The 502,956-nt window shown below is 41.6% G+C and overlaps 20 protein-coding genes and 1 non-coding gene across 38 annotated transcripts; 12 read left to right on the top strand and 9 right to left on the bottom strand.

The window, feature by feature from the left end:
- The first annotated feature begins 3,754 nt into the window (after positions 1-3,754).
- Positions 3,755-19,766, top strand: slc51a (solute carrier family 51 member A). Its single transcript, XM_085468564.1, has 8 exons — positions 3,755-4,095; positions 7,528-7,679; positions 7,761-7,834; positions 8,140-8,298; positions 9,972-10,083; positions 15,528-15,674; positions 15,807-15,912; positions 17,686-19,766. Exons 1-8 carry the CDS (start codon positions 3,975-3,977, stop codon positions 17,829-17,831), a joined length of 1,017 nt encoding a protein of 338 aa, XP_085324690.1. The 5' UTR covers positions 3,755-3,974; the 3' UTR covers positions 17,832-19,766.
- A 2,071-nt stretch (positions 19,767-21,837) lies between these two features.
- On the top strand, positions 21,838-32,434 carry pdk3a (pyruvate dehydrogenase kinase, isozyme 3a). 2 transcript variants are annotated; one of them, XM_085468558.1, is made up of 12 exons: positions 21,838-22,178; positions 24,405-24,546; positions 24,690-24,761; positions 25,201-25,385; positions 25,483-25,572; positions 26,266-26,343; positions 26,566-26,642; positions 26,776-26,877; positions 26,988-27,095; positions 27,225-27,338; positions 30,429-30,549; positions 32,349-32,434. In XM_085468558.1, the coding sequence occupies exons 1-12, from the start codon at positions 22,076-22,078 to the stop codon at positions 32,432-32,434; spliced, it is 1,278 nt and encodes a 425-aa protein (XP_085324684.1). In that variant the 5' UTR covers positions 21,838-22,075. The 2 variants fall into 2 exon arrangements, with proteins under 2 accessions (XP_085324684.1, XP_085324683.1); XM_085468557.1 differs by lacking the exon at positions 32,349-32,434 and having other exon boundaries at positions 30,429-31,937.
- Positions 32,435-32,590: 156 nt separating this feature from the next.
- pcyt1ba (phosphate cytidylyltransferase 1B, choline a) lies at positions 32,591-45,971 on the bottom strand. 3 transcript variants are annotated; one of them, XM_085468562.1, is made up of 9 exons: positions 45,180-45,381; positions 44,760-45,103; positions 39,545-39,644; positions 38,096-38,212; positions 37,840-37,991; positions 36,892-36,970; positions 36,666-36,808; positions 36,200-36,388; positions 32,591-35,880 (listed from the first exon to the last, which is right to left on the bottom strand). In XM_085468562.1, the coding sequence occupies exons 2-9, from the start codon at positions 44,838-44,840 to the stop codon at positions 35,656-35,658; spliced, it is 1,086 nt and encodes a 361-aa protein (XP_085324688.1). In that variant the 5' UTR covers positions 44,841-45,103; positions 45,180-45,381; the 3' UTR covers positions 32,591-35,655. The 3 variants fall into 3 exon arrangements, with proteins under 3 accessions (XP_085324688.1, XP_085324687.1, XP_085324689.1); XM_085468561.1 differs by lacking the exons at positions 44,760-45,103; positions 45,180-45,381 and adding an exon at positions 45,805-45,971; XM_085468563.1 differs by lacking the exons at positions 44,760-45,103; positions 45,180-45,381 and adding an exon at positions 43,551-44,733.
- pola1 (polymerase (DNA directed), alpha 1) lies at positions 44,250-112,306 on the top strand. Of its 3 annotated transcripts, none has more exons than XM_085468556.1 (37): positions 44,250-44,284; positions 46,537-46,664; positions 46,920-47,016; positions 47,121-47,198; positions 47,280-47,395; positions 47,609-47,671; positions 47,936-48,037; positions 48,142-48,313; positions 48,413-48,581; positions 49,336-49,508; positions 49,627-49,739; positions 49,971-50,084; positions 50,159-50,233; positions 50,335-50,473; positions 50,587-50,741; positions 50,854-50,938; positions 51,110-51,171; positions 51,910-51,999; positions 52,101-52,217; positions 52,327-52,502; positions 52,673-52,802; positions 56,403-56,522; positions 56,622-56,712; positions 56,805-56,929; positions 57,055-57,204; positions 60,013-60,135; positions 74,601-74,633; positions 74,949-75,041; positions 75,145-75,350; positions 75,466-75,598; positions 75,736-75,867; positions 75,968-76,142; positions 76,921-77,102; positions 81,128-81,259; positions 91,305-91,421; positions 98,673-98,769; positions 111,292-112,306. In XM_085468556.1, the coding sequence occupies exons 2-37, from the start codon at positions 46,641-46,643 to the stop codon at positions 111,426-111,428; spliced, it is 4,296 nt and encodes a 1,431-aa protein (XP_085324682.1). In that variant the 5' UTR covers positions 44,250-44,284; positions 46,537-46,640; the 3' UTR covers positions 111,429-112,306. The 3 variants fall into 3 exon arrangements, with proteins under 3 accessions (XP_085324682.1, XP_085324680.1, XP_085324681.1); XM_085468554.1 differs by lacking the exon at positions 44,250-44,284 and adding an exon at positions 45,926-46,095; XM_085468555.1 differs by lacking the exon at positions 44,250-44,284 and adding an exon at positions 45,926-46,095 and having other exon boundaries at positions 48,145-48,313.
- Positions 112,307-115,782: 3,476 nt separating this feature from the next.
- arxa (aristaless related homeobox a) lies at positions 115,783-123,285 on the bottom strand. The gene is made up of 5 exons (XM_085468565.1): positions 122,783-123,285; positions 121,900-122,464; positions 120,439-120,484; positions 118,456-118,787; positions 115,783-117,768 (listed from the first exon to the last, which is right to left on the bottom strand). The coding sequence occupies exons 1-5, from the start codon at positions 122,970-122,972 to the stop codon at positions 117,501-117,503; spliced, it is 1,401 nt and encodes a 466-aa protein (XP_085324691.1). The 5' UTR covers positions 122,973-123,285; the 3' UTR covers positions 115,783-117,500.
- Positions 123,286-134,201: 10,916 nt separating this feature from the next.
- On the top strand, positions 134,202-141,769 carry hgd (homogentisate 1,2-dioxygenase). 2 transcript variants are annotated; one of them, XM_085468566.1, is made up of 15 exons: positions 134,202-134,378; positions 135,182-135,270; positions 135,556-135,627; positions 135,766-135,854; positions 135,958-136,063; positions 136,988-137,047; positions 137,133-137,224; positions 137,319-137,353; positions 137,484-137,563; positions 137,854-137,953; positions 138,902-139,026; positions 140,734-140,838; positions 140,929-141,055; positions 141,294-141,475; positions 141,557-141,769. In XM_085468566.1, exons 3-15 carry the CDS (start codon positions 135,559-135,561, stop codon positions 141,698-141,700), a joined length of 1,314 nt encoding a protein of 437 aa, XP_085324692.1. In that variant the 5' UTR covers positions 134,202-134,378; positions 135,182-135,270; positions 135,556-135,558; the 3' UTR covers positions 141,701-141,769. The 2 variants fall into 2 exon arrangements, with proteins under 2 accessions (XP_085324692.1, XP_085324693.1); XM_085468567.1 differs by lacking the exon at positions 135,182-135,270 and having other exon boundaries at positions 134,208-134,378.
- Positions 141,770-142,278: 509 nt separating this feature from the next.
- ndufb4 (NADH:ubiquinone oxidoreductase subunit B4) lies at positions 142,279-144,853 on the bottom strand. Its single transcript, XM_085468570.1, has 3 exons — positions 144,642-144,853; positions 143,246-143,389; positions 142,279-142,438 (listed from the first exon to the last, which is right to left on the bottom strand). Exons 1-3 carry the CDS (start codon positions 144,816-144,818, stop codon positions 142,376-142,378), a joined length of 384 nt encoding a protein of 127 aa, XP_085324696.1. The 5' UTR covers positions 144,819-144,853; the 3' UTR covers positions 142,279-142,375.
- Positions 144,854-144,872: 19 nt separating this feature from the next.
- Positions 144,873-145,721, top strand: LOC146702069 (sperm-associated antigen 16 protein-like). Its single transcript, XM_085468568.1, has one exon. It carries the CDS (start codon positions 144,925-144,927, stop codon positions 145,702-145,704), a length of 780 nt encoding a protein of 259 aa, XP_085324694.1. The 5' UTR covers positions 144,873-144,924; the 3' UTR covers positions 145,705-145,721.
- An 18,994-nt stretch (positions 145,722-164,715) lies between these two features.
- LOC146702070 (uncharacterized) lies at positions 164,716-170,146 on the bottom strand. The gene is made up of 6 exons (XM_085468571.1): positions 169,819-170,146; positions 168,078-168,125; positions 166,083-166,193; positions 165,651-165,767; positions 165,296-165,376; positions 164,716-165,201 (listed from the first exon to the last, which is right to left on the bottom strand). Exons 1-6 carry the CDS (start codon positions 169,939-169,941, stop codon positions 165,151-165,153), a joined length of 531 nt encoding a protein of 176 aa, XP_085324697.1. The 5' UTR covers positions 169,942-170,146; the 3' UTR covers positions 164,716-165,150.
- A 13,490-nt stretch (positions 170,147-183,636) lies between these two features.
- On the top strand, positions 183,637-312,702 carry myripb (myosin VIIA and Rab interacting protein b). 3 transcript variants are annotated; one of them, XM_085468572.1, is made up of 18 exons: positions 183,639-183,868; positions 191,737-191,943; positions 254,344-254,565; positions 285,522-285,658; positions 296,288-296,368; positions 298,239-298,336; positions 298,674-298,754; positions 299,453-299,614; positions 301,103-301,283; positions 301,614-302,140; positions 302,916-303,065; positions 303,316-304,089; positions 304,991-305,053; positions 307,412-307,600; positions 307,690-307,851; positions 308,004-308,099; positions 308,317-308,377; positions 310,018-312,702. In XM_085468572.1, the coding sequence occupies exons 2-18, from the start codon at positions 191,834-191,836 to the stop codon at positions 310,059-310,061; spliced, it is 3,138 nt and encodes a 1,045-aa protein (XP_085324698.1). In that variant the 5' UTR covers positions 183,639-183,868; positions 191,737-191,833; the 3' UTR covers positions 310,062-312,702. The 3 variants fall into 3 exon arrangements, with proteins under 3 accessions (XP_085324700.1, XP_085324698.1, XP_085324699.1); XM_085468573.1 differs by lacking the exon at positions 304,991-305,053 and having other exon boundaries at positions 183,640-183,868; XM_085468574.1 differs by lacking the exons at positions 303,316-304,089; positions 304,991-305,053 and having other exon boundaries at positions 183,637-183,868.
- Positions 312,703-312,829: 127 nt separating this feature from the next.
- prlh2 (prolactin releasing hormone 2) lies at positions 312,830-314,859 on the bottom strand. Its single transcript, XM_085468575.1, has 3 exons — positions 314,735-314,859; positions 314,149-314,332; positions 312,830-313,244 (listed from the first exon to the last, which is right to left on the bottom strand). Exons 1-3 carry the CDS (start codon positions 314,831-314,833, stop codon positions 313,042-313,044), a joined length of 486 nt encoding a protein of 161 aa, XP_085324701.1. The 5' UTR covers positions 314,834-314,859; the 3' UTR covers positions 312,830-313,041.
- A 1,372-nt stretch (positions 314,860-316,231) lies between these two features.
- trnar-ccg (transfer RNA arginine (anticodon CCG)) lies at positions 316,232-316,304 on the top strand. The gene has a single exon. It is a non-coding gene; the product is annotated as a tRNA-Arg (tRNA).
- Positions 316,305-317,753: 1,449 nt separating this feature from the next.
- shrprbck1r (sharpin and rbck1 related) lies at positions 317,754-330,753 on the top strand. The gene is made up of 14 exons (XM_085468576.1): positions 317,754-318,441; positions 319,095-319,269; positions 321,335-321,412; positions 321,525-321,666; positions 321,790-321,880; positions 322,000-322,321; positions 325,006-325,106; positions 325,216-325,386; positions 326,476-326,636; positions 326,729-326,840; positions 326,966-327,145; positions 327,637-327,735; positions 329,156-329,299; positions 329,463-330,753. Exons 1-14 carry the CDS (start codon positions 318,163-318,165, stop codon positions 329,541-329,543), a joined length of 2,136 nt encoding a protein of 711 aa, XP_085324702.1. The 5' UTR covers positions 317,754-318,162; the 3' UTR covers positions 329,544-330,753.
- A 2,198-nt stretch (positions 330,754-332,951) lies between these two features.
- On the top strand, positions 332,952-351,590 carry oplah (5-oxoprolinase, ATP-hydrolysing). 2 transcript variants are annotated; one of them, XM_085468578.1, is made up of 28 exons: positions 332,952-333,112; positions 334,285-334,485; positions 334,714-334,905; positions 335,322-335,436; positions 336,305-336,428; positions 336,767-336,962; positions 337,194-337,359; positions 337,590-337,728; positions 337,922-337,989; positions 340,075-340,250; positions 340,341-340,466; positions 340,565-340,677; positions 340,764-340,934; positions 341,701-341,838; positions 342,065-342,203; positions 342,528-342,640; positions 342,901-343,052; positions 343,138-343,298; positions 343,400-343,501; positions 343,589-343,763; positions 344,020-344,204; positions 344,447-344,593; positions 344,704-344,838; positions 344,977-345,126; positions 345,342-345,499; positions 345,587-345,747; positions 345,872-345,969; positions 347,405-351,590. In XM_085468578.1, the coding sequence occupies exons 2-28, from the start codon at positions 334,315-334,317 to the stop codon at positions 347,555-347,557; spliced, it is 3,924 nt and encodes a 1,307-aa protein (XP_085324704.1). In that variant the 5' UTR covers positions 332,952-333,112; positions 334,285-334,314; the 3' UTR covers positions 347,558-351,590. The 2 variants fall into 2 exon arrangements, with proteins under 2 accessions (XP_085324704.1, XP_085324703.1); XM_085468577.1 differs by lacking the exon at positions 332,952-333,112 and adding an exon at positions 334,026-334,156.
- A 159-nt stretch (positions 351,591-351,749) lies between these two features.
- On the bottom strand, positions 351,750-361,183 carry foxh1 (forkhead box H1). Its single transcript, XM_085468583.1, has 4 exons — positions 361,121-361,183; positions 353,849-354,530; positions 353,121-353,225; positions 351,750-352,901 (listed from the first exon to the last, which is right to left on the bottom strand). The coding sequence occupies exons 2-4, from the start codon at positions 354,320-354,322 to the stop codon at positions 351,936-351,938; spliced, it is 1,545 nt and encodes a 514-aa protein (XP_085324709.1). The 5' UTR covers positions 354,323-354,530; positions 361,121-361,183; the 3' UTR covers positions 351,750-351,935.
- Positions 360,641-379,269, top strand: ppp1r16a (protein phosphatase 1, regulatory subunit 16A). 4 transcript variants are annotated; one of them, XM_085468580.1, is made up of 13 exons: positions 360,641-360,795; positions 362,615-362,669; positions 362,779-362,879; positions 369,590-370,627; positions 371,187-371,257; positions 374,745-374,890; positions 375,157-375,260; positions 375,461-375,585; positions 375,905-376,030; positions 376,124-376,199; positions 376,280-376,409; positions 376,515-376,677; positions 376,796-379,269. In XM_085468580.1, exons 4-13 carry the CDS (start codon positions 370,381-370,383, stop codon positions 377,321-377,323), a joined length of 1,716 nt encoding a protein of 571 aa, XP_085324706.1. In that variant the 5' UTR covers positions 360,641-360,795; positions 362,615-362,669; positions 362,779-362,879; positions 369,590-370,380; the 3' UTR covers positions 377,324-379,269. The 4 variants fall into 4 exon arrangements, with proteins under 4 accessions (XP_085324706.1, XP_085324707.1, XP_085324705.1 ...); XM_085468581.1 differs by lacking the exon at positions 362,779-362,879; XM_085468579.1 differs by lacking the exons at positions 362,615-362,669; positions 362,779-362,879.
- Positions 379,270-381,464: 2,195 nt separating this feature from the next.
- LOC146702078 (alanine aminotransferase 2-like) lies at positions 381,465-397,451 on the top strand. 2 transcript variants are annotated; one of them, XM_085468585.1, is made up of 12 exons: positions 381,465-381,633; positions 383,664-383,852; positions 389,293-389,382; positions 389,950-390,058; positions 390,242-390,375; positions 390,764-391,007; positions 391,210-391,289; positions 391,502-391,638; positions 392,133-392,307; positions 394,028-394,183; positions 394,258-394,370; positions 396,961-397,451. In XM_085468585.1, exons 1-12 carry the CDS (start codon positions 381,616-381,618, stop codon positions 397,049-397,051), a joined length of 1,536 nt encoding a protein of 511 aa, XP_085324711.1. In that variant the 5' UTR covers positions 381,465-381,615; the 3' UTR covers positions 397,052-397,451. The 2 variants fall into 2 exon arrangements, with proteins under 2 accessions (XP_085324711.1, XP_085324712.1); XM_085468586.1 differs by lacking the exon at positions 381,465-381,633 and adding an exon at positions 383,430-383,577.
- An 80-nt stretch (positions 397,452-397,531) lies between these two features.
- On the bottom strand, positions 397,532-401,305 carry pdia4 (protein disulfide isomerase family A, member 4). The gene is made up of 10 exons (XM_085468584.1): positions 400,989-401,305; positions 400,553-400,727; positions 400,169-400,374; positions 399,947-400,085; positions 399,653-399,858; positions 399,385-399,543; positions 399,089-399,240; positions 398,686-398,842; positions 398,335-398,568; positions 397,532-398,222 (listed from the first exon to the last, which is right to left on the bottom strand). Exons 1-10 carry the CDS (start codon positions 401,062-401,064, stop codon positions 397,807-397,809), a joined length of 1,920 nt encoding a protein of 639 aa, XP_085324710.1. The 5' UTR covers positions 401,065-401,305; the 3' UTR covers positions 397,532-397,806.
- A 1,103-nt stretch (positions 401,306-402,408) lies between these two features.
- On the bottom strand, positions 402,409-422,615 carry pkd1l1 (polycystin 1 like 1, transient receptor potential channel interacting). The gene is made up of 52 exons (XM_085468903.1): positions 422,480-422,615; positions 421,459-421,602; positions 421,122-421,327; positions 419,478-419,541; positions 418,565-418,730; positions 417,853-418,092; positions 417,503-417,635; positions 417,217-417,420; positions 416,916-417,094; positions 416,023-416,226; positions 415,731-415,894; positions 415,405-415,635; positions 415,147-415,314; positions 414,812-414,883; positions 414,553-414,732; positions 414,391-414,468; positions 414,034-414,176; positions 413,603-413,723; positions 413,362-413,497; positions 412,921-413,113; positions 412,384-412,440; positions 411,949-412,299; positions 411,640-411,867; positions 411,329-411,442; positions 411,039-411,190; positions 410,820-410,920; positions 410,355-410,553; positions 410,157-410,240; positions 409,612-409,819; positions 409,129-409,235; positions 408,887-408,986; positions 408,668-408,796; positions 408,366-408,539; positions 408,087-408,273; positions 407,904-407,995; positions 407,482-407,798; positions 407,286-407,370; positions 407,006-407,191; positions 406,804-406,922; positions 406,618-406,728; positions 406,421-406,529; positions 406,198-406,266; positions 405,903-405,988; positions 405,584-405,818; positions 405,373-405,477; positions 404,974-405,114; positions 404,708-404,842; positions 404,309-404,533; positions 403,961-404,125; positions 403,618-403,770; positions 403,405-403,502; positions 402,409-403,302 (listed from the first exon to the last, which is right to left on the bottom strand). The coding sequence occupies exons 1-52, from the start codon at positions 422,613-422,615 to the stop codon at positions 403,086-403,088; spliced, it is 8,001 nt and encodes a 2,666-aa protein (XP_085325029.1). The 3' UTR covers positions 402,409-403,085.
- A 10,652-nt stretch (positions 422,616-433,267) lies between these two features.
- On the bottom strand, positions 433,268-439,200 carry skida1 (SKI/DACH domain containing 1). The gene has a single exon (XM_085468587.1). It carries the CDS (start codon positions 438,896-438,898, stop codon positions 436,379-436,381), a length of 2,520 nt encoding a protein of 839 aa, XP_085324713.1. The 5' UTR covers positions 438,899-439,200; the 3' UTR covers positions 433,268-436,378.
- Positions 439,201-447,388: 8,188 nt separating this feature from the next.
- mllt10 (MLLT10 histone lysine methyltransferase DOT1L cofactor) lies at positions 447,389-501,090 on the top strand. Of its 5 annotated transcripts, none has more exons than XM_085468588.1 (21): positions 447,389-447,910; positions 450,690-450,769; positions 462,955-463,009; positions 465,269-465,378; positions 465,814-465,917; positions 467,120-467,213; positions 470,093-470,182; positions 476,524-476,622; positions 476,925-477,261; positions 477,957-478,175; positions 479,215-479,706; positions 484,869-485,029; positions 488,959-489,076; positions 492,398-492,488; positions 493,549-493,739; positions 495,050-495,199; positions 495,868-495,923; positions 497,168-497,469; positions 497,816-497,839; positions 498,162-498,252; positions 498,578-501,090. In XM_085468588.1, exons 1-21 carry the CDS (start codon positions 447,748-447,750, stop codon positions 498,857-498,859), a joined length of 3,309 nt encoding a protein of 1,102 aa, XP_085324714.1. In that variant the 5' UTR covers positions 447,389-447,747; the 3' UTR covers positions 498,860-501,090. The 5 variants fall into 5 exon arrangements, with proteins under 5 accessions (XP_085324714.1, XP_085324716.1, XP_085324717.1 ...); XM_085468590.1 differs by having other exon boundaries at positions 497,819-497,839; XM_085468591.1 differs by lacking the exon at positions 497,816-497,839.
- Positions 501,091-502,956: the final 1,866 nt, after the last annotated feature.

Below are 502,956 nucleotides of genomic sequence, written 5' to 3' on the forward strand. Positions count from 1 at the left end.
GGTGATCAGTGCCAAACATGGAATGATGCAGTGACACAGCGTAGGGTCATGTGTTAGTGGCGGGTACAGTCATATGGTTATTGTTCATGTGTCCGACAGCAGAGGGGAAGAAACTGTTCTTATGGCGAGAGGTTCTGGTGCGAATGGACCGGAGCCTCCTGCCTGAGGGGAGCAGGTCAAACAGACTGTGTCCAGGGTGAGAAGGGTCAGCTGAGATCCGAGCTGCATGCCGCAATGTCCTGGAGGTGTACAGGTCCTGCAGAGATGGGAGTCTGCAGCCAATCATCTTCTCAGCAGAGCGCACAACACGCTGCAGTCTCTGTTTGTCCCTGATAGTGGCTCCAGCGTACCACACGGTGATGGAGGAGGTGAGGATGGACTCGATGATTGCAGTGTAGAATTGCATCATCGTCCGTGTTGGCAGGTTGAATTTCTTCAGCTGCCTCAGGAAGTACATCCTCTGCTGGGCTTTCTTGATGACGGAGGTGATGGTGGGCTCCCACTTCAGGTCCTGGGTGATGGTGGTACCCAGGAAGCGGAATGAGTCCACAGAGGTGATGGGGGTGTCAGTCAGGATGATGGGGGGGGAGTGGGGCTGTGTGCTTCCTGAAGTCCACAATAATCTCCACTGTCTTCTGGGCATTCAGCACCAGGTTGTTGTGGCTGCACCAGGACACCAGACGTTCAACCTCCCTCCTGTAGGCAGACTCGTCCCCGTCCGAGATGAGTCCAATAACGGTGGTGTCATCTGCGAACTTGATTAGCTTGACAGACTGGTGGGTGGAGGTGCAGCAGTTGGTGTACAGGGAGAAGAGCAGAGGAGAAAGAACACAGCCCTGAGGGGAGCCGGTGCTGATGGTCCGGGAGTCCGAGACATTCTTTCCCAGCCTCACATGCTGCTTCCTGTCCGTCAGGAAGTCAGTGATCCACCGGCAGATGGGATCAGGCACATTCATCTGGGAAAGCTTGCCTCGGAGAGCAAGTCATCAGTGGAGTGGGGGGTTTTAGGCTTGTAGTTTGTGATATTCCTAAAACCTTTCCACACAGAGGCCGAGTCATTCTCTGAGATCTGCTGCTGCATCTTCTCAGAGTGCTGATGTTTAGCAATGTCCACTTCTTTAGTGAACCTGTACTTGGCCTCTCTGTAGCAGTCCCTGTCTCCGCTTCTGAACGCCTTTCTCTTTTCCAGCCACAGCTTTTTGAGTTTAGGAGTAAACCAGGGTTTGTCATTGTTATAACTCACCCTGGTGCGTGATGGCACAATGCTGTCCTCACAGAAGTGGATATAGGAGGTGACAGTGTCCGTAAACTCGTCCAAGCTGTTAGAAGCAGCCGTCAATGTGTCCCAGTCTGTGGTCTCCAAACACGTGCGAAGCTCCTCCACAGCCTCGTTGCTCCACAGTTTTTTAGTCCTCACGACAGGTTTGGAGAGCTTCAGCCTCTGTCTGTACGCGGGGATTAGGTGGATCATGACGTGGTCAGAAAGTCCGAGTGAAGCGCGGGGCACCGCACGATAGGCCCCGCTGATCGTGCTGTAACAGTGGTCTAATGTCCTCTCCTCTCTGGTCGGGCATTTAATATACTGCTTATATATTAAACATGCACTATGCATGTATATAGTGTTGTACTTATGTTGCTTTTCCTCTGTGTATATTGATTTCTGTACTTTTGCACTTTTGTGGTCTTGCTAATATCGCTGTGCAAGCAACTGTACAATGACAAAAAAAGTTCTAAGTTTTTCTATCAAAGCTACAGTGTGCACATTGAATGGGTATCTGTGTTTAGCCATGTGCTGTCAGAAGTGATTAGAAAGAGTAAACACTCGTTGTGGACTTAGATTCAGGAACCCTGTTGAGCATTGACCTTTGCTATCTCTGTGACACCCAGGCCCTTCACCTCTGGTGATGAGGTTGTTGTTTGCTCATTCTCATGTCTTTCACGGACACTTTCTCTGTAAAATTGCTTGCTGCGCTTGTCCGCAAATCAAAGCGTTGGCACACGAAGACAGAAGAGCGTGTGTTTATTTCACGGGTCAGTTTAAGCAGCTACTGGAGCAAAATGTAGTAAAAAAGAAAAAAACGTAAACAAAATCCAAACAGTTCAAAAAAGAGGAAAAGAAAGAATTTCAACACAATAAAAACAGAAGAACTTTTGGTTTTCGCCCGTTTTCTACTCTCATCTGTAATGTGAGTGTTTGAGCTAATGTTGAGCCACCTAAGATAATAAAGTCTGAGTCACTTTTCCAGGGAAAGAAAACAGTATTTGCTTGTAAAAGAGGGGGGGAAAAGTATGAAAAGCAAAGGCAGCCACAGTTTCACTAAAGACCACTGTGTGGCTTATCCATTCAAGGGAAAGGCATTAAATAGTGATGGTGTTGACTGGATGGTGACATCAGGCTCTACAAACAAAGCCAGCCAGCAGGAAATTAGATGCAACCAATTGACAGTTTTATTTGAAATTTATCAGCTAAATTTAAGGTTGAACCCAAATGAACTTTAACCTAAATTTCTGGCTTCTAGATGCGAAATTGCTCAAATCAGTGATTTTTCGCCTATTTTGTGAATCACTGGCTGTAACAAGTTTGCAGGTGTGAAGAGAAATCTGTTCAAACCTGTAAAACTGTGTCAGGGTTGAAGGCTGTAGAGTGTTGACGTTTTCGATCAATTACCCAAATGCAGGCTAGTCAGGGCAAATCAGTTCTAAAGAGTCAGTCTGTAGCAAACAAGGTGAGCCTTGAGAGCCAAGAGAGTTGCACAGGCTTGGTTAAAATAACTCAGTGTAAACTCATTCACTGCCAGCCATTGGCAGTGAATGAGTTAAACCCATTAACTCATTCACTGCCATTGACGGCTATAGACGTCAATGGCAGTGAATGAGTTAATATGAGGTCAGAAAATGATGTGTTATATCATCCTTTTTTTGTACAGTGAAAGATGTGTACTTGTGTAAATCATCTGATGTGAGATGTGTCCCTGTTTTTGTGCCCCTCAGCCATCTCTGTTAATCATTCCTGTGACGGGTCTGTACATGAAACTCAAGGATAAAGGGGTTTAGTCTTGGTGTAAACAAAAAGAAAGGATCCAACCTCGCGAAAAGACAAGGTTTACCTGAACCAAAAAACAAACAAACCAGATATCCAGTGAGGCGTCCTATCATTGTAGTTGTATTTGGTGCTGTTCAGATGCTGTAAACCCACCTGGGTGGTCTCAAATATTTAACAGCCTTTTGAGTGCTGCTCAAAAGTATTGCAAAAAAAGTGAAAGCAGAAAGATGTGTGTGCTTTGTAGGCGCCTCAGTCCAAAGAAATCCCAAAGAAATCCACCACCGACACCACATACACATGCAGCCCTGATGTTGTCAAACTGCCCCTCCTCCTCCGTCCTAAACTCCACTGCCTTGGTACTGTTTTGTAGTAAATTATAAAAGATGTTCCCACTTAGCTCAAATCCTCATCTGTGAAGAGTTGACAGTAACAGTGAAGTGAGTATAGCTAACCCTCTATCAGATTCCACCTTATATATGTGAGTGTGTCATAATGAACAGGAGAGGAGAACGGCTGCTTTTGCGTTCAACGACGCAGGACAAGTTTAAAGTGAGCAGCATTTACAAAAGGGGTCACAAACTACCACTATCCAAATCAGAATATGTTAACCAGATTGCCACCTGATTCTAACGAGTGGCACAAACAGGAATCACATATCAGCTCAGTGTTATCTAAACGGTGAGCAAATCAATATTGCACCAATTCAAAGGAAGCAAGAGTCTCTTAATGAGGGACTACTTTAAAGTCATCCTTTGTGCGTAAGTTCCCCGTCAGATGCAGACAGCTCACCCTTGTCGGTAATTCAAAGGAGGCGGGGTCCAGTTGCACTGACTGAGTGTTGCAGGGTATCTGAGAAGCAGATATGCCCTTTTAAAAAGTTTGAGGAGACTCTCAGGAGAAGCCACTTCGGACTTTTACGCATCGAGCGTCCATGGATGGAAAGGGGACCGAGAAGGCACCGACAGGAGCCAACATGAGCAATAGATCCTTCCCTATCTCTGACCCGATATGTCAAACGGAGGACGCTCCTTTCGCCATGGATGTCATCCGCAGTGAGTAAAGCGGGTTCCGCACGGCAGATTTGCCCGTTTTCACGGTTCCCCCCCAAGAGCTCCCTACGAGCAGCAAGAGTAGATCCACGGGAATTTTAATTGGTGGGAGGGTTTTTGTGCACCACTGGGTCGCAGTGCCCTGGCAACGGTGGCGGAGCAGAGAAACTAAACTGCTGGTTGTACTTCATTAGGACTTAATGGGATTCCTGGAAGTCTTTGAACCACACTGGGGAACGAAAGACTGAAGTTGTGCTATGTTGCTGCCCCTTTGCAGCACGATGGTCACTACTTTGAAGTGAGGATTTTTCAGACATATGAAATAAAACAAAATATAATATAATATAATATAATATAATATAATATAATATAATATAATATAATATAATATAATATAATATATAGATTTGGCGAGAATTACATATTAATACTGTGTTGGAATATACAGACGATAACATATACGTGTTTTATGGTATCTTGCTCGTGCCCCCCTCCCAGCAAACTATTTAAGCTCAGTTTGACGCTGTCTCAGAGCCAGGCGTGTGCCAACATCTGCTCGGTTTTTTCCCTACCACTGAAGTGTACAGCAAGTGATCTTTTAGTACAGTTACAGACTCCCCCTCATTCGCTTTACATTACTGTAACCCATCTGCGAACAATTAGACAAACCGCACAGCAAAGGTAAACTGTATTCCCCCTAAAACTTTCTACAGATGTGGAGTTAATATTGTTATTGTAATAACAATATCCCAATAATAAGAGCGTGAAAGTGTGAGCCATGTTTACACTTTCAGTTTTATTCTGTGGATGGCTTCCATTTGGCCCGAGGGCGTTTTTTTTTCTTTTCTTTTCTTTTTCTTGATTTTTTAAAAAAAATAATTCTTTTTTGAAAAACGTGTTTATTATTTTAATGTGTTTAATGTCTGTTTTGGATCATGCGCACTGCTACACATGATCAGCAACGAGACACACTAAAATAAACAATATTTTGCCCAAATAGTGTTAACTATTACATTTAATGGGATCTAGTTACATTTAAATTTACCTGATATATATTCAGTTTATACTAAGCGCATTTTCCTTAATTATTTTTATGAATTAACCTTCGATTCTACGCTAAATTATTGCTGCATCCTTTTTGTTGAAACTTCAAATTTTTATTTTTTGTAGCGCTGAGATAAATGTCCTTCAGACTGCATGTCTCAGTCAGCAAATGTGCTACAAAGATGTGTAATATTACGTTAGAAAATGAAACCAGATGATTGGCCAGTGGGTAATGTTGTTGTTGTTGTTGTTGTTGTTGTTGTTGCTGTTGCTGTTGTTGTTGTTGTTTAAATTAATTCTCAAAAATCAGCCCCAAAAATCAAGGATTGATTATCCACTGCAGGAGAGCGTAAAACCGTGTGGCCTCGTCACCACTTTGCTGAATTACCCAGACGGTGCCACATGCATATCTGGCTCATCGTATGGTAGCTTGAGTGGTCAAAGAGAACACTTAAAATACCGCTAGAATTTGTGATTTATAGGCTCCAGATTTCAGTCACTGTCTGCCTCATCGCAAACAAATAAACGAACGAATGTCTCTTGTCTATCCTGTGCGCTCAAAACCATGAACAGAGAAGAAATGACACATATTACGAGAATCGTCTTAATTATATCAGCATGCCGGAACTTTTACTCAGCCCTTCCTCCCATTCTTGTTCAGACACAAACCGGATTGCAGATTTCTTATCACACACTGTTCTTTCTGTGAAAAAACAGTTTGAACAATTCAGCCGTAATTACACTTTCTAGCTGCTGGTTTCCAGCTGCTGTGGATGTTTCTGCAACTTACACTTTGCCCCGCATTGCTACTTTCCACTGTGCATAATCCTGCCCACATGCATGGCACCTTGTTTCAGAATCATTAACCAACTTACAAGAAGCTTACCTACTGCTGTTTCATTTTACGTCTGTGATGGCACTTATGTTTATTGACTACAAAGTAAGTTCTGCTAGCACAAAGATGAATATCAACAGCCTAACAGTGGGCAAAGCCACAGGAGCTTGGTTGGCAGTATTTGGCTTTAGTTTATTTGAATGGTTGTTGAATCATTTTAACAGAAGCCCACAAATATATTAACCTAGTAATACACTCCCCCATTAAACCCCCCATTGCCAGGATTTAACTAAGCAAACAGATAAGAGCCTTCCACTGGACAGTTACTGCAGCAATGATTCACCTCACAACAGCTGAATTCAGCACTGAGTTCTCATTTCTTCAACATCTGTGTCAGTAGGCATATCCTGTGGTCGCGGTAAAAGATGTTTATCATTTTCAGAAGAGTCAAAATGTTGGCCTGTGTCAAGCAAAGAAAACGCCTAAGATTGCTGAAACTACTAAAACTGGGTTAACTCTCTGACACACTATTAAAACTAGGAAAGATAGCGGTGACCAAACATCTAGAAATCAACTGTAGAGCTCACATTTATGAAAATGAGAGCATTTCAATATACAATATGAAGAAAACTCAACAAACTGGGATTAAACAGCTGTGAGCCTTAAGAAAAGTACTTATCAGTGAGGCTTGAAAAAAAAAGCCTTACTGAGCATAAAGGTTGGCATCTGGAGTGATGTGAGAAGATCATGTAGTCTGATAAAGATTAAAGTGATGGGAGCATCAGTGTCAGAGGAGAGCTGATGAAGCAATACTCAGCTGTCATGCCTGGTGTCTACCGAACAAGCCTGAGCAGTGCAGTGGGTGATGCTGTGATCTGGGGCTGCGTCAGCTGGTCGGGTCTTGGTTCATCGGTGTAATAAGGCCAAAAAACTGAGCTCAGTTGACAATATGAATATACTGAATCAAACAGGCACAGGCATATTTAGATTCAGACAAAGCCAGAGTTCACTGGGCTCAAATTGTGCAAGAGTGATTCAGGGAACATGAAATATCACGTTTCTCTTCGGCCCACTGAGAACCTTTGGGACATCCTGGAGGAGACTTTGGGCAGCAGTCACACTTGACTGATCTCTTTGACATCAGAGGGCTCTTGTGGTTTACAGGATCAAACCTAATTGGACTTTTTCCTCTAAACAGCATGCGAGCACTTAGCTTCTCATGTTGCCATATCAGGGTAACACTTTGCTGGCTCTGCACTTTGACATAACATTTTCAGCTGCAGGTAGTATTTTGAGCAAATGGTAAAAATATATCAGCAACAATACCCATGAGGAGAACCAAGTTTACATTTTATTCGCCACATGCAGTGACAGGTTGCCCTGCAGTGGAACGAACCCGTCCCCCGACCTTACGCACACAACACAGACATCACACGGGGATATAAGTGAGTGCTTATCAGTGTGTGCGTGTCCATAGTTCAGCTGACGAAGATCACATCGACCATCTCAGATTTAATGAAAGCAAATTTATTTTCCTTTTCCTTTGTTAATTTCAGGGTTTGGTGTCTTTGACTACATCCTGTATGGCATCTTGACCTTCATGGCAACAGTTTCTTTGCTGGTCTTCTTAGAGGAATGTATCTACATCTATAGGAAAGTACCTGCCAATAAGAAGAGTCTCATCATCTGGGTGAATGGAGCAGCACCGGTGAGAACAGTTTGCAGAAAAGAAACAGATGACACAAACGTATACCTGGATCTTTAATTGACGCTTGTCTCATTTTTTCAGGCGATTGGCACCATGTCATGTCTGGGGATGTGGTTCCCCAGAGCTACCCTGTTTACTGATATGTTCTCTGGCTGGTGGGTTTTTATTTCTTTTCCCCACTCGTCCCTTCTCTTTTACTCACCCTCCGTTTCCCACTGTGCTGTGTGTCTCTCTGACCAGCAGAGTCCTGCTGTGAAAGATAATAGTGAAACCTGAACCTCAGAACCTACAGAAAAACTGAAAACAGGAGTGCTGTTAAGTACTGTGTGACGTGTCATTTACTTTTCTACTACTCTTCCTGAGCCCTCCTCCAAAAACCTCTTTCTCTTATTCTTCCTACATTCCTAGATTTCATTCCCATGTTCCTTGTTTCCATTTACCTGCCTCTCTTTCACCGTAGTTACTTTGCCATCGTGGTGTTCAAGTTCCTGATCCTGATGGTGGAAGAGTTGGGTGGCGACGAGGCGTTTCTGAAGCGTGCAGGAAAATATAAACTGAAGATCAGCACGGGGCCTTGTTGCTGTTGCTGCTGTTGCCTGCCAGAGGTGGCCATCACACGGTAAATCCACAAGTGACACCGTCACTTTTCTGCTTTCGTTTTCTGTCGTGTAAGCTGAAAGCAAATCTACTTGTTTTTTAAAACGCAAATGACTAACTTCTGGAGAGCACTCAGCAGATGCATATCTTCAGAATAGTCACTAAAGCTGATGATGATGATGATGGACGTCTTCCGATCTTGGTTTTTTGTTATTCTTGGCAAAAGAGCCTTTTTCTTTGGTCGATTTTTTTCCTCCTTGGTAGGTAGGGGCGGAGGGGGCTTTAAGGCTATAAACACCAGATTAAATAAACTAGATTAAACCTCATGGCTAAGTTTGGCTTTTAAAGGAGCATGTCAACATCCGCAAAAGTTCTCTGAAAGCAGTCAGAGAGATCTGAAAGCAATTTTGCCAGTGCAATCAAGCATGAGCTCTCGTGTTTGCTTGTAGTCCAGGCTTATTTTATTGAAGTTTTACGTATAAGGAAGAATAGCCTTGAAATGGCGCGTTCACCTGCGCCGTAGTTTCTATTTATTTACTGTCCACATTTAATAGTTCCAGCGAAGGGTGGTCAGTTTCCAAATATGTTTCCACCGATGCTTTGATATTGGGCAATTGCTCGAGAACAGGCAGATGGCAACAACCTGGAATGCTAATGAAGCACAGACCATGGCGGGTGGCTTTGAAGTAGTTTGCACCCCCGTTCAAACATTACACAAACACAGAGCCTCTTTGCATAGAGCATTGAATTCACACTAGAGCTTCAGTCTGGTTCTCAGAATCCAGGTTGCACTACTGGTCATTCAACTTGTTCGGGGTGGGGCAGCATTTACAGAACAGACATATCACCCCCCTGTTTTGCAGAAAAAAGCCAAGTGGCACCATGTGTTGCAATGGACTTTCTGATTTGGCCATTTTAATCAGATACAGGAGTCGCACACTGGTTTGTCTGTCTGTCTGCAGAATGCATTATCTGAACAGAGCTGACCTGGCGTCCCAGTTCATTTTCATCCCTTAGAGAAGTGCCGATCTATGAACGCATTACTATTGAAGCCTAAAGATGATGACCAGACAGAACAGCCGCTGCAATTAAAGTTCACAGTTAATGGCGATAGAAATGTTCGCTCCCAGTTCTGCTAATATGAACTTGATTGTAGTTTCAGTGTATAGAAAGGATAGATTCCAGGCCAAAGATCAAAAAGACCAAGGGGTCTAAACAAATAAGAAAAAGGGTGAACATGCCACATATTTGGCCACACAAGCATTATCTTCTTCCCACGTAGTTTCTTGGAATGAGGCCACACTGTTGCCAGGCAGTGACAGGCAAATGTGCAAAGTTAACAAAAAATCCTTTTAAAGCCTTCATTCTGCATTGCAAGATGATGACAATCAAGCCAGGGCATGCTCAGCTACTTATACTGTGCCCCGTTTTTATGTTTAAAAACCCCACTAATGCACCTCAGAAGCACAATGTTGTTTTGGTTGCGTAACCGCAGTCAAATCTTGACATGCCAGCAGCACACAGAGATGTGTCCAGATCCACTCTTTATTGCTCCAGACATCCTGAAGTAATGTTCGAGGGCAGGTACAGTGGAACTGCACAATGAACTTTTTGTGTTTTTTACTGTAAATCAGAGGTTAGATTATTCCGGGTCATCAGCATATAATGAAATGGTTTCCTCTGTTTCGTCTCCAGACGCTCTCTCTTCCTGCTCAAACTTGGCTCCATCCAGTTTGCCGTCCTGAAGACTGCCTTCACCATCTTTTCCATTGTTCTCTACACCAACGACAACTACCATGTGAAGGATGTGAGTTGAAAGCACAGAAATGTAAACAACTATCTCTCCAAATACAAACCCAATTCTGAAACAGTTGGGGTGCTGTGTAAAGATTTTAAAATCTCACAAACAAATTTAATATTCACAATAGAATATTTTTAAAAGACATCAAATTTCTTAACCGTACCATTTTAGAAAAAAAAAATCATCTCATTTTGAATGTGGTGGCAGCAACACGTCTCCAACAATTTGGGACAGAGGCAACAAAAGGCTGGAAAATTCAAGTGGTTTTTTTTTTGGGGGGGGGGGGGGGGGGGGGGGGAAATATAGACGCCACATTCTCTGGACTAAAGAGGAGAGGAACCATCCAGCTTGTTATCAGTGTTCAGTTCAAATTCCTTCATCCCTGATAGGATGGGGTTACATTAGTTCCTGTAGAATTGGCAACTTGCACATCTGGTAAGGCGCCAGCAGTGCTGAAAAACATATAAAGGTTTTAAAGACACATATACTCTCATCCAGATGTATTTTTCAGGGAAGGCTTTGAATATTTCAGCAAGATACTGCATACTGCAGCTATTACAACAGATGGCTTTATAATAAAAAAGTCCAGGTGTTGAACTGGCCTGTCTGCAGGCCCAAACCTTTCACTAACGGAAAACATCTGGCACATCATGAAATAGAAAATACAGGAAAGAAGGACTGTTGGGCAACTAGAATCCTATATGGTGTAGAGCAGGGCTGCGTTAACGGTTCATTAAAATTTGGCTTCTGAAACAGAAATAGAAGCAATCAAATTATTACCCCATCAGGGACATAATTCAAAGACACCATTAAAAAAATTATGCATCAGATTTCCCACAAATTTTAAAGCAACAACTTAATATGGTACTCAGTTGTCTGAATGGCCCCCACGAGTTTGTATACATGCCTGAACATCTAGTTTAGATTTTTGGATTTTTGTTTTAATTGGGGCATGCTCCTAATGAGATGAAAGATGGTGCTCTGGAGAATCTACTTCCTAAATCTGGACCAGAGTATCACTGAGCTCCTGCACAGCTTCAGCTGGGACCTGGAGGCGTCGTTTAGACCGAAACATAATGTACTATTGCTACATAAGGCCAGGCATTGTCGTACACCAGGAGGAATCCAGGACCCACTGCACCAGCTTAGGGTCTGACAGTGGGTCCAAGGATTTCACTCCGATAATGGACGTTAGGGGGCCGTTGTCTAACCTGTAGAGATCTGTGCGTCCCTCCATGGATATGCTTTTGCAGACCATCACTGACCCACTGCCAAACCGATCATGCTGAACGATGTTACAGGCACCATAACGTTCTCCATAACTTCTCCAAACTCTTTCACATCTGTCACATGTGCTCAGGGTAACCCTGCTCTCATCTGTGAAAAGCACAGGGCAACAGAGATGGACCTGCCAATTCTCTTATTCTATTGCAAACTCAATCAGGCTCAATGGCGCTGGGCAGTGAGCACAGGGCCCAAAGGACATCCTGTCCACGGGCCACCCTCATGAAGTCTGCTACTGATTTTTTGGTCATAGACAATTACGACAATGGCCTGACGGAGGTCATCTTGTAGGGCTCTGGCAGTGCTCATCTTGCTCCTCTTTGCAGAAAGGAGCACATACCAGTCCTGCTGATGGGTTAAGGACTTTCTTTGACCCTGCAAAATTACTTTAGGAGAGATGTACATGTAAATTCCAGGAGCACGCTGTTGAAACATAGCAAACCTTCTGCTACATGCTGATGTGCTCTCCTGGAGGACTTGGACTACCTGTGCAACCTATGCAGTGTCCAGGTATACCCTCATACTGACCCTAGCCAAATGCAAAATCTAGTGAAAATCTTTCAGTGGTCGCCATCTGTAAAAGCAGTCCTGTCTTGGTGGTTGTCTCATTGTTTCATCTCTTGTGCACCTGCTGTTACTGTCATTTCATGAACACCAAAGCAGCCAAAACTGCTACATAAACGATCAGATCAGTGTCCCAGTATTTTAACTGACTTAATGCTATCCTCTGATTAAAAATAGTTCATTTAATTCTTTTAAGCCGTGTGTAAACTCAAGTTACTCATGTCCATTTATACTCATGCACAGCCCTCAACACGCTCCTGGAAACATTCCTGTGAGACTTTTGCCCATATCCACATGATTCTATCACAGTTAGCATCTGCAGATTTGTTGGCTGCACGTCCATGATATCAATCTACCGTTCCACTGCATCTCAAAGATGCTCTGTTGCATTAAGATCTGGTGATTGTGGAGGGTGTTTGAGGACAGCAAACTCATTGTTGTGTCCAAAAAAGCAGTTTCAGATGATTTGAGCTTTGTGGCATGGTGTGTTATCTTGCTGAAAGCAGCCGTTACAGGATGGGTACACTGGTCATAAAGGGATGGACACAGTCAGCAACAATACTCAGATAGGCTGTGGTGTTTAAACATCTCCCACACCATTACACCAGCAGCCTGAACTGGGTGAATCCAGTCTTTCATACCAAATTCTGACCCTACTGTCCAAATCTCAGAGCAGAATTGAGACTTATCAGACCAAAGAGCATATTTCCAATCTTCTATTGTCCAATTTTGGTGAGCCTGTGTGAATTACAAAAGTATCACTTTTGAATTACTGATGCCTTTCTTTCCATTCAAAGCAATTCACTACCAAACCTAGGCATCAACCAGGCATTTTAACCCAGGGAACAGACAAGATATTATTCTTTATAAACCCTAGTGTGAGAAAATCCCAGAAGATCAGCAGTTTCAGATCAGGGCGTCTGGCACCAACAACCATGCCACATTCAAAGTTATGCAAATCGTCTTTTTTCCTCACTCTGATGCTCGAACTTCAGTAGGTCATCTGGTCCATGTCTACATGCCTAGGTGCAATAGCAGTTGAGTTGCTGCGATGTAATTGGCCAATTAAACATTTGTGTTTAGGAACATCCCCATAATTATTATTAGTCCTTATACACCTCATCCCCCATCACACTGAACACTGGTGCTCCACAGGGGTGTGTACTGAGCCCTCTCCTGTACTCACTCTACACCTACGACTGCACAGCCACTAACAGCTCCAACATCATTGTGAAGTTTGCGGACGACACTACAGTGGTGGGTCTTATCACCAACGGTGATGAGACGGCTTACAGGGAGGAGGTCAGCGCCCTGACCCACTGGTGTCAAGACAACCATCTCACCCTCAACGTCGCAAAGACAAAGGAGTTGATAGTGGACTTCCGGAGGTGCAGAGAAGTACACACCCCCATCACCATCAACGGCGCTGCTGTGGAGAGAGTGAGCAGCTTCCGGTTCCTTGGCGTACACCTGGCTGAGGATCTTACGTGGTCAGTACACACAAACAAAACAGTGAAGAAGGCGCAGCAGCGCCTCTTCTTTCTCAGGAGACTGAAAAGATTCGGCATGAGCCCCCGCATCCTCAGGACCTTCTATCACTGTGCCATTGAGAGCATCCTCACTGGATGCATCACCACCTGGTATGGCAACAGCACCGCCTACAACTGCAAAGCTCTCCAGCGAGTAGTGCGGTGCTCTGAACAGATAATTGGAGGTGAGCTTCCCTCCCTCCAAGACATCTACAGGAAGCGGTGCCTGAGGAAAGCGGGGAGGATCATCAAGGACTCCAGTCACCCCAGCCATAAACTGTTCAGACTACTTCCATCAGGAAGGAGGTTCTGCAGCATCCGGTCCCGTACCAGCAGACTGAGAGACAGCTTCTTCCATCAGGCCATCAGACTGCTGAACACGTCATAGACACCTCAGCTTCACTACTGGAACTTCAACATTATGCACTCCACACTGTATATAAATGCCACTTGTTTTGCACATATTCAACTCTGTATATTTTATATATTTTATTATTATTATTATTATTATTATTATTATTATTATTATTTTATTTTATTTTTTTACTATTTAATTTGTAAAAATGTGTATACACACACACACACACGTAGGAAAATATTTAGTATACACATCCAGAAATGCATACACTATTATATATTGTACATATATTTATTAGTTTCAGGTTGGCCATTCTTGTATTTTGCTCGTTTGTGTTGTTGTGTTTGCACATCTCTGTTGCTTGTGGGGCTCGCACACAAGAATTTCACTCGCATGTGCTGTACCAGTGTGCCTGCACATGTGATGTGACAATAAAAAGTGATTTGATTTGATTTGATTTACAATATAATATGTATATTATAGCTCATTATGGCTGTAGCTCAGGTGGCAGAGCAGGTCAGCCACTAATCAGAAGATCGGTGGTTCGATCCCAGGCTGCCTCCTCGCTGCATGCCAAATATCCTTGGGCAAGATACTAACCCCATGTTTGCCTACTGGTGGTGGTCAGAGGGCCCGGTGGCCTCGCCTCTGTCAGTGCGCCCCAGGGCAGCTGTGGCTACAACGTAGCTTGCCATCACCAGTGTGTGAATGTTTGTGTGAATGGGTGAATGACTGAATGTAGTGTAAAGCGCTTTGGGGTCCTTAGGGACTGAGTAAAGTGCTATACAAATGCAGACCATTTACCATAATATCCTGTACAGACATGTGAAAAATATACAATAACAAATGAAGTAAGAGCGACATTAAAAACAATCACACTAACTAAAAGAATTATTCTCTCGTTCCATTAAGATGGATTTAAACTCTCCCAACGTAACCAGTTGAACTGGTATTCCTAATAAAGTGCCCAGTGACAGTAAAATGTAATTGAAACTACCCTGAAATCCTGATAAAGCCGTTTTCATTTCTGTATTTTTGTTGTTAGTTTCTATTAAACCCTGATTCTTTTGTCCCCATGATAGAACAGAGAAAACCGATTCATAGTGTGTTAAAACATTTATATTTCTTTTTATTCAATCATCTTCCGGAAGAGAGAGACCCCTGCGCAGCCCAAACGCCAGTTGCAGGATCTCTCACATTAGAATCATAAACTGTGTCTCATATAGGTATTATTATGGTACTTTACACTTCACAGTTTCAATACAACCATTGCTTATATGGCAAAGTTCCTCTTTTCTGTCTGGTTTCCTGTATTTATTAATATACTGTACAGCTCTACACTTCCTGTTTTCAGTCTGGCTGAGCACTTAGTTTATGAGTCAAAAGTGGTCTTGCTCTACAAACTTTCATTATTAAAGTACATAAAACAATATAATAAGAAAATAAGGATACTAAGGATATATTAATTACATGACATTTCTCATGTCAGCTGACAAAGCTCTGCTTATAGTACTGTTAAACCAATATTATAACTCCAATTTTGTATGAAAAAGATAAATCACCATATTCATATGTTAAAGACAATGGCCAAGCTCTGTTTTGACCATTTTTATATAAAATGTGTGTGTGTGTGTGTGTGTGTGTGTGTGTGTGTGTGTGTGTGTGTGTGTGTGTGTGTGTGTGTGTGTGTGTGTGTGTGTGTGTTGTTGTTGCAGGTAAGTGCTACAGGAGATGCAATATGGATCAACTGTTTTGTAGGCGTCTTGACAATCACAGGTTTGTGGCCTGTTGGCATCACGTTTATACACCTGAAGAACACCCTGCGAACAATAAAGATCGTCCCGAAATACGCCATGTATCAGGTAAGACACTGATCAAGCACATGTGCACACTTTTTGGATAAAGACTAATAACAGATTTGAAAGACTGTTTTACCAGGATAACACAAGCTGCAACTACAATTAGTCCTTATATGTTTTCATTTGTGTCGTTAGCTGCTCCTGATTCTTACCCAGCTGCAGACAGCTATTATCAACATCTTGGGCATGAATGGCAGCATCGCCTGCTCTCCACCTTTCCCCTCATCTATCAGAGGATACAGTGAGTTTACATCCATCTATCCAGTCAGACCAATCATCCACATATTTACAGTTCCATATATATTTGGACACTGACACAAGTTTTATTTTTGTATGTGTTTACTGAAACACATTTCGATCATAGTTAAATAATATACTTGGACATAATGTGTAAACTCCTTTCATTTGCGGGTATCCACATTCAAACTGGAGGTAGGGTTTAGGTATTCCAGCTCCTTAGCATATGCCATCTTCTTTTTAAAGCGACCAAATGTAATTGGACTATTAATTCAAAGGCTATTTATTGGGGCAGGTGTGGGCAATTCTTGAATATGTCATTATCAGTTAAGCAGATAAAAGAACTTGAGTTGATTTAAGGTGTGGTTCTTGCATTTGAAAGATTTTGCTGTGAACAGACAAAATGTGGTCAAAGGAGCTCTCCATGCAGGTGAAATAAGCCATCCTTAAGCTGCAAAAACAGAAGAAAAAAAAACATCTGAGAAATTGCTGCAATATTTGGAGTTGCAAAATGTACATACAGTTTGGTGCATCCTGAGAAAGAACGCACTGGTGAACTCAACAATGCAAAATGGACCTGGATGTCCAAAGAAGACAACAGTGGTGGATGATCAGAGTCATTTCCATGGTGAAGAGAAATCTCTTCACAACAGCCAACCAAGTGAACAACACTCTCCAGGATGTAGGCGCATCGATATCCAAGTGTACTATAAAGAGAAGACTGCATGAAAGTAAATACAGAGGGTTCACTGCGAGCTGCAAGCCACTCATAAGCCTCAAGAATAGAAAGGCTAGATTTGGGTTTTGCTAAAAAATAAAATAAAATTAAAAAAACATCTCAAAAAGCCAGCACAGTTCTGGAAAAACATTCTTTAGACAGATGAAACCACAATCAACCTCTACCAGAATGATGGCAAGAAAAAAGCAAGGAGAAGCGTAAAAAGCCTCATGTCTCTGAATCCAAAGCAAACAATATCTATAACACACGGCGGAGGCAAGTGTGATGGCTTGGTCGTGCATGGCTGCCAGTGGCACTGAGACACTAGTGTTTATTGATGACGTGACACAGGACAGAAGCAGCATAAGTTCTGAAGTGTTCAGAGGCATACTGTCTGCTCAAATCCAGCTCAATGCAGTAAAATTGATTGGGCGGCATTTCAAAATACAGATGGAGAATAACCCAAAACTCGCCAAAGGAACTCAGGAGTTTTATTAAAGCAAATAAGTAGAGTATTCTTGAATGGCCAAGTCAGTCAGCTGATCTTAACTCGGTTGAGCATCCATTTCACTTGTCGAAGACTAAACTTTGGACAGAAAGGCTCACAAACACACAGCAACTGAAAGCCACTGCAGTAAAGGCCTAGTAGAGCATAAAAAGGAGGAAACCAAGCATCTGGTGATGTCCATGAGCTCAAGACTTCAGGCTGTCATTGTCAGCAAAACCATTAAAAATAAACATTTTATTTTCACTTATTTAATTTGTACAATTACTTTAGAGCCCCTGGTATGAAGGTATTGTGTTAAAAAATACTCTAGTTCCTCACATTTTTAGGCAATCTTTTTGTTCCCCCACTGAATTAAAGCTGAAATTCTGCACCTCAACTGCATCTGAGTTGTTTCATCTAAAGTCACTGTGGGTAATTTACAGAACCAAAATAAGAGAAAAAAAGCAGTCCCAATCTAACTGTATCATATTTAGCATGCATCAGTATCCTTATTTTTTACCAGTAACCCTGTGACAGCTGAGCTTCGTTGTGCCCTTATTCTGCTTTCGCAGTGATGAGCCAGCAGCTGCTGATCATGGAGATGTTCATCATGACGATGGTGACACGGCTGCTCTATAGACGACAGTACGATCCTTTACCTGAAGAGCAGGATGCCAATGAAAACACCAGGATGACTGACTTAACACAGTCTCCATGAGAACTAAATTGTGTTAATGTGTGTGTGTGTGTGTGTGTGTGTGTGTGTGTGTGTGTGTGTGTGTGTGTGTGTGTGTGTGTGTGTGTGTGTGTGTGTGTGTGTGTTTGTATGTTTGATTCATATTTTCTTTCTAGTATTTGATTAAGACATTGCATATATTCAAAATAACAAATATGAATTATATGTAAATGGGTCGTGTAGCTACTCACTAAGGTTACCGGGCTGCGAGTCCGCTACAAAGTGTTGATTGACAGGATACTCAGGTCATGTACAGGCATGTGAAATTAATAAGAACATCCCGTGGAAATGGACTGACTCTCTTTGAAAACCTGCATTTTTTTTTCATACACAGTAAGTGGGACTAAAAAACAAAACAGTTGAAAGAACATTTTGCAGAGTATCTGGTTATCTGGCAACAGAGCAGCAAAATTACTGCAAATAAAAAGAGCATCTTAGAGAGGCAGAGTTTCTCAGAAGTAAAAAATTGGCAGAGGTTCACCAATCTGCAAAAAAATCAAAAATCAGAATGATGTTCCTCAATGTAAAATTGCAAAGACTTTGACTATCTCAGCATCTACGGTGCCTGATGTCATCCAACGATTCAGAGAACCTGGAGAAATCTCCGTGCACAAGTGACAAGACCAAAAATCGATATGGATGCATGCGATATTCAGGTTGTAAAACGACACTGCATTAAAAACAGGTGTCATTCTATCATGGAAATATCTGCACAGGCTCAGGAACACTTCCAGAAATCACTGTCTGTGAATACAGTTCACTGTACTGTACACAAAAACAGGTACAGGCAATAGCTTGAAGAGTTCAAATACAGCTTTACTAAAGACTCCAACATTGGACTTGTTTTGTCCTAGAGCTCTTAGTGCTACATTTGACACCACATTCTCACATTTTCGAGGTCATTTTTTGTGTAATAACACTTGTATACACCCTTTCCCCCCCCCAGAAGAACCCTTTAGTTTTCCTCCAAAACATAATCTGCATTGAGACACAGAACCACATCTGACTGCCAGAAAACATGTTCTTAATTAAGTGGTATCGGGGGGGTTGTTTTAGGAGATGTTTTATTTCCCCATAATTTACCAGAGATGTTGCTGAAAGAAATATGTAGGCTAATTTGATACCATTTGAGTAATGGCTTGTAAAGTACACAAGTGAAAGAAAGCCTTTGTCTGTGGAGATTTCAATGCATGATTTCCTTACGCTTGCGAAACAGATAAAGGAAAAAAGCTGGAACAGCATCATAAATCCTCACTGATGGATGCTGGTTCTCATCTACTTGAGGTCATTGCAATGGTGCTCAGTTACAAGAAGACAACACTACAGAAAAATAAAGCAAAGCAAATGTTTTAAAAAATCACCAAAGTTCAGATGAGTGAAGTATCAAGTACTGTGCAAAAGTCTTGAGTTAGCCTCACTAACTCAAGACATGAAGCAATATTCGATCTACACATAACAAACTTAAAAAGAGGCTTTTGTTACTAGCAGACAGTTCCCAAAACATATCATTTGTTTGCATTTCTTTAGGTGATTCGATAAAAAATGTTAAACTTAAAGTGTGACAGGCATAAAACGGTATTTTCTTCCTCCACTTGTCTAGTTTTCTCTATTTTTAGGACACACTGCCCATAGATACGCCAAGTCTTCGACTATGTACAGCAAATGAACAGTATTTAAAAGTCGTGTTCTTAAGAAACAGGAAGAAAAAAATCAAAGACCTGACACGTGCATCTTCTGAGCCATCTGCTGTTGACAGAAATGGTCTCAGTGGATGTTTGGCTCTGAAAAAGCTGTACTTAAATATTTCAGATTATCAAAAATGGACTTAAAATTAGTGATGGCAGGTTTTATGACAGTAAATAAATGTAATATTTTTTTCTTGAATCGTCGTCAATAAATGTGGAAGAAGTCTGGCGAGATGGTCAACATTGAATGTCTTCAGCTATCTCTGTCATGATTTGGAGATGCGGTGTTGCGGATCTTCTCAAAACGGACGGATTACACGTGCATAAAAGGTCATATTTTGATTCATTATACCACAACCGTGAGTACCATGATTGGCAATAACTTTCTTTTTCAGCATGACAATGATCCCAAACACTCTGCCACTGGCACCAAGTTTACAATGAGCTTTAAATGCTATTTGAGAGAACTGAAGACTGCTTCAAAAGTAATGACAAGAAAGCTTGGCTAACGGAATTTAAGCTGTATTGAAGAATATAGGTGGTCATACCAAGCACTAACAGTAAAGCTTGTTACAGCTGTACTTCCAGTACATTTGCTTATATTTCAGTGTACACGTTGAACCTATTAATCACTTTAGTAACAAAATACAAAGAAATGAGGAGTGGCTTTAGACGTTTGTGCAGTACTGTATTTTAATATTCATTTATTATTAAAAAAAATTTGTCCATTACATGCTGACATTTTACAGTTTAACATCAGCGTACCTGCAATCCTCCGACTCCCTGGGTTACAAAGAGAATTGGAAATAACTAGCAGGCCAATTTTAAAGTCTTTCTAAAAAGTTGAATTAGCATTAAATTTAAAAAAGGTGATTGTTTTTTGTTTTGTTTTGGGGTTTTTTGGAAAACTATAGGTGCCCAAATAGAGTATTATTAAATGCATATAATGCACATATGTATGCATGAATGTATGATATGTTGGCCTACTTTAACTATTCACATGTGGTTATTTTAAAAAGGTAATGTTCTAACAGTTCTCCGCTGTGGTGTTTGCTCTCTGGTCCAATACAGTCATTGCTCTGGCCACTGTAGATTTTTAAGATATTGCCTCGCTAGGGGGCAGTAAAAACAACAAAAACAGTAAGGGCCTTGTTTTTCGTTTCAAAAGAACCACAATCTGTTTACATCGTGTTAAAAATGGTGCCCAAGCCTGTTCTTCACCCACAATCTAACGTTCTGTACCCCCCAATTCTAACATCCACTGCCCGCTGACTGCGCATGAACAGATAAACAGGTATGTAGACGTTAATGACGTTGACTGACAAGCCTCTGACCAATAACATTGTCGAATTTGTCGCTCCTCTCTTGGAGCCAATCGCGGCTGTGAATCCACAAGCCTGCACCAAGTGCGGTTGAGTCGACGTTTTCGAAGGTACGTGCTGTCCACAAACGTCAATGGAAATCAATTGCACCGGATGTTTATAGATCAGCTCTTCAAATTAAAAGCTTTTGCCTCTACGCAGGGATACATTTAACTACACCTAAAAGTATTTCATTTATGAATTGGTTTACGGTGTTATTATTTATTTTTAATGCGAAAACACAAAAAGGAAACCTGTTGCAAGACAAAAATAATAATAATTTTACCTAAAAAAAAAAAATAATTTTTTAATACGAACTTCATACAACCTTCAACAAGGATATGTCCAAAGACATTTGCTTTGGGTTTACATTGATAATGTCATTGTAATTTTAAACGAGTGATAAGTGACCCTTATAGACCACGTATACACCAGTAATTAAGTAAATTCCTTTTTTAAAAAGCATGGTGTTTCTGTTAAGCGACAGAATTTGTGTATAAATGCAAGTCATGGGTCGGGAGGGAGACTTTAAATAATAATCCCAAGTATAAGAACATAATGTTTTATCCGTTAAAATGAATAAACCATTTAAGTTTAACTCTTTATTGTCCTTGCACGGTCATACTTTGCACAACAGTACACCAAAATTGTTGTATTGACCCACATCAGTGCTAAAGAAATACATGCAAAACACAATAGATAAGTACCATATATACAGAATTAAATATATACAGTATGTGCAGAAAATGAAATATGCAATATGCTAATTGATTTAATAAATATTAATCATTTTATTTGATTATATAAAACTAATAAATGTTGTTGCCAGGTTTTCCAATTTACACCTCCTTGCAGCTTGCAGTGTTGCCCTATAGATGGTATAAAATATTACGAAATATACTGCGCATTCTTTCTTTACTTTGAAAAGTATGGCATGAAGTCGTCACGTCACTGCGAGGGGATTTGCAGAGCTGAGCGTGCAGCAATGTAGATCCAGGAAGCCGTTCCTGTCGCTTGTATCCTATCCTGTAACCTTATGGAGCTGGCTCTGTCGCGTCGCATCGTCTCCTCCGCCGTGGCCGGTGGAAATGTGGCCGCCCCTGGGAGAAACGCACCGTCCGAGCATCTGTCCGCCTTCTCCTAATTTCTTCTCTCGCACATCATCGCTAAAACTTTCAATATGAGGATCTTCTGGTCTTTGCTGAAAAACAGCAACCCCAAAATCGAGTATTACTCCAGATTTTCACCGTCCCCGCTCTCCATCAAGCAGTTTTTGGATTTCGGTGAGTAAAGGCATCGCCTGGCACCTTTAGAGGACTTTAATGACTTGTAGAGGGTGGAGGATTTGGTGGAAGGCCCTTTTGTGTGTTTTTGTCATCTCATCAGTCGCAGCTGTGGACCTGAAGAGTCACACGCAAGCCCCGGCTCGTTATTAATAGAAGGGAACATTAGACTTTCTTACGGTCAGGTGTGTTAAACGTAGAGATCGCCTGCAGTGAAGCAGCCACATATAAACAGAGGACGGTCCTCTGTCCTGTGCGGATTTGTTTACGTTGTAAACAAGTATTGACAGGCACCCTAACGCATGCAGGTATTCTCAGTCAGACTGGCACAGCAGCACGTATGCAGTGGAGGGGCCAGCAGCCCTGCTCCTGTTGCCAAGATGCTCAGGAAGCCTTTAGTCATTTTATTTATTTTCACTTGTGTCTTAGTGAGGTCGCTCTAGAGCATGAGTCATTGCAGATTGATGTTTTTTTAAACGTATTTCTGGTTAATACCCCCCGATTTCAGTTCCCCTCTATTGCACCAAGACATGTAGAAATCACACCAGTCGCAATGTGTGCCACAAGACGACGGTTATTAATGGTGCAGAAGCACTCAAGGCTTTCCTTAATCCGCCTCTTGATTAAACGCTGGCATGTCTGTTGCGTAATTTGTTCTCGCAGCTGTGGATGTAGAATGCGTGACGGCAAGTGTGCCGCACTTGTTTGCTTTAAGGAGAACCCCTGCTTGGCACCAAGAGAGCCAAAACATATCGGTGTCTGTTTCACTCTGGAGCACGTTAGACGTCATCCAGGGATAGTCGCCACGGGCTTCCGTGTTCTCACGCACAAGCTTCCTCATTCTGCATTTCACAAGATTTCCCCCTTTAAACTGCTGAGTCAGGCCCAGCTTTTCCCTCGTTTCCTCTTGCGTGATCATCCCAAGTTCTAACACTGGACGTCATGATCGTCTCTTCTGTGTTGAGAGTTTTGAGGTCGTCCCCAGGGCAGCACTGTCCACACTCTAGAAGGCTCTACTTTATGTTAAGTTCCCCCACAACAGATCTAAAACGCCAGTCCCTCTAATGTCTCCCTGACCACCCGTCCCTCTTTCCAGGCCAATTTTCCTGCGTGAACTTTTCGAGCTAATGTTGGCACGCACGTGGATACAGCTGCAGTCAGATGGCAAAGTTTAAGATATCAGGTTAAAGGTTGGATATTGAAACCGAGTGCTCTTCTTAGATGAGTTCAGCACACTTGCTTTTTAAGCAGCTTCTTATATGAAGCTTTGTCTTTCATTTGACCTTGATCCCAGTGAGCCGGGAGCCTCTCTGATTGCCAAAGCAAGCAAAGAACTCTAATCACGGTATTTTATTGATGGCAATAAACAGGATTGTGAAAGTGTAAGAAAGCTGATATTTATTAGCAAGAGAAAACTAAACTGGAAGATGCACATATGCGGTTAAGTTTATAAGTATTTGGACAAAGACACAATTTTTTATTATCTTTGCCTTTTTTACACCACCACAATGGATCAAGCAGTTAATATGGTTCAAGTCTAGGCTGTCAGCTACAATTCAAAGGGTTCTAACTGAAGTTCTGCATTAACCACGAGGTGCAAACCACATGTTAAGAACAGAAGGGTCAGATTAAACTTTACTGGAGTATAATCTAGTTACTGGAGACCAAGCTGAGGGCAGAAAGACTCAAGAAGAAGCAGCAACTGAAGCATCTTGAGGGAGGAAACGCAGCCTTAGGTGATCTCCAGGGGTTCTAGACTTCAGGCAGTCACTGACTGCAAAGGATTTTAATCTTAGTATTTAAAACAGTCCTTATATTTCGTTTTGATATTGACTTGCTTAGATGTGGTAAAGTAGTTTTCCATAACCGTGGAAATAATTTTGCGATCGTCCACTTTAGTTGACTTCTGTGGTCTTTCAGGTTTTTCAGTGTTGCTGAATGCTTGCAGTGCATTTGTTCTTTTTAAGGTGGCCCAAATTATTAATTTGGTCATTGATTGATTGCTAAAGTTATTCCTATCTAAAAGGTTTATTTTGGTTTGGTAGTTTATTCATAAGAAAACCCGCAAAACCTGTTATTCATAAATGGCTAATGCAAAACTTTGACTAAATTAAAGCTGAAACTCTGTATTTCAGTCTCATATGGATTGTTCGATTTAAAAAAATCTGCTGTCAGCGTTCAAATATTCCTGGCTTTATCTGTGCCTCTCACTTCTGCTTCCCTCAGGCCGGGACAATGCATGTGAGAAAACGTCCTTCATGTTCCTGCGTAAGGAGCTGCCCGTACGGCTGGCCAACACCATGAGAGAGGTCAACCTTCTCCCCGATAAACTGCTTAGCCAGCCCTCTGTCAAACTCGTGCAAAAATGGTAAGACACTCCCTCCAGAAATGTTCTTTGTGCGCCTGCCAAAGGGCAGCCTTTATGGCAGCAGGACTTGTTTTAAGGTTTATTGCCATATTGTTAATAAGCATGTGTAAAAGTTGCCTTTTGACCTCTGTCTGTTTGATCAGGTACATGCAGAGCTTTGTGGAGCTGCTCGATTACGAGAACAGAAAGCCAGAGGACCCTCATACTCTGAACGAGTGAGTGGATGTTAGCTGTATGAAAAATTAATAAGCACGCTGTATGTACAGTAAATAAAGCTTTACAACACCCAGCTGTTCTATACTTATGTCATTAAGATTAGAGTCCCTCTAACACTGCTAATCCTCTTAGTGCACATAGATCTCTGCTGACTGCTCAGGTAACACTGTATTTATACAAAAACAATGCCCGTCTGTTAAACAGCCATGTGTCACTGATAAACGCAGACAGGAATGTGCTTGGGTCTTTCTGTTTAGAGAACATGTTTCCAACAATTGTTCAGGGAGAATGAAATAACAATGCAGATCCTCATTCTTGTGCTGCGTTGTGCAGAGAAATCATGGTCACATTTAAAGTTCTGGCTTGTTCTTTGTGCACATATAAAATATGTTTCTTCTTTCATGTGATTTTTATTTTGGTTTGTTTTTTGTTTTTTAGTTTCCTGGAGCTTTTGATTGAGATCCGCAACCGCCACAACGATGTAGTTCCCACCATGGCTCAGGGGGTCATCGAGTACAAGGAGAAGTTCGGCTTTGACCCGTTCATCAGCAGCAACGTCCAGTATTTCCTGGACCGCTTTTACACCAACCGCATCTCGTTCCGCATGCTCATCAACCAGCACAGTGAGTCGCCGAAAATCCCCCAAAACATTTATGTCGTTTAGCCGTTGGGATCCGTCTGTGCAGCTGAAGTTTATATATCCACACGTCTGTGTTTCAGCACTCCTTTTTGGTAACGATACCAACCCAGCACATCCCAAACACATAGGCAGCATTGATCCGAACTGCAACGTAGCAGAAGTCGTCAATGGTAAGTTTGGGAGTTATTTAACATGACCGATTTAACCTGGTTTACTAAAAAGACAAATATTCTTCACCCTCAATAAACATGAAGCAATAATTTTGAGTAAAATGCAGCTGAAATATATAAAATTCAAGGTTTATTTGGTGAGATCCTGAGTCGTTATTAAGGAAAACTTGGTATGAACTGATTGTATACCAGTCCAGTAAAGTTTGTTAGGCCAGATTTCATAAAATGTTATATTTTGCACTGTAATTATGTAACAAAATGACACGGAAGCTTTACATGTAATCAAATTAGAGGCAGCATTTTGGGCATACAATTTGTTTTGTGTCTTCATCCTCCTAATGCTGTAATTCCTCATGATCATGCTCACTCAAGTCAGAGGGAATATTTTTCTATCTATGTTTGACTTATTTTGTTATACTGAGCAAATGTATTCATTCTTCTCACAGGAAGCGGGGATTAGCTGTTTTATATCACATCGGCCGCTCTCTGCAGTGACACAAATCAAACAAAAGAGTATCAATCTTTGCTGAGCGGGGTGTTTACATAATGATAGTTTTAAAGGAATTCAGCAGCGTGGGTCTGGCGCTGCACTTTCAGTGACTCAGGAAGGGACAGAAGATGCATTAGTGACCTGTGAGCAGAAATGTGTGCCGTTCTGTGGTCTGACTTATGTTGTTTTGCCTCTTCCATCAGATGCTTACGACACCGCCAAGATGCTGTGCGAGAAGTACTACTCGGCCGCTCCCGAGCTCAAGATTGAGGAGTTTAACAGTAAGAATGCTTTGTGCTTTTGTGCATTTATGCAGTTTAAGCAATCTCCTCTGCAATTAGTCACAGCACTGCAAAAACTACAACCATGTTACCCGGTCTTTTTAGAGCTTGTGGGCACAGATTGGGGCCAGATTTAGTCCTGTAATGATCCACCACCTCATTTACTTCAAAAGAAGCTGCTTTTTAGTGTGTGTTTAGTTTTCATGCTCCTTTTCTTTGCAGTGAAGGCTCCCAAAAGGCCCATCCAAGTGGTGTATGTGCCCTCTCATCTATTCCACATGTTATTTGAGCTCTTTAAGGTAGGCAGGCCAGTGTCAGTGCTCCTAACCTAACTGGCCCGGGTCTAATTAAATGCAATTAATCCGTAACAGGACTATAATTCTGTAAGGGCTGCTGCTGAGCTGAGTTAATAAACTCTTGGGGTGTTTGCAGAACTCCATGAGAGCCACAGTGGAGCTTCATGAGAACAGTAAAGAGGGATTACCACCAGTAAAGACAAAAGTCACTCTGGGTAAAGAGGATCTCTCGATAAAGGTAAATTTGACACACATTTGCATCATTAAAGTATTATTTAGAGGTGTTTTAGCTTTTATTGTCTTTAAGCTGTTCCATTTGTCCATTGTCCTTATCCTTTTGGTGTCTAGATCAGCGACAGAGGAGGAGGAGTCCCTCTCAGGAAGATAGACCGTCTTTTCAACTATATGTACTCCACTGCCCCGACACCGAGCCTGGAGCCAGGAGCTGTCCCACTGGTACCTGCAACCATATAATCGCATCAATATCGACCCTTGTGATCAAAAGCATCTTTTGGCTCCTGCGGGGTTTTTTTGGGTTTTTTTTATATGGTATGACTTTACATTAATTTTCTTTTTACTTTACAGGCTGGTTTTGGCTACGGTTTACCAATTTCCAGGCTGTATGCCCGATATTTCCAAGGGGATTTGAAGCTGTACTCTATGGAAGGAGTTGGCACGGATGCAGTCATCTATCTGAAGGTGAGCTATTCAAATTTGAGTGTTGCAAAGATCTGTAAGGCATGACACAGATTGGTGATGAATTAAAGGAAAAAAATGAACCCTTGACCTCTACAATGCCTCAGTTGTGCTGGTTGGGATTGAGTTGGCACAGTTTGGGATTATTTCCGCCCCTCCTGCTGTTCAAACTTTCCTATTCCAGGATTTTTCCCTACTATTATTTCATGCATCACTTGTGTGATCATCTTATGGTTATTTGAACGGCACCTGAGATAGATTACTGGGGAAAAATGATACTCGGTGTTGTGTGCCGCATTTTGGTGTCTTGGGTTGTAACCTGCCATCAGTAAGAGCTGACAGCAAAGAGATGGAACTGGTTATGGTAAAAATAGGCGAAGCAAAAGTGAAATTAGAGTTGATGTCAGTCAGTGCCAGTAAGAGTTCTTTCTCTTATTTTTTTGGGACTGGGTTCATTAATCAGGCATGAAGCTGTCAAAAGAGTATGCAGAGACTTATAGGCTGGGATTTTAGCTTGAAGTTCAAGTCACGGGCTTTGCATCCAGGCAGCCATATACACAACCAATCAGGTCATCACGAGTTCTACTAAATCTGTCAGGAGAATTGTAATTTCGATTGTGGATTCTGCCACAAAAGGTGATGTTCTGGGCAGATGGCCGAACTGTACTGTGGGGTTTTTGTGTGAGATGATTTCTTTGATGACTTTTAAATCGATACCATAGAAAAAGTCTTGAATGAGTTTACTGCAGCCAACTGCAGTCTCTGGCTTCAGTTTAGTCTTTAATAACTGACCGTTATGCTGTGCTGGGTTGAGGTCAGGTGTCTGACTTGGCTATTAAAGAATAGCTCACTTTTTTTGCCTTGAGAAACTCTTGGGATGCTTTTGCAGTTTGCTTTGATTCATTTACTCCATGAAACGAAGCTCCGTCAGCATTGAGCTGAATCTGAGCAGAGTATAGCCCCGTACACTTCACAGGTCATCCCAACACTCGTACCAGCAGTCACATTGTCAATAAACACCAGTGGCTGGCCCTGAACTACGGTGAGCCTCATGAACTTTTTCTTTTCTTCTTCCTTTTCTCTTCCCATCATTCTGGTACAAGCTTTTCTTGATTTCATCTGTCCAAAGATTTGTTGTTTCCAGATCTGTGCAGGTTGTTTAACCCAGCCCTCCTGTTCTTGAGTGCAGAGGTTTACATTTAGTTGCAACAACCTCTGTATTCAAGGCGCCTGTTGATTGTAGACTGTGATAATGATACGTCTACCTCCTCGAGTGCTCTTGACTTGGTTAGATGTTGCAAAGTTGTTTTTCTTACTCATGGAAATAATTCTGTTGTCATCCATGTCAGCTGTCTTCTGTGGTCTTTCAGGCCTTTTGATGATGACCAATGAATTTCTTCTGTTTAAGAATGTATCAGATTGTTGTACAACTGATTGTGGATGTTTGTCATGGAGTAACAAGAGAACAGGCTTCACCTGAAAACTACCTGCCTGTCAAATGTCCAGTTATTTTTAAGACTGAAAATTTGGTGCTGTGGTTCCTCATCAGTAAATGCAATACTTTGGTTAAATCCATTGAACTAAAGCTGAAAGTCTTCATTTCAATCAGTCAAATACTGTAAAAATATCTGGTGTATAGCTTGATACCTATGAACTAGGGGTGCAACGATTCATTCACGGTTCGGTTCGATACTTTGGTGTCACGGTTCGATATTTTTTCGATGCAAAAAAAGTTCATGCCTTTTTAATTTGTCATTTATTAAAATTATAAATGTATATTTTAACTCAAAAGTACGGTTTTTAAATGTAATGTTGCTGAAACAACAAAATAAAAAATCTATCTGATCGAGAAATCACTCATCTTTGGAAAAGAGAGTTTATTACAGAGAAATGGTTCTTTCCAAAATAAATGCTTGTTGTTTTTGTCTGCTTCCACTTGTCTTTGCACTAGGATGATGTCGGTGTAAATGTGCAGTGATATTCGTTGTGTTCCCACTAGTGCTGTCAGCGTTAATTTCGTTAAAATGACGTTAACGCCATAACGCAGCAAATCGCCGTTAATGAGTGTTGGACGGCCTCAACACGTTAACAAGCTAACTGCGCTAATGCACTAGTTCCCACCAATTGAGCGTTGCGTGGCACATCCGACATACTGTTTTACTTTTGTCCATGACGAGCTTACCATCAGGGTCATGCTTCACATGAAGATCAAAATAGTTCCAAAGGCCAGATCTGAATGAGGGTGGGGGAGGTTCAATTTGCCATGTTGCAACGAGCTTAGCTTCTGTCTTGCTAGCTTGCGCTGCGCTCAGTGGATTTGCACTCGAAAGTGCAGCCTAGGCGGAGTAGTCGAACGCAGATTCACTGAGCGCTCAACACAGACAGCATCGTCAGAAGAAAAGTTGATAAAATAAATAAAAAATGTTGTATTGGTCGATACATATGCGTACCAAACCGAAAGCACTGTATCGAACGGTTCAATATCGATACGAGCATTGTTGCACCCCTACTATGAACATCAAGGTGCTAATGAAAAAATCAACCTAGTAGTTCACGTTTCAGTATACTCGCTGGCCTATGCTGGTACTGCAAGCTGGTATTTGACTGTGATGGAGTAAATGTGGTGTTAATTGCGAGCGGTGTGTTAACTGTGGACAGATTGAGGCTGACTTGACCGATTTTAACTACATGCTGTATGTATGTATGTATGTAGGCTGATGTTCTGCAAAATATGTGTATCTGTAACCTAGGCACCCCCCCCAAATAAAAAGTGTGATGATTAAGCCAGAAGATGAGTAGCTTAGTTAAGCATAAAACTTTAAGCAGTGTAAACACCTTGCATATCACTTTTCAAATATTAAGATTTCTTAGACTCATCACTTTATTACCTACAAAACTGTATAGAAGCTGGAAGCCACCAGAAACAGTGTTCAAAGTCTTCATGCTGAGCTAAGCTAATCATCTCCAGCTTCACGGTTATTTAGACCCATCCAACTCTTGGCAAGTAATAAAAACAATGATAATAACTCCTCTAATAAAGATAAGTCAAAGTTGCTTTTCCTTGACTTGGATGTCTTGTTTCTTTATTTAAAGGCTCTGTCCAGTGAGTCCTTTGAGCGTCTGCCTGTCTTCAACAAGTCGGCGTGGAGGCATTATAAGACGAGCCCCGAGGCGGACGATTGGAGCAACCCCAGCAAAGAGCCACGTGATGCCAGCAAGTCCAAATACAAAGCCAACAGATAACTCTGCCCAGCTCGCTAGCAAAGCCTTCCCCAGGGAGCCAAAATGCCGGCACTCTGCATAGAGCATGCACGATGAAATGTTGCCCTTGGGTAAAACGCCTGGGTTAGGATTAGACCTGCTTTCACATTCCAGTCGCTAAAGGTTCTGAAAGGATGGATGTCCTCCACTCATATCGGTACCCAATGGCAATGGCCTTCATCAGCGTAGCTTTCACTGTCGTGGCTTCACCACTGGCTGTAAGACGAGGTTTAAAAGACCCCCAGTGTCCGACCCCTTTAAAAATATCTGGTTACTCTCGTGAACCTTTACAAAGATGAACTTCATTTCTTCAAGTTTACTTTCTAGCAGTACTGCCATCTCTTCCTCTGTCTCACTCACATTGGCCTGCTGCTGACTAGGCTACTGCTCTGTGCAGCTGAATAAGCTCCCCTCCCCCTGCTGATTGAGTGTCTTTCTCAGTAAACGCTCGTGTTCTGTTTCTTTCTCGCCACACACAGGCAGAGTCAGGAGAAAGGGGTTAGTTTGAGTGCAAGTTAGAATAGGAGGAGGTTTTACTTCCTTCCTTTCGGATACACTCTTCACTGAACGCACAATTAGGTCGGTGTGCCCTTGGCATAGAGACTTGTTTTGGCTGCCCTGCGTTTTTAGCTTGGGAAATAGGAACCAATGGATGAAGCATACACTTTATTCTTAAAGCTTCTAAAAGTCATGTTTTTATTTAATGAAAAAGACAGCGAGCCTTACTTCTGGTAACGTATGGCATATTTATTGTTTTTAAAAAGCCCGCCTTTGAAGGCTGGAACTTGAAGAGCATTTAAAAGGGACGATGTTAGAAGTGAAAAGTTGAGTGTTTTTTTACTCAACTTTGTTTAGCTTTACGCTTAGAGGATAACCAGCCACCTGCAGACCATTAACAAATGGTACTAACCCTCATCAAATATATTTGCTCTTTGTCCTGATTTAACAACTACTAACAGACAAATGGAGCATCTCTCGGATGCTTAGGAAATGAGTTGTGTATTCACTGTGATTCAAATGATAGTAGCATCATCATTATTACTTTTTTATCTTTTCCAATGATCATAAGAGACTTTGCTTGAGTAGCCACGATGCACTCGCATAATCTGAATTGCTCATCAATAAATCGTAATTAAGTTTTTTGGGGGTTTTTTTTAGTCAGTTTGTCCTCTCAGCAAAACACCGGATGGAGGAAAACGCAGGGTTGCAGTAGGAGTACTGCAGTCGTGTCATTTTTCAGCCACACCAGCACCATGTATTGCTTAGGAAAAAAAAACCCTTGCTAAATGCGATGGATCTGCTGGGATCACACTTGGACTATTTAAAAAAAAAAAAAAAAAAAAAAAAGTGGGATTACAGCTTTTATTTCGACACTTCCTATTTCGTCCTGCCAGCACGCCAAGGTGGATAAGCAACTTGCTCGCATCTTTGCCCTTTTTTATTCCTAACAATGCTTCATCGGGTCAGCGTGTATCTATTTTGTGGTACTACTAATCCTCATAGTCTTCTGAGTTTGAACAAAGTTTTGCTTTTTTTATGTGCTTTTGCTTTTTTTAACTTTAGTGAAAATAACTGAATTAGAAGCTAAATGTAAGAGAAGATACTTGACAGGCTTTTAGTTTATTTGTACAATTGTGCACAATTTCCCTTGGCTTTTTTTGTCTTTTGGCACTGACACGTGATTGCTTTTAATTCATCTTTTAGTGATTTGTAAGTTTTTAACTTGATTTTCTTTCCTTATTTATACAATAGGAAGTCATGTGGCACACACAGTTGAGGGTTTGGATAAGTCGGCAGAGGAAAATGTGGTCAAAGAAGCAGAGTCTCCAGGGCACTGAAAGTTGTGCATCAATCCATCCACTTTTTTTTTCTTTTTTTTTTTTTTTTTTTTTTTTTTTTTTTTTGAGGCTGCTGAAAAAGACCAAAACTTAAATGAGTCATGGCTCAAACCTGGATTTATTTAAAGCAAATGTTGGGAGATTTTCGCAAATACGAAGAGACTTATTTTTCTCATGTCATTTAGCTTCACCTGACGTGTAAAGAGAGAAACTCGGTGTGGAAACCGACATATTAACCATCAGATTTCATCACTGCCAATTCCTTTGTGACCTGCAAGTGTGGCTGATACCCTGTGAATAACCTACCTTAGAGGATGAGCTGCATTATAGGTTAGTGGTTGATGTGTAGGCCAGTGTGGTCCTGTTGTTGACCAGTCACCTAAAAACCACATCTTGATCAAAGTTATACTTCCAGTTTCCATCATTTATTGAAATGAAGATCTTCTACTTGTAGTAGTTTACTGTTTAAAGACCTTCTATGTAGTAAGAGTATTTTAGAAAATCATAAGCATGTATGTATGCATGCATGTATATACTGTACATGCAGCCAGTGTGGAGTGATGAGTGTATTTTCCAGCCTACTGTACATCCAGCTTAAATACTGCATTTGGAGTCTCCTGGATAAGAGGTGGCCGTGCAACATCAACTTGAGTACACCAAAAAAAAAGTTTTACAATGGTCTTATAATGTGATTCAGCATGAGATGAACTTCCAATACCAACTGTCAAACATTACAATAAAAGAGATTTGCTGTTGTGTGTAATCGCTGTGTTCAGTTTTTATCCACGCTGTGACCAGATCGGGGGTTTTTTTCCACAGTGTTGAAACATTCTGGTCCACACCACATACGGCGCAATTATGCATGATTACATTAAACAGTTCATATCCTGCAACAGTATTTCAATCAGTTTGTGATCTGGACTTTGACTTATTCTTTTCGTTTTCAGCCATTCTGTTGTAGAATTGCTGCTGTGCTTGAGATTGTTATCCTGTAGCATGACCCAGTTAGAGTCCAGCTTTAACTGACTGAAAGGTGACCTCACATTTGACTCTATAATAGTTTGGTTTACAGATGAATTCATGGTCTGCTTAGTGACTGGAAGGTGTCCTGGTCCTGTGGCTGTAAAATAAGCCCTAATCATTACCGCACCACCACCGTGCTGACAGCTGTGTTTGGGTTTCTCTGCTTATTATGGGAAAAATCCAGAGGTCTTGTGGTTTGTTCAAATGCAGCTTTGCAAGCCTGAGCTGTGCGGTGTTCTTTATATAGAGAAAACCCCTCCAGACCAAAAAAACTGCTGAAACCTCTGCTTTCACACTTACTTATCCTTCTAATTGTTGTGGAAGGTGGAAATAATGATACAGTCTAATAGGTTGTATCTTGTTTCACATACGTAATTTTTTAAAACAGCTAAGGATTGGATTATTTTTATGTCCTGATATTTGAAAAAGTAGAAGTGAAAGACTCCATACCTTCTTTTTCACATGACCACTACCTACACCAGTTTCCATATATGTGTGCTATTGGGGTTTTATATTGTTTTTAATATCAAACTAAAGTGTAACAGTGTAGGAAATGCCACACAGACCGTCACTGGAGTTTAACAGTGTTCTTTGCACATTTCCCACTAATTCAACTCTTTATTTGCACAAAGTTGAGTCAGCTATTGAACTAAAGTCATTCCCCCCCCAGTCTCTATTGACCTTTAACTTTTTAGCGTCAATTAAAAAGTCTAAAAGTCTGCTTCATATTCTGTTATACATTTTTTTTTCTTTTATTCACATTTTGATTCATTTGAACATTAAAATAAATAATAAAAAAAAGACACACATTCCCAAATTTTGTTCATATAGTGCAGATTAACATGTAGTGCGTACAGGACATTAAGATCTCTACGTTGCATTATAGGGTACTTACTGTGTTGTTGGGGTGGAAGAGAGGTCTGCTCAGATGTGAGCAACGTACATTTCTAATCATCGCAGCAAGAACAGCGCTATGTTCAAGCCTGACGATTCACCCGCTGAGCTTTAATATTTTTGAGATATTTCAAGTATCGTCAGAGTTTGTCAGGTTTTTGTGGACGGCTGACATCAGATCCCAAAGAGCCAAAGAAATCTCTGCTAAACATGAAAAAAGACTTAAAAAATGACATGGCTTTTTTTTTTAATGGTGAAAATCCACAAGTGCTTCCTTTAACAGGTGAGACGCAACCTTTTATATGGCTAGATGTGAGAGTGATAACATTACCTCTTTGTGGAGTCTAAAAAAATGCAATTTACATTCAAGAGGTTAATAAACAAAGGCTCTATTTTTTCTATTTCATCAAACTATTTCTTGCATGAAGCCTCAAGGATTGGATTTTGTGTCTCTTTTACAATCGGCAAAAAAACCCCCAAAAATGTGATCTTTAAAAGTTGTGTTTATGTCTTTTTTTCTGTATCTTGATGGGTTTTGCTTAGGATTTTTTGCACATATCATCTGCATTTCAGAAACTTGACAATATACGTTCTTCTTCTGGGCTCCTGCAGAGAATTTCATATGAATATCTTAGAAGTAACTTGTGATTAGTGAATTTCAATGTGATCGTTTTTGTGAACACGGTCTAAAACAGCAAAGGCCGTGCGTTATCCAAGCATCGCCTCAGCTACTCTTAGGGTTCGCAGGGGTCTGTCGTTTAAATTCTGTTTAACTAGCACAAAATTACACAAAATGAATGAAACCAGTTTCAGTGTAGACGATATGTAGAACTGAATGTAAGACGAGGTGTTTCTGTAAGTCTGTGCCTACTCACGCATAGCTATCACACCGGTTACAAGAAAACTAGGCATCGTGAAGAGAAAATGATAATCTCACATAATAAGACAAAAAAACAAAACTGATGATATTATAAGCAAGCTGTTTGACAGTCTCTATCAGTGCTGGACAGTCAAAGATGCTGCACGGGATTTCTGTCCTTACAAAATCTGACACTGTGTCCTCATCTTCTTCCTTCCTCTTCCTCCTGTCTGCTTGGTTGCCCAGAAACAACAGAGACAGTGATGGCTTCTTAGCTCTGCAGCTCAGATTCCCCATGATCACCGTCTGCATTGCATATTTGCAACATCCTTGAGGGTAACTGTTTTTCAGTTTGTCAGCCAGTGTTTGGAGGAGTGTGTGCATGTGTTTGTGAGTGAGGTGTGCTTGCGTGTGAGTGTGCGCGTGCGCGGGTTGGTGTGACCGTCTACTTCTCGTCTTCATCCCCTTCGCTCATGCTGCTTATAGAGGCAGACGCTCCTTTTGGGGAGGTGGGGGGCGAGGGCCGCGCGTTGTGCCAGCGGGCGGGGGGAGACGGGGGAGAGGGTGAGCGCAGGGGGGAAAGTTCGCGGGGAGGGCTATTGCTGGGCGACTCTCTGGGAGACAGAGCGTAGGAGAGCATTCGACCACTGCGCTCCTGAAACACTTGTTTCTGCACAGAGAGGGGAAAGAAGATTGAAATGTTAGGAAATCAGATCACCTGAGAAAACTGAATGTGACGGGGCGCGCTCTGTGGCGCCGCTGCAGGGAGGCTGACACACCAGAGCTGCATCGGCTCATCACGCCTCCCCTGCAGCGGCGCCACAGACTGGGCCCAACCACACTGGACTTGTTATCACATCAAAGTACAAGCGACAGGGAATAAAACTTGAAAATGTGTCAAAGACATTCCAGTGACCAAACGATATTAAGTATTTTAAAGTTTTTTCTATATTTAGTAAGCGTTGACATTGCATTGCATAGTTACTTACCCATGTCCCATCAGGTCCAAATAATTCTAGGAAGTTTCCGATGAATTCTCTGGATTTTTCTTCCCATTTCTGAATCAGGTCGTGACTCTTCTCCTCCACGCGGTAAACAAAATGCTTGCTCTTTTCCTCAACTGTGCGAACTTTCTCCTTCATCCGATCCACTTGGTTCTGTAGCCGGTACTTCTTCTCCTGAAGGCACAAAATATTGCGGATAATTGCCACGTTTTTGGAGAACCAGAACCTAAATCAAAAATTGTGAATGTTGTAAATAGGAAGCATATGTCTGAGGTCAGTTTTCAACACCGCAGCTTTGTAGTCACATCGCAAATTAAGCTCCATACAACTGTGATGCACAATATCCAAAGACCTGTTACTTTCTCAAAAGAAGAAAATCAGCTTTTTTTCACATTAATCTGTGCTAAGCTGATGTTTAGAAATACAACACAGTGCAGTAAAATGTTCTCACATTGATGTAGCTGACATTAAGCTCCTTGGCCGTGTAGCCACGTTGAAGGTTGCGTCGGGCGTAGACGTCATAGTCTCTGACAATTCTCGTAATCAGGTCAGAGGTGGAGATTCCTTCTGTGCGTTGCGTGGGTACAAACATCCCTAATATACACACACACACAGCAGGTATGTTTTATGGTGGAAAACACAGTTATTTTATGTCCTTTTAATCATCAGACACTGACCTGCCTCCTTGATGTGTTTGTAAACGTCCTCACTTCCTGCTGAGGAGTATGGAATATCATCATGAGCCACAAAATCGATCTGAGGAACAATCAAAGGACACGCACTGTTGGCACACACAAAAGTGAACGTGCAGCAGAGGTCTTTCAAGGGCAAAATATGCATGCTTAAAGTTAGACATGGCATGGTTATGAACACATCATTGCACACAGAATTTCAGGGTGATAGTCACAAGCGTCTCATCATTAGAGGTCTCCTAAATAGTAAAGAAAATTTCCTTACTCACAGCATAGCATCCTCCTCAAATACTTTACTCACTAGCTACAGGTATTAGGTCACAGGTGACAGGTTTGTATAAGTGGATGTGTGCAATACATATAGTAAATTTACTAATACTTCTACTCGAAGCACTCGAGCTTCATTCACCCGTTTACACACATTCACATAGCGCGTTTGTTCTCTTCCTCTAAGCATTTCATTCGTACACTCTAACAGATGCACTGATGGGGAGTTGGGGTTCAGTATTTGCTCCCTGGGGATCAAACTACTGATCTTCTGATAAGTGAATGACCAGCTCTACCTGTATATCAAAGCACAGCAGCATTAAAGGAGCTAAACTAGATTAGACTAGATCTGAGTGAAATATAATTGAATTTAATAGCAAAACTAAACTAAAATAAACTTAATTGCTAACACTGCCTGCACCATTGACTGAATGTGAGCAGGTAAGTTTCTTTCAGGTAACTTCACCCTGAAACCACAAACTTTAAAGCCCAAGGAACTGTCAAGATCCTAATTTTGAGCAACAAGTGTCTCAAAACTTAGCCGATTAGTGAACAAAATATTTCATCCAGTTTAAAGCTTATATAGTTCAAACCCCCGCCTCCCACACACACACACACACACACACACACACACACACACACACACACACACACACACACACACACCTTGTGTTTCTCAAGGAACTCAGGCGTGAGAGTCCAGGGTGCATCTCTCAAGACCTCATCGACATAGCGGCAGTGTCTCAGCGCCTCGTAACGTTCGTGCTCCGTCATGACCGTGAAGCCCTTGTACTTGTGGGTTAGTTCATCACTGCACACTGTTTTAAGAGCACAGCAGCGACATACATAAAACTCGTGTGAGGTGTGGTGATTAAATAACAAATCTGGACAGGTGAAACCGTACCAGTGTGGTCTGTCTTACCTCCTACTATGAGGTAGGTGTTTGGAAAGAGATTCTTGGCCTGCATGAGAGCACGAGCGTGTCCAGAGTGGAATAGGTCAAAGATGCCATCTGCGTAGACTCTGACTGGCCGGTCCACTGAAAATACAGAAACACAAAAACAGTACAACATCACGGGAACAGGTAAGCATAAGTGAAGTGGTGTGCTGTTAGAGTAACAGTGGATATAGCCTCGAGTCAAACACAGAAACAGAGAATACTTACAGTACTTTTGCACAGCTTCATCTGGAGCCACAGAGACTCATTTAAACATTTTTAAATGTTTCCGAGCATGATCAAATTGGCAGTGCTTTTGGAGTCAAAGGATTTTTTTCCTCTTTATCGTTTTCTGACTGTTTTTCACCAGCTTTGGATTCGACTAGGGTCACTGCTGGTAGCATGAGCCAACACCTGGACCCAACAGCGGTTGCACAGGTTGTCCAACTCCTCCAGGATTGCACATCAGTGGGTGCCATTGTCAGAAGGTTTGGTGTCTCCCAGCACGGCCTCAATAGCACGCAGGAGATACCAGGAGACAGACAGTTATTCTAGAAGAGCTGGACAGGGCTCGGTATCTGCTCCTTAGTGCAGAAGGAACAGGATGAGCACTGACCCAAAGAAATGACCTCCAGCAGGCCACTGGTGTGAGTACAAGCTACTGAGTACCATAGTGAGTTGGTGCAATTAAACTTCAGCAAAATTGACTAGCCTCCTGCTTTCATTCCTAAACCATTACACAGTCCACATCAATGTAGATATCCAGCATGATTTTTTCTAATGTGTTTTCAAAGCGTTACAATAATTTGTTTGAGCAGTTTATAGCCATACCTTTTTAAATAACATGCTAACAGACAGAAAGACAAAGACAAAAGAAAGAAAGAGACTCTTTTGTGGAAGTAATGAGTGTAGTTGAACTGCCAGCAAGTTACTGCAATATGTAGTTAAACCCCTACATTAATTACAAGTTCAGTCGTCCCCAGCAGTGGTGGTGACATGAAAAGGACCAGTAATGACTTGCCCATTTCAGTCCAATTATCTTGTAAAAACACATGCTATTATCTCACATACTATAATTAATGTAGCAGTGCAAGTACAAGAATACATGGGAAGTGGCAGCTGTAAAAATGGCAACAGCAGACAACAACACATTTAGTGGAAGGAGTTAGCACAGAACTAGTGGTGGTAATGACATCAGGGGTAAGAGTGTAGTAGCTGCTCTGAGAGTTCATAGTACAAACACTTGGAACAGAACCATTAGTTGCAAGAGCAATAGGAGCTGTAGCAGTGGTGGTAGTAGTAGTAGAAAAAGAAGTGATTGTGATAGAGTAGTGCAGTAGGAGATGTTGCAGATGAATGCTGTAAATGGAAAACATCAAAGCTGGGAGAAGACTGTGCGCAAGACAGGAGGATACCAAACAGCAGGAGGTCTACCTGGGGTGCCTTTGCAGGCCTGAGCAATGGTGAGCTTCTCATGAGGCGCGCGACAGTCACAGCTGGTCTCATTGGCAAAGATGGCAGGCTCCGTGAGAGTCTGGGACAGAGAGTGACCAGGTTAAACAGAGAATGAACGAGGGAGACTGATGATAGTTACTTCAGCATCCAAAAGCATTGCAGAGAAACACACTCATCTATCACTTCAGCTATGCACAGCATGCCTCCTTTTTCACGCCCTTCCCCACTTACTGTAACCTCCATTAAGTTATTGATCATAGCTGATGTCTGCGCTCTATTGGGACAGCAGCGCATGAAACAGACAGCGCTGCACTCAGTGTTATCGATCAGTCAGTGTGTGCGGGCAGACATTTACCTTTTCGCAAACCTGTGTGTGCATTGACATGACGGCACAGATAGATAAAGAGTAGAGCTACTGATTCAAAAACCTCCCAGGAAAAATGCAAAACAAGAAGAGCACTTGTGCAGCAAACTCAACAAGGTGAGGAGAGTTATCACTAGGAAAGGAAGCACAGGTGAGATATGGGTGCCTGTTAGCGTGTGTCAAAGCTACATCAAGGTTAAAGTGTTGCAGCACGCCTGAAAATGTGTCTTTTCGTGCCATCTGTTAACTGCAGGAGAAACGCTGAATCTCATTCACACAGATAAAAGGGACCTGGAGTCAGCACAGAACAGAAAGCCGTGGGAGTGTGAGAGGAGGAAGAAAGGATGGAGACAGATTCAGCCTCTTTGGAATAAACAGGCACCTGACGTCAACATGTATCCTCCAGGAGCAGCAACCGGCCTGGCATGGAGACAAACCAGTAAACGTGACACAGAGAAGGTGAGTCGGAGGGGGTTTTAAAAAGGTAAATAGATTTTTAAAAAAAAGAAAACACAGAGCTAGAGGGCAGATTCTATTTGCATATATGTATGCATCAGTAGTCCATTATAATGAAGGGAAAAATGATGCCAAATATTTTATATTGACCTTAAAACAGTACCTCACTGCCATAAATCAAAAAAGAAACATGCCGCTATTGTTTACTGAATTTTTATTACCAACCTCGAATTTGAGTAACAAATCAAGACCCACCTCGGTATCCTTATGAACCTTTCTCACTATACCCTTTAACAGACAGCTTATAAACTCTTGTGCCACTTAATGCATTGGTCAAAATTTCCAGTTAGGTATCTCAAAACTTTGATTGCTTAGAAGTCAGTAAGTTGACATTTTGAGACACCTGACTCAAAATGTCAACATTTATCCCTGCTGACTGATAGTGACCAGAAAGGTGGAACCAAAGACAGAATGCAGGAGAGAGTTCATGAACTGCAAAAGCAAGCTTTAGTGGCAGCTATCCAAGTTCAAAACACAAGAAACTAAAATAAGCAAACAGATGATGTGATAAAAGATGAAAGAAAGACAGAAAACTGACAAATAATGAGAAACAGGGGGAGAGGCACACAGGGGAACACAGTCAGCAACAGGTAAAAATCATTAGGGAAGGCAGACAGGAAGCAAAACAAAAGAAAACAATTTTCAAAGTAAAAGCCGGTAATGATTTAAAGAGGCTGAGAGATACCAACAGTAACACTTAGCAAGATGACAGAGAGAAGGGAGCGGAGAGGGACCAAGGCATAAACACAGAAATGCAACAGAGAGAAGCACAAAAAGAAACACCAGAAATGTGCTAATAAACCAATAATAGAACCAAAACAACTTCTATTAAAAACTCTAAGACAGGGGTAAGCAACTCCAGGCCTCGAGTGCCGGTGTCCTGCAGGTTTTAGATGTATCCTTGATTCAACACAACTGATTTAATGGCTAAATTACCTCCTCAACATGTCTTGAAGTTCTCCAAAGGCCTGGTAATGAACTAAGCATTTGATTCAGGTGAGTTGCCTACCCCTGCTCTAAGATAATAAAATAAAATAAAACAGCTACACACTTAACACCACCACAACTAAGACTTGTAATATCCTAGAATTATAAAAGAAACAAACAGAACCTCGAACTTAAACACATTAAGTAAAGAACTCAAAACAAGTATCGAAGGCAAACAGTAGACAGTTAGATCCTGACTGGTCCTGTCTCAGTATTAGAGATAAGTAAGTAATTTTGCCACCTTTGTGCCACATGAATGCATGCTTGTACTTCTCTAACTTTGGAAATGCACATGGCTGGATCATAGATGAATATTTGTTTTCCCAAAAAGGAGTTCAAATTGCACATGTATAAGCTGCACAGTATAGCCTGCCTATGTGCAACAGCTGTGCTTTGTGGTCATTTCTTTTGTCCTGTCTTCCTCCCCTCACCACCAACCGGCCCCTCCCTGTGCGTGGTTCTGCCAGAGGTTTCTTCCTGTTAAATATACGTTTTTCCTTCCCACTGCCACCAAGTGCTTCCTCATAGAGGGTCATCTGATTGTTGGGTTTTCTCTGTATTATTGTAGGCTCTTTACATTACAATATAAAGCATCTTGAGGCGACTGTTGTTGTGATTTGGTGCTATACAAATAAAACTGAGCTGAATTGAATTTCTGTATTATGTGAGCTTCATCAAATGATTACATTGAGTTTAAGGAAAGAAGGAAAGGTTTCCAATACATACTGTGTCAACAAAAACTAAAGTTTTCCTTGGACATTTTGGCACAATATGAATGAATTTACGCAGGTAATACATTAAATCACAGTGTGGACTAGCCCCTCAAAGTACTTTTTCCATCCTTTATCATCCCTTCACTCATAAGTACCTTTCCATCTCTATCCTTGAGCTTCCTAACCTGCTGCACATCCTTTCCAGCTTGATCTCTCTGCTTAGCCAATCAATACAAGTCCTTTTCCTTCCTTAGTGTCCAGCCTCACATAGAACTCACTACAAGCCTTTTCCTTTGCCTCTTCTATTATCTACACATAGCCTCCCAGTAGTCCTGCCTACTGTCTTCATCAATCTGACAATCTAACTTTTGCTTTGCTAACCTCTTCCTTTAAATGCTTTCCTATACTTCCTCATTCCACTGCACTTACAGACAACACTACAGCCAGGAGGTGTTGGTTAAAAGTGTTTATTAGAGCTTAAAAGTGAATACATGCATAACTCCTAATATGCACTATGATCCAGAAAGCATTAAGTTTAAAAGGTTTATCACAATGTGCTCTTTCTGTACTAGATTGCAATTTTTTTTAAGATAAAGCAAAAGAGGACCAACCTGCATGCACAATCTTACCCTAATGAACATTTTGCTGTTCGTCATGTTAAACAATCCTACCTGTCATAAACTGACCCACCAATTTCCAATTCAAGGACATTAGAGTTAAATCAGGGCTGCAACAGAACTGGAGGAGCAACCTCATCACCTGTGATTCACCTATGGCCCAGGAAGAACAGAGCTCCACCATCTGAACACAGCAGATGGTAAAGACTGAAAACCAAGTGACCAGAGGTACAGGCACCTGACCTATCAGAGCAGGCGCTCAGTAATGCCCACTCTGGCACAAGCAAAGAACATCTGGCATAAGAAGGATTAAGGCTTGGGGGAAAGAGAGAGCCACAGGGACATGGGACATGAGACTAACAATGAGATTGGCTCTCAAGAAGAAAAAATGGCTTGATGGAGTGGAGACAGAGGTGAGGAAAAGGCAAAATGGAGAGTTTTTAGGAGCATTAAAGCCTGAAATCACACCAGGGTGAGCAATCATCAAAAAGATAGAAGAGATAAGAAAGAGTATCCTAAAATAGGAGGCTCTGTAATCCTCGCTGCAGCATTTTCGCCCTCAGCAGGACGTTCATGCTATGTTGGCTACCGTACGGACCCCTTCCCTCCTTTGGCAACACACTCAGAAACACCCACACACACACTGTCCACTCAGCACTCTAAGCATATCCCACAGCCACATGCTGAGGGGATCTGTTTCATAACAGGACCCTTTGTCTCCCTCTCTGTCACACACACTCTGTGCGCAATGGAAGACGAGAAAACGCACACAGGCGCGGATGCCCTACCGTTCGGGGATGAGGGCAGGTGTGTTCAAGCTCCTCCATTATTCCCAAAGACTCATGGGATGCAGCTGTGGTCCCTCTGATATGTGACTCAGCATCAGTGAAACGATGCCTCTCCTCACCACTCTGTCTCCTTCCTCTGTTCCCCCGCCCACTCTCCGCTCTGCCTCTCTGTCTGTCCTCTCCTCCTCATCTGATCCTCTCTGCTGCAGAGACGCAGACTCATGGCAGAGGCCTCACTCTGACTATTTTTTGGAATAAAAAAATCTGCCTTCCGCGTTTTAATAGCAATTTAAAAAGCGCCAAGCGCCGTCTGTTAAAACACAGTTATATTCCCGTTAGTCTTGCGCCATATTAAAGCTTTAACATAGAACAATTCTCCGAGTTAAAAGGCTTTTAACCCTGTCTGCTCAGGGGTGCCCCTTTAGGGTATACGGGGAAACACCAGAGCACTCTTCTTTTGATTGCTTGACTCTATGTTGAAATCCTCACATGGGAAAACATATTTGGCACGACCTGTCTGTTTATTACTGTGTACTAACAAATGAGCACAGATTCAACCCAAAACAGTGAGGAGATGAATTAAGAGATCACACTGGCATCTTTTCACGAGCCGCGAGTGAATCTGTGTCTGCGTAAACGATCTCTGCGCGCTGAGGAGCTTTCTCCATGGCGACGGAAAAGAGGAGAGAGAGCTCCATGAGGTAGCCAATGAGAGAGGACCGCCAGTATACCCGGTGAGGATTGGTTGAGCAGGCCATAGCACCATCAGTGAAAAATGGCACTGAGTGGCACCGTTATCCGCCAAACACTGATTTAAATAGATGTATGTGGGTTTTCACGTGTCTAGTGTATGTGCTTATCTTTGTGTGAGATTTGTAAACAAACACGATTGTGGGAAAGAAGAAGCTAAAAAAAACTGTGCTGACTAGTTTAGTATCCCTCATTGCATAACTTAAGGTAGACCAAGCACCTATAAAGTACAGCAGTGCATTTGACTGTAATATGACCGTCGTATTTTAATATTTGGAGCATTTTCTTTAGGGTTAGATTCCGACCACTCACAAAAGTTTACCCTCCAAGCTAACGGGCAAAACTTACCCCCGCAAATCCTCACCAAAAAGAAGAAGAAAAAAAGTCAACAAATGGAATAGGCATATAAATTGCGCATAAAGGAACAATTATTTTAATGTCTATATAGGGATGTCTTACCTTTAGAGATCCTCTTCTGCGACAAAAAGGCGCGACAGGTGCGCAAGAGGAATGCGCTCTGACGCGTCGTTGTTTCACCATGGCGGAACAAACAAAATATCACAATCAGACTCACTTTTTCTCTGCTTTGCTCTTTATAAAGTGAGTGAGCTGCGCAGCGGCAAAAGTGCAGCAGAGCAACAGCAAGCTGTTTGTCTACTCTGACCAAAGGACGCATCAGCTGCTCAGCGCTGATGAGCAGCGACAACTGTGGGCCATAGTCGATATAGCAGAGCTTACGGTAGACTTCCTCAGATTTGTACCTCAGCAAACGGCCTAATTCATGCAATCTGCAACTTCTTACCCTAATGAGAACAAGTGGAAAAAGCGTAATGTTGTAAAGACAAAAATAAGATGAATACTACAAAGAGCGTTTCTAACCTGGAGTGTACTGTGCAGTCCTCCGGAACCTGGCGGAGTAATCACTGTCTTTTAATGTATAGAAAGCCAAAATAAGCTGTGTGAATGAAGGACAAAACACGCTTTGTGTTCTCATTATTGGACGCACTGTGTCTCTGTGGCCCCAATCTGGGACAGGAATCTATTGTCCTCTCCATGGACCGGTTTGGTTGCTGTGGAAACCAGCTTCACTGGGGTAGCCAGGCTTTGAAAAACAGGGCAAAATAATGGCCCCAGTTCTAAAAATCCCCGGATTTATAGAATGGTTTAAAAGTTTTTTGTTTTATAAATTTATATTGTTCTTGTTTTGTTTCTTTTAGTCAAATTGCGATGCAATTTTATTAAATAAAAATAAATAAAAAGTCACTATAAACTCGTTTGAACCTCATACAATATTTAGGCTAATATCATATAAATTGACTTTTTGAGACCACTTTTGACAAATTTTTTGCTCAGAAACTTTCTCTGATTTGCATTTTAAACTTCTTTAAGTTACATAAACGTGGTTTCTGTGTAAATTCTGAAAACGGTCGAAATTGTGAATATATTTTCAGCGCATGCTCTGTTTGCCACATCGCGCCAGACCTCAGTAATCACACACACTTACCTGCCAGATAAATGTAATCAGGTAAAAAGGGGAGAAGATAGGGCGCAGCCCGTAGGGATTGTACAACACTGCCACCTTGCGGACAGAGGTGAGATAGCGTGCCAGTTTATTGGTTGGGCGCTCTGTCGTCACTTCCGACATATGACTTTCCCCGGGAAGACGATTTGGCGCGAGCTGTTCTGTTGTTGTGTTGACCTGCCATAACCGTACGAATAAATAAGACAAAACCCCCACTTCTCCCCATGGCTCCAGTGTCAAACCCTGAGAAAGACATGGACGCTCCGGACGGCGGTGAGTTTTGGACCTCGCACTTCTGTTTTTGTTGACTTTTGGCGACATTGCGGTGGCAAAGCGAAGAAGCTAGCTGACACGTTAGCTAGTTCAGATTATGTTAATACGCCTGCTATCAGGCTTCGCTCATTAACACCCAAAGTGCCCACCGTTGTCTGCTTGCCAGCGTTTTCCACTGTAAAAGGAGTATTATTAAGGTTCAAGCAGGAGGACATGAAGGTAGCTACCAGAAGAGCGTTGATGCAAAGGTCTGTTAACTTCTGTGGCGCTTCGAGAACGACAAAAATCTATATAATGACCACCAGTAAGTCTGCAGACGTTTAAATTGAATGATAAAAGAAACACAGGGGTCAGGTCGATCTGGCATGTGTGTATTATATGTTTGAAGAAACGAGTCAAATGGCCCTTCCTCATACTGCGTTGTCTTGACCCTCTCCTCAGACGATGGAAGTGAAGCCTGTGGTTTGGCGAAGACTCGCTCCAGACGGGAGAAACGGGAGAAGGTGGGGAGGAAGTCCGCACTGGAACAGCTCAAAAAGGCTAAGATGGGAGAGAAGATCAAGTATGAGGTATGAAAGGCAGCCATATCACTGGTTCCTGGTTTAAGGTGTGTGAAGAATGTGTTAAATTGCATCAAACACCTGTTTTAACTGCGTCACTGTGGCTTAATAAACAAAGCTGGTTAAGTCTCTCCATACTTCCTTTTACAGCATCTGTTTTTCACTCATTAAAATGATTCATGCTTTTCTCTATCCTAGGATGCTGTATGCAGGTGTCATTTCACAGTAGTACACCTGTGTTTTAACCAGTGTTGTGTTTTTCAGGTGAAGGAGTTCAGCAGTGTGTATGAGGAGGTGGACGAGGATGAGTACTCAAAGATGGTACGAGAGAGGCAAGAGGATGACTGGATTATTGATGATGGTTAGTGTCAGTTACCTCAGCCTGCTGTAGGAATATTTATACTGTGCCAACGTCACAATTGTTTTATTACCTCTCCTTTTTTTTTCTTTTTCTTTTTTTGCCAGATGGAACAGGATACGTGGAGGATGGACGAGAAATCTTTGACGATGATTTGGATGATGATGTAGTGGAAGACAAAAGGGGTAAACACAAGGAGTTGATCACATTTTCTGGAGTAAGTTGTCCAGATCAGGTGCATGAATAGGTTTTGTTTGTTTTATCAGGAAAAGGAGGCGCCAAAGGAGCTGACTCAAGGAAGAATGTGAAGAAATCTGTCGTAGCCAAACCCAACAGCATTAAGAGCCTATTCATGAACAGCAACGTCAAGAGGCCTGCTGAGGTATGTGTTTGTTAGCATCTTTGATTTGCTTCTGTGAAAAATGCCCCGTGCAGTCTACATGTAATGATTTCTGTGCCTGCATGGTGCTTTGGATATTCCAGTCAATGTAAAGCTTAACAACATCCAGCTTTTTTATTTTTATTTTTTATTTTTTATTTTTATTTTTTGTCGTTATGCATTTGTCAGATGTTTTTGTACTTTTGTCTCTTACAGAAAGATGTGGATCTGTCCAAAGATGACCTGTTAGGGGATATCTTACAGGACCTGCACTCTGAGGTTGGTAATTCTTCATTTAAACATGTGACAGTAGTCTGTAGCAAGGCGTTTTCATCTATTAACCACACTTGTGATTACACATACTATTCTAAAATCTGCAATGTTTTATTATGTTTCTTTTCTCACCATTTTTTTACTTTTCTCCTGTTTGGGCATGATGACATATTCCCTTCTACTTTTTTTTTCTTTTAAAGGCTGTAATTTCTTTCTTTTGGTGTCTTAGCCTTTGTTAATATGGCTTTAAAATATGCTCCGTCTTTCCAGAAACCAGCTCTTCTGACCCCGCCACCTGTGGTGACTCTAAAGAAAAAGAAATCTGTGGGATCACCCATGAATCCCTTCTCTATCAAACCTCAGTTGCCAAAGGTAACTCACTCCACCCTCCTAATCAAAGCATATTGATTAGCTCTTTAGACATGTTTATAAAGTGGCTTACCTGAAATTATAACGAATCATCATCCCTTTGATAGCAGGACTCACCCTCAGCTGCTGGGGTAAAGGCAAAAGTGATTCGAACGCCACCATCACACTCTGCCCCCAGGTCATCAGTCCGTCCTCCCTCGTCCACATCTGCTTCTCTTGTGGCAAAGCAGAAGGTAAAAGTGGAAGAGCTGAATGAAGAAGACAAGAACGAAGAAGAAGGTAATGAAGATAGTTTCTAATCTCTTGCCTTTTTTTTTTTTTTTTTTTTGCTTTGTGAAAAGTTTATGCACTAACTTTACATTTTAACATGTTCCTCAGTGAATGATGCCATGGCATTTGATGAGATGGACTTTGATGAACCGATGGAGGTTGGCCTTGAGGAGGAGGCCCCTGTAGTGAAAGACGATGCGGAGTCTAAACATGAAGTAGCAGCAGTGACTGCAGTCAAAGTTGAGGCCAAAGGTGAACCTCAGGATCCAGTCCTCATGTGAGTTTTTCATGCCTTTAGTTCAGCCTCATTTTATTTCCCATAGTTGTAGTTCTATGGGTTGTGCTAAAATTGCTGTCTTTCAGTCCCGAGGAAACGAAGCAAGGACAAGGAAAATATAAAATGCATATAGCAAAATTAACCCGGTGCTTATGTGAGTCAATTTAAATGCCATTTAAACAGGTGTTTACTCCTGTGGCATCTGTTCCTCCCGTGTTTTACCTGCACATGCCGGTGTTTCTAAAGGAATTCGAAAAGCTAAATGCGATGGCTGATTATTGCATTATGAAAATGACTGCAATTCAGTTCACTTCAGTGGTTCACAAATGTATCTGGGTCAAACAGGGCTCCATACATTAAAGAAGAAGACAAAACATGTCACTCTTCTGTGTCACACCTGCAGTCAATCCCCCACAAAACATTGCTGGACTCATTAAGGTCTGAAATGATTGTAGCTTTGAGTAACTCCAGATTAAAAATAAAGATCTAAGCCGTCTTGTTGTGTTGTTAACTTGCAGGAAGTCAAAAATGAATTCCCCAGCAAGTGAGCAGCATTTAAAGTTGTTCACACTTGCTTTTAAAAACGTGGGAGTCTTGTGTTGCCTGATTATATATTGACTGCGTTGTGCAGTCACTTTGATGATTGCAGGTGCAGTTAGCATGACCCACAGAACTAATTATGTTCTTAAACTGGAATAGTTCACATATGAGCAGATGGGTTTTTAGCAGTTTCTTTGCTGTGTTCCTTGTCAAGGTCCAGCAGAATTGGAAGCTCTTGGGGACAAGAGGAGGAGGGCGGAGGTAACGACGCTCCGGCCGAGGTGCAGGTCGATTCCAGCCAACTTCCTCTGGTGGAGGGCCCGGACGGGGAGCAGGTTTTCCGCTTTTATTGGTTGGATGCTTTCGAAGACCCATACAACCAACCAGGTGGGTCCCATTTTCACCCACTGTGAGGATAAAATACAATGCGGTTACGTTTACTGTTTTTAAAAAAATCATGGGCAGGTTTGTAGAGCTCACCCTGATATGTGAATTTAAATGAAAGGTGTGGTGTACCTGTTTGGAAAAGTGTGGATTGAGTCTGCAAAGTCTCATGTCAGCTGCTGTGTTAGCATCAAGAACATTGAGCGGACCATGTACCTCCTACCTCGCGAATATGTAAGTTTCATCTGTCGAAAAATGAATTACCTGTGAAAGTAGAAAGCTATGTGATTGTGTTGTTTAACTATGATTGAGTTAAGTAGTATTTATATTTGTTTTCCACTACACAATATTAGCAATTGAATATATGGAACTATATTTGTTGGAATCTAAAAAGTGAGATGTAAGTTTTATACAGAAATATCTACTGATTAAAAGTCTAATTAGTGTTTGTATTGCATTTAACAGAAGACAAACCCCAGGACCGGGGAGGTGTCCAACACTCCAGTAGGGATGATGGATGTGTACCAAGAGTTCAACGAGCTCTCTGAGAAGTTTAAGATCATGAAGTTCAAGTCCAAGGTCTGATTAGACTGTAAAGTGTGAATGTAGTCATGTTTTTAGCTTGTGTTTGATTTCTTTTTCTTGTCCTACAGAAAGTGGAGAAGAACTATGCGTTTGAAATTCCTGACGTGCCCACTCAGTGCGAGTACCTGGAAGTCAGATATTCTGTGAGCAGACTTGTATATATGCTATTCCCTCATTGTCCTCGCTTTATCCAGCTCTTTATGTTTAGATAAGCTTTAATCCTTTGGGAAATATTGTTTCGCAGGCTGAGTTCCCCTCGCTGCCTTCTGACCTCAAGGGGGCGACCTTTTCCCACATTTTTGGAACCAACACATCCAGTCTGGAGCACTTTCTCCTCAGCAGGAAGATTAAAGGCCCTTGCTGGTTGGATATCAAGTCACCACGTGAGTAGGAGATGTAGACTTTTACTAAGTTTAACTTTATCTGTTGGAATTTTGCAAAAAAATTCAGATGACATGTTAAACTTAGTCTCTAAACTTCACTGTGTCAATGTTAGAGCTAATGAACCAGCCGGTCAGCTGGTGTAAGGTGGAGGCGCTCTCTCTGAGGAGTGATTTAATCACAGTCGTCAAAGATCTCCCACCTCCACCACTCACTGTCATGTCCATCAGTCTCAAGACTGTCCAGAACCCTAAAACTCACCAAAATGAGGTCAGAACACACACGATCAAATATCCTGCCGGATACTGCGATTTTATGCTTTTTGCAAACAGACTGAAATACTAAAGAAGTGAGGACTCAATGCAGTCATTTTCCCCTGCAGATTGTGTCTCTAGCTGCGCTTATACACTATCGCTTCCACATGGATAAATCTCCTCCTCAGCCTCCGTACCAGACTCATTTCTGCGGTGAGTTTTTTCATGGCGTCGCACATGAGAATGTAGTCTTTGTATGCATAGTTATTTATTGCTGTTTATTTTAACAATCCCCAGCCTTAACGTGTAAAACAAAATGTCATTTAAGAAGTAAAACCAAAGACTAAATGAGTGGGCTTGTCATTTTATTATTTGTCTTCTCAGTTATCAGTAGACCAGCTGACTGCATCTTTCCTTATGATTTCAACGAGGCTGTGAGAAAGAAGGTGAGCGCGTATCCAGATGTAAACCTCAGCGTGTTGGCACTCATTCATAAACTGCAGCTTTAAACATGCATACTAACGTTTAGTGCACAAATCTGGGATTCATCATCTTCTGGATGTTGTCCGTACTCTGCCTGTGGGACATTCCTGTCTATTTTTCCTCTGTTAATATACAGTACAGGTCACTTCGGACGAATATTTGCACAACGGGGTGCAACATGCTTCTTTTTTGTCCAGCATGTTAACAGTTTTCCTTTTGTTAATCACCATGTTCATTGGACACTTACGGATGTCTTAGTTGATTTTGACAATTCATATTAGCAAGCATTGGAGTTCCTCTTGTTTTTGCTCCATTCATCATACTGGACTTTACTAGAACAAGCTTCACCTTCTGCTGTGCCAGTTATTTGTTTTAATTTTTTATTTTTCTATCGATGGTCTGTTATCAGTAGCGCATCGCTGCTATTGAGCGCGTTTAGGAAATTTCATTCTGCACAATGCAGGGAACAGCTGTGACTGGCAAACACAAGCGTATCCGTGGTTATTTAGGGAGCGCTTGATTTGATTTTTGTTTTATTTGTGTAGCACGCATTTCCAGTATCACTCATTGAAGTCTGGGAAGCCAAAATAGTGAATGTGATTAAAATTCAGTTAATTTTGCTGCTTTACATGGAACTTGAATAGAAGAAGCAGGGTGCTGTATTTTAGTGAAGACACTGACGGTGTGACTCTCTCTGTTAGAATGGGAAGGTGGAGATCGCTTCTACAGAGAGGACTCTGCTCGGCTTCTTCCTGGCCAAGATGCACAAGATTGACCCTGATGTGCTGGTGGTGAGTAGGAGACGTTGAGATTGTGATAATGATTTTTAATTGGGTTTAAAGTTATTGTTTTGTCTCTGGCTAAAAACACTGTACATGTTTGTTTTCTGTAGGGTCATGACATCTTTGGATTTGACTTGGAAGTTCTTCTCCAGCGCATCAATGTGTGTAAGGTTCCCCATTGGTCAAAAATTGGACGCCTCAGGAGGTCCAATATGCCCAAATTAGGGGTAAGGAAACAAATTTGCTGAGAATGTTTTCTTCAAATGTACTAGAAAGAAAGAAAAAAGAAAAAAAGAAGCTTTATGTTCTGTCGTGCTGGTGCTTTTGAATCCGCAGGGTCGTAGTGCCTTTGCAGAGAAGAACGCCACCTGTGGCCGTCTGGTTTGTGACGTGGAGATCTCAGCCAAAGAGCTGATTCGCTGTAAAAGTTATCATCTGACTGAACTCACTGCTCAGGTGCTGAAGACGGAAAGAATCACAGTCCCACAAGAAGACATTAAAAACCTCTACAGGTAAATGCATGTAAAGGGTAATTTCACCAAAAACACAGGATAAGAAGTACAAGTCATTTCTTTTGTATTATTCATCTATAAAGTTTCTACATGTTATTTCTTCGCTCACAAATCAATGTGGGAAATAATATGTGTACATTAATATATATATATATGAATATGTGTGTCAGTGACTCTCCTCACCTCCTGTACCTGTTGGAGTTGACATGGACAGACGCCAAGTTGATCCTCCTGATCATGTGTGAGCTCAACGTGCTGCCACTCGCCCTGCAGATCACCAGTATTGCTGGAAACGTCATGGTAATGCCGACAATGCTGCTCTTTCTTTAACATAATTTAACATGCACAATGATCTTATAGTTTGGCTGAGCCACAAAACTCAAATTGACAGTATGCAGCATACCAGAGTATTAACAGTCAATTAGTCACATACTTATAATTATTTATTTATTATTTTATTTATTCATATAGCACATTTAACCCTTTACAGCCGATCGGAGCGGGCACGCTCCATTTTGCATAACTATTTTTAAATCCCGGTAGCACTGCAACCACGTAAGCTAGCGCAATAATTTTTTTTGCATATGAAACCGGAGGAGTTGTACTTACATCTTATGCCATCAGCTTGTCCTCGGTCACAGTTTCCTTCCACATATAGCTTTGCAAAAACTGCATAAAAATCACTTGCAGCAACAAAAACATGATATTCCAGAAACACGCTTCGCCGATCCGATCAGCTGTTTGTAACACTTCCTACGTCCATCAGCGCGAACTATCACATGACCGCATGACCTGCCCGAAACCGGAAGTGACGTCATTTTGCGGAAATGTAGTTTTTTTACGATCGGGGCCTTATGAGCCTATACTTGTGTTTTAAAAAGTTATGTTTGAGTTTATGACTTTCTGTGTCGTTTTTGGGATGCTTAGGACTCATATTGCACTGCTGGAAATAGTTTATTTTGATGCATATGCTGTTATTTTGCAAATTTGCACTATAATATTTATTTTCGTTTTTCCTGCAGTATATAAAAATTGGTGTATTTCAAAAATAAAACTATGAAGACACTCAAAATAAATTTCCTGTGGTGGGAAACTAGTTTGTGCAACTTTTTTGTATTTACAGTTTTGAGGGATAAGCCTCTTAAATTTCTCTAACTAGAAATATATGTTAAAAAAACAAAAACGATTTTCAATTTTTTTGTAGTTTATTGCACTTTTTTGCAATTTATGTAATTACTATGCACCTAATGCAGACATATTATTAAAGTTTGGGCTATAATGGTTGTATTGATGTATAGCAACTTGAAATGCTCCCAAAAATGGCTACACAGCATGTAAAAATATAATATAAGCTCTGGCGGACTTGGTTCTATGGTAGGTCTTAAAGGGTTAATTATAACAGGAACATTGACCAAAGTGCTGTACAAGAATACAAAATACCTATTAAAATAACCTATAATATTGATATCAAACATCAAATATGAATTAACAAATAACTCTCATGCTGTATTAAAAGCCAGTAAATAAAAATGTTTTTTAAGATAAGATTGAAAAAGATTGACAGCAGGAGCCTGTCTGATGTGTAGGGGTAAATTAATCCACAGCTTGGGCGCTACGATTGCAAATGCTCGATCGCCTCTGTGAACCAGCCTCGACCTCGGTATGGCTAAAAGCAAAAGACCCCTTGATCTAAGAGACCTAAAGGGTGCATAAGGCTGCAAGAGGTCAGACAAATACCTGGGAGCCTGTCCATTCAGGGCTTTGTAAGTCAACAATAAAAAATTTTTTAAAGTAATTCTGAAGTGGTGAGGGAGCCAATGAAGAGAGGCAAGCACCGGGGAAATATGTTCACATCTTTTAGTACGTGTCAGAAGATGAGCTGCAGCATTCTGGACCAACTGCAGTCTTGTCAGGCAGGTCTGGCTAACTCCAGCGGAGTTGCATTAGTGCAGCTGGGATGTAATAAAAGCATGAATCGCCAAAAAATGATCTCACCTTAGATAACAGCCTCAGTTTGAAGAAAGACCACTGTACAACTGAGCTAATCTGTTTTTCAAAGGTGAAATTGCTGTCAAATATAACCCCAATATTTTTGGCATGCAATTTAATAAAAGGCTAAAGACTGTGCAGGTTAAAATGGGAGGTGCTGGGATTGCCACTTGGTCCAAAAATTATCACTTCGGTTTTGTTCTCATTGAAGTTAAGGAAGTTTGAGGCCAACCGGGATTTAACTTCACCGAGACACTGAAGTAAGGGTTCTAGTAATGCAGTCTCTCTCAGCTGATCAAGAAAAGCATAACAAGTCTAAGCCACAATAGCAATATCATCATCTGACATTTTGGTTTTAGGTTTCTCACACAAGTTTCCACACTTATTGTTTATTCCTTGGACTCCATATTTTTAAAAGTGATGCAATTCAGCCAATTTCCAAAAAGATGATTCTGTTCATCTTCAGTTTCAGCTGACTGCAGGTTTCTCCAACCTTATAAACAATGCATTTGCATAATGAATGAACCCAGCACCACTGATAGAAGACCTCAAGACTGATCTGTAGAAATCACTTGGATGAGTGTTGAAGCGTTTCTCCCACTGAAAACACAGTCAAGATAAACAATCAACTTTTTTGAGATTTCCTTACCTACAGTATATGATTGAGCGTGCATCAAGACAAATGCAGATAATTATTTAGTAAGCAGGCTGAAGGTGACGCTGGCTTTATGGACAAAAAACACCAAAATTAGATAAGCTACTGAAGTGGGTCATGTCAGTAGCACTGTATGGGAAGAGCCACAGTCATTTAAGCTGTATCGTTATGAGTCTGCATGGCGTTAATGTCAGGGCTGTGTGCTGTGGGCTGGGTAAGATGTTGATATTTTTATGCTGGATTGTCATGTGCTTTCTGTATCTTGGTATTTTCTGCAAAGGCAACAGGTGAGATGTTGAAAGCAGCTTTATTCAAACAGAGTGCTCATTTCAAAAAGCATAAAATTTAATTGTAGGGTCGTATTTTAAAGCAGTTGGTTTCAGGAGCTACAGTTTTACATATTTGTGTTGGAAATGATAACTGTTTCACTGAGTTTTCAATTAATTCATTTTTTACGAGTTTCTTGATATCATAAATTTAGCATTTAGTACCAATAACAGAATTACATGACCTTTGGTATCCAGCTTGATTCAGCTAAAATAGCAAACATGTATTTCAGGGCGATCACACCGTAGTCTTTCTGCCTTTCTGATTATTGAGTTGAGGCAGATTTACAGTGACTATAGACCAACTGATATCCAATATTTTAGCTTTTTTTTAAGAGCGATTAAAAATATGACATTCGAATTTATCGGCTAATATATAATTTTTTTTTCCTTTTGTCTTTTGGACACACAATACAGTAAACAGACTTCCCACTCCCAACGTTTGTTATTTTTACTTGTTTATTTACTCATTTCCGTTTTACTGAGCTCTGCTTGGATCAGCTCTTCGGTCCAAATGTGTGTGTTTCCAACAGGGAAGTTGCAGTGTGCCCTCTGGTGGGCAGATTATACAATGTCAGCACTCGTAACATGGGTTGACGGGTTTTTCTCCAATCTTTTATCTACTTTTTAAAATTTTTATAATGCTGATATCAGTAAAAACAACTAAAAATGCTGTCACAATCCACTCACACTTGTCTGACAAAGACATCAGTTTTACTTCACAAAACTATTATTCTTTCAAACTTCTGCCTTCATTCATTCGTGTTTTTAACCGACTTGTTTCAAGTCCAAACCAACATGTTTTCCCATTTTCTTTGAGGCAAAAAAAAAAAAATCCTTTTTTGACATCTTGTTCTGGAAGCTCTAATCGCCGTATGTGACAGAAAATGTCCTGGAAAATGAGTTTTTCTCCCTGCTTTGTCTCTGCAGTCTCGTACTCTGATGGGAGGCCGCTCTGAGAGGAACGAGTTCCTGCTGCTTCATGCCTTCCACGAGAAAGACTACATCGTCCCTGACAAACCTTCTTTCAAAAAAGCACAGCTCGAGACGGTGAAGATGCAGCCAAATAACACACGCAGCTGAATTTTTGTTTTTTCCAAATTAGTTAATTGAAATAAAGCTCCTTCTATTTTTTTCTTTTTTTTCCAGGCTGAAGGCGAAGATGATGTGGATGCAGGCAAAGGCAAGAGGAAGAAGAAGGCAGCCTATGCTGGAGGTTTGGTGCTGGATCCTAAAGTTGGTAAGCACTGGGCATGTCTAAAAAAATGTATTTACTCACCTTGTTTTTTCATGTTTACGCAATTATTTTAACTCTCTTCTTCTCATTTTTAGGTTTCTATGATAAGTTTGTGCTGCTGCTTGACTTCAACAGTCTGTATCCTTCAATCATCCAAGAGTTCAACATCTGCTTCACCACCGTGCAGAGGGAGGCTCAGAACTCCCAGAAGAAGAAAGAGGTAGTGTTCAAAAACAAGTTGTGTTTATAGGTTGAGCCTGTTGTCCAGCTACGTTAATGCTAAATGCTTCGGATTCGAGATTCAATTCATTTACACACTTTTGACTTGTGCTTTCATGGCAACAGGTGGATGACCCAGAGGAAATTCCCGAGATTCCAGATCCTAACCTAGAAATGGGAATCCTGCCCAAGGAAATCAGGAAGCTGGTTGAACGGCGTAAGCAGGTCAAAGGGCTCATGAAACAGCAAGACATCAACCCAGATCTCTACCTGCAGGTACACACGTGAACACACACTAGCGGTAGGGGTGGTATTTGTGAGCTGGTGTCAGAATAGAACAGAGAAGCTTTATTGTTATTGCATGTGACGTCTTTCGTGAATGAAAAGTCTTTTTTCCATTGGTACCTACTCGGATCGACTCACCACGGTTTTCCATTAGGTCATAGTACCTGGTACCCCCTGCTCTGACAAGGGCTCCAAAGCGATCCGAGCAGGTAGGGCTGCTCAATTAATCGAATTTTAATCACGATTACGATCTGGGCTTTCAACGATCATTAAAAATGACTGAGCCGATTATTAGCCCCTTCCTCATTTATCCGCGACACCTTAAAGGCCGGTCCGTGAAAATATCCGGTTGTTCAGTGATGACGCGACGAATCCTACTTCCGGGTCTAAAGTAGTCTGCGTTTAATATGGCATTTGTGTTGTTAACATGTTTAATGTTATGTATTTTCTTCTATTTGATCTCAAAAAGCTCCTAAAACAGTCAGTGATCACTGTTGACCTCCCTCGGCTTTTATTACCGCTAATCATTTATTTAAGCTCAGTTTTTAAAACCTTAGGATGTAACTACAGCCCAGCCCATGCAGCAGTATATGAATGACTAACCTCGTATTGTGGATGGATTATCTCAGTTGTTCTCCTGGCTGAAGTTTGGTCCTTTTACAGCATCCTGCCATGCGATTACATTTGTTCCTGACCACCGAGAACACTCACGTTAACTTTTATCGAGTGGAAAAAAGTTAGCTTGTTTATATTATGCTAACATAGCTGTGTCGCTAGCGGTCACGTAGCACATCATTATATACCAGCTAGCCCAACTTCAGTAACCCTACAAACGTCACTGCTGTTTAGTTTTCTGTCTTCATTTATGCTGGAAGTGATAGCAGAGCTGTACATTTTAATTTGTTTCCAAAACCCCGCAGTCAGGACATGCTATATTGTAGTTAGATAGAAGCTAGCGAGCTAACTTTCTGCTAACTTCTAACTCCGTTAAATGTCATAAATTCCGTTTTCATGGATGCCTGGATGTTAAACTCAATTGTTACACCTGGTAGAGCAGAACGCTGATCATTTTATTAAAGATGAAAGACTTTAGACAGTTTTTCAACTCTCAGTAATGCCATAGTGATCGTTTGATATATGGACCTGCAGCGGAGTTTAGACCCAGACACGGCTAGTGACATCAGACTGAACAACTGGATTGTCGGGCATAAACCGGTCCGTGGCGCAAAAAAGGTTGGAGACCGCTGATTAAGAAGACCCGAGGGAAGCTCGGAAAGCTAAGCAGAAGTTATTTGGAGAGTGACTGCCGTTGGTTGAAAAGAGAGTTTAAAAAAAAAAAAAAAAAAAACTTCAGTGGTGTTGCACACTATTTTATATTATTTTTTTAAAGTCATTGTTAACCCTTTAAAGCCGGTCAGAGCAGCACGCTCCGTTTTGCGTAACTATTTTTAAATCCCTGTAGAACCTGAACCGTGTAAGCTAGCGCAATAATTTGTTTTGCATATGAAACCGGAGGAGTTGTACTTACATCTTATGCCATCAGCTTGTCCTCGGTCACGGTTTCCTTCCACATAAAGCTTTGCAAAAATTGCATAAAAAGCGCTTGCAGGAACAAAAACATAATATTCCAGAAACACGCTTTGCCGTTCCTATCAGCTGTTCGTAACACTTCCCACAGTGAAATGAGGCACATGCTGTTTTCTTTGCAAATTTGCATCATAGGATTGTTTTTTGTTTTTCCTGCAGTATATAAAAATTGGTGTATCTCCAAAATAAAACTATGAAGACACTCAAAATAAACTTCCTGTGGTGGGAAACTATTTTTTGCAACTTTATTGTATTTAAAGTTTTGAGGGATAAACCTCTTAAATTTCTCCAAGTAGAAATATATGTAAACAAAACAAAAGCGATTTTCAATTTTTTTTGTAGTTTATTGCACTTTTTTGCAATTTATGTAATTACTATGGACTTAATGCATACATATTATTAAAATATGGGCTATAACAGTTGTATTGATGTATAGCAACTTGAAATGCTCCCACAAATGGCACTACAGCATGTAAAAAAAAAATAAAAATAATATAAGCTCTGGTGGACTTGGTTCCATAGTAGGTCTTAAAGGGTTAAATAAATATCGTCAAATAATCGTGATCTCAATTTCAGTGAAAATAATCGTGATTATCATTTTTGCCATAATCGAGCAGCCCTACGAGCAGGTACTGAAATGTGACGTCATCAGACTTGTAAACAAGACGCCACTGATCAGCCAATCAGTGGCGTCTTGTTTACGAAATTCAAAACCACCCCAGCAACGAGGGAAATGGCTACAAGAAACAACGCCGTGGTCCCCAAGTCGGACGAAAAGTCACAGACGGAGCAGCAGGTTTATCGTCGCCTCGATGTCCACCTTTGTTATAGCGTTCGTGTCGCATACTAATTACGTCACGGGATGCTCAGACGTGTTGCTATAACAACAACCAAGCACATTGGGTGGTATTCAATTGTTATGCAAAACCAGACTATCCGAGTCAAGCCCTGGCAAGTCGATCCGAGTAGGTACTAATGGAAAGACGGCTAAAGTTGCACACATACTCAATAAATGAAAAACAATATGTAATAATATATAAAAATCAGTGCAGTGTATAAAACAGTGTACCTAAGAAATGGCAGAAACTTAGATGAGACTGATGGAAAGCGCCACACCATATCATATCGGATTAATTAAATCTGTTGTTGAATATTTTGCTGCGCTGCACTCATTTTAGCCGGTTTTCCCATTGGAATATTTTTGTCCCTCAGTACGACATCCGTCAGAAGGCTCTGAAGCTGACTGCTAACAGTATGTACGGTTGCCTGGGATTCAGCTACAGCCGCTTTTACGCCAAGCCACTTGCTGCCCTGGTTACACACAAGGGTAGGGAGGTGAGTACACAAACACACTGCTGACTTTAAAGGCTATGTGGACCTCGAGCGTTTTAGCTGTAAAGCTTTGTTTTTAGAGCAGTATCTGGATCTATAAAAGGCACCAAATACACTGAGACTGATTAAATACAAGTTTATCCTACTTTCTTTTGAAAAGTGTAAAGAACAGTCCAACGTTCATCCACAAGAGGGCACTGCTACATTATATTCAGCACTGTGCAACACTCCTTACTCTGGCCTATTTTCTTTGACTTGTCATTTGTTTTCTGCTTTATCCTGACTCACATTTGTTTCTACAAATGTCTTTGTTTCTCCCACACCCTGTGCCCTTTTCTGTCTCCCAAATATGATTACATCTTCAATTTCATTTAGTCAGAATAAGAGACTTTCCTTATTTTCGGTGATATCAGTGACACTATGCAAGTATTTTCCAAGAACAGAATGCCACGGGCACTCTTGAATCTAACACTCTCCATTTAAAGTCTCATTGTGTAAGCACTTCTTTCAACACACAAATGGAATGACAGTGGCATGCACGCTCAATAAATTGGTGCAAAGATGCATGTGTACTGCATGACATAAACAGCTAAAGCTGGTATTGTAACTGAACACCCCACACACACACACGAGCACACACACACTCACACTCTCCCACTATGTCAGTGGTAGTACTCATGTTCATTTAATGAGCTCTAACAGTACAAGTCCTCAGCAGAGGCATCAGGCTTTGCCTCAGGGGAGTCCTTCATTAAGATCCCCTTACACACTCATTGTGCTCCCTAATAGAGGGCAGGGCAGTAACTCACTGTGCGTGTTTGTTATTTTGTCAGTCCGTTTGGGCCTCCAGTCATGCTTGTTGTTCAGCTGACAGAGCTACATTGTTAAAGTTGTGTATTGGATTTGCTGCTGCAGGTGGGAGTTTCTGTCCCTCAACACTTCACCGCTTATATCTTGTAGTTCGTATTTATCAACAGCCTGAGGTAGATGGGTTCATTTACATTTGTACCTCCTGCTTGCTTTACATAATCCGGGAAGCATCACCATTCTCGTGTAAGGAGTAGACTAGATTTCCATTATTCGAAGGCTTTGCTCTTGCCCGTGTTGCTAGATTTAGAAGCCCTAATTTAATCATGTGGAATAGACTTACAGCTAGCAGCTATTTTCACAACCTTTCTTGTTGATTTATTTGTTGTATAAAAACTGAAACCTCAAAGTTATTTATCACAGGAGGGCCAGAAATCCAAATTTAGTTGGAGAAAATGCTGACACAGATGTCACCATTAGTGAGTCACATTAAGATAGTTATATGCTACACCTTCAAGCTGATCACTCTGCTGGTGCCTGGAAGTAAGAAGGTTTCACTAGAACAGATTCGATTGGGTACATTGAGAATACAGATACTGATGTCCAATGTCCCTGAAGCAAAAGGGAGTTCGCATCATACATAATGGGATTATACATATCTAACCAAGGCTGTATTAAAAACCTGTGAAGCATAAGTGGTGTAACAGTAAAATGATGCAGCTGGAGCTCTTTTGTAATGGTGGGACTGGAAGGATGTGAAATTGTCCTTGCTTTTGAAAAAGTCTAACAACAACTGATGTGTATATAAAAGATGTTTTGTTTTTGTTTTTTGTGCTTCATGAACAAAACATTTTCATCATGTCCGCACAGAAATGGAGCATTTTTGTTGCCCATTATCCATAGCATGTTAACAGGATTACCATTAAGAGCTGAGCAGACATCATCCCAATCTATATCTGAATCTGGGACTCTTTTGCCCCCATATGGAGCTCACACTGACGGTGGCGAGTCCTTGTTACGGTCAGTATAAAAGATGGAGGTAGCTACAGCGATTGGTTTCTGAAGCCTTGAAGAGTGTTTTCATTTCAAATGCAGGTTTATTTTTATTTTTGTTTTTTATCCTGAAGCTATGCCCATATTTAATACTGTTTGTGGTACTTTGTGTAGATGGCTGTATCCTCAGTGTTGAGAAGAGGGCAGGGTGTAGATTAGGTTTGGTCGACTGACCCGTTTGCCACGGAATATCGAACTGTCCTCGAGGCCTGGTGCGAGTCATGCGCGTCTGCCCCAGGCTTCTTCCACCCGTCCTATCAAAATAAAGCATAAAAACATAAATTACTGTTATTGAAGAGTCGCTTGGTTACCTGATTTTTACCTGATTATCTGTTGCAGTTACTCCTCAATGAAATGATTATTCCTTAATTAGTATTATTAATAATTATTACTCTAATTAGTATGTTCAGCGGTAAATGGGCTTGTTCTTATGTAGCGCTTTTCTACTCTACTCAAAGCGTTTTATACAACACGCCTCAGTCACCCCAGCACTTTTTTCTTCCTAAGTGGTGCTTTCTAACATTCACATTTTCATGAACGCATCAGAGGAGCAACTTGAGGTTCTGTATCTTACTTAGACATGCAGATGGGAGCAGCCAGGCATTGAACGGCCCACCTTTCAGTTAGTAAAGTCCCTACATCCTGAGCTACAGCCACCCAAGTATGAAGTCAACCTCCAAGCATCACAATGTGACACAAATACATTTGCCAGGATCAAATACCTTACTACTCTACAGTTATCCTTACACAGTTGCTGAACATTATAAGCCTTTATACAGAAGGTTATACTGGTGGTATGTCTCATTAGACTGCATTGGGTTTATCAAGGTGTACTTAATAATGTGTCAGCTGAGTGTTTATACTAATAGTGATTCAGATGCTTTGCAGGTTTGTTGGAAACTAAAATTTCCTCCAAAGTTTTCTAAAACTTCTCAAGTTGTCCTGTGTGGCGAGGAGGCTGTAAGCAAATTGGATGTAGGACTTCAGTACACTACAGAGAGACGTGCGTCAAAAAGGTCATCAGTCAGTGTGCGGTGTACACACACGTACCTCGGCTTGCTGATGAAGCAGGAGATCCCACTTCACACAATCTTAGTGTTTTGTTTACTTTGTATCTATGATCCTACCACAACTCTATTTATATAGCAGCTTGTGTGTTTGGAGAGCGCGTGGCTTCAGCACCAGCCTGCTGATAATAAGGCAACATGCTGTGGAAGATATTCTTTGAAATTTACTTTTTGTCAGTTTTACTTGTATATAAGTGTGTGTGTGTGTGTATAAATCTTATAGCATCTAAAATAGGATTTTTGTAGGACAGTTTTTCCAGCACTTGAGCATCGTATGCTCGTCAAGGAAAAGCAGCAGATCAGCAGTAGTACGAACCAAATGTGTCTGTTTTACTGAATTGTACAGAGTCCTAAAGTTAACAGGAGGCAAGCCGAGTAGTTCTCGGTAGTTTCCGACTGCAGCGAGCCAGAAAAGCCAGCTGGCATTTATAACTGGATTTCTAGTGTATTTGTGGGCATTGCCATTTGCACTCCCACCCCCATTTTAATCGTCACATTTGCACTCCACTTTCATCTCATGATTTAGGAGGCTTTTTATTTTTGTAATTGTAACATGTACACTGATCACCACTCTGTCCACAGTGTAAATCCACCCTCCTCTCGCGCCCCTGCGTTCCCTTCATCTGTTTGGATGAGTGTCCAGAGTGAATGTTCATGTGTTCTCTGTATTTATTGATTGGCCCGGCTCTCATCTTTCTCTCGCTCTCGTTTTAAAATGAGGCCTAACCCCCCAGTGTGGCCGGATGGCTCAGGCTGCAGGCCACGGCAGTGTCTCAGCCCTGGGCTTAGATGGGGGTTGACAGACCCTTGGCTGTGGACCTTCTGATCAAATTTGCCAACTTAGGAGGGGAAAGCCCCCCACTTACATCTCCTCCTGATTCTTGTGCGTCTTCCTTGGGTATGTCATCTATCGTGTGTGTGTGTGTGTGTGTGTGTGTGTGTGTGTGTGTGTGTGTGTTACTACTACCCATCTGTGTGTGCGTGCACAAGTGCTACTGGCCGAACTCTGCCCTTTGTCGGGACCATTTGTTGTGGCCCTGTTCTGTCCTGGTATGTGTGGGTATTAAAGGGGGGGATGATGGGTATTAAGAGGAAGGTGAAGGTTTAGAATTACACAGTCAAGGGTCCTCCACAGATTGATGTCCCCCTCACTCCCTCAGCGTTATTTTGGGTTCTTTTGTATGTTCGCCAGAGAGCATTTGGGTGCAGAGAAATGGTTGTATGACACAGACAGACAGCTTGCACACATGTGATTATTTCGTTTTTAATTTTATTTATTTATTTTTTGTTAATGGGTTGATAAATGCATCTGTCACACCAGAAAGATTTTTTTTGGCCACAGGCTGCTGGATCTCCGAATTCATCCACTAAATGAGGAGATTTTAATTTGGGGGGGGAAAGGTTTCCGCAAACCTGCTTAGGGATGACGAATCAGCTGCAGGTTTAGAACAACTACATGATTTTTCCTTTGTTGACCTGTGTTATTGTTAATGTTTCTAGTCACTTGAAATGGCAAAGAGTCTGTACTTGAATTTAATTTGTGTTTATGAAATCAGAAGCTCGCTTTTTAAAATTCTCAATTGTTTAGTTTGGCCTGCTTCTCTTGCATGATGGTGTGTTTACGTCGTCCTAATCGAGTGATGTTCACAGCGCAGGCCGAGGGAAGCTGCTTATTGTTGCGGATCGCAGATTGGTTTGACCTTTGACCCTTTTGCCTGCAAATCTGACAACCATTAGCAGGTGTGTGTCTCTCCGGATGGAGGGTGACTCCTAAAAGCCATTCTGCTGTAATTGAGTCTCTGTCCTTGTGTTTAAAAACAGCCTGACAGGAGCTCGTAGTTGACATTATTGGCTGGCATGCAGAGTGAAGATAGAAGCTGGCTTCTGTAACGGAGCTGAGGGTGCAGAGAGGTCAGAGTTTGGTTTAGGTTAAACCCTCTCCCGTACGTACGTGTGTGCAAGGGTGCATGTGCTCGTAATGAAGTCTAAGTAAATATTGTTGCCCCTGGTGTCCCTTGTTCTGCTTCTGTATCATCTCTCTTGTCTCAAGAATCACAAATCAGTTCCCAGAATTAGACACAGAAATACCTGAACCAACCTATCACGTCTCATTTGTGGTCGCATCTGTCAGACTGCATGCTCTGATGTCATGTGAGTAAATACTGTTGCCCTCATTTCTTTCATTGAGGGTTTCAGAATCACAGTGGTCATTTTTACATTTCCCTGAATTAGACATAAGAATACATAAGCCTGCCTACTCCGCCGGTGCGTTTGGGGAAATGAGGGCTGCGATGTTTCCATGATCCTGTAGTCCTTTTAAAGAGTGGGCTTTTCTCTTGATAGGAGTGGACTTAACAAATAGTCACATGGGAGCAGCGCTGCTATTCTGGCATCAATAGCGTGTCTGTGAGGGCGGACGGTGGACCGCGCAGGGGCTCAGAGTTTAAACGGCGACTTCGTAACACCTGCTAATGAGGCCATGTGAGAATGAGCTTATGGCAGAGATTATAATTGATAATGGATTCATCTGGCGTGCATTTGAATTTATTTGTTTACTTTATAACTTTATTTTGAAAAGTTCTATATAAATACTAATAAACTAAATAAGGGTTTGTTTTCCCTCAGAATTATTTATTCTATGGATTTTGTTCCCACATAAACATGTTTTATGAGTGAGCAGCTATTTAAATTTTACATAAAGAAGAACCACATTTTGAGTCTTTTCAAACGCAGCTTTTAACATTTTAAAAAAGCTTAACTTCAGTAGCACAAGTTTTTAAAATTCATTTTAGTGACTTTGTTCTAAATCAATGGCAGCCATACTGAGTAATAATTAGTATTAATAATAGTAGTAAATAATTCATAATAACAATACTAAATCATCAATAATTATAGTGACTGACCCCCAAAAAGAGCATTACTATTTACCCTGTGGAGTGAGTTGAATTTATTTATAGTGTTAGCTTTTAGTTAGGGGTGCAATGATATTCGTATCGATATTGAACCGTTCGATACAGTGCTTTCGGTTCGGTACGCATATGTATCGAACAATACAACATTTGTAATTTATTTTATCAATTTTCCTTCTGACGATGCTGTCTGTGTTGAGCGCTCAGTGAATCTGTGTTCGACTACTCTGCCTAGGCTGCACTGTCGAGCGCAGATCCACTGAGCGCTCAACACAGACAGCATAGTCAGAAGGAAGAGCGCAGGGCAAGCTAGCGAGACAGAAGTTAAGCTCTACTTGCAACAAGCAAATTGAACCTCATTCAGATCTGGCGTTTGGAATTATTTTGGTTTTCATGTGACGTATGACCCTGAAGGTAAGCGAGTCATGGACTAAAGTAAAACAGTATGTTGGATGTGCCATGCAATGCTCAATTACATTGGTGTGAACTAGTGTGTTAGCGCAGTTAGCTCGTTAACGTGTTGGCCGTCTAGCCCCATGCACGGAGCGATCGGCGGTAGCTCGTTAACGGAGATTTGCCGTGTTGTGGCGTTAAGGTCATTTCAACGAGATTAACCTGAAAGCACTAGTGGGAACACAACGAATATGACTGCACATTTACGCCGACATCATCCTAGTGCAAAGACAAGTGAAAGCAGACAAAAAAAAGCAAGCATGCTACTAACTTTAGCCGAGTCATTTAGACAGCTGTTAGCACATGATTCTCCTTATGCTGCTGAGAATATAGCCCAGAAGAAGCGGATAGTATAGCTTTTATTTTGGAAAGAGCCATTTCTCTGTAATAAACTCTCTTTTCCAAAGATGAGTGATTCCTCAATCAGATACAGGGCTTGCAATATCGCTAGCCCGACGTCCCCGAAGCTAGCGATTTTTTCAGTCGGGCTACCAAAATCTATCTCTTCCCTGCCCGTCGGGCTATTGTAGGAAAAATATATATCAATGCTTTTGCATTCTTTCAGAAATGTAGCTGGGTAATTATGTCATTGGCATCGGTGAGCCACTGTCAATATGTGACATATTGAAATCGCGTTTGAATTTGCGCTTGTTTTTTTGCTTTCACTTTGCAATCATGCGAACTGTGTATAGAGAGCGACAGCACTGATCTGTGAGTGATGATAATTTGTGCACCAATTCCTCTGACATCGTCTTATTAATCGTTAGCTTACTATGCAAACATGACGCAGCAAGCTTAAACATGTGAGAGGTTGATCGCGCAGAGAATCGCTGAGCTTATGTGAGTGAGCGTGTAAAAGCATTTCAGTTCTGCTGAGCCAAATAAGACAGGTCAGGGTGAAGAAGTGACAGCCAAAGAAAAGCTTACCACAAAACGGAGAAGTTATGACAAATCAGACTATAAGGCAAAAAGAAAGTGCAGCTTTATGGTTTCATGGACAAAAGAATTTCTGTGGCTGTGATATGACGAGCTAAATAACCAGGGCTGCACATAAGTGGTCCGCAGGTGCGCATTCGCTGTCAAAATAAAAAACACGCACAAGGGTTAGGGTTAAATTTAAAAACTGTACTTTTGAGTTAAAATATATATTTATAATTTTAATAAATGACAAATTAAAAATGCATGAACATTTTTTTTGTATCGAAAAAATATCGAACCGTGACACCAAAGTATCGAACCGAACCGAACCGTGAATTTTGTGTATCGTTGCACCCCTACTTTTAGTGATTAGTAAAACCAGATATTTGAGATTAAATCATCATTATTCCACATTTTGTTGCATGCCAGTGCTTTTTTTTCCTTTGCTTTGCTTTTTGGGAACCATTTCTTTCTCAAATTCACTCCCCACCAACCAGTGGCATATTTAGTTGAGTACTTCGACGGTCTAGCATCTTTCAAAAGTTAGTAAGTCCCTCTGACTGTTGCTTTATTCCCCAGGCGCTCACTCTATTCGATAGAGCCATAGATTTGATTTGGTGTAGATTTCAAAAGCATGAATAATCATTTAAATTCATGATAATCATGATTTAATTATTGGCCACAATAATTTTCACTACTTTTTTTTTTTTTTTTTTTTTTTTTTTTTTTTGTCTTCATGACAGCTGTATTGCACCCCCATTTAAAAAAAAAAAAAATAAAATAAATAAAAGTAATAAAAAGTCTGGCTTCACTGCTGCTCTTGTGTATCTGCCATTATATTGCTTATTTACTTGACAATGTATTAAAAACTTGGCTGAGAAAATGCAGTGACATACCAGGATGCGCCTTTTCCTGCTATTAAAGTACAGTATTATAATTGAGCGGACAGCAGGAGGATTGTTGTCATTGTTGAGTTATTTTCAATCAGTGTCGGCGTTTGTGATCTTGGCCGGTTGTATTAAATCAGTCACAGCTTTACAACAGATTGACCTTCCCGATGGCAGACATGAGAACACAGCTATGGCATCTGCCAGGACAGGTGTGTGTGTGTGTGTGTGTGTGTGTGTGTGTGTGTGTGTGTGTGTGTGTGTGTTGTGCTCTGTGCTCGTGAATTCTTGCGTGCAAGTGAAATCATTTTAGTGAAAGAAGGACTTTCGGTCTCTGTGGGTGTGTACGGAGGTGTGTGCAGATATAACTTCACGGTAGCAGAAGAGAGCCTGTAAATCTTTTATGCATCTTTGCGTGTGCGAGGCTGTGTTCGTGAAAGAGTTTTGCAAACTTGTGTGTGTGTGCTCAAGTGCCTTGTGGACATGTTGTGTGTATGTCACCCCGCCACCCCCCAGCTCTGACAGTGGTGTGTTCCTCCACAGGTGCTATTTCAGTCGACCGACTGTCATCCCAAAATGCTTTTCAGCTGAGTGCTTTTCAAAACAATCGTCACTGGTGCCCCAGACTCTTTTTACAAGGGCCCTCTGCTACACAGAGGTTTAACATGCCGCTTCTGATCTGCTGATCAGTAGAAGGATGTATGTGGTGTGTATGTGTGTGTGCCAGAGTTCAAGATGTAATGATAATGGGGGGGGTGGGGGGGCTCGCGCATTTATCTTTTGTCTTTACTGCTGCCTTTCAGTCTGCAAACCACTTATCACTCAACCAAGCAGGTCAGTTAAGAGTAATATTCTTATTAAAATGACAGCCTGGCAAAAGACAAAAGATATTTTGATGAGAAGTGTATGAGGGTTGGGGGGGTAGTGGATTCAAATAAAGAATACACGAGATTGACGTGACAACAAGACATGTAAGGCCTTAATAGATGAGGCCAACAAAAAGCTGAGCAACAGCTGGGAAAAGGAGGATATCACAACAAGGCTGAACCACTCATCAATTAGCATGACAGGGTGCAATAACGCACAGCTAATGGGTACAGCTCGTGTGCAGGCACACAGGTGCACATGCAAAGACATGAGGCGCTGTTAAAAGCACTAAATGAAAAGCTGTGAAAAGTCAAGTCAAAGACGGTGGGAAAATGCAGCTTTTAAAGTGAGATATTAGGACGGGTATTGAAAAGTGTCGATGGGTTTGTGTTAAGCGGCTTTGTAACAATATTCAGTCTGAAATCCATTGCTCCCTTTTAAACTTTGATTTAAAGTCTGAGTTGTATTCAGCTGGACAGGAGGTGTTATTTCCCTTAGACTTTGCCTCCTGTAGTTGTTACTCCTGGTCACTTTTTTCTTTTCTGGGTTTTTTTTTTTTTTTTTTTTTTTTTTGGCATCTTTGAATGTTGCAAACTAGTGGTAGTACCACTTAACCAAAGTACATCTTCTGGAGCCCTGAAGTCTGTGTGTTCGAGGCACAAGGCAGATTTGTTGGGTACATTAGGTTTTAAAAAAGAGTAGTGCAAAGGAAAAATGCCACATGGAAGCTGCATGTCAGTGTAAAACTCGTGCAGGAATACCGCACTAATGCTTTAACTGCTGAATCTAAACTTGGAGCGTCTGAAAATGCTGCTGCTGCTGCCAACTGCAGTGTCTTGACTCTGCTGCAAGTCACAGGTTTATGTTTATTGCAGGGTTTGCATTCAAGTAGGGCACACTGGTTGGATAGCAAAGCGTTGCAGATGTGTTCTTGATGGCCAGGTGAAAAATGTTGAGTTTGTTAAATAAATCTTTTGCAGTGATCACAAAAGCTATTTGTTTACATGATTAATTAAACTGTGGGTTGTGGAGCGTTCACCTCTTTCAGATACTAAAGTAGGACATGGTAGAAAACATTTGAGAACCATTGATGTAGGTCAGTGCAGATCTCGCGATACCATATGTGACTATGTGATATTCAGTATGACCATATTAATGTGAACTAAACGTCTGCAGTAGCTATGTGATTATTTCTTTCAAATCAAATGAACCAAAGCTAGGCACTCTAGGGTCGAAGACTGTGGCACATAATCTCAGTGCTTTTGAAATGGCTGGTTTGAAGGCGGGGCTAGGACTTTGACCACTCAGAGCAGCGGCTGATGTTGCTGCATACGCACAGAATAGAATATATTCTACTTATTGCAAGGTATGTCCTTTTATTTGGTGTTTCAGTCCAAGGAATGCAACCTGACATGTGAGCCCTCACATGCAATGTGGCATCAAAAGGAAGGATGAGGTGAAACTGTGATTACAAACGTGAGAAATTCAGTCTCATGTGTTCTGTCCTGATCCTTCACTTTGCAGGAGCACTTGTCAGCGAGCTGCTCAATTACTGTCCAGTCTATTTACACTGTATTAACACCAAGGAGCCGGAAAGGATGAGAGGCAGGAATGTTAGAAAATTGGTTTTATAGTGTGAGGGAAAAAGAGCGACTCTGTAATTGGAAGATTTTGAATAGATTATCTAAATTCACTTTGTAGAAAATGGTTAAACTAAGGGAAGCAGCTTCACTGGTTGCAGGTATTAAGATGGCAAAACTCAGTCAGAAGTAATGATTGTAAAAATTGAAAGAACAACTCTTATTTCGTAGCTGGAGCGAAAATGCGATCGGCGCAAAAAGCCGAGCGAGGGTACAGACTGATCCGATCAATTTGATTGATGTTAGCAGGTTAACATTAAGCACTGTGAGCCCCTCTGCTGAGTTTTTTCAGATGTTTGGCCCAGAATGAGCGTCATTCACGGTGCTGACGAGTGCAGTCATCACGGTGAAGACATACATGCACTCTTTTTACCCCCTGGGGATGTGTGTTTGCATTGGTTCGTATAGTATGTGTATGCCGGTATGCGTTTAAAGATGAGCGCACGTGCACACACACTGTCAGTTGCACACATTCCAGCGTCATGGTCAAACGACTTGTCTTTCACACAGTTCATTCCTTAAAAGCAGTCTGTCCTGCTGGAACTGACAGCATATGGAAAACCTGTCTAAATGAGTCCACACATCAATTACATCAACGCATTCTCACCTCCTCGCTTGTCTGTCTTTCCCACATCTCCCCATTCATCACGTCTGCACTTTTTATTCAGTCCGTTCCATCATTTCAGCTTCGTCTCCTGGCTCTTTCTCCTTTCAATGCTTTTATTTTGCTGTTTTGTTATTATAAAAAAAAAAAGTATTACTTGAGATTTCAAGATGGAGTACAAAAGCAGAGTTTTAGCCGAGTTTTGTTGATGTGATGATTGACACTGTGAGGATAATGAGCATGGCTAAGTTTCTCTAAGATGGTTCTCGTTTACTGTCTGCATCAGCAGGCCTGCATTAAAACATTGTCCTGGGCTCTGTTGGTGGGCGTGTGTTGTGCCAAGTAGCAATAAGCAATGAAATACAATCCATGGTGTCTATTTGATGACTGCATTTGTGAATTTTAAGATCTATCATACCCGGACTCTGTGGGTTTTTTCAAATTATTTTCCCCTTATCTTTATTCTCCTACATGTTTTGGCTGTTAGCTGGAGAACTTGAACTTCATCTTGTGATGTTTGCACTTGCTTTCTTTCGAATGGGACATTATGATGACTTATTTAATTTTTGCATTTAAGGAGTGGGAAGGTGACGTTTAAGGCTTTATATGCTGGCTTTATAGACAGCTAAGGTGAATGATTGTGGTTGAGGGTTAGATTAATCAACAAAGGTTATATTTTTGTTATGTCTGTAGAAAATACAAATAAATAAATAATATTAATGCTTTCTGTCACATTCATCTGTAAGTTAATTTGTCCTTTTTGGCAAATGAGGTCAACTCAGACTGTAAGTGTGTAGAGAATCAAAAACATACAAAAAGAACAGTTACACAACTAATTGTGATTTTTGGCTGATGTGGTGATGTGGACATTTCATTCTTATAAATGCTCTTTATTGTGATGCCTGTGCCTGCATTTTGTCCTGCAGTGGTGTCTGAACACCATCAGGATACGTTGGGTTTTGTTTAGAAATGTTCAAGTCAACAAACGAGGGATCTAATTATCAAATTAGCATTCCCATTGGGGTAGTTTATCTTTAGTTGCATTTGAATTTCCATGAGTTTTACTATGTCATGATTTATATCCTGCTGATTTTATAGTGTATTTTTTACTTTTTTGTCATTTTCCAACTTGGCCGGGGTCTTTCTGTGTGGAGTTTGCATGTTCTCCCCGTGTTTGCGTGGGTTCTCTCCGGGTACTCCGGCTTCCTCCCACTGTCCAAAGACATGCAGCTTGTGGGGATAGGTTAATTGGATAATCCAAATTGCCACTAGATGTGAATGTGCGAGTGAATGTGAGTGCGAATGGTTGTCTGTCCCTATGTGTTAGCCCTGCGACAGACTGGCGACCTGTCCAGGGTGTACCCTGCCTTTCGCCCCATGACAGCTGGGATAGGCTCCAGCACCCCCCGCGACCCTGAAAAGGATAAGCGGAAGCGAATGGATGGATGGATGGATGGATGGATGAATTTTAGCGTCTGATGCAAATAATTTGGCTTGAAACGGCTCCTTTGTCTGATTATGTGACACTCGCATTGTTATCTTTATTTCTGATAATCCTCTGCTTCGTAAAATCATATTACCCAAGGAAAAAAAATGTGTTGCTTCAAGTTTTACTTTTAATGATTCAAATATGGGAGGAATCTTTGCTGCAATTTCACACGCCTGTTTTGGTGCTTTTTTTTTTTTTTTTTTAAATTAAACAAATGGACTGTTCAGCTCAGGCACAGCTGAGTTTTTCTTACTCAAGAGCTGCTGCTCAGTGGCAGCTGTTAACAGAGGAAAATGTGTCTCGTATACAGGGTCTGATTTTCCTTCCAAGACAGATACTTTGTTATTTGTGCGAACTTTGGTTGCACTTAGATAACATTGTAACATTGCAAGTGTACAAAACAGCTTAGTCACATGCACATGTGCACACACCAGTGCAAGGTGCTGGCCTAGTGTCTAACCAAGGACTCCTTAGCAGATGAGCCTGAACCATCACAGCTGCTTGTTGTGGTGTTTGTGTTTAGTAGCTGGCTGTATTTGAAACATCAACCTTCAGTTATAGTGTTTCGTATAGTTAAATGTCAAAATTATTTTCAAATGCATGGAATTTAAAAAAAGGAATAAATAAATGTGACCTTTAGTCTGACAGACTGAGCACATTTGGTGTCATCTTTACATTTTATTTTATACCTCTGAAAGATCATTTCCTCGGGCTCGTTTTCTGTCGTAAATAAACTACTCTACACTCGCTGCAGGCAGCTGTCATTCACATTTTAAACCACGAATTTACTTTTGCTTTTGCAGTGTTAAAAATGTCTCAAATTAGATTTGTATTCATGAATTATTGGAGTGGAGCACCTGTGCACTCAGTCTGAAGATTTATAAAGAGTTCTTTCATCTTCCTCTTTTCCAACCTTTCTTCTTCTGCTAAACAGGCAGGGGTCATTTTGTCTACAGCGAAATCCACTGCATAAGTGCAGAGGTGAAAAACTGTGTGTGTGTTTGTGGTAAGACCTTGACCTTGACTGCAGTCCCTAATGGAGAGGCTGTTCCCCTGAATGACTCAAACTCCCCCCGCCGTACAGCGGTATGTAGCAGCCCATAAAGCATGCTTATGGCCCACTCTGGTTTCAGGGAGTGGAAGCCCGACCCCGCCCCTTCCTCACACTCTGAAATAGCCGCGTCCTTGTCCCCACACGGAGCACAGTGCGAGTCGGGGTGTATATATGCGGCTGTGGTTGATTGAGGAGCAGATTGCTGGTGACAGGTCACACTGCGTTCCGTCCCTCAGACCCCCCCAGATTAGTGACCTGAGGTCCCCACACTGCCCTCCCTTCCTCTGGGCCCCCACCTGTTAGGATCCCTCTGCTGCTCAGAGCTTTCCTCACGCACACACACAGTGGTCAATCTGCATTTACAGAATTCTCTTATTTCTCCGTCAGTCAACCAGAAGGTTATAAAGGCCATTACAAGTCATTATGGTGTGTGTGTGTGTTGCCTGACTGTGAATTTGTGTGGGTTGAAAAGACGCCTGTCACAGCATGCTCTCATAATTGCCCTCTTAGCCAATTATCCCCCGTTTAAAGCAAATCACCTGCTCTGCTCCCATGTCCACACAAATGTGTATACACACACACACACACACACAATTAATAACGCGGAAACTTAATATTTAATCATTTCATCTTCCTGAGTGACGTGTTTGTTTACTGTGCTTGTGTTGTGTTGTTTTTGTTGTTGGCATTGTTCAGAGTGTTGTCTCCTCTTTTCTCCAGATTTTGATGCACACGAAAGACATGGTTCAGAAGGTCAGTCATTACCAAGTTGTTCCTGTTTAATATCTCTAATATGATATGTAATTATGTGCAGAATAACGTAAAATGTACACGACAAATAATCCTTTTAATAATGACTTCTTCACTGGATCAGGACGCCTGGATTCTTGCATCTGTATTAAGCAGCTAAATGATAAACTTTGGGTTAAATATCATTTAATGAGTCAAATCTAACATTAGATTGTTTTAGAAATTGTGCAGTTTGATGTGTGTAATATTCACTTTATTATCCCAGTTTTAACTGTATGGATTCTTTCTTTCTCTCTCCCCCCCTTTTGTGTGACTCAGATGAATCTGGAAGTCATCTATGGAGATACTGACTCTATCATGATCAACACAAACAGCAAGTGTCTGGATGAAGTTTTTAAGCTTGGCAATAAGGTGTGTGCTTTGGGTGTTTTATCACTTTTTACATGCGCACCATGCAGTGGAGATTATAACCAGATGTTGACACTGAATCCGTGTGTTTGCACTTTGATCCCAGGTGAAGGCAGAAGTAAACAAGCTGTACAAACTATTGGAGATCGACATTGATGGTGTGTTCAAGTCTCTTTTGCTGCTGAAGAAGAAGAAGTATGCCGCCCTTGTGGTGGAACAACACGGAGAAGGACGTTTTAGCGTCAAGCAAGAGCTCAAAGGGTTGGACATCGTCCGTAGGGATTGGTGTGACCTGGCTAAGGAATGCGGCAAGTACGTCATGGGACATGGGAAACAGTTAGCGCGTCAGTATATGGAGCGCTGGAAGCACCTTACAAAAGATTTTCATTTGTAAGGAAAAATTCATTGTGTTTATTTATTTTTCTAGCTACGTGATTGGGCAGATCCTGTCTGATCAGAGTCGTGATGTCATTGTGGAGAACATCCAGAAACACCTGGTGGAGTTGGGAGAGAAGGTGGCTAGTGGAGACATACCACTGAACCAGTATGAGATCCACAAGGTGAGGGAATCACTGTTTGTGTTTACTTTTCATTTGATTAAAATGAGGCTTAAGACTCTGGACATGCTGGGTTTTTCTTTTGTGTTTTGCCATTCCCATTCTCATCTATTACTGCTGTCTTGTCTTGACTTCACCAGGCACTGACAAAGGATCCTCAGGACTACCCTGATAAGAAAAGTCTCCCTCATGTCCATGTTGCTCTGTGGATTAACTCTCAGGGTGGTCGTCGGGTCAAAGCTGGAGATACCATCTCCTACCTCATCTGTAAAGTGTGTATCTATTAGAGAAACGGGAATATCTCATTTCTTTGTGTGTTTCAGTGATATTTCAGTACAAATACATTGGAAATTCATCTTCTTTGTCCACTAGGATGGCTCCAACCTGCCAGCCAGTCAGAGAGCCTATGCTCTAGAGCAGCTCCAGAAACAGGAGAATCTCACTCTGGACACACAGTACTACCTGGCCCAGCAGGTCCACCCTGTGGTGTCTCGCATCTGCGACCCTATTGAGGGTATTGATGGTGTACTCATAGCCTCGTGGTTGGGTAAGTGAATTACAAGTTATTGCCGTCCCCAGAAGTGAGTAATGTTATGCCTTATGGAAAATAATTACAAAAAAGTTTAAAGGAGCCGTGTTACTTAGAAATAAAATGACCAAATTGCTCGAGGAAGTTCCTACAGATGCAAATACTGCTTTTGAAAAACTGTTCGGAGTCTCGGTCGTTGTGTCCTTGGGCAAGACACTTCACCCGTTGCCTACCGGTGGTGGTCAGAGGGCCCGGTGGCGCCAGTGTCCGGCAGCCTCGCCTCTGTCAGTGCGCCCCAGGGTGGCTGTGGCTACGATGTAGCTTGCCATCACCAGTGTGTGAATGTGTGTGTGAATGGGTGGATGACTGGATATGTAAAGCGCTTTGGGGTCCTTAGGGACTAGTAAAGCACTATATAAATACAGGCCATTTACCATGTTCTATGGATTAAATCATTACTTGGGTTCACATTTTATGCACGTTTTCTCTCTTGTCGCAGAAGACATAATACCTACTTAATAATCTTGTCAAGTGCTGCAAATTATTTCCAGTTTCACTACAATACATTTCCCGTAAACACTCAAATGAAGTGTCTGTGGGTCACAGTTAAATTTTTTTAGAATAATAATAACATCTGTCGACAGCCGAACAGCTAAATACAGAATGCTTAATTGCAGCATGACCACCTTTCATTGGTGTTTATCAGGCATGAAATATTTTGCCTTCAGCCGTGTTTCTGAATAAACATTTGCTCTGCTGTAAACCTTAAAAAACAAGTCTTTGATTTCCATGTCAGGTCTGGACCCGAGTCAGTTCAGAGCTCAGCAGCAGTTCCAGAGGGAGGAGGAAGCCGACGGCTTGCTGGGTGTTCCCGTCCAGCTGACTGATGAGGAGCGCTATAAAGACTGTGAGAGGTTTACTTTCACCTGTCTTCAGTGTGGCACTGACAACGTCTACGACAGCGTCTTTGAAGGAGCTGTGAGTAGATGAACACACCGCTGTCCATCATAAAACTCCTCTGTATTGCTTTCTCTGTTTGTGCAGGACCAGATAATCTTTCTTAGAGTTGTATTTGAAGTTGTATTAAACCCTTGGCAGTTTAGACTTCAGCTGAAGAAATGTGCTGTCTGTTCTCGGCGCACACACACAAAGCGCCACACAGATATGGCCCAAGATTGAAAGGGAAAAAAGGAGATGGCTTTTATCAGTAATGGTGTGTTTCACTGGTCTAATGGATTAATCAGTAGAGACACAAATAAAGAGCGGGAGAATAATGTTTCAGAAGGCATTTCAGTAAAACTTCCTGTGAAGGATTCATGCGTTAGTCATCCTCCATATTGTGTCTCTGTCTGTATTTTAAGACAGCTGCCTGGCTCCAGTACGGACTCTGTTTTCATTGGCATAGTTTGGACTCCACAACTTGAAAAGCCTTTCCTTAACCCCTGTGGCTCTATGGAGACACACACACTCACACACACACACACACACACACACACACACACACTGATCTCCTACCATTTGTCAGGCCAAGGTTTTGTGTGTGCGTGTGTGTTATCAGCTTCTAATGAGGAGCAGGACACACAGCTTTTTCTTGTCTAGAAGACACTAATAAAACTGACAAGCCTTTGGCCTCGAGTGGTGGAGAGAACTTGTAATAATTAAAACAGGAGTATTAAACACACTCTCCATAAAAGGATAATATCATTACACACTTGAACAGATATGCTGGTGTGTTGTTGCACAAGAAAAAGCAGAATAATCTCGCCCGAGTGATCGTGCTTGTACTAAACGGCCTGCGTCCTGCTATTAAGAGTACAATGCATGAACTTGAAATGTCAGAATAAAATATAGCATTAGTCTAAACGAACCAGGAATCATCTGATTACTGATGTTAATTCTCCTCTCTGTTGCCGGAGGCCGGTATGCACGCACACACAGTGATACGGATAAGACGGTAAGTTAATTAAGGTGGTGAGCATGGTCTAACAGCTCAGAGAGAGAGGGGAGGACAGATGGGCCTTGACTCCTCCGCTGACACAGAGCCAGAGATGGTAGGAGGAGGCGGTGATGTATGATGGAGGACAGACAGAGGAGGAAAGTTGTTTGATGGAGGTAGCGGGAGAGGAGGATGAAAAGATTAAGTGCAGAGAAGGGAAAAAAATGTGGATAAGGCTGCAGGGGAATACCCTCAGTTCAGTTTTAATAGAGCGTTAGGTATCCCACGCAGGCAGTTAAATCAGCACGCTGTGAAAGCTGCACAAACCAAGACGTTGACAAAATGGCCCGCTTAGGCAGTTGGCATGGCAAACCTGTTTAAAATTGTTTTTCAAAAGCCTATTTAATGTGCGGACATGAGGCGGTCCAGATAACGGCCGGGGTTTGTAGCCAGACATTGAGGAGAACTGGGAGTGTTAGAAGATATCATCCCTTTCTCATAAGTCTCGCACAGTCACAAGACGGTACTTTGAGTGTTTCATATTTTCATTTAATTGCCCGGCGATAAAATGACTAACAAGAAAGTGTTGTAGTAGATACAACTTGTTTTGAAAGGAGAGTGTGCTCTTGAAAGTGAACTTTTGAAAGAAACACGTGAGAGATACAGGGAGTGCAGAATTATTAGGCAAATGAGTATTTTTTCCACATAATCCTCTTCATGCATGTTGTCTTACTCCAAGCTGTATAGGCTCGAAAGCCTCAATTAAGCATATTAGTGATGTGCATCTCTGTAATGAGAAGGGGTGTGGTCTAATGACATCAACACCCTATATCAGGTGTGCATAATTATTAGGCAACGTCCTTTCCTTTGGCAAAATGGGTCAACAGAAGGACTTGACAGGCTCAGAAAAGTCAAAAATAGTGAGATGTCTTGCAGAGGGATGCAGCAGTCTCAAAATTGCAAAGCTTCTGAAGCGTGATCATCGAACAATCAAGCCTTTCATTCAAAATAGTCAACAGGGTCGCAAGAAGCGTGTGGAAAAACCAAGGCGCAAAATAACTGCCCATGAACTGAGAAAAGTCAAGCGTGCAGCTGCCAAGATGCCACTTGCCACCAGTTTGGCCATATTTCAGAGCTGCAACATCACTGGAGTGCCCAAAAGCACAAGGTGTGCAATACTCAGAGACATGGCCAAGGTAAGAAAGGCTGAAAGACGACCACCACTGAACAAGACACACAAGCTGAAACGTCAAGACTGGGCCAAGAAATATCTCAAGACTGGTTTTTCTAAGGTTTTATGGACTGATGAAATGAGAGTGAGTCTTGATGGGCCAGATGGATGGGCCCGTGGCTGGATTGGTAAAGGGCAGAGAGCTCCAGTCCTACTCAGACGCCAGCAAGGTGGAGGTGGAGTACTGGTTTGGGCTGGTATCATCAAAGATGAGCTTGTGGGGCCTTTTCGGGTTGAGGATGGAGTCAAGCTCAACTCCCAGTCCTACTGCCAGTTTCTGGAAGACACCTTCTTCAAGCAGTGGTACAGGAAGAAGTCTGCATCCTTCAAGAAAAACATGATTTTCATGCAGGACAATGCTCCATCACACGCGTCCAAGTACTCCACAGCGTGGCTGGCAAGAAAGGGTATAAAAGAAGGAAAACTAATGACATGGCCTCCTTGTTCACCTGATCTGAACCCTATTGAGAACCTGTGGTCCATCATCAAATGTGAGATTTACAAGGAGGGAAAACAGTACACCTCTCTGAACAGTGTCTGGGAGGCTGTGGTTGCTGCTGCACGCAATGTTGATGGTGAACAGATCAAAACACTGACAGAATCCATGGATGGCAGGCTTTTGAGTGTCCTTGCAAAGAAAGGTGGCTATATTGGTCGCTGATTTGTTTTTGTTTTGTTTTTGAATGTCAGAAATGTATATTTGTGAATGTGGAGATGTTATATTGGTTTCACTGGTAAAAATAAATAATTGAAATGGGTATATATTTGTTTTTTGTTAAGTTGCCTAATAATTATGCACAGTAATAGTCACCTGCACACACAGATATCCCCCTAAAATAGCTAAAACTAAAAACAAACTAAAAACTACTTCCAAAAACATTCAGCTTTGATATTAATGAGTTTTTTGGGTTCATTGAGAACATGGTTGTTGTTCAATAATAAAATTATTCTTCAGAAATACAACTTGCCTAATAATTCTGCACTCCCTGTAAAGAAGACGAGGGGAGGAGATTAGACAGACTAAAATGAGAGTAAGGCTAAGATGTGCGTACGTGTGTGTGTTCTTGGTGTGGCTGGCTATTAGAGAAATCAAATGAGTTGATTGACTCCAACTGGTAGAAAACTGTGTGTTTCTTTTTTTCACTCCTAAAGAAGTGATGTAGGCAAACAAAAAGCCAGTGTGTGGCTGGGTGGGGGGTGTCACATGCATTCTTTTATGTCACAGACTTCCCTGCAGAAACCTTTTTTTTGCGGCTGTCAGTGCGACAGGTAAATGGAGTTGAGGTTTAAAGGAGCAAGTGTTTAAAGGCGTTATATTTAGTGTAATTGGTATGCAGTGCGTCTACTTTTTTCATTGCATTAACTATAAAGCTCGCTGTCAAGTGGACAATTCAGGGGAACCGGGGTCATGTTGACCTGTTTTCTTCTGCCTACAATAACGTTAAAATCTACTGGACCCAGGGTTTCTTTAAGCTCCTCTGTGTTTGACATGGTCTTTGTTAAGGTTTAAAGGTAATGGTTGTGTTTGTGTGTTGCAAAACTAATTACAGGGTTAAATATGGAGCTGTGATGAATTCATATAGTATGCATATAAGGCAGTTAGACTATAGTTGATGTTTGCCCTTAGAGGCTATTGTATCTGCTGAAGCATTTTAGTGTATGTGCATGCAAACTGTAGGAGGAATTTTAAATGTCTCCTGATTTGTGGTTCCCTTTTCTTTTTGTTACCATTAATAAAATAAAGCTACTTTGCTTCATTACAGGATCATGCGAGCTTAGTGTACGTGGTTACATGCGGTTTCTTTTCAGGAATGTAATACACACTCTCTTTGTCAGGGTTCAAAGGTTGAGCCTAGTTTGATGCGCTGCTGTCACATCCCTTGTGGAGGTTCTCCAGCTGACTACGTCGTCAACATCCGCAACAAACTTGTGCTTGACATCCGTCGCCACATCAAAAGATACTACGCGGTGAGTATTTCTTTGTATTCCCGTCTGCCTCTGATAGTCACATTTTGATGTGCAGCTGATTCCAGATAACTGTTTTTCTGCTGTTTTTTATTTTAGTTTTCTTTAACCCTTGTACACTAATGCCAGGTGGTTATTCATTGTTTTGCTTTGAAGCCTTAATAGGTTGATCTCTTATTTAGTACTTCAATTTGACATGTGTTTTTGTGCATTAATATATTTCATTGGCTAAAATATGCCCAATATTAAATATAGTATTACAAAACTGCGCATCAAGGTTCTAGGGTTAATTAGTTTGACTGCTTTCCTTATTTATTTATTTAAAAATTTTCTCTGTAGTAATACAAATTTGTTCATTCAATCCAAAATGTTCCTTTCTGAATGTTAAATAACAAAACAAAAAAATAAACAAGTGTGTCTTGCGTCCACAACGCTGCATTTATGCTTGTTACCTACGACAGCAGCACGTTACTAAAGTATTAAATAAAGGATTTGGCTGACAAAATACAAGCTCAAGCGGTCACAGAACATGAGCTGTGTGTAATGAAATCGTCAAAACTCGCTAAAATTGGCCTTCCACAAAGTGTCTGTGAAAGGGTTGGACTGTATTTAACACAATGGGGGATGCAACAGATGCAGTCATGTTAAGAGAAGCTATCAAAAGGATGTTGGACAAAATGAAGAAAACCTCAGCAGGGCACTGTGCTGACATTTTCAACCAAAGAGCACACTGAGCATGTAAAATGGAAAAGAGCTCCAGAAGGATATGTCGGCGCATGATCATGGAAATAGTTAAATGGCCATTTGTACTCTGAATACCAAGTTTAAAATGCACACACAGTTTTAGATGATAAGGTGAAATTTAAATGATAGATGTGGGAAACAGGGTCATTAAGGTATGAGCAAAAACTTAAATTACTTTAAATCAAACATAATGGACTTTAAAGATCAAGCAGATTTGTCTCAATACAAGACACCCACGTACTTGAAAGACTATTTACAATTTTTATTTGCTGTATGTTTTTCTAGCGTAAATCATTTTTGCAGGTTGTATTTAAGCATTTATGGAAGGCGTGAAAGTGTGAATCATCATCTCTCGCTGGTACCTATTCATATTTTCAGCTGTGCATTGAAAGATGATGACATGTGTTACACCCCGGCCTAGGCAACCGGCGTGCAACACAGGAAAAATAAAAAATAAGGAAAACAAAACAAAAACAAAAAAACTACTACGGTTCGCCACCAAAATCCCAAAACGAAAGTATCAACAACTATTTACATCAAAGCAAAATAGAACATTTATTTACACCAAAACACCAAACTATTTACAACCAGGGGGAAGATCGCGACCATGACACACTGAAACACAGGGTTTAAATACCTAGAGGTAGCAATCAGGAAATGGACAACAAGAGGGAAACACAGCTGGGGCAACTCAGAACTGACGAGACAGGGAAACGTAAACTGAAAACACTAAGATAACACAGACTTTCAAAGTAAAACAGGAAACGCATAACAGTCACGCCAAAAACAACACACTGACAACACCGAAACGTAACAGTTCCCCCCACCCAAAAATCAAACATTTAACACCCAAGTGAAATGTTTGATTCGCCAACTCAGAGGCCTGGAAAATGGCCGGCAGACGACACATGAGGCTGGACGGGCAACTCGGGCCCTCCAGCAGACGACGAAGGCTGGAGCGGTCCCTCGGACCCTCCAGCGAAGGCGGATGAAGGCTGGAGCGGTCCCTCGGACCCTCCAGCAGACGACGAAGGCTGGAGCGGTCCCTCGGACCCCCCAGCGAAGGCGGATGAAGGCTGGAGCAGTCCCTCGGACGCTCCAGCGAAGGCGGATGAAGGCTGGAGCAGTCCCTCGGACGCTCCAGCGAAGGCGGATGGCTGAAGCGAAGGCAGACGAAGCTGATGAAGGCTGGAGCGGCCCCACCGACCCTCCAGCAGACGACGAAGGCTGGAGCGGTCCCACGGACCCTCCAGCGGAGGCGGATGAAGGCTGGAGCGGTCCCATGGACCCTCCAGCAGACGACAAAGGCTGGGGCGGTCCGGGGACCGCCCCAGCCTTTGTCGTCTAAGAAAAAAACACCAGTTGACAGTTTTATCAGTGCTATGTCATCAGAAAACGACAGCCATTAGAAAATGAACGAAGAAAAGAAGGAACAAGGCGCAGAAGAAGACGGGCAGTGTGTTGGTTGGACACTATTATGACAACAAGAAGAAGATTAGTCTTCCTACAAAATGTTTATCCACCGTGTCTCTATGGTTTGGAAATGAACAGATGGCCTTGACTAACTAAATATTTTGTCAAGTTGGGAAAGCAATGTTTCCTTTTACATAGAAATGTTTCTCTATTCCTTACGGTGAGAAGTGCAGTTTATTAATTACAGTTCTCGGTATCGACAGATGCCTTAAGCTGAGGATCAGCATGCTCCTAATGACCAATCACAAGTTAAAGTGGCTCAGAGTGGTCGGGTAGATCCTGGATTAATGCCATAGTCCTGAAGATGGTGATGCTGTCAGCACTGCCTAAGTGTTAAACGATTTACCCACAACAGTCCTATGCAACAATGTTTCAAACCAGAACTACTTTGACATCTTATGACCCAAAAAAGGTTAAAGCAGTCATTACAGTGCAACTTAGTTTCATGCATGTTCTGCATGACCGTTGTGGCAGTGTGGGACATTGAAGACGTTTGCTACATCAATATAGACCCCGAGAAGATGATTTGTAGTGGCTTTGCAAAAGACTTTGATTTATTTCTGTCGTTTTCAAAAGTCTGTCATGGCGTGGCACTCTGATTTATGGCAGTAAAGTATGTGAACACTGATATGCAGATTCCTCTTGGACAGAGTAGATCGAGAGGCTGTGACACATGTCGGTGTAAAGGACGGTGTAGTCAGTTTGCAGCCTGGGAGTGAATTAAACAGGATGCCTGCGTTGTCTTCGTAGGGGACTCTATCTCCTCATGGCTTCCAACACCTTGTTCTTGAGTGAGTGGAATGGTGTGTGTGTGTGTGTGGGGGGGGGGTGGGCAAGGGGCAGGGTAACTCTCCCACAGTGCTGAACAGAAATCAATTAGTGTGGTGAATGTGTGGGTAGTGAGTCCCCCTCAGCCCCTTTGTCACGATGTGTGAAACAGCTGCTACCACTGAATACTTACACGTCACACAGTAACACACATTTATACACATGCGCACATACACACACACACACACACACACACACACACACACACACACACACACACACACCGAGGGCTGAACAGCAGTGGACACAGCACACACAGCAGGGCAATGAAGAGGGGTAATATTGTGTAATTAAGGATTCCTTTCAGGCCGAGGGAGAGTTCAAATAGAGCTGTTTGTCTGGGCAGATAGAGTGAAAGCTCTGTACGTGTGTGTGTGTGTGTGTGTGTGTGTGTGTGTGTGTGCGCGCGGATATACGTATATATGTGTTGGCGTCTTTAGCTCCAACCACAGAGACATTAATCATTAGTGAAATTACCTTCTGCTCCCCACCTCACCCCCACCATTATCAATAAACCAGCACCCTGAGAATGGGCAAACACTTGCTCACTACCTCTCTCACACACACACACACACACGCAGCCATCATTCCCTCTTCTCATCCCCGCTGTCTTTGGCAAAATGAGAGATTCGCTTGTTTCCTGAACCACCCAATTCTTCTTCTTTTTTTTTTTTCTTTTTTTTTTAAAGCCCCTCCCATCTAACAACCGTTACCATGGCATTTAACAAATTATTGCAATTACCCTCGTCATGCGGGTCGCCCCTGGAAACAGGCTGAGGGGCAAGAGAAGAAAGGGGGAGGGAGAGAGAGAAAGGGTGAATGAAGACCGGAGAAGGTGATAATCCTGTTTTGAACAAAAGGTCAAATTGTTGAATAGAGAAGCTTTGATTAAGCGGAGGAGGTACAAAGTGGAACCGTTTGAGCTCTTTTCACTGTGTGTGTGTGTCTGTGTCTGTGTGAGAGAGTGCGTGTCTGTGAAGTAGACCGATTTTTAGGTCTATTCACTTTAGAGCTGGAAGTGTTGACTGCCAAAGCACAAAAAACAGTTAGAGGTCTTTCTGCGTGCGTATGTGTGTGTGGCAGGTGGATTCCTCTGCTGCAGAAGTCACATCAGAGAGGCTTCTCCACTTATACAGTACAACAATGGAGCTCAAATTGTCTCATTAATCAATTATTTGATTTACAAAACATCAATTATCAATAGTTTTGTTTTGTTTTTTTGGTTTTTGGTTTTTAGATGTGAATGTTTGCTCTCTGAGAGTAAAATAGGAACAGCGCTGGAAAAACAACTTTAAACTGTCGTTTTTTTTTTTTTACTCGTTACATCACTGTAAGGTAAACTGCAGTTTTAAGAGAAATGATCAAACGGGAAATGTATACAGGATTCGAAAGTGTAATGGTTTAGAGAGAAGTATAGAAATGGCACCTAATTGAGTTTATTGGACCTTGTTGTTCCTGGAAGAGTGCCGTAACATCAGATTGACTGATAATCTATCAACTTCTCTGAACATATAACCAGTGCAGGTTTATCCATAATGATGGTGCTGTGTAAGCCCTGAGCAGCACACAGCCTTACATGTGGTCTGCAGTGTGGTGGATTCCTCACTAACACATTGCCATGGTGAGCCATCAGAGCAGAGGATCGAGACTAAAAAAGGGGCGTGGCTTATCAGCAGGAGTCTACAGTATAGAAGTAATGTAAGAAACAAATCTAATTTTATTGTCAGTTTTAGCCACGACTGAATTAATTGAATCAAAATCGTCAAACCTCTACTTTAATTACCATTTAAATTGGCTCAGTAGCAGCACTTTAAAGGGTTATCTGAGACTTGCAGGGCACTCGATCAGTCATTTATGGAACATTATCAGTGGATTATTCAGGCTGAACATTGTTTATAGGATTGCTTACTGAAATAAATAAACATGGAGATGACGAGGGAAGGTTTATGAACTACAGCGTCAAGAGTGATGTTGAATTCTCAGAGCCTAAATTATGAGATTGTAACAAAGCGGAGGGTTTCGGATGAGATAAATGTGTTTTAAAAATAAAAAAACAAACAAAGAAGAAGCTGTAGAGGAAGGGTACACTTCGTGGTGGGCCCTGTCGTGGCCTGGTCTTGCCTCTATTTGGTTAAATTATGTGGAACTCATTTGACATCTGCATTCAGTGTGTCAGGTATCCACTGCTGTAATTATGCAATTATGAGTCTTTATTCTCGCGTCCGACTGTACACCCCCACCCACCCCCACCCCCGCTCTTGCAATATGCCTCAATTAGACTTTTTTTTTTTTTTTTTTATCCTTCTTTGGTCCTGATGTGCTTCTTGTTTTCAGTCTTTTCTATGTGGCTCGCAGGTCTGCCGCACTTGATCCTAACTTAATTTTTTATTTCTTTCGGTATGTGGCTTGTGTGTGGACGGGTTTTTGGGGTCACAGCGGCAGAGCAGAAGGGCATTGTGGGTTCCTCCTTTGAACCTCCTCAGTCTTTGATGTGTGCCTTGTTAATTCATTTTAATTCATGTGAATGGGCGCCAATGAATATGTTTGTACGCACACTGAATGTTTGTGTGCCAGTGAATCAGGCCCATGGGAACAGCAGTGTGTGCCAAGGCTTGTGTCATAAGAAGTACACAAAAAAGACTGCGCTACAGCCTCCCACTCTCATACTCCTTATCTCCCACCTCCATGAACTATTGTCCTGCATGTGTCTTTATCAGACACGGTGAAGCAGTCTCATTTCCCATGATGCCTAGCTCTTTGCACAAGAACAGCAGAGGTGTTTGGATAATTAGTCCTGGCGCTGGGTATTGTGGGTAAAGCTGTGAACTCTGTGACTTTCTAATTGATTTGGGACATATGTGTGTGTTTGGTTTTCATTTAAAAGAGATTGGCCGAATTTCTCTCTGTTTGTGTGTTTGTGTGTGTGTGTAGCCTGTTTGTGTAGACGACATGTCTACGCCTTCATCTCCTGTTTGGGGGAGAAAAAAACTGCAATTTTTTTCTTTAATAAAATGCATATTTTTCTAGTATTCATGTTGAACGCAATAAATAAATTTGCAGATTTTTGATTGATGTGGTGAGGTGTACATGAGGTTACTGGAAATGTGTGCAGTTGCAGAAGGAATACTTGGGTTAGATGTATTTGTCTCTGGTTTGATCTAATTGGTTTGTTAAATTAAATGTATGAGAATGGATGAACCTACGCTCATCAGCCACTTTGTTAGGTGCACTTGTTCAACAGCCCATCGGTACAGATATCTAGTCAGGACAGTGCATTTAGGTTTGAAGACATGGTCAAAGTGACCCGCTGAAGTTCAAAGCAGGCATCAGAATAGAAAATAAAGGTGATTTTTAAGTGACTTTGAACATGATATGGTCTGAGTATTTCCGAAACTGCTAATCTACTGGGATTTTCCCGCATAATCATCTCTAGAGTTTAAAGAGGATGGCCTCAAAAAGAGAAATTATCCAGTGACCGCAGTTCTGTGAGTGAAAATGAATTGAAAAGGTCAGAGGAGAATGGAGCTTTAAATTGACAGAAAGGCAACAGCAACTCCAATAACCACTTGTTACAGCTAAGATATGCAGAGGAGCGTCTCTTGTCAGCTAAGAACAGGAAACCGAGGCTACAGCTCAGTGTAATTGGTGAATATTGGAAAAAGTTGACTAATCTGGTGGGTCTTAAGTTTTCCTGTGACATTCAGACGGTCGGGACAGAATTTGCCGTGAACATAAAAGTTGGATCAATCCTTCTTTGTATCAATGGTTCAGCCTATGGGGGATATTTTCTTGGCACGCCATAGTTATCTTATTAACAGCTGACTATCTTTCAAATGCCACAAGCTACCCGATTATTGTGCTGACCATCTTTTTATGATCAGTGGACCCATCTCCATGGTTCCACAGTCAGCAGATTTCAATTCTGCAGAGCACCTTTGGGATGTGGTGGTACAAGAGAGAAATCATGGATGTGCAGCCACTAAATCTGCAGCAACTCTGATGCTATCATGTCAATATGGAACAAAATCTCTGAGAGATGTTTCCAGCATCTTGTTGAATCAATGCCATGAAGAATTCGGATTGTTCTGAAGGCAGAAACCTGGTTTTAGGTACTAACAAGGTGTAACTAATAAAGTGGCCACTGAGGATGGCTCTATAGCAGTCCAACTGCTAAACTGACCTGCCACTAAAAATATTTAGTACATTATGAAAATTAAAATGGGACAAATTTTGCAATTAGTGATCCACAATGTGATGCTTTTTGGTCAGAAATTGCTGACATGAAATACTAGTCTCATATAAATCTCATAGCATCACAACGTCATTGGAACCCGGTGAAGCCCAAATTGCATAAAGAAACAGTGGCTGAACTGAAGTGCTGTTCATTTGTACTGGGTGGCTCAGTGGGGTGGAGTGGGTGGTCTGCCAGGCACATGGTTGGCAGTGTGATCCACAGCTCCTCCAGCCTGCATGCCTGGGTAACATACTAAACCCCAAAGTGCTCCACTGGTGGAAGAGTGTGTGATTGGAAGTAGGGCTGCCATGAGTAGTCGACTAGTCACGATTACGTCGACTATCAAAATCGTCAACGACTGATTTAATAGTCGACGTGTCGTTTGAAGCTTTGTAAGATCACAAAAGATGCAGGAATAAGTAGTAGGATTTAAGAGTGTAATAACGGACTGAAACAGAAGATGGCAGCACTGCATGTACAAGGATGCCAGCTGCCGTTAAACCCCGAAGAAGAAGAAGTAGCTCTGTCCCAGAATTCATAGCGCAGCCCAGCTAAGTTTCCAACGATGGCGGCAGCTAGTTAGTTTTAATATTACTCTTATTATTCTTTCTGGGTCACAAAATAAACGTTTAACATATGTTCAGGCGAGAATGTAGCTGTGTAAACCTCAAATATCTGCTCAGTTTATCAAGACACCACATATTTTTAAAAGCGCTCCGACATTTTCGGAGACATCTGTTACCCACTAGCTCGATAGCTAGCCGGGGGCAAGGCTCACTAGAGCCTGTAAGAACACCGGACTCCTGGCAAATCGTTTTCAAACCCACCGCCATCTTTCGCTACTCAGGTTAAACATATGTAAGTCATTTAGATAACTTAAAAATGTTATTGTTTGGCTTTTTTTAGTATTTTATTTGTTCCAGAGTAAATCGGTTTGGCTGAGATTAAAGTTATAGTTTTTACACATAGTTACATAGTTTTTGAATAAATGTCAAGCAGACAACTGAAGTGGGAGATGCTGGAGAAAATACTCCGGTGTCCTGTTATATTTTAGATAGCAAGGAGTTTATTAAACTCCACCGAAACAATCTGCAAATTTCATTAAAATTTAATAAACGATCATCTTGTCTTTATTTTTAGTTAGCACATACCTTAAACACTTAAAGCTGTAAGCTAATGATAGTTATATAAGAGCAGATGCATGCTGGTGCAATAAGTTGTACGTTTTACGTCCAATGGATGCATGATCTGATTAGTCGACTAATCGCAAAATTAATTGGTGACTAGTCGACTATCAAAATAATCGTTTGTGGCAGCCCTAATAGGAAGTGTGGGTGTAAATGGGTAAATGTGAAGTAATAACTGGATTAACTGCTCAGTTAGAGTAGAAAAGCTTTATGTAAGTACCAGTCCATTTACCATTACAGTATTGTTCACTGATGGTTTACTATAGAAACATCGTAAAGATTTTGCAGGAGAAATGCATCCTTAAAATCAAACATGCTTTTTACAATAACCTTAAAAAAAATCTGACAGATTATTAAAAGGACCAATACAGGGGAAAAAGTTGTTCATATAGGGTTAAATCAGCTGTAAAGAAAATAATCCTCACCATTTCTTTTGGTTGCTGCTTTTCAAAACTGATTAGAAGACAAAGGCGGACCTAAAAATCAATTAGAGCTACCGTGTGTGTGTGTGTGTGTGTGTGTGTGTGTGGTGGGTGAAGGGGGGTGGTATTGATAGGCAGACAGGTGCAGCAGTTTTGAAGGGGTTTATTTTGACTGAATGGGGAGAACGAAGGCTAGCTGGATGTAGGAAAGGAGCAAAGGCGTTGATGGCGGTGGGTCTTATGCTCTGTCATTAGTTGGGCATTAACCCCCTCCCCTTTAAACCGTCTTTTAGTAATGACAGGGCATAAGAAGCAGAAAGGGGAGGAGTGATCTGGAAGAATATGGGGAGATTGAGAGGGTTAGCCCACAGCACCTGCCCAGGGTAACTACCTCACTCCAGGAGGTCCTAACTACTGCCGTTTTGGCTGTCTGCTGCTCTGCCTGTATGACAGAGCAGGACCCTGACACACAGCAGCTGAAGATACATCAAAATGTAAAGAAAAGGAAACATGAAAAGGCAGTATGCGAAGTCAGTAAACTTCTTTTTATTTCATGCAGTTTTTTTGTTGCATTTTACAAATCCTATTTGCAGTGCGTTTCTTGTCAGATTGTTGTGCAAAATTAGAGCAGCAAAATGGAAACAACAATTTTCAGCAAAATTTCCTCATTACCAGAAACAGTTTTTAAAAGCACCACAAGACAACAAGTTTTTTTCTTCTCCCCAATTTTTTAAGAACACCTTTAGCAACAAAGTGGTAAATCAACACGTTTTATAAACGAGTAATGACATTGGATGCTTTGAATGTGTTTTCTGTGTTCATCTGTTTGATGGAAATGTACATTAATTCATGTGTTTTCATCAAGAATCCTTTAAACATGATTTCTAATCACTGTTGCAGTAGCAGAACTTCAGAGTATAATAAATGCCTTAAAAATTGAATGAAGTATTTTAAAACTTATTTAAAACTTTAAAAAAATGTTGGTTTTGTTTTGTTTTTTCCTCTGTGTTTTTCTCTGTCAAAGCAGCAAGTTGAGATTTTCATCCAAAAACCTCACAAAAAATTTAACTAACAAGCAACAAATCGCAACATTTGGAAAACTTTGTGTGTTTGCAGCTGTTTCACAGCTGGCCGAACTAAGCCAGTTTCATGTGTCATAGGGCTGGTTGGTGTGCGAGGACCAGGCCTGTCAGAACAGGACCAGACGTTTGCCCATCGCCTTCTCCCGGCATGGACCCATCTGCCCCGCCTGCAGCAGGGCGACACTTAGACCCGAGGTAACGCACCCGCAAACATCAGAGTTCACACTGGCACACACGTGGCTTTGCATTCCCATTGGCTTAAAAGAAATATACCCCAGGCTGAGTTAAATCTCCACAGCAGCATGGGTTGTTGCATTCTGTGGGTCTTTTCCAGTTGATGGTGCTATGGAGCTGCAATATCCGCTCTCATATGTGCTGTGCATTTCTGCTCATTAGCGTCACATTTCCTCAAATAAACACTCTGATAAAACCAATCTTTGTCGTGTGTGTGTGAGCGACTGTGTGTCAGCGCACATGTGTGCCACTCTGTCTGTGTTTGGAAGGCACTAAGAGCTTGGATGGTAGTTTAGCCATTAAAAGCATCTGTCTGTCCAGCTCTGGTAGCCGCCTTATGAACACTTTGTTAGTTTGACCACTGGATTTAAAAGAAACACTCTCCCTTTCAATTTGAGCGTGACAGTTCAATCTGCTTTTTGTCTTTTCTGCCTCTGTCCCATTCTTACCATTCCTGTCTCAAGCCTTTGCTTTAACTCTCTCCTGTCAATTCTTTTTCTTTCTTTCTTTTTTTTAACCATGCGTGTTCTGCCCCTTCTGTCCCCCCCCCCCCCCCCCCCCCCCCCCCCCACTCCACCCCCCCACCGGCTGCTTTGCTGTGTCTGGCTCTGTGGCGACAGGTTGTAAACCAGAAGGCCAATTTCTGCTGTCACTGTAGCCACTTAGGCAGCCATTGCTGTGCCTGAGGGCCGTGGCACTTTAAACTGTGGGCTGAATAAAACATTTAACTCTCTGTGCTCGTTCATGCACCCTTTCTCTACTTTAAAAACTGCAGCCTGTCTTCATTTTACTTCACGGTTTGACTCCACAGACTTGGCCTTTTTATCTAAATCCATGGGTTGCTGATGATGAAGACAGATGTAAGCAGTTTTGTGTAAAAGTCAGGATGAATACTCAGAGGATATTATTGATACCAGTGCAAGACCACCGGGTCTGTGAGGATTTTCTGTGTGGGGAAGAACATCAGGTTTTCAGCATCAGTGCAAGTGTTTCATCGCGCAGTAATATTTGCATGTGACTCAGATGTTCAAAAATCTTTGTTTGGCAGTGTGCAACTGTCAGGAAAAGATGCCAGCATTGCTAAAAGGAACTTATAAGCCTGGAGCCATACGCTTCCAATGAACCGGACAATTTGGAACAGGTTTTCATCTGGAGCTTGTTCTTAATTCCCCATCCCTGCTTGCAAGGTGCTTTGCATACATTTAAAAACGTTGAACGAAATTTTATTTTTGTTTCAAATTCAAACATTGGGTAAGACAACATCTGTGGAGATCAGGCTTGGCATTTTATTTTAAGAACAAGGAGTAAAAGTGGTCTTTAGGAATAGTTCTCCAGATTTCCTGATTATTTTTCCTCTGTAAATTGGCTGGTTTTTGCACATATTTTGAGTCCTGTCCTTGTGCAGTACATCCATCCATCCATCCTTTCTCTTCCCCTTATTTCCCCTTATTCAGGGTCATGGGTGGGTGCACTGTTGCAGTCACACCTATGGACAATTTAGAATCACCACTTAACCAGTTAGTTTGGACTGTGGGAGGAAGCTGGGGTATCCCAGAGAGATCATGAACGGTCCCAACGATGGTAGATGGTGGATTTTAACCCAGGAGCTTCTTGCTGCAAGGCAACAGTGCTAATCACTACATGTCTGTGCTGCCCAAGAAACTTTTTTTTTCTTTATAAAGCCTAAGGAAACATTATGAATCATTAGTAGTTGTTTTTAAGCCCTTAATTACAAGCAACGTGTTGCACAAACACCTAACTTGTTCCCATTTCTTTACTTAAACCCATGAACAAAGATATTTACACCAATAATGTGATTCTCAAAGTGCCATTAGCTGAAAATGTGGCAAATCTGATGCAGAAAATAAACAGTATTTTAAAGTTTTGTGCTGGAAATAGGAATTAATCATGGAAAGACCTGACAGATGTATTTGGCCCTTTAGTTGAACCATCTGTTGTATTCTTAAGGAAGGGAAAGGCTGAGATATTCTATTTTGCACTATTGCTGAACTGAAAATCAGTGGCAACAGGTCTTATGGAGTGATGAACCCACATTTGAAATTTGTAATCAATCCATATGAAGAAGGTCAGGAGAGGAATACAACAGTGTCTACAACCATCTGTATAAGGTGGAGGCTTTGTGGTTTGGGGGAATTATGAATATAGAAAAGTACCATCAGACTTGGATCCACCATGTGGAAAACATCTGATTGGCGCAAGCGCAACAGCTTCGTTTTCCAGCATCTAAGTGACCCCAAACGCTCTACCAATGCCATAAAAAGCATAGCTGGATAGAAAAATCACTCAAGACTTTCCAACAGTACTGCATTTCTTTCCTCTGACTGTAACGTGCAAAGACCCATCCCTGCTTTGACTCTGATTGGCCTTTCTAACCAGCCATGTAATTTGAAGGCTAACTAAGCAACAAACCGCAAATCAGAAGCAGGATATGGGCAGATTACATTGTTGTGTTAATGAAATAAAAGACAGTAGACGTTTCCACACATTGCAGGTGAATAACAAACAAATAATTTTGGACACTGACATGAAACTGATCTATTGTTTTAGTTGTCTGTTGAGGGATTTGAACCTAGATGGAGGCGCTGTGTGCAAAATGCTGGCTTTTACTCTTTCTGTGGCTCACGTCTGTGTCACTACCGACTGCCGCTACAGTGTGAGGCTGGAATAAACAGACGTGACACAGGGGGTAGACATGATGTAGCAAGTATTAGAGCAGTAATTGTTTTACAGTGTAGTTGTTTCTGTGATGTTCAGATTTTGGCACCTTTTCTGTGGTGTCCTGGTTTTCCCACTCACAAACATTTTAGACAAGTGGAGGTGTGACAGAAATATGCCACGTCTGGTCGAAATATAACACATGGGAATAAACTTGACTGTTTTCATGATGTTGAAGCACTTTTTAAAGATGGCTTTGCTGCAAAGTTCAAAGTCTGTTTTTCTCCGTGAGTGTAAGTAAACAGATTCATTAGACTAATATTAAAAATACTTTTTATTATGTTATGAATTCATCTCGGAATCCCTTCGCAAGTACATCACTGAGTCTTTATTGGCCTTTAGTGTGCTAGCTTCAACATTACAGCTCTTTAAATACCTTGTGAGCACAAAGGGCTGCCACTTAGCAATATAGCAAAGGCTGTATTTGAGCAATACATTTAATTTTGAATTATTGCTGCTGATTTCCTTTGTTTTTTCCTGCAATAGTATAAGTCATGATTCGTAGTAGGCTAATTTTGACTTTTCAGCACTGTTGTCTGAATCGAGCCAGTGCACAGAGATTAACAGTCCAGCAGCTTAAGTTTTTAATTGCTGCTAATTATGCAAAGTATTCAAGAGACCATTCATGGCAGTCTGAGCTGGCGTGGACCGCTCACGCTAGCAATGAAGAAGACGAGAAATTAGCCAATTTCCACTGAGAGGTGGTCTCCTTTTTTCTTTTTTAAATGCATTAAAGTTCTGATTCTTTTTGAAACGTCCATCAGATTCATGTGCGTCCTGCCTGCTTTATCACTCTGGACACATTCCCTTCTTGCTTTTCGTCTGCCAGCATCATCATAGTTTATCGGTCTCAAATATGCAACAGCCACATAGACGATTAGTGGTTCTGCTTTTGTGTACGCTGCACCAAAGGCAGTTTTTGTGTGTGTCAGAGCTTCTGTAAACGGAGTATCTTGTTTGTGACTCCTTGTTCCCGCGTCTCTCTCTCTGCATCATGGTACGTTTACTGTCACTGTGGGGCTGCCTCTTCTCCTTCCTCCATCTCTCTCTCACTCTGCCTCTTCCTTCTTCTCCCTCCTTCTCTCACTCCCTCTCCCCCTCTCTCTGGACACAGATTCAGAGCGTGATCTGATCTCCATGTAATGGGAGAGTAATAGGCACTCTGCCTTGATTGGTTGGTAATTTGGGGGAGTTATGCACAGGTGCAATTTGTAATATTTTCAGTAAATTAAATTTCTTTCTCTTCCTCTCTCCTCTCGCTCCCTCTGCAGTGCTTAACTCAAATAGGCTATTTTTTTTCTCACCCTGTCTCAAATCTGTCCTGACTTTTCCTTCCCCCTCCTCCCCCCACCTCTTTATTCACTGCTTTCTTTCCCCGTTCCTTTCTTTTCATTTTCTTTCCCTCCCCTCCCTCCCTCCTTAGCTCCTACACTTATTCTCTCTTCTCTTGGCTCGCTCTCTTTCTCTCCTCCTCTCGCCCTCCCTTTCTGTCTCTCTCTCCCTCTCTCTCTCTTTTTCTCCCCTCGTTTTATTGATGTACGCTCAGGCGCCCATTAGAGCTCCCTTTTTCCCTCTAGTGGAAATTGCAGCATGTTAATTTTCACACAAATTACGGCAATAGCAGGTATCTCTATTTGATACATTATAGCGGGAGCAATCAGAGATAATTGAGTGCCTTTCAGAGGGAGACGGCTGCATTCACTGCCGGCTCAAAGCTGCCCCATTATCGCCTAATCGCTCTTTAAACACTGAATTTTGCCGAACAAAAATTCTTGTCATAATTTTGCTTAAGTGTATTTGGAAATCACAGTCCTTTGAGCGAGGATAATTGAAATCAAATCCCTTTCACTGGAGCTGACATTTCTACATTTCCCCCCAATTGAAATTAATTTCAAAAATTGAGCATGAATATCTTCAAATAGCAGGCAATTATGCCTTTCAATGGGGAGAAATTACCGGTGCTGAATCGTTGGAGGCTTGCGGGCGAGAGCACCAGTTAAATGCCTTTGTTTCCCGCCGTGTTTGCCTAGTAAAGATTTACATATATTGACTCATTATGGTGTCTTGTGAAGCTGATCGGCGTGACTACCACAACTGGCAATAACGCTCATCGCATCTAAAAAGCTCAAGAGTTTTAAAGCCTTGTGGCCTCACAGCTGAGGGAAAAATGTATGTTTGTTTCTCTCCATCTCCCTCCCTTTCTCACTCCCTCTCTCTTTCTGCAGCTGCAGTAGCACGAGTGCTTGTAGACTCAGTATTTACAATGCATGTTTGCAGCAAAGCCAGAAAGAAGCATGCAAAGCCGAGGCCCTTGTCCGTGTCACCGGTGCTGGGATGTTTTCTGCCATGTCAAAGCCACTGGATGCTTGTAGTTTCACAGCAGTTCACACATGTTACAGCCTCTGTAACCCAAAAAAGCGGGGGGAAAACTGGCTGTGTTTTTGTTTTTGTTTGGCCTGCTCTCTCCCTCGCATGCTCGCAGAATATTGTCTGTCTGACTACCTTTCATTAACTGCTTCACTGGTGTACCTGAGCGACAGTGTAGTGCGCAAAAGTTCTCTGGAGGTTGGATATGTGCGCGCACCTGTGTCACGTAAAAGATAGAGGCAGGTGTTTTTAAGACTGAGGAAGTCTTGAGTGCTTGTTTTATTGCGTGAAGCCATTTTAGACTGTTGCTCTGTGATTTGGATCAGTTTGTATGATTTAGCCTCTTTTCTTATTTCTTACTTTTACCTTTTATTGTATACATCCTCTCCCTCACTTTATCGTCCTCCTGACACATCTTCCTTATGGCGTAACTGTGTTTTGTAGCTGGGTCGGGGTTGTGTGCATCTGTGGGGAGGCAAGGGAAGGGGGTGGGGGGGTAGTCAGTCAGGGATGAGGGAGGCAAAAGAGCAAGGGGTACGAGGTGGGGGCTGGGGGGTCCAACACTCCCGGGAGAGAGGCAATTTCACAGCTGGTTTGCTCCTTAGGCAGTCAGGCTGAAAATGCTGCAGATTTGTGGAGCAAATTGAAATGGTGTCAGTGCAGGAACAAAGCGCCGAGCTGAATGACGAGGTAGGTGTGTGTGTGTGAGTGTGGGAGAGTGAGGTGGGGTTGAGGGGCTCTAAATTCAATAACAATCCTGTAACATTTTAGCCACGCCTTTCTGACACCTGTCAGTCAGTCAGTGCGGCACGACTGGCCCGCCCACAATCAGCATTATATTGTTCAAATGTGTGTGTGTGCAATTTTTTTTTCTTTCCCTAAGAGGAAGAAGCGACGCGCTGTTTGTGCCGACCGAGCTTGTTCAACCTTGGCAACCGTAACCGAGGCTCCATTATGGGATGCGCATGGTTTGGTTGTTGACTAGGCAAGTGCATCAGCGGTCAACAGCTGTGCGTGCCATGTGGGCAAGCCATAGAAAGCCATTAAACACACACTCGCTTTCACACATCACACAGTTTGCGTATAGCTGCATTAGATACTCTTGCCACTTGATTATGCCACAGCAGTAAAAACTGAAATTACAATTACGCACATTCCCGATTGGCAGGTATAATGGGCGCACACATACTCGCTTCACTCACACACACACACACACACAGAGACACACGGATACTGACACACAGGGATTGTCAGGGGATTCTTCCTGGTGGTAATAATAAAGCACTCGGCGCACACCTGATGGCAGTGTGGGGTCGGGGCTTAGCGTGCCCTCTGCAGCGTAGCAGGGAAATGACGAGCCAATAACTGCAATTAAACATGCAGTATAATGGCTAATCAAATTGACAGCCTCGGCTGTTCACATGCCTCTCTCACAATGGCTTATCACAACAAACTATTATGAGGGAGGGTATTTCAGGCCTGATCCCCTCTTTTCGTTCTCTCTCACCATCTCTCACTTCTTTCCGAGTCTTGCTTTCTTTTGCTCTGTTTTTCTTCTTTTTTTTCTCTCCCCTCCCTCCCTCCCACCGCTGTCTTGCTCATCCTCTCCGTCTCTTTCCCCTCTCTCCCTCTGGCAGGCTGTCGTGTGGCTCCATTTAATTGCAGTGGAGATTAACAAAGCAAGCAAATTTGTTTTCTCGCTTTACTGTGTCACACAGAGGAAGGGAGATGTTTTCAGGGAAGTATAGTCATTTGAGCTAGGTGCACCCTCTTAGAATTATGTTTAATGTGCCTGTTTTTCAAACTGGTAAACCACTTTTATTATTCTGTTGTTGATGGGTTTTTTCCCCTCCTGTCATGATCTTGACTCCGCTCTCGGCGGAGTGAATAATGGTGATTAATCACTTATTAATGCAGAAATGGAGCAGTAGTGTTGTTGGTGAGGTGGCTGGATAAGACTAGTAGTGACAGGGATATTCCACACATGCAAGAAAAATATACACGAGGCTCCTCATCCGCTTCCAAACAACACTTTTGCCTTAATCCATATCGGGTGGGGTTTTCTTGATGAAGTAAATCTTTTTGTGTGTGTCTGTGTTCTCTCTGCAGTACTCGGAGAAGGCCCTATACAACCAGCTGTGCTTCTACAGGTTCATCTTTGACTGGGAATACGCAATCACAAAAGTACTAAATACTGACGAAAAAAGTAAGATAACACACACCCAGCATACTTGTTGCAATAAATCGAATTCATTGTTTTTCACGTGGCCTGTAGGTGGTTTTGGTTTGAGCTGCACAGTTAGAGAGCTCTTGTGTAGAAATGTCTGCCTTTACTAGAATATAACTAGTTACATGATGCAGAAACCTTGTTGTGAACAATTTCATGCAGGAACTATTGTCTTTATACTGTTTACATCCACCAGCTGAGGGGGAGTGGCATTAATGTTTACGTCCTGTCACAGTGTTAAAAGTGCTAAACCTTTTATAATGGGTGTACAGATGTTTTAATCTTCAGTGACACAGATGTTGAATGTAGACAGTAGAAAGAAAATGCTCACGGTTTTTTGTGAGTAAGGTAAGTGCCATCCACTTCCATTATATTCAAAAGAAGGCTGATCTGTCCCAAACGGGCCAGCTTTTACACCAAAACAATCTACAGTTGATGATTGAACCCCACTACGGGACAAATGAAAAATTAAGGCCAAATTAATACATCAACCAATATTGATTGATGATTGATTTCTTTGTGATAAAGAATAAGGTTTGGGGCGAGTTGTCCTCCAAAGTTTTACTTTGTGTTTGTTTTGAAACTGGCTCTGCTTTTGTAAATTTAGTCATATTTTATTCATTTTTCTTCCTTCTCTGCTATACAGCCACTGAAAGTGAAATCAAGTTAGTAGAGCCACTGCTGAACTTTGAATTTTAATGTCCTAACAAAGCTTCCTCACAAATACATGTACAACATAGCATGAGCAATCAATGTCTTAACATAAACCTTTTACCCAGGCTGCACTTAAAATATTCACCAGTGATGTGACACACACATGTACGCTCACACACACACACACACACACACACAAAAGTAGCGGAGCCTGGGCATTGGATATGGGAAGGGGGGTTAAGGACATTCAGCTCCTCGACTCGACAGCCCTAATTTAGGAGTCGGATTCAATCACACACACATACAGAATGCAAAACGCTCCAATCACTAGAAGAAAGAAGGAGAGAGCCCTCCATCGCTCTGCCTCTACCCCTACCCTCACTGTCCATCTCTACTGCTTTCTCTCCCTTGCTCTCTCTGTCTTTTTGCTCTCTCTCTCTCCCCCTCTCTTGGACAGGCACTCGTTTGGCTGTGTTGATTGAAAACAGGTTTTAGATTTGGGGAAATGATAGGGGGAGTAATGGGCGCGCTGACGAAAGGATAGCCCTTCTCATATAATGGGACATGGAGCGTATATTTCCCCCCTTGGACTCAAATAGACGCTACTCCAGTGATCTGGGCGCACTCAGTAGGCGTCAGCCGCAAGGCCTCTTTACCCATAGTTCTCCCTGATTGATGTCACTTGATTCGAAAGGGCCGCTGGGCCGAGTGATTTATTTATTTGATTAAATTTTGTATGTATGTATGTTATTTATGTATGTATGCTTGAATGCTGCGGGTGTGCACACTGGGACCTGAGTAAGGCAGGGAAAGAGTGAGACAGCAGAGTTAAATATAACGTGTAATCAACAGATGACCACTCAGAAGATGGAGGGAGCTAAAATGGAGGGATTGGACCATTGTGGAGGAGTGGGGGGAGACTAACATGATTATAGTCTACATTTTTTTGCTTTTATTTCCGTCTTCGCCCAGATGCAAGAAATCGTCGCCAATCAATCCTCGACTCTTTCTTTATGCTCCTGTGCTTTGCACTGTTTTTGATCTCTTTGAACTTTCTCGTCCACAGTTTCTCATTTTTGTGTTTCACGGCGCAATACTGTAGAGTATATCCACTATAAGGGTACAGAGTTTACTATACAGTGTTCAGTAAACAGCAAATGGTTGGATGGTTGTGGGTTTGTTTAACATCTGAACTTATGATTCTTGAAAGCTTTTTGATTTGAGATATTTATCTGTTCAGTTAAGTATCAGAGGGGCTGTTAATCTGCTTCAGCTGCTTTGGAGTTTATGACTATGAGACAACTCCTAACACAGCAATGTATTTACAGACCACTGACACATTTTCCTCCATATTTTCTGGGTGAATATTACTAATGATAATATGAGGAGATACATGGACCTGGCAGAGGTTCCAAAGGTAGTCCACCTCCTCCAGGATGGCACATCAATATGTGGCATTGCCAAAAGGTTTCCTGTGTCTCACAGCATAGTCTCAGCAGCATTTAGATTCCAGACACTTAGTCTAGCAGAGTTAGACAGGGCAGTAGAAGATCCTTAATCCAACCGCAAACCTGGTATCTGCTCCTTTGCCCAAGGAGGAACAGGAAGAGCACTGCCAGAGCTACAAAATTAACTCCAGCAGGCCACAGGTGTGAATGTCTCTGACCAAATAATCAGAAACAGACTTCATTAGGGTGGCTTAGTGGGCCCTGGGCTCACTGCACTGTACAACCTGATTGGCATTTGCCTTTGAATACCAGCACTGGCAGGTCACCCTCTGGCACCCTGTGCTTTTCACAAATGAGAGCAGGTTCACACTGAGCACATATGACAGATGTGAAAGGGTCTGGAGAAGTCGTGAAGCCTATAACATCGGTAAGCATGACCAGTTTGGTGGTGGATCAGTGATGGTCTGTGGATGTATATCCTGGTAGGGACACAGACTTCTACAGGCACCCTGACTACCATTAGCTACCAGGATCAAATCGTTGGACCTGCTGTCAAGACCCAGGTGCACTGGATCCTGGGTTCCTCCTGGTGCACAATGTCTGGCCTCATGTGGTGATCTATGCAGGCATTTCCTGGATGACAAAGGGATTGATACCACTGACTGGTCCCCAATCTCACCTGACTAAAATCCAATTTAAAAAACAAAAACTGGGACGTTATGTTTCAGCCCATCCAACACCAGCAGGTTGTATCTCAGGCTCAGTGATGCGATGTTCCAATTAAGTGCAGAGATCCACTTAGAGCAAAAACTAAAACTCTGCTTATTAATTCATCCTGATTATTTGTGTCGATATCAGCTTGTTGTCAATTCTCAGCTGGGAAACTACTGTTAGCTCCCTTTTAGAGCAACACTGAGTAAGGTGTAGTGCACACACTGTTCTCATCTCATGGCCAGAAATTTTATTCCTGCCAATATGACAAGAGCTCATTGTCAGTATAAAAAAAGAAATGTAGCAGACATTACACATCACACTAATAATTGCCGTGTTTCTTCAGGTTAAACATGAGCATGTTGCAGATGTAGAGTACAAAGAGTAGCTACAAGTGTGGAGAGAAGTGGTCCAGTTTCCTCTTGACATGGTAGAAAACGTGCCTCAGTGAAGGGTCACAGATCAGTGGATACACAGATCAGAAGGGTCCTGGAGGGATGTGATGAGCCACCAGACGGTGGTCTTAACTGCAAGTGGAAGTCATGTTAACTTGTTACTCTACTCACTCACCAGACCGCAGCACAATCCGCTGTTCTTCACCACACTTGGATGGTTTACTTTCATAAATCACATCTCCACTGTTCCATTTTCTCTTTTCATGCTTCTTCCCCTAAAACCTGTTTGAGAGACAGAATGTGTGACTGTACGCTGTCTGTCACACCCAGTGTTGTTCTGCACTGCCCAGCACTCTGCAAAGTTAACACTGACATGACAGATGCAGTGATAGCTGCGATTCTGGGGATTCGCCTATTAATTGTTGGGCAGCTCCTGCATGGTCAAACTTCTCTTGCTGCTCTAATGCCCTGATGCTAGAAACCATCAAGGTGACAGCTCTCAAACAGCTATGTTAGGAATACTGATCTAAATTAAAAAGTGAAAATAACAATGACATTGAGGCCACATTTGTCAAAGCTCTGTCAATAATTCAACATGTCATGTTTCAGTCATCACACATACATCACTGTGTTAACAGTGTTTTGCTTTGTGTGTCTGTATCCATTAATCCTGTCTAGAAATACTAACAAACCAAATGTGTCCACTGCAGTTCTGTGCAAAAGTCTTGAGCCACCCTTCATTTCTTTTCATTTACATTCAAGGATCCAGACTTTCTTTTAACCTTTTAAAGTGGTCTTGAGAAAAAGTTCTCCAGGTTTTCTGAAGATCTTTCAAAGTTTTTCTTTGTACACTGGTTGCTTTTTCACTTATTTTCAGTCCAGTCCATGCACCCGACCATTTTCAGTGACACTGGATGCTGGCCTATGAGTCATTCAAGCATAAAAAAGGCACCTATATTTAGAGCGGGGCCATATGACCAAAAATATTTTTCATGATATACATTTGAAAATTTGCAGTAACGATATAACTGACGATATAATTGACACTAGAAAAAATACTTTACAACTCCACAACTTTTAATAGTGCAAAAAAAAACATAAATGTATTTTCACTTAAACAAGCAGCTGTTTTTTATGTGCATTAAAGTTATATAAAAATTTAACAGTGCAAATGCAAATTCCTCGCTGACAGTTTAACCAAAAGGCATTTCCAGTGGAAACTGGCCGACATATCCTCAGCATAACCATGTATAATATCCACAAAACTTAAAAAGAGGTTATACACAAACAATACGGTAATATTATGTTGAAGCACAGTACGTATCACTCCGTGAGGCTCCTGCCTACAATACCCGTAATTCTCCGACAATCCATCAAGCGGTGCGGCTTCGTAGCTTAGCAAAGTCGTGTTAAAACATTTGCTGAGCACCATGTACCACATAAAATCGTTTCAAGGTCAGTAAACACAACCAGAATTCATACATAAGGCACACGGGATTATAAGGGGCACTGTCGATTTTCAGAAAAATCAAAGGACTGATTTTAAGTGTGCCGTATTTTACAAAAATACACGGTAATAACGACGGCCCGCTAGCATGCTCTACCAAAAGTAGTGCTTTGTTGTGTATCTGACGGACCAAAGCTAAACCAGTTCCACACCACTGAAGTTGCACCAGTTCTGGTTCATCTGCTTCATTCAACGATCCGCTTTCGCTCTTCTCATTCTCAGTTGGCGCCATGTGCGTATGAAAACAAAGGCACTGCACATGCGCGTTTTACCCATATTCTATCGCCATATTTCATTTTCTTATCGTTGCCCAACATTATACTGGTATTACCGTGAACGGTACGATATGGCCCAGCCCTACCTATATTAAGTGTTGTGTACACATGACAGATGACTTAGCAAACAACCAGTTTGTATCTTAAGGCACTTTATTATCAGCCTGTCACAAACATGCAAATATAAATATATAAGTGGACAAGTATACAACTATATAGTCAATAAGCTTCCTTAAGAAAAATGGGGGGTGGAGAGATCCAGTAAAGACCTGAGAGATCAGGTTGACCCAGTTGATCCTCCTGCAGTTTCCTGAAGCCTTATCAGAAATGGTCTCAGTGGAAGGGTGGCTGTCAAGATGCCATTTTTAAAGGCTGAGGCATCTCTAATTACACAACAACTCAACTGAACAACTGGACTGAAAATCAGTGGTAGCAGGCTTTATGGAGTGATGAGTCCAAGTTAGAATTTTTTTAGTTAAAATCAGGGTGTATGGAGGCAATCAGGAGAGGGATGCAACATAAGGTGTCCACAGCCATCTGTGCGAAGGTTTGGGCTTTCATTTCAGCTAATGGTTTTGGCGACCTTGTCAAAAATGATGGAAATATTAATACAAAAAAAAGTATTGTCAGATTAGCAAAATCTTCATTTTTCAGCATGACTGTGATCCCAAACACACTGCCAAAGCAGTAAAGGATACCTGGATAGAAAAATAAAACACCACTAGCCCTTTTCCACTAAAATCTGCTTGGAATTAATCGGCTGACTCTGTTTTTAGGGTTTTCATTTAGGTGGTAGTACCTGGTACTAGGTACTTTTTTTTTTTTTTTTTTTTTAGTACCTACTCAAGACTTTTGCACAGCACTGCAAATTACTAATATACAACACACGCAACTCATTTCCTCAAAGTCAGCAAAATATAGACATGCGCACGCTCACGCTGCTATAAAATATAGGTTTACGGTGTTATCCCTCAGTCCTGGGGCAGTAATAACCCATATTACTGCATTACACACCCAGGGGCCAGCACTGCTCAGATTACAGGGAGCAGACATATGATCCTATACTCTATACTGTGTCACTGTATACCAGCACTGATTTATGAGCATTGTTTTTCCACAAACACCATCTAGGCTTTATTAATATAATTTTTTCTGGGTGGTGAGCGGAGACAGAGTGCTGCTAGTAAAAAGAGCTGGTCTGGCTCTGTTTGGGCTCAAGTTTTTGTTTTCGACTCTTGAAGGAAATCAAGATTTTAGAATGAAACGTTACTCAAACTGAGTCATCTTTTGGCAGCTGGGCCCATTAAGGATCAAAGTGCTGCCGATTTGCTAGGCAGTCACCTTAAAACACCTGTGGGAGCTTGTTGTGAAGCGTCATCTAATTAAATGCATAGAATCACCAGTCGAATCTGTTTTGTTTGTTTTTTAAATATTTTTTTTATGCTGTTTTTTTCTTCCAATGTTTTTGAAGTTGCAGAAGTCGCAGGTTTAAGTTCAGGATTCCTCTTGTTATGTCTGAGAAATCAAAAACCATCTATTTTTATACTATTTAGGTATTATCGCCTTATCAATGTCTATCATCCAGCACTGTAACTCTACCAGCCTTACTGTAGCACTGCCTGACTTCTTCTTTCAGCTTCTCCTCCCATCCTCTGCTTCTACCTCTGTCTTGCCAGCCACCTGCATCTCCTCTCTCGCCACATCTCTTTGGCCTCTCTCTTTTCCTCTTGCCTGGCAGCTCCATCTCGCATGTTCTTCTCCCAGTACACACGCTCTGCACATCCAAACCAATTCAGTCTGGCATGTCTCACTTTGTCCCTGAGCTGTCCATCTGATACACACATTTCTAATCGTGTCCATCTCCGTCACAGCCGACACAAAACTCAGCATCTTTAACTCACCTGCCTCCAGCTCCGCCTCCCGTCTCCAACCGATATAACGTACATCATCTCTCTACCATCGTGTAAAATATTCCTTTCACACTTTCGGTGGTAAATCACTCCCGACATGCTTCTCCATCCACTCCACCCTGCCTGCACTCAGCTTGCAAAGCATGAAATGTTTCTTTATTGCTATAAACATATATTCATGTCATTTTGCTATTCTGCACACCTGCTGATAAAAATACTTACCAGCCTACGAAATGTGCATTCGTCTGTAGGGCTGCTCAATTAATCGAATTTTAATCACGATTACGATCTGGGCTTTCAACGATCATTAAAAATGACTGAGCCTATTATTAGCCCCTCCCTCATTTATCCGCGACACCTTAAAGGCCGTCTGTGAAAATATTGTCGGCCATAAACCGTCCGTGGCGCAAAAAAGGTTGGAGACCGCTGATTTAAGAGCAGAAGTTATTTGGAGAGGAGAGTGACTGCTGTTGGTTGAAAAGAGAGGTAAAAAAAAAAAAAGCTTCAGTGGTGTTGCACACTATTTTATATTATATTTTAAAGTCATTATTCAATACATTGTTATTGTTAACCCTTTAAAGCCGGTCAGAGCAGCACGCGCCGTTTTGTGTAACTATTTTTAAATCCCTGTAGAACCTGAACCGTGTAAGCTAGCGCAATAAACCGGAGGAGTTGTACTTACATCTTATGCCATCAGCTTGTCCTCGGTCACGGTTTCCTTCCACATATAGCTTTGCAAAAACTGCATAAAAAGCTCTTGCAGGAACAAAAACATAATATTCCAGAAACACGCTTTGCCGATCCGATCAGCTGTTCGTAACACTTCCCACAGTGAAACAGACGTCAGCCGAACTATCGCATGTCCACCATTTCCTGCCCGAAACCGGAAGTGACGTCATCTTCGCGGAAAATGTAGTTTTTTACTTGTAGGCCTTAAAAACCTCTACTGGTCATGTTTGACTTTTCTGAATAGTTTATTTTGATGCACATGCTGTTTTCTTTGCAAATTTGCATCATAGGATTGTTTTTTCGTTTTTCCTGCAGTATATAAAAATTGGTGTATCTCCAAAATAAAACTATGAAGACACTCAAAATAAATTTCCTGTTGTTGTAAACTATTTTTTGCAACTTTTTTGTATTTAAAGTTTTGAGGGATAAACCTCTTAAATTTCTCCAAGTAGAAGTATATGTAAAAAAAAAAAAAAAACGATTTTCAATTTTTTTGTAGTTTATTGCACTTTTTTGCAATTAATGTAGTTACTATGGACTTAATGCATACATATTATTAAAATATGGGCTATAGCAGTTGTATAGCAACTTGAAATGCTCCCACAAATGGCACTACAACATGTAAAAACATAATATAAGCTCTGGTGGACTTGGTTCTATGGTAGGTCTTAAAAGGTTAAATAAATATCGTCAAATAATCGAGATCTCAATTTCAGTGAAAATAATCGTGATTATCATTTTTGCCATAATCGAGCAGCCCTATTCGTCTGTAGCTGATGAAACTCTGTATACTCTGTTGTTTAGAACAAGGTTGCTTTGGGGGGTTTTATGTTTGGTTCTCAACTTCACAGAATTCCAGGTTTCGTTTAATTGCACTGTTAGTTGAACTTTAGCACGGGCGAATAGTGACTGAACAGAGGATACAGGAAAATACACCAAGAAGCCCGTGATACTGATTAACACTGGAAACCAGTAGCTGCAGTACTAGAGGTAGTATTTCTACTACTGCTACTCTCAGCAGGCTGCTCTCAGTCTTTCATGCTCCGTACTGTCAGCACTCCTGATAGCTGTGTTTATATGTTAGAGAGATTGACTAACAAGATGTTGGTTTTGGTCTTTTGAAGGGAACTTATTGAAAAAGCGCGATAAGACGCCAGCGGCTTCATCCTTTTGTGTTTGCATTTCCCGTTGTTTACTAAAAGTACACATGCATCGTGATATGCTGCCCGTTGTGTCACATACTTTTGATTGTATCTGGGTATTTATGCATTGTCCAACCATTGTAAACGCTGAATGTTTACCATTATGCTGAACATATATAATAAAGCCCATTAAAAGAAAATAGCTTTATATAAGAGCTCTGATTCAAAGCAGAATGTAATTTGATCAGCTCGCGTGTGTGCGTGTGCTTTTGTGTGTGTTGTGTGTTATGTGTTTGTCCTCTGCGGTGCTTCAGTATGTTTGTGAGTGTGCGCACATTTGCAAGCGTGCTCCTGTCTTATCTACATGTACATTGCATTTTTGTGCCTGATTGCTGCGACTGAGTAAAACATGGAGGTAATTTCATCCGCTGCAGGAGATCTCTAATAGATTGGGCACACACACGCGCCCGCTCACACTCACACACACTCACGCGCCGAGTCACACACCGCTATGATAAAAAAAAAAACCATGCTGTCCATTCCTTAGCTGGGAACATCCCGTATCAATGACTTTCAAATCATTTCATGTCACTTTTCTTCTCTGTCTCCCCCCCGCTCTCCCTTTTTATCTCCCTCCCCCCTTGTTTCCTCTGTCTGTTGCTTTTCTCTTCCTTCCATCCGCCCCCCCACCCCACCCTCCGTAGGTCTCAATCTTGAGTGTGGGCAGTATGATTGCGTGTGTGAGCAATAATGTAATTTTGCCGCATTGATAAAATATAAATTGTCCTTGAGCTGCGCTTTTCTAATGATCCATTTACCGGCAGCTTCCCTGCCACCTCTCAGTGCTCTGCATTTGGTCCTCTTCTACCCTCCCACTCGTCGTCTTTTTTTCTCTCTTTTCCCTCACTCTTGTCTTCTTTCTCCTCCTTTCCCTCTCTTTCCTCTCCATTTTCTTCCCTCACTCTCCTCATCTTCCCCGCCTCCCCTCCCTTTCTCCGGCGATACAAAGCGGGGTGGCAAAATCCGCGGGTGCGATTGTCAAATCAATTATTCATTCTGTGCAATTACACTCACACAAAGAAGTTTCCCTGTGCTCCGAGTGGTGATTAAATTAACTGCTATTCCAGCTGCCCGTCGCCACCAGCCTAATAGAATATTCATGGAGGCGGCCGACGGAATGGCCGATCTCCATTAACTTCATCATGCTCACTTAATTACAGGCTTGTTATTGTATTTACACCTAGTTAGAGCGTGCAGAGCCCCGATCTACTCGTGCCCAGCACCGCCAGCGTGTGCGCGAGTGTGTGACAACACCTAGTTAGAGCAGAGATAACCCCTGATACACTCGATGTGCTCGTGCGCGCATGAGAGACCATGTGCACGCGTGTGTGTGTGTGTGGGTGTCATGGAGACAAAGATGGTGTCCTGGTTGACAAATTTCCATTCAGGTTCATCAATTTGACAAACTTTTCAGGATGCGTGTGCGTTCTGTTCTCATATCTTTGTTCCTCTTTTCATTCTTTCTTTTGCTATTTTTGCCCCTTTTTTCCCTTCACATCTAGGCCTTCCAATATCACCATCTCCCCTCCCCTCGCTTCTCCTCACACCTCCACCTCACGCTCACTCTTTAGGGGGAATCTATTTATTTGAACCGCACTCCCCACTGTGCCCTGACTTGCAGCAAGGTGTCTCCTTCTTTCTTTTCCTCTCCGTGACTTTTAAATCATTCTTTTATCCGTTCGCCACGCAGTGATTGAGGTGGAAAGGAGTGAGGAGGGGGGGGGAATTATTTTCTCCTACCTTTCAGAAATGATGACATGATTGCTTTCGCTTGATCATGCATCATCACCCCCCCTTCTATTCCCCAGATAAATAGACTAGTCTGCCTCTGCCTGCCTCTCTTCTCCCTCCATCCCTGTCCATCCTTAGCTAACGTGAGGATTATCTGGTAATAGTGGCTGCTGGTGTTAAAGTCAACCACACCATCTTCTATATGTGTGCGTGGTGTGTGTGCACATGCATGTGTGATTGCTGTTTCTGTCACATAGATGTCTTTAGTGACTGAGTTATTGTGCTTTTTAAGTGTTTAACTACCTTCGTTGTCATGTATTTTGTGTGTGCGCGCGCCTCACTGTTGATCTCTGTGTATTTAACCTTTGTTCCCTTGGGCAGTCGGTGGGCTGGTATTTATCCAGCAGCCACTAATGCAGCAGGCAGGAAGGACGAGACAGGAGATAGGGCTGTGGAGATGGCGAGGACATGACAGTCGGCCATATGGAGGACTTTGTGTGTGATTTAGATAAACACAGACACACTTTGTTTAATTAATCACATCGATGTCCGTTTAATCATTTAGTCATTTAAAAAGATGAAGCCTTTAGTATTTAATGGAATTATACCACCTAAACCAGCAATGTGAACTCATCACTTTGGGCTGAGGGTAGCAGTGACATAAGCAGTTTTCACACATGCACTGCAGCCCTTCATTCTTAAAGACATCACCCACCAGACGTGATTGCAAGAGCGTAAATGTCCGATGTAGTCCACTTGGACGTTAGCCGGCTCCCACCCTGCTTTGGCACCAAGTCTTTGTTGTTGTCTGGTGCATTCACTGCTAGCAAGTGAATCTCATGTTTGTATTTCCAGTCCTGAGAATGAGTTTGGCTGCACATGTAGCACCCGGACCCCTGCTGGGTGCTATAATTGGGGGAAAATATCCGTGCCCGATCTTCTGAAATCGTCCAAAGTTAAACATCTGAAGACGGCCACAGTCCCAGCTGCTGCCAGCTTGTTTTTTTTTTTCTTTTTAATCAGTTAATATGCAAATTATTTACTCAATTTATCATTTGTTTTATAAAGTGTCAGGAAATAATAGTTTAAAAAAAATGCCCCATGCAATTTTCCACAGCCTCACTGCTCATTGACTTTAATTTGCTGCTGACACCCTCTGATTGTTGTTGTTTACAAATAAGTGGTGCTGGTGCCTAAATGATTTTTATTCGAAGCTCCGAGGACCAAGTTGCAAGTAAAGTGAATAAAAGTGATGACTGCGGCTTGTGAGGGGTTTTTTTTCTTTCTCCCCTATAATTGAAAATGAAAAGATTAAAAACACAGTGCCCATTTTCCTGCTTCTTCACCTGTATCAGCTCGCTGTTATACCTGATGTCGCATGCTGCACTCATTGGTTTGACGCTGTGTTATTACTTGGTAGATGATACTTCATCTACACTTGACGCTTGGTATAATACTGTAAAGATTTGGTTGTAGTGGCCGCCCTGCCCGCTCAGTCTTCTCTCTGGCCTTATTGCGGCCCACCTGGAGAGATAACGGGGGCAAAATATTCACTTGATGCTCTCGTTGGGGTTTTCTATCGATCTTGTGTGTGCGTGCGTGCGTGTGTGTGTGTGTGTGTGTGTGCGTGCGCGCCATCGACCCATCAGTCCAATTCTGTGTGGTCTCCCTCCTAGCCCTCAAACTTGATAGCATTACTTGCAGATAGCATTGGATCTGTTAGCTCTCTCCACTTAAGGTTAAAACACTCTTTAAGTTTTTATGAGTAGAAACAAAGTCATTGTGCTCTCTGTTACTCTACAGTAGGACTCTGCACAGCTTAATCCCACGGATGGAGGGCAGCTGAAGTCATCCAAGAGTGAATAGTTAGGTTGAAATGCATGCATGATCCTTCTACAGAGCTCTAACAATATCAAATCTTCTTTCTGTCCTCCTTCAGAACCTTTTAACAAGATGAATGAAGAAAAAGACGTCTATCGGAAGCTAAAGGATGTACCAGACAAAGCCTTGGCATCCAGCGGGTACTCGGAGATTAACCTGGCCAAACTCTTCCAGGCTTTCTCCTCCCTCAAGTAAAACAACATAAACCTCCATGAAGACGTCACCACCAAGAGGCTCTAGTTTCTGACTCAAAAAGCTGGACATATGCTCACACAACCACATCTGTTTTCTTTGTTTGCAGTTTCCACATATAGACCTCAGCCTCCTAACCCTTATGTCATCTACCCTGTAGCTAATGGTCTTGTAATATAGCTTAAAACCCAATCACAGCTTCCCCATCCGCACACACACACTCTCATTATTTGACCCCGTCACCCTGGCTCTGTATGGTAAAGGGGAGCAGCAATCATACCTAAATGACAGCCTATTGTGCGTGCAGAGGCTAGCTGTGCCCAGATGTGTGTGTGTGTAAGTGTGAGAGTGTAAAAATGACTTATCCTCAGAGCAGCCAGTATAGTCCAAAAGCAGCTAATTACCCAATGATAGTGACCCCAGCCTCTAAGACCACTGGATGCCTGCAGCGATCGGACACTTGTTCTGATTACTACCATTCATCCTGTGTGTGTGTCTGTGTGCGTGTGTGAGTCAGATCAGTGGATGAAAGAAAAGAGTAAAGGAGGATGCAGGGAGAGACGGGGTGAGGCAGGCCACACGCGCTGCTCCCTCGCTCTTTTGTCCCAGTATCGAACAGCTGATCTTCTCCTCCACTGCGTCTGTTTTAACTGATGTCATTTCATCTCTTTCACCTCCTCCCCCCCCTCTCTCTCTCTCTCTCTCTCCTCCTTCCTCCTCTGTGCAAATTGTTTTTAAAGCATTTAATGTTCTGTGTAACAGAGTTGTATCTCTCGGTAGGATTTTTGTCCTGTTTCTTTGTAATGATCAGAATATTTTGATATTGAACAATTTAATGTTTTTCATACTGAAACCTCAATAAAAGGCTAAATGGATAAGAAGTTAGTCCTGTGTTGTTTGGGGAGTGGGTGGGGGAGACGACAAACTGGGTGGGTGGAGATCCTGGTTTGGCACTGTGATGGCACTGTGATAAAAGTCAGATTTATTAAATTGGGGGAAAAAATGTTCACAACATTGGGACATCTGGGTAGCTAAATAGAGCGTCATTCAGCATCATTTGCTCACAGGACCACTGAAAGCAACAATGAATCAATCATACTACCCAGTAATCTGTGTCCAGAGCCTGATGTAGCTCGTCATTTTCCTCCGCATCTTCAGGATCATATAGATTAGAATCTGCTGCAGCAGGTTATATGTAGTGTGAATAATATAGCTCCTGCATCAAACTGTTGCTAATAAAGTCTATAATGAGTACTAAATGAAATAAATGTCCTAATATTATATACATTAATTTTTTAATCTTATTTTCACATAAAGACCAACACAGAAAAGTCATGTCCCAGAAATAAGTCTAATCAGGAGCTGAGAGAAGACTTAAAGCCTTCTATTAGGACATTTTATAAGCCTGTATATTGACATGTTAGTTTGTTCTAGGTAATCATTTGAGGGTAGAGTATTTTACCCAGTTAAATCCCAGTGCACGAAGCATTCCTGCTCACTGATTGCTCCCAGTGCAAGCACACCGTTAAAGGGATTAAACTATAACGTTTGCCCAAATGCATGTTAATCTATAGTAATGCCAGCCTGTGCATACTAAATGCTGGCTGTATTTACTCAGCTCTACTTAAAGTTCAACATGTAACCCGCTGCTTGAGTGTTTCTCGCGTTTTTCCTCCCAAGAATTCTCCTTTGTGTTAATACAGTCGAGGGATTTTTTTTACTCCATCCTGCCGTGTGCATTTCCATAAACACTGTACGCCTCACAAATCACTTCAAACCACTGTGACTTGTGAAGGCAACCTTAAGTGGGCCGAACACTTAAACCGTGATTCACTATGCAATGGATAGAACATGCTGAGTGTGTGTGAGAGAAAGCGTCTGCATGCATTTACAGACATAACTTTACATATTTATTAAAGCATATTAGTTCCACTACTTCTCCCTCACTAACTTATTTTTTTCCTTCTTTACTTTCCCCACCATTTAATCACCCTCAGCTCACAGTAGCTGTGCTCAGGCCTCCTGTTCCCTCTATCAGACTGCGGGGTTTTTTGAGTATGGGCCCTCGTTTTGTCCTCCCGCTTTGCAGTAAACCAGTCAAATGAAGTCCCCTGCATTAATTTGACCCTGCTAAGCTAATAAGGTCGAACAAGTCTCTTTGTATTGTCGTGTTAAGCTTTATTGCTTGTCGTTTTGACCAGCGATGGACAAGGTAGGCTTTGATGAGGGAATTAGTCCCCTATTCTGTCGCTGTTATTCATAGCGCGGTGGAACATACAAGCACCAGAGAGGGTGTCAAAAGGAGAGCTGGTCCTATTGCAAAGTGTCTCCCTTGTTGGAGCTGAAAGGGCGGTTATGAGACGATAAACCGCTTAATACACTGAGCTAATTGGATGAGAGCAAGAGAGACGGGGGAATTAAGGGGCGATCCGAGAGGGGAGCGGAGAGCCATGGCCCTGCTATTCAGGTCTTTCATCGGGCCTGGTTCTCCGCCTGGGGGGAAAGGAGGGGGAGCCGTTCATCAAAGCGCCTTTTAGAGCTCCTCTCCCGGGGACTGAGTGAGGACTGATCCGGCTGAGGCTGTGGAGTGATTGGACCTATTCTCTCTGGCAGGGACGTGGTGGGGGAGACGAGGCCCGGGAGAATCCAAAATCACGGACCAAATCAAGTCCAGCAGCTCGGGGAAGGAGAAGGAGAATGATGAAAATGGGCAGACAAGTCAGTGGGGGGAGATTTTCTGGACGTTTGGATTTACCTGCGAGAGGCGGGCAGTAGCATTAAGACCCGCTGCACTGACGCAATCCAGCAAATAATGCAGATTTGGCGTCTTTTTTTTTCCCTTTCTTTTTTTTTTCTTGCAGCCAGTTTGCAAGAAAACAGCTCGCGATTGGACAGCCGGCCCCATTTTTATATCAACATTCATTATCATGGTCATTCATGCAATAAGGAGCCTCCTGGCCTAATCCCAAGTGCAGGCGCTGTCTTGAATGGAAGGGCACACATCCAACAAGTGTGACTTTATAAATCCAGAGCCATTGGCCTTCGACAGCATTTCAATTTTCTCGCCTTTTTGCGCTGCAAAGAAAGTTTAAGCCTCGCTCCCAGCGGGTCACCCGCCTCCTGGCATTCCCCAGATATTAGGGACAAATTGGTTTGCCATTCATTAGTTATATTCACAATAAGATTAAAACTTCCCGGACAATCTCATCAAAACCCTATACAGGAAAAAAACACACACGCTCCACCGAGCTTGAGCAAAAGAATGGGGGAAATTTTAAAAAACATGGAGCTCTCACACATCGTGGATGGTGGTTTGGGCACATAGGAGAAAATTGGTTTTTATCTCTTTTTTTTTCGGCATTATGCTCCAAGGGGCGGCTGGATGACTTTGTCAGAAGCTGCATTGGGATAAATTCAGATACATCTTTCCATCAGTCTACTGCCGGATCTAATTCCTGCATGTTTGGAGTAAAATGGCTGATTAACAGGTATAAGATCATAAAGCAAAGAGCACTGAAGGGACAAGAACAGGTTTTCTTCTTCTTCCATAGATGCACACAATAAAAACATGGGCTACATTAATCCGCAGGGTAATTTCACGCGATTTGGTCGGGCACCGAGGAGAGTAACCATTGATTGCTGTAATAGTCCTGCATCAGTATAGCGAGATCCAATGGAGAGAGAGAGAGAGGAGGGGAAGAGGGGGGGATTGAGGGGAATTAACTCTACGAGGTTGTGTGTGTGAAAGCAGTTTGATGAAGTGGTTTGTTACTTCATTAATGACAAAGGGGACTCGCTTCCATCGAGACGGCATTACAGATGTTAAGACCAATTTAGCGCCTTTAAAGGGTTTTAAAGGAAGTTTTGTGACGGGCCCCCCAAGATAAAGTGGGCGATCTAATTGAAAACCCCTCTCCTTTGTCGCGCGTTTCACATGTTGGGGATTAAGCTCATGAATATATGGTCAGTATTTTGTCAACTCCACTGAAGAGGATAGACGCACGCAGCGCACCGGATTAAACACCTCGTGGATTTTGGCTTTCTGCAGGTGGAGCTGCATCTCGATAGATTCCTCTTCTTTGTTTCAGCTGGCCTGCAGGCATGAGTGAACACCAGGCAACCTGTGAGTGAAGCTGGCTGGATATTTATTTTACATTCCAGCATTGCTCTCTAATGGCACCGGTGGCATACATTTAAAATAAATAAATAAATATTCAATTTAAGACAGAAAGCGTTTTTTTTTTCCATAACACTTTTTATTAATAGTTCTATAATATTCTATTTCGCATTATTTAATTTTCCTGGTTTTAGGCCTATGTGAGTCCTAAAGGAATCTGAAATAATAAACGATAACAAATTTTACCAATGTAATTTATTCAAATTAGTTATATTAAACCAGGAAACGTACAATCACTTAATAATTATAAGAAAAACAAAAACAAAAAGCGTCCTTCACTCATTTCCTTAAGGGGGGTAGGGAGGGTGACATAAATAATTATCTAAAAACCTAATAATTGATAAACACGGGTGGAATTCTACACAGGGCGACATTCATTACACACTACACCGAGTGCAAAGGATCAAAACACGGTCTCTTGAAATATACACGACCTTGTTTTGATTTTTTTTTTTTTTACTCCCCCCCCCCCCCCCCCTTTTTTTTATTTTTTAAAACGCAGTATGTACAGTTTTCTCTCACACAGTCAGGTCATTAAAGAAACACCAGATCTCTACGCTGCTCGCGTGCCCTGCAGTCACACTCAGCGGAAATGCCACCGCTGCGATAATCAGACAGGGAGGAGAAAAATTGCAGTAAATTTACAGAAATCTCGTGCTGACGTGGACTCAAACCACCTTAAACCACACTGAACTGATACAGGGATTTAAAAATATAGGCCTATATATATTTATATATATATATATATACGTATATATGACGGCTGAGTGTGACGGTCGGGTAGGCGAGCAGTGGAGAGGAGTCAGGCTTGTAGAAGAGAAGGCTATGGAAGGTCTATGGACAGTTTTCCTTTGGTTCAGGGTGGACCTCCTCCAACACGCCTTTGTCATAGATGCAGACCTGCTCAGCCCACATCAGTGCATACAGATTAAGCAGTGTTAATGTCGAGCACTCGCCGTTGTCCACATTTGAAGTAGCACAAGATTTCTTTCTAGAAGTCTGGGTTCCCCTGCGGTTCTTCAGCTCTCACAGCGCGCGCGTGCGTGTGTGTGTGTGTGTGGAAGATGACAGACTCTTAAGTAAAAACAGCCTGAAGATGGTCGGTTAAAAAAAAAGAAAAAGGTGTTTTTAAAATAATTGAATGCAGAGAAAGAATTAGAAAAATGCACAGAAACTGTGGATTAAAAACGGCCTTTTGGTGTCACCCACATTTATTAAAAACAATTAGGTTAAAATGGATTACAATAAGTGGACACAGTTTTAATCTAGTTAAATTGTATTTAATATTTAAATAACGTAAAGGCCTTTGGAATGTCGCAAAAGTGAAGTAGAAATACTCAAAATATTTGTACTTAAGTACATTATTTTAGTAAATATACTTCCACCTTCCTCCAATGGTGATTTATTTATTTTATTTATTAATTTAATTGTATTTTTTTTTTATCTATTTGGTAGTTAGACTGTGTAAGTCACGTTCATGTATACTATAAAAGAATCAAGAAATATTTAAAAGTCTTCTGTTAGACTGTGTCTTAAAATAACCAAATGTGGAAACATTTAAAAAAGTTAAATATGTAATTTAGTGGACTGTCTGTCAGGGAAGTGTGTGTATGGAGTGTAAAGCAATGTAATAATAACTGCAATTACCACGCACACACACACACACACACACCTTTATAAAACCAGTGCTCCTTTAAATTTGGTCGTGCTATTTTTGGGGGTGGGGAAACATGAGGTAACAGGGATGGCTAAACATGGAGGGGGGGGGGGGGGGGGCCAAACAGGACTTCAGCTTCCAGAGGTACAAATGGGGTATTTGGAGAAGTTTTGGGTGGGTGGGGTGTCGTGGGATGGGACATAAGCCCAGGACGGGGAGGTCTAGAGCTGGTGTTGAGTGTTCAGCACACCTCCTTCCCTGTGGCTCCGGTGGGCAGGATGTTTAGCTGGGTGAGCTGAGCTGAGTGTTCCTTGGCCTTGAGGCGCAGCGCGGCGATACTCGAGGCTCTGCGGTCCGCTGCGGCTGAAGAAGTAGTAGTGGAGGAAGATGAGGAAGGGTCAGGGAGGACGGGCCCCGTGTGGGAGGGGTTCTCTACAGGAGGTGCGGGCTGACGGAGGAGAGCTGCAGCGGTGGAAGCACTGGTCAGAGGACCCATACTGGAGAAGAGCCTGAAAGAAGAACAAAATGCAGAAATCTATATATATTATTTGAAATTAAAACCATATTCAAGTTTAATTTATGCATTTCACTCTCTTTGCTTCCTACATCAGAGTGCAGGATGACCCAAAATCCTGTCAGTGTGATGGCGTACGAAGAGGAACAGTATTGCCTGCTCATTAGAATTCTCAAACCTCCTCCTTGGAAAGATTTATGTCATGTATTCCATGCTGACTTCTTTTATATTAAAGCTAAATAGAAAGCATAATGGTGTATAATGGAGAAGGTAACTGTGGCATATGGAGAGTATCGTGTCACCCCTCCTCACAGCTTGTCTTGCACAATCACACGTTCTGTTAATTTATTAAGGTGTTTGACAGAGTGATTACATGCCACTGAATGGTTAACAGTATAACATATTTGTAATCAGACACTGAGATAAACAGTGAGGGAGTGTGACTGAGGATTAGTGTAAACATCACTCATTAGAGTTGCTGGCAGTTTATTTTAAGCTCTAATGCTGCTCTGCATTTTCTGTCTGTGTCTGCCTCTAAAATTGTTGTCATTTACTGTAAAACACAGGAATAAACATGAAGGTCAATTTTTTATTGGAGGAACAAAGTCCAACGGGAGATGCGTTGTCCAAAGAATTATCATTCATTAGATCCAAGGGAAGTCTGTCGATCGGTGCAGCTTACCTGCCAAAAGTGGGTCCAATAAAGGCAGGGTGGCGAAACATGGCAGCCGTGCCCAGGAAGGTGCCCAGGCCGAGTGGGGCAGCCAAGGGTGGGCCAGAGCCGTTGTGAGGTGGTGGAGCCAAGCCTGGGAAGGCTGCAGCTGCAGCTGCTGCAGCCGTCCATGCAGACTCCAGAGCTGGATGTGGGTGAGGAGGGAAGGGTCCTCCCTCTAGGTAGTGGCTGAGAGGATGGCCCGCTGCAAGAGGGCCTGGAAATGGCAGGCCTGACGGGTGGCCCTGCACCCCGGCCTTCTCGCGTTTCCTCCACTTGGCCCTTCGGTTTTGAAACCACACCTGAGGGCAGAAAAAGATGAGAAACACATTAGTATTAGGAGCAAGATGGCAGATACAACACAAAAAGATATTACTTTTACACTAATAAGTGATAAAGGAGAAAAGAAAGAGCAAATTTCCTACATAGAGGCAAAAGAGGCGTCTGCTCAAAGCTAGTTGTAACCCAGGTTAAAATTAGATCTATAACTCTCTATCCTGCTTACTTCACAGCAATGTCGCACTCTAATTAACATAATCTCTATTGAATGTTGTGTCAGTGTAGTCTAATAGTTGTCTAGTTCAGGTGGTGGCCAACAGGCGGAAAGTCACCGGTAATTACATGCAAGGTAAACCCCGCCGCTCACGGTCCCTTAAATCTACTTTCTGTCTAATTAAACCCTCCTCCCTGTAGACGGGCTTCGGGTGGGGAGAGATAATTAAGAGCGGTGTTAACAAAAGATCCAGAAAATTACCGCTGAACTGGCTCCAATAACAATTAATGCGCTTTAAATTAAATTCTTAAGAGACGTCGAACGAGTGACTTCCATCCAAGAGACTATTTAACTTTCCCACGCATCCACTGTTGCCCAGTTTGCACTGCAGAAGCACGGGACTCTCACAATGAGCAAAATGTCAACATGTGGAAAGTGACTGAACAGAGCAGGGGCTTGAGCGACAGGCACTGTGCGCGTGCACACACACACACACACACAATTCCCAGAGGGCTGTTTAGCATTACACAGCCCCTCGGGAATTTATGAGTTTTTATCACCTCCTGATGGCGCCCGTTAAGTGATTTGTTCACCTACGGCCCCTAAAGAGACATCTGTTGTTTTACCTTCGGCCATAACATCTCGGAGCTTCCACCGTGTTTGAACTGTCTCTCTGGTTATGAGCCCGGGCTTTCGACATGCAAGCCACGCTTTCAGTGCAAAGCGAAGGAGAGAGGGAGGGAGAGAGGAGGGGGGGCATGGACGGATGGATGGATGGAGAGAGAGTGGGATTGGGGGGTTGTTGGTGGTGGAGGGGTGAGGGGGAGCAAACACCTTTAATGGTCTCTCATTCGCTCCCAAGTGCAGAGCATCGGATCAATGCAGGTCTATTGCAATCACATAATGGGAAATCAAATAGCATTATCCCTCCCCTCTTTCTCTCCCTCCCCTCCCTCCACCTCCTCTCTCTTTCATTCTTTTTTTTTGCACACGCACACACACACACACACACACCTCGGCCTCGCCCCCTATCTGTGCCCTCTGATGGGAATTCAAACACCATCTCATCCCGGGAATACAGACAGTGTTTGCTCCTGCACTAAGTATGCTTTTTATGAATCGCCGGCCTCGGCTTAATAGCCACTAAAACGTCCCCCGTTTGCGTGTAATAACATTCAATAACAGGAAGGACCTTCCCCGCGCAGCGACTGGGGCCATTTAACACATTTTACTGTAATAAATTATTGCCTCAAATTGGCCCGTAATCGTTGATCCTCAATCAGTGACGCATATCACCGGTTATTATCCAGCGCTGCATATCGGAGACATTTTATAGAGGACAGATAAAACATTAGAGGATGCTGCTTTTCCTTTTCTCCCCTCCACCCCCTCCCTTATATTTGATTTAGTCAAGTCAAGCTTCTCTTTTTTTCAGATAAAAGAAACACGGAGCCACTTACTTGAACGCGGGCTTCGGTGAGATCCAGGCGCATTGCGAGCTCTTCTCTAAAAAAAATGAAATAAAAAGAATAACAAAGACAGAAAGAGGAAGGGAGAAAAAGCAGAGAGACAGTAAGAAAAGATTCAAGGTTACAGGCCACCATTTGGAAGCAACGCAGAATTGCTGTTTTGTCCCCTCCTGTTGTTCACTGTCAACAATAGACGACCAAAAATAGGCTGGATTTTTCCCCCTCTCTTCCCCGACATGAACTGCAGAAAGACGCCATAGCCATATTCTATTTTCCCTGTCACGGATGGAAAGAAATAGGCCTAGTGATTGTTAGATTTTCCTTAGCCAAGGCCTGTCACCGTAACAACATAATGGTTGAAATAATGACATCTAAACTAGCCTGCCACAAAGCAATTGACGCTCCCTTCAGCTATACACAAGATGAGCTCGCGGTTCAAATTAGACCCACGAGTCGCCTTAAAGTAGATCGACTGAAAAATAAAATAAAAAATATATATGAATAATCCCCAATAGGAAAATTGGAAAAATTAATTTTGCGTGATGTTTCAGAAGAAAAGTCAGAAGTGTCAATTTAACAGAAAATGAATGAGATTGATTATTATTATTTGGTTATTTTATTTGGTTTTGGTTCAAACTACTAAAAAAAAAATAAAAATAAAAATCCTGGATAACATAATTTTAACAAAATGTATAAAATATCAGCTTGTAAAGCTCTGGATTTCTTTCAGTGTGTGTGTGTGTGTATGTGTAGGAACAACGCGTTTGTACACCTGCCCTTGGGCTTGAGGTTAGGCCCTGACTTTGAGCTCGCAGTATCATGTCCAGCAGGTAACCTGAGCTGCTCCACTTAATTATTCCTCCACGCAGGAACACCGCTGCCATATGTAGAAGCAGGCACTGGGTTTCTTTCCTTCTTTTTTTAATAAGGGGGGTCTCCCCGTTAGCACTTACAGGCCCATTGTGCTCAGTTATTTAAAGCACGGATTTAGTGTGGGGCATTTTATGAGCTGTGATCGGCGCAGTGTCCTGTTACACACGCGTGGAATTACTGGGACTGTTTCTGAAAAATTTTTATGGGCTAGGGGAAGTGTTTATTTAAAAATAAATGCAATTAATTATCGCCTTCAGTTATGGAAGTATGAAGGAACATATGGCTCGTTTAAGGTTTAAGCGAGTTCATTTAACTCTTAGCTATAATAATAATAATAATAATAATAATAATAATAATAATAATAATGTAGGGCAACGCAGTTATATATATGTTTTACATGGAAATTAAAATTCAATTTAATAGGCCTACAATCGTCCCTTTTAAATTCGTTAAGGAGTGATGCAGAATAACTGAAAATAAACTGTATTTAATCAAGTTAAAATTTTACAATAAAAAAAACAACATTTTTTCCAAACACTTCCTGTTTTGTTTTGTTTTTTCTTTTCTCTTTTCTCTCACCTGGTGAAGACATCGGGGTAGTGAGTCTTCTGGAAAGCTCTCTCCAGCTCCTCCAGCTGGTAACTGGTGAAGGTAGTCCTGTATCTTCTCTGCTTCCGTTTCAGCATCCCTTCCTCCGAGTCACTGCCCGCCGACAGACACACGCTGTCTTCCCCGTCCCTCACGTCCCCATCCCCGGCGTTCAAACTCTCCCTCTCCTCGTCCTTCGGGGATAGCGCCACCGCGTCCCCGCAGCCCTCTTCTTCCTTCCCTGCGTCCTCCTCGAACTTCAGCGGACCGAGCTCCACCAGTCCCATGCTGCCGTCCTCCGAGGCCTCTCCGGGGCTCTGGTCACCCTCTCCCCGGCTCAGCGACGCGTTCTCTCGGTAGGACTTGCTACGGCTGATGCTCACCTGTGGCGCCTGGCTGATTTTGAGGCTTTCGCTAGCTTGCTCCAGCAGGAGCCTTTCCCTCTCCAGCTTCTCTGCGTGCTCATGGAGATACTTCCCCCCAGGTCCGTACAGCCGGCGGAGCTTTGGAGGCAGGTGCATGTCAGCGCTGAGAGAGATTGGCTCTTTAGTTGGCCCTGAGAGAGAAGCGTGAGAAGGATGTCAAAAATAATGAACAGGCACTTCAATTTTCTTCAAAGCTAAAATAAAATGTAATATTTTCACCGGCCTTTAAAATGACCTGCTTAGTCGTGGAAACACTTTAATTAATCAAAGAGAGATTCTTGGGGCTATAATGGGCTCACCTACAAGCTTCATTAGAGCAACTCCTGCAGAAGCGTTACTCACATACTTTAGGGCTAAATTAGTTTGCTTTGTTACCAATTCACCCCTCCTTACAAAACTGCCAACCGATGTAAACTATCATTCCAATTTTCCCTTTAAAATAAACTCACCGTCGGCGGTCCTGTCGAGCTCCACTCTGCCGGGCAGACCCGTCAAACTTTGAGCCCCTATCAGTCTGACCTTACAGGGACTCCTGCGGCCCAGAATGCTGTCTATGCAGTAAGAGGAGAGCAGTGTCGGGGATTTACTGCTCTTCCTCTCGCCCCGGTCGTGGATATCTTCCTCAAACTGACCGCTCATGTCGACGCTTCGGTTTGTCTTTCGGTAACGCCTGTCAGTCTCCCTCTCTCTACCTCTCTGCCCTTCCTCTCTCTCGGGGTCTTCTTCTTTTTTTTCTTCGGCTCCTCTCAGGCCGGCTCGTCTGTTTACTGGGACCGCTCACTCCTCCCTCCTTCTCCTTCTCCTCTCTCCCCTCTGTCACTCCTGTGTCACACTCTCAGCTAATGACAGACAGCGGTTTGGCTGCCTCGCGTTGTGCTCCGGGTCTGCCAGGCGTTTCTCCGCTCCGCGCGCTCGCTCAGCATAGGCTACGTGTGGGCTGTTGCTGCGCTCTTGATTGGCTGGTGTGTGTATGTGGGGAGAGAGACAGCGCGCAGCTGCTTTATATATTTTACATTAAAGTTAATTTGAGGGAGAGGCGACAAAACCCGACATGGACTTCGCATTCCTCCGCGGAACGGACTCAAGCGGATGGAGCAGCAAAATCCAAAGAAACTAAAAAAAAAACAACAAAAAAATAACGACTTCTCCAGTTCGTTGGTGTAAAATGTCTCTAACACCTTTACTTTCTCTAATTTATTAGCGATATAGCCTCATAAAGCAATGGGGTGCTGACAGGCTAACAATGTCATTAGCACAATGACTTTGGAGGAAAGTACCACACATAAGGCTACAAAGCACAATTTCACAGCTTTTTTTCCTTCCCCAGGTAACACGCCATTTCATTTCAAAATAAAAGCACACGCGTAAACGATAAAAATAATAATAGCTGACTTTTAAGTTGATGTTGCTGGCTTACTGGTGCTAGCTAACCGGGTATGTGCATAAAAGAGAGTTGGGGCCTATCAGCTTTTTTGGGGTAAAGGCCCACTAACAGCTAGCCTACCTGCCAAGTACATTGTATATATAAAATATGGTATTAGCAGTATAATTTATAATACTACTCGGGACTAGTAATGCCCATAATGACGAGGATATTTAGATTTTTTTATTAGTAATTTTATAACATAACGATAACATTAAAAAATACTATACTAATATAATAATAATAATAATAATAATAATAATAATAATAATAATAATAATAAGGAATAGGCTTTTGTCTTCTTTGATCATTTCCATGGTCTTTATTATTACTTTTCTACTATAATGATAACTATAACATTTTAGGCTATGAGTTTAGTTTTAAACTCATGGCTAATCCTTGTGCCAACATGCAAAAAAAAGAAAACAAAAATCTGGCGCGGAGTTTGTGTTTAACCACTGCACCTGCGTGAGCCACGTCACAGACTGAGTCACATAGAAATATAAAAGATCAACACAGAGATCAGAATTTTGTAGCTTTTAAAAACAAAAGTTTATTTTGACAGGAGTATAAGCATTAATGCATGCATCTAATTAGTCTATCTATCTATCTATCTATCTATCTATCTATGTCTTACTTTCTGTCTCTCTTCAATTGCCTGCTCTCTGCTGGAGTTGGGGATTGACTTAAAAAGTGAGGGTGGCGCGCGGTGATGAGACGCCGCACGGGGAGTCGCAGGGACTCCGCTGTGGAGAGGGGGAGAGATGGAGAGATGGATCGAGAATGTAATTTTAAATGAAAGTCTATTTAACCCGCTGTGAATGGCATGACCCCTATCCTCGCCTCAGAGCCCATCACTGTTAAAAGGATCATTTTCAGAATTCAATCCAAAAACTTCAGCAAGCTGCAATTTACTCTCTCCCACTCTCTCTCCTCTTCCCCTCAGTATATATCTGCCCAGCTAGAGCTTCACAGCAGACGAAAAATAACAATAAAATATATGTCCAAGATTGCACAAGCTGCCCCCCCCCCCCTTCTCTTCTCTTTTATCTATTTTTAAGTCAGAGCTTTACGGCCCCTTTTGTGATTGGAATTGGAATAAGAGCGCAATTGATCTCAGCAAAGTTAAGTTAAGGTGCAGGTCGCTTAGTATTAGAAGAAGGTAAACCCACCTAACTCGGTTTCATCTCCTTTTTTTCTTTTCATTTAAGAGCCTTACAAAAAGTTAACATAGCTGCTTTTATAGAAGTATCGGCGGGAGTGTAATATGAGAGGAAAAGTAATGCTTTTTTGATAGCATTAACCTTTCGTGGCGCACATTTCCTCAGAGGCCTGTGAAATCTGCGACACGAGACGGCACAAAGACAACAGCCAATATCGTCTCGTCATCCGCGTTCACGATAAAACACGCAGTCCTGCATGCTGTCACCTCACTGATGGTGTCACATTTAATCTATCTGCAACTTTTTATTATCATTATTATTATTTTTCTTTTATTTTGTGGTGTCACAAACTTCCGAGCTTGTTTATTTTGCACGCAAATCAATGTAATGAGTGTAATAACAATATAAAATGTTATGCCTTTTCCCTGCGCGGTCACAAACAGACGTGCGTAATACAGACGGGTATTTAGAGTCGCTCTGTAATTTGGGGGCCACAATTTGATTCATTTATCCGCACACTGTTATTAACCCTGTGGAAAAAGAGATGTCAGCCGCCATTTCAGCCAGCAGGACATCCGCGCTTTGTTTAAATGCACTAATTACGCGCATACATTAGAGGGGGACGGAATAGCCTGAGCGTAATTTTCACATTTTTCAGTTTCCCGTCTGTTTGACGTGCAGGTGAAGAGATGGCGGAAAGAGGCCGCCTTCAGTTGCAGCGCCACCTCCCCACCCCCTCCCCACCCTGTATTTTCATAACATCCTAACTTGATAATATCCAAGGGGAAACACCGGCTTGTGCGCTTTTCTGTTCGCTTAACGCTCGCATACTGTGGCTGTGCAGCTGTGAACTAGACCCTAGAAGTCCAGAGGCCTCTCAACACATTCACGCCAGTAGGAAACTAATGACGCATTTAGTAGTGCATGCGTGCATTTTAATGGCGTGCCTCGGCCTTTTTTTTTTTTAATCTGTAACGCATGCCTCGTCCTCTCTGAAGGCCATGGAAGTGATACTCATGAAGTCCATCTAGGGCCAGCAGGTTGCGGTGGACCTATAGCAGGTCATTCAGCTGGCGCCATCTTCTGGACGGAATAGCAAATTGCTCGCACAGGTGAGCATATTGCACCATTCATGTGTAACCGCGCTTTCCTGCTCCATCCTCACCACTGCCTGTATTGCCAGTTCATATGGGTGGATTAAATGTAATCAAAGCGGAAACCTCCACCCACCTTTAGGAGACAGGTCTGCATGTGAGGCATTTCATATTATTATATTATTATTGTAATAATTTTTTTAAACTACTAATTTGCCGTTGCGTTTTCCGCTGCCCCCTCAAGTTTGCCTCCGCTTTGCATCGCCATGTTGCACCAACTGTCCTTGGTGACGACGGCACATCCTCCATCCATCCCCGCGCTCTGACATAATTGGACACTTGCTCTGCTTGAGAGGCCAAGCAGGAAAAAGAAGGAGAGAGAAAGCGAGTGTGTGTTGGGAGGGGAGGGAGGCTTTTAAGGCGCGCGTAAGCAAAGTTAATTAGCGGTTATTAACAGCCCGCATAATGAGAGCGAGAGGGAGTCAATTTAATGACTTTGTTAGCGCGAGTTCAGAGCGACAGGCGATGATCGAAACAACAAAGACGAGCACGCACGCAGCCATCATGCGTAATTTCCAGCGGTAATGCGGTCTGATCAGAAACAAAGGGTTCTAATTTCGTTCAACTGACTCGATAATTTGTCCTTATGTAAGGAAAATAATTAATGACTTAATGCTTCAACAGAAGTAGCTTTCCTTGTGAGAGGGTTTTTTTTGGAGGCCTAGTTTGCTGGAGAAGGTGGTAAGGAAATCAATTTCCAGACCCATAATTATTTACATCATGAATTTAAAACGTGGACGTGTGCCTCTGCTCCCAGTTAGTGCGCAGACGAGGGAGAGTCTATTAGGAGAGGAGAGAAGGAGTTTCGCAGTCTCCTTCTCTCAAGCAAATTGTGTGTGGCAACAAATGGGCCACTTGTTATAATGTAGGATAATAGATTTAGATATTAGAACAAACAGCAAACCGCGAAGGATATGGACCGGATGTAGTTTGGCAAACCGTTAAATGTAATAATAAATGCAATATTTAATGCAGTTCATCAGTGCAGATCTGAAGGGTTTGGTGGCAGATGATTCCTGGTTATACTCTGGAGTCCAGTCTCATTCACGGCTGTATCCCCCCCCCCATGTGCAGGTCACTGTGGCTACCGCCTCGCAAATCATCCAAGCGCCTGCATGCGCGTCTTTACGCATGATTTCATCATTCCACAGATGGGTTGAGTCGGAGGAAAGATGTGAGCGCCATTATCGATTGAGGGAGCATGAGACGCCTGCGGGCCACTCTTGGATTCATGGCAGGTGGATAGGTCACCCACACGAGAGCGGCAATTTCACGGCCCTCATTGTCTCCACTGATTACTGCTTTGATCACAGGAATCAAGAGCCCGAGACTCTCGTAAACCTCCAGCGTGGTCCAGGGAGCTCGCGAACTGAAGAGGTCATCATGCTTCATCATCACCATAACCATCGACATCATCATCCTCATCATCACCATCCTCATCATCACCGCTAGTTGACCATACCAACCTGGGGCGCTGTGTGTTTTCACAGGCGCGTTGCCCTTTTATTGATTGCGTGCCTTAATTTTAATTCGATTGCGCGAGTGTCAAAAATTCCGCAAGAATCATCCTAGTAATGAGATAATCAAAGTAATATATGCAAATCAGTTATGTTGCCAGCTTATCAAAACCGGAGTGCCCCCCCTTGAGTCTGAAGAAGTCCATTTATTCAGTTAGTGGCAATACCTTGCGCAAATGGCGCGATGCAAATGACAGTTGATTAGACTAAATTAAGAACCTCGTTTCTCCCTGACCTTGTCTGAGTTTTATGTAAATTCTTTTTTTCCCTTTTTTTTTTTTTTTTTTTGCTTTAATGTGATAAAAGTGCATTTTTAAAACCTCCGCCTTTGTAGATCTGAACAATATTTTCCACGAGAAAAACAATGGCCAACCTCAAAACATAACTCAGTGTGTCAGTAGCTTGGATGATCCCCTGACTGGCTCTTTTGTGTCTGTCTTGCTGTCTGTCACAAATCTCAGTATACCTTGACCCTGGTGCAACACCCACAGTGACAGAAAGTGTACCGTGATAACTTCCTTGCTGTGGGGGAGTGTGCCTGGAAGATGGACTAGGTGTGGGCGCCTCTGGGTGTGGGTCTCCTTGTGTGTGCCTGTGTGTGTTTACACAATTATGTGTACTCATGTGTGTACCATAACATATTGTCTAAGGAGACAGAGAGAGTGCAGTTCAGACTTCCTCTCTGTGGGGTGTGCGGGGCCTGTAGATGGGAAAGGAATAAATCCAATATAGATTGCAGGGCTGCGCTGCCTCCCGCTGGGGACCCTCAGACTTGCAGGCCAGGATCGAAGTGCTTTTCTCCACCTAAATTGGCCCGAGAGGCCGCAGGAGCAGCCGAGCTACACCCCCAGCACTGGGACTGCCTACGACCTAATGATGGTGCTGGGGACAGACGCAGATATACTCATGCGTACACACAGACGGAGATGCACGCGTTTTATACGTACACACCCGAAACTCACACGCAATCATGCCCAGATTGATATAACATCAGTCACACTCTTGCACCAGTCAAACACACACTTTGAGAAGAAAACCACACAGATATAAACACACCCTCCTCGTTCTCTGATGTTGAACACACTCATTCCTTGTCCAAAGACCATTCACCTCAAGCCTTCCTCTTCACATCTTAGGCCACCCCTCAAACCTACCTCAGCTAAACTACAGATTTAGAGGAGGCATCCTCACTACCTGTTCGCACACTCCAGAGAGGGAGGAGTGAATAGCATAACTGGCACCACACCAAGTGTCTGGACTGATATGCACTGCTACCATTTGGTTCCCCTGCAAGGAAAACACCACCAGCTCCCCAATGCCATTACGCTTCCTGCCAAACGTCCCGGCACTGTCATTTTGGTTCTGTCCAGGGAGCTAATTCTATTTGTGATGATGTGCCGCTGGGAAGGGTCCAGAAACAGTGTGACAAAATATCCTATAGATGGACATTTGTGGCTCAGTGAGTCTCGGTACCCGCTCGCAGGGCATTAAATGAACTACATAGCTCATCTCTAGAGTGTAGAGCTGGAAGATGTCATGAAAGACCGTGTGCCTTTTGCAGATACAGTTACATTTCTGCATTTTATAAACCATTTTAAATCACTTTTCTTTTCATGGGAAGATTTACGTCATCTTTCTAAACAGATTATTCTATAATGCAGATCGTAGCGCGATCTCACCAGCTCGCACGTCACAGTCTTGCTGGCTGTCTTCTCTGTTGCAGGGAACTCACTTATTACAAAATGAGTGTGGTTAAAAAGAGGATTCAGTGTTTTTAAACTGTTTCATGGTTACTGCAAAGTGTAAGAGTTTATAGATATGCTATACCGTTTGCTTTGTAAGGCAGGACAGAGCTTTCCCATCCTGTAATAACACTGCTATAGAGCCACTGATATCCTGCTTTTTTGTGTTTGCACTACCATCTTGTATCTTTTCTCTCCTTCGTTTTGTCTTCTCTACTATTTTCCACTTTGTATTTTCTCCCTTTCAGCTCGCTCACGCCTCTCTTGTCTCTTGATACTGACACATCTTTTACCCTGTTGTCTTCAATAGTCCACTTGTGTCTTTGCTATGGAGCAATTCATTCAGTTGTCCCTGGCTACACCCGGCTGTTTTTTTGCTTGCAATTTTCACGTATCGCCTTTTATTTATTTATTTTTAAAATTTAATAACTCATCTATGCCCTTGGGGAAAGCACATTTTGAGTTTATGCGTGTGTGTTTGTGTGCGGCGCAGACACAGAGGATGCATACTAAATATCCTGAATGCAAAGATAAGTACGTGCAGTACACAAACATAGGCCAGAAACACATACACGACAAAATCCTTTTGACATCAATAATTGGTAAATCCTCTGATTAACTTGTAAGAATTGTCCTTAGAGTGCTTAAGTAATTGTGTTTGTGTGTGTCCTTTTTTATTGCATGCACCCCCTCTCTGTAAAGCACATCTTTATAACCAAGCAATTCCAAAGCAATTTTCTCTGTGGGAGGAGAGTGTAATTTTCTATTCTGTGACACTGTGATGTGTAAGAAACTGGGAGCTGGCGCTAAAAGGTGTCTGTAGTGTGTGTCTTGGTGTGGGTGTGAGCCACTTTAATGGCCAACGCGGGGCGGGTGGCGGTGGTGGTGAGCGGGTGCATGTCAGGAAGGCCATCATTTAATGACTCCCAAATAGTGCCCTCCTCGTTAGAGCTATCGTCCTGGAAACGCGGGGCTGTGAACCACGAGAGCGCCACACGCTGCAACAGTCTTTTATCTTCATATTAAACCATTTGCATAACATTACCACGATAGATAAGATTCAGGAGATACTCAACCTACTCAGGGAGCGACAGAGAGAGAGTAGACACAGGAGACACAGAGAGGGTATACTACATGTCCTTGCAAATCTAATCAGCGTTAAATGGAGCTGTCAAATGTGTGTGTGTGTTGTGTGAGTGTGCATTTGCTACTGGAAGGCTCATGTCAGGAGTCATTTAACATTAAAGCGCAACAGTATATAACAGGGCTGTAATTACAAAATGCAAGAATCCAGATGTGACATCTAAATACAGCAGTCATTTATCGGTGATACACAAAATAACACCAAATGGCGTGTGTACTTATATGTCCTTCACAAAGTTGAGTTTTAATGTTTTCTTTTTCTTAACGTGTCGCACAAATTGTATTTGTGGCAGCAGCTCTACAGAATACAAAGAAGTAGCTAATTAGAACAAATTACATTACTAGCATTTTCAAAATTGCAGACATTATTTGCATTGACGGCAGCATTTTGTGCAGCATCAGCAGACTAACAAAAGGCTGAAATTCGTGTTTTTTATAGGCACACCGAGCTATGCTGTTTAAAGTGGTTTGCTCTGTTCTGAGGACTGTCGGATCTGCAGCTGCTCTTCCCTGCTCAAAGAAGAAAAGACTTATTCCAACAGAAAGAGCAGGAAAATGTGCAAGCACACGCTAATTAGTTGTTGCTACTTGCCACTACCCGATTAGCACAGTCAAGAGTCCTGTTGATCTGTACAGTATATTGCGATTAGTATGGATATAGTGTATGCCACTCTGCCACGTCTAAGCCACTCACAGGTGGAGTGAATAGCATCGACCATCTCATTACAAGTCTCTGTTCTTCGCAATCATGTGGATTAGTAACACTCCCCGATGGCACCAGCCTCCAGCTGGACAATGTGCCTCGCCCCCACCAGTGGCTCTGGTTATTAAAATCCTGTATTGAGCCTGAAGCTGAGCATTTCTTTGTCGCTATCTTGGCATTTTGAAACTATATGTGATAAGTGACGGATACTTCAGTTTACAGAAGGTAAGGCTAAGCCCACCCTGCTTTATCGTCCTTTTGGACACAAACAGGGAAGATAAGAAATGAAACTAGAGACCGAGAGCGTGAACTGACTATGAAGCGCCTTGAGGCGACTTTTGTTGTGATTTGGCGCTATATAAATAAAATTGAATTGAATTGAATTGAATTGAAAGTACTTTCTGCAGTCATACTTCAAGAAGCAGAGGGCTGTTTTCCTATTAATTTCTATACATCTATAATTTTTTTTGTAGCCAGATCCCTGTTCTTCATTAGGAATTAAGATTTTAGGCAATTCATCTTAAGCTTTACTATGTTGATACTTTACTTAATACTCCATAAGAGCTACTTAGGAACTGCTCACAAAGAGCCCAAAGTGCTGAACTGTTCTCAAACCTCCACAGATCCCAAACCGGTCGAGCATCTGGAAGCTGTATCGGAATCAAACCTTCACCACTGCAGCCCCCTAGTTCCTGTGTCCAAACCGAGATAGATTTGAGCTGTTTTGATGACATGAAGAGGACTTGCACAATATTTGTAACAAGGTTTTAATGTTGTGGCTATAAACACACTGGATTACAATTCCCTGCTCAGACTCTGGTGGAAGTTTAAGTGTAGTTTAAGGGTATAAATAGTATATTTTAAAAGTATTATGACAAAGCTTCAGGTGAATGCTTCAGGCCCTGACACTGACTCGATAAGAGAAAATACCATTGTGCTGTTCAGCTATGGTTTTATGTATGTGTGGGTAGATGATCACTGATCGACAGCTTCCTGACTCTGCTTGCTTGAAAATACCCAGTGGAACAGGGCAACATATAATTTTTATGTGTATTACCACGCATTGTCCCTAGCATACATCTGATCAGTTTGTGAAAAACAAACAAACAACAAATAAATAACAACTGTGAGCCATACAGGACACTTAAAGAACTAATTCAACCGAATAACATACCAGAAAATCGTTTTTTAAAAGGTTAATCTCTCTTTGATATTTTTAACAATACTTTACCTGAATAATGTTTTTGTTTCTCAAAGCAGAAAAAAGGTTTTGTCCTTAATGCCTGTCACAATAAAAGACTGTACACAGAAAGGTCTGGGCACAGATTGAAAGATACGCTGTGTCCTGGATCGGGTGGTATATCACGGAGGATTTGACACTATGTTTTCTTTCTGTGTGTATTTTGAGTGAACTGAACCTTTAATGGTAAGACTAAGGCTAAGGGGGCAAAAATGAGTGTAGGCTACTTGCATGTGATATGAAAGGCTACAGATGCCATCACAAAACAGAATACTTACTCTATGTGTGTGTGTGTGTGTGTGTGTGTGTGTGTGTGTGTGTGTGTGTGTGTGTGCGATAGAGAAAGAGAGAGATTGCTTGTTTATGCACACTGGGATAGACTGTGCCAGGTGAGTGTACCGTTTACCATCAAACCATTGAATTCAGCAGGCATCTAATAACAAAGCATTTATGGCCCACTTACGCATGCATAGATATAACTGTCAGTAGGAAACAACAGTCCCTTTTCTCCGTCTCCAGCTATTTCTTCTTCTCTTAAAACACACAGGCACCATCCGGATTGGACCCAGATACTCTAGAATTCTATCATCAGACTCGGGGATGAAATTAAAATCGCTCATTTTCTTTCTCCATACAAGGAGCAGATCAATTTCCGGAGACTGGGACGTGATATTTTCCTGCCATTGGGCTTTCTCGTCTTTGGCACAGCACCCTGACTGGCTGCCAGCGGGAGGCCCGGGCCTGACTGCACGCCTCGCCGGAGAACAGTTACTTCTGCCGCGGCAAGTTTATTTGCGCCTCGCTATGAGAATTGCCATCATTTACCCTTCCCCAGCGCCCCCCTCCAGAAAGAGAAAAGAAATAGACAAGCAGGGAGAAGCGAGGCAAGAATGAGAAAGGCGAAATTGATTCTTTTTGATACATGCTGCCTGGGGGACATTAGGCACACCTCGTTTGACCACCTATTTCAAGAAATGAACTGAATAAATTTTGCGTGAAGTAATGTATAGGCCTTTTAGAGGCCTCGCGCTGTTGTTTTCGCTTTATGAGGAACGACGGGCTCGCTGCAGCGCGCAGAGGTCATCTGAACAGACGCGAATCCTGGTTTTAGGAAAACGAAATTAATTGTAGCTGTACAAGAATGATAACCCACTTTACATGAAACAAGAAGTGAGATTGTGTTGAGCATGGCGAATGTGCTGAAAACACTGAAATCTGCAGGACTGGCGGGCCCCGGGGGTCAATGGCATATTAAACAATTCACGCAGATTGAGCAATGCCGCTAAATATTGGGCTACACTGCAAATATGGGGCCTTAAGCCATTGAACAAACTCTTGTTGCCCAGATGTTCGCTTTGCAGGACGTGGGGATGTGCATGGCGCCCGTGTTTGCACAAGTAGTGCGCATGAGGTCACCACTTCAGCAGAATGAGAACTCTGGCATAATATGTTCTGCGTATGATGCAAGCTTCTGACCGCCTACCCGTTGTTACGCCCCACTTAAAAACGAAGTGTTGTCAATACATTTTTCTCTGTATGCGCTGTCAGTGATAGGATCGCTGTGCCATTTAAAACCATGACTTGTACTTTAATCCCTCCGTGTTCCTTACCTGCATCACAAATTTCTTTTTAGTCGGTCCTTGTTTGTCCTGGCAGGGACACCGGCCCTTGTTTGTGCACACTTTGACCATCCGACCCGTCCTTTCCCTTTTACGTGTCCCCCAGCTGTTACGTCACAGAGCCAGTCAAGGCCTAATTAAACCCAGATTGGGAAAGCGTATAAATCCCAGCCCCTTTTCCCCAGTCTGTCCAAACAGCAACATGCAGACACCCCGAAGTGGATTTTAGTCGAAGGGAATACATTAAGAAGAAAACTGCAAGTCGATCCGTAACCACTGTGAAACGCTCAACAGCTGCTACAGAAAAAGTTCTGACACATAGCAAAATGGCTGGACTCAAGGTAAGACAATTCCTCGAAGCAAAACTGTTGCTAAATGTGTAAATATTCAATTATTATCGCTTATGAGCTGCGTCTGTGTCGACTATCAGACTGTGCATGCATGTGGAGTTAGGGTGCAGAACTATATCATCATTGTAATACAGAAGAAAAGTTTGTATTTTTTATTTATTTGTTTTGCACCAGAATGTGTGAAATTCATGCGCCTTAAAGCCACCACAGCTCCTGTGGCCGCAGACTGAAGGGAGGCGTTTCCTCCAACCAATCAGAGCGCTGCATTTTGCAGCTGCCCAGATGTGGTTTGAAGTGCCTAAATCTTTTTTAATTTCATTGGGAACGCTTCAATTTAATTGCAAAAACATGATTTTAAACCCCAGTTTTCCAATTTATTGCCATTGCTGCAGAATTATGGTGATGGGCTGCATTAAGTAGGCATTTGCTTAGATTACTTTTTTTTTTTATATAGAACCTTTAATATTTGACTGAAGGTTTCAAAGTCATGACACCTACTCAAATGCAAAGCTTTGTCTATAGTGGAATAGTTAACAAACTATCCAAGGACTGCTGGGATCATTGCCAAGTCTAGCTTTGCTGCTCTAGCTCTAATAAACTTTTAAGAGGACAGAAAACTGACTTTGTAAAGCATTCCTTCAACTTGGGACACTCTGGAGCTTCCAACAAGCACTTTGGCACATGATCACGCACACATGGAAACCATCTGTGTCTGTGAGTGTGCTTTCTTGCAAACTCACAATGACTCAGCAAGATGCGTGTACACTGTGACAAGTTTGATCCTCCTGTGGCAGAAGAGACGCGATCAGTAGAGGTGCAGGCGAGATGCAGAACAACACTCTTATCCTAGATGGAACATTGATCAAAACATGCTGCAGAGGATGTAAGTGTAATTAGGCTGTTTCTGTGGCACAATAACACAAAATAATGGATGACTGCAAGGGGGGAAATTTGGCATAACTGCAGTTTGTTTTATCATAGATCTAATGTGAATCAATATGACAACAATTAACAAAAAGACAAGCCTTAATGACAAGCCTTCAAGTTTAATTATAACCAGCATGAACACATTTATCCTGCATTACAATGAAGCTGCATGATGTATTTTTTTATTTTTCACTTCAACTTGTCTCCATTTGTGTGTTGGATGTGTGTTTGTCTCTTTCAGTACATGAGCGGTTTCGGGAACGAGTTCTCATCTGAAGACCCTCGCTGTCCTGGATCCTTACCCGAGGGACAGGTAAAAATCCACACTGGGCTCCTTTTGTTATTTATTCATCATTATTTTCTAATTGTTGAAAATGAGGGTAATTGAACACCATATATAGTGTACATATACACACATTACAGCATTTTTTTATGTTCCATGTGCTTGCAGAATAATCCCCAGGTCAGCCCATATGGCCTTTATGCCGAGCAGCTCTCCGGCTCTGCCTTCACCTGCCCGCGTCCAGCCAATAAGAGGAGGTGTCCTTTTCTGTTTGAAACCTAAATCAGACTTTATAGTGACTCCAAATGGATCCCAGACAATATGGATAACTAAACATTTCCCTTCCTCTTCTTTCTCTAGCTGGTTGTACCGCATCCTTCCATCTGTTAAACACAAGCCATTCACCTCGGTTCCCTGTGGAGATCTAACAGAGAACTGGAACGAAGTGGAGCCTGATCCTAACCAGGTATATCAACACAAGGAGTCCCTGCTCATTTTGGGCTTAGTTACAAATCTTTCATCGCTTTTACATCTGTGTGGTTAATGTTCAGCCGAAGCCATAACAAAGTTTAGCATAGCATAACCAAATCTATGCACTGTCTTCTCTAAACCTCACATTAATGCGGTTTAATTGTGGTAAATGACACTGTTTGGGGGCCAGCAGATTCCCTTCATTTTCAGTATTGTGCCTTTAGCTTCACATTTACCACACAGCCTCCAAAGCTATACCGATGTTTTCGACAAGGAAACAATTTCAAGCTCTTCACACTGTTAAAAGTAACAGTGTTGTTTCAATCCATTAAAAATGCTGGCGACATAAGAGCACATAAAGCCACAAATTTCAAATCTGTGATTGGTGGCGACATGCTGTACGTGACACCATCATCATCAAGTTTGTCTGTTTCAGACAAGTTTACGAAAAGCAATGATGAAGCAGTGTGTGAATGTGAGAGTGAATGAATAGTGGAATTGTAAAGCGCTTTGAGGTTCTCGAAAAGCGCTATATAAATGCAATCCATTATTATTATTATTATTATTATTATTAATAAACAGTAGATATATTTATATATAGTAACTTATTTAGAAAATATTTTCCATAGATTGATTTCTTTAAATACACTGAAGGTGCACAATAGGTACACTACAACGAACCGCTTCAAGTAAAAGTTAGTATTTTGCAAAGCAATCTACTGCTACTCATAAATAGAGGTAAATACTGTAAATACTAATAGCTGGGAAATAAATATAAACAGCAAGCTAGTAAGTAACAAAAACAAACATATTTAAAGAAGCTGTAAAGCAGGCCCACGGTGAAATAATGGTGGTTCTTATAATTTTACAGTAAAAATTTGTTACAGTGCAGATTCTGACTCTGAGGTTTCTTTCACAGCTTCGATGGCTGCCATTCACCATCCCCAAAGCTACAGAGAAGAAAGTGGACTTTGTGGCTGTAAGTCAAGCTAATTATTTCTCTTATTTTGAATTTTTATGAAAATTTCCATCTGATTTTATTTGCGTCCTTCTCCACATTTCAGGGTTTGCATACTGTCTGCGGTGCTGGAGATGCCAAATCTCGTAATGGCATTGGCGTCCACGTGTACACCTGTAACACCTCCATGGTCGACAGGTGAGAATGTATAAATTATGTGACGAAAGGATATATTTTTATTGATGAAAAACATTTCCAGCCTTCCTTTGATCTTATTTTATTCTTGTTCCAGGTGCTTCAACAACTCAGACGGAGACTTTCTGATTGGTGAGGAAAGGAGCGCTGTTGTATTTTCGCTGTCATCTATCATAAGAACAATGATAGCTCAAACATTAGCCTGCCTTCTTGTTCAAATTTTCTTTTCTCTGTGTCTCTCTTTGTCTGTTTGTGTGCGCAGTCCCTCAGCAGGGAGAGATCTTGATCACCACAGAGTTTGGGAAGATGATGGTCGAGCCGAACGAGATCTGTGTCATCCAGGTGGGTTGTATGTTTTCCATTTCCCCTGTTTTCAAAGAAATCTGCCGTTGTGTCTGCCCCAACATCCCACTTACCATATTTAGAAAGGCATTGTTTGGTGCTTTTTGAAAGTGACCTCAAAAATAAGCGACGGTGGAAAAGAGGTTTTAAGCTACCGAAAGCCTGACCACCTGGACAGCAGCACGTGTGCTTTTCAAAGTCCGTTCAGAACTGAAACAGCACACAGTTGATACTTAATAGGACAAAATTTCCTCTCACTGCCACTTTTCACATTTTTTTTTTTTTTTTAGCAAGGGATGCGCTTCAGTGTGGATGTGTTTGGGGAAACCAGAGGCTACATACTCGAGGTGTATGGTGCCCATTTTGAACTGCCTGACCTTGGCCCAATAGGTTTGTATGATATTTGTGAGTCTATATAAGTGCAGCATACGTCTTTGTCTTCACTTTTCCTTGAAACGTGCTCACCAAGCTCCTTTACATCTATGTCTTGGAACAGAATGTCCATGTCTAAAACTGTTCACACTTTTCTCTGCATAACTCACTCTGTGCTCAGAGGATAAATCTTGCTTAGAAATTTTATTAAGGAGATTAACATCTGCTGTTTTGTTTATAGAGTACATATAAAAAGCAACAACAACACAAAATCCTTCTTTGAGCAGCATATTGCTGTTAGATATTTAGGAAACTAGTGACTAGCTTGTGATTTCTGTGTCTTCCTACATATAACAAAAATATTTCTTGCACCCACCAAAGATGTTTTGGCTTTCTGACAAAGCATCATGGCTCTAAAAATAATGTTTTATCATTAAATGTATTCGCACCTACAATTGTTTTAATCTTTATTTTACCTTTATTCACTAGCTGGGCCCACGTCCTCACTTTAGGTTGGACAGCGTTTTAGTAGGTAAAGCTGAATGCTTTGACATGGCTTGAGGGAAGGCCTCGAAGGGGAGTGGTGATGGCTCCCTGCCCTGGCAGACCCCCATGCACCAAATAGAAATGAACAAGTTAAAGAATTGAAAACAAGGAGGCAGGGAGGGTGGGGGAGGTAAACGAGAATGAACAGCTTGCAGAACTGGGTGAACCTATATAGACGACAGCGTGTTTGGAGGCGTGGTCCTGCTCCTGAAATTCCAATACATAATCTCCAAATAGTTAAAATATCAAAAAAATGCACAGCTAAATTGCTAAATAAGCTAACACCTTAACTACATGAAACCACCTGTGATTACATGATCTGTCACCCCCAATTGTTTCCTATTTTTTTTTATTGTTATCATTGTCATCATGGTTATGCCTACACTGCCTTTACTTTGACACTTTGCGTGTGTTTTGCAGGAGCCAATGGTCTGGCTAACCCGAGAGACTTCCTGTGTCCGGTTGCATGGTATGAAGATCGCAAAGTGCCCACTGGTTACACCGTCATCAATAAATACCAGGGGAAGCTGTTTGCATGCCAACAGGTGGCTATTGTTGCACACAACTTTATCTGTATCACTGTACTTCCACGTGTACCTGTGGTCTGACAGGGACACACACACACACACACATACACACATGGCTTACTTGCCCTATTACCCTATTTAGTTTTGTGTCTGCTTCAGTGAACGCCATCGAACTGCCGCAGTGACTAACAGGAAACTGTCCAAGTGAAGCATATGATCCATTAGCTGCTCCTGCCGACTGAATTGCCATCCCTGATGATTTAATATCGAAGCATTAGCTGTTATCCATTCAGCAGGTTTCCGCCTCGACTCCCTTATGAGTCTTAATCACTCATAATTAGTTAAGGCATTCTGGAGCTGCAGACAGTGTACCTGTGAAGCTTTTGCTTTGTAGGAAAAAACCTTTTTCAAGTTAAGCATTAATTTCAACATATTTCAGCCGGGGAATGATCCTCCCCCTCCCGAAATGTCCTGTTGGGCGCATAATTGGATCGACACATAATGTCTGACAGGAGGTTTTTTACTGAGGCAGGGAGGAGGTGGGAGGAGAGGTTTGTCAGGGGTGGGGGTTGGGGGGGTTGTAACCGTGGAAACCATGTCAAACCACACTGTTATTATTCATCATAGGAAGTACACTAGGGCAAGATACTGTCTTTTCTTTTTTTGAAGCAAAACAGACCTCTTCCCATCTTCCTCTCTGCTTCTGCTTGAGTATCTGCCACCAGTTATATGCTCTTCCCAGAGAGTGGACCAGAGAGGTTGCAGGGGTAAGAAAATAAGATGGGGCGGTGGAGGCCTCGTATAAGGGAAGATGCTGCCGCTCCTGCCTGGTCCTGCTGTTTTGTTCCCCCGCAGAGTGCCGAAATTGCTCAAATTAACTTATTATTTGCTTGACTGGACCAATATGTTTGTGTTTTGTGTGCGTGTGCGCGCAAGTGCTCGCTCGCCTCCATTTTCCTCCCTTCATTTTAATCGAATGTAGTGGAGTTATCACAGATGAATGTCCAAGAAATTACCTGCACTGGATTTCCCGAAGGCCTCTTTGTATATCGACTACTGTCAGTTGAGTGTGTGTTAAGTTGTTTTCGGCGTTCATTAGTCACGAATGTTTGCGTGTGTGAATGCATCTGTGTATGTATATGTATTTGCCAGTATTCGTCGTTGGTGTGTATTAGCTGTTCGTGTGTGGAAAAGCTTGTGTGTAAAGGAGCAGGGAGGTCAGTATGGAGGCAGCTTGAGTTGTAATGAACTATATTGATTTTAGAGTTGCTGTTGAATGTCTTTTTTCGCAGTGACATTATCAGAACAGAGAAACTATATAAAATTGCTGTGGTTTTAACAATCAAGATAAAGAAATATCTCTGCACCCACTGCTCCCCTCTCCCCATAACTGCGCTGCTGCGAGCGTCAAAATGCTCAAAGTTTGGGAAAGTTTGATTGTGAAGCCAATTACCCCATAATACCTGGAGCCTCGTATCACAAAGAAAAGGGGGGAATGAAAGAGAAGAAAGGATGAAAGAAGCACACCCTCTTTCACAATCAACCCTTTTCATTATGACCAGTTTTTTTCTCTTTATGTGAAGAAGTACTCTCTCTGGGAATTTAAGATTACAAAGACATTATTCATTGTTCCGTTTTCCCTGTGAAAAGCTCAATTTAAAGCCTTTTGTGTTTGTTGCTTGGGTAGACTCCTCTTATTTGTTTTGTTCGGTGCTCTGCACGTAGGATTTCTCGCCATTCAATGTGGTCGCCTGGCACGGTAACTACACGCCTTACAAATACAACCTGAAGAACTTCATGGTTATCAACTGTGTGGCCTTCGACCATGCGGTGAGAGTTGAGTTTAGGGACACGCCAATAGCACTTTTGAATGCAAAAAGCCGTGCTCCTCACCCGCATGTTTATGATCTCTCTATATAGGATCCATCTATCTTTACTGTGCTTACTGCCAAATCCACTAGACCAGGGGTTGCCATTGCTGACTTTGTCATCTTCCCCCCACGGTGGGGTGTGGCTGACCACACCTTCCGTCCACCATACTATCACCGTAAGACACACGCACACACACATCCATTTACCCAGCCTGTGTCAAGGCAGTAGGTGAGAACAAACCACCTGCTGTATGACTCACTTCAATGGAGACCCCACAATAGTCTCCTTTTGTCCGATTTCATTGCAGACCTATAAGGCCATCTAGCGGAAATCAGTGTTACACCTGGCACATTCAACAGCAAACTAGACACATGACGCTGCTGTGTTACAGCTCCTCCTGCTTGTCACTGTAGGTAACTGCATGAGTGAATTCATGGGTCTGATCAAAGGCCATTATGAGGCCAAAGAGGAGGGTTTCCAGCCAGGAGGGGCCAGTCTCCACAGCATAATGACCCCGCATGGCCCGGACGTGGACTGCTTTGAGAAGAACAGCACTGCTGAACTCAAACCTGAGAGGGTGGCTGAGGGAACCATGGTAAACAAACAAAATATATATATGGTTAACACATGACCAAGTCGGTATCGTTTATCACAGCGTGCTTTTTCCTATCACCAGGCTTTTATGTTTGAGTCGTCCTTCAGCATGGCGGTGACAAAGTGGGGTCTTCATACATGCCAGAAGCTTGACAAGAACTACTACCAATGTTGGGAACCTCTACGCAGCCACTTTAACCCCAACTGGAAGCCCGGCAAACAGTAGAAACCCAGTGATTCAGAATGCATTAAGAGCAAACAAATCAAAAATAAATATATCAAAATAAAAATTTCACTTCTCGCAATCCAATGATTTATTTGTGTTCCCCGAGTAGATCTGTTGACAGAATAAACAGGAAGAATAAAGTAATTTCCTTCTCACAGAAGTATAAAACCAAATTGTCGTCACATGTGTATTTTTATTTTTAAGAAACATAACTGCAAAATTTAAGGAACAATAAGAGGCAACCTTAGACCAGCATTCTGTTTTACTGAGAGGTGTTTGGTAGGACCACTAATGACCCTGTCTTTACCCCTCATGCCACTGTTGTACCAATATTGCCATTATCCTTTAATATCTAAATGACACTGCAGTGCTTCTTTATTTGACTATATATATAGTCTTGCTTTATGTGAAACGGGGATCATTGATATCAGCATGTCTTGCATTTTCTTTTCCTGTGCCAATCTGAACTTATGTGAGAGGGGGGAATCGAGTCCTTCAGTCTGCAAGTAGATCCTCCTTGCCTCTGTGTATAACTGCAGACATGCAAATGGTACTTTCACACATGAAAGCCACGTAACTCTGGTTTGACAATATAATTTTATTCGGTTAATAATAATTACACACATGGACATCATCTCTAGAACACACAGGACGAGGGTCTTTCTACACCCGGGCTCAAGATGACAAACTGAACTTGCGCTCGAGGGTACCGGCCTTAATTTGCTCCTCCTTCCTATCCTGTAAAACAGATGACAAACAGATGATAGGTTAGTGCGGTTTCCATAGAAACAAAGTCATATCGCCCTCACCCTCATCACCTTCCAGACGTTTTCTCAAACTCCATGTTTTATGAGTGAGCTTTTTATGATTTTCAAGCAGCTTTTCCCCCCCCTTCCCAGCACCAAAAAAGGGGGGTTGGGACAAATATGATAGCCCAGCAGTGTGACAATTGGACCAAATTCTCCCTGGAATCTCAATTGGCGAGGACTTTGACGGTGAATCTCCATGACAATGGGGTAGAAAATGAAAGCAGGCAGCATTTTGGATGAAGCATTCATTTCTAACATGAGCGGGTCTGTGTCAAAAGAAAGAAAACCAGATCAACGGTGCACCTACATGGGAATAATGAGTCCCAATCTTCAACTAAATAGCTTTTCAGGTTTCTATGACAGCATTTGTCACCAAATCACATTTTATGAATACCCAGATCAAATACTCTAAATGGTCAAATTATTACAGTGGCTGAAAAATGACCACTATTGTAACAGTGTAAAGTAACCAGGTAATCAATACTGAATTGTTTTGTTTCCTGCAATAAATGCATTGATATTTTTTTAACCTCCAAAAATACTTGGCAATTTACTCCTAGTTTCTAGTCTCACACGTGCCTTTAGACAGCCTAAAGAGGGCCAGTGGGGCTTAAATTGTGGTTCAAGAGCTCGCAACAAACTTTTGTGATGAGAAAACACAGCTGAGCCGATTAAACTACCCATTAAGATCAAGCAGACAGCGAGTGAGAAGGCTACAGTGTTTCTTGTCTCATACCCTGTCTGTCTTGAAGATGTAGTAGAGGGCAAAGAGAGGTACAACTCCAAACATTGCACCCAGCAGAGAGGTCTTGTTTGTAGGCCTGAAGTGTGCGTAGGGATTGCCTCGTGCGTACACCCAGCGTGTCAAGGCAGGGTCTTCCTGTACAGACAGAAGTAAGCAATGACATTTATCACCATATGTAAATGTAGAATTCACAGCGGAAAAATTGACTCCAATATTTACAACAAATCAACCAAAATTTAAAAGTCTCATAGTGACGTTAAAATTATTAATATCTGTTATACTTAAACCTTTTATATTAGGTGGGGAAAACTCAGGAAACAGCAGAAAAGAGGGGGGGGGGGGGGGGGGGGGGCATTTTTCAAGGACAGGACATTTTTCCAGAAAAATCCTGGTGTACATATTTTACATTACACAGTTTACATTTACTTTACTGGTACATTTAATTTACTGGTATTGTGCTTGCTGGTCAATTTCATGAACTTAAGAGAACAAAGCCATTATAAAATGTAACAGTAAAAGTAACATGGCAAAATGTCTGCCTTTAAAACAATCACAGCACACAGTATAGATGGAAAAATGAGGTAATCCAACTACACCACTGAGTACCATAAAGACGTTATGGAAGAACTGAAGTATATCCAGCCAGATGACAAACTAAGTCAGCATGAAGAGCTGCTACAGCTACTTTGGTTGGACATCTGCTATGACTTTAAGTTTCAGTGCAGAACCTGCACTGTAGCGATTCAAGTCATTAGATATTATACATGATATTCGGTTATACTGTGTTTTGATGATTGTGGTTGACCTGTATAACAGGCCAGCATGCTGTATAACATGCTGGCCCACCATCTCTCATAAGTGTCGAGCTGGGTTGGGGTCCGGTGACAGCAAAGGCCATGGCATATGATTCAAACTATTTTATATAACGATGAAATCATTCAATGAACCGGGTGCCTAACGGATGGGGGCTACTCCAAGCTGTAAAGACATGTTTCATTACAGGATACAATGACCCCTCACACTAAAGACTGAAGTGGACCCAAACCATGTCAGCGAAATGCTCCCTAGGAGCATAACAGAATCACGAGACCCCCTAATTTAAAACACTGCAGGGGTCGGGTTTTTTCTGTCACCAGTCAGTTTTCAGAGCACACCAGGAAGAAAGCAATCTGTACTGCAGCGCACGGTTCCCAAGACGTAAACGATCTTCGTAATGCAGTAGTGACTAGCATGGAGTGGAAGGTCTCGTTTATAATCTTATCTAAAATTTAGACTAGATAAATACATAGTCACCGCTGTGCCCCGCTAATGCTACCCGTTAGCATTCTGGCCAATAACTTGAGCCCTTTTCAAGGGTGACATTGCTAACTAGCAAGTAGCCACTCACAATGAGCTCTTTTCTGTGCGGGTTATTGAGTTGCAGCTGATATTGGCGCTTCAGATTTGCTCGCAGTGCACCCCTGGCTTCTTCGGCACGCCTCTGCTCCGGCGAAAGGTTGAAATATTCGTTTGGATCCAATGTTTTTGGCCGAGTGGCCAAGGGCGCCTCTCGGTAGTCCGCCATGATTGTTTAATGACTGCTGGAACGGTGGAAACGCGAGCTTGTGAAATCTCGCGTTGAGTGAGCGCCGTATTACCATAGCAACGTCAAACTCTGGCTGAACGAAGCAATGGATGCAGCGCAGGAAAGTGAAGAGAAAGTGGCTGACGACACATCGCCTGACAGTAATGATGACTTTAAATGTGAAGACATTTCTGCAGAAGACGAATTGAGTTTAAAAGAAGGTGAAGAAGACTTGGAAGCGACGGTGAAAGCCATCCAAGACCGGGCAAAAGCCAGTGCAAGGCCCAGTTCAACCAACAGAACATCCAAACCACCAGCCGTAGTTGACTTTTTACGGAACTTTCTCTTCCAAATGGGCATGACAGAAACCCTCGATTGTTTTCAAACCGAGTGGAACGAGGTGGTGCAGAAAGGACTGCTGGAGGAAGAGGGTCTCATGGTGACCCCATTCGTTCACATTGAAAACCAGCGTCTGGAAAATGAGCTGAAAACCGCTCTGAAGGAGATGGAGGAGTACAGGCGTACAGTCTCTGCAGCAGCCGGGACTCTGGTGAGGGTGCAAAAAAACAGAGACTTTCACCGGATGCAACATAAGCGTGTTGTCCAGGAGAAAAACCTACTCATCGAGGAGATGAGGAAAGTCAAGATGCAGTGCAACAGCTACGAACCTGCGGTGAAGCGGATGAACGAGAAATATGAGGTCGTTTTAAAGCAGGTCATGCTGGCGGCTTTGGAGAGGGACAAAGCCTTCAGGGAGGTGAACTCTTCGTCAATTCAACACGACACCCTCTGTGGAGGGGAGGAACGGGGAGGAGAGGCGGGCGTAGAGAAATACCCTTCAGTGACACAGCCGAGACCTCCGGCCCCTGCGCACTCAAAAAAATAAATTGGGTTGTTGTTACATTTACAAGAGTCTAAATATTAATTTGAACAAAATAATTTAATGTTTCTATGGTGAACGTAATTAAATAATGTATGATCTGCATGGAATTCAACAAATTAATTTATTCTTGGTGAGATGACACAATGATACAATCTAGTAAGAGTGGCTAGTTGCCTGGACTCGCGAATTGCACGAGATCACACGAGATTCCAAACCACAGGAAAATCACTGGGGTTATAAGAGGCAGAAAAGCATACACACACTATGCTATATGCACTGTTACCTCACAACAAGAATGTCCTGAGTTTAAATCCAAAGACACGCAGCTAGTGGGGTTAGATTAATTGGTGATTCTACCCATATGTATGAATGCTTGTCTGTCTCTCTGTGTTAGCCCTGTGATGGACTGGTGACCACCTATCCAGGGATGACCCTGCCACTGACTGGCCCCTAATTTAAGTTATTTAAATTAAGTTGGACTCAGTTGCACTAAATGCGTACATTAAGTAGGAATAACAGAATCTCATAATGTTAAAATAACATTTAATAGCGTGGAAATCCTTTCCATTGTTCTTTTCATGTTCATTCAAACAGTTTTTAAAAAAAATTTTTTGTTCTTTTTTATTAAAAAAAAAATAAATCATTGTTGTCTGAAGGTGCTGACATGACCAACAAATTAAAAACACACAATACAAGCCCAACATTTAGTTTATAAATGAGGGCTGGGGATTAATGTTTGGTCAAGCACGCCAGCAGATTAGAGACCTGACGAGAGAAAACAAGAAAAAGTGTGCTCAATTAAAACAAGTGTCCGATGAAAGGGGACGAGTTTAAAGCTACTGGTATGGACATACATCATAGTCTCAGAGAAACTGAGATAAAGAATTACAAGCTTTAACTAAAACTTTAACTAAAACAGGAAAAAAATTAAGAGTTTCTTCAAGAGAAGAAGCAACTGGAGTGCAAACTCCAATACATGGACAAAAACCACCAAGTGCTTCAAATAATGCTTGATGAAGCACTGCATAAAAATGCAAAAAAAAAGTGCAACAGGAAGAAATACAGAAAGAAAGGCAACCTGTTCTCCAAGACTAAGAGAAAAAAATCTAGAACTGCAAGAATGTTATAACAAAATGAAGGACAAAAGATGCAGTGGAGCTTCAATGAAATGCAGAAGAGAATGCAGGAGTTAGAAGACATGTACAACAAAGCGTTGTACAACGAAGTACAAAGCTAATACAGGAGGTGAAATCTAAAAAACTGAAAGAAAAGCTTGAAGAAAAAAAGAAGAAGCAACATTTAAGAACTGGAGAAAAGACTCAAGAAACTTGAGAAGCAAAATGCAGAAACAATCGATGACATAAAAAATCTCATCCTTCAGATAAAAGAGCTCCAGGAACAGTGCCTGAGAAAGAAGAAAAAACGCTTCCACTTTTTCAGGAAGAGGAACCCTCCTGCTTCCTCCTCCACCTCTCCTCTCCCCCTTTCTCTCCTATCACCTCTCTTTGTCCACCCCTTCCTCTTCATCCCATTTCTTTCTTTTTCACCCTCACCCCCCAACTAGTCCAGGCAGTTGACTGTCCCTTCCTCAGCCTGGTTCTTTTGGAGTTTTTTTTCCTGTTTAAAAGGAGTTTTTCCTCCCCACTGTTGCCTAGTGCTTGCTCAGAAGGAATTGTTGGGGTTTTCTCTCCTCTGCCTCTTTCCACCTTTCTATCCCTTTGTTTTTCCACCCTCTTCTTTCACCCTCTTTTCCAACCTCTTCCTTTCATCTCTCATCTCCCTGTGTTCACTTTTGAGAACAGAGAGATAGGAGGAAACAATAAAGACAGTCAATCATATTTTTACATGCATCAAATCATTGTCTTTATTCATGAATAATCTAAGGAAACAGTGGAAAAAATAACACCTCTCCAAGTCTTAAAGATAATCCTAAACTAAACAGAAACAGCTCTGCACTGGCATGCAAGCCCTGTAGGGCACCTGACAATAAGCCACTATGGCTAGTCTCCATCTTCACCTAGCACACACTAGTCCTTGAGAGCACTAGCAACTGCTGACTAAATAGCCAGTGGCTCCCCCCAGCCTCTGAAATAACAATTCAATATCAAGTAAGGATTAAATAAGTTAAAGCAATGCTTAATCTTTCATTCAAATATAATGATAAGTTAACAGTGGGGACATTAGCACAAGTATAGAAAATGTCCCAATTCTGTGAATGTTTAAAATAGATTATTTAAGTCTCCAGTACACTTGGCACATTCCCTCCTTGCCTATAAAAGGAGGCCAAAAAGACCCAGACTGGTTTGACAGTTCCTGGGTGTTGGCGGATGGAGGCCAGGTGGAGTCTGGAGGAGAGGTTAGAAACAGATCAGAAACAAATCTTAAAACGTTGGGCAGCTCTCTTCATGAGAGTTCTCTTAAAAGTAGTGTGGCAACAATATACACAACAGTTAGATGAAAGCCGCTGCAATGTGCTTAGAAGTCTGCCCCTGTCCTTTCTGTAAGTGTGTGTGTGTTGTGTGTGTGTTGTGTTTCAGAGTAGGAGTTTTGCCCTTGTCTCCACCCTGACTACTTCACACCCACACACATGTATAAAGCCAATAAAGATGATTCATTCATTTATTAATTCATTCATAATGTCCATGGCAATTGCTGGAGTCACTCAATGGTTCAGACATTATAGAAATTAACCACAAGAGGGCACTCTTTAGCAAGCTGTGGTTACTCTACTGTGACTGTAGCACACATTAACCGCAGTCTCAGAGAACAGTCTCTAGTAACATGTAAAAACAAAACAAAGAGAATCTGCTGAACAGCATTGAGAGATAAAATATTAAAGTATCAGTAAAAACCCTGCATACCCGAGTCTTTATTTTTCCACTCAGGTAAGAGTTCCTTTTGTAAGGAAATGAGCCACTAAACCGACTATGGGAAGCTACGTTATACTGTGGATGACATTCACAGCCATAATTTTTTCCTCCAGGTGGGTCAAACAAGAATCCCCGGTATTGACTTGATTGCAGAAATGTTTGAGCGTGTAGATTTTCAACCATCAGGGACAATCTGATAGTTCCGTGTGATTTTTTTTAAATCCACAAAGATGATTAAATTCAAGTAAGGCTGAGCTGTTATACACCTTGTCATTGATATGTCTGTGGTATGACAATTGGATTATGCAACACTTATAGGAATGTAAGTCCTCACAGAGCTCTCTCTCTCATCTTGAACTTCATACTTGAGTAGCAGAGTGGTACAGAGATGCTGAGAGAGCTGTTTGATCCAGAGAGGGCCGGTGTAGCTACGGAACGTGTGACCAAATGATTTATTGTCCTCTCAGGACCTTTAAAGTGCAAGCCGCTCTGCAGCTTTGAAACATCTATTTACGACTTCAAAATTCAGAGTGAGACCACACGGTTCAAAGAGACATTTAGGCTGGAATAAAATATTAAATATGTTTCTGGCCTGGCTGCCACCAGTCCCCCTGTGCTGAACTTTGAGAAGTTTTTGAAAGTATTTTTCTCGTCTTGTCAGCTCCCAGAGAGCATTTGGCATTTTATTCCTTATCAGCGATGGTACGGGATGTTTACTTTTTGATGCACTTATTCTGCAAACGCTGACAGATACCAAAGATAATAATGTGATACAGAAGCAGCTACAGACTGAGAGATAGTGGAATGAAAAGGCGTGGATGATTTCTATCAGCAGCCTGCGCTATACCTTGCAAAGCTGTAATCATTCCCAGTAATCAGAAGTCATTTTGCGCTGGTTTGGTCTTTTAAAAAAGACGTCTACGCACGAGACTTGGCTTGAAAATTGGAAGCAGGTTTCTTTTTCCGACCACAAGCCAAAATTACTTTTCTTCTTATTCATCACCGAAGGCCCCTGAAGCGGTTTGTAGACGTAGAGACAGTGACCTAATGTGTTATGCTGCTCTCTCACGGCGCTTATTCATAATATTTCCCAGCCCAGAGACTCCATTACTCTGTTGCTCATGAGGAATGTAAGTGAGGAATGTAATGTTCTTTTCCACCCTTGTTTTCACTTACAGGAACATCATTCTGCCACTTTAAGACCTCTGTAATTTCCACGAATGGCTTCAAAGCTAATGAAGTGCTGGCTGGAAGCAAGAGTCAAGTGGTATGTTATTTCCTGCCTCCCCAGCCCTTATTATCACTCGCTTTGACCGTCCATCCCTCCGCACTGATGCTTTGAGTTTGCGTAGACACAATTGCCTTTCATAGTTTTTCCTAAGAACTTATCAGCACGTAACTCCAAAGATGGCTTGGGCTGATTGGAATTCCTCCCCTGCCTGTCCCCTCAGCTCCCGTCTCCGCTGACAGCCCTGTCCACCTCACAGCCTGCGATGACCTTTAATGTCACGAAGAGGAAAGAGAATGAGAGGAACTTAACTTCCACTGTGCTTTGCTCAGGCTGAGCTGAACCCACCCGACATGCTTTCATCTCGCTGTCTCTGTGCCCATTTCTCCCATTTTACGCCCTGTTTCTGGAGCTGAATCATAACCAAGCTTGGATTTAAGCGAAGTTTTGCTCCATATCCTCTAAAATGTATTACAAAAAAATTCTCCTCTCCCAATTTATCATCACTTCTCTCTGCTGTCCAATTTAATCTGTATCTATGAAATTGGTCCACGCTGTCTGCGAATATTCCCTTCTTAATAAATCAGCTTTCCACGGATCTATATGGTGGGCATTGGGTAAAACTTACCAATATTTTCTGCTTTAATGTGCTGTGCAGGGCAGAGATTTGGGCCATGACAGTGACTCAGCAGGCATCCATCACCTTCAAGGAGAGCCACACAGATGAATAGCCTTGGGATGGAATAGACAAAATCCTGCATTTTTTTCTTTTAGCCCTCCATCACCATCCACCACAGCGTTTAGAAAATCGTCACTGACATGAAAACAGGCTGTAAAACCTGTTTTGGTGATGTGATGCTCTCAGAGATCAACTCTGTTTTTCTCCCTGTGTTTTTCCAGTTATTATGTGCTCTACAAACCAAATTTCACTAAGGTGTGTGTAACTCTTGCTGGGAGTTAGGTGATCTCTCAATACTTTTTCAAGCTAAAAAAAAAAAGGTTAACTTGGCTGAAAAAATAGAGGACTCTGCCTGTATCTATTAAATGATCACGGCGCCTAGGTCTTGGATCCAGGATTTTTTTTAGTTTTTGTGGGTTCATGATTTGTTTTTGTTTTGAGAAAGAGTTTAGATTCCAGCTTTATAGCTTTTCCAGCTTCCTGTGTGCTTAAGAGGTCATTTGTGCCTCTACTTCCTTGCTTTGGTTTTGTTTATTGGTTTGTTAGTTTCCTTTTGTGCTCCCTTTGTTCATCCAGTCTTGTTTCTGTGTTAAGCTGGTTTGTTTGGGTCTCTGTCTAAGTGTTAGTGATAGTTCCTCTTTTATTTTGACAGTCATTTCCCCTCATGTTTTATATTTAGTTCTTTTTCCCTTGTCTGGTCCTTTGTGATTAGTGTCAGCTGTGCTCCCACCTGTTTTTCCCTCAACACTGTGCTCTCCCCTTGTTCTGTGGTTTCCCTTTGATGAGTTTAGCATTTTTGGCCCCAATCCTACCTTGTTTTTGTATTTTGGAAGATACATAAGCATTAAAGGTGCATTTTGAGTTAATTTCTTGTCTACTGAGTCCTTCATTTGGGTCCAAATCCTGCCTGTCACACAGCTGTTTCATGACATAAATCCAAAATCTTTCAGCACCTCTAAAACAAAGTCATGTTTCATTGTTTAATATCCCTAAAAAACAAACAAACAAAAAACCAAACAGCTTTCTAAGGTAGTGACTTCCTCAATTCTAGCTCTTTGTAAGACCATGTTATCGTGAACAGATGGAAATGGTCAGCAACAATACTCATGAAGGCTGTGCTGTTTAAACACTGATCAGCTGGTACTAAGGGGAATGGATCTGGTTCTGAGAGCAGGAGCCCCACTCACCTGTTGTTCAAACTTTCTGTTTCCAAGGAGCAGCCAATCAGAAGAGGGCTAGCTAAATGAGAGAAGAGCTCGTTTTAGAGATTGGATGAACTGAGAGTCTGCTCCAAGTCTTAGTATAAGATAAATAAGGGTTATTTTAAAACATGCGTCATGCAAAGATACTCTAGAGGAGTACAAGAATATGAATAAACAGCTGGAAAAAAGAGCATAATATGATGTCTTTTTTTTGATCATGGTCTTTTTATTGAACAAAGAATTGCTTCCAACAACAATTATGGCAAAATTAACAAACAGTTGTGCCCCCACCCCCCCACCCACCCAGAACAGTGTAACTAAAACCCAGCCAGAGAGGAAAGGAGAGATAAAATAACATAAAATAAAATTACAGATACAAAGTAAATAATAAAATAAATGAACAACAGCAAGAGAAGAAAAAACAAAAAAAACAAACAAAAACACTCACGCACATTAAGCAATAGTATCCGGACTTAATCTTTCAAAGTAAGTAAGAAAAGGTTGCCATGTGTCATAGAACCTCCGAACCGAACCTTTTACAGTGTAGCGGATCTTTTCCAGCTGAGTATAGTACATGACATCCTTAACCCATTGCCCATATACAGGTGGAAGTGGCTCTTTCCATTTCAATAATATCATTCTACGGGCCAAAAGAGTGCAGAAGGCCAGAAGATCAGAGTGTGATTTGGAAAGACTGGCATCACAAGGCGTCACTCCAAAAATAGCTATAAACGGGCAGGGTGCAATTGGAACACCAAATATATTGGACATGGTTTCAAATATGCTTTTCCAAAAGCTACCCAGTTTTGGACACGCCCAGAACATGTGAAATAGGGAAGCAGGCTCTCGTTTGCACCGATCACATGTGGGGTCAAACCCATCCTTGATTTTGCTCAGTCTAGTTTTAGACCAATGGAGACGGTGAACAACTTTGAACTGAATCACCACATGTTTAAGGCAAATAGATGACGAAGAAATTCTATTGATTATCTTATCCCAAGTCTCATCTGCAATCCGTTGGCCAAGATCACTTCCCCATCGTTCCCTAAGTGATTGCAATGTGGACAGCCTAAAATTACTTAACAGCTCATAAACATCACTTATAACCCGCTTAGCATTTGGTTTAAAATCAAAAATATCATCCAAAAGGGATGGAGGTGGACAGGACGGAAAGCAGTCAGTATTAGAAGCAACAAAATTCCTGAGTTGTAGATACCTGAAAAAGTGTGACTGAGGGATCTTGAACTTGTTCACCAGCTGTTCAAATGAGGAAAAGATATTGTCCGTGAAAAGAGCAGTCATTGACGTTATTCCAAGCTTTGTCCATATGTTAAATGCCTCGTCCGACAAGGATGGGGAGAACATGCAATGTCTATGTGGTGGTGCATTAAGAGAGAGTTCAGTCTGTTTAAAGTGCCGTCTGAGCTGATACCATAACTTCAGTGAGTGGACAACAAGAGGATTCGTGGTGAAGCTGGAGATCGGTCCCGCCAGAGGTAATCTGGCACACAGCAAAGACACCAGGGAGGATTGACTCACCGACAGCCGCTCCAGTGTTACCCATGATGATGATAAATTATCATGGTCTTTTATCCAGTACAATAACGCTCTTATATTAGCTGCCCAGTAATAAAACAGAAAATTTGGGAGTGCTAAGCCTCCTGCGCTCCGCGGTCTTTGTAATACACTCTGTTTCAGCCTAGGTGGTTTTTTGTTCCAAATGAAGGAGGAGATTTGACTATTTAGATTATTAAAAAAAGACTTGGTTAAAAAAATTGGAAGACACTGAAAAAGATATAGAAATTTAGGAAATATAGTCATCTTAATGATATTTAATCTACCACCCAGCGAAAGAGGCAAGGACTCCCACTTTCCAAAATCCTCCTTTAGTTTAGACAATAAAGGAAGATAATTAGTTTTATACAAGTTTTTATGGTTCTGCGTAATCCAAATGCCCAAGTATTTGAACTTGTTATAGCTGAGCTTGAAATGTGCTAAAATAGACGAAAGTTCCCCGGTTATTGTACCTAAAGGCATTGCCTCACTTTTCCCGAAATTCACCTTATATCCGGAAATTGTCCCGAATTCCTTAAGTACATCTAAAAGTTTAGGGAGGCTATTTGAAGGGTTGGAAATAAACAAGAACATGTCGTCAGCATAAAGAGAGACTTTATGCTCGATATCCCCACGACGTATTCCCTCAACACAGTGTCTTAGAGCAATAGCTAGCGGTTCAATTGCGATGGCAAAAAGGAGAGGTGACAAAGGGCACCCCTGTCGTGTGCCACGCTGAAGCTGAAAAAAGGGGGACAGACTATTGTTGGTCCGAATGGCCGCTACAGGGTCACAGTACAATACTTTTATCCAGGATACAAAATTACTCCCGAGGCCAAATTTTTCAAGCGTATGGAAAAGAAAGTCCCATCTCACCCGATCAAACGCTTTCTCAGCATCAAGTGAAATAACAGTTTCCAATACAGTACCTTTGACATGGCTATAGATTATATTTAATAAATGTCTAATATTAAAAAACGAGTACCTGTTTTTGATAAAGCCTGTCTGATCAGGTGAGATAATGGAGGGCAGATGTTTCTCTAAACGGCGGGCCAACACTTTAGCAAGGATTTTGGTGTCCGTGTTCAGCAAAGATATTGGACGGTATGAGCCACAATCTAAATGATCCTTATCCTTTTTTAGAATTAGGGAGATCACTGCTTAACGCATTGTTGGAGGCAAGGATTGTGAGAGGAAAAATTCTTCAAAAGTCGATTTTAACAATGGATTCAATTGGTTAGAAAACTTCTTAAAAAAATCGGAAGGATACCCGTCGGGGCCAGGTGATTTTCCAGACTGCATACTCCGTATGGCCATTTCAATTTCAGCATCAGAAATGGGCTCCTCCAAACTGGTGGCCGCATCTTCTCCTAAGGAAGGGATATCAAGTTTCTCAAAGAAATTTTCTAGAGCCAGGTCATCCTTAGCTGGGGGGGAGCTGTATAAAGTCTGATAGTATCTAAAAAAACTATTATTTATACCTTGGTTATCCGTGCATCTTATTCCCTGGTCATTCCGGATCTCAGGGATAGCTTGATTAGCTGTTCTTTGTCGTAGCTGATGAGCTAGCAGCTTGCCTGTTTTTTCTCCATGTTCATACGAGTAGCTACGCAACTTCGAAATTAGATACTCAGCCTGTTTTGTAGATAGAAGATTATATTCAGTTTGTAATTTCAGCCTACGTTTATATAATACCGGATCAGGGGAATGGCTATATACAGCGTCTAGTTTAGTAATTTCGTCAGCCAATAGAGAGAGTTGCTCAGTATCCCTCTTCCTTTTGTTCGCACAGAATGAGATTATCTGGCCTCTCAGATATGCTTTTAGAGATTCCCAAACAGTTGATGGTGACATCTCTGGAGTTTGATTGATAGCAAGAAAGAAATCTATTTGAGACCTAATATAATTAACAAACTCTTCGTCTGCTAACAATACTGGGTTGAACCTCCATGGCCGATAATTGGAGTAGGCATTGGGGATACGCAGTGAAAGAACAACAGGTGAATGATCTGAAATCACCATGGCCTTGTAATCACAGTCTGTTACCAAAGGGAGGAGTTTTTTGTCCAGAAAGAAATAATCTATACGAGTATATGTTCTATGGACATTAGAAAAAAAAGAATATTGACTTGAAGTTGGGTTACGAAATCTCCATACATCAGCTAACCCGTAGTTATGAAGAAAACGCTGTATAACACGTGCTGATTTTGAAACAGGCGTGCATCTGTGCGAGCTGCGGTCCATAGCAGATAATGAGCAATTTAGGTCCCCACCAAGAATAATATTATGTGTTGCCATGTTGGGAAGCCGTGCAAAGACGTTAGTGAAAAAACTATGATCGTCCCAGTTAGGGGCATAGACATTCGCTAAAATCAAGGGGAAACCATATAAATGTCCTACAACTACAACAAAACGGCCTGCAGGGTCTTCATCTACAGTTGTGGCTATAAATGGTAAAGTTTTGCTTATCAATATTGCTGTCCCCCGAGCTTTAGAATTAAATTTAGAGTGATATATCTGGCCTACCCATCCAGACTTGATTCGAAGATGATCAGAGGTACGCAGATGTGTTTCCTGGAGAAATGCTATATCCGTTCTAAGTCGTTGTAAATGAGTAATAACCTTTTTCCGCTTGACTGGATGGTTGAGTGATTTTACATTCCAGCTTACAAAATTTACCACCCGATCACTAAATGATCGCGCTGTACTCATCCCTGCTCAAATAGTAAAATATGAAAGCTCCAGATGCACAACAGGCATAGGAGAAGAGAAAAGAGAGGGGAAGAAGAGAAAAAAAAAAGAAAGGGAAAAACAAAAAACACAGTGATAAGTAAAATAAACATATCTGGCTGAAGCTCAAACCAAGAACACAATGAGCAGTTACACCAGATCGAACATGGTGACTGCCAAACCCCCTGCAAACAGATCCACACATATAGCCTAGTGCTTGTATGGGTTACTATAAGCCAGACTCCCGCTGGCCGCTTGACATAACATATCCTACAAAAAAAAAGAAAAAAGAAAAATACATACATATATATATATATATATATATATATATATATATATATATATATATATATATATATATATATATATATATATATACATACACATACATACATACATACAAACATACATGCATACACACATATATCGACATCCAAACAAAGTATAGAACTTTTCTAAACCCAATGGTATTGCCATGAAATAAAATGAACCAAAATGTGTTTATGAAATAAGTTTAAATGTCTGAACAAGAAGTGTCTCTTCAAGCTTTTCATCACCGTGCGAACGCTACAACAAACAGTCATGTACACTCAGCCGTAACTGAGACAACCAACCGTAGCACTGGCGCTCCCACATAGAGCGACAGGCGCAGCCTCCTCAAACGTTGATAATATGTTCTTTAACATATTCCATTGCCTTCGCCGCATCCAGAAATTCTTTCTCCTCCCCGTTGTGCATGATACAAAGTCGCGCTGGGAACCTGATCCCAAAACGGATACCTTCCTGCTCACGGAGAAGTTTCCGGACTTCTGTAAAAGCAGCCCGAACTCGGGCCACCGAGGTCGTAAAATCCGGGAATATTGCAATCGGTTGTCCATTGAACCTCAGCGGAGCTTGGGTCCTGGCACGGCGTAGAATTTCCACACAATCCTGGTAGTAATGAAGCTTGGCTATGATGGCCCGCGGGTTGCCACCCGGCTTTCTCGGGGCCAGACTCCTATGTGAGCGGTCGACAATAACATCTTTATCCATACCCAGCGCTTCACGTAGTAGCGCGGATATGGCCGTGGTGGAGCTCGAGTCCGGGCCCTCCGGGACCCCTATGATACGGATATTGGATCTCCGCATCCTGCCTTCCATGTCACCACATTTATCTTTCAGGTCAGATAGCTCCTTCCTCAAAGTCTTCACCGTAGATTGCAAGGTGACCACCTCATCGCTCCACATTGACAGCCCGTCCTCTACTTCTTTCACCGTGGCCTTAACTCCATCCATTTCAGCGCGCGCTGCCGCCATATTGTTAGCAATCTCATTTCTCACTTCTTGCACGTCAGCCCTAATGTTATCAAAATCTTCTTTCAGTGCATTCCTGAGTTCTTCTTTTAACACCACGCTGATATCATCTTTAATGGATTGAAGAAGCTCCAATTTCAGGGCATCAGTGTCCACAAACAGAGCGTTCTCACTCCCGAGGCGTAACATGTGGACGTTTTGTCACGTCCCGCGGCGTTCCTGAGGAACGCGAAAGGAGACCTTCGGCGTTCTTATGGTACGCGGCGGGTTATGGCTGGAATCCAGTGCAATGACGCTCCCGCGGTAATAGACGTTCCAGACCTGTATTCCAGCCCTAAACCTAACCTTATCCCTAGCCCTGACCATAACCTTATTCCTGACCTTAACCAGGACTTTAATGATGTTAAATAGCGTGTTTCTAAGCGATTTGAAGAAAAAGAGCGAACATGTGTAGGTTCAGTCCAGACGGTTCTCATATTTCCTCTTTTTCCGAGGTCGTCATTTAGGAACGTGGTGGGTAGCCGAAAACGTAATATGGTGACGATTTGTCACCTAGCGTAAAATGTTACGCTTTGGGAGTGAGAACGGGTTGCCACAAAGCGCCCATCGCTCTGCTGAGCCCGTTCCTCAGTGGTCGCTGAGCCGGGCGCCACCCTTGGGCCACCATTGGTATTCTCGCCCGAGGATGCGCCGGGCCTAGCCGCAGTTCCTCCGGTGTACTTGTATTTCCTTAGGTTAGATGCCATTTTGTCTCGAATGAAGCTTTAATATAGTATATAAAACTGTTAGCTTCCCCTGTGACATAAAATGAGACTTTGTAGGTTGAAAAAAAAACTATTTCTGAAACTCTGTTAGCGGGAGCCTTCAGAAACACGTCCTACTCCATTGCTGGCTCGCTAGCGCCCCCATAATATGATGTCTTAAACAACATTTTTCGCTGTTAAGCTAAGCTAATCTATGCTAATCATCAAGTTTGACCTTTATGTTTAGCATACAAACTTGTAATAAAAGGTTAAAATGCAGTTTTAGTCAATTTTTGTCATTGTAGGCTTATCACTAATGCACTGATCAAATGATTAGTTACAGTTATTAGTTGCAAATGATTAGCAGCATCAGCGGTTTAAGTGTTAGGATTATACTCCACTAGTAATATAGCCTTGTTGCTTCAAGGCTCTCTTCAATATTCTATCATAACATTTTGTATTATTGTAATTTGTATGAGAAATTTGAATTAAAAGTCATATTTCAGGCGGTGTTAGAGACTGTACATTACCTTTCCAGGACTACACGCAGGGATTGCAGACAGGGTACTCCCTCTGGATGTGCATATGAAGGCTTTGTTAGTTATCAGCTGACAGGGCCTTAAAAATTCAATGAATTCTGTGTTGGACCATAAATAGCCTAGCTCTTGTGCTGCAAAATATGTTTAAAGGGCAGAAGGGAGATATATTGAACTAACATTACAACAATGATACTGAGGTTTAGCAAATCTCAAACATACATCTGTTTTTCTCTGTCTCTCTCTGCCTTTTCTTCATTAGGGTCAGAGTGATGTGACAGGGCTGGGCCAATGTGACAGCAGTTAGAGGAAGTTTTGACAGATAGAGTTAGAGAAGCTGCTCAAGGGAGGTGATGTCAGTCCACAGAAGAGAGACAGAAGAGGTGCGGGAAGACAGCCAACGCCCTGAATCTGATCTGATCTGATGGGAAGTGACAGGAGATGAAGAGAAGGAGTCAAATTCAGCCCGAGTGTGGCGGCAGTCTAAGGTCAGCGGGACCAGAGGAGAGATGAGAATCACCCCAGGAATACTGAGTGGGGAGTACCTTGTCTTGACCGTCAGCCTACACTGAAATTGCACATTACAGAGGGTCTGCAGCATTTTTTTGCCACTTTTAAGAAATGTTTAATCAACATTGCCATAATTTGTATTAGCTGAATTTCCAAAGTCTGAAAATCAGTAGAGTTCAAACAGCTGGCCTATGTGATAAACACAAGCTGTCATACACTAATTTAGTCACTTTGTGAGAAGATGAGACCTAATTTCAATGTTTGTATCATGTATCATTGAATTTTCACTGCAGATGGAAACTGTTTGAATGACTTTAGCAAGTTCAGAAAGTAACTAAGTAACCTTTCTTTTTAGAGTGATTATTTGGGTAACTTGCACCATCTTATGGGTGTATGTTACTGCCACGTGCTGCCTGCAGTAATGCAAAACATTTTTCAACACTTAGGAACCTTCCAGAGATGATGAGGATTTTATAACTGAACATATGGTTTGAAGGTGTTTATTGTAAAAGACAAAGTTGTAATAACTGCCAGGCAAGCTTCGTAGGTCAGCGCAAAGCTGGCAGGGGGTGAAGTAGGACAAAGGTTGTATAGAGAGGGTAGTGGTTGTGAGTGGTGTTGACAGTTTAGTGTGTGCGTGTCTTTTTCTTCTGGTTGGCATGAGTCACATGTGTCTAGGAAGATCTGGAGTACAGAGAAAACAATCAGGTAAGCACCAAAAGCCCTGGCTAATCAAGCTAAGTTCACTTGAGTCATTTTCCACATGGACACTATGGTGACTGTGTGGTTAGCAGTGTTGCCTCACAAATAGAGGGTAGAGTTTGCATGCTTTCTCATTCCAGGCTAAAGAGAGCACTGGAAAAAAAGGGGAAAAAAAGAAAACTCAAGGAATGACCTGGCTTTGAGTGGGTGAGCAAGAAAGGGTAGATGTGCCAAAGCAAGAGCGGGAAGAAAACAACAGACAAACACAGACAAACATAAAGAGTGCGAAAAAAAAAGTGGCAAAAAAGCCCATCTGATGTCTGTGGAACCTAATTACATTAAACAGATATTGTCTTTGCAGTTGAAGTCTGTGCTGTCATCATGCCAAAAAAGAGCTCTCTGAGGAGTGCTACTGATATGTCTATTCATCATTCTGGGATGCTCCTGCTTAGATGTAATAGATTTTTTTCTCTAATTGGTGGAAATATGAGCGCAACAACAGCAGGCATATCTGAATTGCTTCTGGTGTCTTATTATCTAAATTTGTTGTTCTTTCACTCCCAGATTTGGGATTATAAGTTTGTTATTACCAAAATGTATACACTATACTGTCAGAAGTATTCACTCACCCATACCAGTCATTGAATTCAGCTGTTCCAATCATCCCCATGGCCACAGGTGTATAAAATCAAGTACCAATGCATGCAGACAGCTTCTACAAACATTTGTAAAGAAATGGATTGCTCTTAGGAGCTCAGTGAAGTCCAGCTTGGTACCGTGATAGGATGCCACCTGTGCAACAAGCCCAGTCATGAAATTTCCACTCTATTGCATGTTCCACTGTCAGCTGTTAATGGTATTATAACAAAGTGGAAGCAACTGTAAGTAAGCCAAGAAGTGATAGCCCACGTAAAATCGGGGTCAGCAAACGTTAGCCAACTTTCTCCAGAGCCAATCGCTACAGACCTTCAAATTTTATGTGGCCCTCAGATTGTCACGATCCTGGGTCTTTTGACCCAGCGTTTTCAGTATTTATGTATGTATGTATGTATGTATGTATGTATGTATGTATGTATGTATGTATGTATGTATATATGTATATATATATATATAAATTAAAAAAAACACCCAGCACGCCCCTGCGGGCGGTTTATCCTTCAAGCTCGGGTCCTCTACCAGAGGCCTGGGAGCTTGAGGGTCCTGCGCAGTATCTTAGCTGTTCCCAGGACTGCGCTCTTCTGGACAGAGATCTCCGATGTTGTTCCCGGGATCTGCTGGAGCCACTCGCCTAGCTTGGGAGTCACCGCACCTAGTGCTCCGATTACCACGGGGACCACCGTTACCTTCACCCTCCACATCCTCTCGAGCTCTTCTCTGAGCCCTTGGTATTTCTCCAGCTTCTCGTGTTCCTTCTTCCTGATATTGCTGTCATTCGGAACCGCTACATCGATCACTATGGCCGTCTTCTTCTGTTTGTCTACCACCACTATGTCCGGTTGGTTCGCCACCACCATTTTGTCCGTCTGTATCTGGAAGTCCCACAGGATCTTAGCTCGGTCATTCTCCACCACCCTTGGGGGCATCTCCCATTTTGACCTCGGGACTTCCAGGTTATACTCGGCACAGATGTTCCTGTACACTATGCCGGCCACTTGGTTATGGCGTTCCATGTATGCCTTGCCTGCTAGCATCTTGCACCCTGCTGTTATGTGCTGGATTGTCTCTGGGGCATCTTTACACAGCCTGCACCTGGGGTCTTGCCTGGTGTGATAGACCCCAGCCTCTATGGATCTTGTGCTCAGAGCTTGTTCTTGTGCTGCCATGATTAGTGCCTCTGTGCTGTCTTTCAGTCCAGCTTTGTCCAGCCACTGGTAGGATTTCTGGATATCAGCCACCCCCTCTATCTGCCGGTGGTACATACCGTGCAGGGGCCTGTCCTTCCATGATGGTTCTTCGTCTCCCTCCTCTTTCTTGGGTTTCTGCTGCCTGAGGTATTCACTGAGCACTCAGTCAGTTGGGGCCATCTTCCCAATGTATTCTTGGATGTTCGTTGTCTCATCCTGGACTGTGGTGCTGACACTCACCAGTCCCCGGCCCCCTTCCTTCCGCTTAGCGTACAGCCTCAGGGTGCTGGACTTGGGGTGAAACCCTCCATGCATGGTAAGGAGCTTTCTTGTCTTTATGTCAGTGGCTTCTATCTCCTCCTTTGGCCAGCCTATTACCCCAGCAGGGTACCTGATCACGGGCAGGGCGTACGTGTTGATGGCCCGGATCTTGTTCTTACCATTCAGCTGACTCCTCAGGACTTGCCTGACCCTCTGCAGGTACTTGGTGGTTGCAGCTTTTCTAGCGGCCTCTTCATGGTTCCCATTTGCCTGCGGGATCCCCAGGTACTTGTAACTGTCCTCTATGTCTGCAATGTTGCCTTCTGGTAGTTCAATCCCCTCAGTTCTGACTATCTTCCCTCTCTTTGTTACCATCTGACTACACTTCTCCAGTCCGAACGACATTCCAATGTCATTGCTGTATAGCCTGGTAGTGTGGATCAGTGAATCGATGTCTCGTTCACTCTTGGCATACAGCTTGATGTCATCCATGTACAGGATATATATATATATATATATATATATATATATATATATACACATACTCAAAACGCTGGGTCTGGGTCTTGATATATATATATATAATCCACATCTTGTCTTAATGCTTCAACATACCAGGACATTTTGGATCATTTCCTGCTCCCAACTTTGTGGGAACAATTCGGGGATGGCCTCTTCCTGTTCCAACATGATTGTGCTCCAGTGCACAAAGCGAGGTTGATAGAGACATGGATACACAAATTTGGTGGGGAACACCTTGACTGGCCTTCACAGGGTCCCAACCTCAACCTTATAGAACACCTTGGGATGAATTAGAGTGGAGACTGTGAGCAAGGCCTTCTCATTCATCATCAGTGTCTGACCTCACAGATGCACTTCTGGAAGAACTGTCAAAAATTCCCATGAACTCACTTCTAAATCTGTGGAAAGCTTTCCAAGAGGAGTTGAACCGTAAGGATTAAGAATGGGATGTTACTCACATTTATATTTGTGTGAAGGCAGATGAGCAAATACTTTCGTCAATATAGTGTATGATTGAAAATGAAAACTATCCTAATTCTTTAAATAAAACAAAACAGAAGTTGATACTGTTATGAAAATCAGCCTAACTTTCTTAAGGACAGACTCTCACAGAACTTGCTTTTGACTGTGTTTGCCCCATTGCATGTTGTTTGGGAAGAGATGCACTCATCAACAAGAAACTAATACTTACGTAGTGGTTTCCAGAAATTGAAGATGTTGACTGCAAGCCACAAACTACATGCATGAACATGACTGAGCTTTTATGGGAAAATCTCGCATGTGGCTCTGCTTTCTCACCACAGTTCTATAGATTCAGTGCTTCTGTGTAACTTTTTTAGCCGTGATTAACATTAGCTTTGTTCTCAAAGGGATGACTGCAGCCAAAGCAGAGTGGAAACAACACCGCACACATCAGTGTCACCACTGCAACGAATGACTAAAACACATCTACGAGGATCTCTTTGTGTTGGCCACACACGATGACGCATAGTGTGTGGACTCACCCTCAAACTAACATTTATATCATTAAGACAAAATGACTTTATAAAGCTGAAATCTATTTTCAAAGCATCCGTGTCTGGTGATAGTGAGAACACTTTTTTCCCCCTTGTTCTATCAGGTCATCAATAAGGAGTTCCCAGGATGCATTAGCTCAAGGGTACAGTCTGTCAAATGATATCCTGCTGGCAGCTGTCACAGAAATCTATGTGCTTGTGTGTTTACAGAGGAGTCGGCTCGGGCTGTGTCTGTCTTGTTGCTCTGAAATGGGATTAATCAGATATTGGTCTTAATTTGCATCAGTGTTTCGGAGAAATCAGGATGCCATGCTGCTGTGGGTTGTGACGAAAACGACACAGAGGCCCCTCACAACCAGCTAATTCAGGTTATCCAGTGACTGAACGACCGGCTCCAGGCCTTATGCGTGTCTATATTTTGCCAGAGCGAGCTGCTGAAGCATTTCTAGTGCCATTTATGTGCTTTGGGGAAAATTCCAAGTGAATAAATAGCATTTTTTTTGTTGTTTGCCTCTGTATGGGTCTATAAAACCATAAAAAAAGAGTGTAAGCACCGTGTATCTACGTCATGAGCTGTGGGCTTTGATCAGTAAACGAGAGGAGGATGAGTCACTCTATTCACTTAGATTGCATGGCTTGTTTTCTCCATCAGATTTCCTCCTAGTTGGGATTTTCTCTGTACATATTTCATTTTTATTTCTTTGATTTTCAGCCCCTCATTCATCGATTAAGTCATTCCCGTATAGCTTTCCTCACTGTAGTGACGCAGGTGTTTGTTAAATCTGATCTACCAAAATACGGAGCAGCCCACAAAAGATGTGAATTTGTGCATATTTTTACGTCAGCGTCCTGCAGAAACACTCAAACTGAATTTATGGTTTAGACCATAATGTGTTTCCATTCATGGCCAAATGAATTAAAAATGACACAAGATATTAAAATAGAAAAAAAAGTCTGACTCCTGAAACAGATGGCGTGGACTACATTTGGATTTTTTTTCTTACTCTCTCTCTCTCTCTCTCTCTCTCTCTCTCTCTCTCTCTCACATTTGCCCTTGGTTGCTGTAATGCTAATGGAGTCTCTCAGGTTCCTGTTGGTCTATCCTGCTGCTTTTCATGGCCAGCAATGTACTATACCTGTAACACTTGCCATCTGTAATTGAAGGTTTAGTGGCATTTCAGCTTACCTGATACTCCCCTTTTAATAATCCTTCATATTTGAATAGAAACATAACAAGTCATTCTGGGGGGACAAAAGGGCAATGTGTGCAATCCTCCAGTGGAGCATGAAGTGCTTAAACATTAAAAAACCTCCACTCCATACGTCTGTTCTTAACTTTTATTGAAACCTGATACAACAACACAGGAGAGGAGATTTCTGCAAAAATATAACCCCAATCTTCATAAGGATTCTGTGATTAAATAGGTTACAACAAAATGGCAAAGAAGAATATTAATATAGGATCTTTTTGTGATGAAAAAAAACAACAACATGCAGGAATATATTAGAAATTAAAAACTATATATAAAAGTATCCATGTAAATGTAGACCAGCTGATAAATGTAAGCTAGCTTACAGTTAGAACAAGAAGAACAGAACAGAGGTTTTTCTACTGGGAATGTTGTCCATGTCAGCGATCGGTTTCTCCACACGTTTTGGGGTTACATCTGGACACATTTCTACTGAGCGCAGGCCCTTGTTAGGTTTTGCAAGAATGACAAGAAACTTTTTTCTTTGTGTGTTCTCCAGTTCTTGTCCTTTATGTGCTCCATTCGGCTCTGTCGCTCTGTCCATCGGTCTGAGGATCCCCCTGGAGAGCACAGGGACACGTCGTTTAAACACAGCACGCCAGAGTTTTATTTTTAAAGCAGCGTGCAGGATAATAAACACTGTAAATGACTCACGAGGACAGAGAAAGCTCCAGAGCGACCCGATTTCCCCCTCTTGGCTGGATCGAGCTTCACTTGTCTCCTCACTCTGGTCAACTGAAAAAGCGATCCCAGACAAATCGGTGTTACAGTGCGTTTTACAATTTGTCATTTCTGCATCTTCATGCATATATTATAACTTCACACTCAAAAAACTGAAACGCCGCCGTCTGAATGATTGCCCGATATGAAAAAAAAAAAGCAATTTCGGACAGATTATACAGGTGAGCACACCAATCTGAGTCAATAAAACCATATAAGGTGGCCTTATGACTGCTTGCACATCCGGCCTCAGCTGTTTCTCTGCACAGAGGTTGCCATGGAGACTCACCTGTACGGGGGTGGTTTTCTCGTTGATGATGAGAGAGAAGGAGCCAGGGCGGAGTTTGTTACGCTTAGTCTTTTTCTTGCTTGCAGCTGTAACCAAGTGTCGCCGGGACCTATCAGCCTAAGAAACCCCGGACACAGGGATTAGTACATACATGCACACATCCATTTCTTCTGCTGTGACCATCTCACAGCTGTCACCTCTTCAGTGAAGCACTGGTCTAACACAAATGCTTTCATTTTTACTTTTACTGAGTTGGTAAGAAATGTGGTTTCTTTTCTTCTTTTTCCCCCAGCATATACATATGATCCACTATGACTAAAGCTTCTCTGGACCATGCGGCAGCTGCCACCGCCACTAAGAACCAGTCACCACCTTCCCCGCATTAGGCTTTTTCTCCCTCTGACTCCCTTGTGAGTAACAAGAATGATTTACCTGGATGAGAGTTTTAGGGAAGCCTTTGACAGAGACGGCCCCGGGCAGGCTGGAGTGACTCAGGTGGGTGTGATCTCTCCGCTCCAACTGTCTCTTACGTCTGAAGAAAACCTACAACGATGAGACAGTCACAACCACAACCACAGAGGGAAACAACTCCTGTTACTCTGTGTGATAACGTGCGTCAAGTCTTGTGTGCAGTGGATAGTTTGTGAGCCTGGCCCTTTCTCCTTATCCTGCTCCTGGTCACATCCAGCCTCTGTTCTTTGAGAAGGCTTAAAGTCAAGCAGCAACATTGAAAGGAGGAAACTGCAACATTATTATTGTTACTGGTCCAACCACTTCCTGCATCAATCTGCTGAAAATAAAGTCTGCCATTAAGCTTCTCAAATTCCAAATAAATGGATTGGCACTTTGAGAAACAACAGGTTTCTGTTTGCCATTTGGGACTTTGGGGAATAAACGGCACAGGCTCGTGGAGTCATCGCCCTGCAGCACAGTCTGCAGCACAGTTACAAATTTACCACAAAGTTACACAAGTGTGGAAATAACTAGATCATTTCCAGCATACTACTTCCTCCTCTTTTTCCATTTCGCTGAACACAAAGATGACTATGTTAGCTGCAAAATATTTGTCTCGCAATCATTCGCGATGCCATTTAAAGTACTTACAGTGATTGCTGTTGACCTACATTTTGTTGATTGCCTCTGTTTTCAGCATTGTGGGATGGAATATTTTACAATTGGCTGTGGCACAACAGCTGTACACTTCAGAGCTGAAGGTTAATTGCAATATGCATACATTATTGTTTGTTTCTATATCTGAAGCTGCAGGGATGCACATGCTGCAATGCTCTTGTGAGCTCGCAGGTTCACTGCCTGATGTCTCTGTGACAGTTACATCATATTACCATTTCTATCAGTAACCCAATCATCTAGTCGTGCAGTTTGCATTGATTAACACAGTTATGTGTTGCCTTCTAAAATAAGATCTGCAACTTGTGGACTGACAGTAATATCCATATCTGTCCAAACTCGTGTTTCAATTCAGTTCTATTTTATTTATACGGTGCCAATTCATAACTGCAGTTGCCTCAAGGTGGTTTATATTGTAAGGTAAAAACCCTACAATATTAGAAAGAAAACCCTACTATCATGAGCAAGCAGTTGGTGACAGTGGGAAGGAAAAACTCCCTTTTAACAGGAAGATAAATGTAGTAAGGCTTTTGACGTAGTTTAATAGATGGACATGAAAGATTACTGTTAAAATAAAGTTCTCAATCTTTTTAGTTATAAAATCCTATCACTTTATACATTATTCTATTAGATTTTGTGCAAGATTTTGTCTTATGATTTCTTATAATAATAATAATAATAATAATGATAATAATAATGGATACTTTATTGATCCCCATGGGGAAATTACTTGTTTTTCTCTGCATTTGACCCATTCACTCAGTGAAGCAGTGGGCAGCCCACTAAGCAGGCGCCCGGGGAGCAGTGTGTAGGGACGGTACCTTGCTCAGGGGTACCTCAGGGTAGCCGTTAAGTGGATTCGAACCGCCGACCTTCCGATCATGGGGCGACCACTTTACCTACTGAGCTATCCCTGCCCAAATGCCAAAAATGTCCTTTGTAAGGTGTTTTATTCTTGCCTGTATGTGCCAAACTTAGCATGTTCAAAAATACCACTTTTCCCTAGAATGGGTCAGTCACACAAAAACATAGTGACTAATTCTGGCGTAGAGACATGAAAAATGAGCCTGTCACAGCCACCCCTTTCCACACCATTTAATTCCCCTCTATAAGTCTTGGTCTTCTCTTTCTCAGTTTCTTATACCACTATGTGTTTTTCATTATCTTGTTTCAGCAGTGGACTTCCTGTGACCATAAAGCAGTTTCCCTGTGTTTAGACCTCCTCCGAGAAGGTTTCCTTCAAAAGCAAACTAAAGAATTCGATATAAGATGTGAAAGTAAAGAGGAAGTGGCACATACCAGTCCTTCAGGTAAGGGCAGCCCCCTCTGCTGCGTCTGATCATCTGACTGGGGACAAAAAAGAAAGTCAACACTCATGCTTTATTTTTCATTTTCCAGTACAGTTCAGTTACTGTGGCTTCTGGGAAAAGTTGTTCTCTCCACTGATGACAATGACTGCGTGATTATTTGTGAATGAGATTGGATTTTCAGTCACTTTCACAGTGTGTAAATACTCTCCTATCCCAGAAGAACCAGGCCACACTGCCCCATCTAACAATACATCATAATTTATGTTATAACTCATCAAAACAAGTCATTTTTCAGCACTCCAATCACCAAACAAGACAGCACGTCTGAGCAGAATAAAGCTGCAGCTGTTATCTGTTGGCTCTTGATGACCTCATAAAGTAAAGTGCTATGTTTTTTAAGTGTGTATGTTTAGGATATTCATCAGACCCTGCCACAATCCATCCAGTTTTCTGCTGCTGCGCACATTATGAGCTGACGAGTCCCATAAATTACACATTTAGTGTATACCACTCCATTACAAACACAAGTGCCTTTTGGTGAGAAAAGGGAAACGCAAGTAAACTAAACCAAATGCAGCAAATATATCCTGAAAAGGATGCTGTTGCTGGTATTAGTTAGCTCCCACCACATATGAAGCCTGTAATTGCGTGTGCTGTAATTACATTACAAATAATTGCTGCAGAAGAGCACATATGTGGCGCAAACTAAATCACACGGAACAGAATTCCCCACTCAGACTCTTTCATGTGTGGGTGAGAATCCCTCTCTCTCCTCCTGATGTCAAATGCATTGTCCAGATGAGGGTGATTACTTTGGACAGAACATGAGGACTGTCCCCAGCAAAACGCTAACCACGAAGTTAAAGTTTAACAGGCAGCAGCCACATGAAAAGCCAAAAAAAGGGGAGCTGAAGAATTTTGTTCCACAGAAGGGTATATTTTTGGTGGAGTGTCATTATGGCTGTAAAAACCATTACAATGAGAGTTTGTTTCTGTAAGAAGAAAAAAAAATTATATGTCTCCACAGGTCAGGGTCAGACTGTACACGTCTCCATCCATTCGAAACACATTTGGCCACTATAATCGCCACAGCAGCCTTTTTTTTTCTAAAGGAGCCAGACTGGACATACTTACATTCCAGCAAACTTACTGGTTTCCTTTGGCCAAACTATTATATAAACACTAATCATGCTGTGTCTGAGCAGAAACAAATGAAACAAGTATGGAACTTGTACTTAAAGTGCAAACTTTTAAAAACATTTATTCCATTTATGAGATCATCCAAAGCTTCTTCATATTTAATAAGAGAAAATGCTGGTGAACAGTAACAAATGTGCTACACATATTTTAAAAGCTTTCAGTGAGTGGAGATATGGGTTATTTCTACAAAAGAGACTACAAACAGCTACTTTGTATTATTAGTTTGTACTTTAACTCAAATTTATAGTAAAAATTGGAATCAAATCTACCTCAACGCAACATTAGAGACGTATCACCAACTTTTAAAGCACGCTTACTTTACACGAGCCTAATAATTTTAGTTCTTTTCAGTTTCATTTGCGTTAAAAGTTGGTTATTATGTCGCTTAACAGCAAGCAAACAGCATTTAATGGGCTCAAACAGGCTGTACTTACCCCGGTCGTGTCACGGCAGCAGAGATGATGACTGATACATAATGAATGCCCTTGTCTTCTGCTAACTATCACATCCATTAGAAGTGCGTCTCTTACCTGTCCGTCTGCGGTCTGTCCGCTGACACACAGCTCTCCCCGGCTTGCTCCTGAGCAGTCGAAGGCGTGTGACAGCAGGCTCGCCTGCAGGCACAGCACGCACAGCCAGACAGTAAACCCCATGATCCAGGCAGGAACTAGACTGTCCTCAGCTCCTGTCAGCTCCCTGCTTTATACTCTCGGCTCTGCTAATGGGGAACAGATGCAGGGGAACAGGAGGCTATGCCAGCTTCACACAGACAAACAGCCCACCACAAGCCTTTGCTGTGCGCCAACCAGTGGCCTGTGGTCCTGCAGAAACATGTCAGACATCTTGAGGGGCCTTGGTTTGAAAAAAGAAAGAAAAAGAAAAAAAGAAAGAAAGAAAACCCCCACCCTGCCCAGCTACCCCGACCCAAGTGGGAGTATGAAGGCCATTTTCCACTTAAAGCTGCAGTGTAAAAGCTTCCAAAGTGTGTGTGTTAAAAAACACCAACGCAGAGAGGAAACTTGTGTTGTCAGACTTCTGTACATAACTCATAAAAAAGTGGTAGTTTGAAGAAATCCTGCATCATGAAGCAAATTTGTCTCCCGGCTCTGTAGACATCTCTCTCTCGTTGCGCTTTCGGGACATATATGTCCTGTGACTGTTTATAAAGTTCCTTAACGGATCCAAACACTTCAGTGAGCCGTTAAGGAATTACAGTAATTACTCTTCAGCAGACTTTTCAGTGAAATATGCAGGAGCCACAGACACCGTTAATTCATCTTTCAGCCTCCAGACTAGTGTTGACTAAACACTGGCAAACCAGATTTAATCACAACTGTCTGATGTGGATAAAAAAAAAACATGATACCTTTTTTTTTCCTGGTTTTGGGAGGAGTTCTTATTTTTTTGAGTGTTTGAGACAGAGACAGGAACTTGTTTTTAATTTAAAAGTATGTTTTAAATGAACTGGCAATCATTTTTAAGGGTTTGGCAGTTCTCTGCAGGAATTTATTTGCCGGTAAAACGCTGGAAGACATAAAGACTGCATCTCATGATGGGAACAAGCTGTACACGAGTGGATACAGTCTGTCAAGGTGTGTAACAGGATGGGAAAAAGAAACGAGAGGGGGCGAGAGAATGAATCTACTTTAAATTCGTCAAGCCTTGGGCGCTCGCTCACAGAGGAAATGCCTCCCAGTAGGACATGCACTGCTGGGAAAATTATGGAAATCAAATAAATTTTATTCCCAGTCCGAGTCAAGCCCACATGCCACTCATACTACTTTGCGTATCAGGGAAAGATTTAGCTTTTCACTCAGACAACTTGAAAAAGATTGTGAGAGCATTTCTGAGTGAGCCACGGTTTAAGTGGCGAGAATGAAACATGGTTATTTATTTTCATCCCCCAGCTCTGAATTCCAGCTCCCTTTCCTATATTTCCTGAGATACGCTGCCTAAGACATGTTGTTGCGAACCTTTTCCCAGGAGGTTCAGCGAGACCACTGGCTAGACAGCTGCGAGCTAATGATGTGAATCGATGAAGGCGATGTTTAGTCAGGAAGAAAAGGGGAAGAGATGGGTAGAAAAGTAACCGGCGCTGCTTCGACAGTCAATCCTCACAAGTCTGCTGGCGGACAAACATGCCAGTCATGTTGCTCGACAAGCTGGGTAATTAATTCTGCTGTCATTCCTAATGGGAATCAGACTTTGTGCTTTAATTTAAAACAGCAGGTGATTTTGTGTATGAAAACATGTTGAGAAAATTACAAGTCTACACGATCTTTTACTCATTCTGCGCTTTCAGCTTTAAAGTAACTATTTTTAAAGCATCTCAGAAAGTTAAGTATGTAAAACTGCTATGCAGAACCACTTCTATTTCTCCCCCCTCCCTGCTCCCCTACAGGGAGTGTCATTCATCGGTATCTCTGCTTTCAGCTGCTGTCACTGTGTCTGGTGATGATGCTCTATGGGGAGCAGCCTTTGACCTTGTAGGAAAAAAAAACCACTCATTTTGTACACAAAGTGTCCCCGTGTCTTTAACCATGGATTTGACGACAGGTAATTTGTGATATAAATACTTGCAGAAATGTGTTTTCGTGCGAGTGACGGTAGGAAACCAAACTGACTGGCAGCAGCATGACAGATGAGTGAAAACAGAAAATGTGACTTAGGTAACAACATCTGGATTAAGAGAAGTGACTCATAAGGTAATGGATGCTTTGCAAGGTCGACTCTTACAGCTTTATTTGTGAAAAGTGCTATAAAACATTTTCCTTTAAATCCATCCAAGTGACTTTATTGTCCAGGTTTTGATATTCAGAAAATTGGCCTTTATAGTTTTGTTATGGTGTTCAGCACTGCATTGTAATGATGTCAACAGCAGCAGGACTTGGCTGTGAACTGTTATTAGAATGAGTGTTCCTTCTGCTGAAATGCAAAGATTATTGACATAATGGGGCTAACGGTAAACCAAGTTAAAGTTATTTTACTGTAATGAGGGATTTTGTACTATGACAGCTATAAGATTTCTTTATATAGTATTTCTGGGATGTATATTTCCTTGCTTTGTTCCCCAAAACAAAGTTAACTTTGTAAAGGAAAGGCAGAGGAGGGATAGTGGATAGAGGAAGAGGACAGAAAAGATTCATGGATGTAGTGAGGATTGGTGTGACACAGGAGGATGCTGGAGACAGGGTCAGATGGAGGAAGGTCATTCGCTGAGGTGACCCCTAAAGGGAAAGTCTGGAGGAAGAAGATGTTTCTAAGATTTACATGAATTTGCACCTATTTCAGGAGGCAGTTAGCTGAGCAGAGCATAAAGAGTGCCCACCTTGCTTATAAAGCTCAGCATTTAACATGATAAATGTGGTCTGTATAATCTGTATAAAAACAGTATTTAAAAGCAAGACGTGGTTTTAGGGGTCACGGGGTTATGTGGCAAACTTTCTTAGCCATTGGCAGGGACTGCCTGAGTTTGTTGCCTTTGAAGGAGGTATTTCCTCCTGTTTTCAGTATTTATTCTAAGCTAAGCTAACCCTTTGTGGGCTTCAGCTAAATATTTTGCATCCGTGCAAGAAAATGAATGTGTAAGTGTTTTCCCCCAGTGTTTCAGGTCTCACTGAAACAGGAAAACCAAAGCTAACTCTCCATATGGGGAGACTGGAGCATATCCCAGCTGACAGTGGGTGGGATTACACCCTGGGCAGGTCGCCAGGCCGTCACAGGGCTAACACAAAAACAAACACCCGCTCACATCCACACTTACAGTCAATTTAGAATCAACAGTTAGCCCACCATGCAGGGGCTCAGGAGACTGGAGCACCTGGTGAAAACCCACACACACGCCACACAGAAACAACCCAGACCTCCTCATGCTTTCTGCACCGCCATGAAGTGCATACAAGGTCTTCATGTTTCTGCCAGAGCTAAAGGAAAATCAGCAGGTAACAGCTTTTTAAAACCAAATATGAGTAAAATAACAGAGATTTCTGTCACATAAGGTACCACTGACTTGACTTGGTGTGTTGTCTTGTCAACTTCCAAACGCCCATTCTGAACTAGCAAATGCTTTCAGATGATATGAAGCTCTAACACAATAATAAATTAGCCTCTTTCTTCACCAGGATGAAGCTTGTTTGTTTCATGCTGCCATTTAGCCTCCATTTAGGCATGCACCAGAAAGCAGCGTGTCTCTGCTGCTTTGTGCAGATACGTCGCTCATGAAGAGATCTCCCACGTGTAGCACGCTAATGAATGGACTCCGTGTGTGTATAATTAGTGCAGGGCCGTGTAACTATAACCTCTGCTGAGAAATGAGAGACTGCAACTCATATTCCATCCATCACCTCTCTGTACAAGCGAACAACCTTAAGGTCTGTTTGCGAATCAATACTCCTCTACAGCACATTGTCGTCTTTTTTTTTTTCCCCCACTCTCTGTGTGCTGCTGCTTTGGTAACAGCTATGTGAAAGGTGTGAGGGAGAGAATAGCAGTGAGGCTTTCAGTGCTATCATGTGGAAAGTGCAGAGGAAGCCAAAGATGAGGCTCAGGAAAAACAACACAGCTGTGCTGCAATTTGTGTGTTTGTCATTGAACAAAGACTGATTACAGTCTGGATTTTCCTTTTATCCCAACTCTTTGAGTTAATCTTAAATGCACTATCATTAGTTAGCAAGAGTTTTTGCCCTTAGTCTCACACCTGTACCATCTCTGTGTGGTTCTGTTCACAGGAACAGAAAATATTAATTGTGTAGATAGTCTGTTAAATGGTATGTCATCGGGGCTGTGGAAACATGACGTCCCAAATGTTTTAACACATATACATACATGTATTGTGTGGCTTTAAAATTGTAGAAAAGTATTTGATATTAGCCCATAAAATCAGGAAAATATCCCATTTGCATTTTGAAACAGAATACAAATAAAAGGATGCTGAAAAGCACTTTCTGATTATTTTAAAGGGGATTCTTTTAAGTTTTAGTATAAGCAAGTAAATGTGTGCACTGACATTTTCAGGATAAGCACCCTCCCACTTTCTTTTTCTTCCCTGACAGGCAGGCTGAAGGAGAAATTTACTCTTTTAGCTATGGATGCCACATTATAATTAGTTGTCATTTTCAAAAAGTCAGAAAATATAAGACATGATTTTTTAAGAGTTTTAAGAGGAAGGATTTCATAACCTTTGTGAAACAGGAGGGAGATGCTTTTTAAATCCACAGAAGTCATATTTTTGATTCATGACACAGCTCATGCCAACCTCTAAGTGTGTGACACACACGAGAGGGCCTCTTTTGCTTGTTTTCAATAACTGAAAAAATAAGATCCACCTTAGGATCTGACTTTTTCATTCAAACTTTCTGGACTAATAAAAACAACTGACACAGATGATTCAAATAAATTAAAAACAAAAAACAAAACAAAAAACTCCACATTGAATAAAATAATAGGCTTGTTTTCAGCCTACATGGCTTTTAGTGAAATATTTAAGACAGCAATGCCTGAAAAATAATTTTCATGAAGGGCAAATTAACTGTCACAGTTTTCCTGAGATTTACTTTTTGATTTCTTGTATTTACAGTGATCCGAGTCTCTGGGTTTACATTCTGTTTAACAATTATTCCCTGGTTACCTTCCTTATGGTTGTAGCTTTAGGTTTGTCATTAGGTTTTCTTAGTTTTTTTTTTTCTGAACATAGATATGTTGTAGAGTTTATTCAGTTCAATTTTATTAACATAGCACCAAAATCACAGGAGCAGTCAGCTCAAGGAGCTTCACATTATGAAGTAAAGACCCTGCAATAATAGAGAATACCTCAACAATCAAATGACCCCTCTTTGAGCAAGCACTCGGCAACAGCAGGAAGGAAAAACTCCATTTTAACAGGACTAAACCTTCAGCAGAACCAGGCTCAGGGAGGGGCAGCCATATGCTGTCACTGGTTAGGGATGATGGGAGGAAGACAGGATAAAAAGCGCTAATTTCAGGATGGGATGAGGATAAGAGTTAAATTCTTGTTTTCCTGGTGTGCCCCGTAATTCTTTGTCCAGTCTTCGTCCCTGTGCGAAGTGTTTCTTGTTCTAGTTATGTTATATTAGTCTTTTGTTCCTTGTATTTTGTAGCACCTTATCTCAGATTCTTCCACCTGTGCACCAAGCTGTTACCTCCCCCGTAGTTAGGCCTTTGCTTCTTTATTAACTTCAGTTTCCTTTTATCTTTGTCACAATGTGTTTGTCTCCTATGTGTTCCCCTCCATCCCTGTATTTGAATTCTGTTACATATTCTGTTTCTCTGGATTTTGGTCTGTTGTTTTTTTCACCATTAAAGGTGAACTTTATGTTAAACCCACCTGCCTATAGAGTCTGCTTTTGGTTCCAAATTTCTGCAAACTACAACAAAAAAATCCCCACAAACCCAGTGCGAGTTTAACTCAGTCAAAAGACTCTGATTCAGTCGCTTCACACAGAAATGAGAATTCTTTGTGCTCATCTTGCATTCCTACATCATTCTTTGCTTGCACTCAAAGACTCAGCAACGCTTGCTCCAAACAAATGTGGCAAAAGACAAACATCTACAATTATATCTATCTTACTTTTGCTGTTACTTGCACTTTGCTCTTCATTCGTTTTGATTGTTTGATAATGTAATAATGCAGAGACACAGAAATGAACTAATCCTGCCCATCATGCAAAAGCATGCAAGAAAATCCGTGGAATCAGCTCAGATATGATTTATGAAAGTAAAATTCAAACAATTTGCTGCAACATAATTCTGCACAATTAGCATCGTGTAAAAGAGACCGAGGACGGATCATAAGATTCATGAAAACACGGTCATACTATAATCAGTGTTGTATCTTATTAAAACAATGAAGTAAGTAGGAAGGTGATAATTAAGTCCAAATTGTCCAGTTATTACTGTAGCAGAGTGAGCACTGCTCATTCAGCCGGAATACTAAACACAGCATCATGGGAGACTGTGTGATGTTCGGGTCATGGCCTCTCACTTTCTCTCATTTATATCCAATCCTCTCTCTGCTCTGGTTACCATGGCGGCAAGAAGTTGGATTCACACAAATGCCGCTGAGGGCTGAAGCCTTTGAGGAGAGGAGAGAGCAGACAAGGCAAGGTGTGGATGGGCTTCGGTTTCACATGCACACCACTCCACTAGCCTCTCCAGCTGCACACTCATACACAGAGCACTACAGACACTAGGCTACCTATTATAATCGGAGAGCAATTAGTGTCACAGTGCATCTTTATTACATAAATATGGATCCATAAAGAACAGGTTTTTTTCTGGATGTGATGTTAGAAGCTTAACAGTCTTTAGACATATAAGACCTGATATGGTGACAACCAGATAAAGAGTGACAACCGGACTGGCTCCCCACAGGTTCCAGCAGACCTTTAACCTACCTGGAAACTAGCTTTTTAGGTAGTAAACACAGTGATGGCATTGGAAAGGGGCCCCTCCCATTGTGTTTTCGGTCACAAGTCACACGCGTGTATGATTTCTGTTGTTGTTATTATGACACTGGATTAGCAATGCCCTTTGTTTTTGGTTAATGTGGTATCCTTAACTGTTATTCCTCGGCAGGTTCAGGCCAGTGCTGTGTAATATTCCCATAATATCGTTGCACAACACATTCAGTAAAGCTGGAGTCTGTACCTGGTCAATGCTTCAACCAAGCCTGTCACAGAAGGTAAAACAAAGTCAAGTTTAGCCACCTGTTGCTTGTAATTGGACCGCAATAGTATAATCTTTCATTTTGTTACACAGAGGATCTCAGTACTGCCATCAAGAAGAATCCTGCCACGTCCCCTCAAACTCCTGCGATTTCTACATTTTATAATGTGCCACGGTTCACTCATACCACCTATTCCTCCTCTATTCTCCTGAGAATAGAGGAGAATACCCCTGAAACTGAAAATAAAAAATGTGACACATGCACAAAGTCAGTAGTGTTACTCAGAGAGCACTTCATGATATAGCTGGTCTGTAAAAGATTCATTGATCTGAGTGGTGAGAGCAAACTGAGACGTTAAAGCTGTGGAATCCAAAACCACTAAAGTGGGCTAAAAAATGCCGAAATAAAAGCCAGAAAAAATACAAATAAAAGATATCAGTGTCTTTTCAGTTTGTTTTTGCATAACAAAGCTTGGATTTGTGGAAAACTTTGTATGTCTGGGCTAAAACACAAAATGAGATGAAGTTGCATAATTGATTCATTTACATTTCATCGTTGCTACGGGTGCACGACTGCTGAAAATAATCATGAGCCATGTCTGTGTTACATGTACTGTGTGCATTAATAAGTGCTACTAACCTATGATCCAAGGCCGACTGGCTGTAGCAACAGAAACACCTTCTTTGTAAACAGCTGTGGCTCAACTTGGCTGGAGAAAACTGCTGGCAAGTAAACTGGGAAGTGGAGTGGCTGGCAAATTTACTCTCACTCATGCACATTTGTGAAATAAACACAGGAAAGGAGGGGAGTTAGCAGGCTTCTGTGCTGTGTGACTAATAGAGTCTGTGAGCAGACTGACCAGACTGTCAATATGTTGTCGTTTCTAAACAGTAGAAGGAAAAAGAATTAGTCTGGGGTTAGTGGAGGCTAAAGGGGGCGTCTTAAAGTATGAGTTTGAATCTAAATCATTTTGCCATGTGAATCATAAAACCTCCAAAAAAATGTTACTTTCCACAACCTTCTGAGCTCAGTTCCGTTGCATTTCTGCTAACCTGTCTTCAAAATCAGCCTCATTGAGTATCTCTTCTGAAGGTATTTTACTGCTAACTTGCTAACTGGTTGAGTTGTACATAGTGTAACCAGAAGGGAAGGCTGTTGTTTTCCATTATAAAAGTGATTTACCTCAGCTCCTGCTCATAACTCACGTCCCAACCCAGAGGGCAATTAGTGCTTTATTAGCTGTAACAGGGGAAATGACTCCCTTCCGTCACTCCGGGGAATTCTAACAAAAAAGAAAAAGTATTCATCAACCACAAAAATGCCAAATCCATTTATCTGTTTATCAGCTGTAAAGATATCAAACGTTAAAAAAGCTCACATTTTGTCTGTACTTTACAAGATTAAATACATTTTCTTCCATTTAATCCACACAGTGCATAACCACAATGCACAGAGTGACTCACAGTGTTTGTTTGCTGTTTGCGATGCTTTGTTTCCAGCACTGAAATGGCCACTTATGGGCAATTAGTCATGCTGAGTAGGCAGAGGCTTCACCTCCACCTCGTCACTGACTAACGCAAGACACTATATGTTGGAAAGGAAGTAAAGTGAGCGAAAGCATCGAGAGGAGGCAAATATTTTGTTCCTTTTAGGAGCTAGACTGCAGAGGGTTTAACACACAAATATAATGGGGATTAAACAGGAGCTTTGATCCAATACTCTGAGGTTTGTAGCATTTTAGGCCTTTAACAGTTATGTAGATACATGAGGCAATTACAGCTCCTAAATGCTTTGAATAATTATATTCCTGAGATCGAGAAGCATCTTACTTGCTGGTTTGCAACATCTTGCTGATCTCCTACTCAAGAGATATTCTCCTGCAAAGTCATGCTCTCTATTTTTATGCAAACATAAAGTGCACATTCATTCAACATTGCTTTGCAAAGGTCCTGCTCTTGAGTGAGCAGCCAGATTAAAGCACACTTACTGATATTCTGATCTTCCAGAACAGTTACATTGGAGGAAAGTGGATTATTTAAGCAATCTCCCATCAAAGTAATTATGAGGCTGCCTTTCTGTTCAGCTTCTAAATGACCTCTGAAATGTCTCGTGGAAGAAGAAACCACCATGTTTGGTGGCAAGCATCGAGAGTAATTTACTGTACGAGTGGTCCCAAATGGAAAAGCTTCCCCAGGTAAAACTAATTCATAGAGTAAAGTCAACAGGAGCAGGATATTTCCTCTGTTACCCGGAGGACACAGAGACAGGCTTGGGTCAATATATGGATCACTGAGGATATCCTGACTGGTGATTGTCGCAGGTCCAAAAGCAGTTTCCTCTTATGTAAGTACATCTCACGCACCTGCTGCCTTCCTGGATGCACAGTCACGGCGTTTTTTACCGAGTACATGTGAAATTGTGCAGACTGTAAAATACTACATTGCAGATCTAAATTCGGACATTCTCCATAAAGGCTTTTCATCTATGAAATAAACTTCCAACAGAAATGAAATTGATTCCTTCTTTTACGTCTATTAAATCTTTTTAAATAGAGGTCAAAGGTTGGTTTAAATGTAAAGTAAAGCTGGAGTCATTTTGATAAATTTTATTAAATATTTCAGTTATTCATCATTTTGGAGGTAATTGTGTGCATATCTTTATTGAGCTAATGCCTGTGTGTTTATTGTAGTTTTGTATTTATATTGTATTGTGGTTTTCTGCAGTTGAATGATGTAACTCTTGTTTGTGCATCACTGGGTATAAAAGCCCAACAGCAGACAGATAAATCAAATAAAGACATGAATTTATAAATCATATTCTTTTTACTGCTGTTATTACTTACACTTATCTAAATGGATAAGCAGTAAAAATAATAATGTTTGGATGAGAATCACAGAAGATGCTAATCTTAGGGATTTGTGTAGTGCCACTAAATCACTCATGGGGTTGTTGTTTCGAAAACATCACCACCTCTGAAACTGTGAAGCTTTTGTATGTGAAAAACATGTTTTTTTTTAAATGACCTGTTTAAAAAAAACATAGTGGTTTGTGTCTTCATAAACTATGCTATTATATTATTATCGTAATAACTTGAGTGAGGTTACATTTTGAAGGCCCCCTGGTGGCTGACGTTGGTTAACACCCTGTCATTTTTTCCCTAGTGGGTAGGATTCACAATGGTAAGTGTTTTGTGCCTGTAAACTTCCACTTATAGTACAAATTGTTGTGTTTTCCACCCCCAAAACAGTTACGAGTTTCCCTGACAAAACAGTCATGGATCAACTCATTCTGTCTGCTAAAAATGGGATTGTGATTCACAGACCATTTATATGGTTTTGAAGGGTGACATTTGCCAACGGACGAGATCATATACAGTGCAGCGAAGCCCTCAGAGGACAATAACCTGAAATGCCATCGCTGAGAATGTGGAGCTATAATCTGCTTCCAAACACATAAAGACAATGACTGTCACAGCAAATAATACCCCCACACAGCTGCGTTTGTGCACACATGAACGCTGTAACTTCAGCATGTGACATGGATAGAAGGGGGGTGTGCTTTGCCGTCCCCGTTGCTCCACTTCAGCCATAACTCCTCAGCAGGCTTTACCTGTTTGACTGCACGTTCACACAACTCCTGTAGAAGATGACTGCACGAACATTCCCACAGTTCCCACTTGTGAACATGATGAGCTTATGGCAGCTCTCAATAGGACATTTTAACAACCTAAAACACCCCAGGCTCACCGACTTTGCTCACCTCAGATTTGAGGTAAATGCGGGGTCATATAGAGAGTGATTCAGCAGCAAAACATGAAGCATGCACGTTAGAATTAAGTGTAAAGCTTTTAATAAGCTTTTTACATGCGCTTACGACCAGAGGATTTTGCACGTGAAACCTTAGAATGACCCTCAGCTTCACACTGGAGCTCCATACTAAGTGACCCACAATACCAGACTGGAATAGTACTGGGAGTCTTGATGCTTCATCCTCCTTGACTGCTTTCAGTTTAGTTTAATCCCTGTGATATGCATACTAACTGACTCTTGCATCCCCATTACAAGATAATTGCAGTTTATGTTATGCAGAGAATTGGCCATCCTGCTGAACTTCTACACACGGTCAATTTAGCACCCCCTACCTCGCCTTTGTTATAATAGTCCACAGGTAGAACGTTTCGATATATTTGTTAGACATGTTTGCTTCCCATGGTCTAATTAAAGTTTGCAGACAAAGCAAGTAAAACCACAGTTTAACAAGCCAGACAAGTTATTTAAAGCAATCTCCAAGCAATAAGCACTGAACCATAACAAGCACGCTTGGTTTAAAGTGAACCGCTGAATATCAGGCATGCAGTCATATTCACTCTAGTTAAAGAAGCAAAATGAATAATCCCCAACCGTGACCATCTAGAAATAATTGCTAAGTCCATTTATTTATACGCCGGGGTCTTGCAGTGATGCACTTTATATGGTTTAATGATGTATTGTTTACTATAATTTTATCTGCGGTATTATCTATTTCAAAACAGAAGGTAAGTAATAAGTTTGAAGGTAACAAAAGAATAACTGACATTAATGATATTTCCAGTTTATGGTCAGAAGTAATTTAATGCCAACAACCCATTTCAAAAAAGCTGCGGCATGTCTCTATTTTACTCTTTTTTAAGCATCATCTGTGAGCATTTGTGAGCTGAGGTGAGGAGAACAGTAGCTGCTGTTATAAAAATAATACGTTTTCACATTCTTGCTTTAAATTGGGTCTCAGCTCCTCAACAGTTCTGGTCTCAACGTGCCAAAAGACTTTCTCTGCAAAAGACATTATCTGTACAACATCTGTATATAGTGTTTAGCGTTAATTAAGCTTTTGCAGATGCCATGTGGACTAATGCATCGCCATACTATCGCAGCCTTAGAGCTGGGACGTCTGGCTTATTTTTAGCCTGGAAATTATCTTTTAAAAATCATTGAGGTTCTAATTAGAATAATTAATTACACACATTTCCAGTTTGCGTCTTTGGGTCCAGTTTACGTCTTTAGTTGCATTTGAATATGCAAAAAACATAACACTTTGACATTCACAACCCATTTTAAAGTCTGAATAAGTATAATTAAAGAGAGACTTGCCACTGCAGCAAGTCTTGAGGAATAGTTCTCCAGGATTTCTCAAGGTCTTTCCAGTCCTTTTTTGGACATTGGCTGCTTTTTCACTCATGCTCAGTCGAGCTCTTGTACCTCACCATTCTCACCAGTTTTTGTTTTTGCTTGTTAAGCCACTTAACACTGACCTATGAATCATTCAAGCATCAACAATGCACCTAACACAAGGACTGAACCAGTGTTGTCTCTACATGTAACTAGTAGCCGGTTGCTACTAAAAACACATAATTTTCTCCCAATTCTTTGGTTACATCAAATTCCGATGTTAACACAATCTGACAGGGATAATTTTTCGTGCCAACAAGGCCATGCCCAAAAACCTTGACAAAAACTTAGCTTGTCAGAATTGCACAATTCCTAAAAAACAAACAAACAACAACTTATATTGTGTATTTCCATCAATAATTGCACATGTTTTAATAAATGACTACCTCTATTTCCCCTTTTCCTGCAAAATATGAAGAAGGGTGGCTCAAAACTTTTGAACAGTACTCTATGCCTGCAGATCAATGGTGGGGCCTCCATTTTTCCAGTACATAATCTATCTAATAAGTGAAAACAGGGTTTAGTATGTGCGATAAAATATGACTTTGAAAAATTGCCCTGGCAACATCTGCTGCAAATCCAGCATCTTTAATTACACTTAGAATAAAGTAAGCATCAGCACGGCTTGATTTATAATACAGGCGAAGTAGCCCGTAATTGCAAAGTTAGGTGAGCTCTTTATTTTGCAAAAAAGCTTGATTTATAATACAGGCGAAGTAGCCCGTAATTGCAAAGTTAGGTGAGCTCTTTATTTTGCAAAAAAGCATGTAGGGCAACAGCCCAGAAATTGTTTTTGTGAGGCACTAGTGTCAGCATTTCCTAAGACAGAGCACTAATACAGAGAACAAGCAGCCAGGTTTTAGTGCTGTGGTGCTTTGGCAGAGCACAAGGCAGGACTAATAATGGATATGCAGGAATTGGAATGATTTTCTAAAGTCCATCTGTTTATGAAAAACAATTTATATTCAAATCTTTTCTTGAAATGGGTTTTAAAAGTAATTAATTAGTGCATTACGTAACTTATGTGAAAGTTAATTAAGCCAGACCATTGCAAGAGTGAAGTCATCTAACGATTTGATCCATCTGACAGAGACTTGGGACGAGCTGCCTCACCCTCTCTTTGGTTAATTGCACAGTGAATGGCTTTGTGAATGAAGCAGTCAGCCAACACAGCGCCTCCTCCCCCAACTCTCCCCATGCATGAGCATCAGTGCCAACACTGGAGCTCGGGATGCCCAGGTGCCTGCAGAAAAATGAAATGTGATATTGCGTCAGCAAAGCGCGGAAACAGCCCCAACTAGTTTCTCTCCAACCTCGAAAATTTCATCCCTAAATATGAGTTCACGCTGTGCGCCACCAGGGAAGAATCAAGGTTTGGGTGCCAATCCCTGACCTCCCTCGCAGTGCGTCCTCTCCTCCCTCCTCCTTCTTCCTCCGTGTAATACAAACCTCGTGATCGCCCATTCAGCGGTTCCTACGTCCGCTGCTTTGGGGGTGGTGGTGGTGATGGGGGGTGGAAACACAATAAGCTGACTAACCGAGGGGCAGGAGAGGAAAAGTATCTGGGAGACGGACAGGTGTCGCGGAAGTTTACACTTGCAGAGGCGCATCCCCTCCGCGTCTTTCTCTCATTATCTGGAATAACGTGAAAGAGACTGTGACTGGCGGTCATTCGGCTCCCACTGATCCTGTGTAAGTGATTCTCCACACCGGCTCACCGAATAGGCGAAGAGGTGAACGTTAGCCCGTTATAATGAACAGGCGTAAGAGGCAGGAGCCTCGGTCAGGTGGCTGATTTTGAGATGCACGATTTAACGGCTCGGCGATTCTTGCATACCTCAGTATGAAAATGCTGCCAGCCCAGCTGCTCGTGCAAGAGCTACAGGAGATCTTTGTTGCACAGATGTCATCATGCGATCGCAGCTAACGTGGCAGCCCGAGTGAGATGAGTATAGGTGCTGGTTTTAAATGAGGGGAAAAAATGCGGTATTTTTAGCCTGCGAGGTGCAGGTGAATTTGCATCATCACAAGTGCTGGAAACTAAAAGCACGTCCAGGCAACGCACGGCGTGACTCATCTCTTTAAATTGAGAAACTAAGACTCTTCGGATTAATCAGAGTAAGCCATCAAAAAACAACTAAAGTCACATTTTTGAGTCTGAGCCACTGCAAGAAGGAAAAAAACTTTAATCCCCAGGAATGTAAGCTGGAAAAATCCTTACTTGGCTGCTACTCTGAGTTTGGTGTGCAGGTACAGGGAGCTGTTTCTCAGTGCAGCTGTTTGTGTTGCTTTGTTGTTGTTGTGGTGCCGATCGTCACCTGTTGAAAGTAACACTTGGGGACACCTGGGTCACTTGGGCGACACTCCCCCAAATATTTAATGAATGAGTGTGCTATTCTGAGGCGTTCATTCAAAGAAAAATGAAGATCACCCAGCAAAAAATCACACTTAGTGCTCATGTTACAGTAGTGCTCAACACTTAGTCACATCCACAATTACCCAGGCAGATTTAATCAGCACCTGTTTTTATTTTAACACTTCACGGTTAATGCCTTGTGTTGTGTGTCTTCACGGTCTGGTCTCCGCAGCCTCTTGTCTTGCTCTGCATAAAGTGGTAATTGGCCTGTTAGTGATAGATGTGACACAGCAGGTAGATGTCAAACAGGGACGAGTGATCGTGAGCTCAGTGGGGATTTTAATGCTCCCACGGTCTTGATGTTAGAATATTCTTTGGCAGAGTTAACATTTGGTGCCATATTGACCATGGATGGCTGCTTTGGACCAGCTGAGCCGTGGGAAAACAGGCCATGCTTTTTAAGCCTTCTCTTTCCTTTTATTTTGGTTGATTATGTTCATAGAAAGTAGAAACAAGATGTTTTTTTAAGCAGCAGTAAAATCACAGAAGTTACCAGTAAAATAAAATTCAAATATTCCCGTGACAGTGAGCCAGCATGTGTTGTACCAGGACCGGGGGCCTGAAGCAGGTTAATTGAATTTACACAGCTTTAATTTTCCTAGTTTATCTTCTTTGACATAGATAGAGTTTATAAATGGCAACAATGGAAATAGTAGAAAAATGATAGAATGGTCAAATATGATGTAGTTAATATTGCTTTTTGTCAGTGTTGCTGCATTCGCTGCTCCCAAAGTGGCATTTAGTGTTAATGTGGGGTGAGTCGTTGCTGAACCAGCTAACGTCCTTAATCTTAATTACCCTCTTGTCTGTGGTTTATATTGCATGTCTTTTGTGTCAAATTATTGCATTTATGCCATCCTATCATTATATCACAGATAATCTCTCCCCAAAGGAGGTTTGTGTTGTTTGTGAAGAGTCATGTTTTAATATAAAAAGTGATGGCATTTTATTGGCATTGAAGATTGATACTATACCCAGTTGTGTAATGCAACTTTGTTAGTTTTTACAACATTACGTTAATGATTTACTTCACGAAGAAAGCAGTTCCTGTCCCATTACTTTTGTGTTACTCTGCAACATTGTCTCACAATTACCAGTTAACAATAAAAGGCTGAGGCTATATGCCCACACACAGACACAAATCCCTATCCAAATGAGGACACGTACACTCTTTTAAATGTACGGGTTCTGACTACAGCGTTGGTGATGCTATTGTAGAAACTGAGGCTACAGTACTACAAGCCTGACTGTTTATCATGGTTGCCTCTCTGGGTTTGGCATTGCATTGCAAGTTCTTCACTAGTAGCTTTGTGTTAAAGTTCCCTTGCAGATGATTGCAAAGAGTCAATGTTCCCTTTTAGTGCAGTAAAAATGGAAGCAGTTTTTATCTTTCCACTCCTCAAAAGTTGTAGACTGCCCTACTATTTTTATCTTCCCTGCAAATTAACTGAAATCAGCTGATTGTAGCACAAGGGCTCAGGAAAAGTGCACATTTGATGATTTCTTTCTTTTCCCCCATCATTCAGATAGTTGAAGAACTCATGCAACACAAGTAACAACTTAATTGTTTGAATTTAGCACCATAATGGCTCATATGTACTGAGTTATATGCATTTTGTTTCTCCAAGCGTTTCTAATACCAATTCTGCCGTTGCCTTATACGCTTCTCTTTCCATTGTAGATTTTAGGTTGAATCGATATTCTCACAAATTCATCTCTAATGACAGATCTGGTCATGTAGAGCTGTTTAAAATGTTGTTTTGACATGCAGGATTCACTGTATCTGTCCTAAACTAAATCTGGTGCCACAGTTTTTATTGCTTCTCTTTTCTCTCTCTTGGCAACTCTTGATGTCATCTTGACGGATAGTGGTCATATCCCAGGTAGCAAAAACACCTTGAACACGTCTGTTTCTGCTCGCACGTGGCTGTAAGAAGACAAATGACCAAAGTTATACACTGAGAAAACAGTGAGCTGTCACTCTAAAGTTTCAAGCACAGTGTAAGACAATTTCCAGCTCATATTCCCATTCAAAGCTGCATCACACACACAAACTGACTGATCTGCAAAGTCAGTCCGCTGTATTTATCTTCTGTCCAAAAAGTAATTTCAATGAAGTGTAAAATTATGATATTATTTTATGCCATGTTAGACCCCGAAATAAAGATTGTGAATTATTATGTAGTTTAAGTTGGCATTATTCTCCTGAATTAGAAGAAGGTGATAATTATTGCAGTATTTAAACTGATTTGCATTGCATTAGACTGCTGATTTATTGTGAATGAATGATATTGTTTATGATGCATTATACTGTTGAGTTATAAGGAATACTGTTCGCAGAAAGTCATCGCCTTATTTGTCTGATTAGAAGAGAATAGAACATGCTGGAGTTTTCTGCCCCATCTCAGCACGAGCAGATAAACAGGGAGCCAAGGTCGTAGCTTAGGCGCCGTGTGAGAGAAAGAATGTGAATGTTTAGGCTTTTATGATAAGATGGGAGAACCAGAGGCTATAAGAGTTTGAGCAATGCTCCACCACTTTGAGATTTGAGGCTGTCTGCATCAGTGTCCATCTCCCACGTGTGTGATCATTAAATCATCGTTTGACTCAACCCGACCGGACCAGTGTTGTTATTGTGGTTTTTCTCTTGTCTCCATCCCCAATATTTTGAACCTTAACAGAAATCATCCTCAATGCACTTACCTCAAGCTGTCACAAAAAGCTGATGCAATGGAGAGTGTCTAAAACAAGCAGTTCATTTAGCGCTTGGCTGCACCTGCCCTTTTAGCGCTCCAGCAGGGCCTTGTCCTCAGCTCGCCCCTCCTCTGCTGACTCTCCGAGGTGACAGACAGCAGCAGCAGAGCCAAGTGCTTTGCAGCACGGTGCAGGATGAGTCGTTTTTCTGCATGCTCCTGTTTATTTAGGATGATCTAGCATCTGCATGTCTGCAGTTTTCTTAAAGAAATGATTGATGCAGATGGTGTGTCTTGGCGAAAATGCAGGAAAATGGAGGGGTTGTATTCTGTTCTCCTGAGAGATGCATCAGTGTGACCTATTTTCTGTCTGAAGTGATTCTCTGTGCTCTCAGAGTGTCAGCCTGAACATGTTTGCTCTAGTAATCTGACAATATTACACTGGTGCACCCCATTGTTGTGTCAGTCAAAATGTGACACTAGTAACAAATCCTGTATTTTTGTGACTTTGAACAGAAAGAGAAGCCTCAGAGTGGATGCAGTTATGGTATAACATCAATATTCAATATTTTTATAATAAAGTTTTACAATGTCTCTAATGGTTTCAAACACAGAAAGATGCTATCATTCATAAATTACCTTTACTAAACGATGTATTTTTTCTAGTCACCTGACTGTCTGTTGTGTATTAGGTAATTGTATTATTTTGGCTCAAATTATGTATTTTACAGATAAAATGTATATGTTTCTCAATCAAATAACACACCCAGGTTTCTAACAGCGGATTTTACCTGGACGGATAAGGGACCAAGGGGAAACTTAATGTTTGGATGCAGCTTGTCTGAATTCATGATAAGAGTTTCTGTTTTATCTGACTTTAATTTGATAAATCCACACATCAGTGTCATACTATCAGGCAGACAGACTGTGAGGTTGAGAAGAGGTTAGTGAATTTAACTGGGAGGTAGAGCTGTGCCTCATCGGCATAGCAGTGTAACAAAATATTATTTCTCTGTGTAATGTGTAAAGCAAGGATGTTTTCAGTGCTGCAGCGTTAGTCACCTATTTCTGACTAATTTCCGCCATCAACATCAACCAACCACATGCAACTACTCACTAATCAGCTGGGGAATATACATTTTTTCCAAGCAACTGGCAGTTAGCATGGAATAACCACCAGTCGCTCGGGACTGCCAGTAGGCCCGTGTGACTATAGCTTAAAGGATTGGCTGAAGCCTGTGTTGAGCTACCTTAAACCTGTGTTTCATGTGAAGTCAGCAGGGCTTGGCGGCTTTGGTTGCAAAAACAAATTAAACTGGAGGAAAGGAATAAAAGAAAATTGCCTTACTTTTATCCTAGTAATTGCAATTTTTTTGCAAGTTTTTAGTATTATTTGATACAATATGGTATTTGCTGGTGTAACTAATAAAGGTATCCTATCTTAAGAAGTAAAAACATGCAGATCATGTTTATTCAGTTCAGTATTCCATCTTCACTGAGAACACTGAACGGATTGTGGACCTTTGAACCACTAAGACAGTTTTGTGTTGGTGAATGCAGGTTTTTCGTTTTGTCTTTTCATCTGTGTGCACCACACCTGTGGTATTGACTTTGGTTTGTTAGTGATGCTGCAGATTAGTGACTCTACTCCGTGTGGGAAGCTTAAATTTGAGACATAATATGCACGTGTTTGTGTGCATGCATGAATTGCATGTTGTTGGAAATTATCAGTGAAAGTAATAATGAACTGAATGTGTGTTTGCAGCCATCAAGTATATGCGTCACTAAGCTTCAAATGCAGACACTCTCATGCATAAATGCTGCTTCATCCCTGTCCTTGACACCACTCACTATAAAAAGAAGGCCTAATAATTGCCTTCCTTTGTGGCTATACACTAATGGCCATATAATCATAGTGTATTCATCTTCTCTATACATCAAAAGTAACATGGATGCAAGAAAAATAACTTGTCCTAATAAGCCACTGCTGCTGTAATTTGTTCCATAGATTATAGATTGATATTCCAGCTGCTAATTTAAGCAGTAAACATGGTTTAATGCAGAATTGAGATCAGCATGATTAGTTTTCAGGTGAGAAAGTGTGTTTTTCCCGAATTTATCAACTAGATGTGAAGAAATGCAAAGTTAGTAAGACACTTGGCACAGCAGTAACCTCATTATTGGGAAATATGCTATGTTTTTTGTTGAAACAGTGTTTCAGTATTTGTTACTGCTCCGATCAAGTAGTAAAGTCAAGCAGGGTAAGAACTGTGTGTGTGTATATATCATTTTATTGTGACATCACTCAGTGGTGATTTTTCTCTTCTGTAACAATCATTATCTTGTACTGAAGACTATTTCAAAGTTATTGAGACCACAAATTCATGTGGAGAAAAATGCAGAAGCGGGAATTAAGTCAATAGAAAAGCAGTGTCATTTTTCTGATAGACTTCAGTGCAGTCTGTTTTTTTTTTTTTCTTTTTAGCAGCCAAGCAGTCACCCCCTGCTGGTGATTAGAAAGATTGCAGGTTTAAGGTGGTTCAGACTGGGTTTTACTTTTCCATCTTTCATATACAGTCTGTGGTTAAAGTTTTAAAATCAGAGAAAGAAGACAATGCAGGTAAAAAAAACAACAACCCAAAACATCCTTTCTAGAGATTTTTTTTGTTTTGTTTCACCTCCCAGAAAAACAAAAGTGAATGCCAGCCATATGATGAGTACCATTCATACTTTTAGGCACCTGCTGGCATGTGTAACTCTAAGTGTGACTATTTTAATATCTTGAGTGGAAAAAGAAGTGTGATTCTGATAGACTGGAAAGCCTTTACAGAGGTCTTTCTTCACAGTGGCTGAATGAAAAGCAGTGGTAATGTGACAGTGTGCTTACTCTGTGTGATAATAGAATTTTGAGACAGAGATTTTACTGGGGTTTATTTATTTTTTGGGCCACCGTGCTGATAATGTGAAACTTCAATTTGTCAATTGTGTATGTTCACATTTGTCTTTTGGGATCAGGTAGATTACAATTAAACATTACAAACCTATTAACAAACTTAAACTGAGACTATTACATAAACCAAGTATGACTGGCTCAGTTTTATTTTCAGAAAGTTTAACAGTGTGTTGGGGTGAGCCAGGTCCTGAAGTGACTGGAGGAATGAGTAAGAAGCAGGACTGAAAGGGAGATGCGCTGTCAATAAAGCTATTGGTCCAATAATAGAATGGACATAATTGTCTGGTCTTCTGAGTCATAGCTCTCTTCACTGGCAGTGCTCACCCATCTTGTTTAGGCTCTGTTGTTAATGTTCTCCTCCTGTCCATCTCCTCATCTGTCTTCGCTTCTCTTTCTGTGCTGTCATTACTGTTTTGGTCTTGTTTTTTTGTTGTTGTTTTTTTAAAGGCAACCCCTCTATGTCTCCGAGGTTCTATTTTTACTTCACCATATGTACTAATATGCTAGTTCATGCACCATTCGTAGAAATAAAATCGTTGCAAGACATTTTATTTTTCAGATAATGACATAAAAAAATACTTCAGATGGTCAAGAGGGCCAGTTCAGTGACTACAATCAACCGAGGCGAAACTTAACAGATGGCTGTCGACTACAGCCGCCTGTTCTGGCATCCGCCTGTCAGTCAAAGGGGCACCCGCTTCTAAAAATGATAACTTTAATCCTTAATGCTGTTTAAATGTGTGAATTCTACATTTTATTTGTAAATATAAAATATTATATATTATCATAATATAAAATATTATGGTATGAAAGGAAAAATTAGCTAGAGTGAGCAGATTTCTTTTAAGCATGGTTACTTCAGCTCTGAAAATGGGCAGTTTAACATGGGAATCTGTGAAAGCCTCAAGTGGAGAGAAGAGGAACTGCAGTTTTGCAGCTTCCAAGGAAGATGCTTGGCTTATCAATAGTCTTAGCCAACATAGACTTCTATATTTCTATTTATGTTTAACCAAAAGGGTATAATCAATTCCACAGCTACTGTATTAGACAGGATTCTTGGATGGCAGTATAGCACATCACATTGTTTCATAGTCTAGAAATATCCAGGAACTATACAAATGTTTTTAGAAGATTTTGAATACATTTGCTTGACATTAAATGTTCCCATAAGTTCAAAAATATATATTTTTTGCTTCCAGTGCTAGTTTATGTAACAGTATTCTGAATGGTCCCAGAATGTGTGAAGAGGATGCTTTCAAGGCACTCGATATTCACTTTTCAGCCGAGGTTCATCCTGCAGGCAAAGCAACCTGTGACTCAAAAGTTATCCACAAGTCATACAAGGAAAGTTACACAGTCATTTTCACTGTGAGATGAGCATCATTCGGTGTTAAATTACTAAAATCCACTCGGACATACTCACACAGCATATAAAAGTGAATTTAATTAAAAAACGCACAATCCATTTTTATTTTTCTATCCGCTTGTCTTGTTCCAGGGTTGTCCCAGCCTCGGCCCCCAGAGCAGCGGTTCCTGTGCCTCTCCACCTCTTTGACTAGCAGCAGCAGCAGCTCGGTGTGGCGAGGGCAGGAACAATGGGCCGAAAGCTGGACCTGTCAGGCCTGACGGACGGCGAGGCTGAGCACGTCTTGAAGGTGGTCCAGCGGGACATGAAACTGCGAAAAAAGGAGGAGGACAGGCTGAGGTGAGATTGGAATTGTATATTCAGTGCCTATTTTTTATTTTGAGTATTTTTAGCACATTTGACAAGTACAGGGTGATGTGACAGGAACTGATGCAAGGCAATGTCATTCGCGTCTACAGCTGGCTCTTACCAAATCTCCTTTCTGCAACCTGCTTCTTTACTAGTATATTTCTTGTGCAATAAAATTTTTACAAAGTATATAAAAATTACATTTACTGTCTGCAAAACTAAATCTCTGAATGGTGCAATAACAGCTTGGCAACAGTGACTAGGCACAGCAGGTACATACGCCTGACTCTCAAGGACATTCAGGAGACTCGACAACAAAGACGCCCACATATGTTGAATATGTATTACATAGTTCTAATGTCTACTCCTTAAAAGGGTGTCTTTGTACACATTCTTCACGTCTACAGTTTGTCAGCATCTGTACAGCTCATTTACTCTAGGAAGGGTTTATATATATGTTATCCATTTCACCAGAAAGGAAAGGAAAGAGGCTCTTTAGGCCTTGGATTAATGTGCGACTTTAGACACTTTATCAAATCGAGATGCTTATCTGATTTAGACAGAAAACCTTTTACCACATAAAGTTTACAATACTCTGCAAGCTAAAATGAGGTACATAGAAAGTTATGCCTACATGTTGCGGACTGTGACGATGTACAGCCTAAATAATGAGACCAGTGATTAAAAACTGCTGATCTGGGTGAAATTAAGATTTTTGCATTGAAATGAATGACCTGCTGTCCTTTTCTGGGTAAAGACCTAATGTTTCAAAAATGAATGCATGTACCAATTACTGAACGGGCCACTGTAGTGACTGTGAATTGAACTGGGTGCTATGCTACAATGGAAAGCCTCTTCGGCATGGCTTTTGTAAAGTAAAGCAGTCAAATAAAGCAGCAGTAAAATAGCTCTTCTTCCACACAAAACGATCCCTGTGAGCGTCACCCAACCCAATCAGAGATTTCATCAGATGATGGACCAGGTTATGTGTTCAGTATAAGTTACAACAGTGATTTTAAAAAGTACTGTTTTCATGACACAGAAAATTCCAACTGTAAATTCAACATAGTTCTCAAATGCCAATCATCTTGCTTCCTAGTACACCTGTCACATGTGACTTTAGGCCGTGCAAAGCATGGAGCAAAACTGCAACTACACTTGGTTTTTTCCCACATTAAATCTAGCTTAGTTGTGGCATCTGAAGCCTTGTTTCTATCAGGTGTTTTCCATCATGCTTATCCTCCACCATTAGATCCATATCATACAGTGTGGCTTTTTTTGCCAATGTTGTAACAGCAACAGCAGTTTCTGTGAGTTTATAAATGAAGTAAAGTAGCAAAGTAGTTTTTGTAACTGAGTTTTCAGTCCTGCTCCTCCTTTCGTGTTTTCTGCTTACAGGCTGTCAGGTCTGATAGGGTCATTATTTTGGCCCTCTGGTCTTTCTCTCATGTCACATCTTCTTAATTAACAAATGCTAGACTGCTTCCATCCCTTCAGCTCCTTTCCTTCACTCCCTCAGGGAGGAGTAAGAGCGGATTCAGTTTGGCTGTGACAGACATTAATAGGAGGCCGGCCATCAAACATATGCTCGGTTCAGTGTTGTTGTTTCATCGTGACTACAGGAGGAGGTTTGCCAGTGTGTCTAATGCCACCACAAAATCCAGAAAGTTGTTTTTAGCTGTTTTTCAGCTGGAATTTAGGTGAACCCTATAATTTTTGAAACGCAAATATTCTCCTTTGACTGCCTCAGCTATTTTGTTGTGGAAATTTGATGTCTTTCTTCAGACTTGAACAGTGAGCCTCAGTGGTTTATTGTTCTTGAGTGAATGCCACAAGTGATTAGGCTCCTTTACTCGGAGCGCTAAACATCTTAGCTGTACTCAGAGGAGCAAAACAAAGTTGCTTCACAAACCAGAATGCAGCCGTCGGTTTGCGCTGCTCGAAACTCTACTTAGTTTCCCAGAATTAGTTTTAGAGCAATGATGCTGCATTCCCAAATTACTAGGCTGTAAAATATTCCCCCATCAGTCTGTCATGAATGAGCTGAAATAAATTATGACTCTCAGGCTGTTATTACTGCTGTTTACAGCAAGGAGATGAGCAGAATATTGATGATGTAATGACAGGGGAATATTTATTAGGCAACAATTCTTTAAAAAAAGCAAAGCAGATATAAAAAAAAAAAAAAACAACAACAATTTTTTTTTTTTCAGAGGACGCAAAGTCACAGTTGATCTAAATTTGTCCCCCATGATAAACCTAGATTTAAGGGGTATTTCAGCCCAATTCAAATGAATTGTAGCCTGTAGTGCTATTTGTACATTAAGGTTGTTTTGATTTGTCATTTTTTTGAGTTGTGGAGAGACTGCTGCCGTCGGGGAGTGTTCTTTTTTTGCTTAAGTTGGTGATGTGTGACACAGCAAATCATTGGTTTCTAATGCGATGATGAATGTGATTCACTTCACCTGCCAGTAGTTTGTGTATAAAAATTGAGAGCTGTAGTTCTTAAATCTAATGGAGTGTTTTAGTAAAGTCGACATTTAATCCAGTGACACAGATCTGCAAAAAAGAAAAATTTGCATGTTTTCAGCTGTCAAAATGGTCATCCATGTAATTAAATACAGAGGTACCCCCCTACCCCATTGAGCTTATATTTATAACTGCATTTTAGGCAAAATCTTACTGGAGTAGTAAACAGCAAAGCTCCAAAACAAATGTTTTCTTTCAATAGACCTTCCCACATCTTAAAAACTTGTCTGTTCCAAGCCTGTTCACAGCGTCTCATCTCTTATGAATTTTTAGTATCCGAGTCCAAACCAAGATGAGCCTCGTGGCCTCACGGGGCAAAGTCGACCATCTCATTATAATGCAAAAATGCTACAACTGTCCTTTAATTTTTTAGGCTGAATACCACTGCTTACATTACCCCTAACATCATCAAGCTTCATCAGCCTGCACAGTCAAATGCTTTAGACTCTCTTAATACTGCCCATGGCTAAATACTGAACAAGGACGTGTTCTTGGTCCATCTCTCTCTTGGGAACTGTGTTTTGCTTTTTCTTTCTGCCTTCATCTAATAAATAAAAAATATTTGTGTGGTGGTCCTTGCATAGTTTGACTTTATACAGTTCCGAAAAAAGAGAAATCCAAACAAAAGAAAACAATCTGCATCCTGACCACTACCACGGCCAGTCAAGTTACGGAAGGAAGAAAAAGAAAGAAACCCCAAATCCTCTCATTTGCACTGGAAAATTTTCTGCAGTTTACGAATAGGAATATAAATCTCTCTCCATTTATATATCATTCACAGCAGGCTCCCTCTGCGGTTTGCATGGCTAACTCTTTTACGATTGATTTATGGTAATTATTTATTTATTTGTGAAGGAAGGCAGCCCTGCAGAGCTTCAAATTAGGCTGGTAAACTTTCGTATGACAGTTTAAGGCTCAGCTGGCTCATTTAATGCTGAATTTAATTTTCCCTCATGGTGAATAGGGCTGTGCAATATGACCAAAATCTCATATCCCGATATAAGAATTATATCGTCTGATAACGATATAAATCACAAAAATGTAACATTTTCTGTAAATTCTGTGAATCTCGGGTAGCTCGACTTGCGTGAAGTGTTTCCAGCTGGGCGTCGTGTAGCTGGAGTCGAGTGTTTTAACCGATGCATGAAACGATATATTTTTAGACATAAGTTGTAAATTAACTGTAAACTTTTTTGCTTCTCATCCGTAGATACTCTGCATACTCTTTCACGTGATTCAGTTTATTTTGAAAAGTCTCAACAGGATTTTGAGCTTTATGGTAAATGGCCTGTATTTATATAGCGCTTTTCTAGTCCCTAAGGACCCCAAAGCGCTTTACATATCCAGTCATCCACCCATTCACACACACATTCACACACTGGTGATGGCAGCTACATTGTAGCCACAGCCACCCTGGGGCGCACTGACAGAGGCGAGGCTGCCGGACACTGGCGCCACCGGGCCCTCTGCCAGTAGGCAACGGGTGAATTGTCTTGCCCAAGGACACAACGACCGAAGATTGTCCAAGCCGGGGCTCGAACCGGCAACCTTCCGATTACAAGGCGATCTCCCAACTCTTGAGCCACGATCGCCCCCCCCCCCCGATTTTCTATTTTATGTAGAAAATAAAGAAGCGGTCGCGGTGGTTTTACCGTCTTTGTTGCTAACGACAACACATAAAAGCAGGCGCTTGTCCGTCCGTAGTGTGGTTATATTAAATATAAGAGAAAGAGAGAACTTTAAGAAATTAATATAGCCACTACAGTGACCAACAAAACGATGAAAAAATGCTGTAAACGTTTATTTTGCGACATCACGAGACAAACGATAGCGTAAAATGAAAGGATAGATGTTTTTATATCGTCATCCGATATATATCGTTATATCGAACAGCCCTAATGGTGAATAATAAGAAATATTTGAAACACCTGACAGACTTTACCTGCTGTCTTATACACACTCAGATAAAATAAATTCATTAAAGAAATGGCACAGATAGCTATAAGTTAGAGACAAGTGGTGCTGTTCTTTAAATTATTTAAAGTTTTAATGTTGGAAACTGCAGGTAGTCTATGATGTCTCCCGGCTTTACTGCTTTAATATTTTTAAATGAGTGTTTAAAACTATGTTTATTATTAATGTATAACACAATTCAATTTGTTTAGATAGTTACTATTCTGTTGCTGCTGAGGTCTGTTTAAGGTATACCTACATATGCTCAATTTCAGTAGTGTGATGACATGTATTTGTCATATTCAACACCTGGATGGAATTTCATTACATCTGTAACAGCTGTTCATTTGGGCTCGGCAATCAACAATTCAAAATCTGGTGGTCAAAGGGCACTGTGAACTCATGAAAGTCATTTGACCAGAACTCAAGAATTCTTACGCTAATGATGACAAGATTTCGCATTAATGTCTCAAAGAGAAAAAGTGATTTAACTTCAGGTCTTACAATATACATATGCTCATGATGTATCTGCATTTTATATTTTGTCATTACTCTAATACAGCTTTAGATACACTTACTAAAGTTAGACACACTTAATATCTTTTATTGAATTTGCTGAAAGAATTCAGTGCACACGTTTGTTATGAATATGTGCAGACATGGACTTTAACTGTAAGTTGACTGGCTGGGTTATAACAGTGGGGTGCTAATCCTAGTTTCAAATGAAGTTTAAAGACATCTGAGGCCTTCATTAGTAACCCATAAACCAGCCATGCAGCTGTGATCTTTAATCTGAAAAATCAAACAAGAACTTAAATGTCATATTTGATTCTGTCTTGTGTGTGAGCTAGCACTGCTGGTGCTTGACTGACACTTCCTCCCAACTGCTCTTGTTAAACTTTGCTGGTTTTTATAGTGCAAAGCACTTTTTTGAATTACAGTAGGAAAAGAAAAGCTGAACTTCATGAAAATTGGGATGGCTAACTTAAATTTAAATGGCTTACTGGGAAACTTAAATAGAACAAAGCTATTGAAAATGTCATTACTAATACTTGTGCTTATCCTGCAGTGCTGTCACAGTTTAATATTGTCACAATTTTTAATATTAGATAAAGCTGCAGGGCAGCAGGGTGGTGCAGTGGTTTGCACAGCAAGAAGATCGTAAGTTCAATTCCACCATCAGCAGATAGGATCTATAATCAGGTCTGGTTGTACAGTGGGGCAAAAAAGTATTTAGTCAGCCACCGATTGTGCAAGTTCCCCCACCTAAAATGATGACAGAGGTCAGTAATTTGCACCAGAGGTACACTTCAACTGTGAGAGACAGAATGTGAAAAAAAAAAATCCATGAATCCACATGGTAGGATTTGTAAAGGATTTATTCGTAAATTAGGGTGGAAAATAAGTATTTGGTCACCTCAAACAAGGAAGATCTCTGGCTCTCACAGACCTGTAACGTCTTCTGTAAGAAGCTTTTCTGTCCCCCACTCGTTACCTGTATGAATGGCACCTGTTTGAACTCATCATCTGTATAAAAGACACCTGTCCACAGCCTCAAACAGTCAGACTCCAAACTCCGCCATGGCCAAGACCAAAGAGCTAATTTACGAATAAATCCTTTACAAATCCTACCATGTGGATTCATGGATTTTTTTTTTTCACATTCTGTCTCTCACAGTTGAAGTGTACCTCTGGTGCAAATTACTGACCTCTGTCATCATTTTAAGTGGGGGAACTTGCACAATCGGTGGCTGACTAAATACTTTTTTGCCCCACTGTAGCTGGTGAAATTGAAGTCAACTTTCCACAAAATGTAGTTTATAACAGTTAATTTATGATTTAACAAACAATCTATGATTATGAAATCATCTAAAAACTGTAAATGTGTTATCTTTGTGAAATATAAAAATGTAATATAAGTTACATGTAAGTAAAAAATAAGAAATTGGGAATGGGGCAAATACTTTGTCAGCTACCAGCTTTAACTGAGTTCCACACTACAGAGCTGAAATGATATGAAAATAAATCTGTAATAGCTCCTGTTTGCAACCTCACTGGACTGCATCTGAGGGGTGAGGGTGTGCTTCTGTGTGATTCAATTAGAGGGGGTGAGCTGCTCAACCCCTGGCCTCCACCGACTCAGTGGTCATCCAGCTGGAGAGGCTCATTATGTAGCAGCAGGCAGCTCAGGGGAGCATGGGCTTGGATCTACTTAACAAACAGCACAAGCACACCCAAGGGAGACAGACTGGGAAATTATTATAGATAGCAATCCACCACTGTTGCTTTGTCAACAGCGAGGCAATGGCTGGAGTTTCAGCCGCTGGTGACTCTTACAGGTAATTTTCTCTCGGTGTTGGGAAGGATCCACTTCATTAAAGTGTCTGGCAAGTCCTTGCATGGATAGGGCAATTACTGTACCTCCAAGACTCATTTCAAATGCAGCTGTGGCAAGTCTGTCCCACCAGTTGAAAGGCTCTCCTTTATCCCAGCTCCTTTGTGTGCGTTGACCAAAGCAAATGGTGCTCTTTGGGTAAGTCTTAATTATATGTGAAGTTGTTGTCCTTTTTAGTCTTGGTGTAATTGCTGGCTGAATAGCAGAGTGATACTTTGCATCACCAGCTTTAATTAGTCAGTAAAATTGTGAATGGTTAAGTAATGAAGTTGTGTTCAGAGAAGTGAGCAGTAACTACTGACGTCTTTTTATTAGAGATCTTGTGATTGTTTGAAGCTTTATTCAAACCATGTGCTCCTGTTTTATTGTGCAGCTGTTATTATTGCGCATTAAACACATTGAGCTTCTGTGTAAGAAGGAATTTTTATTTTGTTTCTTATTTTTTTGGCATTTCCAACCATTAGGTCAAATGCTATGTGTCATACAAGCAAAGGCTTTGGCATCTTTCTTCTCATTTCTTAGTCAGTGGTTTCTTTTTAGCTCCGGTTGATGTGGTTGACAGGTAGGGACAGGTTCACAGGAGTCACACTGGGAGGCTGTCGCTCTGTCGGGGACAGAATGACCTCTATTTCATCCTCCTGGCTGCCTGTGTGGAGAGAGGCAAGAGGATAAAGATGAGCTTTGTAGATATATAAAAGGACAGCTTCAAAATGTATTATTTTTGAGCCAAGATGAAAGACAGCCAGGTTTGTTTGGTCCAAGTGGCTCCTTATTCACGAGGATCAATAAATTGGTGTAATTGGATTTCAGAGCGCATGCAGTAAGAGAGGATATTGCCCTCTGTTGCAGGACAGTCCCTCTGGGCTGCACTGCCATCTCCTCTATTAAAGCTGCACTAGAACTGGGGGGGCAGATGAGCCTTCTGACATCGACTTTAAGGCCTGAGGTCTTTTCCTTTCACAGCTTCGACTCGGATTTAAGTTTACACCCACATCTATTACACTGTCGTCCTCTAAATGCAGCAGAGTGTTGTTTTATTAATGTTTCTCTAATGAAGCAGGTTTCCCCAGACTGAACTAATGACCCCGACTTGTGTCTGCTGAGGAAAAATCCAGAAATTGCGTAACTGGTCGAACGCAGCTTTGAGGTTTTTGGGCGGCTGAATGGTTCCATTGTGTTTAACAGACATGCCTTATTCTTTTCTTCTCAGTGTCTAAGGTGTTTTTTCTGTGCCATAATCCACTTTTAGGCCCCGCTTTAAAATTATTTTTAACACTTACAGTATATAACCTGTGCAGCAGCCAGTAAAGTAGGTCTTTGCGTAGTTTAATTTCAGCCTAGCTGTTGTTGTGGCAGTTGTGTTTTCTTGGCTGCGGTTCCTCTTTGGTGGGTATTAGCTGTGTTGTGTTACTGGTGTGGGTTATTTGTCTGACTCACATTGATGTGGATTGTTTTTGATGTGAAAGTGCTTTGTGTGTGTGTGTGTGTGTGTGTGTGTGTGTGTGTGTGTGTGTGTGTGTGTGTGTGTGTGTGTGTGTGCTGGTCTCGTCAGCAGCGTGTTGTACTTTATGTGTTTGTGTGCAGCAAGCAGGAAGGACAAATCCTTCTGACCCCATGTTTTTTTTCTGAAGCCACATTGGCCGGTGTTACATCAGCATCATTTTGTGATTATTTCACATTTCACGATCTGCCAGGGTGACATTACACTGCTCTGGTTATTGTAATTTATTTCTTTTAACTTTGTTTTAGACTTCAGAAAAGAAAAGCACCTGAATATGTTTTCTGCATAGATTTTTCACCCTGGCTACATCAGGAGCACTATAGCATTTAATGTTTCTTTAGTTGATCAGAGCTGCTAATTGCTGTGACCTCACTGTTGTGCGGTAACTGTTTTAATAATGCCACCCACTTCTGTGTGACAGGTCAGAGTGTTCTGTCTTTTAATCATATATAAATAAATAAATAAAATGCCATTGACTCATATCTCAAATAGCAAAGCAAGCTTCCCATTGTTTGAATGGCACAGTCTGCGTGCTGACTTCAGATCAGTACCTACTTAATTTGCTTACCTGTGTTCAGGGGCTGTACAGGTGCCACAGACTCTAATTTCTAATTAGATTTTAATATGGCTCTAAGTACACGACATTAATATAATTGAACTTAATTAGCAGAAGGAAATATAAGCCCCCTGACCACAGCAATTATACATGGGCGTGCTTATGCATACACTGTCTTGCTCTCTGTGTACAGACACATTTTTCTGATATATGGCTCATCTTATGCTCTTATAGAAAATAGCATCTTACCTGCAACTTCACCAATGTTTTTATTTACAACATTTAATCAGTTGGTGCTTGTTTAATTTTTTCCTTTACTGGTTGTAATTTTTGGATGGATTGCAGGTCTTTTTTAAGTGTTAGAAATGGGGCTGCACAATACTGTGTTTGTTTAATCTGCATCATTTAGTTGCACCATGGTAACCAATCATGTCTATGATCTGTTAACTTAAAAATAAAACACACTAGAAATCAGAAAATTAGAAAACTGAAATGTCTAATGAAATTTGCTGTGCATCAGCCGAGTCCCTGGAGAACAAGCATCTCTAACAGATGCCAGTTTACGGCGTCTTTTTGGAGGTAGGTTCTGATTTCCCCCGAGTGTGACAAATCAGCCGCTGTTCATCCCCTTGGAGCTGCTGAGCCAACAGGATTGGCTGATGAGATGGTGAAAAACAAATCCATCCTAGCTACTTGTGGCACATTTCCTTTCATAGCTCTTACGCCCCTTTAGCGTTTCCGGCTGACTGAGTAGATAGGTGTCACCTTGCCTGCAAGTAACCTGGCGTGTGTGTGTGTCTGAGAGAGAGAGCGCCAGCATGTGGTGTCTGAGCTTCAGCTAGCCAAGGTTCAAATGGAGGTGAACGGACCACTGCTTATCTTTGTCTTTCTCTGGATAAACCTGCTCATTTTCCCACCAAGATAAACTCGCGGGTTATCTGCAAGAAGACTAAGACTGATTCAGAGCAATAACTTGAATATTTCTCCTGCGGTCTGCTATGATTGCTTCTGCTGCTGGCAAAATGTCAAGTGCTGTTTTGAGTCAGAGCAAAATAGTTTGTTCCAACAGAATGATGGTCTTATCTCGCTTCTTGGTTCCTATCTCTCCCTTTTTGAGATTGGCTCATCTATTCAGTGTCAGTGTCTGATTCAGTCCCATTTTCCATTCAGTAGTATATCCTCTATGCAGCTATCTGTGGATGTTTTGCTACCTCAGTAGATACTTAGCAAGGTCCTTTATGTGTTTTAGATGGGCTGAATAATTCACAATCTGTTATCACCCCAGTCCAACTCTTCTTTACACCAAGGCTAAGAGACACCAGACTCATTTATCTTCTATCACAGGTCTACTCAGTGGTTTGTGCTGTTTGCAGGGTTACTAAGCAGCAAATACCCAGTTAGTTACCACATCTTCAGAGAAAATGGATCTTTTTTTGGGAGGTAAGGATTTAAGAAAGCGAGAAGTCCTTTGTGGGATTACATCTTTTTCTTGTGAGGATGGTGCAAGGACAGAGCAGCTGAAACTGCCAAATGGAAAAAATGCATGCTTAAACAGCATCAGCCTTATGCATGTGTTACGGGTCCCAGATGTGAAGACCACAATAACAAAAAGAATACAAATCTGTAAAAATAAAGGTAGAGTCTCAGAGAAAGAATCACAGGAGCACTCGTGTCTTTTCCCGAATTGCATCTCTTATTTCAGATCAACAAATATAATTTACATCCAGTGCTTTCACTTGTCAGATATGCTCAATAACTGTAAAAGGTAAATAAAAGGCATTTGGCAAATATATGCATCTATGGTCATTACATTTCTCCAGTCTACACTGTTAACCACACTATTCCTTCACTCATTTAAATCAGCAGTGCAGATAGCATATAATGCCTTAAACGTCTTATTGCTCTTTCTCACATATAGGGCAAACTCAAAATAGCTTATCCACAAATCTGATATAAGTGCATAAATCTTACTAGATTAGACAAAACACACCTGAATGTATTACTTTGCAATGTAACAACATAAATGTACATTCATTCTTAGCTTATTCTTAACATTTCCACATCACTTGAACCATAAAGTATATATAAGATATTTTAATCTCGAATAATCTGATGTCAGGGCCTTTACAGTTAAATTGGAGCACCACACACACATATTTGCTTGTTAAATGGAGTTTACCAAGTTTAAATACATCCCGCGGGCTGGCGAACTCTCGCGGTAACTCTCGCGATAACTCGCGGTAACTCTTGCGAGACCTGGGGCTGCGCGGCTCGGCTTTACCACCGCTGCGGTGCCGCGCTTCAGTACTTTTCAACTAAACCCCACTTAAGGTTACATCGGCGGTGTCAACATAACTCTCAGTAAACACCGAAGTAAAACAAGGCACAAAACCCTCATACACTGTATTTTTAAGACGATACTGACCTGTAAAAATAAAGGTAGAGTCTCAGAGAAAGAATCACAGGAGCACTCGTGTCTTTTCCCGAATTGCATCTGAGAGGACAGGAAGTTGGTCCGCTCTAGGCAACCGCGGGCGAACGACTACAGTGTCAACAGTTCCGCTTATTATTTCTCACTTTTACTCTCCTCAATTGTTATGGACTACACGTAATGAATGTAAAATAATAATTGTCTTAATTGCTGACATATGTTTTTCTTAAAAATAATAAAATTTACCAAAATGTGGTAGCACATTTGTGTTCACCACACGCTCCCCAACAGCAAAAGTGGCTCCTGACACTTAACTTGAATTATAAAAAAACCCTTTAAACTAACAAAGTCTCTTTACGGGGCGACCGTGGCTCAAGGGGTTGGGAATCGCATCTGTAACCGGAAGGTCGCCGGTTCGATCCCTGGGCTCTCTGTCCTGGTCGTTGTGTCCTTGGGCAAGACACTTTACCCTACTTGCCTACTGGTGTTGGCCAGAGGGGCCGATGGCGCGATATGGCAGCCTCGCTTCTGTCAGTCTGCCCCAGGGCAGCTGTGGCTACAACCGTAGCTTGCCTCCACCAGTGTGTGAATGTGAGAGTGAATGAATAGTGGCATTGTAAAGCGCTTTGGGTGCCTTGAAAAGCGCTATATAAATCCAATCCATTATTATTATTATTATTTACCGAAGTCCCTGGAATATTCCTCTTGCCCAGGTGTCCTTAGACTTCAGGCATTCTTCTTCCTGAGATTTCTGTTCGATTCAATAGCAAGGAACAACATATGAAACAGGTAAGTAAGGGCTAAGGGTGAGGGGAGAGGGGTAGGGGGGTTGGGAGTAGAGAAGAGGGTAGTAGAGGGAAGGATATGGCGAAGGCTGGACGTTGATGGTGTTCACCGCAGGATGAGCCTGATAGGCTGGTTGACCCAAGGATGGGTAGGTGAAGAATGTGGTGGGATGTCTCTGCCTGCTGGACTGCCTAGGTGGCTCTGGATGGATGTCATCCCCTGGCTCCACCCTGGGTTCCGGCTCTGGGTCAGGAACCTCTACTGGATCAGGACTGGACTCAGTGACGTCAACTTCTTCTTGAACCTGAGGCATCTCCTGATTGTCACTTAGTTGAGGTAGGTCTGGGTCTCTTAACACAATTAGATCCTCTTCCGGAACCATGGCACTTTTTTTTCTAGGTTGGACACGAGCCCTTAAGACTTGTCCTAGTTCACTTGGACCGGAGCTCCGTTGCGCTCCACTTGGAACTGGTGTGACTGGAGAATGGCCCCCTCGAGGGTATCTGGGTACACCAAGCCAGTACAATGGCTCACCCTCTTCCGAGTCAGTTGTGTCAGGGTTCGGCTCTGGTGTCATTGGTCTTCCGGTGGACTTCTTGTTTCTCTTGTGTGGTCTTGTAGCCTGACTTTGGATAATGTCCACTGGCAAGTCATTTACTTGTAACAACAAGTTCCTGTGCAAGGTGCGAACAGGACAGCCTCCCGCCTCTGGACTCACTTTGTAGACGGGGTTGTCGCCCACTTGCTCCCTCACAATGTAGACCGTTTGCTCCCAGTAGGGTCTCAGTTTGCCAGGGCCCCCCCTTTCACTCAGGTTTCGTACCAGTACTCTGTCTCCTGCCTGTAGCATTACTCCTTTGCATCTTTTGTCATAGTTTGCTTTGCCTTTGGAACTTGACTGTTGACTGTTTGCATTTGCAATGCGGTATGCTTCTGTCATCTTCCCTTTCCATCTTTCTGCATACCCATGTGGTGTCTCAGTGTTGTTTTCTGCCATGAGACCAAAGAGAAGGTCTACTGGAAGACGAGGGTGTCGACCATACAAGAGGTAGTACGGAGAGAAGCCAGTCGATTCATGCTTGGTACAATTGTAAGCATGGATAACATGGGGTAGATGTTCCTTCCAATTTTGTTTCTCCTTTTCTCCCAGTGTACGCAGCATCTGTAACAGGGTGCGATTCAGTCTTTCAGTAGGGTTGCATTGGGGATGGTAGGGGGATGTCCTTGAGTGACCAACGCCTGCGAGTTCTCTTAGGGACTTGAATAACTTATTCTCGAACTCGCGACCCTGGTCGTGGTGGAGCTTGGAGGGGTAGCCAAATTTGGGAATGTAGTCATTGAAGAGGCGGTCTGCCGCGGTCTTTGCGGCCTTATTCTTGGTGGGATACGCTTGTGCGAACCTGGTAAAATGGTCTACAACAACCAGTATATATTCAAACCCACCTTTACAAGACTCTAAGTGCAGGAAGTCAATGCAAACAAGCTCAAGAGGGGAGCTGGATGTTATGCTACCCATGGGTGCTCTCTCGTGTGTCGTTGGCTTCTTCTGCTTGATGCACTGACACTTCCTTGTGACGTACTCTTCAATTTCTCTCTTCATGAAAGGCCAATAGAACCGCTCTCGAGCCAGGTTCAAGGCTTTCTCCACGCCGACATGGCCCATGTTGTTGTGGAGGTGTGTGAGAGCTACCTGTCTGTAGAGAGTAGGTAGGACCAGCTGCTTGCGTCCTGTAGTCTTTCTATAGAGAAGGTCATTCTCCATGTGCAGCCGACTCCACTCTCTCAACAGTCTCTTTGTGTTAGTGTCAGCCTTGTCATCTTCTGTTGGTCTTATGTCCTTCTCTACCATGTCAATGACTTTTCTGATTGCTGGATCTGCTCTCTGCGATTGTACAAGTTGGTCATGACTGATTGACTGTAGGGGTTCTTTGATGGGTAGGTTTGGTGCAGTGAGGTTAAGGGCTGCAATCCATGCTACATCTCCTTGCTTCGCTCTTCTGCTCCCTTCCCAAACCGCACATACGGCTTCCTCCGACAGTTCCTCTGAGCACTCTCCCATGAACCTCTCAATGTCAAGTGGGCAACGTGACAGCACATCTGCATCAATGTTTACTTTTCCCGGCCGGTATTTGATGTCGAAGTGGAAATCTGCCAATTGTCCGACCCAACGGTGTCCAACTGCGTTGAGTTTTGCTGTGCTGAGGACATATGTCAAGGGATTGTTATCTGTAAAAATGGTGAAATGTGGAGCATAGTAGAGGTAATCCTTAAACTTGTCATAAACTGCCCACTTGAGGGCGAGAAACTCTAGTTTTCCGCTGTGCAAGTGGTAGTTTTGTTCAGCAGGTGTGAGCGTGCGAGACCCATACCCAATCACTCTCATCTTGCCTTGTTGGTTCTGATATAGGACGGCACCAAGGCCCCTCTGGGATGCGTCCGTGTGCAATATAAAAGGGCGGGTGAAATCAGGGTACGCTAACACTGGTGGCTGAGTGAGCATGTCGATCAACCGCTCAAGGATCTCTTGGTGTTCTTTGTTCCACTGTATCAGGGCTCGAGAAGGCTGCTGAGTGTGTTTTGCTCTGCCTCTAGTTGGCTTTGGTGGCAGTGTGTTGGACGGGACTTGGAGCAAGTCATACAACGGTTTGGCTATGCGGGAGAAGTCCTGCACATACGTCCGATAGTAGCTTAGGAATCCCAAAAGCTGCCTGACTTCTCCGACGGTCTGTGGCCTTTTGTGTTTGAGTGCCTGTACTGCCTCGGTATCTTTGGGGTCCACCTTTACTCCATCTGCAGATACCAATCGGCCGACATAGCGAACCTCTTTACGGAACAGCTCACACTTCTCGGGTTTTAGCTTTACACCATGCCGTTGTAGGGCTTGGAGGACTTTCTGTAGCACTTGGACATGTTCGTCAAACGACTTGGAAAAACAAAGCACGTCGTCAAGGTAAGGGATACAGCACTCGTCTCTGAGGGTGTCAAGCATTTCTTCCATGCTCCGTTGGAAGGCTGCTGGGGCATTAGACAGTCCAAAGGGTATCCTCACCCATTCATAGAGGCCCCACGGGGTAGTGATTGCCGTCAGGTACCTTGAGCCTTCTGCGATGAAACCTTGATGATAAGCTTTACCCTGATCCAGGATCGAGAACCAGCTGTAACCACCTAGCGAGTCTGTGAGATCCTGGATCCGGGGGAGTGGGTGTCTGTCTGGCACAGTCTTGTTGTTTAAGAGACGATAATCGATGCACAAACGTAAAGACCCATCCTTCTTCCTTATGCAAATGACTGGAGCAGCATACGGCGACTGTGACTTCACTACCCATCCCTTGACAATCAGCTCTTGAATATACTCCTTCACTTCCCTGTAAAGGGGTTTAGGGATAGAAGCATAGGCCCTCTGGACTGGTGTATCATCTTTGAGCCTGATTTCCATTTGTAGTGAAGGGATACAGCCTATGTCTGTGCTGCTACGAGAGAACGCCTCACACTCTTCCCTTACACTTACATCACCACGGACTGCCATTTGGCTTTTTCTACCTTTAAAACCCGGAGAGCAGCCAAATGGCTTTTAGCTAAGCTTTAGCTTCAGCCAAGTGGAAGCTAAATTGGCTAGTCATTCATATGTATATTAGGTTGTTAGCTGGGAATTCTGGAGGGAGGGGAGTGGGGGTGTGTGGATGAGGGGGTGGGGGAGCTGCTAAAAGCTGTGAACTTCCCACTCCCCTCCCTCCAGAATTCCCAGCTAACAACCTAATTTACATATGAATGACTAGCCAATTTAGCTTCCACTTGGCTGAAGCTAAAGCCTAGCTAAAAGCCTACCAGCCATTTGGCTGGTGGTGGGTTTTAAAGGTAGAAAGGTAGAAGCCTGGGACACCTTTTCAACTGACTTCTGTTGGTCCGGACTCAGGTGGCTAAGATCAACTGGGGGTAGCCATGACTCAGTGGACAGTTCAGAAACAGGAGTGGCTGCGCTCACCTCAGCTATGGTGATGGGGCTCTGTGTGGGTTGAGTCAGCTCTGATGTGTTTGTGGGTCGGTCTGCCTCAATAACTTTAGCGACATGTTGAATAGTACCCAGGGCTGTTCTCTTCGGTAGAATTATTTCGTGTTTGGAGTGGTTAGAGATGGGGACCTTAACAAATGGCCTTTGAGGGTTGTTGATCTCAAGGAGCCCTTCCCCAACACTCAGGTGTCTCAAGGCAGTGTTCTCGTCGGGTTCGTACAGCACCAGGGGGTCACAAATGTCAAAACTTTGGGGTACTCTGCACCACACTTGGACTGCTTTTCCAGCAGGAATGGTCACATTGCTCTTCCCAATTCTCACTGTGGCTGGGTCACATTCTGCTCTTTGTGGTACTTGTATGAAGTTTACCATAGCCATCACTTGCTCTTCGTCTGTACCAAAAGCTTTGCGTAGGAGACTATATAATAAAGCACTGGCCTCTCAGTCTGACTCTTGTGTTTGGATAATGGCGCCAAGCACGTTCGCTCCCAGGAGGGGCTGAGGGAGTGACAGCTTACTGACAAGGAAAGGGGCTTGCACAGTAAGATTGGGATCTTCGTGACCAGCAAGAGTGACTGTAAGTTCAACCCACCCATCATAAGGAACTGCTTGTCCGTTAACCGTATAAACTTCAAGTCCATCATTTAACAGCTCTTGGAGGGGTCTCACCTGATAGTTAGGAATAAACCGCTGAACCCACTGTCTATCCACTAAACTCACTTGTGAGCCAGAATCAAATAACACTGTCACTGGATAGCCACCAATCAAACACTTGAGGAGGCTTTTCTTTCCAACTAGGGGGACTTTACAGCTGTTTGGTGTTAAACTTTGGCAAGAGGTTACCTGTTGCTTTCTCTGGTCTCGCTTTGGCTGCCTTCTTTTTAGCTTACTGCGACGTCTTGCACACTCAGTAGTAAGCTGTGCAGAGGAAGACCTTACTGGCTGGGACTGTGACTCTGCGCCGGCCTCTGGCTGTCCCTCGACAGAGACCGATTCCAGTTTCCCTGAGTTTTGGTCCACTTTAAACATCCCACCGCTCGGTGTCCTGACTCGCAGCATACAAAGCAATGACTACAGTCCTGCAAGTTCTGTTCAGTACACTTTGGACAAAGGAACGCTTTCTTTTGAGGAGGTCTGTTGGGGTTGGCTGGGGTTTGGAAAAGCGGGTTGGGAGGTGGTTGTGGGGACAGCTGGAAAGGCTTTGCCTCGTGTTGTTTAATTAGGCTGGCGACCATGTTAGTTAGAGTCTCTACTTGGGCGGCAAGTTGTTTGATTGTTGGTGAGGATTGCTCTTTGGCTATCTTGTCGTTTGCTTCGACCCCAGCACTTTGGGCTTGTGCACTCTTTTGGCGGGCGACTTGGCCTAACCTTCGCTGGTGTTCATTTTCATCACTGATAATCTTTGTGACCTCACTAAGAATCTCTTCGTCAGTGACATTGTTGTTTGAGGTGAGAGGTCTTAGTCTTTGTCGCAAGTCTGCGTACTTAGCCCCCAGGCCTTGATAGATTGTGTGGAGGAAAACTTCCTGGACGGTTCTTGGGTCATAGGAGATCTCAGTGTTGGCCTGCTTCGACTGAAAAATAAGCTTCTGTTTAAGTCCAATCATGCGATACAGAAACTGCTGGGGCGTCTCTTGTTCACTTTGTCTAGCACACATTAACTCCTGGAGCATTTCAGTTGTCGCTTTTTCTCCGAGATGAGACCTCAGAAAGCCCTGAAGTTCGTGGAGAGACAGGTCATCTTTGAGCATTAACATGTCCCGGAAAGTGCCAGGCTTCACAATTCTCAACACACCTCGAACAATTTCAGCCTCCACAAATCCTTCTTTAACTCCTTCATTAATCTGCTTGGTGAGACTGTTGTAGCTGATTTCGGAACTGTTGTCTCCAATCTGTCCTCCAAACACTTTGAATTCTCTGCGTGGCAAGTACGAAAAGTCTCTTACAGTGACTGGCTGCTTAGGGCTAATCTGTATGATTGGTTGTGGTTGCAAATTGCTCTGCTGGCGTGCTAAAGCAGGTGACTGGGCCCTTACAGTTCCACATAGTCTTAGCCTCTCACCCAGTGTCTCATACGCTTTCCTCAACTCCTCTAACTGTTGTATTTCTGCATTTGCATAGGGGTTTGGTGATATATCTGGTGGATCTTCCGGCGGTTGTGGGTCTAGCACGGTATTGGATGGTTGTGGACTGGGCATGGCATGTACTTCATTCTCACCAGCTGTTTGCACGGCAGGATTACTTCCTTGGATGACTAGATTAATCAAATCATTCAGCGTCAACAAATGACTCATGCCCTCATCTTCAAGTTGCAATAGTGTATTTGACTGCATGTAGGAGGTGATATAGTCCATACAACCTTCTTTATCCTCCTGACTGAGCTGTGTAGTGTCTTTGTTTTCTGATGCGAGGCTCTTAGCGAGTTCGAAGAGGTCTTGACCTTGGAGTGAAAACAAGCGTCTCCTGATATTCCAGGCGAGTTCCTTTCTCTCGGTCGACATGTTGTATGTATTTCTGATTATCCTTCAGCTCGATAGTGACTAGGATGCGTCACACTCCCCTCACTGCAGTACGGTTCCACGTCGAGGCAAAGGTCCCCTTTTCACCTCACTACCTGGACACCTACTCGCTGGCTTGGCTGGAGTAACGGCCTTGTCACGATTGTGTCGTGGTTCTGGTATCACTGGATCTGCCCTCGACGACTGTAAAAATAAAGGTAGAGTCTCAGAGAAAGAATCACAGGAGCACTCGTGTCTTTTCCCAAATTGCATCTGAGAGGACAGGAAGTTGGTCCGCTCTAGGCAACCGCGGGCGAACGACTACAGTGTCAACAGTTCCGCTTATTATTTCTCACTTTTACTCTCCTCAATTGTTATGGACTACACGTAATGAATGTAAAATAATAATTGTCTTAATTGCTGACATATGTTTTTCTTAAAAATAATAAAATTTACCAAAATGTGGTAGCACATTTGTGTTCACCACACATGTCAAACTGTGTGCCACTTGTGGAGGTGTAACATTTCTGCATCACTGCACTCTCACTCTCTCTCTTTTTTTTTCTTCATGGTGCATTTAAAGATCCTTCATGTTGGGAAGGATTTCATGGTCTCGGAATGCAAAATGACACAAGGAAGCATAAGTTAGCATAATGAAAAGCACCCGGTCCATGAGGTGAAGAGGGAGACAGACAGTGTGTTTTATACAAGGTGCAAAACAACAGAAACTGAATCCTCTTTTCCTTTTGAAGCAGTCTTGCGTACTTGAAACTCCTCTGTATGCAGGTGATCTTCTGTCTCTGTTCTGGTTGTCTTATTTTTCTTTTGAGGTGTTTTTTTCTTTTCTTTTTTGTGCCATCATTCAGAGTAAGCATTTAAATGTCATTTAACACTGAATCTTTGATGTGGTCATCTTAGCCTCTGAGGAACTTAATGTGTTTCATAACTCAAAATTCTCAAATTAATGAGCAGATTGATAATCAAAATAGCATGCCATTGTAGCTGTAGACTTAATAAATGCTGTGTGCTTTAATGAGGCTTTCAGGAGGTGTTTTAAAAAAAAAACAAAAAAAACAAAAGCTGATGGGAAAAATTGAAGGCCGCAGGGCCACCTTGGGTACAACTCTGACAAAATCTGACAACTCCCATCCAGTATGACATCCTCTTCACCCTTTTCATCTAAAAAGTATTATAGGGAAGAAAACACACAAGACAGAGCAGGGACACGAGGAGGTCTATGCAGACATACTGACAAATAATACTTCTAACACACAGAGAACCCACTGAGGAAAAAAACCTAAGGAGAATCCTTCTCAAAGTAACGTGGACCTTCTGCTTAAACGTCTCTGATTTGTTTAAAAAATTTTTTGTTATAATATGTATATAATATGTTAATAACCTGGATGGTATCCAAATAGCTTTTTAAAAGTCTTATAGATCCCTTTACTCCCCCAAAGCACAGGCCACCAAACACACAATTGTTGACTTTTTAAACTCTTTAGACCTGCCCTCACTCAGTAGGGTATTTCATAAGTATAGGTAAGGCCATTTCTAGACTGAACGCCAATAAGTCTCATGACGTAGACGGGCTGCCACCGGAATGGTACAAATCTAAGGGGAAACATTACTGTTTATTTTAGAAAATTGTTTTAATTATATTTTGTTAGGAGGAACTGCCCCCACCCACCATCCCAGTCCTGGAAGGAAGCTTTTGTATCAGTTATACCAAAAGAAGGGAAGAATAGACTTGAATGTAAATCATATAGACCCATCAGTGTCCTGAACGTAGATTATAAATTATACACCTCCATTGTAGCAAAAAGAATGGACAGTATAATAACTTCCTGGATCATGGCTTTATATAAAAATGGACAAGCCCACTACGATAAAAAAGAACACTACATATTATTGAACAAAGTTCAGTTCCTTCACCTTATACCAGGGATGTGCTGTTGGCAAGGCTGTCCACTCAGCCCAAATCTTTTTAAGTTATTTATTAAACAACTAGCCCAACCAGTACGCCAGGAAGGTACACTAAACTGTATTTATATTGTAGTAAATGATTAAAAGGTCAGTTTATATGCAGATGATGTTTTGGTCACACTACCTGACCCAGACTCAAGTTAACCTGTTGTGATGGGATTTTTGGAAACCTATGGCAAGGTGGAGCTTGCTCCCTCTGGACTTTGGCAGCTGAATCAGATCAGTTTAAATGAACATTCTCCCCAAATTATTATATCTTTTCTCAACATCACCTACAGAAATACCCAAAGAACAATGTTGAGACTGGGATAAAAACATCTCATGATTCATTTGGAATAATAAGAAACCAAAGGTGAAATTCTCTACCTTTCAGCTGCCTGAGGGGGACGGGGGTAGGGCCCTTCCTTTATTTAATTGATTATTACTCATCTGCACAATTACAGCCACTTGTATGTTGGTGCGATCGACTTTATGAAACCAGGCGGAACAACATTGAACTTTCTACAGCAGTTAAACCATTACAAATGGTGTATGTGGCTGTATTGATAAGGAAACAAAGGCACCTGGTCAGTGGGTAGATCTCCCCCTTAAAATGTGGAGAGACTGTGAAAAATTACAGGATATGGTAAAAATGCTCTGGCCAGCATATGATCCCGACTTTGCACCAGCAGTGCAAGATGGTAGGTTCCAGCAATGGATTTCTTTAGGTATTACCTCGATATGTAAATGTGTGGTATGGCAGATTTCTTTCATTTACTGCACCAGCATTTTTTCTATCGTGTAGAAAAACAACAAAATCTTATAATTGCACTTCTTTTTCTTATATAAAGATATTTGTAGGATTAAATGTGAAGTGAAACTTTACTGTGATAGAAAGGGGAGTTTCACTTGAATGTGGGTGGGCTATACTTGGCCCGTGACGTAAGATAAGTTTGACATCCCCGCACTAGAGAATCCCACATCCAAACATAAGAGACACATGCTGCACAGCTTAAAGGAAAACAGGAAGTAATGAAGAAGAGGAACAATAAAGAATATGATCTTCCTCCTATATTTGAAATGTATTGCATGTAAGTGTGCTGCAGCTTCAATTTGCAGGCTCGAGTCTTGTTTTAAAGATTTCTTGGGTTTATTTGAGATGGCCATTGATTCTCATTTTCTCCTCCACTGGTTCCAGTGTATGTTTGTTTTTGTTTTTCAGTTGGAGCTTAGCTCTCAGTTTGAGGAAATGGACAGAACCGAATTGATATCTCCCTCGGGACTGTTTCTGTATTTCATATGAGACACTCTTTGAATCTTCTCTTATTTGTCTTTTTTAAAATTTCCTTTTCTGTTTCCATCTGTTTTTCTCTGACACTTATTGCTCGCAAAGTGGAAAAGTGTATAATTTCTTTGTTTCACTCAGTATCGTCATGGCAGCATGTGTGTGTGTGTGTGTGTGTGTGTGTGTGTGTGTATACAGTATTTACACTGTATTTAAAATCCACCACCCCGTCCCTCTGCACCCACAAGCTGAGGTGATTCCCTTTGTAGCTGATATATAATTACCTTTCCATAAAACCCAGTTTTAAAGAAGTCACATAAAACATGCTTAATTAAAGCCGGGCTACTTGATTCTGTGCTCTTTTCTCACCCTCGTAAAGATTATGAACTAAACTTAAATCGGCTCTTAAAACACTATAAACTTGGAGCTGCTTTTCTGTAAAGATACTGATTCTGATCTTTGCCACTTTAATTTCTTCTTTTATTTGTCTGAGAATGGTTATTTATGTTTTTATTATTGCTCATTTTCGATTACTTGTACTGTTTTGAATTAGAAGAATTCGATTTAATCACCTGACAGAAATAGTAGAAGTGGTCCACTCTGACACTGTTAAATTACAGTAAAATCCTGTCACATGACCTGTTGCCAGTTAGATATATTGCATTATTCTCTGTTAGAGACTGTGCTTTGCTGCCTTTCCAGTAAGTGGTGCAGAGCGTGGTCAGGATTATCCATGATGGGTAACAGTTTGTTCTCCACCACAGCTTTGAAAGTGTCCAGCTTACAGCCATCACAGAGCCAGCCTTACTAATCAGTTTATTCAGTCTGTTGGTGTCACCAGCACCGATGCTGCTTTCCCAGCAGACCACAGCAAAGTGCTCTGCACTTGCCAGAACTGAGTGATAGAAAATCTCCATCGATTTTCTTCACAGGTTACCTTAAAAGCAGAGCCCTGTGCTTTAAGTTGAGCTTCAACTTCACTATTGAGCCATTTTTTTCTGATTATGAAACAATTCTAATGTCTTTGTTGTAGTGACATTCACAGCACAAAGGTTTGTATAAGAGAGGTCTGCTGAAGTATTTTCCTCCAGATCTGCACCCTCAGCACATTTACTCTATTCTGCGACATTGAAGCAGTCCTGCAGTGCTGAGATGATTCCCTTAGCGAATACCTGAACTGTTTTCATAGATGGCTTGTGTCTGCAGATACTGGGGTAAAAGGCATGAGACTTTCAGATTGGTAAGAAAGTTGAAATGTGCATTGGGGCAGCTTTGTAGGCACCTGAAAAGTTTGTGTAGATCTGGTGTAGTATGTTCTTTTTGCCTGGTGGGGAAGTTATATTGTTTAGGGTAAACTCCTTAAAGTTAAAAGGTCTGCAGTTCAACATTAGATACTTTATATCTGGTGAACAGCGCATGTCGATGACTCTTGTGTCGGTGTACCAGCTGGTGTTGACATAAAAGTAGACTCCTCCACCTCTCCTCTTACGAGATGTCTGCCTCCTCTTTTATGAAATTCTTGCACTCGTCAAACTCTGGTTTCACAAACTGTGATGTTTGATAATTTGACAGAACTCAGAAAATGTAATTAGTCTCTTGGTATTTGTGTGTTTGTGTATGCGCGGTGTAAATGAGTCCTGTGGAACCAGACTCTGTGAAAACTAAACAAGTCTTCCTACACTCCTCATGACCTTCAGCCACAATCAGAGTAAATACAGAGACGGTCTTTACCAAATCATTGCTACCTCCAGTTTATCCAAATTAAAGATGTCTTCAGTGTTATTGTTAGAAACTTCACCAACCACCATCTCGCCCTCTAATCAAAATAAAATTCCTTAGAGTTCTCAAAATGTCATCTCAAATATGCAGAAATGTAGATTTAAAGTAAATTTCTTTCTACATAAAGGCATATGGTGCATTCGGTGACATTCTGTAAATCAGAAATCCATTGTTGACATCCAGTAAACAACATATATTTTCACTTTGATTGGCTAGACATACATGAAGACATCTCTCTGACTTGTAATCAAAACAACCCAGTAATGACAGTATAAGCTCCTCCAAAGAATCTGCATCACCGCACTTAAACTTTACTGTGGTCTGAGGTGAGAGGAGCAGACGCCGACCTCTCTGGCTTAAAAGACACCTGTCAGTCAATTTGTCTTGCTAATGAGGACAAATTTAAAATGCAAGGTTGATGTTTTTTTCCAGTCTACTTCAATCTTCACTTGTACCTGTACCTGCATGCCACTGTTTTCCATATACCTGTGCTTTTTCTGCACATGCTCACCAAATTGAAATAAATTAAATAAGACTCCCTCACCCTTTTGTTTTCATTTGGGGGTGCCACTCCACCACCCGTGGCTATTTCTTCCAAGTGGCTTGTGTTTCTCTTGAAGCCGTCATTGGTTGAGTGACTGGTTTCGGGAGATTATGAGTCACAGCTGGCGCAGCAGTTGGCTCTCCCTTCTCTGTTTAATCACTGCAGGAGTTGCATGGTCTGATAAAGCGGCTGCTTTCATTATTAGTAAGTGAAACACTCAAACGCAGGTCCTCATTTTTTAAAATGTTTACCACTGGTGGATTGCTTAGATGCATTTAAGTGCTTATTGTACCACATTTCACCCTCAACCCATGTTACCTTCTGTGATCTATGTGCAGAATAATAGCTGTTTCAGAGTTAAACTTTCATAGTTAGAAAGTTGAATCAGTTTATGGGGAACCTTGGAGGGTTTTACAGTATAATACAAACTGGTTCCAGGACAGTTTGCTTTGTTGATTTAAACATAGACTGCATATCAGAGATGGCTATAAGTCTCAATGACAACAAACAGTGGTTTGTTGACTAGCGTTTTGAAGCCTCAACTGTGGGATTTCAGGGGTTCAGGGTGTCATTTCTTTTCTTTTTGTCTCACCATGTTTGTTTTATAGGGAGAGCTGGGGTGTTATCATCTAATACTAGTGCTTGGCAGCTAGCTTATGTAGCTAGCTTGGTTAGTGAGGTGCATCTGTTATTATATGTGAGTTTTGGCAAATTAAAAACATAATCCTCTTACCAAAGAAACTGAACCGCTGAGTTACTATCCTATTTTCAAATCACGATAAAGTGCAATTTGAAGCAGTTTTTATTGTCATGAACAGAAGCTTTTGAAACCAAAAATCTCAAAATGTGTTGGAACTTTTTTCAGTGCCGTAGTCAGAAAATGTGCATAAGCTGTAATTAATCAGGAGCTGATGGAGGCAGCATACGGCAACAAGTGTTCTAATCTATCCTTACATGGTTGAGAAGAAGAAGGGTGGTTGTGAGCACAGCAAAACTGCACATTGAAGGTAGCGACTAGTGAAGCAGCAGCTGCAATAGTGCTGCCCTGATTCTTTAATTTTAGTGATATTGGTACTGACTACATTTCTTTTAGCAAACCCATTGTCTCACGAGTCCTTATCAAATTACTTGTGCCCTGACCGGAGCACAAGTATGCATTTTTTATTAGCTGCTTGCATGCTATATTATACAGTGGACTGTGTACAGTTGGTCATCCATCCATGTTTTTTTACATTTTCTTTAGTTTCGTGTAGAGATTAGAATATATATTTCTTTATAATTCATGATAACACTCAATTACAACTGACAGTGCTTCATCTAGCCAAAACTCCTCACACTTTAATACGGTTCCTTCTTGAAGCCTATCGCAATCAGCTGCCCTTTTTCACTTCCTCATGTGTTTGAGTTGTTTGAGTCCCTATTGGAAAGGACATAAGCTGCAGTTGAAACGTGAGTCTCATATGTGTTTTATTTTTTAGGTGAAGGTGGGCAGGAGGAGGAGCAGTTGGATAAGATTCAACTGTGTGAGAAATGGAGAGTAAGGCAGAAAGAGGAGGGAAGATAAACAGTTGGAGTTTTTTTTAATGTGTCCTTGATGAAACACAGGAGATGCAGATGCGTCAAGCTCTGTCCTATTAGCTGAGGCTGCTGCTGGCTGTTATAGCAGCTGCCTTGCATTTATGTGTGTTGTGAGTTCTTGATCAAAGTTGTTTGTGTGTTTGTTTGTGTGTGTATAGGCATGTGTGTATTTGCATGTACCGGGGCTCGGGAGGAGAGTCACGAATTTATGCTCACTTTAGTGTCAAAAGGAAGACTTAATCTATAGTTGGATGATTAAATGCACTGAAGGCCTGTGCTTAAAGAGCACTGCATCACATGTCTTCTGATATTTTGTAAAACATATTTTGTGTCAGCATACTGCTGCTGATGGGCTGTGACTATACATCTGCTATGTCCTTCTGAGCAATGAGACCTATCCCATGAGGTAAAAACCCACAATGAGAAGGCATGCAATGCAGAAACAAAGTCCCGTAATTTGAGCCACTTGTCCAGGTGGAAAGCTCCTTGTTGCGTTGGAGCTTTCCTCCAGTCACTCGCTAAGTCAAAGAAAGCTGATTAGAAAACCGAAGCCCATTCAGCCTGCTTTACTAATGATTCCACACAAAGGAAATCTAAAGCGTGCTGCTTGCTTTTGGTTTCATCACCTGGTTCAACTTTTTCTCCACTCTTTCTCTGTGAGCATCTCTCTCTAAATATTCTTTTCTTCCACTTTCCTTTGCTCCCTTTGATGCTTGTGGTTTTGTCAGGACTGTTAATACCTTCCTCTGACATATATTCTGTTTCCACAAGCTGAGCGCTCTCTGCTGAAGCCAGTCCAGTATTCCTGTGTTCACCTCTTTTAATGTTCGGCCATCATAAACACTTAATTTTTTGGTCAGTACAGTACATCATGGTGTAGGTGGATTAAGCCTGGCGGAGGCGAAGGCGGGGGCACTGCTCCTCTGCCAGTACATATTAGTTCAGGCTCTGGATTTTGGCCAGCTGTACATCTGCAATTAGATTTGTGGTCAGGTGAAGGAAAGCAGCGGTAGACTCGAGGACATCTGGAGACATGCGGAACACATATCCAGACTTCTCTTTGTCATTTCGGGAAACCCAACATTCATCTTTAATTGCAATTAAGTATATAGTAAGCCTGGGTTACATCCTGCCCGCTATGTTTAGCAACCAAACTGGGGAGGAGAAATTTCTAATCCGCTAAAATGTAAAAATATAATGGTTCGGCGATGTTGCAGCACCACCTGCTCTTCTCATTTTGAGATTTTTTTTCTCCCCCTGGTGCACAGGAGTCAGACTAATTCTGTCAATTCCCCGTGTTTTATAGGAGGCTGTGTTTTATGACTGTGTCGTCTGTATTGATGGTTTTGCACAGCTGCACTGCCTGGCTGCCAGGCTGTCAGATGTTAACCCAAATATGCTGATGGAGTAGTGCCACAGCTCATTGAGTTGCCAGTCGCAACCACGAGCTGGATTGTGGAAATAAAATAAAACGGGTTTGTGATCTTCCAGACAAAAAAATCAACTTTAATAACACAGAGCACAGTGTGCTGGTATTTGTTTCGTCAAGTAGGTGCGATTCCAACTTTCAGCATTATTTTCAACTTTATTTTACATACCCTGACCAATTAACTGCAAAAAAATGATAGCCCTTTTTGTATATGCTGTACAAACTGAAAGCGCGCCTTATTTTGGCCTCGATATATAGATGTGAACACCACCAGACACCCTTAAAACATAATGTCAGCACTTTAAACCCATTGTTTTGAAATCCAGCATGCTGGAGTGCAGCCAAAACAATGAAAAACATTTCACTCTGCTAATACTTTCAGACTGCAGATTGCACTGCTGGCAGTGTGCTTCTAAAGCAAAAAATAAAAAATGGCCCTATTTCTCTCCACCACAACAACCTTTCCCCCTCATTTAAAAAAAAGTTTCTATGGTTAAACTATGCTGACCAGGAAAGTAACATGCCTCTAAGCCATTAAAATGCAGTCCTGGTTTCCAAACGCTCCTGTCTGGGAGCAGCCTTGGAAAATGACCTTCTCCATTGGGCCCATAGGGAGCACTGTTGTCCGTCTTGTCAGGACCAAGCTAGACTGTACACACATGGCTGCGCTTTCCTCATCCCGGTGGCTGACCACAGGCTCCAGACCAGACTGAGTGACCCACAGGGCTCCTGTCAAAATTATATTCAGGTCTAATTCAGTGTCAGTCTGTCGAGCTTTAGTGTGGGTAAGGGTGGGCGGGGGGAGAGAATACTACCTAGATTTTCTGCCAAAGCTTTATTTATGTTGGAAGGAAAAACAGCTGATACGAGTTTTAAATCAAATCTTTTTATTCTGCATTTTTTCCTCTAGTTTTTGTTCCTTCTTTATACTGCAGTAAATCACATATACAGAGTATTTAACAGCTGTATTCATTGCTTTTAGTGCCCTCCTCTGGTTCCAGATTTAATTGCAGATTTTAATCCTAACAAGCGCTCTCTTGTATGTCTGAGATGTCACTTTGAAATATAAAATAAATCTCTCTGTAATGACTGTTTGGAGTGTGAAAACTGCACCTCTTGGTCAATATCGTCTCCCCCAATCCCTGCTTTCATTTCCTGCGAGCAAACAGATGTATAAACATGGAAGCAAGACGTTTTCTGGGGTTAATTTCTAAAATCAAATAGACTCTGGGTTTTGCGTGGTTGCTTATCTGCAGCATCCTCATGCTTTGTGAAAGGAGGCATCAAAAAGATTTGTAAATCAGTGAAGAATCTCTGATTTTTATTTATCTATTTTTTTTTTATTGTTGAAAAGATGATCTTCCAAGGCGAACGTTTCAAATCGTTTCAGTCCATTTTCTGTGCAAAGACAAATTCCAGCAGGCGTCCACTCAGACCTCACCACGTTTTCACTGGCAGCACGCACTCCCAGCAAAGACAGGCTGTGTGATTCGCACTAACGCAAATAGGCAACAAATTGTGTCTTCGGGCTGTACGGAATGATCGTAATAATTAACAGGCCAAAAGAGGACACTCGTATAACGCAGCTCTAGCTGACAGTATATAGCTTTAAATAGCCGACCATTGCCTGACTAGGCTACTTGAGCAGGCAGCACACCGTGGAAAGAGTTGACAGGGGAAGGGAGCGCAGAGGATGTGGGGTGAGGTGGAGTGGTTAAAGAGTTAGGGGGAGGGCAATAATTAGCTGAGCTTGTCATTCTAGTGATTAAACACTGATTTAGAAGAGTGCTCAGTGGGTACATGGAGTTAAATTGGCTGTTCTGCTGTTAGTGCAGACGTGACACACGAGGACTGGGTCACTGCACTGCAATGCAGCAGCACATAAGTGCAGTTCACCTCCCTGCTTGTAGGTCTGAACAGTGTTTGCTTATGGGCCAGAAGTAATGCGAACATACTGGCTGACTTTGCTCCTGAACAGTGATCCCTTTTGGTACCTGTTACTTCCTGCATTGTTCTCACAAAGCACATACTTGATAAATAGGCATCATTATTGCTGCTGAAAGAGCTTGCTGCTATCTTCAAAAATAAAGACGAATTTGCTGTACCCCTCTAATAAGTGCATGTTAGTTCGCAGGTTAAAAGCTCCAGTAAGTAATGTGTATTGGTGGTTATTAATATAAGCCTTTTCTGCCTTGTCTCATAATAAAAATGCTGGTACCCCTCACTCATAATGTTCGCATCAAATACTTCAGGCACTCCTCTTTTTCTTTTCTCTCTATACTCCCTTCTTGACTAAACAAGAACCTTCATTCTGCCAGGCACAGCTGCTTGATAAATATTACACGAGGCAATAAATCAACTTTTCTCCCCTGTTTTCCTCTTGCGGGGCTCTTTAATTCCCCGTGAATACTGAGAATATTCTACCTTTATTTTCTACATTGTTACTAGACATATTCTTCCTTGGGCAAAACGCAGCACTGGTTTCTAGTTTAGATTCACGTTCCAAGCACACATCGCCCTGTCACCCTGCTGCATGCAGGGAGCATAAACTGTTTGCTAAACAGAAGACTCAGGCTTATAGCGAGAGTGCAAATAAAATAGTTATATGACTCTGCTTACACACAGATGCTTGTTCTTGCACATGTTGGTATAATCAATGGGGTATTTAAATGTTGTATGAGAAATCGAGTGAGTTTGGTTACCTCGTTAGTTGATTTACACATTCAAAAATAAATTGTTAGAAAGTCCATAAGCATGGATTTTGAAAGGAGAAGATGGGGTTTTGGGTAATTGCTCTTGTTTTAAACGTCATGAGTCAGTAGTTCGTATTTAAAAGGACTGTAGGGGGTTTAATCATGACAAACCAGCTCACTGTTATTGCTCTAATCAGATGTGTTTTGTTATCATAGACACACAGTAAATGGACATAGCTTCCAGGTTGGAAAAATAAAGCAAATGCAGGAGAGCCTTAAACCTGCGTTCTATCTGAACGCCACCAGATGGCGATAGCTGTGGTTGCTAACAGATTACAGCTCCTATTGAAGTCTATGGGAAAAGAGATCTCTGATTCTCTGTAAACATTTTCCTTTTTGGGCTCAGTTTCTCAGTTTGGGTCATATTAAATGAAAAAAAAGATAGTGCAGGCTCATTGGTTAAGGACCTGTCAATCATAAGTCGGTAACTAATGAACGTACAGTTATGTCTTTACAACCAAGATGGCACCAGCGACAATGTTTGTCTGTAGGCTTCGAAACGGGACTCAAGAAATCAGCGGGTGGTGTCAAATTATGTACATCCATTTCTTAACCAGGCTATGTTTCTCTGGTTTCATCTTAAATTCAAATTACCACAGTGTGTTCAATAACACCATCTTTTCTATGCTTTCACGTCTAATATTCCAATGCAACGTCTATTAATATTGACTTCATCATATGGCTTAATAGCAGTAACCTTTTCAGCGGTATAAGTAGCTCGTTGGTTGGACTGGACCGCACAGGCCAGCCTTCGTGCATCAGCCAGCCTTAACCCTGTCGCTGGTTCACCAGCAACTGTTCGTTCCTTGGACCATTTTTGATAGATAATGAACATTACAGACCAGGAACAACCTACAGGAGCAGCAGTTTTTAGATGCTCTGATCCAGTCATCTAGCTTTTTGTCAAACTTGCTTAAATCCCTACGCCTGCTCATTTTCCCTGCTTCTAACCCATCAGCTTCGAGGACAAAATGTTCACTTTCTCCCTAACATATCCCACCTACTAACAGGTGCCGTGATAAAGAGACAATAAGTGTTACTCATGTCACCTTTCAGTGGTCATAATTAGGGATGGGAATTGATAAGATTTTCACGATTCCGATTCCATTTTCGATTCTGTTTAACGATTCAATTCTTCTTTTTTTTTTTTAAAAGGAGAACACTAATATCGATTAGCTTAGAACTTTGTTTTATATCTTCTCTTTGAACAAGATAGAAATTTAGGAGTAACATGGCCTTACAAACCCAACAGTGAGATCTTAAGAGATCCACAGCCTACGGCTCTTCAATGGGGTGTCACAGGATCCCCAGGAAAAAAAATTGTAAATGTAAAATAATAAAATAAATATTCTTCTGTAGCAATAACAAAGTATAACATAAATTATTCTGTAGCAATTACACAAGAATATCCAGTAATGTCCCTGCCTACAATTAAACACGTTCACTTACCGAAAATCGGGGGCATCTGCTGTGGCAAATGGGTGCAAGCCTTTTACCACAAACTTAGTCACTGCTCGGTGACATTCGTCTATCCTGGCCTGAAAGGAGACGCTACCGGTAGACTGCAGCGAGAACTGCCAGCATCTGAGCCAGACTCTGTCTGTCTCTCTCATCATGGTCACCTAAATGCACAGTAATGGCAGGTTTTGTAATAAGGCAGATCGCGCTAACATAATATGCACTGTTAGTTGATTATTTACCTGCCGCATTAACGGGAGAGGACGTGCAAACGTTACCGCTGCTGCTGGGTTGAGATTCATGAGTCCGGAGCGGAATTAAAAACACGACATTCATTTAAGGTTATCACGTGTTTTGTGAGCAAATGCTTTTGCATAGTCGTAGTGTTTCCTCCCTTAAATGAAATATCTACTTTGCAAGTATTGCAAGTTGCCCTGTTGTCATCTGTTCTCGTAAAGTATAACCAAAGCGTTTGAGCCGCTTAGGCGCCGTGTTTCCTGCCAGGTAAATGACGCTCCGCAACGTGGTGACTTCATTCGGGGCGACTGGAATCGATAAGGGAATCGTTTGCAAAAATGGCAAACAATTCCAAGGAATTGAAACAGTGGGAACCAGTTCTCAACAAGAACCGGGTTTCGATACCCATCCCTAGTCATAATGTAGTAAGACCTGATGAGTTTATGTAAAAGATGGACGTAGCCACCAAGACATTGTCCACTACTTCAGGTGACTGTTTTATAATCTCAAGTTTGGCATTTTGGCCATCATCACCTTGGATGTTTTTGAAACCAAAGAAGACCATATTTTGATGACAGGGCAGACCATGGAAGTTATATGGAAGTTGGGCTTTTTGACATGTAAGTATGTGGGGATTGACTGGATTTTGGTGCCAAGTAGCCATTCAAGGAATATTTGGCACAATTGTTTTGGCCCTGGATTTTGCAGCTTGATGGAGATACATGTTTCATTACATTTAAACAAACCCCAAACACATTTCAAACCCAACCAAAGACAGCTTAGTAGTTTCAAACGGAGCTTTTTTTGTTGTATGCATCTACCAAGATCTTCTCTACTTCAGATCAGATCATAAATGTGATTTTGCCTCTGAAGAGGTCAACAAATTGGTTGCATATAAAGGTAATTTCCGGAACACCAAATTGCATTCACCACAATAATTTCCTAATATTTCAATATGTTATTACTGAGTTGTTCTCATTTCCACCGGAGCTGTAAAAACTGTTATTGCCTCTGCGAGGTAGAAATTGGCTTCCTTTTTAACACTACTGTCCTGAAGATGCCATAGAGATGGATTAAAGTGTGTCTTCAAAGATTTGAATCAACAAGGCATAAGAGTTTCAGTGTGGGGACGCAGCAGCTTCATGGAAGAGTAATTGGTAATGTTTTGTACAAACAGCTTTCGATACACAGACAGTTTTCCCTTGAAATTCTGGTATAGAAAGACCCAGTCAGATAGAAAGGTTGTAGCGACTCTGTGTTTCTCAGACAACGATTGTGTCTTGCAGACTGCTTTGTGCAGTAAGCCATCAGATTGTGGCTGCATTACTGACACTTATTCTCCACTGCTTGCACAAGACCTTTCACCATTACTTTGCTTTTACGCCTCTAAAAAACGGATGGAGAAATAATGATGCTTCACCTTATCTGTAGAACTTCTTCTTTTGCCATTAAACTAAACAACATCATCTGACAATGCAGGTTTAAATACCAAATAGACTCAAATGTGTAAGCATGAAATTATGCAAAATCTGTTAGAAGTGTTTTTTCACCATAAGTCTGTACAGCAGATAACCACTGGCATTATTTATTAAATTGTGAATCATCATTGAATCAGGACTGAAGTTGAAATTTGATCAAGCCAGTTCCCAAGGCAACACTGAGCAAAGTGTCTCCACCTGAAGGAGATCTTGCTGTGAGGCTTGTTGGCCTGCACTGTAATTTATAGCCCCATTTTGTATTAGCCACACTTTATCATCCACTGCACACTCTGCATGGTGTTGTGTCAGCAATAATTATTCTCACTTCTCTCACAGTTCAAGCTGGATATATTTATGATGTGATTTTAATAAGGTAAGTGATTTTCGGAATGCCAAAGGTGTTTACAGCACAGTCAAGGACACAACGGGTTATTTATGTAACTCCTTGGTGTTCAGATATTAAGTAAAGATTAAAAACTGTCTTCTTTATATCACCCAAATTCTTTCTTGCATGAGTCCCCTTTCTCTTCACCTCTCTCCTTCTCTTTCCTGGAACCTGTTGGTGTTTGTGCTGCCCTCCTAAACCACCTTCCTGTCCTACTGTCATATTTTATGAATGCAGTTTAGGCTATTTGCTGATACTTTATAGATTTGTGCTCGCTGGTAGCAGTACTGGCACAATTTATATTTACATCTTTATAGATGTTATAACATTTATTACAGACTGGGGATATAGAATGGAGCCAGTGCAGTGTAATGCTACAGCTATATTGATGAACAATAGGTGCAGGTGTGATGTGATCCATGAAATATGCATATATATACTTGATGTCTGTTTGTTTTGTTTTTCTTGTCAGTGTTAAAGTAACAGTTTGGATTTTTGGAAACGTGTTTATTCTGTCTTTTGCCAAAGGTTAGAGAAGAGAATTACTGCCGCTCTTGTTTTTGCACATTAAAGAAGAAGCAACTGTTCAGCCAGCAGCTGACAGTCTCAGCTTAACAGAGAGACTGCAAATAAGGGGAACACACCTGGCTCTGTCCTAGGGCAACAACACCTCTTAACAGGACCTTTATAATTCACTAATTAACATGTGGTTTGTTTAGAGTGGCACTCACAATTTTACACTCCACAATAATTTGCTACTCACTAGAGGAATTGCAGACCACGGCCACATGCCTAATTCAACTTATGCCATCCTTGTGCTGACAAAACACTTTAGATTTGTCAGGTATGGACACAGGGCCACATGTGAACATTCAGGTGTGGGTTAACTGGTGGAACCTTAGTGATTGTGGATTGGGCTTGTTCCAGTACATCCCATGGATGCTCTGAGTGGTTTGGGAAGCTTCCTTTGCTTAGGAATGTCAGCCAGCCTTCCACTGAGACCATGTTTGCTTTGTTTTTGGCAAACAGTTAATTGATCAGTTGAAAGTACAGATGCAAAAGTCAGGTCCTGTGACAGGTTTTTGTTGGACACCACTATTTCTGAAGGAAGTTACTTTAAGATACCGTTCATCTGTTGTAGGTAGTGTTTTTTTGGGGGGGGGACTGCAATGTCCTGCCACTTTGCTCAAATTTTCTTAAGAACAAACTGTACGCATTTTAAAAACTAGTTGAGTTGTGTTAGGTGCCCTTTTAATGCTTGAATGAATCATCGGTCATTTTTAATTGGCTTAACAAACAAGTAACAACAAACCAAAACTAAGAAAACAGTTCTCTGAAAATGGTCAGGTACAAGGACTGGACTAATAATGAATGAAAAAACAATTAAACAGCTAATATCAAAAGAGAAAACTTCAGCCAGAAGAACTATAGTTTGAAATACAGTAACTGTTAAACAATATTAAAAAAGGCTGGCTCCTTGGAAGCAAAGTATAGAGAAATGAGGGATAGCTCAAGACTTTTGCACAGCACTGTACACAGATAAATGGGTTGATCCTATCGTCTCCAGCTCAACTAGACAGTGAACGCATGTGTATCCCAAAATGCCAATCTATCCATGTTAACCCACTATTTGCCCTTTAGCAGTGATGCTTGTGGCTTCTGTAAATTTGGATCTCACAGCTTGGTGTAGAGGTGTGAGGGCTGTTAGGGCTCAGAGGTGACAGCAGTGAGGGTTACGGGGGCTATTAGGCCTGTAGCTGTGTGTGAATCAAACTGTGTGGGACACAAGTGCAGCTACAGAAGCAGCAGGATGCAGCAGTGATTCACAGAGTAATACAGCCCACCACTGTGGAGTTTGAAGTGTACAGAACGCTTGTATGTAGGACTGTGTGTGTGGGGAAAAGACGTGAGACGGAATGAACGTGATATTTCGGGAGGCAAATGGGAAACGGGCAATGTGGGGAAAAACCCAAATACACTGGGTCAAGAAATGAGCTTGTATATGTAGGCTTTAAAGATCTCCAGCTCTTACTTATGCCAAGTTGTCAGTCATTTCCCGTTGCCATAACGACAGTTGCACCTCCTAATGAGATTGGCTTCTTTTTCATTTGTCAGGAGATTAAGGATTAAGATCATCAGCATGTCTGACACGTATGAATGCATCACCATGCCGACATGATGAACTGCTTTTGCCCATTACAGCATTATCTGTCCAAATAAATATTCTCTGTCGTCTGTTCCATTCACCGCATTTACAGATTTGATTACCACGTGCTATCCTTCAGTTATAGGATGTAGACATTTTGCAGATGTCTCGTACAGCAATAAAATAAAAATAAAAATTTCTTGTCAGACTAAAAAGTGTACCCGACATGCTCATACCCAGCAAGGTATCATTGCATATCAGCTAAGTCTGTCTTAACATGGGGATTAATGCCTAGATAGGGATTTGTCTGGTGTTAAGCCATAGTGCATGAATGCTCTTCTCTGCCTGTTATACCAGCTAAACAGATGTACATGGATGAAAATCTGCACTTTGGCTCATTTCAAATGCAGCTCACTGGAGTCAGGAGTTGTACATGTACAGTACATCAGTTATAGCAAAAATATTACTTCCTGTTTAAAGATGCAGTTGAGAATCCGAAGAGCCAAAAATGCTGCACAAACCCAGTTTGTATGTCTGACTAGAAATCAGCGAGATTCCAGCTATGACTCATCCATGTGTGTGTTGTACACACACTGACACACAGTCTTTCCAAATGATAATCCGTTTTCCTTCACTGCTCTCTGAAAATCCCTGTTTGTTTGCTGCAATCCACTGTTCCTCCTCCTCTGTTTTCCCTTTATATAATTCACTGTTTCTCCTCCTCTGTACTCTCTGTGTGCTGTCTTTCACTTTCCCTAACACTCATTGTCTCTCGTATATTGTCCCATGCCATCAGTGTCTGTCAGTGGGTCTCTGGCTTGGAGCAACAATGTTCTCCTCAGATCACCCGTCATCAAGCGGGTGCTCTAAGGACACAAGCACCCTGTTTTACCTCATACAGTATGTTCACATCAGTGCAGCGAAGTAGGTTATAGGTCATAAATAAAGGAGCAGTTTGACAGCTGGGAAGATAAATATTTTGTTCAGACAGGAACACTTTTGTCTGGTTAAAAACAAGGCTACAGCCAGGAAGTAATTAACTGAGAAAATATATAAGTATTTAAGTCTTATTTTTGCTTTGGACAGAACTTTCCTTACTCATTTCTCCTGCCTCCAATCTTAATGGTATGCTAGGCTAATTGCCTTTGGGTTCTAGCTTTATACCTTAGAGTAGTGTAAAAGTAACTACAATAACCACTTTTTACAGCAAAGATACAGAAGAGCATCTCTGAGTGTACAGATTTGAACCTTGAAGCAGAAGACCACACTCTGTACCACTCCTATCCGAAAAGAATAGAAAACTGAAGCTACGGTTTTCATAAGCTCACCAAAACTGGACTAAAGAAGGTTGGAAAAAGGTTGTCTGGCCTGATGAGTCTTGATTTCTACTGTGATTTGCATTTGGTAGAGTCAGAATTTGGTGTAAACAGCATGATGTTTACAATTTGGATGCTTTGGGAACCTTAGTACCGTCTGAGCACCATTTAAGCACCACAACCTATCTGAATACTATTGCTGTCTGTCAGTTCAATTTTAACCACAGTATATCCATTCTCTGATGCCAAGTCACAAACCTTAAATCAAACTGAACATCACAATTTGGACACTGTACTCTTTTGGCGTCTACAGTCACCAGGTCTCCAATAGAGCACCTTTGTGATGTGGTGGAACAAGAGAGTTGTGTCATAAATGTGCATCCAACAAATCTGCCATAACCATGTGAAGCTATCGTGTCAATATGGACTAAAATCTCTGGGAAATGTTTCCATCACTTTGTTTAGTCTGTGCAACAAATAATTAAAGCATTTCTGAAGTCAAAAGGGTATCCAAGGTTTACTTAATAAGGTGCCTTGTGTGTGTATTTTAGAAAATGTCAATATCCATTTCACAGATTTCTATTTCCTAAGCCAAGCAAATGTTAAGATTAGAAGGAAGTCCAAAGTTCAAAAATACATCCTTCAGCATAGCGCACGGATTAAAACATGTTCTAGTCATATCTATTGCTTTGAATTTGAACAGAGCTAGCTTAGCTGCTACTCTCTACCAGTATTTATGCTAAGCTAAGCACCTTCTACTCTGGTTTCTTATTTAGCAGTAGATATGCGCTGATATTTACATGCAAGTCTGGAGAATCCACAAATAATTGTATCTCCCAAAATGCCAAGCAGTTCCTGTTAAAGCAAGTAGTTAGCAAAATTTCAGATTTTATGAAGAAGTGTGTTACAGAAAAAAATAACTCGTTGATCGTCCTTGGTAAGTAGTTATCTATATTCTGAACGGCTGGTACGAGCTTGAATTATTTGTAGTTATGCTTCAAGAGGCAAGTCAATTTTTAAGGCCTTTTCAGGAGACATGCTAAATCAGCTTGTGATCTATAAACTGCATCTGAGCTCATTTTGGACTTGCCTGTGGTGAAGGCCCATAATTCTCTCAGCCTATGGATATACCAGCCAGGTTACTACTCATATAAGAGACTTAGGGGAACCATTTGTCATGTATGTGTGGTGACTGTCAGGGGGAAAATATACACACTTTTAGTCTACTGCAGTGCATTTAAGTATTTATCAGTGCAAATTGGGAGCTGCTTCACAGTGAGAAGCTCTGAGATAAAACAGCAGAGAGATTTAGTCTTTGACTGTTTTTTGAAAAAGAACAGTAGGGGATGCAAAGCTGGTGAACATAAGGAGTCATTTGTTCCTACTTTCAGAAAAGACTCATTAGTTTATGGATAGTCCACTGCCCCACCATAAGAACTCTGAATGGGATGAATTTTTTATAATACCTCTTCGAAGTGTGGGCGTGGTCGCATTGGTGTCCTGACAGGCAGCAGGAGCTGAACATTGTCTACTAATCATTAAAGTGGACCTCTTCTGTGTGTGTATGTGAGCTGTTGGAGCCTTGAGAAGTGTTTTAGTGTACTGTATAGTGCAGACCATACATATTACATATATGTTAACCAGGCTAACTTCTGGCTTTAAAAGAACACCGACATGGGATTGGGCGATATGCTAATGTTTAAGCTTCCAAATTAAAAGTCTGAAACAAATGGGTGACGTCACGTTGGCCAGACCCTTGTCTGTGGTGACAACACCACAGCATGCTCAATGCAATTATCCACCAATTTGATTATACTTTAAGTAATTTGGTTTTTAAATTGCTGTTTGAAAAAATATGTTCACTTCGCACTCCTTCTAGCTCAGAAGTGCCCGAACTTTCTGTGAATATGGAACTGACTTATTGTTCCTCTGGAGAATAATTAAGCTGTAACACACAATAGTTTTTAATGAACTCGTTGTTTTTAATGATGTCTGTAAATGCAGCTAGAAGATGAATAGACCGACTGTCTGTTTACAAGCTGTGTTGTCTTCTGCAGCTCGTCTCCTCTGGAGGCAGGATCTTAATGAATGGTGAAAGGCTCTGTTGGCACTTTGGAAGGTCATTTTCAGACACAGCTGAATTATTACAAGCTAGGATCAATACTCACTGTTTGAAGTCAACAACGGCTTTTCAAGCGTATATGGGCTTTTCCCCCCCTCTCTAATAAAAGATGTTGTCTGATATTTAGCTTTGTTTGCTATCTTTTTTGCACCAGCAGATTCTTGTCGAATCTAAGTGTTGGCTTGTTATGCGATTTATTATGTATAAAGTGAGACTTTGTGATAATGACCATGCTGAAGGTGAAATGCTCATGTTAAACTCAGATAGGAAGCCAATTATAACTGGCTTGTTTGAGCTTCTTTGTTGGAAAGCATTGATTGGGGAGAAAATATAATATTTATATGTATTTTTTAAATTCTTTTTCTAGTTACATGACATTAACCACAGCATTGCATAAAATCAGCATTTGTAATATTATAAAATGCATTTTTCTGACCGTACATATGCATCTGTATGTGACTTACAGAGATTGATGGTTTAGGTCTTTACTATAAGAAAATTTGCCTTTTATAAACATGCTGCTGTTTTTTTTTTTTTTATCACCTATAGAAGGATTTAAAAGCTGTATATGGTGCAGTTTGCAATCAGTCAGTGGTATTTTGCCCTTTTCAGAGGCCATCCCATTCCTTGGCAGTGGGAGAGAGCTGACTGCAATCAGATGGGGAGATAAATGGCTGCCATCAAGGCTGTCTGTTCAGTTGATAGTTGGGGTTGTGAAGGTTGACACTCGCTCATGGTGAAGTAAACACACAGTGTGCCCTTACATGCAGGCTAGAGTAGACTGCCTGCCAAGTCTCTGATCTGCCAATATTGGATCTCTTGAGTGTTTAAGGAATGCACCAAATGGCTGTAACTGGAGTTTGTGTGAGAGAAAAATTACATTAATTATTCTTAGAAGAGAATGGTTTAAAAAATACAACCTAATAAAGCATTATTACATTAACATTATACGTTTTTATTTATAAAATACACCTGCTATGTATGGTGTCAGCTCCCTCAATAATATGTTGCATTGGTATATGGCTGTTTCTTTCATGTTATGATGCAGGTGCAAGCATCGCGGACTGCTAACTCTCTCATCTACCATTCTGCACACTCACACACGGCCCACCTACCTGTGCACAAGGAGCTGTCTTTCTGCTCTGTGAGGCAATAAGCTACAGTGTGACCTGCATGTCAGAGTCAGGTTCCCAGTGAAGGGGAATGGATGGAGTGTCAGCTCTTGTCATTGCGGTCACTGGGGTCTGTTACTTCATTAAACGGAGTTATTGAAGAATAGCCGGGGAACCAGATGAATCTGAGAGCTCATATTTCATTCGCTCCGGCAAAATGTGCCCGTTTAGACAGATTTTCAGCCTTGTCCATTACAAACCAGTCATAACCAGTTATCTAATCTGGGACAGGTTTAATAAAGTGGCTACATGCTGTAGTCTGTTTGCATTTTTCCATCATTGTCATTAGTTGTAGATCCCTGCAATTGCGCCTGGAGGCATTTTGCTTTGTGCCGGGTTATAACTCCTTTCAGATATTTAGAGTGAAATATGAAGATTAATTTGTAAAAGTGGTTTGTTTTTGTCCACTGAAACATTTCTCATACACAAGCCGGTCTACTGCTTGTGCCATTCCTAACTTGGCATAGATGAGGAATAGTTGTGTCAGGAAGGGGAAACATCTTTTCCAAATCATCAAGAAGGAGATTTCCGTACTGGATTGGTCAGGGCCTGGGTTAACAATGACAGACTCCGGTGACTGTGGAAACTGTGCTAGTGTTGGTCGAAGGTAGATGAGGAGATGGGGAAGGTGCATTCAGAAGCAGCGAGAAATGGGGAAAGGTAGGAGTGCGGAGGTGAGAAGAGGGGCTTTAAATGCAGGGAAGGAAAGGTAGAAGCTGTCAGAGAAAAGAAAAAAAAGAGGAAGACCACAGAGAAGATTCATGGATGTAGTGAAGATGGACATGCAGAGGGTTGGTTTCACACACGAGGATGGTAGGAATAGGGTGAAGTGGAGGCAGAGGGATGAGCTGAAAATTAACAATAATAATAAAAAAAGACAAGCTTAGGGATAGCCTTGGTCCAGGGCTTTAGTAGGAAAGTACAGTCAATTCCAAGAACAAACTTGTGAAACCTAGCATTTTTGACACATGTATACACAGCTCATAGTACTAGCAATCTCCCGTGTCCTGTCACTTGTATAAGACGAATGACTACACTGTTAGTGAATAAAGAAATCTCATAATTGCATCTCAAAGTGTGTGGAGTTTGTATGTTCTCCATGTTCCTGTGTGGGTTTTCTGTTCTGGGATGGGTGAATGGATATTACCACTACTACTATTTAAAAAAAAAAAAAAAAAAAAAAAAAAAAAAAAAAAGAGATTAATATACATTTAAAATGGATAATAGCATACCAAACTACAAATTCCATTTGTGTTATATCATTAGTATTGCCTTTTCTTCCGGCACATCATTGATGACATGCGCAGTAAGCTGACATGCTTTTCAGTGGGGCAGTTTGCTTTAGGGTTGCTTTGAGAAACTGCTTCCTGCCTGGTTTTACCATCCCTTAATGGATAAGCCAGTTTAGCCTCAAGCTAAATCATTGTTATTCGATGTTGCCTGCACCTCCAGTGTGCAAACTATATAAAGTCCATGCTCAGATTCAAGAGTGCACTGAGGTGTGCCTCGGCATATTAATTTAAGTGCTCTATGTCCTTCTGATGTTGCTGACCTGTGTTGGCAAATTAGTGAGTGAAGGGTAGCAGACGTTGGAGCAAAACGCATTCAGGTTTCCTTTAATATAGTAGTAATCTCTTAGGCCCAGTCATTCACCCTCTGCCTCAGCTACACCTGTCCAGCTGTGATAAACCCTTTCCCCCTCTCTCTCTCTTCCCCCCTAAGTCAGCTGCTAAAAACAACCCCAAGGTGACCAATGCAAGGACGTCATCTGCCTGTAAAAATGTCCGTCCTTCACTTTCTCCCTCTCAATCTAAATCCCAGAAGGTGGAATTAGACATTATTATTGTCTGATTATTTTCTTGGAGGTATTTTGCATGCGCACGAGGATATACTTTGGTTTATTTGAACACAAGTGCCTTCATGTACTCTTATGTGTAACTGCAAGATTACACAGTACCTTCTATCCGCACGCTTCCATCAAAGATGAAAAATTCCCTTTTATCGCCGATAGAGCCTCAGGAAATAATAACCACTCTGGAAATGAATGTGTGCGGCTTGAAAGCGCCACAGTATGGTCTGAGCTCCCTGTGGTGTAAGCTGTCCAGATATCATAAATACAGTATATGTGTGTCTGTGTGTGCGCTTTTGTGTTGCGGCTGAGGTAAATGTATTTCTTTCGGGCTATCTGAGGACGCTTCAGAACTTTGGAGAGTTACCTGCAGTTACCTCACAGCAGCCTTTATAGGAAAACTTTACTACAAGGTTAAAGCCATCTCAGTAGAATGCAAACTGACTGTATGATGAGAAAATGCAATAGTGTGCACAAGTTCAGACACCCATAACACTCAGTGTTGTTATAATCTGATTTAGTGGGATTCCAAATAAAATCTGCCCGTCAACGAAGACCATCCCCTGTCAGCCTCCTTCATGTTATTGTTCTCTAGCATTATAGCTGGCAAGATGAGCGCGTTAAAAGATTTAACAGATTTAACAGACAGGAATAAGCGACTGCAGATTTTGTTTTCAGATTGATTTTTGCTTCTGTGCTTATTCCAGGTGTAAGTGGTCTGTTGCCTGACATATGTCGCACGAGGCACAGTACGTGTGGTTGGCTCTATTGATTTGCCGTGCTGCATTATCATAAATTCAGTATGCATGTCTGTTTGCCACGGGAAGTGCATTAAGACTGTTTGTTATCAGTGCTAATCCGCTCGCAAGCAAGGCTGCACAAACAGCCATTAGCATTTTGTTTGCTCCTTTCCCCCCCTTTTTCTTTATTTCTCTCTTAAATCTGTCCGCTGCGTCACAACGTCTCTTTCATTAGATCGTCTTTATAAATCACTCAGTTGCGAGTATATTATTTTTGGATTTGGGGTTGAATTGAGGAATACGTGCAAAATGCACTCAACACTGATAAAATGCGCTTCTTCCCCGCACTTTGTCATTAGTCAAATCAAGTGCGCTGTGCAGCCACAAATGCCCTCCTTTCTCAGGCTGCAATCAATAGCTTGTCTTCTGCATTCAATACTGTATTCTGCCTTTTCTTTCCTCAAATTACCACCGACAAAAGCTGCTCTCTCTGGACTTGGAAATGGTGGCGGGTGGTGCACAACCCTGTGTGTATGACTTTGTGTCTATACTGTATGTGTATGTGGAGTCATCATGAGTCCCCCTGCTGTTGCCAGATTGCTGAGGCCGTGCGTAACAGATTGATTTGATGTATGTGTGTGAGTCTGTGCGTGTGTGTGTCTGCATCATTGTATGTTGTGGTGTAATATGACAGGGTATCAAATTTGTCACCTAGACTACACATTGTCTTAACAACACAGACACAAGCTTGATTTGTTCCCCCTCAAGTATTGCACATCCCCCACAATGTGATTGTGTATGTCCCCACAACATGAGCAATAAGGGTACATGCATGAATGCTAAGCCTCTAAGGTGCAGCAGGCTGGCTGCGGCTGCCAGTCAGCCTATTGCAGAAATAAATAGAGATCTGGAGTTCCTTGGTCATTTCAAGAATTGGGGGGAGCGGTTATTATGTCACAGGCACAGCCAAATCCCTCTTGCCTGTAATTGAACTGGCATCTCCCAAAAATAACTCCCTCCTGTCTTCTGCCTGGCTCAGCGCTAATTATTCCTCTCTGTCTGTCTTTTTCTTGTTCGTTCCTCCTTTTTTTTCCAGTTCCTGCATGCGGCTCTTCTCTCATCACAGGGGAATTGAGTGAACGATGCTCCTCTGTAGCTCTGCATCTATGTTGCCACAGAAATAGCCACTCATTCCCTGGCGGCTAACCCAGACCTCCTCGTAATATACAGCAGAACATCCTCGCACACCCAGCATTCGTAGACCACGGCTAAAGCATCACCGCACAGCATAAAGTGCGACTGTAGCTAAAGTGATCCCCTGACTATGGCAGATTTTTAAAGCATCATAAACTGGTGATATAGAATGAAATTTTTTAGCGTTTTAGGAGATAAATTATCTGATTATTTTTCTTGAAGAAAGGCAAAATAAAGGGGATAAACAGATAAACGTGATTAAAAGTGATCTGATTTTCCTGTCCTGTTGTTGTTTTGGATCATCATGATATTGTTGGGCCAGGATCAGCAGTGCAGCTGACTATTGACAACGCCTGAGCAGTCAGTTAGCATTGGCCAAGACGTTACCTTATGTTTATACCATCAAACCGACATGAGTAACCTAAACTTGGCTAACAGCAAACTTAACTTGATAATACTTTTATTTCTATTGTATAAATGAATAGAGAAAACACTTGAAATGCTGACTATTTGTTCCACAAGAGAGTTTTATATGAACAAATGCATTTTTTCTTTTCCCCCCAACATTTCAAAGATATGACATCACACAATGTGATGAGTAAGTTGCAGTGTTGATCCTGGACCAACACTAGTATAATGATGGAGGAACACCAACACAGGGATTTCGGATGCAAAATATATGAAACGTCTAGTGTATATACACTATTATTATTACTTCTACGCTGGACTACTGTAATTCATTATTATCAGGATGTCCTAAAAACCCACTGAAAACCTTCAGTTGATCCAAAATCCTGCAGATAGAGTACTGATGGGGACTAGAAAAAAATAACATATTTTTCTTATGTTGGCTTCTCCCCTTCATTGGCTCTCTGTTAAATCAAGAACCAAATTTAAAATCCTGCTCCCCACATACAAGATCTTGAATAATCAGGCTCCATCTTACCTTAATGACCTCATAGTAACAAGGATTTCGCTCTCAGACTGCAGGCTTACTTGTTGTTCCCAGAGTATTTAAAAGTAGAATGGGAGGCAGAGCCCTCAGCTTTCAGGCCCCTCTTCTGTGGAACCAGCTTCCAGTTTGGATTTGGGATATAGACACCATCTCTACTTTTAAGATTAGGCTTAAAACTTTCCTTTTTGATAAAGCATATAGTTATGGTTGGATCAGCTGCTGGGGGATACCCATGATGCATTGAGTGTTTCTTCTTCAGTCACCTTTTTCACTCTTGATTCGTTTTTTTTATTCTTCAATTATTAGTTAATAAGAATAATAATATTGCTGCCCTCCCAGAGCCTGATTCTGCTGAAGGTCTTCCTGTTAAAAGGGAGTTTTTCCTTCAACTGATGTTGTGATTTTGACACTATATAAATAGAATAGAATGAAATTGAACTGAATATTAAAATAACACATAAGTAGGCTGCAGCATAATGCAGGCATTGACTATTCTTTGAACAACTGAATGATTCTCACATTTAACGCAAATAGTCTTTTCATGCTGATTGAGAACCTTATGTTGGATGTAAGGTGGATTTCTTACATTAAAAAATTGAAGGATTATTAAAAGTTGTAAATTAGCCTCTGAAACCTATTTGATATATCTAGCTCTTGGCATTTCTTTCTCTCAACAGACCAAATCTGCATTGGTTCGGCTTCAGTTCTTCAGTTCTCTCCGATAAAGGAGAAGGGACAGTCAAGTTAAACAGCAATAGCTTTTCTTCAGTTTAATCTCTCAGTATTGAGCTACTAAAGAGTCTAAACAACAATAACAGAAGGCAAAACTGAAATCCCTCGCTTCCAAATTATCTCTGCACCTCGCTGTGCCTGCGTCACCGTGGAAGTAGGAGTAGAAAACACTGCGCAATCGCTTGCTCTTTATCTCGGTCTCATTTTCTCGCAGAGCTGCCATGCAGGCAAACCACTGATTGGAAACCTTATCAGAGTAGCACACATTTGACTTGGATTGTTTCCCAAAGTGAGGGCTCATTATTGCCCTGTTGTATAATTGTCGACAGCCAAAGTTGTTTCAAAGAGAAGTCTCCCCATAGCCCAGAGGCTTCATTTTAGCCATGGGTTCACAGAGAGGGAGAGAAAATGAGGGATACAGAGGCTGAAGACTGCTGATGTGTGGAAGTTTGTGGAAACTAAGCCACTGTTGGAGAGTGTAAAGCAGACACTTAAAGGCTTGGGATGATGGTGTCAAACTATATAAGGTATACTACTGTAAGGTTCTCGGGGAAGGAAGACTGAAGAGAGATGCGGTAAGTTTAATCAACACTGGAAATCATAGACGGGCAAAGAAAAGAAGTATGGAACTGAAAGGAAAGAGTTAATTGTGAGTGTGACATTATCTTAAACCACTGGCAGCTTTATAATCTGCCTGGAAGCTGTGTGTAATTGATTCTCCCCCTGCATACAGTCTTTAATAATTGCTCTTACTTTGTTGTAATGGGTAAACTCCACATTAAAATGCATTTGTCATGTCAATACAAACTCCCTCTGCATACGTATATGCTTTAATAACCCTATTGTTGTATGAATGCATTAGCTCTGAGAGTCAAAAGTGAGAATGGGTGCCACCTTTTCAAATCAAAAATCAGATCATACTAATGCAGGTAATTATGGCTGTAAGCACTGCAATAATCTCCACAGATCACGAGTTTACCCTGTGTTAAGGAGTCTGCAAAGATAATGTTCCCTCACACAGGTAATTGCTTTAATAAAGGAATGGGAATGACATAGATGATTGCAGCTATGGTATACCTGCTGAACAGATTTGATTGGCACATTAAACCATCTCATGAACGTTGTGTGCTTTACAGCTTTGGTTTCTCCTGACATGCAGTGTTTAAATGAACTGTGTCTCAGTGTCTCTGTATGTTCCCATGACTTTTATATGGATTCATACCCCGTTCCATCCATTTTGCCACATATGTCTGCGTACATGTTTTTTTTTTTTTTTCCTCATAGTGTTTTGCAACATGCCTCTTACCTCAGTGAGCTGGAAAGAAAACACTATGAAATGATGTATTTGAAGAAATGAAGCTTGTCTTTATGTGTGCTTGCTGATGCTTCAAGAATAAGTCCCTGTGGAAAACTAACCAAGAGCATAGTAAAGGAGGGGGGTGGGTTTTTCCATTCTGAGGAGCATTTAGGAGGAAAAAAGTTTTTATGAAACATCAAGTTAATTCGTTTTTATGTATTTTTTTAAATTAAATTTGATTGGTGACTCTATTTAGGGTTTGTTTTTTTGCTTTTCTTTGAATTTGGTAATGCTTAAAAAACAGTGTATTTGTATGGGTAAAAATACATTATATAGACATATGTAGACATTAACCCTACAGTAATGTGCTGATGTTAATGCCTGAGTTGTCGTAGTTTCCATGCACTTTCACTTTGCAACAATATCACTAACTGCTGACTGAAGAACAACCAAGAAGAAAGAAATTTCATGAACTTGTTGAAATGGTGGCATCCTATTACAGTAACAAGCTTGAATTCAGTGAGCTCTTTAGCACGACCTGTGCTTTCTCAAAGGTTTTCTAAAAGCAGACTGCATGGGTAGGTGCTTTATTTTATACACCTGTGGCAATGGGAGTGTATTTCCCATTTGATTATAAATTCTTGTTATGCACATTCCTTGTTATCTGCTCACCACATTGCTGCTTAGAAATCTTTGTCTAGATGGTATAGGAACAAATGAATTTCCCTACAAATTTTTAAGATACCAAAATACAGAGCAAAGTAAGGAATGTTGTCTTTAATCATGTCACCCACACAATCTTGAATGAGACAACTGTCTCTCCTGGTTTGATGTTTGGGATTATAGGATACTGGATTTTTATCTATGGTGTGACAGTATGGAAGCTTTCTGTATGGGTTTGTGTGTACATGCGTGCATTTGTGGGTGTCTTTCCAGACTATCATAGTTCATTTCAAGTGGAAAAAAAAACAGTTGGGGAGAGCAACAGCAGCAGCTTCACTTCATCCCGGCTGTGGTCACCTTGAGCTTCTAATATGCTACCCTGCAGAGTGACAGGCAGGCATGAAAGGAAAAGGGGGCTTATTGTGCATTAAAAGCTACCAGTACGGCACCTATTCAGCACAAAGTGAAGATGAGAGACACGGAGAGAAAAGACAGCAAGTATGTGGCTCTTCTTTATTTCTTGGAAGTGGATGAGTAAACCACACCAAGGCAACCACAGAAAAATGAACATGATTACTAATGCATGTTGTGTGAATTATCCAAATTCAACCACAGAATGCAAAGAAGTTTGAGAATGTGTGTTTAAAAGTTTCTGTTCCAGTGAAATATATGCATAATGTTTCAAGACTGCAAAGTAGAAAGTGGTAATAATCACTTTTAGTCATGTCCATCTACCACTCCTGAACTAGTGCCACTCAAAAAAATGTGCAAAAAGGTTTTATTTGCAATTAAATTTAAAAAGTTTTCTTTCATGAACGTCTTTTTTTTTTTCTTTTTTCTTTTTTTTTCTTGTGAAATGTCCACTCCTGCAAAGTGTGGTCGTTTGTGCACTCCTTTGTTGGGACTCCTTTATCACGAATGACTACGTCACGGTTTCCAGTGGCTTGATCACCTTGAGGCACTGCTGAGATGTATTGAAGCCCACATTGCTTCGATCAGCTTTATAATCATCTCTGTACTTTTTGGGTCAAGTGTTTTTCATCTTCCTCTTGACAATACTTCACAGACTCTTTGTGGGGCTGAGGTCAGATGAGTTGGATGGCCAATCAAGCACAGTAATAACATGGTCAGCAAACCACTTGGCAGTAGTTTTGGCTCTGTGGGCAGGTGCTAACTCCTGCTCCAAAAGGAATCAGCATCTCCATAAAGCTTATCAGCAGAAAAGAGCATGACGTGCTCTAAAATCTCTTGTATAATGCTGCATTGACTTTCGACTTAGAGAGGAACAGCCACCGCCACAGACTTCACGCTGGACTTCAGAGAATTCCTCAGTTCTTCCTCCCAACTATAAGACATTTATTCTCTAAGGAAATGCAAAATTTACTTCCATTTTCCAACAGGACTTTGTACCACTGAGCAACAGGCCAGTTCTTTTTTTCTCTTTAACCCAGGTAAGACGCTTCTGATGTCGTCTTCGTCTTCAAAATTTGAATTGATTTTTCCTCACAGTCCTCTTAAGGCTCCCTGTTCCTTGCGGACCATTTCTTACCACAGTACTAATCTTTCATTAACATGCTTCAGTACAGCACTATGTGTACAGCCAGCCTTTTAAGCAATGACCTTCTGTGGCTTACCCTCCTTATGCAGGGCGTTGATGATTGCCACCTGAACAGTTGTCTAGTCGCCAGTCACGATTGTAGTTGTGTTTGCTGAACAAAACAAAGAAATAAACACTATTTATACGTTCTGAATAGTAATTTAAAACTGGAAATTAAATATTATAAAACTTGATTTTCATGAGATATAACCTATAGTCATCAAAATCAAGATGAAAAGGCCTAAAATATTTTACTTTCGATGTAATAAATGTAAAATACATGAAAGTTTACATTTTAAACAATGCTGAATACTTTCAGATGCAACAGTATGACTCTAGTTACCAGTGTTGGGGAGTAATGGAATACATGTACGGTGTTACGTATTAGGGCAGCACGGTGGCACGGTGGTTAGCACTGTTGCCGCACAGCAAGAAGGTCCTGAGTTCAATTCCAACATCAGGCCGGGGTCTTTCTGTGTGGAGTTTGCATGTTCTCCCCATGTCTGCGTGGGTTCCCTCCAGGTACTCCGGCTTCCTCCCACCGTCCAAAGACATGCGGCTTGTGGGGATAGGTTAATTGGATAACCCAAATTGTCACTAGGTGTGAATGTGCAAATGAATGTGAGTGCGAATGGTTGTTTGTCCCTGTGTGTTAGCCTTGCGACAGACTGGCGACCTGTCCAGGGTGTACCCCGCCTCTCGCCCTATGACAGCTGGGATAGGCTCCAGGGCCCCCCGCGACCCTGAAAAGGATAAGCGGAAGTGAATGGATGGATGGGTGTTACGTATTTAAAATACAGAATATGAGTAGCCCGACACGGAACCCGACGTATTAGTCAGGGCCCTTTACTACGGTTAGGAGCCGCGGACCTGTTTTATATAGGCGCGGAATAGTTTTCTATACGAGATTGCTGCAAAAAGTGCAGCCTTACCTAATGTCCACCCTACTGTTACTCATTATATTAAGATTTAAACATCTAGTTGGTATTGGTATGGCGAGTAGCCTTCAGTAATAGTAATAAATCACACAGCAATAGTACATTCATGTAGTTGTAAAAACGTTTGATTCTGTAGTGGAATATGTAGCGGGAGACTACTGTACCCATAAGGCTGTGTGTGTGTGTGTGGGGGGGGGGGGGGAAATCTTCTGGTAACAAAGTAAAGTTGGGAAACTTCACCCGAACGTGCTGAGTCCAGTGTCCTCCTTGTACATGGTGTCAGAAAGCTTGGATTCTGAACGCGAGGGATCCACACATCACGATGGCGACCACAGTACAAATAACTCCCCCAGAAACATTTGACTTTTCTCATCCTGCCGATTGGCCAAAGTGGATCAGAAGGTTCGAAAGATTTCACATTGCAACCGCTCTCGACAATAAATCAGATGAGTATCAGGTTAACGCACTCCTGTACGCTGTGGGAGATGCTGCTGATGACGTTTTGGCAGTTTTAGCACTGAGCGATGTAGATAAAAAGAAATATGCAACTGTCAAAGAGGCATTTGACAAACATTATGTAGGAAAACATAACATAATTTTTGAAAGAGCACAGTTTAACTCCAGACGGCAACAGGATGGTGAAAGTACAGAGTCGTTCATCACTGCGTGCACAAACTTGCAGAAAATTGTGCATTTGGAGCACTCAATGACGAACTCATAAGGGACAGAATTGTAGTTGGCATAAAAGACAAAAGACTGTCCGAGCAGCTGCAAATGGACTCAGAGTTGACTCTTGCTAAAGCCATTGAGAGAGTTAGGCAGAGTGAAACAGTAAAGAACAACAACAATCAATACTTCACAGTAGCGCGGCAGCGGAGAAAACACTGAACATGGACACAATACGGACAAATACAAAACGTGGGAAAACGCAGACGTGGCAGAAGAAAGAACAAAAGCCAATCAAGCAAAGTGAAAAGGAATGTGGCTGCTGTGGTCGCAAGAACAAACGCTCATGGAAAGAATGTCCAGCCAAAGAGGTACAGGGTTGAAAATGTCAGAAGAAAGGACACTTTGCTGTGGTCTGTCGCAGTAGCACAGTAATGGAATCGGTGACAGATTTCAGGGCAGCATACCCAGATGATTTTAAAGGTTTAGGCGTGCCGAAGGAGCCTTACCACATTGAGATAGAGCAAGGAGCTGTACCAATAGCCCTATCCGCCTCAAGACGTGTTCCTCTTCCCCTCAGAGATGCCGTGAGAAACGAGCTGCACAGAATGGAAGAAATGGGAGTTATCTCCAAAGTCACTGAGCCTACAGAGTGATGTTCAGGCATGGTAGTGATCCCCAGACCAGCAGAAAAGCCCCCCAGAATATGTGTGGACCTCACACCCCTGAACACATCCTCCCAGCAGTAGATCAAACACTGCAATGATGAAAGATGCTAAAGTGTTCACGAAGCTCGACGCCAGGTCTGGATTCTGGCAAATTCCGCTCACGCCAGAGTCGAGGCCACTCACCACCTTCATCACGCCTTTTGGGAGGTTTCAGTTCAACCGCCTTCCTTTTGGCATAGCATCGGCACCGGAACATTTCCAAAGGAGAATGTCACAGATGCTGGAAGATTTTGAAGGGGTGATTTGTCACGCCGATGATGTGCTTGTATATGGCAGAGACAGGCAGGAGCACCACCAGAGGTTGCACTGTGTGCTCCAAAAGTTTCAGAAGGAAGGTCTCACTCTGAATGAGAAGTATGAGTTTGCTAAAAGTCAAATAATCTTTGTGGGACACAGTGTCAGCAAACGGCATTGCGGCTGATCCCAACAAGGTAACAGCAATCCAGCAGCTGCCACAGCCTCAGAGTGTGGAAGATGTGCGCCGTCTCATGGGCATGGCCAACTATCTTGCCAAGTTCATGCCACAACTAGCCACACTCACCATACCGTTAAAGGAACTGCTAAAAGACAGAAACGAGTGGATATGGGCGGAGCCACAGGAAACAGTGTTTCAAAGACTAAAATGGATACTAAGCTTTCCAGAAGTGCTCGCTCAGTAGTCCAACCCAGCAGATACACGAGTCGCTGCAGATGCATCGCCATACGGTATTGGAGCTGTTCTCACTCAGAAACAGTCTGACAACTCCTGGCGACCAGTCACATAAATCTCAAGAGGTCTCACAGACATGGAGAGATGCTATGTGCAAATAGAAAAGGAGGCGCTCGCTGTAACGTGGGCGTGTGAAAGACTGTCATCTTACCTCATGGGATTACAGTTCACTCTAATCACGGATCACAAACCCCTGGTCCCTCTCCTGAGCACAAGAGGTCTGGACGACCTACCTCCACGCATTTTGAGATTCCGCCTCAGGCTGCTGCGCTTTTCTTTCACCATGGTCCATGTTCCAGGGAAGAACCTCGTCACCGCTGATGCCCTCTCACGAGCACCGCTGGCGGGCCTCCCTCTGCTGGGGATCTTCAGCTGGAAAAAGAGGTGGAGGTTTTCGTGGACTGTGTAATCTCCCATCTCCCAGCCACAGATAAAAGGCTGGAGGAGATTAAGTTGGCGCAGGAAATGGATGACCTGTGTAGAAGGGTGGTGAATCAATGTGTGACAGGCTGGCCAGAAAAAGGTAAACTAGATCCAGAGTTAAGGGGGTACTGGCAATACAGAATGGACTTCAATGTGGTTCATGGTCTTCTTATGAAAGGGGAGAGATTTGTCATACCACCTCAAATGAGAGCAGAGGTTTTGTCACGTTTGCATGAAGGCCACCAGGGCGTTTCAAAATGCAGGGCCAGAGCAAAAGAGTCCGTGTGGTGGCCGGGCATCTCTACCCAAATAGGTCAGATGGTAGACAGGTGCGAAACATGTCAAAAACACAGGTTACAGTGCCGTGAACCAATGCTGGCAACGCCTGTTCCCGACCGCCCATGGAAAAAAGTAGGCATGGATCTGTTCAAGTGGTCAAAGAAACATTTCCTGCTGATTGATTTTTTCTCAAGGTACATTGAGATAGCTGAACTGAGACACACATCAGCAGAGGTCACTATTAATGCTATAAAAGAGGCCTTTGCAAGACATGGAGTTGCCAAAACTGTGATATCGGACAACAGGCCGCAATTTTCATCAGAACAGTTCAAACACTTTGCTAAAGAGTAGCAGTTCACACATGAAATGAGCAGCCCCAGGTCCCCAAGCCAACGGGGAGGCAGAGCGCACTGTTCGTACCATCAATGTGGTACCTGTGGAAAAAGTATTGTGACTACAACAGAGCACTGCTAGCGTACAGGGCCACCCCACTGGAACATGGGTTCTCACCGGTACAGTTGCTCATGGGGAGACCATTGCCACAAGCAGCGGCAAAGCGGGTGCCAAAGTGGCCCGACTTACAGGCTTTTTGCATTAAAGATGAGGAGGGGAGGCGTGAGCAGGCAAAACACTACAACCGCAGACATAGAGTCAGACCGCTTCTGGATCTATCGTCAGTACAGAAAGTGTGGATTACTACTGAAGGAACCACTGGAGCAGTAGTTAGACCTGCCAATACCCCCAGATCTTATGTGGTAGAGACAGACAGGGGTTTTCTGAGGAGAAATAGGAGCCACCTTAGACCAACAGGGACTGTTACCAGATCTGGTCGAGAGGTGAGACCTCCTGAAAGATTGGATGTGTAATTATCTGTAGTTATCCATGCATGCCCTATTCAAAGCTGGGTTAGGCTGTTAGAGATGCTTACAATACTGTGTTCCGTTCAAATGTAAGTGAACAGATGAGGGATGTGTATAATCTTCACGTTTGATGATGCTCCGCATTTCTGTTCTTGTGAACTGTTTGAGTCGTTACGAAGTATGTCTTTAGCTAAAAGGAGGAGGTGTAGCGGAAGACTACTGTACCCATAAGGCTGTGTAGGGGGGATCTTCCGGTAACGAAGTAAAGTTGGGAAACTTCACCCGAATGTGCTGAGTCCAGTGTCCTCCTTATACAGAATACATTTTAAAAGTAACCTTCCCAACACTGTTAGTTACTGGATGGTTCGTGTAGTGCCACTATGAGGTTAACATTTGTACTCTGATATGGACTAATGTACTGAGTTTTGGTACATTGTGAAAGGGTTTGTAACTCTGATTTTTATTCAATAACAGTTAGACTTTGGAGCTTACTCCATCTTCTGTAGCCTGAAGTTCTAGGGCTGCATGTGTTATTTTTTTTTTTCAGTGGATTATTCATTTGACACTTTAATATTTTAACTTGCACATGATAGGGATCCCTGCCATCTGCCTGCAAGCTATATGATTTCATCTCAGCTCACCAGCCTCTTCACACCTGCACATCAATCAGCAGCTTGCCAGCAACCCAACAGCTGAATGTCACAACTCCTCTACCTTGATTTGTATTACCCATGTGCCAGTCTGCTACTGCATTGCAGAGGAGAATAAGAGTTGAGATTATGGTACTCGCTGCTGTTTCTTGGAACCGGCATTGAAGTTAGATGAACTGTGTAAATCAGCTTTATCCTGCCGGGGTCCAAAGGAAAGTTTTTTTTCTCTTCATTCGAGCCAAAATTTGCTTCAGGTGTTCATGCTCAAAGTCAGAAATGTGTGTGCATGCGCAAGAATTTAGTGTGTAGATAAGTCACTTCAGGCTGAATAACATCAGGAGGGGATGTCAAGCTGAGATCCTGACTCAAGCCTGAGTCCATACAGGCAGCCAGTCGCACTTTCATTAGTTGAAAGGACATCACATTGATTACATTCATTTCCTGAAGACTGACCTAAACCATCAATTCTTAAACCTTGCCCTCATTTTCACCTTCCGCTAAATTTAATCAATTGTTCAGTCGAACACTCTATGATTTGCAGTGAGAAGCGTTTCTTTTTGACCACAGAAGGGACACAGGTCCCACTGTGTGAGTTTTGTAAACATCCAAACACAAGTCAAAGTACATTTTGTATTTTCCACTTTGAAGTGAAGGCAGCTTAAGTGCTCAGAAAAGTCTCGAGTTCAGTTATCAAAGCGTTTAGCTGCTGTACACTTGAAAATACTCTGATCAATAAATACAGACACACACGCACACATACAGTTTCGCTACACTAATACTATCCTGTCACCCCAGTCTTTGCTCACATCCCTCTGCTCCCAGGCTGTGTGAGTCACTGGGATTCTGGTGAAGTGCAGATACTGGTTTTGCAGGTTTCTGCTGCAGCAGGCAGATCAAACATTTGATAAAAGTCTCTGTGGTATATTTTACGCTCATTTTCTCTGCGGCGCTTTGCTCAGCAATACCAACATGAACTTAACAGTATCACTACATGTGACCCCCACCTTCCTATGACATGCTACCGCCACATTTTTCCCTATTGTATTAAAGTTGTGCCATTTATCCAAAATCACACTGCGCATGCCAGTTTTTTTTTTTTTTTACCGTGTGTTATATCAAATATTTATGTACTCTTATGTGCTTGTATTTTGTTTTTAGCTGAGTGCGCATCTCTATAGTGATGAATTAACTTTAAAAACACCCTGCATGGTCTTTAAGCAGGCTTCGATTTATGCCATTTCAGATTTCACTAGTCCCTCCATATTTGCTCAGAAATGAAATCCCATTCCTTATTCAGAGATGGTGAGTCTCCCTGGCCTTCGTATAGAAATGCAGCAACCTGAAGTTTAAAATGAAGAGGGATTTTTAAGTTCTTAGTAATATGTTTTACTGTCATGATAGTTATTCTGATGCTACTTACTCATTACCTTTGGATTTAGCTAATTGTGTGCCTGTTCAGCATGCAGTCATGTGAAACAGAAGCTTTACACAGGACTCCATGCTATCTATAGAAAATCTAACTACACTGACCCATCGTTCAGCAGCAATAACTTGAATTTATACTTTTCTCTATGAATTCATTAATCTCTCACATCGTTGGAGAGGAATTTTGTTGCTTCGGTGTTGAGGTCAGGACTTTGGACTGGACCATTGCAATGCATTGATTCTTTTTCTTTTTTTTTTTCAGCCATTCTGTTGTAGATTTGCTGCTGTGCTTGAGATCCTTGTCTTGCTGCATGACCCAGTTTTGGCTAAGCTTTTAAAGAGGTGGTCACACTTGATCATAATCCAGGTCATTTGATTAGCAGGACTTTGCTGCTACTTACCCTCTTAATTCCTATAGAAGCAATAAAGGTGGACTCAGTTTTTCAGAGGGCTGCATAGAGTCCTACCAAACCTGACTTTTTCACATGACTATAGTTATAACACAGTTGCTGACGCTGACAGACGTGTTTCCATATCTGTATCTAATGAAAGTGATTCGACTCGAATAGATTGATGAGATATAGATATATGATATATATCGATGGATAGATAGATATTTGCGTAGGTTCACTCCGGGTATTCTGGCTTCCTCCCACAGCCGATCTGATATCCTCGTGTTGGTGTTGTTCCCACATCATCAGATGAACACGAGGATATCAGATTGTGCGTCCAAAGACATGCAGTTAGTGGGGATAGGTTAATTGGTAACACTAAATTGCCCATATGTCTGAATGTGAGTGCGAATTGTTGTCTGCCTCTCACCCTACAGCTGGGATAAGCTCCAGCTCCCCCCCCACTCTGCGACCCTAAAAAGGTAAGCGGAAGAGGATGGATGGACAGTAGTGATTCTTTACAGTGATTCTTCACAGCTAATCCACCTTATTAATCACAGTGACTTTCACTTGTGTGCTAGTCATTAGCCCTTGGATTCCTGGCCAGTTTGAAAACTGGTATTTTATCTGCCCTGGACAAAACCTTCCTGGATGTCCACTCAGCCTTGTGCTGGTTCTTGGTCTCTTTAATTGCATCCAGAGCTATTTTGGCTGCTACCTGCTGACGATGCCCCTTGGAAATCAAAGCTGGTTTCAGAGTAATTCACATTTGGGCATTTGTGATGCCAGGCTTAGGTCATCAGTGCAACTGTTTTGAGAGCTATAACTCTTGAGCTCTGCACTGAGCAAGAGAACAGCTGCTGAGAGGGCGATACATCATTTAGAAAGAAACCGCAATTGTTTTTGTTTTCCAGCCAGACTGCAAAATGCCATTATCTAGATTACAAATCTGATCATAACATGATTCAACATCACCCAGAAACTTAAGCCTAAGCCAGCCTGTTTGTCATCTGGGAGACTGTGTCATCTGACAGAAAGAGAGAGAGAGGAATGGACATTACGGAGAGGTGGAAACGGAGGGAAAATTACTATGTTAATGGATGGCTGACAGACACTAGGAGTGTGAGTGAGAAGGGGATGCAGGGCAGACTTGATGGAAAAGGAGAAAGAGATGAAAAAGACTCGAGTTAATAGATCTTCAGCACAAACAATATTTGCTGGGAGTGACAGATTTTCAGAAATAGCCTGAACATCATTAGGTCCACATATCATCCCAACTCTTCTGTATTGGATTACAAAACAAATTAGTATTCAGCGGGTGTGCTCTCTCCCCCCTCTTAAACCCATGGCACCGTCAACATGTGCACTGCAGCGACTTATTTGCATAATCAATCGTTTTTAATTTAACAGTTTGGCATCCTTAAACTTTCAGCACCTGTAGAACTTTGCAGAGCTGCTACAGTTAATCATGTTGACATTAAGGAAGGCTTCAGTAATTAATTATATTATACGCATTTCAAATGCAGCGAGGAAACCCAGAGATGGTGTGAATACAGTGCTAGTGGTTAACCTGCTCTACCTGGCAGTCTTAACACCGAGAAGACCAAGGAGCTCATCGTGGACTACAGGAGGACTCCAGACTAAGACCAACAGCTTCTTCCCCACAGCTGTCAGACTCCTGAACTCTGCCTCCTGACATCTGACCCACGTTAACTCATGGACTGAACATACACACACACACACACACAATGGACAACTGTACCCTCAAACACACAATAATAACATGGAGTGAACCACCACTCACAACCACTAGCACTTTATATAGCCTCTGTAGAAATTATCCACACCCTCACTTACCTTAACTGCACTACTGTATAGCTCTGTGTAAATAATCATTCTGTACATACGATAATTTTTAACCCTACAACTGTTTACAACTTGCATAGTTCCCATTTCTGTATAGCTGTATATCTCAGATTTCTGTAAAGTTATTTATTTCATATTCTGTATAGTTTTTCATATTTATATCCTGTTCATAGCCTGTACATAGCTTGTACTCACTACAGCCTGTACATACTTATAGTTATAGAATATTCACAACATACTTCATACCGTGTACATTATAACATAATAGACCCATTTCTGTAATATACTTACATATCTATATTATTGCTAATATATATTGTAATATATCTATATCACTAAGCACTTCTGGATGGATGCAAACTGCGTTTCGTTGCCCTGTACCTGTGCATGTGCAATGACAATAAAGTTGAATTCTATTCTATTCTATTCTATTCTAAAATAAACTGAGCCGAGATGAAGTAAAATTGATAAATGTGACGGTTAATCAACAGTTTGGCTCTGTAACTATATAAATATTGTTTTTAAATTCATTTAATGGTTACTGTCATTTCCCAAACATTCTCAGCCCATTCTGTTATAGTAGTGCAATACACATATTGATTGACAAAATACGATTAATTTTAATGAGTGACTGACCTTATTTAATAAATAAAAATGTAGTATTTTATCCTCCTTTAAAGATAAAAGAGTGAATTTTAAACAGTTCACCCTCATTATTGAATTATTTATGGAGTTTTTTGTAAGCACAACACTCTTATTAAACCAAAGATCTCTGTGTGAATCAATTAAAGATCAACAAGAATGTCTCAGACTGCGATATAGGAGATAAATCTCTTTGCATAGCGCAAGAGAAGATGTATAAAAGCAATGTACTCTGAGTTGGGTTAAAAGAAAATGTCTGTGTTACCACAAAGTCCAGTTATTAACTATTTCGCACATTTGTGTGTTGTTTTTTTTAAAGGGAGCAACTGGAAGAAGACAACGACATTGGACCAAAAAGATGAAGCAGAAATTTAAACAAAATATTTGTGTTGTAGCTTAGTAAACTTAGTACAGTAGGAAAAACAGTGATTCAAAACAAGCAAAATTACTGTGCAATGAACCTGCGACCTTGTTGCCTTTGAAATGGTTCCTTTGAAGACTGGGATCAGGTCTCCGTTCAGTCGTAGTCAGTAGTCAGCTTCCACGCGACGTTGGTGCATTGAAACACTGTTAAGATGAGGTCAGTTTGCTATGAGTTTGACTGAATGGGGTCCAGTTGACCATTATATGCAATCTGTTTGTGATAATATGGCAATTAATTATGATAAACCTGTGAAAATTGCAAATTTGTTATCATCGTCCTTCACATTAACTCCATACATTCAGAGTTCAGTCAGAAACCCAAAGATCTGAAACAGAAATCCTTTATATAGGATAATCTTTTATATAGGCATATATACCGAATAACAAATACTAATAAACCAGTCTGCAGCCAGAGTGTCCTATTTGAAAGAGACTCGTTTCAGACAAGTTGCTCTCAGTGCTGCAGACTGACTAAGACTGACTGCAACATGTTGTGTCATGTGTTTATATAGTAGATGGCGGTTATTTGCAAACTTTCGCCAGTCTGTCTGAGAGTGATCCTCTGAGGTGGACCATGACTGTTTGGAGACGGGTTGCCAACCACCCTGTGATCAAAAATGAGCTGGTAATTAAATGCAAGCACAAGGCAATGGCAGATGTTCCTCTTTTCTTTCACAAGGAGCTTGCAGTTCTATTTTTTTACTCTAGCATGCCTGAGCTATCAACCGTTAGCAGGAATTTTGGAGCATTCTTTAAAATGTAATGCTATAATATTTCCAGCACATTATTATTATATTATAAGCTGTATGCCAAACACCTGTTAAAAATCAGTAACTCAAAACACTGCTTTGTGAATAGAGAGCACCTTGTGTTATTTCTCACTGAGGCCAATTGTGCCTTGCTAATACCTGGATGACCCACATGTATCTACACCGATTACTCTGCACTGAGCACAGGTTTTCATGTCTCATTAACAGGGAAATGAGGTAATGTGAAGCGATAGCAGGCATGATGAGCACTCTTTGTCTTTGGATATGTGTACATTTGCCCGATCATTTAATTAAATGGCTATAGCTAGCTGCAGTCTAACTGGGCTGCTCATTAAACCCATAACACGAAAGCAGAAAGGCAAAATGGATCCTGATCATAATCAGGATTGAGGGAAATGATTTCCAGGCAATTGCCTCTTTAGCTTATTGAGATATTAATGTTCTCTGCATATATTTCCCTTGCTTTTCTTTGCGCACATAAATGTGTTTTGAATATTTTCATTTATCATTTAATTTGAGTGCAACCAATATTTGCCAGCTGCAAAACTATGAAAGCCTTCTTTTGAATACGTTTTTTGTATATAATTGTTTACGTCCGTGTCCATATGCAACGCCCACGCTCGTCACCCCAAACCTACCTCTTTCTCACATGGTGCTGTATATGAAATGGTTGGTTTGTCTTGTTATTATGCTACGTCTAATGATGCATAGGAAAAGCAATCAGCGAGGCGGCAGAGGAGATCTGCTCGAGGAGCAGCGTTAATAACTTAGGGAAGCAGGAGAGTGCAGGGTCCCCGCTGGTTCGACACAACATGTACACAAAATACACACAGGAAATTTGCAATATGCTGCATTCACCACACTTTTTGCTCCCTACTTAATTTTTCATGTATGACTTAGTGGTTTGGTTAGGATTGACTCTGTGGTGTAAAGAATACTTCTAACGCCTGTGGTATGCACATATAAGCCCCATCTGCCATGCACATGTGTGCATCTGTGAGATCAGCGTAAGCTCAGTAGGCCGTGACCTGGTTGAGGGTAGGGTAGAGGCTTTAAATAATTTACCCGCTGCCCATTCAAGCTGAACTCACTTTCACACCTCGCCAGCAGCAACATCTCGATCTCTGCATCTCAGCTGCCGCTCGTGCCTAATGACAAGTGATGGCTGATGATGTAAACATGGATAAATGTGTTCTTACTCGAGCTCTCCTTCTCACTGAGGGTCATTTTAAATATAGCTGACACAAGTGCAACATCGAATGATGATGATGATGATGATGATGAGGATGTGTTTATGATACAAATGCGAACCATTACATAATTTATTGTAGCCTCTGCTGATTTTGCATTTTGCCCAGTAAGCACAAATCCTGCAGAGGTAAACCCATGTGCATAGTTAATGTGAACACTTGAGGCTTCGGATAGGAAAGATGCTTTGCTGGTTAAAACACTGATTAACAGTCCGTATTATACTGTCTCTCTCATAAGCTTAATACCCAGCTACAGGTGAAGGATATAAATTTAGTCTCACTTAATTTTTGGAAGCTGTAGGATTGTCAGAGTCAGCTGAGACTGTGGATTATTGTTTGTTTTTTTCAGTTGGTTTTGTTCAACTTTTTAGCCTAATTCCTAATTGCTGATCAGTGGAAACAGTTCTCTGATGTGATCAGCGAGTCTTTGTTCATCACTTATGTGATTTTAAACCTTAGTTTGAGTAACTCATCAGAGGTTTTCTATTTATGCTCCTTTTTTCCCAGTCAGGCTAATTTGTGTGTATTGACCTTCAACTTAACTGCGATTTAAGCCAGTTTATTGTAATTATTCCAAACCTCATAATATCTTGATTAACAAACTACAATTCAGTTTCATCTGATGCTTTGGATGCGCATGACATGCTGTCCTCAGCGGAGTTCCGACTGAAGTGCAAAAAAAAAAGGCATGACAGGTCCTCGCAAATTGAAATGTCAGCCATCACGTTAATTCCACAAAATCGGCGTAAGGGAAAGAGAAGGCGTTTGAGGCAGAAACATGGAGCAGCAGAGTGTTTTCACCAAACCCTTGACCCCTTCTGCCCTTCCCTTGTTCACCCCCCACCGCCCAATTTTTCATTTGCCACAGTTTTTTCATTCACTCTGCATCGCGGCGTCCTCCGCCGTTTTCACGTCCTACCTCTCAACCAGGCGCTCACATCCCCCCTCTCTCTCTCTCTCTCCCTCCCTCCCCTCATCCTATCTCTCTCTCTCTCTTTCTCTCTCTTTCGCTTTCTCTCCCTCTCGCTCTCCCGGTTTCAGCGAGATGAAGCAGGAGCTGGCGGAGGAAGGCAGCAGATGCTCCATCCTCTCCAAGCAGCACCGCTTCAACGAGCACTGCTGCATCCGCTGCTGCGCGCCCTTCACCTTCCTGCTCAACCCCAAGCGCCAGTGCCCGGACTGCCAGTACAACGTCTGCAAGACCTGCTGCACCTACAGCAAGAGGGACAAAGCGTGGCTCTGCTCAGCGTGCCAGAAGGGCAGGTTAGTGTTTCCACGCAGACACGTTCACATACACACCCTGGGCAGAGGCAGAGGCAGGGGAGATTAGGTCAGTGGAATGAATGAGGGTGAGAGATATGAGAGAAGCTATGAATTGGCTGGCTGGAGGAGACTGAAGGAAGAGGAAAATTGATGGGGGGGTAAACGGGAGGGAATTTATGAAAGAAGAAAAGAAAATTAAGTGAGGAAGAGGGCTGTAGGAATACTGACTCTGAAGGAGACAGATGGGGAAAAGTGAATGAACGAGAGGGAAAGGTGGACTTTGATGGTGACAGTGCCTTAAGGATGGGTGTGTTTTGAGTCTTTTTCTGATTTTTGTTTTGCTGCTTTTTTAAACATCATACTGTCCAATCCTTTCTTACTGAAACATCCCTGTTTCCATTTGCATTTTTCTGCATGTTTAATATGGTGATGAAGGGGAAAAGTGCAGGGCAGTTAATGAAAAGGTGGAGAAAAGTTATAAAATAAATGTTACGATTGTTGATATGAACTGTTGGTAATAGAGATACAACAAGGCAGTGGTGATGAAAATTGGCACGTGTCCATTTTTCCCCAGCAGATTTCACATTTACATAAAAAGACCCAATTTCTACAGTAAAATAAATGATTTCTTTCTGCTTTTCTCCCAAACAAAAAAGTCAGGGTTTTAAAGGAATCAATGCATGTTTGTGATTTGAAGGACAAAAAAACCAAAACAATCAGGAGCGTGTGATGCAGGGGAACGTGCCGGAGCCAATTGCATTTGCAAATGCCTGCTGTGTGTGCATATGTATGTGTCTGTGTCTGTTTTGGGCTGTTTATGCATGCAGTTTTGTCCAAAGCCTTGGGAGTTATTCGTGTGTCCCGACTTGCCATTAGATGAATATTAAACTCTCTGTGTCTGAGCAGGTTGTTGAAAATACAACGCCAAAGTGTGAGTCCATTTGTGGTGGATTCAGTGGGGTTTGGGATATGATATATATGTGTGTGTTTAGGCTCTAAGTATCAGCTTGTAAAAGCTTCTTTTGTATGAGGTGATGTCTTCAAAGGTGTAATTTTTTTGTTGTAATATTAGCAACACTCCAGAAAAAACAGCAGGCATGTGTATATGTGCTGCATTTAGCATTTTCTGAGTGTGTGTGTGTGTGTGTGTGTGTGTGTGTGTGTGTGTGTGTGTGTGTGTGTGTTTAGGGTTAGGGTAGTAGGAGTGGACAGGATTTAAAAGCGCAACAAAGCCGCCGAAAAAAAAAATTACGCCGCCCCTCGCCTTATTTCATCCCCTCAGTCGCCTAGCTCTGTCTCTTTCTGTCTGTCATTGATTTTTGCTGCATGGTGTATTGAGTTAGATCCGCTGCCCTCGGTCCTGGTGTGTGAGACAGGAGGGAGAAGGAGGAGTGGGAGCAGGAGAGGCAGCGAAGAAGAGGAGGAGAAGGAGGGAAAGAGGTGATGGTAGTCAAAGGAGGTGACAAGATTTGCATCGATCACCTCTCCCCCTCATCTTCTTCTTCTTTCTGTCTGTCTTCCTTTTGAATGCGTGTGTGTGTGTGTGTGTACCTCTGCTGGGGGCTCTGTAGTGTTCTCATTACAGCTTTAGACTGAGTCACAGATGGACCTGATGTCACAGCATTGCCGTCTATCAGCTACATATAAATACAGCACTTTTCATTAGCGCATTAAACAAGCCTAAATCTGGTTTTAGCATGAATTACTCTCTCTGGGTGGAGTCATGTCGTTTGGAACAGCTTTCACTGGGAAGAGAAGGCTGGAATTTGATTTTCAGAAATAGCTATTAGTTACGATTGCAAGAAATGCACCGGTTCGATGCAACTTACCTCCTCATCAACACTATTTTCATTAGAGAAAACATCGAATGAAATACAGTGTTAGTCAAACTCACGAGTTGAAAAAACTTCATGGGTTTTGTCTCTTTTTGAACCATTTCTGGTTAAATGCAAAATCTGTTCGCAAAGGAAACAAACCGCCAAATGCTCTCACTCGCATTCACCGGCTGTCCATCAACATTCACAGTGGCGTGGCCACGCTGCCCACAAGTGTGATCCAACTACGGAAAGCAGATTTGTAATCATTGCACACATGGACGCACTCAGAGGCTAAAGTCACCCACTCACACATGGATGCCTATTAGAATGTATGCATGTATATCCAGGCAGACTTATGCTCGCATGCAAGCAGACATGAGGACGTGCATCGGTTATGTTTGTTAATCAAGTGTGAGCAGGACTGGTTGACATAGATGTTGTAATGGGTTGCATAAATGTTTCAGGGCAACCACAGAAATGGTTGCGTGTCGATGGCAGATGGTATCTGTAGAGAAGACTCAGTGATTCGGCAGCTTTGTAATAACACCTTTCTAGCCTTGTGAAACACGCATATACTCACACACATACACATATATATATATATATATATATATATATGTATACACACACGCACCAAACGCATCTGTCCCCTCCTGAACGGATGGGACAGGCATGACCATTTTGCAGCCTGGTTAAATTAACGGCATCCTCGGCCCATGGTCTTCAAACACACACAACCGCTCACACATAGTATAATCACACTTGCCACACACCAGTGGTTTTTATCGGAGAAGTCAAAACATTTTAGCGGGAACTGAAAAGTAATTTTTTTTTTCTCCTTTCGGCTCAAGTTTCTCACCCAAGCACTGGTGAGAATGTTAAAGGGGCAGAGAGGGAGTAAGTAAGGTCAAGAGAGAGGAAGAAGAAGGGAGGGCAGAAGGATGAAAAAGGAATGACAGAAGAGGAAATGACCTGTCCCAGTTATTCAAGAGTGGAAATGCAAGTAAATTCTCCTTTTGCTGTGTCTCACAAATCGCTTTGTTGCTTTCTCTTTGTCTCTGCCTTTGGAAAAAATACTTGCTACTCTGCTACCCCCAGCCTTCTCTTGCTTTTAGTTTAGTATTCTCTTTTCATCCATCTTTTCCACATTTACATTAGAGCTACTGCAACTCCCTGCATTTAAACTATAGGGGCTCCTCTGTGCATCTCTATATAGAGTTGTCAGGCAGTGTATGCACAGAGGGCTGGTCTGCACAGAAATTGCAAAAAAACAAAACAAAAAAACCGAACAGACAAAATGTTTGTACTGTTTTCGTAATCTCATCCTAAAGCATGACTTTGAGGAGATTATGGCATCTGCTACGCTGTACAGTACATGTACGCAGACACTCATGCAAACAGGCGAGGCTTACACACAAGCACATGCATGAGGAATTCACAGAGAAGCAGAAAGCCATGCTGAAACTTACATTAATTGGTTTTTTTGCCATTAATTTTAATGTTTTAATCAGATCACGCATGGATGCACATCATTTTACTGTGCAACTTATAGATTAGCAAGAACAAGCGCAAACAGATCCCTGCACATATACCTCAGAGTCCTCTTGAACAGACATTTCCATGTGCGCTGCTGCAGTTACGATGTGACGTTAGCTGTGCATCGTACATCGTAAAGAGCATGTAGTCGCTACTGGTAACATGCAACCTCACACATCCACATATATGTTACATCCACTCACTGCTACAAATAGCACTCCCTGTTCAGTCCTAGAAGCTGTTTGTGAATCCGGGAGGTCCTTCTGTTTGTTTTCATGTCTAACGAGAACCATATTGATGGTTCACACCACATCTGAATGATTCAGATTTGTGATTGACAGAGGTTGTCAGCAGAGGTGGGACCAAGTCATTGTTTTGCAAGTCTCAAGTAAGTCTCAAGTCTTTATCCTCAAGTCTCAAGTCAAGTCTCAAGTAATGTCAGGCAAGTCAGAGTCGAGTCTCAAGTCACTGGTGTAAAAGTCCAAGTAAAGTCACAAGTCTGAAATTTTGAATTTCAAGTCCTTTCGAGTCTTTAAAAAAAAAACGAAAAAAAGCATGTTGCAGTTATATGCTAAATGTAAATATTAGACCATGTAATTTTTAAATCTGTGTTTTTCTCAACACATGACAAAATAGTGAACTTAGAAAATATACACAAATTGTGAAATTGCACCTCTTTAAAATGCAGCTCAATTAAACCTAGCTCCAAGAATAATTTTCACCGACAGTTCTGAGATAAGCTGCATGTTATTCTTGGATGCGCTTGTAGGACCGGCTTTAAAATCGCATGACAAAAATATCATACATAAATAAATGATATTTTAAAAAATATATAATTTAAAAAAAAACTGCATCACCAACGTAGCCTGGAAAACATTTGCTAGTTAGATGAAGTCAGCTATCTCATCGTAGCATATTTATATGCATATTTATAATCATACGCTTCTTGGAGTGAGTGCATACACTCATGAAGTTTAGTAACTTCCGGTCACTGCAACAAGCCCAGGTACAGTTTACCGCCGGATGGGTGCACGACCTTGAAATGCACCGTGTAGAAAGTAAAGACCATCGTACGTATCATAAGTTTACCAGTCTCACAAATCGTCTTCATAAATACACATTCGTTAACCGTTTATTAATAGGACCTTTGAGCTCAACGGTAATTAATTAGCAGTGGAAATAATTTCTGGTAGCATCACAGAAATGTAGCAGTGACAATAATACTGTATGCTGTAATCGTACTGGGCAATTAGTGATACAAAACAACTGTTTTACCCTGTGAATAAAAGTATATGTTTTTGTCAATGTACCATAATAACAGAAGCGAAACACAATATTCTGTCAGGACAATTCACTATTTATGCACAATAAACACAATAAATAAAGGAGCATAGCGCGACAATTTCTGTTCAGCGCCAGACTTGCTTGTAACCTATATCACCAATTATGTTAAGAAAAATGACGCATTAACTACAACAGCAGACTGACCTTTGTGGAAATGCTTGGAGCAGACTAACCTGTGAGCTGGAGTGTTCTGGGACGTTATAATTGGTCTTTGAATGGCTGCAATCCAGTCGCATCTTTGTTACTTCGGAAACATGGCTCGAACAATTTCTCTTCAACGACGTAATCCGATAACAACCGATCTCTTTACCCGTCGGCTTCCCGTGGCTGTCATGCGACCAGCTATTGCAGTTAATAACACAACAGCTTCTTGACATTTTTGTGTTTCTTTTTATCGCTGTGTGACTGGTTTCAATTGAAAGCCTGCGTGCGCTAGTACCGCTTGCCACGAGTTCCCAGAATCCTTTGCGGTTCTACCCGTGAATGACGTCACATTTTCAATCTCTATATAATATGCATGTTAAATTTTATATTTGGGGTAAAATATCAAGTCTTTTCAAGTAAACCGGTTCAAGTCCAATTCAAGTCCCAAGTCATTGGTGTAAAAGTCCAAGTCAAGTCACAAGTCTTAGAACATTTTTTCAAGTCAAGTCTAAAGTCATAAAATTAATGACTCGAGTCTGACTCGAGTCCAAGTCATGTGACTCGAGTCCACACCTCTGGTTGTCAGTCTCATAGCAATAGGTTCATTTAAAAGGAGATGAAGGGGTGCTGATCAGATGATTCACCCAAAGGAATGTGATGCTACTGCCTCTGGTCTCGTCGTGTGAATACTTTGTTCATGGCATAAAAATGCATTTGCATAGAAATCTAACTGCATCAGTAGCATGTTTAGATCCTTTTAAAATCGTGACATTTGACAAATTCTCTAGTCTGTTTCTGCCATTTGATTCCACCTGCCCATTCTTCCATTGTGTATTGTAGACTATTTATTGATTGCCTAAATCTCCTTGTGCTGACACGCTGCCGTGCTGTTCTCACCACAAAGCCCCATATTGAAATCATTTCAGCTTTTAAGGCAAATCAATCTTGTAACTGTTTAATTGATTTTCTTAAACAGCCCCTCTACACCGTAGCTCATTAATGCTACAGACACACTAGGGGAAGCAGTAGTTGGAGAGGCAGCATGACCAAAATTACAGAAGCTGTAATCTTGTTGCCTTTGACATGGTTGTTTCAAAGACGGGGGTCTCCAACCACTTGCAGTCAGTCTTCAAAGAGACTTTTGGTCTCGATAAAACTGCAGTAAGATGGAACGGTCTCCTTTCAGTTTGTGTTGCAATCTGGTCAAGTTGGCAATGACATGCAATCGGTTTGTAATAATAGTGTAATTAACTGTTCCAGACTGGTGAAAATCGCGAATCTGTCACCTTCAGCATACACAGAAATTCACATAGATTAACTCATAACTGCATAGATTTGAAATTGAAATTCCTCCACAAATAGTGATACAGCTGCTGCAGGATGGCAATTTAATTGCAAACTGATGCTCAACCTTATAGGAAAGTAATCAGAAAACAACCAATTGGCAACCAGCTGTTTCGAGTCCCTTGCAGGAAAGAGACATCACAAAAAATTTATTCTCACTCACGTAGACTGGTTCAGATTGATTGCAACGTGTTGGGCATCTGTGGTCGCAAATTTTGAAGCCATCTTGATAACCTTCTCCCACCCACGATGTGGAGATCCAACCTCTTTAGATCCAATTAAAATCAAGACACTCAAAAAGATGCTCTGGAAAAGAGTAGAATTCTTGGAACAGAGTTTAATACACTGAATCATACGAACAGCAGGAAAAATACATACAGACATTTAGCAAGAAAATTACATAGCAGAAAGCAAGCAAAGCGAAACCCCGGGTGTACAGCCTTAAGCACAGACAGCAGAGCAACACAGAGACGGACAGAGAGTAACAGCAGAGGGGAAAAAGTGCTGGGGGTGTCCTCTGGTCCTCTAATATACTGGGACCAGTATCCCCGCCCCCTGCTGCTGAGTAACTTTCCCACGCGCCCAAACACAGCTGCAGAGGTCAGGTACAGGCCAGGGTACGGGCAGGGCTCTAGCTGAGTGCCCTGGCCAAAGGGACACCCTTAGGTTAACCCTTTGCTTTGCCCTCTGACAATAGGTCACAACATGGTCAAAGGTCACACATTAATCCTAATTATTAATATATAATCTTATAACTACATAGGTTCTTAAAACACTTCAGTGTAGTTCAAAGTGTGTGTGTGTGTGTGTGTGTGTGTGTGTGTGTGTGTGTGTGTGTGTGTATCGTATGATATTTTATCGTGATGTGTTTACTGTTTTGGTTGTGCTGCATGAAAGACGTTGAGTGTGTATTAGGGAAGGTTAGTTAGCTGGAGAGTGAGTTATGCAGCAGAACTCTCAGCAGCATTAACTGCCCTGTTACTGCACCACCTTAATAAACCTCGGTGAAGCAAAATGTCTTGTGCTTAAGACTCTACATGAAAGTTAAAATATATATGTTCAGTGCACATAGATATATAGTGTATATAGTTACATAGTTATACATATCAAACAAAAATCCACCACACATCTGTTTGCATTTATAAATTAGACAGCAATTATTTAGAAACCTTCGCCAATCTGAGAGTGACTGCAGTCGGTCTGAGCTGAAACAGTTGTTTCAAGATAGGTGCAAGCACTTTGTGATCACAAGTGGTTGCTCAAAGGTAGCTTCTGGGCAACTAGTTGGCCACCACAACCACTTGCAATGGAAAAATTCAGTCAAGTTACCAGGCAGCCACCGGTTTTTCAGGTTTACAAGAAGATTGTTGTCTTGTTTTTACTCTAGTCTGACAGAGCCAGACAAACAGGTTGTTTTGTACAGCTGTATATTTTTTTCTTTTACAGTTTTATTAGAGTGCATGAATTCAAATATGCAGCTTTTATGTTGACTGTGCAGTTTCTCTGACTTTTCACCTGCCTGTCTCCAAACCCATTAATCTTCCCCCTTATCAACACCTCCACACAAATACAAAATGTAAGCATGAGATTTAATTTTCTTTCTTTTTTTTACTGCATTCACATTTTTTGCTCATGAATATTTATGTTAGCGTCTCCAAATCATCCCAAAACAATAGCGTGTGTGTTTACTAAGACACCGGTGCAAAAATTCAGTGAACTCTCACGCTGCTGCCAGACAAGCACCTACGGCTAGCAGAGGAAGCAAGTCACAGTGTGATCTTTTTCTGTCCTCCTTGCGGGGGTATTTTTATCAGTGTGGGTGAGCAAGACTATAGTCTTAGACGGGGAGGGTGTGCCCTACAGCGCCAGGCTGCAGATGAAATGTGTCTCATTTTTAATAAGACATTTGCATGTCTGTCTTGCTTTGTTTCTTGCTGCTTGTTTACTCCATGTTTCTGCCAGGTTTCTAGCAGCTGGGTGCACCGTGCATTGCAGGACAGGTTCCTTGCTGTTTTCCAATAAAGAGCCTAAATAGAAAGTTGCAAGCCTCAGTGGGTGAACAATGAAAGTCCCGACCCCCTCTTTCATTCATCACAGTGCAGCACTATCAGTTTCTAGGTTGGAATGTTTATCACACAACACAGTTAACCGTAATGCAAATTAATGTGGGTGTAATCATATTTTGCACTGCTGGGAAATATAATTCCATGTAAACTTGCTCAGGTTTATTAAAATCAGCATCCAAAATTGACACTAAACTGGGACTCTGAACATTCCCATACTTCCGGGAAGCTTTTTTATCAGAAACAAGAGTGCAGCTGAACCAACTCACAAACCCTGCATCTCTCTGAGCTGCAGGCACAGGAGAGAGAGCCACTAATCACCCTCTCTGCTTCCTTCTCCTCCTCCTCCTCTCTCCCTCCTTCACAGCCTTGTCTCGTGTCCAGCGCAGCTGACACAGTAGCCACCAGTCGATCATAACTCCTGCCTGTAATTTGCATTTCATAGAGTCACCCGGGACAGTAGGCACGCGCACGGCCTCTCACAAGATGCACACACAAACGCACTTACGGCACCCAGTGTACATCCACACTAATATGTTTTAGTTTTAGCATGCACACTAATCTAAAACTGGGACTTTTAAGAATCTCTGCTGACCCAGTTGTGGTTTGAAAACACCGGGATTGTGCTTGAGCCTGGATGTGCCGAAACTTTTAGATGGGTGATGTCAGTCGCCCATATGAAACTGGAACAGTAGTAGCAGACTCTCATGCCTTTTCCTATTTCTTCATCCTTTTGTGGATACTTGTTTCTCATTTGTTGTGACTTTGTCTGCCAATGGGAAATGCTCCAATGTGAGTGTGTTTGCTTTGCAGCAACAATTCAGTAACTGTTTACTTAATCCTTACAGATTAAGCTAAAACCTTTGGGTCTCGCTTCTCTAGATATCGACTAATAAAGTTTAAACGTTTATTAAAACCAAATAATTTCTCCTTCTCGTTGTCTGAGTTTTCTTTTTATCTTCCCTAACTTTCAGTCTAGACGGTTTGATCGCCTCTCTTTTTCTTTTTTTCAAGCGATCCGAGTGTTCTCGCAGGAAAATTGAATGTCGAGTTTTATCGCAGACTCCGTGAAGAACAACCATTCAGCAGGCCATCTTGCCCAAAAGTAGCCGAATTGCCCCAGTAAGTCAATTTTATGCAAGCTACAGGTCCATCTCCTGAGTCTAGGATCATACCCACTCTACCTAAATGATATAGCTGTATTTACAGTTAATATCAATGGGAATTATAAATGTGCTGTAAACTGATATAGTTTTCATTAAAGCAGAGTTTTGCAAGGAAAATGGTTTAGCTTAGATGTAGCCTTAGGTTCAAAAAAACTCCTTGCCTTTTCATTTCAGTTCCACTTAAGTTTTATTCAGGTATATTTCTCACGTTAATTGAAGTGTACTTGCTTGAATTTTACTAATGCAATTTGTGTGTGTTACTCTCAAACTAATTACTATAGAGTTTGGTAAGCCTTGAAGCACTCTCTGTGTGTCTGTCCAGTAAGGATTTATGTGTGTGTGTGTGTTCATGTGAGTGTGAATGCTTGTATTGCAGTGCTTCTTATCGTGTGGCTCCTTGTGTAGCATAAAAGCCTTTTCTCTGTAGGGGATGAGGTCTTGTTGAAAGCAATAAATCACTATTATTCAGGTAAACATGCGAGCGCACACATGCACAAAAAGAACCTTGGACGTTCCCTCTTGCGGGTGTGCTAATTCCTGTCAGTTGTGCTATTACCAGTGTGTTATTTTGCAGCTATGGCTCTGAGTTATTAATGTCTCTCTGATGTCACTAGTCAGGCTCCACATCCCAGGCCTCCTCCGTGTGTGTGTGTGTGTGTGTGTGTGTGTGTGTGTAGGTGGGTGAGACTGAATCAGTTACACCTCTGAACTGAGCACCTCTCCAGGTCCAGTTGTGGAGCGAGCTACACTGAAGCAGCACAATCCACAGTGCCTGTGATCTGATGTGTACCAGCAGGTAAAATCCTGTAATTTCTCGACCGGGGAAACTGGCTGCCATGTTGTAACGCTCCATGTGAAGCCAGTGATTTACAGCTTTCAGTGCTCACACAGCAAGCCTGCAGAACCGAGGTGATTGGAAATAAATAAATAAAGCAGTTTGTGCAGTAAGTTGGCTAGTGGTTTATAACACAAGCTATAAAACTCATCTTTTCATTGTGGGTTAGTGGAAATGGAGACAGAAAAGTACCTACTAATGCTGCTTTATAGTCGAGTCTATCTTTTGTGTGTTCGATTGGAAACCTTTATTGGAAATTTTTTCCACTCAACCTCTACATTTGAGTAAATCTTTAGTCCTGACAGTGTCTGGTTGGGGTGCGGTACGATACTGCACAAAAGTCTTGATTTCTTTACATTTTGTTAGGAAAATGGCAAATGGGTCCATTAATTAAAACGTGTGCAAAAATGCGTGGAAATACCGTGTATACGGCAGAAGCAGAGTTTCTACAATTCTAATGAAATAATTGCTATGATCACCTTTAGTCTTCAGTGTAACTTGAACTCTCTTATGTCTCATTTCTTTAACACTCAAAGCTGTTCTTTAGATGTTGGCTCCCTTTTGTTCCATCATGGACCCCCAACTCCATAGCAGCTTAGCATCTAGACCCTCCTCTTACATTAGCTGCAAAATTATTATAGCTAATATTCCCTTCCACTAAAAAAAAGAAAATGAGTCATTTTTAGTTTATTATTGATTTGGTAAATCAAGCAAACTGTATCCTCCAGTATGGTTTAAACAGACTTCACATATTTGTGGCTATTAGTGCAGTGCTGCTGGAGAATCTGTGTGTTTTACTCGTGTCATTTGAGGTCAGCACTTTTAATCCATCTACTAACATTTACAAAGTAAAGACCTTGTAGCTCAGTAACTACTGCACATTGTCTTACTCAAATAGAAATTTTAATATGCACATTCTCCCTTTGAGCCCTCTCCTCCCTCACTGACTCACTCTGTTTCACAATGACTGCTTTTGCAGATGTGATCTATCAATAACATCTTCAGCAGGGGAGATACTCCACAGTACAGCCATTCATGTCTGATATCCTGATGGACTGGCAGGGGAAGATGTGAACTCAATGATTGGCAGATCAGTGGAATCAATCTCTGGTTTTTGGTTATGAATTAGGTTTAGTGGCTTTCACAACACACTGAGATCACAATTTATTCCTTTTCCTGTAAATCTTCAAGAATTTGGCATGAAATGAAAAATATTGCATGAATAGTAATAGTTTTTTTTCTCATCCTAACTTCACCTCTCACTTTTTCTCTTCCTCTTCTGCACCCTCATCCTTCCCTCAGGCAGATCATCCTGTCTGATCTCCTGTCACAGTGAACCCTCTGCAGTGTAACAGAAGTTATTATTGCTGCGGGATTTTCATACTCATTGCACATTCCTTGGTTTGAACCCAAGAGTCCCTTTAATGAAAGTTAGGTTTTTTTTAACCCAATTTTCCAGTATTTTTATACATTCTGTCAATGTTGGGTTAGATTTCACAAGGATTTAAGAAGCATATATCCTGCAAAATGACTACTGAGAAGGATCTGCAAGGAGCAAGAACTGTAACATAAATCCTTTGACTGATTAAATAAATACACTGATCCATTAATCATGGCTTAATTGAACTAACAATTACTTTAAAAGTAAAGCTTCAGTTTCCCTCTAGAAATGACTGAACAGCACAAAATCTCTGAAATACAGTTTTGGTGCACCTGTTGACTAAAAGAGAGTTTAATTGAGTGTGAACATGGACATGAGCATGGTTATTGGTGTCAGACAGGTTGGTGAAACACACTGAACAGGACTCTAGTTTCTAGAGGGTACGTCACTGATAGATAAGCAGGGATGTCAAACTCAGAGTACATCATGCGCCATATACAGCCCACTCTAATATTAAGTGGGGCATTGTTTGTTTTTTCAGTAATATAACGTAGAAGATCGGCAGAAAAGTGATCGAACTAATTGAATCATTCTGAAAAACAAAATGTGCTTGAAATGGCACTAAGCTATAAAAAACAGGCTAATACTTTGAGTGTATGTAGGTCACTACTCCCCTGCACTACATGCTGCAGTTACATTTACTGCGACCTTTTTTTTTTTTTTTGTAAATAAAGCCAAATATTTTTGGCTGATAATAAAAGACAAGCTGACTCCGCTAAATATCTATTTACAGTCTACCAGATCTGTGATTCAAATTATATTTGACATGAGCTGACCTTGTTCCAAACACCCGAGTTTGCCAGATGTGGTTCAGCTGAGTGAGTCATGAGGTGTTTAATCAAAGTATAATATGTCATGAAAATTAGAAACAAGTCTTTGAATGACTTTAATAGACTGGCAACATGTCCAGGGTGTACCCTTCCTCTCTCACTGTGACCCCTGAGATTGGCTTCAGCTCCCAATTAGCCTGAATTAGTTAAGCACAAGAGGATGGATGGACGAGTTTTGAAGTAAAGAGGAGTGTGTTCAAATAAAATTAGGAACATAGACTCTTAAAGGTTTTCAGTTACACATAAATGCAGTAAATATTTTATGTATCAACATAAAGTATAAATACATAACTGATGGAGTAGCAGTTCACCAAAACACATAAAAGTATCAGTTAAGTTTTTAATAGCTGATCAAAGCTATTGCTATATTTTCCACTTAAGGGAAAGCACAGGTGTAGTAATGATGGCTGCATTCCACTTTGATGATGTCACGCTTTTGCGTGTGTTGGCTCATTGTGATGGTGTACTGAAAAACTTGTGTGTAAGTGAGTCATTATTAATTCACCCTGTGCTTCCTCCAAAGAGAGGAAGCGTCTGTGCAACACAGCATAAATTACCATAAACATGTAGAAGGTTTTATTTAATTAACCAGGTTCATTTTAAAACAGTGTTTCTGATTATGTGACTTTATTGCTGCTCGCGTTTTCTTTGACAAGACTTCAGAGGGCTGCCTGATATCCGTCAGTTGTCCTTGCAGCATATGCTCGGGCATGCTGAGAAATATAATGCACACATCTGACATGTGGACTTAATGCACTGGGAAATGGAGCCAGTGTAAATGAATAACAATTAGACGAATATGCTAATTTCACTACCCCACTTTCCCTGTGCTGTTGCCGTTCCGAAGGACTTCAAGTGGTGTGTATGTACACATCCTTATTGCGCTCTCTGCTGCATATCAATAGCTGTACAGTGCTCCAGGCCTCCTGTCTCATTGCACCTCCTCTTCCATTTTTCAGCGCTTTAAATGAGGCTTTGTCTGTGCATCACTGCGGCGCTTAGAGCACTCCGTTCACCTTGTTTAGTCATGATTTCCCACCTGAGCGAGGAGTGCTGTTTGATCTCATTTGTTGAAAAATCACATGATGTTATCAAGTCTGTACCTCCTGCTGTTTCTGGGGCTGGTGGATTGGTGCTGGATACCTCCCTGCCTGCATTGTCAGTTTTGAAACAGCCGTGTGAAGTTTTCCACCTTCTTTATTGTTAATCATTTTATCTACTAATGTCACCAAGAAAATGGAGGGATAGGATTCCCATTTAAGCATTTACCATAATTTCAGAGTCTCTGTATTAAGAAGTGCGATTCTTATGTTCTGTACCAGAGGGCATGCGTTTCACCTCCTTGTTGTATTGTCATATATTAAAATCAAGTACAAGTTCTCTGTCAGTTTTCTAAAAAACAAACTGGTTTCAGGGATTCTTTGCTCTGGATGTTCTACTGGAAGAGTTATAGATTTATACTTTCACTTTCTTTTAGTATGTTCCCAAAACACAAGCAATGCCGTATCAAATCTAAATATGGACAGATCTATTTTTTTTTATTAATCTGTTGGCAAAAAAGCCACAGAACATCTTTCAGGAGATAGCTCCTCTGAACATGGAATGACCGCTGATCCATAGCAACTAATGCAATTGGAAAACAATAGGAATCCCCCTCCTTTTCTGTCTCTGTGTGCCTTTCAGGCTGTGTGTTTAGAGCAGCAGCAAAGGAACCCGGGTGATGTTGTCTGATTCGAATGGGATCAAAGCAGCTGTTCATATCGGAGCTGCCAATGTGAAAGATATCAAAGCAGCAAGCAGACACACTTGTGCAGCGATCTAGTTCACAAACACACACACGCACGTATGCAAACGCAAAGTGAGGTACTTTGTGCACATTTCTTGGCATAAGAGCTCGCAAATAAGAGTGCAATGCACAAATGTACTCTGCGCTGCTATTGAGACTTGTGGCAGCTTTTTATAACAAATAGGGGGCCATGTTGCAGAGATATGTCGCATATGTGTCGGTTTTCGTTGTCTTATTTGCAATGTGTCTTTATTGTGTGAGTCAACGTGACTATTAATTTATGTGTTATGTGCATTAAGTGCCCTGAGTATCGAGTGCTTTTACCTGCAGAGGTTTCTTTGTGGAAGCCTTGCAGGTTCTTTCGTGATTACCTGACTTGTAGATTCATGCATTTTGAATGAAGGCTTTCTCCACAGTTGTGGAGCCTCTCTCTCTCGCTCTCCCCCACTTTCTGCGTCACCACTCTCTTGCTTTCTGTCACTCTCTTGTTCTGTATCCCAGCCTCTCTCTCTATCTGAGGCATGAAACCATCCTCACTCGCCCTCGGCTAGGATCATTTTTCACCCCAGCAAACGGCCGCAGGATTCACACATCCACGCTGTTTCTGTTTACTTCAGCATACACATCTTGAGGGGGGAGGTATGTGAAGAATACGTAAGTGAGTTTGAAATCCCCTAAACCTGGACCCATCTCCTGTTGACTGTATGAAAAAAGATCGCCTCTCTACCTGCAGAGGACACACACGGACCTAACAGATAAACATGAATCTCTAGTGTTTACTAGAGATGGACCGATCCGATATTACGTATCGGTATCGGTCCGATACTGACCTAAATTACTGGATCGGATATCGGAGAAAAATAAAAAATGTAATCCGATCCATTAAATATCACGAAAGCACCTCACAAAACTTGCAACACGCCGTAACTCACCTCAGAACGTTAGCACGTCGGAGCAGTATGCATCACGTGATAGAGCGGCTGTGGCATGCGGGACCTGTCGGTGCTCTGGATAGCATGTGGAGCTTCGCTAGCAACCCGGCATTTCATCTCCGACAAAGTTATCCCCGAGAGAAGTAAAGCAAGTGTGTAAGTCCATCCCTGAATGTTTGTAAAGCATTCCTGCGTTAAGCTTACCAAACGATATATGGAGCGACTGCCTCTTCTGGCTGCTACTTCAATCATGAAACTGCTTAACGATCAGCTGATCGGCTTTTCTGTCGCGAGTCCGTGTCTCTGGTTTGTTTTTGGCCCACTTTGCACCAGAAAGAGGAAACCAGCGGCTGAACAACAGCAGCACGTTTAAGCTTGATCAGCTGTTGTTAGAATGTATTTAATATTACTTTCTACTCGAGGATCTTTTTCTACGTAGCTGACGCTGGTAACTGTGCAGGGGCGGATCTAGCAAAGTTTAGCCAGGGGGGCCGATAGGGCATTAACAGGGAAAAGGGGGCACAAAGACATACTTTTCTTTCTTATTCTCATTTAAAATGTCTAGCTTTTAATAAATAATTATCCGAATCTTACACCCAAAGTTTTAATTTGATGTAAAATGAATAGAAGTCAATTATTGTATATAGTAACTGTTAAGTCTAATATATATACCCTAGTAAGCTATAATACTTTTTCCTTTGGGAAGGTACCATCTGTGCAGTCTGCAATTTTGTTGAAGAAAGATGCTGAATCTATTTAATATTTCTTGAAAAATAATTGATTTCTGTGCATTTATTTTTTCACACTGCATCAAATTAAGGTTGATTACGTCGATTAAGCATCATGAGGTGGAGCGTGAGGGGTGGTTCCCTATTTTTTATTTATTTATTTTTGTTGTTGCTGGGAGTTGGAACCCTATTAGTTAGGTTGCTTAATATTTACGCTAAGTACTCTTTAAAATACCAGAATAGGGAGGATGGTGTAGGTTTAAGTTTATTAGATTGATCAGTATTGCTGAACTATGAAATTTTTTTTTTTTGCATACAGGTATAACAGAATAGCTTTAGTGTAGTTGTTGTTTTAAACTTGAGTATGAACTTATACAAAATGCAGCAAGATATTTAAAAAAAAAACAGTTTTGATTAAAAAACACTATATCGGATTCATATCGGTATCGGTATCAGACATAAAAAAGTGGTATCGTGCCATCTCTAGTGTTTACAAGCAGACAGACTAATGCACACTTCGGGGATACAGGACAAAGTATCATCTGGAAGAAATATATATATTTTACCACGAACACACTCAGAAATCTTGGTACAAACATAGACTGCGAAAAACTCAAAGATGGACAAAGATAAAAGGACAAGGAAGAAATATGGATAGAAGAAATGAGGTGAAGAAGAGATTAAACACATCTTTGGGTTAGATCATGCTTGCTAATCCCTTTCCTTACCACCTCCACACACACACACACACACACACACCAAAACACTTCCCTACATTCTGACATTGCATTGGAGAAGATTGTTTGGGTGCATAGGTCAAGTGTAATTCATTAGTTTATCTCACCACTTACCATGTTTGCAGCCTCTTAGTGGCTCTGGTTTATACAGAGAATGCTCACTCCTCCACTGTGCCTGTCACTTGAACACAGCATACCCTACAATCAACTTTCCAGCATCAGATTTTAATTCTACACGTCCAGTTGACATTTTCATCTAGTCAGATATGTAGCTTTAAATAAAAATACCTCAAGCAGAACACATTACTTTTTCAGCTTGTTCTTTATTTGGTTTTGTGACTCATAGTTCCTCATATATAAAAAAATAAATAACCAACGGAATTTTTTTACTACCCAGAGGCTTCAGATTCAGATTGGGCCCAACTGCACACAGTAGAGGAGAAGGGTGCATGTAGTGTGTGTGTAATGGTAAACACAAGCCATAGTTATTCCCTGCCCTAAACAAGGGATTTTTGTGCTTTAACCAAACCAAACAGAAACTCAAAGTAAAAAGGCAAAATCACTAAAACATATGTACTACCTACCTCAATCTCTGGGGTTAAAGTTCAGCAAATGACTCACGCCATCACCTACTTCACCTCTGTTGAATAAAGACTTGCCACGATTGTTTCAGCAAACACCCATATGTGTTATATATACCACCACCACCACTTAATGTTGTAAGCCTATTGAACCAGCTACAAGGAGGGGGAGAGCCCATACAAGCTAAATCTGTGTGAGTGATAACAGTCATTTAGCCTAATATTTAGCCTAATGGGCTGATAACATTTAAAGCAGGTGCATGAAAAAGAATGGCAAGAGAATCCTTTATCTTGTGAAGGCAACGTTATGAGTCACAGCTGAAGTCTGAGTGATCGGCCACATTAGCTCTTTACAACACTTCCAACACAGCAGTATGAAGCTGAATTAGATTCCATGAAAAATCTCAACAACAAATGTTGAGAGTGCAACTGCAGGTATCTATTAAATAAGAACAAAGATAAAAATAGGATGTGCAACATATTTTTAAAAGGTTTAAATAGGTTTCTTAACAAAATGTGGAATTTTCTGTAACAAACTTTGCATGATGTGTATAGTACAACATGAATTAGACACACTTAAATTTTACAATATTCATTCATTCAGACCTCAGATGTTTTATTAACACTTTCCCGAAAACATCTGAGTATCTCTTTCATAGTGATAAATATTGTCTTCGTTCCCTCACCCCCAGCCAGTCATTGTGGATGGCTGCCCCTCTATGGGCTTGATTCTGCTGGAGGTCTCTTCCTGTTAAAAGGGAGTTTTCCCTTCCCACCATAACCAAGTGCTTCCTCATAGAGGTTCATCCTATTGTAGGAGTTTTCTTCCATTACTGTGGGCCTTTACAATATAACGTACTTCAGGGCAACTGTTATTCTGACACTGTGTGTGTGGCGCTATCTAAATAAAATACAATTGAACAGGACTTGGATACTTTATTCCAAATGTCAAAAATGATTATTTTAAAATAAATTTGGGAGAACTGAGTATCCCATATTTATGAAGGGTTTTTCCTGTATTTGCAGCAGCATACACTGCAGCTGTATGTCTGTCCATACACTGACCGCCACAACCCCTTTCAATATTGACTTTGCCATCAGATGCAGAATATCACCTTGATGTCTGCACTGATCGCACCTAGAGGTCACTGATAATGATCAAAACAATTCCTACTTGGAGGCAGTGAGAGAAGGTATCTATGCACTCGCACTTTGCACCCTCCACCTCTTCCTGGCTTCAATTACTCAGTGTGACAGCATTAGTGTGAATAATGCAGCGCTTCCCTGCCCTGGCCTGGAGTATGGTGCACGTCTGCATGTGCACACTGACATGAAAGAGGAAGGGCAAAGGTTCTTCTGAGTGATCAAAGCCAAAAACTCGCAAAAAGATGCTTAAACAGCAGTGTGTTAATGCACCAGTCATCCAAATGAGCTTAATCTTTGAACTGGTACATTTTCCTTCATATGTTGCCATATATGATTTTGCTTTTCTGATGTAGTTTTGGAAGGTTTTATCCTCATGAAGCTTACATTGGTAATTAAAAGACGAGAAAAAATATAGGCTGAAAAGATTATGATCTGACCTAATGGTGAAATAGTTTGAAGGTGAGGTTATATCCTCTCACGCTGCGGTAAAGCCCTCTTAGCTTAGTATGTGTTTGGTTAGTCATATAGGGTAGACTGTCACAGAGGCCACTGGTTGATGGATGGCACTCTGTTTCATCTACACTGCATCCATCTTTGCAGCCTGCTATCCTCTCATCCACTTCACACTAACATCATATCTCCAATATACAGTCCCTCACAAGCCTGATCACACTGAAGCTATTGGTGCATGATGATATGTCACAGTCTGACATGTACCTTTTGAATATTGTTTCCACAATTGTAAGACACTCCAAGTTGATCTATATATGTATCTGTTGAACTCAAACTCTTTCATGGCATGCATTTTTAATTTCTCTCTGTTATTTGGGCTGATTGGGATGTGATGAATGTTTTTCTGAGAAAAATGAGATCCACATATGAGGACATTCGTTTTAAATTTTGATAGAGCAGTGGCAGTATAATGTCCCCGTAAGTGGATAACAGGCCCTTGTAGAGCAAAATTTAGTATTTTGGACTAGACAACCCAAAATGTGATGTCCACATATGTGGACGCCAGGTCCTAGGAGGTTAAGAAACTCTTTTAATATTGTTACCCTGTTTTAATTTACCCAGATTTCTTTATGAAAAATATACAGAGAAATGAATGAAGAGACCAACTTGAAAACAATAATATGTTGACAAAAAAAGCAAAAGGGGGAATGAAGGGGGAATGGTGCAAAAGGCATAAAGAATATGATGATGATGATGATAACTCCTTTTCAGCTCATAGTAAAAGACAATGAGGGATTTCTCCTCTTCAGTTGGTGAGCCATTCCCCTCTCAACCCTCCCATCTGTCTCAGTCACCACAAAATCAGCGATGGCGCAGAGAAAACACCATGCTGTAAATGGGGAAGGATGGATGAGTAAGAGAGAAGAGATAAATTAGTGTGTGTGTGTGTGTGTGTGTACTTGTTTTACTACATTTGTGGGGTCTGATAACCAGGAGCCCACTATATTTGTAGGATACAACAGCTTTTGGGGACCCCACATGTTTCAAATTTCAGGTAGACAGCCAAGGTTTGGTTTTAGAGCATTGGGCTAGGAAATGCAATGAAGGGTCACCATAAAGAGAAGTGTACAAGGATGTCTATGTGTGTGTGATTGAGCGTGTATGCACACTGCATGCATTTCTGTGCCTAACATTAATGATTCATTGTCATCCGTCTCCCACGCCCTGTCTACCAGACTGAGCCGGGTAGAGTTATTAGCTTTGTACCATGTTTGTGTGAGTGCTCAAGATAATGTTATATTTATCTTTATAGTTACCTGAAAGTGTTCGACTTAGCACAAACAGGGTAAACTGAGGTAATTAAGAAATATTAAGCACGACGATTATAAACTGTAAACAGTTCCTATTGTAGTGGGCTTGTTATAGTAATTACTTTAATGTCGTCTTCATCACAAGAATAATTAGCCTTCGTTTTTACGTCCTAAATTCCTTTTTTTGGTCCTGATGCAAATGAGGAGCTTTGACCTTCTAGCTGTAGCTCTGAAACATAAATCTGACTTTTTTTTTTTTATCTTTATTTTGAACATGCTGAAAAAGTACAACAAAATAGAATTAAAAGAGACAAATGAACAAAGCAAAACAAAAGGAAAACGAGCAACCACAACTCCAAATAACATTCATGTTCAAAAAGGAGCAGGAAGAAGCATAAGCTTATTTAATCCCACCCCTTTTCCACTATCTAGTATCAATAGACTACAGAAATACCTCCTTGCAATTAGATTGCTACATAGCAGTTGTCTTTAACCTCTCTTTGTAACCTTTGTCACTAGCACGTGTACATTACTTTCACGGTCTGGCTAAGCATGTCCAATATTCTTTAAAAAATGCTAATATTCAGATAAATGTTGCTAGTTGATATCATTATGTTTTGGGGCAATAAACCACTAAACAATCCAGTGCTGTCCCTGTTCTGCTAACAACACCTCAGCAGTGGGACCATCCTCTGCCTCATTTCCTTTCTTTTCAGATTAAACATACATGTGTAATTTTTCATGAATGAGTTAAGTTAAGGGAAGCATTTCAAGAGAAACAAAGAGAGTCAGATATGCAGTGATACTGAAAACAAAACAGGCCGAACCAAAAAAATACAAAAAAAAACCCAGGAGGCTTCTGCTGTCCCAGTGATTTTTGTGTTTTGGGTGGTGGCGTGTGACTAACTTAATGGGAACTGTTTCCAGTATGAGGGCAGCCAGAGGCTCATTTGGGAAGCAGGCCCTTTGTTGGTTTCCTAATTGGTGGGAATGCAGTGAAATGGCCAGCTTTATCGTCTGGTTGGCTGAATTTTTTGAAATACATTTAAAAAGTGAAGAATGTGGCCCTAAGGTCACAGCTACACAGGAATCATTTCAATAGAAAAAAGCATGTATATTCAGACCCACACACACGGGGAGGGAAAAAAACTCACTTGAGTGTAATAGGAGGTGGTTTATACCGTCTTCACCGGAGAAAAGAAATGGTCTCCTGTGGCAGTGCAATTCAAAATATTCAGAAATGCCCTTGTGAGATAGAGACAGGCATCCGGGTCTACTGACCAGATTTGTGGGTTTGGCTTTTAAAGCCATGTGCCGCCTTTAGTGTCCATTTGCATATAGATTTCAGACTGGAAGCACTGCAGGGTATTTAGTCTTTAATGGGCATCAGTCTGCTCTAAAAACTTCTACAAATAATCACCGTTAATCTGATTTCTCTTCAGCTGCATGTGACCTCTGTGGTGTGTAGAACAATAAAGCTGTGCTTATGCTATAAATGACACTAGTGCATTAATGGGATGTGTCTTTCAAGCCAAGGACAAGCACTTCATCTGCACCAGAAACGAAACCCGAAACCTTTTTCATCTTTCTTTCATGCAAGCGGAAAGCGAGGTGAACTTTTCCATACAGACCGTTGCTTTAGGCGACCTGATTCAAAATGTCAAACTTTAATGTCTGGAGCTGTTCTGTAACCTTCTCTGAAACACTTTCCATACAATATGTTCCTCTTATGTGGGGAAAAAAACCTCTTTGTTTCCTGGCTTATCAAGCACACACACACACACATAAATTCAAAGTCATCTTAAAAGGCCAACTGCAACTAAAGACATCTTCGCTTCCCCCAATTTTCCACTGAAGATCGATTCACATGGATTATAGGATGGTGGTGTGCTTTCAAGAAGACTTCTAAAAATAGACCACGCAGAGCAAATGCCCCGTGTGCCTGGCATCCATGACGCCCATCGACGCAATGACCTTTCTTCTTAACATGACCATCGTTGCCTTCGTTTCCTATCCTGCTCTGCCCTCTCATTCCCCTCCGTTGCTCCTCTCTCCTGCCTCTGACTGGTGGCAGTGTATCCTGATATCTGTCTGGTGTTGTCAGGCTCGGTCCTCCTGCTCTCTAACAGGCTGTTAAAAATGACACTTCGGTACATTGAGCTCTGGCAGCTTCAGCATTCAGGATTACCACTTTTTCTCCTGTTTGTCCTTGTGTCAAAGTAACTCGCAGAGAATGTCTGAGGTTTGAATCAGGTTAATGACCTCTATTCAGCTCACCCTTCCCTCATTTCCCACTGACTGATTTTTTTCTTTTATACAGCGTACGTGCATAGCTGACATTATTATTCAGCTAAGTTTGCAATTACTGAGCATATACGGGGGTCAATAGGGAAAGGGCATGTCTGCAAGATAATTGTTGACGGAAACGTTTGCAATTAGGACTGATCTTCTCATTACAGGATAATCTCAATAATAACTTCGCTACATTAAAGTATTTCTTCCACCTTTGATGCTGTAATATTGGGGATATAAAAAAAACATATTTCCTGTTTTTTTTTGTTTTTTTTTCTATTCAGTTATTGTGTAATCTCTAAAATCCTTTTTATTTGACTGCATTTTCATTTCCTTGCTGAGGTGTTTGATGACATTAAGAGGATAAAATCAGGGCTCCCACAGTGACCTAGGAAAAAAAAAATCAAAACACCAGCGATGCCATCTTATTGACGTTTAATTACAACCACAAGCTTTGTAGTTCTCTCACACGACATTTAGTTAATTCATTTTGTTTACATGCTTTCACCTCATTCAGCCTCTAATCATATTGACTGTCCATGATTTTTGGCTTCAGATAGCTGCTCAGATAAAGGCTGCAGGGAGCTGCAGTTTTCATTATCAACACAGAATAGCCAGATGGAGGAGGACTTGTGTGGTGGAAAGCGTAACTGCGGTCTATTCTGTGACAAAATTCCTCACATTGCTGGGCTGCTGCAGCGTTCTGCCTCTCCGCATGCTCCGCTTAAAATCCCATGTGGTGCTCTAGCTGTGCAGGAGGAGGACTCTGAGAGCAGATTATCTCCTTTTCCTATATGCTCTATACAGTCACATCAAATAGTATGTAAATGCACCACAGCTGGTGTTAAAAAAACCTTCTTTGTAGCTTTCTCATTTCTCCAGATGGCCATGTAGCTTGTGTATGGAGTGGCTTAAAGTAAATATGTCTGACATCACTTTTAACAGACCTACATGTGCAACTGAACAGCAACACACGACGACACATCTGGCCAGCTGTTACAGGAGCCAAATTGTGGTCAGTGCCCTTACTTAATTCTCAAATGCTCAATTACTCCACTGTGTACGCGCCTTAATTTTGGTTCACTTTTGCTAATTTCTCCAAATGTTAATCATATTCTATTTCATACTGTATGACAAGCAGTAAAAGCATTACTGTCATGTGAAGGCTGTGTGCAGGCAGGAATGGTGGACCCAAAATGCAGACCTTTGGGTCCACCAGCTTTAATGCTGAACTCAAAAGGGTAACAAAACTAGGAATACAAAATAGGCTTCCACAGACAGAACACACAGCAAGATGTAGGTAGATCATGACACCGACAAACTGAAACACAGGGCTTAAATACACAGAGGGAGCAATCAGGGAATGGGCAACAGGAGGGAAACACAGCTGGGGCAAATCAGGCCTAACGAGACAAAGGACGCAAAACCAGACATGAGGCACGGACTTTCAAAATAAAACAGGAAACATAACACAGACACAGACTCGCAGGCAGGCACTACAACAGAGGGAACAGAGACGTGGGACCAGGGCAGACACAGACACTGACTGGACACGGGGATATAGCAGACAGGGGCGACTGCAAGGATTACACAGAGACATAAACCATAAGACAGAACTCTAACAAAGAAACCAAAGACTAGAAATGATAAATAATATAATAAACTCAAAACCCTGGGTCAACGACCCAGGCATCCTAACAATTACAGGCTGTTTTTTCCCCATTATTTCAAACTGTAAACACAGGAAGAGAGAGATTAATGAAGAGCCCAAATTGCTTGAGCTTATAGCTCCAGGTAAGTTTACTCCAGGTCATGAAGCATGGGATAGTTTCTGGTTTTCCTAAATTTTATCCACATGCCATTTTTGTGTATTTGGATCAAGCTGTAACTTCAAAAAAAGAATTGTGACGTACAGACATGCCAAAACTACAGTCCATCCAGTAGAAAATTGCACTGTAGAAAAAACCTCAATGGAAAAACAAATGCTTCTGGTCAAGACTTGTCACTTTAAACCAAAGGGGGTTTCGTATGTTCTTGAGCAGCATATTTGAGCCTCTTTTTGTTCAAATAAAGTATTCTTCAAGACGTGCCTGTGCTGTGACAATGTGTGAATGACAAGGTAGGTAATCCATGCCAAAATTGCACCATGAGGGGTGAATTTCGAGCTCCAATTGAAACTCAAACCCTCATGACTGATAAACTTTCAGTCTGTCCAAAGACTTCAAATGCTGTATTACATTTATCTGTACAGTAGAGCAAATGCTGTTTGCAATACCCTGTATTCTGCTAGTTATTAGATAATATATGGTTCTAAATAAGATATCTTACAGTTTTAACATTTCACAAACTAAACTTGTAAACATTCTGCATCAACCTCAAGGAGAATATTAAATGTCTCTCATGAGTAAACACTGATTGATCTAGGCGTCACTTCATTCAGAAAGAAATTAATTAAGCTCAGTGTCTAATCCTCCATCGATTAACTGATTTTTAAGAAAGCCATTTTGGCAGTGCATAAGTAGCATAGTAATTTCCATACTGTGCCCTGGTCTCTTTCAGCTGCCAGCACTGAAAGGCGAAGGTCTAAAGAGAGAGCTGAATGATAAAAAGTAGGATGGACACACATGAGGCAGAGAGATAGGGAGAGAGAAGGATGATAGCTTTAGGCCATGAAAGAAAGCTAGCAGAAAGAAGCAATGGAAGAGTAAATTTTCTGCCCATTGCTTAAAGCTGTCTGTGCTTACGTTTGTATACTTTTTAAAGATACAGATAAGTGAAATGAATGTGCCAAAGCACCTTACTTTGAACTTGAAGCAACTATCCAAGTTAAATCCTGTGTATATTTAAATACATGCAGCATGAAAATGCTCCGGTCATAGTGCCCTGTTCATTAAGTGACCTCCTGCTCTTCCTGTGATATATAGACTGTATCCTAGAAACAGATGCTCGGTGTTCTCTACAGACCCTGATCATATGGTCAGCGCTCTCGGACTTCTAAATGAGTAGCATGCAATGTGTTGTTTGGGTTGTTATTCTACCCGTATTTGAACATCATATCTGGCATTTTATATAATATATTTCCAGCTGAGGTGTGCTTTTAAATGAGCACATTATTTATTCCAGCAGGAACAGAAAGCATGCAAGAGAAAGGATGCAGAAATAATAATAAAAAGCACACACGCACTCACTAAATTAGAAAAGGAGAAATGGTGCATGAAATACAAATACGCCTCTTACCGCCTTATTAAATAATGTATTCTTTTTATTTTCCTCTTCCTGCCTATCTAAATGTCAATCACAGAGGAACAGGCAGTTGATCAATATTCATGCTGCTTCCTGGAAAGGTTATGTACAGGACTACTGCTGTGTGAGCGCTGTTTTCCTGCCTCCTGCAAGCCACATGCTGTTTTAAATCATACCGACAGGTTAGTACGGTTCTGCCCAGGTTTGCAGAAAATCTCATGGGCATTGCAGTTGACCCACGACCTTGTCCTATTCTGCCAATGCCTATATTTTAGTAGCATGTCTTTAGTGCTGTGATATAGTGAAACAGACAGCATTGCTATTAACACCAAGCTGAAAACGGTGCCAATTATTTTACAATGCATTGCATATATACAAAGTATAATGTAAAATAATCAGCATTTTTCTCAGCTTTGTGTCATAAAACCTGTGCGCATGACCGGCTATATTCCTTAAAACACAGATAAAAAGTACAGGGACCTGAATACTAAAATAGATTTAGGTTTCAACTATTATGATTCTTTCCAGTTCCATATATTATTAATTATTAATGTTCTTAATCTTTCACTTTAGTGAGCGGTAATAAATACTGGCACTGCTGCCCCTCATTTCATTTACTTTAAAGCCACCCTCCCTCTAAGCCACCTTTCTTCTAATTGGCTGCCCCTAACAAAGAGAAGGTTTTGAAAAGGAGGTGGGCCTGAGTGTCTGAGATGATATTCAAGACATCCCATATTACTGACATTATGTAAAGAGCATGAAGTAAACTGCTAAATGAATGACTATTCTTGCCAGTATATTTTGTGTGTTTATTATTAATAAACACACAAAGAAATTAAATCATATATTAAATCATATGGTATATATTTCCCTCTTGTCCTGGTTTTATTTCCACAGTTTACAGTGTGCATGTTAAATCAATCTCTCATTCCCACTTCTTCCTCCTGGACAAATGTAATCTGCACAAGCACACCACTGTAGAAGCAGCAAAAGATGCAGATGAAACACATTCATTCTTGTTGGGACCGTTTTCTCCTGGTGCTCATATCATAAATTACAGTTAAATTCTCTCCCTAATCAAGCTTTGATTCTTCACCATAGCTTGCAATATCCAAAAATGTCACTGAGCTAAATGTTGTATCTTGACAGCCTCTAGGGTTGCTGTTGGGGCCCTTGGGTGACCTAACATTCCTTTGGAGAGGGCACAAGTAATACACTGACAAATGTCAATCGAGGTCTGGGCTTCTATGCTTAGGCTGCTGCCTATGCAACTAGGGAATGGAAAACTTAGTGTAGACTACTTCAAAATTTTATGAGGCAAAAAAATGAGTTATTGAGTTTGTGGAACGAAAACAGGATTGTACTGTATGGAATAAGTCATTGAGCTTTTGTCTCAGACCTCACAACCTGGGAGCTTTAACCTCCCCTGCATCAGACACTTTGATCTTACATTAACAAGATCAATCACGCCGCGTGCCTTCAGAAGGGAATGTGGTTTGTTTGATGTGCTGCAATAGTCAACCCCCACCTTCCCTTCTCCTTCCGTTGCCTCTACAGTGACTTCAACAGAAGCTGAACCAACTAATTAGAAGGCACAGAAAGTCAATTATGATAATAGTTTCCCTTTTCTGGGGGAGGTGGGAAGTCAGCAAATCCAGCTACTCTTATTACACTTCTTTGACGTACTGTTATATATATTTTATTTAGGATTCACTTAGATGTGCAAATTGGTTTCTGAAGTACAGAGGGCAAACGGGGTAGAGAAGAAGCCCTTTTAAGAAATGAAGCGCTGGTTCCAAAGCTTCGGCAGGGAGTTGAGCAAAGTGATGATGACGGAAGGGTAAACCTAGCGTCAGGAGACCACAGGAATCCCTCTTATTCATGCAGCAGCTGAGCTTCAGGGAATCTCTTAGCCTCATTATTAAAGTGCGTATGAGTATTTGCAGAAGCTCACACAACAGTGGAGCTCTTGCTTGAAAGCCTCTGCTTATCCACTCTACTCTGCTCCCTTCTTCATCTTCTTTTTAGATCAGATCACTCCAGGGAAGCAATGTCATGCTTCATTCATCAAGACGCCTCTCCCTCTGTCCTTAATCCATCTGTCTTTTTTTAAAGGGAGCGCTTGACTATAAAAAGTTTGTGTCACTGGTATGGAACGAAGCAGATGTCTAAGCTGGGGATTGCATTTACTGGTCATCTGTTTTTTGTGCCAGTGAGACTGGCAAACCAAGGAGTGAAAGCTCTGGGCCACTGTGAGGCAATATATATGTATATATAACATACAACCCCAATTCTAAATAAGTTAGGATGCTGTCTACAATGTAAACCAATAACTTATAAATCTCATAAAGCCACATTTAACCCCAACTCTCACAACAGACCATAGAAAACATATAAAATGTTTAAATTGAGAACATTTGAAATTTCAAGAAAAATCTAATTTTGAATTTGATGGCAGCTACACGTCAAACCGGGCAAGTTTAGCACTGCATAGCATTCAGAATCTTGCACACAGAGATTTGCTATAAATGATGAGATATTCTTTGCTATTTCACATTGTGAGACAAATGCTGTTTTTTCCAGAGTAGTGAACCCATTTTTATTTCAGACAGTCTTTGCCTCTCTAAGATGCACTTTTTTATATCCAATCATGTTCTCAAAAGGTTGATTCTGCTCATCTGGACGTAGCGTTTTCAGTGGGAGAAACGTTTCTCGCTACGTCCAGATGAACAGAATCAACCTTTGGAGATTTGCTTACCTGGATGATTGAGAATGCATCAAGACCTCCAGTTATGTTGCTGACCTGTTGCTGAATTAATTGAATTAGTTGCAAAATGTTCCTCCAGCTGTTTTCTTTTTAGTACCACTTACTTAACCTACTTCCAAACATTTTTGAGATGTGTTGCTCATATAAAATGTTAAATTAGCATATATTTTTTAATGAAATAGTAACATTTATGAGTTTAAACATTTAATATGACATCGGCACTGGATCCTTTGGGTCTCAGTCCATGGATGGGATTTTCATAGACTTATTGCAGTGCTTGGTTGGATTAAAGTCTGGGTCAAAGATTTGGACTCTTTGAATGGATCAACAATGCAACAAAGTGTTGCCAAGGAGTTCTATTGTTGTTGGTCTGCAACAAAGTTTATGTGGATTTTATGTGTCCAAGTAATATCTACAATTGACAGCATCAACGTTCTCCCAGAGAATAATTTCACTCTGAGATGATCAGTGTTAGTCTTATTGGTCTGGTGTCAATATCCTTGGTGCACTTTCGGTATGCCTTTTTGAAGATGTTTTGAAAGGGGACAGATTTTTTTTAAAGAAAGCCAGAGGCAGCATAGTCTAATTAACCACAAGTTTAACTGACTATGGTGGAAACTATTAGTGTGTTAAACAGTCATAATTTCAGAAAGAAAATCCACATTTCCAGGTAGTACTGTGGCTTTTAAGAAAGTAGGGCATAGCAGTAGTGACAAATTCCAAATGGCCATGGGGTTTAGCAGACAGGCAGTGATACTTATTTTCATTTTGCTCTATACATAGATGCTACTCAGGCATACAACTTCATTTCACCATTGCTTTGCAGCACTTTCATTTCCTTCAGTATTTCCTTCACTTTAAAGATTGCCCCCGATGCACCAGCTCATTTCAGAAATGGACCCTATTTGTAGTGCTCCCTCATATGACGCCAGCTCATAACTGCGTTGCACTCGCAGATTCATGTTTGTACCGCCTTCCCCGAGCCCATATGGAGATGAAAAAGAGCCAGGCCTTTTTACTTGAGCTCGGTAGCCACCGTTAAATTGACTGGGTTGACCCCGTGGCATGAAATTAAGGAGCTGAGGCCCATTGAGCAGCCCAGCTGATAGAGGCAGAGGATAATAAATCCAGCGGAGGGAGGTTAAAAAGGAGGGAGGAGGGGATGGATGTGGCAGACCATGTAGCCTCAGGGACACACCACATCCCTTTATTAGAATAGCTATTTTCGCCCTCCCTTTTCCCAACCAGTCCACTCATTGAGCAGAAGCACCAACATGCGCGCGCATTAAAGAACTCTGTCATGTCTGTTTGAGCTCTCTCACTTTGCTCTTTCATAATATGGGAAATAGAGCCAACGATATGTGCAGCATGGTGTCATATTTGCACAGAGAACTGTGTGCCCGCAGACCTGAAGCCTGTTCATTCATATTAAAGATAAAAAAGCAGACTATTGAACTTTTGTTGGGGGATATTTTCCACTGCTGATTTGGTGTTGTCAAAGCATAATTAATCAATTATTATGTACCACAGGCTTTTAATGTATCTGTTTTTTGTGCACAAAATGTTGTAACACACACACACACAAATGAAATTGAGTTGAGACAAATTACAAAGGAAATGTTCGTCATTTATTATGATTTGTTTTGTGAAGACTGTTCCAAAGGCAGAAACATACAAGCCCTAACTGTGTACTATGATGTATACAGTGCGTTTATGTGGCTTTCTTTGCTTGAACAGTGAATATGTCTTTGTTTGTCCTCCCATGTGAGTGACAGTGGCATGGAAAAGCACGAGGAGAGCAGGAGGGACTGCAAGATAAACCACAAAGTTGGCAGAGTTTCATGCAATCCAATGCAACGCTGGCGCAAAGGGAGCGCGTTTTCTGAGGGATTTTCATAACCCTCGCCGTTATGAATTACTGCTTATGTAATCATCTGCTCTTTGCTAAGGTCTGCCTGGCTGCCCTTCAAGCATCCACACTGGTCCGTGCATCAAGAAATAAGAAAAGGGCTGAAAAATGATGTGACGACAGATCTGAAAACCGCAAGCATCCACTGCTGTCAAACACACAAGACGCTGCTAAGATGCTGCATGACAGTGCTGCTCAAACAGTTTTGTAGCTTCTATACAGCCCACACATAACGAGAGGAAGAAGCCCTTGAAAAGCCAATTTGCTTTAAATTAAAACACATGAAAAGTCCACAAAAACAGAGATCCACAGTCCTGTGTGCGTCACTCTTTAGTGGGTAATACATCCATTCATTTCTTAATTGATCTATAAGGTCTGGTTGCCTGCCTATCTCTGTAATTATTAGAAGATACTCATCTTATGCAGATTTAATTGTTTTGGCTTAAGCTCAAAGTTATAATCCTGCTGTGATTATAGTGGAATTTAACCCTACCACTTTTATTGCCATCTGTTCATTTTGACTCAATGTCGTGTTTCCTTTCGCTCCTACAGGATTTTGAAGACGCAGTCGCTCGAATGGTATTACAATAATGTGAAGAGTCGCTTCAAGAGGTTCGGCAGCGCCAAGGTTTTGAAGACTCTGTACAGAAAGCACATCATCGAGAGAGGAACGTTCTCTGATCTCCCAGGTAAGTACATTCCTGCATATTATGATGATTTTTTTTTATTGCCATATATCTTTTTTAACCCTGTGATTATTCCCTTTGGCATCATTTTGATTTCAGATACAATCTTTCTTTGGCAGCGTCTGCATCTCGCTGTGATTAAAGCAGTTTGCTGGAAAGATGATCAAAAAAATTGAGATTCTTGGTTTTGGCCAGACATTAAGAGTAAACGCAGCCAAGCTCACTTGATTGCTCATTAGTCCGCGTTGTTAAATGGTCACTCGCTTTGTTTCACGCGTTTTTGCCGTCTCGTGTAATGAGTTGCCTAATTGTTTTGTCATCGGTAACAAAGGTTTTGTCACACACATGCACGTCTTCAGCTCAAGCGAAACTCGCCGCTGCGCATCCTTTGACTCTTCTTTCGTTGTTTTGAGAAATCTAGTCTCTCAAATGACTCTCTTGGTTTTGTTGAAAATACTTCTGCACCTATGAACTGGCCTTTCGTGCAAGTGGGTGAGTCACTGCTGCTGCTGCTGCTGCTGGTGCTCACGAGTGTTGGAGTTGGTAATGGTCATGGTTAAGATACCCTCCGGAAAAGTCCTGCCACTTAATCTCAGGCTCAGGTCACTTTGCTTCTTGTATATACCAAAACATTTTTATTTTTTTTCTCCCAGCCTTCCTCTGCTTCACGTAACATTGTTTTGACCAGGCTGCACCATGATCGGGCTGCACCCTGTGGCTGACAACAAGGCATTATTTCATATCCTGGTACATGGGATTAAATGGAGGAAAAGAACACAGAGGGGATAAATCAGGTCAGAGTTGAGGCACGATTAGATGAGCTGAGATGTTTAGGGAATACATCAAGTTTATTTTGTCTGGAATTTCTAAAGTGATTTGCGAGGCACAATGAATATCACAGCCAGAAGGAATTATAACTGCAACTATGTAACGCACAGAGTAGAGGACTTTAGCTATGGTACTACAGCCTGCAATGCAACTTACATTAATTATTACTGTGGCGTTATTGTTGTTTCCTTTTAATGGGATTGGCCAAATTCTGCATGACAAAGATCTAAAAGTATGAAGTCCAGAGCAACGATTGCATGTCTAATGTCTATATGTCTAATAACATGGTGACAATTCAGTTTAGCAACTATATGGTGTTATTAAAAGCAATAAAATGCTGGTTTTTAAAGCTTGATCGCACAGCTTTGATGGGACTGTTTTGTTTTTACATCCGCACTCTGTGCATCAATCTTATTCTTAAAAAAAACAAAACTAAGTATGCAGTTACTCAGTGGCTTCCATGCATGTTTGACATTTTGCAGTTCATTTCTATCATTTTCACAGTAGGGTGTCCTTCTGGGAGAAGTACAAAGCTTTCATGGTTTTTATTTTTTTGGTTGTTGTGACTGTAGCTTTTATTTTGGTATGTGAGTGGACAAAATGATCATCCTTGTAAAGCTCTAGTTGTTTGATTTCCTCTCCACTTCTCTCCCCTGTAATCATCGATCCTCCTCCCCATTCTGCTTGCACTGGGTCCTCTCCTCTCCTCCATCTGGGGAGGAGGAGGAGGGATTATGTGACTCTGCTCATGGTCTTCCAGCTTGCCTGAACCAACCAGTAGATTACACCGCTTCCAATTCTCAAATACCCACTCACACCCACTCCCAGTAACTGGCTAACGGACTGCCCATATGATATGGATATGCTGTGACGTGTGCAGGCCATTCAGGTTCTGTGTGTGTGTCTGGATATTAGTGGCTTGTACAGGAGAGCTGTGGATGTCCTCACTGTCAGAGGTTATATTTCATTTTTGTGTTTGTATTAAATACATTATCTTGTGTTCTGTCAAACTAACTCAAAAGATATTTTAAAAAATGATCAAAAGACAGAGCTAAAGCTGAGAAAAGTAAGGGCTTTGACTTTAAGAAAATTGCTCCTAAAACCTCCTTTTTGGCTGCTAATGTCAAGTGTTTTGACAAGTTTATAAGGGAAACAGATTAACACGATTTACATCAGAACTGCTGAGCTTCAACAGAATAATAAGATCAGCAAGTAAATCAGCAATAGATTGCGGTGGGTGGTGGTGGGGGGATCAATTATAAAGATGTTGCTCATTAACAAGCCGATGTTGCACCATCTCATTTGGTCTGTTTTGCTTCGAGAAAAATAAGTTTTTGTTATGTAGCCCAGAAACTCCACCAGAATGTTAATAATCTCTTTTCTTCATGCATACAGAAAAGCGGCTTCATAAACCATCCCCGGCTATATGTGAAATATAGTCTGCTTTCATAGAAAAGAATGTTAAATATTTCATCACCGAGGGGCCACTGAAAGTGAAATCAGTTCCACACGAGTGTGAAATGTCAGCTGCCATGACGGCCGGTGGGAGTGATGTGACTGTTCTACATCTATCGTGTTTCCAAAGAGAGAGTGCGACCTTCTCTTTGAGGACAAAGAGAAGGTCACGCAAGGAACAGAACATGCTCTTTGTGCTTTCACGTCCATGTTTTCCTGTTGAAGGCAGCGATGCTCCTTTGTGGCAATAGTCTGTGTGTGCACGGAAGGATACGAGTGCTGCTCTGCGTGATCAATCTGGCGCCTGGGGACTTTTTCGCATTAAGAATGGATGAAGTGTTGGTGACCACGTTCTCTGAAGACGAGCAAATCGCATATCAGTGACAACAGATAGAAGACTTAAAGGGAATCATCCATCCATCTATTCTCTTTGCTTTTCTCAGAACTGATCCAAGTGTCTGATTAAGTGGATCGGCAGATGCAAAGCACTAATCTGGATGTGTGTTAAATTAGTAATTAATGCCTTTGATGGGGAATATAGCATCAAATTAAAAGAAATGTGTGCAGCGGTTGTTTTTAATTGTGCATTAGTCTCTCTTAAACATTTTAGTATTAAACTCTTGCAGCGAATAAGAGCCTACATGTCAACAAACTGAGGCTATTAGATGTGACAGAAAACAGCAGAGATATGGTATAGTGTCATGGCAAGAGGCTAGAGGGGAAAGCACTTCTTTCTCTTATGCACACAGAGCACATGACAGAGTATGAATCCATTTAAATTTTAATACTGATATGAAATATCAAGAATCAGTTCCAAGCTGGCATCAACGCAGGAGTACAAAACTGCTGACGCCAAGGTTGGAAACACTAACAACAGTGTGGGAGGGGGCCCACAGATTCTGTCTTCGGTCATTTTCTTCCCACTGAAATGACCTGAACTGCAGTGCTACGTAATCATTGATTCTCAAACCTGTCGAAACAACACTGGCCACTTCCATGATGGGATAAGAGGATTCCTGTGTTCTGGATCTATCTGGCTGGGGCCTTTCTGTCTGCACAGGCACCTTCATCAATTCAGTTAAGTTCAATTCGGTTTTATTTATGTAGTACCAGCAGGAATAGCCACTTCAAGGTGCTTGATATTGTAAGGTAAAGACCCTACAGTAATACAGAGAAAACGCCAACATTTAAACAATGCCCTTTGAGCAATCACTTGGTGACAGTGGGAAGGAAAAGGAAGGAAGGAAATCTCCGATAGGCTCAGGGAGGGGCCTATCAGGGTCTGCTGTAACTGGCTGGTGGTGATGTGAGGACGTCAGGACAAAAGACACACTGCAGAAGACAGTCAAAGATGAATAATAAGTAAAGATTAAATGGAGAGTAGTGTGTGAAGAGCAAATGACCATCATCAGTCCCTGACATCATTGTCCAGCGGCACAACCCTGATGTGATGTTATTGAGCTTTACGTGCTGGTAATCAACTTTTTTGTAGCTGGAGCACGGCTAGGTGTTTGGTTATACATAATAAAGGTGTCTGTCATCTAAATTGTGGCATCTTGCTAGTACCTTGTCAAACATAGTTATTCAAACTTCGAAATTAGTTTAGTGTAAGCCACTTGTCTGCTTTGCAGCTTAGGAAATTAAAACGCTTGTATCTGATGGTGTCAGTAGGTTCTTCCTGTCGAGTTGCTGTTGAGCAGTCGAACAGGTGTGCTTAAAAAAGTGGCTGCCTACTTTAAATAAATATTGTTCCATGTTCATGTCTTTTGCAAAAGCTGTGCTTCTTTCTAAAATCTATTTCTGTTCCACTGTGGTAAACTGGTTTAAGTGCAGTAGCCAATGTTGGATATTGGCCATTGGCAATTTTTTTTATGACAGATTAGCTTTGGATTAAATATCTCCATCACAATGTAATGTTTATAGATATCTCCCTGCCTCTCCAGTCTCATTTTATGGTATAACATCATAAAATTCGCCATGAAACGCAGCACGGTGAGTTGGTTATAAAAGATCAAGAGCAGGAATGGTGAATTTTTTTTCTGACACTTAAATCTCATTCATTTCAAATGGAGGATTACTGATGTCCTACTTTTCTCCTGCCTTTTGTGTTTGCTGTCACATCCCTTCAATTGCTCGGGAGGCTTACCTATCGAGGAAGGTGACAGTGACTTGAGAAATCCTCCGGCATCGTATCACCTTCAGTTCTCAGTAGTGAGAAAGTTGAGGGAGAGAGGAGCAGGCGTGTGAGTAAACCTGATGTAACTCCAAATGTTTGATGTGTAGCTGCAAACATTTGTGCAAATCTTTCTCTTCTGAGTCTCTTTTCTTTTTCTCATTCTTTTGAATGTGATGCATATTGCAAAACTGGATTCACACAATTCACATGTGGTGATAAAAAGCTTCAGCACAGCTACAATAATACAGAATGTGTTTCCATGCAAACAGCAGATTGCTTTCAAATACAATGCTTTACATTGGCTCAGCTTTTATTTTATGTGCTCATGAGGCAACTTCTTTTAAATGCTGCTGAACGAGGTCTGGTCTGATCCTTTTCTGTCCACTGACTGATTTAAAGTCTCAACCCTCAGCACTGAACTGCTATGCAGTAGGTTACATGTAGCTTATCTAGTGAGTCACTGACAGGACAATGTGAACAGTGACCTTGAGTCTGTCTTCGTGCTGTTCTGCTAAAATAGTGCAGAAGAAGAGAAATGTAGTAACAAAACCCAAGGGTCTCCTGGATCATTTTTATGTATATTTTTTTATTTTTAGGAGATTTGTCCTCATTTGAGACCTTCTTTTGCACCTTTTACGATAAAGCTATTCCACCAGACAGTCATGGAAATCATTTATTGGCATTTGTGGGATCTTTTCTTTTGATTGGCTGGGCTCTTTGAGCTGAAAGCTTGGTGACTCTTAGTACAGTGCTCTGTATGTGTGCTAAGATGAGGGCAAAATGTTAACCGGGAGCCTAGAGCTACTGACGTTTAAAGCAAACAACTACAAGGCTTGGACTTTTAGTGGTGTCAACAAGTCAACTGTATCTGCTGGCATTCATTTAGATACAGTATGTGTGTGTGTTGATGCACTGAAAGGTCTGATCTTTAGCCCCTGGATTTAATACCACCTTGTATTATTTCTAGTAGTTTTTCTACATCCCACTCCTCTTTTCAACTACTCCTACACTAATGTCTAACCTCTTAAGATTTTCTGCCATAATGTCTGTTTTTATCTTTTTCTTTCATGCACTGCTTTGTGTGGGATTAATGTTTCCTTCTTCTCCCAAATGAGCATTTTCGCTGACTCGGGGCTGCATTCTTGAGTCATTAAACAGCATTGTTCGTGACCTGTTTCCTGCATTAGAAAGATTAGTCCAATCGGCTGCTTGCTTCAAGTCATCAAGTCAGTCCTTTTAAGTAATTGCGGTCTGCAGGTGGCTTTGGTTGCTTTTCAGAAGTGGGGAAAAAAAATTGAAAGCTGCAGTTAATTAGTGGAAACATTTTTCTCCTTCATTTTACTGCTCGCCGCCATCATTTGAACTTTAAAGGCTGTGTTTGCCCCAATACTAATTAATTTCTCATCACGCATGAACCCACACGCTTCCCGGTGCTAGAAGCCCCACCTGGATGAAGTTATTTCATCAAACACCCTACATCGTGTGTCTTACATTTCATGATAGATCTAAATGACTTTGACATAATCTCAAATAAGGAAATAAGTAAAATGCCAAATTCTCACAGATAAATAAACGTTACTTTTCTTCACTACCTAGGCTTTCATGATGTGAACAGACACTCTGTCAGTTAAGCCATTGTTCTGAGGACTTTGTTTATGAGACTGTATGTGCTGCCAGATGCTGCATAGTAATTGAAAGGAAACGGCCCAGACTCTCCTCCTCCTGCTGCCGCTGCTGCTGGCACTTCAGGAATGCTCTAAGTGGAGCTTTATTGGCTCATTTATTCATGCACCCTGACTCTCTTTTGTTTCCTCTGTCTTTCCACATAGTCTGTTTTATGACACTCTATTTATTTCAATCAACATAACCCAAATTGTTTATGAGAGCATGCAGTTCTTCTTGCTTTTGTATTCAATATTTTTATTCCAACACAGCAAAGAATTTGGATTTCTGCTGCACGCAGTGGCCTATTAAACCATATTATTCAATATCCATACACGGTTTTATTCTTGTAAGACAATGCATGAACTAGATTAAGTTCTTCATCTAATTGTAATGCCTTAAAATTTAATAAAATCTGACTCTACACTGCTTCTGTCGTATATATGGAGCATTAAAGAGGTTGAAGATTGAAGCACTCTAGAAGGACAAGGAGGTTCTTGAGCAATATGCTAGCTACATCCATCAGCTTGTTAAGGTTGTAGGCATAGACGTTCTTTGGGCGAAATCCAGAAATCAGTGTGTTCACAGTGGTGTATGCCTTAGCAAATATATTATTTACTATTTTTGCAATCTTACTTTAGTGCGTTTGCTCATAAATCAGTCATAAATCGCTATCAGCGTTGTAGCACGGTAACATTTTCAGTCAGCAGTCTCCGGGGGCAACATACTTTGCATATTTAAACGTCATCAGCATGGTTGCCAACTCACACTGTTCACATGGGACTCTTGCTCTGAGCCTCTGGCTTATTCTCACACTGCCATTGACAACACTCAGCAAATGTTGCCTCATTTGGTTGTATTAATTCAGCCTTTGGAGCTGAAGATGTATGATGCACACTGCAGCCTCTCAGACAGTGTTTCTGTGTGGACTCTGTATCCTCCTTTATGTGTCAACATCTGTTTCCACAAACACACCAAAGCTATTAATTATACAGTAAACTGCTCTCAACTGGTCAGTTAGAAAAGTCAATAACGTTGCTAGTTCTGTCTGTGCAGCTGTAATTTGAAGCGCCTGTGTAGTTAACTGGTTACACATACTGTGGAGTTATACTACTACATATGGATGCAGGACTCAGCAGAAAGAGGTGAACTTAACTTTGTTGCTGGCAAAAGACCATGAAAACAAGAAACTATCATTTTCATTTATAACTATAATAGGGCGATGTAGGAACTTATTGACAGACTGACAACAAGCTGAACTGACTGACAGACTGAACATCACAAACACAAGACAAGGGACTATCAAAATAAAACAGGAAGTAACACACATACTGAGAACCAGACTATGACACGCGCACTTGGCAAAACAGGGATATTGACAGCCAGAGAGACATGGGAACACGAATGGGGAGACAGGAAAGGTTCACAAAAGGAAAATGAACTAGAATGTAGACAGGCTACAAACAGAGGATGTAATACATGACCAAGGAATTCTACTACGACAGTAAGGAACCAAATTCAAAGAAAAAACCTTCCGGTCTAAAAGTCAGATAACATAATAACCAATACAGAAGCATAAAGACAGATATAAGATACAAAACAAATATACAGACATACTGTATGATCATTATAGTATGATGATGATGATGATGATGATAATAGTGCATCTGACTCCTAATCTGCATCCCTTTTTTTTTTTTGGTATTGTGCTCTCCAGTTCAGCTAAATTGGGTGAAAAATTTTACACTTCTTCCATATGGAAAGGTTACTTGGGGAAATACCTTACACCACATGACTCATTTTTCAGCAGTGCCCACACCTGCTTATTCATACTTATTATGCAGGTATGTAGAGATTTGTGAATGAGTGAACAAAACAGTGATTTCAGACGTAGCCCATATTTTAGTGTCTCATAGCACAAAATGAGAATAAAACACCTCCAAGGATTTAAAAAGGATTTTAAGTGACAAATGTGCATCGTTGTTTTTCGTTTTGTTCTTTATTAAAAACGGACATCCAGGTATATATTTTATTTAGAAATTGTCCAGCTAATTGTGCCTTTCATTTAAAAAATTTTTGTTTTGTTTTCACGGCTGTTTTCGACCTAATTCCAAGCCGCAGCAGGCGACTCTGTCCGTGAAATGAGCTTTGAAAAATTAATGTAGGTTAAAAATCAAGCATTCACTACCCAGCCAATCACCGTTTGCTGAAAACATTCCCAACTTTGCTGGTGAGCAGAGTAGAGCATTACAAATGGAGTAAGACAGATATATTGTTCAACGGTCGGTGAGGGGAATGTTAAATAAGCAACTGTTTGCCAACACATTTGCCGTATTCACTTTATTATGCGATAAGTCAATTTTGTGTTTGCAGCTCGTCGCGAGCGGAGGCACTTTTTGTTAAATTTGTAAAGTGCTCGTCGGTGATGAATATACGCTGAATAAACGACAGCGTGCTCCAGGCTGCTTCCATTAAGGTTAAGAAAGATTTTCATCCTCTGTGTCGACGTGCAGTTCCACCCACTTTCCTACCAGTCGGTGTGTGTCTGTGTGATTCTTGTGAGGCGTGTCACTTTCTGTGACAGCGGTCTTTTCTGTGTCTACATTGTCCTGAGCAGCTGCAGGTAATTTCCCCCACCTATTGTCCCCTTCCACACTGTCAGAAACTATAATTCAGCTCTAACCAAGCGAGAACAGTACCACTCTGTTGGACTCCGTGTGAGTCAAGGTGAGACAACTTTGGAGGAGGAAAGGAGGTGTGGAGCGTGTAATAGTTTGGGGACTTGTTATACCTTACTGCAACTGGGAGAACTGGGCTTACAAGTGGACATGCACGAGGCAGCGCAAAATCTATGACAACTCCTCAAAGTAGAGTGAGGCCAATGCGACTTTAAAGCCGTGCGTAGAGGCACGTTCAACATTGTTTTTTCTGGGGGTCAGAAAGGAGTAATATAGCAGTTTAGAGGCTTTCGGGCTCTGCACTATAATGTTGCAGAGCTTTGACAAACAGTAGTTCATCTTGCTGTAGAGTTGGACTAGTACAGCACGGCTGACAGCTGGCTCTGTTACTGCTGCTCTCATGGGGGAATGGAGAAAATGCTGTTTCTGTAATTTTGATGGATTTGTTTTTTTTGTTTACTTGGCTTCCTTTTTTCATCCGTAGGACCCATTAAACCCAGGCTGAAAGCCTTTTATAAGACTTATTGCTGCTCCTTGCAAAATGTACATATTCAGGGGAGAAATCCACCTTTCATCCAATAGAAACACTGGAGTGTGAAAGAGTGATGGCTCTGTAATGGTTTTGCCTGTTTTCTTGGCAGTGTTGCAGTTAGCTGTGGCAGAGATCAGTGGCAGACTTGCACCAAACCATCGGGCACATTCTGCTGCTTCTGTGTATTTAGTCAGTGACAGCAGCCCGTCCAACAGGAGCAGCATCGGGGCTAGATTAACGGCAGAAGCTATAGGAGACGGGCCAAGAGTGGGAATCATGGAATTTAGTCTTGCTTGTGGGTTTTGTTAGCAGCAGGGGCTGAAATGTTGGGACAAAGCCTAGGCTTTGAGTAGAAGTTTGGTTTTTGTTTTGGCTCCGAGTGCTAAGTGGAAACAAGCTGAAGTGAAAACCAAAGACGGAAAAAGAGCAAGGATTCATGTTTGAGAAGGACTTATATCAGAGGCTAAGTTGGAAATTCACCCAGAGAGCTCTCTGGTGTCATCTGACAGTTTGTCTTCTTAAAATCTGCATGTCCACGTGCTCCCTTTTCATTTTTTTAACAGCTAGATTGATGTGAAAGGCCACAATAAATGGGAACCACAGGGGAGATATCTAACAGGAGTTAATGGGCCACTAAGGGAATATTTGGTTTTGAAGGCGGGCACATAGTAACTACTACTCCTTCTCTGGGGTTTCACAGCTCTTTAAGTAGACCTGTCAAATTTCCATCTCGAGTTAAAGGAACGTCCCTTTTGTTGTAACTCTAGATTTTAGAAATTTGCTCAAAAAAAGATAACTTCACAAATATAGCACAGACTCACAAGAGATTTGGCCTGAATTAGACATAAAACACACACCGGAAAAACAACACACCACTGCACTGTGATGCTTAAGAGAAAATGTCCTTGGTGAGCAAAAACATGTCATTTGTTTGAAAGGCAAAGGGAATTATCAGATGAATTGTCATTTTCTTTCAACTGTCATCTTATTTTTGTTTATTTCTTTTTCTTTTTCTTTTAAACATCACAATTGGGAAATGGCGCCGAGTCGAAGAAGCGAAACAATACAACTTGACAAGATGACAAAAGTGCAGTTGGAAATCCAGTTGACGAGAGTAGAAAAAGAGGTCTTGGTGACATTGGCAGTGTAACCTACTTTTAACGTGGTGACAGAACAAAAAAAAAAAGCATGCGGCGATTCTATTTTCTGGAATGATACACGCAGGATATTTGAAGTTCTATGACAGGCTGTGTTTGAAAGCTTTTATCTGAAGGCTTCGTTTCACGACCTCTGTGTTTCAGAAAGCAGCGTTCACGAGGGAAGCAACGACAACGATGGCAGCGTCTGCGGCAGTGACTCCGCCTTCTACAAGCAGAGCGAAGGTGAGGGATGCGGTGATGGGAGGGCGGCGTTTTGTGGCACTGCAGATGAGTAATTCCAGCCACAGGTAGAATCAGCATGCTTGTGCTTTTCTATATCTCCTGGATGCAAATGCAAATAAACCTCCTTTCATGCAAAAGTGCACATAAATAAAATTCCCGCCCTGTGCTCACCACAGACAGCAGATTTTCTTGTGGATGCTTATTATATTTACACGTACGCTTTCATAAATGGATAAATATGCTAACAAGATATGCGGCTGACAGTAAACAAACCCAATTTTGTTTGTTTACTGGTAATTATCTGCTGTGTGCAGTGATCAAGATCTGCCATTTAGATAATGTCAACTTCTAAAAGGCCCATGCAGAAAAAAATACCATATGCTTAATGTGTGTATGTGTGTATTTGTGTTTATAGGTGTGTCAGAAATGCCAACAAAACTGCGCTCTTTTATGATGATTTACAGCAAGGGTAAAATAATCGTAGTATGAGTCAAACTGAGGGTCGTTGTACACATTAAATAAAATCGTTTGAATTTCAGCATCCTAGCAACATCAGCACTAAGCAGGCACTAAATAGGAACTAGAAGGAGAAAGAGCGTATTTCTCCCATATTACCTTGCCTTCAATGGATCCCTGTTAAATCTAGCATTTTGAATAATATTTTGAATAATCAGTCCCCATCTTATCTTTTAGACCTCATAGTATCATATCACCACAATAGAGCACTTGATTCTCAGACTGCTAGTTTACTTGTGGCTCCTGGGGTATTTAAATGTAGAATGGGAGGCAGAGTCGACAGCTTTCAGGACTCTCTTCTGTGGAACCAGCTCCCAGTTTGGATTTGGGAGACAGACTGTTTAAGATTAAGCTTAAAACTTCCTTTTTGATAAAGGAGATGGAACTAGATCAGGTGACCCTGAAAACCTACCTTAATTATGCACCAATGGTCTCAGGCTGCTCCCATTAAACACTTAGCATTTCTTCTTCACTCACTCTTTTTCACTGTGTTTCTACACCACTGTGTTTAACCATTAGCTATTATAATTACATTCAGGACAGAAGGCACCCTTCCACAGTCCCTTCCCTTGTGCCCAACAGGTCACAGCAGATGGCGCCAGTTTCTTCTTGTTAAAAGGAGTTTTTCCTTCCCACTGTTGCCAACCAATTAGTCGTAGAGGGTTGTCCGATTGCTGGGGTTTTCTCTGTATTAATGCAGGGTCTTTACCTTACAATAGAAAGCACCTGTCTAATTTCAATGGCATGACTGCTGCAATAGTTAGAAACTAAAATTTGTGCAAAAAGCTCAAATAAGGTAATTTAGGGCTCTAGGAAACTATGAATGTCTGTAGGAAATTTCAGGAAATAGTCATTTAAATGCGCCAAATGGACCAAAATATTAGGCCACTCCTCTAAATCTTTGCATTCAGGTCTTTTCAGTCCCATTGCCGCTGATTTATAAAATCAAGCACTAGCCATGCAGTGCGCCTTTACAAACGTTTGAAAAATTTGGCCGTTTAAAGACTGAATTTGAGAGTGGTTTGTGTAAAGTTAATTAAGCGGTGTCTGTGTCTCTCTGTGCAGAGTGCTGATGGACTTAATAAAAGTCTCTGACGCTTTGCTTACTCAATAACAGCATAGAACCGAATCTCCATTGGCATTAACATCAGCACAAAAGCTGTGCACCGGGAGCTTTGTGGCATGGGTTTCAAGTCGATACTGTAGGTGTATGTGGCCCATTACTTTTCTCTATGTAATCTAGTTCATTCTGGAGCGAAGCAGTGGATCACTATCACCATCCACAGGGGAGGGAAGGTTAAGGGAACTCTGTATGCATTCATTTATTTTTGTGTGCGCTGTGTTGTGTTATCAGGGCACAGTATGGCAGAGACACTCACAGTCGCCCTGCGTGTTGCTGAGGAGGCTATAGAGGAGGCCATTGCTAAGGCAGAGGAGTTCAGTGACAGCTTGGTAAGACATCCCTCTCTTCCCCTTCTTCCTCTCCCTCTCTTGTCCTCTGCCTCTCCTTTTCTTCCCCCCACTTTTCAGAGCTTTCGTATTGCCTTCCTGCTCTCCATCCCCATATTTTCAATCCCCTATATCACTGTCATGGCTTCTTACTTCTCCTCTACTCTTGCCTCCCTCTTGGTCTCAGTATCAGCGGGATACAGTCATGGTTTTTGGCAAAGACCTTTGCACAGACTCTCTCTTGGTAATTCACATTCACTTTGAACTGAATATGCTGCGTGTGTGTGTGTGTGTGTGTGTGTGTGTGTGTGTGTGTGTGTGTGTGTGTGTGTGTGTGTAGGAGAAACAGAATGAGGCTCGGTATCTGCGGGACCACAAAGAGGAGCTCATAGAAGAACTCGCCACAACCATTGTACAAAAAGTAGGTATTACTTTACTGCAGGTTTATTCGTCTCTTTTATGTGGAAGCATTAATTGCAGCTAAAATCTTTCAAAATAAAAAAAAATGTAGCACTTCAGGCTATGCCTTTCCTCTCCACCCTTTACAAATGGATTGACAAATAATTACGCTTTTACTCTATAATTTCAAACAGAAGTCATTGCACTTATATAACGTTTTAGTGAAATATGGCACAGGAAATAATTTTCAAGCAAGAAAAGAGCAGAAGGTCTTCGAAAATGATAATTTAGAGTGTCAAAATCTGCATAAATTACTTTAAAATTCAAGTGACAACTGCTTTAATTTTACACATGGCATTTAATTTGCATGCAGATAGTGAGTGGAGCCAGGATCTGCAGTTGTTTGATTGCCTTTGAGTTTAAAGTCAAACGTGTTGGAAATCAGTTCACTGGAAATGAAATACTTTGAAGATTTCAGCACATAATGTTACAATAAAATTTAAATGAAAATTAAATCATCGCTTTAAAAATTATTAATGGCTAAACATAAAATTCTGTTGTACGAGCGCATTTCTGCTTTCCATTGTGCATTTATTATTCTAGTTCATCCTTTTAAAAAGCTTGTTGTGTACGCCTCATAGCTTGTATGCACAGTCTCTGTCATGTTCTCTCTCCTCATCGCCTTCTTCACTTCCTTTTTTTCTTTTTCTTTTCCCTCAGATCATCCAGAGAAGGAAGCGTTCAGAGATGCAGACAGAGTTTGACTTTGTCTGGCCTCAGTCTCAGTCTCTGATCCAGCCCAGTGAACTGCCCTCTCCTTCTCAGCCTCACACTTCATCACAAGGACCACAAGACCCGCTCAAAACCTCCTACTCTCTCTATGTGAGTCCCTGTGTCAGTCTAAACTGTTGGGACATATGGAGCATGTCATGCTGCCGTATTCAGCCATCTCTATTTAAGTCAAAAACAAACATGCAGAATAAATACAGATAAAGCATAACCGGTATATTAAAGAAGGACATAGCCAATGAGACACTTCTAAGAGGCACTACAGTGTGTGATTTCTTAGTAGCATGGATCACATACTGCTCTGTACGTGACCCACCGATGACAGGTTCTCTTTTTTTGACTAATTGTGAATGCAGTCACTTGAAATTAGGTAGTACGATTAGATTTCCTAATATAAGCTGTATTTTTTTCCTCAGACTCTTTTTTTTTAATACTAATTTTTCTTAATGATGTGTTGGAGAATTCTGGAAGAGTTTACTTACTGTTGAGGGTTTGAGGGAAAGGTCCTTTTTTTTTAAAAAAGATAATACAATATGCCAACTACAGCAAGTCCTCACACAGGAACACATAGGCAAATCAATAGTACACAAACCTGGCACGGGTTCATACTACAAGTCACCAAGGACTCCTGGAGATTTGTCATCGTCCTGTGTGTGTGCAGAGCATCAAGGCTGCTCTCCCCGGGGCTCTGCCTTCAGTTTCCTGCTGTTTCACTCAGTGAAGATCAAAGTCTTGTGAAATACGCAGGGATCCTCCTCGACTGCTCTGCCTGCCATGGGATAAGCTGTGTTTATCAGCTCTCTACAAAACCACTCACTGACAGACAAAGCATGCAGATTTACACTCACATGCGTACTTACGCGGTGTAACACTAAACCTTAATGTTGTACCCCACCCTTTTTAAAGAGGAATTTTTGTGTGTTTAATTCTGCAATTAATTTCTCAAATTTGGGAGAAGAATAAAGTATAGCTTAGCTTAGCTTATTTTTCGAATTGACGCCAGAGTACAGATCAGACACTATTCCTAAAAGCTGTCAAATGTAAAATGCACCAAAAAGCTCTCATGAATGTAAATTATGTTGTTCCACAGATACACAAATATTACACAAAAATACACAATACACAAAAATTAAGTAATAAATGACTAGTGATTTAGTATATTAAAATCTTGAGCTAATGTAAATGTATAACTTTTATTTGTTTCGCACAGAAAGAATCACAGGAACTGCTTAGTAGATATTTGCTCAGTGTTATAGCTCCACCTGCTGGTGAGAATGGTAAATTACAGCCGGCATAGTAGTGACGTTTTAGGGTTTTTTTTTATTGCTGGACAGGAAGTGAATTGTCCAGATGGACCAAATGCTCTTATGTGTATTACTTAATTACTATATATGGATATTATATTTTCTGGCCAAGTGCCAGTTATCTCTGTTTCTCAGCTAAAAATCTGTCTGAACTTCCTGTCAACAAAAAACTAAAAAAAAAAGAAAGAACCTGTCAACAGAGTTGTGTACCATTCTTTGGATCTGTGTCATATTTCTCTGTATTTACCTGTGTGTGTGTCAATGTTTGTTCTTGCAGCGGTTGCGGTCAGCGTTCTCTCTCACCAGTGACGACTCCCCAGAGAAGGGTCCAGAGGAGGAGGTAGCTGAGGCCGGTGGCGGCAACGACGGCTTGCAGGAATACGCTTCTCTGAAAAGGGAGCCAAAGGCGGCCACATCTTTACCCACCTGGAAGAGCATGGATCGCCTGGATAACTCGAGTAAAAGTCACACTCACAGACTCTTTTTGGTTGAGCAGCTTTCCATTTCGCTTTTATCAGTTTAAATATAACTTTGTGTAGATGCATAACTGAATAGATTTAAAGATTTTTAGACAAAGGCCATAGATTTACTTTTACATGTCGTAAAGATGCACATACATACAAAGACATACAAATTATTTGTAGAAATTTACCCCATGCATTGCTCTATATTAGCCTCATATAATTTTATTGAGAGTATGGATATTGAATTTATTTAGTACTCTCTGAATCCCTGCAGTTGACTCCGTTCTTCTATACTTCCTGCTGCTGCTTGTGATTTTCATCCAGGTGCCTCTTCAGTGCTCCAGAGTCCAGACGGCAACTGGATTGCCCTGCACAGTTCCCAGCTGTCTCGGCCCAGCCTGCTCACCAAGAGGAAGAGCCTGTTGTTCAGCGTGCTGGAAAAGGAGTCTGGCGTTGTCTCCGCTTACGACGAGATGGGATCTGACTCAGAGGAGGATGATGAAGGTGGCTGGGGTGCAGCGCTGAGGCAGTTTCGCCGCAAACTGTCAGATGAGACTTACTACACGGACTCCCAGCACGACCCCGAGTGGATTTACACTCAGCATCTCCCGGTCACCTCACCATCCTCGGGGCAGTACACCAACACAGAGACTCTCAACTCAGACTCCGAGGCCTCGTCAGTGCTTTCTGCGTGTCCCCGTAAACCACCCCACAATCTGATGAGGAAGAAAGGACCACCGGATACACACCTTCACCCTCATCACCAGCCGCTGCATCACCAACACCTTCAGCAGAACTTTTCTCCATACCCAGTCCAATCAGAGTCATTGGATGTGAACTTTAACCCTAAGGTGATGTCTTTGAATTATCCTGTTCTACAAAGTCAGATGTAAATATTGTCCTTTGTAGTGAGAATTTTAGAGCCATACCAAGTAGTTGGTGGACTAATATCTGCAAATATTATAATTATAATATCTGCAAACACCTTTCAACCATATTATCAGTGTTGATGTTGTCCACCAGAGGGCACTCTGCAACTTGCCTGTTGGAAATGCATGTATAGATCATCACAAGCACAACAACCTGCTGATCAACAGCAGAGCAGGAGAGAGCATAACTGAAGAATCACACATGAGAAATTTTAGGGAGATTCTAAAAGGAAGAAAGAAAGAATATTGACTGATATATCAGAGTATTGGCTTTACCAAATATCGGTATTGCTATCAGTCTTAAAGTCCTATATCAATTAATTACTCAACAGCTCTTTATTTGCTGATTAAAAGGTCATGACTGCTTTTGTAGAACTGGGGATGCTCCCTGTTACACTTTTTTGTACTCTGAAAAGAGACTCCGTGTTCCTTAAGTGAAAAGTACCCACCCCCCAGTTAGCTCTTTTTCTTAGTAGAGACAACAATAGAGAACAAAAGATACGTGAGTTTTTACTTGCAGTCCTTGGTGCAGAGGCCTCAAATGAGCCGACAAAGATACAGAAATAATAGTTGCGTTCAATTAAAACCTGATAACAAAAGACAGTCCTAGAAAGAAAAGCATGTTATCATGTGAAAGCTTTAATCTGATATGTAACGGTGGCACATGTACCTGTTTACTTCCTGTCACTGTTCCCAGGTGATGGGAGACAGTAGCGAGGCAGAGGAGAGGCAAAGTGATCCCGTCAGAAGATCACGGCGACGCAGGAAGAGTAAGAGGGAGTCATCATCAGAGCAAAACAGGACTGGAGGCCAGAGCCATCCACAGTCCGTCTACCCCTTAGCGCAGGTAAAATTTAGTGATTCCTTATTGGTTGTTAAGAGGAACTCACTTTAAAATCCATCTGTGCATCTATTTATTGGGGCTGTTCGGCTTGGTTGTAAAGCATTGTTTCACCATTAGAAGGAACCAAATGAAGGTCTCTAGTTCAGGCTGCTTTTCTCTTTAGGGTTAGGCTTTAGTCTTTAAAATCTGCAAATATAGGTTACCTGCTCGATTTTTTACAATTATCTTTTGATTTTACATGTCGACCTTTAAGGAAAACAGTGGTATTCTACTCCACGCCCTGCTGAAGAGGGGATTAAGTGAGGAACAGCCAAAATCTGACACTATACCAGTGGCCACAGCTGCACCAGACGCCTTCAAATTAGATGCTATGACAACTGAGCCAGAGGACCTGGACACACTGGCGCCAAATTCACCGGTCCCCAGCCCTTCTCAGCCCCCTTCCTTGACCCTGGGGCGAGAGCTCTCATCCAGTAGCTCAGGGCCTGGATCCACAACCAGAGATCCTCTAGAAGGGGAGCTGCAGTCTAGACTTGGTCAGCTGGTCATCAGTGCCAACAGCAAAGTCAGCAGCTCATCTGAGGAAGAGTGCACAAACTGGCCTGCAGACAGGCAGACGGATAAAGAAAGTGACAGACAGAGAGAGAAATTGAAGCCAAAGGAAAGAGAGCGAGAGAGGCAGCGAGTGAGTGACAAATCAAGAGAGAGAGCAAGCGAAGCAGTAGAACAAGTGAACGGACAAGAGATTAAAAGAAGCGAGAAGCTAATAAAGAGTCCCTCGGTGAGAGAAGATGGCAGAAGTCGGGAGAGGAGGTTTGAGAAGGCATGCGAGAGTTTAGATATGAAAGTGGAAGACCAGGAACAAAAGAGAGGAGACAAAAGAGAACCCAACAGGCAGAGTAAGAGACAACATAAACGAGATGCGGAGAAGGAAGCGGGACCGAAAGGGGGAGCGAGGAGCGGATCCAGTGCAAGTTCGCCTGCTGTTACTCCTTCTTCCCACGAGGGGGCGCTGTCAAACAACCAGGTGGGGAGATAAGATAAGATAAGATAAGATAAGATAAGATAAGATAAGATAGAACTTTATTAATCCCTCGGGTGGGTTCCTCTGGGAAATTCGACTTCCAAAAAAAGCACAGCAACGACCAAAGTTACAGTTACAGAACTGTTATATATATATATACACACACACACACACACACACACACACACACACATATATATAAATACAGAGACAAATATAAATAAAATATACAAAGGGGATAAATAGAATAAATAGGAATAAAAAATAAAAATACAAGTGAATTGCACATTTCAAGTATTGAGTCTATTGCACTGTTGACTATTTACAAAAAGTATTGCACAAGGTATTGTACAGTGAGGTGCAGAGGCACTACAGCTTAGTTGTTCCCCCCTCCTTTGTCCTCCTGTTTCCCCTCCCTCTCCCCTCCAGAGAGGAGTTAAACAGTCTGATGGCGTGTGGGACAAAGGAGTTTTTAAGTCTGTTAGTTCTTGTCTTGGGGAGAAGCAACCTGTCACTGAACAGACTCTTCTGGTTGTTTATGGCCGTGTGCAGAGGATGCCCAGCATTGTTCATAATGTCCATCAGTTTCTTTAATGTCCTTTTCTCTGCCACTGTCACCAGATGTACACAAGATTTGATTTTCATCTGCAGAGCGTCTTCTGCATGTACTTGCATTGCAGTCTGTTTGTTGCCTGTTTGTAAGCTTTTAAATTCTTTTTTTTGTGCCTTCAAAATCTATTTCCTATCACAACCTCCTGTGTTATTTACCTGACAATCAGTGCTGTCATTATCTGTCCCTCATCCCATGTTTTCTCTGGTTTGCTGTGTTGTTTTTGAGTTTTTTGTCTGGTCTGTGTGTTCCTGGTAAACGTGTGTGTGCTTTCTGTATGTGCATATGTGTCAGGTGGGACAGAATGACTTGGAGCAACTTCAGAGGCTTCAGTTGCTCTCCTCTGTCTTACAGCAGGTGAGATATAAGGGCTAGAAAGAGGATGTAGTTGGAAGTCATGCACAAGGATACACAAACCTGCAGCCATCCCATTTCATTTATGACCTTAATATCTTATTTACATGCACTGTAGTAAATTGCATTATGATTGCATACATATGATTAAAATGGTCAAATTTTTGGACTCTTTATCAGTCCATACAGTGCTGTGCAAACCCCTCATATCCCTTCATTTTGCTTCCAAGGGGCGAGACTGTGTGTTGAGCAGTAGGTTTCCAGGCTTTCTGAAGGTTATTCGTTTCTTCACTTTTCTGTTTAAGACTGTAAATTACTTTGATTTCTTGTGCACTACAAAAGTATGCGTATTATCAGAAATCTTTATTGTTTAATGTATGACTTTTGACATATATTGGGCAGGTAAAATAAACTTTAAATAACTAGATGTCAAAACTACAATCTGTTATGTCAAAAGTATTGTTCCAGCTCATATTTAAAGTTGCTTTTTTTTTTTTTTTGCATTTATAATCAACTCAGCACTGAGAAATCAATAACTACACAAAGTCAGATAGATGGGACACACGTACACACTTGGACAATACATCTGAGGCATGAGGGTCGATGCTGATCATTAAGCAGACTCATTCTAAGGGCTTCTATGAGTAATGCTTGCCTCTTCCAGCTTGTATGACACATGTACTGGTGTGATCTATTTCTGATGGCTTTCACAGCTCCCTTTACAAATCCGCCAGGACGCCTCAGTGCGATGTGAATAGAGGAAAACGTGTGACCATAGCCGTGATATTTGCGCCTTTTTGAAGCGATATCTAGTGTTTTGCCTTTATTAAATGAATCCGAATGAAAACCGAGTAGCTCACTGCCGTCGTACTAATTCACAGCATTTTCAGCGTACGTGATCTTCAGCAGGTAAGGGTCTGGATGGTGTACAGAAATAGACATAAAGCAAAGAATATTGAATAAATAATCCCAGATTCACAAAATATCAACCACCTGTGTTCATTACTTTTCATGCCCTTATGAGCTCATCCCCACTAGAACCACTGCTGTGGACACAGGTGGTGTCATTTGAGGCTTTGAGGCTTTAGAGATTAGCCCTCAGGGTGGAGAAGGTAATTGGGCCCGGTGTATGCACAGAGGGAACGATACAGGAAAAAAAGTTGAACAACAACTTTTTATTCCTGTACGCCAATCTGACTTCCTTATTTATTTATCTTCCCTGTGTGTGACATATTCCTATATTCAAAAGGCATCAAACTAGTTTCTTTGTTTTTTATGTACTAGGATCAACTTTCCTCATTGATAGGAGTGAGATATCAGTGTCTGTGATGACTGTTTGATCAGACGGGTGATGGCCTACTTCTTTGAAGTGGATCAGCACATCTCCACTCCTCCTTTGACCAACCCAAATCGATACCTCACTGTGTCCATCTCTGCGTCTCATTCTTTTTTAAGATCGATCGATAGTGATTTAAAAAGGAAAAAAAGATAACCAGCATCTCGTCTCTTTTTCATCACTTACCTTCTCCGGCTAAAATCCGGCTTTTCGGACTGTCACACTGTGCCCGAGAGGGATCGATGTGCTTCCGATCCCACTGATCAAAGCTTCAGCAAATTATTCATTCATTATGGAATAACATCTTTCTCTCTTTACTGCTATTTCTTATTCTTGCTCAGTGTTTACATGAGCTCAAGAGGATGAAACGGCAACTTTCTTCACTCACCGTCTTTACTTTTGAATCATTATTTGTCACATTATTTGACATGAATTTGGAGGCAGGCTGCACCCTCTGACTGCTTATCCAGGTCAAGCATGTGTAGATGTGGGTCCTCACAAAACATTAATTAGGCGACCAGAGTGACAAATATATGTGCACTTGTCACCTGCAAAATGTTCTTTTTTTATTCACGTATTATTATTTTTAAGGCTTTACAGTGTGAAAACCAAAGGGGGCTAATGCAGCTGATTAAAACATGATGCCGCATTATCTTTATTGGCTCACATTCATTTTTGAAATGGGGATGTTTTTACAGCGCTAATGATTGCATAATGTTCCAAAATTGAATAGTTGCATAATTGCCTTTTGTCACATCCCCTTGCTCTCGAAATGAAATATATTTTTCATTATCATTTCACGTGTATTACACTACATTAAGCCCTTGCCCTTAAGGTGATGTTTACAGATTAGATGTACTTGCTTGACATTTTCTGCTTTTCTCACACATTAAGTCTCTTTAACAGTGTGAGTAATAAGGTTTTCTCTCTGACTCCAGTGTTTCTGGACATTTCACTTGAATTCATTTTAATCTCACTTGAATTCAAACGGTCTGTTTATTCTATTTGTTCTTTGACTGGAGCAGAAGTGCTCAGCGGCTTCGCTCTGCAGCATCACCACGGAGGTGCTAAAGGTTTTGAATGCTACTGAGGACCTGATTGGTGAGGCGGGAGGCGAGAGCTACACCCCTTCTGAGTCTATGAGTGCTTCTCCCATATCCAGCAGCTCTGAGACCCGCAGGTTGGACCAGAGGCTTACCAAAATGGAGGAGAATGTAAGCTAGAGAGCACCTCCACCCAGTAGTTTTGCCTCCTGAATCAGTGGTGCTTATGGGAACTAAATGTTTTGCTCTTTTCTGTGCAGGTTTATCTTGCTGCTGGTGCAGTGTATGGCCTCGAGGGAGCACTGGGAGACCTAGAGCACTGCGCCCGCAGTATTAGCAGTGGGACAACAGACCAAGAGCTGGCCTTCCTGGAAGATCAAGTGGCTACCGCGGCTGCTCAAGTCCAGCAGTCTGAACTGCAGGTACTTCAGAGGATCGATGACTGTTTGCACACATCTTTATACTGCTAATCATATGTTATAGTCTTACTAAACCCTGAACAAAGATAAGAAGAACTATTACCTGAGACATCCTCCTTAAATTCTCTTGAAAAAAATCATCTTTTTGCTTTAAGATATCAAACATTGAGGCAAGAATATCAGCTCTGAAAACGGCTGGGCTGAACGTGACTGTCTGCAATCGCTTCTCCAAGCTCAAGCCAAAGTCTAAGGTACTCACTGGCCTTCCTGCACGCTTAATCTTTTGCAATTTGTTTTGTACTTTCAGGCCATATGTAATGTCTTTAAAGAGTATTGGTGTAACTGATGAACTTGTCTGTGCTTATATAGTAATGAATGGTTATTGGAATAAAGAAATGGTCAGATATGGTTGGTTTGTTGATTTTAATGAACTATAATAGATGAGCGATGGTAATATTCTCATTACAGCCTCAAACCCTGGACTCATCACGCCATCAGAGGAGGAAGCTTCCAGCGCCTCCACTAAAAGGTACCAAACGTGCCAATTTTGCTCACTTAGGAGAAATCTATTATGTTGAGACAAAGAAAAATGTGTTTATGCATTTTTTTTTTTTTTTAACTGAACTAAACTGCGGACATATGCAGGGTACAGCCTTGTATATACAAAGTGTGAACGTGTATGCTTATGTACGCGTGTGAAACCGAGACACCTAGAGATGGGAACTGAGACAGAGGGGAGGGACAGTTTTATTCGGCCTTAGTTAACATCTCACATTTTATGCTTTGTCCTAAAAGAAGAGAGAGGCCATTGAATGGATGTAAAAGTGAATACATTTGCTAAAAAGAGACTAAGTAACTGAAAAGCTCCATTAGATGTAAAGCAGCCAAATGGAAACACACACACAGTCCAGGGGGATAAGGCTGTTTTATCAACCAACTGTAAGTCTGTTCCTTTTCATATTCGTGAAAAGCCTCTTTCTGCTGCAGCTTTCTTTATTTTCTTTTTTGTCTCTCTTTTTTTCTTCACCGTCATCTACACAATGACTTTGATTCAGGGTGGCTTTTTAGCAAAGCTCCAAAGAGAGACAGCAGAAAGGACAATGGGTCAAACTCAGTGACCAAGACATTGATTCAGTAATTCCACCTTAGTGTGTTCCTTCTATCAGTCCATACAACGTGCTCCACATTTGTAGTGAAAATATACTGACATTTAGCTATACACCACCAAACCTTCTTGTTGCTTTGAAATGATCGTGAGGAAAAGCACTTTTTGATCTAATACAACATTATGGAATAAATATAAATGACTTGTTTAAACCAAGGTTGTGATGAAGCCTTTGCAACTGTGTGTACTACCCCCATCACGAACTATCAAAATCTGTCTTTTACCACTACCATGTCATAAATCTGCCAGTTTAGGACACTGAATTGTCTAATTACTCTAATGTGTACTGGAGACCCCACTCCTATTCAGGTTAGAGCCAGTTTGCAGAGCTCTGTGAAAGGAGTATACACGTTGTTTTATGAAACCTTCATTTTATCTGGTAGTTTCCAGAAACATGATTTATTGCTTAAAACAACAGTAGTTGAGAGTTTCATGGGAAAACACTGTGACATTCCGAAACCAGATGCTAGATGTAATTTCTCCAGCATGTCCTGCCCAGGGCCTCCAAGACATGCCCAAAACACCTCATGTAGAAAGTGCCGAGGAGACATCCTAGTCAGATTCCTGAACCACCTCAGTTGGTTCCTTTTGATGTGGAGGTGTAGCAGCTGTACAGTGAGTACCGCCTCAATGACTGCGCTCCGCACCTAATCTTACCTAAAGGAGAACCAAGACACCCTAAGGAGGATGCCCATTTCCTCTGCTTGTACTCGCTATCTCACTTTTTCAGATCTAGGCTCAGGCTACCTCAACCTATCATGGCCGTCTGTCATGATAGGTTGGGGGTGAAGGATGGAGACAGGACAAAGGACATAAATACACATATATGTGATTTTTCCCAAAAAGTTGATTCTGTTCATCTGGATGTAGCACCATCGGGAAAACGATATATCCAGATGAACAGAATCAACTTTTTGGGGATTTCCTTACCTGGATGATTGAGCATGAATCAAGACGCACGTGCTTTTCTTAAAATAAAAATGTGGCATTTATTCTCATTTCAGAGAAGTTGGAGCCAGAGCAGCAGGTTAAAGTATTTCGGCCATAGTGACAGTCAACAGCACAATGAGTCCCTCAGGGCTATTTTCAAGCCCCAGGGACAGGGGCTCTTCACATCCAGTGCCTTGACCCAGCATCTGCCTCTAGCTCCAGGCCAAGCAGGGGCCACCACCTGCCCTGTGTAACCCAACTCAGCACTCATTCCTCACACAAGCTCAGTACCCATCAGTTAAAGAGATCAAAGAAGACATCGCTGGATCTTTCTCTTTTAACAAGATCTATTTCATGCTGTTTTTCCTCCTTACTGCACACACATAGACTCACACACACACACACACAGAAATATGTTATTTAACAGTCGGTTTCTCTGCCTTAAGATCTGCAAACACTCCTCATAAACCGACTTAAAAGAATATATATGTACAGATAAAGAAAAACTCAGTTTTCTATCTGTTTGCAAGAGTGTTGTGAATTAATGTGCAATGAAGCTGTGGAAAATCATAAGAAAATTTGTGTGATTCAGTGTCCTGAAAAGAGGCTGAGCCATGTTTTATACTGCATCGTCTTTGTCACCATGAACCAAGAAATGTTACGGGGGATTTATTCAAACTGTTTTGTTTTTTTGATGATTGTCAATATCCACCCGCATATAGCTATCAGATGGTAATCACCAAATGGGGATGATTGTAACCTTCAATATTTTACTGATTTATACAAATCACAAGCAGACCAGAAAAGAGTTGGAAAAAAGAGCTGTTTAGATGTTCAAAGTATCACGTCACCAGTGTTTTGGTTTTGTTTGGGGGAGGTTTTGTCCGTTGCACCATGTGCTTGATGACTATAAAGGAATAGCACATTGAGAAACTGTAGCTGAGAAGAAATTAAGCTAGTTAAAAGACCAGGTCAACATGTTGGAAATATAATCATTTAATTTCTTGCTGTGACCTAAGTAACTTAGTCCAGCCACTGTCAAGGCAAACTGTCAAACTTGTATCAAGAAAAAAGGAGAGGTCAAATTGAGAAATGGGCAGCTAATGATAATCCGAAACCGAAGGGAGCTGGACAGAACCAAGCTCACCGCTTCCTCCTTTTTTAGTCTCTCAGCTAAGCTAAGCATCCATTTGCCATGCTGACATTTCACTGGTGAGGAGTGTGTAAATTTATTTAGGAAAGAAAAAGCTGATTTGTAGATACATTCACATATTGGAAATTGTGGGTTACAACATTTAAATAGATCAAAATTAAAAAAATAGTTTGCATGGAGCATCCATCCAGCTTATCCGGGGGAACACCTGGATAAGCTGGTGGAGGTGGCTGGGGCGAGGGAGGTCTGGGCCTCTCTGCTTAGGCTGCTGCCCCCACGACCCGGCCTTGGATAAAGCAGATGAAGATGGCATCCATCTGACATTCAAGTTGGGTCTGAAAATCCTCCTCCGTGACATATGTAGTTTCTCCAACGCAAAGCCATTCTTCCTCCTCCCTGTCACTTTCTTTGTTTACTTTTAAACGTTGTGGCCTTTTATTTAAGGAGAAAGAAAAGAGTATTTTCATGTTTTCCCTTTACCGGGGTCACGTCTGATCTTTTGTGTTGCATTCAAAGATTCTTGTAAAGATTTTTACATAAGAAAGTCTGACGGGCTATATAACAAATGCCATGAAACCATGATTTTGTTACGAGCAATTTATTTTTGTACTGAACGTTTTTATGCAATACCACTGAAATAAGTACTATTGCAAATTAAAGGCTTTATTCTCTCCTCAAAGGAACCCACCTCAGTCAGTCCTACCAGACTCTCTTATGTGTGATGACTCAAATTGCTTTCAGTGTAAGCTTGCATTTACCATTCGATGTTCTGCCAGTAATGACGATGGTAAATGCTTTGAAAACACAGGTGATGAGAGGCACACTTGTACTCCTTAAACACGAGAATACTGCCTTTCAGTTTTGGGAGATTTTAAGTTAGCCATGCATACAGTTATCAGAGTTCTTGCTTTGGCTCCAGCTTAATAAGAGCATGTTTGGATTCTCTGATAGTGTTTGAAAGGTGTGATGATCTTCTGTATGAATGCTCTGCCCCTTCTATTAGTGACCTTTTCATCCCCAGCCTTTCGCATCTTGGGTTTGCACATTGATCTTGTATTTTTTGTCAATCTTGTTCTCCAGAGGTGTTGATGTAAAAAAGAGCATGTTTCTGGCTTTATCAAACTGATGAAAAATGTCTCTCTAAGAAGCACAGCCACAAGGGTCCAATCATCAGTGTCCTGTATTTTTCTAATGTGAAAAAAATAATAAAAAAAAGTAACAATATCTCATTGCAGAATTTGTTAATATACTATATGTGTGAAAAACATGGATATGATATGATAATGTGTTTATTGCCCAATCATAGTTGACAAATCGTTCAGTGTTGTGCAAGAGACTGTGTATAATTGTCATGACTTGTGAGGCTGGATTTGCACAGGACGTCTCGTTGGTTGTTGGAACAGTGTCGCGGATACTGAGAAGTGATGAGATTCTCCCAGAGCTAAAAACAAATGTTGCTTTTGTTCCTGTTTAAATCCAGTGTGAACGACTATGAAGAGGTTCACTGTGCACAGCTCCACAGGCGGGCCATTCACTTTTATGTGCAATTGTTTGTTGCAATCCATACGATATGTTGGGGAAATTATTAACAAGCAAAAAAAGAAAAAAATGCAGATTCTCTATGTGCCACAGTACTCTGAGAAAAAAATGTATTATGAAATAAATAAAATTCGCAAACTTAAAATTGTGTTTTGTTTGCTTGTTTTTTCAAAGAAAATGTTTGCCTTCACACTCACGAAAGTTACAAGCAAGGTTGTCAACAGATATAATCATGACATCCTGATTTATTAATCAATGTAGAGTGCATTTTTATGTACAGACATGGGTGAGGCTCATAACAGACACAAGAGAAATATAATTATGAAGACGTGTATATAGTGTCGATTTTTAAAAAATGACAAACGAAAAATAAAACGGAGTTTTTGGATGTGGGGAGGAGAGCACATCACGGTAGCCAATCACCGTCCTCCCCGTCGAGCACTTTTCCAAGGTTCTCCTTGTTTCTCAGGCTGCTGAGCAGCAGCTCCAACGTCCTGACGACGGGTATTCCATCGCTGCCCAGAGCCTCCAGACTGCTGTGCCTCTTCCCAAAGCGCCCAATGGGTCTCACCCCACGCCCCACATACCAGAATGGATCTATCTCTGGACCTGGAAACCAAGCAGAGACAAGTTTATCAGTGCCACATAAAGCAAGGGATCCATACAAGATGTTAACAGCTATGTTTGAAAACAGAATTAATATTTAGGAAAGTGGTGGTTAAATATTCTGTTAGTGGACGGACTGTGAGGACAAATACTACTATTACAGCCACAAAACGGCATGATTTTGCCTTTTCCCCCCTCCCTTTTTTAAAAAAAATTGTCTTTTAGTGGCTATCCTTCAGACCTAAAACAATGGTATTCTGATATATTACCATGTAAAGTCTGAAAGCCTTTCAAATTAACTGCCAAATATGTTTTCAGTCTTTAAACAACTCCTGAAACGCATGAATGCTCACATCTGTTCAGAACGTTTAGTGTGCAACAACACAGAAGGCCGATCAACAGTATTAATAAATTAACAAATGCGTTTCTATCAAAACATTTAATTCAGTAACAAAATATCCAGCGTGGGGAGCCAGTATTAGTACTCCAATAATGACACAACCACATACTGAATTTACATTTGATGGCTGGTGGAAGGTGAAACCCGGTTAGCATTTCCTCACTCTGAATTAAACAGTGTGTAATTAACCAAATCAGTTTAAAGTCTAATAACAGAAAGTCTCCTGGTTACACTGACAGACAGCATATCTTTAAACTTAATAACTGGAAATAAAGATTTCAATGGATATAATAGGATTATTAAGAAATAATTAGGCTACATTAGATCTATTGAATTCCATACACTCAGACACACACTTTATTAAATTGTGGTTGATTTAATAAAGTGTAATAGCCTATTTAGCTTTCTTTCATTTTTTTCTTCTTTTTTTCTTTTTGAGCGCGTAAATCCCATCTGATCCTTATCGGGAAAGTCAAATCGGAATGATTTAAAGAAAACGGGTCTTACTTCTGTTGTCTACATTATGAACAATGTGGAAGTCGTGCTCCACTGTGGTGCTGTGAGCGCGGCTGAAGCTGGAGGAGAGAAGGAGGAGAAGCGCCAGAGCTGCGGGCAGCCAGCGGCTCGTCAGGACGCAGTGCCGGACATCAGCCGCTCTCACGGGCAGCATGCTGCGGTGTCGCTCAAGGCACTAAAGACAGGACGCAGTTATAAGTAACTTATCACTTTTGAGAAGACACTGAAAACAGGAGCTATTCGCAAAACCAAGAAAAGACAGAGCTTGATAAAACTGTTGTGCCTTTTTTGCGCCCAATAGTAAAACTTAACGAAAGACCGTTTCAAGTAGGATTAAGTCTTTTAAACCTCGGGACTAATCACTGAAACTGTAATCTGAAAACTTGAATTTCATAATTCTTAATGATGATAGAAACTTTGTGATGGTTATAAATCAGAGATCCTTTGGGATTATGTGCAGGTTGAAATAGTATAATTAGCCACAATTAGCACAACTGTAGTTATTAAAAGCAAAGTAAAAATATTTGCATTTTGCGTTAGACATGCAAAATGCAAACCCCAAATGGTAAATACTTACCCTGAACTTTGGTAACAGGCTGAGGTCAGTTGGTGGACGTCTTGAGTCTTTATTGTTGGCAGGTGTGCCCCAGCTTATATATATCTCCATGCTGCCCATGAGGCTGTTGGATGATGAATCAAGAACGTCAGTCAGCCACAGTGATCCCAGACTACTGGATGCATCACCCTTCCTCTGCTCCTCCCACTCTTTAAACCCCCACTCATCCTTTTGAGAATGGAGGTTTGCTTTCAGAGTTTCCCTGACGTCTGTCACGCAGCAGAGCAGTCCATCAGCAAGTCAATGACATGCAGACACCTTTAAATTCATGAACATGGGGAGACCCACCAGCCCAAGTAGGTCTGTGAGACAATGAACCGGAGCTTTGGTGGGCGTTTTATGATTAGCCTTTCATCAATCAGCTTGATAGGGACTGGGTAGCACACCATCGGCTTCTGCAAAATGCTTCTTGGTTAAGATGTCTTCTCACAAGCTTTTGGAACTTCAGTGATTCATGACGGGCGCTGAAAAGTCACATACACTCACAGTGCTACACATGAGGAAGAAGTAAGTGGAAATATGCTATATTTGCCACTGGTAGGTACTGAAAGGTGACAGTGAATCACAAGTGAGATGCTATGCATGGTGAGGAGAGATTTTCAAATGTATTGAGGTGTAAAGCTGCCTTGGGGCCCAAACCAGCATCTGTACAAGTCAAGAAACTGTAACACAAACTGCTTTGAAGGTGTGCCTAACAAGCAGGTGTACTTTATTCAAACCAAAAAAATACATCTGTAATTTTTGTCAGTTATGTTACAGTATGCATCCATTCAAATGCACATCAAATAATTATTCAACTCCATCTAAAACTACACAGACTATCACTGATAGCACGTGTTTATGTTCATGTACACAACTCCACCCTGCGGCAGCACTTTTGTGCCCCTCCTACCGATTAGAGCAGCCATAATTGCGTCATGGCTGAGATCAGATTGTATGTTGCAGAGTGTGGCTGCAGTAATGAGAAGATAACAACCTGAGGATGTGCAATTGCAACACAACGTGGAAAAATCCATAAATAATGAAGCAAATTAGATTTATGACAGAGAACCCTTATTTGCTGGTGTCACCCTTGGATGCATTTTGCAGACGAATACATTTAAAAAGGGCACAGAAAAATGTTCTCAGTTCCTTGTGTGCAATGTTTTATCTCACTGCTGTGATGGGTGTTAGCATTGTTTTCTCCTGCCCAGATAATTCCAGCTGCACATTTTCCTGCCTGAAAGCAAAAACACACGACATTGCAGTATCTTTCATTTTAAACTTTTCTCTCGTGACTGTGGGGTCATAGGTCCCCGAATAATCGCTGATTAGCTTTCTTTGTGTTATAGAAGTATTGATCAAGTCACAGCACCAGGTAACCAGCAGGGCTTCCTTCTCCATGACATGCTATGAATAATATAGCTGAAAGATCAAGATATGTTAATTATTTATAAATGGCAGCCAAGTGGAGCCAGTGGCCTAGTGGCCTAATGGACAAGGCACCAGACTCCGGAGCTGGGGATTGTGGGTTCAAGTCCCACCTGGGTCAAGAATACATGGGGATCAATAGGGTTAGTAATTTAAAGCAGGTTGGCACAGGCTCCTAACCCTACTGATAAAGTCCTCCCTGTTGTGATTCATGCTACACTTAAGTAAGTTTTCTTTAATGTAGTTAAACATCTTTACACTGGCAAAAACGGGAGTTTGTCCCACTTGAGATCAAAGAGGGTTGAATGTGGCATACCATGTTGGGTTCGATCTCCCTGATCAAAAGCATTTCTCTTCTTTCCTACATTGCTGACACACTATCCATGATCTAAAGCGTGTGAGGATGAGACAACAGGAGGTATTTCCCTTGCACCTTGAATTCAGAACAAAGGCCATTTATATAGACAAACATTCTACATCCACAAACCTTACACACAGACAGCTCAGGGGGCGAAAAGGACATTAAAAAAAGGACACAAAATTTTTATTTTTGTGAGGACATGAATATTTTAAAAGTAAACCTTTTACGAAAGGTCACTGTTGAATAGATGGCTGGTAAATGTTTTCTGTTGAATGTCACAAAAGCCATTTTCAGGCCATCAGATGAGAGCAATGGACCAGAGAGGCCCAGAGGCCTAATGGACAAGGCACCATCCTCTGGAGCTGGTGGTTGTGGGTTTAAGTCTCACCTGGGTCGAGACTACTAAAAAGGACACTTAACAAAGTCTCAAAAAGTGAGAACTAAAACGAATGCAGACTGAAAAAAAACTCCTTTGCTTACACGGAGTCACTGTTGATCTTGAAAATCTTATATAAATACTATATATATTTCCACAGACATGAATTCAATTCAATTCAATTCAATCTTTATTGGCAGACTACATGTCCATAAAAACAAGACAAGAAACACACACACACAACTCCCCCCCCCCCCCCACACACACACACACACAACACAAGGTATACCATTAAATATATATATGTATATAAATAAGTATATAAAGCATTTGTAAAAATATAAAACCATAATATACATAAAACACAATTACTTAAAATAAATCAATAAATACACAAACACTTTAACCAGTGCTTTCTGAGACTGGATGAGTAACGGGAACCACTCACTGTCGGATCTGTAAGTGCTAAAATTATACTGTTACTCGAACCATCCAGTCGTTCTCTAAAACTGAACATTAACTTTCTTAAAAGTGCTTTAAAAGTCCAAACACCCACAGCTACAATACAAACATGAATTATTTAGAAGATACCGGGAACATGCATCCACCGTTTTTGTAAACTGAATGCTTTGCTGCCTCTCTGTGGTCAAATGCGCACATAGACTTTTTTACTGGACTACATCGCAAACAAATATATGTGTGCAATATATAAATATACAGTGTGTTAAGAGACAAGAAAGAAGTGAATCTTCGGTGCAGCTAAAAAAAGAAACAGCGTTCACATGATTCATAAATATTACAGCGGCATACGTCACCCAACGAGGAACGCATGCGCAATGTGAAATGAAAGCAAACAGCAACATATCGATACCAGTCTCAAACTACTACCATAACCTTGGAGTCAGGACGGTATTTATGGGACTACAGGCAAAGGAACTTTACTTAGAAGCCAAAATAAGACACACCGAATCTGCCTGAAACGGAGCTTTCTCTAAAAAAAGAAGAGAGAAGTGAAACATCGCTCGCGTTTGACTTTTTGGAAGTGGCTCTAAAATAGTTCTCCGACTCTGCGCACTTGCTTCCTGTTGACACTGACTCTGTCAAATAACCAGTCAAACGACTCACTGACAGAAATGTAAAAGAAAGGAAAGCCGAGACCAGGTAAGAACGCGGGACAGGAGGTAAACAGACAGGCAGACGGGACTCCGCTGGAACTATTTTCTACATGAGTCTTCGGGCAGGATGTCGCTGAGTTCAGGCGGTTGGGCTCACTCCTCCCCCGATCACACACCGGACCACTCCGCCGCGTTCCCCAGCCACTATGGGGCCTCGCAGTCTCAACTTGGCTGCCACACCGTCCTCATGTCGGTTCGGGTGTCAGTGTGCCATTCTGGGATTCGGCCGCTGTGTCTTCCGGGAGCAGGTGATGAGTCACTGAGACTGCAGCTCAGCATGGACCCGGGGAAATCCGGGGAATTCCGGCTGTCGCTCCTGGAGAACGGCGGGACTGGCCGGAGTGTGGTGAGTTCACAGCAGTGCGGGGGTTGGCTTGTTGTGGTATGTGTGTTTAAACGTTGTTAACAGGCTGTGAAAAGATAATAGGAAAGAGATGTATTCTAGATGTACCTCCACATCAATGCAAGGCTTTATGTTGTCCAGGTTTATTTTTAATGAGCACTACCTCAAGCAGTGCAGTGATTTACAGTTTTCTGGCTTTACACCAAAGCCATCCTGGTCTAGGAAATCCCCGCAGACCCTCCAGGGTCTTAAGTTTCTTATGTAAATTGCCTTATGCAAAGGCCATACCCTTGACAACTTGAGGTAGTGATTCTAAATCATTAAATATTAAAATGTTTTTTGGCAAGGCAGGTTCTTTTTTTTAAAATAGATATTACCATTTTTACCACTCTTTTGTGAAGGAAATTAATGTCTGTCCATATCCTCTTTGCACAGGTTGTTTGGGTGTTTTTAAAGGGCACCCATGACCAAGGGGGACAGATTCAGGCCACTTTGCTTGGAAGCAAATGTTATGTTTTATACACATGTCTATTTTATCTAACTACATTTTTTTTACAATATAGTGGAAAATTAAAGTTTAGACAAATCCATCACACAGTGACAAAAACGACAGCCTTTGATTTCCTCTGACTGTCGCTCGCTCTTTATTATTTCAGACCATCGCCGAGTTTGATTTGAGGAGCGTGAACTACGAGGTGAAGTCGCCAAAGTGCCACGAGCTGAGTTTGGCCGTTCCTCCCAATGATCGCATCAGCTTCAACTTTCGCTGCGAGCAGGAAGCCCAGGAGTGGGCTACTGTGGTGATGTCGTCACTAAGAGAAGCACACAGAGGTCAGTCACCCAGGAGAGCAAATACTTGTAGATGACAAACAGATATTTGGCCTTGGAGCAAAGTCCATCTAGCCTTTTTATTCTGCTTATCCAGTTGACCCAGAAAAACAACCATTAACACATGACAAATTTAAAATAACCAAATAATTTAACCCCGCTAACTGCATGTCTTTGCACTGTGGGAGAAGCCAGAGTAACCAGAGAGAGCCCACTCAGACACGCTGAGAACATGCAAACTCCACACATAAAGGCTAGTGCCGGATGGTAGAGTCAAACCCAGGAACTTCTTGATGTGAGGCAATAGCTTTAATTTGCTTTAAATTGTTAAATCCTCCCAATTCTTTCGATCTTTGGGCTGAAGGAAGGACAATACTCGGTGTATAAATGCTCAATCAACAATTACTTTATTACATACAATTCAACACTTTTGAGCATCAACCATCCGGATGGGGAGACATGCATGCAGAGGGTCACAGCAAATCTCCAACTGGTGGAGGGTTACTCAAACTCTTATAGCATTTAGTGGCCCCCACCTAGTCGTAAAAACCTAAACATTCATTCTTTCTAACTCCTAGCGAGCCTGACTTATGGCCTTGGCTCCCTATTTTGTCTGCCTTTAACAACGGCGGCAACGGTGGGGGTGAAGCTCCCGTGGAATGTGCTCTCTGTCTCCTCTACTATCAGAAAAAGCAAAGTCCTGACTCTCCGAAAACAGTATTTCTTATAACTCAGCAGTATAATGCATCATGAACAATATCATTCATTCACACTGAATCAGCAGTCTAATGTAATACAAATCAGTTTAATAACTGTAATAGTTATCACCTTCTTCTAATTCAGGAGAATACTACAAACTAAAACTACATAATACTTTCACAATCATTAATCAGGGGTATAACATGGCATAAGATATTATTATAACCCCACACCACCATGGTGCAAATGCATTCAAATTTGCAAAATATTGTAGGATGCTTTTGTTATGCTGATCCACCCTGTAGGGAACTTGTGTTTGTGCAAATTAAGGTATAAAATTGACTGTGTTCAGTGGTTGGTAGCAACACCACCATGAACCTCACCATTCCAAGCTTCATCAGAGTATAGGGTTTATACTCTGATGAACGATAAACCTCAGATTGTCTCAGTAGGCTAATAATGACATCATTGTGATGTTCGTAAAGCTATAAAGTGTCGTTTTAAGTAAAGTGAGCATCGTTTAAATCATGCCCTGAGCATTTTTCCTTATTTTTTAACATACAATACAGAGAACAAACCTGCGTCACTTCGGTGTTTGTTGTGACCTACCCTTCCCTTAACTTCTCCGGTATATGTGTTACTGCCCATGCTGACTGAAGGATGCTGAGGCCTGTGTGAGCTGAGAGCTCTTTGTTCTCATCATGGCTAAAAATAGTTGTTCGTGCCGCTGGCTGTATGTTTGAAGTTTCACAAAATCCAATCAATTAAAATTTATTTAAGCATGTTTTTAGCTAAGCAAACGCAACAACAGTGCTGTACAAATTATCGGACAGGCAACATGAGTAATATATGCAAAACGTAAGTTCGTACATGTTAAACCGTATAAGATAAACGTGACATACACATTGATTTATTAAAATAAAATCGAGAGCGATTACTTGGACCTGCATGAAGCACTGCGCGTCTTTCCTGGTCTGCACGGCTGCTCGACAGCGTTGCACTCAAACAATGGGGACCTCTCTTTTTTGAAAAAGTGCAGCGTTGTGTGCGTGACTGGGATACAAACTGTGGAAGTGATGGTCTGATATTCAAATTAGCCCTGTGGAACCAAGCACAGCACTGTCAACTGATTCCACTTTCATAGTGGAAACCGAGTGGCAGACGTTAGCTGTTACTCTTCATATTTCCATACGTTGCCTTGCTTCCCCCTCAGGGCTCAATTCACACAAACTTGCGAAATGATAAAATCACAGAATGATTGAGTTTCTTCTGGAGCTTAATGTGTTTTCTTTATCTCTTTCTTGTCTTTGAAATCTGTTTAGTTAAAATCTTTTTTCCCCCTCTGGGTTTCAAATTTATATATTGGCAGCCTTCTCTCACCATAATGAGCCACAGCAGCCCCCTGACGGTCCCCATCATCAGAACACCTTAGCTTTGCAGCAAACAGGTGAGTGTGACACCTCTGTTTCTGTTTTCATTCATTTATTTGTTGTTAGCGCCCTTCTGATCTCTGCATGTCTCTCTGTGTTTCATCATGCGTGCATTTGTTTCATCTGCAGAGGACACTTGTATAGAGCTGACCAAGGCGATAGAGGCAGGTGACATGCAGTCTGCTTCTGCCTTTGCTGCTACGCTCGCCCATCAGCGTGCTGCACTTAGGATCCAGCCCTCCACCAGAGACCACGAATACAATGAAGTCAAGTAGGAACACGATTACTCGTTATGATTTCGATACTTCGCGGCACGATCTATAATCAGTAGTTTTATGTTTTGATAATTTGATGTAATCTTAGTTGTTTGCACGGGTTTCATCTTGTCTCGCAGTTTGGCTGTCGTAGTGGAGGATTCGTCCTCATCCTGTTGTGTCACTGTGAAAGTTTTCCCACACATGACTACTGCGTCGCTGAAACAGCAGGTTAATTTGAGCTACACATATATATGTTTATCATATTCCTTTCACAGCATGGTTTCGATTCTGCCCCACTGTTAATGTTTCTCTCTCATTCATCGTCATTCTCTTTGTTTTTTTTCTAGATGTTTCTCGAATACGGCTTCCACCCACGAGTGCAGCGCTGGGTGATCGGCCAGTGCTTGTGCTTCGACAACCGATCCCTCGCGTCGTACGGTGTTCGTCAGCACGGTGACACGGCCTTCTTGTACCTCTTGTCAGCCCGCCACGCTCGCTTGACCCCGCAGGCCCTCCAGCAGGATCAGGAGAGCATCCTCCTCTTCAGCCCTTCATCTCAGTCTTCTCCAAACCCGCCACTCCCTGCTACCTCTGCAAATGGCCCCTCATCTCAGGACTGGAGGCCTTACACCACACTTCCTTCTAGACTCCTTACCAATACTAACACTGGTAAGATGTGGTCTCTTCACAGTGGTTTATGTGAAATCTGAGCTATTTAAATCACAATTACACATGTGTATTTGTTGCTTTACTAACAAAGGGCCTTTGAACACCTTATCACTAAAACCCTTGTGATCATTGCTTTGAAAAATACACCATGGTATGTCACTTTCTTATCTTCTATATGTTATTCTAATACGAGATGAGTCTTCCCACAAAAAAGCAAAAACTTGGCGTGATTTAAAATTGAAAGGTCTCCTCTTTAAGGTTGTGTTCTTGTGCACCTCCACATTGCTTCCAGGGCTCCTGCTATTCTAGATCAGTTCCTAAAAGTCCTGTTCTGCCAGTTTGCAAGTGTTCATCTGTCTATGATTCTGTGAATCATAAGACCACCCGTGATTAGTGGTGCAACGGATCACAGTTGATCTGAAATCCGAACCGATCCCACTCCACGGTTCGGTACGCACGTGATCCAAAGATTCGAAAAAGAGAAAAAAGTATGTGTATGGTGCGCGAGGTCAGTCTGTCAGCCGGTAGTTATGGCCAGCGCTAGCGGTCCAAGTGGCAGAGCAGAGGAGTTTGCGGCATTTAAGCAGCCCTTTGCCGACCAATCCGACCGGGCTAAAGTTATTACAAAAGCTACTGGGGTGTTTAGTTGCAGACAGGAGGCCGTATTCCGTTGTGCAAAACAAGGGGTTTAAACTGTGATGAACGTGCTTGAGCCACGCTATGATATCTCGTTGCGCGTCCACTTCAGTGTGACAAGATCGTTCCAAGCATGTATGAGCAGGAGAAGTTTAAAGTTATGGCTGAACTGTCCCAGGCATCTTCTGTTGCTCAAACTACAAATGGGTGGACCTCCAGGGCAAAGGAAAGCCACGTGACCATGACCGCTCGTTATATCACAGCGGAGTGGCCCTGTACTGCCCTATAGATCACATTAGATTAGATGAAACTTTATCCCTCGGGTGGGTTCCTCCGGGAAATTCAGTTTCCAGTAGCACAGCACCCACAGAAGTTGCAGAATGTGAGCAGAAATATACCATATATATAAACACAGAGAATACAAAAGGGATAAAAAGAATAAATAGGAATAAGAATACAAGGGAACGGCACATTTCAAGTATTGTGAGTCTATTACACCGTTGGTTATTAACAAAAACTATTGCACAGTGAAAAGGCACTACAGCTTACTTGTTCGCCCCTCCTTTGTCCCCGTTTCCCCTCCCTCTCCCCTCCAGCGAGGAGTTAAACAGTTTGTTGGCGTGTGGGACAAAGGACTTTTTAAGTCTGCTGGTCCTTGACTTTGGGAGAAGCAACCTGTCACTGAACTGACTCCTCTGGTTGTTTATGGCCGTGTGCAGAGGATGCCCAGCATGGTCCATAATGTCCATATTGCACCTTAATTTGTTTTTATATAAGTGTGTGGAATGAGTCTTCACTTGAATGTTTTTTAATAGGCAAAAAATACTTAAATAAGTAAATGGCGAGTCGAATTTTTGTCTTTTTTTTCTATTTTTGCTGATCCGAAAATTGATCCAATCCGTGACTTAAAACCGATCTGATCCGAACCGTGAGATTTTTGATCTGTTGCACCGCTACCCACGATACAGTATTATTGCAATTTTTAGCATTTTGCAATAAGCTCACAATAACATATACTACAATTTATCACAATGGAATCAGTCTGTGACTGAATGAGGACAAATTGGTAATTATACACTCTGTCAAGCTGAGTGTGTCCAGTGTTGGCTGTTTTTTCGGGTGAGCTGATTTATTGTAAGATTGCTCAGCTAAAATTATCTCAGGATCGCCGTGCAGGAGATGAACACTGTTGCTATTAGAGGGCTCGTCTCATGTTAGCAGAGCAGCGTTCCCATTTATTTACGTATCTTTATTTATTTCATAAAATATCGATATTTGGTGCCCCTGTATCGATACAAAATAGCCATGTAAAATATTGCAATACAGTGCAGTATCGATATATTTTTTTGAGTATGAAGACAGAGAGTAGGGCTCATGAGTGTGATGGTGTGATGAAAAAGCTTCTGCCTGCTCAGTTCAGCGCGTGTTGAACTCTCAGGCACCTTGAGACGTTACAGTAGTGGCCTGCATTGACAGCCTAATGCTGGGGGAATGAACGTTTCACACGGTGGGATGAATGTCGAAGGGAAAAGAGTGACAAGCATGCTCCTGACCTGTCTGACAAAGAACTTAATATTTTGTCACACAAAGTAGGTCACAGCACAGTTTCTGAGACATGATCTAGAAGCAGAAGTGTTTGAAGTTGTTGCACACTGCCCAAGAAGACCAAAAATAGTGACTACATTTAAATTAAGTATGGCTTTTTTTTTTCAGTGACAGATTCAAAGACTTTATTGATCTCACCTTGTATGACTGTTTAACACCTTATTTCTATTGTTAGATAAAAATAAATAAATAAATAATGTAAAGTGAGCAATCCCCTACTAAACATAGTTTGTCTGTGACTTTGTATGGTCTGTGCCCACATAGTGAAAATGTAACTCAGCAGAATACCAAGGAAAAGAAATAATTACTCAATTTAAATCTATATGCATACACCATAAAGGTGCCATAAAGTCTTTCACACACTGGCATATTGAGCAAACATGTTTGCACGCAGATTTGATGTTGGCTGCTCAGTCTCTTTTTTTTCTCCTTAAATGCCTCAGGCGGTTTAGAGAGGCAAAACATCAGAGAGATCAGAGATCTCATCAACCTAGAGATGCCCCAGCTTGATAAAGCCCTGAGCCCGAAAACATCGCCTACCCAGGTAATGTAATTTTTGTCAACCTATCGAAAACATATACTTAAAGGACACACAGTTAAGTTCAGTAAGGTAAAAAGAATGTAGAGAATAACGGCGCTAAACAAATTTTCAGGGTTGGTCATGTCCTTCGTGCACCTACATTAACAAACCAACACGGCCGGGCTGTGAGATCTGCAGTACGGACCGACCTGAGAACTACGTTGTCCCGGGGGGATATCGACCTGATACACTGGAGCTCAGAAGAATTCAGAAGGAGAAAGAAGCTATCCGACAATACCAGCAGGTATTTAAAAAAAGAATACATTCCGGGTAGTATGGACGTGGTTTTACGTGCACATACTTAATATGATTTCTGGAATATAACATGATGGTGGGCACACAAAGCTCAGTTAAAAATTCAGGGAGGGGAGCACCACTTAGTGACACACAGTTTGGCCAAATTTGACAAAATGCTCAAAGTGAAACCGATGAAAGGGAGAGGGTGATATGTATTTATTTAGAAAAAAATTAATAACCGTGGTATTTGAATTGAAACTTTCAGGCTCTCTCAGGTTGACTCTCTTCTCTTCTGTCTCTGTTTTTTGAAGGAGAAAGGGAGAAGAGAGGGGCTGAAGAGTGCTGGGCTTCAAAACACCTCACTCCTGTTTAACCTGGACCAGAACTACTGAACACACAGACACAGGCAGACATACACCTTATGTTCATTTCTATCCTTGAAGCACCATCTCCACTGCCCATGACTATATTCATGTATATCCACATTTATGCAATAAAACTGTCGAATTTTACCCCTGAAGTCATTTTAAGCTGCCTTCATGCATCGGTTGCATCCCATATTTGCAGATTCATAAGATCGTGCAGTTTACAGGCTGTGTGAGAACATGTTACTTTTTTTTTTTTTTTTTTTTTTTTTGCACATTTTCTGAAAAATGTGGAAAACGTGCTCTGAATGAGCAGTAATGCTGACAAGGACGGGCAGGTTTTTAAAAAAAACCTGTGAGATTTCTTTTTACATTTTGACCCTGGCTCCAAAAGACGTTACTCATATTGAACATCCAGTGACAGTCGTAATCACTGCAGCCTTTCAGCAAATCAAATGAAGTGGCTTTTTAATGAACTCTTTAGGAGCAATAGTTGCCACCGAGTTGAATGTATGAGTCATTTATTTTGCACTGCGATACTGTATATACTCTGAATGGATAAAAATAAAAGGTTTTGACTCTGTGTGCTTGTCTGTGTTTGTGTAAATGAGGATTTTGAGCATTTTCGAGTTTAAAATGCACATTATAAGAAAAAGCTGGAAGAGTGCAGTTTACAGAACTTGCCTTTAACCCTCACTTCCCTCCTCCAACAACACCGCTCCTTCTTCCAGGCGAGGGAGGAGGAGCGAAGGCAGAACTTTGCCCGGCTGGTGATGATGGATGGTCAGGACCTGGTGCCTAACCCTGAATCTGTGGAGTGTAGGATCTGCTATGCAGGCTTACAGCCAGGAGATGGCATCCTCCTGAGGGAGTGTCTGCACTGTTTTTGCAGGTAAAATTTAAGGGGTGGCGGTTTTTTGATTTGTTTTGTTTTTCTTGTACACCTTGGGTGACTTTTCTGTGTTTGTGTGCACGCCTGCTTAGAGAGTGCTTGCGCTCTGTCATTATGCTGAGCGAGGAGCCCGAGGTGTCCTGTCCCTACAGAGATGATACATACTCCTGTTCCTGCTTCCTGCAGGAGAGGGAGATCAGAGCTGTGAGTGAGACCAACTAACAGCTTCTGACACATTTTTTTTTTTTTTTGTTTTGTTTTTAAAGCTACAGTTTTATCTTTTAGTGTTAGCACACATTCACCATCTTCCTCCTGTTTCCTGGTGACAGTTGGTTCCTGCAGAGGAGTATGAACGCTGGCTGCAGAGGGGCCTTTCAGTTGCAGAGTCTCGGTGTGAGGGCAGCTATCACTGTGCTACTCCTGACTGTCTGGGCTGGTGTGTGTATGAGGATACTGTCAATGTCTTCCACTGCCCTGTCTGCAAGAAACACAACTGCCTAATCTGCAAGGTAGAAATCATACACAGTATATACTGGTATAAAATGAAATTTAATAATTTATTCCTGTCTTTTGTTCCTATATTGGTTGCTTGAACTCATGTGATGCATTAGATTTGCACATATACTATGTAGAGATGCAGACTGAACTTTGAACTAATTAATTAGTCCAAGCTCATTTAGAATAAGTTTATTTGAGTGGCTTCTGCCAGGAACAGTTCATTTTAATTGCACATTATGCTGTTAAAAATGAAAAATACTTTGTAAAAATGAATACCGTACATAAATGAAAAAATGTCCAAGTATTGACATGGTTTTAACTGGTTTGGTTGCCTCATGCTAACTGCAAATTGAATAAGAAATGTTTATTTCTGCAAAGAATGCCTGTTTTGCTCATTCCTAGCTACATTTTTATTGAATTTATCCAATTGTCCTAGAGTGATTTACATAAATTACAGTTTTTAAAAGATCCTTATTTGTTCCTCTTTCTATTTTCTCCTCAGTCTATCCATGAGGGTATGAATTGTAAGCAGTACCAGGACGATCTTGCAGCGCGTGCTATCAATGACTCTGCTGCTCGAAGGACAACACATCTACTAAATGTGAGCTACAACAGACATGGAGTTGTGGTCAGAAGTTTTCATACATTCCTTGTGGCATGAATATCACGGTAATTTGGGGTTTTTAGTTATTTCTTTGAACGGCAGGATACAGTTTTATTACTTTGAAAAACAAGAATTGGGTGCACGAGTTTCTAATCCATACAGGCTCAGATCTATACATACAACCCCACTAACATTTGGTTAAATATCTCATAGCAAGTTGTACTATGAGCAGATGTTTTGGTAGCCATCAACAAGCTTCTGCTATAATTCTGTCTGTGATATTTAACCACTCTTCTTGGCAGAATTGGTAGAGTTCTTTAAATTAGTTGGTCTCTTGGCACAGACCCGCTTTTAATCCACAAGTCTTCAGTAGGTTTGAAGTTTGTACATTGGGAAGACCATTGCAGAAGCTTAATGTTAGCCTGCTTTATCCAATCCAAAACCAGTTCATGTGTGTATTTGGAATCATTGTCCTGTCTCAACACCAACTGAATCAAAGTTTCAACCATCCAGCTGTTGATTTACGGTGAAGCTGAAGAATTTGGAGGTAGTCCTTCTTCATTATTCTATCCATTCTGTGTATTGTACCAGTACCACTGGCAGCAAAACAACCCTAGAACACGATGCTACCACCACCATGCTTCACAGTTTTACTTTGTTTTTAAGTTTGAAAGCCACACCCTTATCTGACCATAAAACACATTTGGCTTGTCCATGGGGGCAGCTGCAAATTTCAGTTGAACTAGATGGTGTTGATTTTGGAGCAGGGGCATCTTTCATGATCAGCACACAAATCCCTTTTATGCAGCAAATAAAAACAAAAAGTTGTAGTCAATCACAATTACTAACAAGACGTAAGCGTGCCTTGGCTTTGTCAAGTTAAAAGACATTGTAGAACCTTCATCACTAATTATTAAAACATTTAAGTGAGTGTATGTATATATTTGTGCCTGTGTGTATACCTTTAAATCTGTGTAGATTAGCGAATATCTCAAATAAATTCAAACCTGTGCAAGAAATTCTTGGTTTTAAAGTAACAAAGTAACAAAAGATGTATGCTGAACAGTGCCACCCTGGAAAAAGAACCGTCCAAAGAAATCATTAAAATCCCCAAATTACCATGACAGCCAATGATGAGTGTATGTGAACTTCTAACCACAACATCTGTACTGTATGTGGGATGTGCGACATGACAGAGAGTTCTTTTGAGTTGTACACTGTTTTAAGGCTATTTGTAATGCACAGAGATAGAAGGGACAGTGTTGCAGATCCATTTTTACCTCTACTCGTAAGCAGTGAATGGCTTTGTGGTCTAATGCTTACAGACAAACTGATATATACTGGTAATGCTTTCCATATCCTCGGGTCTCATATTCTTTCTTCTTTTTCTTGTTCTCATTTTATCTCTCACAAACAGACTCTTGTGCAGTCAGGGGAGGCCATGCGCTGTCCACAGTGTGGCATCATTGTACAGAAGAGAGATGGATGTGACTGGCTGCGCTGTACAGTCTGTCACACTGAGATCTGCTGGGTAACCAGAGGGCCACGCTGGGGGCCAAGGGTATGAAATCTGTCCTTTCTACCTTAACTTTAACGATTTATCTATTTTTGCTTTATTTAGTAACCTTGGTCAGATAGACTCAAAAACTGTTTATGTCCACCTAAAAAGACTGCAAAGCCTTGTTTTCCATCAAAGCATGTTCCTCATTCTGTTGCTTTTAAAGGGTCCAGGAGACACCAGTGGAGGATGTCGTTGCAACGTGAACAACCGAAAGTGTCACCCTAAATGCCAAAACTGCCACTGAGAGGGTCAATATGGGTCAGATTGCCCCGAATGAATGAATGACTGAACTTGGGGAAAAAAGCTGCTCTCTCAATAGCATGGAAAGAAAGACTGAGATTTCTATTTAAGCTATATTTAATACAAAACTGTGCAGAATTTATACATTAAATACATACTGAGATCTTTAATCAACAAATCTCTAACAGTCACTTATTTTCACTGGTTTTTCCACTGGAATCCGAATGAAAGAAATAATATTTTTACATGTCGCTGCATCTCACTAATAAGAATGTGGTTAGTTATGTAACGAAGATGAGCGTGGTCAGAATTATGCGGTATAAAAAACAGGAGTATTTACTTTGAATGCATGTGGTGCCTTTTCAGAATGTTTGCACAGCTGATGTAGCAGTACGGGTGCGTTACTTTCTGTTTAAGCAGTTACGAGCCTGGATGCATTACAGAAAACTGAAGTGGCCTTGTTTCTCGTGCACAAAAATCAGTAGCAGGGTGTTTCTGAATGAAACAAAATGTGACAATTTTTTCTCATTGTGATAGATGAATGTGATAAATAGATGAAGCAAGAGTCCTGAGTTACATATAGAAGCATTTCTGAATGTGTGTATGTGTGTGTTTGTACGTCTGCGTGATGCCGTGTAATGACTGCATGGGTGCCTTGTCAAAGAGGTTTGAACCGAAACAAGTGTGTGTCTGATTATTCCTTCGATTGGGATCCGTTGGTCTGATGGCTGAGAGAAACCAGACTGTTTTCACAGAGTCGTGTTTTATTACCCACGACTCTGTGTTCCCCCAGAAACTGCTCACATTTGAGTATTGTGTGATGACATCACCAATAAATGTCAACGTGTTAATTAAAAGGCAGGTATTGGTTGTTAAGTTTATATTTCCTGTATGGGGAGGCACATGTAAACACCTTTTGTCAATAAGCTTTTATTCCTGTAGAAGACCTCGGATACAATAAAGTAATTCATAACAGTGTAAATACTTGGAACATGTTTTTATCCATGTACGCATCAATGCCCTCTCTCTTCACTGGAAAAGTGGGGGGGGGGGGTGCGCCTAACTTCAAATTCCTGAGTTTTCCCTCGACTACACTACTGCCCAGAACTGACAGGCCAAGAAAAGATCCTCACTCCTTTCTGTGTGTAAAAGTCAGCACTGTGCTGCTGACTTTCTGTTGTGCCTTAACAATAAATAAACACCATTCAAACTCACACGTGTGTTTGTGAGTGATTTAACGTAGAACTGAGTGAATGAGCAGCTTTAAAGCTGTCATCGTGCTTTCTAATCCTTTAGTAGGGTAAATTTTTCACAGCTTGTAAATATTCAAAGGCTATTTGTAGCGTCCAAAGAGAAGACTTGGTGACTTCTGCATGTCTTCTTAAATGCACAAAAACATTATCCCTTTCTTTCAACTGCTCCCTTTAGGGGATTATTTCCCCATCTCTCCACCTAACTCTAGCATGCTGCTCCTCCATCAACCTTCTGCATCTCCTCCTTCACTACATCCATGACCCTTCCAAACTGCGCTTCACTCCCAATGACAATCTTCAAATCTTTAACTCTGACACTTCAGGTGAAGCTGGTTCGCCTCCTGTCTTTCTGTCAGTGCCACCATCTCCAAACCATACGTCATAGCAGTCGTTTCCACCTGCTCCACCCACTCTGCACTCTCTACTTCACCTGTCTTCTGCACTGTGTTGCCTCGGATGCTTGATCCCGGGTATTTAACCTCATACGCCTTCACAACATCTACATCTAGTATTTTATTACATCTACATCACATTTTATTAATGTTACAATTTGCGTATTTAATCAGATGGGACCACACTTCAGAACAACAAACTCTTTCAGCAAAAACCCTTTAATCACCTTTCGGTTTCAAGGTTATTCCTCCAGTTCGCCATTCCTGCAGTGGACTTCCTGCGCGCCTTTTATCGCCGTTGTCACATTTTATAGTGCTTTATTGTTGTTGCTGTTTAGCATTAAAAAACAAAACAAGCACTTATTTTCGAGTGCACATGATGTTCGTTTAAGCGCAAAGTCAGTCCCACTTTCCACACCCCCTTCTTCTTTGCGAGCACTTTCACCCAGGAACTCGATATGCTCAAATTATAGACCTCGAGCTCCCTTCAAGAGTTGGGGGTAGTGATGGGTCGTTCGCGAACGAAATGGCTCTTAGAGCCGACTCTTTGACGTGAACGACGCGAGCCGGCTCCTTATCGCGAGCCGTCACGTGGTTGTTTTTTTTTCTTTCTCTCAGCCTCTCTCTCGCACTTTTTTTCTGTTTCACTCTGCACGCGAGCCTTGTGCTTTACGCTGGGCAGAGGGGGGAGGGGCGGTAGTTACACTCAGTAGCACAGGAACAGAGCCAGAGAGAGAGAAAGAGAGGCAGGGACAACAACATTAGAAAGGTATAGTAATCATCCACAACTATTTTCGGTTGCAGATGATAAAGGATTGAGAAAGTTTATTCATGCAGGTCCATATGACAGAGAATATGCATGTTCTTTTAGTTTTCATATTATAATTTATATTTAATTGTGTTGTGGTTTGCAGTGTTTTGTGTTCTTTTCACTTTAAATTTGTGAAAGGAAAAAGCTGAAAATTTAAATAGTTAAAAATTGAAATGTGAATAGTTGATTTTTGTATTATATGATTTATTTATTACATTTTATGTGGAGTGAATAAATAAAAGTATATTTACGGTGGCCCCTAGAGACAAAGCACATACAAACTTCAAATCACGTACGAACTCTGAAGCATGTACAAACTCCAAAACATGTAAAAACACGTACAAACTCCAAAACACGTACAAACTCCAAGACATGTAAAAACACGTACAAACTCCGAAGCACGTAAAAACTCAGAAGCACATAAAAACTCAAAACACGTACAAAAGACAACAGAAGTGCTCCAGGATGCTGGGCGCAGTGTTGAGCCTTTGTTATCTTGTGGCTACACAAGCCAGCAAGTACCAACGACCGGATTTGGTGTGTGGTAATAACAGGTAAATGAACTTTTTTTTAAATTATTTGAATATATATATGAGTGCCTGTGTATAAATACACAAACAATACACACATGCTTTCAATTGTGTAATTTAAGTGATCTAGTAGCTCTGCTTTGGAAGTTCAGTTCATGCTAGAAATGTGTTTTGGAGTTTGTACGTGTTTTGTCTCTAGGGGCCACCGCATATATTTATATATAAACATATATAAATAAAACCACTTGTTTTTATGTTAGTAATTCCTTTTGTGCATAATTTTATATTATTGTTAATAATAAATTAATTAAAGCAACAAAACAACCTGAAGAGCCGGTTCGGAGCCGAAAGAGCCGGCTCTTTTTAGTGAGTCGAACCGAAAGAGCCGGTTCTCTAAAAAGAGCCGGAAATCCCATCACTAGTTGGGGGAGGCGGAGTTAAGACCGGACAGCGGCACCGAGGAGCTACTTCGTCGTTGTTTCTCTTGGAAAAGGAGGCAGAGCGGGGTTATGGGAGGAGGATTTGACCGACGTCGGATTATCAGAGATTAGCAGACTAGCAGTGCAGCAGCAGTGCCCGGCGCACAGGTGAGTATGTCGGTGCTGTTACTAGCTGCTTTGCTTCGTGTCCGGCATGCTTCACGCTGTGAGCTGCATGCAATGGAGCTCAGTTCGCATCGGTTTAAGATGTGCATATATCTCAGGTGCAGAAAAACTTCACTCTTGAAGGATTCGGGCAGAGTTTGTAAGGATTTCTGTCTCTTAATGCTGGCTGACCTGTCTGTGATATTCCTGCATGCTTCCTCTGGAATATGCATGCTACTGTCCTACTTAGTGCAGTTTGATCACGTCTGTTCGCTTCATTTTGAAGTAATAGCATCAGATCACCTCTTCCTTTTTTCTGTAAAGACCTAGTGGAGTCTAGATTTGTATAAATGATCACCACATTTGTTTAAACTTACATTTCTGGGACTTTACCGCGCGTAAAGCGTCACCTTGCACAGTAGTGTGGACAAAGTTCAAGTGCATATCAAGGTTAGCGTAGTTATTAATCGTAGACTTTAAAAAAGTTAGTTAACTGAAATTATTTTGTGAATTTTTACAACTAAGAAAACTATAATTTAGAAAAATAGAGAGATAATATGCATAGTTTTAGTTAGTTTGGTCAAAGTTTTGTTACACCTTTGCTGATGTGGACATTGATGGACATATTTCTAGAGACTGGGTGTCTATAAGACAGCTGCCTTAAAAAAATAAGACGTTTGTGTTTGTTGTAATACCTGTACTGATTTTCACAAGTCTTTACTCAGACATACAATAATAATTAAAAAGAGTAAAACTAATAAAAACTAAACCGAAACAAGGAAATCCACTCTGGAAACTAAACTGTTTTAAAAGCAAAAAGTCAAAAATGAGATAAATACTAATTAGAAAATGTGAAACTATAGTAACTTTGGTAGCCATGCATGAACTTTGCAGATGCATTAGCGGTGCACTATGAGAGAGGAATGCATGTGTTGTCTCTGCAGTCTGGAGTCATATAAACAAAGAAAAACCTGGAGGTCTAGCAGAGAGAGGAAAATGAGTGAAGGAGTGAGCATGGTGGCAGGCTGCTGGCTTAAAAATAAGAAGGTGGTGTTTTTTAAACGAGAAATGTTCCTTCTCCTTCAAATTAAAGGTTCCTTAGTTGCTCCTGTATCATCACAGTGTTGAATGAATAATTTTAACTTCCACGTTCTCCTGTTCTTTTCTTATTATAGACTTGGGAGTGGCACTTTACTTTCTTCACTATGGCTGAGACTAAGGGGAAATTTGACTTTGCCATCGACCGGGGTGGCACCTTCACCGATGTGTTCGCCCGGCTGCCCGATGGTTGTGAGAGAGTCCTTAAGCTGCTGTCCCGAGACCCCCAGAACTACAAAGATGCTCCCACTGAGGGGATCCGCAGAATCTTGGAGGAGGTAATGTTGTGCTGTCCACCTTCAGCCAAGGAAATATCAGGTTAATTGCTGTCATACTGGCTGTCATTTCACTGTTTTTATAGATTATTAATAAGCATGTATCAAAAAAAGCAGAATAGGCGGCTCAATGTGGAAACGATATGTAATATTGAGCAACACTACATTCATATCCATACATTATCTCTAGGGATAGCTGTATATGATGCTGATGTTTGCATTTCTTGACAGGAAACAGGGAAGGCGTATCCCCGCGATCAGCCTGTAGACACTTCTCTGATTGGCTGGATCAGAATGGGCACTACGGTAGCAACCAACGCGCTGCTGGAGAGGGAGGGAGAAAGGACGGCGCTCCTGGTCACAAAGGGATTCAAGGACCTGCTGCACATTGGCACTCAGGCCAGGCCAAAGCTGTTTGACTTGGTCTGTTTTTTCAGCCTGTACCAGTGATTGTACTGCATGTGGTGCTCATTAGTAGTGTGAGGCACGGCTTGTGTCTCTGCAAGGTTTAGTTATTATCTCGTTGTGCTCAGGCTTGTGGCAAGTACTGGAGTTTGCCCTGAGCTAGCTGTAGAGTTAACACATTAAGTGGTCGCTTATCTGTAAAGCTCAGGTTACGGATCAGTAAACTGTGGCTTACTGTGCTGTACATAGATTTTTTTTTTCTTTAACCTTTAAGGTCAGCAGAACACACCAACTAAACCTGATAAGCTTTTGCACCATAACAGTCTGAAGCCTTAGCTGGTAAAAGCAGTTACTGTTATTGTTTATCACTTTCTGGCTCTTCCCAGTACATGCGCTTTGAGCTGGTATACCTTGTGTTTGCACGTGCGTAACAGGAGGTCGCGGTGCCTGACGTCCTGTACGAGGAGGTGATCGAGGTGGACGAGCGAGTCGTCCTCAGGCAAGATGGTTGTCAGCTGCCCAGAAAAGATCCCGAACGGATTGTCACAGGTGCGAGGGGCAGTTGTGCGCTCCCTTTACTGCTAATTTCTTCTGCCGTGTTAGCAGTATGTGGCTTCAGGTTTTTAGTCCATCCAGAATTGCCTAATATTATACCTTTTAAACATTAGCAGGTTATCAGTATCAGTGTGAGCCTTTAGCTAAAGCATTGTTGTTACTCCCAAAGATCTAATTTCCACATCTGAAAAGTGAACTGATGACTTCATGGGCTCAGTCACTGGTTTCATGCTATATTGTAAATTACTGGAGTCAGAAAGGAGAATCCTTCAGGTATATGCTCATGTCCCATTTCAGTACGCTTCATAAACTGCACTGCCAGTGGGAATGTGGAACAGTGGGTACGCCCATCTTTCACACTGACTGTGCCACTCCACAAAGCGTCGTGTGGTGCCTGTACAAACTGTGGAATCTTGTCAATCTAAACAGACTGAAAAATCATGAGGTTAATTAAACCAGTAATTCAGCTACCTCGACTTCCTTGAAAAACTGACAGCTATAACAAGCTAACAAGCACTAAATAGCCCATTATTTATACAATAATAATGCATTTGCCCAACAAGCAAAACAATGGTTCAAGTGCAAAATGCAGCTTTGCATTTTTAATGCAAAATGCAAAGCATGGCAACACATCTAATCTGTGGAAACACCTGGATGAAGCACAATGATTTTCTTTGGCATTGTGTGTAAATATTTTAAATATATAACAAAATATTTCAGGTGAGAGTTATGTTTTGAATTTATTTTTTCAGAGTGAGGAAAGTAATGAAAATAAGTTCTGTTGGCTATTGGTTCAAACATGGAAGCCTTAACTGACATAATTTCACTTAATCCCACTAATCCCTTTGTGTGTCTTTCCCAGGCAGTACTGGGGATTCCCTTGAGGTGTGGAAGGAGTTAGACTTGGAGCAAGTAGAAAAGGACCTGAGAGGAGTTTTGGCCCGTGGTATCACCAGTCTGGCTGTCCTTCTTCTGCACTCGTACACGTCAGTATTACAGCTTCTTTAATATTTACTCACGATCCTAGTCTGTTCTCTTGTCCTCTCCTAGTAACTTGCTTCCATTCTATAAATAAGACCTCGGTCTACCGACGTCATACCTCAGCAGCCTTATCTCTTATCTCGGTACCCAATAGTTCTCATTTTATGCTTTTTGTCACATGTCACACTGAAAGCCCAGACTTGGTGTTCTTTGCTTTAAGAAAAAGGTGATCAATGGACACTGAAGTGATAAGACAAACACATTATACTGCAGAACAAATTACGTAAGAGTTTAATGTTTCACTTGCTTTCTAGGATTACGTCTCTTTCTCTCTGTGCTTCAGATGGTCCGAGCATGAGAAAGCAGTGGGCTCTCTGGCTCGTCGCTTGGGCTTCAGCCAGGTGTCTCTTTCCAGTGAGGTCATGCCGATGGTGCGGGCGGTGCCTCGAGGATATACAGTCTGCGCCGATGCCTACCTCACACCCAAAATTCACCAGTATCTAAAAGGTTTCACCTCAGGCTTCAAGGATGGCCTGAAGGTTTGTTTTTCTCGCGCATCAGTCGATATGTTTCAGGGGATGACAATTTTCAGAACTCTATTGTATGCATAAGTACTTTTCCTCTCAGTTAGACACTCTCCCACCACCCCTTTAAGTACCACCAGAGACAAACAGCAGCTCTCAACCATACAGCCCACATATAAATATGTACTTAACCACACCTTTAAACTAGTCTGAAAACATAAACCTCTCATGTCTGTGTGTCTTCAGGATGTAGATGTGTTGTTCATGCAGTCAGATGGAGGCTTGACTCCCATGGAGCAGTTCTGCGGTTCACGGGCTATTCTATCCGGCCCGGCGGGAGGTGTGGTGGGATACGCCATCACCTCTTACAGCCAGATGGAGAAAAAGCCTGTGATTGGCTTTGACATGGGCGGTGAGTGTATGTGGGAGCAAAGGAGACAACTGAGAATCTTCTGGATATTGTCTTGAAGTCTTTTTGTGTGATCTTCATACAGTTTGTTGTCTTCCATGTGCCACATCCAGGATTTGATATTTCTGATCCTATGGAGTAAAGTTACGCTTCTCTTTTGGGCGATGTTTTTAACTTTGGTTTTTATCTTTAGCTTTTCGTGCCTACATGCTCTCGTTTGTTGTTGTCTGCAGGAACGTCCACAGATGTGAGTCGGTATGCAGGCCAGTATGAGCATGTGTTTGAGGCTACCACAGCTGGAGTCACCCTGCAAGCACCTCAGCTGGACATCAACACTGTGGCTGCAGGCGGAGGATCGCGACTGTTTTTCAGGCAAGTTTGCACAAATTGTGTAACGGACGGTGGGACTAGCTCCATATTTGCGAGCAATCTTCTATAATACCAGTATAATGTGATGATGTGGTAATTGTGATATTACCCATTTTGACTTTGATTGTTTTATATTTTATTTATTTTCTTATTTAATGACTACTCTCTGTATTTATCTTCTTTCTAACCCTACCAGATCAGGGATGTTTGTAGTTGGACCAGAGTCTGCAGGAGCACATCCAGGACCAGCCTGCTACAGAAAAGGTAACAGCTTTTCCGTTATTCATGTTCTACTGTTGCCAGCAGTTGTTGTTCGTTCTTTCTTTCTTTCTTTCTTTCTTTCTTTCTTTCTTTCTTTCTTTCTTTCTTTCTTTCTTTCTTTCTCTCTTTCTCTCTTTCTCTCTTTCTTTCTTTCTCTCTCTCTTTCTTTCTCTCTTTCTCTCTCTCTCTCTCTTTCTCTATCTAGTGAACCATTAATTGTGCAGTTTCAGCTCTTTTTTTCCCCTTTTTCTCTTTTTAAAATCATTATACTGAGTCCAGCACCCACTGGCACGGAGCTTGTTCTCCTGTCCTGTTCCCGAGGTTAATCATCCGATTTATGCGTCAGAAGGCTGGAAATTGGCACGTCCAAAGTTGAGATGATATAACACAAACTTGCCTCATAGTTCTCAGTCAGAACTGTAAAGTAAGATAAGATAAGATAAGATAACTCTTTATTGTCATTGCACAGTCATACATAGTACAGTAGTACAATGAAATTGGAAAAACTGTCCTACGTCGGCACTACATATAACACAACACGACACGATATGACACATCACAACGTAACAAACAACACAACACAGTATATTAACTTAGTATAAAAAAGAAGAATAAGTGTATGTGTATTGCACACTGTTATTATTGCACATTAATTATTATTGCACCTTGTTATAAATATAAATATTATTGTTATTGTTTTAAACATTGTTACCTCCCCCTAAAAAGTCCAGGGAGGTATCCAGTCAGGTCAGCTATTTACACTGATCAGGGCTATTGCCCTGTTGTAAAAGCTGTCCTTGAGTCTATTTGTTCGGGACCTCAGCAGCCTGAACCTCCTGCCAGACGGCAGCAGCTTAAACACCCGGTGTCCTGGGTGTGTGCAGTCCCGTAGGATGCTGCGTGCCCTCTTGAGACAGCGAGTGCTGTACAGGTCCTTCAGGGAGGGAAGAGGATGTCCAATGATTTTTTGGGCCATGTTGATGACCCTCTGGAGTGCCTTTCTGTGTGCTGTGGTGCAGCTGGAGAACCACACACCGATGCAATATGTCAGCACACTTTCAATGGAGCAGTGGTAGAAGACGGTCAGCAGCTCCTTCTTCAGGTCCATTTTTCTGAGGATTCTCAGAAAGTGGAGACGCTGTTGGGCCTTCTTTAAGACCGCAGAGGTGTTAGCGCTCCATTGGAGGTCTGTGTCTATGTGCACACCCAGAAACTTGAAACTGGAGACCCTTTCCACGCACTCCCCGTTGATGCTGACAGGCTGCAGCTCGGACTTCCTCCTTCTGAAGTCAACTACCAGTTCTTTTGTTTTGGTGGTATTGAGGTCCAGGTTGTTGTCTGCACACCAATCTGACAGCCTCTGAACTTCAGCTCTGTATGCAGTCTCATCTCCCCCTGAGATGAGCCCCACCACAGTGGTATCATCTGCAAACTTGATGACTGTGTTGTCTGGGTGGGAACTAACACAGTCATGTGTGTACAGAGTGTACAGTAGGGGACTCAGTACACAGCCTTGTGGAGAGCCGGTGTTGAGGCTGAGGGCTGAGGAAAGATGAGGCCCCACTCTAACTCTCTGTACACGGTCTGAGAGGAAGTCTCTGATCCAGCGGCAGGTGGTGGAAGGAAGTCCAATTTCCAGCAGTTTATCTATTAGTCTGTCCGGGAGTATCGTATTGAAAGCAGAGCTAAAGTCAACAAAGAGCAGCCTGGCGTAACGGCCCTGCACTTCCAGGTGAGAGATGGTGGTGTGGAGCGTTGTAGCAATGGCATCTTCAGTTGATCTGTTAGCTCTGTATGCAAACTGGAGCGGGTCGAGTGTGGGTGGCAGGCAGGACATGATGTGACGTCGGACCAGTTTCTCAAAGCACTTCATTATAACAAGTGTGTTAACAAAAAGAAATCGGAGTCTTCTTTGTTGACGTTCCCTGTAGATTCATTGGTTAGCCTTAAGCTTCATTTCAGATACCACCATCCTCGGTGCCAAGTAAAGCACTGAACGCTAACGCTGACTCAAAACTCAGAACAATGGGGTTATTGAAAAACAGACCGAGACCTGATTCCCTGTCGGGTGCTGTGGTATTTTCCCAGGTGGACCTCTGACTGTGACAGATGCTAACTTAGCCCTGGGTCGTCTCATCCCTTCCTTCTTCCCAAAGATCTTCGGGCCCAAAGAGAATGAGCCTTTGTCCCTGGAAGAGACCACGAAGCATTTCCGTCAACTCACTGAAGAGATCAACATCTTCCTGTCTTCAAACCAATCACAGGCACTGATATGTACTGGACTACTTTGTGGAGTAAGTTCAATAATTTATGATGATATTAGGTTTAAATGCTCTTCGTGCTTTCATTTGAAGGCTGATGCTAATGGGGCCAACCACTCACACAGCAGACAATCAGAGATGAGCATGGAAGCGGTTGCCATGGGATTCATTCGTGTCGCCAATGAGGCAATGTGCCGGCCAATCAGAGCTCTCACACAGGTATGTTTGGTATTAAACTGTGTTTTCTACATTTCAGCATAAAAAATCATCTTGTTGTTCTCTCTCCCACTCATTTCCCACCTGCTCCACTCTTGCAGGCCAAAGGCCACGATACATCTCAGCATGTGTTGGCGTGTTTCGGGGGGGCAGGCGGTCAACATGCTTGTGCGATTGCCCGCTCTCTTGGGATGAAGACTGTCTTTATACATAAGTAAGGCTTCTAGATTCTGTTTCACTAGAGGTGAAAGACAGCTGAGAGCCACGGAGTGAGCAGTTGCCCGTGTTTATGATTTGCAGGTACAGCGGCGTGCTGTCAGCGTACGGTCTGGCTCTAGCAGATGTGGTGGAGGAGGTGCAGGAGCCGTGCTCTCTGCAGTACAAGCCGGCGTCCTTCAGTGAGCTTGATCAAAGGGTTGAGCAGCTATCCAAACGCTGCCACGATACACTCCGTGCACGAGGCTTCACCAGGTTAGAAACCACAAAACAATACATGGGCTGGGGTCAAGCACATCTGTAAGACTCCAGGCATGCTAGTCAACTTTCAAAGCTAAACCGCATACTGCAGCTTTTACAGCAGCATGGCTTTATAGCAGAAGAGTCTGGATGTTAAACTGGTGTGCCTGCAGTCCAGTATCTGCTTTCTTCCGGTCCCAGATGTTTACACACTATTGTTAAAAGAAGAGGAGGTGCTACTCAGTAGTGAACATGGCTGTGTCCCACCTCTTTTGAGACGTGTAGCTGTTATAAAAATCAGAATTTGCTGATATTTTTGTAAAAATGGTTCATTTTCTCAATTTCTCGCTTTAAAAATTTGATATGTGATATGTTCTATTTTGAATAAAATATGAGCTTATGAGATTTGCAAATCTTTGCATTCTGTTTTTAGCTTTATTCTGCACAGGGTCCCAACGTTTTTGGAATCGGGGGTTGTATATAAAATTCTTAAATCCACAGAATAAAGTGAAGTATGAATATGTGTGAAACAAGTAGAGGTGACTATAAAAGTTTCTGTCCATTCAATTCGGATATGCATAATTTAAAGGATGAATGTTAAGGAGGCACCAACTCATTTAAAGATTTAAAAGCAAATAATAAAATGAAAAAGGGACTTTGTGGCCTTGCTTACATTTTGTTAAAGTGAAAAAAGCAAAGACGTGAATGTTAAGAAGTCATGATGTTTGTTGAACAATCGTAGCCGCTAGACTAAAGTAGTCTTGTTTGTCGTCCGCTTCAGCGGTCAGATAACCACCGAGGTTTTCCTCCACATGCGTTACGAGGGCACGGACTGCGCTCTCATGGTTACCGCTGCCGGATACCCCAGCAACGCCCGGTCCTGTAGAGCCGGAGACTTTCGTAGTGCCTTCACCAAACGGTTTGCTCCTCTTCTCTTTACCCATTCATGTCCTGAGCTTCTGGCTGCTACATGTTTTCGCTTTCAGAGGGCTAAATCACTGCTGCGTACACTTTGTTTATATTTTTGGCTGTTGTTGCTCATCTTCTTTTATCTTTAGGAGAAAATATTACATGACATTTGTACACAGGACCCTTGATTTCTTACTCCTCCTCTTAACTCTTTTTTTTCCTTCTTCTTATTACAGTTATCTGAAGGAGTTCGGGTTCACCATCCCAGACAGACCCATCATGGTGGATGACATCAGAGTGAGGGGTTGTGGGCAATCTGGTATTACATCAGTTTACAAAGCAGAAATGGGACACAGACAGGCCAAACCAGCCACGGTAAATGGAGTCACTTACCGGGTACCACATATATCACTTATCAGACATGATCACACGCAGGCAGTCTCACCAAGGCCTGAAGGAAAAACGATCAAACCTGGGCCGCTGCATGGTCACCGGCTCAAGCTGTGACCACGTCTGAGTTTTTAGAAGCTGAAAAAAAAGAGCCTTTAATAAAACAAAGGTGAACATAAAAAAGCAGCATGGGAGAAGTGGGAGATGTTCACAGACAAATGTTCTGTTCCATCATTGTAATATTGATGTTTTACCTAAACTTGTGGGCACATTTATTTCATGTCACTCTGTTTCTGCTCTTCTGTGTAGATAACCAAGTGTTACTTCGAGGGCGGTTACGTCGACACCAGTGTGTATCTATGGGAGGAGCTGCCGTGTGGTCACAGCATCCAGGGACCAGCCATCATCATTGACAAAAACAGGCAGGCATTTGCTTTTTGCTGACAACTACCAAATTAAACATATCTAAATAATGTTTTATATTCTTTATGCTCTCCTTTTTGCATTTTTTGAACTCAGGACATTAAAATCTATTTAAATTAAGCAAATTAAACCTCTGCGTTATCAGTTGAGGTCCTTGTTTCAGCAGTTTTTACTTCTGTGGATGTGATTTTTAATTTCCTGTGCTGATTTTGAAATGTATTGTACTTTGTACATGATTTGCTCCGGTTTCCTCCATCAGCACCATCCTGGTGGAGCCCTGTTGTGAGGCTCGTCTGACAGAAGGTGGTGACGTTTGCATGACGGTAGGCTCAGACCCTCACTGCGCCCTCGGCACTGAGCTCAACACAGTGCAGCTCTCCATCTTCTCCCATCGCTTCATGAGCATCGCGGGTATGCCAGCATGCAAAATCAGATGAGGAAGAAGGTTGTTGAAGAGTATGAACTTCCTGTTTACCTCTTCTGTCTTCCCCTACAGAGCAGATGGGCAGAGTTCTGCAAAGAACCTCCATCTCCACGAACATCAAGGAGCGACTTGACTTCTCCTGTGCTGTGTTTGGACAGGATGGAGGTCTGGTGTCCAACGCACCTCACATCCCCGTCCACCTGGGAGCCATGCAGGAGACTGTCCAGTACCAGGTGAGGCACGAACAGTCCAGCCATGTGTGAGTGAGTTTTTCTTAGTGTGGCCATACACGTTGAATGACAAAAGGATGTTGTTTTTTTTCTTCTGTGAGCAGCTCAGATCACTTGGGAATAAGCTCAAAGAAGGGGATGTGATTTTGAGTAACCACCCATCTGCTGGGGGCAGCCATCTCCCAGACCTCACAGTGATCACACCGGTCAGTCCACCACGCTTTTCAACACTATTTCTTCCCTCAAATTCTTCTTCTATTCTTTCCTCATTGCCTTTTTTCTTTCTTGTTCAGGTGTTTAGAAAAGGAGTGAGCGGCCCTGTGTTCTTTGTGGCCAGCAGGGGGCACCACGCCGACATAGGTGGCATCACTCCAGGCTCCATGCCACCCCATTCCACTTCCCTTCAGCAGGAGGGCGCTGTCTTCACTTCCTTTAAGCTTGTCACTGGTGGGGTCTTCCAGGAAGAAGGTAAGTGAGGAGGAGACGAGTCAGGACCTGAATGTGACACACTTCTGAAAGGAGAGAGCATAGAAAATCAAGAGATGACACTTAACTTAAGATAAAGAGTCATTCTTTGGCACTTAAAGGACTCTTTGTTTTTAAAATTACTAGTAAATAATAGTTGTTGTTTTTTTTATTGCTCTGTTGACAATTTTATTTTATTTTTTTAGCATTCATTTTGTTTTCTAGACCCCTTACTTCCTCTCCCATCTCTCTGTATCAGCTGTAACTGAAGCTCTGATAGCTCCAGCCCAATACCCAGGCTGCTCTGGGACTCGAAATCTCCATGACAACCTGTCAGACCTGCGGGCTCAGGTGGCGGCCAATCAGAGAGGGAGCCAGCTGGTGGGAGAGCTGATTGACAGTTATGGACTTGCTGTGGTTCAGGCCTACATGGGATACATCCAGGTAAACTGTTGCTACAAGCAAAAATTTAAAGAAGAAAAATTTGATTTTTTGCCCCTCAAAAGGTTGATGATTTCAAATCTCAGTGACCTTGACCTGAAGCACAGAGGTCAAGATTTCTGAAAATCTTGTGAATGCAATAACTTGAGAACAAGGCGATGAGAGGTAGCACTGGTGGCCGCAAGTATTCTTATTTCTGAAAAGTATGGGCTATGAGGGTGTTGTAAAGCCTCTGTGCATTTTAGAGCAACGCAGAACTGGCGGTGAGGGACATGCTGAGAGACTTTGCACGGCGGCGGCGGCAGGAGACGGGCTCCTTGGAGGTGGAGTCAGAGGATTTCATGGACGACGGAACACCAATCAGACTGCGGGTTCAGATTAATGAAGAAGAGGTGAGGAGGAATCGTAACACAGCATATTTATTAGTTTGCAAAGCTGGGATAGAAACCGCTCTTCAAGAAGGACTGTGATTGGTTAAATGTGTGAACCTCCTTCTTTACAGGGCAGTGCGGTGTTTGACTTCACAGGGACAGGAACAGAGGTGTGGGGGAACTGCAACGCTCCACGGGCCATCACCCTGTCTGCACTTATCTACTGCCTGCGCTGCATGGTTGGACAGGACATCCCCCTCAATCAGGTAAAAATCCAGTTCTAGGAGCTCTTGGCTCACTTTGAATAACTCGTGGTTTGAATGTTGGTTGTAATTTTTGGGGCGGGGGGCTATCGTGATTCATCTGGGCTGCTTTTTTGACCACCTTTCTTTTCCCATGTTTAGGGTTGCCTCGCACCCATCAATGTCATCATCCCTCCTGGGTCCATCCTCCAGCCTTCCCAGAATGCAGCTGTGGTTGGAGGAAACGTGCTCACATCCCAGAGAGTGGTTGATGTGATTTTTAAGGCGTTTGAGGTGTGCGCGGCCTCACAGGTAAATGATATTCCAAAATATGTTTGCAAAAATGCATGTTTCTACTGTGAAGCTTGACTGATGAAGCATACATTTGATAGCTATGTACCGCTTTTCGACTGTTGTATGTTTTCCACCTGTAGAGTAAACAACTTGTTGACATGGTGTGAAACACAATGCGTTGGCATTCAACTGACTAGTTAATGGCGTTTTGTTTATTTCGCTCCTTCCATTAGGGCTGTATGAACAACATTTCATTTGGAAGTGAGAAAATTGGTTATTATGAGACAGTTGCTGGAGGAGCTGGGGCAGGGCCGGGCTGGAACGGGCGGAGTGGAGTTCATACTCACATGACAAACACCCGCATCACTGACCCAGAGATTCTGGAGAAGAGGTGGGATATAAGTTGACGATTTGTGTCGTGTGATGATATCATTTCTGTTATTCATCTGAATGCCGTCTGTGTCCTTCTGATGTTCAGGTATCCAGTGGTTTTAGAGCAGTTCTCTCTACGGCCCGGCTCAGGGGGTGCAGGGAAATACTGCGGTGGAGACGGTGTGATTCGTAAACTTCTGTTCAGGAACAAGGTTGTTCTGTCCGTACTGACAGAGAGGCGATCCACTCGCCCCTATGGCCTCCGGGGTAAATTTTCAATATCAAAGCCTGATGACAGTCCCAATGTCCTCAACAATTTTAAAAAAAAAGTCTAAATGCTCACATTTTCCTTACTTAATCTTAAAAAATGTAATCTTTTGTTGGCGGTCAGGGGGAGATGATGGTGTAGCAGGGCTGAACCTCCTCCACAGAGCTGAAGGCAGAGTCCTCAACCTGGGAGCCAAGACCAGTGTCAGCCTTGACCCCGGGGTAAGGCTGTGCACGTGTGAAGCACCGTCGTGCTTTAGTGTACTTATAATGACACTACACAGAAAAAATGCCAGCCCAGAATAACTATATACAAGATGGCCGTAGCATCCAAGTCTGAAAACAACAGAAAGTTGAAGCCAGCGGCCATCAGTGGGCTCTGGTTGCAAAAAGCAATCTAAATCTATATCTGAGGTGTCTTGAATTATTGATTTCTATAGGAAAATGAGCTTACTTCTTGTTTACTGTAAACTCATGAAAAATACATTTGTCTCTTGTTACAATTTTTATTTTTATTAGTTTTTAGATTATTTTGGGGTCATTTTGCCTTCATTAGATACTGAAGCAAGGAAGATAGACAGACAAGAAAGAAGGGGGAAGTCACTGAGCAATTTAGATAAAAGTGGCAGAACTGAAACGGGTTAAACTTAAGGACATGGCTTTATTGTGGTTGAAAAACCATCAATTATTATCATGGAGGCAACATCAATTGTTTTGGTGGTTTTTAAGCCTTGTGTTTAGCAGGGTTGGCCACTTCCAAGTTAAAGGAAGTAGGACAGGAACACCCAGAGTCCAGTTTCCTCTTGGAAGTGGAAATGAAGCAGGTGGAGGGCTCGGATGGAGATCGGGAGGAAGTGGGTCATATGAATGGGAGCCTGAAAGGCAGAATGACAGAAGAAGCTACTCGGTTCACAAAAGGCTGGAAAGAAATGACAACATGAGAAAGCAGTGCAGGCAGATTAGTGATGCATTTAAAGCCAGAACTGCGCAGCTATCTTAAATTATAATTCACTTTGATATTAAATAACAAGCTAACGTTGGTGAATCAAAAATGTGCTGATAAACAAATTGTATGCACCAGAGAAACTGAACATCTGTCCAGTCAGAGCAGAGATGTCAAACCTATATTACATCATGGGTCACGTACAGCCCACTTTAGTGTTAAGTGGTCCAGACCAGTGAACATTCCCTATTTGTCACTGCACAGAAGCAACTGCACATTGAATCCTGGAGATATCTTAACATAAGAAAAACAACTGCAGTTACAACAGTATGTCGTTTTTCTACACTATGGAGACTCCTGACTTAAAAATACAGTTTAAACTCCAGAATTTATGCCCTCCGCATTTTTTCCAAAGCAGTCCAGTGGGCTGGATTGGAGTCTTTGTAAGGCATATTCTGACACCCCTATCTTAGAAAGCCTTTGTTTCCAACTGTAGGCTGAAGAACAAAATAATTGCGCCCACCTGTTACACCCCTAATAATGCATTACTTTACTTTAACATGAAATGGCACACTGGCCATGAAGACCAAAATCATTGCTTGGGTTGGGTATAAACATGGAAACCAAGCCTTAAGTAACACCTAGAGGAGCTTCGTTTTGTGGTACTTCTGTTGCTTCATCATAGCTTTTGTGTTTGTGTGTGTCCCCAAACAGGACATGTTCTGCCTCTACACCCCTGGAGGAGGTGGATATGGAAAAGAAGAGGAAGCAAACAATAGGCCTCAGACCAAGCGAAGGCGCTTGAATGAGACATTCTCCGAGAGGGGTAGCATCTTTGAATACAGAATGGCACAAGAGGGAGTGTGAAAAGACGTGAGAAAAGGAGGAAGAGTTAAGACAGTTTTGTCATTGTACTGCAAAATATTTGCGAGACACATACTGAGTAAAAAGGATTTCAAGCCTACATGCAGGCTGTCAGAATTTCAGATTTTTACTTGAACACCATTAAAAGATTTTTTTTTTTTTTGCAGTGTCCGTGTTTAAAAGATGCAGCACATGTGGCGTGTTACACAGACAGACTGCTTACATTTGCAGGGAAGTTGGCTAAATACTAATAACTCAGGCTGGGTCTGTCCTCACTAGACTAAATATGCCATCAAAGGACCTTTGTAACGGACATACAGTTGTTATATGTCGCATATCCATCGCTCTGTTCTTATACTGAATCTACTCAGTAGTTTTAATGTTTAGTTCCATTTGATGCTTTTTCAAAAAGCATTAATTTAGACCTCAAAGAATCTTTTTTTTGTCTAATATCGATTTCAAGATGTTTTTCTTGTCCTAACAAATCAGACAAATAAACTCTATTTCTACTAAAAAGATTTTTTTTGCACCATAGCAGTCACACACACACACACACACAGATTTACTCAAAATTTCAAATGACACGACATTGTGTCTCACAAACTTCACTCATGAGGACAGTTTAAGCTTCGAATGCATTGAAACTAAACTGAATTGTGATCCAGGCACGTGCAGGCTCAAATTATTTGACCTGGATCGTGGATAGTTAATGAAAATAGTTCGATTAGGATAACTTCTGACATGCCACAAAAAAAATCCCAGGATTGTTGAATGTGTTGGTGCGGGGTGGGGGCTTGTCCCTGTTTAAAGTGTTGTCCCCTCCTCCCATCTCTGGGTCAGGAATGATCGTGGAGCAGAGCAGGAAGGATAGTGAGGGAGTGCAGGCATGCGTATGCAGCAGATAAAGAGATAGTGGTCACTGCAGGGGAGGCAGCAGGAGGCTGACGGCTGCTGGACGATTGATGCAAATCAGGTGTGTGTGTGTGTGTGTGTGTGTGTGTGTGTGTGTGTGTGTGTGTGTGTGTGTGTGTGTGTGTGTGTGTGTGTGTGTGGATATAGCTGTGCTAGAAACTCCCATTCTGGAGGCCGTGGACTGTGGATCAAAGAAAGCTTCCTTGTTTCTGGATTACAATTCCTGTGATAAAACAATCTCTCTGCTGCTGCTTGGCCCACTCTGTCTTTTCACCTTATCAACTGGCTTATTATCAGTATTAACTTTAGGAAAGTACTAAAGATAAAAAGAAATGAGAGAAGCTAGATTCACAAAATACAAAGAAAAGGGGGGGGGGAGTATTTAAAGACACATAAATGTTACACTCACACTCCGTCACACCAGTCAAAGCAGTCAGATGTGTTGGCATCACTAGAACAGCTTAAAAAAAAGTCTGTCACCAAAAATACCCACAAAAAAACTGTTTGCATAAAAAAGATTGGAGAAGCTCAAAGACACACGCTAGAAAAAAATATTTCATTGCAAATCCCCAAAAGCTGATTGATTGCAAATATTTAAGTGCATTGCCATTTAGTTTTTCAATTGATACATTTGTTTCTCATATAGTAAATAAAGTAATAATAATGACAAATTAATTTCTTGGCAGTTTCAAAACAGTCAAAGACAGCTTATAGCACAAAAATAACAAAAACAATATAAAAAGATTTTAAATCACGAGGCTGAGCGTGAGGTACTTAAGTGTTTTTTCTTTTTCTTTTACTCCCATGCAATTTCAAGTAGGAATTTCAAGTTAATTTATTTTAATATTTCAATAATGTCATTTTTACAACCTTCACTTACATAACAATACATTCAAACAAGCCTCATCCATCAGTCATATGGTATTCGCATATGTAAATTCAGTGTAATTTGTGATGATGTAACACTCAGAAGACATTCTGCTGTTCTTTTTATTTTGAGGTGACACAAAATACCTGAGGTTAAATAGGTTGGCTTGTAGCAGACCAGCTACACCGCTGCTTTATATATAAAGGGCATCAGAAGATTTATTCACAAAATAATCATGAAAAAAAAATAGCTTGTTATTTTCACGTGACTAGCCAAGCTTTATATTTAAAAATTTTGATTCTCAAAATACAAAAGTTCTGAATTTTTTTTTTAAAAGTAACAGAAACCATCATCTAAAACCAGTGATCTTGCATATAAAGAAAACATGCTTACCAGCCACTTCATTAGGTACACCTATTGAACTTTTCATTAATACAAATCTGCTAATCAGACAGCAGCAACTCAGTTTATTTATTTATATAGACATGGTCAAAATGACCTGCAGAAGTTAGAAAGATTAGACTTAATTGACTAATTTAATTGACTTTGATCACTCCACGGTTGGTCCCAGACTGGCTTGTCTGAGTATTTTAGAAACTGCCGATCCACTGGGATTTTCCCACACAACCATCTCTAGGGTTTGCACAGTAGTCCAAAAACAGGGGAAATATCAAGTCAGTGGCAGGAAAGGGGGAAAAAAACAGTTACTGAATAACTACTCATTACATCCAGGGTATGCAGAAGAGCATCTCTGGGTACAAAAACTGCTGATCCTTAAAGCAGATGAGAAACGGCAGAGGAGTACCACACCAGGTGCCACTCCTGTCAGGTAAGAACGGGAAATTGAGGATACAATTTGCAAAGGATCACCAAAATTGTACAATAGAAGATTGTAAGAATGTTTGATTTGATGAGGCTTGATTTCTGCTGCAACATTTGGATGTCAGAGTTGGAATCTTGGATTAAAATAAAACAAAACTTAAAAGCATGGATCCATCCTGTCTTGTATCAACAGTTCAGGCTGGTGCTGGTCATCTAATAATGTGGATGATATTTCTTTTAGTCACCCAGATATGAACGGAGAATTGTTTAAATGCCACAGCCTACCCAATGTCCTCAGATGACCTGGACAGTAACTAGATCTCAGTCAAACAGCATATTTGGGATGTAGTGGAATAGGAGATTTGCATCATGGATGTGCAGCTGACAAATCTACAACTGTGTGATTAGCTTCATGTCAATATGGATAAAAATCTCTGGAGAAATGTTTCCAGTTCCTTATTGAATTGAAGGAAACTCAAAACACAATGTGGGGTCCCACCCACTGCTAATAAGGTGTACCTAATAAAGTGGCTGCAGAGTGTAAATAAACATAAATAGTGCAACCACAATACGGCATATTCATGTAAAGTTAGCAGGATTTTGCACTTAACAGCGTAATTGTTATACAGCCTCACAAAACACTGAACAGCACTGTTAATATAAACATTTTATTTACATACCCTGTTAAACTCCAGAACATTCTTTGGATACCCAAAACTTTTGAGCTGACCTACTCAGTACTGTAAAAAAAGAAATCACAGTAAAATGTCAGAAAACTAACAAAACATTCACTTGTCAAGGTAAGGAGACTTTTAAAAGCAGCTTCCTATAAAAGATGATTGTAATGGCATTTAAAATAGTGCAAAATAACCAGCAGTGCAAATTCTGCAGGAAATGATTCAGTTTGAGGTACGTTTTGGCTGTCAGGATGTGAAAAATAGTCTCCAGTGTCATGACAAGCTGTCAGATTCTCAGATTATATCACTTGAACTGAGTTCAGACTAAAACAAAGATATTACAAAAATTACACTGTCTCCAGAAATCTTTTGTTTTCTTCCCAGTACAGATTTCCTTTCCCCTTACACACAATGACAGAAAAAAAGAGTAAACAAGGCCAATGCCACCATCAATAGAAGCATCACAGACGTACATGAACAAATGGTATCTCTTGGTATCTATCATAATTTAGATGTAGGCACTGATCTGTGCACTGTCGCACCATAAAGACAAAGATGCAATGTCTTCATTTACTAACTCTACAGTGTCAGTCTTTAGCTCATATTTACTGCATAGGCCTTGTAGTCCAGTTCTTTGTGGCTTTGTATGTGTAATACATTCAGTAGTCACAATAGGTAGAAAACATTCAAAAAATGATAATAAAGGTTAAAAAAAGAAGCTTGTATATGCAAATAAAGAAACAGTGCAAACTATAGGTGCAGTGCAATGACTTTACACAGTTTCACTGAAAGACTGAGGTAGATACTCGTTTTGTTGTACAGTTATAAAAGGTTTTCTTTCAGTGAAGCCATGTAATACTCCATACACTTTCTTTCTTCTTTTTTTTTAAATTGCAACATAAAAACACTTTCATCTCCTGATAAAACTCTGAGTCAATTGATAACATTGTCTACAGCTCAGCGAGTTTTGTTTTTTACATTTATTGTAGTATTTCTTGAGTTTGTGGAAGTGGCAAACAAAATATAGTTCCTTTATGGATCTTGATGTGCATCCAGTTGTTTGTCATTGTGGTTTTGTATCCTGTTTGAGTGACAGTAATACTCAGTATTGATGGTACCGGTTGAGAGGAGCCCCGTTCTGCAAAGAGTACTGACCGGGCTGCTGATAGTGTGGGTGAGAGTTTTGACTGGCTGGTACCAGCACATCAAACACGCTCTTATTTGGAGGTACAGATTGCAACATGTTGTCCAGGTCCATGAGTAAAGGAGGGGCTCTCACTGAAACTTGTCTAGTGGGGAGGATGGGCCAGTATGTATGGCCCAAGAAGTGACTTTGTGTCATGGGAGAGCTACCATAGCCGTAGATGGGTAGCCCGCTGTGCAGGGGCATGAGAGGACCCCCGTTGAAACGCATGCTAGGTGGGGCAACGACATTAGGGGGTGCATATTTAGCGTAGGAGGTGGGGAGCTCCCATGGAGGTGGTACAGTTTCCCGTCTGGCTGATTTTTGCAGTGGTGGCCTACAAATATCTCCCCCTGCTTCCACATCAGGAGGAACACGCTTCCCAGTTACTCCTTTCCACTCTTCATCAGATGAAGACGAGGAAGAGGAGGATGTGGAGGCTGGGCTTGCAGAGCTGGCAGAGGCACTCCGAGCAGAGGAGGTGTAACGATGTTGCGGAGCCGGTGAAGGCCGAGCCCGAGTCACCTCACCCCAGCAGTCCCCTGAAGCCATATCTAAATCCCCAGAGGCACTGATTGGCCTCAGGCTGTGTAGCAGGGAGTCGATCGCGAAGGACGAATCCAGCTTAGGTCTGTACAAGTCATCCTGCGGTGGGAAAGAGTTTCCAGAAGATGTGGGAGGGAGCGAGGTCACAGGTTCAGGGGGCGCCTCAGACTCAGGCTTGTGTCCCTGCATGATGTAAGGAGCCAGATCCTGAGCAAAGATGGTTTCATCCTGGCGGGACACGGCCGTGTTCTGCCTCTTGAGAAGCTCCAGAGGAATGCGGCTCAGCTCCACTGCCCAGAAATTGCCTTTGCCCTGTGGCTTACCTGGGTCTTTCAATACCTACAAGGTGGAGGAAGGATGGACAGAAATATTAGTGCTTGCCTGGACAACCTAGTCTGACAGGACTGGCAACCTAATAATTATCACAACACAAGTGATTTAAAGTGGGTTCTAGGTTTTAATAGAAAGACTCCAGTGGTGTATTTCTACAGGAGTAGGTTGTTTTTTAGTTTTTTTTCTCTGTTTAATGATCATTACATAACATTTTACCATACAAACCTTAACAAAGCAGTCATATGAGGAAAGGTTGTGTCGCACAGAATCTCGCCAGCCTTTGTAGTTTCCTTTGAAAAATGGAAAGAGGGTACTGATCTCCTTGAGGATCTAAAATTTAAACAAATATCAGCATTAAAGTCTGAACCAACACACACACACCAGCATCACAGATTTTCGTTATATGGTCACTATATTAACTGCAATCCATGCTTGCGTAAAAACAGCTCGGTGAAACTACAAATTTCAACGAAGGATTTGGATTTTTATACTCATTGAACTTAAAATTGAAACAAATTGAAAATACGTTTTCCATCTGGTACAAAAAGTGAATGGAGCCCCCATTTGAAGCCTAATATTGGAATGTACTGTATATCTTATCACTGTTTCTGATACAGATCTGCGTCTGGTTCCACTGCAGTCCAGCCTTATCTCAGCAAACCAAGAAGGGAACGGGTAGAAGTCACTCAAGTGTCACGACGATGTGGCTGTTTAGTGTCACTTTAGGAACTGTAAACGATCTTCTCAGACAGATTGTAGAAATTTCGCATAAAACTCTAATGGAGTCTACTCTAAATACACGACGCAGTGATGGATTTGCTTCTGCTGATGAAATAAGTGACGATCATAAGCGGCACCGTGCGTAAAACACCGCGCGCGTCGTCTACTCACAAATGCCAAACTCCGGCAGCATTTACACAGTTAACACATAAAAGCATTAGTTTTATCATTACCTCCGCTAACGTCAGCTTCTTCTCTGGAGACCTCTGGATGACCATAGCGATCATTGCAAGATAGGAATACGGAGGTTTTGGATACCTCTGGTAGTTCTTTTTCTTCCCATTGCCGGCATTTCTTTTCTCCCGTTCACTTTTCCACATGTCCTGCGTTTCATCCTGCTTAAACTGTCCATCTTGATCATTCGGGTTTAAAGATCCAGGCGCTTCCTCTTTATCCATGAATCCCGTGGCGCCGGTGAGGTGTCCGGGGCGCTCCGTTGGTTCCTCCGAGCGCGGCAGCTGCTGGGGAGGCATCGGATCCGTGAGGTAAGGCCAGTATTGGGCCGGTGAGCTCCACGGCGCTACGCCGCTGGGAGAAAAACTCTGCTGCTCATTTCTGTGGAAGTCAAGTTGATGGTCGAGAAGTTCTCCTAGGTGGGATGAAGCGATCGGTGCCAAGAGACTCTGCCCCGGCCAATGCTTTGTCATGCTGATCAGTCAGGGGAGGAATATCGCTCTGCACGTAGAGGGGGAGGAGGTCAAAGAGTCGGTCCTTAACTTCTGGCAGACTGCTGGCTCCAGGCTGACTATTTGAAGAGCAAACAATTAACAGTTTCATGTAAATCCCGCTGCGTAATCGGGGGGATGCGTTATCTGAAAGCAGAATGACTGATCGGCCCTGGGGGCTGGGCTGGGTCTGTGTGCGAAGAGGGGAGAGAAAGACAGGGCAAAACTGTAAACCACCCATACGATACCTTATCAACACGCCGACATGCAACATAGTGATTCCACAACTACTTTAAAATCTCTGTTTACAAGATTCGTGGATGGAGACTTTAAATGTTTGGGGAACACATCTACATTAATACAAGTCTGGCTTTACACAATTACACATTTTAGTCTTATCGTACACTTTTTTAATTATTTGTCTATTTAATTTTAATATCACTAAAGCTTTTACTTGGGCTTAGATGTAAAAGGTGAAACTTGTGGGGGTAGGGTGGGTACAAATATTTTCGATTTAACCTCGGATGCAATCAACAATTATAGATGAGCAATATACACAATAGAGGGCTAATATACAAACACTGACGATGCCCCTTTCAGTACTTCATTTCTTTATTAATTATTAAATAAGCAATTCAGCCTTCACTGCCTACTGAATTCTTTTAGAATGGTTTTTAATTGTGAGAAACTAAAATCAAATTAGCCAAATTGTGTATTTGATTTGGCTTTTAATTCCAGAGGAGAAACTATTCCCATGAAAGCTATTCCTAAAAAGAAAAAGAAAAAAATGAAGAAAAAAGCATAAACTATGCTGATTAGCTGATTAGTAGGTGCAGAATATTTGAAGTCATCATTGTTTTGGGTTGTTTGATAACGCGCTGCAGTCGACGGGGGTGTTTTTCCACAGTGGGGTCTCCCTCTGGAGTGTTGAGCATGCCATTCAGCGCTGAAAAGACTATTTTCGGGTATGCGCCTCTTTTGTTCAACTTAACGTAGTGCTAATGTTGAAACTCTTGCTTCCCAGCAAGACAGTGAAAACAAGTTGGATTAGAAGAACCCCCATCGGGAAGCTGGAGACTTTTCCATCCCAAGAAAAAGAGAAGCTGCTTAGCATGTGAGGAAATACGGGGGGGTGCGGGGGTTTCAACACCATTTGTGGGGTTTCTGGCGCTTACAAGCTGCTAAGTGTTGTAGTTGGGTCGAACATTCACACCTTAAACAGGGGCAATCACGTACACCCCCAGCTGCTGGAAAATGCCTCAATATCTCCCTCAAGCAGAAGAAAAATATCAACAAGTCAACCAAAGAATCAACTTTAGGATCCATCATGTGACAAAGCGTGAACTTTGACACGGGGTTGTAAGGAGTTTCGCACTAATGCGCAGATTAAAGATGATTTGATCCAACAGTTGTGTCACCTGAAAGTTACAGAAGCAGCAGAGCTGGAAACAACTCAGTTTTCCTGCAATTAAAATCCATTCACTTTTAATGGGCGCTACTGGGCGTTTTCACATTGACCCCCACTCACATCACACCACTCCACAAGTTAACCTTAAATGTCCAGGCAACAAAGCTGATGACGCTCTTTTAATCAGGTTGCTGTAAAAATTCGAATAAAAAAGGACGCTCTGCTCGTTTTTGCTTTGTTTCAAATAAATAATTCGCCCGTGTGACAAACTTACCGCACAAATGTGTAATTTCTGCAGTCAAAAATATTTGAATGAGTTTCTTTGTTTGTTTTTCTAGGTCAGATGGCACTCCTAAACACGGTGAACATCAAATCTTCGTCGCACACCTGCTTCAATTTGGGTCAGTATTTTTCTTACACTGTCGGTGACCTTCCCTGGAGGTTTATCCCCACCTAGCGGTTTCACTCAAAAACCACAGAAGTATTAGAAGAATTAAAATTAAGCATAATTACATAAGATTCATAAATATGTAGAATTTAACGGGGTTAAATTCCTCATATCTCTTTCTATTTGAGACATTCGGAGGCAATTAAACAGGTATAAGAATGATTCACAGCCTAAGAGTCTGAAACAAAAAATCAGATTAAAAATGGAAAACCTCTGTAGGTTATACATAAAGAAAATGAATACATGGTATATGTCTGAAAGTTAAGAAACAGCTGAAAGTAATGGATACATTTTCAATCAGGGAATGGCAGATTAATTGTAATGCTACAAAGTAACAGATAATAATAATAACAAAAGTAAAAGAGTTAACTAAATACAGTATTACTTTTAAGAGGTACTGGAAAAACAGTACCAAACACATGCTGAAACCTGACACAAAAAAGGGTGGGAATCACTGGTGTATATGGGGAATTTCCACCTGCATTTGCATAGCATTCTCCAGTGAAGGGCCCAGTGCCAGACGCACTGATTTGAATACAAACTGTCAATTCATCCCTTCCTGTTTGCTGGAATGCCAGTTAATAGGTTTGGTCTGGATTAGAAAGCCACACATAAAGAGAATGGGGTCCTACGTGAATAGGTCAGCATCGGGGACAGGGCTCTTTACATGGGCTGATTGAGTCCAGACAAATCCTTCCTAAGCTGTCACCCATCCCGATACCGGGATAGAGGAGGAAGAAAGGCATGCTCTTTGTCACAGAGAAAGTAAGGAAAAGTTTGATTTGAGATGTGTCAGTTAAGACAAGAGTGACTTTTGTATAACTTAAGCAATAAAAAAGCATACCATTGGTTAGTACTAGCATTTAGAAAAACCTTCATCAGGTGTTTCTGACCTTTTGTCTGTAGGCTGGTATCAGGCAGTTTATCTGTCATGCCACATGAAATCTGACTTTTCCGAAGCATTCAAAACCAGAATAATGAAAAACTAAAAGGCCTGAAAATAATATTTTCATTTACGGCGAAGATTTCTTTTCTTTCCTGACACAAAAATGGATAATAAATATTTGTGTAAGCCAAATCTAATTGATTTTAAACATGGGCATCACTGGTTTCACAAGGCTCTTCACATGGGCTGATTGAGTCCAATCCAATTACTGAGTCACTCTTCTCTTTGTTTGCCATCATTTTTATGAAACTCATTCTATGCATATTCAAAACACTTGAAGAAGCACTGCACTGAATCTTCTCCCGAGGACCAGAGATGGTAACAAAAGCTCCAACGCAGGTTCCTTGTTGTGACTCTGCAGGGTATCACCGCTGTGATGCATAGCTGGGTCACTGCGGGGGTCAGCAGGTCACAGCGTCTTCAGTGTCTATCTCTTTTTTAGGATTTAGTAACTGATTCGGGTGCTCACAGGGACACCTTGTGTATTTCATTGTCCAGCAGTGTTTTTGGTTGAGTGCCTCAAAGTTGATTTTTAATTATGGGAGTGTTAAAGACACACTTGTTTAGGCTTGTGTGTTGCAGCAATTATCATTTAGTTACCAAACACATCTTAACAGTTTACTGTGAAAAGACTGCAGTGAATTCACATTTCTAAGAACGCAGGTGCATAGGCAAACACATCCTTATACATGCAAACACACCCTCAATATTTGACTTAAAAATGAAGGATGGGTTGTTGTTTTTACACTAAGGCAAGTTCAACCTGTTTATTTTTTAATGTTTTTTTAAATTGCTTTTTAGTAGTTTTTTGGCAATACTGTGTATTTACAAGTATCTATTAGTGTTTGTTAGTATTTATTGAATGTCTATCATCAAGGCTGGACTGGTAATTAGTGATGTGCGGATCGATCCTGAAATATCGATTCCTCCGATACCAATCATTTATGTTCTAGAATCGATTCTCACATTAAAATATCGATATTTTAGTAATTTAGAGTAAATTTGTAGTTTATCATTAACAGGAACACAGTGGAAAGAAACTATAACATTCGGATTGCCTACATTCAAAGGAACTACTTCCTCTTCCGCCTTTCATAGTCATGTGCGAAATACGGCTGTATAAATGTCTCGCAGCCCCTTGGCGTGCGCACTCACAACAATGGCTGAGCGTAATTGTGCGGATGTATTTTACCTCCACAAACAGCTGAGCCGTGGTTTGCAATAAATGTGGCAAAAAAAAGTGAGGTGTTGTGGCCATACTTGCCAACCTTGAGACCTCAGAATTAGGGAGACATTCAAAAGGGCTGTTTGGGCGGATAAATATATTTTACAGGGTTTATTTATCGGATAAAATACGTTAAATGTCACCGTTATTATTGGCCGGCCCGGAAACAGCGGGGGTGTCCAAATTCAGAGGCTGCTTCCACCTGAGGACCGGCCTTCGCGGTCTAAAGAAAGCTGGTATACGTCACGAGCTCCCTCGGTGGAGTGAAACTCTGCCGTCTGCTCCTTGCTGTCTAAAATATAACCGGACACTGACGTAAACTCTTCTGTTTAATCAGTTTTCTGTTTGACGTTTATTCAGCTGTGTGAAAACCCCGGAGGAACCCTCCCGAGGGAATAATAAAGTTTAATTTAATCTAATCTAATAACTTTAATCTCAGCCAAACCGATTTACTCCCGAACAAATAAAACACTGAAAAAGCCAAACAAGAACATTTTTAAGTTATCAAAGTGACTTGTACATCATGTTTAACCCGAGTGGTGAAAGACCGCGGGGGTTTGAAGACGATGTGTCGGTCGGCTCAGATATTTGAAGTTTACACAGCTACATTCTCACCTGAAAATATGTTAAAAGATTTTTTGCGACCCAGAAAGAGAAATAAGAGTGATATTAAAACTAAGTCGCTGCTGCCATTGTTGGAAACTGGAATTGGCTGGGCCGCGCTATGAATTCTGCGATATGGTTTTTCAACTTTGTTGTCCGGGTGGAAAATCTGGAGAAAGGTGGGATTCTCCCGGAAAAATCGGGAGGGTTGGCATGTATGGTTGTGGCAACATCACTAACCTTGTCAAACACCTCAGAGTAAATCATATCACAAAATATGACGAGCGTATGTTGAGGCGAACTGAAGAGGAGGAGAGGGACAGGTGCTGCTAGGGTGAGAGTCTCTCACGGAGTCCTTTAGTCCTCCAGGCAGGCAAGGTGTTCAAATAGCACACAACTTTAGTTTTTTTATTTCTATATGATGAACTCTGCATTATTAAGTGATAAGAAGAAGGTATTCTGATGTCCTGTAATCATTATGACGCTATAATTTGAGATACAATAAATAAAATCCGTTTTGTACAAAGTATCGGTATCGGATCAGTATCGTCGATACCACCCTGAATATTACTTGGTATCGGATCGGAAAGGAAATCAGTGGTATCGCACATCACTACTGGTAATTTGGCATACCGCGCATTTGCCTGGTGGGTCAATATAACTGTTCTTTGTTTGTTTGTCTTTGGTCGATATGTTTATACAGGCAACAGGTCGTAGGGCAGCTGTGCACCGGGCCTTCAAACACTTACAGCAGCCCATTGGTGCATTTTCATTATTGACACTGGATTGCCCAATCAAATATCTTAATTTCAAACTGTTCCCTCCCCTGCCAGCGTTCCCTGTGCGCCCGCGCACCTTGTATAAGAGATTTTATTGTGGAAGACGTGGTTGATAAAGACAGCGAAACGAAAGGTGGAGCTGAAAAGCTGAGAGGCAAAAAGAAAGACAAACAAAAATGCAACAAAATGAGTCAAATTAACCGGCATGTTAGCAGCTACACTGTCAACAGCAACAACTAGTAAAAAAAACAAAAAACAAACAAACCCTCGCGTCACAAACAACTGCTGTTCTTAGCACTAGTCTTGGAGAAGTGCAGGAGGAGGGACAGAAATCCCAAAAAGAGAGTGGTAAGAAAATAGATGGAGGGGAAAAGTTAGGAAGGGCAGAGATTCAAGTAAAATGAATGGCTACTTTGACCACAAGCCACCGCTAATAGCTAAAGTACAGCTTTTAAATATAACATGATGCACTACAGTATAACTCATTATTAGTCAGTACATAGTGTCGTGATTGCTTTTGTATCAGTCCTAGCCTGTCTAGCATGTATGTGGAATTCGTTAATGCCCCCCTGGGGATGAATAAAGTATCTATTAATCTATCCACTTAAAATATATTTATAGAGCCATTATGTTTGTTGCCATTTCTGCTGCCCTCTTGGCCAGATCTCATTTTAAAAAATACAATTTTTTATCTCACACCTTTTTTTGTACCTGGATAAATAAATGATGTATAAAATTCACTTTGTCAAAAACTTGATTGCTGCTTACACATTGGGATGTTTTTTTCTTTTTGGGGGGGGGGGGGGGGGGTTTGAGTCAGCAAGTCATTTGTAACAGTTTAAATACGGGCATGTTTTTTGGCAGATGATCACCTGTCTCCTGCCGCCCCCTGGTGGAGGCTGTCCGGCGGGAGGAGAGGGCGCAGGTTCGGTTGTTATGGTGAAGCATTTCCCCAGAGGGCTGGCTGAAGCTGGAGCTGCGGCGGACAGCAGCTGATTCAGTTTCACCGCTCGCCCAGGACCTACCGCTGACAGGCAGCGCAACAGGTAAGATGTCGCCACTTTGTTTTTCTATTGTTTTACAATGAATCTGAACGTCCTGCTCGGTTCAAACGATTGTGTATAAGCTGAACTTAGTTGTCGCCGAGACGTTAACGTTAATTATCTGAGGGCAGCGGCTCCGAGTTCAGCGTCGGTGAGCAGCGAGCTAATGCGAAGCTAAGGTAACGTTAGCATAATATGACTTCACCACAGGTAGCCGCACAACAGGTACGCTTGCCAATTTTTCAACTTATAAAGTCAAGCGTGTGGGATACAACTACGTTATGAGAGCTACGAATGAAGCAAGTGGGGAAAGAGCCGCTTGCATTACCTGTCAGCAGACAATACACCTGTTGGGCTTGTCTATGAACCGCTAGGTCGGTTAGCTAATCCCGTGACAGGAGCTAAAGCTTCCGCTGCTGTTGCTGTTAAAACTTTCCATTATTGTATTAATGTTGTTTAGCGCTATAGCGATCTCATCAAACTGTGATGAAAAAGTGAAGGTGATTTGGGACTAAGTTTAACTTATTTTTTTAAAAGCTAAATATATCACAGCAGCGTGAAAGGGCGACGTGCCAACTTATACAGTTAATTACCATGACGTAAAAAAATACAACTCATTTATCTTACATGCGGCAGCTCAGAGTTCAGGGTCAAGTAGATCCAATCATTTACTGAAATGGGTTTTGTTGGATTACTTTAACATTAGTTGAATTAATCAACTATTTTGTTAATAATAATAATAATAATATAATAATAAAAATAGCAAGCTCAGTCTGGCAAATGATATTACAGGTTGATGACTGAATGAATAATAATGAAAAATTCCGATATCTTATGATAACATCTCTTTTCTCAGCTAAAAGCGAATTGTAAAGAGAATTGATTTGCTTATTGTGAAAATAGGCACACTGCACAGGGGCAGACCCACAAGTCTGAAGGGATTAAGGAAGAAAAGGATTATTATTCACAATCAAGCACGGCCCTTCAGCTATTTGACTTTAACCCTCCATCAATAACTTATTAACCTAAATAAACTCAGGCATTTGTTCTTGTCAGGCCTATGTTTAAAGTGCCTCTTCAACAACATTGACTTGGTATGTAAAGTTAAATATTTGCAGGTTTCACAATATAGACTAAAATTAGTGTGAGGGCTCCTTGATACACGATGTGACAGCCCACACAGTGCTACGTGCTTTCAGAGACTTAGGAAGAATGGATAAAAAGGCCGGACTGTGATTTTACAGCAAGAGTAGCAATCGCCACTAAACTAATAGATTAATTCTGTAAAGTAATTCTGTCGGGTTTGGGGCTCTCTCTCGTCTTACTGAGGCATTTCATACATCTCAGATACATCTCATTCTGTCACCTGGCTCCGTTTAAAGATTCCTGTTTTCTTTTTTGTTTCTTCGCCTCTCCTCCTCCGCTCCAGCATGACATGACCCTACTTCCTACTTACAAGCAGTCGGAGGAGTTAAAGTCAAAGCTAGTCTGGCTGTCTCCTCCCCCTCCTGTCTCCTCCTCATATTCTTCTCTATCTCCTTCACATTCTTTCCTCCACATCCTTTAACCCTCTCTTTCTCTCTCTGTCCACATCCTGTCTTCCAAAAAAAGCAGCGGCTCTTTTGTGTGACGTATCTTCGCCTTCATCATTGTGTTTTTTGTTTCTCATGGTCTCTCCTAACCCTTGGCTGCTTGATAGAATTACTGAGATTTCTGAGTGATTACATGGAGCAACTCAAACCTTAACACATGACAGGGCTTATTGTAGATCCTCCTCCCTCGCTCTCATTTGTAGTGATTATAATTTTGTCCGTCCTTCAAGGGCTGCAGCTACAAACATTTCCTGTATCAGTACCCAAAGTGGAAATTATTTCAAGGTATGTGACATCTTCGTTTGTCTTGCTTTGTCCAAGCATCAGCCCAAAAATACGTTAAATTTAAAACAAGTTTTTCTTTTTTCTTTTTCCTTTTTTTTTTTAAACGCAGAGAAGCAGTGTAGATGCTACACTTGGGTAACGCTTGGCTTTTTGATTAGAAATAATGATTCATGATTTGACAAGCCATTCCCAGCTCTATCCCTTCTAACAGTGAGTATTTGTGAGTATGTGGCACACATTTTAGGCTACTTTGGCATTGTTTCAGACTGCAGGCGGGATCATTCCCGAATCATCAAGCTACACTGACTCAGCAATGTTTGTTTCAATGAATGGGTCGGTAAGGTCCTCTGTTTCAAATCAAATAGCTCACCAGGCTGGAGGCTGTACACAGGAGCCGTCCGGTGCTGTTTTATGATGACAAACCCATGATTGAAGCACAGAGGACCAAGTGTGGCCAGATTTAAGGTTGGGTGTTTAGGCTGTATTTTCTGTTTTGATCAGTCCCACCCACCTGGTGAAGTTTGAGCCCCAGTATATGTATTCATAGTACTCTATTCATTCTAGCTGTTGAGTGAAAGGTTGTATTTGTCAGCAGCTGTAGACAGACCTTCCTGTTAGGTCACTAGGTGGAAAATTAGTCAGAAGACTACAAATGTCACATTGACGAAGGGACGTTTTCCCAAACATAATAAATGTTAGTCATATTTTTCAGCGCGTGTGTGAGTGTGCGCTGTGGTGTCTGCCGTGCTAAAATTTGTCTTTTCCTGTGTAGTTTCCTGTCTCGTCTTTGCCCAACACTGGGAATCACAAGGTTCTTCCACAGTCTTCCCACTAACAAATTCCCCATTCTTTATATAGCAGAAGCAAAACTAACAGACTCATGAGGCTGAGGTCTGTTGTGCATCAAGTGTTTGTAGTGAGTACATCGGTAAGGTAAGATCACAGCATCGCAGAGAAATTGAAGCAAATTTTTAAAGATTATTATTGATTGTTCATTTAGTGTTCAGAGTTTCATTTATAGCTTTCTCCTTATTTCTTTTTGAATAGTTAGCAAAATCCTTCCTTAAGAAAACAAAAGGACGGGGGAGGGGTTGCTCTTTGTTGAACACTTGATCCTAGTGTATACTGTTGAAAATATACAGTGCTGTGCAAAAGCTTACATTTCTTTCCTTTTTTCCCTCTACGAAAATGGGAAGTCGTTGGAGCTCTTTATTGAAATGTGCAAAACTACAAGAGATACAGTATAAAAAAACAAACAAATTTTGTGCAATTCTAACACCTTTATTCTTCAGCACAGTCTGATCTCTCTTAGACAAACTGTCCTATAATTTGTTAAGTCCTCGGTGAACAGAAGATTGGTCAACTGAAGGATCAGATGCATCTTAAAGGCCCTGTGTCAGGTCTTTGATTGCCTTTTTTTTTCTTATTTCTTAAATATGTGACTTTCCAATAGTGTTCATGTGTTGTAGAGAGTCTTTAAGCCTGCCATTTCTTCTTTTATCCTCTACAAAAAAAGAGCACACATTGCTGAGATATGCACCGTTTTCAGCTAATATCTCTTTGGGAATTGCCTGTTTGGTCCAAACTACTTTTCCTGGATTCAGCTTAAAAAATTGGAACAATTTATTTGCCTTTGTAAAAGACTGCTAGTAACAATGTGCCTTAAGATACAGTTTAAAATTAAAATGTCTGTTATGTGTAGACACAACACTGGTTCCTTGAGTTAGGGTCCTTTTTCAGGCTTGAATGATTCATAGGCCAGTGTTAAGTGGCTTAACAAACAAAACATTCCTGTGAAATGAAATGTGAAAGAAAAACTTTGAAATACCTCCAGAAAGCTTGGAGAACTGCTGACCACGCCCACTTGCAAGAAATTGTAAAGAAAAGAAAAATTACAAGAAAGTCTGACTCCTTGGAAGCAAAATCTAAAGAAATCAGACATGGCTCAAGACTTTTGCACAATACTGTAGCTTCAATATTTATCTTAGAAATATCCTCACATGGTGATGCCTTGTCTACAATTGACTACAACCAAACTATTAATATGTCCAGAGAGGCAACACAGTATTGGGCCACTGACTGTTTATCTTGTAGTTTTTTTTTCTCTAGTTCACTTCTGAGCTGCTGGTCTGTCTGAGTAAGATAGCATTTTCATGTTGTGAGGATACTGAAGACGTGTTTTCTCTTTTTCACAGCAACATGACTTGTAGTTTGTTTGGCTAAAACTGAACTATCGGAGTAATACTCTAAAGGGATAAACTTCCCTACTTTTAGGGACTGGGACTTTTAAAGCAAAGACTGGACTGAAAGGTCATGGTTAAAGTGGAGTCAAAACAAAACTGGACAGTATATGATTTAAAGAGACAAGATCCAGAGTGGAAGTGGCTGATTTTGACACATACTGTTTTTTGCGTCAGTGTGTAGCCACAAGTTAGCGGTGTTCACACTCACAGCAAATACTTTTGTGTACATTGTGATTGAATCAGGTGCTCGCATTGTTTCGTTGATGATGGGCTAACACAGAATTACTTGCGACGTTGAACTTAATTTCTCCTTCAGCCCAATTTTTACCCCTTAACTGTAAAAGACTAATGGGGTATTGTAGTCACCTTGGCAGGCAGTGTGGCTGCCCGTGTTTTTGCATGTGCTAACTCGAGAAGAAGGCAATGTGGGATTTTTTTTTTTTTTTTTTTTTTAAATATACCAAAAGTGCATTTATAAAAAATCTTGATCAGTTCAAATCTCATTGACCTCAATGTCAAGGCCCCAGAGTTCAGGTTTTCTGAAAATCTGGTGAATGAGGGGTAGCACTGGTAGCTGTGAGAATCCACAGTGTCCTGAGCAGAGTGCAGTTGTCACATAACATTATTTACACTCTCCAAGATCAGCTTGCGTAGTGAAAAACATTTACAAGGATGTTGTGTCTTCCAGAATTGGTCCTTGGCAAGAGAAATTGTCACTGTGTTTCCTGCTGAAAGGATTTAGGAAGTGTTATCATTGCTACACTACTTGGTTTTGAAATGGATACATTTATTATTAATGGTTTCAGGATTAGTTTCTTAGGGAAAAAGATGTGATGGAGGTCAAAAAACCCATTAGGCTTGGGACATTAATGTAAACCTGGAACTCTGGCGCTGTTGGTTAAACAAACAAATAAATGCGCTTCATTAGACCTTAGTATGAGAGGATGTCTTACATGTTTGCTAAACTTAACACTCCACGGCATAACATCAGAATATATTGCTCTGATGCCAGAGTTTGTGTTTATGTGTGTGATCGTACATTTTAATTAGAAATAAATTTCTGACATTATCTATGTTAAGTTTCACAGGCGAGAAAGTTAGCCTGTGTGCAATGTATCATGCCTCCCATCGCTACTCGTGTGTAATTTTGCTGTGTGTTCAAGTCCCATAGTGTACAAAAGATGCATGCACGAGCGTTCACATGGACACAGTTTGTTACTTCTTCCCAAGGTAGTCTAATCACTTTACCTATGTTCTACCTACCTCTCCAAGTCTGTCTGTCTGACTTGCCAACATGGATATCTCTTCTTTCTCTCTTTGACTCCTTTTGTCTCTCTGTTATTTTCAGTTCCGGTTAATAGCATGAGTTACTAAACTGTGGCTCCATATTGGCATGGTTTACTGATTTTCCTAACAGGTGAAAGATCCCTAGTTTGATCCTGGGAGGAGAAATAAATGCCTTCAGTGTTACATCAGAGAGGAAATCTGAAGAAAAACAACAATCTGCCAAGTCAAACATGTGGAGCTATCTGCTGTAATGAAAAAAGAGGGAAGCTAAAAGTAGCTTTTAGTGACCTATTGCTAATCTCCAACATTTTCTTTAGACTGTAATTTGAAAAGGATTCAGGAAGTATTAAGTTTGGTATTAATAGTATAGTTGGGTAACTTTAACAGTGTTCTTGCATTTTCCTCAGTGCATTATCTGCCATTGTGAATCAGTCAACACACCACATATATGACAGTTTTTGGAGGGATGGGTTGTTTTAAGTGACATGTGTTTTTGATGACTGGATTTTATGCGTAAGATATATATGGATTAACCACGCTATGGCTGCATCCATAGGTTCATGGATATTTCTTAAAATTGATTTTTCTGAGTTTGTTTTGAAATTGCATAAAGCATTCTCAGGTGTTGTCAAGAGCACGCTAAGGCAAGAGGTGGTGATATCATCCTGAGAACTATTCAATGCCCACTACAGAGGACATATTGAATAGACTATTGTTCTAATGACCCATTGAGGTTTTGCCGACATGTGACCACTATTAGCATGATGTCAATTTGTCTGCCATTCTGGATGTTTGACATTCATGGTGACCATGTAGGTTTAAGTGAATAAGTACGTAAATTACACACAGACATGGAGACCTGTCTGCAGCAATCTGGCAACCTCCTGTTGCGAGGGAAAAGTATGTATTCCTCAACCAGTTGGCAAAAACCTGTTTGTGATTTGGCTGTTATTATATTGCTGTGGTCGTAGAATAAATCTAAGTGATGCACTTGTCTAGAAACATTTTTCAGATATTCTCCGAGCTCTAGAACAAACAGAGAAAAGTCTGATTCAAACTGTAAATGGACACAGTTGGCTCAACCTTTACTTTGAAGATGAAGCATCTGCATTTTCTTTTCTTTCTTTTTTTTTTTTTTTTCATTTTTCAAGTTTTGCTTCCACTGGGTTGCCAAGTATTTGCACACAAAACATGAAACATTGCAGGCAACTGTAACCAAATCAAACACTAGGAGGTTTTTGATGCAGCACCTTCTTTGCAGCGATAACTATATGGTGGAAAACTTGTTAGCAATGTGGTCATGAGTATAAGAAACCACAATAATATAAGAAACCGCAATAATGCTGTCATCCCAGAGTGATACACCATGTAAGATACACACCACAACAGTGGCAGGCCAGCAGTTCCAGCAGGTCAGGTGAGCCCATATTTTCATGGTGAGGGTTGAAACACAGTAAACCGGTTTTATAGTCACAGGGACAAATGGGGCACACTTTTATTGTCTGTTTAGTCAGTAGGATAACGTTATTCAGAAAGAGCGGTGAGGGCAGCCTTGATTCTCACATTGATCACTTTAGAAATGCAAATCATCAAATTCCATCTCTTTAATGTGCGCTGTTGTGAATCGCATATAAAAAAGAAAAAAAAAAGTTTATCACTCTTTGTTTGTGTAAACTCAGCAAACATGAAATGTTAGTGAAGTAAGAATCAAAGCATCTTTTTTCAGAAGAAATGAACTTCTGATGTGCACAAATCAAGTAGTGGCTGATTTTTGTGAAAGATGTGGACTAAAGGATGTATTTTAATATACAGGTGATATATTATGGCTTTGTTGTTTATGTCTGAGTGTCAACTTTTAACATAGGCTTTGAGTATGAAAAGATATCTTTAAAATTCACAGCACAGGATAAAATGTCAAAAACACTAGGTTTGGGAGTCTGACAAAAAAAAACAAACAACATATTTAAGATTTTTTTCCCACTGATCTCTCCGATTGTGTCTGGAATTATCCCACTAATACATCAGTAAAGTTCTTGAAGGGATTTTTCCAGATTTCTCTAATCCTTTTCCCCTTTAAAGCCCCTTAAAATGCCACAAAACTTATTCCCCTTTTCATTAGTTAAGTGCAGTATAACCAAGGCCACTAACTCTAATTGGACTATTCTTTAATAGTCCGTATACTTACTGTTTACTCTTGACTTTTACAGTGCTGATTTTTGGATACTGTGGCTTTCTTCTCTGAGGGAGAAAGTTTAAAAAGCTATATTGTACAATTGTCGGTACATTCTAATTGAAACTAACCTTCATTACACATATCTCTGTCCTGTGCATTCCAAGTCCTTATTAATCTGTGTATTTAAAAGACAGATCTGCGTAGTAGCCTTCAATCCATGGAGAGAGTCAGAGTGTGACCTTCAACTAAGGAAATCCTTACATTGTAGCTTGTGACAAAGGGTGAAGGGTTAGGTATCCTGAAAATAGTAGGTATACACAGAATATTAATAGTTCTTGCCTGTCCCCAAGGCAAGAACTATTAGTCTTTCAAATGGCAGGGCAAAACCCTATTTAAAAAGCACAATTATAGTTCTTTGTATGTTATATCATATTGCACACAAGGCTTTAAGATATAGGCATCTGCACTTAGTTTGTAACAAAGGACTATTTGTGTTTAATACAACTAAGAATCCAACAGTGTTTTTAATAATGAGGTGAAAGTCCAAGAGGACCACTGTAATTGTTATGTCTAATGATTCTACACTTGATTGCCCTCTAATCTTGCTGATTTATGGACCGGTGTGTTCTCCCAGCTTTTTTTTTTTTTTTTTTTTTTTTTTTTGTCATGTCATTGGTACAATGTTGCAGTAGCTGTGTCCTGGGACTACAGTCTTATCAGTCACTCTCTCTATCTCACTGAGTGCCTCTAGTTGACCTTCCTCTCAGCGCTCACTGGCCCAGGCCTAAATAATAAATGAACAGCCTGGAAAGAGCCGAGTGTGTGAGCCGCGTATCTCTACTTGGAAGTGAACGAAAGCCAATGAGAGGGATCTCACTGACCAGGGTTGTCAGGGGTGGGAACTTGCACCATAACAGGTCACATACTTGTTACTTAACTGCATTGCCACAACATCCATCACTCACTCTCACCGTGTGAATACCCTGTAACACATGTAATGTGTGTGCTGGGCTGCAGGGTGTGTCAGTCATTAATGAAAAGCATCCCACCCTCTCAAGTTTCCTTCAGGAGAGGAGTGGGAGAGGAGGGAGTAGGGGAGAGGAGCTCAGGGGTTAAAGATAACAGGATTAAGAGAGCAGTATGTTGTCATTATACTGTAACATAGCCCTGACATTTTGTCTCACTGCAGTTTTTCCTTCTCTCTCCCTGACCCACAGGCTGAAGACAATGTCATTCAAGTTGGTGAACACGTTATACCTAGATCACATCTTTTGAAGATTTACCAAAAAGTGCACCAACACTATCAACAGGAAGTTGTGAAATGTTGTTATTTGACCACCCAGAAATATTTTAATTCTGTCAAATATTGTTTATTGTCAGTAACTGAAGTAGGACTCCTTTTTTTTTATTCTCATTGGATGTTTGGTTCTTTCCACCTTGTGGATTTGTTTTTCACTGCTGCCTATGGATTCTCACAAATCCACACCTCCTTTGGACCATATACTGAAGCATGATTGCTATCTGTTTGGATTAGAAGCTAAGATAGACTGACCTTTTATAGTTGTTTTGTTTTCTCTGTTTGCCAAGTGGATGATTCGCCAAGTTACCCAAAGTAGAAATGGATTGGAGGACTGACAGCTGGTTGAAACCTACCCTTTGGATTATTATGTTTTGGACACCTTCCTGCTGCTATTTTACTTTAGCACGATAAGAGTTTTTTAAAGATGGGAAAGAGACAGAAATATCTGTCACCTGATTGCACAACTTAGTTTCTTTCCCATCATATTTTTGAAATTTTTGCTGTTTTTTGTGGTTCAAGTTACTTTTAAAGATGAACTGCAGTATCTTTTTGTGTTCTCCCACCCTGATGTAGGCCTCTTTGGCTTCCCTATAAAAAGGACAGGAGGCATATGATAAATTAAGAAGGCTGAAACCCCCTAAAGGATATCCTCACATAAGTGAAAGAAACAGTACTATAGTAGCTGAGCCGCTGTGGCGGTGCGGTATCATGGCAGCAGATCACGGCGAGCTGCTTGCTGAAATGGCAACCATGGGGCGCCTGAGTGCCACAGAACGGCTCAAGCATGCCAAGAAGCGCCGCGCTCAGCAGCTGAAGGCTTGGGCACAGATGGAAAAGGATGCAGTACGAGGGTCGAGGGCCAAAGCAGATAAGAAGAAGCCACGCACCACCAAAGTGACATTCCCCAGTGCTGTCACCCTGCTTGATGCTGCTTCCCGCAACGACCTGGATGAAGGTGGGTATACACACTGCACAAAAAGTTCATAATCAGAAAACAACAATTTTTTTTCAAATGCTTCAGCTTAAACTCAGTGATTTTAGAGCATCAAAGTGCAAATATATACTAATCCAGGGTATTGACACCTGTAGAAGACTGATCCAGATCTCAGAAACGTGTGAAGGAAGACCCCAGAAGTATTGGTGTGCCATGAATTGACTGTAATGCCGAGGCTTCTTTGTCCTGTAGCTGTTGGCATTTGCTGAAAGAAGCTCTTGCACTGTAAAAACCAATGACTTACAGGAACTGAAAAAATTGTACTGAATATATTAGAGATTAAAAATAGTATTAAGAGCTTTATTATAAGTTGTTGGATCTGAGCTAGTTGGTAAGGTGGTAAGTCCTTTTACATTTTACATAGAACCATCTTTACAAAATGGTATATGTTCAGGGCAGGTAAATGGCAAGGTTGTTTTTGTTTGTTTGTATTTTTTATGGAAAAGACTCTGCCCTGATGGTCATGCATAATCTGTATATACATGATTGTAAATTTCTTTTTTTTTTTCTTTTGTGCTAGTGAGGGAGATGCTTAACAGCGGAATCAACCCCGATCTGGTCAATGAGGATGGACTGACTGCTCTGCATCAGGTACACATGCATTTAGCTCCAGGAGCCGCCACCAGTCAACCACTGTTCACTGTTAACACTGCCAGTTGTACAAACTCAGATGCCTCCTCTCACTTACCTAGTTCTGCCTTTGCACTAATCAAATGCTAAATTGTCATCAACATTACTGAGTTAAACACAAAGCAGTTCTGCTTACGCGGCATGATTTTGTTACGGCCGGTAAAACCACATGTTGCACATATACCACTGTCAACATTTAGGCCAGTTCTGTTCTGTGTCTGTGTTTATGTTTGTTTGTGTGTGGTCACAGTTTTGAGCTCACCAAGTGCTAGTTGTGTTTATTATGTCTTAACGTTTTCTTGGTTACTTTACATAAAGAAAGTAGTTATTACCCTGATTATAGATGGAAAAGGTGAAAAAGGGTTGTTGTTTTTGTTTTTTTTGTTTTTTTCTTGCATTCCTATTTCTGGGCAACCTCAGTCACACTTAACCACCACAATATTGCTGTGTTTTGTTAGTTGACACCTTAAGACACCTTAAATCCTTGCGATTTTCTCACCCCTTTTTAATTTCTCCTTATGTTTACACATACACGCACTACTACACACTCCTGAGAGGACTGTTTGTTAGCACAGAGAACTCTTTACAAGAGCGGTTTGCTTTGCCGTTTCCCTTGGAAAATGTAGTGTTTACACAGAGGGCTGAGTACATGTAAATTCTTTTCTTTATCCAGTGCTTTAGTTGACATTAATACTAATGTTTAGATTTTTCTATCTCTGTTTGTACTCGTTTTCTAACATCATATTTTTTCCCTCAAGTTTATTCCATCTGTTTTTAATAAACGGTCGACAATTTTCAGAGGCTTCAAGTTAATTAGAAAATTGACTGACAGGCAGTTTCCATGACATATTAAGCAGAAGAATAGTTCCATTTGGGATTTTCTCACTGGAACTCCTAAAATGATGTTCAAAGAGATGTTGTTGTAAGTGAGGGAGACCATCATTAGGCTGAAAATCCGCACAAACCATAAGTAGAGGAAAAACTTGAGGAGGGTCCAAATCAGGAATCTTGTTAATTCTTAAAAAGAAGGAATGCTCTGGTCATGTCAGCAAAATCAAGTCCTTAAAGACCCCAGAAAACAGCTAAGGTGCATTATGACATAATTATTTCTGTGATTGAGAAAAACAATTTCACAACATCTGACTAAGTCAAGAACACTCAATCGCTCTCAAGGTCTGCAAGTAAGAGACGCCTTTATAAATGTAAATACAGAGGCTTTACCAAAAGGAACAAACCACTGGTTACACTCAAGAACAAGATAATCAGATTAGACTTTGACAGAAAACCTCTAAAAGAGCCTGCACAGTTCTGGAAACAAAAGCTTTGTACAGATGAAACCATTATGAATTTATGCCAGAGTGATGGGAACAGAAAAGTGTGGTAAATGAGAGAAACAACAAGATGAACCAAAGCATACCACACTATCTATCAAACTTGGTAGGAGCAGTGTCATGGTATGGGCATGTATGGGTGCCACAGGCCACTAGTGTTTATTGATGATGCGATTGGTGATAGGATGGCAGGATGAACTGTGAAGTGTACAGGGCTATACTTTCTGCTCACATTCAGTGAAATGCTGCAAACTGATCAGAAACAGTGTTAATGGATAATGGGTCAAAGGAAACTGCAAAAGCATCCAAAGAGTTTCTCAAGGCAAAGACATGAGACATTCTTCAATCGCCATGTCAGTCAGCTAATCTCAAACCGAGCATGTTTTCAGTTATTAAATACTAAACTGAAGGCACAGAGTCTCACAAACAAGCAGCGACTGAAGCATCTCAGCGGAAGAACAGAATTTGGTGATGTCCTTGGGGTCTAGACTTTAGGGAGTCAGTGACTGCAAACGGTTTATACCAAAGTGTTGAAAACAATCCTTACATTTAAAACATTTACGTTGGTTTGTCCAATTACCTTTTGAGATTTACAAACATGGAATATATAAAAATAGCTGTATTTCCTAAATGGTTATTACAGTACTTTGATTACATCCAGTGGATTCAAATGGAAATTTTGCACTTCAATTACATCATGTTTAAAGTTGCACACTATGGGCTCAAAATGTGGTCATAAATATTTTGTACTTTGTAAATCGGTTTTGTACTTGTAAAAAAGATTTGTGCGTGCGTAAAAAAGATTTGTGCGTGCGTAAAAAAGATTTGTATGTGTAAAAAAAATTTGTGTGTGTGTGTGTGTGTGTGGTTTTTTTTTTTTTTTTAAAAAGATTTGTGTGTGGACTTAGCCCAAAGAAAACCCTGCAAGTTACAAATACGAATTTTGACCCTATTTTTCTTCCTTTAAGCTGATTGGTCAATGTCATGTCAATCACAAATTAAACAATCCAATCAGAGAACAGATGGGTTTGGCTGTTGGAGGGGCACTTTTTTGAACTGCAGGTCCTTGAAGGGTATTCTCTATATAAATATCCAATAGCAGTTAGGTCCCCTTACTTTCAGCAGCTGTTGAAAGGATAAAGTTGTGGTATATCAGTGGTTAGAAATACCATTATTACTTTAGGATTAGTTTAACACAACATCAGGGCTGACCCGGGACCATTGCTGTGAGTCACAGCGCGCAGCATAAAAGTCCCTTCACATCGGACGCAGGATGTGCTGCTAATGCTAATTGCTAACTAAAAGCAAAGGATCCAGAATTTGTTGCTGGCTGCTGGGCTCTGTGGGTTTTTGCAGCAGCTCTACCTGTACTAGATGCACCTGCTCCTTGTTGTTTTTATCGCTGACTTTATGTGAACTACAAGAGTTTCTGGTTTTTTTGCTAGTTCTTCAAATGTTCAATAAAAACATGTATGCTAATTCATAACGAAGAAAGCTTTGTGATGAAGACTGTCATTTCCAAAACACTGCCCCCCACGTCCGCAGTGCTGTTGAAAAGGCTGTGGAAGTCCCTGTATTAAACACGTAGTCCTGTGACACAAAAATCACCAAACTCTGACGACCACAGACTGTTTTCCTTCGTGGTGATGAAGGAAAACGCTGGGTTGGCACGTAAAAGGGCATTTATTCCCTTCAAAGACCTGCAGTTCAAAAAAAGCACCCCTCCGACATCCAAACCCATCTGTTCTCTGATTGGATTGTTACATTTGTGATTGACATGACATTCACCAATCAGATGAAAGGAAGAAAAATAGGGTCAAAATTCGTAGTTGTAACTTGCAGGGGTTTTTTGGCTAAGTCCACACACAAATCTTTTTTTACGCACACACAAATCTTTTTTTTTACGCACACACAAATCTTTTTTTTTACGCACACACAAATCTTTTTTTACGCACACACAAATCTTTTTTTTATGCACGCACAAATCTTTTTTTACAAGTACAAAATATTTATGACCACATTTTGAGCCCATAGCACACAGGCAAAAGCACAGTATTAAAAAAGAATCTGTCATTGTCCAAAAACTTATGGGCCCAATTGTATCTGTCTGTTCTCAGTGCTGCATTGATGATTTTGTGGAGATAGTGCAGTGTCTGCTAGACGCTGGTGCCAATGTGAATGCTTGTGACAGTGAGTTGTGGACCCCTCTGCACGCTGCTGCCACCTGTGGACACACTGGTCTGGTGCAGCTCCTGATTCAGGGGTGAGTGCTGCCTCACATCATAACTTTTCTGTTTCTCTCACAAAATGTTTAAATTTCGAAGCTAATATGTTTTGTTTATAATGTGCTTTTTTTCGTTTCAACCTCAGTGGATGTTATTTGCTAAGCCACAATTGAGACTTAGAGCCTTCTTGGGAAGAGAAAGCAATTTCTGAACCCAATGCAAATGAAAACACTTAGAGTGACACACCCTAATATGCAAAGCTGCTAACTCAGGTCTTTTTGAATATGGATATGTGTGCTTTCAGTGGGGCCGATCTGCTGGCTGTCAATGCGGATGGCAACATGCCTTATGACATCTGTGAGGACGAGGCTACCCTTGAGCTGCTGGAGATGGTTATGGCTGAACAGGGTCAGTGAGAAGTTTGTGCACAGATTCACCTTCCTGCCTTTGACAGGTTGGGGAAAAAGAGGCATGATCAAGCTTAACTTACCTGTCATGTATCACATTTGAAATCAGACGGCCAACATTTATGTGCAGTTCCAAAGTAGGAAGAAAATAAGTCCAAGTGATCTTTTCAATCCTGTCCCTGTGTGTGTTGTTTTGTGAAGGGATAACTCAGGACCGTATAGATGAATGCAGAGGGGCTAAAGAGGCGGCTATGCTGGCTGACATTCAGGCTCTGGCTCAGAGCGGAGCAGATTTAAACGCACAAGATGATAATGGAGCAACTCTGGTGAGACACAAGGACGCATGCACATGAACTGTGTTGTGCACTTAAGATTTGTCAGCTCAGAGTTCAAATCTATATCCAATGCTGTAAAGCTAGATTTTTTAAAAACATCTGAATATAAATGCAATAATTCCCTGACTGTTAACAGGTTGCACAGGTTTCCTGCATTCTTTGTAATGTTTTACCAACCATTTCTGTAACATTCAGCCAATGTAATAATAATATAAAGGTTCAGAGAATTGGGAAAATATTTTGTTAATTTTATTTTCTTGTGAAATATTGTTCTTTACTGACGTGCAGTTCATTTTCTTTATTCCTTTAGCTCCATATCGTATCTGCTAACGGCTATATGTCTGTGGCTGAGCTGTTACTAGAGAACAAGGCTCAGGTGGATGTGAAGGACTCTGATGGGTGGACTCCACTGCATGCTGCCTCCTGCTGGGGACAGGTTCATACTGCTGTCATGCCTAAAGCAACTAGTTTTCTGAAATGACTCATTCATAGTGTTTTGTTTTTTGTTGTTTTTTTTTTTGTTCCATAGATGCAGATGGTGGAACTGCTGGTGGCACACGGAGCCAATCTAAATGCAAAGTCCGTCTTAGAGGAGACACCACTAGGTGAAACTAGAGTATTGTTGTTGCTGCTGTTTCTGCCTTTTTTATCAAGCTTATTCATGAGAGACACTTTTGCCTTTCAGATTTATGTGTTGATGAGGAAGTCAGAGCCAAACTGATGGACTTGAAGCACAAACATGATGCCATCATGAAGAGCCAGGACAGGCAGAAAGGCACACTGCAAAGACGAGCATCTAGCACAGGAAGCAGAGGGTGAGCGTGGAGCTCAGTGGAACCAGAGGGGGAAAAGCATACACCGAAGTTGAAATGGATCATTGTTTTACTGCTTCCCCTCCTGTCTCTCATTTCTATGTGCAGTAAAGTGGTGCGTCGTGTCAGCGTGAACGAGCGCTCCAGTCTCTACCGCCGGGAGCACCACAAAGAGGCCATGGTGTGGCAGGAGCGCGGTCGACAGCCCGAGCCGCAGGACGACGATGAGGACAGACAGACCGACAATGAGTTGCACCAGCATGCCACCATGGTGATGGAGGTTTTGTTTGGAAAATGTTTCTCATTACTGTTTTTGTGACCATTACAAACAGTGTAAATGGTTTTTTTGTTTGTTTGTTTGTCTCCCCCCCCCCCCCCTCGTGTTTTAGGTTGCTACTCGAGGTGCAGCAACATCACATTTGGAAGAACTGGAGGCTGCAGACAGGAAAATTATGCCCAGCCTAGGGAATGGAGAGACCTCTGTTTCTCTGGCATCTTCTGTACCTGGAGAGCAGTGGAGTGGGGGAGGAATCATGGAGCGTAGCGCCTCCTACCAGCTCGGCTCTGCGTCTGGAGTGGGGTCTGCAGAGGGCGAGGGGGCAGACAATATGACTCGGGAGAAATCACACCACACCTTGGCTGACCTGAAACGCCAGCGGGCAGCTGCTAAGCTCAATAAATACCAAGCACCTGCACCACCGCTGCCCTCGCCCGTTGAGGAGGAGCCCTCCGTTGCAGCAGCTGAGGTGACAGCCATTCAGGCTCAGCCAGATCCTGAAATGACGCCTGCCGCCGAGGCAGTCTCCCCCAGTCAGGTGTACTTCACCCCAGCCAGTGGAGATCCTCCACTTCTGAAACTCCGAGCCCCTGAGGAAGAGCAGTCCGACAATAAGGAGCCTTGCTGTGGACTCATGTAGAAAGAATCATGCAATCAGACAAATATGCTGCCTATAAAGTTCAAAAGCTGGTGGCAAAAAGTGGCAAAAAACCCTGTTAAAACAGACATGCTTTAAGTGAATCACTGGAGACTCTTTAGGTTAAGGCTACATGCCAATGATGGATCAATCTGCTTTGCATTTCCAAGTGAACTAAAGTGCAATCTGTGATTATTCCTCCTTTGATTAGCTTTCTCATTTCTGTTGCACATTTCACACCTTTAGCAGGTCCTAGCTTTCCCTCCTGCTTCACCTACAGGAGAACTCCAGATTGTAGTCTTGCAGTTAGAAGCAGACAGCTCCCCCACTCCATTTCTTGGGGCATTACATTACTCATCTCTTAAATACACAATTAGACTGGCTGAAAGCCATAGAATCATGTGAAGTTTTCTAGATAAGGCAGAAGACTGAATTGCAGTTGATTTGTTTTAAATCAATGAGGTTCTTTTTTTTTCTTCTTTTCTTCTTAATGAGTGCTATGACAGGTACATGATCTACATTAGCGTACATTTATATTGTAAACGAGAATGAAAGAGGTTTGTTTCTTTATGGGGGATTGATCATGATTGGTTTAATCAATATTCTGAATTTATATTTAATGAAGATGGACCGTTTCCTTGCTTGATTTATTTTTTTCTCTACTTTGGACTGAAAATTTTTTCTCTTGTTGCTTTCAAGTGCACAAAATTTGAAATGGTGCAATTTGCTAATGAACCATTTGTCTCTACTGTGGGGAAATTTAGCTCAGCCTGTCATCATCATCATCATCATCATCTATCAGATTCCTATTTTTCTGTCAGTATTTCTATTTTTCTACCCTCAGAATGTAATCATATTATTTATTCTTCCTGATCCGGAGACAATTTATAAAAAGAAAATTATGATATGTTTGTGTTAACCGAACTGTCAAAGAGTCTGTTTAGTTTTCTTGTCAAACTGAGCAAACGTGTCACGATTGTTTAACAGAGGTTGGTGCCTTCATTAAATGTCTTATTTAAAAAAAGGTTGCAATGCTTGCACGAAGTCCCACGTTTAAATTTTGTGAGCAGTGGGATTATTACATAATCGGTCTGACATGGACTTGATGTACTCTCAATGCACTCTTTTTCTGTATTGCATTTCAGTTTTGTTAGTGATTTTTACTGATCCCTGTTTAGAAAAACAAAACATAAAAACATGTTTTCACAAATGATTTTTGTATATATTTTTTAATATGCAAGAACTCTTAATGAATGTATCTGGATGTTATGACTGGGATGCTTACAGGGAGGGGATCAGATCAGATAATGGGTTTAAAATATTTTATTTTATTCCAACTTACATTTTTAAGTGTGTGATTTGAGGCACAGATTTGATCAGGTTATTGCCTTATAGTTGGTTCAAAAAAAGCTGAACATATCCCCAGTCTGTCTTGTTTGTTTCATGTTGATGACAGCTCCCTCTTGTGGTAAAAATGATCAGCTGAATGTTTTTTACTTGCCCTCATTCCCCCTTTTGTCGTCCTCTTAGCTCAGATCAGTCACTCTGACTTTCCGCACATCTCGAATGACACAGTCTGTTCCGAGCCATCTTCCAGAGCAGCAGTTAATACACAATGACAGCTTATTTAGGTGGTTTAACATTGTGGTGCACCAGAATTACCTTCATCCACACACATAAACATATGCGCACAGATCTTTATGTTGTATAAGGCCTCAGTAACAGTTACCCTTATGGGGAGGGAGTGTGTTAAAATTGGAAGCTGCTTATGTTCAGACTTGTTTTGACTGTGAGCCAGCACCACTGAGTTACAAGGACCAAGCCTGTAAGTCTCTCTTATAGTAATTAAATAGCTGTTGCACAACATAAGGTATGTGATGTTGATCTGTCATTTAACGTTGAGGTAAAGTTGGAACAGATGATGCACTTACAGTCTGACAAAATGCACATGAAAGTCACCAGGGCATCACATGCTTGTGTGTGAACTGTTTTAGTTTGGGATATCAAATGTCTTTCCCAAACTCTTTCCAAGCCATCGGGGGGGTCTCACACTGTCCTACAGATACGCATTCACACACCTCTCTGTCTCTGATTAAAACAAATGACATGCAAAGGAAGGAAATTTCCATGTGAGAAATGAATTTTATTTGACATTGCATTAATTTCCTCTGCATTCTTTGCATTCTAGGTGGTTTTTCTCTGGTACTGTAGTTCCTTTCGCATGAAAAGACAACACAGTGATGTGTCGTGGATGCAAATTATTAACCCATACCTTCGTGCCACAGTCCAATAACATAAACCAAAATACAGTATACAAAGCAAAAGAATGAATATAGTTCTAAGAACTTTGAAAATCAATATTTGATAATGACCACAATTTATTCAACACAGTCTGCGCTCTCTAATGGAAGCTGTCTTGTAGTTTCTTTAAGTAGTCTTCAGGAGTACTTCTCCAGGCTTCTTGAAGGACATTTAAAGCTCTTCTTTGGATGTTGGCTGCCTTTGGTTTCCTGTCAAGATGAGCCCACACTACTTCAACACGGCTCCACCATGTTTTAGAGTCGACTGTAGACACTCACTATTGTCCCTGTGTTTCAAATTTGGATTCATCACTCCATAAAACCTGTTGCTACTGATTTCAGTCTGTGTCTTGTGTAATTTGGCATACCTCAGCCTTTTCTCTATGTTTTCCTTACTCAATAATGGCTTCCTAACAGCAGCTCTTCCACTGACACCATTTCTGATGAGGCTTGAGTGAACAGCAGATGTATCAATTGAAGGGGCAATGCATCTCTCAGGTCCTCCGTCAGGTCTTTGCTGGATTTGTTTCCCCTGTTTCTTAAAGACCTGACTATCAGACGCTCTTCTGCTGTAGTCTTTAGACCTGCACCTTCTTTTGTGTTACTCCATCAGATTTTTTTAAGGGCATGCCACACACCATACTGAAAGATGCCAAGTTTTCAACTAAGAGCTCTTTGAAAATGACCTTCTTGGTACAGTTTTATGCCTTTCAAACTGTTATCTTTGGCATTTCATATTTTGATGTAACAAATGATGAGTTTTGTGACAGCTGTTAGTCACAAAGAGCCTAAAGATACAATTTAAAATGGGTTCTTTGTTAAGTTGTGTGATGTGTAGACACAACATTGTTTCATGCCTTGACTTAGGTGCCGTTTTCAGAGTTGAATGATTTGTAGGTCAGTGTTAAGTTGGTCAACAAACAAACACATTCTTCTGAAAATGTGAAGGTACAAGGACTGGACTCAAGATGACTGAAAAAGCAGCCAGTTTCCAGTGTTAAAAAAAAAAAAGAGGAAAACTTTCAAAACTCTTGCCCCAAACCCTCTTTAGAAGTCTATTTTTCTATATGTTAGCTGTTGCTATTGCACTTAATGTCCGTCATAATACAGGGCATTATTCATCAACAATCCAATAGAAATGATACTGTTAAAATGACACAGACAGCATTAATCTGACTCTCTCCCTCCGGCAAAGAAGTTTCCATTCTGAGCTGACAACATAATACTTTAATAGTTACTCTGTCGTTACATTCACTGTAGCAGTATACCTGTTTTATGGATTTTTTTTAAGAGCTAGAAACGCTAAGTAATAAAATTAATGAAACCTGCATTTCATTTATCTGCTTGACAATCGGGGTTCTGGTATTGTGTATGCTGACTGTCAACCTGTAATGGCTGTCTGGGACACCTCACTGTAAGAAAAGCCAGGCCTGCTTCACCTGCTATATCAAGTCAAAATCTCTGCTTCAGAGCAGGGCCACTGTATGGCTGATATTACACTGTTGTCCAGTGGTGAACCCACAGCAAATCACCCAATTAAAACCCACGTTTTTGTTTTCAGCAAGAATTTTCTGAATGAGAGAAATAAAAATAGAAGTTAGATGTTTGATTGTATGATGTGTGATTGACAAGGATCTCTAAAACTAAAAAGTATTTGTATTAATATTATTATTTTTTAAACACAAACCTAAGTACAATAACTTAAAACTGAAACTAGTTATTATATGTTGTTAACAACTATTGTAACTGCAGTTGTAACCACTGACCTACATTATGAACAGATAATTCAAAAAGTTGTTTATTAAATACTGTCTGGTTATTGATTAACTGTACTAAAAATCAGATAGTGGCTTCTTCATGTTGCTCTACTGTTTTGCTCCACATTGATCACAGCAGCGGATACTCAAGAAGGACATTTAATAAATTGGACTAGTCTTGTAAGATTTTACGAAGTACAGATTACGGTATTCGCATGATAACAGAGCCATCGTCGCGATGAAGTCCATGTCCAAGGTAAATAAAGTATTTGTACAGCAGATGCAACACGCCAGAGGCCTATTCCAGGCGAGTTAGTCAGCCAGTTTTGAGAACCTAGCATAAATATGACTTTAAAACAGTTGGGAATTGTGCTTATTGCTTAGCTCTTTTCTAATTATACAGTTCAGTTTTGTTTTGTTTTTTTTTTTTTAAAAAGAAAAGAAAACCGCTTTAATGTGGGAACTTTGACCTTGACTTAACCTTTAGTGCTTTTTCTTTCTTTTGAGCTGTGCTGCTTGTCTTCATGAAAAGCCAATAAAACTAGCAAACTAACATCTTCCAAACGCCTTCTTCTACTGGACAAGCCACACTCTCAAGCAGGACAAAGAAAGGAAGAAAAATCTCCTTATTAAAGAACTTGGGCTGTACTTTGTGCACTCTTTTACCATCCATTTTTTCGTCACTGTTATTTAGGTGGCCAACATTGGTTCGGACTTGCATAGGCTAACATTGTCTCTTAACGTAAATTAGCCGCTGCTTGCTAACAACGTTAAATGCTACTTACTTATTTATGATTTCATGCTTTAATTTTAAAGAAATACTTCCCGATGCATAACAATTAAGAATAACTGTAAAAACATGGAAGCAAAAGGCAGCTGAAGCTGATGCCAACGCTGGCATCGGTATTGGATTGATACTGACGCAATAGGATCGATATCTTGATGCATGCTCAGTCATCCAGGTAAGTAAATCTCCAAAAGTTGATTCTGTTCATCTGGAGGTAGCGTTTTGTGGGAGAAACATTTCTCCCACAAAACTGGACCTCCCAGCCCATTGTTCCTTCAGTGGGCTAGTTTCAGTCATTATGCAATGTACCATTTATAAGATTGGGGAAACCTGCAGTCAGCTGAGACTGAAGAAGTCACCTGGATGAGTGATGAAACGTTTCTCCCACAAAACACTATGTCCAGATGAACAGAATCAACTTTTGGAGAATAGGATCGATACTTTGCTTCTATTCTCCAATACAGTATGTTGCCCATTAAATTTTCTTAAATAAATTATTTGTTTAAATGGAAAAATAGAGCTCAAACATGCATTGTGAAACATTTATTAGCCTTTTTGTGCTGACTGTATAGTCTTTAACCTATATACATAGCAAACACTAACCCAAAGCGATTTAGAGTCTCAAAAAATGTCTGTGAAGGTTCTCAGTCATCCAGGTCATCGTAGTCAAATGAGCTTGCAAAGAAAAGGGTCTGGACTTCTTTAAGTTGCTTTCGCATGATATCATAATGATAAGGTGGGGGGCCAGGTTTCACAATGAGCTCAACTGAAAACCTGGCTGATTGGGACCCACACCCATTTTCACACCTTGGCTCATCAGGGGGTCCTTTCGTCCCTCTGTGGGGGGTTACTCCCACTAGGTTTAAATCTGGGACTCCCCACCATTTGACCTTAGAACTGAAGAAGCTTCTCGGATGAGAGGTGAAACGTCTTCAAGCAACTTAAAGAAGTCCAGACGCTTTTCTTTGCAAGCTCAGTCTCAAAAAATATTTTTTTAAATAACCAATTTTTGTGGAAAGTGGAAATCACAAAAACTTTGTAATCATTAAAATGTCACTGTCACACAACACACTGTCACTCCCCTACATAAGCTGCCTTTATAGGTTAAAAGTATTGGTATTGGTATCGGCAGGACCTGCACCATATTCACTTGGTATCGGATCGATAACAAAATTTGCAGTATGACACGGCGCCAGTCAGCAGCGTTAGACGCTGACGTCAGTCACGGTTAGGAAAATCCAGCCAATCGCAAACGACAGCGCGCGAAGGCGGGGCAGCACGGGGCGGCCCTGGGGGGGGAATACAAACACCCAGGGTGCAGAGGCTCGTGTGTCAGTTGAAGCTTAAAGGAAAGGGGCTTGAAGGGAAAGCAAACACGGAAACTTTTCTGACAATATCACCGCTGAACAACTGGTAACTGCTGATATACTTTATCTGCTCCCCGTGCAGCTAGGAGCGTCTAATTGCTGAACTTCTTTTCTTTCTTTTTCATCTTTTAGATAACGCTTCAGCTTCAACGGTGCGCTCGTGACATAACAAACATGTCCCAGCAGGCAGTGAACGGGGTCTCGCACCGGGGCAGGGTGCTGACTTTGGACAGCATGAACCCCAACGTTAAGCGGGTGGAGTACGCGGTCCGCGGACCCATCGTCCAGCGGGCGGTGCAGATAGAGAAGGAGCTGAAGGAGGTAAAGTGGAGCCAAAGTTGGACAAAGCAGGAGAAAAGCGCGAACTGAGTTAAGAGTATCGCTGAGGTGGCACTCAGGAGGGAATTGGGTTTCAAAAGAATGGCTTGTTAATTTAAAGCTATGTGCTTTAAAGTGCGGGTTCTAACGTGGTTTTTTTTAAGTGTTAAATCATATTTCCCGTGTTTTTTTTAATTGTTTGTTGTTGTTTTTGTTTGTTTTAGCCAAGGGGAAGACACGGTTATGCAGTTATGTACATACCCAGCTGTTGAAACTATTAAACAGCTGGAATCTAACTCTACACAGTCATAGGTCACACCTGTTGGAAATACCCCCATTATATATAAGCCCAGAAATTATTAAGATTGCCTCATATTAGATTTTGGCACTCAGTAAGTAAAAAGTGTAATTTTTCGACTCTGTTTCCTCCTGATACAGTTACAAAATAATAATTCAGGGCAGGCTTTGTGCATGAGATGCTTGACTTTTGCTGACTGGCTCAGGGAGTGGAAGCAGGACATTCAGGGCAGGTCAGCATTCAAAATGTTTGCATGCGCCACAATGAGCTTGTCGCCCTCTGCTCGTCTTACATTCAACAGGGCAATATTGATTTACTGTGCTCCCCTTAGGAAGTACAGCTAGGCTGAACAAGCTGTCTTTTGAAAGCTGTAACGCAACCTTCGGCTCTGCAGTTATGTCCTCTTCACGAGACACGTGATGAGCCTGCGGGGACGGCTCTGGCCTTCTTTGAGTACACTTTGCTCTCATCTTGCCAGAGGCGGCCAAAGGATCCAAAAGGATGTGTATAATACAAAGGGTTATTACATAAGAGGAGAGGGTGCACTCTCTGTCCTCCTTTGTTTCTTTCTGGGTTTACCCACCTCCCTTCTGCACGCGGGGGAGAGGTTTCATTGAACTGAGCTGCAGCTGTGAGGCCCAGCAGCCTCAGAGGCCTTTCTGTGCAAGGAGCCTTATAACAAGCAGCCCCCCCCCAGTTCTGGTGAAATGTGGCCTCACTTCTCTGGTTGTCAAATTGTTCTTCTTTGCTTATTGAAGCCAAAGCAAATCCTGCAAAAAAAAACTTTTCCCAGAAGTCATGACAAAGTTGACTGGTCATCTATTGGTGAGCTTCCTGTCAAATCTTTTAACTGGAACACTTACTGACAACTCAGCAGATATTATGCGTGTGTGCGTCTGTGTGATAATGACCCAGACATCTGGCAGAACAGTGCCCACAGTGCTAATTCAAGCATGAACCTAAGCTTCTGGCAGTTCTTCACTTCCTGTCATAATAAAAGGGTGACAATACACCAGTAGAACGGGGGAAAAGAGCCCATCTATTACTGTAAACAGTTCTTTAATTTTCTTTTACTGAAATGAACATTGAGTGCATTTCAGTAAAATTTACTTTGATAAACCACATGATTAAAGCAACAAGGTTATTTTCCACTTTGCCTTAGTTATAGCTTGAATGAACCATGTTCCAGTTACTCTAGCACAGTTAAGCATAGAGAACAAAGAGTCCAAACTACAGCTGTTGTAAGTGAAATAACATTCACGATGACTGTCAGGCCTGTTGTCCCACAGGCTTTCTTGGCCTGGTCTGCAGGTCTGGTCTGCGTAATATTCACCTGGTGCTGACTGAGCAGGAGAAACGGAGCAGCGAGCCGGGGAACCAACTGGCTCCTATTCTACCCGGAGAACAGCAGTCTCTTTGTTGCTCGAGAATGGGGGCTAAAAAGGAAAAGTGCTGCATCCCGTTACTTAGATTCCAATCAAGCTCTTATCTGACAAAATCCTAACTCAAAGGACATTTGAAAGCTTGCTCTTGATATTATTCAAGGACACAAAAATGACTAATAGTGACTTGGTTTCAAGGAAAATACTTTCAGTTGAACTTAGAGGCAGGTTGCTTGCTGTTTTGTCATGTAGAGCACAGTGAATCATGGCAAGAATAATGTAAACAGCAGTTTGTTTGTTGTGTGTATGTAGTTGTTTAACCCAAAGGACAACTTAAACTACAGTAAGGTAAGGTGTATATTACCACAATATAGTCCACTTATTTTGGTGAATGTTAAGAAGTAAATAAGACCCAAAATGAATGTTGGGTTGAGTTTACCAGCAATTTTTGTTTTCTTTCTGTAGCTATTTAGAAATGTAGTGAAACGTAACATTATTTCATCATGATAAAAACAATGCCCAATCATTTTCATAGATTAAAATTATCCTTTTGGTAATTTTGGTTAACAGAAATCTTCTGTTTTGTCTTAATTATCTTATAAATGGTTAATATGTTCAAACCTGAAGCCTTTCACTGGTGAAAGTCCAAAATCTCTTGAGGTAAGGAATTACATATAGGAAAAGCCGTGTAGAACCCATCTGAGGCAGGTTTCAGAATAGACAGTGGCTGCAGTTCTGCAGAAAACAAAACAAGTTCCCAAGATTTTTTGGGAGGTGCAAGAATTGGTGCGAGCCAGTAGAATGAGAACAGCATGTCCTGAATTTCAGAACCACAAAGACAGTTTACATAAACAGGGTGCAGTAAGCTCCGATGTACTTCTGGAACTGCTCTGTGGATTTTTTTCTTTTTATGTTCTTTGTGTTGTTGTTTTTTTTATTGTATTACTAGATAATAAAATGTTGTATCCTTGCCTGAAATGCTAATTAAAGGCCACTTGTGGAAGTGTTTGGTAAAGTTAAATGGCCACACAGCAGTGCACGGATACTGTCGCCTCACGACAAGAACATTCCTGGGCTGAGCCTCCTGGTACGCTGGGGCCTTTTTGTGTACTGCATGTTCACTCTGTGCTTGCATGACTTCCTCCCATAGTCCAAACAAATGCTTCTCAGGTTAAATGGATTTCTAAATTGGCTATAGGCGTCAAATGAGAATGTGTGGTTGTCTCTCTTGATGGTTTGGTGACTGGATGTACCCTGCCTCTTACCCACAGTTATGAAAAAGGATATACCACTTCCCCCTTTGAGTGAAGTGTGGATGTACTATGTAGTTGTGTTTATATCACAATGCAATACAAACTGGGGATTTGCAGTTTTCTAATTGTATTTCAGACAAACCTTCAGTGAAGGCTTAGTACAGTTTTCACTTTAGTTTTATGACTGGCCCAGGCTGTCCAAAGTAACAGAGGACATCTGTTATCACATGTCCTCCTCTAATTAACAGCAAAGGGTGGTGCATGTTGTGATCAGTAAATAGACAAATGGGCTCCAGACCAGCGTGTGCATAATTTGGTTAGGTGAAATAGTTGACGAGGAAGGGTTCAAATAAAATGAAGGTGGACAATGAGGTGGACAGAAGCAGAAAATGGTTTGGATAAATAGAGGAATGAAATGAAGAGGACTCAAGAGTGTCTTATAATTGGATTCAGCCTGCAATTTGTGAGTGAAACCCCAACATCAACAATAGCAAATGACGTTTTTGTGTGTCTGGTAGCCCTGGCAGCAGGACTGTGCCCTTCCAGGCCAGCACTTTTGCGCTGCAGCCCAAACTACAGTCTGTACCAGAGCCTTTGTAAAACAAAAACTTCTAATGGTGAGAAGATCCATGTGAGGTTTATGAGGGGACAAAAAGCTCTATGTGAGATGAATACAAGGACTTCTGATTTGAGAGATTATCTCATCAGGCCTGGGAATGCCTCAGAATCCCCCAGGAGCAAATGGAAAGTGTTGCTAGGGGTAAGGGCCTCTAGAATATCCTTCTTGGTCTGCTGCCACCATGATCTGACTCCCGATAACCTCAAAATTTTCAAAAGAAGTGCAAACCAAATAGGGAAAATGAAAAATACAACACTGCTTAAAAGTTAAAGGCACTGCAGCTAAAACCGTAACCAAAAGCAAACATTGCACATGAAAAAAGAAGATAAGCCTAATAATATCAAAGAACAAGGTGACTGACTTTAACTGCAGTTGTAAATTCCATGACATTAGTGTGTTCATTAATGATTACATGTATTCTTACAGCTCCTGAGACAAGTGTAGCCTGTACATTTGAACCCGTGGCTCTGTTAAACATGCTTGGGTGGAAGTAAACATAAAAAAAACATAATTCATGCTTGGCTTGCTTTCTACTCTTATGGTGTCAGCAAGTACAAGCTTTTATTGCTTTAAAGGATTACATGACAATACCAGTGCTTAAAGGGCAAAGAAATGCTAGCGCTCAGGACTGGTGACTAAGGCTACGTTCACACTGCAGGCGAAAGCGCATCAAATCCGATTTTTTTGACCCATATCCGATCATGGTATGACAGTGTGAATGGCACAAATCCGATATTTTCAAATCCGATCTGGGTCACTTTCGTATGTGGTACTGAATCCGATACATATCTGATGTTTTAGAAAGCGACTGCTGTTTGAACGGTCACGTCGCATTAAATCCGTCTTTTACGTCACTGACACAAGGCAGACGCCAATTATCAGCGCCGGAGAAGACATCGCGAATGCTTCCTGGCCATCCAGTGTAGATGTCAGTGAAACTGTTGGGAAGACAACGTGAACATTTTATTTGTACTGTATAATCTGCAGATTCTGACAGAAACCTGCAACTATCCTTTGAAGCACCGCTCCTCTCTAAAACAGCAATAAGGATAATTATTAGGTTATTTACATTACTTAAAGCAAAAATTGGGAAACGTAAAGTCCGAAGTCTTTATATTAAGGGCCATCAGTCAAACAATATTGTTTGCTCTGGGTCTAAACAGAGCGCGTTGTGTGTGACATCTTCTTTTGGGCATGTCGGCCGCTTTGAGCGTTCACACTAGGGAGGCATTTTATTTGTAGTGCGAACAAGCAGACAAAAAAATCGGATTTGATCAAAAAATTGGAATTGAGCATTAAGACCTGCAGTGTGAAGGTAGCCTAAATGTCTGTCATGTATATGCTTGTCAGAAAGAAAACCTTCTCTTGTGATCGTGTTGAAATGGTGATCCCGTTCTCATACAGACTTTATTATTTAGTAGTTTGAGATTTTATGTGTAGTAATCAGTTATATGCTTGTAAGCTATAACCTGAGGTTGCTCAGATTAGGAGCACAGCAAAGGTGATTTGTGATGTACCTCTTGGAGTTACTTTGCAATTCTCAATCCTGCTTCCTATGAGTCTTTGTTTTAATCTCTCCCTACAAAGAGTCTCTTATGCCGGGTATGCTTCTCATCTGCTCTTCTCCAGATGTCAGTTATGATGTAATAACCATAATCATTTTAACCATGATTGATGTTGGATGTCAAAAGAAGGAACGGAGAAAAAGACAGGGAAAACAGTAACGTTTCTGCTTTACCTTTGCTCACTTGTTTCCTCCTCACTTACTCCTTTTTTACACGTCCAAACTTGTTTGGTGAGCATATGTTCCTAGAATTAACAATGCAAGCATTTTTTTTTTCACACTTTGTTCAGTCACTGATATCAGGTACCTTTCTCTGTTTTGTTCCAGGGAGCGAAGAAACCTTTCACAGAAGTCATCAAGGCCAACATAGGTGACGCCCACGCTATGGGTCAGAAACCAATTACATTTTTCAGACAGGTTAGACCACTCTCTTGGTTAAAGCTTACAATCTGTTAATGCTTGTGTTTTTGCTAAGTAGGACGGACTCATAATTACAGAAGGAAACAAAACTGTATGACAGAAAACCCAAAACAACCCTAAAGCCACATATGAAATAATGTTGAAGCAACACATTCCCGCCGAAGAAATATTTAGTGGCCAGCTCCTTGTTAGTCTTACAATTTAGGTCATATATTATGAAACTGGTGTAGCATGGTGGTGCAGTGGCTAGCACTGTCACCTCACAGCAAGAAGGTTCTCAGTTTAAACCATATGAAGCTTCCATGTTCTTCTTGGGCCTCTGGGTTTCCCCCAGATGCCCAAAAGTCATAGATGTCTATGTCATATACACAGTACTTTCAGCACTAAGATAAAAGTACTCAAATAGAAGCTTAATGGTGGCATTTTAGTGTAACTTTTGATATTGGATTTAAAATTAAAAAACATGAACAATAAATGCTTAACTTTGCAAATAATTACAGATTGAATAAGTCACAGTGGTCACAGTTGTGGGACATGTAGTGATTTTTGTTCTTTTCCTCTCAGGTCTTGGCTCTCTGCTCTTATCCAGCACTGTTGGAAGATAGCAAGTTTCCTGAGGATGCCAAGCAAAGAGCACGGCGCATTCTTGAGGCCTGCGGAGGCCACAGTATAGGTTAGACAACTCCCCCTCACTACACCAACCACATTCTCTGTCCCAGTCCTTCAGCACCTATGTCACTAGCATCTACGTCTATTTGTCTGCTTATCAATCATTAATTTGGACAGTCTGATCTCTGTGTAAACTGGTCAACTAAATATGTTACTTGTTAAACAAAGTTCATTGTCATATCATTAGGGGCCTACAGTGCTAGCCAGGGGATCGAGTGCATCCGTCAGGATGTGGCGCGCTACATCGAGAAAAGAGACGGTGGCATCCCCTCCAACCCCGACAACATCTACCTCTCCACTGGGGCCAGCGATGCCATTGTGGTATGTGCTGACTCACTTTGCTGCTGTACAAATGGCAACTGAGGACAGGTGCTTTAGTCAGCTTTTGTTAAATATATACTTATCTGTACTTTGTACATCTCTAATACTACTCCACCCACAGACCTTTGTCTGTCTCACTTTTTTGCAACCCAATCAGGCTGCTGAATGACCTTAAAATACCCTAACTCCTGCACTAAAGATCCTGCAGTATGAAACTTGTTTTTCCCCAATATGTTTCTATGTAGGTGTTAAAGTTTGTCTCCCAACAAAATTGATTGTTTGTACTCTTCTTTTTAATGTACACAATCAACCCAACAGTCCATACATAGTCTCCATAATAACAACACTCCACTCTCCTCCTTTTTCTCTTTACACTTTCCAATCCAAGACCATATTGAAGTTGCTGGTGTGTGGGGAGGGTCGTGACCGAACAGGAGTGATGATCTCCATCCCCCAGTACCCTCTGTACTCAGCTGCCCTGGCAGACCTGGGCGCTGTCCAGATAAATTACTACCTGGACGAAGACAACTGTTGGAGTCTGAACATCACAGAGCTCAGGAGAGCGCTCAGTGCCGCGAGGGAGCACTGCAATCCTCGTGTCCTCTGCATCATCAACCCCGGAAACCCCACTGGTACACTTCTTTGCAGTTTCTCCATGTGACGTTAAGAAGCTGCTGATGTTTTAGAGTCTTGTTGTGTATGTGTGGACCAAAACCAAACCTAGTTAACAATAATATTTGATCTTGGACAGTTAAGACTTCAAAGACATTTAGTTTATTCTCTCTGTCTTCACACACTTCTCCTAATTATCAAACTCTCTGCCCTGTGTGACAGGTCAGGTCCAGAGCAGGCAGTGCATCGAAGATGTGATCCGATTTGCTAAAGAGGAACATCTCTTCCTCATGGCCGATGAAGTACGTATTTCACATTCTGTTTTGTGTCCGAGTGCAAACTTTTACGCTTTAAAGGTTTCTTTCAAACTTACTGCACTGCAGCAGTTGTTTCTTTTACTTTGCTAATATTTTATCATATACACCAAAAGGGTGTGAGAAAAATGTCTTTGATGTTTATAATATAATGAAGTGTTATTAATGTTAATAAAGCCATGTTTATTTTATTTTTTTAGGTCTACCAGGATAATGTATACGCAGAGGGCTGCCAGTTTCACTCTTTTAAGAAAGTTCTGTTTGAGATGGGACCGGAGTACTCAAACACAGTGGAAATGGCTTCGTTCCACTCCACCTCCAAATGTTACATGGGAGAGTGAGTATCTCACACAGATACAGCCACACACATGCACACGCCATAAATATAAAGAAAATAAAGTGAAAGCCAGTAAATATGAGTGGAAGCAGTAAACAAGATTAAAATACACTAAAAAAAAGAATTTTGTTACATATACACAATGTAAAATTTTACATTTATTAGTATCTAATTAAGTGAAATTGACTTGATTGCTTTTCTGGCTATACAAAGCATATTCTCTTAATGATTCATTGTTTGAATAAATAAACCTTTGATTTTATATATTTCAGCTGCATTTTACTCAACATAATTACTTCACGTTTTCATTGGGGGTTTATGGTTGAGTTTTACAGATGCTTATTAGTAATGCACCTCAACTAAAACCAATAAACAAGCACGAAAACCCCACAGGGCAGCTGAAAATGGTCCTTGGAGTTGTTAATCCTTGTTGACGTGTACATCTCCTTCAGTTAGAGCAAACTTTACCTTTCTTGTCTCTGTTTGTTTTCTAGGTGTGGATTCCGTGGAGGATACATGGAGGTCATCAACTTGGACCCTGAAGTGAAAGCCCAACTCATAAAACTAGTGTCTGTGCGTCTGTGTCCACCAGTCCCCGGACAGGCCCTACTGGATCTCGTGGTGAACCCCCCACAGCCTGATGAGCCCTCTTATGCCACTTTTATGAAGGTCTGAGTGTATGCAAACAGAATTAACTAGTGCAAACATCGCCTCACCTAATCTACACACAAAAGCTGTGTTAGGTTTGATAAAGTTCTCAGGTGGCACTCGGTCAGATCAGGTTTTGAAATTTGAACATACAATCAGAGCTGTTTTGTTTCACATCTTCTGGATTTCTACTCATTGTGGTCTGGTCTTCATTAAGTCTCAATTATAGATGACCACAATCTGACTAAACAAGTATGCAAACTGGTAACTCCCACAGATGTTCTCTTTAGCTGTTTGTGAGACTTAAACAATGATGAGAAAGGTTTTTGAATCATTCCTTAAAAAACACTCCTGCTATTACATCAGTATTTGTGGTGTCCGGATTGAGCTGCCCTGTTCTGGTTACTTCGTCTCAGCTGCTCCATCTTTTTCAATTATTTTCCACTGTTGTTGATTTACTTATGTTGGACTTTTGGTTACTGTCTTTATGCATTACATAACCCTTGGATGTGTCATGGACTACTGCCCCGAGAGGCGCCTGTAAAAAATTTTTATTGTTTCATCAGTGAGTCCAAGGGATTCATGTTCTGAGATAGCAAAATGTCCTGTAACCATTCTGCTCCATGCTTCATGATCCAGAGTTAAGATGAACTTTTGGTGTTAGTGTGATGTGTTTGCTGTCTAAAAGTTTTATAGAACATTAATATTATATTTTGAAAACTCATTATTTTTGAAAAGCAGTAGTTTCTTTCATGTTGTCCATTGACATTTTATTTAGTCTGTTGTCTTCTAGCAAGGTGCAGAAATTGCTTCATACCTTTTTTTGAATTACACTTAGTTATGTTTTCGCCCATTTCAAGACTGCGCTCTGTGCTCTTGGCGTGATCTTTCAGTACCCTTTTCTGGGAGATTAGCAGCAGTCTTGAATTACCTTCCTTGTATGCAGTTCGTAAAAATATAAAGTGAACATTACACCCAGGTGTTTGCGAAGGCTTTTGTAACCGTTTTCTAACTTTCGGAGATCTGTAATGCTTTAAACCTTGTTGTAATCAAGGTTCGGTTCACACTGGTCTTTCTTAGGCACAGACTTTCACAACCACACTTTGAGTTGCTTTATTTGCTGGGAAGGCCTCTACTGCAACTCACACTTCCAATCTAATCTCCTTACTTGGTACACCTGACTCCGAGTAGCTTTTAGAGAAGTCAATGTCACAGAGGTTCTCTTAGGTTGGTTTTTCCAGCCTGCTTTGTGAGTAATTAACTCGATGTGTTCAGTGAGGACTTGAAAGACAGCTTGATCATCATTAATGTGCTCATAGCTAGTGCAAACCTTCAGTTGTCTTTGTTGTTGCAGTGTGTAGCTGCGAGTTTTAGCTGTGGGAAAGTCTGATCTTCAATTATTGTGTAGTGAATGGATGGCTACATACAGGTATGCCACCATTGGCCACAATGGGGCTGGTAAACAAACGATTGTTTGTGTTAGATTCAAAGCCTACGTCCTGAATTACACATTGAAACCAGATATACATGTTTTTGTCTACCCAGTATCTTTCCTTACTATTTTATGCAGAATACAAAATAATCATAGTTGGTACTTCACCAAAACCTGGCAAATGAACGCCAAAGTTAAAACAGTACATAGTATCATGTGAACATGGGCTGACATAGTAGCATTGTATTTTATTTTAAACGGCTTTCACTCATATAATGCTGACAGTTTTACCTTTTGTTTTCCCTCCAGGAACGGACGGCAGTGCTATCAGCTCTGGCCGAGAAGGCCCGGCTAACAGAGCAGATCTTCAACACAGTGCCTGGTATCACCTGTAACCCAGTCCAGGGAGCCATGTACACCTTCCCTCGCATCACTCTACCTCAGAAGGCCATTGACAAAGCCAAGGTCTGCTCGATACACCCACTGCATCCCTTGTGTGCAGGCAATTTTGCTTATAAATAAGGTGTGTGTGTGTGCAGGAGTTGGGCCTGGTTCCAGACATGTTCTATTGTATGAGGCTGTTAGATGAGGAGGGAATCTGCCTGGTACCAGGAAGTGGCTTTGGTCAGAGAGAGGGAACCTACCACTTCAGGTCAGTATGGCTAAATTCACACGCTGAGTATGTTCAAATAGTTTTTGCTTAGAAAGATTTCAAAGTGAGAGAAGTGACCTGGAAGTATATGGATGGAAGAGCTGTTGGAATTATCTGAGCAAAAGAGCTCCAGTGTTTCCTTTATTATCTTCTGTAGCACAAAATACTGATATATTATGAAAAACACAAGCCTGTTAAACCCACAGTTGAACTACTAAATCTCCTTCTTGTCAGTTTGTTGCCCTGCATAAAAAATGTAGATTTGTGTAAGCTCTTTAAATCTAACTTGTGAGCAATAATAATTAAAGTGTGTCTGTATGATTTACGTTCATTTCTGGGGTGGTGGTGGGGGGGGGGGGGGGGGGGTCTTTTGAATGATCATGAATTAATAAAAAAAAATATGGGATAAGAGCTAGATGGAGGGAATTTTCAGTCATAGAAATCCTAGAAAAGGAGTTGATGAGGAGTTATTTACACTCTGCAGCAGTAAAACTTAAAAAAATAATAATAATACACTTTATTTATTTATTTAGATTTATTTCATTGTTTGGCTATGAGGGACATTTACTAAGCGAGGCAAATTAGCTTGATGCCGCAATCACAGGATCATCTACTAACGGTGTACTAATTTACATACACAGCCAGTTCATTTCAATAATAACCAGCATTGTGCCCAGAGCAGAGCAGATTTGTGGCTCAAAAGCCAGCAGACCCAGTGAAGGAGGGAGTCGGACCAAAATAACACAGTGTAAACGCAGGCCTTAAGTATGTGTTTCTTTGTGAAAACAGCAATGTAGTTCAAGCAGAGGCTGAAAAGGAATCAGTGGTTTTCATGAAAGGACAAAGTCTCTGATACAAATTCCCGGGCTCTGTGTGAGGTCCCGTTGGCTGAGACTGAGGTGGTGTTCAGGGTTTATGCAGAGAAGCTCTGCGTTATTACAAACCTTTCCACTGTATAAACTAGGGGTGAGGGGGGGAAATTGATGCAGCGGTGATATTTTGTGTGGCAATATTGTATCAATACAGGGACACCAGATACTGATATTTTATTAGATAACTTAAAGTACTCTCAGAATACTGACCCTATGTCTTTGTTTTTCTAAAAAATTCCAACCTTTGTAATGAAGTAGTAATTTTCATCAGTTCTCATTTATATGACCTAACTAAATCGGTGGGGTAAAAACGTGTGGATTGGTTTAAACCCCACAGCACCCAGTGTGACGTTAGTCTAGTTTGATTCGGTTGTGTTTTAATGCGGTTTCATTCTCTACGCACTTATCAAATTTCTTATCAATTTTACACCTTTCCTTGACATCATGACATTTTTTCATCAAGGTCAAGGTAAAGTGATTAGGAGGTAATTTTTGTACTAGTCAAACGTAACTACCGCCCCCTGCTGTCCACATTCAGAGTTGAAACTTTTCAGGTGTAAACTAAAACAAAAGGACATTTCACTTTGCATTCATTTTTAAGTCATATTGATATATATTCACCAACAAGAGAGAATGAGACATGAGACCACTTATATCTGTTTATTCTGATGTTGCATTACGTTTCTTTCTGTGCCAGTATTTCCATCTTGTTTGCATATGTGCTCCCACTAACACCCTCTGCTTATCCCCAAATCCAATTCCACTCGATCACAAGTTCTCTTGTGACATGAACAGTTTTCTTTAAATATGAACTTTTCAACTCTCCTACTGCCCTGCACTAACATTATGCTGAATTGTCTGAATCTAAATACACCTAAGTTTGGGTTTTATTACTCCTTTGCCCTGCTGCTCTTCTATTTGTCTCCCTTCCATCCTGAAGTTTGAGAAGTTAAACTTCTCTATCTTACAATATCAAACACACACACTTCATGACTTCAGGAGAGTTTGTGATCCTGTTCACTTTGTGGCTCACTTGTGCGTGCGGTGACACGTGCCTCATAAGCTTATCACTCATCTAACTGTGAATTTCAGTTGTGCTGCACAGAGGCAGCTGGCACTCTGAAACTCAATCCGAATCTGCAGCTAACTAGTCAGTACCTGCTCAGTCAGTTCATAATGTAAACATTTTGATTTAACTATGGAGAAAGTTTTACCTTACTAATTTATGGCTCAGCGGTGACACCTTGTGTCAGTTTACAGTCACACAGGTTTAAGTCTAAGCAAAGTGTGCATTTATATGAAAACAAACTAGTCAAAATAAAATAATGTAGTTTGTAAAACATGTTGAAAAAAAAAGCGTAATTCATTGCAGTTTTTACCTCTCAGCTGTATGAAGCTGATGAGGTGTTATCCTCACCCTGCCACACAGGCAGGGCAGGCAGTGTGGACACAAGGTTTCTGAACATGATAACTGAAGATGAACGTGAACTAGGATTTTCAAATGCATACTACACCTGCACCTCTACTAGGAGGCTGAGGGGTAGCACTGGTGGCCAACAGTATTTAACAAATACTCCTTGATCCAAAAACAAAAAGCTGTATTGGATAAAGCCTGATTGTTTGCACCGTCCTTCTATTACGTAAATCTGATTTCCAGTTTTACAGCACCTCTACCGATACCTTTATCATTAATCTGAACCCACCTTTTCTCCGTCCAGAATGACCATCCTGCCGCCAACTGAGAAGCTGAAGGTGGTACTGCAGAAGATCCGGGAGTTCCAGTTGCGCTTCACACAAGAGTTTTCTTAATGGTCCCACATCTCAAGAACCAACTGTTCAGTGCCAGTATCATTAAGTACCTTTACGTGACTGAGGCAGAAGCCCCGTTCATGTTCGTACAGCACATGAAGATTATGTCAATAAGTTTTACTACATGATGCACTTTCTTAAAGTATTGCCCTGCAGGTTTTTAATGTTCAAACTGATGATAGTACTGATTGTCTCTGCAGTTTCTTACTCTGCTGGTGCATCCCTCTCCTGCCAATTCATTTTAAGGGATTACTTGATTAACTAACCGTTGTTTTATGCCCCTGCCACGTTGAGGCGTACTCTCTGGGCTGTTCACATGTCTCAGAATGTAGCCAATTGTATTAGTAATTGTTTTAATTGTTCTTAAATGTAATTAAAACCAAACACTTGTTTTCTGAAACTGCGTGCAGTGCCTGTTCCTATATTTGCAACACATTCTCTGGCATGACTTGTATCCATTAAACAAACACAAAGAGCCACTTCTCAGCGCTGGCCTGCAAATGTGGCCGCATTTTCAGTTTTATTTAAAAAGGATTAATCTTGAACAGTGCTTACATGCTTTCAGAAACAAGAAACCTGAATCTTGGAATGAACACAAACTAAAAGGATGATTGAAAAGAAACCATCGCAGCAAATCAGTAACACCATTTTTGTTTAATTACTGCATTCCCTTCACCTTCCCAGAGGTTTTGTCAGCATCCTCTGAAACTCTGCACAAGCACGGTAAGAGTTCTTTGCTACTTCTCAGAGGAAGTTCAAAGTTCGTCTCTCTTCTGTGATAGCTTTGTGGCATGCTCCTCCAAGAACTTACTGAACCCTTCTACTGTTCTGTCACCACCTTCGAATTTGATGGGGCTCTGCTTCTTGTTGCTCGGGGCGAAATATATCGTGGGGAAGCCTTCCACTTTGTAGCTGTCGTTGGGTACGTCGTTGGCTGTGGCGTCCATCTTGGCAATCACTAGGTTTTTCTCACCCTTGTACTTTTTGCCCAGAGCCAAATAATCAGGCTCTAATTTCTTGCAGTGGCCGCACCAGGGGGCGTAAAACTCGATCAGGACGTCCTTCTGGGTATCCATGACGATATCGTCAAAAGTTTTTCCTACAACCACCTTAACAAGTCCTTTGTTGTTCTTTGGCACCGGCTGGGACTTGATGATGGGTTTGAGCTTTCCTGTGGACAAAATTTAGAGTTTTAGTGAAATTTACACATCTGTCAATACAAACTCTAAATGAACAAGTTAAGTCCTTCATGCAAAAACCCCACACAGATTTTTAGCACTTGCCTTTCTTAAAAGCCACAACAAAATCTCTCAGCACTTCCGAGTCAAACTCCTCGGGCTCCATCGCATATTTTTTGCCTCCATCTGCCAGAATTCCCACATTCACTTCCTCTCCGCTCTCACTCAGGCCCAGGCCCTTCAGCTCTTCCGCATAATCCTCCTCATCAGCGATAGCAAATGTATACTCTGGGAAGTCTTTGGCTACATCGAGCACCTTGCCCCTCCAGAACTGCGTAGCTGAAAGTGAAAGGAGACAAGGCGTATGTGTTACAGCACAGAACTCCTCCCGCATGAATGTTGCTGCTAGTCACAGTAGTTGCAAGTGTAAGCAGATGACTCTTCCACCCTACTCGCCTTTTCTGTAGTCAAAGCTGAAGTCAACGCCATAATACACAACCACCAGGGGTCTTTTCGTGTAGCGTTTAGCATCGTTGCTTGGTTTTCTGTGTCCCACAAGAGGAATTACATGTTTTTTGAAGAACTCTTGCACGTCAGACACCACCGTCGAGTCCTGTGTTATGAAGAAGAACGTGTTGATGTCAAATGTTTTTCCCCCCCCCAACGCAACACTGCTGACATTTGCAGATCAGAGTAGTGCAACAATCAAAACGATAGCTGCTGCTAGGCGATGCAGTGCATTTATGCACCAACGGTGACTGAACGAAAGCACAGCCATTTGCAATGCTGATGAGTTTCATACACACTGAAACAAAATTCAAATCAGTCACAACAATCTGTTGGAAGTAAAAGACTCCACCTTGACTGAAAACGTGCGAGACGATGGCTCGTGCTTGGAGCGGAATTTTTCAGGCTGGACAATAACGACGTGACCGGGAGAAACTTTGAGCAGTTTGGCCACTTCGGCACTGAAGGAGTGACGGAAAGTGAAGTCCTCCCTTAGCGAGTTACCTGCAAGCCAAACAGCAGTGAATACAGTTAATACATATGCAAATCCCAAAGAACTCCAGAGAACTGAAGATGAGTGATATCAAAACCCAGAGGAGAGGGGAAAAAAAACAAAAAACTGTACGCTATTTTTATGGAATTACTTACAAGCTTCAACGTAGATGTCATAGGCTGCATCCTGCTCGCTGGAAAACACTCCGACTATGACAGCATCATCGCCATCTTTGATGAGCTCCTGGATCTGTTTCGCTGCCTGTACCTGCTTGGAGGGCGGCCCAGCCTGCTCACTCATATAGTCAACAATCCCTATGGAGAAGGTGGAAGACATGGATCAGCTTTGTTAGAGGATGAAAAGAAGCCAAATGTACATGCTGTGTCAAACCGCAGTATACATACTACACATTTTGTGACCTACCATTTTTTTCTCTGGGTCCGTTGTATTCAAACACCTTGCCCTTCCTGAAGATCTTCAGAGTAGGATAGCCGGTGACCCCGAAGCGTGAGGCGAGCTCGCTTTCCACTGTGGCGTCCACCTTGGCCAGAGGGATGGGAGGAGTGCGCTGGCTCAGTTCCTTGGCCGCCTTCTCATACTCTGGAGCCAGACGCTTACAGTGTCCACACCTGGAGGTGATAATTAGTTTATTACTTCCCCCCCTCAGAGACCATCTACAGTTTATGGCATCTAACCAGTACTTCATAACTGACTCACCATGGGGCGTAGAACTCCACCAGGATGATGTCTGCGTTATTTACAGTGTCATCAAAGTTGTCTTTGGTCAGCACCAGTGTGGCTTCAGGAGGGGGCTTCCAATCTGGTTGAGCCACCTCTTTAACACGCTCCACAATGGCTGCAGGAAACTGATAAAATTAGCCATGCCGGTGCTTCATTTGTTTAACAAAATGATGCTCAGACTGGACGAACCACTCTTACCCTTCTCTGTCCGCTCTCCGTCATAGTCCACAGGCTCCCCGTTTTTAAGGATCTTTATGGTGGGATACCCAGACACATCGAACCTGCTCCCCAGACCACTGGCCACTGTCGCATCCACTTTGGCTACAGGTATAGGAGGGTCATTCTCCTTGAGCGTCTGGGCAATTTTTTCATATTCTGGGGCAAACTGCTTGCAGTGACCGCACCTAAAGTATACCAAAAACAAAGGGACAGAGATAATGCAACAGGATGTAGACAGGAAGAGGCACGCTGTAAAGTTTGCATGGCTCATTGGTTACAGTTTGAAAACAATCAGAGCTTCTTCTGTTTCTCCAACTCACTCAGACTCATAAGGATTTCAGTAGTTTGGCACATCCAACTTACCATGGAGCGTAAAACTCCACCAAGACCGTGTCTTTGCCCTCTATGAAGGTGTCGAAGTTGTTGTCGGTGAGCACCAGCACCCCGTTCTCTTCTTTCACCTCTGTATCGTCGTCTTCATCATCCTCTTCATCGTCACTGTCCTCTTCATCAGTCTCCTCTTTGCTTTCTTCAACATCTAAACACCAAATAAGCAAGCAAACAGAGCACACACTGATTTCAGTCCGTGTCAGATCCACTACAGCCTGGATTCATTTCTTGCGTGCATTCAGTGAAGACCCTAAAGTGCATTTATTCAAGTGTGTTGACATTAGCGGTCCTGTTAGCTGGCAAGCTAACACAACTACACTAATTAGCTCGTTAATTTTAACACAATAAACCGACCTTCCTACTTCAATAAATAGTTCAGCTGCAGGGTTGTACAAATGCCCACACTCACCCTCTTCACATCTGCTGACAGTCGCGAAATGTGCAACGCCAAGCAGCACAATTAGCAGCAGAGCAAGCTTCTTCATTGTGTCCACAGATGATACGGCCCCGCGTCAATCGTTGTTGCTGCTCGATCACGAGTAGCCGGCTAATTAACTTAGCTAATAAAAAAGGCTGATGAATGTCATCAAAAACACTGCGGGCTGCACAGACCAGCCGCCCGGATCAATACTGATGTGTGGCCCCACCAACCTTTAGCATACCTTTCATACAAACTAGCCCTTCAGAAAGCACACAGTTCACCACCCCCTCCTCCTCCCCTGTACTGGAACTTGTCTGACTTGCCACGTCGTGATTGGACGCCATCATCGACTGTCCTCCAATCACACGTCGCCACTCAATTCCTGAGGCTGAAACGTTGACAGATACTATTGGATGCTTTTGTTTACTCTTTTCTGGCTCACGGCAAAGTTTTTCAAAGCGTTTGTTTGTTTAGTTTCATAATTTTAAAAGTATTTTTTATGTTTTAAATGAGTGTTAACAGTACCTTAAATATATATGGTACACAAATAATAAATAGTCACTGCACAGGACTATTTTTAGCCTGATGTTTAGAGGATTTAGGGAGGAAATTATTCATTAAACAGGAAGAGATGGCCTGGTGATCTGTCTTTACATGTTTACAGCTTCCTGTGTTGAAGACAACAGAAACCCATAAGGGTCATTTTCATATCTTACTGTTCCAACTCCACTTCTTTTTCTTTCGACAGTTCCCTTTATGGGATGCCACAGCAGTTAATCTACCTCCATGCATCTCACCCTCCCCTGTCACACCAGCCCTCTGCATGGCCTCCTTCCCTACTTCCATAAATGTTCCAAATGTCCATACCAAATATCAACACTGCTGAAATCTGGTATTTATACTGGACTGATATTAAGTCAACAGCATTGATACTTTGTTTCTGTCCTCTGAGTTCAGTATGTAACCCAATGAATTGTTATTGTTGGTTTGTTTTTGTTTTAGAAATGAACAAGTATACCTTAAAGATGCACTATGAAAAATGTCTGAACACTTTTGTGTTGCTTGTATCGACAAGCCAGTATCGACATAGGCAATACTGGCCCTGTGTTTACTTGGTATTGGATCGATACCAAAATCTGGAGTATTGAACAGCACTACTCTTTGGTCTTCCCCTTTTCCTCCTGCCTGTCACCTCTATCTTCAGAATCCTTTGGCCTCTGTTCCTTCTCCGTGCATGTCCAAGCTGTCCAAACTGCTCAACCTGATCTGTCCCTCTGATGCCCTCATTTCTAGTCATGTTAATTCTGGTCACTCCCAATGAAAATCTGACCATGTTAAGCTCTGTCACTTCCAGCTTAACCTCCTGTATTTTTGTAAGAAAGCAAAACTTTTATTCGTATAGCACATTTCAAGACAGACATCACAAACATCAAAAAGAGAAAAAAGAAAAGTTAACCAAACACAAATCTAAAAAGATGAGTTTTTAACTGTTTGTAGAAAGAGACCACTGAGTTTGCAGATCTCAGGCTCAGAGTGAAAAACTTCCAGAGTCTGTGCAGTAAAAAGCTTTGTCACTGCCACTGTCTCCAAATAGATTGATGGATGGATGGGTTACAAACTTTTGTGCTAACAAGTTTTTAAAAAGTTATGCTACTACTGGGTAAAAATAACAAGTTAAATGTACCTTTTTGTAGATAAATTCAACAAAAATATTAATAACAGAGATTATAGATTATAGATATGAGATTATATCTCTCGGCTGGCCTGGGAACGCCTTGGTATTCCCCCGGATAAGCTGGAGGAGGTGGCTGGGGAGAGGGAGGTCTGGGCTTCTCTGCTTAGGCTGCTGCCCCCGCGACCCGGCCCCGGATAAAGCGGATGAAGATGGATGGATATTAATAACAGCAGATTTGTTGCTTCAAACATTTTAATCATGACTTTTACCCACAACCTCGATACCAAGAAGAAAAGAAGTAGAAGGTTTGTTATTAATATATCGTGCTGTCCTATTCCACATGCCTTTACAACAATTAACAAATATAAGAGTGAACAATGAATTCATGATTTGCTATCTCCATGAGGACTCTAGTGTTTATCTGGGACTGCTCTCGCAGGGTCTTCATGGACCAGAACTTTCACCACAACCTCTGGTGGTGAAGTTGTGTAGGCGGTCTGACTTTTGCCGGCTGACTCTGGGCATTTTTTGCCCTTTAAACTATCATCAGATGCCACAACAAAGTTGGAGGAGGGGTTACATCCAGTCTGACCCCTCTGCTGCAGGATGTCCTTGTTAGCCTGGGACCTATAAGTGTTATAGTTAGTCACATGATTACATTATTCACCTTTAGTACCTGCTTAAAAATAATACCTACAAACTGGGTGAAGCCTTTTCTATTTCTGTTACCTGAACAGGTGAGACATAGTTGGGGTTCCTCCCAGATTTAACAAACATTGGTCATCTGAATGTGTGCCATTCATGATTATCTGTGACCTTGCTGAGCCCTAATAGAATCACACAGAGATTCAAATATGTTGATTTTACTCCTTAAATTTATTTTTTTGTGTATCTTTAAACAATCAAAGTTTATTTGTATGCCACATATATAGACGGATTCACCTGTGAGTCCATGTTGGAGGGCTCTGGTGTGGGGGAGATGACAGGACTCTCCTTCCTGTAGCGATGGGCTTTGAGGTGCAGGCTGTCAGAGAGGGCATTGAGTCTGAACAACAGTTCGTCCACTAAACTTTCACACTCCTCGAGATAGTAGGCCTGAAAAAAGGGAAAAGTCTATTTCTATATTGGAAGGAATCAAAATAATTTAGTCAACTGGCACATTTCTAGGAACAAAACAAGAGCTACTGACCACAATCGGAGTGTTTTTAAATTCAAGCTATATCTACCTACATAAAGCAAGCTAACTGTTCTGCATTTTTTCTTCTTTTTTGAAGCTGTTACTTACCCTCCCCTCTGTATGGTTATCAATTCGTGCTTCTTCATGTTGCCCAGTAGTCAGCTCAGAGACCCTGAGTCTGATGTAGTTTGCCAGTTCTGCAATGGTGATCAAATTCCTCCTGCTGTGAGATCTTCTGGCACTTCTAACCAGTGAGGACATCACACCAATCACCTACAAGAAAGACACAAGTCTTACAGAACAATGAGGTGATCTCAGATAGGGTTGCTGTCTATCACAGAAATCAACCTTTTGACAACAAGTTTTACAAGCCCCCCCCCCACACACACACACACACAAAACAAAACAAAGCAACCAACCACATAAACAAAAAGTAATATTATGGGAAACATGTACCACTGCTGTCCACACCACAGCAGACAGATACAGAACTCCACAGGTGAATACATCGCAGTCAGAGTGGAGGAGGCCTCTGTTATTGCTGGTGGCTCTGAGTCCCCGGTAGAGGACGCAGGGCAGGGTCCTAAGGAGGACGTGAATAGGGCTGACTGCCCAGGAGCTTTGAATGTGCAGCAGATGACCCAAGCAGGACGATGCCATCAGCAGGATCACACCTGAAATCTAGCACAAGAGAAGATGCAACAATTTCTAGTCATTTTGGCAAGAACACTTTGCAAAATATATCAAATATCACCAATGTAGGTGCAATAAATGTCAACTGCTTTATTTTGCAGCAAGTACTATTACAGTGCTTGGAGTGAAGACCTTTCCTAAGAAGAGTTATAAAGTGTTTACCATTGGCCATAAAAGACTTGAGAATAAGCGGGAAAGGAGTTTAGCAGGGGTGGCAAAGGTCCTGTTCACCCTCAGCACAGCCACACACTTGATGGTGAGAAGGAAGAGCATGATGCCACGCAGAGTACGGAGAAACTGTAGAGGAAAACATATCTCTGCATTCTTAAAATGTACTCTAACTACAGTGCAAACAAGCTGCTCATAATGATCGCCTCACAGGGTTTATTCTTTATTTTCCAAGAGAAGGTGCTGTAAATTTCTCTCACTTGTTCCCAGGAAGCCAGGAGGCGAACGTCCACACGGCCTCTGTGGTTGTTTCTCTCCAGCAGCTCTGCAACGCTCATGATAACAGCGGAGTGATAAATGTGACACACATAGTGCACAAGTGTCGCTGTGGGCACACCGACCTGCAAAAGACAGAAAGAGGGAGAAAGCTGCGTTCACTGTGCTTCATGGATAATTTGACCTTCAGATAATATTTCTGTGTGTTTTGCTTGTCAGGGTTGTTAGACAAACAGCCACAGGTTACTTTATTCTTCCAGTGAGGTTGTCGTGATCTTGTTTGGATTAGTGTGCGCCTGACTGAGAGCTGGTGTGTGCGCCTGCTTTCTAAAGTCTTACAAACATTTATGCTGGAATGATTATTTTGTCTCGGGCAGACTTACTTCCACCCAGCTGCAAGGTGTTGTCCAGTATCCAATCAGCCCTTGCTGTCCCATACTGGACACTTGGCATGAGATTTGTATGAGAGACAAGAAGAGGAAGAGAAGCTGGTCAGAGGGGAGGAAGGAGAAAAAAAATGTATTCAAATGTGTTGTAAACCTTAATCTGTAGCATCTTTTAAGACTCAGTCTAAAAGTTAGTGTAGTGTTTTACCTTGCAGACCATAACAGCATAGTCCCAGGCAGTAGGAGTGTGATGTACTCTGACTGAATGGACTTCCACAGAGGGCAGCAGGACACCGGTGGGGCTGCGCTCAGCAAGCAGCGTCACACTGGTGAACAAGTTCGGTGCGGGGCTGTACAAGGTGAATTGAACCTTCAGGGCCACCGTCCGTCCGTCCAACCAGCCAGCTGAACGCAGAAGTTTCAGTTTTGATGCAGAATCAGACCTGCAGGAGAGGAGGAGAACTGATCATTATTTGGAAGCAAAAAAAAGGTGAGTTAATCAACAGTTTCCATCGTGGATCTCTCACTTTGTGTGCCCTAAGCCAACTGTAGCGCTTGGTCCTGAGTAACAACTAAGGCGACCGCATAGCGTTGTTGAAGTCATAACAGGTACCTGGAAATTGTGAGGCAAGAAACACAACTAAAGTACAGAGACAGAATCTAGAAATCCAGATTTTACAGTGCCATTACAAGTTTAACAAATGTACAGTACAGCATTTTTCTTAACTAATTGTGAGTACTTATAAGTGCAGGAAGTCACGCATTCCTTAATGTAAGAAAATATGAATCTATCCTTCTATCAGTTCATCTTTGGTCACAAACCTCAGTTGGAGAGGTGTCAGATATTTCAATCTTCTGCAGGATTGGCTCTCCAATCACAATATGTGGCTGCTGAATGACATCAGAATGTCACGATGTGGTGCTTTGGTTTGACTTTATGACTAATCTTAATTTTGAAGGATCAAAGAGAGGTGAACATGTGGTCAGAGTTTTCTTCACCAACCTGGAGTTTTAAGTCCCTTTGGAGCTTAAAGTCATAGCTTACCTCTGTTTGGGCTGATGTATGCTCGTACAGTGACTCTATCAGACCTGTCTGTGACCAGTTCCACCACTCCGTATGCTTTTGTATCAACATAAATGAATGATCACGGTTCCTAATAAAAGATAACATCTGATTTTTCTCTGCTTTAGAAGTAAGTGTGAATGTCAGTGAGATATACAGCAAGAGTGTTCGGGTGCTACCTCACAAAGTGTCTTCTGACAGCTCTGTTGAGCTGGTAATGTTCCCTGATTGAGCTGTCATAGGTTATACACATCATCAGGGAAAGCATGGCGACACTGAGAGACAAATCCCTGCATGAGAAGGAAAAGCACTTAAAAGTCTTACATCAAATATAGAGGGGTGCGCATGCATTCGCAAAAGCACACCTCAGGGTTTTATGAATAACAGCCTCTCTTCTTTTCCTCCTATGAGTTTTCCTCAGCTCTGCCAGAGTCGGTGGCCGTACAAGACCCAGGTACCGAGCTCGCCGTCGAGCTCGGAGCAGCTGTAAACGATAAATAACCGAGTTCACATTGCAGAAGGAAAAAACCAGAACAACATTAAACTCTACGAGCGTCTGATTATTACCTTTTTAAGGTGTGAGCGTCGTCTGTAGGGAAAAGCAGACTCAGTAAGCTGCTCTTCAGCTCCATTAATGCCTCTATGGCTCCAAAGTTTCATAGCCTCAATATTGAATTCCCTCAATCTGAAAAAAGTATGAAAGTCTGATGTTTTTCTGTGCCAACAGGAAACAGCCAAGGCCACTGCAAGTATCTGTAAAAGAAAAACATCAAGATGATATTTTTATTTAAGGTTTGTGCCATTATTTAGTTGTGTAGCTGATTATAAAAAGCACATATTATGTTACCAAAGCTGGCTGAATGATGAAGATGCAAGACATCAGGGAGATGAAAAGAGAATGGACCCAAAGCAGAACCTTGCCACTGTTAAACCTAACACATCAAAACGCACAGAGAGGCTTCAAAAGCGTGACACTGACACCCGTGATACAATATTATAACAGATAAAACAGCAGACATCACAATGAACATTACTTTCACTACCTCATTCCCAGCACTGCAGAGAGCACCAGGCAGGAGAGGGACAACAGCAGACACAGAGTCCAGGCCAAACAGACACGCCGCTGACATGTTGGTCTTTCTCTCAGTTTGTCGGTGGCATCGTAATAGCTTCCTCTCTCAGAGGAAGAGTCTGGTGAACATCGTCCTTGGAGACCTTTCTCTTTTTGACCTTCATCTTTTGCCCTGGACAAACAAGCTCTTTGGGTTTCATGAAACCTGCTGCTGCCAGGAAGGAATTCAGACTGTTTTTTGTGGGGTGCTTCATCCACATTACTGTATGAAACTGACAGGTCTGCGTCCTACAGCAGAAAAAGAAAGGTCAGGCAGTGATGTTAGAAGCTGTGAGAATGACAATGAGGAGAAATGGAAAGGAAGGGAATACAGAAACTATTCTGAGGTGTAACCTGGTATTTCTGCATCCAGGATTCATCCCACTGCTGGAGGCTGCTCCAGGAGAGACGGCGGTCAAACGTGCTGTCGCTTAGTGAGAGGGGGTCTGTGAGGAGATAATAAAATAAAAGGATAATGAACAATTCAAGAAAAGACACAACAAAATTCAAAAAGAGGTCCACAGAAAACCAATTTACCTTCAGAATATTCCTTTTCAGTCTTTCTGCATTTTACACGATGGACTCGTGACCCCGTTGGCTGTACCGCACGCAGTCGAAACAGGAAAGACACCGCTGTTGCTACGGGCAGCACAGCTACCACGCTTACAAGCCCATTTGTTACAGCACCAGCGGACACATCGACAAAGCCCAACGCAAACAGCGGCTGCAAATACAGAATAAGTAGATGCATCATTGAGCTGTAGGTAAGGCATTTCAGAGCTCTTGCTCACCAAATCTTCAACTTTGAGGGCCTACCTGATCATCCGTTTGTGCAACGATTACTGCACCAACACATGCGTACCCCAACAGCAGCAGCAGACACACACTTAGTCTTTGAGTATGTGTGAAGGAGCTGGGAGAGGGGCAGCTGTACACGGATACCCACGTATGGAAATCAGCCAAGTAGTCATTAAGCTTGAGACGCAGCATCTGCAATTACACAGAGGGAGACCTGGGGTGACACAGCAGCAAATATTACATTAAGTTTTATGTCTAGTGTAGATTAACTCACTGTGACGATGCCGAAAATAGTTTTTATGTGAACATGAGTGTTGTACCTGAGCAAAGTTTATCCCCTGAGTGCAAACACGCAGCATCCTCTCCACTCGGCCATCGCCTTTGTTCGCAGCCAGCCAGCACTGGGCAGCAAACAGCCAAGAGCATCCCAGCACATGCCCTCTGAGCACCTGAATAACAAGTCAAACCACCTTAAAAGTCCACTCATCAATGAAAAGGTGTGTTCACAAACAGTTTTTGTTATAGGATTTTTTTATTACCTCAGATACCTCCACCTGTGTAAGGTACCAATCAGGGGAAGGTCCAGAGTTGTCATGCCAGATGTGAACCCCCCACACTGGGCCCAGGCTTTCTGCTGCACTGTGGGGGAGCAAAGACACAGAGATTATAGCACGTGGTAATGAGATAATGAAAAATTACACTGATTTATCTCCCTTTTTCTTACATATTGAACACAAACACAAAGAAAAAAAACTTGTTTCTAAATCACTGAGGATTTTACCTAAGTATGAAGATGTCTTTAGAGTTCCTCCTGAACAGAGTGCATCCTGGGACATGTAGTTCTTTTGTCTGTGAGAACCCATCTTCACCATACAGTGATATGTACACCTGGTCAATATATAAAGATTAAAAAAAAACATTAGTCTGGGAAGAAAAACTTTTAAAAACTTTTTTATGTGATTAATTCTCTTACACTAATCTATAACATGTTCTGAATTAGTGTACGAAAAATATTCAGATAATTTAATAAAGCATGTCAAACGGCATCAGGTGCTACAGAATGAGGAGTGTTACAGTTTATCTGCTTTACCTGCTCTGTATGCAGGGAATAGTATGTGGAAAACAATGGGAAAATGGGAAGAAAGACAACAAAAAATGAAATACACAAATACAGTGGCCATAAGGATCCAGGAGGAGCATATTTTGAGAACAGCTAAATACCAAAGGAGCTGATAAGTTTGAAAGAAACCAAAAACAGCCCTGCCTTTGCACTCATACGGGCTGCAGAGCTGAGACCCGTGTGGGTTGTAACTGCGTAGAGATACGGATCAGATGCAGAGTTGTCAGACAGGTAGTGAACCCTTTGACTTTGCGTTGCAACAACATCAGCTCTTTTACACGCCGCCAACCCCGCGACGTACAGGCACACGAACAGCAACAGCATGCCCAGCACTGTCAGATCAGTGGATGCGCTGAGGTTTCAGAGAAGCAAAGAAAAGGAGAGAGATGCCTTAGAGGATGCGTTAAATATCAACACTAATGTTATATTTCTATTTTTCATCTACGGTACATTTTGTTTGCAAAAGAAACTTACCGGTAGCTTCAACAGGTCAAGAGGTTGATATATTTCAAAATACAAATAAAAGAAAAAAAATCTAGCAATCCGGTTTCATTTTATTACGTTTCAAACCTGATGAGCAAAAAAATCCTACTGTTTCTTTCTCCCCCCCCCTTTTTTTGGTAAAATGCATGTAAAAATATTTGTGCAGATCAGTGTTTTTTGTTATTTTCCAGGTCTCGGTTGGTCACCTTAGGAACGGGTTCACATCTGCTGTGCTGTGGATGCTCTGGATCTGCTGCTGCTTCACGGTCAGCGGTCTCAAACGGTGGCAGCTAGGATTCAGCAAATATAAAGAAGCATGTTAATCACCTCTGCATCCAGATTTGTCCTCTAGTGTTTGTTTGTTTTCTTATATTCTCACACACAGACACACTCACATGCTTTACCTGCAGCTGACAGCTGAATCTGTGTCTGCTAGCTGTGTTCTGCAGCCCTGATGTGTCCAAGCCCCCTGCTGGCCGTCCCAGGACAAACACAGACTGCTGTCCACTGTCAGACTGTAGCTTATCTCTTCAGTCAGGTGATTGGCTCTGGGTGCTTTACCAAAATCAGCATTAAGCAGTGCCAAGTGACCAACACCTGCAGCTGGAAGTTTTGGGAATTTGTTACAATATTTCCCAGCGAACTTACTCAAAGCATGTACATGTTAGAAAGATGACTTGACTGACTCATACTACTCAGCTAAAACATACATGGATCAATTGATTTCTATTAAGTTTAACTGAGATTCTGGGTAGATTTTTCACTCCACAAATAGATGATCAGTCTTAAAAATACTTTGTAAAAGGACAGAGAATTTAACAGAAGGAAAGACCAGGAGGGCAGAAGTCAGAAACAGAAAATGGTCTTACCGCTGAGGTAGGATGAGGGCAGAGTGATGCGTGAGGTGTTGCTCTCCCACCTGTAAATCTTGCGCAGATGGTGCATTCTAGGAGTCGGCTTTTCAAACATCCTGATACAGCGGACACTCACGGTTAGATATGTGCCATAGTCTCACCTTTCAGTCAAAACTCATTCAAATTATTCTGTTATTATCTGAGTATGAGTATAACACGGTGCTGTAATAATACCTGAAGAGCACCATGAGGGGAAACGCCTTTTTGGTCGTGGGTCTGAAGAGTAGAGTGAACTGGATGGACTGCAGCAAGTGTTCCTGGGTAATGTTGAAGCTGTGGTAGTTGACCCGGCTGCGCAGGAGGGCGAACTCCCACGAGGAGCTTTTCTGCAGCAGAAATTTAGTCTCGTGTTGTTGGAGTAAAGATACAACACTGCACGTTTTAAGAATTTCTTTTAACAAAATCTTATTATGAAGAACCTCTCATTTTCCACAAACAAAAGAAAAGGACAATCAGCAGCTCACGTTTCTTTGTGTGTGACGAAGCTCGGTGTTGAATGGTTGAATGAGGGAGGAAACGTGGATCCTTCTCCTCGTGTTGCACTTGTAAAGACTTAGGTCAACCACTGGTCCACTCACCTGGAAATCCAAAGAATAAGTAAGAGAGATGTCTCACCTTTAACCCTGTTAAGCTGAACCATGAAATAACTGGTAGAAAATGCATCATTCACAGTTTATGTTAAACAAACAAAACCGATAAAGGGGTTAGAGTTAAAAGTCTCACTGATGGTATAGATGTTAAATCACTGTATGTGCAACTACTGAGCAGGTCTCACCTGTGTAGGATTGGCCCAGGTGTAAGGACTGTGAGCAAGCTCGGTGAGCACAGTGAGGACACACGGTCCATGCTGGAGAAACAGAATCTGGATGAAAGAAGCAGGCATGTAGACCCTGACTGAGCCACTGTTTATGACTGTGGAGGTGTTGTTTTGGGATGCAGCATACAAATTAATGAGGCTGCTGCTAACTCTGTGCTCCTTGGTCTCATGAAACAAAATGTACTTCTGGAAAACAAGAAAAGGAGGATGAATTTCATTAAAAAACTAAAACTGTGGAGAAATAGTTTTAAATGTGTTTTGTCTCACCAGCATGAGCTCTGATGCAGCCTGCAGAATATCAGCTACGAGCATCACCGCTTGCTTTGCTGGAGGTGAACGTCCTTGTTTGATGTGGCCACTGGTGGATGAGTTCACTGCAGTGCTGTTTGGAGTGTTTTCATCATTTCTTAGGTTTCCATCAGCAGTTGAGTCTTCTTGTGTAATGTCAGGTGTGAAGGTGCAAGTAGTCACCACCTGAAGGCTGTGTGAAAGCAGGGTGAGCGCTGTATTGAGCACCTTCTGGTTTATAATGTAGTGGCGATAAGCACTAGATGCAGAAAACTGCTCGGACATCATCTGAATGTGAGCTGTTACTCGTTTGGCACTTGCTAGTGTCACCTAAAAGGAATAAAGGAAGTATTAGAAACAATCTAGCATCTACAACCCTGCTCCCAGTTTGGTTTTGTGAGTCCATCCACTCACCTGACTTGTAACTCGTAGCAGGTCGTTCAGAATGCAAATATTGTCTGTCATTGACTCCTAGAATGGAAACATAACTGAATGATTAACAGTAAATGGACTGGTTCTTATACAGCACTTTTCTACTTCCACTCCAAGCACTTTATACAACAGGCCTCATTCATAAAAACACTTTCCTTTTTGATAAAGCTTATAGTTAGGACTGGATCAGGTGACCCTGAACCCTCTCTTAGTTATGCTGCAGTACACTAGGACTGCTGGGGGCATCCCATTATGCACTGGGTGTGTCTTCTTCATTCACCTCCACCTGTTTATACACCAGTATTGCATTCAGAGGCTTAAACGAGCATTGATTAGTTGTCTTTTGCTCTCTTCTCTTTCCTTCTCTTTCCCCTCAGAGCCACGTGAGATGCTTGATTTTTCTTTTCTTTGATCAAAACTCGATTTTAATGCTACCGCTCTTCCTCCCAGAGAGCCGGGGCTGTAGAACAGAAAAAGAACATTGTTGTGTTTTATCACTTGTGATGTCAGTGTGTTTACCTGATCGCTGCTCTCAAGCTCACACAAGGTGCGAATGAGCACAGTGCGCATGTGCCTCTGTGCATGTGTGTTGGCCTCTGTTTCCAGGCTGAGTCTGTTCAGGATGCTGGTGAGGAGGCTGATGTAGTTACGAATCTCCATACTGTTCCCAAGCTGCACCAAAGCCGACAGGTTCCTCAGACCGGACTCCGACCTGGAGATGGTGAAAGTAAGGATTTGCATGTTCTATAGAATCTATATTATTGTTGACTTGCTCAGATTGATGCTTTGTAGTTTAACACACACAGTCGTTCTTAACAACAGCTTTTTGGCTGACAGCATAAAATCCCTGAGCGTGCTCAAGCTCAGTGCTATTTAAATCACCAGCAGGCCCTCTTAAGTAGACAGCACGAGACATCTGCATATCATATCATCATAATATGATCACATGGGGGTTCTTACAGCTCAAGATCAGGATCATGATGGGAAGAGGAAGATGAGGTGTCTCTGAGGAAGCTTGGTTGGACTTGTACTGTCACAGGACAGGGTTTGGTGGCTGACCCATATGTGCTGCTTCTTATTTCTGTGTAAATAGTTACTGCGGTGACAACAGTAATAAGAGCAATAAAAAAATAAGAAAATATTAGAAAAATAATAATTCTGTTAATGCTCCTTAAGCAACAGTGTGTCTTTGTGTGTTTACCTTTATAGTCATCCCTGGGGTCACCTGAAGGAAGGCTGAAGTAGTATTGGAAGTCTCTCCCCTGGTACAGTGTCCTGGGGAGTCGGTCTCCTACACTGAAGCTGTACTCATACACTAAGTCCTTTGGCACACACACACACACACACACACACACACACACACACACACACACACACACACACACACACACACACACACACACACACACACATTTCTGTGAAGACTGGCATGCCAGGACCAAGGTCAAGAAATTTGGGGTGATCAATTAGTAAAATTATGGGGTCAAGGAGAGCCCTGAAGAGGTTTACTTCAATCATCGGCAGACAGCTCCGAACTTCAAGCACTGAGTGGCAATGTCTTGTAATAAAAATGCACTTTGAAAATCTTTAATCAAAGCAGGAAGAGTGTTAAAAGCATGCGACAGAAAATACCTCCTTCCCTGAGGTGCAGAAGATGCTGAAGTGTGTGTGTAACTCGAGTCCTCTGACAGGCTGCACCTGGCACGCCAAGCCCTCTGGAACAGGATTGGTCTGTAAGAACAGCTGAGTCCGGCCCAGACGCCTGCTCTGAGATTCTCAATTCATCAGACAACAATCGAGAGGATCATTAACAGACGGAGACTGACTTTAAAGGCAATGTGGGCATTTTAATGTTCAAGTTAAAGTACTGCAGTAAATGTAAAAAATAATATATGTCTGTGATTTTGTCCTTTTGTCCCATTATCCTGTTTTATAAATCTCTAATAACTCTCGCCTGGGCTGGTCTATATGTAGCCATCCCAAACTTACTGGCAGTGACCTCCAACATGTATCTGCTCCTGGGCCTCAGACTGAAGGGCTTGATCTTGAGAAAAGAACAGGAGATTCCTGTAGAGATTTTTAAAAGGGAAAAAAAGATGGCTAAATGCTGACACAGTGGCACAGAAGCAGGAATTTTTCTGCATAATGTACCTGTGTAAGTAAAGGACTCAAAGAGGCCTCTGTTCAGAGGATTTCGAGGTAAGTTGAGCAAAGTCGGTGCCTGAATTGCCACAAAAGGCTTAGAATCCACTAGATTACTCCCTTCATCTTTGTGTAATCCCATATCAAACATCGAGACGTCTCCTGCACTGAAGCGCTCACCATCTTCACCTGGGAACGATCGTGAGTGAGTACCAGTAAAAACCATCTCAGATAAGAAATAAACAGTGATTGTAGATATGAACTGTACCTCTGGGTCTCCCTGCTGACATCCCTGGGTCGCCTTCCTCTGCGTTTGGAAAGGGAGCACCATAATCTGGATCTGTAACAGAACCAGCTTTAGTGCAATAATAATAACAGTCAAGCAACATAATATTGCCCCATATAACTGAAAAATATTCTTTATATTTGGAAAAAGTTATTTATTTATGATGGGAACTTTCTTCATGTTGGTTCCAGGTTGGTAAAACTCTTTCACAAACTGTATTTTTATTGTAATTTAATCCGTTTAAATTGTGCTAACAGCATCAAATTATATATAACTTAAATAGACTGAGCTTATATGGCGATTTTAGATTTTCTCACCTAGTCGACCACCCGCATTGCTACTCTCCAGAACACGAAAAGAAAAGTCCCAGTCGGCAGAGGAGTCAGACTCCACTGAAGTTTCACTGCTAATGTCCCCTTGGATCAAGTAGTCGGAATATAGGACACCATCATTGTTGAGAACACGTGGACTAGACTCTGGCAAACCTGCGGGGTGAGGAAAGAAGTCACATTTAGTGACAGAGTGGTACGCTCCAAGTCATGTATATATATTTGTTTATACAGCTAATAACACACCAGCTTTGTCTGATGTGTCTCCACTCCTGGTTGTTGATGCCCCACTATCAGCCAGGTCCACATCACCGTTTCTGGTTTCAAAGGTAGCCACGGTAACGGCTGAAGAAGATGAATAAGGGGTCGTCTGGGTGTTCTGTGACACATTTGTAACAGGAGGGTGTAGAGTAGAGGTGGCAGGACTTTCCATGATGGCAGACATGGTGCTGAGATCTACTGTGTGGCAAAACGGGACTAGAATAGAACACAAGATTTTACTTTTTTAATTTAATTTCCATTTTTAGGGGAATTTTTGGGGGAATTTTCTTGCACAGTGGCACTGAATTTACCTTCTGTGAAAGGCTTGGATGAAGCATTGACCAGGTACAGACTCCAGGTGTACTGGATGTGCCGTGCAGGAATGTGGCAGTCTTCACACACGGTGCCGACAGAGAACGACTGATCCCAGTTCACACGGTCTCCCCGACACTCAGGGCAGTAAATGGACAGCTTCCTGGATCGGATGCATTTAGGCGCATGTTAAACGTCACTTAAGAATTAAAGTGCTGCTTTTAATCAAACACTTCTATTTGATTCTGTTCGATTATGTGATTCAATTGAGACTTTATGAAGAGGTCACACCCGATGAGGTTTGATGTTACAGTGAGGAAGGTCTCTGATGAAGCTGAACGCTCTCCGCTTTGGACAGTGAGCGTGAACTGGAACTGGTCAAAGTTGGTTTTTAAGAAGCTGGCGGGAAATTTGAGCACCAGCGACGAAGTGGGAATGTGCTGGTTGAAGCAGGAGCTGGTGATGGTGCTCACTGGTTTACATGCCCAACTGTAGCTATACAGAGAAAATCAGAAATTCTGTTAACTTCCAAACACACATTAAATTTCTCAAGGTGAAACAAATACAACTAAAAATGACTAAGATGTAGGAAAATCCACCAAAATATAATATTTACATATTTATTGGCATTTTTTGCCATTTATTTAGTTATAGCTGAGCCCAATGTTGGCGACTTTTGGCAATTACAGCTCAGAAATGCTACTGGCAAATGTTATGTGGGCCAGACGTGCAGCCGAAAAACAAATGAGACTCTAGGCACCCAAACTGCAACACAGAGACGAGAGAGAATAGCTTTCTGTGGACACAGCTCACTAACCAGCTTCAGAAGGAGCGGATCTGGAGAGCGCAGCTAAGCGAGCAGCTGCAGCAACAGGAACACACCCATCATGAACTGCTCAAGGCAGAGGAAAAGCCTCACGCTATAGGACAAACTGAATTTTGATCCAGGAGTTAAATAGTGAGTAAGATACCCTCAGTCAGGAGGAGGACCTAAAAAGCAAAATCTCAGCAAACCTTGAGCTGAACACTAAACTTACAGCAGAGGTAGCGGTGAGAATGGGAACGTGACCACTTCCATAAACATTTAAAACCAGAGGAAAGTGAACATTCTTATCCGTTTTTCCTCATTGAGGCGACAGCTTCTGGCTTGTTGCCTATTAAAGGTGTCAGGGCTCAATTTCTACCTGAGTGGGTTCGTGGGGAAGTCAGGGTCGTAAGATGCCTGCCCATCCAGGGTTACTATGGTGTTCCTGTTGTTAAGGAAGATGTTGGTGCCACCCTGGATGAAAGCCACAGGAGGGCTCGGCATCACCTGAACCTTTACGCTGTAGTTACTGTACACCACACTGCCGACGACCTGAACCTGCAGGAGAAACACAAGCCTCGATCATTCGGAATAATCGTATAGCAACAGAAATAACGACTTGAAATGGAGAGACCGGCCGTTAAATAGTTCTTCTGTATTATTGTATTATTATTACACACCCTGGCTGTAGCCGTATAAGTGTCATACTCCAGGAGATGGCTTTGCACTATGAGGATCTGCCTGTGTGTGTCTGTGAGAGGCAGCGGCACTGCCTGGCCTGCAGAGTCGAATAAAGTCCAGGAGTAGCGCAGGCCTCTTGATACATCACAATCCACTTCCGTTTCGTACGTCACACCCAGATGGACAACCTCATATCTTCGTACCTAGGTGCAAAGAGAAGGTTGTATTGTCTTTTATTAACTATGCTCCGCCATACGTACTTGTGAGGTCTGGACAAAGAGCTACCTGTAGTTTAAGAGGCCCCATGTTTTTGACAGGTGGAGGCTGACAAGGCTGGTCCACAACAAAGATGTGGCTGCTCAGGGAAGCAGAGCTGACCAGGTTAGACGCCGTCACTTCCACTCTGAACTCTCCCGTTCTGAGGAGGAAAAACATGTTTATTAAGCACACTTGTGTTAGGCTACATGTGATTTTCATATTTATCTGAAAGACAGATAGTGAAACATACTAACAAGTTTGTAAAAGGTAAATACAAAATTAGAGAATCTTAATCCTAACTTAATCTAAACTTAAAGTCCGATTTGAGTTTACAAGGAGAATGAAAGCCCAAAGTCTTGTTAAACTCTCTGACTCACCTGTGGAAGATGTGCCGTTCTGTGCTCTGTCCAGACCGGCTTGTTCCATCCCCAAAGCTCCACAGGAAGTTGATGTCGGTCCCCATATTTACCCGGCAACTGAACACCACTGTATGATTCTGCAAAACCGAGGCCCGGTGGACCAGCCTGTTGAGCTTCACTGTTCTCTGGACTACCACCGGGAACATGTCAGAGGTAACGGCCATCTTACCATGTGACATGATTACAGACACATTATACCTATGGTGAGGAAAGGTGGGATTTAAGAGGGGTTAGTTTAATTCACATGGTGTTTGATTTATTTAATCATATTTTATTTAGAAGCTGTTGAGCTATTGTGTTTAAAGACATAATGACACACAAATGCTACCAAAAACATAACCTCCTTGGTGCACGTAATAATGTGGGGATGAAGAACGTTTTTTTAGCGTTAGAAGACTTGAGAAGGACCAACCAACAGAGGCTGGGTGATTCTAGTTGTTTGCCAGTTTCTGTTATGACTGTTAGATTACAAGTTAAAATTTATGCATGTAAACCAACTTCACATGTTTTACCCTTGTGACAGTTTTGTTGACTTTTTTTTTAACTGTCAGGATTTGAAAAACAAAACGTATGTAACCTTGTCCGTGGATGAACACTTTTAAGGCTCTGGCTTATTTAAAAAATCTCCAATTATTTTATTTTAAAAATGTTGCACATGCCTCGCTATTACCTGCCAGGCTTTAGGTATTTTCTAGTGATGATCCTAGAGGTAGTTGTGGCTGATGTGTAGTCTCCAAAGTGCCAGACGAACACTGGATCTGGTACGTCAGTCACAGCTTGGAAGATTATATCTGTATTTGTTGGATATGCTTGCCTTGCTGCAAAAATCCTCACAGCTAAGGATAAGAGACACACATGGTCATTACAGATAAATCACACCAAAGATAATGACACTAATTAAAGATAACAACAACAACAAAAAAAGACAGAAACATTTGGCATCAATGCTGTGACTCCTCGGTGGTTACCGTTTTAGATTTAGTCTCACTTGTGGTGACAGCTTCCTGTTCTTTGTACACGCTCTCACACCTCAAGTAAAACACTTGATTCTCAGCCTGACGCTCAAATGCAACCGTCCTAGTGTGGTTGAAAAGCTAAACCGTGACCACTTCCTGTGCTCCTGTCATGTAGCTGCATTTCCTGTACAGCGGTGATGAGCTCACCAGCAGCGAAGCAGCCACGTTTGACCCCGGTGCACCTCTAAAATAAAACCTAATGCTTTTCTAAACCTAATCCTGGCCTGGCATGACCTCCCATGGATGACTTCTGAATGTACGGATGCATGAACTCCTAGTAGGCCTCGAGACACCACTGATGAATGATGGCAGTGGAGAGGATCGATGCTGTGAGGTGATGCTGTCCTACAGCAGTGGCGATTGAGTGCAAATTGCAGCTGGAGTGGGCGGAGGTGTGAAGGTTATCAAGGTTTGACGTGTGAGGGTACCGCCGTGTCAACAAACAAGATTGTAAGCATATGTGATGTTGCCATGGTCGCTCTCATAGGTGGGGGCTACATTTAGTGTGAGGCTGAGGACAAGCAGGTGTTTCATGGTGGTGAGCAGCTCTCACAGAAACAATCTCACCTGAAGTTAAATGATTCCCACACAAGATCCCTTTAAGGTGAGAGCAGCCGGGAGATAAGACCACCTGCAAGACCACACGACCACATGCAGAAAGCACACACACAAAGACACACACCAATGTGAGATTAAAGGATATCTCCATTCATATTTGATTTTTCTTCTCATCGAAGAAAGAACACAATGAGCATAAATGCTTTTAAAATCTTGTATCTCTTATTTCCCGCGGTTATATAATATCCCAGCTATTGTTTTAAACATACTGAGCCTTTCTAAAAAAAAGAGAACTATAAAATGTTTTAGTTGTTTGCACCTTTAATTTATTAATACTAGCATAATTCATACAAAACCGTTGCATTTTTTAATGACTGAAAGCTGAGAACTCACAACATGTATTGTCTTCTGCTTCCACCCATAGAGGCATGATGCATTCACTGACACTGCGTGAACTCCCTCTGATTCGAAGGTCCACTTCTGAAAATGATGAGAAGCGTTAAGTTTTCAGATTAAAAAACATGACAGTACATTGAAGGATGAGGGATATTTCAGATGATGGAGATTAAAAAATCAGGTCACCTACAGAAAACTGCGTTCCTTCAACAAGAAGAGGAATTCCATGAATTCTTATTTGCAAAGCTGACAGTCCGGCATCAGAAGTATGTATGCCATTCTGGCTCACTAGCGTTACAGCATTTTTTTCAGTCCTTCTGCAGACCCAGCAGATTTATGGTGTTGGCTACTGCTTAAATAATGTTTGAACACTTAACCTTCTACTTTATCTCAGTTTGAACACACCAGTGGCTCTGAATGAACAAACTAAGCTCTGAGGAGCTTTGATGAGCTTTAATGAGCACATCAAGGTTTGCTTATGCTCTTTTCCCTGTCACCGTAGAAGAGTTGTGTAATGACTCACAAATACGTAGTTATGCTAATCAGTAATTTTGAGGATTATGCACATTTTGCACATTCAACCTGAATAAAACTCCCTCAAGAGCTTTTCTCTTTGTTGCAATTTTTCCAAGATTTTTAGTTTATTATTTATACGTTATGATTATTTTGGAAAAACTCTAGATGCAATTGGTTTTAAAAAAAAGAGTTACTGGATTTACCAGATGAGTATTAATCTAAAGAAAAGGTTTTTTAAAAATACATTAAAAAAATACATAAAATACATGAAAAACAGGGCAAAAACATCAAAAATTATTTATCATATATGTTGAATGTTCAGTTATTTTATATTTTTTGGTTGTTTCGTTTTTCTTTTTTTTTTAAAGCTAACATTCACAGCTGATAAAATTCTTTGAAAAGCTGACAATTCAAGTGAGCAAAACATCTTTCTTATATATATTTTAGATATATAATATTTTTATATTAATATTTTCCTGCTGGAAAATCACAAACAGGCCAAACTGCATATATGAGCTTAACATAATAAACACATAAATCAATTTCCCATTATAAATCCCCAAATAGCTATTTCCTTTTAAAGCCAAACCTGACAAGTTAATTAATTTAGACTCATTTATAAGTTATTGTTGTGTGATTTACCACTGTGCTGTTCAGACAGTGTGGCTGTGAAAGGGAAGCTGTTTCTTCTTCCCTGTGAGTAAAGCACCAGCAGAACTCAGCTGCTAATCTGTCACTTACAAACGCCTGCAGAGTGACGGGATCGGCCCAATATGCAGCCACACCCTCAGTCACACCGTCAGAGTCCAAGTGAACCGTGGGGATGCAGGAGGGAACATTCAGGGGGCCGTGGAGCAAAGACACCGTTAGGTTCCCTGGAAAGGGTGGCAAAATGTACAAGTGGAGGGTGGAGGAGAGTGTGGAGAGAAGGTTGGAAACGGTGATGTCTAAAAAGAAAACAGAAGACAAAAAATACACACAGAGCAGACAGGATTACTCATACGTGATCCCTTTCTTGATTAATTAACTGATGAAAAAATCACCAGCAAACACATTAAATTTTCTCTGGTGAACTTACTTATTTCGTATTTGCCTGCAACATTCAAAATCCAATCGGATGACACAGTAAAGGAGCCATCATCCGTCACGTTGACCTTTAGGGTCATCCCCAGAGACTCCACAGTGACATAGGTCAGGGCCTGGCTGCTAAGACCCAGGATGCCTGGAAATCACACAAATAATCATGTAAAGGATAAAAAAAAGAGCTTTGATATAAAGTGCTTAAAATTCTACAAATCGTGGAAATAATACACAAATATTCAGAGGTTATTAGCATATATTCCAACATACTTAAACTCATTAACAAGCATCAGTGCAGTCCATTAACTTTCTGAATAAAGCATTGTCTAGCAACTATATAGAAAATTTCGGTTTCTCAACAAAAGAAAAACAATCAAAATAATTTAAAAACCTATTTATTTGCAATACATTGTAAGTAATTTTCATTAAAATTCTTCAAATTATATTAAGTTTAAATGTACAATATATATCAAAAATTTAACACATACTAGATACTTGTAATGACTTCACACAATACAACTGTAACAGCAAAAATGTGCCTTATGTTTGATACTGCTTGTTCAGTTTCTGTTGAAATACATTTTGATAAGTATAATTATTTTTAAGGAAACATTTAAATCTAAATTAAAAAATAAAGAATGGAAAAAAGACTGAAAACAACATTTTAAATACTCAGTTTACAGATCCCGTCTGCCTGTGTGAAAACATGAATAATATTACTTGCAATAATTTATATCAAGAAATAATATGATATAATAATAAAAGTCCAATTTATAGAAGCCAAAACTACAGGTTCTACATTATGTGAGACCACAGAAAATACACAGTAGGATAAAAGTAAATTAAATTAAAACAATTTCAGATACAGATACGCAAATAATACCTGACAGTGTAAACTAATAATTAATGCGTTCATTGAAGCAAACCTTTTCAAATCAGGGAATAACTTAATTAAAGCACGGGGGTGAAGAGTTGCATTTCAAAGAACCTCATTGTTATAAAACACTGCAGCAGCTGACCTGGTGGCTGATTGGAACGTCCAGCGAGGTTTCCTTTCACTTCAATGACAAAAGTCTTCCCAGCCTCCAGTCTTGCTGGAGAAGTAAATACACTAATGTTGTGCAAAAATGGCCCTTCAGTTCTGTAGAGCGCCATGCTTCCATCTTGTGCTTTTCCAAGAGGTAAGTTCAAGGTACTGGAAGAGAAAAGAAGTTATCCAGGACAAAAAGCTTCTTGCTTTAAGCTTTTAAAATGTACTTTAGTGATGACACGACAACACAAGTTTAAATGAGAAGAGAAGCGGCAGCTATAGTTAGACATCAAAAGCAAAAGAAAGCAATCTGCTACCTCACCTTTGTCTTTCACTTCCTCCTTTCACGTCCTTTGTTCCTTCACTGGGAGATGTCTTGAAACACTCTCTAAACACCAAACCACTGAGCTGGTTCCCACAGTAACAGGTCTGTGAAGACAATGCAGCCACTCCATACCTTCCACAATAAACACAGTGAAGGTTAGTGTTTTACATACTGAGAGCACATGTCACATGTCAAATAAGCCTTTGTTGGTATTCTAATATATGATGCTTTAAATTTCTGTTACATCTTCTTGAAAACAGCACTTTTGATATATATACATATATATTCTTTGTTTGTTTGTTTTTTGTATTAGAGATTTGCTATTGGGATTTTTTTTATTCACAAATTTTATTCATAAATTTAAAAATATTTTTGTAATTTCTTAAATTATTTCAGGATGAGAATATATTAAGATTTCTGAGAGTTTGTTTTTAAGTGCTTTTACACACAACAGATGATGCCTCAAATATGCAATAATAAAAGGCTGCTATAAAAATTTGAATATTTCTTTAACCTGTTACTGTCATCACTGTCAAACAATTTCAGACAAGCATCCACATTTCATCTTCATCTGTAATGCCCCCTGACCCGGAAAGCTCTTTTAGCATTTCTCCACCAGCTCACCCCTCATCCAAGCAGTGTGCAGAGCAGGCTACCGGGTCAAGGTCACGGGCACCGACACCCGTGGGTCCGTGAAATCCGAGGGAAGAGCTCGCGCTGACGCATCCGATGAACCAGGGTGAACTCTGCTGACCTGATGAGGAGGCCAACGCGGACAAGGAGTGCAGTGCAAAGAAGACAAAAGCGCGGAGCATGACTGCTCGGACACGGGCCTCGACTATAGAGCGAAACTCGGGATGAACTGCGATTGAGGAGGACGCTTCAAGTGGGAGAGAACGAGAGAACAGGAGAGAGGAGCAGGTGCACCGAGACCTGCAACTGTGCATACAAGGTGTTTGGGAGGCGTGAACAGAGAGGGTAACTGTATGCAAATAATGGGTCAAAGACCACGTGAGGGAGGAGGGAGATCGCGTTAATGATCGGGAATCTAACAGAAAAAAAAATCACGGCCTTTTGTTGCTGTGCAGGAAACGCTATTGTTGTTATTACTAAGTTTAAGGCGCGTGTTACCATTCTAGTTATTTAAAGGTGAAGGCTCAGGTGCCCTGCACCTGCGTGTGTGAAGATGGAGTGATCCCCCACTTGCCTTTGCTAATAATTTGTGCAAAGCTTAAGGACGTTTTTGAATTTAAATACGAGAGCAGCTGCTTCGGAAGCATCAAAATGCCCGTTGCAAAAATAATAATAATAACACTGTTAGATTTTAATGCAGCAACGCATGTCTGCTGCGCTGTAAGGTCACATGTCAGTGACACCCAATGGCTGGGTGTTTTACTGGACTATGAGACTTGCATCAAATAAAGCCTCTGCAGCGATCTGAACTGCTGCTTCGTTTGTGGCCAACAAAGCAGCATCATGCGGCCTTTAAGGCAGAAAACTGAGATACGTTAAATGGAAAGCCGCAGTGAGAGAGAGGAACGGCAGGTGTTTGCTTTGTTTTACTCCCAAGGATCGATCCGGCTCCATGATCATAAGAATTCTGCTTGACACTGAATTAAACTGCACTAAGCTCAGGTGGCCTAAAGCGACCTGGTCACATGCTTCACGTACAGGTTATAACATTTACTGAGCCATTAGACACTCAGTGCCTTTCAGTGATTTGATGCCCAGCAGCCCCTTTTTTTCAAGCGAACTGATCCAGAGGATGTCTCCAGACTCGTTTCTCCTCTGTCACCAGAATTCCAAACAAAGGAAAGAATTCCAAAGTAATCACATGTCATTGTTTTATTGTGAGAATGAGACGCTAGTTTCTATTCTGAAGGAGCAGCCCTGAATCACCTGCCAGACGGCTTGAAACTGGTCGTTAGACAGACGACGCTCGACGCCAGATTACATTTAAAAACACAAATATTAACCTTATTAAGCATTAGATTCGAAGTCTAATGTGGGCTACACGTGTAACTTTATTTTAAATTACACAAGTAAAATGGAAACACGGGGACAGGTAGGCCTACTACAGAGAACTGTGTGGTGTCTCAGGCTGTCCCCTCTGCTCAGGTTAGGTTCGCCAATTATTTGGTTAACTGAAATAAATTCCAAATGCTTCGCGTTAAACTGGTAAATTTAAATGAAATCTCACCAGCAGTGATAATTTTGTGCTAAGTTTGAGAAATCCAAGGTTGTCAGCTCGGACACGAGACAAAGCGTCCTCTCAGTGGGTTTATTTTATCTGAGCTGTCACGCCGAAAAGGGCAAAACCGCGACGGAACCGGTGTGACTCTTCGGAGTTCAGCTTTGCCCGTGAGCCCTTTTGCTGGAAACCAAGTCTGCGCCGTGTAGCTAACTCCGCCGGTCCACCTTAAAAAGCTCTTCCGGTTTGCTCGACATCCCCTTTAAGAGAAATTCCCAGAGCTTGAAGTTAGCGGCAGGGGGCACTGTCAGACCGTGCCATCTCTCCATGAGTGGAGGAATCAAACACATTTCTCTCAGAGTATTTTCATACTGAAAACGCGCACTTTGTTCTGCGATTTCGTTTCATCTCGTCACTCAGGGGTCCCCAGAAGTTTTTGCACCGTTAACACATCACGGAGGCATGCACGTGGAACCCTAGAAACCGGAACTAATTTTTGGCTTATCTTATTCCACCCCCCAAAAAACAACAAAACAAAACAAAACCCAACCTGTGGTACTTTATATTAATGAGTGAGTTGTGTGTGATAGTGAAGCAGCTGCGTGGGTGAAGCTTAATTTGGGATCTTCAAATCGAAGTGGGGTTGATTCACGTGAATTAATTAAGCTGCAACGAAAACGTGTTACATGCTTTATGCTTTGGCCACCTCCCCTCCTCCTCCTCGTGCACCTCTGAAGACCCAAGAGTCCCCACTGATCACACACTGAGACACATTTTTCGAACCAAACCCTAAAAATCAGTGGCGGCGACGCTGCGTAATACCCCGCTGTAGACCCGCGTGAATCGGGAACCCTCCCGCCCCCCTTTTTTTCATTCGTTATTCACGTGCCTTCCTTTCTCTGCGAAACATTTAACACTTGATCAGAAAACGAAATATTCTCGAGGACCGGCCGTGTAACGGAGAGTCCTCCTGAACGGGCGAAGCGTTATTTAAGCGGCTGCAGCTTTGCGCCCCCACCGAGGAGGACACGGAGCGGAGAAAACAGCACGGCTGACTCCGGGAGACTGGAGCCTCTCGAGGTGGAGCGATGATGAAAATAGATTGTGTCTCAGTGATGTTGGGTTAGGGGTGAGGAGGAGGGATGACAACTCAGTCACTTTTTTCTTTTTTCTTTTAAATTTGCGCACAACTGAGCGCATTCATTTGAAGGCAGTGCGCAAAACTGCATAACAGAGCAGATCACCCCATGATAATGTCAGACTTTCTTTCCGGGTGTTCAAAGCTCATAAAAATAGTATTACGTTATCGTGTGGTGAGAGGAGACAGTCGAAGCACTGCTTCTAGCTCTAAAAGATGTTTCCTGCTTAGTTCTCCCAAATATAGACCTGACAGTGGTTGCCTGGTTCTTTGCGCTTCCTTTTTTGTAGCCATTTTATTTCTCGTTTTAGAGAGGAATATTAACCCTGGACAGCCCATATTTTGGCTAGACTTTCATCAAATTGCATTAAATATTCTAGTTTATAAATCTTTAAGATTCAAAAAGGCCTGCACTCAACAGACTCCAGAGACTTTTGTTATAGCAGATTTGTTACTGCTTTCTAACATAAAATGAATCCCTATTACATGGATTTTCTATCCTCTTAAAGAACTGAAGATAAATACATATAGCAATGAAAAATGTCCCATTACATGAGTGTTTTACACAAAATAACATTAATGTGGTCATTCCCTCACAGGGGTGCCACAGATACAATAACTGTGCTTTTTTCTTTTCCTTTTCTTTTTTAATCAATTTAAGTTTGAGAACGCTGCCCTGACTGAGTCAAGGATTTCCCCCCGCCAGTATATTTTCCTGAAATGGAAACCAGACCACAGATCATTCATTAAATTAAGCAATTTGTGAGCCAGCCTGTTGTAGGTTGAAGGGGGCTCAGGTGTGGCCACAGTGCTCCCCAATTCGCCATGTTTGCTTGAGTGAAATATTTCTAAATGTTAGCCACAGTGGCTCACATATACACAGAAAATGACAGAGATTCAAAGGAAAAAAAGAGGAGGAAAAGACGATAATTTGATCCTTATTTATTTATGATGTCAGGCCTGTGACATGTTGTCGGTGAAAACATGCTAAGGTGAGCAGATCAAGCGATGAAGGCAATGATTTTGCGCAAGAGGTAAAGAGACTCGCTCATCAACCAAAAATAATAAATAGACAAATATCAAGAAAAACACAAAAAGTGAGAAAATTCATGACCCCTGTAGCACTGGGGTGTATTTTTACTTCACAGAATTTTTTTTATAACTCTGCTTGTTGACCTCTTTTCTATTAAATACAGGCGAACACAGTGGCGTAAATTGGATGGATCATTCATGATTAAGCGTTTTGTACACACTGACTTTATTCATAAGATCTAATGAAATCCAACGTCATCATATCAATACATGTGATTGTTTTGGTGATGATTAATGAATGAACGAGATACTGGACCTCCGTCTCTTCCCGATCAGCTGATGTTTTGTCTTTATTTTTTCTGCATTTTTTTTCTCTCTGCCCACATCTGTTTATCTGGCGATTCGAAAAGCAGAACACTATTTGATTCTTGTCTTTGCGGGCACAGCACTTTAAACACGTCCACAGTTCAAACGTGGCATATAAAGTCCTGGCAGTGCTGGGAACAAACATGTGAGAGTGAACAGGTGCCTGCAGGAAAGTAACCAACAAGCAAATACATTACAAAAAAATAAATGGTGACACAAATAGAAATGATTTAGGCAATTAAGCAGCAGGAAACCAGAGCCCTGCTTTATTTTAGATCTCAGTGATGTATTCATATTTAATACTTGTTTCCTCTTTTTGAAGCACATATGTTTAAAGTTAGAAGTTAAACAAGCGTATTAAAAAGCTATTTGACGCGCGCTGTGGGTCTAGTGAGGAAAGATCTCCCCAGGCTCACATTACGTTGTGCAAACAAGCCTCAGTCGGGCCAAATCATAAGCGAGGATCCAGTGTAAGGCACAGATCTTATCAAAGCTGGATTACCAGGAGCGATCCTCGTGTGTTTGAGAAAACAGAAGCAACGTTCAGGAAATTAGCTTTGATAGGATTTACCAAAAAATAAAAAATAAAAAATAAAATAAAAAAAGCAACAAAAAGAAAACAGAAACAAGTTGATATTTTGTTTATTATATGCTGTGGGGGAATTAAAGAAAACGCAGTAGAAATTATTAAAATCTTGGCAGAGTCAGGAAAGCTAAAAGAAGAAAAGGCAGTTCAGTTAAAGTCTCTGCTTGTCATAATGAACATAATCAAACAGCATGTGTTAATAAGCAATATAAAATACATTGACTACATATATGTCCGCTTAGTTTGGTTTGTACATTTGGAAAAGCTTCTTACTAACCACAGAAATTATTCCTAACTGAATCCCTCTTTCTTCCCGTGTTGCCTCACATACTCATTGGATATAAAGAACTGGAGAGGGGGGGGGGGGGGGGGGGAATCTTGAAACCTTACCTGACAAAGGCCCACACTGCCTCTCACACCTCTCCAAAAAACATCCTATTATATTTCTCAACCGCCCAATAAAGAAAAAAATCACTTGACTGGGAGAAGAAAGGAAGCTCATCCAGTCAAATCTGCTTTTGTCACGTTATGTCCTCTGCCTCCTCCGCGCCCTGCAGCACGGAAGAAAAAGCCCGGGCTCTTCATCTGTCTCATGTTTGACAAATAGGCTCCTATTGGCGATGATATCTGTCGACTCAGGCAGAGAGAAATGACACTGACGTACTAATAATCGATAGTCAACAAGCAGTGGCCTGAATGCATGCAGGCCACTGGTAGACTTTTTTCTTTTATTTTCCCATCAGTGTTGTGAGCATATTAAAGTGCGTGTGTTTGTTTGTGTTGGTGGCTTTTATCCAGAATGTTGGGTTCCCAACTCGCTGGTATGAAGGGGAGAGGGAGGGAGAGGTCAAAGGTCACTGCTGCATGTGGCCGTGTTCAAATCCTTCTATAGTGTGCAATGTTCTCAGCTGACCCGTCTGTTATAGAGGGGGCAGTGTCCAGATATTAGCTTTCAGAGCGTGGAACATTTTAATCAGCTGATCTGGGGCTTTAAATCCATTTTGTTCAGGAGCATGGTTTCATGGCAAAATACTACTACTAATAATGATATTAATAAAAAAGAATAATAATAATACCCTTAACATGCTCCAACATGACACGTGTTCAATCATTCATGTAATGGAATTAGGCAAGTTTTGACAATGAGCAACTGGAATTCAACTTTCAGACCTTGAATGGTGATTTGTTCGTATACCTGATATCCTTTTTAGCTGAGGGGCACCTTCATTGTTATTTTCAACGAAAAGCAAGAATTTCTGTCACACTGGCTGGAGTTTTTTCTTTTTCTTTGTTTTTTTTCTTTTTCCTTTTAATGTGTGACCATAAACCAAATATTTGCATATTTTTCACGACCAAAATTGTCTCCACAGAAATCAGAAGAAGAAAAGACACTTTAAATTCTTCGCGTAGTTTCGTGAATGATCAGTTAAACCTTAATGAACTATTCATTTAAAAAAACTAACATTAAGAATATGGTGTAAGCAGAGCTATAGGCCAACTAGGGGAGGGAAAACTTTATAATTGATGAAGTACAACAGGACTGTTTCTGATCAGACTTCCTAACACTCTCGGTCCCATCTTGGTTCATAGCTGTGACTCGAGGTCAGCGCACGTCATTGCTTCGTTGATAACTGATTGGATTGTGCGTTAAAAGTTCAGCACTGGGCTGACTCTGTCTCTCCTGTCCCCAGAAAAGCCCTTACAAATGGAGTTGAGCTCCATGACGGAGCAGAAGCCCTCTGGCGCTGCTTTTCCCCGACCTCCTCTCCATCACCCACCCACCCACCAGTCCCCCTGGCCAGGGAAATCCACCAGACTCCAGCTCTTTCGACTGTCCTTGTGTCTTTTCGAAACTTGCTTCCAGCGCTTCAGGCTCGGTCATTAAGTCAGGAGCATTTAAATTTAATTTATACGGCTTATTATAATAATAATAATAATAATAATAATAATAATAATAATAATAATAATAATAATAATAATAATAATAATAATAATAATAAAGTTGCAGCAATTTACTTCCCATCTCTTCCCCACACAGGCCGCTGTCTTCTTCTCTGATCCCGGGTCTGTGCAGTGGGATCCCAGGCAAACCCCCGAGAGAGGCAGCGCTGTTTCCTCCTTCGCGTTAAGACACGTTCGCGGTTCAATTGAAAGGAATGGGGGAGATGTTAATGAAGGGGAATATCATGCAGAAGACACACACACACACACACACACACACACACACACACACACACACACAGTTCAGCTGTCTGAACGCCGAGAAAAGCTGATGAAGTGTTTTTTTGTTTTTTAAACTTATTTTTTTAGTATTAATAATGTAAGAACTTCTGACCTTTGTACTAATTGATTTTAGTTTGTGGGAGTTTTAATTTCTAGCCATACTAATAATTAAGCTGTCGCTAAAAAAGGGAGGGGGATTACCAAGAGTGGTAAACAGAAAGATTGTGGGAGTTGTGCTGAGGTGATACAGTTGTATATAGTTATATATCTAAATAGGAATATCTAAGCATATATGCAAGTAGGGATTTCAAGAAATCCTGGAACATAAGGCTTTCTTTGGTCATCATCCTATTTCAAGTTGCTACAGATACAAGCAGTTGCTTGTATCTGACTTTTACAAATCAAAAGAAAAAAGCTGTGGTGGTCATGGGAAGCCATCTCAAACCACGACTTTTTAGACGGAGAAACTTGGTTTTTACCCATAAAGTAGAAACTTACGCGGGGAGTCCGTGGTAGTAACACGTGGTGCTTCACAACAGTTAACAAATGAAGCATTTATTGTGATATCACAGACCTGAATATTAATAAGAATAATCATTTCTTCCTATTGGCTCTGATTATTGCATTCACTCCCTCTATACTGCGTAACAGTGTGGTTTAAGAGAATACACACACACACACACACACACACACACACACACAGAGAGAGAGAGAGACTGTAAAGCCTTCAGTGTTATCAGAAGCCCAAAGCATAGCGCAGACTGTACTGCTATGATAATCTAAACGATGACGCTGTTCAGTGTCTTGCAGCGTGTGTTTAGACTCCGTGTGATATACGGATCTACTGCATCACTGAGCATCAAATGAAAAGTGTTTATCGTCCATTTCCTCCCCCCCCCCCCCCAAAAAAAAAAAAAGAAGCACAACTTTTGTCATTTTATTAAAAGTTTTTTTGTTATTGTTTAATCTTCAGGTTTTTCCACTGCTGGAGTTAACAGTGTTTACTTTTTTGCATTAACCGTTTCACCGTTATCCGTGGCAGCAGGTCATCGCCGTGCGCGTGCACCGGCAGCACCAGCAGTTCTCCGGTGCATGGTGCATTTCCAGAAGAGCAAAGAATGCGCTTGCAGTCTCTTGCTTTCACCGAAGTTTGAAGCGGTTCTATCCTGCAGAGTCTTTTCCGAGGGCTCCTTTGCTCCCTGAGACTCTCCCGCTTTCACACAAAACACATGTCACAGATTCATTCACTCACAGAGAGCGAGAAAGGGTGAGAGAGAGAAACTGAGAGAGAGAGAGAGAGAGAGAGAGAGAGAGAGAGAGAGCTGCTCACAAATCATCTGTGAACTGCAATCCTACAACAAACACTTATTTTCACATTTTCTCCAAGTTTCCACCAAACTTCTAAACTTCAAATCGACTGTTTGTCCTTATTAATATTTCACATCTACACATTTTGCCATTCTTGAGCGACCTTGAACGAGAGGAGTGGCAGGCAAATGTTTTACAGTTGAGAGATTCCACATAAAAACCTCCTGACAGCTTTTAATGTATTTAATTGTCTCAAAGATCAATGCAAAGTGCTGACCCTACAACGCGCCATGTTTCTTTCAACACTACCCATAACTTCGTTTCCCGAACAAGCAGCCAAAGACAAATATAATTTGGAGTGTATTAGTCCAGCTTTGGGGAAACAATTGTTTTCTTTTCCTTCTTCCTTTTTTTTCCCTCTAAAGGAAACACTTATTGTATTGAGGCTGGTTTTGTTCTTTTCATGTATGGTTTCTATTGTTATTCTATAGAAGTTACAGTCTAGTGATTCCCAATCCGCGCAGGAATTTAACCCTGAAATGCCAGCAGCAGCAACAGCATAATGGCCTGTCTCTACTCCCAGTATCGCCCCTCCGGGCTTTGGCGGCAGAAGCCCAACTGGCCGGGCCAGAAAGCCTGCTAGCCCCGGTTCCCCCTAACTTCCTTGCGACTTTGGCCTGGACATTATATCGCAGAGTGCCATTACTCAGGGAAACATCGCGTCAAATACGTCACACTGCACTTAAAAGTTGGAGACTCGGAGTTTTAGCAGGGTTTCTATTTTCATTCCCTTTGGTAACAGCATGGTGTTAAATTGTTAGTTGTTTTATTGGTTTTTCCCCCATATATATATATATATATATATATATATATATATATATATATATATATATATATATATATATATATATATATATATATATATATATATTGAACCATCTCACGCGCAGCGGTTGGAAATGCTGCATGCGTAAATGTCTGCGGTTTGCCTCTTGTTGTTATTGCAGACACCGGAGGCCTACCACTTCTCCCGTCCCACATCCCTCTAAAATCCACCGGAAAGGGAATCCCTTACTACTGTAAGAGCTTAACCAAACTAAAGGCACAACATGTGGCCTTCTTTGAAGGAAATTTGCCCTTAGCCATCGCCAGTACTATTACGATGCCCACATTATGGAGATAACGACACTGTAGATCTATTTGGGGTCAATTCCCTTCTAACCTTAAAGTCTTGCCCAAGGAATACCCACCTATCTGTCTTTTTTATCTATTTATTTATTGATTTTTAACTAATGGGAGACTTGGATGAGCAATTTAGAATACACTAAGAGGCTGTGGATATTTTATAACAAGGTCACGTAAAGAAATATTAAAGGTGAAACGGAGCTGCTTTCCATATATAAAATAAGTGGCAATCTTTATGTATTTTAAATACCATTCTTTAATGGCATTTAGAACTCTCTCATCACACACACACACACACACACACACACACACACACACACACACACACACACACACACACACACACACACACACACACACACACACCAAAACAAAAAACGATTACCCATCTCAAAAGAAGGAGAAGGAGTCCGACAATTACACTCAGTCCCGTTTAATGAATGCTTTATCATTTAAAAAAGAAGAAAGGGAAAGTGCTTCAGAAATCCACCGTTCAAGTTTCTATTTCGAGTGCAGTTTTCTCATGTATATTCACAAGAAGAATGAAAAAAATCAATCAATATACAGGAAACCCCATAAAATTCACAAAAATAAATATTCAGTTTCATATAAACAACCAGTGACTTCAAATTCCGTGTCAAAAAACCTGACCTCAAGTATTGTATCCAAAGAAAAAAAATTTAAAAGTAAAAATCAAAAAGTAAATGAATGGAGGGCAGTGAAGTGGGTAACAGGAGGAGTATGGAGGGAGAGAGCATGAAGCTTGTAGTTGCTGTGCGATGCAATTGTTTACATTGATAGCGTCACTGTCAGAGAGCTGTTTGTCTTAACGGTGGAAAGGCCCTCCCAACAGGCCATTCTAACCACCTCCGCCCCCCCTCAGCCGTGCACTGTGAGAATAGGCTGGTGCGTCAGGAGAGGGGGGCCTAAAGCCAGCGCAACTCCACGGCGCAGGCGATTCCTCTTCCTCCTATGCCGTGCAACCTATGCTTTTGACATGCGGATTAAAGGTTGAAAGCTTCACTCTTGCAACACAGCTACACCACCACCCCTCCTCCACCATCGACACCAACATCACCACTACACTCCAAACCCATCGCAACCCCCCCCCTTTTACTGCTAGCTTGCACAAACACGAGCTCGTGTTGTGTAGCTTCTAAACTAGCCATTTTTTCGTTTCAGTTTTTTTACAAGCTTGTAGGGGATATGAGTTCAGGTCCGAATTGTCTCTCCCAGCCTCAGACATAAGGCTCACGGTGAGTTCAGTCAGAGTGGCGCTTTAATCACATGGCTAAACATCTACCACATGTATCCACAATGGTGCAGGCAGAGTGAAACGCACTTTTTGTACATTTTTTCTTCTCTCTCTCCCCCCCCCACTCTCTCTCTCTCTATACAATCACGTATTACATAGTTTCTTCAATCCTCTGAATGAATGCGCCCTTTGCTGTGCTTGTGGAGGAGGCTGACATCATTCACGGGGCTTTGGGTTTGTTGTGATCTGGCTCACCCTATAAGCTGGGGCCTCTCTTTGTCGTGGACAGAAAAGCACACCAATTAGCAGAGCGCGTCCTGCAACTGCCATTAAAAACATCCACACATTCACTTAAAATGCCTATACGTGTAGGTGCTTCTCGACCACTTGATTTAAAGGCGTGTAGGCTTGAGTCTGAGTTGGTACTGCTATGGGTGGGGGCTACATTAAACAGGTCTGGGATAGCCTGCTACTACGCCGAGAGCGGCCATATTAAAAAAAAGAGGCTACATTCAGAACGGTGAGATGATGATGATGATGATGCGTTTAGGAAATAAAAAGGAAGCGAGATTTCAGAGAACCTGATTGCATTTCTGCCTTCCCTATAAGGAAGGCAGCCAATGATAGTAAAGAACTGTGTTTTTCTTTCATCTTTAAGAACAACGAGACTGAGAATGAGGGATGAGAAAATCAGCATTTGGATGGTTCGGCCGCACATGGCTGAATTGTAAATAATAAAATATTTAACCTCAAATCAAACAGTCAATCTTCCGGCAGTGGGGGCTTTCCCTTTTTGCATCAACAGCTCTCGCGCGTAATTTCACGTTTGTTAGAAATCCCTAAAGCTGAAAAACAACCTAAACACATTCAAAATGCAATGCATTTAAGCCCCTCTCATGTGCTTGGTCGCATTGTTTCTTATTAGTGGCTAGAAGGTGTTTTCACGCAGATTTTTTTTTTTCGTTTTTCTTTTCTTTCTTGGTGCCTCCCCCTACACTCCCCCTCCCTCCCGTTATCACTAAATCACATCCCATTTTGTCTGCATTTTATATTTTCTTGAATTATTTACATGTTCACCACGCGCACACTCTCCCCGGCACAACTTCTTATTGCGTCCAGAGGAAGCCGAGGCCACATGGACCTAGAGGGACACAAATCTGTCGAGTCTGTCGTGAGACCTCATAAAGGAGGCTTATTCATTCAAAAAAAAATTCTTTATGTTTTTTTTTTTTTTTTGATTGTCTGTATACAAGGCCCGCGTTGTGTTTGGGCCTGCGTATGTGCAGTCACACGCTTGCAAACCAGGAAATAGTCCGCAGAAATAAAAACATGACTGAAAACCAGAATACAACCACCCTTAGAAAAATAATCATTTTAAATAATAACACCAACAACAATAATAATAAAAGAAATCCCACAACCACCGAGAATAAATTTATGTCAAATCTAATAAAGGCTTAACCGTGAGCATATGACCAGACATTAACTGAGCTTTTCTTGTATACATGTCTGAAACTGAATATTTGGGCACATGGATGTTTGTGGCCAAGCTGGTTAGCACGCCAGAGGAAAGACAGCGCTGATATATATAAAATATGCCAAGTGGCACAGAATGGGAAACCCTGATTTTTATATTATTATAATTATTATTATTTTATGATTTGCTCAGTCAAGTTTACTCCTCAATCCTAGCAAGTTTTTTTTTCTTTTTTAAAGTAGCCTCGTCCCAAGGAATGCTGTGATTTTTTTTACCCCCCCTTCCTTCTTTCAGACAAAGCACAAACCACTGAAACCCGGCACTATACAATCCAACAGGTCGAGCAAATTAGAAAAGCGAACAAGAAACATTCGAGTTCACACACACACACACACACACACACACACACACACACACACACACACACACACACACACACACACACACACACACACACAGTCGCGTGAACACACCATTGAGAATAGATATTGCTTAGGATAGCTTATTTTAACACAAGTTTTTTTTTAAATCTTATATCCACGAGCGGTGTCTCACAGTCCTGTGGGCGTTTTCAGAGGCTCCGAAAAGGGGGGAATCTTGTAGGTTTTCCTCGATCGAGCTTGAAAACAAAGCGGAATGTAAATCCATTCTCAGGAGAGAAAAGGGGGGACAGAAAAGAAACAACACCGATAAAGTTGCGAGCATTTCGGTGCGCACAGGTTAAGACTCGGGCTACGTTTGGGTTGGAAATGGTGAGGGCTTTTTCAGGGCTTTTTTTTGCTTTAAAAAACAGCTCCGCCGTCTATTTCCTAGTTCTGTGAACGTGTGGGGGAGGGAGAATCTGGCCGCCTGGCTGCCACCTCCACACGGGGTGGGACGGAGGGGGAGGCCCGGGGCCCCTCAGCGAGTTCAGGGAGTAAGCGGGGCACAAATCCCCGTCGCTGCCAACAATCAGCGACGGCGGGGATGGGAAATTTGCCATTAGGCTGAAAGGCATTTTTGCCGGCGATGCTACAGTGTTCACGTTGCTGCGTTTGCGTCTGCTCGGTAAATCCTCCGTGGATGCCTCCTCGCGCCCCACGGGACGAGAACAAGAAGAATAAGAAGAAGAGGAGGAGGACGACGACGAAGAAGAAGAGGCAGCCTTGTGGACCCTGGATAGGTTTTGTTTTGTTTGCGTCCTGGAAACTCTGGGTTTCTTACTCCCCTGCACCGGAGCCCTGCAGTTTTTGTGCCTGTGCTCCCCCTCCTCGATACACGGGGCGTCTTGACTACTTCTGCATTCCTGAGGACCACAGGGGGACCTGAGGGCCACATCGGGGCTCTTCTCTGTGGCTTTAATCCCACTGTTGGAAAAATCTCCTTGTTTTATGGCTCCGCTGGGGTAGTGGCCATTGTTGCTCTCTGTTTTATCTCCTTTGCATTTAGCTACAGTGGCCTGGCTCTGGTATTCATACTCATCACAGCTATCCTCCACTTTAACTTTCACATTGTGGAGACTGAACGGCGGCGTCCTGGCTGTCCTGTCCGAAGAGGAGGTGGCGGTCACAGAGGGCTCCTCTGACTCGGTCTTTATTTTTTTCAGTGCAGTGGGCAGACTTGGGCTGGCGATCGCTTTCGCATCCCTCCTGTCCACAAATTTCTGGGTCTGCTTGGCCTCTTTACTGTGGTCATACTGAGCCCTCAGTCCCGGGGGGCATTTGATGGGATGCCCCTGTGTCCTGCGTGAAGGGTGAGAGGCCTTATTCCGATTGGGTCCCAGTGAATATGTGATGAGCTCATCCACAGTGTCGGCCTGGTTCAGATTTTCCCTTTTAGACTCGCTGAAAAAGCTCTCCCCCACAGAAGCTGAGTTAAAGTTTTGGGGCTGCGAGGGTCCCGAGTCCTGCTCTGTCTCTCTGCATGTGAATTCACATTTCTGAAGTTTGTCCTGTCTCCTGTCCCGTGATTGCGAAGCAGCAACATGTCCGAGGGTCTTGTGCTCTTTTTCGTGCTGCACTGGGTTGTTGTAGTGAAACGTAGGCTGCAGGACCAAAGGTGCTTTGCTGGTGTTGAGACTTTTGGCAAGCGATCCGACCCGCGCCCGTCTGAATCGGATGCTCTGAACCGAAACACGGCTCGAAACTGAGCTGGAGTCGGACTGAGAGGAGCTCTCTTCCTCCTCCTCCTCCTCTGAGCTGACCTCTGAACTCTCCGACTGAGTGTCATCTTCTTCCTCGCCGTCCTCTTCTTCTTCCGAACTGGCGGAGTTGCTGCTGGTGGAAAAGCCAGAGCCGAGGTCCCAGTCGGGGTAAGCCCGTTCCGAGTAGGTGCTGGACTCGGTGTCGCTGCTGTAACTCTCCGGGAAAGTTGGCTCGTGGTGGTGGTGGTGGTGATGATGATGATGTTGGTGGTGGTGATGGTGGTGGGGTCGGGGGTCGAGATAAAAATCTGGACCGAGGTGAAAAGCACCGAAAGAAGTCCCGTGACTTCCAGACGATTTGGGTTGCACGAGCAGCACCGGCGGTGCGTGGTGGTGCGCGTGCCTGCTTCTGCTCCACGAGTGCCTCGCGCTGTCCCTCCCGCCGCCCCCCTCGCGCCTCCTCTTCCTTTTGTGAAGTAGGTCGCCGGCTGAGCGAGAGAGCCTGGACTGAGCAGCTATGGCGGACTGAAGCACCACCGGCTGCCGGCTCACCGCGCTCCGGAAAAACGAGTGCCTTTGGCTCAAAGTGACGCGGTTCCCTGTTATTTTCGCTGTTTCATAGTTTTTAAAGTGTTTGTAACTGGACTTGGTCGCCGAACGGCAATCCCGTCCGTGCGTTTTGTGATAAAACTGAGGTAGTTTGGAGTCGGTAAGGCAAGGAGTCAGCTCCTTCTTCCTGCCCACTTTGCCGTGGAGTGTGAGAGTCTCCGGGACGCCGTGCTGCAAACTAAACCAAACTTTTTCCCTCCACAGCTCGCCGTCAGCACGGAGGAACCCCGAGGACTCGTCCTCATCCCCGGGGGAGCACGCCGCTTTCGCTTTCCTTTTGTTGGACTTCAACACCCGCTCCGTCTTGCAGGAGAAATACAGAGCCTCCACGTCCTCCCGCGATATGAGAGTGCATTTGGCGGCGTGGAAAGCTATAGAGTTTATTGCTTTGAGCTTCCGTAGCTCTTCCAGGTCGCACTGGTGCTTCTTCACTTTCAGGTAGTCCATGCGCTTGTGCACCGTGGTCCGAGGGATGTTCTTCAGCAGGTCGGTGAAGACCTGGGACAAAGCAAACATTTGCTTGCCTTGGATGAGCAGGTATCCCAGCCTCACTCCTTGCATTTCCTCAAAGCCACACTCCAGGTCTCCCATGATTTGTGTGTATCCACTAGAATCTATTACTCCATGTAGTCAGCCTCAATATACTGTGGATTCACCAGTGAGTGGCATAGGTTAGCGAGCTTAAGGCATCCTGCTCACACCTATAATCCAGCCACACTGCTGCGTAATGAAAATGCAAACTTTGACATGCGGAGTTAAATGGAGCTGCCCCTGTCTAATAGATTGAATGAGCCGACAGCATCCACTCCTTGCTTCTTGCCCCGGGTCCGGCATGGTGGTGGAGGAATGCGACGGATGCGTCCACCAAGCCGGGGCTGCTACCTGCCTCTGCCGACTCCACTCCCCTCTGGTCGGCAGCAGGACGAGGGGTAGGTGTACACCACTGCCTCAGCCAGAGGGATAAAATAGCTAGAAGAGAGAGAGAGGGAGGGAGAGCGACAGAAAGGGAGGGAGAGAGGGTGTTGTGAGGGTGGGGGAAAGCAGAATGAGAGAGAGAGAGAGAGAATCAGATCCAGAGAGAAACAGAAAGAGCTAAAATGCAGCTGCTATTCTGGATGCTGGTTGAGCCACAAATAAAATGACAGGGAGAGAGAGAGAGAGAGGGGGGGGGGGGGGGGCTGTCTGGAGACACCTTCATCAATTAATGCCCCTGGAGTCGACGCCCATTGGACGCCGCTGACAGGTGATGCAATAAAAATGGATATTCCATCCCCACCCACCCGCCCACCTACCCCTCCAGCACCCTGCTATTACAATAGTTTACAACTGTGCCCACAGTCTCCGCCGTCTGAGTAAATAATGCTGTTGTGACAATTTTTTCCTCGATAGCTAAATAAAGAGCTGCAGAAAATCCAGCCCAGTGCAGAGTTTGTGTAGAGCCGGTGTAAGTAGTCCGAACCGGAAAATAGTCATGACAGGACGGGATGTGTCGTGCTAATTCCCCCCGCGGTCGTCATCAGAATGTATGTAACCGTAGCATGCAATCGATTGCATGTTGGTAAAAATGACTCCAGTCAGCACGTGCTATTTTAGTCGGGCTGATGTGCGTTACGGACGTGCTGCTTAAACAAAGAAATTTGCCTCTTTCCCCCCCCCCCCTCACTGCTTTCCCCCCTGACCAGTAAACATCAAACTTAACTGCTTTAGCGTGCTCGAGCCTTTTCTCCTGATTTTTCTTCCCCAAGGTTGTAGGCCTTCTATAGACTGACCTACTTATCAGCTGAGACCACATAGGCTCGCGTCCATCCGCCTGGTGATACCGTAATAAACGAACCGGCGCTCCCAGCGTTTCAGAAGCCATTTAAACCGTCTAAGCTGCGTGTGTGTGAATTTTGCGGAGTCACGCAATTCCTGTGAAATTGTACCGTGTTTAAATGTGAACCGTGATTTTTGAGTGTGATCACAGTGCCAGGTCGGGGCTGCTTTTCCAACATGATTTTCTGCATAAATAAGAATCCTTGTAATATTAACACTGATAATAACTCTTCAAAAACCGGATCCATTTTAATTAGTTTTTCAACAAGGCACATAGAAGCACTTATTAAATATATCATTCTATAAATTGCATAAAATACGCAATAGGCTGTTGCGTCACGAATATGTGCTTTGGTTATGTTTCCATCAACAAGTAGCTTATCTGAGCGGGAGGGCGTGCACCCTGACTTTTGTGAGATTATTCATTAAAAAACGAACACCTTTTGTTTCAAGAGATTTCTTTGTATTTCTTGTAAAATGCACAGTATACACAGTTTGTCTTTACGCACGTCAAAAACGCAAATACGCGCACAAACTCGAACGTTAGAATTCATTAGAATGAACGCGCATGCACGCGCAGAACTACATAAAACACCGCGGATCTGAGAACGGCACACCTTTTTTCCACGCACACGGCCACAGATATGGGACCCCCGCCCAAACACACACACACACACACACACACACACACACACACACACACACACACACGCGGGTTTACCAAATAATGTGACCGTGTAGTACGGACTAATTGTTTGAAATAGCAACGGGCCACAGTTAGCCTGAATGGACTGACTATTATGTTCGCCCCTGAGCCATATTTTTTTCTCCAATAGTCCCCGGGTTATATTCCATCTTTGTGATCTATAAAACACGTGAGTCCCTTGTGACCAGTTCCTCCTGCTCCTGCTGCCGGTGCTGCAGCGCGGTGGGGTCAAACTCAGCACTGGGCATACTCGTTTCCATAAATATTAAGCCTATTTGCTTATTTGCTGGCTTGTCACTGCGCGCTGAATAGCATCGATGTTACCAGTGTGTTACATCAAACGGCGTGTCACATGTGTAGGCGTTGTTATTATAGATCTTTAAATATCCGAATGATTAAGAACATCATATCCACAATATCCCTGCAGGACCGGGACTGTGGTGCGTAACCACCAACGTAGTGCTGCTGGACTCAGGAACAAGATCGTGCGTGTTAAAAGATGTTTGCTCCTTTTTAATTTCATAGCTTGCATTACACCGACTGTGCGAAATACAGCCACGGAGATAATCAAAAATATAATACCCTCTGTGTGTGTGTGCGTGTGCGCGCACGCGGGGGGGGGGGGGGTACATATAAAGTCGGCTATATTTTAGTTTAATAAGTCACAGAAGGCTGTCATTAAATGCACCAATTGCATGTGGATATTAGCTGGTGCGCTGATGAGCAACTCAACGCAACCGTCTTTGTGTGTATACCTTTGTGCAACTATAACTGAAAATGGGTCTTACTGGAAGCCCCCGCGATCTCTTTAGCTCCCTTAAGTCCAGCTCCACTGCACGGGGGTCATTTGACCTGCACCCTTGCGGTTGCTTTAGATGCAACATACGCACGTTGACGTGTTCATACTTGCTGATTATCTATGACAGCATTAATACATGCAACATGAGGAGCTTCACGGATGTGAAGGGAGGGGTGGGGGTGGGTGGTAGGGGGATAGGAGAGGGCTCGCTGAAGTCCGGGTCCCCGGGGAATAGCTCACATCCCCGAGACACTGTGCACCGTGGCCGGCCTAGGGAGACGCAGGAAAGAATGGATAGTCGAGGCTTGATTCATCAGACATTCTGACATCTGCACGCCTTGTCCTTTGGACAACCCGGGTTTACTTTTATTTGGCACACTAGACCCTTGTTGTTATTTTTTCTACTTCCTCTAATCCCTTATAGCCAAAGGTTCTCACGTAAAACGCAAGCAATTCAAACTTGCGTAAGCTCCATAGCGATCCTCTTTGTTTTGTTGCTTTTCCCTGAATGTGACTGGTCTGCAGCGGAAATCCATCCTGCAGTTACGCACAGAGACTGGTGTGTTAGTTTTTGAGATAACAACCACGCGGATTTTACTCACTTTATTTGTAAAGAGTTGTGGTTTTGTCACAGGCACGTCATCTATATAGTAATGTAAAAATGACACACACACACACACACACACACACACACACACACACACACACACACACACACACACACACACACACACACACACACACACACCTATATCGGTGTATTATTATTATAATTATATCTTTTGTTATTATTTATTAAACTGCGAGTATTAAATATGATCAGAAATAATAATTTTTAAATAAATATATAAAAGCACTTTCACACCATCTGTAAAGCCTCGGGATAAATTTGCAGCACCTCTGTCGGTGGATTTTCATCTCCTCATGTCTTAACCGCCCCAAAGTGTCAGTTTGGAGACATCTAACAACAAGTCAACATTCAAATAATTAATGAAACAAATTTAAATGTATTACCGCGTGTGTATAGATCTGCCCCAATCTGAGTATTTCCAATTAAGAGCAGGGGCTCTTTTGTCATGCACAGATGCCACAGGGCACTTATTCCCCCCTCCACTGCGCCTGGATGTCGGCCGGGGACCAGCGGGAGGAAGCAAGACCGAGTGGCCTGGAGAGAGTTCTCAAGTACGGTGAAGGTTTCTATGCAGCAGCCCCTCTGTGTGCTGAGGAGGCGTGGGGAAATGATCGTGATTAAATCTCACAGTTAAGGCTCATGGTTAGCATTGCCATTGTAACTGAGCTGTATGTGGTGAGTTATAATAGGTCTGTAAACTGTAGGACATATTTAAGACATATTGGGAGTGAGCGACCTTGTGATCTAGATTCCAATGATGGCGTAGCTTTTATTTCTTTTCCAAAGTGAAATATAGATAATTTTTAAGACGACGTTTTAAACCTTTTCAGTTGTTAATACTAAATAAGCTTTAAGCAATAATATTTTGCATTTGTCACTTCATCGTGGACGTCCAAGGCTTAACGGGACCGATTATGGGTAAGGACTTTACTCACTTATCAGATATAATCAATAAACACATGTGATGACGTCTGCATCCCGGTGTTTTGCTCTACTTTTCACGTGACTGGTTTATTATTAATTGTGTGTGTGATTTCAATTCAACATATAATTAATGAAAATAAAAATTTACACTTTATGTAATCCGTTTTCTTTCTTCTTCTTCTGCTTTAAAAAAATAACACTCATCAAAGCAACCGCGCCGCCTCCTGCAGCTCCATCTCACTTTCTCTGCATTGAGTTTTACGGAGACATTTGGTCAAGGACGCTTAGGCACTTGTAAGCGCGTAGACCTTTTTTTTAATGACACAAACCCACTGCCCCATGCCAAAACAATGAATTCCTCTCCACCACCCCCAACACCACCACCACTACCACCACTGAGGGAGAATGTGATTTTACATGCAATCCGAGCCTGAAGTATGTGCGGACAGTGATGGGGGGAGGGTTCTCTTCACCTTTCACCCCGCCGTGTTGGAACTGTTTGTATTTTTTTCCTGGGCCCCTGTGCTACTCGCACAAGATAGAGGAGACCTGGGGTACACACCGATGGTTCTGAAAGCGTGCTGCATGTGTTCATGTCACTTTTGGTGTGTATTCACGCTTTTCTCCCCCCCAGTCGTGTATATTAACTCAGTAGCAGCCCCAATACCTAATGACTATTCACACAAACAGCCAGTTAGCCTCTGGAGTCCTCTGGAAAAAGATACAGATGGTACATGTGACAGCCCTGCCTTAACCCCACATGCACATTGTCATACACAATATCATTCCAAATATCTATAAAATTGCCATATAGCCCATAATTACTTCCTAAATGACTACGAGGCTCACTTAAATTTAATGATGCATTTATTAGGCCACTACGGGTGAATAACATTAACTAAAGCTCTTTGTAATGATAGTTTGACTGATAGCTGATTGCGCGCAATTTATGAATTCAAGGATGCTCGAATCCAGCGCACGTTTGAGGGGACAGAGAGCACGCGGCGCATGTGCAGCTAAGTCACCGCTTTGTCTTTAAAACAGTTGATACAGGTTAACTTGTCTTTAATATAAAAAATACATAAATAATGGGGCCAAACCTATATCTCCAATTTGACGTAAACACCGTTAGCGCTCGCAGTTAATTGACTCGAAAAAAGGCATCTGGCATGTTTGCGAACGCTATTGTTTCAAAATAAAAGTCCTATTGGTAGTCATTTGTTGAAGCTTATGAGCTCAGTCTGTGAAAACATTCCTGCCAGAGTGCCACACACACACACACACACACACACACACACACACACACACACACACACACTTCAATATTTAGGAACAAATTCAGAATTCATTTACATCGTAATGTTTCTTTGCTCATGGGTCTTTTTTCTTTTCTTTTTCTGATAATTAACTTTGGAGTTTGAAAAGATGGAGTTAGGCATGCAATCACCAGGACAACAGTAACTAATAACTGCCAGGCAAGCAGGGAAGTACATCTAACATTTGTGCAGCTATACAATGCATTTACACAAAGATATTGCAGACATGGCCGATAGGTCCCTGGGTGCACGTGTGTGCGTGTGTGGCGGGGGGTGCTTTTTTCCTATGCTTTTTTCGCCCGTGTTGTCATTCTTGCTCCCCGCATGTTTTACATGCTCCTCATTCTGAACAAAGAGACGCCAAAACATAACGCAGCCACCATACAAACATAACCAGAACTCAAACACGGAAGTCCTCTGACTTTTAAATCAGTGTCAGCTATCTCACAGTTAACAAGAACAGTGTAAGCGAGGACACCTCACAATCAAAGGACAAAGCAATTACACTATTTTCTACTTCTGTGCCTGGTTCTGTGTTTTATCTTGGCTTTAAATTTTGTTTAAAACTTTTGTTTATTTCAGCTCTCTTGCTCAAAACATTATGTGCTTCTGTAGCCTACATCATTTACTACATCAGTAACTGAATTAGGCCACCCAGCGTGCAGAATACACTAAATCAGTCAGGAGCCCATCACATAAACTTTGCAGCATGGGATACATTTGTGAAGAAAAACAAAACATGGATTTCTTCAGAGTGTCTCTGACAATACACAACTTTTATTGGTTGGCAAAAAGACGTTGGACCATTTTTTTAGTTTCTCAACATAAATCACCACATGAACTATAAAGCTTTCACATGTTGTTATTCTATAAGGCAGCTTGGTTATAATCACACAGTACTTTTAATTATATGTAATCTCTGAGGTCACCTGGGAGTAGACAGTGTCGCTTTAATTTTCTATCTCAGGGAGGGGTCTTCTCCTGCAACTTGAGGAACACTGGGCATAAATCGAGCTTTGATTTAATCAAATGCAAGTTGTGAAAAAAATAAATAATAATAATTTTCCATTTTCACTATTTCAGTAGCTATATGGGCCCCTCCACAACTGCTGCCCCCTCCTTCGCCTCCCTTTGTTCTCTCCAGCTCTAATAGGTTTTCCCCTGCCACACACAATTCACATTTTGTTTCCTCCTTTTCCCCAGCCCCTCACCCCCTTTCAGTGCATTGCCCAGTGTCGACTGGAGCATTTGAGCAATTTGAAATTAAAGCAAACAATGGGCAAGCACTCCCAGGGCCCTCTCGCTCACTATATTACACGGAGAACGCTCGTGTGCTCTTGCGCATTATTGGCAAGTCATTACGTTTCTCTGGAAACCGAGAGCGGGAGCTCGCTCAGAGGAATCGGTGATGCAAGCAGCAGCTGAGTGCTTGGAATAGCATGTGTGTTCTGGAGCATCCTTGGCAACAGCATGAGGAGCTGTCAAAACAAAACTGTATATTGACAAGGCGATATGTGCAGCTTGATATAGGCGTCCCAGAGCCCATATCCTTCCAAGGATAAAAATGTATTCCCGAAGGGAACCCTGATTCCTTCCTTTAGTTTATCCATTCTACAGTAAAAAAGCTACACATTTAGGGTCTTCTATGTGTAACTGTAGTCAAATGCAGGAGGTGTAGCATAATTCAGTTACTTGAAAACAGTTACAACCCAGAGTGACAATAGTGCAGGAGTGTGAGTATTCATATTATCCATTATTCAAAGCAAAGAGATAAATACAGGAAAAAGCAGTCCTTCGGTATTCATTTAAGTTGTAAAAAAAAAGTGAATAGGCATAGCAAAATGTAATAAAACGCTTATGATCCAGACAACAAAGATCCATGTGTGGATGTGTACAAACACACACATACATGTCATCATCAGCACATCCAAAAATAAATAAATAAATAAACACAATCTTCTCATACAATAGTAGAAAAGAGAAATGATGATGCAGGCAATGGTTTACTAGAGGACTGCCTAAAACAGATCTTGTCTGTGTGTATGTGTTTGTGTGCATGTGTGTGTGTAGTCTGCTAAAACCCTCTGAATCAAAAAGGGTTTCTGTAGGTGTAAACATTCAGCATTTATCCAGGGCTGCATCCACTTGACAGATGTACAGTGTGTGTGGACAGCCCGGTCATAATTACAGAATACCTTAAATGATATAAAAGCCCTGAGTGCTATACTTTGAGGTCACCAATAGTCATTTAGAGCAGACACTGCAATTTTCTATCTCAGCGAAAGCTCCTCTCTGACAGTCTAAGGGACTTTTATTCAGGCTTGCAAGAAAATAAAGGTTTTTGTTACTGATTACTCTGTCAGTTTGCTCATTGATTAATAAATCAGTTTTGATGACCTGAAGGCTCACAATGCTCACCAATGTAAAGACGAGTGAAAATACTCGTAACTTTTTTTCTGGACTCAAGAGCAAGAGAGAGGAAAAAGGATGATATATTTTATGGGAATGTGATGATATAAAGCAGAGAAAAACAGTAAACTGGCTCATTTAAGAATCTTAACCCAGATGATTGTTTTTGTTTTGCTTTTAGATGACATAACTGAGTATTATAGTGTGTAATATAGTGTACAATAATACGATCTACTTCAGTGAGTTATTTAATGGGTTATCATAGATTTATCTGAAATCGCTAATTTATTTAGTGTTTTCTAAATGTGTTTATTATGTAAATAAAGATTTCTCACCAAACTACAATTAAAGAGCAGCTTTCCACAGGACAGATTTAAGTCATCTTAGAGTTCAAACAAAATTAACTTATTTTACACACTGGGAGCGCTGGGGTTTTGTTTTATTTTTTTTTAATTTGCCCCCCTCATAAAGTGAACTGCTTTGGACCGTCTCGCTTTTCTCTCTGCTCCAAACTTTGAAACCATGTGGAACCAAAATGGTAAGTTTGCTGCCGGCGATTCTCTTTTCACTTCCTGTCGGTAGGTACGCACACACGCGCGCCTTGCGTCATTACGCACTTCCCCTCCTCTATGAAGTTCCCCCTCTTCTCACCGTCGCGCCGTGACGGGGATGTTTTGGTGAAAGAAAATACAGCGTCAAAAGGGGACGTAAACACGTTTAAAACATGACATTAAGGCCCAGCGGGACCTAAAGTGGCGTCGTAGGGGAGCGAGAAGGCGTCTTCGGCGAAGCTTTGGGTCCGCCTTTATGTATTCCTCCGCATGTCCGCTTTCTTCGTAGATGGTGTCCGGCGAGCGTTGTCTGGCGGCGGACGACGAGTTCTTGACGAGTAACATGAAGGAAATGATTGGAGGGTGCTGTGTGTGTTCAGACGAGCGAGGCTGGGCGGAAAACCCGCTGGTGTACTGCGACGGACACGGCTGCAACGTCGCCGTGCATCAAGGTAAGCCACGGAGCTTGTGCTAGGAGCTAGCAGTTAGCTCGCAGGCTAGTTATCGTTGTCTTGTTGCAAGGTTATGGAGCCTCCTCCTCCTCCTGCTCTCACCAAGGCCAGGCTCAACGCATGTCGCTGGCCCCTCCGATGATTTGGCTTGGCAGCTAACAGGGCCTGTGTACCCTTCTGCTGATGATGGCTGACAGCAGCTTTATGCACACATTTCTAGCTGCGAGGCGTGCTGTTTTCCCCCTCTACTAAGACCTGTCACGTGCTCAGAGAAGGAGGGTTACTCTCCTCTTGACAAACGGTATAAACTTAAGAGGTGAGCTCGAAACCAGCAGTTTAAACCATGCATGCAGTCAACGGAGTAAACAAATACAATAAATCTGGCTCTAAATAAAGAGAGGAAGCAGTTTAGTGTGGAAAACATTTTTTGTTTTGTGTTTTAGGGGGTCCAGTTCAAGAAGCAAAACAGTGATTTCTGCACGCTAACTCTCACTCATTCACGTGATGACGTCCACTGTTTACATAGCTGGTCATGTGTCCATTTGGCAAACAGTGGGATGCTATTTGAAATGTCAGCAGCTCTGAAGTCAGTGCACGGCAGTGTATTTGGACTTGTAGCACTGTTTTGTTTGTAACAATTTGTGGCAGTGTTTAGACTGCTTAGTAGGCCTGTCTGGCAGCAGCGTGATTGTAAGTAAACATAGGAAACGGCTAAAGTGTTACATACTTCACTGCACTCATCAGGTCAGATGTTAACACTTTCTTTGTATTTATCTCCCTCTGTTCAAATTCGAGCTACATTTTGTAAGGTTGAAGAAATCTGCGAATAAACCTTGTTGAATATTTGAATTTCTTCCATAAGATGTCAGGTATCAGTACTCTGTAGAAAATATGGTTTCCCTAAGCACAATACTTTTAATTTTTCAAGGAAAACTGACATTTGAAGCTTTGAAAGCTACTTATTCTCCAGAAATGAACTAATTAAGATTAGTTGGTGCTCTGATTCAGACAGCACTCGTGTCATGATCTGCCCTTGAACCGCAGCTGAAACGGCTTCTTTTTAAGTTAGGCTAGTATCAGATTAAGTTAACTAGGAACATTCAGTAGTCTATAATGGAGATGCAATGATTGGAAATTTCTTGACCAATCCTAATTTTCCAGAACTATTGAAAATAGTTTACAGTTATAACTCACAGCATACACAAATGAAAATAAACTTTTCTTTAAAGAAAAATATTATGTTCATGCTGATGAGATTATTACATTTGAGAATATTCCCCAAACTACAGCAAGTTACAGGATCTTCTCTCACTTAACTGAAAATAGGGTACTCTGTTACTGAAAGAGGTACAAATAATTAACTACTGAACCACTTTCACTTGATGCTGTCTAGCTTACCAAATAAAAAGCAGGCGAAACAGATTTGTATAGCAAAACAAATGTCAGGTACTTGCATCATTTTACAGTATGTTTATAAATTCCCCAGATAACAGAAAATCTTTTTTTTTTTGTCTTTTTTGTTTTACTTGTCTAAATGATTTTCTTCATAACTACTTTGATTCGTTGCTCATACCGAGGCTTAGCTTTAGCCACTTTCCCTTTGCTCTCTCTTTAGGTATCTCACTAGGTTATGAATGTATTTGCGGTTTATTTAACTGTGTCTTCATTCACTTCCATGATAACAAGGTATCCTGCTTGCGACAAATTGACTGTGCTGCATCGTGCACAGACCGCTCTTATTCGGTCCAGCCACCCGTCTTTGTCAAAACCACTAGAAATGTTTTGATTGATTGTTATAACTGAGCATTTTTGGAAGTGACGAACACTAACTGCTGTTAGAGTAGCAAACAAAACTGCACGTAATTAATTGGCTCTTTCTTATAATATTTCAAACTGAATTGCGTAGTATGTGCAGAAGATCTTGATATTTCATCTTTGTTTGGTCACTCGTGTCTTCATTTGAACTCTGTAACCCTTGGATGTTTTGTTCTCCAAAATCTGGATTATAGCTGTTTATTCCAGCGGATTATGGGCTCTGGTCAGATCCGAGATAATCTCGAAATGTGTAGAGGTAGGCTATTTAGGGTAGTCTGGCCGCATTTAGGGTAGCACTGCCTTGTGCTTGTACCTTTACAACAAGTCTGATTCTCTTAAATCGAACTTGAAAACAGAAAATGTGTTAATTTAAATTGAAAACAAGTCTATTTAAATAATGTAAATCAGGTTTTTTCCCTTGTTGTGTGGAAGTATAAAGTGTAAATTATAAATCTGTGACCTTGTTAATGCATCATCCATGTAGAAAGTTTAATGAAAAACATCTAATATAGTTAGTCTAGCTTTAAATGTAGCCAGTTATGATTTTGACATTTCCTCAAAATTTTTGTAGTTGTGTTGGAAGCCAAATAAATGCTGTGGCTTGTTTCAGTGAAACATCTTTGTGTATGAGTTAATAACTGATGCCAATATAGATTCCTAATGACAATGGTTTGCTAGTGATTTCACCATTGTCCCAAATATTTTGTAGGACAAGGAAATGATGTCAGTGCAGTGGCATAAAAATAGCATCTGTGAAAGCAGCGTGCTCAGCAGTCTGTTAGATCAAAAAGCTGTTCTCCTCCATCCAAACCAGCTTAGTTGCACATGTCAGTTTCTGGCACATGTGAGGAGTGGAGATGATGTGATGTTTATGAAGATGTGAAACATCAGGTTATGAAAATGTTTTTTAAGACTGACTGTGTTGTGGTTACTGTGACTGACACTGTTTGTTTCTTTACCCCAGCCTGCTATGGCATTGTGCAGGTGCCCACTGGTCCTTGGTTTTGCAGAAAGTGTGAATCTCAGGAGCGAGCAGCCCGCGTGGTGAGTCACAAAGCCCTCTACCCTTTCATCACTGATGATTTAATGCCTACAATCACAGGACTTATCCTGAGCCGTCCTATTGTTAATAAGCGAGCCAAGAAAATGGCACCAGGTTGGGTGGTGCGTCATTTTTGTGTCTGTTTATAGATCCTGGATAAAAGCGGTTGTAAAAACAAGTCCCACAGCATGTTTCTTCTGCAATATTCCTTAATGTCAGGAAAGACAAACTTGAGGGAGCTTGTAATTGCTTCTCTATTACGTAGTCTGCAGCTTGTACAACAAGACTTGCAACTCTTTAGCACTGCAAAACAACAAATAGCTCAAGTTCATTTGCGAGAGTGTTGTGAGATCATGTTAAGAGATCGTAAGTCAGTGTTCTGAGGGTAGAATCGTGATTCAAGTAATGATCCTTGTCACAAATTTGGTTAAACGATATAATCATGTTCATTAGGGATGGGTACCGGTTCTGACATAAACGGTAGTAACCAGACCGAAAAGCAGCGCACATTTCGGTGCTTTATTTCGGTGCTTTTTTTTCCTGAGCTGTGATACACTTCTAGCCAATCATTTTACGTTTCCGAGGATAGTAGGCGGGGCCAGGTACGTCCGTTCTGTTAGAGCAGAGCTACAGATTAAAAATGTCCAAGGCGAAGCGGTCAAAAGTCTGGCTGTACTTCACAGCAAAATATGCAAACTCAGCAGCAACAAGTGCTTTAAGCTGATACTGTGATACTGTCAAAGGAGGTAACACCAAGAATCCGATTAAACAGCTGGCGACGCATAGCGTTTTTTTTAAAAGCCGAGAAATGCGCCGTATTTGATAGCTTGCTGCGAGACCTCACACCGTGCACGTCGGGTGTGGTGCCAGTTATCGGACCCGGAGCAACATCCCCCAAAAACCCGAAGAATAGAGTCCTGGCCCCTAGCCCTGCCAGTGTAGCAGAAATGATGACGGATGATGATGCAGCAGCAGCCGTTCTTCTCTGCATGAGTAGCTTCATGTTGTTCGTGTGTAATTTACGTTGAGTAGGCTAACCACATTATTACATTAATGCATGTAAGGTGAACTAGCAAACATCATCATAGCTACATGCGGCTGTCTTCTTGTTTGATGGCAGATACTCCCTTCACCCTGGCCAAAAAGGCTAAAATGACCAAAGAAAAAGTGGGAAACGGTTAAACATGAGAGGTTTTTGGACAAAGTTTGTGTTTTTTCCATTGTTTAAGCACTGCTTCCAGAGAGTGATGCCATATATGCCACATAGCTGCAGAAAAGGCTAACATTGTTATCTTTTTACAAAAAAACCCAGCTGAACATGAGAGGTTTTTGGACAAAGTTTGTGTTCTCCATTCTTTAAGCACCGGTTCGAGCACCGTTTAAGCACCGGCACCGTTTCAAAAGTACCGATTTGGCACCGGTATCGGATAAAACCTAAACGATACCCATCCCTAATGTTCATAAGAGTCCTCTCCAGTTATGCCACATTTCCGCTAGCACCTTCTCTGTAGAGCAGAGTCTGTTTCAGTCGTACCACCTTAATGTGCGTGTTATAGAAAGATGGGCCTAAAGTCCCAGGATGCCATTTGTGCTTGACACAACACAACGATGGAATACATGGAGGCGACGGCATACCTGCTGCTCAGTCTGTCACAAATGATGTCTGCAGCTCGTTGTTGGATCACAGTGCTAGTTTGTGTGTGGACATTTCCCTTGCTGTTGGGATGCGGTAATGGCGGATTTGAGTGTTGTGAAGAAGTCTCTTCATGACTCATTGAGTGACGCCATTGACTGAGCAATCGGTGGCAGTGATGCTGTTCACATTTTTTGGATCAACTCACTTCAAAAAAATATACCTGGTAGCCAACGGAGAACCTTAAAAACCAGCTCGAGTAGGTGTTAGTGGGAAAAAAGGCAGAAAAAAAGAAGCTACTGATAACTCGTAAAAGTCTGCAAGAGTGGAAGTCTCCACCACTTCGGCTTTTCTCTGAGGATGTTTTATTGAGGATGTAAATTCCAATCCCAAGTTTGGCTCTGATGTGCATCGATTGGAATCGTGTTATAACCAGTCACTCTTTTGCTTAGTTTATGTGGAGTAAGAAAGCTTGGACTTTGCTGTTTTGATACAATCTGTGAAATTCCTCCAAAAAGTAGATTTATGCCAAATTGAAATCATCCACGCAAATAAACTGTGGTCTGTTTGCCCAGCTAGTATGGTTAATATTGGCTGGTAAGAACTGTGGTGTAGACAAAAAACATCATTTTAAGTTTAAAAAATGGTTTCAGAATATGTCCCGAGTAGGGCTGGGCCATATTATACCGTTCACGGTAATACCGGTATAATGTTAGGCAACGATAGGAAAATGAAATATCGCGATAGAATGGGAGTAAAACGCGCATGCGCAGTGCCTTTGTTTTCATACGCACATGGCCGATTGTTGAGTGAAACAGATGAACCAGAATTGGTTTGTAAAAATGGTGCAACTTCCGTGATGTGGAACTGGTTTGGTGTTTGTCCGTCAGATACACAACAAAGCACATTTTTTTGCAGAACATGCAAGCGGCCGTTGTCATTGTCATATTTGTCGGACTAAGATGCTCTTAAATCTGGGAGTAATCTGGGTCCTAAACTCCGTATTCTTCAGGTCAAACAACACTGCAGCATCACTTAGAGTTAAAAACTGTCTAAATTCTTTCATCTTTAATAAAACGATCAGCATTGCTGCTTTACCAGGTGTAACTATAAAGTTTAACTTCCAGGCATCCATGAAAACAAAAGTTATTACATTTAACGGAGTTAGAAGTTAGCAGGAAGCTAGCGGAAGTTAGCTCGCTAGTTTCGCTAGTTACCTAAGCATGATATTGCATGTTCTGACTGAGAGATTTCTGAAAAAAATCAAACGTACAGCTCTGCTATCACTTCCAACATAAATGAAGACAGGAAACTAAACAGCAGTGACGTTTGTAGGGTTACTGAAGTTGGGCTAGCTGGTATATAATGATGTGCTACGTGATCGCTAGCGACACAGCTATGTTAGCATAACATAAACAGTGAAGCTGGAGGACGAACACTAACACTTTTCCACTTATAAAAGTTAACGTGAAGGTTCTTCATGGTTAGAGACAAATGCAATCGCATGGCAGGATGCTGTAAACGGACCAAACTTCAGCCAGGAGAACAACTGAGATAATCCATCCACAATACGAGGTTAGTCATTAATATACTGCAACAACATGGGAACAGAGCAGCTGCCAGAGAATTCAACATTAATGAATCAATGGTACAGAAGTGGAGGAAGCAAGAAGAATGAGTTTAATAAAGTTTGATTTATCTGACTGCTTTGTTTCACTTAATGTGCCTTATAATCCCGTGCACCTTATGGTCCGAAAAATCCGTACTGCACACTTCAGTTTAATGTTGCAAAGCACCTATTTTTAACTTCAGTGGATATTATACATGGTTATGCTCAGGATATGTCAGCCCATTTCTACTGGAAATGCCTTTTGGTTAAACTTTCAGCAAGGAATTTGCATTTGCACTGTTACATTTTTATAAAGCTTTAATGTACATAAAAACCAGCTTCTTGTTTAAGTGAAAATAAATGGAAGGTTGTCTTTTTGCGCTAGTAATGTTGTGGAGTTGTATTTTGTCTCGCATCAATTATATCGTCGGTTATATCGTTATCGCAAATTTTCAAATATATATCGTGATAAATATTTTTGGCCATATCGCCCTGCTCTAGTCCCGAGTACATTTCCAAGTGGCCTCTCGGTGCAGTTTTGTTTATGGTCAGAAATCAAATGGAGCAAACATAATTTGTAATTGCAGACATGTGGTTTAAGCTTATTTCAACAGTCACACTCCTAATAAATCAATCTGCTGCTTGGAAGCTGTCCTAAAACCAACTGCAGCATCTAACTGCATAAGCAGTGTAAATGTAAACAATACGGCAACCATGGTAACGCATGCTCCCGCCAGCATGTGGACGCAGAGAGTTTACGCTGATCAGTTGAAGCTGAGGTCTGTAGTATTTGTGTCGTGTCTGTGCCGTGTGGGTTAATTCCATTAAAAGCACAGAGTGATCCTAGAATATTTCCAAGTAGGGTGGCTCTTTCTTTATTGTTTATTTGTTTGTTTTTTGGTTCTGTTTTGCCCGTTTGTTATTGTTCATGACCTGTGATGGATTTGCTGCCTGCAACAATAATGTAGTAATAATGCTAATGTGCATTTATTTCTTTGAAGTCAAAGACTTTAAACATAGATGTTAAAATTGTTAGACATCACACTAATGTGCTGTTAGTCACCAGGATTTGGTGAAAATAGAGACACCATAGTACTGCACCTCTGTATTTAATGTCAGTGTGTGAAAATGTGTTGATTTTATACTTTAAACTGTTTAAATATGTTTAAAAAAAATCGTAAATGGAATTCTTAAAGAGATTTGTAGCAATGCGGGACATTTTGTGAACAAAGCAGTGCAGGAATTACTTCAAATTTGTGCACATTAGCAGAAAGGTTTGACTCATCGATCTGCTTGTAAGTAATTAAAATTCACATCAAGCTCAGTTGTATTTTTGAAACCCAAGTCACAATTCGAAGCTAGAAGGAAAGATACGTTTGCTCTATATTTAACACTTCTTCCTGAATATTCAACATATCATTTGATTTTGAAGGTCAACTGCAGTTGATTGCATTATATGGTGATACACAGCAAGAGGATTTGGGGCATTACTTTCTTTAATATTCAACTAAATTATTAGTATTGTATGTGCAGCACTGAAGGGACTATGACACATTTTTGTGATTCCTGTACGCTCACACAGAGCGACCCTGCTCTTCATGCCAATGTTGTAGAAAAACCATTCAGCACTGGTTACACTTGGCTATTGTTGATGCTGACAGTCGCTCGGGCTTTGCTATTAGATGTTATGACTTGATATTGTGTTTATCTATTCATCCTGTTCTCTTTTTAAGGCCACTTATGTAGAGTAATTGTAGCAGGTTAAATCATTCATCTCTGTATGGAAATAAAGTCAGCTGGGATTGGGGGATGTCCCTATGATATACAGTCATATGAAAGAGTTTCCACAGGATTGTGTGCAGTTGTTTGAAAAACTAAGCCCACTTCAGTAGCTTTTAGAACCATCTTTAGCAATGATAACTTCAAATAATGGTTTTCTGTCTCTTTATCAGTCTCTCACATCGCTGAGGAATTTTGGCCCACTTTTTGTTGCCTCACTTCTTTATTTCTTATACACAGCATTCAAACCTCCAGGCCTCCAGTTGAAATCTGGAATTTGACTGGATCATTACAGCACCTTGATTCTTTGCTTTTTCAGCCATTCTGTTGTAGACCTACAACATTATTTATATCTACTTGTTTTTATTTTATGGGAAGCAGATCTGTGTGTAGGATCATTGTCCCGTTGCATGACCCAATTTCAGCCAAGCTTAAGTTGTCAGACAGATGGCCTCAAATTTGACTCTAGAGTACTTTAGTATACAGAGGAGTTCATGGTCCACCCAATGAATGCAAGGTGCCCAGCGCCTATGGCTGCAAAACAAGCCCAAATCATCACCCCTCTACCACTGTGCTTGGCAGTTGTTGGTCTTGTCTGTCCAAAGGACATTGTTCCAGAGGTCTTGTGGTTTGTTCAGAGCTAACTTGCAAGCTAAGGATGTTGCCATGTTCTTCTGGCCTTCTCCTGACAAACCTTTCCAACAAGCTTTATTTATTCAGTCATTCTGTAATTGTTCTGTCGTGACTTTAATATTTAATGTGATAACCGAGGCCTGAACAGTCTGAGATGTAGCTTTCAGGTTTTTTGCATTTTTCTAAGCATTGCACAGCCTGAGCTTAAGGTGAATTTGCCTGGATATATACCTCTGGTAAGAAGCTGCCCAAACGTCTTTTTTCCCCCCTACAGATGCACTCACACTTGTTGATGATCAATTAATCAAGGCCATTTGATTAACAGCACATGGCTGACTTCCTCCTCCTCCTCCTGAAAGCAGTAAGGGAGTCTCTGTTTCCCTCCTGTGTGCGAGCTGTGAGAGCTGCACATAAGTAGCCACTCAGTTCTGTCTGTGCCACTCACAATTAGAGATGAGTGTTATAGTGGTTGGATAGCACTACATGAACATTAAATTATACCAAATTCCTAGCCCCATCCCTGGTGGCAGCAGCCACCAGGTTTAAGACCTTTACTGGCGGAAACCCTGGATGATGGTCAAGAGTGATCACTAATAGCTTGCTAGTCGAGACAATATTCAGGTCGTTCAGCCTATTACTGCATTCAATCAATATTATTTTTAAATCATTGTCGGGTGTCAGCATTTCCACATATAACTGACATGTGACACCAGGATTCATGAGTACACAGGCGAACACACGGGTCAGATTAGCATCTCTGATATGTTTGAAATGCTCGTCTGTGTGAGAAGCAGCTACGGCTCTATATGGTTGGAGTGATGGCAGCTTATTATACAAACATAGGTTAGTGATTTAATATTTAAAGATGACAATTTTTGTCAAATACACACGAGAAAATGCTAACATAATACATATTAATATGTAGTGCCTTACTACCCATCTCTTCTATAATGCGTTTTTGGTATACAGTGTGAGGGTCATCACACTGCAACAGTTAGATTATACAGAACTGACCTGACAGCAGCTTACTCTGACTTATTAAACAGAGGATTGTAATGAATTTTATATTACTGAATGACATGTTTTATTACTGAGCAGCACCCATCATTGTACCGCTCCCTAGTGAGACTTGAAAGCTTGCTTGAATTAAGCAAACTTTCATTTAAGATGAAATGGCCATGTGTACCATTCCATATTAAATCTCTGTACAGATTGGTGGAAGCTGCAGTATACGGGGGCATATTAACTAGGAAGAATAAATTACAGGTCCTCACAGACTTGGCTGCTACTCCTACTTTATGTGGTGTAACTGCCTCCACCAGCAGGTTTCTCTTTGGCATGTTCCTACTGTCCTATGCGTCATGCCTGTCAATCTGCATACTGTTCCAGTTACTATCACATTTAACTAAATAATTTTTTAAAGCTTGAACCTCCTTAAGCCTTGAAACTGTTTCAGTGTGGCTTGTTAGACGGATAATATTTGCTGTGTGTGGTGAACCGGGTGTACCAAAAAGAATCATCTGATTTCAAAAGGCTGCGGTTTTTGAAGTAATGGAGATGGAAGCTTGTGGTAAATTTTAAAATACTGAGCTGAATATAAAGTTTTACATGCAAAATGTTTGCAAGTGCTGAATGTGTTGCCCTCTGGATGCATGGCATATGTCCATACGATAGTCAGACTCCCATACTTTTGTGAGCATGTCTGGAGTCACTGCAGCCGCTGTTGTTGTGCTGCCTATCGGGAAACACGTGAAACTCAGGGATCTGCTCTTTCTAACAGTACCTGTTTCAGTTGTTACCGTTGAACGTCTGTGGAATCAAAGCATTTTGAAATTGGATTTTACTTTTTCATAAACCCTGTATTAAGGGATTTACACACCCGATGTGTAAAATCTGTGCAAATATTTTTTTGGACTCCCCTATTTTTATTGCAGCCGTTCACACCGACCGCGTAATTTCGCTGGACAAATTTGCAGCATTTATTTATTTATTTATTTTTTTAGCCAAGCCTGATTATTCTGATTCCAGTAGACAGATCTGAGCAATCAGACTGCTGCATTTGGCAGCATGTGCACTCGCAGCTCAAAACACGCACTGGTGCTCCATATACAAATAGTAAAACAATACCGTTTTACCTCAGACTCAGAGCTAGATGCTGCTCCGGGTCAGTCGGCTCTCTGGAATTATTTCTCTGCTTCCTCAGATGTGGTCCCAACTTCTCCAACAAGAGCTCGAACTGCCCCACTGACACCCTAAAATATGTACAGCAACAGCTTCGACTCCTGGATCAAACCATAAAATTCTCCGTGCTGCTGCCTCCTCATGAGAACTGGATAAACCCAGAATCTCAGTTTCTTCCTTGTCTTGTCTGTCTTCATTTTTTTTTTTTTTCGTGTGTGTGTGTGTGTGTGTGTGTGTGTGTGTGTGTGTGTGTGTGTTGTTTTTTTGTTTTGTTTTTTTTTAAGTACAAATTTTCTGCAAAAATGCAACCCATTCGGTATTTGTAAGAGCTCAGTGTGTAACTTTATAGTGCAAAAGTAGTTCCTGGTTATGTTCCTGCTGAACGCAGCCTTGGCAAACGTTGCATTTCTAATAACTGCAACAGGGTGGTTGGGCTCACCTGCTCTCCACAAACACCTGAATCATCACACATAAGGTTGTCCTCTCAAATTAATATGATGTCTTTAAACCTTTAAGGATCGGACTAGACTTTGTCAGTCCAAGATTAACTTCATGTTGCTGTTGACACAGGTGCTGGAATGATCTGCCTACTTTCTCTATTCATGTGTGAAAAGCAAATATACTTTTGCTGATATTTATCATGATGGCAAACTGCTTTTCTTTTAACTCGTGGAACTAATGGAGGAATAGAAGAAATCTGACAATAACTTGCTGTACTCTGCTGTCATGTTAAAAATGCTTAGTTTGCTAGGATCACCCTCAATGGGTTACCTAAGTGCATTTGTAACAGTCTCTGTGTGTACAAAAACTTTACCTTGAAGTTGATGGGTCATTTACTAAATGACCATGATTTTTGTGTCTCCAACTTTGCTAGAAAAGTCGGTGTGTGGTTCAGACTCCTAAACTCCATGTCTGATTTATAAACTTAGTAAAAAAATTGCATGTACAGTGGGGCAAAAAAGTATTTAGTCAGCCACCGATTGTGCAAGTTCCCCCACTTAAAATGATGACAGAGGTCAGTAATTTGCACCAGAGGTACACTTCAACTGTGAGAGACAGAATGTGAAAAAAAATCCATGAATCCACATGGTAGGATTTGTAAAGAATTTATTCGTAAATTAGGGTGGAAAATAAGTATTTGGTCACCTCAAACAAGGAAAATCTCTGGCTCTCACAGACCTGTAACGTCTTCTGTAAGAAGCTTTTCTGTCCCCCACTCGTTACCTGTATGAATGGCACCTGTTTGAACTCATCATCTGTATAAAAGACACCTGTCCACAGCCTCAAACAGTCAGACTCCAAACTCCGCCATGGCCAAGGCCAAAGAGCTTTCGAAGGACACCAGGAAAAGTATTGTAGACCTGCACCAGACTGGGAAGAGTGAATCTACAATAGGCAAGCAGCTTGGTGTGAAAAAATCAACTGTGGGAGCAATCATCAGAAAATGGAAGACATACAAGACCACTGATAATCTCCCTCGATCTGGGGCTCCACGCAAGATCTCATCCCGTGGGGTCAAAATGATCATGAGAACGGTGAGCAAAGATCCCAGAACCACACGGGGGGACCTGGTGAATGACCTGCAGAGAGCTGGGACCAAAGTAACAAAGGTCACCATCAGTAACACACTACAACGGCAGGGAATCAAATCCCGCAGTGCCAGACGTGTTCCGCTGCTGAAGCCAGTGCATGTCCAGGCTAGAGCTGGGCGATATGAGATTTTTTCATATCACGATATGTTTTTTTCATTTCAGGCGATAACGATATCTATCACGATATAAGCCAAATAACTATATTTGTAAGATTTAAATGTGCCGTTGCTCACAAGTAAAATGTGAAATAATCAGCAGCTTGTTTTTATTTAAATATTTATTTCCCATAATAAGTTCAACAGGGTAGATGTACTTAAGGAACATGAGACTTTTTCAGATAGATAAAGGCAAATATTGCAAACTACACAAAAGGCAGCCGCTAAAGCGTTTAAGTTTCAAAATAGAACAAACGAAACAGACTAAATTGTCAATTCCACTTAGAAACAAAATATAAATTCTAAAAATAAATCTTAGTTTGTTTTACAGAAGAACAGACAAAACTGACTAACTTTTGTCAATATCAAATAAACTGAGAACTAAAAGGAAATTCTCAATCTCTCCTTGTTGTATAGCTGAGCTTTTCAAACAGTTTTAACAGTTACTTTAGTCTGACAAAAGCCGAATGACGAATTAGCGCTTCCAGTCAGAGACTGAGGCTACGTCCACACGTACACGGGTATTTTTGAAAACGGAGATTTTCCGTTTTCGTTTTAAAAAATAATCCCGTTCACACGTAAAGGCAGAAATGAAGGAAAACGCTGCTATGAACATGCCAAAGCAGCAGGTGGCGCTAGATTCCTAACCGTGCAGAAATGTTGGCCAATCAGAAGTCTAGAAGCCTCGGTGGGAAAAAGTAAACAAAGCTGGGGCACAGAAGCAGAACCGAGTCGTATGTGTGGAGGGACAGTAACTGTGTGTATATGTAAGCATTTAAACACTGCAGAGTAGAATTAACAGTATTGTAGAAATTCATTTCACCGAAACAATAACGTGGCGCACAGTGTGACGCATGCACCAGTTTATTGTATTTCCAGACTTGCTTTCGGCACAATTTACAGTGCATGCTACTCTGTTTTTTGTCAGACTTGAAATAGCCGAAATACCTTCACACTACGGAACTTCTATGGCTCTTCCGTTCGACAATCTCTCCGGCATTGCAACCATCATCTGTTTTCTCTTCGGTCACGCTCGGTTGATTTTTCTAGTCGGCACACTCATTTCCTCCATTACGGCTGGCTCCATTACCCACTGGTTGTTTCCCAAACAAACACACGTGTGGCTTGGCACTTGTGCTGTACGTAACAAGTCACGCGACGTGACGCTGCGGCTGTGATTGGTTCGGCTCTGCGCTACTTAATTTAGATTGGCTGACCTTTTTTTTTTTTTTTTTTTTTTTTTTTTAAAGAGGACAAGAGCGGCGAGGTCTATCGCGATAGCTTAATTTCTCTATCGAGTAAAAGTTATATCGCGATACATATCGTTATCGTTCTATCGCCCAGCTCTAGTCCAGGCCCGTCTGAAGTTTGCCAGAGAGCACATGGATGATACAGCAGAGGATTGGGAGAATGTCATGTGGTCAGATGAAACCAAAGTAGAACTTTTTGGTATAAACTCAACTCGTCGTGTTTGGAGGAAGAAGAATACTGAGTTGCATCCCAAGAACACCATACCTACTGTGAAGCATGGGGGTGGAAACATCATGCTATGGGGCTGTTTTTCTGCCAAGGGGACAGGACGACTGATCCGTGTTAAGGACAGAATGAATGGGGCCATGTATTGTGAGATTTTGAGCCAAAACCTCCTTCCATCAGTGAGAACTTTGAAGATGAAACGAGGCTGGGTCTTCCAACATGACAATGATCCAAAACACACCGCCCGGGCAACAAAGGAGTGGCTCCGTAAGAAGCATTTGAAAGTCCTGGAGTGGCCTAGCCAGTCTCCAGACCTCAACCCCATAGAAAATCTGTGGCGGGACTTGAAAGTCCGTGTTGCTCGGCGACAGCCCCAAAACATCACTGCTCTCGAGAAGATCTGCATGGAGGAATGGGCCAAAATACCAGCTACTGTGTGTGCAAACCTGGTAAAGACCTATAGTAAACGTTTGACCTCTGTTATTGCCAACAAAGGTTATGTTACAAAGTATTGAGTTGTATTTTTGTTATTGACCAAATACTTATTTTCCACCCTGATTTACGAATAAATCCTTTACAAATCCTACCATGTGGATTCATGGATTTTTTTTTCACATTCTGTCTCTCACAGTTGAAGTGTACCTCTGGTGCAAATTACTGACCTCTGTCATCATTTTAAGTGGGGGAACTTGCACAATCGGTGGCTGACTAAATACTTTTTTGCCCCACTGTAATGTAGTGAATAATTGTTATGCCAAGCTTTATTTAAGTGAAACAGAGTAAAAGGATTACCTTTGATCGTTATTTTATGGCAACACATTGCCAGATTTGAAGCAAAGTAACAGCTCAGGTCTATTTCATATGCCATTTACTGCTAAAGGATTTGCGATGCTTTAATTGGATTAATAAGTAAATTAAGTTTTCCGCTGCAACTGAGTACATGCACTTGGATGAAACACAACCTTAGGTGGCAGGTAGCGAGGGTGTTTTCCCAGAGAGTTTCTGGCCGTGTGCCCAAGTCCGGGCGACAGGCCAGCTCCTCTCACTTACACTCATATTTGTCATACCTCGAGCAAGCACATGAGGTTGACCTCTTGTTTCTGACATGATGTTTCGTCTTTACCCACAGAGGTGCGAGCTCTGTCCCCACAAAGATGGAGCGCTCAAGAGGACGGACAACGGAGGTATGCTTCTTCTCAGCTGCGCACACACACTCATACATGCTGCCATCTGTGGTTAACCTCTTGTGGATTTTGTCATTAATTGCATGTCACCAGCAAGTTTAAGGGCTGTAAGCATGCTGGGAGAGTTATGTTGCTGTTTGTTGTATGTGCTGCCTCTGTAGCGTCCTTGCCAGTCCATGTTTTATGAGGGTGTGTCAGTGTGTGTATGTTTATGGGGGGGCGGGACAGGATGGGTATAGTGCGTAGCCTGTGAGGAGTCTCCACACTGGGTTCATTGGGAGGTCAGCTTGTTGGAGACTGTAAATATTCTGTGTGTGTGTGTGTGTGTGTGTGTGTGTGTGTGTGTGTGTGTGTGTGTGTGTGTGTGTGTGTTTGAGTCAGGCTGAGAGAGGCACAGCTGTGGGATTGTGTCCAGGCCTGCAGGGAGGCATCAGGACAACACTAACACACACCATTTTACTACTTTCTCTTTTATTTTACCCTTCCCATGACCCCTCTCTCCCTCGTTTTTCCTCCCATTTTTCTTTCACAATCTTTTCCCCAACTCTGTTACTCCGCTCATCAGTTCCTCTTCACTTGTTGATCTGTGTGGTGGTAGTTGTTGTTTCAGGTGGGACCGTAATAAAGCAGAGCAAGGTCTGAAATGGGTATTTGATCCATCATGTTAACATATAGCAGACCGAGAAAAAAGGAATAGCATAGAAAGGCAGAAATTCAGTCTTTATCCGTCTTCCCGGTCTCCATTTTACAGCTTAAGGTTAAAGATGATCATTTTCAATCATCATCTGTCTTCATATATTTAATTGGGACCCGATTGAAACACATTTGGTTCTCACAGGTTGGTTGTAAGACATGTTAAACTCGAGGCAGCAGTTTGAAAACTTCAGGTGTTGATTTGGAGCGTCATTGTAAAGTTTATAACTGTACTGTGACAGCAGAGACCACATGGCTCCTAATGTTTCAAGTGTTTATCAAAGGAGCTAATAAGCCATTATCAGAAGCTCGCAGCCCTTTGCCTCATTTTTAACTTTTGTCTCAGCACGGTGGACTCTGTTAACTTCTTGACGTCACAGATGTCGGTAAAACGATGCTTTGTTCGGTTCTTGTGGGATTAAAGTGCGAACGCTGAGTTTGAGGAGGAAGGTTGTGCCAGTTTTATAGTCCTGTTTTATAGGCCTCTTCCAGATTCTTGGAGGGACTTCAAAACAACAACATGCCCCCATTTTACACTCGCTCCCTCCCCTGTGTCCCGCCCTCTGCCCTCCTCCCCCTGTCCCGCTCACCAGGTCAAAGGCAGGTCAGGGGTTCAACTGTAAGTTTAAGCCTGTTTTTGTTTCCGCTATGGGGGGGAAAAACAGACACCTCCAGTGTAGCAGGAGACTCCCACCTCCATCTGACCTCCTGTTCACCTCCTCCAACTCCTCCTCAGCTCGTCGTCAATTCTGCTGCCACTCCACCATGCCTATGCCTCACTGTCATTCTGCTGCCCCCAGTTTGTCTTCACTGACAGGAAGCTGTGCATGTGTTAAGGCTCAGTGAATGGCTGCTTAGGTCGATGACCACCAATTTACAAATTAAAGCATTTGAGATTCTAGATCGAAACTCCAAGAGGTGAGGTTCACACTGACTTATCAGCAACCCTAAAGTTACATTTTTAGGTTTGTGTGACACTGCACAGCTTTAAAGGAGATGATTTATATATAATGTAGCTTCAACTAGGGGATAACCTTAAAGTTGAACTTTGTTGACATAATTTGCTGTTTAAAACAGGTGATAAATGATTGCAATTCCAAGCATAGCACAAAATGGTAATAATTGAAATACTGTCACATTGTAAGTAAAGTGTAGTGTAACATGTGTAACATCATATCATAGTGTAACATCATATCATGGGGTATTCCCACCTCTAGATTCAGCATGGTGATTGGGAAGGGCCCACAGTGGCTGTGTTGGTTTGGGCTTTTAGTTTCAACCATTAAAAAACAAATAAAAGAAAAGTCAATTTTGTGATTGACCATCAGATGAAATAGTGTTTGTCCTCTGGGTTTACTGTGTCCACTTCCCACGTAAAGCTTTACTATATTGGGAAAACTTGAAACTGACAAAATGAACTTCGCTCACATTTTATTACTTTTGAGGACTTTTGCAGGCGGTTAACATTTCTACTTGTAAACTGTGAAATGTTACCACAAATGACCTTTGAACCTATATCTGGTAGACGTAGAGGGTCTGATAAGTCTTCTTTGTGTATCTTTACAGGCTGGGCCCATGTGGTTTGTGCCCTTTACATACCTGAGGTGGAGTTTGCTAATGTGTCAACTATGGAGCCCATAGTACTCCAGTCTGTGCCACATGAGCGCTACAATAAGGTAACAAATGTATCTATGCTCTTAGACTTTACAAAAACAGATGTATAATGTCATACTGTGAGTAATTAAGTCCAGCCGTTTTCACACGTGCACTCTGGTTGGGATAATGTCGGGAGAACCGAGTCCAGGCGTTGTCTGAAGTTGCCGTTTCTCATTTGTAGCACCCAACAGGGCATTGTGTGTGTGTCATACGTTTTCTCACTACTGGAAATATTCCCTTAAGTGAGGTGGAGCGCCTGGGTAGATCGTGCAGGAGGCACTTCACATGGCCCAGATCAGTCCCTGTGAAATCTCTGAATAATTACATAGACCTTCTGCTGTCGCTCTGGCAATGGAAAGTCCATTTAATGTCCAATCATCTGAAGTACATGTGTGAAAATGGCTTATGTGTTTAAATTGAAATGGGTTTCCCTAACTGTATGTTTGCGTGTACAGACATGTTATATCTGTGAGGACCAGGGGAGAGAGAGTAAAGCAGCCACTGGAGCCTGTATGACCTGCAACAAACATGGCTGCAGACAGGCCTTCCATGTCACATGGTGAGACTCACTTGCATCGCATTAACCTCACTTGACAAAGACACACTTTGTTTCTTCAGCTGTTCACTCGCTTTTAAGACCTCTAGCTTTTAATGCTGACAGCACTGGGCAAAAAAAAAAAAATAGCATGCAAGAAAATATATATTGAGTAACTTTAAATGTTAATATTGCCAACATGACCTTTAATGGTAGTTTGCTATGATTGCTTGTCTTACATTAGTTTAAGAGCTGAGCGCATTTATCGACCATTATAAATGCCAATACCACTATATCTGCAAACAGCTAGTATTGGCCGATGTATCGATATGTTGGGCTCTAATGCTAACCGGCTAGCAGTAGTACTCTTTGGTAATACCACTTTGTTTTTCAAGAGGCAGTAGGGACTTACTAAAGCACTTAACTTGCCTATCAGTCCAAAATGAAAGGAAGAAGTAGTTCTGTTCTTACAGAGTGCATATTCTAATGGATATTTCACATTTACATTGGAGCAGCTGTGTAGCATTGCCACCAATGCTACTCATAGAAATCATCCAACAGCTAGCCTCTGTGGTAATTTCCAGGAGAGGCTACACATCCTCAGTTTCCAGCAGGGTCTTTGCTGTCACAAGTCCAGGAAATGAGGTTGGGTTAAGAAGTTGAAGAAGTGATAGCAGCTGGGTTTTGCATCCATACTGTTCCTTAATGGGATGCTAACTAGCTAATAAATTGGATTACGTCCTGCAAAACATGCAGCGGGAGTTTCTAAACTCCAGAACTCCACATCTCAAAATGAGCTAATTTCATATTGTGCTGCTGGTAATGTAGCTCTGGGATGTCAAGCTTGTGTGTATTTGGATAAGTTTCTAGTTACTCACAATTATTAGTGTAGTACTGCACTGAATCTGCATTGTTTTCTCCAAGTAATTATGCACTGCTACAATCTGAGTCGTTATTCAAACACTTTGAAAACGTTATTCAAAGTTTGTGCAATGAGGCACAATCACGATGAAAGTTGTTTCAGTATCTCTGGGTGATGTAACAGAAATGACAGTAGCCCTGTTTTAGAAAAAGGAAGTAGACCTTTTATTTTCCTCTTTTTCTTCTTCTCTTATTTTAATAAATATTTCTTCATCTTGTCCAAACCAGTATTCCTCTTCTTCGTGTACAAATCATAATTTTTTTTGTCGACTGTCTGAATTTCCCCCCACTACTCTCCACCACAGTGCCCAGTTTGCAGGATTGTTATGTGAGGAACAGGGATCAGATGCAGACAATGTCAAATACTGTGGATATTGCAAATACCATCACAGCAAATTGGTAAGTGTACTCTCAGATTTTTGTCATTTTCCAGAGATAACTTGCCTATTGTGTCTGTTTTAACATGTGGATGAGAATGTGTTTTCCGTTCCACTAACTACGATTGGTGATAAGCATGTAGACATAACACACACATCACACAATTACTGGTTTACTTTCAGCACAGTGAGAAATGCCGTTCTTTTATCTCTACTTTTGTGAATTGTACATCATCTTTTCTTTGCTATTTTTCTTCTATCCCCATCTCCCCTCTCATAACTGTGTCCTTCTCCTTAATGCATTTTTTGTCACATCTTTCTCCTCCTTTTTTCTTTTCCAAACTTTCAAGTTGCCCCCCTCCCTTTAGCCAGCTTCCTGCAACTTTCAAAGACTCTTCCCTCAGTCTCACAGCTTTCTTCTTTTTTCACCTTTTCCTTCCCCTCTATCTGTCTCACTCCATCTAGCGTTATCCGTTCTCCCATCGCACCCTCCACTTCCTCATCTGTTTGTCCAAAGGAAGCACTGGCTACAGTGGACTGGCTTTGCAGTTGCTGGGGCCCTTTGAGCCTGTTGCTATATTAATTGTGTAATATGACTTCTTGTTTTCAATTCAGTGTAGTTTCAGTTCGTTTCCAGAGGGCATCTTCTCATTTCAGTTTAGTTTTTGTTAGTTTCAGTGTTAGTTTTAGTGTTTTAATTATTATCTTTCATTATTTCACAGAGAGCATATGTCAAAGACAAGATATAGGAAAAGAGACAGGTATAATAAAAACACATGAAAGCAGTTCACTCAGTGTTGTAGACATCCAAAGTCTCAGTAAACATGTTCATCTGCGCTTCATCAACACTAACTACAGCCTTGATTGTGACCAAAGACTGCCTAGCCCCATTTTCACAAGGCAAGCAATTGTCAGTGTTACTTTTAGTAAGGAGCTACCCTTGTGGCCTTTCAGGACAGATGCTTTATTTTTAGTAGTTGGTGAAACATAGTACTAGTGGGGAAAAAGATGTTTTTACATTTTTTAGCTCGCTGAGCCTATTGAACTCTATTGCTGGCTTTTTAAATGTTACCATTTCCTTGGAGTTGACACTAAACTGATTAACACTGTATCAAAAGTCTTCGTTGTTGTGATGTCAATACAAATTTTACATACAGTCGGCAGTTTGCATGTCAAAGCCGAACAACCAAAACAGTAGCTTATCTAGGAGAGGTAGTCTAACCTGTCTGGGTTTGGTTGGCATAGCAACATTTGTTTCTGACTATATCAGAATTGACATATTTTAGTGTGTTTGGCCTAATAAACATTCTACTTTGTAAACAGACTCAACAGCAGCTTCATTGGCTGTGGGTTGGGCTATGCCAAGAAAAAAGCTGCATTAAAAATGGAAAAATAAAATCCCGATAGATATTATTGGCCTGTTACACAGAAAATCACACGAAGGCGGGCCTCTACACACTGGCCAGCTACATGTCACCATCAAGCAGAATTTAGTGACACAAAAGAGCTATGAAAGGGCATATGAAGACAAAAATGTAACATCTGGATACTCGGTGGATGTGTATCCAGAGATTACTCGTGGTGCCACCAGTTTTGCATGCACACCTCTGCATCAGCTGGGGGGAGAAAAGCAAATGTGAAAAACAGGAATGAACTATTATGATTTGTGGAACAATGGTGGGATGGAACGAGAAGGCAGGCTTTGTGGTGTCAACGCAAACACACGTGCACACACATTTTGCAGTGTTAACAAATGCCGATGGAAAGACTCATGCTGTTACATTGATCGCTTATAAATTACTTTGGATGGTGGGGCATAATGTCATTAACCTGGCACTGTATGGATGACAGGAATGTATGAGAGAGAAACATTGATGGAGAAAGCTGAATGGATTTCATAAAATGGCGCTTGATGGATATTTACACCATGTTAGCTACATATTTTCAGTTGAATCGCTGAGTATCTAAATTTAATTGGAAACTTGGATTATCCAGCTTTAGTCTTGATTAAAGAGACATTTACTTCAGGTTGTGTGAATTTATTTCTTTCTGTATTTGAAGATTGTAAATGCACGGTTGGGCATTTCTGGCACACGGGTGATGGTCGCTGCAAAACTTTTACTGTTACTAGCCTTGAACCCGGGTTTTAGTCAGAAAAGATTATTGCAGAAGTAATTTGGTGAAGGAAATGATGAGCTCTCAATTCTGCTTTAGGGTCGAGCCTTGTATTGTAGAAGAGAAGAAGGTTCAATAGTTGCTTCTGAGTGTCAGTTTAACATATAATGCCTAAGGCAGCACAGTTCCTGGTTAAAGATCTGTCTTTGAGTGGTGTGGCTGTTATTTGAGGGCAGCGACAGCAATCTGGCCGAGGCTGAGATTAATAGCAAGACTCCAAATATGTACCAGGAAGTCACTTTAATACTAGTTCAGGCAAAGAAGCTTGAAATCAACATAAATACAACTTTACTTGTAGTTAAGATCTTTACTATTGCCCACTAAGAAAAACCAATTGTTTTCCTACTATGGAGTAGTAATTTCCTACACTTGCTTGACTTTGTTATCTGTTACCGTGAAATTAATGGCCTTAAATGTAATTTTTGAAATTTATTTATTTTTGGCCGTATTGGCCTTTTTGGGGGTTTTGTTTTGCTTTTTTTTGCCTCTGTCACTAAGCTTGCTCCTATAACTGCCATTTTTATATTTTATATGCAATGCTCATTAATGTTTTTTTAATGATCTTTGAATTTTGACTTGTCCCTGAGTTCAGTCAGAATTTATTTATCCTTTTCAGTTTATTATATTTATTTTATTTTTCAATATAAGAGGTTTTTTTGGGGCCTTCTTTTGGCCTTCTGTCTGTGGACTTCATCCAGTAACTTGGAGTTCCTCTTTACCTTTTAGCGAAGGAGCAGGGGCCGGGGTAGTAGGTCTCAAAGCTTAAGTGACTCTTCCACTCAGTGTATGGATAGACCCCCAGACACGGACAAGAAGGTAAGACAGCCTTAAGATCTTACCCTCTCTATGCCTCCCACCCACGATTGTGGCTCCATCAGAAACATACGCGCTCATTGTTACATGCTCACACTGTGGAGGTACAGGCAGATACACAGTATAAACTTTGAGCAGCAGTTAAAATGAATGTTGGAGAATTGCATTTACGAAAAACTTGAAATGTAGTTTTATTCATTTATTTTTAGCTATTTCTATCCAGATGTCCCAGAAAATAAAAAGGCCTCGCTCATATTACGTGCTTTTAACGCGTATGAGTTTGCAGAGCAATTTGTGGACAAGCAGAAGGCAAATGAGACGAAGCTTTGTGGAGGGTCAGTGTAGTCGTGTTGCATATTGATCTGTCGGATTGGCTGTCCTATAGGTTTGTTTTTTACATAAAAGTTGGTGTAATAAAATCAGAAAATGTTTTGTTTTCCCTTTAATATATTTCTAAAAGGAAGAAAAACCAATGTTTTTTGTTTTTTAAATACCACTGGTATGGGGGTGCTATCCCCTACACACTGTTGTTTTTTTTGTTTTTTTAACCCTTTAGAGCCGATCGGAGCGGGAACGCTCTGTTATGCGTAACTATTTTTAAATCCCAGTAGCACTGCAACCACGTAAGCTAGCGCAAAAATTTTTTTTTGCATATGAAACCGGAGGAGTTGTACTTACATCTTATGCCATCAGCTTGTCCTCGGTCACGGTTTCCTTCCACATAAAGCTTTGCAAAAACTGCATAAAAAGCGCTTGCAGGAACAAAAACATAATATTCCAGAAACACGCTTTGCCGATCCGATCAGCTGTTCATAACACTTCCTACGTTGGAATAGACGTCAGCGCGAACTTTTGCATTTCCGCCATTACCTGCCCGAAACCGGAAGTGACGTCATTTTCGCGGAAATGTAGTCTTTTTTGCGATCAGGGCCTCAGGGCCTATACTGCTCTTTTTAAAAGTTATCTTTGACTTTATGACTTTCTGTGTCGTTTCTGGGATTCTTAGGACTCATATTGCACTGCTGGAAATAGTTTATTTTGATGCATATGCTGCTTTTTTGCAAATTTGCAGTATAATATTTATTTTCATTTTTCCTGCAGTGTATAAAAATTGGTGTATTTCAAAAATAAAACTATGAAGACACTCAAAATAAATTTCCTGTGGTGGGAAACTATTTTGTGCAACTTTTTTGTATTTACAGTTTTGAGGGATAAGACTCTTAAATTTCTCTAACTACAAATATATGTTAAAAAATCAAAAACGATTTTCAATTTTTTTGTAGTTTATTGCACTTTTTTGCAATTTATGTAATTACTATGCACTTAATGAATACATATTATTAAAATCTGGGCTATAATGGTTGTATTGATGTATAGCAACTTGAAATGCTCCCAAAAATGGCTCCACAGCATGTAAAAATATAATATAAGCTCTGGCGGACTTGGTTCTATGGTAGGTCTTAAAGGGTTAATAGCTGTTTATTTATATATTTTCAAAGAGCCTAATACACATACAGCTAAGTACACAGCTGTGCAGGTAGTGTTTTTAAAATAACCCCATTATCTCCCCTTTTCTCTAAAAGCTCCAACATACCAAATTTGAGCTCAAAATTAAGTCTGTTGTACTATTATGTTTGTATTACTACATGATGAAAATGATTAAAACCCTAGCTACATTTTCCATTGAAATGGATGACTGATGGCCTTGAAAGGAATGGACTTGGTATTTTTTCTTCATTTTTAATCAGTGCTTCTCTGAAGAAAAACTCATGGATTTGATTTTTTTTAATAGCGTCTGAGCTTGACTGTAAAATGTATTTCTTTTTTTTTTGTCATATCTAAAAACTCATCACTGTTTTCTACTATTTCTCTAAGCATGTCTTTTAAAATCACCAAATTAGTTGAAGCTGATGTCCTATTGAGTGATGAAATTGTATTTCAGAGATCAGGCAGCTGGGGTGGCTGAGCTCCTCTGTGCCTACCAGTGATAACAACTTTAATGAATGTGAGATTAGTGTGACTTAATAACTCACGGCTGTTAGTTGAACATGTAATCACAGGCTGTGTGAAATCTGGATTTTTCAGTCAGTGTCAAGTCATCAATTTTACTTTTTGTTTGTTTGTTGTTGATGAAGAAATGAACTTGGCGTGTTTGTCTGCAGTTGAAACAAAAAACTGTCAGTAAGATATTTAAATATTTACAGTTTAATAGCACAATAAAATTTACTTAAATATTCAATAAACAGTTTATCTGCCATTTTTAAAGTTGTATAGATTTTATTATCATTCCCTCTAAACTCTCCAGATCCATGTCCTGTTATGATAGTGCTTTAACTGTGGATTTATCCTCGCATCTTTGATTGTGCTTATCACTGGGAAGAGTTTAGCAGTCCGCAGTGATTTATCAAAACAACGACTCCTGCTGCTCGATGGTGTCGGTGTTGGTGAAGGACTCATTGGATAAAACAAACAAGAACAAATGCTTAACATACTCAGACACTTAAAGCTGTTGTGTTTATGTGTGCATGACTGAAAATACTTTAGGCAAGGCCATCTCAGCCTGTCAGCTCACCACAGAATCACTATCTGACATGAATGAAAGGAGTTTAAAGGTGCTTCAGCCAGTTGATTGTTTCACGTTTTTAATCGGGGTTATCTAACACCACTGCACAGATGAAGAGAGATATTGTTCCAGAATAACAATAATTTTATATCCTAAAGCAGTTTTCATTGCCGGGAGAGCCTGAAGCGCACACATTTAGTTTCTGCATCAAAGACTGTGAACTTTGGACTTTTTAGATGTGGAAAAAATGATTTCAGTGTCCAATTATAACTATTAACTTAAACTGGTTCATATTTAAAGTCTGTATCAACAGAAAAGTAAATGAGCTGTGGAGCTGTGGAAATATAAGTGCCAATCCAAAAGTTATTTTTCTCTGAAGGTAAAAGCAGAAAAGGAAAGAATTTATTTAAATATACGTCATTGTGTTTAATCTTGAAACCCCCGTAAGTGTTTCAAGAATGCATACCGGAGAATTAATGAATGCATGTTAGAGAAAATCAGCTCGGTAGATTATGTTAGTGACGGTGTGCTGCAAGCGCTTTTTGATGCTTTGAATTTTCACTTTTCTCCTGTTGTTGTGTTTTGTTTTATTTTTTTGTTTTTTTTAATACAGAGGGGGGAAAAGAGAATCTATTTTAATTGTGTTAACTTGTAGAAATTTGTGGCATCAGAATTAGAATTGTATGGCACATTTTGTGTGTGTGTGTGTTTGGCCACGTACTACTCGGTCTTACTGCCCTGGCTTTTGTTAATACTGCCTTATTAGCATTAGAGTATCCCCCCTCCTTGCTCTCTTGCACACATGCGCACATAAACACACCATCCCCATTCCTGGGTCAGAGATCAGTATGCTCAGATTTGTGAGTGTGTGTGCGTTCACATGCCTTTGTTATGTGGTTTGGAGGCTCAGATGTATACCCACCTCATGCTAGACCCTGCAGTCAGCCAAGATCCCCCACGCTGGCCGCATAGAAAAGGCCCGCAGGAAACACACACATCCATACACACACAATGGCTGGTCAGAAATCCTGCAGGAAACTGCACAGGGGAATTCCTGCTAGGCCAGGCCGGATTATTTTCCCCTGTACTTCCTGTTCCTCTCTTTCTGCCCGTCTTCTCTCGCTTCTCCTCACCCCCTGCTCCCTCCCCGTTTGCCCCCAACCCCCCCCAAGACGATGTCCTCCTGAGGCTGTTGTGCTGAATTGTGAAGCCATAAAATATGAAACTACATCAAATTATTAGCAGACAATAGTTTCTCTTCCCATAATTGGTACCGGCATTTTCTATATTAAATAAAACGATAACATGTTACATTTTAAATAATTAATTAATGCATTAATACTTGTTATGCGCGTTACAGCAACGAAAAGTGCCAAAATGTGTGCGCCTCATAGGGCTGTTTGTTTTAACGTAGCTGTACTGAAACAAATTGGGTAGTGAGCTTTTTATTTAAAACTGTAGTGTAGATAATCAAATTTAACATGATTAAATGTTGAATAATTACAGACTGTTGATTGGAAAACAGAAGTAATTTGAAGAAATGAAAAATGTATGTGAAATGAAGTCAGATGAATTGATACATATTAATAATAGAGTCTGAATTTCAATACACATAGATGTAGCGAACAAGGGAATGGAGGTTTCTGTGCTTGTATTCTGCAAACTGTGAAGAGACAGAAGGAAAAGTGTCTTTAAAAGTGAATCTCTCTCTTCGGGGGCACGTGATCAGCATTCGACATAGACGGAGAGGATTTCTGCCCACTGCTGAATTGTTCATTGTTCAGGGGTTTGTTGATAAATAGATGCACTCATCATTACCCGCCACCACTCATATTTACCCCACACAGTCTCAAAGCCCTCTCGGACATGTCAAATGATCAGGCTGCCAGCGGTCAGCGTTAGAGAAAGAGGGGACAGAACATGCTGAAAGGCTTTGTCTCTGCCTGTATAATCAATTGACCTGATTGATAAGAGTGTGTCAGGGTAACATTGTGCATTTGTTGTGTTTCCCACGCCCAGTGCTGTGTGTGTGTGTGTGTGTGTGTGTGTGTGTGTGTGTGTTATCCGACCCTCTCGGCTCAGGCTCTGTCCATCAACACCTACCTCTGGAATGTTAATGAAAAACAAAAAGGGAATCCCAAAGAATTGACCTCTTTCTCTCCGTCACTCTCCCTCTTGCCATAATCGTAACATCTTTGTGTTGCGGCAGAAGCAGCGTGGATCATTTGTTGTCTGTTTTAAATCGCTACCTCTACCCTGTATTTCTGTTTGTTTTCGCACTCTTTATAGCCAGTGTGAGAGCTAAAGCACATTTCTTCAGGGTAGTTGCAAACAGCTGGTTGATAACTGGAAAAATGGCCAATGAACCAGCATCAGTTGTGATAAAATATAGCTGACTTATTGATTAATAAATGGTGGTTAATTTGTTTCCTGTAAATATAAGCCCAAATGAGGGGCCCTTATGGAAATGAGACTGGAATTATTAATTATTATTATTAAATATTACTAAACCCCATAAACAGTGTTTGGCCAAAAGAGCAGTTTTTAAAAAACTGTGTTTCTCAAAAGAGCATTTCAAGTTACAAAACTCAAATGAAAAATTCAGCGGTGATCTTATGTCTGAAGATATAAAGCCTTGGTAAAAAGCTGTGACATGTGATACTGAAAATGTAGTTGAATCTGTTTTTAACTACTCCAACTAATAGAAGTTAGGGAGTTAATGAAAATAGTCAGGACTGGAACCTGTTTTAAGCTTCAACACATCCTCTGAAATACAGAAACCAGCAGAAGTCCTAACCTCATTAACGGTTAGCATTAACGGAAGCTGGCGTGCGGAGATGTCGCACTGGAGCTGCAATCTACTGATTCGGCTGGTGATGTCTGTTAACTGCCACTCGCAGAGGAAGTCTGGCTAAACTGTCACAATCCGTCTCGCAATCAGTCCTCAGCGAAACCCCGGGTGGGGAAGAGAAGGGGGAGGGGCCGATTATGGTGTTTCGGTGTTGTTGTGACATCGAACATCCCGAGCATGTCGAGTCCCACGTCGTCTCTCAGGATCGCTGCGTATTTTCACCATATACCTCCAAGAGTGTGCGTGTGCGCGAGTGCACGCACGTGAGGCTACGTCTGCTAGTACGCACGTACAGAAAAGTGTCAGGGCGCGGGGCGTGCATGTGAGGTGTAAATGCACTGGCACCCAGCCACCACCTCAAGGGTGCGAGAGAGGGGTGGCGGTGTGTGCGCAGGTTTGTGAGGGTGTAAATTGAGCTGTGATGGCCCAAGAAAAAGGATATGATTGGGTGAAGCGACAAGACCTTGCACGCATCAGCACGAGCGCAATGCTCAGCTCTTTACCGCAGCATGCTAAATTGTTGTTGCCTCCTGGTCCCCTTTTATCTCTCTTCCATCACTCTCTTTGTTTTTTGTGGATCGCCAGGCTTTCATCTCAGATTGAGTCTTTGAAATGCACTGCGGCTTCTTTCTCTGCCTCTCTTCACTGAACACACATGCACGCCGACTCGGTCTCCTCCACTTAGGTGCTTACATCCCATCTCATACATTAGCTTTTCCGCCAAGCACTTTTAAACAATGGTCTAAAATGTCCCCATAATCTTTTTTTTTTTTTCTTCTCGCCATTTTTAGTCTTTTCCTAGTGTTTCAAATATCCAAAGAACTAAGGTTCTTTTTTCTGGCTTTGTCCTTATTTCTTTCCTCCATTCACTCACGTGCTGAAAACCTTCACTCATCTGTTTTCTCTTCCCTCCCCTCCAATTTCAATCAGAAACATAAGGAGCGAGACCGGCACAAACCGAAACACAAGAAAACCTCCATGGACATGTCCCCCTCCCTCATCCTTCCGAACATCATGGTCCCAGAGAAGGTGAGAGCACCCCTCCTTTGTTTTGGTGATTAGTAACATGTGATTAAATATTAGAGTCAGAGTGGCTTACCTTGATTTATCTTTGTTAAACTCTTATATCCCTAAAACATCCTGTGGCCTTGATGTATTTTTCGCTCATCTTTTTCATTTGGCCGTGTTTTTGATAATTTCCCTTCCTGTTCCGCTGTTTTGATTTTCTTGTCCTCCCTTTTTCTCCCAATATCCTATTTTTTTTTCTCCCATCATTCTCTCTCTCTCCCTCCCTCCCTATTCATTTATTTATTTTTTTAACCTTCTTACAGACCTATAACAGTGGCAATTCAGGGGGAGGTGTCTCCTCTCTGCAAGCGTCTTCGCAGAAGCGATTAGATGAGAGCGCAGCACGTTTTACCAACGCCAACTTTCAGGAAGTGTCGTCTGCTCACTCTGGCAGCAGTTCCAAGGACGCCTTGGCTGCAGACAGCGTCAAGGCTGCGACTGAGGTGAAGAACAAGAAGAACAGCGGTGGAGGTCACACGGTGGGACCGAGGGGTGGCCGCAAGTCTCTCACCTCCTCAGGGAAACCCCTCCCCTCTGCTGTGGTCACCATGGCAACTTCCTCTACATCTGCCTCAGCTTCAACTGGGCCTTTCCATCAAGGTGAATTGATGGTTGCAAATGGATCTCAATATTTCTCTCCCCCCACACACACATGGCAGTTAGAAAAGTGAGAATGCAACGATGGCTCTTCTGGTATTTTTACCCTGCACACCCACAAGAAAAACTGCAAATGCATTAAAATTGCAAAGCGTTATTTAAAACCTGAATGAACTTTTGATTCTCTGGTTTTATGGGTCCGTGTGTGCTGTGTCATTGACTGGATATCAGTCGGGCACCAGACTTTTGTCTCTCGCCGTGATAAGACTGTTTTGTCTCGGCTCTGTAATCTGGGGCCCCGTCTGAGAACAGCCCCGCGCACACAAACACAGGCCGACGGAACATGTGGGGAGGTCATGACGTGAAAGGAGTCACTGTTCACTCCTGTGTGCTCCTGTGTTTTGCGCTGTTACAGCCTTGAAGCCCTTGTCAGTTGTGTGTTTTTGTCTAGCAGAGAAATTGTGCATTGTGTGCGCTTTCAAGAAACTGATGCAAGGGAGGGCTGCTTGACGAGGAAGGGCTGACTGTAGAGCAGATAGAGAGCATTTGAACTGATAAAATGTCTATTTTTGTTATCTTGTTTCTGTCGCTCTCAAGATGATCGAAAGGAGTGTGTTCTGGAAACTTGTACAGCTCTGATGTGTCATGCCTCTCCTCTCTTTGTTCATTCCTGTCCCACCCGTCTTTCATCCACCCAGGCCTCCTGTTGACCAGTGCCAGCAAGACCCCCTCTGCCGCTTCCTCCTCAGACTTCCTAAGTTTCACAGATTCATCGTTGCGTCCCGGTGGTGGAAGTACCTTCTCCTCCCCACCGTCTTTCAGCAGCTGCCTTGTGAAGCCAGGCTCAGAGGGTGGAGCTTCAGAGGGAACTACAACTCTCTTTGGTTCTCTTATGTCTGCAACCACAGCTTCAGCAGGTGCCACACTTCTTTTTCTTTAAAAAAAACACAACAATATAATTTTTGTTTAACCCTTTAAGACCTACCATAGAACCAAGTCCGCCAGAGCTTATATTATATTTTTACATGCTGTGGAGCCATTTTTGGGAGCATTTCAAGTTGCTATACATCAATACAACCATTATAGCCCAAACTTTAATAATATGTCTGCATTAGGTGCATAGTAATTACATAAATTGCAAAAAAGTGCAATAAACTACAAAAAAATTGAAAATCGTTTTTGTTTTTTTAACATATATTTCTAGTTAGAGAAATTTAAGAGGCTTATCCCTCAAAACTGTAAATACAAAAAAGTTACACAAACTAGTTTCCCACCACAGGAAATTTATTTTGAGTGTCTTCATAGTTTTATTTTTGAAATACACCAATTTTTATATACTGCAGGAAAAACGAAAATAAATATTATAGTGCAAATTTGCAAAATAACAGCATATGCATCAAAATAAACTATTTCCAGCAGTGCAATATGAGTCCTAAGCATCCCAGAAACGACACAGAAAGTCATAAAGTCAAACATAACTTTTTAAAACACATAACAAGTAAAACACAAGCTCATAAGGCCCCGATCGTAAAAAAACTACATTTCCGCAAAATGACGTCACTTCCGGTTTCGGGCAGGTCATGCGGTCATGTGATAGTTCGCGCTGATGGACGTAGGAAGTGTTGCAAACAGCTGATGGATCGGCGAAGCGTGTTTCTGGAATATCATGTTTTTGTTGCTGCAAGTGATTTTTATGCAGTTTTTGCAAAGCTATATGTGGAAGGAAACTGTGACCTAGGACAAGCTGATGGCATAAGATGTAAGTACAACTCCTCCAGTTTCATATGCAAAAAAATTTATTGCGCTAGCTTACTTGGTTGCAGAGCTACCGGGATTTAAAAATAGTTACGCAAAACAGAGCGTGCCCGCTCCGATCGGCTGTAAAGGGTTAACTATTAAAAATACGTAACAATCACATTAACCAATGGGAAACACTGTTCTTTCTCATCATTGCAGTGGGTGGAAAGCTGTATGAGAATTCCCACAGTCACACAGTGAGTGAGACAACAAGCCTCGTTGGGTCCACTGGCTACAAACGGCCTCAGCCCTCGAGCTCAGGACTGGGGATCAGCGGAGCAGCCGCAGGAGGAGGGGAAGATGGGGTAAAGAAGAAAAAGAAGGGCAACTGGCGAAACAGATTTGGACCTTGCTTTACCACAGACGTGAAGCCTTCTGAGCCCGCACCCTCCCTAACTCTCCCCACCACCTCCACCGCCAACACCACCTCCTCCTCCACCGCCTCGCCTTCCTCCTCTTCGTCCTCAACGCTCTCAGGTCGCCCATGCTTAGTTTCCAGCAGTGGATTAGGGGTTGGGGTAGGAGGAGGATCAGGAGGTGGAGAGAGGGGGCTGGGGGTCATGGGCGTGAGCGGTGGGATTCAAAAGTCGCCGTCACTCCTCAGGAATGGGAGTCTGCAAAGCAACAGCAGCTCTACAACCACTGGGTCAGGTAAGGACGACTGAGAAATGTGACGCACAGCAACGTTTCACAACCCCTTTTAGAGTTTCGGAGACTTGAAGCCCGTCTGTCAGTTCTCATGACAGAATTAGCTTTATAGTTTCGCTGTAGCTGAGCGAATAATGAAATCAATTTTGGCAACTGAAATGAGGAACCGTGCTGGTTTCATTCAAGATCTATGGGGTAGTTGTGACTTGTAAGACCCCATTGTGCTCTCCAGTTTCATTACAATGATCAAAAGGAAAGTAGTTTGTGTGAGGCATTGTTGCAGCAGGTTTTCCAGCTGCTGAATGTAACACACCTGGGCAGCATATTTTAAATATTGACAATCAGAAATGGCCAGAGCCGGTGACACCTCCATGTTTGTGTGTAAGAGTGTGGGTCTGTGTGTTCCTGCACACACGTGGAAGTGGTCTGTATGCCTTCTTTTTTTGTTGTTGTTGTTGTTTTTTTTTACTTTCTCATCGTGTGTTTTCAGTTGCTTGGCAACTGTCTTTATGCTTTGGAGTTTCCCTGATGGAAATGGCTCAGCACAGCCCGCACATCCCACATCTCCCTTTTCTTCCAGAATCATCACCCTTTTGTTTCTCCCTCCTGCTCTCAGCTGCTCGCACCTACCTGCCTTCTGCATACAGAACCAACACTCACCTGTTGATGCTGTGTGCACCTGGAGCTCTTAGTGTTGACACCCATACACGTGCACGCAAAGAAAGTGGACATGGTTATTTAAATTCATGCTACGGATGAATCCACTGATTAAGCTCAAATCCGTTGCTGATCACTAGGCTGACTTCTGTGAGTCTTTATCTCATATTTAGGATATTTTTGATTTAAGCTTTTCTAAATTGTCCTTTTTCCCTAGAAGTGATCGTTTCGAGTGATTGATTAGCCCTACATCTGTTCTTGACCTGTAGCTTTAAAACTTGTAGCTGTGATGAGTTTTGGACATTGCAGCTCAGCACCAGATGGATTGGACTGCAGCGTTCACAGCAAGCGAAGATTCAGGAGTAATTATGTTGTTTGCAACAGAGCAATTTGTAAAATGTGAAAAATGATGAGATTCTGATCAGAAATGTGTTGCTAGGCATTGGATGGTTGGCGGTCTTGATTTGCATTGTGTGTGTAGGAGTCGTACTTTTAATGGGAATGTTGTATTCTTGCAGCTCTCTGCCTGAATCAAACCAAAATCGTAACCATTCAAAGCTTAAGTGTGTTAAAACTACAGTCTTCACAAATACTCCTCTTCTGTTCTGCATTCAAAGGTGGGTTTACTTTATATTTGAGTTGTTTTGGTCATGAGCGGGTGAGTCGGAGGACTGGTTCTGTTTGCTTTCTGAATTTAATTTTTTGCAGCAGAGGTGGTTGAGCTTGTTTGTGATTCCACATCCATTTTACTTTCTGGTTCTTTTTCCTTGAGCAGTTGGGGGCATTTCGGGCTTCAGCTGGCGAGAGAAGATAGGGCAAACAGTGGTGGTTATGTATGACTGTGCATCATACGTATGCGACTGTGAGAAATTAAATCATGTGTTCTTCTTCCTACTGTAAATATTTAGCCAGGGGTTAATGCAGGGCAGTAATGGGGAGGATCTTGGTGTTTATCTCCCCCTCCTCTGTCCTGTCTGCTGACTCCACCATGCTGATGGATAGATAGTTAGCCTGATAAATATGTGGTGTTGGGTGGGGAGAAGCAGGGGGTGAGATTTTGGCTGGGTTAATGTTTGATGGCAGCGGGGTCACCGATGGGACGGACAAGCTCGCAGTAGTTTTGGTGTGTGGGGGAGGAGAGACGCTGGGTGAAGCAAAATTTATTCACACTGGTGACTATGTATGTGTTTAAAGAGAAGAAAAGCAGACAAGAAAACAAAAGATATCATTTATTCTTATATTTATTAGCTAATTTATGAGATTATTTTTACCCCTAACACTTTTTAAAAAAAATGAATTTCCTCAATTATCAGCAGCTTGGTGTCACCTCTGCAGAGCACATGTGAGAGGTTGTGAAAGCAAGGAAATACTCTGTGAGCAGGATTTAATTTAAATAACAAATTAAGCTTAATGTTAAAATATGAGCATGTCTATTATTAAAGTTTGCAGGTGTGTAATAAATAAAGTAACATCAGAAGAAATTATTTAAAGATTCACAAATGTCAGTATTTTAAGGCAATACTGGAAAAATAGATAAATAAATGTAAAAAATCAGTAAATGGAGATTGGTTTGTAATTAGTACTTTTTTGGGGGGATATTGTGTGATATTGTGCCACGTCACAAGAAACAGAGAATTTATTATAAAAAGGGACATTTAAAAAATAATATATATTTTTAATGTAAATCAGAATATTTCCAGGTTTTTCACTAAACTGTAAACAAACTGTAGCAAATGAGTTTCTAGTGTTTAAAAAAAAATAGTAGTTTAGAGACCTGAATATGCCTCTTCTTATACTTATTGTGGAAACTGTTAAATTTAGTTTGCCGTTGTTGACTCTGAAACCGACACGCCTTTATCAGTCTACCACAAACCCACGTACATTTTCTGATGCACACACTCGTTGTGCGTGTTACAGTTGCTGTCCGTGATTTGGCTCTAAATGCATGTCTGTTTATCTTTGGTGGTAGAAAATTGTCAGAAAAACAAAAGGCTTTCTGTTGCTGAGACGTTTGTCTTTACATAAACATCTCCACGTTTAAACTCTGATGAAGTAACTGTCTGCAGTCTTTGGGAAAACAAGCTGCAAGGCTCCAGGAGAAAAGACACTGAATCAGACGTTAAATAACAGAATGTGATGGCATGCACTTTGTTTAATTTAATGTCATCTTTTTTTATATTCTGCATATAGACGACACAGATTTCTTCGTGAGATAATATCGGCTCGAACTAATCAAGGTGGATGTTTTTCAAGCTTACAGGCGTAGTGAGCAGGAAGGGAAAAGGAACAGGAAAACTGGGCGATGGAGGCTGTTGTGCTTCAGGGGCTTAACAGTATTGATCATACAAATAGGTTATAAGTTTTACAAGCTCAGGTTTGTTTGTGTGTAAAGAAATATAAATATATATACTTTTTTTTTCTTTGTCTTCTTTTGAAAGAATCTTGCCACGAAAAGCAGTAATTAAATCTTAAAGGGAGCAAAAATACAGGTTAAGGTTAGCAAGTCCTCGTGATGAACAGCAGCTTTGTTTTGAATGGCCCTAATACACGTTTTTCAGATTATTTATTTATTTATTTATTTATTTATTTATTTAATTGTCAGCTCAGCCCGAGAAATGTTAAACCTCTGGTCGATCTTGTAATCTACTTTTTGGCTAATTCCTGTGAATCAATAAATTTGGAGCAAAAAGAAAGAAAGAGTTTAGGAATTATAATAATTGTAGATGTTGAAAATATAATTGGTGTGCACGAGTAATTCAGTGTACATGAATTTAGTGTACTTGTTAAATTTGCGGGAATATTTTCATTAAAATTGTATGAGTTTGGGGAAAAACTTGGGTTTAGTTTGGTGATCTAATTCAGGAAAATAAATTAAACCCTTTTTTTTTTTTTTTTTTTTTTTTAAAGTGAGGATCAAATATTGCATACACGCACTGTGACACATAAATGACATTCAATTTTGGGACATTTAAATTACCCTCTGTATTATTATATTATAATGGAAATTTGAATTAAAATGAACCTTCCCCCCCCTCCTCCTGTTTCCTGCACTGTTTTTGCACCATCCCTTTGTGTGTAACCCATTTCATCAATGGCATTAGCTAAACTCTGATGAATTGTTGGTTTGGCCTCTAATCCAGCTGCTAAAAAATCTTGCAGGAGCTCATGCCCCCTGAGTCTCAGCAGCCCTGCTTTGGGTATCAATTTTTCTGGTGCATATTACAAAGTGTTATAAATAGTATGTAGGCCCATGTAGTGTGCTATCTCTCTCCCTCTCCCTCCCTCCACCCCTCCACCCCTCCCCTCCTGGCACAAAGATCTCTTGTTCCCCCAGTGAATGCGTGCTGCCCTGAGCCATTCAGGCTTTTGTGGGCCTGAGGGGCCCCTCTCTCTCCCCCCCTCCTCTGATGGGGTCAAAGGGGGGCAGGGGCAGGGTTTATCCCTAGTTAGTGGACGAGCACAAGGGTGTGTGAGGGGAGGAAAGAGAGCGAGCAGGAAGATAAGAGAGCGCAGTGTTTATTGTGGATGTGTTAAAATACAGGAATATGTATGCGTGGGTGAATTACAGCAGTTTATATTTTAACTATAATATATAATTGTTATTTTTAATATGCATATGGGTAAAATTGGTGTGTTTTGTTTGCAAGACAAAGAGCACAAAAGGGAAGAACTTTGTTTCGTCTCTTATCCCTCATCTCAGTCCTTAAATATTTGATTTTAAGGTGTGTGTGTGTGTGTGTGTGTGTGTGTGTGTGTGTGTGTGTGTGTGTGTGTGTGTGTGTGTGTGTGTGTGTGTGTGTGTGTGTGTGTTTCTGTAATTATTGCAGTTCAGGTTTTTTTATGACTATAAAGACACTAAACTATCTTACTGCATACAAGCCTGCATACTGAACTGTTCATTACATTTGTTGAGTTTATTAATGACACATTAAATTTCTAACAGATCTGCAGTTTGTTGAAACTTTAATTTCCTTATTTCTGTTTCTCTGGTGATTTCCCCCCCCCCCCCAATTCATTCGCCCTGTATTTTTTTTTCTTTGTTGTTGTTGTTGTTGTTGTTGTTGTTTTATTAAAAAGGGTCAAATGAAGTCGATTTAAGGCGGGTAACAAGAAATATATTTACACTTACTGCGCAAGTGCGTGGCTATTATGAAAACAAGATAATGGCGGTAAAACAATGAATAATTATTCTGAGAAAAATCGACTGTTAAAAATTTAATGATGCTTTCTAAGTCAAAATTGACTTGTATAAAATAACTGCATAGTCTGCATACAGTGTGTAAACCAAAAGAAATTGTATGTACCAAAAATCAAGGCTGGTGTAAAATTTTAAAGCGGTCTGTTATTCAGACTTTTAGACTAGACGCTAAAAGCCCACATTCATGTAACCCATGACGATGTGACAGCGAATCATCATACACGGCAGCAGGGCACAGAAATGTAGATCTCCTCTACTTTTGCTAAACTCTTTGTTTAATCATCTTAATAAACAGCTTATTTCTCCCCAGGTGTTTTCTCTGTTGCCGATGGGTCCTCATCAGGGACGGGAGCCGTCACCATGGGCGGAGCCAACTCGGAGTTGTCACAGCAACAGCAGCCCACACCTTCTCTAGCCCCTCCCTCTCCATTCACTGCCACAGCGCCGCTAAACAGCACGGCATCAACACACGTGAGTCTGCGCTACAACCTTTCTACACTCACGTATATGGAAATACACGCTCATCAAAGCCACCATGACGCACACTGTCTCTCTCACACACACACGCACACACAGTCTATTCAGCACCCTCTACATCTGCCCATTCATCCACATCTTTGGCATCTTTGAGCTGAAGTGCAGATAAACTGTGGGAATACAAATAAACCAAAGCACACTAATTAAACGTCTTCCGCACCAAATCTCTCAGCACTATTGTTAATCCTCCGCACGTTAATTGTTTGTGAAATGTGTGTTTCCCGACCTTGTGCGCATTGTGTTTTCTCAGCTCAGTTATTCTGTAGCCAATGGTGAGGCTGCACCTGTAGAGGGTCGCTGTAGCTCATTCAGAGCACAAAAATAAGTCTTCTTAACATTTCAACTACAGCCTAATTAGTTTTTCCTACGTCTAGCGAGCGAGGTCTGTGAGAAAATACTCGAGTTATTTTTATTAATGAAACTGATAGAAATCTGTTTTTGTGACACAGAGGGAACATTGATAATTCATCTTTTTTCTCCTTTTCTTTTTGAAAGCGAGTACACATTCAAGTTCCTCTATAATGAAATGCTAGACAAACCCACCAAGGCTCTGTGTTGTTATAATATGCCTGCACGTTTATGATTTTTATCATGTCACTCAATGGGGAGAATGGTGACGGGGGTGGGGGGGCTTCTGGGCCAAGCTGGGAAAGCACTCATTCACAATACATTATGTGCGAAAGTGGAGAGAAATCAAGGCTGCGTAATTAAAGGAAATCAGTCCCATCGTGAAACATTTAAGGATTTGTCTTTTTTTTGTGGGCGGGAATAATGGAATGGAAATAAAAATGGTAAATTTTTAAATGTATTTCCATTTAAACCTCATATATAAAAGCAGCAGTTAAGCACTTTGAATGAATTATCCAACACCTTTCTCAATATTTAGGCTTTTCTTCATTTTCACTGTGCACTGCTGGCTCATATAACCCTGATATCCAGTTTTAAGGTTGTTGCATCCAACGTGATCAACTTGGCCCCTTTCAAAGCACCTATCTCCTAGAAGGGTGCAGCTCTTCTTCAATCACTGACCCCAGTGTCCGTCCTTTCAAAACGTCCCCAAAGTCTGCATTCTGTCTCTGTCCACCCAGCCCCATCTTTCGCCCATGTCCACTTACCACCTCTCTTTCGCTTTCTTTCTCTCACACACACACACACACTTTCTCTCACCCTCGACCTTCCTTCTCTCCGTCCCCGTCCATTTCTCTTCCCCCCCTTCTCTAGTGTCCTGTGATGTAATGACATCTGACAAGCACCACAGTAGGGATGGAAAGATAGATGGTGGGAGGGGAGGGGTTGCAGCGACTGTGTGTTTAGGGGGGTTAGCGCTCTCGCTTTGGATTCGCTGGCTCGGCCTTCATCTCACCCTGCTCCTTCTCTGTTCAGCACATATTCTAGAGGACGGGAGGCCCAGGGAAGCACAGGATATCACGCCTGTTTTCTGCATGTATAGAGGAGCTTGGGTTGCGGCTGTGTGCGAGTTTGTGTGTCTGTGAGAGCGAGAGAGAGAAATGAGACGAGGGCTGCAGAAAGGAAGCATGGGGGCGACTTAATAGAGACGGTTTCTTTTTTCCCCCCACAGTTCTTTTCAAATTGTTTTAAACATGTGTGTTAGTTTGTAAAGTGTGATGCAGGCCTTTGGGCAGCAGACAAGTGAGCGCACACATTCTCTCACACACACACACACACACACACACACACACACACACACACACACACTTTAAATCGAATTGGGAGTAATTACACAACTATAGAAGGATGCCAACAACAGGCTTTCCTGTGTGTGTGTGTGTGTGTGTGTGTGTGTGTGTGTGTGTGTGTGTGAGAGAGAGAGAGAGACTGGGTGAATGACAGAGACCATTTGCTATTTTCAGTGCGCTAGCAGACTCTTGGCCTACTGTTATTGGCTATCAGCCCAGGACAGAGAAAGGGAGTGCGAGAGAGACTTTAATGAAAAATGAATGTAAATGAAAAATGAATGTTGATGGGAAAGGGGGCAGGATTATGGCACTGGGAGGAGGACGGGGTGGGTGTAGAAAGAAATCTGAAGTCATTTCAGAGGAGGATGAAATAGTCAGAGGGAACAGGTTCCATTTTTGGAAATTAACCTTTAATAGGAATTGGAATTTGCGGGATGATTTTCTGTATTTACACCTACTGTGTGCATAAATTTCTGATATGAGATCATGGCTTTCAGGCTTTGTTGTTTTATTCCTCTGAACCTCTCCAGAAATTTAAACAAATATATCCTAATCACCCCTAAAGCAGTGGGACAGAATACAGAAACACACAGGAGTTTTACAGACTCTCTAAAGTCTCTGTGTTTTTAGCCTTCATGTAACTGGTCTTTATGGCGTATTTATTTCAGCTCAAAATCAAACAATTTTACTCAAAGAGTTTTCTGATTGGAAACAAAGCGGAGAAAGTGTAGTAAAGCAAACTTACCCAAACCGTCAGTTTAAGCTGTTTTAGTTAAGTAACGATGTCTGGCCTTCACAATTTTTCCACACGTAAGCTGGACGAGAAACTACAACCTTGTTTCCAACGATGGATTTTAAATTCTCCTTTTTTTCCCTCATTTACTCCTCAAAACACTAGTTTTTGTGCAATCAAAATGGTCAGCCATTTTGTCCTTCTAGATGGACCTGATCCTCCTGCTCATGCTCCACCCTCGCTGTCCTCGCTCTCTGTCGACCCCACCCTTCACTCCACAGTCCTTATTTGGGAAATGCCTTAATTGGATTAAACTCTATGCATCAGAAACACTTTGTCAGCATGTCAGCGTATTGTCGGGGTGCCGAGGCGCTCTGAGCCCTGTGTGTGTGTGTGTGTGTGTGTGTGTCTGTGTGTGCCTAACAGAATAATGAGCTGTGGATTTATAATATACTTGTGGGTGTGTGTTTTAATTTTTTAATGTATTTATTTTTTATAAGTGGTAGATTTCCGTCAGTCCACATTAAGATGCATTGCAGACACATGCACTCTTAACCTGTTACTATAACTGTTCCACTTGATAATAAAGAAACACTTCCTGGTTTTTGTTTATTTTTATGTATAATGCTTAAAGAACAAAATATAAAAATAAAATGATAATAATTCTGGTAATTTATATAGTAACACCAGCAAAAATATGCAGGTTTCCATATTTGAAATTTAGAGGTGTGTGTGTGTGTGTGTGTGTGTGTGTACACCAGTGTACATTTTTATCATTATTTTATTTATTATTTTTTTGTATATTTCAAGTCTATTTGAGCCCAGAACAGCTGTTTCTTGCTATCCTATCACATTTTATACGTTAGATTTTAAAAATATTGTAATTGTTTAGAAAAATCAAAAGTGTGTGTGTGTGTGTGTGTGTACACCAACAATAGTGTATTTTTATCATAAAAGCTAAAAATCGTCACCATGAGCCAAAAATTAAAGACTATTTTTAGCCATTTTTGTTTTAATAAATTCAATCTGATGTGTCCCAGGTTTATTCATTTATTATTCAACGTTTTAAAACGCGTTTCTTGGGACACTCAGACACCTGAATCACCACGTGATTGTAATGTGGGAAACTTTCTTTCTCACTCTAAAAGTTTACAGCTGGATTCTTGCAAAATTCGTGAGATTATGATCAAGAGGGAATCGGTCTTGCCAGCTTAAATTTTGCCTTTCGTGCCGTCAGTTGGCACTTTTTTTCTTTTTTTGAAGTTGCCTGCCTTTTTCCAAGCATGACTTCTCAGATGGTTCAGTGGAAAAGAACAATCATGCGGTTATCTGAAAACTGCTGGTTTAGCCATTATATTATAAAGAGTCAAATCAGAGAGAAAATGTGGCTTCTTGTGTCTCATGTGTCACTGTTTGTTTGTCTCCGTCCACAGGTGAGCGCTCTCCCAGGCTCTGTCTTCAACCTGGCCCCCCCCCACATGTTTGGCAACAGGCTGAACCCCAACTCGACCATGGCGGCGCTCATCGCACAGTCCGAAGCCTCACCGGCAGGTACAGCAGCAACGCTTCATGCAGCAGTGCATGTTTGTTTGTGCGCATGTGGAAAAAATAAAATGTGTGCATGAGAGAGAGAGCGACAAGGACACGGAGATAATTGATAGGTCAATGCCCCCTTGATCCCGCAAAAAAGGTCAAGGGTCAGTGATATTCTTAAGCCCCTCCCACTCAGTTCTAGTTAAATGGCATAGGTTTTCCTCTATTTTCTCTTTTTTTTTTGTTTTCTGATAAACTTTAATCAGTATGAAAGAAAAAAAAAATAGGCTCTTTTTGAGGAAATGCTCCTCCTGGAGCCGGCAGGAGCTCCAGAGGTAGAGAGAAAGTCCGTTTGTGTTGTCTGTTCAGCGCAGAGGAGCTGATGAGGGAGTTACGAGAGACTTTAGTAATCAAGAGTAGCCGTTTCCTGATGCAAGACATCTGGTTGGTCAAAGAGACGAGAAGCAAGAGAAAAGAGGCGAATAAAGAGTGCAGAGGAGGAAGCAGTTCCTGCTGCCGGTCAGCAGTCATCAGAGCCAGATCCAGGCTGACCCGCAGGTCAGCTCACTAATCAGGCTGACTGACAGGGGGCCGTGTGTGTGTGTGCGCGCATTCGTTCATGCGTGTGTCCATGTGTGTATGTGATCCAGAGACCTAAATCTGTTTACCTCACTTTATAAGCACCTATTTTTAATGGGTGCAAATCATGCATGTCAAGTTATTAACATCAGCACGTTTTTAGAAGTGAGTGCAGCGGTTTTTTGGTTTGTGTTTTTTAGAAACTACGGACAGGCTACCAGGCAGGTTCAGTGTGTTCAGCAAACCTTATATATAATTCATGAAAATGAACATTTTGATTGCAAACTCTAAAAAACAAACAAACAAAAAAACAAAAAAAACCCCCAACAACAACTGTTTTCTTTTTGTAATTAAGAAAGGAAAAGATTTTATACCATATTTAATTTTGTAAGTTGTTTCAGGTGTGTGTGTGTGTGTGTGTGTGTGTGTGTGTGTGTGTGTGTGTGTGTGCGCGCGCGATGCTGTTGTGTAAAGTTAAATGTTTCCAATTGGAAATGTGTTTAATTTGTAATTAAATTAAATGTATAATTCAATATGAAGTCATTTCTGCCGTTTACACAATTTCAGATGTGAGTATTGTAAATGTTCTCCACTTTAATTTTAAGTGAAACTTAAATATAAACATAGTATGAATTAATAGGCCAGTGGTTTTTCTTTATTGATTAGATTTTCTTTAGCGTCAGTAAAATTTCTTTGTGCAAAAGGTGAAATATTCAGATATTAAACCAGCAAACAAGTATTGTATATTTTCCCCCCTATATTTGGAAACAGACTATTTTTGGAATATTGACAGTTGATTCATTATTAAAATAGTGGCAGATTTATTTTCACTTGATTGACCTATTACTTCATTGAGCTGCACTAACCAGTAATGAAAATAATCATTAAGCAGCCTTAATGAACATTGATATTTCCTTACCATAACATTAAGCACACAGACGTGGAGAACACGTGTCTGCGGCTACATAAGCATGAAGTTCTGTTTGTCGGCTAGTAAGGGTCATGTGAGCGTAAACGTGCAAGGTGTGTGTGTTTGTATGCATGCAGCCTGTTTACTTTGGCAGCCGTTTCTCTTTGCTTTTGAGTGTCTGGAGGGAGGTGCCAGGGACGAAAAGGGTTACGACAGAAAAAAGGACTTGAAAAAGAAGAGAGCGAGGGACTGGAGTGGTGACCTGGTGGGGGTAAAAGCTGGGATTGACTGTCTTAAGTAGAGGGGAGTTTGTGTGAGTGTGTAAATGCAAAAGTCTGTGTGCATGTGTGATTCATTACTCTCACTGAGGAAAATGAAAAGAAGCATCTGGCCAGGGGCCCAGAGGGAGGAGAGACAGAGACTCTCACAGAAGGTAGAGAGGGAAGCACATGCAGTTTGAATGAAGGCTTGTGTTTGAAAGAGATACAGAGAGAGAGAGAGAGTTTTGTAGATTGCAGAGCCCACAGTATTGCAGCGCATGTAGCCTGGGTCAGAGGGAAAACAGAAAAACTTGAAAAGGGTCCTCTGTCTTCACTTCTTTTTATCATCCCGGACCCTTGAAAAAATATACTCCAGAGTGGATAAATCCAGGAACAACGGCAATTTGCTTTAGTGTGGTAGAGGACAATTATGCTTTTGAAAAATAATGTTGTACGCCTGGGGTGAAATTCCAGTGTGTCTCGGGTCATGCAGACTGCCACCCCTGTATGTATCTCCAAAATTAACCAGTGTTTTAACCATCACATATTTTCTTTTATAACTAAAGTGTTTTTAAAAATTAAAAAATTAAAGAAATCCAAATATAGTTAATTGGGAGTGATTGTGCTGTGTAACTGCTCTGCAGCGCGATGAAGATCCACCCTACTTAACTATGTTTTACAGCTGGGGTCAAGACAAATCTGTCATTTCCTGGAGCAGAAACATGTCTTGAGCTCAAAACTGCGTTTTTAACAAATTGTCAAACTTTAACAAATGTCCTGATGTGTGATTTTCCAAGCCGTTAAAGAAGGCTCAGAGTCTCCGGTCTGGATCAGTGTGTGAAGCTCCCTATAAGACATTTGAATGATCAATTTTTAAGCATTGCAACACTATGCAAAGAGTATTTACAAGCCACAGTTAAATGACTCATTTTCTCTGCCAGGAAACAGAAATAAACGACCGAACGATGAGTCTGGCTGTATTAAAACGCAGGTGATCACAAAGAGCCCGAGGATAGAAAACAAAGCAGGAAAGCTGGGTTGTTACGGATGTCTGGGATGTTTTGCAGTCTGTATTGTTTGCTTGCCTAAATAAATGAAGAAGCGTGTTTTTTATTCTTGTTTTTGTCTTGACTGGTGGCTTAAAAAAATAACCTGCAAACAGTATTGTGAGTGCGCTTTCACATTCAACTTCAGCCGGCTCTGTGTGGATATTTTGATTTTTATTTCAGCATATATTGTGCAAAGCAGTTGGTCTAAGATCCATTCCTATATTACAAATAATGACTGAACAGGCTCATGCTGTAATGCTTATGTTTATGCCTGGTCTGTATTCTGATCATTAAAAGTACCCTAACTTCCAAGTAGGAAACTAAAATAAAATAACAAACAGATAAACGTCTTTATTCTCACATCTAACCCTCCAAAATTTGTAGAGCATTCATTTAAAGACCACAAATGAATTCCACATTTTTATGCTCATGTCAACATTATTCCATAATTTCATCCTAACAACAGAAAAACATCTTCTGTCCGTGTTCTCGTCCAATTGATTTTTTTTTTTTTTTTTTCTGTGTGTGTGTCTGTGTGCAGATCAGGAGGCGGGAGACGGCAGCAGCAGCGGCGGCGGTTGTGTCGGAGCTCAGGGCTTCTCCATAAGAGCTTCTCCCAAGACCACCCCGCGGTGAGTGCGCGCACACACACACACACACACACACACACACACACACAGATACCCTCCCCAGCACTCCCTCACCATTTACATTCCTCACTGGTCCCCCTCCTTCACCCATCCCCCCCTCCCCCTTTCTGCTTTTCCCTTTGCTGGCCCCCTCATCTCCCCTCTCTTCCTCTCACTCCTCAAACACACACATGCACACTCTCTCTTTTGCTCTTGCCCCTACAGGCAATTCTTGCTCTCTCAGCCATCGATAACTTGTGTTTTTGAAGGTGGTAACCATCCTTCAAGTCCAGTTAGATGTTTTTTTCTTGTCTTCTTGTGTTTAAGGACAGTGTGATGAGTTATTGTATCTCCTCCATTTTGGAATGTTTGCATGGATCATTCAGGATCACGGGGAAATTGATCATACAGATAAACTTTTTTTTTTGTTTCCGCTATTGTCTGTGGAATGGGTGATTTCACTTGATAAGGTTGGTTATATATGGTTTTATTTTTTATTTTTAAATCTAAATTTTTGGTCTTAAATTTAGGATAAATGACATTTAACTGCAAAAGGAAACACTGTAGCAAAATGAGGCGACTTTAAGACTGTTTAAGCTTCTTTAAAGTTTCATGTGCGAGTGGTGAGTTAAGTCATATTTTTACATTCCACAATAGGGGAAAATAAGATGCCGTTTGCACCCCGACGGCTCAGTCATCTCTTCCGGTGTCCTTTATTTCCCCTTTTCCCCTCTCCTCCTCTCCTCAGGCTCCAACAGCTTGTCTCAGTGCACACTGAGATTTATCGCATCAAGACAGTGCACTTCCCTCTCTCTGTCTGTCTCCCCCTGTTGCATGTCTTCTTTCTTCCTCTCTCTCCTAGTCTTTTTCTAGCTCTCACGCGCAGACAGAAAGCCTGGCCCCTTTTCATTAGGGGCCACTGTAACAACAAATTGATGTAGTTTTATAGCCAGCAGTGACTATGTTTGTCTGACGTTTATGTTAGGTCGTTAATCTCCCTATTGACCTCTCCATCTCTCCTTTTCTATCAATGCACTCTCTCTCTCTCTTCCCCTACATTCAGCTCTCCGATTGGTGGCCTGCAGATCCGCTATGACTCTTCTGGGTCGTTGCCGGGGCCGGGGCAGGGGTTGCTAGGGGCGGGAGGAGGTGGGGAGACGTTGCCCCCAGTGGCCACCAGCATTGAGCAGCTCCTGGAGAGGCAGTGGAACGAAGGGCAGAGCTTCCTGCTGCAGCAGGGAGCACAAGGAGACGGTGAGAAGACGCAAGCACCAAGCATCCTTAAAACTACAAGATTACCTAAAAGAATCGTCCGATTTCAGACTATTGCTCACCAGTAACTACTGAAAAACAGGCCTCTAAGCAGGGAGTGATTATTGGTAGCAGTGGCTGCAGTGACTCCAGACATGCTTGCAAAAGTATGGGACGAGTTTGACTATTGTGTGGACTAATGCCGGGTGTCCACAGGGATGTGGAGCACTTGTGAAAATTTTGTATGTAAAATATACCAAAAGCTTTTATGTCCATTACTTTAAAAAATATAGCCTTTTGAAATCGGATGATTCTGTTTGATACACACTTATGAGTTTGTTAATTCCATTTAAGTCTCTCACCAGACGGATTTTATTTCTACCTGTGACACCCTCACAGCATTTTATTTAACAAATAAGTCACATAAAAAACCCAAATAATAGTTTTACTCTCTATTTAAAAGATACAGTATAAGGCAAAAGGCCTGAAATCAAACAAAGGCAGGATGAAAACAAAAGGTGAATTCTCTTCATTTCAAAAATGACAGGAGATTAATCTCCTACCTCACACGCACTCATACACTTTGTCCACTTCACCATTTCCTTCTCTGTGTCAATTGATCCGTCGGCTCTTTGCCTTCGAGCTGTTGTGCAGAGCCGCTCCCTCTTTCAGTCACATTTTCACTTTATCTGTTATTGTTGCACCTGTCAATCTCTTGCTGGTTATCTACCTATCTGAACATCCCTTCTGGGATCAATAAAGTGAAAATGAAAAAGGGGGATGGCAGCCTGGTCGTTAGAAAGGCTGTCCTTCAATCGGATGAGTCAGGTTTAAGTTCCTGCATCTGCAAACCCTCCTCCTCCTCCCCCGACACAGTCCGTGCAGGCGCAAGGTCACTGTAGCTGACCTTGATCTCTGACATGTCTGTGTTGAGTATCTGTCTGATCGTCACTGTGTGTGTTGTTAATGTGAGGTATAAGAAAAGGCAGATTTAGAAAATGAGTGGCCTTTTAGAAAGTAAGGATATTGGTGAAAGGGTCAGTCCTGTAAAGATTCATCCCAGCATATAACCCAGCACCAGCACTGGTTATTTTACCTTCACTGTGGTGCAGCTAAAACAACAAGTGGGCTAACAGTGTTGACTGCAGACTGACGGGGCTGAGTTTTATTTCATTTGTGCAATTTTGAAGTCTTTATTTTCTCACACAGGTGTGGAGAGCAGTAAATTGAAAATTCAGAGCGGAGCTATTACAGAATATTTGGAGCAGGAAATAAAAAATCGCTGCTTTTTCTGTTCCCTCTCTCTTTCTCAGTGGTGAGCATGTTGAAGTCTCTGCACCAGCTCCAGGAGGAGAACAGGAGGCTGGAGGAGCAGATAAAAACTCTGACCATGAAGAAAGAGAGACTGCAGCTTCTCAGCGCACAGCTATCAGTGCCTTTCACACCTGCCACGGCCTCCTCGGGTACACAGACACTCTTACTTACTTACTTAGAAATCAAGGTGAATGATGCACACCTGTGAGCCACAGCACCTGCCTGGCATTGTGCAGGTCTGCTTTGTGTCACTGAAACAGCTGCCCCCCCATTGATGTGTTTTGTGGTATCAGGCATCAAGCATGGCAGCAGGAGATCCTTAAAATGTTACCTCCATGGACTAAAAAAATATCACAGATGCTTGATCAGATTGAGAGCTCGGGAATTTAAAGGCCAAGACGACACCTAAAGTTATCGTTCAAGAAATTTTTGCACTGAGGGTGTGTTATATTTCTGAAAATGTGACAGTCCAATACTGTTGGCATGAAAGGTTTGAATGTGGCCTGCAACACTATTTTGGAGGATGTATGAGTAACAACCATCATCACCCTGCCTCTGCCAGCTTCCCTTCCTCCCATAGCACAGCCTGATGCATGCATGTGTTTATATCAAAGTTATTCAGATTCTTGCATCTGCACATGTTATTTTTTTTCAGCTTTAAGATCTGACTGAGCTACTCTCTTGTTCCCGATCGAAAAGATGGATTGTTGCTGGCTGACGTCATTTAGCACAGAAAATTTCTAGAACTTGAAAAGCAGGTTTCACATTTTTTAGACTGGCCCTACTGAGACATGTCTAACCTTTCGGTTATCCGCAGATGTGAAGGGAGCCCAGCCGGGAGCAGCTGACTCATCTTTACCTGTGGCGACTCAGGTAAGGACAAATTCGTGGTTTGACTCCTCTGTAGTCAGCAGAGTTTGTGTTTTCAAACTAGTTTTTATGCTTTGTTTTGATTTCTGTTTTGATTTTCCAGAGTGGCTTTATTTTTATTTATTTTTTATTAGTTTCAGTGTTAGTTTTAGTCTTGAACACTCAGTAATTTATTTATGGCAAATGGCAGAGGCAAGATTTAAAGTCAGAATAGAAATTGCAATATAAACAGAACTTTTTGTAGTTGACTCACAGGCTTGTAGACTTTGAAAGTTTTTTCTTTTATTCTATTTATTCTTTAACATTGTAAATTAAGCAAACTGTAATGATCGCTTTAATTTAATGTCAAAAAGGTGTGAAATAACGCATATCCCAATTAATAGGCCACATCCTTCGGAGGCCGTATTTGAAGGTCGATTATGTCACAGCAAGGCAATGAAGGCTGTCCCAATTCGAAGGCTGCTCCAAATGCGGCCGACAAATGTGTCCTTCATTAACCTATCCCAGAATTCATAGCGCCAGTTTCCAACAATGGCGGCAGCTACTTAGTTTTAATATTACTCTTATTACTTTTTCTGGGTCACCAAATAAACTTTTAAGATGTTTTCAGGCGAGAATGTAGCTGTGTAAGCTTCAAATATCTGGTTGGTTTATCAAGACATCACATATTTGCAAACGTGCTTCAACGTTTTCGAAGGTGTCTGTTACCCACCAGCTCGATAGCTGACCGGGTGGTCAAGGCTCACTAGAGCCGGCAAGAACAGCAAACTCCCGGCACATCGTTTTCAGATCCCCGCGGTCTTTCACTCGGGTTAAACATGAAATAGAAGTCACTTAAAATGTTATTGTTTGGCTTTTTTCAGTGTTTTATTTGTTCCTGAGTAAATCGGTTTGGCTGAGATTAAAGTTATAGTTTCGACACAGCTGAATAAACGTCAAACAGAAAACACAGAAGTGTGAGATGGTAGAGAATGTACTCCAGTGTTCTGTTATATATTAGCAAGCGAGGAGCAGACGGCTGAGTTTATTGAACTCCCCCGAGACCCAAAAATCTCCCCTGAAATCTGAAGGCTAGACCATCCCATTTCACAGCCTTGCACTTCCGGCCTTCTAGGTCTTCGAAGGACCCGGCCCATGTAGAACGTGAAGGCCTGGTCCTCTGAAGGATGCAGCCTATGAATTAGGACATAGCTACAGATTCTGAATGCAGGACTTGTCATTAATGGGAGTCTCTTTCTGGTCCTCAGGATAGTGCATCTTGTGGTGGTCACAGCAGTAGTGGCTCCACCTCCTCCCTCTCCACACCTCCCTCGGTGTCCCAGAGTCCACCTCAGCCACAGCTCAATGGGGTCGCCTCCGTAGGGGTGACCCCGGCTGGGTTGGGCGGCGTGGCGGGGCTAATGGGGGCTCTGGGCGCAGGGAGTGCGCTGGGCATGGGTGGAATCGTCGGGGCTCTGAACGGCGTGATCCAGACGCCGGCCGGCACCTCCAGCCCTCACACACACACTACAGGAGCAGCTACAGGCGTCACTTTGCCCGTCAATAACAAGTATGGCTGTTTTCATCTTCCTCTAATACATTAAGCGCCCTTTTCAGATTAATAAAGCATCAACACTGGGATGCGAATTGTGTTGGAAGCCTTTGATGATAATAAAATCAATACATGCGGTTTCACATCACCCTTCCCAACAAATTGGTTGACTGTCAGCGAGTTAAAGAGCTCCAGATGGGTGTCAGTAGCTTCACATTTTCAAGGCCCTTTCACATAAGCACATAGTTAAGTACTGAAAATGTTCGGGAATATGTTTGTCTCGGCTTCCCAAGAAGTTTAAATGTGAACTTTATTGCATCCTCTCTTCCTCTTTGTGTCTTTTTGCTTCCGCAATGGATTTTAGCAGCTCAGCAACTAGTAAGACCAGGTGAGGCAGAAGCTGGTGCCACTTCACAAACCGCCGTAGCTCTGTTTTCATCAGTGTGTCAGCTTTGTGAAGAAATGCTGTAGTCATGCATGTTTTTTTGAGTTTGAATCTTTTCTTGTTTTGTTTTGGGGGTTTTTTGAAGCAAAAAATAAGCTCATGTTTTTCTTTATAACTTATAGAAACAGATAAATGTTAATATTTTCTGTCACTCTCACCGTCACAGACCTGTAATGTTTTAAAAAAGTGTGCTAAACAGTCTGGTACTGTGCAGGCAGAGTGTTAATTGCGTTCGTCTCACTGTGAGTGTGCTTTGTCTCCTCAGCGCGGCACGAATTGGCCTGCTGTCTGAGCAGCAGAGATTGCTCCTGCAGCAGCATCAGCTCCACCAGCTGCTGTCCTCACAGCCTTCAGTGGTACTACACACACACACACACACTATGCACATTTGATTACTTACTACTATCACACACAGTTAAACACAAAGACACTGAGCTACAATTTTCTTTTAGACGATAGTCTAAATCACCTAGCTTATTAACTCTTCTTCTTCCCCTCTTTTCCACACTTTCCCCTGCTTTTTTTCTTCTGTCTCACGCTCTGTTCCCCCCTTCAACTCTTTTCTTTAATGACACCTCCACTTAATCCTCTTCTCTTTTTTTTCTTTTTCTTTTTTCTCTCATTCTTCCTCCTTGTTTCCTCCCTCCTTGCATTCTCCCCCTTCCTCCCTCTGCTCCCCAGGAGCAGCAGCAGGTGTTGCTCTACCAACTGATGCAGCAGCAGGACCTCCAGCAGCTGCAGTCCCTCTCCTCCTCTGCCCAGATTCCCTCCATCCCACTCTCTTCCGCTCAGCTGCCCATCAACAACTTGCTGCCCGGCGCCCAGAGCCAGGGCCAAGGCACCATCACCGCCAACCCCTTCCTGGCGCTGCAGCACGCACACGCCGACACGCATGGCTCAGGGGCGCAGAAGCCTCGGCTAGCCGAAAAAGCCGTTGGCGTCGGAGGGCAAGAGAAGACGTGACGGCATATGTTCTTTTTGTTTCCTTTTTTTCTTTTTATTGTTTTGTTTTACATATATATAAATATAAATATATATATATACATGCGCAGAGTTTTTTGGGATCAGTCTGTTGGTCAACTTTGTAGGTTAGTGATGAGAACATCTGCAGGAGAGCAAAATGTGTTCATGTTAGATATTTGTTTCCAGCAGTGTGTTAAAGCATAACACACACACTCTCTCTGTGTGGAGTTATACAGAAGACTGTCTGTAGTTTAGGTTCTGATCTCGACACCACGTTTTGTGTCATTTTGTATTATTTATTTGATTTAACGACTTTTTAGCTGCTTTGAGTCCTTATTTTGATTGCTTTGTCTACTTAAAGATTTTTTTTAGTTATTTAATACTGCTGGTAGTAACTGAACGTGTGTTACTGTCAGTACGTAGCACCAGCGGACATGGTGTGTTTAGTCTCTTCTCTCAACAGTTCAGTTGACTGACAGGTTCCCAGAAACTCTTTTTATTTCTTCGGTGTTTCCTACTCCGAATCTTGTTCCAGGTTTTGTTTTGGGGTTTTTTTTTTTCCTCTCTCATTTTTTTTTTTTTTTTAAATTAATGTTTTTGTAATGGTCTGGTCTCTCTGCTGTTTCACTCTCTCAGGGGCTTCAGCCAAACCAGCAGTTGTGCTGCAGCGCACAAGCTGGCACACACACAGAACTACAAACATTTGAAAAAAAAAGAAAAGAAAATGGCAGCAATATTATGATTAGGACAACAGTACAATTCCCTGTTATAGGACTTACCAGTCATAGATGTGTGATTGACATCTGTCTCGCAGCAGTCCTGGAGGGACTATTAAATGAGGAAATGTCCCACACGTCCTCAGTGCTGCCTTCTCTCCCCGTGTCTCCTTCCCGCAGTTTGCGTACATCCATTAATGTCCGTGAGCCAAGCCTCGTATGGTCACCACAGAAGCCTTGCTTTTGACTGTCTCTTCTCTGGGCCAGATACAGGAGGATCATTCGGGGAAAAGAAATGTAAAAGAGGAGAAAAAAAGATTATTCAAAAAAGTACGTTGAATGTTCACAAAGATGCTTAAATCCACGTCACACATCCACTTTCAGAGATAAACCACGCAGTTGGTTATCAGCAAGTGGAAGTGATTGCATTTCATCTTCCCGATTGAGCCTCCTGCTGCACCTACCTCTCGAGCAGGACCAGCCTATCAGGACCTAAAAGGCCGACAGCAGCGGCCACTTATAAACCCACAACAGTCAGGACTGGCCAATCAGGGTCCAAACCCAAGTGCCTGAGGCCAAAAGAGGAAAGTGGGATTTTGTTTTTTTTTTTAAAAGCAAACAAATATATATATATATTAAAAAACACTTGGTCACTCTACCCAATTTTTCACAGTGCTACTGGTAATGAAGCTGCGTTGCTAAGGCAACAGATTACAAAAACTCTTGGTCCTTCAGGCTGGACGTCTCTTTAACAAAACTAGGAACTTTTATTCTGCTGCATTCTCTAATATCAAAGCCAACTTTGTGTTGTGCTTTCTATTTATCTGGAGGTTTTGTGTAATGGGCATAAGATGATATATTTTAAAAGCCCGCTTGTTTTTGCAATTTAGCATCATTTTGTACTACTGTGTAAAGTTTGTTTTTTTTCTTTTGTTCCTCTGTTCAGTCTAATCTTGCTGTAAACCCTTTTAATGATTTCTATTTTTGTCATGTGTTTAAAGCTAGGAGCTACTTATTAGCTGGCTGATTTGGGAGGGGTTGTGGTTGTATATAGGTGTTTGTAGGGGAGGAGGAAGTGTGTCAGGGGGGGCACTTGGTGGCACAGTTTTTACCTCGTTAAGTGTACATAAATCTTTCTCATTGGCCGTTGGTTGTACATAAGTGATTATGATTGGTCGTGCTGGTGTGAAGGAAAGCCAATGAAGCCTCAGTTCATGTGTGTGAATCTTTAGGACCAGACAATAAGGTTGGCAGTGACTGGACACAAAAGTATTAATTTATTTTTATATGTGCAGGGACATTGTGTTTCTTTTTTTTCTTTTTTTCTTTTTTTTTAATGTTTTGCACCATTTTCTTGATGGAAAGTCATTTTATACTCTGGGCACCATATTTTCATCTGTGCACACATTTTGTTGGATAAATTTTCTAAGAGTGTAAAAAAATTGGTGGGGGATTGACAATGTATTTAAAAAAAAAAAAAAAAAAGAAAATTAAAGAAACACTCTGGTTAAGTAAGAGCAGCGTTTGGTGTTTGTATCAAAGTATCAGTAAAAAAATCACAAAATCACGCATGCTGTAAATGTGTTTGCTTTTACCGTGACGCTGATCAGTAGAAAGAAACTAAATGAACCAGAGAGAGGGCTGGACACTAGTTTTTATCCGGCCTGGTGCTAAAACGGCACTAAAACCCCCAATAAGATGACATTTAATTCAAAACAAATGCACACAGTTTAAAAATCCCCCAACAGAGCCCGTTCATAAACTCACAATTTTTTAGCCACCTCACAAATACTTCTTTAAAACAACTAATATTATCAAAAAATAAATTACAAGCTGCATATATTTTAATTCGCTGATTAAATGCATGTTATTTTTGTCCTTCCTGCGCATATGTCAGATGATTTACGAGGTGAGTGTAGATGAGATTAAAATGTTCCTGTTAAACCAGTGGTTTCTTTTCCCCCAGTTTGAAGCCACTCTTACGAGCGGACTTGTAAGCTGTATTTTGAATAGAGTCAAACCTTTCCTGACTTATACTCCGTGCCATTAATTACACTGTAAATTGTGGACGAGGAGGCGCTAAGCGGGATGTGAATTATTCTGTAACAAGAAGGGAGGTGAGGGGGTTGGGGGAGAAAAATAAATAATCATCGAGCAACCAAAGTGCCAATAGAAACTCAACATCTTTAAATTTAAACATTGTGCTTCGGGGCTCCTGTCCTTACAAATATGCACCCACAACCAAAGCTGATGACTTCCAGCTGCCGCTGCTGTGTTTGCGTTGAAGAGGTGGGGGCACCATTCTGCTACATCTGCTTCTGCCCTGGTAATTAAAAGCTCACTTTCCTCCTGCACCCCCCCCCCCCCCCACCCCCTCGAAAATACACCCCCTCCTTAGGAGTGTTGAAACCCCCCACCCCACCCACACTCGCCCGCGCGCTTTGCATGTACACGCACAAATACACCCAGAATCTAACCTGCATTCAACAACGCAACCCCCCTTTTTCCTTTACCCGAGCACTTGCTCATTCACCCCTCCCACTGCCAACTATCCCTCACTGTGACCTCCCCTCATCCATCCACCCTCCACTCACTATCAGCCCTGTCAATCAAAGCTAGGCTGTTTAAAACGCATACCCCCCAGCACCACCACTTCCCCACCTCCACCATCTTTTATAAGCCTCCCACTAACAGCCCTGCCTCTCTCACACACACGCACACACACGCATGCGGGCCAGAGCCACTGTGTCCATCATCGATCACGCTCCCCCAGAAGCATTTTCCAGGGTTGGGAGGGCTTACCAGCTGATTCAGGACCCCTGTGTGCTGCCCAACTAGGTGCCTGATTACAAAGTCAAAACATGACTAAGCCCCGGTATTAGGAGACAGGAGAGCTCTCTGTCTTATGCACACACACACACGTACACATAGAGCAGATAGCAGGCCAGCAGGAGGGTTAAGCCCGGGATGATTAGACAAATGTAGGGCAGATATCTGCGGCTTCAGAGGCAGGCTGAGCCGCTGTCACCGAGGAATGCTCTGCAGCATTAAAGATACCTGTCTCACACTGAGCATGCTCACTCTGCGGTTCAGTTTCTACTTAAATGTTCTCCTTTTTTTCAGGTAAGGCTTTTGTAATTGATTAGTGTTCGTGAAGGCTTTGAATAAGCCCCAAATAATAACTAAATAAATATATATGGAGAAAAGTGCAGTGAAAAGGAGGTTTTATATTTATGGGTTTAAAATCTTGGGAGGAAACATTTTACAACAGTTAAAGAAATATTTCAACTAGCAATGCAGAAAGATCAAACTTGATTTGTAATTGTGTCATTTGACTTTTGTAAATAAGTAGAGGCCTTACATTAAAGAAAACCTAGAAAA

This window comes from Copadichromis virginalis, linkage group LG9 (genome assembly GCF_057382275.1).
Source record: "Copadichromis virginalis isolate Kocher_CV1m ecotype Utaka linkage group LG9, C_Virginalis_male_GT1.1, whole genome shotgun sequence".
In the NCBI taxonomy this organism is placed as follows: domain Eukaryota; kingdom Metazoa; phylum Chordata; class Actinopteri; order Cichliformes; family Cichlidae; genus Copadichromis; species Copadichromis virginalis.

Coding starts and splice junctions, on each gene's coding strand:
- arxa (XM_085468565.1), bottom strand. CDS start 122,972: ATGAGCGGTCAGTTTGAGGAAGATATCCACGACCGGGGCGAGAGGAAG. Junction 120,485..121,899: donor TACCCCGATGTCTTCACCAG/GTGAGAGAAAAG, acceptor CATTTTTTTTAG/AGAAGAGCTCGCAATGCGCC. Junction 118,788..120,438: donor TCACCGAAGCCCGCGTTCAA/GTAAGTGGCTCC, acceptor TTCTGCCCTCAG/GTGTGGTTTCAAAACCGAAG.
- pdk3a (XM_085468558.1), top strand. CDS start 22,076: ATGAGGATCTTCTGGTCTTTGCTGAAAAACAGCAACCCCAAAATCGAG. Junction 27,096..27,224: donor AGCCAGGAGCTGTCCCACTG/GTACCTGCAACC, acceptor TTTACTTTACAG/GCTGGTTTTGGCTACGGTTT. Junction 27,339..30,428: donor ATGCAGTCATCTATCTGAAG/GTGAGCTATTCA, acceptor CTTTATTTAAAG/GCTCTGTCCAGTGAGTCCTT.
- ppp1r16a (XM_085468580.1), top strand. CDS start 370,381: ATGGCAGCAGATCACGGCGAGCTGCTTGCTGAAATGGCAACCATGGGG. Junction 375,261..375,460: donor GATGGTTATGGCTGAACAGG/GTCAGTGAGAAG, acceptor TGTTTTGTGAAG/GGATAACTCAGGACCGTATA. Junction 376,031..376,123: donor CTGCCTCCTGCTGGGGACAG/GTTCATACTGCT, acceptor TTTGTTCCATAG/ATGCAGATGGTGGAACTGCT.
- LOC146702070 (XM_085468571.1), bottom strand. CDS start 169,941: ATGGGGTTTACTGTCTGGCTGTGCGTGCTGTGCCTGCAGGCGAGCCTG. Junction 165,768..166,082: donor TCCCTAAAACTCTCATCCAG/GTAAATCATTCT, acceptor GGGGTTTCTTAG/GCTGATAGGTCCCGGCGACA. Junction 165,377..165,650: donor AGAAAACCACCCCCGTACAG/GTGAGTCTCCAT, acceptor TCGCTTTTTCAG/TTGACCAGAGTGAGGAGACA.
- shrprbck1r (XM_085468576.1), top strand. CDS start 318,163: ATGTCGCTGAGTTCAGGCGGTTGGGCTCACTCCTCCCCCGATCACACA. Junction 319,270..321,334: donor ACTAAGAGAAGCACACAGAG/GTCAGTCACCCA, acceptor ATATATTGGCAG/CCTTCTCTCACCATAATGAG. Junction 321,413..321,524: donor CTTAGCTTTGCAGCAAACAG/GTGAGTGTGACA, acceptor TTTCATCTGCAG/AGGACACTTGTATAGAGCTG.
- slc51a (XM_085468564.1), top strand. CDS start 3,975: ATGGATGGAAAGGGGACCGAGAAGGCACCGACAGGAGCCAACATGAGC. Junction 4,096..7,527: donor CGCCATGGATGTCATCCGCA/GTGAGTAAAGCG, acceptor TGTTAATTTCAG/GGTTTGGTGTCTTTGACTAC. Junction 7,835..8,139: donor ACTGATATGTTCTCTGGCTG/GTGGGTTTTTAT, acceptor CTTTCACCGTAG/TTACTTTGCCATCGTGGTGT.
- skida1 (XM_085468587.1), bottom strand. CDS start 438,898: ATGGGAGACCTGGAGTGTGGCTTTGAGGAAATGCAAGGAGTGAGGCTG.
- oplah (XM_085468577.1), top strand. CDS start 334,037: ATGTGTTGTCTCTGCAGTCTGGAGTCATATAAACAAAGAAAAACCTGG. Junction 335,437..336,304: donor TCCCGAACGGATTGTCACAG/GTGCGAGGGGCA, acceptor TGTCTTTCCCAG/GCAGTACTGGGGATTCCCTT. Junction 345,970..347,404: donor GTGTCAGCCTTGACCCCGGG/GTAAGGCTGTGC, acceptor GTCCCCAAACAG/GACATGTTCTGCCTCTACAC.
- LOC146702069 (XM_085468568.1), top strand. CDS start 144,925: ATGGATGCAGCGCAGGAAAGTGAAGAGAAAGTGGCTGACGACACATCG.
- pola1 (XM_085468554.1), top strand. CDS start 46,047: ATGGCTCCAGTGTCAAACCCTGAGAAAGACATGGACGCTCCGGACGGC. Junction 50,939..51,109: donor GTACCAGACTCATTTCTGCG/GTGAGTTTTTTC, acceptor TTGTCTTCTCAG/TTATCAGTAGACCAGCTGAC. Junction 98,770..111,291: donor ACTAAATACTGACGAAAAAA/GTAAGATAACAC, acceptor GTCCTCCTTCAG/AACCTTTTAACAAGATGAAT.
- myripb (XM_085468572.1), top strand. CDS start 191,834: ATGGGCCGAAAGCTGGACCTGTCAGGCCTGACGGACGGCGAGGCTGAG. Junction 254,566..285,521: donor TCAGCGTGCCAGAAGGGCAG/GTTAGTGTTTCC, acceptor TCGCTCCTACAG/GATTTTGAAGACGCAGTCGC. Junction 308,100..308,316: donor AGCTCAAGCCAAAGTCTAAG/GTACTCACTGGC, acceptor TTCTCATTACAG/CCTCAAACCCTGGACTCATC.
- LOC146702078 (XM_085468585.1), top strand. Junction 394,184..394,257: donor AGGCCATTGACAAAGCCAAG/GTCTGCTCGATA, acceptor GTGTGTGTGCAG/GAGTTGGGCCTGGTTCCAGA. Junction 394,371..396,960: donor GAGGGAACCTACCACTTCAG/GTCAGTATGGCT, acceptor TTCTCCGTCCAG/AATGACCATCCTGCCGCCAA.
- pdia4 (XM_085468584.1), bottom strand. CDS start 401,064: ATGAAGAAGCTTGCTCTGCTGCTAATTGTGCTGCTTGGCGTTGCACAT. Junction 398,569..398,685: donor CAGCTTTGACTACAGAAAAG/GCGAGTAGGGTG, acceptor TTTCACTTTCAG/CTACGCAGTTCTGGAGGGGC. Junction 398,223..398,334: donor TGTTGTGGCTTTTAAGAAAG/GCAAGTGCTAAA, acceptor TTTTGTCCACAG/GAAAGCTCAAACCCATCATC.
- foxh1 (XM_085468583.1), bottom strand. CDS start 354,322: ATGACAAAGCATTGGCCGGGGCAGAGTCTCTTGGCACCGATCGCTTCA. Junction 353,226..353,848: donor AGAAGCTGACGTTAGCGGAG/GTAATGATAAAA, acceptor TTTAAATTTTAG/ATCCTCAAGGAGATCAGTAC. Junction 352,902..353,120: donor CATATGACTGCTTTGTTAAG/GTTTGTATGGTA, acceptor TCCACCTTGTAG/GTATTGAAAGACCCAGGTAA.
- pcyt1ba (XM_085468561.1), bottom strand. CDS start 45,945: ATGTCGGAAGTGACGACAGAGCGCCCAACCAATAAACTGGCACGCTAT. Junction 38,213..39,544: donor GGCCTGCAAAGGCACCCCAG/GTAGACCTCCTG, acceptor CTGTATTTTCAG/TGGACCGGCCAGTCAGAGTC. Junction 36,389..36,665: donor TTAATGTCAGCTACATCAAT/GTGAGAACATTT, acceptor TTGTGCCTTCAG/GAGAAGAAGTACCGGCTACA.
- prlh2 (XM_085468575.1), bottom strand. CDS start 314,833: ATGGGCAGCATGGAGATATATATAAGCTGGGGCACACCTGCCAACAAT. Junction 314,333..314,734: donor GCCTGTTACCAAAGTTCAGG/GTAAGTATTTAC, acceptor TCCTGTCTTTAG/TGCCTTGAGCGACACCGCAG. Junction 313,245..314,148: donor TCATAATGTAGACAACAGAA/GTAAGACCCGTT, acceptor CTTGGTTTCCAG/GTCCAGAGATAGATCCATTC.
- hgd (XM_085468567.1), top strand. Junction 137,354..137,483: donor AGACGGAGACTTTCTGATTG/GTGAGGAAAGGA, acceptor TTGTGTGCGCAG/TCCCTCAGCAGGGAGAGATC. Junction 141,476..141,556: donor GGGTGGCTGAGGGAACCATG/GTAAACAAACAA, acceptor TCCTATCACCAG/GCTTTTATGTTTGAGTCGTC.
- ndufb4 (XM_085468570.1), bottom strand. CDS start 144,818: ATGGCGGACTACCGAGAGGCGCCCTTGGCCACTCGGCCAAAAACATTG. Junction 143,390..144,641: donor CGCACAGAAAAGAGCTCATT/GTGAGTGGCTAC, acceptor CTGTCTGTACAG/GAAGACCCTGCCTTGACACG. Junction 142,439..143,245: donor ACATCTTCAAGACAGACAGG/GTATGAGACAAG, acceptor TCTGTTTTACAG/GATAGGAAGGAGGAGCAAAT.
- pkd1l1 (XM_085468903.1), bottom strand. CDS start 422,615: ATGGCGCTCTACAGAACTGAAGGGCCATTTTTGCACAACATTAGTGTA. Junction 417,636..417,852: donor GAACGGCACATCTTCCACAG/GTGAGTCAGAGA, acceptor TTTCCTCCTCAG/AACGGGAGAGTTCAGAGTGG. Junction 405,478..405,583: donor ATGCTGTTATGGTCTGCAAG/GTAAAACACTAC, acceptor CCCTCTGACCAG/CTTCTCTTCCTCTTCTTGTC.
- mllt10 (XM_085468588.1), top strand. CDS start 447,748: ATGGTGTCCGGCGAGCGTTGTCTGGCGGCGGACGACGAGTTCTTGACG. Junction 450,770..462,954: donor AGGAGCGAGCAGCCCGCGTG/GTGAGTCACAAA, acceptor CTTTACCCACAG/AGGTGCGAGCTCTGTCCCCA. Junction 495,200..495,867: donor ACCTGCCACGGCCTCCTCGG/GTACACAGACAC, acceptor GGTTATCCGCAG/ATGTGAAGGGAGCCCAGCCG.